The sequence below is a fragment of the Coccinella septempunctata genome, chromosome 6 (genome assembly GCF_907165205.1).
Source record: "Coccinella septempunctata chromosome 6, icCocSept1.1, whole genome shotgun sequence".
Lineage (NCBI taxonomy): Eukaryota > Metazoa > Arthropoda > Insecta > Coleoptera > Coccinellidae > Coccinella > Coccinella septempunctata.
The window spans coordinates 33772447-34338995 of NC_058194.1; the positions used below are offsets into that span (position 1 = coordinate 33772447).

A 566549-nucleotide genomic window follows, 5' to 3' on the forward strand; every position below is an offset into this window, starting at 1 on the left:
ACAAAGGCGGAATAATGTCCTGTTATTTACTACTACACAAATGGGACGTTGATTGACACAAATTCAAAGGGGATGACGCTCCAAATCAGGGGGTGGAATTCGAAAATTGGTATAAATTGGGCACCCAATGAGTCTATTAGAGGACGACGTTAGGGTTATTGACGGCAGTGGCGGTTCTAGGAGGGATTTTGGAGGGAAAGTCAACTTTCGACTCGTGTATCAGGTGTATCTCCCGTTGAATTGATCGTCGATCTGAATTTGATGCATATTCTAAAAGAGCAACTCTTCTAGTAATAAATCTGAGAACCACAGCGATCTAAAAGCAACCGTTCGGTCTTGACGAATTTTTAACTGATACCATGTTTTTGGGAATTTTTTGAAGGTCACCTTTCGAGTGGATTATCTTCCAGAAAAATCATCACAGATCGGAATGTGATGCATATTCCGAAGAAGCAACTCTTCTAGTAATAAATCTGAGAACCACAGCGATCTAAAAGCAACCGTTCGGTCTCGACGAATTTTTAACTGACCCCATCTTTTTGGGAATTTTTCGAAGGTCACTTTCAAAGTGGATTATCTTCCAGAAAAATTATCACAGATCGAAATGTGATACACATTCCGAAGAAGCAACTCTTCAAGTAATAAATCTGAAAACTACAGCGATCTCGAAGCAACCGTTCGCTCTTGACGAATTTTTAACTGACTCCATCTTTTTGGGAATTTTTCCTATGTCACATAGTAGGTATATCTTTTTAGGAAGTAAGTTCAGTTAGTACTGAAGATTGGAGAAAATAAAAACTAGTATCGCACAGTTCTGGAATTCTACACTGATCAAAAATTGAAGTAGATAATTTGCGTATATGTAAAACTATATGTTTAAGGGGAAATATTTGATTCATGTGCAAAAGTCAGTTTTCTCTCGAAATACACTTCAATGAACAGCCGTATTTTCGAGAAAATCAAGGGATGAAAACAAACACGTTTTGTAACAAAAGATCTATAATGAAATAAATAATATATTCCGACAAATACTCCTATGACTACACCTCCATCAGCATAAATATATTACAAAAAAGAACGACTAGAATGAACATTATTTGGCTTCAATTTTCAACCTACACCAACAAACAATCCTCATCGTCTCCCGAATAATTTCCTCACCAACCCTCCACAATCCGACTCATAACAATTCAAAAAGTTCCGAATCCTTCCTCCCAGGAAAACCCCTCACAACTGACAACCGTGCACATAGGTGACGTTGTGAAAAATCGCAGCCGCCGCCGATGAGAAAAAACTACAGGGCGATTGACTCCCGAACCTGGACATCCCAGTAGTTGGACAGCACGTCGCAGGCTCCGTTGGCGATGGGTTCCTCAGGGACCTCGAGTTCAACAGTTCCTTTTCCATCGTCGTCTGGTGCCTCAGCTGCTCCAGGCGCAGCTGGTTCTGTCTCTTCCATTTCGTCCTGAAAAAATAGACGAGATTACGTCAAAGAATGGCCTCACGGACGCCACTGGTCCTGTTCGTTTCGTGCCGTGTGTGGCCCCCTTTAAACCGACTTACCGCCTGTTCTGATACCACGTTTTGACCTGGGTCTCGCTGAGGTTAAGAGCGTCAGCCACGTCACTTCTGTCGGCAACGCTGAGGTATTTCTGACATCTGAACTTGCGCTCCAGGAAGGCTAGCTGAGCGTGCGTGAAGGCTGTACGCCGCCTACGAGGTTTGCGTCCCTTGGCCGCCTCCGGGAAGTTGTCGGCTAGACCGGGAGCGCCTCCTACGGGAAGCTGAGTAGCGTCATCATTTCCACACGTTTCTGGACTCCTGGTTGTGTCTGCATCTCTGGATTCTGCGGAGAAAGAAATAGCTATGTTAGGGTTGCGCTTGCTCCTTCAACAACGAGGTCGATGAGGTTATGAATTCATACATGACTTTTAAACCTGCCAGCAGGCATTGAGATTCGAATTGACAGTTGGAAAATTATCAGAAGAATACATAGAATGGAGAAAACCGGTATAAAGTCACTAAGAATTAATACCAAAAAAGATATTGGCAATAACAATTCACCAAAGTACAGTGTGTGGCACTCATATCTATCTCTCAGATCTACTTACAGATGATACGTAGTAGAACGTCCACCCACCCAGAGATAGATGGCGCACCGGTCTACATATAACTTTGGACCCTCCTTTTTTGAATATGAGCGTCCAACTAACAGAGTATTCATATTTATTTCGTCAGGTCTCTTTGTATGAGCTTGAAACTGATTGATTCAACTTTAATGGTGATTCATTCACCTACAGAGGAGTTGTCTAGTTCTCAACGTTCCCCACTCTGTATACATATGTCCATAGTCCAAGAATTGAGAAAAATAGGCATTTGAAAGGAGAAAACCGGTATAAGGTTACTGAGAATCAACACCAAAGAAGCTATTGGCAATAACAATTCACCAAAGTATAGTGTGTGGCACTCATATTCATTTTACAGTGATCTACTTACAGATGATACGTGGTAGAACGTCCGCCTACCTAGAGATAGATGGCGCACCGGTTCACATATAACTTTGGACCCTCCTCTTTTGAATATGAGCGCCCAACTAACAGATTATTCATATTTATTTCGTCAGATATCTTTGTATGAGTTTGAAACTGTTTGATTCAACTTTAATTGTGATTCATCCACCTACAGAGCAGCTGTTTAGTTCGCAATGGTCCGCACTCTGTATACATATGTCCATGGTCCAAAAATTAAGAAAAATAAGCGTTTGAGAGGAGAGATTGGAGACTTCCCCAGCAGGGACCCTTCCCAATCTATCGACAGAGAACAAAACCAACAATACGAGGGGTGTCTACAGATTAGTTTCCTCGGGGTATATCTCGATTGAGCGAGGGAAATCCCTGTCGTCAGACCGAAATATAAACACTGCTGAAGACGCAAGAAGTCGAGTGGTCTGACTCTTGTGGAGGAATGTTTTGTCAAATGAAGTTTTAACAAACGAGAAGATTTTTAATTATATCCGCAGGTGGCTCTCCTCAGCTTTCAAGCTGAATGCATTAGGGTAGGTTGGTGTTTCATGCTTCTAACGCAATGTCTGTCATGAATAGGAAGGCACTTGATATTCACGTGTCTCTTTATTCTTCAGAGATGGAGTTTTTTTGATGGAGGTAGTGGAAGATGCGAGATTCCAATGGTTCATTGTTTTAATTTTAATGAACCTTTGTGATCGGGGAGTTCAAATACTTGTCATTTGTTCGATGACAGTGATACCCACAGTTCGTGATCTCACTATTTTAAGGGTTTGGAGTTCAGAAAAAGTCTCTAATTTAGAATAAATTCTGTAATGATGGATGGGTAAAGATTCTACACCTTCTGGTAGCCAAAAAAGGATCAGAAACATTTGGAAACTGTGTATTACCAGCAGGACTCAGTGTCCTGTAAAGCTGTCCTTGCGAAAGATCCTTGGACGTTCTATCCAGGACTATATCGACCTGGGTCATTTCATTGACTAATTCGAGATCGCAGATTACGAATATGCAATTAGATTTTTGGTAGGATCAGTATTTTAGGAAATAAATCATTTTTAGTGGAAAATTTCGAAAAAGTTGGTCAACTTTGAGGAGCTGTAGCAGCCAGAAAAAGAGAATTAGACACATGCTGATTTTTTTGATGATAGGTGGATTTTTTGCGAATAGAAAATTCCAATTTTCATTCATCTACCGCGTACAGTTTAGATTTCATGATTTTTTCCGCGAAGGTCCAAATTTTCAAATTTTTCATCGACCATAACTTGAAAAATAAATTTTTAAAAAAATATCTGTTTGCATATTCGTCATCTACGCCCTCGAATTAGTCGGCAGTATAAATTTGGTTCTGATCGGAGACCAAAAATTTTTTTTTTGAAATTGAAATTTTTCCATGCATGTATGGAAAATTTGAAAACTTTTTTATCTCCCCGATTTCCACCAAAATTGAATTATTTACTAAATCGAGGGCGTAGATCACGAATATGCAAACAGAATTTTGCTGAAAGGATTAATTTTGAAGTTATGGTCGATGGAAAATTTGAAATTTTGGACCTTTGTGGAAAAAACCATAAAACCTACACTCTTCGCGGTAGGTAAATGAAAAGTGAATTTTTCTACTCGCAAATGATCAATCTATCACCAAAAAAATCAACATATGTCTAGTGCCCCTTTTCTGCCTGCTACAGCTCTTCATATTTGGTCCAATTTTTTCGAAATTTTTCACCAAAAGTGATTTAATTCCTAAAATACTCATGATAGGAAAAATCTAATTGCATATTCGTAATCTACGACCTCGAATTAGTCGAAAAAAATGACCCGGGTCGATATAGTTCGAAAAATAAAAAAAGTCCGAACAAAAAATTAAGTACATATTCATATACCTAGCTCTTAGCAATTATATTTTTTCTAGGATCAGTATTTTGGGAAATAAATCAGTATGCAATTTTTACTTTTCTGGGTCTTTTCTTCAATTATATGTGCAAGCAAAATCTTAAGTTGACGTGGTCGGCCTATACCTTAGGAACGGCCCTGGTTCTATCATTAAATGGCATACCAAATCATCAAATTTTTATTCCTTGTGTTTGAAAGGTTATTTAACAAGCATCAACTAAATTCAATTAAAGGAAATGATTCAGGCTGTGTAAAAATGGGACAATAGGATCCGTTAATTTTTTTCTCAAACAAAAAAGTAAAATAAAAATAGTTGACGAGTATATAGTAATAAGTAATAATATATTATAATAATAGAGAATATAATCATGCTATATACTTTGCGACATGGCGCTAAATCAGAATACTTTCTGAATAAATAAAGGCATTCTTTTTTAGCTAGATATATTACCATTTAAAAAATTATCGATTACGTCATATATTCCTCAAATTTGGACACATTCCTGAAGAAAATTAAGGCTAAATATGCAGTACTTCTGAGGTAAGTGGTGTCCAAAATGGTATTTTCCTTCTAAAACCACTACTGGAAGAAATAGGAGGCTAATGACCTAATTTTTTCGTTGAGAATAAGTAAGACTACTGATATATTGAAAATATCTCTTTCGCTTTTAATTTTATCAAAACAAACTTGGGCAAAGTACCAGCTTTAGACACCCACAAAGGGTGAAAAGTTATCCTCATGTTTCTTCACGAAATACTAAACTTTTTGGACAATGCATTTTTGTCGCATCTTCATTAAACACCCCGTATCAATCAAACTCGAAAACTATCAATGTTTACCTTCGTCACGTGACGCCAAAACGTCCCCTAGCAAATCCCTTATCAGGAACGATTTCGGCTCCTGCATTTTCACAGAATCCCGCCAAAACTCCCTGTCAGATCCCGCAGAAGGGCATGTTGGGACACGTACACGATGACGCCACTGCGAAAATTCGCGATAACTGTCGTAAAATGACGCGGATTTGCCTAAGCGACACGTTCTCAACCCCATTTTCTTCACCCCTGGCCCCGCCCCCGGGGTTAGCAGGCTCCGCCCTCTCCTCGGGGGTGAACGCGGGGTAGTTCTCGCGGACGATGATCCTGGTATTATTCCCGTGTAATTGGGCGGTTCTCCGGTAGATTTCACCGCCGGGAAAATGTCATTAGGGGCGATTTGGGCAGGGGGTTGGTGGGGGGGTGAAAAACATGCGTTCCGAAGACGGGAAATTCGCCGTTTAAAATTTTCGTTCGCCCCTCATATTCGGGAGTTACATCCTGGGCCCATAACCTGCGGAAGTTGGAAGGGGTGGTTTGGGGTAATAGTATTTGGCAACTTTTCGATTGAACTTCGAAACGATTCTGTTTCTTACCGTATACAGTGTTGGAATAGACTGTGGTTTAATGCTTGGGCTATAAAAAGGCTGTTGCATCTTGTTCTGAGACAGTCTTTCGATTGTGGTAAATACTTAGAGCAGGAAAACTTACCAAGAGAATGTTTTAGGAGATGAGTGGATTACCTGGATAAAGTGGACCGAAATCCTATTGCTCATAATCTCAACAAAACATACGTAAGCATCTTAAACCTTGCTGTATTCTGTGTTCATACTTCAACTTTACGTTAGAATCAGTAAAATAGCAATTATTTCTTGTTTCTGAAACTCGTACGACGACGTACGACAATGGACGAGTTCAGAAACGTTTGCCAACCTTGTAAATATTCGACTACACTTTTACAATGGAATGTTTTTTTTTTAATCATATTTGTGCCTTTTCGAATCATTTTACAATCCTTGGAATGTCTATGTCTATGTTTCAAGGTGAGTTTTGACATATTTCAGGCGTCTTTTCGTGTTTTTTGCATTATATTTGTGGTTTCGTCACAGAACGCCTCGACTACCTCTATGCGACTGGGCAAAGAGGTGATATAAAACCATAGACATAGAGACATGGACTGTGCCTTCCCTTTATATCTATGCATGAAATACGGTCAAAAAAAGTGACAGAGAGAAAAACACGTCGGGAATGCAGTTGTCTTTTTCTAGAATTTTGATTGGTCTACACTCACCTCTATGTGAACAAAAAAGAGAAAGGTATGTCCCGACGTGCTTTTCTCTCTTTCTAATAAATATAGCCAATTTCATGCTGGCATTGGTCAGTCCATGTCTCTATGTCTATGTATAAAACTTTGACACTATCACAGAACACATTAGTAGTGGAGGCGTTTTGTGATGAAACCATAGTCTTAAATAAATCATTAGTCTATGGATGGAACCATAAATATAATGCACGAAACACGAAAAAAACGCCTGAAAATGTCAAAACTTACCTTGAAAATACAATATAAATGTTCTTTCATATCACTTGGATTTGAGAACCATTTCGACATTTCAAGGATCTTCGATTGAAAGACACAAATAACATTTAAAAAAATACGTTTCCATTGTGAGAGTGTAGTCGAATATCTACAAGGTTGTCAAACGTTCCTGAACTCGTCCATTTTTGCTGAATTATTTTATAGTTACCATTTGGATTATATGATACAGTATACTTAGTTCATATCATCATTCGAGATGATGGATGCCTAGGTTCTCTTCCCAAAATGGATGTATACGTTACTATTTACGTTTATCAACAATGCTGGTGCTAAATTAAGACCACAACGTATCTCCGTGTTTTTTCCAGCCTATTTATAGAATTTAATTAATACATAATGAGGAACTGACTCGAGATTTTATAGAAGAAGAAGGTTCAATAGACACGCACTTGGAAGATCGTCTCATTAATAGAACGAAGTTCTCCGAGTAGATAAGAAAGGATGGATCATACGATATGTGTTATCTACTATCCTATATGCAATTCTGTGATACAGTATTGTATTAGCTATTTTTTCTGCCCGAAGAAGCTTTCGTTTAATGCTAAAAATTCCAACGATACTGAGATTCATGTTATTCATATATTTTTATTACAATACGGTTCTTCCATGTTTTTTGTAGATACTTTGAATTTTGAGGATTTGTCAATACTGAGAAACGAATTTGGACATGATATTTTCAGTAATTATCACACATTTTTTTCGAAGATATTGCTCAACAATGGTTTTGAAACCATTGGAAAGATCAAGCAAAAAACAGTCACCGTTTGTTGTGGTAAAATTAGAAAGTTTTGCACCCATATGTTCAAACTTATAACCAGAATGATAATTGATCCGATATCGCCGAAAATACACGGAAAATTCAATCGAAACCAGTTGTAATAGAACATTTGAAAAACTCCTTCAAAATTCGATCGTCATCTAGCAGATAGCAGTCAAATATAACGGGGTATTTTGTCAAATTTAGGATAGAAATTCAGATACCCATAACTTCGGAACTAGTGAGCAGATTTTGCAGATTTTCTCGAACATAATCGGTACATTTGGACCCTCCTCAGTGATAATATTAGTAGAAAGAGGAAAGACAATCGTTTTGACAGTCTTGAAACGATCCCTGACGTCATACCATCGCTAGAATGACTCTTCATCTTCATTAATCCAGGTTTCCATCAAATTTTACCCTCTCCTGCTAATTTTGGCATGAAATCCCCGATCAGAGACAGCATCGAAAGGCCGTAGAAAACAACAGAGCCGCCATTATACGGTTGGTAATAATTATAAATAGCATATTGATAAAACAATCTGCGGGGGTTATCAGGCTTGAACTCGATGACGTCGAACATCATGGAACATTCTCAAACACGGTTCTAAATTTAACACGATCATTCTGTGCATACAGAAGTGACATTTGTAAAGATGCACACGTTGGCCGTATCGGCTCTCCTCGTCTCCCTACTCCTGACAGTGTCTTGTGAAAATTGTGAAAACCCTCTCAACGTCGAGATCCTGGTCTACGATGACGTCAATGGCGACATCAAGAACTTTACGTCCGAAGGTGTGATAACGGTTTCCGAGGACGTGTTCCAGGTGCTGGTGGCCAATCAGACGATCAAGAAACTGTGCCAGAACTATGTCATCATCAACAACGAGCTCACGGTCCTTCAGCTGCTCAACAACAGCATCGAGGACATATCGCCTTCGGCCTTCAACATATCGGCCACTTTGGCGCTGTTCAAGATCTCCGAGAATCCCCTGAACACGATCAAGAAGGGCGTGTTCAACCACGTCAGGACCAAGGAGCTGGATCTTTCCTACAACAACATAGCGGTCATAGAAGCTGACGCGTTGGAGAACAACACCTATTTAGAGATCATCAAATTAAACCACAACTTCATCAAGGAGTTCGATCCCAATTGGTTCATCAAGACTCCCAATGTTTACAAGATCAGTGCCATTTACAACGAAATGACCAGAATTCCTGCCTACGCCTTCGTCAACATGACCAAAACTAGACCCTTGAAGATACGACTGTCCGCCAATAGGATAGAGGAGATAGATCCTTTAGCTTTGGAAGGCGCTGGTGTCATTGACGTGCTCAGAGTTAGTGGAAACAGGATCAGGGACATACCTGGACAACTTTTCGTCAATAAAACCATAAAGAGCCTCCAGGTAGACACCAACAAGCTCCAATGTTTCCCTGAACAGTTCTTCAACAGCACTCTCACTGAGTTAACCTTCGAGGAGAACACTTCCTTCGACTGTGCCTGTCTTATTAGGGTGAAAAACTTCGTGGAGGATAGGAATATAACCGTCATCTACCCTTCGATAATCTGTGAGGATAAAGCCAGAGAAGTGCAGATTGTTTTCAACAAAGATAAGACTTTCAAAATTCCTCTAATGAAACCTTCTACTCTGTAGGAGGCTTGGAGATTGTCAGTATATTTTAAGAAGATTAATTTTAATGATATTCATTTTGTTATTTATTGAATCAGCTCATGCTCATTTACATTTCAATTTTAAGTTGTAAAAATTAAATCATTCTCATCACTCCAGACTTTTATTCACAAAACAACTATAAACGAATTTATAACAGTTATTTATACTACAAGTGAGTTAAATAAACATTCGTAACTCACCTGTTGTTTACAAAATTTTATTCCATTTTGATTAGGATTTAAATTGAAGCATCCAATTTATGGAATGACATAAAAGGTGTCGCTTTGATTGATTGTTGCTAGGGCATTATTCAATTCATAGCAACCAGAGCAAGATGACGTTTATCCGTTCATATTCATGTTATTTTATTTCACTGAGGCGTCAATATTGGTAGAATTTTTTAGATTCTGGAGGTATGCTTATTCTTTGTGTGATTTTCACGAAATATTTGCTTTCTAGTTGGAATTATGACAATTCCCAAAATACGGTGTCTTATTTTACGTTAATCAATGAAAAGTTGTATACCGTGCTTTCATAGAATTGTTATTCGTCGACTAATTTCATCTGAAAGCACCGAAATAAGGTAGCCTTCAGATAGGAAATTATTTGACAGATACTGAATGGATAAACTTACCCTTGTTGCTATGGGTATATAAACGTCAAAATGGAATACAATAATTATATTTGCAAAGTTTCCACAGTGAATGGATTAGATTCACAAAAGAGTAGTAGTTTTTCTTCATAAATAAAAGTGAGATTAAAGATAATCAATATTGAATACGATAAAATATAGAGGATTTGCAAATACAGAATACTTGGGAAAAAATGAAAAGTGTGATTCCTTGTCGATTAATAGATTTTCTTCATAGAAACTACAAAACTGACAGAAATAAAATTGAAAAGAAATTCTATAGGAGCCAATAAGAAAAATTGTTGGTGTCCCTCTATAATTGCAAGGAGTAAAAAAAAATCAAGCCTTAAATCTGTTTCCTTTATATTAAATCCTGAAAAATTGACTATTTCTAGCTTAATTCAGTTTGAACTTGAAGAGATAACGTCTTCTGCAATTTACTGTAAAAGTTACGGTTTTTGATAAAGAAAATAATTCATCAACATTTCTGAGGACATAAAATGCAATAGAAACTCGTGAAAATTCCTTTTTTCCTCAAGGACTCAGATTTCCCACAATGTTTCGATAACTGTATCCGCTGATCGGCCAATTTTCCCATGAGATAAATTCTGCGTTTATCTCTTAAAATTCTCTCACGATCATGTCATCGCTGCCTACACAGCAGCCATGAACCCCTTTAGACTTGCCTCATCAGGAGGCGTTGTAAAAAATGATAAAATTCATTCTGTTCAAACGCAACTAGCTACACGCAAATCATAAACTGGATCCGATACGGTCCGACTAATGTATAGCAAATTGAGTAATTGGCGTGGGAAGTTGCTGGAGATTTTAAAATTCGCGATGCCAAATAAAGACTTTCACGTACAATGGTCATGCTAGAGAAAGGAGTTCTATGCTGTATACAGCACCAGTAAAAGATGTAGAGTAGAATGAATCAATTCTGAGAATTCCAGAAAAAAAGGAACACTCTTCATGCCTTTTAAAGCCAAATTGAATTCTGATGAATGGACCAAGAGTTTTCTTCAACCAGATAAATCCAGAGCAGAGAGCAGGCACAGCTGCAGCAACCTTAGCTACCCCAAGGAATTTTTTCGAGCTCATTAGCCAAGATTGTGTGACTTTTTCCTCATCCGAACAGTTCTAGTTTCAAATAACTATTCCCGATTTCGACAAATTGAAAAAAACATCAAATTAACGATGATTCTTTCCATTTGAATAAAGTTTTCGAATCAGTCAAAGACAGATGTGAGAAGTGATTCGAGCACAGAAGAGGACATTTAAAGCAACTATGATTATAGAGTATAATACAGTTTCTCTGGTTTAGTTCTAGATTTTCATGACGTATTGGGCGTATTGATTCAATATTTTATAGAGAATAAAACCTATTGAGATTCATACAGTGATTTATTCATATAATAAGGGACTCTGAATCAAAGATTGTTATAATTCGATTCTATGTGAAATAACCTTGGTATAACAGGAATAAAATTGTTGTTTTTTCCTCAAGAAATACTCCGAAAATGTCCCGAAATCCATGCTGGTGGAGAAAATACACAGTCGCATTCGCCATTTTGCAACCAATTGATATCTGACTAATTTCAATCACAATTCTGCATTCGCGATGGAATATCGCCTATAAATCCCCACACCATCGAAATATCATAACACATCCACATGATTTATGTCACCATCAGATCATAATTCTTGGTTTCACTGCCTCGTATATCATTCTCAAATCGATGAAATTATAAATCTCTTCCTACAATTATAAGGATCATTCCACACACACTCTTTTCAATTGTCTGCGCCTCAGGCTCTGTATTACGCTCGTCGTTCTTAAATAATTCATGTAAATGCAGGTTGGGCATATTGATTGAGTATAATTATCGTCTTTGTGATGTATAATTATCGTTTGTTCTGATGGGTATGATTATAGACAGTTCTCGCGTAAGATTCGCCATATTTCTCGGTATTCATCGTGATCATAACCGATCCATACGTGGAAATATAAATTATCTGCAAATAGGTATGGCAGGTCGTGTGATCTTTCGTGAATCCATGAGCGTCCGCAAACATCAGAACACAGAATAAGTTTGCATAAGACTTTCTATGAAGCCTAGAGGTCTATTGAAGGATGATCATTTTTCAAATGCTTTGATGTTCTAGCATACATTGATTCAGATTTTTTATTCAACGCAATTTCTACAAATCAAATGACGCAACATCGGTAGAGCCCAACACATTTTTATTATTGTTGTTGTTGAAGATAGACATAACAGATTCTGTCTCAAATATCCACTAGTCCACGCCACCGTCTTCACTCAATTAATGTTATCAAACGGAATTCATTAGATCATTTTTAATATTAGCTCCACCATAACAGATAAGAACCAATTAACAAATATCACCGACCAATCCTGTGGTGTCTGCGTTAACTGGAAGAGATATTCAACGGAGATTCTGCCAAACCAAGCGTGAAAAAAATCGTTATGTTTGCATGAATATTTGCTCTATTGGAAGATAACAAGTGATATTTACGAGGGATTCATTCAATTCTTGATATGTACGAGTACAAGATGAATGAAGAGTGTAGCAAGCTTTTAAAACATAATTCGAAGCTATATTGTATGTATAAGGATGACAAAAAGATGTTTTTTTAGGTTAATCTATTGTTTCTCTTAATATTATCTAAGGCCCGGTACTTTCATCTTCGAATAAATTTTATTCAATGTGAATACGTATCTGTCAAATAATTTTCTATCTGAAGGATAACTTATTTCGGTGCTTTCAGATGAAATTACTTGACGAATAACAATTCTATGAAAGCACGGTATACTACTTTTCACTGATTAATGTAAAATAAGACACCGCATTGTAGAAATTGTCATAATTCTAACTAGAAAGCAAATATTTCGTGAAAATCACGCAAAGAATAACCATACATCAAGAATTTAAAAAATTCAACTTATAATGACGTACCGACATTCGATCTATGACAAATAAACCCTTATTATTAAGTTTCAATGACAGATTTATTCGATGAATAACACCATAGAAATACCAAACTATCTGAAAGTGAAAAGACAGCAAATAGATTTATTTATTCGCACGTGAAAGTACCGGGTGTAAATGAAACACACAGTTCGAGGTACATTATTTTGAATATCGATATCCATAAAGAATCTGCTTTGAAAAGCTGTTCAGATGGTTATGAGGTGGATTTTTCTATATCAACAATCCTCAGGAACCAAGAACTGCCTCACAATGTGACAGATCTACCTAGCATGAACATATCTATAGGATATCGAGTAAAACTCATCATCTTCAGTGATAAGGGAAGGAAAGACATCAAATTCCCTCGTTGTCGAACTAGCGAGGCACAAAGTGCTGCCCTCTATCGTCCCCCAGTCTCAACTACCTCCCAGTTGAACCCCAGGTCGGACCCCCAGGAAGCTCCTTTGTGCTGACCCCTTTCCAGACCATCGCGGAGCGTGGTGAAGCTCGTAGACCAATAAAGAATCACCTGTTGGACGAGGTGAATGTTTTGCCGCTACCACATCACGTGGTATCACAATTAAATTATTACACCGCTTACTCCGTTTATTATTCGGGCTGTCGACGCCGTATCTGGCCAGTTTAGCGGGACGTTGGCGCGAAAACAAAAGGTAGTGCGATGACGTCATTGGCGCGAACGACGGGAGGAATTTCGGGCTTTTGAATTCGGCTGAAAGGAAGATGGGATGGAAGAGGACAAGGCCAGGTGAGTGGATCCATATTAAATGTCAAAATTTGGGTATCTGTCAAGAGTTTTGTGTTGGTTTGGTCGTTGGTGCCTTGAAAGGATTGAGGAAGCTTCAAATTTTTCGTGTTTGTTATTGTTCGAAACTTTCTGGTTTCGTATTCAATATGCACTAGGTTCTATGAATGTTTCGGTACTAACTTGTGAGAAATTAGGGTTGTTTTAAGGCGAACATTCAGCTGAGGCCTCATTTTATTATTAAAAATAATAAAAGATTAACATTTTTCTTGCTTTTTCATTTTCATCAACGAAAAAGTGGAATAGCAATACATAAATAGTTCCAGTACGTCAAAAAACTCTTCTGTGCCCATATCATGTTACGACCATAGTATTTTAATGTGAAATATCTATAATTTTCTCGAAACTTTCTGTGTATTTGGACGCATAGAATACGAGAAAAGTTTACATATTATCAGTGCTTTCCAACATTTATTTAATACATTTCTGACCACATAAATATGGTGAATACCTTGTACAAACCTGACCTAGGATTGGGCAAGAGAGACAACGTTCTGCACGATAACACTCAGTCCTCAATCATCGTTAAATATAGAACGATTATTTCATTATTTTTCCACCTGTCTGACAGCGATCAGAAAGAATCGATAACCATAGCATCGAATGAAATCCTGATGGTAATCTGTGAATTGCACGTTATCTCTCTGGACGCGGATACGTTATTGAAATGTCAATTGGTCTCATGCAGTTTTTAACGTGTATTTTGAGTTCAAAATCATGATTTCCGAAATAGTGAAGATAAATTAGTTTCAAATCGTTGAATACTCAAAGATCTCAGCTAGGTACTGATTTTAAATGAGAAACTTCTCTGTTTTCTTTGGTGAAGCCGTAACGAATGGGTTAAGGGAAGAATGAACCCCAATCTGCTATGCAAATTGGTGAAATTATCGCCAATATCCCAGCCACTTCAACTTCATCCGGGTCCTGATGACAATAACCTTTTTGGCGAGATGCATTGTTGAGACCCAACAAAGCGAACTATTAAAGAGACAATCACCCAATCTTGATATCAAGAAGTGAGTACGGTCAAACAATAAATGCTCATGATGGATTTTTCCTTGAATGCCAATGAGCTCGGTCTCTTTTTAGATGTAAAACCCTTCATATGATTATGTTCGAGTAAAGTTTCGTTCATGTTTGAGGTACACGGTTATGAGGTCATTTCTATTTAGATTTTTCTACAATGCGTCGAAGCTCTTGAATATCATTATCATTTACGTTATCCGTTTAACATATAACAAGCAAACATATTATAATATACAATATCGTATTTTCGAAGAGCTAATCTGCTTTAACTGCTTCTTATCGAGGGATTATTGGGAATTTTAATGTTTTTCTTAATTTCGTAATATTAAGACACCATAAATTCGAAAACGTATAGATGTCAAACTTTAAATTTTTTGTATTTTGTCAGATACTTTCAAAAAATTCCAGTCGATCATCTCACTAGGGTGGTTTTGTTTCTGGTAACTCTGATAAAAAGCCCTAAGAACGAAAAAACTTAAGTAGTTATCGAGGGCAGCCGACAAAAACATCAAACCATTAATCTATAGCCAAATAAGTCCAATAAAATGATGTTTTTGTGTGGTCCTTGTGTACCCCTTATCAACAAATTCTCCTCGTGTCGAAAGATGACAGCTCCCGACCACAGAAATGGATCCAAAACGCAAAATCCGTATTCCTCTATTCATAGACATAAACCATGACATCAACGTCGAATATAATCCATGAAAAAATGCGGTTGTATTGCAACGTTCGATATCTCGGCAGGGATAACAGCTCGACGTCGATAGAAACTGATTTTTTTTTCGTTTTCGCTCTTGTCCGATCGCTCGTTCTGTATAGATAATAACGTTCGGGTTCTTATTTATTTAGGTGAGGACTGAGAGTGAAGTCATACTTATTTTCAAATCTTGTATCTGCGTCGAACCTTTTGGATGTGTTGGATTGAATAACAAGATGCGATAATCCATTCTCTAAGTGTCTGATGGACGAGCAAGAAATTGGGAATCGTTCGTTTTCGATGTGTTTGGTCCTTGAACCTGGAGATGCTGTGTTGCGCATCCGCCAAAGAGGCCTTCAAACTGAAATTTTTTGACGATTTTCTTCAAACTGAAACATATTGATAAGAAATGGATAACCATTGGGCATTTTGGCAACTGAAACTATAAAAATCCTTCAGGATTCTCTATTGTTCCAGTTTTAACATCTCGAAAACCACGATTCTATCCGAAAAATAAAAAAATTAAGTGTTGCAGTTGGCGATGTAGCGAAGGTAATCAATTCCCTGCATATTGCTTTCTACCAAATTGTTTTTCGTCATAATGACGACCGTAATTATTCGACGTTTCGTTTGTTTTACGGACATGTCATTGATATTTTTAGCGATTTCACGACCAGAATGACGAGTCGATTTAGAGCTGTTTGAGGCGTACTTTTGGGTAAACTGAAGCTTCAAAAGACAGACGAAGGTTATGAAATTATATAATGGTAGTAAAAAACCAATATTTTGATTTTTATTAATTCGTGGAAGTATCTCAGTGGGGATCTTAAGTAATTTTTCCCTGACAACTGAGTAGTGGTCCAACATGCATAAACTATTCAAGTATTTAGGCAGTGGTTCTCAAAAAATGAGCAAAGAGAATGTTTTTCTTCAAGTGACTTGGCCTTTCTTTACCGATTTAAAGAAGAATCCATTTCCCAATACCGAGAAGTGCGGGAATCTCTGCCATTCAACGAGGAAACATGCCAGGCCGCAAACTGAAAGCAATTATTTTACCACAAGATCGTTTCTTTATTAATTTTCCGCCTATAGGTAGGTGTAGTTTATATTTATGACGATCAACCCACCACTTACGCATCTCGCATTGGATTCTGTAAGAAACGATCTCCTAGAGAAACTAGAATTAAGATTCTGCTTAACGAATATCATGGATAGACTATAATCTTGTTGCTCAATAGAATTCTTCTCAATTCCACACAAAAATCCTTTTTCCCACGTCGGTTGATTTCAAAGGAAAAGAACTCCCCAAAAAAAAACACTTCGCAATATTTACGAGCCATATAAATGTTCTCACCTCGTTATTTCATAATTTACAATGGGTGGTACAAGTTTTTTTTCAACGTTCAGTCGACATAAAGAGATTAATGTATCACTGCAAAAAATGAGCAGGTGCATTCACGCACTTGTCGCTCAACGCAATAAAAATCAAAACGATAATTTATTTCGTGTAAAACACGAAGACGGTCCCTTTAACACATACCTCTGGAACCCTCAAGCTCAGCCATGCGTGAAATTGAAGATTAAACAGATGGCGCCTAGACAAGCTTCGGGATTTAATTGACCTGGGTGGTCTTATCAGTTTTTGCCGTGCTACTAATGTACCTCTTTCAATAAATTACGACAAACACTGACATTTATGCGCACCTTCGGTAACTAGGATGAGTTGTTTATTGCCTACTCCTTGGTAGGAACTAGGTACTCGCCCGAAGTTATATTATCCCTTTTCGAGCTGGATGAAATAAAATATTCCTATTTGTTAGGAGGAAGCATTTTCACTTGTTGCTAGATAGCTGTCTATGATGATTTTGATTTCATATGCACAAATTTGTGATCTATTCAATCCACGATTTCAAATGGAACAATTAAACATCTATTGTCTATTATTTTCATCAATGTACCTACTACTCTACTTCATATTATGATTTTTTTATGTAGGAACCTGGGTATATATACCTGTTCACCCATATCGTTTCTTATCTTCACTACTCTGAAACTAATTACTGTAAAACTGATCAAGCTAAGGATATGCTGTAAAAAATATCCTGTTATGTAACGAGGAGCAATATTTTAGTCAAAATGAGGAAGACTAACCAGTCTGTGTCAGATATATAGGAGGATGTATTGATATCTAGTTCCATGCATAAAAAAATATTGCGTTACCATAGCAACGAACAATAACTCATTAGAAATGTCATTGTGAAGTTTGAGGTCAAAAAAGTAAACCAGAGTTACGCAATAAATTAAAAGAAAGAAGATGTCCACCGACATTGTGATAATCGAAAAATTGGAGTATCGAGCCATCATCAAGTACCTGTATTGGAAAGGGTTAAGAGGTAAGCAGATTTATGAAGATATGCTTAATGCCCTTGGTGATCAATGTCTTTCGTATGCGACCGTGAAAAATTTGACTGCAGGCTTCAAAAGAGGTAAATTTTCCATTGAAGATTATGACCGATCGGGAAGGCCAGTTTCTGTGTCAGTCCCCGAAAATATCGATGCAATTCATGACATGATTTTATCAGACCGTCGAATTGGGCTGAAACGGATATCTGAATACTGAATATTCCATAAGAACGCGTTCAACATATAGTTCACGTAAATTTGGACATGAGAAAAATTGCTGAAAATGGATCCCCAAATGTTTGAATGTTGACCAAAAGCGTGCAAGGGTAGAAGCATCGCGTTCGATCTGTGCTCGATTTGAGAACGATGTAGACTTCTTACACCGAATTGTTACTATGGATGAGACTTGGGTACATTTCTACGATCCAGAAGCAAAGCAACAATCGATGGAATGGCGACACTCTGGTTCTCCAAGACCTAAGAAGTTTCGTGTCCAAAAATCTGCTGGAAAAGTTCTTGCTTCAGTTTTTTGGGATTGCCATGGAGTAATCATGATTGATTTTTTGGATAAGGGTAGAACAATAACAGGAGATAACTATTCGACATTAGACTGACCACTCTACGGGAAAAAATTAAAGAGGAAAGACGCGAAAAGCTATCCAAATGTGTTTTGTTTTTGCAGGACAACGCCCCTGCACACAAATCTCATGTTGCCATGCAAAAAATTCGTGATTTAGGGTTTGAATTACAAGAACATCCCCCTTATTCACCAGATTTGGCTCAATCCGACTATCATCTCTATCCTCAACTGAAAAAAAGTTTAAAAGTTCGTAAATTTTCTTCCAACGGGGAGGTAATAAAAGCTGTGGAGATCTGGTTTGCAGAGCAAAAAGAATAATTTTTTTTGAAAGGTCTAGAGACGTTGCAGGTTCGCTGTAATAAATGTATCCAATTATGAGGAGAATATGTTGAGTAATAAAATATTTTGACATTGAAATTTTGTTTGGTTCTATAGTAGGCTGAGCATGTTTCAATATATCCTCGAATATCACACTGAAGTATGCCATCTGTTTTGCTCCTAGCTCTCCCAGTTTTCGACATCTCCTTTTTGGGTCACCCTGTACAGATTTCTTTCGAATTTCGTAGGAACATTCGAAAGGTTCTCTTAGAGCAGAGAACAACTCGATTCTTCTGAAGTCACTGCGTCCTCATTTTCTGAAAATGCGAGAAAACCAGCTGGCCACTGAACGTAAAAGATCGATGGTTTCAGGTCCCCACCGATCTCCTCTTGCTGCTCACCCACGCCGACACTCACCGGTTCATTCTACAATTCGAATTTTCCGTCAGATCCGAATCGTCGAAGGCGTACGCAGGTTCATCTCACGCTCCACACCGTAGTGCGACTCGTTTTCCCACGCCGCCAACGTTACACAAACCTCGCGAGATGGCACGCGCCGCCCCCCCGACAAACAAACGATAATCGTCGACGTACTGTCAAACGAGCCCGGGGGCCATGATGACGGTCGCGGCGCCGAAACGTCGTCCTCCCTTCTGAACCATAAAAACCGAAACATGTTCGATTTGATTCGTTTTCGAGCGCTGCCGACAGAACATAGTGGGTTCTCGTCCGTTTATCAACCATGTTTATCTCTCTGTGTGTAGGTTAGTATTTTTACTGAAGTTGATGTTTGTGTCGTCTTGAAATTTATTTTTTTTCGGTACGGTCTTGCGTGCGGAAAAATATGGAAGGTGTCATAGTGTCCACGACCGGGGATAATCGTATGAAAACGCGCCTGCGCAGCGGCTCGACTCGGAGTTTGAAAAATCGGCCGATTTTGAGTCGGAACAACAGGACCAACCGCAGTCTTCCGAGGACCAGGAGTTTGAGGGAGAGGCAGGTGGGCAGCATCAACGTAAACAAGCTGCTGAACGACAATGGGGTGCAGAAGGAGTTCAGGAGCAATGGTCTCTCCGAATCGGAGTACGTTTACGGTCCCTTCACTAGGTGAGTACAGGCTTTGAGAGTGGTCCCTAAGAACATCCTCCCTAGAACCTATAACAATCTACTTAAGATAGATTAGGGGAAAACAAACATCAAAGCAAGATCGAAAGTAGATCTACCTTCGAAGTGAATCAGTAGACCGGTAAATTCAATAAACTAGCTCCAAACCAATGGATTTACAAGCACCAGAAGCAGAGAACATCGATAAGTTTAAACTTCCCCCTGTAGCCTATCTGACATCGAAATCAAAAGACTTCTCAGCTTTGTTGATAGATAGATAGGATAGCCATTGAGCTATCCTCGGAATATCTGGGGAAGCTACAGGTTATGAGATGGTTGAAGACCTTCAACACGATGCTATGTGAAAGGGAAGAATGTAAAAAGGAAAACACTATCTAAAATTTCAAAGTTAATGAAGTTCTGAATGGTACAGAGATGGTTCACTATGTTTGGGCTTATGCTCACCAAAACACTCGCCAGAAAGGGACCACAGACGCAACCTAGTGGCCCAGAGCCTTTCTGTGATATAGGAAAATGCACCAATAACAAAGAGTTCCTGGAGAAAAAATAAACACTCTAGAGGAATCTTGCAGGAATAATTCCAAAAAGTTCCTTCCAGATTTTGAAACTTCTAAGTCCAAGAAGTATTAAGAAGGTTAACTTAACATTCCTAGAGCAGACTTCTAATGGGGAGGCATTCTGTAACCAGGTGACAAGAAGGTTAACCTAACCTTCCTCTGTGGCTTCCTTACAGGAAATTGTCCTGAGAAATGGGCTTAACAGAAACTGACAGAGTCTAGATTCTGTGGGAAAAAGGGGGAAACTTCTTGTCACCTGGTTACAGAATGCCTCCCCATTGGAAGTCTGCTCTAGGAATGTCTTGGACAAGGAAATATAATGAGGAATGAAGACTTAGCCTTGAAGCCCTGTCAGAAACTGGAGATCATTGGAACTCTGGAGCTGGATTTTACAGGTTTTGGGAACAGCTCTGATGGAACAAACCATAGACTTTTGGCAGCTGGTAGCTCTAAAATTGCAACTTGTAGCTTGTTCATTTCACAGAGGAAGGTTAACTTAACCTTCCTCTGTGGCTTCCTTACAGGAAATTGTCCTGAGAAATGGGCTTATCAGAAACTAGCAGAGTTTCTGACCTTTTGGCAGCTGGTAGCTCAAAAATTGCAACTTGTAGCTTGTTCACAACAAAGTCTTACATATACACACAGAGAAAAAAGTTTCTTTAGCGAATTCTGAAACGTAAAAGTTTTTAGAAGAGTTTCTGACAAGTAGATAGCATCATAATATCATGAAAATCTGGGTAATCTATGTAATGTTATAGACTACTTAGGAAGTAAAACTTCTGTAGCCTTCACAACTACAAATGTGGTCCAGAATTAGGTAGAAACAAGATTTCTTCGACTTAGAGGTGGAAGAAAATAAGCTATTACTCACTTTCGTATGAACGAGCTACATTTTCCAAGGTAGCAACCTCACCATACCCATCGAACAACTTCCGCTCAATTTTATTAATAACCCCACATTCGAATGAGATCAACATTATTATAATGTTTGCTTTCCTCTGTGCGTTTCATTGTCATATAGAGAAGAATTAGCCGGAGAATCACAGCATGTTGATGTGAGGTCAATTGATTCACCAGTATGATCGTGTAGTTATTCATTTGGATGACCCCTGTACGCGGGGTCAATCTAATATATATTCCATACGTAAATAAACCAATAGCGCCATTTGACCTTTGGCAAATTAACAAGGTTCTCTTGACGTAGTCTATATAAATTTCGCGAAACGTATCAAAATATTGTTCCTATATATAAAGCCGAGCAGCAAAGCAGTTTACACTAGATGTTGGTAGTAAATTTAATCAGTTTTTGTACTCTGATACTTCATGAAAGATGCTAGATCGATCGAAAAATGTATTGGAAAAATGTTGGGACACCCTGCGTACAGAAGTGCGATAAACGATGGCAGCGATACTCGCAAAAAGTGAAACCATATTCTCATCAACCAACCAATGATATCACCTATAAATATATTTATTAATTTCAGTTACATAAACAAACGGTTGGCGATTATTTTTATCGATGACCGAAGATGTCAAATAAGGTTGGATCGGTTTTCACCTTTTTTTCAAGTTCGATCGGAAAAGGTGAAACAACCACTGTCCATCTAGGTGATGGAAGTCGACTTTGAGATCGTTCACGGTTTCTGGGACATTCGGATTCATCTTTGAAATTAGCATTTTAGATAAGACAATCCACGATTTGAATTGTTCTGTTGTTGACACGTTGGGAGTCGTAAGATCAATGTTATTGTCGATTTCTTTCTGTGTTTTTCAGTCAGTTTAAGAAATTAGCGTGTTCATGCGAAAATGTAAATAAGTCATGTTGTCTTGTTGTATTTATAAATTGTTTTCCCAGCATATGACCATCGGAAAGATGATGGAAATGTTTCGATGTAGAAATTTGTCACTTGAAAATTCGTCAAGGACAAACTGTTACACTCAGGTCCATGAAATTCACAGAGGATGTTCTTGAGTAGTTTATCTGACTAGAAAAAAATCATGACTTCTTTTTGCGTTGTGAATTTGCACCAAGATCCGGTAAAGTTTCAAGCATTTTTCAAAAATTGCAAATTTCAGTTGAAAGCTCCTCAAGATCGAATGGTTGCTTCGAGATTGCTGTTATTCTCAGATTTATCACTAAAAGGGTTGCTCCTTCGGAATGTGTATCACTTCCCGATCTATGATGATTTTTCTGGAAAATAATCGACTCGAAAGGTGACCTTCGAAAATATCCGAAAAATATGGACGCACTTAAAAATAAGTCAAGACCAAACGGTTGCACTAAGATTCGTGAAACCTGCAGAGGATATTTTTGAATAGTTTATCTAACTAGAAAAAAATCTAGAGTTCTCTAGGGACACTAGTTTATGCGTTGTGAAGTCAGAAACTCACCAAATCTTCTACATCCAAGTAGGTACCCATGTCTATTCACCCGTTCAAATATTGCATGGAAATTTATTCAAACATCATCCACAATCACATCACCATTATATCATCAAAACGAAATTTCGCATGACGTCATTTTTCACTAATGGGTGGAATGACTCGAATTTTTGGAACTGGTTATGGAGTACGCATTTTCGAACTGGTAGTCATCGTCGAAAAAAATGCGGTATTTCTTCTGGGAATCACGATCCTTTTGTGGTCTGAATCCAAATTGGCTTTTTTATGGTCCCCACTGAATTATGCATAATTTCAATCCTTCAAACGAGAGGCTTCTGGATTCATTTAGGGGGTTGTTTATTTCTTTAGAGGATTGATAATTGGGGTAGTTTTGTTGAGATTTTACCAGATATCCAGGTAAATGGAAAGTGTTTTGGAAATTTAACGAAATTGACATCCAAATGCTTGGATTCTTCTATGGCTTGTTCTCCATCTATCATTTACAATGTGCTTGGTCTGTGTTAAATGACGTGAGGCCATAGAAGCATCTCCAAGACCATTAATGATTACAAGATACAAGATTGTCAGATCTCTCCTTTTCAGGCTTTGAAACAACCAATTCCCACTTGTAAGCGTAAAGATTCACACCTTTTACCTCTAAACGCCCCACCGGGATGTGAATACCAAACGATACAGGGTGTGGTCACCCATTAAAAATTCAATATAAGGCGATCCAAGGAATTTCTTGAATTTTGTCTCGATGCCGATTAACATGAATCTTATTAATCATGTGTACGATTACCAACATTATAAATCATCCATCAGTGGGCGTTTGCATTCTGTATTCTTTGTTCATCGATGGTTTTCACAGAGAAGGAAGTGAACACGCATTGCCATTTGTGGCAGATCCTTGAGAGATTATTTTAATCGACGTATTTTTCGTGAACGAAGGTTGAATATGTTTTTCGGTCGGTTCCTTTTCAACGTAAAGGCCCTGAATTCAGGAATCGATTTTTTTTGGAGTTTATGGATAGATGACAGTTGTACATAGAGATCGGTCTGTGTCGATTGTGATTCCATGGTTTAACATGTTGTATTAGTGTTTTTCTTCCAACAATATCCAACAGTATCCAACATATCTAGCTCAATGTAAGTTGACTCTCATTAATTAGGATTCTTCAATTTTCTTTCTTTTTTGAAAGTTTATATATTTCCAAGAGATTTCGTAGCCTTGTGTGAAATTATGCAGAATTTTCAGGTGCTAATTATACATTTCTCTTTGTTCTTTCTCGTTGGGTAAATTAATAATAGAGGTGAAGCTGTTTTGTAGGAATGACGTGAGCAATTGATTGTTTTATTGAAGTCGTTAGTTATCCCACGAGTATTATTGGCATGTGTGGCAATACAAATGGTGAAATTCGCAAATTGATAATGCTACTAGCTGGTTCGCGGAGAATTGGTCAACTTGGTCTGCTACCCACGCCTGTCGACATCATAAATGAGGTAATACCTACTCCAAATGAAAAGTTTTTCGACCTGATCAGATATTAAGTAGGATATTCTACAAGTTTGACTCGGTATGCTTGACGGAAACTTGATATACAAGGTGAATCGAAAATGAATGTCTAATTCAATTATTCAAGTATCTCAAGAGATATTCGCAGACACTCTTCGTCATAATTACTACCAAAATTCTAGATACCCATTATCGTTTATCTAAAGTACACTTGATCCCTTCGCTTTCGAATAGAGACGTTCAAAAGGTAGTGCAATATTTATGTTGCATAGGTAAACATAATTAATCACAGATTGGAGACTTTTTGGCACCTACAGTCATAAATTTTCTCGACGAGATAGCTGAGTATTTCTTGTTTACGTTTCTGGATATAAGTTCGAAAAATGTGGAGCTGAAATATTCTAGTGATAATTTTCTCACGAACGCGGAAGTGATATAGGTATCGGAGATAGTGTAATGCAGAACAGGAATCATTTCCTTGTGCAAATTCAAGAATTTCAGGAAATGTAACAAACTGCATTTGTGTCAATTCAACAGAATTATACAAAATGATGGAAATAGCACAATGAAACCTATAATTTATTTTCTATCTCGATTATTCCACGTCAACAAGATTTAACTTATTCATAAACGCAACAGGTTTAAAAAAATCCGCTTCGAAAATCTGATCACAATGGAATCGGATCATTTTCATGTTGGTACATCTGCTCGATTGAACGAACAATCGTTGTACGATAAGAGATGATTATTTGAGAAGGATAATTTTACTCAGATCCAGAGATACCAGTGATATCTCTGATGAACGAAAGCCACAAACAGAAGTACGAGTAGTTTGTGTAGGAAACTTGAGCGTTAGTATTTCATTATCCTGATCTACATGTTGTGAAAGTCAACTGAAGAATATGTCATTCTTCTTCATGAAAAATATTCCACATATTACATTGGAGGTTATGAAACTTGAAAGGTTCTTGCGGAATTGATTTTTAGAAAACATTTCAGTTCGAATGCAAGTAAGAATTTTGATCTTTTTGCATATCTGGTTCTTCTCGATGAGTTTTCTGGTGCACACAAAAATCTGGGTCCAAAATATGGCCCATCTCTCTTCGTTTAGATTTTCATCTTCGAAATGGCATTTTTCAAAAATTGCAAATTTCAGTTGAAAGTTCCTCCAGATCGAACGGTTGCTTCGAGATCGCTGTGGTTCTCAGATTTTAAACTAGAAGAGGTTGCTCTTTCAGAATAGGTATAACATTTGAATCTGCGATTATTTTTCTGGGAGAAAATCCACTCGAAAGGTGACCTTTGAAAAATTCCCAAAAAGATGGGGTTACTTAAAACTGATGATTGAAACATTCTATTATTCATTGTTCTCTTTCGTAGTGTAGTTAATTTATACTAATGTGTGCGATACATTAATTCCTATCGTCGACCTCAAACAAATCATCTACGTCACTTTTTCGAGCATTTGTCGACTATTTTTGGTGTACTCACAATAATATCAGGAATGTGTCACAAGGTTAAGTGTTCGATGTTCAGTATACGAGGGCTGTTCTATCTCTCTGTGTCTTGTACTGTTTAACACAGTTCATAATACATGTTTTAGTATTTTCAATGTATTTTCCTTCTCAGCCAATGCTCTTTTACATTCGGTTAAAGCGCTGTTTGGGAAATGGTATAGTAAAAACTGAGAATTACGTTCAGACACAGAATATCAGCCTTCAAAGTTATACATATCCTAATCCTACTTAATGACAAATCTTTTTGAACGCACGTCATCACCATAGAGGCCAATACGCTTGTCAGAAGAAAAGTTCGAACACACTTTCATTTCTCTGGAACTTTTCTGTGGTATAGGAAAATGACAAACGACAGAGTTTCGAATGAAGGAGTAGTTTGCACCATAGATAACCTAGTTTGCACTCTTGAATATTCCTCAAACTAGATGGGGCAGAAACTGAAGAGTTCGAATTCTGTGAGAAGGAAGAAGAATTCTAAAAATTTCAGTAGAAGTAAACCTTCGAGATCCAGGACATATAACCTCCTTGAAGACGTTCCAGATAACTCATTAGAACTTTCAGGAAGAGGAGTCGAGCTGTATCTGTAGATGATGTAGCAGGGAGATCTCTGAGGAAAATGATCCCAGTGAAATGGGGCCCCATGGGGCAATCTAAGTTGCTCTATCATTTATTGGTTGATGGGTTACTTTAGAACTGTGTAACTTGAGAACAATTTGGTATATCATTGAAAATACTGAAGGTTCCAAACTATAACATCTATTTTCGAAGTTCTCTAGCATCTACGCATTTCCAAGTCCTGGTAAACTTCGAAGGGCATAAAAATCTCTCAGATTCATCACCAACCTCGTAAAATCAAATGGTACCAAATGCGAAGACGAAGGTATGCGTTTTGTGGCTCTTACCTCTGTGCACTTTCCAATGCTATCCTTTCCGATACGACTTCCCAACCTAGCGAGCAATGTACCAATCTCGTTGTACGTAAATAAAGATGACATCATCTCTATATCTGGCACCGAGAAGGCTACGGCGAGCGTTCTATAGCGGTTCCGTCAGATATATAGGAACATAGGACGTGTCTGTCGGCCATCAGGACGTCTGCAAAGGTCGGACATGCCTCAGGACGCTTCCGGTTAGGTATGGGACGTTTAAAACGACCGGGAAAAATCGATGTGGCTATTTAAAAACGCTCGATTAGAGCAATCAAGACGTGGGCGTCATTCTAGCGGTTTACAGTTAGTCTATGGACTGGGTGACGTTCTATTGCTGAAAAAGTCGACATTTTTGGCATACTGTGTCCGAATTTCCAGGTGAAATTGTTTTGCATGAATCAGTCTTTGATAATTCGCTAATACATTACGACTGTGCAGAGGGACAATACAAAGTTTTACATTTTTTCGAATGGAACACCCTATATTTCATTCGACATTCTAATAGAGCTTAAGAAGGCGGAATCAAATATATACAGGGTGAGTCTTTGACTCGTACAAATAACAATAGATTCTCGAGGTCAAAATGAACATTTTTTTCCTATACCTTTTTTTCTGATTCGGCTCTGATAAAAAGATAGATATAGCCATTTTAAGTTTTCATAATGAGCTGTGTCACCCCTGGTAAAACAAAATTACCATCAGAATAACTAGCTAGATCTGTAATACAGATACACGTCTGTGGATCTGTTAAACAGAGTTGTATTCAGCCAAAGTGCCAAATTTTGCAAATTTCACAGATATTTTTTATTTTAAAACATCGAATTACTCGAAAACGGCGCATTATATGAGAAAAGATGAAGAATATTTTACGGAACGTTCAAATATTCATTAAATAGCGTCCAACTTAGTTTCAACAGTTGGGTTCTTTGAATTTTTGTATTTTTATGGTACGTAAAGGTCATAATGAGAGAACTGGAAGACGTGGGTGATATCTTGTGTTCGAAAAAGATTCATCAAATGAATGAAAAACTATATTCCGAAATTCATTTCATTCGATAAGACCGTTTGTGAGATAGAACTAAAAATAACATTTTTTCATGGTTTTTCAACAGCCTGTATCTTCTAAACTGAGCCGATTCGGAAAAGTTGGTAAAATTAAAAGTATTTCTTTTGACCTCGACAATTTATAGTTGACATATTTGTACGAGTCAAAAACTCACCTTGTATAACAAATAAAACATGTCCTTTGCTCTGTTTTTGAACAATCAACCAAAAGCTGCCATGATATTCTTGATTCTTCGAATAAGAGTAAAACATAGACTTCACACAGATATTCTGAGATCTTCTCTGAAACTCATTCAAAGTTTGACTTTGACTTTCCACACATTTTATTCGGTGTCATTCATGTGTACGAAACATTGGATATTCATCGAGGTAAAACATTATACAGGGTTAGAACTATTTAGAGGTGCTTTCGTTTGCATAAAAAGTGTAGCACTTTTCTACACTCGATTTTAGTATTCGTTTGCTGATTGAATTTACACCAGTGTAGAGGAGGTGTAGTTTATCTACATCTCCTTTTGACTATGTGTAGATAAACTACACTTTTTATCTTATCTACATCTCCTTTTGACCATGTGTAGATAAACTGCACTTCCTCTACACTGGTGTAAATCAAATCGAGTGTAGAAAAGTGCTACACTTTTTATGCATACGAATGGACCTATTAGGAATATCGAAAACCGTTAAAAATAAAGGGTGTACCAGTATAATCGCTACATAGGACTACACACCGAGTTTCGAATAGTAATCTCCAAAACCAAATGAATTATGAAGAAAAAATTAGGATCTTGATTTCCAGTTTTTTCGAGATATCTCATGAACTATCAGAGATATTTAGGAACTGTTTACACCCACCTACTCATCCTTGACTAAGCTACCCTCTATTTCTAACGGTTTTCGATATCCCCCTCTAAATAGTTCTAACCCTGTATAATAAAAGGAAAAAAGATGCTGGTTCCAAATAAGGAATAGACATCGAAAAAAAAAATTTACATACGGAATAATCCTCGATGCAGCGTAAACTTGACAGAATTATTGAATGTCTATCGCGATGATTCAAAAAAGAAAGCGTTCTCTTTCTTCGTCAACGGTGCCAAAATGATAACGCACCTAGCAGAGGTGTTTCGAGCTCTCCACTATTCCTAGAATCGTGGCAGAATTCCGAGAATCCGAATCGAGATTGCTTGGTTCCTCCTTATCATCTCAAGGTAGGAGGCGTAAAAAGGAGAACACGGAAAGTGAAAACAATGAACAATTACATTGTTTCTAGACGTGTCGAATAGCAGGAACGATCAAAAAATTGATACGTCACGAAATTTTTTACTTGCAATGCTTTTCGATGTACAAATACTCGAATTTAGATTGATTGTAGGGACAAACCGTTTGCCAAGTTCGAGATTGCGTTTGTGAGTGGATAAATCCTTATTGCCAAATAGTGAAACGATCGATATAATTAAATTTTTTTTGTAAAATGGAATTTTCATTTTAGTGTGGCTAAATTGTGTTGAGAATGAAATTGTTGGCTGTGAACATATGATCGAATAGCTTTGAACGTTGAGTAACAGCTGGATTTAATCGAGAGCGATCACAACAATATTTTAATCTGCTATTTGAAGTGCATATTCGTGACTTGAAAAATGTTCATGACATTTAAATAAAGAGCTCCAAATTTCAACTAGCTAAACTTTCCAATGTTTCATTGTTAATAACAGCGCATAAAAATATACAGGAAAGGTTTTCGACTTGTACAAATATTTCAACATTGGATTCTTTTGGTCGAATGAATCCCTTTTTTATTCTACAATTTATTCCGAATCAGCTCGGTTTAAAAGATACCTACAGGCGAATAAAATGTGTGGAAAGTCAAAGTCTATTAAAACTTTGATTGAGTTTCAGAGAAGATCTTTGAATATCTGTGTGAAGTCTATGTTTTACTCTTATTCGAAGAATCAAGAATATCATAGCTGCTTTTGGTTTGTTGTTCAAAAACAGAGCAAAGGACATATTTTATTTGTTATACAATGTGAGTCTTTGACTCGTACAAATATTTCAACAGTAGATTCTTGAGGTCTTAATGCCTCAGCATCCTTACCTTATCTTCTCAGAATTCAATAATAACAAGCTGATTGTATACAAATGGGCAAAACATAAATTCTTGATCAGTTCTATACTAACCAATAATAAGATGAAAACAAACAGACTATAATATGGAAATGTCACCAATCAAACAAGTTTCTTTGTTCTGGTTTTGTGAATAATCCATTTACAATACTATAACAAGGAGATACTTTGAATACTATCTTATTCATGTGTAAACAAGGTCCTGTTGAGAATTTGTCCTATTTTTGGTCTGATATTGTTTTTTGACCTCTATCAAAACACCTTCCAGCATCAAGAAATGATGGAATTCGGTGGATTCAGATTTCGAGTGTTCAAAATGAGGAACGGTCGGTTTGTAATTGGAACAGTTTATTTATTTTCGAGGAAGTAGAAGTCTCTGGTTTCGAAAACAGAGCGATCAGGTTGGCTTCCTGTAATAGTAGTAAACTGTCGCGACTATTAGATACTTCATTCATGTATTTCCTGCCGTTTTGCTAAATTAAGTTTTTTCTTATCGGCCGAGAATGAAACAGCTTTTGTTGCATGTGGAGGTACAGCAGGTTCAATCATGAATTCAATAAGGATTTTTAGGTTCAGAATTCCGAAGAAGAAAAACACTAATTTCACCCCCAAAATTCAATCTGAAATCGACAGAATTTCGATTATTTCAATGCTCGAAAAGTGAACGAGGCTTTGGTGTGTGAGATTCAATTCAACTTGAGTAGGTTCTGTGAGGACCATGAAATAGTCTTACAGAGTGAAGAGTAAGTCTGTTTACGAATATATCATTAACTAAATTCTTATTCACTGGAAGATTTTTATGTCTGAATCACTCTTAATTACGAAAAATCTTTTCGAAGAAATGTTTCATCGTTCGTTTTCGACGTATTCCAACACATCATCGGAAATTGGATGTCACAACCTGCCTCCTGGAGATAAATACGTTATCTGGCCGCTCTCAAATTACCCTTTCCTGTTGTTTTAACGTCTTTGCGAACACCAAAGCGACCGTGGTTTCCCACTACACCAACGCAGTCTTTTTTGCATCGTTGGAACAGTTTCCGGTCTCAGGGAGTCAATTCATACGAGAAGGTACCTTGTTCACTGGTATAAATCGTTATTTAATCTGCTAAATGCGGTTTTACATGCTCGAAATCCGATTTACACAGTGAGAATAGTTAGATCCAAGGTAGTTGTGTTGAGTGCATTGAAAGAATGCTCTGATCTAGTACTTATAATGAGCTGAGAAAAATATGGGTCCAATGTTAGACCCCTGTGGGCATCCATTAATATACATATTTATATTTTCTGTATAACTATACCAGTAGTTTACCACTTATTTTGGATGCTGGCGAAGAGAATAATTGGCTGTTTTATATCTATTTGTCTCCTTGAATTCCCAAAGAACTCGAATCTTCTTTTGGTTTGAACCCCTTAGTGTGATAAAATTGTATGGGGCTAAAATTACACCCATTAATCGATATTGATGGGACCGAGTGCTATGAGGCATTTTCAATTGGCTTTTTATCTCCAACTTCCTCGAAGATTGTTGTTTTACTTTTGCAGAATACGAGTAAGCTTCAGAAAACTGTTGGGACAAGATCCTATGAATTTTTGTGTCAATTGGGTTACTGTCCTTATTGTAGCCCTTCACGAGGGTTGTGAATCTTCAGAAACAAGCGATATTCTAGTTGCTTGAAGCGCCTGCCTAAAAGCGCGGTGTAAAACTGGCTTAAGCCCATACTATCGCTCAGGTACATATCCAATGACACTTAGTTGCAAAATTTAAAAGACTCTATACTCTCAAATTCTTTATCACAGTAGTATATTGCGCTTGTGGTGGGAAAGATGTTTGTGAATGAAGTGAGTTTGTTCTCAACCTGCATTGTCACTTTGCTGGTCCTTTTTGGTATTTTTCGGTAAGTCTTTGGACTTCCTGTCACTTGTTCTAATGTATATGTGTGTTTTTAATGCATGTTCTTTGAAAATAATTTTCTGTGCGTTCATAACTTATTTATAATAATCTCAATAAGACTGGTACCATTGAATGGTCCAAGAGATTTGGCACAATTGGAATCATTTGAAGGTGTTCTTTATAAAATAGAAGGAAGCTTACGCTGTACAGGGGTATCAAGACTAATCCAGAAGATTTTGTGTGAGATCTTAACGTGTTTCGATAAACGACGTGTCCCACTTTTACTCGACTCGAACAAATAGAAGTTACCAAAGAGAACTGATGACTTCTGTCGACGAACGAGCCAAAAGATCATTTCCATTGTCGTCACAAATCAGAATCACCTCTTGCATTACGACAATAAAAAACGATTGCCTAATGACGCTTTTCAGAATTCCGTCAGAATTTTTATTAAATTGTGGACAACGTTTTACCCAAGCCGAGAGTTGACGATGTTTACGATCTGATTCTGTGCTGCGTGGGATGCTGACAAACCATCGGTATAATGAGATCAGCTTTGTTTAACCGTCCATGTGGGATGAAACAGTCGTTTATTATCGTTGGTACACGAGTTGTTTTAAAAATGATTCGCCTGCAATTAGCTCTATCGACGATTTTTATCGCTTCTTGTTTTTTTGGATCGATTTCAGCCAGAATTTCATTCAGTGGCTCGCAAGGACGTGTTTTGACAAGGAACAAGGTCAAGAATGACATATGGATCGCAGAATCTTTCCACAATTTTGCGTAGCAAACGTGGCTCCGTGAGTGGAAGTACCAAATATTTTCCATAGGGATGGCACAGTGCATTAAAAAAAAAGATGGGTTGTGGAACATTTGCCCCATTCTGGCCATAGCAAAAGCACAATTGACATGCACACAACAGCTCTACATTGACGGTCAAGGTTACCCCTACTTGACAAAAAATATTTTGTAATCGAAAACAGTTCTATTATATCGCGTATTTACTATCATTGAGATGTTTATAAAAAAGTCACGCTTGTGTATGCAGGCCTCAATGGAATTCCATAAAATAGTTGAATTGCTCGTGTCAAATTCAATTGATGGTGTTATGTGTAACGCGTTCTTGGAAAAGCTCGTTCATTCAGTTTGTGAAGAGGATCTTGTTCATAGGTGGATGGTGGATTTTGTGGTGAGTTTGACTCTGATGGGGTTCCAGGGTTTTATCTTTGAAATTCTCTATATTAATCAACAATGATCACGCCTAAACGGGGAGGAAATGAACACAATAATAAGGATTAATTAGTTTCAACTGACCCCATCTTTTTGGGGATTTTTGAAGGTCACCTTTCGAGTGAATTTCCTCCCAGAAAAATAATCGTAGATTTAAATGTTATACCTATTCTGAAAGAACAACTCTTCTAGTAATAAATCTGAGAAGCATAGCGATCCCGAAGCAACCGTTCGGTCTTGAGGAATTTTTAACTGACCCCATCTTTTTGGGAATTTTTGAAGGTCACCTTTCGAGTGAATTTCCTCCCAGAAAAATAATCGTAGATTTAAATGTTATACCTATTCTGAAAGAACAACTCTTCTAGTAATAAATCTGAGAAGCATAGCGATCCCGAAGCAACCGTTCGGTCTTGAGGAATTTTTAACTGACCCCATCTTTTTGGGAATTTTTGAAGGTCACCTTTCGAGTGAATTTCCTCCCAGAAAAATAATCGTAGATTTAAATGTTATACCTATTCTGAAAGAACAACTCTTCTAGTAATGAATCTGAGAACAATAGCGATCTTGAAGCAACCGTTCTATCTTGAGGAGCTTTCAACTGAAATTTTAGAAAAATGCCATTTCGAAGATGAAAATCTAAACGAAGAAAGATAGACCACATTTTGGACCCAGATTTTTGTGTGCATCAGAAAACCCATTTCGGGAACGCTCAACAATGAAGCTTCGATTTTATTGGAAGTTCCAGCAATAGATACTCCGTCATCTTTAAAAATTGCTGCCGCACATAAACAGATCCGTCCGTCTGTTTTAATTAATCCTTAGTCGAAGATAAAATGTGATGGTGAAAGACACTCACAAGTACCGAGCTCAAAAGTCTTTCGTAACGAGATACACTAGGTTGTTTATAGTTATTGCAACGTTGTGATACAGATTAGAGTGTGTGTATTTTGGGAGGTGATAGTGGGACCTATTAAGGAATTTTTGAACCTGTGTTTGTCGAGATCAGAAGAGGATATGCGTCTGAATCTGCCTACCCTGCTGTTTTGGACGTGAGTGACATTGTATGTGATAGGTGGCATGGAGATAATTTTTTGATGACATGCCGATAAGTGCGAAAAAAGATACCATTTACTATTCACTACGAAAATTGTTGGATATCTCGACGATATGTTGTCTTTGGCGATCCATTTTTACCTTGTAAGCATTCGTATCTTCTTTATCATTATTGCTTTATCATCTCTGGGTTTCAGTCTTCTTTACTTATTCACCACGTCTTCAAAATTAAACGATGCTGAATGAAATCATCTATACTACAAGGGAGCTAATACTGCTCCCTAAATTTCACTTCAAAGATGTTCTCTACCAGGTGTAGAAGTGGAGACATCTCCAGAGATAGCCAACATGTAAATATTTCTACAAGCCACTGTAATAGTGATATCAGATACTTGTCTTTCCAGACGTCATTTGTGTCTATATTTCTGATAAAATATTTGATTAGGATTGGTTAGAATTGACGTAAGAGATCTATTTAGTGACTGTGTAACACTCTGATAGGGTGGAATGATTCACCAAAGCCCTCTTAACAAATTATTTATGTTTACTTAACATTGTACTCTTTCACTTTTGAAAAACTGATTTTTTTATAACAAAACGGTATCCTCGGAGACATGTCTTATCTTAATCGGCTTCATACAGAAAAATATTGGAGGAATCACATCAGTCTACTCATTTAATTATTGGTAGTTTCCGCACTAACTCAAGATAAGCTGTCCAGTCAACCGCTACTGGCAATTGATCAATTCTGACACCATTTAAAGTTTACAACTACATTGATTCGATAAAATGATTGATTCAATCGTGAAATTGCATTAAGCTATTGAAAACAACATAAAGATGTCAGATATATTGTCCGATTCAGAGTTCAACGGATCAGAAATAGGATGGATTTGCTGTCTTAATTATGTCCGATGTTTTTTACGATTCTCATACGTCACGTGAAAGAGAAAGCTTCCTTGTCAAAGTATCAGCTCTTCAGTTCGAATATGAAGTTATTAAATACTTAAAATTTCATTGGAATGTCTCAAATGGCGATTGAAATATTGGAATATTTCAGAAAATGTACTGGATGTAGGACACACTATATAAGATAAGTATCTAGCCCTAATAGTGATCCCTGAGGCAGTCCACAGAAACCCCTCTTTCAACCTCTAGCTCGCAGGTATCTCTCGCAAAAATAGGCATCTGTGGATTCTGTGTCCTCTCAATCGATAACAATAAAACTGCCATTATTCATTTTTCACGGGTCGACCACAGATTGTTAAGGAACGCAATTAATCGTTTATTCTATAATGATTGTTTTATTTCGAGTAGGTCGAACCATGATGTCATGCATACAAACGGAGTTTGCATCATTGACGGGCTGTGGGAACATAAGAAAACCGTTTTCTAAACTTTGACACGCCATTTCGAAAATTGCCTGCGATTCTAATTGACGTTGATTCACTGGTTTCCTGACTCTCTTGATCTTTAAACGAGCTACGTCAAACGTCAGGTGTTCTATGTTATTACTTTTCCGAAACGAATCATATTTATGCTTTGTTTCTTCCGTTGATGATAACGCCAATGCGCACAGATTTTCTCGAGATACTCGATGAAATGAAACTTGGTATAAGCATAGAGAACTTTGTCCCAAAACTTTCAGGTGTTGGTATATTGATGATAAATCCTGAATTTGGAAGTAGGTATCTGTATATAAGAATGGATTATGCCTTCGATGCAACCTGACAATTTGAGGAAATTTTCATTCTATCTATAATACAAACAGACAATTGATTTTGTTGCTGTTGAAACCTGCTGAAGATCTTTTCTTGTTTCAGGGAGGTTTTTAACGCTATTTGTGTTCGTTTGGGACACACAGTACACATTCCTGAGCAATCTCTAGAATCTGTTTTCAACGAGATGCAGTTATATCCGTCCAAATCTCAAGGTGAGTTTTTTAATACCTAATGTTGTTTTTCTGTGATCTTTTGATGAATTAAACGACGTTTCCTTGTTGATTGACGGACGCAGATGAAATGAATCATTTTCCAAAAGAAAGTTTTCGAATCATATTGCTGCACACAAAAAATGACAGAGAAATTGAAATCGAGATAAATTGCGAATATTTCGAAGTCTTCCGAAGTTTCTGACAAATTCCCACTTGAGCCTAAGTCAAATGTTTATTCCTTAATAAATAATAGAAAAATTATAAATTTATTTTGGAAGAATCGAAATAAAAAGAGTATTGACATAAGATAGTTATGGTCTTTCAGTATAGAATATTCTATGGTTATGGTACATTCAACTCACATGGAATTTTGAGGACGTTTTCATATAGAGAAAGTGTTGATACTGAGGAAATTTTACAACACATCTGGGTAATAAGATATAAACCCTTATGTTATCATTATCGCAGAATCTGAACGAAACAATGAAATTAAGAGAGTGACAAAAATTTTATTTATAAGGATGACGTTCGATTTTCGAATTAATCTCGGACTTTATCGATGCTTCCCCTTCCACCCTCTTTCATCGATGACTTTCTACGTGACAGCGAAGAAATTAATCTCATCTCCTGTTTACATCCTATCAGCTGTTTATTTTTATTGCTAGTGTCATCCGACTCAACGTGACGACTAGAACAATAAAACAATATTTATTGTTGAGTAAATGAGTGGAATATATGCACGCTTTTTTTTATCAATTAAACAACCGTTTAACAACCTGTCAATTCGATTACGCAAGAGATGCACAGACAGAAGTCAGAGCATAGCAAAACATGGGTTCACAATCTGTGGCTTGAAAATATCTTCAATGCACAGAAAATACCTCGTTTTTCCTAAAAATCTTAAAGTATTCCAATCTGTTTCCTCAGATGTTGATCGAAATTCTCAGTATTTGCTTGCTCAATACACAAATATTGAGTCTTGAACTTGGAGTGTATGATCGGATATCAGATTTTTTCGATAATGAAAATTTGCAAATTTTGGGGCTCTTGTTGGGTTTCGTCTATACGTATAACAATGGTCGATTGGATGATTCAATATCAATCAGTTGCTTCCAGGTTGAACCGATTTGATTTTGGTCACGTACATAAATTTGAAATTATTATCGATACAAGATTTATGACTGGAAAATTCCAGAAAGGTATTTTTGTTTTGTTGACTTTATTTCGTCTTCTATTACAGAAAATAATAATAAGCATAAACATTCCCACAAAAGCTGCTGATTGTTATATCATCTGGGAATTGTTGACGATTTTATTTTGATTTTATCAATTTTTTCTGCTCAAATTTATGGTCCACTATTCCGATTTTATTTTTGATCATAACAAAACGAGATTATGTAAAATACTGACGAAAGAAGTCACATGAAAGGAGTAAAATATGAGTCATCATCAGAACAAAAGTATAAATCGCTTATCTGGCAACTCTATCGCACAAAAAATGCATAAATGAGGAAAATGTTATTTTTCATATGAAATCACAGCCAGTTTAAGCTCACCTTGGACCATACAAAGAGATTGTCTGCTGAATCATACAGTCCTAATGAGAAAATGATTACCTTGGATTGGTTTTTTCAACTCTAATAGTTCCTAACCCAAAAGAAAAAAATAATACAGTCGACGACACTGAATTCAGACTGGGAAGTTGGGGTTTGATGAATATTGAAATAATTCATTATCAAATCATAAATAAATCATATTTTCCAGTTTTTTAGGTGCGTCAAACTATTTCATTATTTAGAAACATACTCGAATTTCTGTTTCCACCTCTTATCATGTTCAAAAACCATTTGAAACGTTGAAATCAAATTGGATGTTTAAAGAAGTGAAAACTTCATCTGCTTCAACTGAAGAATAGAGTGGATAGGTCATTTACCTTTCACGAATGTATGCGATCCCAATAATTAGAATATCATAATTGTTTCATCAATTTATTTATAACTTTTTGTCATCTCTCCTGTTATCTTTTTACGGGATATCTTGTCTCGAACCTATAAATCAATGCAGCTTTCTGGTAATATCGAATTTGTTGGTATTGATTGTTTAGTGTTAATGAAAAAAACAGGGTCGAGTGACTGATTTTGAGTATTCAGCTGTTATAAGTACGTGAGTAATTTTTTTGGAAAATTTAATTTAATTGGAATTATTTTAAGAGTTCCACAATTCTCTTTGATTTGAAATTTCTTCCTCATTTCCTCGATTTAATGAAACTGTGTTTAAGTCTTTCTAAAGGTATATTGTAATAAAATAATGAACCGAATTAAAGCAATGACATCACTCATAGTTTGCTCCTCTGATGTAATTCAGTCGTCATAATAAACTCTGCAAGGAATTCGTTGAACTTTACCCATCACCTTGACCTAGACTTACGTTTACTAGAGTTCAACACAACGTAGGTTGTAATAACGATATTATTCAACCCAAGGGAAATTTAATATGACGCTTTTTCATTTCTGGTTTGTAAAGGAAGGAACTGAAATAGTTACGTGGAATCGGAAAATCACAGAAATGCCTTTTTCCCTTTTTTCTCGTCTACTTGAATAACTAACTAATTTCAAATAAGATAATGAAGAAATTTTCGGAGACGCTGTGTATAGTTATTGGTAGGTAATGCAGAACCCTGCCGATGTCTTCGATTCTGTAAAAGGAATCAATATCAACATAACCTCACTTGCAACTGCTCTCTGCCGTTGCTAGTTAAATGTTTTCCTGTTTATTATTTAATTAAACAAATCTCGAATTTGCATTTTCTGCAATCAATTATGTGTATGTTCTTCACTTCCAGTATCAGCAATGCTTCAGTGTGCGAGACAGTGTAGTAAAAGAAATGGAAACTACGTTACGTTCGGAGAATTTTGTGTTCTCGTCAAGGAAATGCAAAAGCAGAGTCCCAAACAGCAGAGGAACAGTCAAGTTAACAATTATTCTAGTGAGTATTCTGCATAACGAGACAGGCTGTCTCCTGTTGCCTTCTGACTATTTTATTTATTGTTATTGTTTTCAATAAACTAATTGAAAGATACTCCCATCAATTTGCGACAGTACAATTGTTTGCTAACGAATTATTATTGTTGTATTTGACAAATTGAAATTAATATTATACGATATATTTCAATTTTCGTAGGCATTACATGCGTTTGAATACTGTTGACTCAATTGAAATGCATCTCAAAGATTTATGAGCATGATTTACATTGATAGAATGACATTCGTTATACTTTTCAGAATGCAAGAAACACTGTGAGGTTTTTCTGGGGGGCTCTTGTAATCCTACCACATGGAGAGCAGACACAGCCATTCCTGCGCTTCAGCGAGAAGGAATATCCTTTTACAATCCTGTAAGAATTTTTTTCATTTTTTATTTCTAGTCATTTATCGAGTGAGCTGTATCGATGTTCTATTTCAGCAAGTGTCTATGTGGGCTCCTGAACTTTTAGTTGAAGAATACAAAGCTAAAGAATCTGCCTCTATTCTTTTTTTCGTAGTGGATTCCCAGACAAGAAGTATAGGTGGAATGATAGAAGTAGCCGATTTGATAGCTTCTGGCCGATGTGTTGTCGTAGTTGCATATCCATATCATCAAAATCAGAAAATAATGGGAGAAGTCATCTCACACAGGTAAAGATTCGGAACCGGTTTTGAGCCATATAAGCTTATTTTTCTCTTTGTAGGGAATATAAAGATCTGGTGGACGGTCAGTCTAACCTACTCATGCTGGTCAAAAGTAGGGGTATCAAAGTGCATAAAAATCTCTCAACCGCATTGAAATGCACGGCGAATATCTTGAGGAACTCTTCGAGTAATGGCATCAAGCCGGAACAGCAGATTATGAATAAACTGAGGTGAGTAGTATCCTCATTATCCTGTTGTTTATGCGCTCTTACTATTTGAAAATCACTATGAAATTCGTTTCAGAGCGTATAGATTAAGAGTCTGTTAAAAAAAATTCTGTGTTTGTGTGTAATTTATTGTCGCAATTTTGAAGCTGTCTAGGTTCATTTTGGCAGTATCATGCGGAGCTAAGGTACCAAAAAGCACATTGTTTTTGGTGGAAATCGGAAAAACGGTTTTTGAGTTATTCATATTCACATTTTTTCAGTAGATTTCCGTATTTCAGAAGGTTCCCAAATAGGTAGATTTCTTTCCTTGGGATGACTCTACGGGGTCAATTTCTGTAACTGAAATGACTAATGTTGATATTTAGTCGAATTAAACCATGATTCTCTATTTACTTGACATGAAATGGGTCTTTTTCTTGAATCAGTGTGTGTTTAGTGAAGAAAACTGATAACATACATGAATTGCACGCTGCATTACAGATAACCTACATTTTTATAGATTGTTCATAGACATGACATATTTTTTCACGTCTTTTGAATTGCATTATATTTATGGTTTCGTCACAGAACGTCTCAATAACCTTGTGTTCTGTGATAGTGTCAGAGTCACCTCTATGTGCAGTCGAAATCACAGAACACTAATATAATATAAAAATACATTGAGGCGTTCTGTGACGAAACCATAAATATAATGCTCAAAACGCGAAAAAACGCCTTAATAATGTCAAAATTCACTTTGAATATACAATATATATTTTATTCCATATAACTTGGATTCGTCAGCCGTGAAACCCCTGGAAAACGAGGAAAACGTTTTGAAGAAGATGATTCACAACGAATTCATATGTACACATCAGTCTAATTAGGGTTGGTACAAACAGATTATACCTCAGTCACATCCTGGAAACGTTAGTCATGAAATCCTCGATGACCTGTAATCATCTACCTTTCCTGAATGTTAACGTTACGAAATCGATCGGAATGACGCGAGCCTCAATTATTATTATCTCTGCGAAACTACGAAATTTACATTCGACCGATCTAGGTGAAAAAATAACCTCTTGATAATATTCGAATCGGCGGATAAGCTATCGCGGCAATGTCAAATTTGTATTTATTTTTTTTTTTAAAACGGGGCGCTGGGATGACATCACCTCCGTAGATAGAAACTGAACGGTGCTCGAGAGGGGTACGATGTCCACGACAAATCTGAATAATTCGTATTGTTTACCGGTGTGTTGTATCTGGTACAAGTTGCACTCGAGGAGTTTTATCGCGAATTGATCACTCCAATTATGAAGTGATTATTTTTAATCTAGCATCGCATCCTACTTGTTGTTTTGGAATTAGTCGTCGTGTCTCTTATCTATGCGGAGCTTTTGTGCTGCACGACGTCGAGATCAGTTGGAGTAACCAGCAGGGAGATGTATTCGGCTTGAAATACCATAATAAAAAATTTCATAAATACCGTGGACAAAAACACTACCTTTCGCTATCGATGAATTGAATCCGTACTACCCACCCCTGTCTATGAACGTGCTAACCTCGAATTGACATATGACGTAGATTTGTTTACATTTTCGTTTGGTAAAAGTCAGAAATCTCGAATTTCCGAAGCTTTTTTTGATCTTATTTCCGATCTGGCTCCCGAGTCGTCAGTATTTGTGGCCACGCTCAGATTCCTCGTCTTCCATTTGGTATTTTTGGGAGGTGAGCACTGATCACAGACAGGGGTGGATAATACCGGTTCGATAGAGCGAAGAGTAGTGTTTTTGGCCTCAGTATTCATGAAATTCATTTAATGGTTATACATGTGCTCTTGAAGGGCTAGCACAAACCGTCATAAACCGTGAATTCTTCGTTGCAGAAGGCTCCGAGAAGTGTTCGATTCATACGGCGGCCAGAGCGGCGACATCAGCCTGCTGAAGGCCCTAGAGGCCTACGAGGAGATCACCCAACGTTCCCTGCATCCCACCCAGCTCCACAACTACCTCCTGTCGAAGACCAACGCCAACAACTTCACCATGGACGTCCGCATAAGCTTCGACAAGTTCTGCGCATTGGTCGCCGAGTTCTCGACCGACGGATGCGACACTTGCAGAAATGGTAGATTCTTAGATCCTTGCTATTGGGCGTGCGCATACGTCAAGACTAGGCATTTGGTCAAATGTTACGTTGTCCGGCCAGTTACTAACGTCTTAGGTATTATTTACTAACACGCTTTGGATGCCCCTAGCTCCAATTTGTTTTATTGAGTGTATAACATTAACCTAAACGTCACTCCAGAGACTAAACGTCACTCCAGAGACTTTATAGGTTATATTTGCACAAAATAAAATTAAACCCGATGTAAATAGCACTTTTCTATGCACATTGAAGTCCCATTGTAGCATCTACGTCCATTTCGAGCCAATTCAGCTTCCACTGGAACACATTTCCCAGAAGATCGAAATTAATTTTTTCTCCCAAAGAACGCACTGTACAAATGGAAAATTTACTCCCGACTACTCGAAAATTTTATTTGGTTTTGCTTGCTTTATTTTTTCTGCGCATTTGATCAAATGCTAGTCTTATTTTTTGCATCATCTCATCATTTCCTTATTTCATTCAATAAATACCCAGAATCGCGATGTTGCCAAGTTCTCATTCTTTTATCGCCACAACTTTTGTGCCTTAACCTCGAATTTTTTCTCTAGAATGGGCGAACAAGACGTTTCAGCGACAGATGTCAAACAACAACAACAACAACAGTTGTAACGTGGAGTTCCAGCCGATCAACTTGGCCAAGAACTACACGTACGACGTGTACTTAGGGGGTTCCCTGGCGACGAAATGCAACTGGAGGAACGACGTCGCCATTCCACTGCTGAAGAAACACGGTTTAAGCTATTACAATCCGGCCATCAGGGAAAATATCGATATTCTCGACAACATGACAGCGAGTAGGATATATCAGAACGGAAACACGATCGAAGGTGAATATAGTGTAGATTCGAAGAATCCGCGTGAAGTTTGGTTATGGCGTTTGACACTTTTGACAGATGTCACTTGTCATTTTATAATTTCGAGTTTTCCCTTTCAGCCTTCCCCGATGAGAAGATCCTGGAGTGGAAAGAAGTGATAGACAGGAGTTACGTGGCGATTTTCGTGATTAGCAACGATACAAGGTCTTTAACTAGTATGATATTGGCAGCTTACTACATCGGTCTCAACGAGAAGGTCGTTTTGTGCATACAAGATTTACCGTCCAACTGTGTTATCGACAGTGAAGTGGTGAGTACATCGAAATCCAGAATCGGAAAAAAATTTGTCTGTGTAACGATACAAGTCGCAATTTTGAAGCTATCGAGTTCATTTTGACGGAATTATGCGGATTCACGACGCTTAGGAGCCCATTGATTTGGTGGATATCGGGAAAATTCGGAATCCGTCCAGGCGTTTTCGAGTTTTTGAAATTTTTCTCAAAAATTTTTTTTCATGTAGCTATGTCGACCAGGGTCATTTTACCGACTAATTCGAGGTCGTAGATCACGAATATGCAATTGGATTTTTTGTAGGATCAGTATTTTGGAAAATAAACCATTTTTAGTGGAAAATTTCGAAAAAATTGGTCAACTTTGAGAAGCTGTTGCAGGCGGAAAAAAAGCACTGGACATATGCTGATTTTTTGGTGATAGATTGATCCTTTGCGAATTGAAAAAACCACATTTCATTCATCAGCCGCGAACAATGTAGATTTTATGATTTTTTCCGCGAAGGTCCAAAACTTAGAATTTTCCATCGACCATAACTTGAAAAATAAATTTTTTTAAAAATATCTGTTTGCATATTCGTGTTCTACGCCCTCGAATTAGTCGACAGTATAAATTTGGTTTCGATCGAAGACAAAAAATTTTTTTCAAAAATTTTTCCATGGAAAATTAGAAAAAAATTTTATCTCCCCGATTTCCACCAAAATTGAAATATTTACTAAATCGAGGGCGTAGATCACGAATATGCGAACAGAAATTTGCTGAAGGGATTACTTTTCAAGTTATGCTCGATGGAAAATCGGAAATTTTGGACCATGGCACTCCATCGATCCACGGTAATCCCCGTCTTCAGTTCTGACCTGCGTAGATCGTTCTGATGAAAACAAATCGCGCATTCGGACAATCAATATTCTAATCGTCTTTGTTTCAGTTGTCAGATCAGGCAGTGAAGGATTACAACAGGGGTAGGGCCTACTTGACCGACCTGGCCAGGCGGAAGAACGTACCGATGTTCCGACAGATAGACGAGGCGGTGGTAACGGCGATAAACCTCTGTAAAAATAGGTAGGAAATTCCTCGTCTCGGAGCTACCGGCCCCATCTGCTCTCTCTCTCTCTCACTCTTTCTCATCAAATCGGACTGAAAGGTACAAATTTTTTAAGCATTACCGAAAGAGTCTCCTTCGAAACGGGCTTTAATAATTTTATTTATTTAAAATTTAAACATGTTTTAAACAACTTGGACTGTGTATAGAACTTTGTTGTTTTTTCTGTTATCGGTTGTTCTCGTCCCAAAAAACTTATTTTTATATGTTTATCATGAAGTGGAACGGTTGTGTCCATTATGACATCTCGTACAGTTACTAAAAAAAACTTTATTTTAAAACTGTTAATCGATCTTGAGAATTGAATGAATATATCGGCACATTTCTCGGGAGATGTGTATAGTAAGAGTTGTTAACAACTACTATTTATTTCCAGTTGTAATTGTGTTATATTTTTGAGTTTCAATGCACGCCTATCTTTTAACCGACTCTAATCAAGGAGGTTCTTTTTTATTGTTTGATTATTGCAATAATTGTAAATTTGAATTGAATCGTTTCCGAATGTTGACTGTTAACTAGTTATTTATTTTATTCGAGTTAATTCTTTATATATTTATATTATTTATTTATAAGATTATTTATTATTGATCATCGTTTGTCGAGTTGTATATTCATTCAATGTCGTGAATATTTCTCAGACTTGGAACTGTCAACTGTAGAACAACAAAGAAAAATTCCAATGTGTGTACATTTCGTTCGGTCAGTATTCTGAAGCGATTCATCCGTCGGCATTTTTCGTTATTAAATTTTGGACAGTGGTCAGTTGAAACTCAAAATTCTTGGAAAATGTTGTTTGTGTCTAATGGTTTTCAGGAAGGTTTTGTATAATATTTGAATCAGAATGTGATTGCGTAGGAAATGATGAGCAAGATTCAAATTTGCGGTAAGAAATTGAACGTCGTCAAGGAAAATTGAACAATTCTTTCAGAGCCTACCACTTTCAGTCCAACTATGGCTTACATCTGTTCATTTTAAAATCGAAAGGTACTAGAAAAGAGTTCAGGTATAACTGTTTAACTTGCTCTTGTGGTTGGTTTTGCGCATCGAATTTTTGTGCAATTTTTTTGAAAAATTTTCGTATATCTTTATTTATTGAGGCTACACATGCGTCGGAATATGAATTAGGAGATGACTCATCCTTTGCTCAATTTCTATCAACTCGGTTTATTTTTATAAAAAATAAAAACAAATAAAATTCATCATAAAGAATTGTTAACAACCGATAAAAATTTGGAAGGTCTTAGTGAATATTTATGGGATGTGTCTTAAATATATCCTGTGGTTGAGTCATCTCTCAATTCATAATTTTTCTGTTATATAACTATATTTTTTGTTATGCTTGCAAATTTGTCTGTTTCTCTCGCAAATTTCAATAATGTTCATCATTTTGATCTGAGCATATACCTTGGATGTATGCTATGTGGATTGCCAGTTCGTACTTTTTGTGCTCGAGTTAGCAGCAAGAGTAGTTTTTGTACCACAAAGTTCCTTTTTTGTATGAGGCGTTTGAAAAGGCTCCTTTTTCTTGCAAACGAATCAGGTTATTATTATTGAAATGATGTAGTTGTTAACTGAGTGTTGGATCTATAAGTATTGATCTATTTGATATTACTCAAACATCACTAATGTTTGTCACATTTTGTTCTTAGTATGTAGATTTATTAATTATATGTTTATACATATTCAATAGATTAATTTATTAAAATGGTTTTGTTTTGATAATTGTGAATTTGTATTCCCTCCCACCTGCTTCGTTTCGTGGCCAGCAAAAAAAGAAATCACAGAAAAAGTTCATCAGTATCCACTAAAAGTATCTGGAGCACAGAATGAAAGTTTTCTCAAAAACTTGTGGATCATAATGGATGGCCAGGATCTATAAAACTAAAAAAATTTTGGTCTCGGTGATCCAAACTTAGTTATGTCAAATGGGACACCCTAGATTTTATCACATTCTCGAATTCCCTAAAAAAATTTAACCACGGTTCATTTGAACTACCTATCAGGTTTCCAGTGATGAATAAATAAATAGTTCATTTGTCCCAAATTCGAAATACCACCGCAGCGAGAACATTTCAAACGGGTTGACCATTCAATATGATCCACGAATTTTTATAAAACTATTTATTTGGTTCTTAAGGTACTTCTGTTGGACACTTCGCGTAGAACACCCTGTAGACGTAAATGACGCGGCCCTGAGTGAAAATTGACGGTCATACTTTACGTCATAACGGAAAGATAACTGTCAGGCATAGGTAAATGACGTGTGTCAATGTGTTAACCTCAAACGTCATCATGACTTTTGACAGGTTTCGTCTACTTACCTCGTGAAGAAAATTCTTCGTCTTGACTGAGAACAAAGTCGACAAAATATCGAATGTACTGGTGGAAGCTTTAATGGCAGATAATAAAAATAAATAACAATAATTTCTTCAAGCCTGCGTGAACTTATCCAAGGGGTAATGTTCCTTATATTTCTCCATGTGAGCCCTCATATCATCCATTTGTTTCTTCAAATGTGCGGGCGTGTCCGCGTAAACGCCCCCGAACATTTCGGTCCATTTGGGCTTTAATTTCGCCTCGGCGGCGTAGAAAGCCTTCAGGACTTCTTTCCTCGTCCGCTCCAACGTTTCTTCTTCTTTCACGTCGTTCCACAAGTCGCGTTCCTTCAAGTAGGTCTGAAGTTTCAGGATGGGACTGTCGCTAGTCCAGGCTTTTATCTCTTCTATCGGTCTGTAAGCCGTGCTGTCGTCTGAGGTGGAATGATGGCCTAATCTGAAAAAAAACCTTGATGATTCAGAGGAACAATCTGTGGAAGATAACCTCGAAAAAGTCGGCCATTTTCTTACCGATAAGTCATCGCTTCAATGATCACCGGTTTGTTTTCGGTCAAACAGTAGGTCTTGGCCATTTTGGTGGCGTTGTAGACGGCGAATACGTCGTTGCCGTCAACCCTTAGGGCGTTTATTCCGTAGGCGGGACCTCTGGCGGCTATCCCGTCACCTTTATACTGCTCATCCGTGGGTGTAGATATGGCGTAACCGTTGTTTCGACAGAAAAATATGACGGGACAATCCAGCGTGGCTGCAAAGTTGAACGCTGCATGGGCGTCGCCTTCGGACGCAGCGCCATCTCCGAAATAGCATATCACGACCCTTAAAATGACAAATCAAAATGTCAAAAGTGACGTTTTAGGTTAGGTTAGGTTAGGCACCCCTGGTAAAGTTCACAGGAAACTTGGATTGATTTTCAGGTGGTTTTCCCATTTTTTGAGCGTCTTACCTATTGGTACCTTTGAGTGCGTAAGCAGCTCCCGCAGCTTGAGGTATTTGAGTGGCTAACGGACTAGAAATAGTGACGAAATTGAGTTGTTTGCTTCCGTAATGAACGGGCATCTGTTTGCCCAAACCTAGGTCATCAGAGTTGCCATAACACTGATCCGCTATGTGTTGTATGGTGAAGCCCCTCCATATCAAGACCCCAACCTCCCTGTATTGTCCGTAAACGACGTCAGATATATTCAGAGCTGCCGCACTTCCTAGAATTCAGATAAAATAAAACAGAAAGTCCTAGGGAAATTGCACACTGCTGATTTTTGTCTTCTTCAACTTCAAGACCTTCTTTCACTCACCAATCTGGGTGGCTTCCTCCCCACTGTTGGTCATATAGAACGAAATCCTGCCCTGTCTCTGGGACTCGTACAAGATCTTGTCCATCACCGATATATACAGCATCTTTTCGTACATCCCCAAGATGATATCGTCCGAGAGATTTGGGTTGTGCGAATCCTGTATGACGCGACCTTGTCGATCCATCACCCTGTATACGGGAATGGGCTCGTAGTTTTCCTTGCCGGTGAATTTTAGCTCTTCGGTCCATCTCGTCCTGGCTCCTGGGAATAAAGGAGATCCTTTTGCCTCTGTGGAAAAGAGATACGCCTAGAAAGGAAGATCGAAAGTGAATTTTGACTTAAACGTTTGAAAAATCGTGCCACTGTGGCCATGGCATGCTCTGAAACGAGTTATTACGTTATTAGAAATGATGGTAACTAGGTTAGACCCATTTTCCCACTCCACTCTCACTTTCATCGAAGGTTAAGTTGACTCACCTTACGACCGGAGTTTTTCCTGAAGATTCCGTCGAAAACGAGTCCGAAACATCGCCGATACAGGCTCGTGGACATGTTCGAAAGCGTGTAGGTAAAAACAGACTGTTCTTCCTTCAAAATTCACTGGATGACGATCGATGGTCTTATCTTCATTACACAATATGTGATTGTTATTGTTGAGATCTTTATTACAACGTTGCTACGATAAACGGTCATGAGAAACTGATTTGGACGTTGTTATTCGACGAATAAATTGGAATATAAAATCTCATTATGGTTTCCGAACAGCGGGAATGAAGGTACATTATGTATGTGAGCAGGTCCGGCTTCACCTCCACGAGACAGCTGAAAATTTTGGGTTTTTCAATTTATCGCTTACCTTACCCAAGTTCTACGATGAAATTAATTTAATTCAATAGTTGACACCCCTCGTGATTTGTCCAGCTTCTCGAATAAACGACGAACCAAAAAAAAACCTGAAATTCTTCGAATATAACAATAAAAAAAGATGACCATAAGGTCGTATTTCAATATTTTATTATGTCACATATACTCAGGATATGTTCAACATCAACATATTAATTCCTTCATTAAAAAATATTAGTTGTCAAAAATAACAATAAGAGAAACAACCAACTACAGATCCAAAAAACAATTATATAATATATTCCACAAGAATAATAACGAAGACTATCAACAACTATTAAACACTTCAAATATAGAAAAGAGATGAAGATATAAAAACGAAATGTACTTTTTACGGTAACTCAGAATATACTTACAATCTATTCGAGCCGTTGAAATATTAAATACTGAAGAAAAATGATGGCTTAGCTCGTTTCATTTCTTTTGATATTTGCTTTAATGAGTTTTACTAATTTTTATTTACCGACTTTATGGTCAACAAGGAAATTGAAAAATCATGCAACGAAAGTGGAATCAAAATAAATAATCCATTTATTTCGTTGCACTTTTTTATATTTGCCTACAATTTCCTCCTTGACCAGGTGTTGTCTTTTCAATCAATATACAGTCTTTTCGCCTAAATTCATAACAAACCCAAAATTTTCATATTACTGTTAATTATTTTATCAACTATCTTATAGACTAAATCATTGGTTACTGCAACATATATAATTATCATTTCATATAATATTACCTAAATTGTATCAACGTTTGAAGTTATATCACATACTTAGAGTATTCTTCTATTCAGACTTATTCAAAACTATATTGCATATCTACACGTTTTGGTCTTAGTTTTCGTCTTCATTTATTGGGCCCTATATTAAAAATTAGTTTTATTTTTTACGACAATAATGATTGTTGAGACGTTGACTAGAAAATAAAACTTATGGAGGTACGAAAAGTTGAACGCTTCTATCATCAATAAAGTTAAGAATAAAAAAAAATTAACAATCTTTTAAACAAAATTATTAAAATCTATTAAACGAAAAAGAAAACGACTTACATTTTTACAGGTTTCGAAATACTGTAGTCAACTTGAACGATTTAATATTAACAAAGGATAATTATTTTGGCCTTGCACTGTCACAGAAGCACAAATGTCCTTTCCGATTCCTTTCCGTAGAGGTCAAAAACTCACTTTGTCATGAACACCTTGACTAGTATCGATACAAATTTTCGAAAAAGATCCAATTTTCGTTCACGGCGAGAAAACCCTCAAGATCCTAAGCAGCGTTGCCAGAACGTTGGCCAGACCCTCAGCCTGAGCAGCCAGTTGTTCTTCTATGACTTTTTGCGAACTCCTGTCTATGTCGGATGTTATCAGTTTCCTAAAGGCGGCCGTGACGTCGTGCACCTTCAGTATCAAGTTCCTGGTCTGCAGAGGGGCGGTGGTGTGGTTGGCCAAGTCCTGACACAGTTCCGTCAGTCTACGGAGTATGGTCAGGCATATGGCCAGGTTCTCTGGAAGATCCGGCAGGGAAAGATCGGACATGGCTATGACCAACATCTTGCTCGACGACACCAACTGGAGGGACTGGGAGATCAGCTCCTCCTTTGCTGCCTGAGAAGAGGAACAAGTTGGAAAATTCAAAGAGAATAAGGAAGGGCTGGGATGGCCTAACCTATAGAGAGGTTAACCTGTAGAGAAAGTGACTCAACCTATAGAGAGAATTACTTGACATATATGTAGAGAGGAGGACTTAACCTGTAGAGAAAATTACTTGACATATGGAGAGGGCGACTTAACGCCTACGCGTAAAAGTTCACTCTCCCTACAGAGAGTGACCTGAAAAGTTCACTCTCTATACAGAGAGTGACCTTTTAAGAGGGTAACTTAAAAATTGACAGAGCGACTTAACCTGTAGAGAGAGTGACTCGACCTATAGAGAGGGCGACTTAGCCTGTAGAAAGGGTGACTTGAAGTATATAGAGGACGACTTAACCTGTAGAGAGAATTTCTTGACATATAGATCACTCTCTCTACAGAGAGTGACCTTTTACTTATAAAGAGGGTGACTTGAAATATTGAGAGAGCGACTTAACCTGTAGAGAGTGACTCAACCTATACAGGGTCTTTCACAGGATACATCAATCTTACATCTTGAAAAACTCCAAAAATGAAAATTTTCCATCCAAAACCTCGAAGTTATTCTTGTTTCAGCGGAGCTCTATTTTCGATTTTTTTTTCGAATTTTCCCGCTCAGAGAGAATTTTCCTACCAAAATTGAAAAATGTTACATCAAAATAACTTGAAATTTTCTAAGGAATCTATTGCTGCAATAAAAAAAAGGTGTTCAAATTTGAAAAACGGAAGTTGACGTCATTTCCGGAAAAACCGGAGGTGCTCATGCTTTGAAAATATTTTAGATTTCATCAGCATCGTGAAATACTTATAAGTGCTGAATTTCATGAAAATACGTTCAGTAGTTTCCCGTATAAATATGGGTGAGGTTCCTCGTGAAAGACCCTGTAGAGAGGTTGACTTGACCTACAGAGAGGGCTACTTAATCTGTATAAAGAGTGACTTGACCTATAGAGAGGACGACTTAGCCTGTAGAGAGAGTGACTTGACTTATAGAGAGAAGGCGACTTAACCTGTAGAGAGAATGACTTGAGCTATAGAGAGGGCGACTTAATCTGTAGAGAGACTGACTTAAATTATAGAGAGGGCGAGTCACGTATAGAGAGAGTGACTCAACCTTCAGAGAGGGTTACTTAAACTATTGAGAGGGCGACTTAACCTGTAGAGAGAGTGACTTGACCTATAGAGAGGACGACTCAATCTGTATAAAGAGTGACTCAACCTATAGAGAGGGCGACTTAGCCTGTAGAAATAGTGACTTGACATATAGAGAGGGTGACTTAACGCCTACGTGTAAAATGTCACTCTCTCTACAGAGAGTCACTTATAAAGATCAATCTGCGTGAAGATTGACTTGACCTACAGAGAGGGCGAGTTAGCCTGTAGAGAGAAAGACTTGACTTATAGAGAGAGCGATTTAACCTGTACAGAGAATGACTTGACGACTTAATCTATAGAGAGACTTACTTAACCTATAGAGAGGGTGACTCCACGTATAGAAAGAGTGACTTAACCTTTAAAGAGGGTTACTTAAACTATTGAAAGGGCGACGAGGGCGACTTGAACTGTGGAGAGTGACTTCACTTAAAGAGAGGGCGACTTGAACTGTGGAGAGAGTGACTTGACCCATAGAGAGGGCGACTCAGCCTGTAGAGATAGTGACTTTACTCATAGAGAGGGCCACTTAACCTGTAGAGAGAGTGACTTAACCTATAGAGTGGGCGACTCCACGTATAGAGAGAGTGACTTAATCTTTAGAGAGATCTTAACTTAAACTATAGAGAGGACATCTTAACCTATAGAGACTCAACCTAACCTAACCCAACCTATAGAAAGAGTGACTTTACCTATGAAGAGGGTGACTTAAATTATTGAGATGGCGATTTAACCTGTAGAGAGAGTGACTCAACCTATAAATTGGTGTCTTGACCTAAAGAGGGGTGAATCATCATATAAAAAGGGGATCTCAACCTATAAAGAGGGTTTTACTCACCTGGAACTTCTCCTCGCAGATCAACCTGCCGCCTCCTTGCGTCTGCGCGGCGCTGCACTGGGCGGCAACCTGATCCAACCTAACCAACAGGCTGGCCATCGCGACGTCCGTCTTGGCTATGAGGTTCTCGCCGGTGGATGAGCATCCGTTCCTTACAGGCGAAGGCTGCGAGGTACCGCCGTTGCTGAAGCCCTCCGATTCCTTACGTTTCGACTCGAAACAGGCTATCCTGCTCTTTATGTCGTAGTGGTTGTAGCTGTTCGACCGCAGATGGCTGCAGTGCTGCAACGGGGGAGTGGTGGGCGGGGAATCCCTCGATTTCGACGCCGCGGAGAATTGGAAACCCCTTCCTGAAAGCGGGAAAGACGTAGGAGGGATTCGTGGCGTCGAGGGGACACAGAAACATTCAAATAGTGGACAACGAGATCAAAAACGCGCGATTCGAACTGTTCTAGATTATTTTTTTAACGTCGCCGATTGAGGATGTGGTCAAGGTAATTGGAAACGATTATTCAACCTATATTTCGAGTGTTTGAACGTTCTGAGTATTATCCTTCATCCTGGACGTTCCCGTAACTGCATTCTAAATGTCGCTCTAACTTTTTTAAAGCTATTTCGAACTAGGACTATATCGGGACAGATTGGCAATCATTTTCATGCTGCTTCAGATTCCGAGCAAGGGGTACTAAATCTGGCTAGATGGGTGGCTACTTTGAAACTTACATGAGAAAAGACGTTCCCCCTAATCGATTTAATCCAAATAAATGTTCGAATCGCCTGTAAAGCAAGTGCACCATTAACATTTTCACGTTGCCCATGTTGTATCATTCGAACTCGCAATCATGATGAGCTGTTCGCCATCGAAATTTACTCGAATTTCGTGATATTAAATTGAAAATGTCGTTACAGTCTATTCATTCAAGCAAAGCAATGACGTCACGGCACTTCGCGTCAGGTTTTGGCCAATCCTGTTCTGATATTACTTGCCATCAACCCAGTGGTTGTAAATGTTATACCTATTCTGAAAGAGCAACTCTTCTAGTAAAAAATCTGAGAACTAGAGTGATCTCGAAGCAACCGTTCGGTCTTGACGAATTTTTAACTGACCCCATCTTTTTCAAGATTTTTCAGAGGTCACCTTTAAAGTGGATTTTCTCCCAGAAAAATAATCGCAGATTTAAATGTAATACCTATTCTAAAAGAACACGTATTTCTTTTACAGAGACTCTGAAAAGCTTCAGCACGTATTCCCTTTACAGAGACTCTGAAAAGCTTCAGCACGTATTCCCTTTACAGAGACTCTGAAAAGCTTCAGCACGTATTTTTTTTACAGAGACTCTGAAAAGCTTCAGCACGTATTCCCTTTACAGAGACTCTGAAAAGCTTCAGCACGTTTTCCCTTTACAGAGACTCTGAAAAGCTACAGCACGTATTCCCTTTACAGAGACTCTGAAAAGCTTCAGCACGTATTCCCTTTACAGAGACTCTGAAAAGCTTCAGCATGTATTCCCTTTACAGAGACTCTAAAAATCTTCAGCACGTATTCCCTTTACAGAGACTCTGAAAAGCTTCAGCACGTATTCCCTTTACAGAGACTCTGAAAAGCTTCAGCACGTATTTTTTTTACAGAGACTCTGAAAAGCTTCAGCACGTATTCCCTTTACAGAGACTCTGAAAAGCTTCAGCACGTTTTCCCTTTACAGAGACTCTGAAAAGCTACAGCACGTATTCCCTTTACAGAGACTCTGAAAAGCTTCAGCACGTTTTCCCTTTACAGAGACTCTGAAAAGCTACAGCACGTATTCCCTTTACAGAGACTCTGAAAAGCTTCAGCACGTATTCCCTTTACAGAGACTCTGAAAAGCTTCAGCATGTATTCCCTTTACAGAGACTCTAAAAAGCTTCAGCACGTATTCCCTTTACAGAGACTCTGAAAAGCTTCAGAACGTATTCCCTTTACAGAAACTCTGAAAAGCTTCAGCACGTATTCCCTTTACAGAGACTCTGAAAAGCTTCAGCACGTATTCCCTTTACAGAGACTCTGAAAAGCTTCAGCACATATTCCCTTTACAGAGACTCTGAAAAGCTTCAGCACTTATTCCCTTTACAGAGACTCTGAAAAGCTTCAGCACGTTTTCCCTTTACAGAGACTCTGAAAAGCTACAGCACGTATTCCCTTTACAGGGACTCTGAAAAGCTTCAGCACGTATTCCCTTTACAGAGACTCTGAAAAGCTTCAGCATGTATTCCCTTTACAGAGACTCTAAAAAGCTTCAGCACGTATTCCCTTTACAGAGACTCTGAAAAGCTTCAGAACGTATTCCCTTTACAGAAACTCTGAAAAGCTTCAGCACGTATTCCCTTTACAGAGACTCTGAAAAGCTTCAGCACGTATTCCCTGAGAACTATTTTTCCCAGAGAATCTCTAGGCCTTCTTCTACATCTAAATTCACCACCACGTCGTCGCCTTGCTGAAATAAATAGACTATGCCTTCTGAACCCCTTTTTTGACCAACAACACTCATTGCGTACTCACCCAAGTGCGGAGAAGTGGGCGTACTAACAGCCGTGGCCTGCCTGAACGACCCCACGGAGTTTCCCTTGTCGCTCAAGTTATTCTCCAGCTCGCTGTACATGTTCCTGCTCCTCTGGAGATGAGGCGAACCGATCCCGGCAGTCCGCACCTCCGACGGCTGCTTGGTCTGGGCCGGGACGTTCTTCTTGGACCTCAACACGTCCATAGACGGCACAGGCGGCAGGGGCGGCTTCTTGGGAGGCAGGAACAGGTGCGGGGGCGCCTGGTGATTATTGTCGCTTCTCGGGGGTAGCTTGGGAGGGAATTCGCTGAAGGTTTTGAGCGTGTTGTTGGTCAGGGAATGGGAGCGGGTCCTCTCTTGCGGCGAGACCTTGGGAGGTCGTTCGGGAGGCTTCTCGTCCGAGCATCTCCGCGGAGGAGGCTGGATGCATTCGTCGCGGGCCTCTTTCGGCTTGTCGCTCTTTCCCTTGGAACAGCAAGAGAAGGGTCCTCTTCTGTCAACGGTGGCGTATTCTATCACAGTCTGTTTGGCGCAGTCTACCTCTCGATTTTCGTGCATTTCCGCTTCTCTTCTGTTCTGGTAACATGGCGATTCTTGCTCTTGAGACTTATCAGAAGTGGACGAATCTGAAAGAAATCCCCATGGAAAAATATTCCAAAAACAGATTATTTGAAGAACTCTCCAAGTATCCTCCAAAAATCAAAGTAGTCGGTAAAAGAAATGGAAATGGCTCACCCCGTATTCCAATCAAAGACTATCCAAAAACGGTAAAAAGGAGCTTCAACACGTATTCCCTTTACAGAGACTTTGAAAAGTTCCGGTACGTATTCTCTTTACAGAAACTTCAAAAAGTTTCAGCACGCATTTCTTTACAGAGACTTTAAATAAAAAGTTTCAACACGTATTTCATTAACAGAGACTTTAAATAAAGAGCTTCAGCGAGTATTCCCTTTACAGAGACTTTGAAATGGTTAAGTACGTATTCTCTTTACAGAGACTTTGAAAAGTTTCAGCACGTATTACCTTTACAGGGACTATGGAAAGCTTCAGCACGTATTGTCTTTACAGAGACTTTGGAAAGTTTCAGCACGTATTCCATTTGCAGGGACTCTGAAGAGTTTCAGCACGCATTCCCCTAACAGAGACTTACAAAAGTTCCAGCACGCATTCCCCTTACAGAAACTCAGAAAAGCTTCAGCACGCATTCCCTTTATAGATACTTCAAAAAGCTTCAGCACGTATTCCTTTACAAAGACTTCAAATAAAAAGTTTCAGCACGTATTCCCTTTGCAGGGACTTTGAAGAGCTTCAGCACGCATTCCCTTAACAGAGACTTACAAAAGTTCCAGCACGCATTCCCCTTACAGAGACTCAGAAAAGCTTCAGCACGCATTCCCTTTATAGATACTTCAAAAAGCTTCAGCACGTATTCCTTTACAAAGACTTCAAATAAAAAGTTTCAGCACGTATTCCCTTTGCAGGGACTTTGAAGAGCTTCAGCACGCATTCCCTTAACAGAGACTTACAAAAGTTTCAGCACGCATTCCCCTTACAGAGACTCAGAAAAGCTTCAGCACGCATTCCCTTTATAGATACTTCAAAAAGCTTCAGCACGTATTCCTTTACAAAGACTTCAAATAAAAAGTTTCAGCACGTATTCCCTTTGCAGGGACTTTGAAGAGCTTCAGCACGCATTCCCTTAACAGAGACTTACAAAAGTTCCAGCAAGCATTCCCCTTACAGAGACTCAGAAAAGCTTCAGCACGCATTCCCTTTATAGATACTTCAAAAAGCTTCAGCACGTATTCCTTTACAAAGACTTCAAATAAAAAGTTTCAGCACGTATTACCTTTACAGGTTCTATGAAAAGCTTCAGCACGTATTCTCCTTATAGAGACTTTCGAAAGTTTCAGCACCTATTACCTTTACAGGGACTATGAAGCACGTATTCTCTTTACAAAGGCTTTGGAAAATTTCAGCACGTATTCCCTTTGCAGGGACTTTGAAGAGCTTCAGCACGCATTCCCTTAACAGAGACTTACAAAAGTTCCAGCACGCATTCCCCTTACAGAGACTTAGAAAAGCTTCAGCAGGCATTCCCTTTATAGAGACTTCAAAAAGCTTCAGCACGTATTGCTTTACAGAGACTTTAGAAAGCTACAGCGCGTTTTCCTTCACAGAGATTTGAAATAAAAAGCTCCAGCGAATATTTCCTTATAGAGAATTCGAAAAGCTTCAGCACGTATGACCTTCACAGAGACTTTAAAAGTTTCACGCATAGGAAATTGTGAATTATGAAGTGAGTATATAGAAGAAACTCACCCTCATTCTGCTGCCCAGCGTCGCGATCCACCAGCATCGGCGGCGGCGGAATGATGAACGAGTTGATCTCCTCAGGCGTCAACTCAACGGACGGCGTGACCCTCAACGTGGGCGGCGGCACGGTAACCCTCTCCAGGAACTTCTCCAGGTCCTGTTCCTCGGCCAGAGCGCAGAGCTTGTCCAGCTTCTCCACGGAGTCGGCGAACGAGCTAGGCGGCACGTTTATCGGCGTCGGTAAGGCACCACAATCCAGCTCGTCGGGGGTGGCAGGCGGCGGCAGCATCGTCAGGTCGATTATGTCGGGATCGAAGACGTACATCTCCTCCGCAGACTCCACGGCGGCGTTCTCCCTGTTTCGCGACATCTCCCGCATCCTCTTCAGGTAGTCCTGAAAGTCCGTGGCGTCCTTGCCGGTGTCGGGACTCCTCAGGCCGAAGCTGACCCTGTTGTTGGTGAGCATGCTGCTGCCCTGCTTGATCTCGTTGATCCTCCGCGGTGAATTGTGAGGAGAGGCGATGACGGAGTCGTTGTCGCTCTCGGACAGGTTGTTGGACATCTCCGAACGCAGCATCTCGATGGCGGCGTTGGCGAAGCCGTTCTTCGTTTGGTTTTGAGCGTGGTCTCTGGTGAGCAGCAGCAGGGAATCGCTGTGTTTCAACTTGCCGGGCGCGTCGTCCGTCAATTGGCTGTCGTTGTCGCTCTCTATGTCCACGCTCGTCTCCTGCCACTCAGCTAGGGCGTTCAGTCTACAACCAGAAACAAAACAGAATTAGGAGCTCCTGATGAAGTTGGAAGCTGTCATCTCACCTGTCCAGGTTCTCCTGTTCCGTCAAGTACTTCTGCGAGTCCTCCACCATCATCTGCATCTCCTGCACCCTCCTCAGCACCTCCTCGTTCTTGGCGTCGACCTTTCCGCCGTCCAAAATCTCCATATTGACCACGCTCTGCAGCTCGTAGTTGGGATCGAACCGACTGCCGAAATGCGCCTTGAACTGGTGATTCCTGTTGGACAGCGAGTTGTTCATGTTGTTGTCCAGGCTGTAGGCGCCCAGCATGACCGGCGTCTTGCTCTGGCGACCGATGGTGTTGTAGAGACCGTTCGTCTTCCTATTGATACCCTGGTAGACGGGCTGCATGGCGAAGCAGGCCGTCTTCACGGAGTTGTGGTTGATGTAGCTCCATTTCTCCGGCACCACCTTGTGCTGGGAGAGGTAGGGCGGGGCCAGGTCGTCCATGGGGGCGGATTCTTCCTGGTCCACCGGCAGGTTCTGGCCGGTGGTCAGCCGGAAGTAGCCCCGGAGCACCAGGACCAGTTCGCTGGCGTCCCTCTCTTCCAACGATATCGACACCATTTTGTCGTTCTGGAGCCTGATGAGGACGGTTCTGCTGACTTCGTCGTCGCTCCTCACCTCGATCCTGCGCATCTCTTCGATGTTGGCTATTGGTACAGGCTGTAGGGACAGAAATCGGGATATCACAAGAGATAAACTCGATGAAAGTGGAGAACTTACTATCGAATTCCTTGTTCCCGTTATCTGACTGATTCCGAACTTGGGGCTGACCAAGATAACCCTCTCCATGGAGTCCCCTTTGGGCCCGGCTGAGAAACACTTGGCCCCGTAGCTTGGCAGCTGGCTCACTATGTCCAGGTAGTGCAGCTTGGCTTGCAGCGCCGTCAGCTGTTTCCCGGGGCCGGCCATGCTCGAATGCAGCTTCAGGAAGTGGGCTATCAGTTTCCTCAGCTCCTTCCGCTTCATGTTCTCCAACAGGGATGTCGGGACGAAGCGTTCCAGGCCGAAATCTCTCCTGGAAGATCGCCAGATGAAGAAGCTGCTTTTACAGAGGAGAAGAGATTGGATACTCACTCTATCGTCTTCATGGTCAGTTTTCCTGAGCCGATGTTATTGGCCAGCGCGTGCTGGTATATGTGCAGGGCTGCCAATCTGAGGGCGGTGTCGTACTGCAGTTCTGGAGCGAACCTTTCCTGGATCACGTCGTTGCAACACTGGGTGTAGAGGTAATCTAGAGCGTTGAGATCTCTCTGGGCCAGGGCGGCCGCTGACGGTGGAACGAAAGCAACTCGGTACAGGCATCTTAGCTTGTAAGCCCCAGGTCTTGATGCTATCTGGAAGGGGAACAAAATCTATCTGGCATTTCTTCGAGCGGGACGTAACTTACCCTCGCCAAGGTGTCCTGGGGATCCAGCAGCGTCAACTTGTTCCTCTTGACCGACTTGATGTGCTCGACCACCAGACTGAAATGCTCGGTGGCCTGCAACTGCAGCTTCGTCTCCAGCGAGCTCATGACGTCGTGCACCGTCGTCCAAGCGTCGTATTTGAACGATTTCGTCTGGCCGTTTTCCAGGAACACTTTGAGGACGTTCGCCATAGGGGCCACGCACAAATCGCCCAGTGAGAAAGCAGACGCCTGAAAGGATGAGAAATTTGAGGAGCTTGAGGCCCAAAAGTCATGAGAGCTTTCCTCACCGGAAACAAGGGGGCGCCATTCACGCAGACGCTCTCAGCGAACCTCACTCTGGACGGCTTATTCCTAAGTCTGGCCTTCTTGGTGGCCGACAGCAGGGTTGATTTCCTGGCGCCCTGCTGTTCCGGGGGCTGGCACACAGTCAGTTTTACAGTCTTGGAGCATGCTCGAACCAGAGAGATCACGTGTTCTCTCGGTGCGTTTTTCACGTCTTCTTCGTTCACAGCCAAAATTTGATCACCGGGGAGAAGCTACAACAGAAAGAGGTGAATATATTCATAGATTCGATCGGAGAAGACACATATGATGGCTATTTGATACCCACTAACTTTACATACAAGTTAAATTTATTAGATCCTCAAATTAATAAAATATATGTTTAGATCGCGACTGTTCCAGAACTCTCTTCGTATATCTACTCACGAGAACGACGTTTGGTGAACCATCTGAGGAAATGATAGGAATAATTGTAACGTGGTTACCTCGGAGAAAACTTATCTCGAGCGCCAGCTATTCTTTTCACTAGGAAGAATAGCAAACCTACCAGAGTAGCTGCTAGTCGGAGCTGTTATCTAGGGTGGTAGCGCTAACGAAGTAGTCAAAATCAAATTATGTACTAGTTTATTCACACCTTCGGAACCTGATTATATGTACAACGGAGATATGTGTAGGTATGAAATATGAGCGAATCTATCAGCAAACATACATTCGGGTAATTCTATCCGGTCACGAGCACTTTATAAAGTTTATACCGGGTACAGCGAAAAATCAAAGGTTGTTCAATAAAATGCGCCAACCAGAACTGACGAAATGAATACAAAGGATGACCTCGCGAAGTGAAATGACTTGCTATACGGTATCGGGATGTAATTGTATTTCTCCAGAAATGAAACACAACCAGGACGGGTCTATTCGAGACTTTTATTCGCTACCCCTAGGGCTAACGCTCCATGACTGATAGCGAAGAAAAGGTCTATTTTTAGCGCAACTACGGAATTTCACTGACGACGAGCGGTATCTCTTATTCTCTACCCCAAGGGTTTACGCGCCATGAATGATAGAAAAGAAGAGATTTTGGATTCAACACTTATGACGCGGAACGCGGACAGGGGGGTTGACGGGACCTTCTCTTCAGTACCCCAAGGCTTACGCGCCATGACTGATAGCGAAGGGAAAAGTCAGACTCGCGAAACAGGGTAAAGTACGATAAAATATAACAGAAAGCGATATAGTGAATATTTTCAAAGGCGGAAACGTAAAACGAAAGGAATGCACTAAAATGAATTCCAATTTTCCTCAGAAAACTGGGATTAATTACATAATATGCGAGTAAAATACCATTTTTTTTCTTCGATTCTTCACTCACTTTATCTACACTAGGTCCACCTTCGGTAACGAATCTGACAATCACTGGTTTCTCGGAGCCGGCAACAAAGCCAAAACCCAAGGTGGTGGATCTTTCCAGTTGTACAGTGCGAGGCTCTGGAATGGGCAAAGGTTCCGTATACCTTATAACGGGCGTTTCGTAGGTGGTCGTTTTGTTCACGTGGCTGAAACATAAGGAGAAATGGTAATTGTTCCAGAATGATGAGAAAAAGTTGATCCATTCATATCTAGAGAGAACCCCTGTGTTCTTCCAGTAAATTCTAGATAAGAATGGACCTCTTTCTATAAAAGGGACAATAGTAGGGCAGTGAGCAGTGAAGACAGAGAGTAAATTGCAACAACTCAAACCAAACTGTTCAAACCAAAGGAGAAAATAAGAAAAACACTTCCCCCAAACCCCCCCCTCGAACTAGTTATGCAAAGCGCCCTAATTGACTCTTGATGGGGTTGTTGCAGTGTCGATGTAATAAAGATCCCCTCACAATTTACATCTTGAACCGTGTATGCTCTACGCAAACAGACCCGTGTTCACTTCCTGCACATTTCGTCTAGCTAGAGGGACGAACAATCCCTTTAACGATGCAAGTTTGGCCGCGGCCTCCCTTCGTGGACCCCTCTGTATATAGATAACGCTGCTTATTTTCCTACGTGCTACGCTGAGCGTGAAATTCGATTGTCTCTCGGAGCGTGAACAAGTTAAACGAAATAATGCAGAGTTGAGATGATCGTCGCATATTTACAAGACAATCTAGGGCCTTCGGGAGAAGAAGAGACGGATGTCGACGGTGAAGGGAAATCTCTGGGTATGGTGCTTTTATTGTGTTTTGCACGTTGTTCATGTTGGTACAAAATGGCGAAGGAACTCGCTGCGCTTTCACCATTTTGCAACGACTGTTTCATATTTTGATGAAAACTCGATCGTATTTCATTTCAAATTGATTTTTTTTCTTCTTAACCTGAAAACTATTGCAAACAGAATCTTTTTGGACTTGCAGTGATCCTGGAACAAACTGGGACTAAAATCGGATCTGTGAGCTTCAACGGGAAAATGGATTTTTCACGCTGAACGAATTGTCGGGAACTGTCGGAAATATACTCACTTGATGTAGTAAGTTCGTCCAGAATCGTCCAGGGCGCGCTCCCACCCATAAGGGAGGGCGTTTTCCCCGCTGCGCCAGGCTTCAGCCGGTGGTAACCAGCCGGCGGTACGTGTCACGTGACTGAAACAACAAAAAAAAAACGTCAGTCGGCATTCGATGGGGTGAACTGGCGGATATATGAGAAAATTCCTGTCTATATAGGATTCTTCAGCTTCTTCAGTTCAAGAGAAAAAATAATGATGTGTTGAGAGCTGTGAGAATAGTGAAAGGTACATTTTACGTGCATAAAAAGTTAATAAATAAGTTTTTCTGGAGGATTCTGAATGTCCAACACGCCTGGATACGATTTCACTAGAAACTGAGTTACAAGATTCAACAGAATGCGTTATTTGAACACCAAATAAACATGGATACGTAGAAAAAACGTTAACAAGTAACGATATTAATACTCATCGTTCGAAGAACGACAAAATTCCACTAGGAAATACGTTTCATATTAGTTTCAGAGAACGTTACATTCTCACGTTTATTCTTGGTTTCTTACACGTAGCCACCATTATTTTTGTAACGACAATCCTACAGAAAGATAGCGTTGCAATTTCGTTCCCAAATTACGAATTCTAAACGTTGAAGTTCATGCTGAAATACCACCAGAATTATACGTTGAATTTCAGTATTCAAGTAACGTTGATATTATCGGTTGAATCTACGTTGATTATTCGTATATTTGAATCGATATTATAACCCACAAATTATAAACGTCAAAAAACGTTTTCTCCATGTGAAACTTATTTACTAGTGGTTGAATAGCTCATCAGACAAACAGAATATTTGACAGACGGACGTCTCCAATACAAAATGGCCGCCCCAGTCAACATTGACCTTTTCGAAACCCACGTTTTCCAGTGGGATCATTGTAGAAATCACCCCAATTTCCAATATTCTTGGTTTGTTACACGTAGCCACCATTCTTTTCGTAACGAAAATTTTACGGAAAGATAGCGTTGCAATTTCGTTTAGAAATTACGAATTCTAAACGCTGTTTATTTGGAAATATCACCAGAATTATACGTTGAGTTTCAGTATTCAGGTAACGTTGACATTATCGGTTGAATCTACGTTGATTATTAGTATATTTCAATCGATATTGTAACCTACCAATTATAAACGTCAAAAAAACGTTTTTTCCATGTGAACCTAGAAACTCATATACTAGTGGTTGAATAGCTCATCAGACAAACAGTAGATTTGACAGACGGACGTCTCCGATACAAGATGGCCGCCCCAGTCAACATTGACCCCTTTTCGAAACCCACGTTTTCCAGTGGGATCATTGTAGAAATCACCCCAATTTCCAAGTGCCGAACACCATCGTTCGAGGCACATTCTCTTCTCCTACCCCTCGGGAAGCCACCCTTGACGGGTCTCATCTTTTCTCGCACTCAATTTAATCTCTTCGGAATCCGGCCGATGCGATATTCCGAGAGATGTTGAGGGATGGATGCTCGGACGGATGAAATATTCAACGGACACTTCTTTCTGGCCGGGGAGATTGCTGCTTCGAGTGGAATTGCGAGCCGACCGCATTCGAACATTCTAGACCCTCTTCCTCCGGTCATTTTTGGTTTATTATACCGCGGAAAAACCTGGGGAATCATAACGCGTCCGAAATCTTCGCTCTGAGGATGTACGTCACGAAATACGAATAGAAAATCCGTATATCTGACCTACGAGCTTCTTAGTGGAGATCACTAAACGTTACTCTATGAGATTAGCCTACAAAGGCCTAAGATTGACTCGTTTTTAGGGTAGCACATTGAGGACTGAAACAAAGAACTAAATATCCCTAGGCAACGTGATTCAAGTGAAGAAACCAAAATCGAAATTAAAGATTCTAAAATACAACTGCCATCCATAGATAAATCCGAACACCCAATTCCCAGAGAGCGTGTAGATGCATATTTAAAGCGTCCTCAGAGAGAATTTTCAACCCCAATATTTGCTCGATTTGATCGCGTTCGTCTGCGAACTTTGATTCGTTTCCTGCGTCTAGCACCGGAGCCGATTCGTAAAAAAAATCACTCCTTCAGGATCTTCGGACAACTTAATTGGAGAGGAAACCCGTGAAGAGCGAGAAAGATCTGAGGCATTCTCGCGGTCTTGCAGCAATTCGAATTAAGCAGATTATTTTCTTTCCGTTCTTTTTCTTCCGCGTTGCGCCTTATCAAAGGAGGAATTTTCATGAGGGGAAATTAATTGTGGAAGACGTAAGTGAAATGGGCTTTACGAGAACGTCGTTATCTCACTAGTCAAAACGAGATTCGAGATTTGTTTTCGTGGAGGGCGTCGTGGGTATTCTGTTCACTTAGTATACGAGGATATATTGAAAAATTCTTAGCCTACTATAAAAACAAACAAAATTTCAATGTCGAAATATTTTATTACTCAACATATTCTCCTCTTGATTGGATACATTTATTACAGCGAACCTGGAACGTCTATAGACCTTTTAAAAAAAATGTTTCTTCTTGCTCTGCAAACCAGACCTCCGCAGCTTTCATCACCTCCTCGTTGGAAGAAAATTTACGTCCTTTTAAACTTTTTTTCAGTTGAGGAAAGAGAAGATAGTTGGATGGAGCCAAATCTGGTGAACGAGGGGGATGTTCTAGTAATTCAAACCCTAAATCACGAATTTTTTGCATGGCAACATGAGATTTGTGTACAGGGGCGTTGTCCTGCAAAAACGAAACACCTTTGGATAGCTTTCCGCGTCTTTTCTCTTTAATTTTTTCCCGTAGAGTGGTCAGTGATGTCGAATAGTAATCTCCGGTTATTGTTCTACCCTCATCCAAAAAATCAATCATGATTACTCCATGGCATTTCCAAAGAACTGCAGCAAGAACTTTTCCAGCAGATTTTTGGACACGAAACTTCTTAGATCTTGGAGAACCAGAGTGTCGCAATTCCATCGATTGTTGCTTTGTTTCTGGATCGTAGAAATGTACCCAAGTCTCATCCATAGTAACAATTCGGTTTAAGAAGTCTACATCGTTTTCAAATCGAGCACAGATCGAACGCCATGCTTCTACCCCTGCACGCTTTTGGTCAACATTCAAACATCTGGGGATCCATTTTGCACCAATTTTTCTCATGTCCAAATTGACGTGAACTATATGATGAACGCGTTCGTAGGAAATATTCAGTGCTTCGGATATCCGTTTTAGCCCAATTAGACGGTCTGATAAAATCATGTCATGGACTGTATCGATTTTTTCGGGAACTGACACAGAAACTGGCCTTACCGATCGGTCATCATCTTCAATGGAAAATTTACCTCTTTTGAAGCTTGCAGTTCAATTTTTCACGATCACATACGAAGGACATTGATCACCAAGGGTATTACACATATTTTCGTAGATCTGCCTACCTCTTAACCCTTTTATACAGGTACTTGATGATGGCTAGATACTCCAATGTTTCGATTTTCACAATTTCGGTGGACATCTTGCTTTTAATTTATTGCGTAACTCTGGTTTACTTTTTTGACCTCAAACTTCACACTGACACTTCTAATGAGTTATTGTTCGTTGATTTGGTAACGAAATATTTTTTCATGCATGGAACTAGTCTAGGCTAACTTGATATCAATACATCCTCGTAGGTAGGACTTTTGCCAACACCTTTTTCCAAATTCCCTTCATTTCACATACAGATCCATTTATTTTCATAATGAACGGAACTCGAAAGTCTACAGTAGTTTCTTCGACAGTTCAATTCGAAACCTCCATTACATAAAATAAAGAAATAGACCACCATTTCTACTTTCCCCTACTTTCTCGGCGAGCCATTCTTTCTCCCAGGTCTGGAGACAGGGTTCGAAAAAAGTCTGCTACAGGGCTCGCTCTTGCAGTACAAATTAATTTATGGATCCGTATATATAAATCAGAGATAGCGAGACAGAGCGTAAAGGAGTGTGTTTCTCGTATAGACGGTTCTAATGAAGCGTTTCGAAGGGAAAAAGGGAGGTTTGGCCGGATTCTCTCCCTCCTAATTGAAGATAAGGGATCAAGGTGACTTTATCGCTACTTTTGGTTCGTTGACTCCACGAGACCGCGCGTTAAAGTCGTCTCTATTATTTTTACGGTCTCTAGATTGAATCCGTAGGAGTGCAAGGGATGTGCCAGATGTCTATAACTCGAGAATTATTACTAACAGTTTGAACAATTTTTTACACAATCAGTATCTCAAATTTCACGACCAAGACAGTTTAAATCCTTGGACAATGGGTTCAAATTGAGTGATCTTTCAGACATATTTTCCCAGACGTGCTCAGTGGATGAATTCCTTCGTTTTCACTGTGATTATTCTATCTGAAAAAGCAGCATCTGTATATGCCTTCAAAGAAGCCTAGCCTTCTATTATACACAATCGAATTGTGGTTGGGAAGATTCTTCATAATTACAGAAGAATCACACTTATGATATCCAGGGACGTATTTTCCAAAACAAGACCTCAGCTGCAACCAAATGAAAACAGCATTCCTGCCTTGTCGATTCTTCCAACTTTTAATTAGTTTAGAAAGTAAGAGAGAACGATTAATAATACTTGGAGCTTTCAGAGTCTCGAGGATTATATTGATTAAATCAAGTCTTGAACTTTATTGGAACAGGTGACAAACAGTACCAACGAATATCTACGAGAATAGGAAGAAAACATTCACGTTTTCTTAAGGAGTTCTTGAACTCTATTTCTACCGCAAAGTATTTCTGGAGGATGCGAAGCAAAATTCAATTTCGTTTATAGGAAGAATTACGACCCTTTTCAAAGGGTCTCGAGACGTAGAAAACGTAGATTTCGCATTCGGGCTTTTGCAGTTGTCGTAACTCCAAAAATATGTCCGTAAATGGACAATTGTGCCCGATAATGCGATCTACCAACCAATCCTTTGTGCCCTTATCGACGTGGTTTACGGACGTATAATGGAGGAACAGTTTCTAGTGGGTTATTGTCCGTTTTGACAGAGTTGAAAGAAGTTTCTACAGTGAAAACAACGAGTGTGAAAGCCCCTGTTCTAGTGGTTAACCCACATAAAACTCAAAATATTCGTATTTAAGCAAGAATACAGAAAAACGTTAAAACCGATGATATTTTTTCGAAAACTTGAAGTTCAAGAATTCTTATAGCAATCGGTATTACAATAAATGAGGGATTTCTACATCATCTCCCTCAACAACTCGAAATACACATTTAATCTCCCCCTTTACGGCAAATACAGCATTGGTGCGAAACCCTAATACCGACAAAATTCCTTTTAACAACCCCAAAAGCTACCGCTTTTGGAATCTGTACAACAGCACCCCTGTTGAACTTTCGGGAACTTTTTACTGGCGATAATAATTTAACTAACAAAGAGTCGTCTTGAAATGCTTTCACATACAGGGTGGTTTCTGTGAGGTATTGGGCATTACAGGAGAAAATCCAGATTCCATCAAGCCACTAGGAAGTTATTTATACGACTTACTCCAATTAGTCGCATGGAATTTTCAAGAAATTCGACATTTTATGACGAAATTATGGAAAAATTTTACTGCTACTGGAATGAGATCAAAATGTACAAGTGAAATGCGGCGATTGTGTCATTCTCGTGAATCTACGATTGTAACTGTCATTTCAGAGACTCTTTCGATCAGTTTTTCACGAAATTTTCTAGATTTTACGAGTGATTTCAGAATGAAAAATGGATAAGGATATACATATGGTTATCAGTAATTATAGGTCTACAAAAAACTGTAATATTCGTCTCGTCTATTGCCTCGCCTGCTTACTAGACGAGGCTTCGCCTCGTCTATCAACAGGCTTGACTACAATATACAGTTTCTCCTACCTGGTACATAAATGTTATTTTCAGTTCTATCTCACAAACGGTTTTATCGAATGAAATGAATTTCGGAATATAGTTTCTCATTTATTTGCCGAATCTTTTTCGAACACAAGATATCACCCACGTCTTCCAGTTTTCTCATTATGCCCATAACGCACCATAAACATACCAAAAATTTAAAGAACCCAACTCCTGAAACTAAGTTGGACGTTATCTAACGAATATTTCAGTATTTTGTAAAATAAAAGTATCCGTCATATTTTCTCGTATAATGCGCCGTTTTTGAGAATTTTTATGTTCAAAAATCAAAACGTATCTGTGAAATTTGAAAACTTGGGTAATTTGACTGAATGCAACTCTGTTTAAAAGATCCACAGATGTGTAGTGTCACAGAGATCTAGCTAGTTATTCTGAAGGTTACTTTGTTTATTCAGGGGTGGCATAGCTCATTTTGATCAAAATGGCTATATCTTTTTATCAGGGCCGAATCGGAAAAAATGGTATAGGAAAGAAGTGTTTCTTTTGACCTCTAGAATCTACTATTGAATATTTGTAATCACTTATGAGGCAACTGGAATGCCAAGACAAGTCTTTGCTTGCAATACTAGTTGAGCTCAATGCCAATCATGTTTTTACCAGTTTATCTGTCAAAATTCATTCTGAGAGTAAACGAAAAGATGAATTATTGATTCGGAAAGTGCTTTGGGCAGCCAATAAGTGAAATTTTCGTCGTTTTAACCCCTCTGTGCCCATTTATCGGTCGCGTTTTTGGTTGTTGACGATACCCGCGAGATCAAACGGACAGAAATATCAATTGGATAACGCTCCGGAACGCCAGTTTACGCTCGTTACGTTGGCGCACCTGTAACCCTACCGGCACACGTCAAACTCGACGCCGAATATCTCATTTTCATCGCTCTCCGGCCGTTTGATGCTCTTTTTTGCGCCCCATCGATAACCGTCGCTTTGTTCGACGAAAAAAAAAACGAAAGAGATAAACCCGAATTGATGGTAAATATAAATAACTCCGCCATTTCTGTGCGGGAAATTCGACTCGACGCGGACGGGAAATAATGGAAATGGATGTTGCGGAGTTGTGACGCGCGGGAAACTGCCGGGACGGAAAAAAATCCGTCTGGGAAAATCGACGATTCGCGTCACGTACAATTTCCCGTCTTGTCCGGCGGAGTTTTTGCAAATGAGATTTATTGCCGTGGTTTGGTGTATTAAGGACGCCGGATGGAATCCTAAATGCCGCCCTGTAACCCCGCAAAAAACAGTTCGGCCTCGGGAAATGAAATCCACGGCTTCGACAGGTCTTGAGGCGTTTTTTCGTGGCCTAAGACCGGTTTTACCCCACAAAATAGAAAAATGGTGATCGGGAATAGTTATTTTCCGCTGACCTCTTAATAATTGCACTGTTTAACGTACACGAAATTAGCTGTTAATGAACTCTTTTATTGGTTAATTTCCTATTAATGCATTATTGTCATGGGTAATCGAACATAAAAGTATTCAGCAGCTTCCCAAATAATTATTTTATTTGTATGTCGCATTGATTTTCGTAGTACCTAGCGGGTGAATTTAGAAGAGATGCATTGTTAAGGTTACAGAAAGATTATGATGGTTAGAGAGTAATCAATTTATCTATGTACTACAATTCCAGCTTCAAATATCTCAATCATTAATAGCTTTCATTAATAACCTAGTTGATTAAATAACTATTTTTCATGTTTTTTCAACAGCCTGTATCTTTAAAACCGAGTCGATTCGAAAAAAATGTTAAAGGAAAACAGTGTTTCTTTTGACCCCAAGAATCTACTGTTGAGTGTTTGTACGAGTCAAAGACTCACCCTATATACTGGTCTCTCGAACATTACGTCCATCCCAATATTCACCAGCCAGATTTCTGAACGCCATCAAAGCCCCTAACGCATTTCTAGCAGCGGTCTCAATTTGCCTACTCCAAAGAGGCTTTCCATCCAGGCCCAGCCCAGATCAGAACAAAACCTCCCGTGAAATCTCCAGTCATTTCTTCCCCTCTCTGATGAATGAACCAAAAACCGCGCAGCTGCCTCCCTTATGCGGATTCCTACCAACTGGCTCGGAACGCTGAATATATCTGGTTTCTCCGCGTTCAAATCCGATTTATACCCGGACTAAGGCCGTAGACGTTCTAATATATCATCCGTTGTATACGAAACTTCCGTAATTAGCAGCCATGGTCTGGCTCCCGGTATTGAATGGTCGAAACTGGAGAATGCTTGTTATTCGACCACATATCGGGGAGTATGCAAGCCGGACTAGCTGGATAATGATCCGTGAACACGCAAGGGTGGCTTCGGTTTCGAAAATCCACCGGCCAACGTCTGACCGCAAGGCTGCATCCGTTAAAAGTACATATTCTAACCTGACAAACACTCATAGCAAGCTGAACAAGCTCCTGTATCAAAATGGAAAGACTCGGAAGCTAATTGAAGCTCACCTAAATGGAAATCGATTCCTGGAGATTCCATAAGACGATGGAGAGAATTAAGAACATTTGTATGAGGAGGCTGATGCCATCAGTGCTGTGCATAACCGCAAAAGCCATCAATCTTGGCCACAGAATCCTTGTTCAGACTTCCATTGGCTCAATTTACTTCACTGTGCATCACAGATCTCCCTAACTTTCAGTTGTCACTCTTGGAATAAACCTCATGATGACGTGAGTTGGATATTAAAACCAAAACTCCACTTTGTAACGGGTAACCTGATTCCAGAAGCATATAAAAATAGGGGAAATCGTTGGTGACAAACCCGCATCAAGATGTTAACACCATAAATCTTCAACTTCCACACTTCAATCCTTCTCCAACAAAAACACCGTCCGGATTTAGTTCCAACCTTAAAACAGGCCAAAGTCGACGTCTACTAAGAGCCTTAATAACATAAATAACAAAGTCCCTCCACACATCTTCATCGATGATACTGCGAGGATTTATTGACACCCACGCTCCGAAAAAAGAACCCAAAGCACCTGAAAATAGATGCACGTCTCTTGATCGAGAAGAGCACAGCTTCCCAGACTGACGGAGCACGTGCTTTGTACTTCGAGCGGCGCTTTGTCATTCTACCTGTTGTTGCGGTGACCGCAACATGGCGGCAGTACAGTGGGTATAAATAGCCTACCGACCGACGATCTATATTTCGACGTATTTGACGTAACTTCCGTTTGTTTGCACTTCCGCCAAACCGAAATTGCCGGTTGAGGGGAAATTGGGTAATTTCGCGATGCCGAGTCGTGGGGGGACAAGCGTCGCTCTAAAAATACACCCGGTGGCATCAGACAGAAATGATGCGAAAGGAAGAAGATTTCATTTACGACTAATCGGACAAAATAATACCACTCCTTTAAGTCCTCTACAATTCCAGTTATCCATATAAGAGGAGAACATAGATGTTTGCTTGGTTTCGATGGGATTTAAATCCAGTAAACAGGGTGTCTAGTGAAAATACACAACGTCTCCTCTTTAAAGAAAGTTCACAGTTGAGAAGAGAGCAAATATAACACACCTATCAACTTAAAATCAAGATGAGTGTTGCGGGAAAGCAATTTCAGGAAACACTCTACTCATTTCATCACTCGACCGATTAACACTCTTCCTGCTAATTAACATCGATCAATTATGCGAAATGTCGTTTCAGATACAAAACAGGCCGACTGTTATGTAGATTAAACTGCTCGCTTTTTACATTTATCAATTAACGTGCACGGAGAGCGTGCAATATCGTTTCGGAATGTGGAGTACTTGTCGTGGGATGATGAAGAACGCAATTAAAATATGTATACATAATTAATTCATAAACTACTACGGATGTCGTCACCATCCCACTTGTCATTTTCTCACACAGCTTCAGTGCAGGACTGGGATTATAATCGGGCTTGAGAGAGGACCAATGAAGAATTGGTGTTTTTCGATATAAGATATCTCAGAATATTCCATCTATTATGTATTGAATGAGGAATATAAAGAAAGGGGTAAAGGGAGAGGGAGGAAGAGAGAATCAGGAGAGACAACATGAGGAAGAGAAATGGAGGAAGACCGAGCATGAGGATGAGAAAGGGAGGAAGAAAAAAAGAGGAAGAGAAAAAGGAGAAAGAGAAAGGGAGGATAAGAAAGGAAGGAAGAGAGAGTGTGGAGGAAAGAGGAAGGAAGGGAAAAAGGAACAGAGAGGGAAAAGAGAGGAGCGAAACGAGAGAGGGGGTAAGAGAAAAATAAGAAGAGAAAGAAAGGAAGAGATATTGAGGATAAGAAAGGAAAGAGGAGACAGGGAAAAGACAGAAGAAGAAAGAGAGAGGGAGGAAGAGAAAGGGAAGAAGAGAGAGGGAGGAAGAGAAAGGGAAGAAGAGAGAGGGAGAAGGATCAAGCAAGGATAACGAGAGAGCGAGGAGGGAAGGGAAACGGAGGGAGATAAAGGAAGAAAAATATAGGGAGAGAAGGGAGAAAAGTTAAGAGATATAAAGTGAAAGAGAAAGCGAGTGGGGAGAAAGAAACTAAGAGAAAAAGTGATGGGAGAAGCATATTCGTGATCTGTGACTTCAGATCAGTCACTAAAATGACCCCAGCCGATATTGCTCAATGAATGCGTGGATAGAAACAAGTAAGATGAAATTATGTATTCTAAATCCATATTTTTCGAGCTATGTCGATCCGGGTCATTTTTTTAAACTGATTTGAGGTCGTAGATTACGAATATGCAATTATATTTTCAGTAGGATCAGTATTTTGGGAAATAAAACCTTGTTAGTGGGAAATTTCGAAAAAATTGGTAAACTTTGAGGAGCTGTAGCAGCCAAAAAAAAGGCACTGAAGATATGCTGATTTTTTTGACGATAGATTGATTTTTTGTGAATAGAAAAACCCCCTTTCATTGATCTACCGCGAACAGTTCAGATTTTATGATTTTTTCCACGAAGATCCAAAATTTCGGATTTTCTATCGACCATAACTTGAAAACTAATCCGTTCATCTAAATTCTGTTTGCATATTCGTGATCTACGCCCTCGATTTAGTAAATAATTCAATTTTGGTGGAAATTGGGGAGATAATTTTTTTTTCAAATTTTCCATACATATATATACATATATGTAAGGAAAAATTGCCATTTTTTGAAAAAAATTTTTGGTCTCCGATCACAAACAAATTCACACTGTCGACTAATTCGAGGGCGTAGATGACGAATATGCAAACAGATATTTCTTAAAAAATTTTTTTTCAAATTATGGTCGATGGAAAATTCGTAATCTTGGACCTTCGCGGAAAAAACCATAAAATCTGAACCGATCGTTGTAGATGAATGAAAGTTGGTTTTTTTCTATTTGCAAAGGATCAATGTATCGCAAAAAAAATCAGCATATGTCCAGTGCCTTTTTTCTGGCTGCTACAACTCCTCAAAGTTGACCGATTTTTTCGAAATTTTCCACTAAAAGTGATTCATTTCCCAAAATACTGATCCTAGAAGAAATCTTAGTGCATATTCGTGATCTGTGACTTCAAATCAGTCACTAAAATGACCCCGGCCGATATTGCTCAATGAATGCGTGGATAGAAACAAGTAAGATGAAATTATGTATTCTGAATCTATATTTTTCGAGCTATGTCGATCCGGGTCATTTTTTTAAACTGATTCGAGGTCGTAGATTACGAATATGCAATTATATTTTCAGTAGGATCAGTATTCTGGGAAATAAAACCCTGTTAGTGGAAAATTTCAAAAAAATTGGTAAACTTTGAGGAGCTGTAGCAGCCAAAAAAAAAGGCACTGAACATATGCTGATTTTTTTTACGATTGATTGATTTTTTTGTGAATAGAAAAAATCCACTTTCATTGATCTACCGCGAACAGTTCAGATTTTATGATTTTTTCCACGAAGATCCAAAATTTCGGATTTTCTATCGACCATAACTTGAAAACTAATCCGTTCATCTAAATTCTGTTTGCATATTCGTGATCTACGCCCTCGATTTAGTAAATAATTCAATTTTGGTGGAAATTGGGGAGATAATTTTTTTTTCAAATTTTCCATACATATATATACATATATGTAAGGAAAAATTGCCATTTTTTGAAAAAAATTTTTGGTCTCCGATCACAAACAAATTCACACTGTCGACTAATTCGAGGGCGTAGATGACGAATATGCAAACAGATATTTCTTAAAAAATTTTTTTTCAAATTATGGTCGATGGAAAATTCGTAATCTTGGACCTTCGCGGAAAAAACCATAAAATCTGAACCGATCGTTGTAGATGAATGAAAGTTGGTTTTTTTCTATTTGCAAAGGATCAATGTATCGCAAAAAAAATCAGCATATGTCCAGTGCCTTTTTTCTGGCTGCTACAACTCCTCAAAGTTGACCGATTTTTTCGAAATTTTCCACTAAAAGTGATTCATTTCCCAAAATACTGATCCTAGAAAAAATCTAACTGCATATTCGTGATCTACGACCTCAAATTAGTCAGTAAAATGACCCGGGTCGATATAGAAAGAAAACGAAAGCGGAAGAAAGAGAGTAATAGAAACAGAGATTAGCAAAGAAAAAAAGGGAGATAAAAAGAGTGAAAGGATGAAAAAGACTAGGGGATAGAATGACATTGATATGGAGGAGAGAAATGGAAAGGAAGAAAGAGAAAGACGGAAGGAAAGAGAATTAATGGCCAGAGAGACGTGCCTGCGTCAGATTGGGATGCAGAATCGCATCGTTCCCACGCCGACGGTAGCGTTGCACAAGTACAATTCTCGAATAATTTGATAATTAACCGTTTCGATGACGATCCAACACCAACACGTCTGATGGTGTTGCGCCATCAGCATCCGACCGGTGCCGCAATATCGAATTTTCCATTTCCCGCTCTCGCAAGATGAAAAACGAGGCGCCCGACGAATGTGAAAACGCTCGTAAGGTTCATAATTCGTTCCGGCTTATTATCGCCCATTATTATGAATTCTTGGAGGTCCTTGATTGATGGATGGGATAAGGGAGGGTTAACGGGACCCAGGTCCGGTTTCGAGGAGAATCATCATCTGTTAAGAAGGATTTTTTTCGGAAAATTCATTTTCATCTTTCTCGGCCTATTTTTACAGTTTGCTTTCACTTTTTCCCGATCCCCATTCACGTTATTAACCCAAGAGTCTGGCCAACTTCAGTTCCGCTGATAAATCATTCTGCGATAAAGCAGTCCTGCAAACAAAGCAAGCGCACTGCCAACATCCCAAGAGCCCTTCACTATATTCCTTTTCACCCGGGGGTTTTTCACGCTCGCTGATTTTCATATAAGCCCCTGGAAGTTGATTAAAGAAACGAATCGATATTTTATCTTTGTTCGCCTCGATGGGCACAGACGTCCTTCGAAAATGCCTAAAATAGTACAGAACAGGATATTTCACAGAATACTTCCTGGAGAAGATTACACCGTTTACCCAATCCTCCACAGACCTCAGCAGCACATCTACATGAGAAATCTCAAGAGGAAATAGACCATCTTATGGTATGGTACATGTTCTTTGGTGCGAAAGACATCCTGGACTTCCAACACCTTATCAATTCTATCCTAGGGCTTGATTTCATCAAATTTGGTTTATTTCCAACTAGGAGCCCTCTCTTATAACCTCAAGGGCCTAGCTTCCCATAAACCTACATTAATCAACTTCCAACAAACCTTTTCCGTTTTCAATACGGAAACCTCCCCTTTGTGACGTACGTACAGGGATAACTCTCATCTCCTTCACTTCTCCCATCAACAGGCACACGAGGATCGGTATCCCTTTCGTAGCATACGCCGCCAAAACAAAACCAATGATATCGAGTAGGACTTTGTGATACGCGAAACTGGAGCTTTCATAACTTCTGAAGCGATAACAGCCACGCAAAATATCATATTCCCTCGCGACTGAGGATGAGCATCCTCAGACTTGATGGGGGAAAAGAGACGGATGTTTTTGACGTTCTCCGAGGGGCTTTTATGGAAGAATCTAGCCTTGGTTAATGAATCTATACGCTGGATGTTGGAATCATATCGGATCCCACGCAAGAGGTCCACTATTTTCCAAGTTATCGAGATATGCTAAGCCAGGTGGAGGTTCAAGAGCCGAAAAATTGTTTTTTGTGCTAGACTGATGAAATTTGAATATTTATTACTAGAAGACTTGTTCTTTCAGAATTTGTATCACATTTAGCTATACTTTGAGTTTTCAGGGAGATACGCGTGTCCAAAGTTGGCCTTCGAAAAATCCCGAAAAAGATCAAGTCACTTGATAATTCGTCAAGACCAAACGGTTTCACTGAGGTCCAAGTAATTTTCAGAGGATATTCTTGAATAGTTTATCTGATCAGAAAAAAATCGAGAGTTCTTTGCGACGACTAGTTTTTGCGTAGTGAAGTTACGAATTTGGTCCTCTCAAAACCCTCGAAAAGGCTGATAAAGTTGATTGTAATTCCTGAATCTTGGGAAATTTGTTCGAAATTAATCAATTTCCTCAATCTACGATTCAAGACAATGCAAAAAAGTGTTTGAATGATCTGAATCCACGAATTCTAAGAAAATTAGAGATGCTAGATGAATGAAATTCGCAAATTTATCACAAAAAGACTTTTCAAAACTCTCAATCCTTCCTGACAACCGTTACAATACAGATAAAGCCTATAAATGCATCGTTACCGATCCTAAAAATAACGTCAACTAACCGCATCTGACCCACATCTCCAATCGGTCCTTTCCGTAAATAAACGCACGTGCACGCACCGTCCTTATCACTGTCACGTGGCACGCTAAACCACCCCGTCGAAAATCCCTACAGTCCGACGGTCGGACCTCCAGGAAACTGCCACCGATGCTCGGATCTCGAATTTTCTGACGGTGCCAAAAGTTTATAAGCGGACCCGGTTCTAATTCGAAACGTGGAAGGAAGACGCGTCGCGACGGACGAAGGATGCACACATCGTTAATCCGATCTCCACGTCGATCAGCGACAGTTTCGGCGAAGCCTCTATGTCAATAACAAGCGAATTTCGCTCACCTAAAAGTAACAGAGTTAGTAAGTTCAGATGACAAGTAGTTCTAGCGATGTGTAGGTCGAATGAACGGTAGTTAGATTCATCGGTAGATCCAATTACGTGTAGTTCGAAGTATCAGTAGGTGTAACGACCCGTAGTTTGAATTAGACGATGAGATAAGGACCTGTAATTTGTATGTAGATGAGAGAATTTTTTGTTTCTGCGGTAGGTAGAAACAAGTGAAACACGAAATTATTCAAAATCCTGATTTTTTTTATTTTTCAAGCTTTATCGACCCCGGCCATCTTGTTTGACTAATTTGAGATCGTAGATCACGAATATCCGATTAGAATTTTCGTAGGATGAGTATTTTGGGAAATAAATCATTTTTAGTAGAAAATTTCGAAAAAATTTGTCAACTTTGAGGTGCTCTAGCAGCAAGAAAAAAAACCTTGAACATATGCTGATTATTTTGGTGATAGATTGATCCTATGCCAATAGAAAAAAACAACTTACATTCACCTACCGCAAACAGTTTAGATTTTATGATTTTTTTCGCGAAGGTCCAAAATTTCGGATTTTATATCTACCATAACTTGAAAACTAACCTTTTCATCCAAATTCTGTTCGCATATTCGTAATCTACGCCCTCGATTTAGTAAATAATTCAATTTTGGTGCAAATCGGGGAGATAAAATTTTTTTGCAAATTTTCCATACATATGTATGGAAAAATTGGCATTTTTTGAAAAAAATTTTTTGTCTCCGATAAAAACCAAATTTATACTGTCGACTAATTTGAGGGCGTAGATGACGAATATGCAAACAGATATTTTTGAAAAAATTTATTTTTCAAGTTATGGTCGATGGAAAATTCGTAATTTTGGACCTTCGCGGAAAAAATCATAAAATCTGAACAGTTTGTTGTAGATGAATAAAAGTTGGTTTTTTCTATTTGCAAAGGATCAATCTATTACCAAAAAAATCAGCATAGGTTCAGTGCCTTTTTTCTGGCTGCTGAAGCTTCTCAAAACTGACCAATTTTTTTCGAAATTTTGCACTAAAAATGATTTATTTCCCAAAATACTGATCCTAGAAAAATATCTAATTGCATATTCGTGATCTGTGAACCTCAAATCAGTCACTAAAATGACCCGGGTCGATATAGCTAAATGTATAATTTTTTGGTTTAGGCGGTAGAGAGCAAATAAAAGATGAAATTCTTCTAAATCCAAAAAAAAATTTTATTTTTCGTGCTATATCGACCCGGATTATTTTTTTGACTAATTCGTAGATCACAAATATGCAATTAGATTTTTTGTAGGATCTATATTTTGGAGAATAAATCACTTGTAGTGGAAAATTTCGAAAAAATTTGTCAACTTTGAGGAGCTATAGCAGCCAGAAAAAAGGCACTGGACATATGCTGATTTTTTGGATGATATATTGGTCCTTTGCGAAAATAAAAAACCAACTTTCATTCATTTATCGCGAACAGTTTAGGTTTTATGATTTTTTCCGCGAAGGTCCAAAATTTTCCATCTTGTAGTAGAAGAACCTGTATATGACACCGTATCTCATTAGCATGTTCAAGTATGGAACCCTCAAACGAACCGGATTGTTCCGAGATAAACGCAGTGCACTTTTAACACCCCACAATGACTATATAGAGACCGTCTCGTAAAGATCCGACCTCTCATCGTCAATTCTCAGTCAGCCCCAGCCGGGTCTTCATCCCCTGCATTGAAAACGTTCACAATTAGGAGTCGGAAAGCTGGAAACAAAACTAACCCTCTCCCCGTCGCCCCCGATCCACTTCCGCAGCCGCCCTACTGAAGATCCTGGGGATCCGCTTCGAAGTAGACCATTAAATTGTGTTTATGAAATACTTGAATGGGAGCCCGAGGCAATTGTTGCCGGTAACATGGATTTGCAACATGCTCACATCGAATTGTGGCAGTCTGATGCTGATATCATGAGACGAAATGGGTATTCAAAACTTTCAGTGTTTGCGTATGCGATATACGACGAGGACTGAGTAAATGAGTTGGTTTAGAGTAAATTTCGCGCGAAACCCTACATGTGAAGCTTTTAATCTTTGATAACGTCGAAAAAGCTTTTGCCCTATTGTCCTTCTATCCATTACGATTGATTACTCATCCTTGAGAACGACCTATATACGAGGATGTATTGATATCTGGTTAGCCTAGACCAGTTCCGTGCATAAAAAACATATTGCGTTACCATAGCAACGAACAATAGCTCATAAGAAGTGTCAGTGTGAAGTTTGAGGTCAAAAAAGTAAACCAGAGTTACGCAATAAATTGAAAGAAAGAAGATGTCCACCGAATTTGTGAAAATCGAAAAATTGTAGTATTGAGCCATCATCAAGTAGCTGTATTCAAAAGGGTTAAGAGGTAAGCAGATTTACGAAGATATGCTTGATTCCCTTGGTGATGAATGTCCTTCGTATGCGACCGTGAAAAATTGGACTGCAAGCTTCAGAAGAGGTCAATTTTCCATTGAAGATGATGACCGATCGGGAAGGCCAGTTTCTGTGTCAGTCCCCGATAATATCGATGCAGTTCATGAGATGATTTTATCAGACGCCCTCCAGTCTTGGTCGTCTCGACACCTAACTGGATTACACCTACTCGTCGTAAAAGAATGAACTTCCCCGACAATTCAACCCCGCGATGAATTAGAATGTTCCCATCAAACTTTCCGACGTCCAAAACTTCTAACAATCGTTCGCAATTAATCCGTAATGAGGTTCCATATTTCTGGCTCCGCGTAAAGACCAAGCAAGTCAGATCAGACGGTTGGGATTCAAGTGGAGGTTAAAGCGAGTTCTCGCGAGTTACCGCCCGTGTATAACTTGTCGGGGATCCGATGAATTGAATTAGCGTCGGAGCTGAATCGGAGGACTGGCTCAAAGTCGACGTCTCTGAGATGCGTCTTGGCTGATATCTGAATACCTGTTAATTTGGAAGGAGTTACGTTTTGATAATCTTGAGAGATATTGACGAAATGAAGGCTGGAGCTCAATTTGGATGTAGGAAATTCGAGATAGGTTGGCACATCTATGTTTCTGTTCTTGTAAATCAAGCTAAATGTAGATCTTAAAGGGGTTAACGTTGCACTACGACTTTGAAATCATGTGTGCCTCCCATCAGAGCTGTTTCACTCTGACCAAAAGATATATTGTTCCTTTGATTAGAAATGTGCCATCTACAGCTGGCCATCCAGATTCAGGGTTCAAATGAGGGAATTTATCGAAGGTCACCTTTCGAATGAATTATCTTGCGGAAAAATTATCACAGACCGAGAAGTGATGCACATTCTGAAGAAGCAACTCTTCTAGAAATAAATCTGAGAACTACGGCGATCTCGAAGCAACCGTTCGGTCTTGACGAATTTTTAACAGACCCCATCTTTTTGGCAATTTTGCGAAGGTCACTTTTCGAGTCGCGTATTTTTGTTGAAGGTAGAAAGTATCTGATGAGTTTTACATTCTTCAATTGCAATATCACTCATTAATCGAAAACCACGATGATCGTTAAGGGGAAAACATTCGAATTGGGAAATTCACAGGTGCATCCATACGGACACTGATTTGGCCAGCCATCCGGGATCAATAGCAGCATGTTCATCGTACCTTCGTTGGAAAAAACTGCTAAAAACGCGATAGCTGGGATTGATTTCGTTAATTTTCCGCATCGGTGGGTCGACAACAAGCCGGACCAGCTAGCGCGTATAATATGATGAACTTTCAATTAAAAGCGGTCCATGAATGGCAACTGTGGACATCGCCAGATAATGAGTTGGACATAATGGCGGTTGTGCTGGTCTGGTCAGTGCGACCATAGGCTGGAAAATTTCCTGAAATCGGTTTTCCGATAGAGAATGAAACTGTCAGGAGGCCCACTTTATTCTGTTGGTTAAGTTAGTCACTTATCGTCTCTTTGGATATTTTTTTGGCTTGGATAACCTTCCCTAAGAAAAATACGATCAATCTGCTGAACCGTTAAGCGTTTTCCAGATATCCGCGAAAATCCTGCCCCTACAACAAGCGAGGCTCTTGAACGATCGACTTGGGGGCGATTAAGTTTGTCTTCCTCCAGTTTATCGTCGTAAAAACAAGAATAAGTCTTCGCAGAATTCGAACTTTTCCTTCAGGTTTTTCTGAAGCTGTCTTGAATGAATTCAGGTGAAAGAATGTAAGAAATGAATGTGGGATTTCTCCCTTTGCCCTTTCTGGAAAAACCGTGCGTTTTACCTACAGGATACTCTATGAAGTAGGCAAGGAAAGCAAGGTCTGTTTAGTCTCTTGGTTGAATAGAGTGAATGAAGAGGCCAACGCTTGTAATGGGGACCAAACATTTGTTCATAGGAGAATGAACCTACAAGGAAGAATCAATCACAATAAAGAGCTACAAGAGCTTCAGGAAAAGGAAAGAAGAAAAATAAAGCTTCTCTGGTGGAAGTTTGCGAGTCTGAGTTATTCCAAAGAATTTCTCGTGAACAACCCAGCATGTAAGGAGTATCTTGATCAGAGCAAGATGCTACATCTCCAGACTTGATTCCCCACAGAGTTTTGACGCCTCAGGAACTACCAAATGGACGTGGATTCATCATTAACTGACCAGTGCAGATTCTGTGGAGAAGAGGAAGAAACTACCAATCACCTGGTGATGGAATGCCACGGAATTGGTAGAAAGTTGTAGGGTTAATCCCAGATTTCATCAGTACTCTGGAATTTGAGAGCAAGCTGTTGATAGAGAAGTAGTCGAAATAGCTCTAATGAGGACACAATCTTGAGGTAGCAGTGTAATGCAAAAGCCTTTTTGAAATCTTAAACTACCGATCATCTGAACTACACCCCACCTAAACTACCACGTAGCAGAACAACAGTTTCAACTACCAGTCGCCAGAACTAACGTTCATCGCAACTACTATCCCTACCTGCATAATTTTCATTCGATTTGCAGATGTTGCGCCTTCTAAGCTTCCCAAAAACGAACGTGTCCTATCTCGATTCCCTACCTATGAATGATTAATCGACCGGGTCCTAACCTCCAACATCCTCACGTATTAACCTCTTTCAGACCGACGCTATTTGTTCAATCCGCGAACGGCACTTTGGGCGTCGACGGCCATCCATGAATATTCATCCGGCGGCCAAATGGACTACGCTAAACGACGGGAGGCCTCCGAATTGATGGCAGACGGTGTCGATGACAGCTGGGAGCGGGAGAAACGTCAATTTTGGAGGTACCGAGGATTTATGTCGGTTGTAACAGGGAGAGCTGGATGTCTGCCGATCGCTTTTGTAATTGATGCAAAATATGAAGCATTGAAGCGTTGTAGGGGATGGTGGAATTAGTTGCGCACTATCGTCGACGTCAAAACGGGGAATTTATGCATGACGTTTTATTCGTACTATTGTCCATCAGTCTTTCTACTTCTGAACGCTGAACAACGTCTAAAACATCGGAAAAACTGTTCATTCTTTGAGAATACCTAGTGAATTTTTCGAACCATGTATTATCTAACATCAGGCCTTCAATCTTTAGGAAATATGAAAACTTTTGCTGGCGAAATGTTAGGGGTACTTTTGACGGATAGTACTTGGGTTTATACGGATATTTCTCGAAGTTTTACTGGCTTTTACCACACGTTATCCCAGACTGTGAAATCCTTCAATAGCTCCCTCAAATTGACGAAGAAAAAAAGCCTAAAAATCTCAAGGGATGTGAATCAACGAAACGGTTGCAAATTGGTGGAAGCGCTGGTTAAGAACGTTCTAGCTCTTCATGAAATAAATGGTTTTGTGAATGAATTGAAAAGGAGGGAACTAGTAACGTTAAAACTGAAGATATCGTGAGCTAACACGATAAACCTAGGAATTTCAAGCCTCAACCACTTCCCAATACGAAACGGTTGCAAATTGCGAAAGCACTGGTTACGAACGTCTAGCTTTTCATGAAATTAATGTTTTTGTGAATGAATTAAAAGTTAGGGAATCAGTTACATTAAAACTGAAGATATCACGAGCTTGCACAACTACCCTGAAAATTCCAAGCCTCAACCACTTCCCAATACGACCCAAGCAAACACATCTGACCAACTTTCAACCCCGACAACCTAACAACGTCTCCGTCACTGACCCCCGGATTAATCCGGCATCGACACAAGATACCCCCGGACCCGAACAACCCCCGGCAGACTTGCAACGTAATTATAACCGATACAATCGTTAATTTCGATTTAGCTAACCGTCTGGGAAAATCGCTCTCGGATTGTTCTGTGTTGATTATAGCGCCCGCATGTTTCGGTCCGTGTTGTTTGATATCTTTCGCGTCTTCCGGAACAGATCGATGCGTCTGTTAGTCCGGAACAAATACCGCGGTGTCGGAAAACGTTTTCCCATGAAGTCATAGACTCGGACGCGTCAGTTGCAAAATGGTGAAGGAGCCAGGAGCTTTTTTTAAAGCCTAGGCTTGCTACTATCGAATCTCTTGTTTTTTTAGTGGAATTCTTATCCTCTGACGAATATTAGATCCTTATTTTATCAGCTATATCTCCGAATTCAGTCTCCGATTATCAGTTTCAGTGAAAAAAATCATCAAGCCAATGGGCAACCAGCGATTCGTGAATTTCGCTATGAATAATATGAAATTCCTTTTAGATTACTGGAAAAGACATCATAATCGATTAATCAGCCACCTCTTATGAGAATTAATCAATTAGAAACCTCGAGGGATCTCCTCAAAACCGATCTCCTTTCAACCTATTTCTCATATCTTTCAGGCCCAAAAAACCGGACAATACCTGTCGACTAAATTGGTCCATCTCCCCCGATACCAGCACAATCGTAAGCCCGCCGGCGATGCGAACATTTCTCATCAGGAGAGCGTCGGGACGCGTCGAAACGACGTCCCGTATCCGAAATTCCGATGCAGATTAGTTCTTGCCAACGTTCCGAATGGAGGAGCTCCGAATGAATTCTGGGAAACGTGGATTCAAGTTTCCGTTTTATATCTCGTTCGAGAAATATGAATCCGTATTTCGCATCCAGTGTGTATTCAACCAGAACGGGCCAGAATCGAGCTGGTCTACTGTGAAATCGGCTCTGACGGTTGCGGAGAGTCGGACTTTGGGAATTTTCTTTCAATTCGGAATCTGAGGTAAAAACTTATGTCAATTAGCTCCCATTTGTTGGGAGATTACAGAAACTTGTTTCTGTTATGTATGATTGTAACTATAACTCTTTAACGCGAGATAAACTTGATCTCTGCGATCCACAGCCTCTCAGGTTCTTGCTCCAAATCACAACAGCAATAATCATCGATTCCCTCCATTTTTTTCGATCTGGCGAGTCAACCAAGCGAGTCTATTAATTTCCACCAGGATATAGGGAATCGACATGAACTAAGCATATCGAAACCATATATTAGACCCTTGTCGGCCATTTTCCTGGATTTATTCATCGTGCTTGATCTAGAGGGGTCGCAAATTTATCGATCGTCTGTGAAGATCTGATTTCCAGGTTTGTCAGCTATAGTTTTTGTGGACGATCTTCGTCTCAATGGTCCCAATCAGTGGTGTTATAATACCCAGAGTCATTAGTGTGAATCTGATCAAAATATTCCGCACAACAGCCACTTTTACTTCAAGTACTCTAGCTAGATCTCCGAACTTTTTAAATTTGGCAATTTCCACATAAACTCCAGTAGGCGTTGATCAAAATCAATACAGGATGGCTCCATTGAAACATTCCAACAGAGACATCTGTTGTTGTGATTCAGGATCCTCTTTCTTCAAGAATCTTAATTGGTACAGGTGTCAATGTCAAAACGTCTATCGATTCTCTCCAAATACATCATCCGTAAACGATATCGTCCAACTATTTGAATACCGACTTGGATTATCTCAAAGAGGCACTAATAACCGATGGATATCTTTTACTTTTCACTCGGCAGGTACGCGTTGGAGCACGAAGCTAGTGTCAGAATCTCCGAATGGGTTATGCATCCAAACGGAAGTCAGTTGGTACGTGATCGACATCGGAATAGGGCTGTTACCACCGCATAATACGATGGAGATAGGTATTCACCTCAAACACGAATGACTTTCTGAATAACCGAATATTCAGATGGGACACTTCACAGATAATACACATGCAAACGTGATGGAATAGTATGGTCAATCCTAGGTGTACACGACGCTATAACAGCGATTAAATATCCGACATTGTTGAAAGACAAAGTATATAATAGGAGAAAAACACGAGAAATTATTGGAGGATAATCTCAATGAAAAACAATGACGCAGATCATTTTCGAGGATAATATAGCTAATAAAATCGACGTGAATTTATAGATTGAAAATATGGGTTTGATTTATAATTCACATCAAGCTGACAACCAGCATGATTTATATGCATGTGCATTTCGAATGTATTCCGAAATTGGTATTGACCGGTATTGACATTATTACTCTGGTGTGTGTGTGTGTGTGGAAGGAAAACCAACGAAATGGGTTCACAAAAATGAATATTTTCGGCTGAATATTTCATGGATTTGACCGAGATTTAGTACTGGATATGCAGCTTCCACCACATTCCAAACTGTAAAAAGTATCGCACTTTTTATTCACCTCATAACGGCTGCATGAAGCCGTAGTTCAGAAACTTTCCTCCATAAAATATGCAAGAATACGTAGCTGGAGGAAATTAAAGGAAGTATTTTGCTATAAATTGCCAGTTCTTTCGTTGTAGTAACGAGATCTCTGAAGAGGATATTTGAAATTAGAGCGTTATGGTGAAAATCATCCATGAGAAGTTTAATGAATCCAAGAAAGGGATGAGGGATTAATGTTTCTTCGCGAAATATCACAGTTTTCAGACAAAGTATCAAATCCTGGGTTTGATCCACATCTCCAGTATGGAAAACGTTCCCCATTACAAAGATTGCAGAGATTTTAAACCAAAATTCGTGGAAGAGAACAAACCCCTTCGAAAAGTGCGTTTACAAACTTTTATCTCGCATTGGTCGAAATGCATTGCCTCATACCTAAACTTCCCAGGATGAGAGAATTTCCAGAAATCAGGTTCGAAGTTTATGTTCCTTATTCTTACGTTGTTTTACGATGCTGTAAAGTAGAGGAGAAACCGCAAACTACTCCAGAGCAACGCTTTTACCGAAGCTACAGCTTCCGCTTTTCCGCCATACGTCTACGTCAAAAGTTTGATTCGTTAATCCGAGAAGTATATGGGAAACCACTCGGCGAAGAAGAATTAATGATCCAAGGAACAAAACCCCCACATGTTGGGAGAAGACAGAACAGGATTCTGAAATTCTATAAGAGATTTTTGTGAAAAGACGGAACTTCTGACTGGTATAGAATGGAAGATAGGTTTCTCACCACCCTGTATATCACGAGAGGTATCCACTTCAATATTTGAGCAGCGTATTTATTGATGATCGCGTTTATACAGTTCGTTACCTCGGAACAACGTTCCTAATCGATGAAATATTTCGGTTTCGATACCCTGATCCCCGATCTTACTAATGTGAGATTCGTTTCCTCCGAAAAAGCCATTTCCTTCTATTGTCAACGAATGATTCTCATTCTTTTTCTCATTTCCCGTGAACCGATACACGCGTAGGAATCTTTACATACGGCCTATTTTCTATCGGATCCCGTGTGTATCGTTGCCAACGTCTATTATGTTGATGTAATACCCGGCTTTACACAGATTTATTCCGATCTCTACTTTATTGAATTTATGGGGGTGTTGCGTGGATTCGGAAAATGGATTTTTTCTCTCTCCACGACTTCGAAAAGGGGCGCGAGTAGAAGATGTACAACGCTGTAAAGTCAAAGTTTGTTAGGATGTTTATTTGTGTAGTAGGCTTGGACTTTTGTTTGTACGAGTCAATGACTCACCCTGTATTGTTGAAAACACGCACTAAAATTGTCGAATCAATCAATATTCCTTGTAATAAGGCATCTCTTAAGAGCAATTTTACGTTTGTTGCTTGGAATATCCCACATACTTCAAGTGAAGACAGCAGGATCAGTTTTGGTCGTGGATTCTGATGGGCGGACCATTAATAACCGCGGAAAATCAATCGCATTTTCCGACTTCACCTTGAACCGATAAAGGATCGATATCAGAACAAAACGAACGTTTCTTTGTCGTTCTGGCTGGAGGATGCCGATGCCTAATTGGAATAACGCACAGTCTCCCAAAATACAATCTTTCATGGCTAACGAGACGAAGGAATCGATATGGCGTCGGTATAAGGAGTAATATGCGGAAAATTCGTCTCGTCTCGCTGATTTAACAGCGACGATAGAAATTCGTTATGAACCAGAGGATCCTTTGATTATTAACGAAAGACTGAACGCATTCGCGGTTCTGATACGTACCTGTGCTTAGGTATATGATTCATTTTTGGATCGTGGTCAGTTTAGGGGTGTTGGCTATCGAAAACTGTAGGATTCGGAGCCTTTTTAAGGCTATATCGTAGCCTAAACCAGAGTTACGAGATAAATTAAAAGAAAGAAGATGTCCACCGAAATTGTGAAAATCGAAAAATTGGAGTATCGAGCCATAATCAAGTACATACCTGTATTTAAAAGGGTTAAGAGGTAAGCAGATTTACGAAGATATGCTTGATTCCCTTGGTGATCAATGTTCTTCGTATGCGACCGTGAAAAATTGGACTGCAAGCTTCAAAAGAGGTGAATTTTCCATTGAAGATGAAGACCGATCGGGAAGGCCAGTTTCTGTGTCAGTCCCCAAAAATATCGATGCAGTTCATGACATGATTTTATCAGACCGTCGAATTGGGCTAAAACGGATATCTTAAGCACTGAATATTTCATAGGAACGCATTCATCATATAGTTCACGTCAATTTGGGCATGAGAAAAATTGCTGTAAAATGGATCGCCAAATGTTTGAATGTTGACCAAAAGCGTGCAAGGGTAGAAGCATCGCGTTCGATCTGTGCTCGATTTGAAAACGATGTTGGCTTCTTAAACCGAATAGTTACTATTGATGAGACTTGGGTACATTTCTGCGATCCAGAAACAAAGCAACAATCGATGAAATGGCGACACTCTGGTTCTCCAAGAGCTAAAAAGTTTCGTGTCCACAAATTTGCTGGAAAAGTTCTTGCTTCAGTTTTTTGGGATTGCCATGGAGTAATCCTGATTGATTTTTTGGATTATCTGGAAAGGTTTTAAGATACTTCTAGGAGTTTTTCATCTAAAGCATTATTTTCTTTGACTTGTAATGGCAAGTCAAGCTCTGTAACAAGATGAATAGGAGTTTTCTACTCCTCCCCACAGATAAATCAATTCTCAGAAGACGCTTCTTGAGGTATAGTATCATGTGAACAAGCTAGAAGGGTGCAACAAGCCGCTGAACTACCTAGACATCGAACTGTTGCTAATAATGATGAAAAAACCTGATTTTTCAGTACCTTTCGACCTTATCGAAACTTCCATCAATCGATCGACGAGAGATACGTGCAGTCACTCCCCTACAAAGAACCAAACTTATTTCGAGTTTCAATCGCGGAAAACAGTCACGTCTTCTCCGGCGAAAACTCCGTCGAAAATCATGTTTATGAGCTACGGCGTATCCGGTCCTCCCTCAGGAGAGATCCTCGATAATCTCCGAGGGCTTTTCATAATGTTTCGTCTCGCTGTTTTGTTCTTATCCTGGAGGTCTCGCTCTGCAAGGTACCGAAAACGAGGCAGGGCCCGACAGAATTGAAGAATTGCACAGGGAGGATTGTCAACGTAGTCGATTCCATGGGACTATCGGATTATCCTCGAAATACTGCACCTACATTATGAAGGGTGGACATAAGGAGATATCAAAATGGTGTAGATTCGTAGAGTGCTTTCAATTTTCCTTCGAATTTCGTCTGTTACCAGTAGTGGGCACAAGAGAGCACTTTTTGGTGTGGATAGGCTAAAATTAATCGAATATTTCGCTTGTGGGAATCCAGGTGTGCTTCCCAATAAGATGGTCCTGTTGCACAACTCCCACTAGGAGATTTTTGCACAGAATGGCTTTATTAGAAACCGCAAGTCCCTTAGACAGTTCAGGCTATTGCCACTGGTCAGTTGCTTCATGATGTTATAGCATTCCCAGGTCTGCAGTAATCCCTGTGGACTTACAAGTGCCTTGCTATCCGTTGTAATGTTTATATGCACTGCTTTATGTTCTTATTCTGCCCACTAAGCAGGCGGTTCCTAATCTAACCTAACCTAAGTGGATGGGATGGATAGCTTTGTTCCTGACTGATCAAAGAATAATCGAAGTCAAATCAGAAAACAAGGGCGATACGTTTTTTGCATTCATATCGAAAGCTTGAAACAAAGTTCTAAAGTTCAGCCAAACATCTATATAGTGACTACTGAATGACATCAAGAGAGGCCACTGCAGTGGAGAACATCGAAAAATTATGACTGCCAAGGAAAAAATTATCACAAACGTCATAATTTCGACATTTCCCGAAAAAAACTCCGTATGAAAACTGCCCACAGTCATGAGGATCGATCAGGGGCGAAATACGAGATGTTCCAGATATAGACAGGGGGATCGGATGTGCGTCTTGTCCCCCAAGTGGAGGGCCGCTGTCATAGTCCTCTTCTCCGTCATGATAGTCGTCTACGTCGCCTTCTTTTACGCCGTTTACCTCGCGGACGAGACGCAGGAAGACGTAGTCGTGGAGACTGTAAAGCCGCAAACCATGCTCGAGAAATTGAAAACATAAAACCAGTCCGGAGGAAATTGAGTTATCAGGATCGGTGATGGGATGTCAAAATGATTATGTGCCCGTAAACGTCATGTGCTTTCGAGGACCTCCCGAAGCGTCCCATCGCCATTAAATACTTGTTCGAATGTCTCCCCATTTGTGACGCTGTTATGACGGAAAAAAATCTTTCGCTGGAATGTGTTTCCTCACGCCAAGAAGCCGGATGGTCTGCGTGGTCATGATGGCCGTAGTGATCTCCAGTTACGTGTGCATATTATTCGGGATCTATCTGATGTACAGCATTGTCGAAAAGTACCCTTTCAACGGGACTTTTGCCGGTAATGGCACATATAAATTTTCCACAGTAACGACTGTTGATTGATGCTCGGAGAGTCTCACAATAAATCTTTCACCAGCGAGGTAGTTTTCATTCCGCATTTGCAGGAATTCTCTTCGAAGGATTGGTTCGATTTGTAGGTATAAATGGGTGATTTTGAAAGGACCTATTTAGAGTACTCTGAAGGGCTGGGGAATCATACAGGGTCAATTTGGACCCTTCACCTTCTTGTTACCTGCTTCAGAGGCCTTAAGCTCATTGTTATTCCTTCCAAACGTAGATTCTCTACTACTCTGACGTTCTTTGAGAACTACATGACCTCGATGTTGTGGTTGTTATTGCCACACAATCACGACCATTCATTGTACGAATCAAGAACGAAATGACCGAATAATGGAAAGATACGAACCATCAAAAGATTCCCAACAAGGGGTTCCCACAATACCCGCATTTCCACAGAGAAAACTGAAGGTTTAGAAGCCCCTTTTCTACGTACGTTTTTATATGACGAAAATGGCAATCTTCATCACTACGTCGTGGAGTTTTATCGTCGTAATTCAACCCAAAGATAATGGAATTGGAAATGGGTTTGGGTGATAAGATTGAGCGTCCTTACCTTCCCAAATATGTTTCGAAAGGAGCTACCATTACGGTTTCGGATTTTCAGATGGGAAACACTCGGAAGGATTATTACGATACTCCATCATTCAAATTTACGATTCGATTTGAGCGTCTCGAAAGGAAAAAAGCACCCTAACGATATTCCATATCTGGTTGACGTATCGTCGAACAACCGTGACGTCTCGTAACTCAAAACACAGCGTCGTCCTTCAAAACGAATATTATCGATATGATTACATACGGAAAATAACCACTGGGAAAGGCTGAATCGATGTGTTGTCTCCTCAGTTGCGTTTGGAGATGGATCGTTGGAGTTCTCGTGTTTGTACTGATAGTCATCTGCATTGTCATCCTGGTGCTCCATTTCCAGAAAACGTCCTGACGTTTATTTGTGGTTTCGAGATGTTTGACGTGTTTTGTCAGTGTCGAAATGGAAAATGCAAGTCCAAGAATCGCTCTGAAATTATAGTCTCAAGAAAAATCGATAGATGTGTTGCGTTCTTTCTTGCTTGGTGAGATTGCTCATCGGAATCGTAGTGATCATAGCCTTGATCGTGTGTATTGTTATACTGGTTGTCTATTTGAGGAACACTGGAGGATAGAACGGCCAATTTATGGAGTCCATAGAGAGACGAAGCCGTGTAGAAGAAATATTTCGGTGGATACTCATTTTATTATGCCATCTCCTCAATATAGCTAAGCATTAATCGCATTTTTTTCTCGAAGCTTACTCTCAAACTACATGTTTACAAGGAGAAGTTGAATTTACATTTACATACATTTATTACAGCGAACCTGCAACGACTCTAGACCTTTTAAAAATTGTTTTTTCTTGCTCTGCAAACCAGACCTCCACAGATTTTATTACCTCCTCGTTGGAAGAAAATTTACGACCTTTTAAACTTTTTTTCAGTTGAGATAAAAGATGATAGTCAGACGGAGCCAAATCTGGTGGTGTTCTAGTAATTCAAACTCTTAATTGCGAATTTTTTGCATGGCAACATGAGATTTGTGTGCAGGGGCGTTGTCCTGCAAAAACAAAACACCTTTGGATAGCTTTTTGCGTCTTTTCTCTTCAATTTGTTCCCGTAGAGTGGTCAGTAATGTCGAATAGTAATAATAGTCAATAGTCAAAGAAAATAATGCTTTGGACGAAAAACTCCTAGAAGTATCTTGAAACCTTTCCAGATACTGGATAACATCAGAGTGCTGGAACTGGAAGGCAAGCTGTAGATGGAGCAGTGCTGAGAACAGCTCTGATGATCTAAGGTCACGGTTCACAATGAATTTTCATCTTGAACTGAAATATTTCGAAACCCTTTGATTAAATAATCTTTGCCAGTCTTCCAGATGAAATTCGATTGATGATAGCTTTTTCCATTTGATTTTTTAATCGCGATACACCAAATCCAGATGACGCAGATGGTTTCGACCAATATATTGTTGAAATTCAATGGTCGAATACTGCGAAATCGGATTTCAGCTTTACCTGGTATACGAATAGCAGGGAATTTAATAATTTTTCGCAGAAATTCTAATTCAAAGGGATATTTGATTCGTTTTGATCCGCTTCGATTATTTTTTTATATTCATCCATAGTTAATCGTGGAAATTGTAGCGTCCTCGGTGAAATTTCGAATTTCTGGGTCCTAATCAGAGGCTTCCCCGAATTCAAAGCCACGTTCTTCTTTCTCCCCATGTTGCTTCTTGGGGTTTCGATCTAATTAACGTATTCCATTCCATGTACCTTCTTCATCCACTTCAGGGCTATTTCAGTGAATTGGCGGAGCTAACAAGGACTAGTTTCGGCAATTAGTCAATGAAAAACTCCTCATTACGTATTTAGTTTGATGGGAGTACAAGTACAAGATAAGGAAACATCCTAATTGTATCATGCACCATCGTGAGAATGAAAAATCCGTTTCTTCAGAGCTAATTAATCAATATACGAGGATATATTGAAAAATTCTTAGCCTACTATAGAACCAAACAAAATTTCAATGTCGAAATATTTTATTACTCAACATATTCTCCTCTTAATTTGATACATTTATTACAGCGAACCTGCAACGTTTCTAGACCTTTCAAAAAAAAAGTTTCTTCTAGCTCTGCAAACCAGACCTCCACAGCTGTTATAACCTCCTCGTTGGAAGAAAATTTACCTCCTTTTGAAATTTTTTTTCGGTTGAGGAAAGAGATCATAGTCGGTTGTAGCTAAATCTTGTGAATAAGGAGGTTCTTTTAGTAATTCAAACCATAAATCACGAATTTTATGCATGGGAACATGAGATTTGTGTGCAGGGGCGTTGTCCTGCAAAAACAAAACACCTTCGAATAGCTTTCTGCGTCTTTTCTCTTCAATTTTTTCTCGTAGAGTGGTCAGTAATGTCGAATAGTAATCTCCGGTTATTGTTCTACACTTATCCAAAAAATCAATCATGATTAATCCATTGCAATCCCAAAAAAAACTGAAGCAAGAACTTTTCCAGCAGAGTTTTGGACACGAAACTTCTTAGTTCTTGGAGAACCAGAGTATTGCCATTCCATCGATTGTTGCTTTGTTTCTGGATCGTAGAAATGTACCCAAGTCTCATCCATGGTAAGAATTCGGTTTAAGAAGTCTACATCGTTTTCAAATCGAGCACAGATCGAACGCGATGCTTCTACCCTTGCACGCTTTAGGTCAACATTCAAACATTTGGGGATCCATTTTGCAGCAATTTTTCTCATGTCCAAATTGACGTGAACTATATGATGAACGCGTTCCTATGATAATTCAGGGCTTCAGATATCCGTTTCAGCCCAATTCGACGGTCTGATAAAATCGTGTCATGAACTGCATCGATATTTTTGGGGACTGACACAGAAACTAGCCTTCCCGATCGGTCATCATCTCAAATGGAAAATTTACCTCTTTCGAAGCTTGCAGTCCAATTTTTCACAGGCACATCACTCCTCTATACTTCTCAGAGACAGAAGATATAAGGAAAATCCTTCACCTTCTCCATATTTTTCTTGACGTTGAAGAAAAACCATTCCTCTGTATTCCCTCCATAGTTCAACAAACTTCAACAATACAAAACGCTGAACACGAACGCTATCGTCAAAACTATGGTTATTGAGGAAAATAATCGTCCTCAAAAAGTTCCAAATTAAATTTCGACCTAGCAGCACCGGCAACTAACGATCGGAATAATTAAATCGCAGCTTTCAAGCCGTCATATTAAGTGTGTTATCGTATGCCCGGAGGAATGTTTAATATCACGACATGTCACGTCTGAAATATGCCTTTTAGGCAGTTGATGCTAATGGACCCTATAACGTATGGGCGTGATATTTCAGCCGGTGGTGTTCAGCTCGAATTGTTTGTATTTTCGGACCCCCTTCTAAGGTCGATAAGGTCGATAAGGTCGATCAGAAATGTCGTCAAGAAGGCATCTCTTACAGCTTCCACTGAGCGATAAAATTTTCATAGAGTGTCCACATTTTCCTGGTGAATTTTCAATCCAACCGCGTTCAATGGATACACTTTCAGTCTCGGTACATACAGGTCGTTTCGGAGTTCTGCCAGGCACGTTTCCATCCAGCTGAATAAAAGTTTCCTCCCCATCTCACCTCTCGAAGCGAACTTTGCGCTCCGCCACTCATTTTTTCTGTTTGTCATTCAGCAGGAACGATAACACGTGAGTGTTTTTCGCAAATGAAGAGGCCATTGTTACACGAGAAAGAAAGGACGTAAGGGTTTTGGGTGGATGCGATGATGTACGGTCGCTCGATGAGAACGAAACGGTGGAAAATCAATTGGATGATGATCTCGGAGTTTGCTTCCAGTTTCAAGAACAAACTCACACGAGGAATACGTAATTTCCTGACTTGTAAATGTTTGGAGGCCGTTGTCGTTCACGTCAATTCGGACATGAGAAAAATTGCTGCAAAATGGATCCCCAAATGTTTGAATGTTGACCAAAAGCGTGCAAGGGTAGAAGCATCGCGTTCGATCTGTGCTCGATTTGAAAACGATGTAGACTTCTTAAACCGAATTGTTACTATGGATGAGACTTGGGTACATTCCTACGATCCAGAAACAAAGCAACAATCGATGGAATGGCGACACTCTGGTTCTCCAAGACCTAAGAAGTTTCGTGTCTGAAAATCTGCTGGAAAAGTTCTTGCCTCAGTTTTTTGGGATTGCCATGGAGTAATCATAATTGATTTTTTGGATAAGGGTAGAACAATAACCGCATATTACTATTCCACATTATTAACCACTTTACGGGAAAAAATTAAAGAGAAAAGACGCGGAAAGCTATCCAAAGGTATTTTTTTTTTGAAGTACAACGCCCCTGTACACAAATCTCATGTTGCCATGCAAAAAATTTGTGATTTAGGGTTTGAATTACTAAAACACCCCCCTTATTCACCAGATTTGGCTCCATCCGACTATCAACTCTTTCCTCGACAGAAAAAAAGTTTAAAAGGTCGTAAATTTTCTATCAACGAGGAAGTAATAAGAGCTGTGAAGGTCTGGTTTGCAGATCAAGAAGAAACATTTTATTTGAAAGGTCTAGAGACGTTGCAGGTTCGCTGTAATGAAGGTATCCAATTGAGAGGAGAATATGTTGAGTAATAAAATATTTTGACATTGATATTTTGTTTGGTTCTATAGTAGGCTAAGAATTTTTCAATATATCCTCGTAAATACGTGTATGAAGATCAAGTTCAATTACAACTCAACAACAAGACTGCAATGAATTATTACCTACGTCCACGATGGATCAACTGATTACTTTAACCTTGTCGTATCTGTTTGAAAGATCAAATGATTCATCCTAATTGAATTAAACCGAGTTATAACGAATTGATACCATCTATTCGGACTCTTTGAACCTCGCCTCTTCTGTGTTCCGAAACTCTTCATTGTCCGACCCAGAATAAAATATCGCACAGAGCTGTTCCACCATTGTTTTTCGTAATGGATAATTGGAGAGGTATTTGGATCGCGAGTGAAACTCGAAGTTTTCGGTGACATAACTACGTGGAGGAATTCCTCTGGAGTGTCACTGACGGAGTGATTTAACGGTCGAAAGGATTTGAGAGTGTATCCGTTTCTTCGTCGAATGAATATAGTACCTACACTGCTTGAAAATTGAAGTGGATCAACCACGTACATGAAATAAAAAACGATTTTGTAGATTTACTGATGTATTAAGTTAGATGAACCCGCCTGAAAGGGCAACAGTGAGCAAGACCTTAACTGACGAACTTTTCGCTAAACTTTCAGTAAGACGGTCATTCCGATTCTGCGGTGTTTTTGTGCGGCACGTAGTCCGACAAGAAGTTGAGCAATCAATAGGTTTACGTACGATTTTTTTCTTAGCGTTCCCCTTTACGGTATTTCCTGATACATATTGTATGCACTTATATGTAATTGACACGATTACAGAGGCCGAAGCCTGTCATTTAATGATCTTACCATGCACAATTTAATCGTTCTAACGGCGTCTTTCTGCTTTTCTTAAATACGCACTCGACGAAGTGTTTAATTAAGCGTATGTAAGTCCGGTTTTTGCTATACCTTACTTATCTGTGCGATTCTTTCGTTCGCAACTTAAGTAGACGTGTCTGCGGATTTTTAAGAAAGCTCCAATACAGATTGTGCGAACTTATCTATTGTGATCAAGGAGTAAGGCAGAGGTTTATCGAATAATAAGCACCTTTTTCATTTAATATGAACTGAAATGGATCTAGCCATCTATACAGGTGAGTCTTTGACGTAGATTCTTGAAGTCAAAAGAAACACTTTTTTCCTTTATCATTTTTTCCGATTCGGCTCGGTTCCAAAGATACAGGCTGTTGAAAAACCATAAAAATTGAATTTTTAGTTCTATCTCACAAATGGTTTGATCGAATGAAGTGAATTTTGGGATACAGTTTTTCATTTATTGAATGAATCTTTTTTGAACACAAGATATCACCTACGTCTTCCAGTTTTCTCATTATGACCATTGCGTACCATAAAAATACCAAAAATTCAAAGAACCCAATTCTTGAAACTAAGTTAGACGCTATCCAATGAATATTTGAAAGTTTTGTAAAAGAGAAGTAGCTATTCTTCATATTTTCTGGTATAATGCGTCGTTTTCGAGTAACTTGATGTTCAAAAATGAAAGATATCTGTGAAATTTGATGAATTGGGTGATTTGTCTGAATGCAACTCTGTTCAAAATATATACCAACGGATATGTAGTGTCACAGATCTAGCTAGTTATTCTGAAGGTAATTTTGTTTTGCCAGGGGTGGTACAACTCATTATGGAAACTTAAAATGGCTTTATCTTTTTATCAGGACCGAATTTGACCTCAACTCAAAGACTCACCGAGTAAACCTACAATTGACTTGGAAGTTGAAGAATTATTGGGGAAATGAACTGGCAATTACTGATTTGAGATCAAGAAATGATTAAACAACAACAAAATTCGGTTCCTTAAGAAAATAAGCCGAGAAATGTTAAACGCTGATTCTGAGGATTATTTAAAGGGCAAACACTCAATTAAGAAAGGTTCTATACTGGAAAAAACTTCCATATCGGCATGAAATTCGCGTAAAAACCGACAAACTCCCCCGTTTACACAGTAACTTCCGCCCATTCCAAGACCAGTGAACCATAGATCGAACCGCGATATTCAATTAAAAATGGCGCATTTACATCATCGGGAGGGACGGCATCGGAAAGAACAAACATGTTTCGTCCGTTTTCCGATGCTCCCAATTAAACTGTTGGGTTTTCAGTAACGGTTTACGCATTAGGTTGTTGTTTTTCGTCGAAAACAACTGCCGTAATGGAAAACCCTTGTCTACATCGAAATCCTTCCCATTTCCGCACCGAGTTCGGAAATAGCCTTGAAGAAAGACGTGTTATGACCTCGGCGACTCAAAATATAGAATTTCGACAAAAATAGTGGGAAAATCAACCCTATTCATTAACACCCCTTATATTGGGTAAAAAGCATAAGGGTAATCATCTTCAAATCGTTGCTATTGGTTTCGTGTGATCTCCAGCAAGAACGGCAGGATGGTACTCGTAAAAAACAAGTACAATTCCGTGCTTTTTAAAAGAGATACTAATTTTCCTTCTTTATGGACAGATACCACGATAATAAGATTAACTCAGACACGAATCCGTTTCGTTAAGTGAAAATAAAAAAATTGGCCCCGATTCGAAAAGGTTAATCTGCTTATGTTTCGCCAACCGGATACCCTCGGCGGAAAATCGAGTTTTCCCAGGACTACTCGACGTCCAAACCCATCCCGAAGTTTCGGCGTCTCTTCGAAAAAAAACTCTCCCCGACTGTAAACTATTAACGTAGTGAAACTCCGAACTTGCAGGATCCAAAATTAATGCCCCGGAATGCATCCCGGGAACGGCGCGAACCACACGGGCGAGAACAGCCATTTCCCGGGACGCTTTTCCGCGAAAACGATGGAGCGCCAACCTGTTTTTCCGCACTTCCGATAGGCAGAGGATCGATGGAAATCCATTAAGGATACCAGACGCGCGAATGCAGTCGATGAATTATAAATTACAACTACTCCTTATAATTGAGTTTCCATTTTCTTCGCGGAAAATCTCCAGAAACTAGGAGTCTCTATTTGTGGGATCTCATCCATCCTTTTTTATCGAGGCCAATCAATATTTCATACGAACGCGTTCATCGTATAGTACACGTCAATTTGGACATAAGGAAAATTGCCTCAAAATGTTTGAATGTTGACCAAAAGCGTGCAAGGGTAGAAGCATCGCGTTCGATCTGTGCTCGATTTGAAAACGATGTAGACTTCTCAAACCGAGTTGTTACTATGGATGAGACTTGGGTACATTTCTACGATCCAGAAACAAAGCAACAATCGATGGAATGGCGACACTCTGGTTCTTCAAGACCTAAGAAGTTTCGTGTCCAAAAATCTGCTGGAAAAGTTCTTGCTCCAGTTTTTTGGGATTGCCATGGAGTAATCATGATTGATTTTTTGGATAAGGGTCGAACAATAACCGGAGATTACTATTCGATATTACTGACCACTCTACGAGAAAAAAATTAAAGAGAAAAGACGCGGAAAGCTATCCAACGGTGTTTTGTTTTTGCAGGACAACGCCCCTGCACACAAATCTCATGTTGCCATGCAGAAAATTCGTGATTTAGGGTTTGAATTACTAGAACACCCCACTTATTAACCAGAATTGCCTCCATCCGACTATTATCTCTTTCCTCAATTGAAAAAAAGTTTAAAAGGTCTTAAATTTTCTCCCAAAGAGAAGGTAATAAAAGCTGTGGAGGTCTGGTTTGCAGAGCAAGAATAAAAATTTTTTTTGAAAGATCTAGAGACGTTGCAGGTTCGCTGTAATAAATGTATCCAATTAAGAAGAGAATATGTTGAGTAATAAAATATTTTGACATTGAAATTTCGTTTGTTTCTATAGTAGACTAAAAATTTTTCAATACATAATACAAATGTTAGTGTCCCTCAATGTTCACAAAACTACTGTAAGTTCCTTCGCTTTTATCCAGCAGTCGCTGTTAGAAATCTCGTAAACCCACTGGTAAAACACCGAAATCATGAATATAAATAAAAAATTAGGGGCGTTCTCCTTCGCCCCAGTGAAAAACATCCACGCGAACATTCCCTGTAAGTGATGGGATGGAAATCTAATGACCCACCTATACTCCAACCGAAGAGATTTGGAAAGACGCACATCCGATAATAATATGGTAATGTCAGGATCGTATCTTCGTATAATAAAACGACGGGATGTAAGGAAATTTTGTCGACAACCTCGTCGAACCGAGGATTGGGAATGTGGAGCACTTAGAAGTTACCGACGTTTGTATGATAATAATGATGTTGCTTGACGGATTCTGGTTCTTTTTAAACTTGAACTGAGTCGAATGAATTGTTTCTTAGACTTACAGTTTGTAGAGAATGCTTGTTTCAACTTACCTGAAACAAAGAAACGGTTATGAATTGTATGTAGAAAAAGAAGGTGAAAGTTTAGGTCAGATTAGAGTATGCTTACGAGGATATATTGAAAAATTCTTAGCCTACTATAGAACCAAACAAAATTTCAATTTATTACTCAACATATTCTCCTCTTAATTGGATACATTTATTACAGCGAACCTGCAACGTCTCTAGATCTTTAAAAAAAATGTTTCCTCTTGCTCTGCAAACCAGACCTCCACAGCTTTTATTACCTACTCGTTGGAAGAAAATTTACGACGTTTTAAACTTTTTTTCAGTTGAGGAAAGAGATGATAGTCGGATGGAGCCAAATCTGGTGAATAAGGGGGGTGTTTTAGTAATTCAAACTCTAAATCACGAATTTTTTGCATAGCAACATGAGATTTATGTGCAGGGGCGTTGTACTGCAAAAAAAAAAACAACTTTGGATAGCTTTCCGCGTGTTTTCTCTTTAATTTTTTCCCGTAGAGTGGTCAGTAATATCGAATAGTAATCTCCGGTTGTTGTTCTACCCTTATCCAAAAAAACAATCATGATTAATCCTTGGCAATCCCAAAAAACTGAAGCAAGAACTTTTCCAGCAGATTTTTGAACACGAAACTTCTTAGGTCTTGGAGAACCAGGGTGTCGCCATTCCATCGATTCTTGCTTTGTTTCTGGATCGTAGAAATGTAACCAAGTGATATTTTCCCCTGAATCGATCTGTTCTTTGTCCAATGTGGCAGAGCATCTTTCATTAAAAGACCATGGGCAAACAAAAAGTAAAGAGAGAAGACGAAACTTGGAAGGTAAAAAAGCAATCACCATAATTCCAAATTTCGAACCTTTTTCCGTTTAATTCCCCAACGATTTTCAAAGTGGCAGGCGTCAAAGGCTGAATTATGGACGGGAGCTAAGTGGGGAGGAAAATTAAGCCGTAAAATAAACAATCGAAGGAATTCTGGGAATAATTAAACAGAGAGGAACCCCACGTCTGCCTCGTAAAGCAACCCAGCTTCTCCCTGGGGATGACAGACTTGACTGAATTGACGGAGGTCAATTTAGGGGGGATGTATCGGATTGGTAGGAGTTGACACGTTCGAAACTGTTAATTTCTGGGATCGCAGATTAGATATTGGGACTGGATGGGTCTTGAAGAGCAGATTGAAGCTACGACGTCTTGAGGTATGCTTGAATTCCTCGAATAACTTGATGTTTGACAAATTTGAAGCATATCTCGAGATACAGTCGCTTCTAAAATACATAAATATCATTCCTACTGAAGGCCTTTTTCATCTTCACCTTCTACGTGCTGAACCAAGGCTTCGTGGCCCATCGGATTCTTTCGAGGTATTTTTCTAGAAATCTTACACCTCCTACAGGGGACTTTCAGTAACTGAGTTATCGCAAATCGTACATTTATTGACGAGAATGTTAATAACATAGTCTGTGCAGTTTCCCTTGTCCCTTCCCCTCTCATCTAGTTCATTAAATCACAGCCTACAATTATAAGCGAACCCCGTAGGCTGTTCTGATAAATTGAACGACCCTACAATGTTGGATGAAACGACGAACAACAAACAGCGGAGATGTAATTATTTGATTGGATCGTGAGAGATTATTTGTGCAGTGCCCCGAATTCTAATGCATACATCAAGTGAGCATTGATGAATCCGAATTCGAACGCCAATATTTGATTAAATTATCAGGGCATTCATGCGGTAGAGTCATTTCTGGAACAAATTGTGGGCCCTTTGGACCGCTCTAAACAACAGATCGGAATAGCTGTCGTCTCTTACAGCCTCAAGAGTGAGAGGTGAAATGGAACGAAAACGAGGAGAGAATAGCGAAAAGCTCTATATGTCCTGATGGGTCTAAATGAGGAGGTGACATTCTCTGAACTCTGTGGTTCATCAGTAGAATCCTACTCTCCCACGTAAACAAGCAATCATCACAATATTCATCGAGAATTTCTCTGAAAGAAAAATAGTTCTTCCTGAATCAATACGCCTGGTAATTGAAGCGCTGGAAGCTCATGCTATTGAAAGAAAAGACTGGCCATATCTCTCTCCAGACAAGACAAGAATTGCATCGAGCACGTCAATTTTGACATGGGAAAAATTGCTGCAAAATGGATCCCCAAAAGCCTGCAAGGGTAGAAGCATCGCGTTCGATCTGTGCTCGATTTGAAAACGATGTAGACTTCTTAAGCCGAATTGTTAGTATGGATGAGACTTGGGTACATTTCTACGATCCAGAAACAAAGCAACAATCGATGGAATGGCGACACTCTGGTTCTCCAAGACCTGAGAAGTTTCGTGTCCAAAAATCTGCTGGAAAAGTTCTTGCTTCAGTTTTTTGGGATTGCCATGGAGTAATCATGATTGATTTTTTGGATAAGGGTAGAACAATAACCGGGGATTACTATTCGACATTACTGACCACTTTACGGAAAAAAATTAAAGAGAAAAGATGCGGAAAGCTATCCAAAGGTGTTTTGTTTTTCCAGGACAACGCCCCTGCACACAAATCTCATGTTGCCATGCAGAAAATTCGTGATTTAGGGTTTGAATTACTAGAACACCCCCCTTATTAACCAGAATTGCCTTCATCCGACTATCATCTCTTTCCTCAACTAAAAAAAGTTTAAAAGGTCGTAAATTTTTTTCCAACGAGGAGGTAATAAAAAAGCTGAGGTCTGGTTTGCAGAGCAAGAAGAAACATTTTTTTTTGAAAGGTCTAGAGACCTTTGTATCCTATTGAGAGGAGAATATGTTGAGTAATAAAATATTTCGACATTGAAATTTTGTTTGGTTCTATAGTAGGCTAAGAATTTTTCAATATATCCTAGTAGATATTGAGCTACTCAATTCTTGTCGCCGAAGTACAGGATACTAAACGATTGATCAGAATGGTTTCACCAAGGAAACAGTTATAACGATTATGCAAACTACGGGTTGTACAAGGAATAGCTAATATGTGGGTTGAATATTGATTTTCGTGTACACATTTGCGAATATGCTAGCAACTAAGGCTGGAACTGCATGGTACATGTTCGATGAAAATTGTAGTTCAGTGCCCTCGTAATATCTAGCGATCTGTTCAACCCTCCAATATAATCGAGTTTGAAAAATTCACCAATGAAAATACAGTGTGATTTCTTACTAATGATTAATGAACCACGAAGCACAAGGGATGTTCAAGTGCCAATTCTGAACTCACTCTGCCTGATGGGTAATTAGTTAGAAAACACCCTGTATAATGCTAACTAAATCATTTGATAAGGCAATTTTCATACTACTCAAACCTCATATCATTACATTGATGAGGTTTCTTTGTACCCCTATGCAAAATCCATCAGTAATACATCCGATGAACAATGCAAACCCAATAATAACCTGTCAAACGATACTTAAGTTAATATTGGCTAAGTCTTCTAGGTGCATAAGCCCTTCTGCGAATGCAACTCGAAAGCGATCCATTTCGAAGACAATAAAATTAGGGGAAGTACATTTTCCTCCATTGTGGAACTCCGTGCAGCTTGGAAAGTGCATTAATGCAAGGAAAACTCAATTTTCAACATTACAGATTGATTGGAAATCACTATATCGCGAGGATTTATTGAAAAAAGGTTTTATGGCAACGATAGATGTGAGCTTGGTGCGAGTGTTAGTTACCAAGGATGAGGAATTCATTTTTCAAAAATTGCAAAGTTGAATCTGCGATATCTCCTGTTATATTCGTCTAATCCGATTAGGATTTCTGGTTCTATAATCAGCGTTGCCTAGGCTTCCATCCTAGCACAAAAACTCGACTAATAATTTGAATAATTTCGATGGTGTAGCGCGGGTGAAAACAAGTAGCACACGAAATTATTCAAAATCCGAAAAAATTTAATTTCTCGAACCATATCGACCCAGGTCATTTCTTTGATCAATTCGAGGTCGTAGATTACGAGTATGCAATTAGATTTTTTCTAGGATCAGTACTTTGGGAAAAAAATCACTTTTAGTGTAAAATTTCGAAAAAATTGGTCAAATTTGAGGAGCTGTAGCAGCCAGAAAAAAAAGATTAAATACATATTGATTTTTTTGGTGATAGATTGATCTCTTGCAAATGGAAAAATTCAATTTTTATTCACCTACTGCGAACAGTTTTTGGTCTCCGATCAGAACCAAATTTATACTGTCGACTAATTCGAGGACGTAGAACACAAATATGCAAACAGATATTTTTTAAAAAATTTATTTTTCAAGTTATGGTCGATGGAAAATTCGAAATTTTGGACCTTCGCGAAAAAAATCATAAAATCTGAACTAATCGCGGTAGATGGATGAAAATTAGAATTTTTCATTTGCAGAGGATTGATCTACCACAGAAAAAATCAGTATATGCCTAATTCCCTTTTTCTGGTTGCTACAGCTCCTCAAAGTGGACCAATTTTTTCGAAATTTTTCACTAAAAGTGATTTATTTCTCAAAGTTCTGAACCTAGGAAAAATCTAATTGCATATTCGTAATTTACGACCCCGAATTAGTCGAAAATATTACTCGGGTTGATTACCTTCGAAAATTAAAAAAATTTTGATTCAGAAGAATTTCGTCTGCTACCCGCGCCTGCTTACCCACGCTCCACCAAGGAAATTTTTTATTTATTTAGCTAAATCGACCACGGTCATTTTACTGACTAATTCGAAGACGTAGATCACGAATATGCAATTTGATTTTTTCTAGGATCTGTATTTTGGGTAATGAATCACTTTTAGTGAGAAATTTCGACAAAATTGGTCAACTTCGGGGACCTGTAGCACACAGAGAAAAAGCACTGGACATATGCTGATTTTTTTAGTAATAGACTGATCCTTTGCGAATGGAAAAAACCACTTTCATTCATCTGCCGCGAACAGTTCAGATTTTCTGATTTTGAGACTATTGAGAAAATTATTTCATGTCCAACCGACTGCTAAAATAAATGTGAATGCAGTATAGCTACAAGAAGAGCTGTTTTTGCGAGATTGTTAGACTTTTATTTACGTACATTCTTTTGAAGGTATAACAAGTGAATGATTCTCTTTCAAGTTGTGAAGAAATCACAGAACAGATCATCAGGATACCCTAAAGTTTTACGGAGCGGATGAGTGTTGAAATACAAGCAACCACCATATACTTTTGTTGCAAAAAGTAATGGTAACTTTAACTCCTTTATCGCAAGCTTGAGCAGGTTTTCAACACGCCGAACCTTCAGAACAACGGGACAGGAGGCGCCTTCTAATTAGAACCGAAGAACGAGGAAGGACAGAATTGAAAAGCGTCAGTTTCCCTTTGTTTCGACGCTAAAGGACACCCGGAACTTCGACACGTCCCATTCTGATGGATACTCCGGGCTCCAGGACCTCGAGAAACGTCAATCAATATGGGAAGAAAAAAAGATTGTCTCGCGTAAGCTTCGAGATTGGACGGGAGCGTAGGAAGGAAGCTATCCCGAAACTGGGAATACGTGACGCGAAACAGGATCTTGGAAAATGCTCGATTGTCCTCATAAGAGCTGTCAGTGGAATGACAGGAGGGTGGGCGTTTGGCGAACGATCGTAAATCGCTCAAATTCGTTTTGTTCGATATCCTCGTGGATGATTAGGGTGTGAAGGATTCTAATAGGAGATTATGAGCATGTGGAAATCGAAAATTGCAGGTTGAAAGTGCAACAAATGATTTTTCTGGGTTCTTCTCGATTTTATCCCAGCTGCTGCCAAAAAGCATCTTATACACAACAGATTCCGCAGCATCCCCAACCTCCCACGTTCCATGGAAACTCAACAAACCCATAAATTATTCTACCAGACGGGTAACCATTACAGAGAAAGCGCGCCTTGAAAAACAACGAGGAGCAAAAAAAAATAAGGGCGCTGCCTCAGTTTTGGAGGCTGTCCGATGAAATTATGTATAACCCTCCATATGCAACGAAACGGGTGGAGGGCTATCTATACGAACAACAGTTTTACGACGGAGCACCCCAGAGTAACAAGATGAATACGAAATTGCGACTTGATTTGAGGAAAAAGGATGTTGAATTATGTATTTAATAAACTTCTTCTTAGGTTTGTTCGAGTCGAGGATGAGGAACGTGTTGAACATGTTGACGACGTCGTTATTATATATTCGGATGCAGGAAGTGGGAATGGGAGGAGGCAGGAAAGGGAGATTTCTGTTCGAATGGCTAAATTTTGTGGAGAATTTTTCGGAAAAAAATTATTCATCTATACTTCATTCAAATTTATTTTAGCAGTCGGTTGGCCATGAAATAATTTTCTCAAGTTTTTGTAACTAGAACGAAGTTAGGTTGGCACTCATGAAATGTCGTTAATGTCATAACGCCATTGCCACAACTAATATCAATTTTTATTACGAAAATTCGAAAATGCCGAAAGTGATTGAAAAAAGAGACAGGGTTTCAGGAAGTGCTATTTAGAATTCAGATCCGCTCATTCAAATAGTTATACCCTGATATTCTAAAATCCACAATAAGTCAGACGGTAGCGAACATATTCAATGTAAGAGAATTTATAGAATGTTTCATCTGAATCTAAACGACATATATTTCAGCTGGATACTTCCACAATCAGAAAGATTGTGAATGAGGAGTATGACAAAGAATTTCCTTCTATTGGGAGACCCAAATAAGTGGTGGCATTTGGGAATTTTATGTTTGAGTGAATTAATGCGAAAAGTTTACTACAGGATTTTCGATAAATGTCATCGTAGAATAAGTTTCCGAAAATTGATTTTTCTATTTTTCATTTGACTTGTCCTATACAATGTAAATGTCTTAAGGTACTAATAAATACCTAATTATTATAATTACATCAATGTATTAAGATGAATAGCCACAAATACGCGCAAGTTGCCCTGTTACTTGTTTATTCATGTGAAATTTTTGTTCAAAGGTGAAGTTCATCTTGACTTAAAAGTTCCTTTAATTCCTTTTACTTATATTGATGCAAGATGATTTTTGTTGAAGAAGTTAACATTCTTGTTATTATCTGTTAATTCCTTCGGGAGATACCCATTTCCAACCACTGCATCATATGCATTTCATCTTCGGGTTAATATTTTTGAAATCTACAAATGATGTAAGCCAAAGAAGATAACGAACATTAACTCTCCTCAAGCTAGTGCATATAATGATATTATACTGATCTCTTGTATTTTCCATGCAAATAACTGGATTTGGTATGCCTTCAATCAGTTTGTATAAACTTCAATTATGTTCGTCACATATTTTCCGAAGAGATTCGACATTGTGATAAAATACGTAATAACAGAAACATTTACGTAGAACGGGCAACATAGCGTTGATTTAAAACCCAAAAATGTTTTGACAAGCTTCATAACCCCACATTTTCGTACTATACAGAGTGAAATGTGTCAAATTTCCATGGCCAACCGACTGCTAAAATAAAAGTGAATGAAGTATAGCTATATCGACCCGGGTCATTGTACCGACTAACTCGAGGTCGTAGATCACGAATAAGCAATCAGATTTTTTGTAGGATCAGTATTTCGGAAAATAAATCACTTTTAGTGGAAAATTTCGAAAAAATTATTCGACTTTGAGCAGATGTAGCAGCCAGAAAAAAAGGCACTGGGTATAAGCTGATTTCATTTGATAATAGAGTGGTTCTTTTTGAATAGAAAAAACCAATTTTCATTCATTTACCCGTAGCAGTTTGGATTTTATGCAAGATGATTTTTGCTGAAGAATTTAACATTCTTGTAATTATCTGTTGATTCCTTCGGGAGATACCCATTCCCAACCACCGCATCATATGCATTTCATCTTCGGGTGAATATATTTGAAATCTACAACTGATTCAACGTATTCAAACTTTAGCCAAAGAAGATAACGAACATTAACTCTCCTCAAGCTAGTGCATATTATGATATTATACTGATCACTTGTATTTTCCATGCAAATAACTGAATTTGGTATCCCTTCAATCAGTTTGTATAAACTTCAATTATGTTCGTCACATATTTTCCGAAGAGATTTAACATCGTCATAAAATACGTAATAACAGAAACTTTTACGTAGAACGGGCAACATAGCGTTGATTTAAAACCCAAAAATGTTTTGACAAGCTTTATAACCCCACATTTTCGTACTATACAGAGTGAAATGTGTCAAATTTCCATGGCCAACCGACAGCTAAAATAAAAGTGATTGGATTATAGATATGGTGAACTTGCTGTCTGTTTTCTATGTCGCTCAGTGCTAGTTACATCGCACCCAATTATGTCGTTTCCCGAAAGTAATAATCAACCAACTGGACCGACGTTAATTCAATCGTAACACTACGAAACCTTTTACGATTCCGAACGAAATGACAGACTGTTCCGAGCAAGATTCATAATTTAATAAATTCCACGACAGAGGGACATCAATCCCCGTGGAGGGAACAATATGGAAATGTTCTGCCATTTCTACTTCGGCGATTACATCTTTTGTTTCTCCCTTTCCACGAATTTTCGTACAATTAATTTCGTTTTGCGAATGGAAATATTGCTCGTTGAAAGAACCGGAAGTTGTATCATCTTTCGTCTTAAAATATTATCAACATCAGCAGAAATTGCTAGAATTCCAAGGGAGGTTTTGATTGTACTCATCAACCCTGATAAAAAGTTTCCTATTCATTGCAGTGTATCTCTGTCAGTGTGTTGGCATGAATGTTTGCAAACTCTCATCCTATATCAGCATAAGTCAATATATCCATCTATATGAGCTCAATTTAAATATGATAGATTTTTACGAAATTAGATTTGGTGAATTATGGTTCTTCTTTTAACTCCTCCTGAACGTCCCATTACTTCCAGATGCTGGATAAGGTTCGGATTTAATAAACGTGACGCAGAACGTGGTATTAAATTGATATCAAGTTTGAGTGAAGGCATTCGGGCTACGTCCGTTGCCCATGAAATCGCTGGAGCCAAATTAATATTATTCGAGGTGATCTCACAAAGGAAACCGAGCTACTTTCGAGAAATCCGAATTCTACGGTGGAAATCCGATGCAAATTAAACGGATTGCTGCAGTTCCACCAGAAACTTTCTCGCTAGCACAGGAGACGCTTGTTCGAACGTTTCGTATTTGATTCGCACAGAACTGATTAAGGTACCCACGTACGATATAAGAAACAAGAATAACTTGAGTTAATGATTATATTCTACGCCGAAAATCAAATCTATGTGCTGAAAGTAAATGTTTAATGTGTTTTCTATGCTTTTATTCTTACATTTATGGTTTCGTCACAGAACACCTCAATAACTAAGATCTGTGGTAGTATCAAGATTTTAATTCTATTAGTTCTATGTGAAGTCGAAAAATTTTTCGACTGTTCTGTGACACGTTTAATATTATACCTGATGCTTCTTATGGGTATATAAATTTAAATCCTAACTAACTAATTTCGTTTACTAGCAGGTCAGGAGATCCAGCTTTTCTGGTCGATTTGCATTTAAAAACTACAATTATATGAATTTCATAAATACTGAGGCCAAAAACACTACTTTTCCCTATCGATGTGTTGGATTGGTGCTACCCACCCCTATCTGTGGTCGGTGCTAACCACACTTTCATCGAAATGACAACTGAGAGGAGAAATCAGCTGAAAACGCTTTAAACTCTGAAGCCAGATCGAAAAAGACCAAACAGAGCAGGAGAAAATCAAGATTTTCGATATTTACTGAAAGAAAATGTAAACAAATCTATGTCACTCTGACAAAAGTGACACAAGTGAGGTTAGCACGAATCAGTGATCATGGACAGGGGTGGATAGTATCGATTCGGCTCATAGAGTGGAGAAAAGTCTTTTGGGCCTTGGTATTCAGGATATTGGTTTCATTATGGTTTTTTGAAGCGAATGGGCCCGAGAAGGTCGAGAATGTTCGTAACCACTCCGTTGCCTGCAAAAATCGGCTAAGTTTTTACCAGGTTTCTAAATTATCCCCCATTTCTCCACCCACCGTGCTCCTTCCACCGGAAGACCGAGCAATTGAAAAGTTCAGAATTTCGTGCAGCTCTCGCTTCACGTCCAGGACGCCGGCGACGCCAATTTGCATGAGACGTCGTTTATCGTCCCCCGGTCGGGGATTACCGAAAAAACAATGCCGTTTTCCTAACCGGAAATGGATTAGGAGCCCCTATCGTGGCGCATTACTACCTGTCGCATTGGCCGCAGTAATTTCAAGCGGGATCCTGTGGATTATAACGGCGTAGGGTATTGATCCTGCGGGTGAAAAAGTCGCAGGCACCTAATTTTAATTTTTTTTCGAGAAATATTCGGGATCAAAGTTCAGAAAAAGCAGGGACGTCTTTTCGTTCAAAAAATTTACATTTGGACATATAAAACTTAGTCGTACTCTTATTTGGGTCTCAGATAATCGTAATACTCGTAAAAAGGTCAAAAAAGGTTAAAGTTTATTCTGTTACTCACTTGCAATAGTATAATCTTCCCTCTTTGGTGATGTGGACGGTCCATCCAGGAGCCGGTGCATAATCCAAAACGTGCGTGAATCCCTCAGGTTCGTTACGAGTCTCTTCAGATGACTTGACTCCCGATTCACCAGAAGTCGCTTGAAGAAGCATAACTCACTGGCTGTCCGAGACTAGAAGAAGAAAAAATGACATAAAACATCAACCAATTTCCATTTCCCTTCCTCTTGTGACTAAAAATTAAAAATCTCCATCTACAAATTAACGGACGACCCCCGTACAACCGGCTAAAGGTCGACACCCGCGGTCCGATCAACCCGATCGCGCAAATCTTGGCGTCAGTTCATTTCCTGATGAAATTTCCTAATTCCATGTCGAATCGCGGAAGTTCGATTGAAGTTTCCGGGACAGGTGAACCGGCCGCAAATTCGACCGACGGGTTCTGGAAGCCGGGGGGATCTGGCGAATGCCGATGCGGGGTTGAGACGGGAGGGGTGCCTCCCAGTCGATTAGCAGACATCCGAAGAAAATTCGAGATTCCGGTAATGGCCGGGGAGCGTCCCGAATACGGATCCAGACATCCGTTCTATTCGAAAAGACCCGCGATTAGACCTAACGATTTCGTCACACGTTTGAAGCGTCCTCATTGGTTCACGAAATCCTGCGGAAGTTCCTTCAACTGTCATCGCAGTGTCACATTTTCTCGATGACCCAAGAACACAGATCAAGATTTCTTCTTCTTCACGGTACATATTCAATTCATTATATATCGTTACACAGAGTAGGCCATTGAAAATGAAACAGTGGCTCTGTAGCTCGGCGGAACCGAATTATAAAAAAACGTCAAATTTACTGACGACCTACAAGGCCGCTGTTTCATTTTCAATAGCCCACTCTGTAGATACTAATGTACAAAATAATAATACTACTGGAAAGTAAATTGAAAATGTTTGCATTACATAAATCCATTAGTAATAATGTTCAAGACTGCACGATTGGTTCATCTCGGGATCTAGACAAAACACTCCGATTATAAAAGAAAGATAAACATCTCTCCGATACAGAAAGAAAGTGGAAGCAGCCGCATCGGATATGCAGTGAAAGTGACGAGGAACTATTTTACAACCTCATTAACAACTCTGGTTTGATCGTTAAGTTTACATTGCTGAATATAGTTACAAATTGATTCTCTCAAGGTTGTGAAGAATGCCTAGACAATAGAATTACGTACTGTGTGAGAAGGAATGTTCTCAGGTCTTACAACATCCGGGGTACCTACTTGGTTGGAGTTCAACAATTCGAAGAGTTACTCAATTTTGATTTAACACTTTCGGGGAACTTGAGCATTTTGTGATGGAACACTAGACGAAACTTGATCTAAATTTTTTCTGCACAATAACGAAATGAAAAACTCATAAAAATAGTTCAACCACAGATCAATCAATGACCACCTAGATCAAATCATTAATTATTAAGAACCACTGACTGGATGCAATTAGATCTGTGATTGTTTACGAGACCTTTTGTGATTTTCATCAATGCAAATATTGACATATCGGGAAGAAGAGTTAAAATAACAATTACGTGTATCCTCCTCCCATTTCAATTTGCATAAACGACTCTGACACCGACACCGCAAAACAATTAGTCATACCAATCCGCACACAGAATTTCAATAAATTACCTCAACCCTAACAAAACGCAGGTGGAACTCTTCAACGAGTCCTGAGAGGAAATTCGACCCTTATGCAAATTTCCCTGATTATTTTCCGCGAAAACGTGTATTCACGAGAGTTTTTCTCGCTGGAAAATGAAACCACCTCGTCCTAATGAGTATTCGCAACATTTCCATACATAGAAAAAAATTTCCCGAGTTTCTACCGTACATTCCTTTTAAATAAACAAGTATATTGAAACACACACCTTTCAAAGAGAAAACTTTGTCGTCATATGGTTCGGTTTTCCGCTTAAGGAACTGGCACACACTTTTCCGACACTAAAAGGTGATTTTTCTTTATCATATCACTCGAAAACACTGGTTCGCGAGCACTGTCACTTCGGAAAAAAATAAACATCAACACACACCGTTGAACACTTCGAACGCGCGCTCTGAAACAGTTATAGACGCAAACTGAGTTTGGTACTAAAGATAACGAAAGAGCGGCGAAGAGAAAATTGGACAATTACGAGTTGTAGTGGGACGAATTTCCTTTGGTGAATGATGAACAGTGCTGGTTTCTGCAGCGGAAAATTTTGAATAGAATAAGCCGCGGAAGAGTAATGGTAGATGGCTAAAGTAGAAATCTGTAAACTACCCACCCAGCGCCCTCTAACAGATTTTTTCATAAGTAACTCATAACGACATCTATCGTGACTGTTACAATGCTTTCCTACATGAATACAAATTACTGTGAACTGTAATCATTCCTCAAATGTCAAAAATAAAACAAAAAGAGAAAATGTATGAATATATTTGTTTTATCAGTTCCAAAACCTGATGAAAATAAATAAATTTTCTCTTCAGAATAAAGTACGTTTCGTACCCAAAATTATCACATGCTTCTCCAAGAAAACCTTGATATAAGAACTTTTTCCAAGTCATTTGAAACTCAGCCGTAAATTGACAGCTTATGGATAAATATAATTCAAACGTTCCAGAATGAATGAATTCATAAATATAAAAACTTTCCATGTCAAATAAAAAACAAAACTAAAGCCATAACCTATTACACAATAATATAACGAAAAAGAAGGAAGAACTTTGGAGGTAACTCAACACATCACGGAGTTGCTGTTGGACTTTTCTGCTTCAATAGTTCTACATCGTTGAAGATGACTTGGGCGCCTCCGCCACAAGTCGGTACAATATCCCCTTTATATACCTTAGTTTCGATCTCACCTTCGGTATCTTGATCTTGAGCGATCAGGCAGTATTTACTCTGATTAGGGTTGGTTATATCGCTGGCTTTGGTTAACTTCGTCAGCGACTTACGTTTTTTCACTGAAGGCTGCAAAACGGTGCCAAGTGGTACAGGTTTGATCGAGTTGTGCTCCAACCACACTTCTCCGGCAGATCTTGAACGTCTATGTCTCCCACCAGGAGTTTGAATGTTTCTCCTATTGCTTGTTTGTATATCACATATTGGAGGAGAAGATACCGGCTGTATTTCACGTGGTGGAGACTCTACTTCTTTTTCCTTCTCCCCTTGTTCAGATCGTGCTTCGAAGGCTTCGTCGCTCTCCAAAATTTCTCTCACTCGTTTCAACTTATTATCTTTGGCTTTCATAGAAGCCTGCAGATGCTCCCTTTGTTTTCTCAGCTTGCTATCTAATTCTTGAGACATTTTCTCGTTTGCTATAACGAACTTTTGCTTAACTTTCTCTTTCTCCAGGATTTTTTGGTTAATCTTCAAGTCTTTCTCATCTATGGTTCGTTTCAAAGATCTGATAACGTCTTGAAGTTCTTCGTTTTTGGACGCCAGACTATCGTTGACAGTCTCCAGATCTACGATTTTATTCTTCAAGTTGTAAGTTTCCTCCTTATTTCTCTTAATTATTGTTTTTAAACTCTTCATTTCCGAAATGTTCAACACGTTACTCTCATTCAACCCGCACAGCCTCTTCCTGAAATTCTTCTCTTTATTATTCAATTCGCAGAAATAATTCTCCATCCTTGAACTTCTCAGTTTCAGAATTTTACCGATTTGCTCGATTTTCTCACCCATCTCGTCGAAATTATCAGGTTCGAAGCTGTAGGTCGGTATTTTCGGTAGAGTGAATGCGGAAGTCGCTTTGATTTTACTTGCAGATGCAGGTGTGTTTGTGTTGAAAATTTTCTTCGGTGTTTTACGAGGAATGGGGGTACCTTTGTATTCGTTCCTCTTAATTTTGACGTCTTGGGTCATCTCAGCGAACTTCATTACTTGCAAATTCTCCTCGTAATCATGAATGGACGGATTAACGCAAACAATCATTTCTACCTTACCATATCCTTCGAAGAAGTTCTTGAAGAGGAAAGTTAATCTGCTGTCCCGGTAGGGCACTAACTTATTGGAACCTGTGAGTTGGTTTTCCCTTAGAACTTCCAAGCAGTTCCTCAAGCACATGAGTGAATTGTTGATCCTACCAGCCTCTTTCAATCTCATTCCTGTGGTTTGAGTACGATTTGTTCTTTCAGAGCCAGCCAAATCAACTAAACTTAACTGAGATACCCTTATGAGGTTAGAATCAGGTACGACCTCCATACCTTTGCTATTGTGAGCTACTTGTTCCATCTGAACCAAACGAATATTGAACACAGAATGAGAACGACTAGATTCAGAATTGAGTAGAGTATGTCCCATTCTCTTCTTCTTTTGTCCAATACTAAGAACTTCAAAAGCTTCATCGGCAGATTTCACTTCAACTTCAGTGACTCCAATGATATACATATTTTTCTGCGTATCTTCCCTCAATATCTTAGGTTGCAAACTCTTAGTGTTTGATTCCTCTAGTAGATCATAAACAGTGTTGTTATATATTTCTATATAACTGACAAAGACCGCATAGGAGCAACTTTCATCGATATCAGATATCCTTGTTCCATCGTTAACATACTGAGGTTGATCACCCATGCCTCTTCTGGTATTTTTACCTTTTAGAGTCTTAGATCCAAGTTTATTTTCTAAAAGTCTCTCTTGAGCTGCCTCGTCTTCAGACTGAATCAAGAAACCATTCATTTTATCAGGTTTAATGGTGAACTTTGGTGCTTGAAGTTCTTCGATTGTATTGAAAATGGTGTCGATACTTCTAGGCATTATCCCTGGGTTATTAGATTCACCAGATAGAGTATAGGTCTTGCCTGAACCAGTCACGCCGTAGCTTAACAATAACGCATTTTTACCCTTGAATAAATCTTGAAGTAGAGGCATTGCCACAAACTCAAACACTTCCTTTTGGGTGGCATAAGACGTGAAAATTTGTTTGAACTGACAGTGTAGCTCTCTTTGAGGTAAATACTTGGGATCAACGGGAGAGTTGAGTGACAATACCGTCGGGGAAACCAACGTAATGCAGGACTCGTCACTTTCATCGTCTTTCAAAGGACGTAATCTGCAAAATACACGAACCGGCTCTTTAACACTGTCTGAACTTCCATCAGAAAGGGTTGTTTTCTCCTTCCTTAGTTTTCTTGAGGCATACGGTGTCGACTTGTATGGTGTATTCATTTTTCTCGCTATTTTTGAGCATTTATTTTCAGACTGCTGTTAACGTTTTTTATTTGAATTTAAGAATCATAGAATAAAATGTTCAACCATCGACTACAGACAAAGATATTTGACAGATCATAGATCTCAAGATGGAAGGTAGTGGGTAGGTCCACGCAAACTTGTTATTTCGGATGTTCTAATATAAAAACGAATAATAAAAGTAGCACATTGGCACACATGCTGGAATTAAATTGTCGCAATTCAATGAGTTTATGAATCTCTTCATCATCTCATACCATCATTAAGAATTCTAGATGGCGCTACTGTCACTTGTAATTCACGACTTCGTCTCGTTTCGTAAATCATCTGAGTCAATTATTGCATTGAATATTTAATAAACATTCTGTTCGGCAATTTCTGAGTTATATGTAATATTGTTATGTCCAATACTCCAAGATCACAGTCTCTGATTGTGACCATAAAGTTCGATAGACAAGTGAATAATGGCTCATGAATCACAAGTGATTTATGAATGCCATTATTCAAGTATACACATAGATTATGATCACTTTATGCATCGATCGTGGATGAAGTATAACTTCATGGTGAATGAAAATAGCTTTCCGTTGATGTCAGGAAAAGTGAATAAAAGAAGCGATAATTTCTAGTATATTCGTTTATTTCAGTTTATTAATAACAATAAACTTGTAATCACAATTTTAGCTGAAGACATTAAAAATCTTATCCAATATATTAACAAAAGTGGTAACCTATAAGTACATGGAAGAATTGTCAACATGAGAGTATAAAAATGTGGGCTTGAAATAGCCATTCGGATATATAACATGTATATACACTTTTTCGAAGCGAATAACTTATAAATTTTGATTCTGCTCATAAAATCAAATGGTTAACTTTCACAACAATATACTCAGAGTAAAATGTAAAGCTCTTTGAATAGGAATGATCGTATTACCGATCTCAGTCAATAGTATAGTTCGAACAATTCTTTGAAGTAAACAGAGTGCGTTTAGTACGTGTTGCGCTGTTTAGGTAAAAACGAATAGCAAAACTAAAAATATATACATTAAGGAACACTCAAGTGTGTGATGTGAAACAATGAAATTCACATAAAACCACAGGCCTGATAGAAATAAAAAAAAGGTGATTGAAATTATTAAAGAGTTAAGCGTTCGAGCGACCTGCGAATTGCGAGAGAGCGAATGACACATGTCTTAATACTGATTCAACGTTAATTAAAATTACGATATCGAGTGAATTTCACCGTTTTACGCGATCGTTAATACTTAAACTAGACACAACCATACTCGTACCACACAGCGGTTTCCTTTGGATTCGTCGGCTTCTTACCGTCCAAGTTTTCTCTAGGGATTTCCGGTAAATTCGTTTGGTTACCCAGCGTACAGAGGGTATCGCCACCTATCACAGTTGATATCCTATTATAAACTAAAAGGGGGGGATTGCTGTCTCTTAAGGGGGTCTGTTGGATCGGAGTCGGGGAAGGCACCGGTTCATCCTCCGATATATACACAGTTCTACGCGACCCTATGGAACCAAGGCTGGGGGTGTCCCTTAAAAGTAGTTCTTCACCTGTGGAGAGAAATATGTTAAAGTTAGGAAAATCGCAGATGAAGTAAAACGATACATCACTACACTACACTAGGACAAGTTATTTAACTAGATAGATGAAGATTTTCATCGAGTATCGGTAAAATCAATGCAATATTTGGAGCAAACTTTTATCTTCTACAATATAGTCTACTAGGGCCACAAAGGGGCCTGTGACAGCCAGTCGTCTAGAGTAGAAGAGAGGCCCTTTCTGTAGATGCAACAAGACTTTTAATCATCGTGGACTGGGGACAAAAGTTACAAGTTCACAGGTGGAAAGAAGACACAACCCGAATTCTGCTCTTCGTTTTCGTCCCCCAGAGGCTTTCGCGCCACCAATCAAACTACTTCCAGAAGGGTGAGATTCGGACAGAACGGTGTTGTTTGTCCTTTCTCTTTTGATCTCCCAGGTGCTTTCACACCACCAGTCAATTTACTTCGGCAAGGGTGAGAACTCGGAAAAGACGGGGTCGTTTCTCCTTTCCTTTTTGGTCTCCCAGGGGCTCTCGCACCACCAGTCAAACTGCTTTCGAAAGGGAGAGAACTCTGACAGAAAGGGATTGTCTCTCCTTTCCTTTTCCGTCTCCCAGGGGGCTTTCACACCACCATTCAAATTTTAGGCAAGGGTGAGAACTCGGAAAAGACGGGGTTGTTTCTCCTTTCCTTTTTGGTCTCCCAGGGGCTTTCACACCACCAGTTCAAATAATTTCGGAAAGGTGACGTTCCGGACAGGACGGGGTTGGCTTAATCTGAGGGGTGGCAGTGCTCTTAACTCACAGCACTAACTACGAAGTTTCTTAAAGTTCTTGTGAATCGGAATCGATAGTGAAATGAAACTAAATTTTCAGTAACGAAACCTATGTGATTTTCATTGAATGTGATCATTTGTTGAACGAGTGAAACAGAAAAACCAATGATACGATTGAAAAGTCTATTTAAATGGAGCCGAATACGGAAAAACCGTGAACCAATGGTGTAGAAAGTTTTTTAGTCTGTAGGTTTCTTTTTTAAGTCAGACCCTTCAGTATTTCTTTACTACCTTCCCTACCTGAAGCCGGAAGTAAGCTTGTTAATCAAAACATCTACTCGCTCAAAACGCTACTAATAATCAAAACATCACCTAGAAAACTCGGCCGGTAATCTTATTTTTTTTTCTTTAAAATCTAGACGGGCGTCTCGATACCACCCGTGTCCATCCCGTATTCCAGCTCCGTCATGTACAACGTCAACAGTTCGATCTTCTTTTTCAGATTCAACTTCTCGTCGTAGATACTCGAAAGTTCCTCGTTCGTTCTGTCGGAAATAGACGTACTTGCCACGCTGTTCCTCCGCGACGACTGATGCCTCTGCGACCGCCTCAGGGCCACCTCGTCCCTCGGCCTGTGACCGTTAGGCCCTCCGCTGGGGGTGCGTCTGAGACGGTCCGTAGCGATCGGATCCTCGTTACTGATGTTGTCGTCCGACTCGTTGCCGTTGGAGCTGTTGTTGGACTCGGCGGAGCCGCTGCAACTGGGACCGGCCACCTGGGGTTCGGCCTGGATGGTTCGCGAAGGGGTGGCGGGCGCGGTCTCCTCCTCCGACGATCGTCTGGTCTGTAAGGGTTGAAAAGTGATTTAACACGTGGTATCATCTTTATATAATCGGTTTTTGCTACGTTTTCGAGTGAAACTTTCTTGGGCGTTCGTTTCTTAGGGCAAAAAGGTGGAGTAGACCCGTCTACTGTATACACCGGTGGGCGTGAACATAATTTTTTTTTTTAATCCGAGAAAATTCCTTATACGGTCAATTGAAGCAAGTAGATTGCGAATTGCCAATTGTTTTCTCTACATCTCATGCCCTTCGAATTTTATAGCTTTAGAAAGCCGAATCAGAAAAACGTCTTCAGCTTTGCGCGCTTATATCTCAGCAAAAAATATCTGATTTGAGCTGTTGACTTTTTAATAGGTACTCTAGTGATCTGAGAGTGTAATAAAAGTAAATGCCAGTTGAAAAATTTCAATTTCGTGAAATGAGAAATTTTCTTCGAAATGATATCTTCTTTCGGAATTTGATCCTCAATATTTCATAAAGTAATCGATATATCAAAAATATTTTTGTTTATTCTCAGTCACCACCTTCGATTTAACCGGAAACCATACGCTCATTTCCCACGTTGAATAAATGTTGAGAATTTTAAGTTTTCGGTGAAATATGAATTTTTTTTTCAGATGTCGAACAAAATCTAATATTCTGACTTCGTAGATTAGGAATAGCAGATTATTTTTTCGAGCTCTCAAACAAAATTGAAATGGGAAAAGAATACCAAAAATTTAAATAAAGATGATGTTGAGGGTAGGCCAAAAAAATTTCACTCACATTATAGGAAATAATAACTAAAAACTATGAATAATTAGATAAAAAATAAACGATTTAACAAGAAACAAAAAATGAATGAACTATAACAGGAAACAAAAAATGAATAAACTGACCATAAAATATACCTACATCGAACAATTGAAAAAAAAAGATAAAAAATGATTTAATGAAAGCAATGAATTTGTTTTCATGTAAATCCTACTCTCCTCTTGTGATTAACGTAAATGTTACTCACTTAAAACAATATGTACCTAAGGATAAAGAATTAATAGTAATCAACATATCTACCAAGTTTTTAGTAAACTGAATACATCTATGGAATCCTACAATTGACGACGAATGAAATAATTTCGATACTTACTTTTAACTTGAACCTGAATATCTTACTTACACTTCTACTTCGACTCATTATTCCAGATCCAGCTTTTCGGACCCTTCTAACAAGCGAAGCAAATCCTCCCCTGGAAAAAAAACAACATTTTAACACAATTCACCAATGAGGTTTTTTAACACACTCACTTCTTCGTATTGACGTTATCCAACTTCTTGTAGAAATCAAAGATCTTCTCTTCCAACTTATCCTTTTGCCTGAGGATGTTATTGTACTGTTCCCAGTGACGTTTGGCTTCCATCTGCGAATGATTCTGCCGGTCCATCGAATCGGCCATGCACACCAAACTCTGTTTGCACAACTCGGAAAAACTGTCGAGCAGAGATATCCTGGTGAGGTCCAGTTTGTTCAGGTTTTCTTGCAGCATCTGAAAGAGTACAATGTAATAATTGAATAATGGACAAATGGTGACTTAACCTCAATCCTTACCTCGCATTTTTGCTGCAACACCGCGTTTTCCATCTGGAATGTCGTTATAATGTCGATCTTATTACTTAGTTCGTTCTTCATCTCAACATTCGCGCTCTTCAAATCCCTGAATTCGGCCCGTAAAGTCTGTAGTTCTTCCCGGGAAGATTTACATTCCGTCGATAACCGTTCGCTGGTCGCCAACAAGTTGCGGAAATCGCTCTGCAAAAAAAATCGATTAAATCCCCGTCGTTTCTTGAAGATCTTCAACCTTACCTTGAGCTTCGAATGTTCCACCCTCAGGTAAGACAGATGCTTGGCGGCCTCGTTGGCCTTCTCCGACTCCTGTTCGGCCGATTTGAGTCTGTTCTCCAGGTTCTCCAACTTTTCCACGTACGTCCTCACGTCCGACTTCAGATCCCTGTTGTTCCTCTTCAGGTTCTCCTTTTCCGCGAGCAACTTCTCGTACTCGGCCGTCAGTTCGGCGTGGATGTTACTGAGGACGTCCTGGTCGTGCGACAGGGTTTTCTGCTGGGTCTGCTGCATCTGGTTCTGTCGCGACAGCTGAAAATAAACGTCACTTGTCATTTGTCAACCTAAACGGGTTGTTAAGAGCTCCGATCGTGAATAGTTTGATTGACCGTGCGAATATTGTTGAATGTATCCACTTACGTCTTCTTTCTCCGCGACGAGCTGACTGTTGGCGAGCTGCAAAGCAGTCTGTTGGACCTGCAGACTCTGCAACTGCGATTTCAACGTGGAAACGTCGACCTGGAGGCTGGCGTTCTCGGTCTTCAACGATTCGTTCGAAGCCTGCAAACCGGCGATCTCGGCCTGCAGCTTCTCGACCTCCTGCCTCCACTCCTCCGTCAGCGAACTGGCCATCTCCTCCAGCTTGTCGACGTCCACCACGCCGTTGTCCCTCGTCTTGTAGATGGCGGTGAGAACTTTGGACACCTCCAGGTTGTCCAGCATCTTCTCGAGGACCACGTTGACGTCGTTCTCCAGGACGTCCAGACTGAGACCCAACTTTTCCACGTTGGATTTGAACCTCTCGTTGTTGACCTTCTCGCTGACCAGGTCCTTCTGCAGGGCGGTTATGGTCTCGGAGTGCACGGCCGCCTGGGACAGCAGCTCTTGCGCCTTCCTCTCGCACACCTGTAATTTCTCCAGTTGTTCCAACATTTCGGATTTTTCCTCGGCGAAGGTCTCGAGTTGTCGCTCCAGTTTGGAGATCTCGTTCGTTGTCTGATCCAGATCGACGCTCTTGACCTGAGAAATAAATAAAAAAAATAATGCAAGGTCGTCGGCATAAAGATTGTCCGTTTCTCACCTCTAACAGTTCCTTGGACTTGGCCAGCTCCTTCTGCAGACTGGCTATCTCTTTCTCGAGCGACTCCACCTTGTCGTTCAACTTCTCGTTCGTTCGTTCCATTTCTTTTCCTTTCTCTACGTCCTTCCTGAGCTTCTCAACAGTTTCCGTCAGTTCGATGTTGGATTTGTCGGCCTTGTCCGCTCTGTTCTTTATGGCATCGCACAGGAGCAGCACGTTCTCCTTCTCCTTCTTGAAGAAATCTATGGTTTTCTGTAAGTCGGTCTGTCTCTCTTTCTCCAACATCAAGTCCTGCGCCTGTCTTTCCGTCAGGGTCTTCATCGCTTCCAATTTCTGCTGGAGAGATACGTTCTCCTCGATGGTGTCCTTGAACAGTTTCTCCACGCCGATGTTGCCCTGGTTGAGGCGATCCACCTCGCTCTGAAGGCTCTCGCACTGCAGGGACAGTTTCTTCTTCTCCTTCTCCAGTTCCAGCACCTTGTGGGCCGTCTCGTAGAAGGTCTTCTGCTCGATCTCGTCGATGGCCATTTCCAGCTGCCTCTTCTCGAGCTGCAGCTGCAAGATCTTCGCTTGGGCGTTGTTATTCAGTTCTTCCTGAATGCTGGTGTGGCCGGACTGGAAGCAGTAGCTGTTCTCGGTGGAGAACGACCCCGATAGCTCAAATTCGGATTCTTCTTCGCGGACGCGTTCCTGTTCCGCGTTGACGCTGATCTGCTGCAACTCGACGATGTGCTTCTCCAAGTCTTCGATCTTCGATCTAGACGCCTCTAGTTCCTGCGGAAATTGAAAGAAAAATTATCCGGATATCCTAACAACATGAGCTCACGTGTTACTCACAAGTTCTAGGTCGTTGATGCATTTCTGAGCGTTGAGCAACTGTCCCTCCACCTCGAAGATCCTCTTTCCCTTCTTCCTGGACTCAGCGAGCTGGGCCTCCAAAACCTCTTGGTTGCGTTCGAGGACCTTGTTGTCGGCCAACAATTCCTCCAGCCTGTTCTTGTTGGATTTGGCGTCGATCAGATTCCTTCGAAGGACGATCGCCTCCTTCTCCAAGTATTCCGCCTGTTCGGCCTTGTCCCTCAAGGCCTCCCATTCGTCCTCGGACCTGCGAATCTTGATCCTCTCGGCCACCAGTTTTCCGTTCTGCCAATGGTAGATTGAGCAAAATATGGATTAGGATATAATTCAAACAAGAAGGAAAAAAAAGTTCATTGCGACAGGGGGTGCACCTCCAGAGCTCCAGATATGGTGGACTTAGTCCTTCGACTTACCTCACGGTGCAGTTTCTCGTTTATAGCCTTGATCTTCTCCAGTTCCTCCGTCAGTTCGATGATGTTGTCGTTCCTCTCGTCTCTGCAAAAAAACGCGAAGATTAATCGGACGGTCAACGCCAAGAAGACCGACAGCGCGGCGTAAAAAACGACCGTAGGATCGACTTTCACGATTCTGAGCAGCGGGTGACAGAGCGACATGCGTGGGCGTAACTTGAAGACTGCCAGAGTTTTTTTCTCGACACATCGTCACCCTTCCGCGGCTTGAAAGTTGAGCCGATTAGCGGGATGTATCAGGCTAGAAGGGGTATCGAAACTTTTAAGGTTTCGATTGATTCTAGCCTCTCCTCTATTGACTGGGGCTTTATTCTGCACGTAGGTTCGATAATCGCAAAGTTTACCAAGCAGAATCCTACAAACCGAAACCACAGAAGATACTACAGATTGTCAATCGAAACCCTGACACAAATTAGACGTTTGCTTCAATCGTTAAATTTTGACGGATTCTCTAGGCCAAAAATTCCAGTTAATATTGAATCATGCACACGTCCCTCAGTTTCCTGCTGATTCTCTTCATTATAGGCGCGCTCATCTGCAAGACACCGGTGCCGAAAGCTGCGGAAAAAACCATAGACGAAGAAGGTGATTTACGATAGGTTCTCCTCGAAAATCTTGAATGTTTCTTTCAGACGTTTACAGGTTGGACGATTTTTACGATTCAGCAAGACCCCCACCGATACAGCTGAACGACAATCCGCTGTCTTCTAGCAAATCTAGCGTTCGACCAAGGGTACATTCTCGTAATTTCCCACGCCAACATCTTATAGCTTCCATGTTGCAGATCATGGATCTCATGAAGGAATTCTTGGTGACTAACGAGCAGTTGAAAGAGTACGAAAGGCGGCTGGTCATAGACCTGAAGAAGGGACTGAACAGGCAAACGCACAACACTTCGATCGTCAAATGTTTCGTCACCTACATCCAAGACCTGCCCACTGGACTCGGTAACTCCTGGAGCAAATCTTGCCAAGGTTTCACTAACATATTCTGGTCCACAGAAACCGGCACTTATCTGGCGGTGGACCTGGGCGGCACCAACTTCAGGGTGCTGATGGTCGAGCTAGGAGGGCCCGACCACCTGAAGATGACCTCCATGCAGTTCGCGGTGCCTCAGGAGAAGATGCTCGGCACTGGCGATAACCTGTTCTCCTACCTGGCCGACTGCATCGCTATGTTCGTCGAAAAGTACAACCTCAAGAACGGGATGTATTCCATGGGGTTTACCTTCAGCTTTCCCCTGAGCCAGAAGAGCCTCAACAAGGCTCTCATAGAGAGGTGGACCAAGGGTTTCAACTGCACTGACGTGGTCGGTCAAGACGTCGGTAAACTGCTGCAAGACGCCATCGTCAGGAAAGGGGTAATCTTCATCTTTAATTCCTTTCCTTCCACCAATCTTATCCCAGAAGCGCTACACCTCATCCAGAGGGATACTACAAGAGTACGTTCAAGGAGCCTTCCAATAACTTGTCATTTCCCTTACTCACCATCATATTTGTTCTGCTCCAGATGAAAAATATCAAGATAAAAGTTGTGATAAACGATACCACAGGAACTCTGATATCTGGGGCGTGGAAAAACCCGGACTGCAAAATAGGTCTCATTATTGGTGAGTTACAACATCTCTGCTGCATTCTTGGTTAAGATCGATCATATCTTCGTGTTCTTCAGGGACCGGCACGAACGCGTGTTACGTAGAAAAACAAAAATGCGCCCAATTGTTCGACAACAAGGACCGTGGTTCTGGCAAGGTCCTGATAAATACCGAGTGGGGCGCCTTTGGAGATGATGGGTCATTGGACTTCATCAGGACCAAATACGACTTGGAGCTAGATTCCCAAACCATCAATCCCGGTAGACAGGTGTACGTATTGGTGATAAACCTAGGCATGGGCCTGCCATACACCAAGATCCTTCCCCACGAGATGAAAGCGATGCTGAGACCACCTAATAAATAGTCTTTTAACGTGTCTACCCAAAAACACACGGTCTAACCTCGTAGGAGAAGTATCCTTGTGTGGTAGGCCGCCTTGGGATTGCAATTTAAAACGAGATATGATGAAAGAGAAAGGGTTCCCACACGGCTCCAGTCTTGGGCTCGTATTTTCCCAATCAATTATTAAACCACCGCTTGATTCACCATTCAAGGCACGAGAAGATGATTTCCGGAATGTACATGGGTGAAATAGTCAGAGTTTTGCTCGTGCACGCAGTGAAAGACGGCAGTCTCTTCGGAGGAAAAGGTTCCAACTCCTTATTCACCAGGAACATGTTCCTGACCAAGTACGTGTCTCAGATCGAGGGACAGAGGACCGGGACGCACGGCAAGTGCATGCAGATATTCGGGGATTTGGGTCTGTATTGTTCAATACCCTTTATTCTCTCGATTGCCTACATCAACCCTTCCAGGTCTGCCGCACATAACGGAGGAAGACTGTCTCAACGTTAGATACATCTGCGAGTGCGTTTCTTCTAGAGCTGCCTATATGGTTTCAGCGGGAATCTGCGGTTTGATCAGGAAAATGGGGGAGAGGAATGTTGCTGTAGGTATTGATGGATCTGTGTACTTGCATCATCCCCACGTTCATAGACTCATGATGAACAAGATTCAAGAACTGCTGATTCCTGGTGTGCAGGTACGACCATAAGAGAATTTGGGTTTTTTTCACTTTATAAAGTGTAAGTTTTTCCTTTCAGTTCCAGCTGATGCTGTCGGAAGACGGCAGTGGTAGAGGAGCAGCCTTGGCAGCAGCAGTTGCAGCCAAATACGAGGCCTGAGACGTACACAGTGACACTTTCAACAATTGTAAAAATGTTCCGAATATAGAATACAAAGTAAACCGATTTTTATGTCGTGCCAACCATGACAACATATGTCAATTTTATCGTCAGCTATCAAATTTCGAACCCCTTCATCCCCATCGCAAATTCTAGTGAAGAAAATCGTTGAAATAATGACGGAAAAGCAGAAGGAAGAAGATGTTCATCCATCTCATAACAGAGCCTGCCTGTGTCGCCCTTTGAATATCCCAAGGACGAAACCAACAAATGACGTAAACTCCTTTGGAAAAAACCTTTTGGAATCGAACATAAAGACCGAATTTTCGTTTCAGGTGTACAACGCCTTGAAAGACTTCTGCGTAACAGACGAAGATCTGAAAAAATACATGAGACTCTTCATGGCCGATCTACATAAAGGTCTGGCCAAAGCAACGCATCCAAAGTCGATCGTCAAGTGCTATCCGACCTACATACAAGACCTTCCAACTGGACAAGGTAATGACCAGATGGATTATCCATTCTTCCTCCACTTAAAACCCTTACAGATTTCAGTATTTTAATCTCCAACCCTAAACTTCAACCTTAAATTCAACTAACTCAATCCCTATGCGACAGAGGTTGGCAAATACCTAGCCCTGGATCTCGGCGGCACCAACTTCAGGGTGATACTGGTGGAGCTGCAGAAGAACCACTTCGAGATGACCTCCAGGACGTTCGTCATACCGGGGGAAAAGATGCGGGGATCGGGCAAGGACCTCTTCGACCACGTGGCGACCTGCCTGAAGGTTTTCATAGTGGAGCAGAAGCTGGACAACGAGTGTCTTCCCTTGGGCTTCACCTACAGCTTCCCCCTGGTCCAGAAGGCGATCGACAAGGGGATCATCGAGAGGTGGACCAAGGGGTTCAAGTGCGAGGATGTGATAGGGGAAGATGTGGTCAAGGTGCTACAAGAGGCCTTAGTTCGTAAGGGGGTAAGTCTTTACTGCTGAGAGGCAAACATATTTTGAGTCTGCCTTCTGTAGCATCATCACTATCAATGGCAATTGACCTTTTACTTTGCAGATACAGAAAAACGTCAACGTTAAGGCGGTCATAAACGACACAGCTGGCACCCTGATCGCGTGCGCTTGGAAGAGCCCCTACTGCAGGATCGGACTGATAGTGGGTGAGTTTCGCGCCCTTAGAATCGTCTTCTTCAGGCGCGATCACGGTCGCGTTTTTTTTTTGGCAGGAACCGGAACCAACGCTTGTTACGTGGAGAAGCAGCAGAACGCCGAGATGTTCGACGCCGCTAACCACGGTTCCGGCGTGGTGCTGATCAACTGCGAATGGGGTGCTTTCGGCGACGACGGCAGTCTGGATTTCATAAGGAGGCCGGAAGATGTGGAGATCGATAAGGGATCGATCAATCCAGGGAAACAGCTGTAAGTATCGGTTTTTCTCTAGGAAGATTCTCACTGAATTTTCACTGCGCCCGAGACCATATAAAACCATTTATAAAGCTTCTGCTATACCTAAGGGACTAACTCGTAGTAACTGTGACTCTTGCCTAGTGCGCGGTAAGTTGATGAATTAACTGTGACCCGCATAAAGCGCTCGAGAAAAAAACTGTGACTTACAAATAGAGTGCGGGATGAATAAATAGTAACTATGATCATTACACTGTACTTGACAAGTGTATGAATTAACCGTGACTTGTACAGTCCACAGGATGACTATAACTCATAACTGGTGCGAGGCAAGTATATAAATTAACAGTGACTTGGACATAGACTCTTAACTGAGACCTGCACATAGCGCACAGTATGAATGCATATTAACTGTAACTAATAAATAGTGCGCTGCAAACTTATAAATTAACTGTGACTTCGACATAGTTAAGCCACTCAACTGTGACCTACACATAGTGCACAGGATGAATGCATATTAACTGTGACTAATGAATGGTGCGCTGCAAACTTATAAATTAACTGTGACTTCGACATAGTTAAGCCACTCAACTGTGACCTACACATAGTGCACAGGATGAATGCATATTAACTGTGACTAATGAGTGGTGCGCTGCAAACTTATAAATTAACTGTGACTTCGACATAGTTGAGCCCCTTAACTGTGACCTGCACATAGTGCACAGGATGAATATGTATTGACTATGACTGCGCTGCAAGCTTATATGTTAACTGTGACTTGGACATAGTTAAGATTCTTAACTATGTTCTATTCACAGGGAATTTATACATTTTTATCGTGCGTTTTGCGAGTCAAAGTTACCATCTTCAGAATGATACCACAAAACAAATGACCTCTAATCTGTTGTGCGGCAAAATGAAAAACTATAAAGCCCACCCTCTTTATCTAACTAAATTATCGTCCAATCTTCAGGCACGAGAAGATGATATCTGGAATGTACATGGGAGAACTGGTGAGACTGTTGATTTTGAAATGCGTCAAGGACGGTTCCATATTCGGAGGTAAATCGTCGAGCGAACTGAACCAGAAAGACAAATTCCTAACCAAGTACGTTTCCGACATTGAATCCGACAAGCCTGGGACGTATGACAAATGCAAGGCGATCCTAGAATCACTAGGTGAGTTGTGAGTTGTAAAGACGAAAGATGTGTTGATTATGCTGCCAAAGACGCATTCTGCAAATTCAATATCATTTAACCTCAACGACGGCATAACCTAATCTATAAATCATATGACATCATGTCAAAATCGTTGGTTGTCGTTGGTAACCGTAGGGCAAACAAACTTTTACACACACCGGTTCTAAAAAACGCTTTGCCTGTCCTACAGTGATCACTGTAACCAACGATTTTGACAGTTCGTTATAGTGCCTTTTTTTGATCTTTTCTATGACGGTGGCTGGTTGTCACAACCTCCAGGGTTGCCGTTTAGAACAAGAATTCCTGACGAACGATTTTGACGATAGATTTTTTCGTTTTTTTTTTTCGCTCGTAGGGCTGAAGAACATAACGGAAGTCGACTTTCAAAACGTCAGGTACATCTGCGAATGCGTGAGCAGAAGGGCCGCGTTCATGTGTGCCGCAGGTCTAGCCACCTTGATCAAGAAGACGGAAGAGAAGAGAGTGACAGTTGGTATAGACGGCTCCGTCTATAGGTACCATCCGTACTTCCACCATCTGATGGTGGAGAAGATGAGACAATTGGTCACCCCAGGAGTCGTGGTAGGGAAAATTTTATTGTTTTCCAAGAAAAATTTCATTAAAATAAGGACCCAAACAGGTTGATAATTAATGTAAAAATTTACAGTTCGATCTGATGCTGTCAGAAGATGGCAGTGGCCGAGGTGCTGCTCTAACAGCTGCTTCAGCCTCCTGATGAGCTCTATCATTGAAGAAACTCAGAGGATAAGATAAGAGGATAAAAGAAAAATGTTTGGACCAAATAAACATCAAAATAAATCAATTTCTCTTACGGTTTTCTGTAATTAAATGAAGCAGAAATCAGAGAATTAAAAATCCAAACACAAGATGAGAAGTCTTGGAATAAAGAAAGTGGCAAACATAAAAAACAGTCAACGCAACCCATTAAGACAAAAAAATTCATGTATCAGCGTCAATTCCACAAAATCAACATTAAAGTAATCAAATTCTAGTGCCGGTTAACCAAAAATTGGTAGCAATATACAGAGTGGCTCATTCAAAAGCGGTAAACTTGAGAACACAACGGAATTTTTCGAAAAAAGGATGAAAATCCTTTAGATAGGGGTAGGAGCTCTCCCAAATCTTTCCCATCAATCATAGATTCACCTGCCCCTCAAAAAATACGTACCTCTCGAGTAAACGCAACGAAATTGCTCATCGTCGATGGTAATTTTTCCTGAACGGTTCAGCGGATTCCCCTCGGCCGTTTCTTCATTAAATCGATCGAGTATGATAATGGGTGAGCGGCCAAACGAAGTCGGATTGAGGTAATAATAATTTCAATTAAAAAATTAAAAAGTCGGCAGTCGATTTCTAGGAAATAATTCAGTCAGAGATGTGACGGTGAACCGCGAACACGTCGATATGGAAGTTGATTTTTTGAGCAGGTAAGTGATTATTCTATTTAGAAAATCGTTCAAAGACTCAGCCTAGGATATGTAAAAAATTGTGTTTTTCGATACCGTTTGGAAATTTTTGAGGATCTGGCATTTAGCCGGCTGGTTCACACAGATTCTTCTACGACATTTGCAAAGCCAACTGTTGGAGTACGAAAAATATAGTTATACTCACATCGTCTGCTTCAGTTTTCTGATCTGCGACTTGTAGTCCACGATCTCCACGGCCAGATGGGTGGCGTCTCTGGACAGTTGCCTTTCCTTCTCGTTTTCGTAAACGACGCAACTCTGCGCGGCCAGTTTCCTCCTGCAGTCTTCGACGTAATACTTCTGGTAATTGTTCCTGTCCTCCGCCAACGCGAACACGGATTTGAAGACCAATTCCGCATTCTGGAGTAAACCGTCGTTGTTGATGACGATGGTCTGACCCGCGCAAACCTGGAGGGGGAAATTCCCAGTGGTTAAAAAAAAGACAAGGGCGCGAACTCAGACAGCATCTCATTAAAAGCACACTGCTCGAAAATTGTAAGTGGAAATTCGATAAATTGCGTTGGACACAATTAGTCTGCGACGTCACAGCAATTACACCGCTTGTCTGACCCACCGCATACATGCCAACCTCTCGCCAAAGCTCTGACGAACTTGATTTCGATGTTTTATAACCTATGGAACCTTTTTAAGCTCCTCCAGGTAGGATCTTCTTCAATTTTCGAGTAGTGTATAAAAGAGACCTTCAGACATACTCACCGCTGTTATGAGGGCGGCGATCTCCTCCTGTTTAGAGTTCGGCAGGATCGTTATCCTGGACACGAAGTATTCCTGTGTGGGTCCCTGGACGGCGCAGCCAAGCAACAGGTGTATGATGAGTTTCAGCTGCTCTAGCGCGTTTCTGGTGGAGGGTTCCTGCGCGAGGATCATGATGTCCGGAACTCTGGTCACGACCTGGTTGAACTCGGCCTGGAAAAAAAAATTGGGTACTTCAACCGGTGCGTTTGGCAGTGTTACGAAATTATGGTTTGATGAGGATCCATTGGCGACTTGTCTACAAAAAATTCGATAGTTTTTCTCGTCCCTTGGGAGAATTTCGTACGAAATGCTTCTTAAATGAGTACTCTACAATCCCAATGAAAAATTTATGGCAATTACGTAGGCAAAAACAAGTATACTGACTTTCAAGTCGTAACTAGTAGAGTGTATTTGGCTATTTTTATGATGGATGTTTACTATCGATCCTGAGTACGCCCCTGTCGAATTTCGGACCATCCAGCAGCGATCAGACGGCGTTTATTGTGCGACAAGTGTTAAAATAACTAAAACCCGTGTATATTAATTACTGCATTATATTGTAATCCTTACGACCACTTCCATAAACAGTATTTTTAAGGTTCCTTTAATTTTAAAGCTTCTTTTAGTGATAGTAGAAAGTGATACCTACTTAAAGAAGCTTTGGATTCAAGGGACTTCAAAGTCGATTATGAAAGTGGCTGTAAGATCAAAATATAAAGCAGTTATATGTCTGAACATGATATAATTATTTTCAAACTTGTTGCACTATGAACGCCAACTCTGTATATCGTTGTGGTTCTTTGAATCACTGACCACTCCCGCCTAATAGTTCTTGATCTAGATCGAAAAGATCTGGAATGTACCAGCGGCGACAGGGGCGTACTTAGGGACGTTCGTGAATATTCATTATAAATATGAATAGTCGCAACAAAATAGGATAGTCCAAACGAACTAAAAGTCAGATGGTATTCGAAATAGGTATATAGGACAGTTGTGCCAATACAGCGACCAATTCTTCTTCGACAATGATTCAGAGCGAGCTTGAAGGATGTTTTCCGGACGGTACAAAGTGCACAGCATCACTGGACACCCAGTATACGTAGAATCATCGTTGAATCGAATACCTCGTTGCACACATGCGATCATATTCAATAACCCACTTAATTGGCGACATAACGTCGGGACAAGGACGAAGCTAGACAATCGATAAAACCGGTAGACGTGTCAAAAGTGCTGGATAAGCAAAAATAGCATTAATTTTATGCGATATCCGACAATTATTCGATTCGTCATGAGACCTAACGGAACTCCAGCCTGACTCTCGTTATCCGACATACAGAATTCCCATACGATCGACCTGTCATTGAAAATTTCACCTTCGATTTTTTTTTCACGCGTCAGTTCCGATTTCGAGGTGGAATTTGTTGGGTTCTGCATATTATCTCTTCGTTTTCACTCTATCTCTGTTATATGAGGTATATAGGTATATATTTCCACGACGTATTGGTTTCGAACAGGGGACAACCTCTTTCATCGTCTCCACATCTTGAGAAAACAGCCTGTACATACTTTAGGCGCGTTATTCCCTTTTATTTTTCGTACATTTACAACCAGAGGTTACTTCTCCAAGCCTTCAAGAGTCTAATTGACACATCGGTTGCGACCAACGCATAATAATTTAACGTAGCCCCTGTGGCTCGGATGTCGAGATCTATTTTATATCATTCTCCGTTTTCATCGGTCCGTTATAAAGGTATACACTTAATAATGCGAACGTAAATTTCCTATCTAATCCCTATCTGGAGATAGGAACACGCCGCCCGTTTTGCAAAGCGCTCGTTCATTCATTGTTCTTGAGGATTAACAATCGTTCAGAAACGGGGACCATCGCGTTCACGAGCGAGCCCCTTCGCTCGTTTACTCTCGACGTGATCAAAATAACGCCGAGGGGTTAGAATTCTATGAAAATTAATAGCGAACTCTGAAATTCGTCAGGTTGACGAAAAATCGTCAAAGATGGGGTTGAAAATTCGTCAAGACCGAACGGTTGCTTCGAGATCGCTGTGGTTCTCAGAATTTATACTAGAAGAGTTGCTCTTTTAGAATATATATCACGTTCAGATCTACGATGATTTTCCTGGAAGATTAATCTCACTAAAGACGACCATCGAAAAATTCCAAAAAATTGGGTTCAGTTAAAACTTCCTCAAGGTCGAACGGTTGTGCCGAAATGGATGAAGTTCTCAGATTTCCTACTAGAAGAGTTGCTCTTTTTGAATATATATCACGTTCAGATCTACGACAATTTTCCTGGAATATTAATCTCTCTAAAGACGACCATCGAAAAATTCCAAAAAATTGGGTTCAGTTAAAACTCCCTCAAGGTCGAACGGTTGTGCCGAAATGGATGAAGTTCTCAGATTTCCTACTAGAAGAGTTGCTCTTTTAAAATATATATCACGTTCAGATCTACGATAATTTTCCTGGAAGATTAATCTCTCTAAAGATGACCATCGAAAAATTCCAAAAAATTGGGTTCAGTTAAAACTTCCTCAAGGTCGAACGGTTGTGCCGAAATGGATGAAGTTCTCAGATTTCCTACTAGAAGAGTTGCTCTTTTAGAATATATATCACGTTCAGATCTACGATGATTTTCCTGGAAGATTAATCTCTCTAAAGACGACCATCGAAAAATTCCAAAAAATTGGGTTCAGTTAAAACTCCCTCAAGGTCGAACGGTTGTGCCGAAATGGATGAAGTTCTCAGATTTCCTACTAGAAGAGTTGCTCTTTTAGAATATATATCACGTTCAGATCTACGATAATTTTCCTGGAAGATTAATCTCTCTAAAGACGACCATCGAAAAATTCCAAAAAATTGGGTTCAGTTAAAACTTCCTCAAGGTCGAACGGTTGTGCCGAAATGGATGAAGTTCTCAGATTTCCTACAAGAAGAGTTGCTCTTTTAGAATATATATCACGTTCAGATCTACGATAATTTTCCTGGAAGATTAATCTCTCTAAAGACGACCATCGAAAAATTCCAAAAAATTGGGTTCAGTTAAAACTTCCTCAAGGTCGAACGGTTGTGCCGAAAGGAATGAAGTTCTCAAATTTTCCACTAGAAGAGTTGTTCTTTCAGTATGTGTATCTCGTTTAGATCTACGATAATTTTCCTGGAAGATTAATCTCTCCAAAGGTGACCGTCGAAAAATTCGAAAAAATTGGGTTCAGTTAAAACTTCCTCAAGGTCGAACGGTTGTGCCGAAATGGATGAAGTTCTCAGATTTCCTACAAGAAGAGTTGCTCTTTTAGAATATATATCACGTTCAGATCTACGATAATTTTCCTGGAAGATTAATCTCTCTAAAGACGACCATCGAAAAATTCAAAAAAATTGGGTTCAGTTAAAACTTCCTTAAGGTCGAACGGTTGTGCCGAAATGGATGAATTTCTCAGATTTTTTAATAGAAGAGTGGCTCTTTAAGAATATGTATCACGTTTATATCTACGATAATTTTACTGGAAGATTAATCTCTCTAAAGATGACCATCGAAAATTTCCAAAAAAGTGGGTTCAGTCAAAAATTCGTCAAGACCGAACGGTTGCTTCGAGATCGCTGTAGTTTTCAGATCTCTCACTAGAAGGGTTGCTCCTTCGTCATGTGTATGGTTTTTCTCAAACGAGAAGAAACTCCCGGGTACATAGCGCCTAGCTGCTAGTCATCGATAGGGCAAAAGTAAAACCAAGTGTTCCTGACCACTCCATCAAAGTGTTCGAGAACAAAGTAACCAACAACGTGCGCGCTATTAACTTACGCCTCGCTTTCCACCACAATTTCGCTCGGAGAAAAAAATACGCGACCTTCCCACAATCCAAATAAGGCGTGGCGTTTTTCGAATTCCCATCTCGGCTACCGTCGTAACTCTAACGAAAAAAAAAAAAAAGGTGACTTATATTCATCGTTCTACGCCGTTGGTGCGCCCATTCAGTATCACGGAAGAAGAAGTTATTTTTAGGAGTCTTCGACACGCGGCATCATCGATTACGGAGAGCAAGAAGAGATTCCAGCACTTTTGTTGATATTGCGGGCGATTTCGGTCGTGCCTCGTGGACAAGGAGGAATGCTGCTATTTTCGTCGACGTCATATTTTAAATTTAAATTTCGGGGGCATGGACAGAATATTCAACGCGTCGAGATCCCTCAGAGTTCACGAACAGACGAGAGAAGAAGAAAATCGGGCTTATAGAACGATTTTTTGACAAGTTATTTATTTTATTTGACACGTGCCACCTCTCAATTTTCAGTATTTCAGTGATTCCTTTTGTTATTTTCCACTACACGTTATAGGATAATCATCGATCCAAGAACTAATACGGAATTTAAAATAGGCGGCGTATAATGACGAAAAGACAATGGTACAAGGAAAAGATGTTAGCAGGACGCGGTATACTATTGTATCTCGTCTCTTTCATCGCAATAAAGGTCCTTTGTTATATCTTCGATCGTGGACATTCTCCTTGAATGGCTTGATAACTGGCCACATCGGTTAAATAGTATGGGGTCACGACATTTTCACCATGTGTAACGGGGTACCATACAATTTAGAGTATGATACAAGAGCTCAGGGAAAAACTTTGAGTTTATATGAACGTTCAGGAAAAGTCGAAAGCCTATCTCTTTTTCGTTTATATTTACACGTTCGAATAATAATCTGTAGAAGAAGAGAAGAGTCGCCATATTGAAACTCAAGCATGATCTGTGTCGGCAGAAACATTCTCCGGCATCGTTCTTAAATTCGGCCGAACACTCGTAGTGCGTTATTCAATCAAACGTTCTTCTACGGAGGTATCTTTGTCGAAACAGTGACATGTACGTAGTTTCGTGTATCTCGTATGTACAGGGGAAAGTACGGCACTTATCTCCGAACGAGCACAGAAATGCAAGTCGACACCATAGACCTATAAAACACATGGACGCGCCCTTTCAGTGAGTTTCAATAGCCACAAGTGCGGCCAACATGAGATGGAGCTAGTATGGGCAAGATGGTATTAATTTCCGAGCTCTATTTGTATATTTGCGCCCGTTAGAGATAAAAACAAGTACCTATAATCGAATATAAAAAATTGAACGAATACTACTATCATTTAGATTGCGTTTAATGATCCAATTAGAACTAAAGAGCACAATTTTTGCTTTCGGCAACTATTCCTCGGAAAATACAACAGATAAGTTCATGAAAAGTTTGTAAATAAATTGATTTGAATAAAAACAATTGAGCACATTTTTAGCCAACACAATATTCTAATTTCTTGTTCAATATCTGAAAAAATATTGCATTGATCAATATTGATCAAAAGGTTGAAAAATAGACATTACAATCAGCATACTAATTTTCTCTTCTAATCTCAAGTGCTTCTACTGCTTCTTGAGTATTATTTTAGCTAGATGAGAAAAGAATCGACATACATTTATTGATTTGAAATGAATAATTCAACTATGATATAATAAATCGATTAATACATCGAAGTTACTATACCTGTGAAATTTCATTTTATCTGTCTTTTCAACTCATTTCGTACTATTAATTGCACTCTACGAGGACACCATTATTATTTTCATAATAGAAAAAGGATACGACATTCAAAGTTGATCTAAAATTGATGAGAAAATTCTGAAAATTTCGATAAATACAAAGTTCAAACGAATGTTTTGCCCATACTAGCTCTATCTTATTTCGGCCGCACCCCCTCTCTCTCTACGCCGTGTCCATGTGTTTAATATGTCTATGGTCGACACACACGGCCGACAAGGTCGCAGTTGCGTTACATTCACCTTTATGAACGCATTAAATTCAAATTCCACGCCAGAGGTTAATTTCAGCTCGGATAAGATCTACCTGCTGTTGGGCGTATTGTTCGGCGGAAAAATGATCGCGATTTCTAATCCGAGAGGATATCTTCGTGAAACGCGTGCGCTCAGCCGTCGGATGCGGCATCGGCGGAAGGGAAAAACCCTGAAAATAGAAGCAATCCCCATCGGGAACGATAGACTCGTTTTCTGGCAAAATCAGGGAGCTCTGGCATAGCTTTAAGGAGGTTAGTTTTTAGTTTGGTAAGTGGGTTACCTAACTGCGTCATCTACAGCTGAAGCAGAGCCTGCAGAAGGAAACAGCCACTGTGAAAGCTTCCAGAATTAAGAAGCACACTCCTAAAGCCATAGACTTTAGACTGACAGATCAGGGCAACGGAAAACGAGACCAAATGGTCCGTTCTGAAAGGCTGCGTCCTTTCTCGTGACATCTTAACCGTAGACGCAAGATATAGGTACCTACGCAACTCGCTAATGGCCCCCAGGTTAATCTGAGCGGTTATTTGCTCACGAGACTGAGCACCGTGTTCCAGAGTCACAAACCGAGACAAATTACGTTATTACGATACGGGTGTCATCGTTCTCGTGTCGTCTGTCCCGATTTGGAAGTCAACAGAATGTGGAGCATCCTAACTACCGCCTAGAAAATGACGAATAAGATGGAAGACGTTTTTGAAATCAATTTTTGTCCCAGCGTCAAACGTCGCGGATAACAAACAAAATTGTATGGATATGCGTCACGGTTAAACCCACAGCATTCTATATTACATCTCCGGATTCAAAAACACAATTTAAAACGCTCCAAAGTCGGATCGGAAAAGGATAAGTGATGCCGTCAGGGAAATTTTAATAACTTAATCATTCGAATGATGCCAGTCACACATAGGATATACTACTGCAATTTGCATATTGAAATTGTTATATTAGAATATTAAAGCACGCGTTGAAAGCTATGATCGGGTTCAAAAACGCCTATACACACTTGTTCAACGAGTTCGTTTTCAGGTAGGGGAACCAGTGTTTTGGACCCTCTGATTAACAGGTGTTTGGACGTTTCTCATGTGGTAGCTTCCGGAAGCATAATCACTTCTGTACCGTCTCCATAGAAGGGGCTATCTTCCCTCGTTTGGATTTTCATCGTTGAGATGGAATTTTTCGAAAATTGTATATTTCAATCTGCGATATCTCCTGTTATATTCGTCTGATCCAATTGGGATCTATAATCAGCATTGCCAAGGCTTCTACCATAGCACAAATACTCGATTTTTTGGGTAAAAATGAGCAAGAGCGTTACACCCACCTATAATGACCCATTTGCACCTTTGTTTGAAAATCAGGTTGTCCCACTACTGTCCCAGGATATGGAATGCAAAGAAGTTGTTCCGTAGATTCCACAAAACTACATAGTTCATGATTCGATAGAGAATTGCAATCCAGAGAGAGAAAATTGGTTGCCCGAAGCCATAAAATGCGGTAATACGAAATTCGTATGTACGCCACTGCCCAATTAAATGCCATGTCGGACGTATCTTTTTTCCACATGCACAACCATCATCAGAAGATCTAATTATGTAGATGAAAAAGAAATCACGGATATTTTCGTGACGAACGCAAACGTTAGGTCTTCTTTCTATTGACCTCATCAGAGACATCTCACTCGGAATACGGATAGAATGGGAACGTAACAAAAACCGTCTTTATTCACGAAGCATCAATGTTTCAGGAATGATTTCTCAAAACTCCTATTGGAAATATTGCTTTTCGCGGTTAATACCAAAGATTTATTCATCGGAATAATGATAGACAAAAATATACATATTTTCCAGTTTTCTCTACAGCTACCAGGAGGAATCTCCATTCTTAACACCTATCCACGCAGTCACACGAATCCCATCAGCAGTCACCTCGTCTAATGAATCGAAATTGTAAACACCATTGTCCATTGTATCGCCTTAACGAACTTAACATTTATTCGACTCTTTGAGAAGAATACACACGCGTAGACAATGTTCGGATAAGAGCTGTTTCGAGACCGTTTTAATTGGCATCTGGAGATGAGAACTTTGACGTCCTCGGGTTAATTAAAACATTTTCTTCTCTCTCGGAAAAATCCTTTCCATTCCTGAGAGCCACTAACAAGGTACGAAGAAAAAACGCTCCGTCCACACCCCCAGCAAGCAATAACGATCCCCTAATGTCTACCCCTGATTAAATCCACCGATTTCTTCAGAAAATCAATCTCCCAAAACTTTTCATACCTCCCTCGTACAAACCACTGAACTTTAATCACCATAGAATACTATAATTCAGTGGTACAAACCCTTGGAACATAGATATGTATCTATGTTCTTGGAACATAGATATGTATCTATGTTCCAAATATTAACCTGATCCTCGATCAAGAAAGCGAAAATTGATCACTTTTTTCCCAGAAGAGAAATTAGTGTGAGAATAGAAGAGACTATAGATTGAGAACTTGCGATTTTACATAGGATTTGGACGAGACATCGATATCTGGCCGACATGCTCGTATTAATTTACGATCGATCGGTTGAACGAATATTGACGGTCTGTTGCTTTTTGGAAACGACAAGAATTCGGGGAATTCCAAACCGTAACTGTCAGTCTAGGATTAACTTAGAAAGGTTATCTTGAAATCTTAACGGACCATCGGATTCTACGACAGAAAATTCACACGATTTTGAAGATTATGAAGTATATTTTAGGCTTTGGACATAGACAACGTTCGAATTCCATGGATGATCCTCCTCTTGAGACTAATAACGTTTTTTAAAACGTCGGAAAAGTACATATGTGGAAATTATACGAGAAAACTGAAAAATTAATATTTGTTTCAGGCATTTTTACATTTCTCGTAAGAAAAACCACGAGATAACTCTATGCCTACAAATTCCCATCTGTCACCAACAATCGGCAGGACCATAGAATAAAAAATGTTCTTTATTCGTCGGCCACCGCGTAATCGAAATGTCATCAAGAGATGGAATCATGGCGCGCAATTCAAATTCCGCTCCCGTGGACGGTTTCGAGCCATCGCCCCGTATTCATCCCGCACCGCAACCTGTCCTCCACGACGCCCAATTCCACCCGCTACAACCTTCTCTCATTTCCTCATCTCTCGCCTTTCGCAACGCGTTTCCCTCTTTGTTTTTACTCCTCGCGCTCGTCTCTAGAATCGTTCCGATGCGTCATGGGAGTCACGGAGTTAGGTCGAGCATTACGAGGGGATATACGGTCCGGTGACCGCCAGGTGTACCACGACGAGCGACCAGGACAATATTCGACATCGACGGGGTAGCGCCGCGCGTTTATCGCGTCCGCTCGACTGATAAACATTGAAATGAGGGACCTTATCGCGAGGGCTCGACGCCGTTTCCGCGGACGAATTACCTGTTGACGTGGGGGAAGGTCGCTTTTACGCGAAAACGCAGGAAAAATTGTCGTTTTCAAACGGAGGTTCATAGAAAAACCTAGGATACACAGAAAATCTGTGAACCATAAAAAATTGTTGAGAGGGACCGTTTTCAAAATAAGGTGCATAGAAGAAATCAATGATCATGACAGAAGAAAAATTCATAGTAGAATCTATGACCAAAAAAAGCACAGATAACCTATGAACCATAAAATGTGTAGAGGGTGACATTTTTGAAAGTTATTAATTCCAGCAGCTGGCTTTACGATTAAGCGATATTTCAGGGATGTACAGGGTGATTGATCCCATCAGAAATTTTGAATTCATATACAGAACAGTTCACTATTAATATAATAATTTTTTTAAATGTGATCAGCGATGAATTATTTCAAGAAGCAGAGAAGTATGGCAGGTGAAAGGTCATAGAAATAAACCATGCAACAGTTTTTAATGATATATCGAACGAACCCTACTTCCTTTCGAAAATCCGAGGGTTGGGGAGACTAAAAAAGGGTTCAACGACGTGTATAAGGATTGTTTATCTCCAATTCATCACAAATATAAAAAAATCTCGAATGACGCAAAGAGAACTAAAAAAAAATAACTGTCGGGGAACGTATAGCTCCAGTGGTCCGGAGATGGTCGAAAAGTATCCATTTCCACATGAGTGTCGCATTACACTATCCGCATCGTTGATAACTATCTGTTCTCTTTGTACGTGTGTCAAAATCGCCAATTAGAAGGTTCAACGTATCATTTTGTAAATAGCACCAATTAGTACGAAAATGACATTGGTTTGGTCCATTGTGTTGATTACCCTTGAAGGCGTTCGTACGCGTAAGACGATACGAAGAAGTTTGTTGACAGATTCAATGAAGCGCTATCGAAAACTTCGCATTATTCTCCCGAAGAACTGAACTGAACCTTCAATTTTCTGTCATAGAACAAAGATTTCAATTTCCAGTTAGAAAGATCCCTATGCACAAAGATCGAAAAATACAATGGTTTGTCCTCTTCTGATGAGTAAAAGTGGGATTAAACTTCCTTCTATGAAATGCAGTACCGAAAGGTTCAACAGCTTTCTCCAACCGTACCCTCATTATGGCTGTAAATGTATTCAGGACATCCAAGTGGCACATTTATTGACCTTTTCCCAAAAATCTTCCCCATGAAGTCGTTAATAGTCGAAATCCGCCTACATTCAAATCAAAAGGGTACGGTTAAGTACATTTTGTACGTTGGGTTAATGGAAGATCTTCAACTGCCTCTTAATTGTAGTTTTATCACTTGGGGTCACACAAAGAGACTTCTACCTCTGTTACCTCGAAAAGGTGCAAAATGACGAAAAGGGTCAGAAGGTGTTTACAAGAATTACCATCTTATCTTAATTACCCCAACCCTTTTAATGACTTCTCGGGATGAATATTTCAAAATCGATTAACTACCTGTCAAGTATTCGACACTTTCAAAGTTAACGTTCCTGACCATAGAAAATGGCTCAAATAACGTACCAAATCTGAATTTAGTGTAGAAAACCAGTAAAATAGCCGGAATCCTCCAAATACGCTATTTTACTTACACGAAACAAGCAAAACATCTTTATTGTCAATAATACTTTTTTATAAACCTAAAGAAGGTCCGAAAATGTATTCCTCGCAGTCGCTTTAAAATTACTGGTTAAGACAAAAAAGATAAAATTGGCTGAACACATGTAACTAATCGTAGGTGGCTCAAAAAAAAACGAGAAGACATTCCAATGAATCTCTTAAATAGACGATTCGAGATTCAACTTCCAAGAGATTCTATAAAAACCGCGTTGGTTTGTCTTGTCTGGAACGTAATTTTCAAACGAATTCACAATCTGGACAATTCAAACTGCTGCTAGAAATCATATTAAAAATAACTTCAGAAAGAAAGGAAACTGAAAAATTGTTTACTATAAATAAAAACGTTTCGAAGAGCATATATTCCAAATTGAATATATACAGAGTAATTATACGAATTTCAGCAAATTAAAACTATGTAGGGAATGTTAGGACATGTAAAATTATCACCCACAATTTCGTTTTCTTCGTTCTCGAATAGTATTACGAAAATATTGAAAAATAACGCGAAAAGAAGAATTTTCAAAAAATAACTTTCACGGTTTTCTTCTTTGGGAAAATGGGCTTAAAATATATTACTCACCATGTAAATCGTTTGGATATTGCTGATAATTGTATGGAAAATTTGTATCCTGGCACTGACCAAACTGACATCTCCTAAGAAACTGGATAAGCTGGGAACAGGATCGACTGGGTCTGGATCAATTTTCAAAAGTACTTCGCGAAATGGGAAGCCGTCGAAGAAATTTTCGTAACTATCCAGTTTGTTGTCTATATCCTCCACACATGATTTTAGCTGTAACCATCGGATTGATAAAAAAGAGTAATATTTTTTAAAGGAAAAACTTACCCAGGCTACCAGAGGTGAGGCCAAAAATTCTTCTATATCTGTAGATGAAGCCATTATATCATTATAGGTGATGTAAAAAAAATCTAACTAAAATACACTACTACTATTTGATGATACAAGTCTGAAAGATATTATAAACATAGTTCTAGTATAAGTTCAACGAAGGCACTTTTTCGCACTTCCAATTACTACCTTGGGTTAGCACTGTCAAAAACTACATGAGTACTCGATCACTACACCTTACCGCTATGAGTTCTTCGATAACGCAGCATTATTTACAAAATAATGCACTTTTTCTCACGATCTGCGAAAAGAAAGTCAACAGACTATTGTTACCAGTTATCCAAAAATTGAAGAGGTCAGGATCAGAATTCGTCAGGACAAGGACTACGAACATCACCAATTCAGCAATCGGAAGATATAACACCACTCAGACTCAGTTTTAAAAATTCGCAAATATTCTTTCGAAAGAGCGTATAATACAAATTTTCACCACAGATTGTTTATACTCTATCACAGACCAACTTGAGATTGACTGAACCTAATTTTTTGCGTTCGGTGAACTGTCAGAAGTGAGCATAGAAAAACTAAGACGAAGAACAAGAAAAAGAATAACGATACCATAGATATGGATTTCAAAAACACCTTAAAAGTTACTGAAACATTCTATTCGGATTGAATAATCAATTATTATGAGACAACTAATCGTTTGTTACCAGATACTTTTAACAATTACGATCCAAATTGAAAAAATAAAAAATTCAAAAAGATTGTTGAATGTTCTATAGTTCTAGTAGAAACTGGTTCTATGTTTTCAGCAAACTTAACCTCACTTTGATGTTGACAAATGTTAAAGAATAAATATTTTCAAATTTTTTAATTTCATTTGTGTATGTGAATAAGATTTCTCGATTCGTCTTAATATAATTAATACATAGTTTCCTTCATTTCAGGTATTGTTTAATCAGTGAAAAGACAGCTGACTATGGATTTCGAAGCTCTAGGAGACTTTCAAAATATTAAGGAAAGAGTGATTAATTTTCACAACAGCATTGATAAATTAGAGAAAATACTGGAAGTGGCCCTCAGCGAAAGTATGAAAAAAAAGTACGAGAACTTTTCTCCCAAAGAAAAGACTGATTTTGATTTATTATTGGCAATGGAGCTGAATACGTTATATTGGCTACATCTGAGAAGCACAGGAGAGAATCCTCTTGAGCATGAAGTAATGGGACAACTTTCAAGAGTAAAAGAATTTATGAACAAAGCAAAAGAGGTACTTTTCATTTTTTTTATTTAAAACATTCATTTCTTTATGTAGTGTGCACTAAAAATTATCTCTATTTAAGGCACACGAAAGGAACACAATACGCCCAAAATTAGATGTTCCTGCTGCCAGAAGATTCATCAAACATGGGCTAAAAAATGATAGGGATGGTTCAAACTAATCCAACAGTTAGTTTCGAATTCTATCACAATATGTACATAAGAGACCATTGCATGCTGAAGAGCCCATCATGTTTGATCGGAAGTATCAAACGGCAAGAGCTATCAGATGCATGATGAACAAAGGGAGATGCAACTGCATTGTTAAAAAAAAATTATTTGTAATGTATGCAGGAAAATAAAATATTGGAATTACTAATTTTGAGTTTTGTTTGTCCTTCAAAGGAGAGTAGATAGATTATAATTTTTCGGGTCGTGAAGAACTAGAACAAAAATTAGAAATGTGTTTTTGCGTGGCGATATTTGTGTAATCCAATCCGCATATATATCACCAAAGATTATAGATCTATAATCTTTGTATATCACTATTTCAATATTTCAAATGACTAGAACAGAGACAACTCTGGACTAGAAACAAATATTCCTAAAGGAACACACCAACTCATGAATCACAGAAAAATATTCCTAATCCTAACCTCGTATGATGAACTGTCAAGAGAAAGTTGAAAAGACCATCGGTTTTTAAAAGTGCGAAAAACTCAACAAACTCAAAATGATGAATGAAATGGAACCAATTTTTACTTCAAAGTTGATTCAAGCTTGCATAACTTGCATTAGAATTATAGATAATTACATTCTAGCAGGTAGGATTGTTTTTGTTGATTAAACAGGTGCTACCCTCAAAATCAATAAACAGCCTGGCGTATTTGTAATTAATGTTAGTTTGTATTTTTATTTATTGAATCAATTTATTCAAGGATACTTATTACTGATTGTTTCATTATCGGAGAATTCTTTAAAACCAAAGTATTTGTGCTCTGCCTGATTAAATTTGCAAAAATAAATCTATTTGTTTAAGGCATAGGAGGAAATATACACATATACAATGTTGTAACTACAACATTCTTGAGAAGATTCAAAATATTTGAAGGGAGCAAAATCCATGGATTGGAATTCAATCTAACTGATAAGCAGGTTTTCATTTACAGCGGTCAGAAAATGAAATTAATAAAATATGAAGGGGATTTTGAAAAGTTTTCTAGAGAGCCTTCATCCTTGGCACAAGACTGGATTCTTGCTGCTAAGTTTATCGACAATAATTCACGGATAGCAACTGTTAGCATGAATAATATGATTCAAATACGAAACTTAGCCTTAGAGGTAACTGAGGAATATGCTTGTAATGAAAGATCGATGTTGTATAGTGCTGCAATTGGGTATAATTTATGGGATGACTTGGTTATATTTGCTGGAACAGCATTTGGTAATTTGTTAGTGTGGAAGCCTTCAGTCAATAATGAGAAAAAGTGTGCAGTTTTGGAAACACTGAAAGGGCACAAGGTAAATAGTTTTCAATAGAAATGAACATGATCAAGATTAAGATTTTTTATCTACAGGGTGTTCTTCTTTCTGTTGATTTCAATGAACATCATAGAATGGTGTGCACAACTTCAGATGATAGATCGTCTATTTTGTGGGCTCAAGAAGGTATCAAGCACAAAAAATTTGAGAAAAAATGTAAGGTATATGGTCATCAAGCCAGGGTATTCTGCTGCAAAGTGCTACCCAACTTTTTCATCACAGCCGGTGAGGACTCCGTTTTAAACATTTGGAATTTCGACGGCACCTTACTGAGAAGTGTGGAGCCCCACCAAGGGGGCGCCATTAGGTCACTCGGATACCATGAAGCCAGAAATTATGTAGTGTCAGGTGGGAAATCACTGCCCGTTCATTTCACGAAAAAAATTTGCGACTTTTTGCAGGCGGGGAAGACGGTTCTTTGACCTCCTTCAGTGCTTTCACCTCTGTGGATGGTAAAAAAATCGACATGCCTAAAATGGAGGTACCGAGACAACTCGTGCTGTTGGCCAGCGGAAACGTCCTCGTTATGTCGGAAAGTGGCTATTTGTTCTGCTATAATGTCACCCACAATAAGTGGATTTTGGTGGACCAACACAAGGAAATGGAGCAGTCCTCTTTACTTGAGGTTTCGCCCTGTAGGAAATGTCTGGCTGTTGTAGGTAAAGTATAGGTTATAAGGTTAACCTAAAAGTGGTCAAAAATCAATGACAGTTGACATCTGTCACTTTCATTATCCGTTAGGTTAACTATGGTATCTATGTATGTTTATAGATTGCTTCTTTGTAGGTTTTCACGGGGAGATGCATTTCTACAAAGAGATGAAAAGCACCGTTGTCAAAAAGTGCTCGTACAAATTGGAGACTCAATCGAAGATCGCTGGGGCCTACTGGCTGAACTGCAAGAATTTCCTCACTTACGAGAACGAAGGTAGGGTATTCACCTGGGATGTTCAGAAGAACGCGATCGAAGTGAAATACCAATACACCTTACCTTGGAATGGGGAAAGACGTCTGACGGCAGCCTGTTTACATAAGGAATGTCTGGTTATAGGCGATCGTAAGGGTCATCTTCACGTTTACAACGACAAGAAGGAATTTCCAATAAGGAGCATGATGAAAGTGCATACGAGCCAAGGGGTGTCCAAACTATACAGCATCTCGAACGTTGTCGTTTCACTCGGCAGAGATTCGCTACTGAAGATGCACAAACTCGAGAAAGATCTTCGTTTAACACCTGTTTCAGCCGATAAACTTCCTTTCAACTGGTTGGGATCGCTTTACAAAAACTACCTCTTGGGTTTTTCGGGGGAGAATCTGGTTCTCTGGGACATTAAAGCGAGAAGGACTTTGATCAAGTCACCGTGTGGTGGGGGACACCGTTCTTGGGATTTCGGCGACCAGGGATTCGTGTATCTGAAGAGCAAATCGATAAATATCAAACATTTCGATATATCGGCCATCCTCCCCCTGGATTTCATCTGTGGTTACCACGTGAAGGAGATAAATTGTTTGAAGGCGCTGAGAGTTGGAGGATATTATATATTGGCTTCAGGAGGCGAGGATACTGTTCTCCGTTTGAAGAAGATCGATCTGACCAAGGAAAGAGCGGAGTTATGTAGCATAAAAAAGTTTAAATCGCACTTATCCAGCATTAAAACAATAGCGTTCCATAAAGTCGAGGAGATTGACGATAAAATAACCTACCTCATTTTTTACGGAGGTGGACGAGAACAAATCCTCATGTATAAGTTGCAGATAAGCGTGGATAATCCTGGTTTAGATGTCTCGTGCATGGAGCAAGATTCCTATTACAACAATTGTAACGACGTCGAAACAAGAATTATGGATATAAACGTCGTTGAATACAACAAGAGGATGTTGCTGTTTGCCGCATGTTCAAACGGTAACATTCACCTATTCAAAATAGTGAAGGGTGAGAATCCCGATCAGTACGTCTTGAAATTCATGAAAACCTTCAAGTATAAAATGAGATGTTTGTTGAAAATAACGAGTCTAGTCACTGGAAACGTGAAATTGTTACTAACGATGGCCACAGATGGCCTTTTGGTATTTTGGAACGTTAATGAGGTGCTGAACAACGACAACCCCACCTACTTCGACACCGTACCAGCACACCAATCGGGAATCAACAGTTATTCCATAAAAACCCTAAGTGACACGAGACTCTTGATACTGACCGGAGGGGATGATAATGCCGTAGTTTTGAATCTGATCGACATAACGACATCCGAGAACCTCAAAGTTAACGTTGTCGATACTTTCAAGGATATCGGGGTGCATTGCGCAATGATCAGTGGGGCTTTCATCTGTGATAAATTTTTTGTTACCACATCGATCGACCAGAGGGTTTTGCTGTTCGGATGGGAAATTATCGAGGAAAAACTGAAATGTAGGTGTGTATCTATGTTTCACACCGCCATAGCTGATGTGCAAGGTATGGATTGCTTCAATAATGGACGTTTGGATCTTTTCATTTACGGAAATGGCTTGGAATACATAACCTCCAGGAGAATACTCAGCGGTTGAAGTCCAAGAATTAAGTTGTTGAGACATGCTTGGATTTTTATGAGAGATTATTTTGAAAATGTTGCAATGCTAAATGAGAGGAAACGTTGAATTTTTCGTTACTTTATTTGACAACTGTAGTAACTTCTTGCAACTATAAGTGAAATTTATTATAATCTATTAGAATTTGATGTGCCGATTGCTTTAAATGTAAGCTCTGAGGGAAACTCTGAACTGAAAACACCAATGCCTTCGTCATGGTTAGATGTTACTTTCGTGAAATAAATATATAGATGTTTTGCATTTCTCGTTTTATTCATTCCTACACAAAGTTTATAAATACAAAAAATACTTAATTGGATCACGCAAGATATCAAGTGAAGGTTTTATTACTGGTTATTTACATGCTACTCTCATTCGAGGATACGGTTGCGTTCACAAACTTACTCAGAGCAAGCTCTGAGTAAGCTATGATTACCCGAAGCGTTCACAAACGTACATGAACACACCCTACAAGTCTAACCTCTTCTGTCATCAGTGTCAATGTCATGTTTTAACCTCAACTGTCAGATAGTTACCTAACCTAGACGATTTTTGTTCATATGAAAGAAGTAATACAGCATGAAATCCGCTGTGTCTCAAGTATTGATAGAATCGATGAACTACCCAAGCTGCGAATACGAATCCTTGCTTCGTTGATCTCATATTCTCGGTTTTGTCACACTTTACGACCATGCTGAGGTTCTCTTGTGAAGATATTCGCTGGATACGTTAAATCAGACTAGAATTATCCACTATTTTTCATATAATCGAAAAGATTCCGTGCGGCCCGCAAATTTATTAATCGAATTTGTATCCCAATAAAAAAAAGCGTTTTCCGTCTGTGGATTATGTTGATTGCGCACGTAACCATCGTCATTGGCGCACGCGCTCTGAATATGTTACAGATTGACGAACTTTGACAACTGGTTAAAGTAGAAGGGGCGTTTGTTCGCAATTTACAGGAATAAAAAGTCGGACGCCATTTTGTAATTTCGAATCAATTAATCGGTTCATCAAAATTTATTCAGAACATCTATTTGAAATTCGAAAGGTACATCTTTGAAATGTGTCTGTGATACGTGAAATTCATTCTGTCTAACGGTATTTATTATGTTTTGAGTTGCTTTGTTAGTACTTCATATACCCAATAGTTATCTAGTATTAAAAGAGTTAAGTGGTAAAAATGAGTTCCAAAGATGATGAATACGATTATCTCTTCAAAGGTAAGCTCCAGATGTTGATAACATCGTTAGAATTTATAAAATTTTGATTTGTTTGTACTGACTGACATTTGTTGACGTACCACAAAGATAAATGTAAATTATAGACAAGTCATCAGTCAGAGGTCAATTTGAATTTACTGTTTTTTTCCAAGAATGTGAGGAACATATACGAATGTCTACCTTTATTCTGAAAACCCCAGTCTTAATCAGTTCTATCTAAAACTTCTTCAATCAAATCATTTCAGTAATTATCGAAAGAGTTGTATCTTGCTACTACCCCTATGCTCTCACAAAATATGATTCTTATGAGTTTAGTTAGAACATGAGAACATGAGGATTTTCAATGTATCTGTGGCTCTTCGATTTTGATAAAATATTGATCTTTTTTCGAGAAAGAAAAGATGGTTTGATCTGGGAGATGAGAAACAAAAACCAACAATTTTACTTATTTATTCGTCTCAATTCTTGATTAAAGATAGGGATATGAAGAGGGACCAACACCGCCCACACTTATTTTCAATTTTTAAATATATCTGACGATTTTTCCATTTATGATTTGAAACGTGTAACATTTTGATGCAGATGAGATCTACTAAATTGTTTGTATGTCACAAAGAAATCGTTCATTGTTGTCCTAGCAGGAGGTATTATGTGGCTTTGGTAATTGGATACCTTCTGTATTGTTCTTGAGTTGTGAAATCTAAGAGCAATCCAAATTGTATTCAACTTGTTTTTTCACAGTGGTCCTAATCGGAGACTCAGGCGTAGGAAAAAGTAATTTATTATCAAGATTTACTAGAAATGAATTCAACTTGGAGTCCAAGTCAACTATAGGAGTAGAGTTCGCAACACGCAGTATGAAGGTTTGTATCAATTTCAAATTCTTTGTTAATTGCTGTCTCATTTTCAAGAAGAATTTTCCCAAATAAAGGCAACCTTCCTTATATTAGATATCACCTTATCTTGTTTCCACCCATGAAACTTGATACTATGGAATGGTGTTAACCGTAAAAATTTGATGACAAACATTCAAATTTTCGGAGAAAGCAGAATTTTGACTGATAGGAATGTTAAAATATTTATCGATGTATATCTACGATATATCGATGTATGTATTTCTATGATCTATCGATGTTAAAATTTGCCATCCCTAGTTGAGAATTACATAGAAATAATTTGTACAATATTCTATGCTTTGTCTGCAACCATAAAATATGCAACAGGTGGTTTTCATGAAAATACGAAGAAAGTACCAAGAAAAATATTTCAAGATTGGTGCATTACGTTGACTATTTTTTGCCTCCCCTCGTACATATCACAGCGCTCTTCACTACACGCGAAGGATGACGTAATCTTTTAATCTGTTCAAATTTGTAAGAAAATACTGATCCGGATATCCATTGTTGGAATCCTTTCTCGTATAATCATTCAAAACTATATCATTCGTATAATCGAAAGGAGATGTTGTAAAACCTCATCTCGCATCGGTTTATCCGGAGTCCACTATATAGGGTTTCAACGAATTGATCATGAACGGCATCAGGCAATCGAAGTCCTTCAAAAAAATTCCTTTGGAAATTGCACTCATCGAAAATGAATGCTATCTATATTCGAATCGTTATCTGTTATGTTTCGAGTAAGGAAAACCGCATTTGGTAATTGTTTTACTTGATAATTTCAGTTTTCAAGGATAATGTCCTGCTTGTGAAAAAACGAAGCAATCAGCTGATACAGGCATTAATAAGGATTTAGTTGTCGAAGGCTGCGAATTTAAAGATTGGATCGCGATAATTTTTCAACAATGTTTGGATTTCATAGACATAGAGACTCTATGTCTATGTTCGATTTCCACTGAAAAAACGCCCGTTTCTATGGTTGTCATAGAAAATTTCGGATAACTTTGACAAAGAGTTCATTATCGTTAACCTAAATTTTTTCAGGTGGACGGTAAAACGATAAAGGCCCAGATATGGGACACGGCGGGCCAGGAAAGGTACCGCGCCATCACGGCCGCCTACTACAGGGGCGCCGTCGGCGCTCTGCTCGTCTACGACATCGCCAAACACCTCACCTACGAAAACGTAGAACGCTGGCTGAGGGAACTCAGAGATCACGCGGACCAGAACATCGTAATCATGCTGGTTGGTAACAAATCCGATCTCAGGCATCTAAGGGCCGTTACCACGGAGGAAGCGAGGACTTTTGCCGAGCGCAACGGCCTCTCCTTCATCGAGACCTCGGCGTTGGACTCGACAAACGTCGACATGGCCTTCCAGAACATATTGTCAGGTAAAAACCTGCCTAAACTGTAGACAACGAAAGGTTTCACTTGACCATTTTCTCAATCTAGTCGCTGAGTTTGTGAGGTTCAAAATTGTATTTTCCCTCCTTAGTGCTTGCTTTATGTTATATAGAGAGATGACAGTGACGAAAGTAACTTGTATATTTTAATTTCGCAGAAATTTATAGAATTGTATCACAGAAGCAGATAAGAGATCCCCCAGAAGGTGATACCATTCGGCCACAGAACGTAGAACCAATAGATGTTAAGCCTACAATGAATAGTGATGGAGTTCGCAAACAGTGTTGCCAGTAACACTTTTTTTAGCAATATATTGAACAACTATTCAAACACAGGTAAGCAGGATCGGGAAATTTTTGGGATGATTTGATTTCGAGCTTTTTTTTTAGATTCTGCATATATAGTAGTGATTTCTGTACCATTCACCAGTGGCTATTTGTGTTGTTTTTTATTGAAAAATCTTGATATAAATGTTGCCGAAGGAAGAGTGACGAGCATCTAAAGTTGCTGCACATTGTTTTTCGAGATTTTTTACATACTGTATATTTTGTTTAAGTTCATATTTATATTTTTGGTATGTAATAGGCTCTATATTTAGATAGTGTTTATATTGAAATAATTAAAGCAAAATTTATGCTTGAGGCATGTGATTTTAATCAAGAACAAAAGAATTGTTTTTGTTTTGTTATTTTCTTCCGGGATTCTTCAAAAAAATTTTATCACAAGTATCAACCGGCATTTTCTTCTTAAGCTTCAGCAGAAAAAATTATAACAGATAAGATATAATGGAAAGTGAATTTAAATTGAATATCTAACTAATATTGATTTTAATGTACAGTTCTCCATTATAATGCAAGAAAGAGTTTACCCCGTATTTGGTACTAAAACAAATTAACCTGGTTTTCTTGGAATTTCACTTGTATGTATATAATTGTGGTGCTAGTTTGAGGATCTGTAGGGATTTCTTTGAAACAAACTGTATTTAAATGTACATTGCGTACACGTCCATTATTGAGTTTTCTTATTTCAGCCTTTGAACTCTTTCTACATAACTGATATATGATGTAACATAAGCTTTGTCTCAAAAGTTTTATTATATTTAATTTTCAAATAAAATATGTATATTTAAATGTGCCCATTTGTTTCGTTTTCTTCATTCTCATTTCAAGCTGCATCCACATTTATCTTTCGATTTCTCCATTTGTGGCACTTTCTTTTTGATTTTGGGAAGTTCGACGGTCTGGGGTGGTTGAACTTTTCTTCGAGTGTCTCTCGTGTAGTAATAGTTTTTCGACAACGCGTGCGCTGGACCCTTTGGGATCCTAGGAGGGGGCGGGGATCTGGACGATAAATTGTCCTTGAATCTCTGGGAGTTGGTGTGTTTTCTCCCAAACAGAAAATTCCTCCAAAGTTGTAGAATGGGTGACACATCTCTGTATTTTGCCATTGCAGCAGATGGATTTCAAAGTTTTTTTCCAGTAATGTCCCCCCCATCGAAAAAATGGGACAGTTAATGACAGTTTGATAAGTCAATTTCATTAAAAAAGTGCATAGAAATTAGACAGATTAAAGATGTAATGTCTCGGTATCTGCGCTTTTTTATTGTCAATTGAAGAAGAAAACAAGTAAATCCGGGCCATTTTACTGAATCGATTTAAAAAGATTAATAAAATTCAATAGTAAACTAGCCCGTTTTCTACCCTTTTACGGCGACGCTGGCTGTCCAACCTCGTTGCTATGTTATTTAAATACGTTGCTAAGGCTTTCACTCGATATCTGATTGGCCGGAACTCGCTATACTACCGTTTTCTATGGTCTCAAAAAATGTGTAGAAAATTTCAAGATGTCGAAATGGCCAATTTTCAAATTCATTTTTCAACGATTCAAACTGAAGATACCGGAAAATATACTGAACTATCCCTAGGGGGTGTTTTTCTGGAGTTTGCGAGTGCCGTGGACGTAGAAAAACGTGCAATATCAACATCGTTCTGGAACAAGTGAGTCCACCTATGAAATTGAAAGCAGATTTTACAGATGGGTAAGGTCAATTTATATGAAGAAAGGCTTTACTTGTTTCAAAAAATATATTTTACATCGTTTTTAAAAACTCAATAGCAGATAACGTATACATCATATACTCCTCCATCTTCTCCCAATACTCAGATTGTCTCTTTTCCACAATATGGAAATATTCCCTTAATCTATCATCGTTGGCAATCAACTCTGTATGACTCTTTAAGAACACAGCATAATAACTGGAAGCAATTTCGTAATTCTTCTTTGTACAAAACATCCAATCTATAAACTTCAAGAACTGCAACATAATGTCTACCGAACCACCACTAGCACCGTCCAAAGATTTAATTTCAAAGTCGATGGCGCTAGGCCCGAACGACATAATTTTTTCCAAAACTTCACGAAAATCGTTCGTTTCAATCGTGGCTTGCAACAAATTCCCAAACGCCGTGTAATTCTTGAAATTCTTCGGACAGATGATCTTACTTTGCACGTGATTTTCCTCCTTGTTACTCAGATCGAATTGAAAGGTGAGAGACGGAATTGTTGGCAGGAAAAACGGGGCTTTGACCGGTTTCTTCGGCAGTTTCAACTTGTTCCTCTGTTTTATTTGTTCGAGATCCAGCAGATTCAACCATCTCGATGTCGCCAAGCCGGACAAAGTGATCAATTCTTCGCATATCTGTTCCGGTGACTTATATTCGTCGTCTTCCTCAGTCTGGACGTCCTCTTCCTCTTGACTAGCCGCTTGGGAACACTCCGGAAGAGACACTAATTTCGCTTCTTGTCTTGGATCGATAGCCCTCAACGTGACTTTGCTGAAGAGGGTTCTGTTGGACCACAAGAATATTCCCAAGTAATCGACGTGGCTCGTGGCCAACGTTTCGCCGGTTGGTGACATGTCTAGGGATGTACAGGGGGAGTGAGTCGCGAATTGATCGATCAAGGTCGATGAAGGTATATCCCAGATTTTCACGGAGGAGTCCATGGAAGAGCTGATTAACCATCTCGAGTCGGGACTGAAAGTTAAATCCGTAACTTGACCAGTGTGTCCTTCCAGCCTCCTTATCAGACGTTTAACATCGATATCTACAATATTTATGGTGAAATCTTCCATTGCAATCGCCAACAGCGAGTTCTCGTGGTTCATCCTGAAGAAATTGATAGATTCCTCCAAATGTAAATTCTGCAACGGCTTTGAACCTGTGAAAAACAGTTACAATGCATCGATTCCGAAAAATATCGTTAAAATTCTTACCGTTACACTTGAACCTCCAAAACGTGAGTTCTCCTTTTGTAGACCCCGTAACGGTCACTTGATTCAATTGATCCACTGCAACGCCCCTAACCGGACTGTCGTGAGCATATTCCGACCCGTAATTTTCCTTCCAAATCCCAGACTGTATGTTGAACCTACAAAAAAATTTTTTTAGCTCAAAGAGAAAGGGCCCTCTTAAATCAATCTTTACCTATCCACGTGTCCGGTACTGTAACCAATAATCACGAAATTCCCACACCTCGTCATGCACAAGCAAGTGGCAACGCTGTCGGGGCTTCCTCTAAGATTTTTCTTGTGGAGTCTTTCTGGGAGCAGTTTAAAATCCCCCATTTTGAGTTTGCTATACGACCAAGTGGTAACCAGCGGCAAACCCAAATGTATCGAAGCGATGTTGTCCCAGTCTTTTTCCCTGGCCGTTTCTGACGTGAATTGTACAATGGGGGGCATTATATGAGAGTCTTCGACGATTCCTTTTCTCTTCTTGCTGGCCTTCCTGTTGTGCGACGCTTTTCCCAAACTCTTGTTGAACTGTTCCGTTCTGGTATTGAATATTCTCAGAGTTGAATCGCCCGCTGCGCTCAATATATTGTGCCCGATCGGATCGTGGAATCGTATGTATGACGGTGGGGCCGAATGACCTGTGAAATGAAATGATATTCTTGCTTATCCAAAAATTCATACACAAAAAATTACCTACCTTCCCTGATTCTGAGCAACCTGGCTCCACCGTCCGGCATATCGAAAATCCACAACTTCAGCCTATTATCGGGCGATGAAGTCAACATGAGAGGTTCACTAGGTAAACAAACCATACCGGTGACGGGCCCTTCGTGAGCTCGGATAACCTGACTTGCAACCCTTCTCTTTTCCAAGTCCCACATCACGATATGTCCCGTTTCACTCCCCGAAGTCATGATGGGCCTATCGTCCCATCTGAAAGAAATCGACGTCACCGTACCCCATTCCTGAGTGAGTTTCATGATGCTTTCGTCCATTTTGAGATCGTGTATGACGATATCTCCATTCCTCAAGCCGATGGCAACAACGTCTACTGCTGTTGATTGAGCTATGCAAGTTACTGCACTCTGCCACCCTTTGAACGCGTAAATGAGTTTCATTTCCCTTATGTTCCATAACTGCAAGTGTCCTTGATCGCTTCCCAATAAAATCTTGTTTATGTAAGTAAGAGGATGAAAAACTGAAGTTATAAGGAAATCGGCCTTTCTAAAAGTCAACTCTGAATATAGACTTTCATCTTTTATGTCCCATATCTTCAGATTATTTTCTTCGTCCACGGAAATCAAATGAACTCCAAATGGCAGTAAGTGTTTCACGTTATGCTCATGTCCTTTATATGTATGCTTCAGTTCCGTTCCTCTTCTCCAAGCGTAAATGTTAGGTCCTGCACCGGTATATACATGATATGAATCTGCTGCCATACATTCAATGTTAGAAGGATGCAAACCACTGACACTAAGTAAACTAAAATGTGAAATTCCATAAGTATGAAATGATTTCCCAACACATGTTACTATCAAATTCTCCTGTCTGCTTTTGATGTATCTCACTTGCAACGGTACGTGATTACTAACAAATCCAAGTGCCCTACATGGGGCAAAAGCTTTATTTTCTGACATTATGGTCAAGTTCCATCAATAATACATAATATAACAATTTATCACTTTTAACAAGTCTCTTCGTGAATTCAAAATACAAATATTTTTGAGGTTGGGAGAAGTTGAACATAAAGTTTGGACAAAAAGAAAAGAGGTTAATCTTTGATTTGGATACAAATTTTCTTTTTCTTTCTTGGTCAATCGATATTGTTGGTTCAAAATTTCGATCACTTTCATAAATTCACGATGATATCAAAAAATGGGAGAATATTTTGATTTGTGTTAGAAATTCAGGGAATAAATTTCCATTTATAGTTCAAAAAATATCGTCATAGCCCATGAAGAAAAGAAGTTCGATCATCTGTGCATAGTGTCTATGAGCGTTCTGTGTAACGAACTTTTAGTTCTTTCTGTGGTGTTTGTTTATTTTATTATTTTTACGTTAGATTGAACTTGGTTATTTATTTTATTACTTGAAAAATTGATTAATAATTCATAATGCCTGAAAGCCCTTCGAAATCAACTTACCAGTGGCGAAATCCAGCAGATGTCTTGAAGTTACAACAGCTGAAAATAAAGAAACGAAACTTACAAAGTAGGATAAATGGCTCAAAGAGCTCCAAAACTGATGAAAATGACAAAAAAAACTTGTTTGAAAATGTGCTGTTGCGACAAAAACGAAAAAATCCCTTCGCCAAAGAGGAAAGTTGCAAGAAGAATAAGACTGATCCGTCTATTAGTTTGGAAGAATCTACTGATGGAACTCTCTTTAAACTACTACATAATTCAGCTTCAATCACAAATACAGAACCGAAACTGACTTCTTTTGACAATATTTTAAATAAATTGAGTTGTCCTGATGAAATAGTGGAAGTTGTGAAGGCTCATGGTGAGAAATGGTTACCCATAGATTGGACCCTCAAATCAAAGTTAAGATTATTGTCTTTCAAACCGTTTCCATGGAATCAGAAACTCAAATTGAGTGAGGAAGCTTCGGGCATCACTGGCTACGCCAGATGCCTAGGTACCAATAGTAGTACTTATTTGGATACTTCACCAAATGCAAAATTTCATCAGTGCTGTTTGTATTGGCAACAACCTTCTTTACCCTGGGTTAAACTGTTTCCAAGAAGTACAAACAAATCTTCTGGAGGTGGAATCAGCTTAGCTAATAGCCCTGAAGTTCGCGATGCATTACAAAATGCATGGTTCGACAGTTTGCGTTCTCTATTCCAACTGATCAGAACGCGACAATGTCCATACTTTTATGTTTGTGCGAACAATTTTACAGTATTATTCAGAGCTGCTGGAATATGTGGATATAGTGATGTTCATGCCTTAATAAGTCCTACTACCAGAGGATTGAGGCGTTTGCTCAAAGCTGAAGATATTGAATATCAAATGCCTCTAAAAAAGAAAAGGATGTCCGATCAAGGGTATGATACGATGGATACAACATGTGACACAACACAAGATTCTGAACAAGTTACTGTTGATGATGATGATGACGATGGCGCTACTGATGACATTTGGCTTAAAGACATGGGGATTAATTCTGACGATATCAAACAGATTAAATATACACAGGTCAGTTCACTTATTGTTCACAGTTTTGTTCTTTTCTACGATCTATCCCTGTTTTTTTTAACAATTTTTTTTTTCAGCAAAAAATTATACACAAAGCTGAATGCGAGGTGGACAACAGCGAGCAGAGTCTTGTGCTAATAGAAGGCACAGAAGTCCATTCGTTCTACAATTTCCTGTTGAACTGCAAGAGCGCAGTTGCGATAACAGGTTCGTTGGCTGGAGTTCCCCCAACGCTTCTCGCCCCTGTAGCCTTCAATGGGGCAACTTTAAACGCTTTGAAAGTGCGGGAAAATAAAGTCAAGGTAGACGATGTTAGTTACTATTCTATAGAACTAAGCGGACCGATTTTACCTACAACTATTCATAATATTTTTAACATTCATCCGCCGGAACATAGTATGACTGCCACTTTTCACAATCTTGCCTCTACGATACCTTTCAGTAAAACGGAACCCGGCGAGGAGAGTAAAGTTAAAGACGGTATCGTGTTCATCAAAGAAAATTTATCGGATTGTGGTTTGAGTGACAAGGTTTTAGAACAATTTTGTACGACAGACTCTAAAAATATTGTCAATGTCGAGTGTATCAAATACGATAGCGACAACAAAACTTATACATGGACCTGATGTACAATCAGAATAGTGTTCATTTTGGAACACTGTTGTTAATGTATCATAATTTATATGTAATTTATTTATTGAAGTGAAAATTTTATTTTAATGCTCAATGGTGTATAATTTTTTCTAATCCATTCTTCATTCCTTCCTGGAATGGAAATAAAAAAAACTAATGTTTTCATCAATTTACTTCACATATAAAGATTATTCTTTGGTAACTCCGTTTTTAAATAGTGCTGACTGGGAGATAAACCCAATTTTTCTGCTAATTCTAAAACAGGTTTGGAGCTCAAAGTATCGACATCAAAATTCTTATGATAAAGTACAAAAGATGAACATTGCAACTTTTTATAAATGCAATAGGATAAAACATCACCTCCTAGACCTGTTATGAAATTAGGGGACTTTAATCTATCACAGTCGAAGGTCAACTTGTTGGTACTCAAACATTTGAATAGACACTCTACTGCTTCCCTATCCAATTCTCCTTCATAAGCACTTAAAGCACGTGAAGTTATGGTAATAATTTGCTTGGCTTTGACAATGTAATTTTCTATCGATTTGATAACCTGAAAAAAAGTAGGTTACACAGTTGAATCACGTGAAAAGATATAAAGTTTACCTCCCCAGTTGCCAAATCATTAGCTCCATAATAAGATTCGTTATGTACGATAATGAAATGATTAGACTTTTCATAGATATAGATATTGTTTTTTGTAGAACAGACTGGTTTCAAGTCTTGCAATATGAACTTATGGAAAATTTCGCCAATCCTTCTAGTTTCTACGAATATCAGGGATTCTGCTCTCGATAAACATTGCTGATCTCCTGTCCATTCGATTGTGGGTCTGAAAATTCCATAATAAATAACGATTGATTACTTCCCTGAAATAGCTTACGGCGTATATTCCGGATAATCGTCATCGTCTAACAATGCCCTTGTTGAGGGCTCTACTATTTCACCAAACACCATTCTCCTGAATTTTGCTTATTTTATTATTCAGACATGAAAAGTCAAATCAAATCATATACATAACCAAACTTTGAACGACAAACAAAACAGTAACCATAGACAAACTAAAGTTAGGTTAGGAACCATAGAATACCGAACATGTAACAAAAATATGCTGACATTTATATCAGTGTTCTGTGGTTAATATCAAAGTGACAGAACGACAGGAGTGATATTTTCTATCCCCAAAAAATATTCAAGGGTTTTAAGAGAAAACTGGGAAAAGCCGCTTTTCTTCTAATTACATTTCGAACGAGTTTTAAGGTTTCACCGTGACAAACAATGGCTTCAAACAAACTCGGTCTGATCGTGAGTGTGATTAACTTTGGTCCTCGCTTTTCGAATTACATAACTTTATATTCGTAGGTTCGCAACTTCAGCTCATCCAGTTCTCTCAGTCAAATGGTAAAGCCCCCAATTCAAGTCTTTGGTATCGAGGGGCGTTATGCCACTGCCCTATATTCAGCTGCAACCAAGCAGAAAACACTACCTCATGTTGAAAAGGACTTGCTCAAGTTGCAAGAATCGTTGAAGAGCGAAGCGAAATTCAAGGAATTTGTTGTTAATCCCGTTATAAAGAGGAGCATCAAAGCTGATATAATGAAAACAATTTCTACCGATATATCTCTAGCGCCGCAGACTTCCATTTTAGTGCAAGTTCTGGCTGAAAACGGTCACTTGAAGAATCTTACGGGAGTCATCAACGCATTCAAAACGATCATGGCAGCTCACAGGGGTGAAGTATGTGAGAATGAATAAAACATATCGTTTTATTACGTCGTTTTCCATCGTATAATTGGAAATTTTCACTTTTGCATTTTAGGTTACTTGTGAGGTTGTCACGGCTAAAGACCTTGATGCTTCGCAAAAATCCAAGTTGGAAGGAGTGTTGAAATCTTTCCTGAAATCCAATGAAACCATTCATCTTAATACCAAGGTAGATCCTTCGATCATGGGCGGTATGATCGTGAGCATAGGGGACCGTTACGTGGACATGAGCGTTGCTAGCAAAATCAAGAAGTACTCTGATCTAATCAGCACCACAGTCTAATTTACCAAGTTTTGTTAATCGATTTATTAGCAAATATACAATAGTTCTTAGTTGTGTTTAGTTACTTCATAAATATTTAATTTCCTTCCATCTCAAGTTGGTTGGAGTTTGATGAATTATTGTGTTCATACCATAGACATAACTGGTTTTAGTCTATGGTTCATACATAGAATAGGATGTTCTAAGAGTTTGATGAACTATTGTGTTCATACCATAGACATAACTGGTTTTAATCTATGGTTTATACATAGAATATGATGTTTTATGGTTATGGTTTATCAGTCTGTGGTTGCACTGACAATGACAGTTGGAGCAAGAAGAAGAAATGAATAATTTATTAATATAATAATAAATCTATTAATTCCTATAAATAGAGGAGACGATAAACCGAGTTTATATCTTAACCAATTAAAATTCGGAAATAAAATTTATTTCAAACTGTTTATAGAGAATGTTCAATTGGTGGGATCGATCGTGTCTCCCCCCCGTATCTGACCCCAACCGATGAGACGCCAGTGCTTCTCGACACGCCTACTGAGGGCTATCTTCTCCCCTATCTCCGTGCAGACGGGATTGGTGAGTCCTATCTTCACCAAATCCGCCTTGGTGGCGACCACCCTTCCTCCGGTACTCAAGGAACCGATGTTGACGAGCAGCACCTCGTTCTTGGTCAGCTTCTGCACCTTGGCGCCCTTCTTGTCGCCCTCTACGCGCACGCCGAGAAGACGCTTCAAGAGGTAGTAACTTACCTGAAAGAAAAATTATATCATTCGACTACCAGGAGAACGCTCAAGACGGTCATTACCTCGAGCTCAATGAAGATACTCGGAAGGGCCCCGACGGCCCCGAGCACCTGTCCCACGAGACGGTCGGCGCGACAGAGCGTGGGCTCGATCTTGGTACCGACACCGATGAGACCTCCGGGTACCGCGAATTGAAGCTCGTTCTGCTCGGTGTACAGCGACACGATCCTGGAGAAGATCGGCCTACAGGTCAGTTTACCCTCGGAATCTTTACTGACGAGACCGGGCCTAACCTAGAAAAAAAAACGATTCGTGTAGTGAAGGATCGCGTTGCGTCGCTCGAGAACGTACCTCGATCTCCTGCCCGACTTTCAACACGCCCCTCAGGATGCTACCGCCGGCCACGCCGCCTTTGAGATCGTTGACCTCGCAACCTGGCTTGTTCACGTCGAAACTCCTGATGACGATGAGATGGGGCTCGGACGTGAAGTCTCTGACCGGGATCGGGATCTTCTTGGTGATGTACTCGCAAAGCACCTGAAAAAATCGATAAACGTCAAACGGGAAGATCATAGAGTAGAAAGATGGGAAACGAAGCGACTGAATACAGCGACTCTATCAAACACAGTGGCGACAATTGGAAATTTAGCAAGAATATGGCGGCTTAGATGCATAGATTTCAATGCCATGATCTCTAATTCGGAATGCGGATTGGCTCACGTCACTTGACCAAATCCGCCATATTCTTGCTAAAACGATGAAAAAGGAGACCACAATTGTCGCCACTGTCTAGAATGGAGGAGTTTCCTACATGTTGGCCAACGTAGAAAAAGGTCTACCAACGGGGAATGATTGCTTTCTAACGAAACCTACTTCATTCTTTCCGCAATGATCATATATATTCATGAAATTCTACCGAGCTTTCTAGAGTTTACTGTTAAAGAGAAAAAATGATTTTCATAACCTCGATTGCTGATTGGTTGAAATTTATGTTGGTATCACTACTTCTTGTGACAATCGACATTTTTCATTGGCAAATGTAATTTTTACTGATATATATAATATTAATATTGTCAATGTGCTGTATAGCTTACAAAATACAAGAAAACAAGAATGCATTCAAGCAAAAATTGCGCACATAACCAAAACTTTGCCCATAACCTAACAGATTACTTTTTCCTTCTTGACATTTGCCAACGAAACATGTCAATTGTCACAAGAAGTAGTAATACCAACATAAATTTCAACCAATCAGCAGTCGAGGTTATGAAAATCTTTTTTTCTCTTCAACAGTAAATTCTAGAAAGCTCGGTAGAATTTCATGATTATATTTGATCATTGCGGAAAGAATGAAGTAGGTTTCGTTAGGAAGCAATCACTCCCCGTTGGTGGACCTTTTAGACCTTTTTCTAGGTTGGCCAACAAGTAGGGAACTCCTCGCGTCGCGAATTTCGCGTCCCTCTATTATAAAACAGAAAACTGTCACTAAACAGGTTTTCTGTATTGACAGTACGTTTTCAGCGCCATCTCATTCTCGAATGTGTTTTCACTGACCAAAATGTACTCGGTTTATAGTACTAGAGATGTGAGGGCGTTTCCTATCTTTCTACTCTGTAAACTTTGGTCGAACGCCCGACGGACCACAGACGATCATCCTAACCTCAATGTTGTACTTGAGCTGCGCCGATATGGGTATTATGGGGGCGCCTTCCGCGACGGTTCCCTGGACGAATTTGACAATTTGTTCTTGCTGCTCCTTCGCCTGACCCTCCTTCACCAGATCGATCTTATTCTGCAGTATGATTATGTGTTTGAGCTTCATGATCTCGATCGCGGCCAGATGCTCGCTCGTCTGCGGCTGGGGACACGATTCGTTTCCTGAACATGAACAATTCGATCTTAGATTTAAATATGGATAATCTCGAAGCTAACATTACCTGCGATGAGCAGAAGAGCGGCGTCCATCACGGCGGCGCCGTTAAGCATCGTAGCCATGAGGATGTCGTGACCGGGGCAGTCGACGAAACTCACGTGACGTACCAGTTGAAACTTGCCGCTGCAGGAGGTCCTCAGGCAGGGGAAAGAATCGTCCTTCGAGGAACCCCCCGAGATGTAACAGGCCGGTCTTGGGCATTTCGGATTGTCGCATTTGTAAATCTTGGCGTTCGCGTAACCTGCGGAAATATTCGGAAAAAAACGTGAATTCACTTCGGGATTATCTTCACCACAGCATAGAAAGATTCAGCTGTGCATCACCAGCTGCATGTGAGCACGGCTTTTTCTCGGTGTACTCGAGCGCCAGCTATTCTTTAAGGGAAAATAGCAAACCTACCCTGGTAGCTACGAGCCGAAGACAAGGATCCTCGGTGTTTGGAGTGTTAGTGACAACCAGTGAAAGTTAAAATCGACGTACACAAGTTATATTTGTCGACTCGTACAAGGAAACACAAATGGCACTATTATAAAATTCGTACAGTGAAAGACTCGAGATCAATGAATTTACAGGGCAAAACGGACGGAATGAAACAGGATCCGATCTCAAACGTTATACGGGATTTACGGACGTGTTCGCCAGCCAGAACCTAAGAGATGCGTTCTTCACCCCCTGAGTATCCACGCCAGCGGGGTTCTTGGATAGCAGCAGTGGTGAGCGTCGGACAAAAGAGGGTTAGCCACTCCAAAGTGCTTTCCGCACCCCCTGAGTATTCACGCCAGCGGGGTGCTTCGGCAGTAGGAGTGAAACTTAAACCGGGGAGTAAGGGATTGAAGTTCCAATGATATAAAAGAGGAAAAAAATGGCGGAGTGTCTTACCTATGGTTTCGGTTGGTCACTGGCACTCGTAAATTCCCAGAAATCAGAAAAAAATATCACCCAATAAAACAAAATTATACTCCGAATCGTAAAGAAAACCAGCTGCATATTAACCGAAACGGGGCAACAATATTCAACAGCCCGAGAAACCAAAGCTAGGGTTGCCGTTCGAAGATTAGTTGCGTTAGCACCCCATGAAGTACCAGCTAGTTTACTCAAGATATTAACTCCTTGTTTGGATTGACGTTATGCTCCAAAACAGAATTACCGACAACTACGCTCAATTTTCTATATTTTTGATGATTGAAACGCGAAACCTCGATTTTATTTGGGTTAGGACGCAAACGCCACTCGAAAAAGTAATTCCTCGAAATTTCTAAATCTGTAGATAGAGGGTAATATCATCAGCTTATATAAATTTTTTAGAAGCAGTAGGTTTATCACACTGATATAAATTGATGAGAAGAGGCGCTAAAGCTGATCCTTGTGGATAGCCCTTAGTCAAGTTTTGAAATTACTACCATTATCAAAACACAAAATCTTTCATCTGACAGCATGTTTTATAGTAAGCGAACCATCTTTTTACACTTCAGACGTGTAGTAAAGTTGAAAATCAAACCATCCTTTCGTACTGTGTCGTACGCTTCAGGTAAAACCACGGAAACATTTTCAAATCGATGGATGGGACATGAGAGAAAACAGCAACATCGTAATGTATATTATTTTACTTTCAAAACTATTAAAATAAAACAGAAATTTTTTAATTTCGACCTAACGTTAAGGCACAACGAGGATATTTCATCATTCAGGTGAAAAATATTTAAAAAAACAGTATATCTATACTTATATATCGTCACGATTCATCTGCCGATGATCAGTTCTGAATATTCAGCTCTAACAACGTTTTGGCGACCAACCTACGTCGCCAGACAATGGAGAAAACACGCGCAACGAATGAAGAAACATGAACACGACAAAAAACCAATGTAACATGCTATATAGAAACTATACATAAAAAACTAAAATGTTTGTTTTGTCGATTAAAGCGACAATTATTCTTTCCATTCGCAAAGAATCGAAACCTTCCTTTTTCTTCGTTAAATTTGGACCAATCGCCTTCTTGGCCGTGACGTATCTTGGCCCACGACGGTATCAAAAGAGATATCTGCGACATTTGTCGGCGTAACACTTGCACAACGATCTACCAGTACTCATTTTTTCGCTCGATTTATCGGGCGTTTCCAGTCGCGGTCTGTTCTTCTCCGGAGTGTTCGCGGGTGAGTCCGAGGCGCACATGTAATCGAAGGTGATCTCCTGATCCTTGTCGATCTCCCTCAGCGAGAAGAGGGCCAGACGCGGAAGGTTCGGATCCAGGGTGTCGATCCAGATCGCCCAGACGGCGCAGTTCGGATCGCAGGAATGGTTGATGAAGTGCGACACGTTGCCGTACTTGGCGGCGTCGATGGTGTACGGGTTATCCTTGGTGTTGTAGTCCAGGTCGAACAGGTAGGTGCGACCCTGGGCGTCGTAGCTCCTACCCCTCTCCTCCGCCTCCTCGTGGGTGATTATCTCGCCCACGTACTCGCAGATGAACTCGCCGCAGGGTATCTTACGGGTGGCCTTCACGCCCCAACCCCTGCCGTTGTCCGTGCGGAAGATGCAGAGCGGTACGCGTCTACCGCGCTGCACGACGCGGTTCCTGCACTCCGCGCCGCACTTGCACAGCGAGTTGCACTCGAACACCGGGATGCCGGGGTTCACGTTGATCCTGCCCGCCTTGGTGAAGGTGAACCCGTTGTACTCCTGCCTGCCGCAGCAGGCCTTGATCTTCGGGCCGCATTCCACGCATTCGCAGCCGGATATCACGTGTTTCGGCATGCGCACGTTCCTACCGGATATGTTCTCGTTTATGTAGGTGAAGTCCCTGGGTAGTACCTCCAGGTCTACCCTGTTCTCCACCAACAACGGCACTTTTTCCTTTTCTTCGTTGATGCGGTCCGACCAGGCCTTCAACGCGGCCAGCTGATTTTCCCTACGCACCAATAAATCGTAATGCACCAGAGCTTTGACGGCGTTGTTCAATCTGAGGATGTGGCGGGGTGCGGGAAACTTGAGATGCACCACGATCAGGTCTAAGAGCAGGGATAATTTGAGCGGTAATTTATTAAGGTCGAAGTTCGGGTACATCTGCGAGATGACGTTCAGACTGAGGTTCCTACGGACGTTCAGCTTCTCGGCCAACGCGTCCAGCACGGCCTCGTCCAACACCCGCGCCAGATAGTTCTCCACGATCTTGGGACAGTGCTCCAGGTGCTCAGGAGGCTCCCACGTGTTGCTCTCGTCGTCGTAATCCTTCCACTTCACCAAGAAATGCAGCTTTCCGTCGACGATGTCGCAGTCTTCCAGACTCTCCACCTCGTACTCCTTCTTGTAGGTGGGTTTTTTCGGGTTCGGCCTGCTCGTTTTCCACGAGTCGCTCAGCTTTCTTTTCACTCCCCTCCTGACCATCTCCTCCATGAAGCTCTCGACCGAGGCTGTATTGATCCTCAAGTTATTGTCGCGGGGCCATATGAGAGTGCCTTTTACATCGAACTGGAGCCTCTCTATAAAGTGACAAAGTTTCCGAATTACAAAACAATAAGACACCAAACAAAAAGGTTCAGCAATGTGAAATGTATCGAGACTTTATAAAGATGTCTTCAGTTCGATGTACTAAAAGCGCTTCTGATCGAAATTAACGTTTTGGATTCTCGGCCGTGGGCTTCGACTTGAAAATTTACCTTTTCCAAATGATTCTAAACGATTTTCACTTCACGATCACACAACGCACAAAGAGAAATAATCACCGTATAGTTCGATTTTTGATTTTCACTCAACAAAATTGTATCAGAGGAAAAAGACTTTATATGGGAGAAAAATAAACGTGATAATAATATCAAACATCTGCCATATTAAGGGATTTATAGTCTTCAAACCTCCACACTACTCTGTTCTTAAATTAATTTCATGTATTAATATTGAACATTGCATCATGCAGGTTACACTACTAATGTTGATTTTGTAACCAATGAATAATAATATAGTAGCAGCAACTGCAGATAATTGCTGAGCAATTGGCCCACGAATAATAATAATAATGAATACCTGATGAAGCGATTCTTTACACACCTTGAAAATATACCTTCCTTCAAATACAGTTGAATGATACAATAAACAAATCCCCCCTTGAAAATTATTATATTTCAGTCATCTTTTAACATGATACTCATATGTGCCAGCATAAGTTAAAATTCAGCTTCAATTCTTACAACAGTTTAGACCGTTGACGAATAAAAACATTCATTTAGCACCTTCTTTAGCGAGTTTGAGGCTGATAGTATATCCATCAGTTTAGATATGGATAATAAATTCCACAACGTGAAAATCAATAAATCATCATCAAATAACGACAACTCACCTAGCTTAATTGTAATATTCCTTTCCAACTCATTTTTGAATCTGACAGTCTGAACCCCAGAAATGGCTTTAACTACTGTGGATTTTCCATGGGCTACGTGACCGATAGTTCCTATGTTTATAGTAGCTTGTCTACTAATAACTTCGGGCGATAATGCTGTTAGCTTTGAAACATCCTAGAAAAAATGCGGAGCATCATCATAGGAGCATATTGGAAATCTAAGGTTATGGAATGTAACTTGTCCCAATGAGGGTGCAATTATGTTTTGAGGTGTAATGAGAATATTTTCGTGATCAACTTACAAGTTTTGATAGATCTTGTTTTTGTAGATTGGGCTGAAGAGTGGTAACTCCACTGTTTTCAACGGCTGCCATTTTTAACCGCGAATATTTGGAAATTAGGACCAAAACCGCAAACGAGATTTGTCACGTCGAAAATGACTTTAATGACAGATCACAGAACCGATTATACCTTACTTCATGTTTTTCTTATTTTTGTTTGGTGGTAACCCGCTGTAACGAAAGGAATTATAAAAAAAAATCTAAACAACGTTGAAAAAGTAGATGATTCCAGAAAAATTTAACGAGAGTACCCAAAAAAGTAATCGCATAATACGATAAAATAGTTTGTACCAAAGATTATAGAGTACTCTACTACTCTACTCTACTCTATAATCTTTGGTTTGTACTTTTGTACCTTCAAGTTGCAATCTTGCAGTTGTCATTTCATAATTGACAATCGAAATGTCAAACAAAACAGATGTTTGCTTTCGGTTTGTTCGTAATTTCGTATTCGTAGGCTAGGAAAGCAATATGACCATAATGTAAAATACTTTTATGTTTAATATATAATTGTTTCAGTGTTTCAAAGTATGAACATATCTTATTTTAATTTATTAAAGCGATAGTTGTTTTTATTCTATCTGAAATGTTGAAGGTACATCTTTCCAAATCCTCTGGTAAACTTTCTGATTGTCATTTTTATAGGAGAAAGGACAGCTCAAATTTGAGGATAAGTGGTCTTTTATGCGACCAACTGTCCTTAAACTTCTCAAACAGGAAGCAGTCACTCCTGTTGAATGGCAAGAATTATTTTATGATGTACATTTAGTTTGTTTGTGGGATGAAAAAGGTCCAATTAAACTAAGAGATGCTCTTCATGACGACATTGTTCAATATATTAAACAAGCCCAAGGTAGGGTGATGGCTCAACAACGAGAAGAGACTCTGCTAAAAGCATATATAGTTGAATGGCAAAAGTTCTTTACCCAATGTAATTATTTACCAACACCTTTCAGACAGTTAGAAAGTTCTCTTCAGGGTAAAACAACGGGTAGTTCCAATGTACAGGGGACTGCTGTAAAAAAAGGACAGAATAATGATAGTATTGTCAGGAAGCTCATGTTAGATTGCTGGAACAATAGTATATTCAATAATATTAAAGATAGGCTTCAAGACAGTGCTATGAGATTAATTTATCTTGAAAGGAATGGGGAAGCCTTTGATTCACAGTTGGTTACAGGTTAGATTCATTACTACGCTTTGAATTTACTAATGTTTCTTATGTCGTCTGATATACTTTTTTATAGGGGTGAGGGATTCTTTTGTAAACCTCTGCTCAAACCCAGATGATCACTTGAAAATCTACAGGGAATATTTCGAAGCAACTTATATCAATAGTACGACCTTATTTTACAAATTGAAAGTCACCCAGCAACTTAATGAGAATGGAGTAATTGCTTATATGAAGTATGCTGAGCAGAAATTGAAGGAAGAAGAAGCTCGTGCTAAAAAGTATCTCGAAGCTGGAAGTAACCGAGTTGTGGATTGCTGTGTCAAAGTGCTTGTCCAGGAGCCCATTGTGATTTTGTTGAATGAATGCAAGCCATTAATCAAGGCAGGAGAGACAGAAAGACTTCAATTATTATATCGGTAAGGGCCAATTGAACCTGCCATGGAAGTTTCCTTTGCTATTTTTTCGTTTTGTTATACAGCCTCTTAGGACGGGTGGAAGAAGGAATAGTCCCGATGCAATGGGAGCTAGAACAGCACATAGAGCAGGAAGGATTGGCCGAAATGGTGGCGGCCGCAGATGTGATAACCCTAGACTCTGAAAAGTACGTGGAGCGTCTGCTAGAGCTGTACAGAAAATTCACGGATTTGGTCCACGAGGCCTTCTCCGACGATCCCAGGTTCCTCACGTCCCGCGACAAGGCGTTCAAGAAAGTAGTAAACGACACCAAAGTCTTCTCGTTAGATCTTAATGCCGGAAGGTCGGCTGGCGGCAAATCTGTCGCGCCCGAGAGCAAATGTCCTGAATTATTAGCCAATTATTGTGATATGTTGCTGAGAAGAACTCCTCTGTCCAAGAGATTAACGTCGGACGAAATCGATTCGAGACTCAAAGATGTGCTGTTGTTATTAAAGTATGTGAATAATAAAGACGTGTTTATGCGGTATCACAAGGCGCATCTCACCAGGAGGTTGATTGTCGATGCCAGGTGAGGAAATTTTGACAGCAGTTATCATTATAAGTTAGGTTAGATAGCAGTTTTTATGTCAGGTTTGACAGCAGTTTTCTGGTTAGGTTAGGTCATAGACATAGAGACATGGACTGAGCAATGCCAGCATGAAATTGGCTATTTATTAGAAAGAGAGAAAAGCTCGTCGGGATATACCTTTCTCTTTTTTGTTCACATAGAGGTGAGTGTAGACCAATCAAAATTCTAGAAAAAGACAACTGCATTCCCGACGTGTTTTTCTCTCTGTCACTTTTTTTGACCGTATTTCATGCATAGATATAAAGGGAAGGCACAGTCCATGTCTCTATGTCTATGGGTTAGGTGAGGAAATTTTGACAGCAGTTATCATTATAAGTTAGGTTAGATAGCAGTTTTTATGTCAGGTTTGACAGCAGTTTTCTGTTTAGGTTAGGTTTGACAGTAGTTTTATTTTAGGTTGGGTTAGAGAGCAGTTTTTATGTCGGGTTTGACAGCAGTTTTCTGTTTAGGTTAGGTTAGGTAGTTGACAGTAGTTTTATTTTAGGGTGGGTTAGGTTCTATGTTCATGCTGTTACGGATTCAGTATATCTTGAAGAACAAAAAAGATGCCTTACTGGGTAATTTTTTTTCCTTGGTTAAATAAAAACAAATTTTTTTTGTAGTATCGACAGCGAGAAGGAAGAAGACATGGTGGAGTGGCTGAGAGAGGTGGGAATGCCAGCAGACTATGTAAATAAATTAGCGAGAATGTTCCAAGACATAAAAGTGAGCGAAGACTTGAACTCGCAGTTCAGAACCTCGACTGCTAAACATGACGCTATCAATATCAAGATATTGAACGCAGGAGCTTGGGCCAGATTCTCAGAAAGAGTTACCGTTAGTTTGCCAGTCGAACTGGAAGATTACATTCCCGAGATCGAAGAGTTTTATCGAAAGAAACACTCCGGTAGAAAATTACTATGGTATTCTTCGTTTTGTTCACTTTCTTGTGGGTTCTACTTCTTGAAATTTCAGGTACCATCACATGAGCAACGGAACGATCAACTTCGCCGTCAACGGCGGAAAGTTCGACCTGGACGTTACCACTTTTCAGATGGCCGTTTTGTTCGCTTGGAATCAGCGGCCCAACGACAAAATCACCTACGAGAACCTGCGTCTCGCGACCGAGTTACCCAACGGGGAATTGCGCAGGACGCTCTGGTCCTTGGTGGCCTTTCCCAAGCTGAAAAGACAGCTGTTGATGTTTTCGCCGCCGGTTAATAGCGCTAAGGAATTCACCGAAGATACCGTCTTTTGGGTGAATCAAGATTTTGCGCTGGTGAAGAATGGCAAGCCTCAGAAAAGGGGAAAGGTAAGGACTATTGGTTGAATTATCAACCATTGCCATGGAATTTTGACACTTGACTTTCGAAAATTCCATGGCCTCTTTGGGTAATATGGTTCTATGGTTAAGCTGATTTTTTTGAGGTTGTGAATACGAGCATAGAATTGATTAATCTTTTTCATTGATTACTTTTTCTCAGGTGAATCTCATAGGACGTTTGCAATTGAGTACGGAGAGTTCTCAGATCGAGGACAATCAATCTATTGTGCAATTGAGGATATTAAGAACACAAGAAGCTATAATAAAGATTCTGAAGATGCGCAAGAAGATAACCAATGCAGCTTTACAGACAGAACTAGTAGATATTCTGAAAAATATGTTTATTCCCACCAAAAAAATGATCAAGGAACAATTAGAATGGTTAATAGAACATAAATATATGAAGAGAGATGATGATGATATTAACACGTTTATTTATATGGCATGATGTTATTGAGGTTGGATAAACTGAGGCAAGTTTGTCAACTAATAATTCTCGAATCTGGATTGAATTGAGAAACTGCTATATCAAATATGAATTCAAATTTAATATCTAGATTTTTTATTCGATAGTTTTCTCTACTGATTTTTATTTCTTGTGACTTATTTTATCATAGATTGATTGAATTCATACCAAATATAATTGAGAGTGAACGTAATCGACAAATAGTACAAACATTTGCTCTTGTTAATGGTTTCCTGCAATTGTATCTTTTTATAACATTCAGATAGTCAGCGTGAGCTTTTTCCTTATTTATACATTTCTTTTTTCAATTGGTAAAATTTGGTACCCGTTGTAAACTGAAATTAAAGCGTTTCTCCAAGAATTGCGTTTGTTTTCGTTAGAAAAAAAATGTAGATCTCGCAACATATTTTTTTACAAGATTGGCTACATTTGACATTGCACACAAAGTTTCTGTGCTCAATATAGTTCTGTGATCAATTAATTATGTTTCTGTGATCAATTCTGTTTCTGTGCTCAATACAGTTCTGTGATCTAATAATATTTCTGTGTTTGATGAAATGTGTGTCTGTGATCCCAATAATTTTTGAAATGTCAGTGAATAATTAGTTTGAAAGTTACATGTTTTTAGTGGCGAATTTACTGAAGAATAGCGTTTTGTTTTGTCTCTGGATGGAATTTATATGGCAAGCGTACCTAAATAGAAGGCAAGTATGTGTTCATATCGAAATTTTGACCGTCTTGTTTTTTACGAAAGATTTCAAATTGGTATAACTCTATGATGAATCATAGAAATCCAGTTGTAACTTATCCAAGTTTGAATTTGAAGAATATTGATATGCATTCATTTTTCAGTTCAATAAAGTTCGACACACACATGAACTGCCAAGAGAAATCCGCTTCGTTATGCCCCCTCCGATATTCAGAGTGTCCCGAGATTATACATTGGCGAACTTAGATTTTCTCCTTGCCAAGAGTCTGGTCTCTGTCGCTTTTTCCTCTGCGATGATACAAGGCGACTATTTGGCGTATTTGTGGAATTACGCTTCCAAGAAAGATCCCTACGGAAGTGAAATTGTGACTAGCTGTATTTGGTTGGCTGCCCTGTGTGCTTTCACTTCGCTGGTGGACTTCCCCTTCGATCTCTACCGCAATTTTATCTTAGAGAAGAGTTTAGAAATGCCAGTGTTGAGTGTGAAAGATTTTTTGAAGGAAAGCGTTTCCAGTTTTATCGTGATAGAGATTTTTTCAACCGCTATTGCCGCAGCGGTTGTAGTTACCGCTCTTTTTGCCGGACGTTTGTTTTTCATTTTTTTATGGATTATGTCCTGTATTCTGCTCTCGATTGGTACCAATTTGTCCCAATGGATTGGATACCAGTCTACTGTAAGTTTGGTCGAGTTTCCTCAGGGTGAGTTGAGGAATCATATCGAAATTCTTTGCAAGGAATTAGATTTTCCTTTGGAAAAAATAGAAATACTACCATATAGTCGTGTGATGGAAGAGCACAGTTGCGTCTATTACTACGGAGTATTCAAGAAGAGCATCGTGATTTCAGTCAATATTTTACCAGTGGCTGAGCTGCAGGACAGTTTGGACGAAGAAGAAATTTTGGCTCTCGTCATACATCAACTCGGTCATTGGTATAAGAATCACGACGTAAAAAAGTTTTGTATTCTGCAAACGGCTCTTTTAATGTGGTTCTTGATATTCGTTTATTGTTTCGAGAAGAAGGTAGTGTATGAAGCGTTTGGTTTTCACGAATCGACGCCGGTGCTCGTTGGCATCATGATAACAGTGCAATACGTTATGCTGCCATATAATATTTTGACGGCTTTTACCCTGATGTCTTGGACACGAAGCTGCGAATATGAAGCTGATACGTTCGCTGTCCAACTGGGAATGAAATATGAGATTGAGAGAGCTTTGATAAAAATTTACGTTGTTAGTTTCGAATTTCCAGTTGTAGATCCTTTATACAGCAAGCATAATTTTTATCAACCGTCTCTACTCGAAAGGTTACATAACTTGAATAAGGTTTCTGCCAATTTATAAATAAAACAGTTTAAATGAATTTTTTTGTGACTCGCTCTTGAGGTAGCCAAAAGCCTAATGTATAACGAGGCATTTAGCTCATTGACCAAGTTTTCGATTTCTTCCTTGGTCCAGATTAGTTCCTAGCGCTCCTAGCAGAAACTCTGGTCCTTAGTCACGTGGCAAAAATCCCTCGCCTCCCGGCAGAGACAAGAGAATGCCTCTCGGATTGCAAAAACGAACGCACCTTTTCTCTGTATATTCTGTGACCTGACAAACAAAGATTTTCTTCTATGGTGAAAATTAAAGTGCGATCTGTGGTTCCTAGACATAGAACCTTTGATAGAACACAGAATTTTCCCTTTTTACTACTTGTCTATGTTACAATCATTGATTTTTTCTTCTGAAAATGAAGTGAAGATTTATTAGCGCAAATATTAATCGAATACATTCAAAATGATTTTGATCGACCCATTAACACTGAAATATATAATACTCCTTTTCATATGGATCGAGTTCATTTGGGAAATGTACCTTTCTATAAGACAGGTGAGAAATGCAGGTTGTTGGGTTATTAGGTTAATTCACACATTTGAATTTTACAGCGTAAAAAAGTTCAAGACACTGAGGAGGTTCCTAAGGAGCTAAAAAATGTAATGAATGAACAGACTTTCCAAAAAGCAAGATTATACACTTTGGCTAAGAGTCAATTTGGATTTTACAAAGATACATTTTCATTGGTGGTTACTACTTTTGTTATATACTCAGATTTATTATCCCACTTTTGGGAGACATCCCGAGTTCTGAGTCCTTACACTAGTGAAGTGGCTGTTAGTTGTGTGTGGTTCCTTATCTTGCAAACTCTTTCAACAGTCGTCGACTTACCTTTCACAATTTATTATACTTTTGTGTTAGAAGAGAAGTTTGGTTTCAATAAGCAAACAGCTGGATTTTTCATATGGGATAAACTGAAGAGTTATGCGATTGCTCAAGTGTTTAGTATGATAATAGCATCTATAGTTATCCTGGTTGTGAGGAAAGGAGGAGATTATTTCTTTGTGTGGTTGTGGGCTGTAGTGTGTATCATCACATTAGTTGTGCTCACAATTTATCCATCTGTGATAGCACCATTGTTTGATACATTCGTACCCTTGCCAGAGGGTGAACTTAGAACTAATATAGAGAAACTTGCATCCAAATTAGAATTTCCTTTGACCAACATTTATGTAGTAGAAGGTTCAAAGAGATCCACTCATAGTAACGCTTATTTCTATGGTTTGTTCAAGTCGAAACGAATAGTATTATTTGATACACTGTTAGCCAAGGATGATGGAAGTGGGTGTGGAGATGAGGAAATTCTTGCTGTTTTATGCCACGAATTGGGACACTGGAAACACAATCACATAACGAAAAATATCCTAGTATTTCAAGTGAACCTCTTTTTGCTATTCTATATTTTTGCATTTATGTTCAAATATCCACCACTGTACAAAGCACTTGGCTTTTTTAACTCTCAGCCAGTATTGGTCGGTTTATTAGGAGTACTTCAGTTCATTATGATGCCATATAATACTTTAGTCTCATTTTTGATGACTTGTTTATCCAGAATGTTCGAATTCCAAGCAGATGAATTTGCAGTTAAAATGGGCAAGGCAGAATACTTGGAAAAAGCTCTAGTGCAGTTGAATAAGGACAACTTAGGATTTCCAATTTATGATAATTTCTACTCTGCTTGGCATCATTCTCATCCACCATTATTAGAAAGATTAGAAGCCCTCAAACATTTCAAAAATGAATGAAGTATTCCTTGTTCAATATGTTTTTTCCAATTAAATAAAAGAACAATGTCTTTGATAACGTAATTTTTTCAGAACTGATAGAAAATTTTGTATTGTTATAATTTAACTTTTTTCTCAACATTTGTATAAACATTCAATATGATATTTTACAACAAGGTTTGACATAATAAAGAATATGTGGTGAAAACTATATGCTACAGCAGGCATCAATTTTAACTGGAAATTTTCAAAGCAATCTCTCGAGGTGTAAAAATTATATTGAAAATTTTAAATGGGTATTTTTTGGTACTCTCGTATCGTTCCCCAGAAAAATTATTCAGTGAAGTTGACCATAGATTTTTTGTGTTCTGTGAATCAGCCAAAAGAGCATAGATAAAGATATCTCTGAGCATAGATTACGGGATGGCCCCACTGCCAAGCACAACGAAAGAAGAAGCATAGAACATAGAATAATAATTTTTATATGTAACCTGAACGCACCCCCTAACTAACCTAACTCTTTGACAGTTGTTTGTTTTTCTAACCTAAAATATTTGATTGAAAATTCGGGGAAATGTATTTGTGAAAGTTTTTTATAAACGTGAATATTGTAATGAAATGGGTGAGTGAATTTCATCAAGCATTTTATACAATGAGATATTCAATTTGATGAGAAGAATAACAACTCATTCAAATTTTTTTGTAATTTTGCTTTCAATATTTAATTCAGTCGATTCGTCCTAACGCTAGATCCATTCGATAATTCAACGTCTTTGTAGAAATGTTGCTTTGACATTGGATCTGTTCAAACCATACACTCTTTCCTCAGATTTTATTGGTCAAGAATTATCTTGCAATTTTTTGAATTGGCGAAGTGTCAGTGAGCAAAACTTTGAATTTCCAGACTCACTGAACGAAGCCAGGGTCCAACTGGAGTCTGTGGTGGGAGCGGATCTCCTGAAAGAATACTTCGCAATCTTGAGACAGTGGTTCCTGCTCAATTCACCCGTCAACAAGGAAGAGTTTGACAGACAGGCCAGAAAGTTGCTCCTGAACGAAGAACAGATAGTGGCGCACAACAGATTCCTCAGGGCCCTCTTGGAGAAAACCAGCTCGGACACTTCGAAGATAACGCAGACCATCGAGCCGCCGGAACCGCAGAAATACAAGAGTAGCAAGGTGTCGGATGAGAACGGCAAGTCCTCGACTAGGAGGGGTCATTACCAGCCCGCGGAATTCGTGGATTATGTGCAACCCTTGAGCCCTTCGAAGATAATTCCGAACGATTTTAACGTGAGATCTGCGGCGTCCGAGCTGTTCATGCCGGACCAAGGGTTCATATCCACCCGGATTGCCTTGACTGCTTGGGAAAACGGCCTACACGGAGCTGAGGCCAACGTGACCGACGTCCTTGTACACTCTTGCCAGGTAATTCTCTTGTGAGGGTCTTAAAAGTTCAGCCAGAGGTTTTTAAAAACTCTTAGCTCAAAGCCTGTTTCGATTGCAGACCTTCGTCAAGAACATACTCACGGCTATGATATCCAGAAAGAAAGGTTTCAAGGTACGAGACGGTAAGTTTCAGTACGGCTTCAACCTGCCCATACCCGATCCTTTTCTCAGGAACTATAGTAACGTTGTCGACGATACGGAACAATCCAGGATAGAGGTGCTGGAGGATGAGGATAGCTTCGTTCCGAGACCTAAACCGTCCTTGGAGAGGATAGAGCAACAGTTGGCATTTGCGTATTCCAGTTCCAAGAGGACCAAGGTGGACAACATTCTGTCCGTCCAACTCTTGTACGATACTCTGAAAGACCATCCAAAACTCTTAGGATTCGGTGCTAGTTCTCAAGTGCACTTGTTGAAGTTAGATCTGCAGACGGATAGTCAGTGAATTGGAAGTGAGTTGAAATTTATTATTTAAGTTTTCGACGTCTGAATTACCAACGAGATTATTTTGAAAGAGTTCCTCTGTGGATGAGTTGGACCAACCACTATTTCAAGGTTCGACTGTTGAAAATATTAATTTTTCGACTAGTTGAAGGATTTGTTGATTTTAATCTGTATGTGTGTATTTTAGGATAACTTTATTGTTTTTATTCCAAGATGTAGGTGGAAATAAACAAAGATACATTGTTATCTTCTGAGATACTTCTTCATTGCCATCTCTTTCCCCACCTAATTTCGAAATTTTCGATCACTCTGCACATGTTCAGTACGGTAAGACGCCGTTCTGTCCGAGATCACACGGCACTGGAAGTAAGTCTGATTGTCGGTGCGCGAGCCCCTAGGGATACTTGTCAAAACATAGTTGGAACTTGGGGGGAGGAAATAAAATGCATTTCTTAAAAACAACTGATCTATTTATAGAACAATAATATAATTTCTTCATTACTAAGTAGCATAACATTCGACAGTATTACGTCAAATAATAACCAGTTTCATGATCGCAGAGAAAATAATTTTTCCGAGATGAGTACTAAAACATTCTTGAAATTCGCTAACACTTTGTTCCCTCTAAATAGATTATCATCTGTTAAAATTTAAAATAAAATTTATATCAACCGAGACAACATCCATTAAAAGACGAATAATAAAAAACGAGACAGGCTACGTGATATAGGCGTTCTCATTCTTCGCACAGACGAAATTAAAAAACGTAGAGTCCAGCTCGTTAAATTTACAAATCGGTAATAATTATAATATATTATGCACAGAACGGATCGTTCTTCATCATTAAGTATATATATCAAATAGTCTACGTTAACATTTTTTTTTCTATTCCTACGGATTTTATACAATTCATTCGGTTTCTATAATTCTTAATATCTTTATTTCATTCCCAAGTACTTAGGCCATCCTTGTCCAACATTATCGTGGAAATATTTTGATCTTTTTTGATATATATTTTTGGACCACTTCACATAACTTGATCGCATTCACTTGACGAATCAAATAAGATATTAATGAAGAGCAGGTATTCAACAAGATTAGAGGAAAAATTAGGAGGAAGACATTTCAAATTAATTTGTTACTAACTAATCCACATAGTTCCATGGCGATACCTGAACTCCGTTGCCGACTTAAGTAATATTCGACAAAGTTTATCGATCAAAAAAAATTAGCGCACTTGGTTTGGGGAATTTAACGTGATTAAGGTTCACTGAAAATGTTCAAGGCCAGCCCTGACGACGTCAATGGAGCAACGAAGTTCAGTCAGAGCCGAAATAATCAAGAGAGAAAAATTATAGAGCTTATTGTCTTCCAATATTTTTTCTTTACAAAATGAAATATATTATATATTTATTTACATCGATTATACGACCCTGCCACAATAACGGGCCTTATTTACATACATTACGTTAATACTAGAAAAATATAAATCGAAAGTATACACGTACAAAGGAAATGAATCTAGAAAAGTACAAAATCAATTGTGTAGCTCAATTGAGAGGTTAACAGTTTAGAGTCATTTGTTGGTTTCTATATCAAGTACCTAATTTACAGGAATTCGAAATGTTTAATTCTCATATCTATATATTTATATGCAGCATTGATTAAGAACATGCTCAAGTAATTGTTTGATCTTTGCTTCATCCCATCAAATTCGCGCATATGCCGAGCTTCAAAATTACCTTATAACGAAGAATAGAGACAATAAGATGCAACTTCCGTGTGCAGAAACTGTGTGCTCTGTTAAATAGTGACGAACAATAGTTCAAAATAGAAATTTCATCTCTTTCTCCATACTGATCATAGTATCACATTTCACGTTAAGATCAAGCTTAGACTTGAAGGGTTTTCACCGAATCGAAATTGACTAGATACATCCGTAGACCCTAATACCCGAAATTAAATGGAAAATTCGATATTTGTGGGTTTCTGACGAGGTGAACAACAATCGATAGATGGCGTGAGAATGTCTGAATCGTAGGAAGATTATTGAAATTTTTTATAGCGTTGGAAACGGTGTGATAACGTGTGTTGTGAAAAATTCGAAGTCGAGTGGGCCGTGGAATATCGACGGTTGAAGTTTCGCGTTGACAAAACGTCAACTGTCAAAATTTCATAACCTATTCTACTACGAACCTTGCTCAACGATTTCTTCTCATTCTCCTACGTCGACGAAAACCGATCAGCGGACGATGTTCATTGACTACATTCAGACTAGATTCGAGAAATGTACAGTCAACAGGGAGACGCTCACAATTGGTACCATTTCTTGTCTCTGTATTTGAGCATCACCTCGTGCGCGGAAGACGAGAAATTTTCCGCCTCGTTGCGCATCCTCTCCGCGCTGTCCTCCAGACGGTTCAACCTTTCGCCGCGTTCCAGCATCAGCTTGTGCGCCCTGTTCACCTCGCTGGTCGCGCTCGTCACCCTGGTGCCCATATCCTGCAGATTGCCCGGGATGTGCTTCGCCACGGATTTGTTCGCCTTGCCGCTAGATTCTCCGACTGAAATGCGAGAAGAAACACCGATGAAACACGCCGATATCGACTCGTAGAGGCGCAACGCGATGCAACGCAACTTGGTCGATTACGAGTTGCGTTGCATCGCGTTGCTTCGCCGTCGACTGTGGATATATAACCGGAGACTCACATAGCTCTTCCCTGTCCAACTGCCGCACTCCTCCGCCGAACAGACCCTTGAAGAATCCCTCTTTCGGAGGTTCGGGCATGTCCATCGCGAGGAAGAGCTCTCCGACCATGTCGTTGAACGTTGAGCTGTCGAAAAAAACGACGAAAAAATGATCGATTCGGTCCGTTTACGTGTTTAACTCACCAGAATTCGGAGCAGATAGTGAATTTCTGCAGTTCCGACGGCGTGGCCAGATAGAGACCGTGTCCTCTGTTGCTGAAGCAGAAGGTTCTCGCGATCCTACAAAGAATCCGTCAGGATTAGACGCTAGATTTCGACTTGCCGTTTTGTAGTGGACAATTTGAGAGTTTCGGACGAGTTTAATTCAAGAAAAATCACATAATGCTACCTACCTACATGACATTTTAATTAGGTTAACTATATAAAATTTATAGAACAATTTTTCTGAGCATGAACGAGGTTAAAAAAATTTTTTCTTAGCAATGTAATATAGTACAAAGTAAATGTTATCCCTAACAATCACATGCAGAATTTTTTCTCGAAAGCATTATCGATAAAACCTGTAAACACCATGCTGAAAACCCCAAAATGCAGTGCCTGAGTAATTGTGCTAAATAACCAATTGTTGGATGGTGATTTGAGTTTTGTGCTTTCATTTGGTTTTTTTAAGGTATAAAAAAAATCATTTTCAAGTCGATGACTATTTTTGTGACTAGTGTTTCTTATAATTACTTACGAAACTTTAGATTTCAGTCAATTTCAAAATCAAAAGCGATTGATGGTCAATCTTGGGCTTGTACTAAAAATAAAAAGATTTACCCAGTTTCATAAACTATATTGAATCGTTCAAAAATAGCAAATACCGACCAAGTGGAAATAAAAGAGTAAAAAACAATAAATATAATGATAGAACGTTTTTTCTTTTGCTAGTTTAGGTTTCCTTTAAATTCTTTTATTCCTTTCTTATAATTATTCGATTCTTTTCAATGTTTTTCGTGTGAAATCGTCAGAAACTGGGAAGCTTGTGCAGATAGGTTATGTTGGTTATAGGCAGGGTGAGGTAAGGTTAGGTCTGATGAGGATGCTTGCCCAAAAGTTTAGTATCGTTGATGAGGTTTAGCCATCGAATGTTACCCAACAACAACAGTTGTCTGTAATCCGATTAGAACATTTATTTAATAGCCTGTCATATGAATGAGTACATATTAAATATAGTAATCGAGAAAAAACATGTAAAATTGCTTGCAACGAATGTTAAAAAACCGCTGCTGCATTCGGACACCTCAAAAATTTGAAAACATCAAAAAAATTTTTTCGTATAAAATACAAACATGACCACAACGAAGATAGGTTCTTACATTTCCGAACAGGATGTTGTGAAAAAAAAACAGGAGATTATAAATAAAATAAAGATTATTTGAATCAAATGCAAAAAGTATCACCTTGTTCTTAATGTAGAAACCACCTTCTGTTAGATTGTAGAAAAACATTTAAAATTCCCAATCAATTGACGATGAGTCAAACGTTTATCGAATTGATTTAGTACCCGGAATGAACTTACTGGTCAGTATCCTCGTTAACTATTAGTTGTTGGCCCCAAATTGACAACATTGGGTCTACTATGCCCTTGTTAGTTTGTGTCTGGAAACTAGCACAGCAAGGTAGATTAGAAGCAAACTAGGGCATAAATGGAAATATAATACAACTACATCAAAAGTAGTGAATCACATCGAATATTAAAAAAACACTAACAAAAACAGAGATAAAACAATTCAATTCAAAGATGAGACTCCAAGTCGTCACTCAGCTAAACCAATTTCATCAGAAAGATACCAGAAAAAGAAAAAAATCCGATGACATTCTGGAATAACTGTTGAAAAATAATGAAAAACTCAAAGTAACACGAATGGTTTTCTTGGAACAAGAGTTCAGAACTAATTAGCATCAAAAGTGAAATGAAATTGAGACTCAAGCAATCAAAAATATATACAGATATAACGAATCGAAGATATAGAGTAGGAAAAATTTGAACCATGCAAGAAAGAATGATTAGAAATGCTGAAGATAGTGCTGCACAGCAACAGTGGATGTGTAACACTGATTTTTTGACTAAATCAAGGGGATACTTACCTTAGTTCGGACAATGGCAAAAAGTCGATGTCCATCAGTGGCCTTAGGCTAGGTAGACTGTAGGTTGCCAGATGACCATTTGATAAATAACATACTAAACATACACTATCTGGAAAAAATTTAGAAGAGGTTGTAAAAATCCTCCAGGATCAGAGAGAATTAAAAGTCTAGGTCTTTACCTTTAAAAGTAACAGTTTCCGCCTTAACCACAAAATCAGAGTCTGTTATCTGCTGTCTGTAGATGCAGGTCTGAGAGGGCAAAGCCACGACCCTCGCCTGTTTCTCGCTGGTGATCACAACGTATTGACGATCCCCTATGGGATCACCCTTGGTCTCGCTCAGGGTCGGACTCATCCTGACCGATCCTTGACTGCGCGTCGGCGTCCCTGAAAAACACTCTCTCCCTTCATCCAAACGAATGACGGCCATCGTTCTTAGACAAGGACAACTTACTCTCTCTCTTCTCCCGGTTATCGTCCCTCCACGATTCGTAGGGATAGGGGATGAGACAACCGTTGCAATCCAGGAAGGACAGACCTATTATGCCGCCCTTCAACCTGAATATCGTGGTACCCATCAGGGACACCACCACCGGCTGGGAAGACCTGCTGTCCGAATCCGGAGGTATGATGGAAATGGCGAGCACGGAGCCCAGACTGGTGCCCACCCACAGCGAGGGTACCAGAGCCAGGGGTTCTGGAATTGTACATTATTCAATATGATGGCTATTATCCGAGTGAATAACAGCCATAATATTGCTATTAAGCAAAATTCAGAGCCTTTATCTGCGATTTTGACCAGTGAATAACGGCTCATTAATCACCAGTGATTAAAGAACAAACGGTGAATAATGGTCATTCGTCCAACGTCGACGGACACTTACCGGACCTCTTGGTGTAGGAATCGTTGAACGCCAGCACTTGTATGGCTTCCGAGGTGATGTTCTCCAGGGAACTCATGGAACTCGACCTCGATCTGGAGAAGGAGTTATCCAGTTTATCTACGCGACCCATAAAAGGAAAATAACTGTTAGTTCCTGAGTTGGGTTGGGTCCGATGATCTAATCGAATGCACTACGCATGCGCCTCAAAGCAAATGCTCTAGTTTCGAGTACTGATGGAATTTTGAAACCATCTTGTGGTGGAAAATGCAACCGTACTATGGTCTTACATCCAGTCTGACAATTTTCGTCATTGAAATCTAAGTGGGTTCAGTTAGTTGGTTCAATTATAAGGCATACAAAAACGTTGACTTAAATTTTCGCTATGACGTATGGAATTGGCAGATGTGATGCGTCGGCATAGTGTGGATGCGGCTTGATGTTCAAGTATTTCGAGCAAGCTGCAGAAATTTCATGTGTACTTGTAAATTAATGGAAAATCAATACTTTTATGTGTTGAATAATTATTTTCCCCATTTTTGTTTTCATTTAATAATATCAAGTTCAAAGAAAATGGGTGAAAAACAAAAAGAGACTGTTAAACATTAGTAAAAAATAGACGCTCTCGTTGTTTTTGAAAAGAGAAAGGAAATACGTTAAAATAACATGGTTTTATGAGTTTTATTCTGAAGGCATTATAACTGGATATTTTTCTCTATTTTCTTCTATTAATTTTATATCGTTCAATATTTTTTTATACGGATTTTTCTTGATATATCAATTTCGTTACCATGCCATCAAATTTTCTCGATTAAGGTGCGTAAAACATGCATCTGCCTATTTAGCAATAGCAGTAAATCGCTACTGGTCATGACACTTTCAGTTCGTTTCAAAACCACTCGAACGAATCCTTAAAATACCCATGCAAACGTTCTTCTTCATTCGCGAACGTAAACTTAATAAAGCTTCGAAAAAGGACGAATTCTGTTCAAACTTTATCATGAAAAAAATCACTCAATTCATTGGGAAAATGACGAGTGACAACTGAATTTGAAGGTCTGGAAAGATTGGATCATGAATGTATGTTCACCATAAACTGAAGGTAACCAACGGTGTCAAATTTTTAACTACTTATCCCCTGAATAATATAAGAAATACTGAACTACAAATTCATCCTCTTTAAACAGTTGTTAACATTATGCAATATTACCCATCCACTCCGTTGAAGAGAGGGTTCGAAACAAAAAACAAAACATTTACACAGATATTCGTAAACGAACACATTATTGAAGATAGAGGGTATAAAGGAATAGTTGCGAAAAAAATTAAACTGATTCCTTGTCAAAAAATAGAATGGGTCTTTCATATCAAAAATTTTTTCTTCAGCAGCCTGCTTAGATACTGTCTGTTCAATTTCATTTCCGTTAGTTTCTGGTTTGTAAGAAAAAAATTTGTATCTATGTAAAAATTCTTCATATGAAAGACTCACTATTTTGACTCACCTATAAAATTTTTCTACAACTATTAATTTCCACCCTGTATAAAGGACAAGAGAAAAAAATTGTACCTGTGAGTATTGATTGCATAATGTCGCAACAGGTTTCGGCATGCGCAGCTTTCGGTCAAGAAGTTTTCTGTGTTTGAATGAAATAAAAAACACAAAAAACGAAAAACCAAATAACAGTAGTACTGTGTTAGACATTGAGTGCAGTGGTGGTCGCACACACTTAGTCACATTGAAAAACAACATAAAGCTGAAATCAAGAGACATTTAATAATCATAGTTTCGATCAAATTTAGGAATCAGTGCTCAAGGTACTGATGTTCGAGAAAATTTAAAGATTTTTCTTCACACTGAGAACATATATCAGGTAATATAGTGATCACATTAAGATAAGGTAAAAAGTATACAGGTTTGGATAGTACAAGTCACCTCAATGACATGCTTCTAATGAGGAATAAGAGAATGCGAAAAAAGAAATTCGAAAAGGAAACTAGAAGAAAATTATTAACAATTAAATTCAATAAAGAAACTAATGATCTGTTTTGAAAATGTTCAATGGATTCATGCATATCTGAAATAATTTGAGTTTCGATTTTTTTACAGATCAAAGGTTTAAGTACATTGGAGATGAGAAGATTGTGAGGTAAGTATCTTGAATCATACCTCGGAATTTTGAACCAAAGTTTTTCAAAATTTCAAGAAACGGTTTCTTTTCGATTTTTGTGTTCAAAGCTCCGAAATATCATTCAGATGTTCGATTTCCTACTGAAATATAAAATTTGAGTTAGATTGGAGAATTGATCGAGTGTTAATTTTGAGGAGGAATGTGAAGCATATAAGGTCTTTCAAAAATCTACTGCTGAGTGACGAACAACTACTGTGAATTGAAAAAAAAAATACGAATCAACAATACTGAGCTTGAGAAAAAATACTGCTATTGCTTATAAGAATCAATCAGTCACTAACAGAGATGATGCAGAGAATGTTTACTATTTCAAAGAGAAAAAAGAATCTGAGAAGTTTCAATTTGGTTAGAACAGAATGGAAATACTGATTTAAATATCAGACATTTATGCATCTACTTTCTACATCCTCAATGCATGATGCAATGATTTACTGGTACTATGGGTAGGCATCAATTCCAGTGAAAAGAAGATAGAATGCATAATTCTGATTTTATTAGGAGTAGAAGATATTGACAGGAAGATATTAACGAAGAAACTATTTCGAAAATTGACATTAGTATTTCCACTATATTATTGACGATAAAGAACATTGAAAGAAGACTACAGGGACTAAAATCTGTGCAGTTACTATCAACCACGGTGGAAATATTACTCATCAAGTACTGCAAACAACTAATAATTTGAACTGGAAGGCGATAAGAAAGGAACATTCAACAATTCGTATAGTTTTGCGACGATTTTAAGATCTGACATTTGACAGTTCGAGACGTCAAAAATATTTGACAGTTCAATATCTGACATTTGACAGTTCGAAACGTCAACGTCACGTTTCCGATCGCCCCCCGTTCAAACCGATATGTGGCGTCTCAAAAAACTCTAACTAAAAATTCATTTTTGGGTGACTGTACTACCAAAACTGCAATATTGACGGGCAACCATCAGCTGCTGTCGCTGCTGAGTACCCGAAGCGGCACTCGGGTTGTGGCTGACACAGTCCTCTGAGTAGCTAGCCGTCGACAGGCACTTGTGAAGTTTGCGAGTACCTTGCGATCTAGATCGACGGGGCGGGTCAGGTCTCGCCCTCGCCCCGCTGCTGCCGGCGCCACTGACGGTCGGGTAACCTGAGGCCGGGCTGCACATCCCGTTCATCTGTCCACGAAACCCAGTACTTACACTACTTCGACACGAGGTCAGACAATGACAGTGGTGGTCGGTGAGATGGGCGACACTGGCCAGTAGGTCATCTGAGAGGTTTCGGAGGGCGTTCACATGGTTACAGAATATTCTTGTGGAAGATTATGATAAATATTCGAACTGGAAGGCTCAAAGTTTTTTCATCCCGCCCGAAGGACCAATATTTTAAATTTTCACCATAGTAGTAGGATTACATTTTGAATGTTATTCTGATTGGTCTCGAGCTTGTTATTTGATCAATTTATCCGAAATATTACGGATAACAATTTAGTGCAGTGAGTTAACTTCTTGTTTGTTGGATTTTTTTATCCCATAAACCGATGAAGTTTATACAAAATGAAAAAGAATGAGGTACAAGATCTATTTACAACAGAATTTTTAAGAGTATTAGTAAAAGCCACATAGAAGAATATTATAACCATCTGAAGGGTGCCAAGATTTACTCTCAGACTACCTGAATAGGACGCAGTGTTGCCCAAAGACCACATGTTACTAAATTTGATGATGATGTGAGTGATTCATGGGTGATTCTAGACGAGTACAAGCAGCGGCACATAACACTATCACCTTATGGGAAAGCTCTAATGGGGGACTAAAACTTGCAGTGACTTTCTAATCGAGGTGTATGAACTTTTAATCCTCTCACTTATCTCCTCTTAAATTTATTCAAACTAGTAATTCCGTGTTGCACGTGGGATAATCTTGTCCGTTCGAAAGGAAAGTGTTGCAACCAAAGCTCCATATATAACAGAAGTCACCACAGTCTATTCGAGGTTATGTGTTTCATTGCCGAGAGTGCATTTTTTTTTAACTCGGTGAATGTTACACCAAACCTCTCTGTCTATTCTAGTCTAAGTGTCCTACCCAATAGTTTACTCAACAGAGGTATGAGACAGCTGCCGTCCTCGTCTGTTAACATATACCAAAGCCATTTTGAACACAGTCTCATACCAAACAGTGCCTGCTGAAAGTTCAGAGCAACAATTTAAGCTTGTACTATTGCAAAGGAAAAGTTTCAGTGCATCCAACCTAGGAAACGTCGCTACAAATCTGTGGGTTACAGCGATCTTGAAGCAACCGTTCGGTCTTGACGAATTTTTAACTGACCCCATCTTGGGAACTTTTCGAAGGTCACCTTTCGAGTCGATTATCTTCCATATTTTGTGTGTGTGTGTGTGTATGTGTGGGGGCGAGTGTGGGTGTGTGTGTGTGTATGTGTGGGGGCGTGTGTGTGAGAGTGTGTCTGTGGGTGTGTGTGAGAATGTGTCTGTGTGTGTGTGTGTGTGTGTGAGAATGTGTCTGTGGGTGTGTGTGTGTGTGTGAATGTGTCTGTGGGTGGGTGTGTGTGTGTGTGTGTGTGAGAGAATGTGTGTGTGAGAATGTGTCTGTGTGTGTGTGTGTGGGGGCGTGCGTGTGTGGGCGTGTGTGCGTGTGTGTGTTTGTGTGTGAGAGAGTGTGTGTGTGTGTGTGTGAGAGTGTGTGTGAGAGTATGTGTGTGTGTGTGTGTGTGTGTGAGAGAGTGTGTCTGAGGGTGTGTGTGTGTGAGAGTGTGTCTGAGGGTGTGTGTGTGTGTGAGAGTGTGTCTGAGGGTGTGAGTATGTGTGAGAGTGTGTCTGAGGGTGTGTGTGTGTGTGAGAGTGTGTCTGTGGGTGTGAGTGTGTGTGTGTGTGTTTGAGAATGTGTCTGTGGGTGTGTGTGTGTGTGTGTGAGAATGTGTCTGTGTGTGTGTGTGTGTGGGGGCGTGCGTGTGTGGGCGTGTGTGTGTGTGTGTGTGTGTGTGTGAGAGTGTGTCTGTGGGTGTGAGTGTGTGTGTGTGTGTGTGTGTTTGAGAATGTGTCTGTGGGTGTGTGTGTGTGTGTGTGTGTGAGAGTGTGTGTGTGTGTGTGTGTGTGTGTGAGAGTGTGTGTGTGTGTGTGAGAGAGTGTGTGTGTGTGTGTGTGAGTGTGTGTGTGTGTGTGTGTGTGAGAGTGTGTCTGAGGGTGTGTGTGTGTGAGTGTGTGTGTGAGTGTGTGTGAGAGTGTGTCTGTGGGTGTGTGTGTGTGTGTGTGTGTGTGGGTGTGTGTAATACTCAAACATACTGAGAATTTGATTCCAGTACAAACAGTAAGTTTTCTCCCGAAAATCCACTTCAATTTTCGAGCAGTGTATTTGGAGTAACTCGAAAGAATTCCGAAGCTTTGACTTTAGGGTGGATGCACTGATTTCTCGAGAATTTTCCACAGACGTATATTCTGGTATAGGTAGACTATGTTCTTTCTGGATCCAATAAATAGAGTCATGAGGTGTTATTGCTGAATGTGTGAGAACACGTATCGGTTATCAATTATCCAAGAGAAGAACGAATAAAGCTCGAAATGAAACGTCGATCGATACGAATGTAATGATTGTTGATAACGAGAAGCCTCAGGAGATGAAAACAATTGTTAGTTGTGCCTGGAAACAACCAAAACAAATAAAGCAACTTAGCGAACAAGCGAAAACACGAAGAATAACTCAAAACTGCACTGTTTCGACAAGGTGTATACATAATCTTTCGACAGATGTGTAGGTATATAACAGTACTTTTTTAAATCAACAGTACAAATACTACTATCGCAAAAACCTACCACTATTCTTTAGTTTAAATTATTTAACCATCCAATTACGCAGGCATCTAAAGAGTAAAAATTGAATTTATCCAAAAAACTGTAATAAGGTACGAGGGAAGGACTCTCAGGTCGGGACTAGTACAGAGTTGAAACTTACTGAATCTTCTCATCAGGTTCCCGGTAAACGTCGGCTGAGGGCTCGTCAATACGTCCTCCTTATCCCTCAGGTCTCTGATCGTTAGATCCGATTTTTGGAATTTTATGTTGGGGACAGATAACAGTCTCTGGTCCCTGCATTGTGGCCGTTTCTTTTGACCCCTAGGCGGTCTTACGGGGCTACCCTCTTCCTCCAGCTCCAAGTTATCGGGTCTCTGGGTGAACACCACTTTTTTTTGCCCGTTGTCGTTTTGCGCGTCCAACGAACCGACCACGAAAGGAAATGTGTTCTCCTCCGTCGGCGACAACTGATAATCGGACAGAAACTCAAAACTGTCGTCTTTGTCCTGGTCGTTGTTCTTGGGACTGATCGGGACATTGATCACAGTGCCCTGGCTGTCCACCAGAGTGTTCTCGTCCGATTCCGGAGAGGCCTGTTCGGCTATCTCCTCCTGGTTCGCGTAGATGTCGCAATGAAAGACGGAGTTTCTTTTCTCCTTCAGCGAGCTCTTCTTCACCTTCATGTCCACCTTGGACAGTTGGCGTTTGAAATTGAACGTTTTCCACGTGGACGATTTTCTCCTGGTGGCCGCTTGGGGTATCGGCACGGTCTTGTCTTCCTCTTCCACGGCTTCGCAAGCTTGTTCTACGGGGGTGGGGCAGGGGCATGAGGAATAGGGATATTCCGGGGACCGTCCCATCTATAATCATGCAATTATGGATCCAACGAAAAGCAAAAAAGTGTGTGTGTCGTTATCAGCAAATCATTCAAACGGCAAAATAGAATTTAAGGGTTCCGTGCCTTCGCGACGCTACCTCGTACCACGCCATCTGGCGGATCTTCTGGCTCTAATCTGATGGATCGCTTGATCTATCGTGATTCGAGATGATTTTTCAACAATTACATATTAGGGGATAACCTTGAATATGATCATTTACGCGGGGGATCAAGATAGATCATCTACTCACAAATTTGCTCATGTGCGTCAGAAATTCACATGTAAATGATCGCCTCTTCAGATGCTTTAACTTTAGCAGCTGGACTTAGTAAGTCCGGGACTGTTTCTCCAGAGGGTTATTCTGTTGTTCAACTTCAATTGTTGGACCGCTGTCTGATAAATTGTTATTTTCCACGCCAACAGGAAGGCTCAGGTCCAGCAGATGTTAAACTTGATGCTCTTTTGGCGAGTTCATCGGTTTTTTCATTTCCTTCAACACCATAATGCACTAATACCCATAGTAGAGTCACTTTATGGCCTTTGGACAGTTACCTTATGGTATTACGGCACTCTCATGCCAGCAGAGATCCCTGGCAGCGTGGCCTGGCTGTCCCACATTTAACATCTACCTTCAAGGTCCCCTGATGTTAATCCAATTGAGCTCGCTTGAAAGCAATCAAGAAGGGACCTTGAGAATCTTTTGCCACGACTTTGGCAACAAATTGAGAGAGCTTTTCCCACTTTATGAATGCATGCCGAAGAGAAAGCAGAAGTAGATTCAACTTTCATATGACCACGTTTTTCCTATGGAACATTCGTCCTAACCTAACATATGAAGTCAACGACAAAGTTAGACCCAATTTCCCCGAAGATGTATCATATTCAAGGTTGTCGACCCAGCTCTAGCCGTCTCGGTACTAAAATTTGAATAGTTGATAACATCGGGTGTCATGCTAGAATGAAATGACGGAGTAATCGGGTAATTTCACGTACGAAAATCGTGGTCGGAACGGACCCAGCGACCTACCTGGTCTATGCTGGGACTGCGAGGCTGTCTCTCCTCTCTGTCGATGTTCACCGGCAGAGTATCGCCGCCGCTGTGGTTGTTCTTCTTCGGACTCCTCGGCACCCTTGAGTACGGATCCTGGGCGCCGTACAGATCCGGACTGCCGATGTTCAGGAGGCAAACTTTCTGTTCTATGTCTACTATCACTATACCGGCCTCGTTTCCGTAGGCCATTCTGGAAATTATCGCGATTAAACAGGGTGATCCGCGAGCTCAAGGATTATTTTAAAGATGGCGCCACCTTTCTTGGAAAAGCGCATCTGTCAAAACTAAGGACAGAAGGCAAGGGAAGTATCGGGGACTAGTGCGGCTGATACTGGTCTGAATATACTTACAGCCCGTACCAACTGTTGATAGAGAGCGCCGTTATATGGCTGGGGGATTCACCGTTGTTGCAGGGTGTCAAACAAACCATCTGAGCTTGAAACCCGGGTGGTTTCCTCTGAACACCAGGTCTCACTTTCAGAGAGCAAGAATCCTGGAAAAACAACCCTCAAATACCCAGTTTTACATACTCTGGCGTCGAGAGACTCACCTTCTTATTGTCCATATCCAAGAGGTCCATTTTGTTTCCAGAACCAGCGCTTCCGGGACCAGAAAACTGACAATCCGGCGATATCTCCCCCTCGTCGGGTACCTCGTACACGATCGGTATCTCCAACGTCTGCGAATCGTGTAAAAAAACCGAGATATCGACCTGACCATCTCACCCATACGTACCGTGATCTCCTCGTTAGTCTCCGTCTTCTTGAAGGTGAACAGGACCACGTGACTGGAAGCGCCCGCCACGCACAGTTTCCTGGATTCCGGACAGAGGGAGATGAGCTCGACGGCGAACGGTTCGTCCTCGCTGTCCAACGACCTCGCCTTGGGTTTCTCGAACACCTTGGCCGTCTTCAACTTGTACAGGACCTGGAGGGTGCCGGCGCTCGCGTCCCAGAATTTTATGTTACCGTCCGCGTGCCTGAAACAATTATTACAGCATTATATCCTTTTAATGATATTTTCGGCGATGTAACGAAGGTTTCTTCACATTATTCAAGAAAAAACCCAAATAACGGGATGTTTCACGCCAAGTGTCGATTATCTAGGAAGCCGATGAGAGCATCTGCTGAATATTTAATTGATGGTCGATGAAAATCGTTCATTAAACTAACCAATACACTCTAGTATTTTAGAATACATCGAAAATCCTAAAGGAGATTATGTCATGAAATTTTCTTTACACTTTCATTACACCCCACGCTCTTAGAAGAAAAATAAACGATTTTATTTTTATTTTTTCACATAATTCGCTAAACTGCAACTAAGTATAACCCATATTGATATACCTTATAATAATTTTCTCATCTTGTCATAGTTTTTCGAATACCAAGAAGTTTAACAATATCAACGTGCTTCCTCGATAAATTAGCGAACAATTCGACTTTTCTCTTTCTCTCATGGCGAAGGTTAATAAACGGACCTTCAGTTGGTGACTGTTCAAATAACCTGTGAATAACGACTCTTCCACAACGACTTCTGAGCTTACGTTACCTCGACTCCGCAATTCTCGGATATCCGTTCTTATCGTCTGGAGAAAGACGATAAATCAACGGCCAGAGGGACTGGAAAACGTATCCCGCCTCCAGGAGTCTTCGCGCGCGCGGCTTTTACCCGGCAAATCCAATTTGACGCAACATCCTGAAGACGTAGAGAGAAAACGAGTTCTGTCGGTCGATTATATCTTAACGATGTTTACCTCGTCTCTCCTTCGCATCGAATTTGAACGATGACGAGACAGCTGATTCGGGGACTTTCAGCGCTACGGCTTTTTTATGGATCTGTTGCTGCCAATCTCCCAAGAACTACGATACCGATAACTCCGAAAAGAAGATTGCGAGAAAGCAACAGGGTGCTCGCAGAGAACCTCACAGATGATGGAAAATCGACAGAATCCTGATCAGATACCAGAGTATGTTTTTTCCAGAAATGAATGATTTTTTTTGTTAACGTCGTAGTAAATTGCGGGGGCAATTGTTGACATCGATCCTCTAAACGAGCCATTCACAGTCCAGAGGTAAGACAGCACTATTATCTAGATCCTAGGAACCTCAGTCTCTACCTTTAACCATCTTTTGACACAATTTGTATCCAACCCCTACTGATTTTTACGATTTTTGATGGTGTGAAAACCCGGGGGGAGCAGAACGCACTAAGAGGTGAACCTTACCAACTCCTCAACACTCGTGGCTTATTTGAGATCGGATCTTCGAGATACTTTCGTTGAGACATTTTTTCAAATTGAATTCAATGAAGTGAAAACAGAATATGATAAAAACAACTTGAAATAACCCAGTTTTCCCTGAAACAACACAAATGTATAACAGATGTTATAGTGCAGCCTCTAATATGGGTACGAAAAGTTATTAAAATATCCCAATTATTACTGCGAACACTCATTTCAATGTAGCCTTCCGTTTAATTTCCTCCGAACCAGCAAATTCGAAATACTCCCTCTTAAGGCCGATTTTCCAAACCCCCGCAAAACTTCATTCGAATCCGTAATTAGATTCGGCTAACGAAATTCCTAAAGGCCGATATCACGAACTTCACACAGGCCTAATTCAATTTAAACATTGCCGTCAAATTTGAATATGGAAATTTACATTATCTACGGAATGGCTGTCTGAACGAAATTGAAATCGAAATTGTTGCAACTCCGGTAAAAACTTGTTTTCCCTCCTCGCGTAATTGATGGATTTTTCGATTTCATCCAACTTCATCCCACGCGCAATATGCATTGCAATCTAAATTGATTGTAACTCGAACGTCCGGTATCGGAATTTCGATGAAAAGCGTTCGAATTCGCCATCAGGTATCACGGTTAAAAACCAATTCCATCTGGAAAAACAGAGCGTGAACAGAAGATGACATTCTGTCTGGAGTAAAGGTCAGTTCGGATCGTTTTTTCAGAATAGAATGAATCGTCAGATCATTCAAAGTGTTCTCCATAGGTGGCTACTACTTTTTTCCACCTCTCAGGTCTCCTCTTGAAAACTGCCTCGCCTGGCGAGGCGATCCAAGTCGGAGAGGCAATTTTCGATTTCCGAGAAAGAAGTGAAGTTGGGACCTGCCAAAGCAACCCTGAAATCCTTACTCACCCCGTCATTATGATCTCGCTGTAGCTGCAGGACTGCGCCGACCAAGTACCTCCGCCCACCGGCCAGTCCATCTCGGAGAAACCCTGTTTCTTCACCGACCCAGCCCTGCCGACCGAGTAGAAGGCCGGTATGAGGTCGGCTGGACAATCAGCGAGGTAGGTACAGCAGGTCACCGCGGACTCGTGAATGTCCATGGGGTAGGGGTTCTCCAAGGGTGGGAAACCGGGCGTGTGGAGATCCATCACCACCAGGTCGTTCTGCAGCAGGGCTATTATGGCGAAGGGGTCTTGGAGATCTGAAAAAAAAATCCGATAGGAAACAACCATCTAAGGGGGATTGGAGGATCGTTACTTTAACTCGACTTACCACTAGGATACGGAGATTCACACAAGGTGATAAAATCGACGACCGTGTGTTCCATTTCCAGCACGGTGGTGGTCTTGTTATGAACGACTGTTATACAGGGCGTCTTCCCCGCTTGGTCCTTGGGCGTTCCTCCAGAAAATATCACAAATGCTTCACTGCAAGGAAAAATGTTAAAAGCTTCCATCTGAACAAGAAGCAAAATCGAAATTCTTTACCCTGTCTTGGAAGTCTTCCACTCCACCTTGTTGATGGGCCTGCAGGGTTCCGCCTTTCCGTCCTTGACCTTGGCTGAAAATCGTCGATCATCAAAAATCTCCCCTTTCAGCGAAACCTCGTACCTACTCACCTAGTGGTTGCGATATGTGGGTGTATTTAACGTTCGACCTGAGACTCCACGTGGTCAGGGTACCGTCCGTATGGGAGCACATAAATTGCTTCCCCTCGTGATGCCACGTGATCGACCTCAGCTCGTACGTCACCCACCGCATCTCCGGGGCCTTGTTCCTCAGATCCCACAAAACCACCAGTCCCGACTCGAAGCCAATCAACAACTGAAACACATCAATTTCGCATTGGGACGACGAGAGCGACAGGACCGTAATTTTGTCGCCCTTCAATTTGGCAGTGTGGGTTCGGTCCTTTGTTCTCGAGAACACACAGTATTGATTGGAATTTGATAAACATATGGACCTTTTAGCGAAGTCAAGAGGGGAGAATTACAACAGCTTTTGAAATTGAATTGATTGGGCCGATGATTGATGAAAGTTCACCTTCATTCACCTGAAGATGCTACTGTGATAGCGAAACACTTAATGCTTATTCTCAGCGAGAATCTTGTAATTCGGTTTTTTTGTCAAAATGTGAAAACTTCTTCATTTCAAATGTCTTGTACAATTTTTAGACGTCATGAGCAAGGAAATCTTTTTTGGAATTCTTCAGAGATGGATAACGCGACTTTTGAATAATATTAATAACGAAAAGGTAGAATACAAGAGATTGAACTGAATACACTCGAATGATTTTCACTTTGCTGAGTTTTTTACCACTAAGATAACTCCTTCAGTATGGTGGAAGTAATACAATTCATTAGAAGAAGGTAATATATCTTCACCCACCTAAAAAAGCCCTTGTGATAACGGAACATAAAAATTTTCAAGGTATTTTGGTGAAGGTAATACTGTACAGTATTACCTTCGTTCACTTTGAAAAATTTAGGTGAAGGTAATACTCCACAGTATTACCTTCGCCCACTTTGAGAAATTTTGGTGAAGGTAATACTGCACAGTATTACCTTCACACACATTGAGAAGCTACTCTGTTTTGTCTTTTTTTTCAACGTAAGAATCTATTGTGATTGCGGAACACAATAGATTTTTAAGGAGGGGCAAAGGTAACACGTTACAGATAAGGGTGGATGTAATGAATACCAAACAGCTATAATTCCACCTACTTAAAGGAGATATTGTAATGGTAAAACACGATAGCTTCCATAGTGAGAGAAGGTAATACCATACAGATTGCCTTCACTTTCGTTTGTATAGTATTACTTTCACCTCAAGGTCTACAGTATTACTTTTACCTCATCCAGCAAAGTATTTACCTTCATCTCCGCTTATATAGTATTACCTTTGCTCACTTTGAGAAATTTTGGTGAAGGTAATACTGCACAGTATTAGCTCCACTCACATCGAGAAGCTACCCTGTTTTGTGTATTTTTTTAACGTGAGAATCTATTGTGACTGCGGAACACAATAGATTTTTAAGGGGGGCAGAGGTAACACGTTACAGATGAGGGTGGATGTAAAGGATACCAAATAGTTATAATTCCACCCACCTAAAGAAGATATTGTAATGGTGAATCACGATATCTCATAGTGAGAGAAGGTAAGTTTACCTTCACTTTCGTCTGTATAGTATTACCTTCACCTCCGGCTGTACAGTATTACCTTTACCTCACCCAGCAGAGTATTTACCTTCCCTCCGCTTGTTTAGTGTTACTTCCGCCTATATACTATTACCTTCAACTCCGCTTGAATAGTATTACCACCGCATGTATAGTTTTACCTTCACCTTGAGCTTAGGAGGTAATACCTTTCGAATCTTATTCGTAAATGAAATTTTCCTCACCTTACTGGCATCTAGAGGATTGTCGCTGAGATGAACGATACAGCCAGGTCTCGTTTTCCTCGTCCTGCAACGAGAACAATCAGGAACGGATCTTTCAGGGCGGAAAAAAAATCACAAAAGACATCGCCCATGATTCGGACGTATATTTCTCGACCCGGTAAGACAGAACGCGGAAAAATTAATCTACGAAACTCCCGACGCATCCTTTTGTTCCCGTTCGCCACTATCATCCCTCGTATCTGTCATTTTCCAACCCCTCACGCGACGCCATTTTTCATTTACTCTTTCGCGATTATACGAGAGCGTGGAAGCTCGCCGGTGGATGAAAAAAATCCGGACGAATCTTCGCCACCAAAATTGATGTTACCGTTCGCGGTGATCCTCGAAGGGAGTTTTCTACTTGATAGATTGTTTCGGCGGGAATTGGGCTTTATATATGGATTCTCGGACCTACGGCAACTTCGATGACATCTATGAGAAATCCTTCTGTGGAAATCTGCCCCCTTTTGATGTGTTTTCGAGGAATTTCAGCCCTTAGAAATGGAATTTCCTATAGCTGCAAGGCGAGATTTAATGAAAAACGGTACGCTGAATTTTCAGAGTTAAATTTCGAGTCCACCATCCGGATATCTGTCCGGTGTGAATTAACGGAGAGCCTTTTGCAAATTCAAACAGTTCCACGTCGGCGGATGCCGTCCGTACTAATAAACTCCCGGATGAATACCCGTTTTATGGCCGCCAACCCCAAAACATATATACTTACGCTTCGATAGCTTTGTTCCAGTTTATAACGTAGCCGGATAAATGGAAATTCTCTATTTGCACTACGTGGACATTTCCCTTTTCCGTGCCGACGTAGATCCATTTCGACTGCAGGGGCAGGTGCACGCAGGTTATCCTGAAAAATAACAAATCCTGAAAAACTCCTGAAATATGGAGTATAGAAGCTATGAATTATGGACATCGACGGGAGCCGGTAGAAAAACAAACACGCTTTCAGCAGATGCGAATTTTCGCAATGTTTACGTTGGAAAGTCGTGGATTGATGGAGCCCCTATTATACGGAGTGTATCGTATAAAAAAATCCGCCTGGTATCATTTTAATGGACACGAGACGTTGAATTTTACTATCCTGTTCCATCCAAGATTTGATTCGCAATTTCCCCAGTGTTCTTCCGGATTTTATATCTGCATATATAAAATTCACGATTACGCGAGAGTCTAGCACTTAATTCCTCATGGTTGTTGACGTCAATAATCTAATAAAATTCCTTTCGCTGTGTGTGGGCATCAATTTTCATCGTAATGACCAGAGCACTTGATGCAGATATTGATCCTTTTAGTTTCCACCGACCAGGGCAATAACACGGTTACAATTTCATCGATATTCCGACACGATTTTGTGTAAATACTCATTATGAGCCTGCTAGGGTTGCTTCGATGAACTCGCTTCGTAATTGTGATAGCCAAGGGGTATAATCACACGTGTTTCGCCTCTGGGCATCCCTCGGTCTCCCAAGTTCACACAACTGATTCCACAGCTACGGTTCCTGTTACACAGGGTGGTCCAGCGATAACTAATTTTGAAGAACGTTTTGGCTACTATCTGACCCTGAAATTTCGCTACAAAATATGCATCGATAATGAAATAATAGAGAAAAAAGTGTAAGAGATATACATTAAAAAGATATATAGTAGTTAGACTTTTATTCACTACCCCAAGGGCTTACGCACCATGACTGATAGAAAAGAAGAGATTTCGATTTCAACACTTATGACGCGGAACGCGAACAGGGGTGTTGACGGGACTTTCTCTTCACTACCCCAAGGGCTTACGCACCATGACTGATAGCGAAGGGAAAAGTCAGACACACAGCAGTGTCAAAGAAGTAACCGGTGTAGGTCTATACTATACTCACTTCTCCTTCTGAAACTTGAGGCTCTGCACCACCTGGGGCATCTTCTGCCTGAAGTTCCACAGATGCAGGGTGTCGTCGGCGGTGGCCGATAAGAGGGCGCCCTCGTTGACCAGGAACTGGAGGTGGAGGACTGCCGACGAGCCCGGGGGACCCTCCATGTCGTGACGGACGTGGATGTCGACGCCCGGCTGTCCTAATCTGGGGGCGATTCGTCAAGGAAATTTCAAGTGAATTTGCGTGCCGGAGGGCGGGTAAGAAAATGGATAGACGTCAGATTGCTTACTCTCGAATTTCCGCGTTAGTTTGACATCGTTAGATCCGTTGGGAGTTTCGCGCGTCGAAGTTATGGACAAGTTTGAGGCGATACGAAACGTTGTTCGACCTCGATTAGGATGAAGGTTATCACTTGATGGGGATGTTTGTCCCTGGTCACATCAGAAAGGTGCTGGTGGTGGTTTCCAATCATCTGGATTGAGCTAGCCAATTTGCCATTGTCAGGGCCACTAAATGGGAACGTTTCACCGAGGAAGAGCATGGTTCGGTCCCATTTGACCTCGTCAGAGCGACACAGCTTCTTCTCCGATGGAAAAACGTTTGGAATTGATGGATTTTATTGCATACTGGTAGAGTCTACTGAGTATTATCTAGTAGCGCTCGAGCGCCATCCAGTATGAAAGGAGATATGATTCAATCCCCTCCAGATCGTCACACTTTTCCTCTAATTCATCGTGATGAAAAATATTCCCGCATTTCGATTTTCTTCCACGTTTCGTCGATTCTCAAACTCAACCCCGAGCAACACGTGACAAAACCTCCCCTAGTCGACGCGATGTTATCACCTACGATACCTCGCACCTGTAGTTCTCCCGTAAGATCATCGATTCCTGTTATAATGATGCCATTTCCTCCCTTTTGTACCTGCTCCTCGTAACATCGGCGTAGTCACGCACTTTAGGCGGCGCCACCCCCTAATTGGAGAATATCCCTCGGTGTCCCCTAAATGTTATGTTATGTTGCTAGAGAGGAATGACGTAGAAACCCATTAGGTGGCCCACTTAACCTTACTTAATGCCTATCTTCGAATGATGGGACTGAGAGGGTTCTGAGGTGGATTTTCGGTTTAGTGTTCCTGATGATGACTCTATTTCCAGTCCACCTGGTGGTAAGTTTCTAAGTTTGGGTGCTCTGGCAAGGTATAAAAGTGTATCGAGCCTTTCTAGACTGGCATAATAGAGGTGTGAACAATATTGGCCTTGGTAGTATTCGAGGAATCTACCGACCACACGTAGCCTATCCATCTACCCAGCCACAGATGGCGCGCCAATCTGTATATCACTCAATAGATCATCTTCATTCAATTTATATCAGCACCATGAACAGACTCTCATTTCCTTCATCAGGTGTGTATATTTGTGTGCTCGAAACGAGTGTTTTTTCTGTCTCCGACGAACCTCGGTATCCACATCGATAGGTTCATTACCGAGAGAACAGGAGCGAATACACCGCCAACTCTACATCAAACTTTGCCTGTAAGACCCAACCGCCACCTCTTGGACCAACTTTGACCATCGTCAACTATGCCAGCTCCGAAATTAGTTCCATAACTCGACGAAGTCGGTCTTCGACAAAGGAATCCAGCCTCTCGAACCGGAGATTTACGTCCGACCGGTCCCAATTAGTCCTCCGGAGATAATTGCCAACCTGTCTCGAAAATTCGTCAATTCCGACCTCCGCATTATATATATATATCGATTTAACGCCCGATCGCACCGGCGAAAATGATGAAATTCTTGTACAAAGGATGGCGAAACTATTTCCGGTCCTGTGCGTCGTCGGGCTTAATCTGGGGGTTTCGCCCGTGATCTGAAACGTAATACGTTCTCAGGAGAGGTCCCGGGGGAGAGACGGTATGGGTTTTCGCTATTATCAGAGCCGGCAGGAGCTGAAAGGAAGAAGGACGGATCTGGTGCAGCTTTTCTACATGCCTGTAATTTTCGAATTTCGAGACGTAAATATATTTCGGAAACTACAAGACAAATAACGCTTGAATTTGGCACGAACCTCCAGCTAGTAGCTTCGGGGCCAAGTTCCAATTTTCAATCAAATCGTTTGTATATTTCAGGAAAAACTGAGAAAATAATTTTTTCTTCGAGATCCGAGCAGCATCGTACGTGTCAACTACCTGGATGGGCGACGCCCTGGTTCATCCGTTCCGCAAAAACTCCCGACCTCAAACCATCGCTGGAAGTGAACGAACGTTGAAATATTCCAATCGAAAGTTTCCAACTTTGTCCCTCGTCCGACAGAAAAAAAAAATATCCGGGATCACACCACGAAAATTCGCGAGTTCATCGCGCGGGTTAACAGGAAATTGAATTTCGAACGTACAGTACGCGTAACAGGATTCTCACAGTCCAATCCCCGGATTTGGGGACGTACGGATGCCCGGATCATCGCATACTAGGGGATTCCGGGTAATACGGAAAGTTTCGAGCTACACGCGCATATTTGGAATATTCATCAGAATCAGAATTCACTGGGCTTCGAAGCACTCGATGAACAACATTTTAGAACGATAAATCTGAGGTGGAAGACCGAAACATTCCAAGGATCGAACCAAAAATAGTTGTTTCCCAGTTCAAACAGGTGAAAAAACCATTGGGGAGGAATCTACACACGGCATATGTGGTCTAGGTAGCACATCCGACTACCTGGTCATAGGTGGCGCACTAGTCCGTACATTTTCCAATGGAGCCCATCCGTTTTTAATGATATGAGCCCTGAGGCTTTACAACTAGTCCGACAGATGTCTGTGTATGAGGAACAGGATGTGTCATCCCCACAGAAGATTCCCCAAGGCAGTTTAGGGATGAAATACACGTAGCCACAAAAGCGCGTCAATCCTTAAAGATTAAGGGACACAGTTTTAATTTTGTTTCCTATAACGTTTAGGGGACACTTAAAGCTAAGGGAGTCCCTAAATTACAAGGGCCCGTCTATCGAATCCTCGTCTAAGAGAGTTACTTGAAGTTATGTGATGCCTTAAGCTGAGGAGTAGTTAGGAAGGGTTTGTTTGAATGCTATTGTTGGAATCAGTCTTCATAAAAACTTGTTCGAACTAGAGCCAACTGTGAATAGTTGCACCGCTAAAACGTGTCAACACAGTTCTAATTTTGTATTCTATAATGTTTAGGGGACCCCTAAATTATAAGGGCCCGCCTATCGAATCCTCATCTAAGAGAGTTACTTGAAGTTATGTGATGCCTCGAGCTGAGGAGTAGTTAGAAAGCGTTTGTTTAAATGCTATAGGTGGAAACAGTCTTCATAAAAACTTGTTCGAACTAGAGCCAATTGTGAATAGTTGCACCGCTAAAACGTGTCAACACAGTTCTAATTTTGTATCCTATAACGTTAAGGGGACACTTAAAAGCTAAGGGAACCCCTAAATTATAAGGGCCCGCCTATCGAATCCTCGTCTGAGAGAGTTACTTGAAGTTATGTGATGCCTTGAGCTGAGGAGTAGTTAGAAAGCGTTTGTTTAAATGCTATCGGTGGAAACAGTCTTCATAAAAACTTGTTCGAACTAGAGCCAATTGTGAATAGTTGCACCGCTAAAACGTGTCAACACAGTTCTAATTTTGTATCCTATAACGTTAAGGGGACACTTAAAAGCTAAGGAAGTCCGTAAATTATAAGGGCCCGCCTATCGAATCCTCATCTAAGAGAGTTACTTGAAGTTATGTGATGCCTTAAGCTGAGGAGTACTTAGAAAGGGTTTGTTTAAATGCTATTGGTAGAAACAGTCTTCATAAAAACCTGTTCGAACTAGAGCCAAGTGTGAATAGTTGCACCGCTAAAACGTGTCAACACAGTTCTAATTTTGTATCCTATAACGTTTAGGGGTCACTTAAAGGCTAAGGGAGACCGTAAATTATAAGGGACCCCTATCAAATCCTCAACTGAGAGAGATCCTCAACTAACGTGATTCCTTGAGCTAAGGAGTAGTTAGATAGGGCTTGTTTTATTGCTATTGGGCGAAACAGTCTCCATAAAAACTTGTTCGAACTAGAGCTCCACAAGATCCAGGCTAGGATTCTTCCGCATTTTCCCGTTTCCGTTTTCCATCTACACTGTCGGACTTTGTTGGAAACCGAACCAGATCTCAATTAGAGATTTAACACGTGTTCGGCCTCGTTTCTGCGAGTTGTATGCACAACGTATTACCTGTAACTGGTTCTAATGAACTACATAGCCGACGGCGGCGCAACGTTGTTTTGTTATAAACAATGGAGAGCCTTTGTAAACGGAGATGTGCCATTCGCAGCGATGCATTGTTCCTTGGAATTATGCCTCCGCTGTTCCAGTAATGGCAGAGTGAGACTGTTGGGCCTCGTGTAACGTGGAGTTTTTCGGACTGGAGGCTGCCATTTGATGATGTGCCGAGTTTCCAGTTTCAGAGGTTTCGGATCGCAAAGGAGGGATTCCGATTTTGAAAGGAACCCGAACTGAATATTAATGGTTCGTAAACTACGCTGCTCCGGAATGGAAGTGGATAATTTGAGTTATATACGAGGATATATTGAAAAACCTCCTCGTTGGAAGGAAATTTACGACGTTTCAAACTTTTTTTCAGTTGAGGAAAGATATGATAGTCGGATGGAGCCAAATCTGGTGAATAAGGGGGGCGTTCTAGTAATTCAAACCCTAAATCACGAATTTTTTGAATGGCAACCTGAGATTTGCGTGCAGGGGCGTCGTCCTGCAAAAACAAATCACCTTTGGATAGCTTTTTCTTCAATTTTTTTACGTAGAGTGGTCAGTAATGTCGAGTAGTAATATCCGGTTATTGTTCTACCCTTATCCAAAAAAACAATCATGATTACTCCATGGCGGACCCAAAAAACTGAAGCAAGAACTTTTCCAGCAGATTTTTGGACACGAAACTTCTTAGGTCTTGGAGAACCAGAGTGTCGCCATTCCATCGATTGTTGCTTTGTTTCTCGATCGCAGAAATGTACCCAAGTCTCATCCATAGCAACAATTCGGTTTAAGAAGTCTACATCGTTTCCAAATCGAGCACAGATCGAACGCGATGCTTCTACCCTTGCACGCTTTTGGTCAACATTCAAACATTTGGGGATCCATTTTGCAGCAATTTTTCTCATGTCCAAATTGATGTGAACTATGTGATAAACGCTTTCGTATGAAATATTCGGTGTTCATATATCCGTTCTAGCCCAATTCGATGTTCTGATAAAATCATGTCAAGAACTGCATCGATATTTTCGGGGACTGATACAGAAACTAGCCTTCCCGATCAGTCATCATCTTCAATGGAAAATTTACCTCTTTTGAAGCTTGCAGTCCAAATTTTCACGGTCGCATACGAAGGACATTGATCACCAAGTGTATTAAGCATATCTTCGTAAATCTGCTTACTTGTTAACCAAGGAAACAGTAAGCAAGACTGCAAGCAAGACCTGGTGGAGTCTGCATGCTTCAAAAAGTTTCCTTCTGTTCATAACAGAAGGAAGAAAATCTATTCATTCAACAGGTCATACCAATCTTTCATTCACAAAGACTGAATTGGTATATTTTTTCTCGGTGAATTCGAATAAACCACTCCATAGAATTCGGACGTGAATTCTCCTTTGAAGTCGGCATTCTTCCTCCGGTTCCCGGCACTGATTAGATCGACAGCAGAAGCAAATATTAATTTCCTGCGAGACGAGACTTTCTGAGCGAAAAACGACCAACTGGTATACACGGCTCGGCTATCAACTTCATTTTTCAGCGAACGAGTACAAGAAAATCTGTTCCTCGTCCCCACAAAAACCGAATTAACCATCTTCACAAAGGATATATTATACCCATAATTTCCGGAGGCAAACAGACTGGTACTATCTCGCGAAAAACTCCGTTCCTGCCAGAGGCGGCAATAATGACTCCGGTTCGCCGTCAACAAAACGCAAGTTTACCCTAGGATATAACTCCGTATCTACCTGGAGTCGGACGTCATAAATTCCGGGATTTATCCGGGGATCCGGTTATAAAGGGATTTTTATTCCTCCGGGGAGTCGCAGCTAGCGGAAAATGCAGATTTTCCGCGTCCCCCATTTATCCGTTTCTTCTATTACTCCGACTCGGACTCTTCAATGATTCACGGCGAAAATGCAAGATTTTGAAATTCAATGCTTGGTATTTACATCATAAATACTTTCCAAGCTATGAAATCCCCGATTAGTGTCCAAGATTCGTGTTCTGGTACTTTCAATAAAGATCTATTTTCAACCTTCTTACCTGCAACTCTTCTTTACGCATTTTATTGGAATTCAAACCTATAGACGGAAAAAAATACCGTATTTGAGACAGTTTTAGACAATTAGTCTTGCGGGATTCTCGATAAAAAGGATACATTCTCAGAGATCCACATTTTGACCCTATAGCTAGCAGTTTTTGGACAGGATCGAAGGCCATCGATGTTGGTTGAAATGGAAAGCCATGCCGGAACGTCTGAAAGAAAAAAAACATCATTAGATCAAATAAAAACCTTGTAACCGTGGTCTTTAGTTTATTTCATCCTTTTACTTAGATTCGGCTTGTACAAGATGAACTTATTACGTGTTTTGTGGATAATTTTCAAAATTAGTTTCGAAGTAGTTCTTTCTTGTTCTGTATGACACGTATATACAGTATCACACGTATATACAGGCTTGGGATGGAGCGTGGAATGTGGTGTATATCTTCAAGGACGATATTTACGAAACTTTGCACACAAGAAAAAAGACGTACAATGCATCTGATGCCTGACAAGTGCCACAACTATAGTTATGTAGCCCCTCTCAACCTAGGGCGTTAATGAAAGATCGAAATACTTCCAATCTTGGAGCGCTATTAAATCTTTCATCATATCCCATCAAAGGCGTTTTCGGCCTGCTGTTTATCAATCTAAAACATTACGCAGAAAGAAGATTTCCCGAAAACGTTCCCCGTGGAATATAAATGAGGAAAACGAAGCGTTTTTATTAAGGTGACCGGGCCCGCTATAGACCTTCTTAATTAAACATCAAATTGCGAGGCCATGAATACATTAAAAAGCGAACAAAAGTCGAGCCTCTTCTCCGAAACGACGTAGATTGAAAAGTTCCGGATTTCGTGCGTTTCGTTTTTCGCCCTGGAACGAGAAAAAAAAAATGTACAAGTTGTATCAACATCCCGGCCCGTTCTGGGAAACGAACCGGTGTTCAATTACATCCCCCGGATTCTTTTCGATTCTTCTCACAACCAAGTTTCGGGATCCTTATGCCCGGATTTTCGTATCAGAATTTCATACAGCTTTATGCCTCTCCTTCGGGGAATGGCAATTAAAGAGGTTATTTTCAGTCTGGTGAAGGAAAAATTTTAATCCTTGATCGCCCAAAAAAGTTACGCGAAAGTTTTTCTGGAAACACTCCCATCGTTGCAAAAAATTATGGTTTAGAAAGAGAATAATTCCAAATAAACGTCGCTGTGTCAGATGAAGAAAAACACAATGGTATAAAACCAAAGAACTCCATCAATAAATTACAACTGTATTTAATAAGAAATATATACGAGGATGTATTGATATCTAGTTATTCTAGACCAGTCCCACCCATAAAAAAATATTGCGTTACCATAGCAACGAACAATAACTCATTAGAAATGTCAAATGTGAAGTTTGAGATCAAAAAAGTGAACCAGAGTTACGCAATAAATTGAAAGAAATAAGATGTCCACCGAAATTGTGAAAATCGAAAAATTGGAGTATCGAGCCATCATCAAGTACCTGTATTTAAAAGGGTTAAGAGGTAAGCAGATTCACGAAGATATGCTTAATACCCTTGGTGATCAATGTCCTTCGTATGCGACCGTGAAAAATTGGACTGCAAGCTTCAAAAGAGGTAAATTTTGCATTGAAGATGATGACCGATCGGTAAGGCTAGTTTCTGTGTCAGTCCCCGCAAATATCGATGCAGTTCATGACATGATTTTATCAGACCGTCGAATTGGGCTAAAAAGGATATCTGAAGCACTGAATATTTCATACGAACGCGTTCAACATATAGTTCACATCAATTTGGACACGAGAAAAATTGCTACAAAATGGATCCTTAAATGTTTGAATGTTGAAAGAAGTGTGAAAGGGTAGAAGCATCACGTTCGATCTGTGCTCGATTTGAAAACGATGTAGACTTCTTAAACCAAATTGTTACTATGGATGAGACTTGGGTACATTTCTACGATCCAGAAACAAAGCAACAATCGATGGAATGGCAACACTCGTGTCCAAAAATTTGTTGGAAAAGTTCTTGCTTGGAATTGCCATGGAGTAATCATGATTGATTTTTTGGATAAGGGTAGAACAATAACCGAAGATTACTATTCGACATTACTGACCACTCTATGGGAAAAAATTAAAGAGAAAAGACGAGGAAAGCTATGCAAAGGTGTTTAGTTTTTGCAGGCCAACGCCCCTGCACACAAATCTCATGTTGCCATGCAAAAAATTCGTGATTTGGTGTTTGAATTACTAGAACACCTCCCTCATTCACCAGATATGGCTCCATCCGACTATCATCTCTTTCCTCAACTGAAAAAAAGTTTAAATGGTCGTGAATTTTCTTCCAACGAGGAGGTATTAAAGGCTGTGGAGGTCTGGTTTGCAGAAAAAGAAGAAACATTTTTTTGAAAGGTCTAAAGACGTTGCAGGTTCGCTGTAATAAATGTATCCAATTAAGAGAAGAAAATGTTGAGAAATAAAATATTGACATTGAAATTGTTTGGTTCTATAGTAGGCTAAGAATTTTTCAATATATCCTCGTATATGCGTCTCAGAGCATCCCTCAACTTGTTGACTTCCAGCCTCACAGAACCGGGTCAATCGATTTCCCATCGGAAAAACTACCCTCGCGACCTGGACCGTTGTTCCTCAGACGAAAAACCGACAATCAGGAAAAATCCCACAGTAAATAATAGGTAACGATAATCGAACGATGAAAAATAAACGAGTCTCGAGATTGGCTCAAATATTGACCGGAAACTGTTATTTACGGAACGAATTGTCGATTTTCGCCCCGTGCCTCCAAGGACGAACACGTGATCCGGGTCGTTCACGTGATTTCCAGCGAGACCCGGAAGTTCCTGATGGGGGATACACACTTTGTTTCAAGGACGGCTTATCTGCCCTTCTGCGCTTCTTTCGCGTCTGGAATTATGAGACCTTTTAATTGACAGTGGTCAGGGACGATTCAGAACGTCGAGACCGTTCGATTGTCAGTTTTGATCACTGACAGATGACATACGTCATCGTATTTTGACTTTTCTGTCATAATGAGGCTGCCAAATAAAGACTACTCTTCCAACATTTTTTTTAGGGAAGTATTCAAGTTGTAGACACGGTAAATGAGTATTTCTATGCACCATTTGCTCATCGTAACTTTCAGTCAAGTTTACAGTTAGGACTTTATGAATGAAAAAAGTTTTCGAACCATAAAGATTGGTTTTTCCGTCAGTAGAAACATCTAGAAATGAGGAACAGTGAAGATATCCTTCAGATGGATGTTTAAGGTGATGAAATGCTTTCCTTCATTGCCAGCTTAAGTTTATGCCATCATCAATTCAATCTGAAACTTCCCGGAGGTAAAAGCTAAGCATTACGTCTACATATTAATCACAGAGCTCTCAAACCGACTAGATGATATATCTTGATGAAGGGTCTATATGAAGTTTGTCATTCAGACACAAGTTGCAAAATACCGGATGCGCCGGTGACAAAATTCACTGCTACATTATGTAAGCGGTCGTTTCATTAAGTTCTGAAGTGGAAAATCCGAGAAATTTTTTCTTCTGCAGAGAACTGAGTAGCTATTGGACAATGAAAATATCCAATAACGATTGTGGTGCTTCTGGTGAGTTTAAAAAGTATTTCAAACCGATGAGAAGGTATGTTTGGAAATGATTCATTACCAGTCTTCATTCGACCTATTTTTTTACGTGGAAAATACGAGGGAAAGATTGTAGAATTTTTGCACCATCTGACCTTATCAGAAAACATCTCTTCTGGTCTGCATTTTCCATAAACAGTTCGACAGCCAAGGTACCGTCAATCATCCCTAATCCAATTTCAAAAGTCCAGCCACCTCATACCACAGACTCCATCATTTCCGATCTGATAACAACCTTGCTCTACCTACGTCAGCCACGGCCGACTTGATTCCACTCTCAGGATTAAATACTTAATGGTTTCTTATCCCGCAAAGGATCTAGACAGCAACAGCAGCTGGAGCCTGCAGTTGGCTCTCTCTCTCTCCCTACGCTTATTCATATAGACTTGGATGTTCTCTTCGGATCGCAAATATGAAGAGATTCGCGGATAGCTTATCTGGACCTGTGGTGAAAGTGACAAGATAAACGGAGCAGCAACAACATAAAGTTTAGGTTATAAATTATGCCGCCACGAGAGAAGGCAGAGATGTGTGTAAGGAGTCCGATAACCATCCTTGAAAACTCACAGGAAATTGTTAATTTTCTGGCCTCTAGAACTAGGGTGGTGTGATAGCTAGCTGATTATGTTCACTGGAGTTCAGAATTGTCTCCCCCTAATCTTCCTAATCTGATATCTTTGATTCAAACTTGTGGGTCAATGAGCCATTTCACAAACTGCTGGATTGTATAGTTTAGTCAATTCAAACTCGTCCAGATTCGAAAAAAATATAGCCTCCGTCCGGTAAACTCGTGGAAAATTCTCCTCTCGAATAGGACAGGAGCGATCTGTCAACATTTCCAGCGGCAAACCCATTTACGTCGTCCTTTTACCAGTTGTTTACAGACCGTAAAAGGTTCGCATTAACGAACGGTCATAAAAAGTTTTCTTTTCGTTTCGGGCGTGAAATTCAACGGAGTCTAGCTGGCAGGATATCGGACTGACGCGATCCTTTTATGGATTAGTTTAACCTTTTTCAGTCGTACATATAAATTCCACGTTTTATACCGGCGCGCTGATAATTCGAGAGGAAGCTCGGCGGTTTTCTCACCTCGGGGCCCTCCTGTTTTTCACCCCTTATCGCCGGACGTGAATCGTAAAACTCATAAAATACGTTTAAAGGCTCCCGGAGCCCCCACGTTCAATTTTTGACGACGCAAGAGGGTGGTTGCAAATTGGTGAATGCGCCGGTCTTCCAAAATTGGCCAGAGGCCGTTTCTGGATTCTTGGTCGATCGAATGGCGTAGCCAGTGCCCTGAAGCGATAGCCGCGTGTGTCTTATGATAGCAATTATTCACACTATCAGTACGACATACGCAGGGCTGTCGCTAGAAGACAAACATATCCATCGAGGTTTGAAGTATCCATTCTAGACGTCAACTCTTCACTGTTTAATAACAATACGATAGAATTATGAAAAAATAGAGGGAATTTATGTGATTTTCATCATTATTGAGCCTTTCTTTACTCATCAGGTCCTACAGGGTGTTTACAAAAGGAAACATTAATATTTCATGGCGTCAAATATGCACCTCTTTTGAAATATGAGATGTCAAATCAAAATGGAACGACTTCGTTGATTACATTGAAAAAGCAACAGTTTTTCGTTAAAATGCTCGATATTTCATAATCTTTCATTATTCTCAACAAGAAAATGAGGTCTTTTAGTAGTTCAGTCGAGTCAATCTTTCCATTTAGATTTGGCGAACGAAAGTTACAATAGCTACCCTCACCATCTCGCGAATGAACCTTTGTCTCTTTCTTATTCCCCCCAAGGAACACCGCCTATAAATTCGCCTTTCAATAAAATTCAAACAGTTCGAAACTTTAATGCATCTCGGGAGTATCGACGTGGAACAAGTTGTTCCGTACACAATGTTCATGTCGCTCAAAATGTTTTGTTGTTGTTGTTGTTGTTGTCGTTATTGATAACGGCGTAGCAGACTTTCATCCGAAACGCCGCTTTGTTTCGCAGAACTCTGTTTACATTGTCGATGCACGAACGTAACGAGAGCCGTGGAAATTACCGAGGAGGTTTGAAGCGAACACAATTGAGGAGGCACTCTATTGTCGTGGCTCTTTCCGAGATATTCCGCGAAATTCGAATGGGGACATTTCGAACTAGACGTTTGTTGGTATTTACGCTGAATTCAGGTACGTAAACCTTTTTCCTCATCGAAATACCTTGGCCCAGATTCCCATGGATGTATGACCCCAAAAAAATCTTTCGGATCTGTGAAACACTTCGCCAAAACCGTAAAAGATTCAAAGCGAGAGGTTGGAAGGCTTTGGTTCCTCCAAACATCTATTTGGAGATCTCACTTTCATCTTGCGATCTTCGTCCATTTCATAACTCCCTAAATACCTACCAAATTCGTCCCTACGTTGCACCGGGGGACCCTTTAAGAAGAGGAATCAACGAACTTCCAAAAGACGTCTTACCGATATTCGCGTTCATCCCTTCCTTGGCCGAGAACAAAGGGGCGTTTGAGGGGGGGAAGATCCCGCATTATAGCGTGTTGTCGCGGCATAATGGGACTCTGTTTGTCCAATAACTCGGGCAGCTACGTCTGAGACTCCCCATGATAACGAGGAGGCGCATAATGTCTCAATGACGTGGCCCCACGCAGTCCCTTTTGGATCAGATGCAAGCGAAGCTGATTCCTGACGTTTTCGCCGAATAAACTTGGCCCATTTGGCAAGGGTGAGGTTGTGTGTCACTCGAGTTGAGCTAGCCATACCCGAAAGGTTTTATCATCTTCCACATGAAATATTCGTAATTTTCTACGATCCAGAAACAAAGCAACAATCGATGGAATGGCGACACTCTGGTTCTCCAAGATCTGAAATTGCTGCAAAATGAATCCCCAAATGTTTGAATGTTGACCAAAAGCGTGAAAGGGTAGAAGCATCGCGTTCAATCTGTGCTCAATTTGAAAACGATGCAGGCTTTTCAAACCGAATTTTTACTATGAATGAGACTTGGGTGCATTTCTACGATCCAGAAACAAAACAACAATCGATGGAATAGCGACACTCTGGTTCTCCAAGACCTAAGAAGTTTCGTGTCCAAAAATCTGCTGGAAAAGTTCTTGCTTCAGTTTTTTGAAATTGCCATGGAGTAATCATGATTGATTTTTTGGATAAGGGTAGAACAATAACCGGAGATAACTATTCGACATTATTGACCACTCTACGGGAAAAAATTAAAGAAAAAAGACGCGGAAAGCTATCCAAGGGTGTTTTGTTTTTGCAGGACAACGCCTCTGCACACAAATCTCATGTTGCCATGCAAAAAATTCGTGATTCAGGGTTTGAATAACTGGAACATCCCCCTTATTCACCAGATTTGGCTCCATCCGACTAGCATCTCTCTCCTCAACTGAAGAAAAGTATAAAAGGTCGTAAATTTTCTTCCAACGAGGAGGTAATGAAAGCTGTGGAGGTCTGGTTCGCAGAGCAAGAATAAACATTTTTTTTGAAAGGTCTAGAGACGTGGCAGGTCCACTGTAATAAATGTATCCAATTAAGAGGAGAATATGTTGAGTAATAAAATATTTCGACATTGAAATTTTGTTTGGATCTATAGTAGGCTAAGAATTTTTCAATATATCGTCGTAGATTGAAAGGATACCTATCGATTCTGAAAATAATTCAATAGAGGTAGATCGCAAGGGTACATAGCCGAGCTTCGGACATCTAGAACGGCTCGATACGACCGCCATTCCATATCTAGGGCATCCAGACTTCGAAACTCCCTGCCACCTGGAGAAAGAAGCTGCTTGAACCCCTCTAGCAAAAATAAAACCTCAACGTATCATCATGTAGTTTCCAGCCAGCGAACGATGATACTCTCTGGAGATCCGCTCCCAAATTCCTCGTCACGGGTTGAACCTCGTGTACCGATCTCTATGTTTCAATTTTCCGGCTTCCGGAATGCATCAAACCGAGTTTGCGGAAACGCTGAATAAATGATCCGTTCGGCAGGATGTCGCTCTGGGACCGCATCACGTACAAGGGTAGCTGCCGGAAGACTCCAGGTGTTCGGTTTTATTTACATCGAAAGCGTTTCAGCGAAAAGGTGCGTCGGGTCATAAAATATCGAGAGGGCGGTCGGTGCGCGTACCTCTCACGGTAAAATCCGGACGGACTGGTTATTACGCGAGATATAAACGTTTAACAGACAGACGGGCTGAAAACGGAAGAAGATTTATCGTAGGACAAAGAGGATGTCTCCTATATTAAATTCCTCCAGTCAACCGTTCGACTTTATATTGTGCGTCGCGACGTACGTAAGCTACAGTATGCTGAAATAAAAAAATTGAGGCGAGGCGATATTGAATACCGTCATTCTTTCACTTCATTCTCTCGAGAAACCAGTAATTCGATTCGCGAAATGAGTAATGGTGCTTGCAGTATCCTTAAGGATTATCCCAGGGCCTATTGTCTTCCTCTTATTATGTATGAACTACAGTCTTCACTCTGCGTTGAGCACATCCTTTTCACAGTTAATCTAGGTTGCAAATTGGCGAAGGATCTGGTGTTCTAATACCGTCTATAGGTCCTTGTGTAGCACTTCTCTACACTAGGTGTCCTTAAGGATCATTCCAAGGTCTATTGTCTTCCTCTTATTATGAAGGAACTACAGTTTTAACTCCGTTTTGAGCGCATTTTGAGAGTTAGTCTAGGTTGCAAAATGGTGAAGGAGCTGGTATTCTAATACATTCTATAGATCCTTTCGTTTGCATAGAAAGTGTAGCACTTTTCTACACTAGGTGTAATTTACACTCGATTTTAGTACTCGTTTGCTGATTGGATCACACCAGTGTAGAGAAGGCGTAGTTTATCTACACCTAGTCAAAATGAGGTGTAATATTTGTGTGCTGCGGTGTGACATTTAAACTTTGATGTTAATGTTACGGACGTCACAGTAATCTACTTCAAAATGGATACGATTAAATTCAAAATTGTCGATAAGTTCATCACTTTACAAGAGGATGGAAGAGTAACAACTCTTCTGAGAAACGTAACCATAGATTAAAGCAAAATTTTTGGTCTTTGAGCATAACAACCTAACTTCAGTGATTTTTTTTATTCGTTTGCTCAACCACACTGAAAATTAGCTGATTCAAAGTGCAGTGTAGATTACACTACACCAAGAAACAGATGAAAGAATCTTATATAAACATCCCACTTTCAATCTACATCTTACAAATGAAAATCCTTCCATACTATCATTATTTTCAATTTGATTTCTTGCACGAAATTCATCACAGCTTCCAGGATATTAAATATTGGCCACTCGCATCTCAAAATCGATAAATATGAAAGAGCAAGCAGAAAGAACTACGTTCAAGCAATTAACAATAACTTGACTTCTATTAAAAGAGCCACTAATAGAGGTTTTCATTCTGGTGAATCAAAAAATATGTATTTATTTCTGCAAGGTGTTAGAAATGATCCATCGTTTCGAGAACCTCAAAACATCCGAATGTTCCATTTTTGCCTCCGGGATATTACGGACCGAGATGTAACATCCAAAAAAAAAAAGTGTAATTGGATTGACAACCGCGAGAGGATATTCGATTAGGGGGGCCTTTGTTTTGTATCTATTATTCCTTCATTTGGACGTGTGCTCATCGCTGTAGCAAATTGAATTTTGCTGTAAATTCAATTTGGGGCTCGGTTTTCAGCGGGTGGAAATCCCCCTCTGTTGGAAAAATCATCGCGAATATTCCGTCTCGTCGTTTGCAAAAATGAACCATCGCCACTCGGGAAAAAAAACCCCGCTCACGAGCTCGTGTTAGGTCGAAGGGTCCTAAATAACCAAACGGAGAGATTCCATTTGTTCATTTAGATTTTTTATTCGATACGTCCAAAGAAAATATCGAAAATGTTTCACGGTATAAGAAAATAAGAGTTTTATCGAATCTATGATAGATTAATATTGATTGACAGATGACATTGTGGTTGTACAAACACGTTAAAACTAAAAATGTCCACTTTTCAATGAAAAATTATCCAGAAAATAAGTCAAAATTCAAAATGGTAAATATATTCATCCAAGAACTTTCTCTTCGCATGTAGACCATAGTTTTCCATCGCAAAATCAACATCTCTCTCCGTTTCCAGAAAATCCAATGAAAATTCGACGTGACAAAGAATGCCGGACGGATTTTCCTACGACCAACTAGCGCCCTCCTCCTCGAGCAGCGACGAAGGAATAAGGGAGGAAAACACCAAGGATTCCAACGTGAACGAGGTCTCCTCATCCACCCTGAACGACAAAGGGATGAGCCTCCATTCTTTCCCGGTGGAGAGCGAAATTTTCGTGGGAAAATCGCCGCTTTCCATCCAGACGTTTCTGAACGACAGCCACGTCGGTCCCCGCAGAAAGATGGACTCTTGGAATTTTTCCATGCAGATACCTCCGAGCCCCAAGAGACCCAAGTTGGTCGTTTCCACGTTCAGATACAAATACCTACCACCAAAACCCGTTTTATCGGTAATTCCAGCTAGGATTGTTGAAATACCAAGTAGAAAGGATTATATGAAGTCTAAAGACACCAATACCGAGGATAAAAAACCCTTATTGACGACACATAACGTGCCAGCATTCGCTATATCCAACAAAGCCAACATGTCCATCTCAACATTCCGAGAAGAAATCTTACCGTTCGATAAACACGCAGAATCCTCGGAAAACCTGAAAAAACTAGCCAGACAGATGATGACTCTACAGGGCGTCTTCAAAAGGGTCAGGGTGATCCGCGATCTGAACCCGTACACGGTGAAACGTCCGAAGGGTTCGGGATGCGTGGAAATCAAACAATTCCTCGAAAATGCGGAAACTCAAACGGCTACCACGATCGCCCAAAACACGGATTTCTCTCCCAGCAAGGTGGAATCCCTGATTTTAGAATGCGAGTTCTACAGGGCGGCCGCGAACCTCATCAGGCGCTATCCGTTCTACTACGATTTCCTGAAGAGGTGCTACTCGGGGGGAAACTTCGACGACCGTCACGAGAAACTGAGGCACTTGAGGCCGAAACAGAAGAATTTCAAGAGGGCTGTCATACACGCCCAAGGTTGCAACAACGGTCATCTGGAAGCCGTCAATTCCGTCCTGTTGGAGGTTTTTCAAGATCAAGATTGTCTATGTCTCGAATAAATTATGTCTATTGTTGTGTTCGATTTTTCTTGCCACTGATCTTTTAAAAAAGTGACTATTGGAAGGGGAGTTTCCGAAAAAAGCTTCAAACTACAAAAGGAAAAGGGAAGCAATGTGAAATGGAACAAATTATGGTAATAGAGTTAAGTGGAGTAAAGAAAAGCAGACTAGAGTACAGACGTTAATTAGTCGCAAAGTGTTTGCGAACCGACATGATACTACTATTATTGTTGTGACCGACAGACGAAGTTTGTTTTCTGTTCGCGAGGTGACGCCATCGACTGGGACAAAATCCGCCTGATAAACCCGAGTCAGGCAACTTGTGTTGATGTTAGATCAATGTTGTAGCATCATATTCACGTAAATACCCTCGAGCTTAGGAATTTTGGTGCATGTTTTTGACTCACAGATCCTCTGTTGATCCTTGTTGGGTGTCGATCCATAGAAATCCACTCTTGAGCCTGTCCCATTATGCGATTTGCATTCTACGCAAAACGACGCATTTAGAGCTCGCGCATCGCCCTCATTAAGTCGAATTTATGTTGTTTAATTAGCGGGGGGCTGAAGCCATTATGTACGGGATTAATGGGACTTCGAAAAATATCAGGACGAGTCGGCTATACGTTGTTGTTGTTGTTGTTGTTGTGCGAGAGTGCGTTCGGAATTAATTTCTACGATTAGGCATTCAACGCGGGAAAGATGAAAAATTTCGACGTCATTCTCTTTGTATCGACGACGGTGATACTGGCGAAGGGCGTACGAATGTTTAATTTATTCCAGACATTTGGAGTTATGCAATAAATCAAAATAAAGAAGATGTCCATTGATGAAATTATGAAATTCGAAAAATTGAAGTGAAGAGTCATCATCAAGTATCTGTATTTAAAAGGGTTAAGAGGTAAGCAGATTTACCAAGATATGCTTGATACCCTTGGTGATAAATGTCCTTCGTATGCGACCATGAAAAATTGGACTGAAAGTTTCAAAAGAGGTAAATTTTCCATTGAAGATGACGACCGATCGGGAAAGCCAGTTTCTGTGTCAGTCCCCGAAAATATCGATGCAGTTCATGGCATGATTTCATCAGACCGTCGAATTGGGCTAAAACGGATATCTGAAGTACTGAATATTTCATAAGAAAGCGTTCAACATATAGTTCACGTCAACTTGGACATGAGAAAAATTGCTGCAAAATGGATCCCCAAATGTCTGAATATTGACCAAAAGCGTGCAAGGGTAGAAGCATAGCGTTCGATTTGAAAACGAAGTAGACTTCTCAAACCGAATTGTTACTATGGACGAGACTTGGGTACATTTCTAAGATCCAGAAACAAAGCAACAATCGATGGGTTGGCGATACTCTGGTTCTCCAAGACCTAAGAAGTTTCGTGTCCAAAAATCTGCTGGAAAAGTTCTTTCTTCAGTTTTTTAGGATGGTCATGGAGTAATCATGATTGATTTTTTGGATAAGGGTAGAACAATAACCGGAGATTACTATTCGACATTACTGACCACTCTACGGGAAAAAATTAAAGAGAAAAGACGCGGAAAGCTATCCAAAGGTGTTTTGTTTTTGCAGGACAACGCCCCTGCAAACAAATCTCATGTTGCCATTCAAAAAATTCGTGATTTAGGATTTGAATTACTAGAATATCCCCCTTATTCACTAGATTTGGCTCCATCCGACTATCATCTCTTTCCTAAACTGAATTGCGAGAAATTTACAAGCAGTTTCTAACCAGATGAAGAAGTAAATCTACCTTCGATTGGTAGATTTAATGCACTGACCTCAACCCAGAGAATTTACAAGCTCTAAAAGTCAATTGAACTTGAAATATCATCACTAAGTCCAGCTATGGTCGAGTTTTTTCATAAAATTTAAAACGAGGTCGGCGGTGAAGTAAAGGAAGAGTAGATTAAAGTTGAGTACACTAAAAAAGAGGTAAGTAAAGCTGAGTAAAGTAAAGAAATAGGTGAATAATAAAGAAAATTCATTCTGCTAGTTGATTAATATCGAAAACCCAACCGCTAAAACCCTTCTCGGTATAATAAAAAAACCCCAAAGATCCCTTCCAGTCAGCACGCGAAAGCACCCTTATATAGAAAACTCCAATTTCAGCGTGAATGGACGTGAGGGCCATACATTTTCGGAGGCATTATCGAGGACCAGCTCGATTCAAACCGTCCGAAAAAAGCCCGTTTCTTAATTCAAAATCGATACTGCCGTCGCAAATCTGTTGCTCCCGTCCTTAGGGACGTACTCTGCAGCACAGACCAAGAAGAGGGTCATTAGGTCTTTTGTACCGCGGATTCGACGGTCGTCGGTAGGTCAAGGACTGAAGGGTCGGAGCTAAAAAAGCCCCATTACACGAATAGAAGCACGCCATACAACGGATGCCTTTGGGGAACTCAAAAAGTTATATTTACATTCCAGAACAAAGGGTGGATTAACAGGGTTCGAAAAATGTCCAAACCTCTGCGTCTAGCAGGCCCCGAAAGAAACCAAACGAACAACCAGACCAACTGAACAATCTTGATCTGGGATCAAATCGGAAATAACAGAAAAAACTCAAGATGATCGAGATTTTCAACAAATGCACATAATAAACAACCCGTAGACCTTTCTCAACGTTAGTCTGACAAAATTGAGGTTACTTTCGAAGATACACAGGGGTGGGTAGCACCAATTCGACTTATAGCACGAAAAGAAGTGTTTTTAGCCTCTCTATTCGTGAAATATGGTTATCCTCACAATTCAACATCCATCCACAATTTCCCCAAGATTGTGCATGTAGTTTATTGCCTAATATTCACGAGTGATTCGATTATCCATTTCCAATTAGAGTAATCCTCAAGAATACTCACTTCTGATATAGAGAAGCTTTCGAAATATGCCCTACTCAGTTATGAGTCGATTTACCTTGAATATACACTTCAGAACATGATCGAAGCAAGCAATCGTCTTCATATATGAATTCCCCATAATATTTGCTCATCTGTGCAATGCTCGTTAAGGTAACACAGCATCCTTTGAAGTGGTTTCATCGAACCAACCCACTCTCGCGTTTGTGATGGTTTGATCATCACGTGAGGCGCTAGATGCAGAGGCGGAATTAGCTGAATATTAGATCAAAAGCTGTTTATATCTCGTTAACTCTCCAATTTGTTCGGGCATTAAGGCGAGAAAAATTCGGGGATTTGTTGAACCCAGAATCTGTATTTCCGTATCTCTTCTATTTATCCAGTAATCTTGATGGATATTATAAAAAAGATACTATAAATATAACCCTATGTTATTTCTGAAGGTAGGCCATGAATGAAGTTCTTGTTCGACAATATTTCTCGAAAGATGAAGCAATGAACGACTCATGAAGGTTTGAAATCTGCCCTGCATTTCTAATGGTGGATTACCTTGCTCTCGTTGAGATAACATCGGATGCTAGAGAGGATTTAGGGAGGATTTGTTTTTTTTCTGCGGACGTTGATCCTCCAAGTTTAATCCTTTTAAAAGGTTCGACGCTAAATCCGTCCATCGAATAGGAATCACCGAATGGATCGCATCAACTTCCGGAAACCCGGCGAACATCCTGTATACGACTAGCGATTTCGACAAGACTGAATTTCACGAAACTCGATTTATTCTTTCATCATCTCTCAGCCTCCGGCAAATAAGTTCGTCTCTGGAAAGTTAGGGATAACATTAAAATTTCATCTCGACCAATACGTACAGTATCAACCGGCCAGTTTTCGAAAAATAACGGTCGAATATGGTTTGCGGTTGCGAATTAAATCTGTTACTTCTCGGGTGGCGAGAAGTTGGATCGGTTGATAGAACAGTTAACTTTTTTTCCATTTCGTAGATATTGTATCTTCGGGCTTTTTCGTTTCGGAATTGAGGATTTTCAGGACTGTCATATGGATGAAGTTTGTTCGTTGTTTCGTGGCTTCCTGTTGAGAATTTTTGGTATCAGGAACCGTAGCAATTTCGAGCTTTGAGAACATTAATCATGCATTCATCTACGAGGATATATTGAAAAATTCTTAGCCTACTATGGAATCAAACAAAATTTCAACCTCAAAATATTTTATTACTCAACATATTCTAATCTTAATTGGATACATTTATTACAGCGAACCTGCAACGTCTTTAGACCTTAAAAAAAAAACGTTTTTTCTTGCTCAGCAAACTAGACCTCCACAGCTTTTATTGCCCCCTCGTTAGAAGAAAATTTACGACCTTTTAAACTTTTTTCCAGATGAGGAAAGATATGATAGTCAAATGGAGACAAATCTGGTGAATGAGGGGGGTGTTCTAGCAATTCAAACTCTAAATCACGAATTTTTCGCATGGCAACATGTAATTTGTATGCAGGGGCGTTGTCCTGAAAAAACAAAACACCTTTGGTTAGCTTTCCACGTCTTTTCTCTTTAATTTTTTCTCGTAGAGTGGTCAAGTAATGTCGAGTAGTAATCTTCGGTTATTGTTTTACTTTTATCCAAAAAATCAATCATGATTACTCCATGGGAATCTCAAAAAACTGAAGAACCAAGAACTTTTGCAGCAGATTTTTTGACACGAAACTTCTTAGGTCTTGGAGAACCAGAGTAACGTAATTCCTTCGATTGTTGCTTTGTATCTGGTTCGTTGAAATGTACCCAAGTCTCATCCATGGTAACAATTCGGTTTAAGAAGTCTACATCGTTTTCAAATCGAGCACAGATCGAACGTGATGCTTCTACCCCTGCACGCTTTTGGTCAACATTCAGACATTTGGGGATCCATTTTGCAGCAATTGTCCTCATGTCCAAATTGACACAGAAACTGGCCTTCCCAATCGGTCATCATCTTCAGTGGAAAATTCACCTCTTTTTAAGCTTGCAGTCCAATTTTTCACTGTAGCATACGAAGGACATTGATCACCAAGGGTATTAAGCATATCTTCGTAAATCTGCTTTTCCTCTTAACCCTTTTAAATACAAGTACTTGATAGTTCTATCATAAAAAACTCATTAGTATCAATCCTTGCCAAATCATATCTTCGATCAAGTTACGCCAGTCACTTAATTCGATGTCATACATCTTGGAGCGACTGATCCTTTTCAGAGCTACCTGCGGTGATTAATGCAGGCCCAATCATTCTCCACACGGGGTAGAATATCAGATTTCGTGTCGAACGGAAATTCGAATGGAATTAATTATCTTCGATTGAACCCATACGATACGGTTCATAACGCGAGGCGAATTCCAGGCTTTTCATCATGATTCGGATATAATCGGACCATTATTCACGTTGTTCGAACGTGACAGTGGAAAATGGCCTTTCGTTCTGTAAAAATGGAAGCCATCAACTCGATTATCCCATCCATGTTATTCATGTTCCATGGAACATCGGCAGACGGTTATTTCGAAGGCGTTTGAACATCCAAACATAAGCTCCTCCAAATGTACAACGTCCACTTCATTTTTTGGGGGTTCCAGATGTTTTATATAGCTTCATATACATACTGAAGTAATTATTTGGGTGATTGAAAATCAGTGCCGATCAACACATGTAATTCAGGCGATGTTCCACCGGTGCTCCGGCAGTTAACTGCGATCGGCTGGCGTCGCTGAAATATGGCAATTCCTATGGCAGGATCCGTCATCCTGCATCCGGGAAATTAGCTAGTCTCATTATCCCGTCATGATGCCATCACGTCGACAGAATTAATTCCGAGTTTTCGACGACGAATCAATGTTACCGACTGATTAGCGGATCGTATTTGTTGTACGTCGATTACCAATCAGGTCGACGCCGTGGTATGGCGTCGACGATACCGGTTATATTGCCACGTGAACATACATCAACGTCCGTAATGTCATCGTGCATATTGGGTAATTTGATTGGACGCCATTGTTCATATAGATAATGCCGTAATGGACCGGTCTCTCTGGTTATTATCTATCGCTGCGTAAAACACCCAGTATTAATGAATTTAATACAAAAGTTTCTTGTATACCTACATGTCTTAGGGTGAGGTAGGTAATCGATTGAAATCTGAGAAAAATCAAACCGTAGGAAAACAGGGAAAAATTGATAATATGTTGGACCTCCACAAGTCTGTAGATGATGTTCCTCTAAAGAAGAAACCACCCGCTATTCGCCTCCTATCAAACGCACTCTCCAACACCCCCTTTAATTCCGCGTCCCCCAAATTGTCCCACGTATCTCCCCCCCGAAACAATTTGTCCCAAACCGCCGAGACGCCGATCGATCTCGCAGTTTATAGGCAATCAGTGGCCCGATTCAATCAAGACATTCCGGACCCCAAAGGAGGCCGCCGCCTCGCCGTGTCGGCGTTCTTTGATGTTCGGTTTCCGTTTTCGGTTTCTGCTGGACCGCCGGATACAACTCTACGGCGGAGTTTATTTCCACCGGGACCGTACCCGGGACGTTATGGAATAAAAGATACGTTGAAATGTTGGCGAAGGATGCGATCTTATAAGGATACGCGAAAGATGTGTCTAGGGGATATCATTCCCGAAAGTTGAAAATGGGGAAAATGGGAGGTTGGGTTGAGTTTGGAAGGTTTGACATTCATAACTAAGGTATTTATGGCGAACGCTGTAATTCGTCAGAGGAGTTTTAAAGGGTCAACTTTGATTTCCTCATTTTTTCATCGACAGTTCGCTGATCAATGTGTAGTGGAAGAATTACTATAGCAAGCATAGTAAATACGAGAATGTATTGATACCTAGTTAGATATTCAATTTGGACATGAGAAAAATTGCTGCGAAATGGATCCCCGAATGTTTGAATGTTGACCAAAAGCGTGCAAGGGTAGAAGCATCGCGTTCGATCTGTGCTCGATTTGAAAACGATGTAGACTTCTTAAACCGAATTGTTACTATGGATGAGATCCAGAAACAAAGCAACAATCGATGGAATGGCTACACTCTGGTTCTCCAAAACCTAAGAACTTTCCTGTCCAAAAATCTGCTGGAAAAGTTCTTGCTTCAGTTTTTTAGGATTGCCATGGAGTAATCATGATTGATTTTTTGGATAAGGGTAGAACAATTACCGGAGATTACTATTCGACATTTCTGACCACACTACAGGAACAAATTGAAGGGAAAAGACGCGGAAAGCTATCAAAAAGTGTTTTGTTTTTGCAGGACAACGCCCCTGCACAATTTAGTGTTTGAATTACTGGAACACCCCCTTTATTCACCAGATTTTGCTCCATCTGACTATCATCTCTTTCCTCAACTGAAAAAAGGTCGTAAATTTTCTTCCAACGAAGAGGTAATAAAAGTTGTGGAGGTCTAGTTTGCAGAGCAAGAAGAAACATTTTCTTCGAAAGGTCTAGAGACGTTGCAGCTTTGCTGTAATAAATGTATCCAATTCAGAGGGGAATATGTTGAGTAATAAAATATTTTGACGTTGAAATTTTGTTTGGTTCTATAGTAGGCTAAGAATTTTTCGATATATCCTCGTATCGAGTTCTTCCCCCACAAATCCACAAAACCGTTGTGCGTCCATCCGATAGAACGCGATCAGTGTTCATCGATCCTGATACCTCTGCATCCATTCATCTTAATAACCTGAATATGCAAGCGAAATAGTCCCTTTCCGTAATCCTTGGAACATTAATTGTCTCTTCCCATTCCCCATCCTGTTAAGGTTTCACCGAATAATTCCAGGTATAATGGATGCTGACATGAGTAAATCTCGAGTGGGAGCAGGGATCAAGTTGTTTGGTAGACACTGATTCATCTTAATCCTCTTCCCCACTTGGACTTGCACTATACTCGTGGAGTTTAGGTTCTGAATATATTCTCGAGCAAACTTCACGATGATGACAAAGACATCAACAGGAATCAACAGTTCAAAACCATAAAATGGACTGTTGGACCTTGTGCCGATGGTACAGGAGCGCTGATCAAACTATTGAACATATTCTGTTCACCAGTAGTGAACATAGCACCCTCTATTATTTTGGTGAGAGGGACTCCTCTCTATCTGAAATGATCTGTTTTGAGACCAGGAATCACCTCGTCTTCTGTCAGCACTCTGCATTCCCTTCACGTTATGAGTTATCACTCAAACCAAATGGTCTAGTCAACCTAGAACAATACATGGACCGAGCAGGGAGAAAATGTAGCCGTCACATATCGAGGTTCGGAACCAAAACACTTAGCCGGAATGAACTCTAATAACTTTGTGTGGAGGAAGTTTATTACCTCTTGAGTAGGTAACATAAATCGTAGGAGCATGCCGGGGTGAATTTCAAGCTTCGCAGGGTGTTATGGCGCCGTTAAATTGGTTTGCGACCGGGTATACACTTCATCGTACGAGATGCATTTAGGCGCCGAGAACGTAAAGAATCGATCGGACTAAAATGGATCAGTATATGCGTGATTTCGCGAGTTTTTCCTGAGGAATCGAAAGGATAGAAGTACCGACGACACTTTCGATCTGTTTTAACCTGTACTTTTCCCTTTTGGTTCAGTTGAAAGGCGCCAATTCGATGCTTGTTTCGTTTCTTGTAAAATTTGAACTTTTCACCGTTATTTCAGCTATATTGAGTCATAGGTACTGTATGGGTCTATACAGAGAGGTTTCCATGATAAGGTAGTTTTTCCAGAGAGCTGAAGAATACTTGTAGTGGATTCTTTCACGTCACTGTCATTCCATCGTATCGATTAAAGAAAGAGACACCTGTTGTGCCTCAGTTTGACAATACTGCATTAAAATCACCCACCTGTTAACCGTAACTTTTCCGTTGAATTCATAAAAGACAGATATGAACATTGCACATCCAATCGAGGAAATGATGAGATGATAGACTTGTGAATATTACTACTTCCACTGTTCTGAGTCGAAATGAAGAAAAAACTTAATATCTTGAAGTGAAAACGTTTCAAGAGGAGTTATAATGATTTGTTTCGTGGATTTCGAAGGATTATTATTGGGATAGAGGGGATTCACTGAGCAGGAACGGGCTCTACTAGTTTTTGGAGGAAAAATCATAAATCCAAATAATCCACGAGGTCCAAGCGCAGCTTCCAAGTTATCCCGCAGTTTACGACACCCTACAGGGCTCCTTCAAGCCAAACAAGCAAGAAAGGGGACCGCTGACCCAGGATCCACAGATATCTACATGAAAAGTACATTATTCGGGAAGTTCGATGGCAGTTTTCCGGGAAATTTATCGCCTTTCCCTCGGTTATCATTGGGCGATATCTCGTAAAACCCCCGTATGAACTATGAAACGTAAATACTCTCGGTTGTATGCCGAGTACCGGACGCACAAGGGATTGAATTTTAAAATATCATATTTCACTCGATCCCAAATCGAAATTCATTTGGTTGGAGCGTTCCCGAGAAAAAAGTTTTATTGTTTTTCTGAGGTTTGTTGTAGTTTTACTTTTATGGGGTACCCGTCAGATAGTGCTTTGGGATTTAAAAATTTCGTTTCGACTATATGATACTCATCAGTTTTTATGATGATTTGATTTGACTGCGATAAAAATGTCGGCGATATAAAATTTACGGCATTCCATAAACTTTTCATTGATAATTCCGAGAATCCAGACGCCGATGAAAGTTCGAACACGAGCTCGCCAAAAAGCCACCCCGGAACAATAATTGAAAAGCCCTTTGAACTGGCGAATGTCAAACGTCAAACGAATTCTCAATTATACGGTCGTAGCTGATTTGATTACGGTCGAAATATTTGTTCAATTTCACGATCCCAGTGCGTTTTGAGCGATATAAAACTGCAATCGTAATTGAACAGTAACAATCGAATAATAAACAAATATTCCAAACGATAATACAGAAATAATGAGCTGTCGAATATTTCCCGGGAAATAACGGATTAAAATTGATGAATTATCATCGAAGTTAATTGAAAAAACAACAGCGATTAATTCCCACCGAATTCAACATTGAAAATCACCAAATGGCATTGTCGAATTGACCCTTTTCACATAACTTGTCTCATGATATTTACCACACGATTTTATGAGGTATTATGAAGTCATCGCTTCTACCACCTGCTTACTTTTATGAAGAAAATCCACAAGTCTTCTCCCCAAGCAGACTGGACCACGAAACTCTCGCCATTTACCCTCCTTCAAATTCGAATGCGATGCCCAAAGTTTCCAGTTCAGACGATTATGCGAGATGCTTTTCAGACGATCATCAAACCGCTGATCTCCTTTGAAAAGGGGCGTCCCTTTGATGTACGTCATTAGTGTAATTCCCCGAGTCCGGATGATCGAACAAGTCGATTTTTTTCAGCACGACTGAAACGCCCTAGTACCGTTTGTATAATCCCATTGATCTTCAGCACAAAGGTTCGTTAATTAGAGAGAGAGAGAGAACAGAGAAACTTTATGTAATACATCACAGGTTTATGCGATCGCCTCAAATCATTACCTATTGATATTATTGTATTGTACTGAATGTAACTCGATATTTCTGATTGACCAGTTGCTTCAATACCACTCACCCCAAGGCCGAACGATTCTCGACCGTCTGGAACTTGCAAAAGACGTCAGGGTCGTACTCAGGACAATATTGAGCGCAGAATATGAAATTCTCAAAGCTCCACCCTCTATTCTGAGCTCGTTTCAATATACCGATTCATCGGAGTCTCTGAATCGCGAAAGAAGTCCATAAAAGGTCTACTTCGAAACTTCCGAGAAGTTCCACGACGTCGTTAATGGAGAGAAAGTTGGAAAATGTTTCGTTTCTCTAATTTGCCTCGATTTGATTGCTTCAGTCGCCCAGGTGAACTCATCAACGGCTAAACGACTTTACTGGGACCCTCGTTAAAGAAGGAAATTCATTTATATGTCGGAATACCACTCGGATCTAATGAACGATTCATGAAATTTTTCTCCGAAAGTATTCTGGCCGATTGCGAGTGATTAATCGATCTCCGTACTTCTCGGCTTCGAATTGACGCCCTCACGATTGATGGTGGCACTTTTTTGTCCTTACCGTAATAAATCATTCATTTAACTTAACTACTTAGCCAATAAACTCAACTTTCCTCTCTCTCTTTGAGGAGATTAACCAATAGATAGTTCCCATGGGAGATAGATCTAAGAACCAGTAGTTTCAATGGGTGGTAGTTGAACTGTATTGTAGGCCTAAGAGACCGTAGTTCAAATGAACAAAATATCCTATAGAAAATAGAAAGAGCAGTAAAATTTTGTACGAATGAACAAGAAGAATAGGAGATTTTGGAAACCGTCTGATTATATTTCTACCGTCATATCTCATTCGGTGAGATGGATTCCATGATGCCCTTTCCGTTTTATTACGCGTCTCGTTGAGTTCATTATTTCTGTTCCTTTTACGCTGTGGCCCTTTCTGAATCTGTCACCTACAGTTTCGGTTATTATCTGGTGATGATAATGTGGGCCTTTATGTAAGTCCATTATATTCAATGGTTTCTACACGGACACTGATATACGAGACTGTCGGACCAAAAAATAACAGAGTTGTGGTGACAAATGCAATTAGACATCGAGTTTGTCGTCCCACGACTCAAAAGAAAGGTATCTGTATTTTGTAACAATGATATTCATAGATCTGACCCTAAACGTTCTCTAGGCCTTGAAAGATATGGTGTAAAACTATCGCAGAATAACCTAACCCTTCAGATAGAAAAATGACTAGATACCAGAATCACCAAAGGGAGATCAATTTGCCCAGTGTGTTGGCTGTGTTTTCATCTTCGTCAAGTGTTTCAAAGATACCCGTGAACGTAATACCCCAAAGAGCCATCTGAAAAATGGTGAAAAGCTTCTGTTTCTCCAGCGAAATTTCAAATTGAGTCTGCGGCTTGTTTCAGACTGAAGACGAGATAAACATGACTTTCGTGAAATCAACCTCGATAAGTGCCATCAGGATTTAGATGATAACGTTCATATACGAATGCTAACAGAAACAGAAGACCAACAAGGCTGCATCCCCAGCATTAATTCGATAAACAGCATAAAACGCCAACAATGAACGTTCCGGAAACACACATCGTTTTAGCGACACGCTGGAAACTTTTCCGCTCGTTTTAAAACGCGATCCATCCTCCGAAAGGACCTCCCGTCCGTAAAACAACGTCGGGTTTTTTCCCAGTCACGAAAAGTACACAAAAATGCGGTTATGACGGTCTGACAGATGAATTTCATGTCACGAATTGTTTCCGTGGAAGAATTACGCCGGAAGATAGATCAGTTTTTATTGATATCTACGGTAAGACGACGAGGGAAAAGGGGGATGATGAAGTTTTCGGTTTTTCCGGATGGTAGAGTGTGCGAGAAGGTGGAAAGCGCGAACAAGAGGAAGAGAGTCAGGTGAGTTGGGTGCAGATTGCGTCTGAGTTGTTGATTTATGGAGTCTTGGATTTTTGGATCCCCCGCCTTCGGACTGCCTGGTTTCAGACAATCAATTAGATATAACTGACAGTTACGTCTCCTCGTAAATGATCATTTATGTACTTAGTTCTAAACATGAGCAATATTTCTTAGTGTGCCCGAAAAAACCTGAGAATGTTGGAGAATTCCGGATGAAAAAAAATGAACTTTCCACCTCCAACAACAGTTTGTAGGTATACGATGCCCGATTTTAAATCAGGCGATCGCTAACTACCAAAGTTCCAAAAAACACATCCTGTTATGACCCAGTTTTCGGCAGAACTTTTTAATACCCGTCCCTGGTGACGAGGGTCGGAACGGGGAGAAAAACGATTGGTCAGAAAATATTCATGAAAAATCACGTTTCACTACGCGATTACCATACTTTATGATTTACGTTCAAACAATCCGTTTCTATCTGATACGTATGCCGGATCGACTATGATGCATCGCCATTTTCGGGTGCCATTTTGGAAGGACGGATCTGGTTCGGGCGGAAGCTTGTCGTCCTGTCGTGTTGCCAATATATTCATGGTAACATACGAGGATATATTGAAAAATTCTTAGCCTACTGTAGAACCAAACAAAATTTCAATGTCCAAATATTTTATTACTCAACATATTCTCCTCTTAATGGGATACATTTATTACAATGAACCTGCAACGTCTCTAGACCTTTCAAAAAAAAATGTTTCTTCTTGCTCAGCAAGCCAGACCTCCACAGCTTTTATGACCTCCTCGTTGGAAGAAATTTGCGACCTTTTTAACTTTTTTTCAGTTGAGGAAAGAGATGATAGTCGGATGGAGCCAAATCTTGTGAATAAGGGGGATGTTCTAGTAATTCAAACACCAAATCACGAATTTTTCGCATGGCAACGTGAGATTTGTGTGCAGGGGCGTTGTCCTGCAAAAATGGATAGCTTTCCGCGTCTTTTTTTATGCATGGTACTGGTCTAGGTTAACTAGATATCAATAGATCCTCGTACATTCCTGAAATGCTGTTTGCTTTTGCTCCATTTCATCGCTTCTCAATGATTCATTGAAACAATCATGCGATGATCAATTATGTACATCGAATAGAACGGTTGAGATTGTCATATAGGGACTCGAGCAGACATAATGAAAAGAGAGGGATATAGTATTCGTTTGATGATGATGTAATCTTAATGCAACAGATGGAAACTATCGAAATTCTCCCTCGTACCAACACAATAAGACTTGTACAATTCATATATACCTGTCGTCTTCGACAGAGCAATATCGCTTTTCCTCCTTCCCCTTCATCCGAATATTGAATTTTTTACGACCCCTAATAATAGGGTGAACGTACAGACGTCGTCGTTTTTTACCCAGAAGCACGATCGGCCTTTATATCCGAAACGGCGGGTTATTATCGAGCGTGACGTTACGCGACACCGAATTGTTATTTTTTTTGTGCGGAAACGGGGATTAGGCCGTAAGCGAATAATCGTGTAGGGATCATGAAGCCGAAAACCTCTCGTAATTTCCGTTAATTACGATCGTGTGGTTCGACCTTTACGACCGAATCGCGTTTTCACGTGGGCTTTGGGCTTCAAGTGAGCTTTTGCACATCCGGCTCGAAGGACCATTTCCAAGGATTGGAAGGGTACCGTCAATTTTTCCTTATCCTTGCTTATCATTATCAAGACCGAATAACGAAGAGGACTGGATGAGGACGCTCATCACTCACGTCATGAATAAAATATACGACCGTTCAACAGGAAATTGTCCGGCATCGGCAGTATCCAATCTGTGGTGGTCGCATTATTTCCAAGCTTGGTGAAACCTTGGATTGTTTCAAATGTGGGATTTTTCACTTTGCCTGCGGCTAAATTGACTGTCTGTTGTATTTCGCTTGCAATTTCCAATAATGGCGTAATTTGGGTGAACTGTTTTCGATTACGAACGTTCGCAATCAATAGCTACAAAAATGTTAACGGGATCTTTCCTTTCACTTAGTACTTCGATAATTTTGATACTGAAAATTCTGGTTTTCCAGGGTTCAAGCGAACTGACAGAGATCATTTGATAGACCTCAGTAGTATAGCAAGGAGAGTTCTGTCTCACTCTTATGACAACCCTCACAATTTGAATTTTGTACTCGATCTCAGTTCTCGATCGTTTTGTTGACAATGAGGCCACCAGATGTAGAAAAGGTGTCTTGGAGGTTCTTTAGGATTATTAGATTTGGGTCCAGTTGCAGAAAAGTCCATTAAAATGTAATTTTCCATCGTAATCTGAATCCTTCATTCTTCCTTTCAAAAATTTTGATGAGGCATCAAATCTTGATGGATTTTCCTGCAATCGGCCATAATCTTCTTATTGCAATGGTTTCACAGAAGGTCTTGTCATAAAAGTGAGGCAGAACTCTCTTTGATAAACTACTGACCTTGTTACAGGTGCCTATTATAAGGTTAGCAATTTGGAGAATGGATCATAGAAAACCTAATTCCCAAATTTGACGAGATCAAACGAATCATACAAGTAAAAAATGAATGCAAGGAGTATTTTTCATTTGACTACTCTTCGCCTGTATGCGAAAGCAACGCCCGCCAGTTATTTGAGATAATACTGACGTTATATTACGACCGTATCCGATTTCGAACTTTTGAAACTTCGCGTACCGCGAATTCCCATTATATCTTTCCCACTATCCGGAAATATCCAGAGATACAACGTTAGCATAGTTCTACGAAATCCGGAATACCGCGGGAAGACTGAAAAATTCCGAACCTTCTCGTTCCGAATTGTACGGACTTTATATCGTGGAGGAATTCGGGATGGGGGGTAGGCGAGGGGTTGGGGGAACCGCCCCTGTTCCATATCTCTAACTCTAACTTCCGCCAATAACCGAACCGGAAGCTCGGCCAGATTGGATTACGACGAAGTGGTTTTGATTAAATTCGAATGTTCTCCCTCTAATTGCGTGTATATGGTTAACAATTTTGTTATTCTTGCCTCTTATTTGTAAATACGAATACATCGAAGTGTGGTGCTTTGCAAGGGAGGATGCTCGAAAGACCATTCCTTCAAAGAAGAGTAGCAGCTGACCACGGTTTTCAAAAATCTGCTGGAAAAGTTCTTGCTTCAGTTTTTTTGGGATTGCCATGGAGTAATCATGATTGATTTTTTGTATAAGGATAGAACAATAACCGGAGATTTCTTTTCGACATTCCTGACCACTCTACGGGAAAAATTAAAGAGAAAAGACGCGGAAAGCTATCCAAAAGTGTTTTGTTTTTGCAGGACAACGCCCCTGCACACAAATCTCATGTTGCCATGAAAAAAATTCGTGATTTAGGGTTTGAATTACTAGAATACCCCCCTTATTCATCAGATTTGGCTCCATCCGACTATCATCTTTTTCCTCAACTGAAAAAAAGTTAAAAAAAAAAGGTCGTAAATTTTCTTTCAACGAGGAAGTATTAAAAGGTGTGGAGGTCTAGTTTGCAGAACAAGAAGAAACATTTTTTTTGAAAGGTCTAGAGAGGTTGCAGATTAGCTGTAATAAATGTATCCAATTCAGAGGAGAATATGTTGAGTAATAAAATATTTTGACATTGAAATTTTGTTAGGTTCTATGGTAGGCTAAGAATTTTTCAATATATCCTCGTATATGAGGAGGTGAAGGTTTCAATCATACCATGTAAATTCGTATGAATCTCCAGAATAGCTACATACATCCCATAAAAAACAATTGCAAATACCCGACAAACTAAAAAAAATCAATCCCGAATGAAAACACGCACGCCGAGTCCGACCACCATTAACCATACCGATAATCTTTCCATCCCAACTTTCCAACATCCCCAGCATTCTTATAAAATCCCTTTCGGGCTTAAAACTCAGCGATTTTTTTCCATCTCGACACGAAAAGTCCCGCAGGAAGATCCCTAGCATCGATCGGGAAAAGTTCCACCTCCCTCCACCCCTTCGACACGTGCTCATAAATTCTCCAAACTTTTCCTACCACGTAGCCGAATAAGCCCTGAATAGTAAATGGCCGTATTGTGTCTTCTTTTCCTCCGAGAGAAATGAGAACCAGTGTTCTTAACTGCTTTATTATGTGGGGTTTTATGCCGTATGGGAACGAGGTTATCAATATGGAAAATGCGTGTCTTCTGGTTGAAGTTTACATACTTTTTTCGAGGGAAAACATCGTTTCGAGCCTTCAACGCGTCTTCAGTTCAACCAAGTCGTTGAAAGGGGGAAGACAGTCTAGTTCATCTGCTTAGATTATTCAGATATTCATTTCTTCTGATGATTTTCGTAACTATTCCTTATCTTTCAGATGCTGGGAAAGAATCTTGGCCATTCTGGAATTTCTCTCATCGTCCACACTCAATTTTTCGGTCGAATTCTTCATTAACGGATCTCGCCGGCGAGAATTCAAGTCAGCGCAAGGGAAAGGGGCGGAAAGATGGTAGCCCTGATAAATAAAGCTCGATCCTATGGAGTTAAGCGGAAAGAAAATTGCTTCTAATTTTATCGGATGCTTTCGAGCACCAATGCAATATTTCCATGTGGATTACGGATTAACGGAGGAAGTTGGTAATTGGCAAGACTGGGTCGGGAAGAAATCATTCCCAACTTTTTAAATTGAAGAAAGTTGCCCTCTAGAAAATTCGCCTCGATTGCGAACGGTATTAAGAAAACTAATTAAGTCATCAAGGAGATCGTGGAATTATGTCTCAGAACGTTTTACTGAAAATCTCTATAAATTCAGTCAGATCAAGTTGTTGGAGCGAGATACTGAGAGAATAATTCTTTTTCAACCGAAAAAAGAGTCGTAGTTACTAGCTATGACTCTAGCTAAATGCCCACATGGAATGGAGAGTCATAGTTAATATTTATAACTGTGACTCTCGATTGCCAAATGCCCACAAGGAATGGAGAGTCATAGTTACTATTTACAGCTATGACTCTCGATAGCCAAATGCCCACAAGCAATGGAGAGTCATAGTTACTCTTTATAACTATGACTCTAGATAGCCAAATTCCCACGAGGAATGGAGAGTCATAGTTACTATTTATAACTGTGACTCTCGATAGCCAAATGCCCACGAGGAATGGAGAGTCATAGTTACTATTCACAGCTATGACTCTCGATAGCCAAATGCCCACAAGGAATGGAGAGTCATAGTTACTATTCACAGCTATGACTCTCGATAGCCAAATGCCCACAAGGAATGGAGAGTCATAGTTACTATTCACAGCTATGACTCTCGATAGCCAAATGCCCACAAGGAATGGAGAGTCACAGTTACTATTCACAGCTATGACTCTCGATAGCCAAATGCCCACAAGGAATGGAGAGTCACAGTTACTATTCACAGCTATGACTCTCGATAGCCAAATGCCCACAAGGAATGGAAAGTCACAGTTACTATTCACAGCTATGACTCTCGATAGCCAAATGCCCACAAGGAATAGAGAGTCATAGTTACTATTCACAGCTATGACTCTCGATAGCCAAATGCCCACAAGGAATGGAGAGTCACAGTTACTATTCACAGCTATGACTACTAATATTTGTTGGGCTTTGGGTTGTTAGAGCTCTAGAACTGGATGGGGATCTACAGTCAGCAACCACCTGGGACTTCTCTAGAAAAAAGACGACACAAGGTGACATCAGATGCTACCGTATCTTGAATCTAATCAGCGTATAATGGAACTCCAAAATTCCGGTTCAGAATAAAGGTCAAAACTTCTTTTCCCTTGACAAACCTTCCTTTCGCTAACACAATAGAAACAGCAACTGTAAGAACCTGTTCCAAGTTGGAATAAAGAGCCATAATCCTCAATTTCACCAGAAACGGAACAGAAATAAGATTCCGACGACTCAGACGTTGTCTCGTCGTAGAAACTTTACGCCGAGTTGATTCGGTCGATGCAAAACCTCTCTTCATTTCCAAGTCGAAGGGTTTCAAAAGTCGCTCGAACTTTAACGGGGCCATACAGAAGTGACACGGCGATGAATGGTCAGCGGAGTTGAGCATCGCCGCAAAGTGGGAAGTTTCGATTGAAACCGGCAAGATTTCCGGAAGCAGGTACTCTGTTTAATTTGCGGGCGTTCTCTCCGTTCTCGTTTCTTTGTCATCGGTCCAATCGGAATTAGTCCGGGCTTTATGGCGACGAAGTTAAAGGAATATTGCGGTTTGATTTCCTCCTTCGAGTTTGGGATACTCAAAATTTACAGGCCGCATATGCCCGTGTGATTCAGACTGGTAAAATGGTAAAATGAAGAGTCAAACCTTCTCGTCGTTCCAAGGGCTTTCTCACCGTTATTACTACTCGTAATCTACAGTTGGATCACTGAGACTCAAGGATTGGAATGGCCCACATGCAATTAAATTCGTCGAGACAACACAGTCGAAGGGAGACTTCGTCACATAATTCTCTCTGGCAAACACGGAATTTCTTGCGAGGCGTTTATCCAGCATCCCTGTGACGATGGTAATTACTTTACCTTCATTAGGCATGATTTACCGAAGACAAATCACGCCATATTTCATCGCCGTCTGCGAGTTCACACCCGAAACTTACCTGGAAAAGAAACGCAGAAATGAACGAGACAAATTCCGTTGAAATTCGTCCAGTGAATTACGATTACTGGGAAAGGGAGGCCGTGTCCCCGGTGGTGGAAAAAAACCGAGTTTTCCAAGTTAATAAAGTTAAGTAAATTCGTTGCGAGAGATGTCCCGGATTTCCAACCCCTACCGGACGTAAAGTTGGGGTCGAATGTGGTAGTATCCTGGACCAGGTCGAGGAGAAAATTATTTTTTCGATGTGGGTGGATTTTCAGCCCTTACAAGGGTGGAAATCTGTGTGCCCTAATGTCAGGGTCTATGAGTATTAGGCGGATAGTTGTACTGATGGATATCTTGTATATTATCAATCGAACAATAGTGCATCTCACACAGGTGAACCTGTCATCAAAAATACCGATAAAATCACGAAAATAATCGAAGTTGACCGGCATATTAGTTGACGCAGCATCGCCAAGGGGCTAAAGATGGACCATAAGACGTTTTTAAACAATTCACACACAGCTGGATTTAAATAGGAGAATCCGAGTGTAAATTGCGACGTAGAGCATTTTTTGCCCCAGTTACTGGCGACACTTTACGAGCAGGAAACAAAACCCATCGTCTGTCGGTCACAAAAATGACGATAGTATCGTCGTGAAAAAAAAAAATTGAAAGTCTGAACGTTGCGTGAATTTCGTGAGAATCCACTTTTACAGCCAATAGCATTAGCTTCGATTAAGCGTGGCTTCGAGACCCATAAAATAGATTGGACTGCAACGGGATTAACTTCATATTCGTTAAAGTATAATAAACTTAATGCCGTGGTTAGGTATACGCTCAGAAATCGATCCAGGTTTTAACGTCGGAGTAAGTGGAAGTTGTCGCGATCGGAAAATGGGTTTCCACTAGGGCCATTCTCGTAGTCGCGGAAACCCACCAAATGAAATACTTAACATTCCACATAAACTTCAAACATAACTCGTGTAAAATCTCATAGAAAACGCCATATCTCCCTTTCCATTCGAAATAAATCGTTCCGACACGGAAATCAAACATTTTTCCGTTTGCTTACGAGGTACAGAAAGAAAGGGACATTTGGAGAGGCGGCGTTGAAAAGCCGTTTGTCGGAAAAGCTTTGCGTGGTTCGGGGAAAACTCGAAGACTGTCAATATTTGTCCCTTGCCCGATGTGCTAGTAGAAACGATAGTGTGCGTCAATATTTGGCTATCATTTCGTCTATCGATGGGGAGTTTATTTACCCGTATCAAAACTTGATTAATGCGGATACAAATCGAAAGATTTTTTTTCTATATCACCTTGAAACTGAATAGTTTTCTAAGATAGGTACAGCACACAAAAGTAGATTCCCATGTCACACTACGATCCATCGAGTTAGAATATCAAACTGGGTTGATTTTCCATTTTCCGAGGGTAGAAATGCGGCTCGTCGCTCCGCTTTCCAATTTGGACGTCGACAAAATTATCGGTTGTTCAAAGTCGACGCCGGTATAATGAGAAAAATCGGATTTGGAAATGGCTTTCGAGTCTCTCCCTCTCTCTCTACGAACGGCGGGCATATTGAAATTTTCCGGATATTGAAACGTGCCCCTTTGATTGATCGTTCTCCGATTAAGGTGAACGAGAAAACTGCGACGCGTGGATGCTGGTCGAATCGGTGTCGCCAACAAAATTGTGATGACAGCATCAACTCTGTATAGTTGTTATTACCTCGATGCGACTCTTGTCGATTTCAATAAGATTTCTGTAGGGCTCGGTTAAACTTTTAGCAAAGTATTATTCTTTTGAGAAATATGATAGAATGTTCTCGAAATTCCAGGTAGAAACCTGACCGTTAGTTAATGCGTTCTCCCAAAATTCTGCATCCCTACTCTTTTACTAGATAACGTTCAGAAATTTCATTCAGCATAACTGTTCCAAATAAAAACGCCTACTAGGTGACATAGAACACAGACCTTGACTTCCATGACATGTCAACGTGGCCCACATTCATCGAAATTCCTCACAGCCGTCCGGAGAAGTCGTACCGGAAACGACAATAAACTTTTCCGAGGATAGGAAGGCGAGAACCCTCGCTCCTCCACCCCGAGAAACATCTTGGCGTTCGTCCAAACATCACGGATGTATGCGGTAAAAGAGATATCAAAATGGAGCAATCAATACTCACCTCCGCGGCGAAAGGGTGAGAAAATCGGGGAAGCCGCAGGTTTCCCCCGCACCATCGACCTACACACGGCCTTATCGGCCAGTCGGAAACGCGAGCGATTTTCCTTTATTCCGAACACGATTCTTTCCCATGTCGCAACACATAATTACGAAAATTTAGCGTGGATTACACCAGTTATCGATACAGGAGTTTATGGTGAGAGTCTTCCATCCAAAATACGATCTACGTGGTCGATTACGAGCGATTTCAGTCTAGAAGCGGGTGTTCCTCAAGGCTCAGTATTGTCGCCCACGGTCTTCTTGGTCCATATGAATAATCTGCACCAGTGACAGACGTTTGGCTTCATCATAGGGCCTCACTTTAATCGATATGAACAGAGCTATTCTTCAATCTCGAATGAAGACCCCAGAAGACCAGGATTTTTGATTGGAGGACTCAATGCATCTGCTTGGCGTGACCAAATCGAATACGACTCTGTCGTTTGCAGTTGTCGATTTGAAACAGATCAGTACGATTGTTCAACTGTCCATTCAGGCTTTCAAGTTTGTTTGGAAATGGGCTCAGTGTATCCGAACAACCCAATCGAAAAAAGCATATGAGATCTTTTGGTCTATTGGGAGAGTGCTTGGTTAGGGATAGGTAGGCCTATCTCGACCTACGCGTCTCTGGTGTGGTGGGCTTCCATTGGAAGGAAATTCACCATTAAAACTAAATGCCAGAGGAAGTCCATCTGTCGAACATAGGTTGAAAACTCTTATCACTATAGTAAGCTTACAGAGTTTAGTACAACACGAGTGAGAGAACGATTCCTCTCTGTCGACCTGTGGTATTTTTGTCTGCTTCTCTTAGAGTTTAAGTATTTTCTTTTACATACAGACTAAAAATGGGGTCTCGATTGAGCCCGGTCGAGGCACCACACGTAGAAGAAGAAGAAAAATGATTCGCAGTCAACAGAATCTCGAAAAAGTACCAGCTTCAGCTTTATCCTACCAATACATCAATGTAAAATGCTCCGAAAAGATGACGGAAGTCATGTCAGACTATTTTGCAGCTTCAGGAATGCAGAACGACCATATTCTTTAGCCCTTCAGCCTTCAACATCCTTCTGATGTATCTCCTTCTTCTTTATGTACCTTGTCAGTTTGATCCGACGTTTGCTATCACCACTGAGAAGGCTTCTCGATCCTTAGCCATATGCAGAAGTTGTACTGAACCTCGTGATTTGGTCCACTCCCGAATGTTTTCAAGCAGGAAGCTTGTCTTCTTCCTACATAGCTTCGACTTCTATTTTCTCAGCAGGAGAAGACGAACTGGAAGAGTTGAAGATTGTAATTCTGTGGAGATACATCTGAACTGTATCAGATGCTTCCATTTGCTCGATGCGACCACAGCATACATCAGATCTTAGAGTTCTGACGTTCCGAAAACAGCATTATCCGTCATAATTTCGTTTAATCTTCGACCCAATCAGATTACCCCCCCGACAACATCAAACACATGCAGTAAACCATGTCCGGCCGTGTGTCATCCCTTCGTTTCGCAACATTCAGCGCTTCGAATCGCATCAGACGAAAACAGCCCCATCAGTCAGCGTCACAACCCCCTCCGCGACAACCCCACGTACGGCAAACACCTTCTCCCGGTCCGGGAACGCGTTGCACATATTTCACCCGACCTGGTCCCCTGCCAGGTCATATTTTTCGGGCGCCGTCCGCGGCAGCGGTATTTAATATACCCTATTCGCCCTTTCGAGGGACGGGGAGAGGGCGAAACTTTCCTGATCCCGATGGAAACGTCATATACACGATCCGGATTGGTTCCCTTTCGATATTGCTGCAACGACAACGTTGTCGGATGAATTCGGCGCGTAGGGTCTTATTGGAACGTTGTAATTGAACATGGGGAATTCGGGTAATGTATACGAGGGACGAGATTAACATGGGTTCTTGACCGTTGTTGTGGGGATCGAAGGGATGACGGTGGATGGGCTTGGTGATAAATCGTCTTGGAGGTATGAGTGTGGCGCAACATACAAAGAACTAAGCAGATATGCCAGACACATGATGAAGCTTCAGGCATTTCTAAGCCATTGTAGGCCTCCATCTACTTTCAAACTTCCGATGAACATGGTCACCACAAGATACTTCTTCAGCTGTAACAATTTCATGGCCCAAGTATCCCTAGCGTTGGCATTCTGTGATCCAGTGATAAAGCCAGCCAGGATCTTTTCGTTCCTGAGGAAGTATTCCACTCTTGGATGACGCCACCAAGTTATCTTCTACTCAGTATCTTTCTTCTTCTTTCCTAAGGCGTATAAAGATTCATATCCTTCTAGGAAGGCCTTTTGCCTCGTCACTACAGCGATGGTTGTATGTCATGATTGTGACACCAGCAATCGCTAATGGTCAAATAGTCTGGCATGCTACGGCAAGTCAGAACAGTAAGGGAAAAACCCTAGATCAAACACAAGGTTGTTTGCATCACTGGAGCTATTAGGACGTGTCCAACTAGCACGACATCTACTAGTTGAAGACATCAGAGCTTTTTGAGAGCGTCTGTAACATAAAATGTGGATATACATACGAGTATCATATTTATTTCATCGACTCATCATTCTACCTTCGTTTTCATCTGGATGCACACGTTCCCGTCGACCAAATATCGTTTGCGATACAATAAAGCCACTTCTGCAAAGCAAAGCAGAAGCGAAACGACAGTTCTTCGAATCGCATGCAACAAACGAATAATCACGGTTTTTTCAGGCGCCAATTAATCACGCCCGATGTAACAAACAGCCATTTCCGATGTGGCAGTCGATCGATGGCCCAATTGCAGTTTTTTCCTCATTAGCGAGGAGATCGCAGTCCCCACGCTCGCTGCGATTGAAATTTATCGAGATGCCGATTCGCTGGTCTCGTTCACGGAAGGACCAACGCGGTGTTCTCTTCTGAGTAAAATTGTCGCACAAAACAACACGAATTGGCAAGGTCGATCTGTTCACCACCAGATGACGAAGTGTGTGATCTCAATCTCTCTAGTTAGGCACGTTTTCGTAGCTCCAGTGCTGCAAAGACTGGCTTGTCTTTGTTCTTCTTTGAGGTTATTCCTCTTGGTCTTTCGACCTGCTTTGGCGTATCAGACGATGGCCTCACATAGAAGTTAGATTTCTTCATGCCATCAGAGCCACTCCTACTGCCGAAGCACCCCTCTGGCGTGGATACTCAGGGGGTGGTGAACGCACTTTGGAGTGGCGAAAAACTTCCTTCATCCCTTACTCCCTAGTTTAAGTTCCACTCCTACTGCCGAAGCACCCAGGGGGTGCGGAAAGCACTTTGGAGTGGCGAAAAACTTCTTCCATCCCTTTCCACCAGGGGTTCAGTTCCACTCCTACTGCTGAAGCACCCCGCTGGCGTGGATACTCAGGGGGTGCGGAAAGCACTTTGGAGTGGCTAACCCTCTTTCCTGCCTCGTTTGTCCGACGCTCACCGCTGCTGTTATCGAAGAACCCCGCTGGCGTGGATACTCAGGGGGTGAAGAACGCATCTAGGGGTGAGCTGTTGGGAATCTGCGCCGTCTTGTTTCATCCCCTAACCTAGCTGAAGTCCGATACCTGTCCGTTAAGTGTGCGTTTTAGGTCCTGGCTGGCGAACACGTCCGTAAACCCCGTATAACGTTTGAGATCGGATCCTGTTCCATTCCGTCCGTTTTGCCCTGTAAATTCACTGATCTCGAGTCTTTCACTGTAAGAATTTTATAATAGTGCCATTTGTGTTTCCTTGTACGAGTCGACAAATATAACTTGTGATGATTTTGACTCACTGGTTGTCGCTAACACCCCAGACACCGAGCAACCATCTCTTCGGCTAGTAGCTACCAGTGTAGGTCTGCTATTTTCCCTTAAAGAATAGCTGGCGCTCGAGTACACCGAGAAAAAGACGTTACAAGTTCTCGTCGAAACTTAACTTCGTCTCGAAACAGCCTCCGTCGAACCAGGCCCGAGGGAACGTCCCCTTTCGTCGAGAAAATCTCCATTCATCCCTTTGATCGACGACTGATATAACTCCCGCCGGATCCTCGGATTAGGTAAACATCGCGATAATAAATCAGCGATAAAAATACCACCCCGCCAAATTGAAAATAACGATCCCCCAGCCGTTTGTTCGACATCTCAGCATTTCGCGCCCCATCAAGATTCGCGATACCTATCCGAGATCCGCCGGTTACGAATTTTATCATTTCCGAAACAGATGAGAGCCCTTCCGGGCGTCTGATTATGCCCGGTCCCCACTTCCATCCGGGAGGGACGCCTTAACGAGGGACGCTCCCGGGGATAATGAGTTTGTTCGGCAGGAATAATGTCTTTCGTCTTGCTTCGCCATTAGGGGTGACTGCGAAAAATGTACGCTCCTCGCGTTGAAAGGCCGTCAAGTCGACGGAAAACGGTGATAAATCGGAAGTGGGGGAGATGAGAGGATTTTTCGCAGATGTATGTGCTTCCGCCAAACCTCGGTACATTGGAGTCCTTCCTGTGGGCCCTTCCTCAACCCTTGCCTTGATCAGGAGGTTTTCCATCTCCCCTGCTCTTGTAGCTTTGTGTCCAAAGAAAACGTTGCAGACATACACATTTTTCTAGGTGAGACAATATCATGCACCTTTCCCATCGAAATCAACAGAAAACTGCTCTTCGTTTTATTACAAAGAATCACATTTCATATTTATTAATGTTTCTATAGCTTATAGCGTCCGTAGCTTGGCGGTTAGAAGCGTCGGCTCAGTACTTCGCCACCGCAAGGTACCGAGTTCGATCCCGGGCTAGAGAAGGAATTTTTCTAGTACATACGGGTACGGACCACCATTCACTATTGGGTTCAAATTAACAGTGCTGTGCCTAAGAAGGACACAGAACCGAACTCGTACAAGCTACAGAGCTTCTGAGAGTTAGGTTCGGTGCCTATGGAGGATAATATGAATAATTCGATGAAGCTATCATCGCATTGTCGAACATCTGCACGTTAAGTGGTGAAGCAACAAAAGAACCTCTCCCTCTATACAACCCCATTATGAACGATACCTTAGGATAATTAATGGAGAAGATGAGATCTCCATTACCAACAATACCTCCTTCGTCTTTCGAGTCACTTTGGAATTCTACCGGCAGATACAAATTAATTTGCCACGAGTACATAAGTGAAAAGGTAAAGTCGGCTCAGACGGAAGACCCACAAAAGCCACTTTGGCATTCAGGAGACGCCACCAACCATAACGACTGAGTGGCATCTTCGAACTTGGAGTGTTGATTGCGGGGCTTCTGCGATGAATATCGAAGGACCATGTTTCGACGCGGAGGTAACAGAGGACGTATCGATCACGATCTCCTCAAAATGTCGCCGCCGCCGGGCTCATAACCTGCCGAACGACGCGAAATTTCATTACACGCCGCCGCGAGCAAACAAGTTGCAACCTGACCGTGTTCAATGACCCAATTTCTGGAGATCGTTAAGCCGGGATCCCGGGTTATTGGTTGACCGGCCCGGTCGTCCACGTAAGTAGGGTTATTTGGCGGTAATAAAAGCGGGCAGAGTCCGGTTAAATCGACCACGTGATCGCCTTCTCGTACAATATCTCCGGAAACCGTGCCACACTATCGCAGTTTGTGTTCACAATCTCGAATTGTCGAATCTATATTTTGATAATAGACGAGCGAATAGCCCTTTCGTCAGAGGGATCTAATCCAACGACTTAATCGAGATCTAGATATCCGGAAGACGAAAAGATTGATTTCGCAATGTGGACTTCGCCGAGGGAATCGTCCCGTTTTTACGAGTCCCGAACGCCCATAAAGCTATAAAAATATAATCTGCGTCGCTTCATTTTACTACTTCCCACGTATCGCTGACTCTCCCCCTCTTGGTCAATATTGACGATTGGATCCGAACAAAAATTTATTCTTTTAGCTACATCAACCCCAGTCATTTTACTTACTGATTCGAGGTCGAAGATCCCGAATATGCAATTAGATTTTTCGCAAGATCCGTACTTTGGGGAGAAAAATCAGTTTTAGTGGAAAATTTCGAAAAAATTGGTCAACTTTGGGGAGCTGTAGCAGCCAGAAAAAAAGCACAGGACATGAGCTGATTTTTTTGGTGATACATTGGTTCTTTGCGAATGGAAAAAACAAACTTTCATCCATCTACCGCGAACAGTTTTGATTTTATGATTTTTTCCGCGAAGGTCCAAAATTTTCGATATTCTATGGACTATAACTTGAAAACTAATCCTTTCAGAGACATTTTGTTTGCATATTCGTAATCTACGCCCTCGATTTAGTAAATACATCAATTTTGGTGAAAATCGGAGTGAAAAAATTTTTTTCAAATTTTCCATATGGAAAAATTTGAAAAAAAATTTTGGTCTCCGATCGAAACCAAATTTATACTGTCGACTAATTCGAGAGCGTAGAACACGAATATGCAAACAGATATTTTTTAAAAAATTTATTCAAGTTATAGTCCATAGAAAATCGGAAATTTTGGACCTTCGCGAAAAAAATCATAAAATCTGAACTGTTCGCGGTAGATGGATGAAGTGTGGTTTTTTCTATTCACAAAGGACCAATCTATCACCAAAAAAATCAGAATATTTCCAGTGCCTCTTTTCTGGCTGCTACAGCTACTCAAAGTTGACCAATTTTTTCGAAATTTCCCACTGAAAACGATTCATTTGCCAAAATACTGATCCTAGCAAAAATCTAATTGCATATTCGTGATCTACGACTTCGAATTAGTGAACGAAATGACCCGAGTCGATATAGGTGAATAAACAATTTTTTTCGGAACAATTTCGTTCATAAAGCGCGGGTAAAAACGAGTGTTTTTCGAGGGTTGATTGCTTATTGCATCAGTAACGTATGTCATCCAGTAGATGGAAAAACGTTTTCATGTTCTGAAATTTAATTTCCCGCCGTAAAATGAAAATAAAATCCAGGGAAAAAAACGTCATTTTCCCGAAAAAATTTCGGACCCATTGAATGAGGATTCAGAGAGAGAACAGAAGAGAGTAATCCCGAACATCAATACCGATCAGTCAAGTGAACGCGAAGCTTCGCTTTCTCTCCGAGGGATAGTTATAAAATAGGAAAACGAGACGTTCTAAACGCGGAGGCTACAAACCACTTAAGACGTAACAGTCTTTTAGACGAGCAATTTCGCCATCAGCCTCCACAATGCCGCCTCAAAATTGAATATCGCTGTAATTCTCCGCGGGTAGAATAGATTTCGACTTCATTGTCTGATTCAATTTGCGGCTCGGAGAGGCGCTTTCCATTCGAATGAATTAATGCCGTCACGGTTGAATATCTTTATGAATTGCAAATTTTTCCGGAGAAATCTCCCGAAAAACGTATCGTAAAAAAATTCGGTATCTCTTAATATTTAGAAAATTAATAAGGTGCATTTTATTCCATAAAGACGACTCGAATTTTTAGGATATCTCCAGACTTAATTAAGCGATTCGTTTAGCGCATACTTCAAACAAGGGACCGCTTTTTCATCGTCGCTAAGATATTGATATAACTTCATCCAGACCTCGTGACGCCATCCTAGAATTATTAAATTTCCAACGTGCCGAGGTTCTTTGTCGGATCCCGTCACCTACCCCCTACACACCCCTCCCGACAGCAACCATTACACTAGGCATATTTGCATATTCATGCCTCTCCCCATTACTGGGACGCTCGGCAAATAAGTGACAAAACAGGACAAGATCGACAAAATCATGAACGACGGAATCCGGCTAATGCAAGGCGTTAATTGAGACCGCGATTCGCAGTTTTCCCCAAACTCCGAAACCGATTTGCAAATCGTTTTCCATCAGTTATTCACCACGTTAAAAATTCGACTCAAAAAAAAAAGGTCCTACGAAATTTTGATTTTGCGTTGAAAAATTGAGATTTTTCGAGTGATTCTAAGAAAAAAAAATCTCATGAACATGGGACCACAAGGGATTCGTTCACGAGATACAGGGTGTTAAAGTTTGAATTTTTTTGAGGTTTTCTATTACAGTATCTACACTTCGCAAGATATCAAACTGAAATTTGGCATAAATAGTATACTTGATACTTCACATCATGTGACAGGCCAATTTCGATGGGAAATCTACATACAGGGTGATATTTTTCCTGGAACACTATCCCCTATAATAAGGCATATGGATGCATACTGCTATCTTCGCTCTGAGAGTTAGGAAATTGAATTGGGTTGGTTCCCGTTTCTCTGTCAGATGTCGGTACGATGTATTTATACACCATACCCGCTACTGATATGGAATAAAAGGAGCCGGCAATTCATAGCATTTCGTTGACAATTGAGTTTTGTTGCTCTGACGAGGTCAAATAAGACCGAAACCATGGTCAGCATCTACTCTTGTCGACGAAATGAAAATTCTGGTAATACTTCGAGCGATGGTAGTTTGTTAGTTCGATTTAGATCGTAGCATTCGTTGATTTAATTATCTGCGGATGTTATGCATCTGAATTAATTCGTTTACTATCCCCTATTTTCCCTCAGAACTTTTATTTGGTGAGTCACTGTAAATTGGAAAAAACGTTGAAAGAAGCTTTGTTGTTATACTGAACTTTATGGTCCCTCGTGGTTTTGCCGTATCTGCTACCGATTTCGAGAGAAAAAAATTTAAATTTTTGGCTAGGAGGGAAATTTCTGCATTCTCAATTTACCGATTTTTCTTCCAGAGAATCGACCAATCGAATTGGTCAACTTTGAGGAGCTGTAACAGCCTGAAAAAAGGCACAGGAAATAAGCTAATTTTTTTGGTGATACATTGGTTCTTTGCGAATGGAAAAAACCAATTTTCATTCATCTACCGCGAACAGTTCAGATTTTATGCTTTTTTTCCGCGAAGGTCCAAAATTTCCGCTTTTCTGTGGACCATAACTTGAAAACTAATCCTTTCAGAAAAATTCTGTTTGCATATTCGTAATCTACGCCCTCGCTTCAGTAAATACACCAATTTTGGTGGAAATCGAAGAGATCGAAAATTTTTCAAATTTTCCATACATATGCATGGAAAAAATTGAGATTTTTGAAAAATATTTTTGGTCTCCGATCGTAACCAAATTTATACTGTCGACTAATTCGATGGCGTAGAACACGAATATGCGGACAGATATTTTTTTTAAATTTATTTTTCAATTTATGGTAGACGGAAAATCGAAAATTTTGGACCTTCGAGGAGAAAATCATAAAATCTGAAATATTCCCGATAGGTTAATGAAATGTAAATTTTTCTATTCACAAATAATCAATCTATCTCCAAGAAAATCAGCATATGTACAGTGTTTTTTTTTCTGGTTACTACAGCTCCTCAAATTTGATCAATTTTCCAAAAATTTTTCACTAAAAGCGATTCATTTCCCAAAATACAGATCTTACAAAAAATCTAATTGCATATTCATGATCTACGACCTCGAATTAGCGCGAGAAATGACCCAGGTCGATATAGCTAAATGAATAATTTTTTTCTTGTACGGATGATTTTTTCTGCGAAGCTTCGAAATTCTCGATTTTCCATCTGCTATAACTTGAAAACTAATCCATTCAGCACAATTCTTTTTGCACATTCGTAATCTACACCCTCGATTCAGTGAATACACCAATTTTGGTGGAAATCGAAGAGATCGAAAATTTTTCGAATTTTCCGCATGGAAAAAATTGCGATTTTTCGAAAAATATTTTTGATCTCCGATCGGAACCAAATTCATACTATACACCAATTCGAGGGCGTAGAAGAGGAATATGCGAGCAGATATTTTTAAAAAAATTTATTTTTCAAGTTATGGTCGATGAAAAATCGGAAATTCCGGACCTTCGCGAAAAAAATCATAAAATCTGAACTTTTCGAGGTACATGATTGAAGTGTGGTTTTTTCTATTCACAAAGGACCAATCTATCAACAAAAAAATCATTCGTGATCTACAACCTCGAATTAGTAACTAAAATCACCCTGGTCGATATAGGCAAATAAACAATTTTTTTTTCGGAATAACTTCGTTCACGAAGCGCGGGTACAAACGACAATCTAAAAAAAATCGAAATTGTTGGCTAGGAGAAAATTTCCGCATCCTCAATTCACCGATTCTTCTCCCAGAGAATCGATCCGGTCCGAGTTATCGCAAACTCCAATTAATACAACGAAATCTTGTAGTTGGAAACTTCAATTACGACGCCAGGCGACGCGACGCCGAAATTGAAAGTCGTAAATTCGAATCAACCGGTCAGTTCCAAATTTCGCAAACTAAAAGCACGTCTTGCAATTAACGCCATCGGGGTGCGAACTATCCAGTCGTACTCAGACAAGGGAAAACGGGTCAGAATATTCGATGGGACCGACGTTCGATGATGAGGGTTTCGGATGGCGATGAATGGAAGAATAAATTGATCTTTTAGGCGACACTGAGAGGAAAGGACCATATTGGTTCGGGACCAATGTAGGTTGTTTCGGGATCCCTTCATGAACAACCCCGGGAAGACGCGTGTCTCCCTGCAACAAGTAGAAACTAATTGCCATCTGGAGCAGAAGCTGGGATCCACCCCCTTCGCGGTATATAATTCGGGCGAAATACCCTCGCCAGAAGTGACTCGATTACAATAACAGAAGTGGATAGGTGGATGTGGCAGAGAAGGTCCTTCTCGGAGATTGGATCTGATGGGGAAAGCGACAGTGAAGGTAAGACTCGAATTGTTATTTCTGGGATTAATCGCTGGCAATTCTCGAGATTAAAAAGCGATCTGTGAAATATTTTGGGGACGTCTACCGTTTTGGCACGTATTCTCGATATTTTCGAGACTTTTGTCTTCGGAGAGACCAAAAATCGAAGATTTTCGTCGTTAAAATGACCTTCGAAAAATGCCCAAAAAGATGGGCTCAGTTAAAAATTTGTCAAAACCGAACGGTTGCTTTTAGATCGCTGTAGTTCTCAGAATTTTCACTAGAAGAGGTGCTCTTTCAGAATAAGTATAACAATTAAATCTACGATTATTTTTCTGGGAAAAAATCCACTCGAAAGGTGACCTTCGAAAAATTCCCAAAAAGATAGGGTCAGTTAAAACTTCGTCAAGACCGAACGGTTGCGCCGAGATGGATGATATTTTCAGATTTTCAACTAGAAGAGTTGCTCTTTCAGAATAGGTATAACATTTAAATCTACGGTTATTTTTCTGGGAGTAAATCCACTCGAAAGGTGACCTTCGAAAAATGCCCAAAAAGATGGGGTCAGTTAAAAATTCGTCAAGACCGAACGGTTGCTTCGAGATCGCTGTAGTTCTCAGCTTTTCCACTAGAAGAGTTGCTCTTTCAGAATAGGTATAACATTTGAATCTACGATTATTTTTCTGGGAGAAAATGTACTCGAAATGTGACCTTCGAAAAATTCCCAAAAAGATGGGGTCAATCAAAAATTCGTCAAGACCAAACGATAGCACAGAGGACCATAAAAAATCGAGGATGAACACTTAAAGAGTCACTCTTTTAGAATATGTATAGCAGTCGGACCTACGACGATTTTTCTGGCGAATCCGACCTCGTTCCTCGTAGCGGGCGCGCAAAAATCTTCCCTACCGAACGACCCAAGGTATCCGGGATGCGGAAAATCATTCGGTCGGAAACGAACAGAAAATTGCGACTCATAAACACAAAAGGGCAGCAGGATACGAACGGAGGAATACTTTAGCGCGGGTTCAAAGACGGAGGAATATCTAATGATGACTGAAATATTGGTAAATGTCCCGGAAGGAACGGAAGCGTATCTCCGGAAAGCGTTGTTCCATTGAACTCTGATATTCCGAACGAGGTGGGTGTTAGGTACCTCTGCGACGAATCGAAAGATATCGCTGTTATACGACGAAGATATTGAATTCTGGAATTTCCTATAGGGAAATCATGGATCGAATTCCGATGATCGACGTTTTGTTCCCGTTTTTACGAGGATGTATTGACATCTTGTTAGCCTAGACCAGTTCCATGGATGAAAAAGATATTGCGTTACCGTAGCAACGAACAATAACTCATTACAAGTGTCAGTGTGAAGTTTGAGGTCAAAAGAGTAAACCAGAGTTACGCAATAAATTGAAAGAAAGTAGATGTCCACTGAAATTGTGAAAATCGAAAATATGGAGTATCGAGCCATCATCAAGTACCTGTATTTAAAATTAAAAGGGTTAAGAAGTAAGCAGATTTACGAAGATTTGCTTAATACTATGGTGATCAATGTCTTTCGTATGCGACCGTGAAAAATTGGACTGCAAGCTTCAAAAGAGGTGAATTTTCCATTGAAGATGATGACCGACCGGAAAGGCTAGTTTCTGTGTCAGTGCCCAAAAATATCGATCCAGTTCATGACATGATTTTATCAGACAGTCGAATTGGGCTAAAACGGATATCTGAAGCACTGAATATTTCATACAACGCGTTCATCATATAGTTCACGTCAATTTGGACATGAGAAAAATTGTTGGGAAATGGATTCCCAAATGTTTGAATGTTGACCAAAAGCGTGCAAGGGTAGAAGCATCGCGTTCGATCTGTGCTCGATTTGAAAACGATGTAGACTTCTCAAACCGAATTGTTACTATGGATGAGACTTGGGTTCATTTCTACGATCCAGAAACAAAGCAGCAATCGATCTAATGGCGACACTCTGGTTCTCCAAGACCTAAGAAGTTTCGTGTCCAAAAATTTGCTGGAAAAGTTCTTGCTTCAGTTTTTTGGGACTGCCATGGAGTAATCACGATTGATTTTTTGGATAAGGGTAGAACAATAACCGGAGATTTCTATTCTACATTACTGACCACTCTACGGGAAAAAATTAAAGAGAAAAGACGCGGAAAGCTATCCAAAGGTGTTTTGTTTTTGCAGGACAACGCCCCTGCACACAAATCTCATGTTGCCATGCAGAAAATTCGTGATTTAGGGTTTGAATTACTAGAATACTCCCCTTATTCAACAGATTTGGCTCCATCCGACTATCATCTCTTTCCTCAACTGAAAAAAAGTTTAAAAGGTCGTAAATTTTCTTCCAACGAGGAGGTAATAAAAGCTGTGGAGGTCAGGTTTGCAAAGCAAGACGAAACGTTTTTCTGAAAGGTCTAGAGACGTTGCAGGTTCGCTGTAATAAATGTATCCAATCAAGAGGAGAATATGTTGAGTAATAAAATATTTTGACATTGAAATTTTGTTTGGTTCACTAGTAGGCTGAGAATTTATCAATATATCCTCTTACCTCTACGACGAATCGAAAGATATTGCTGTCATACGCCGAAGAAATTGATTCCTGGAATTTTCGTTAGGGAAATCCAATAATCGACGTTCTGATCCCGTTCTTACGTCGGGCAAGACTGTGCAGACATCACACAATTGGTGAGGATCGTATGATTCTTTCCAGTTTAAATATCGAGCAGAATAAACCGCACACGGATCCAAAAAAAGAAAAAAGACCATAAATAAACGTCTTTAATCAAACTTTACAACAGAATATCAACCTAAAGTCGTCTCCGGAGGGCGCGGCCGCGCTCCTGTCCACCTCGTCGCTCAGGAACCTCTTCAGCCGCTCCAGGAACACCGTCCTGAACTCGAGGTCGTTGTGACCGCCCCCGTCCACCCAGAGCGGCTCGACGGCGGCCGGACACCGGTCGTGCAGTCCTAGGCCGTGCGAGAAGTCGATGATCTCGTCGTCGGTGCCGTGAATCACGAGGGTGGGCGAGCGTATCTTACGCACCCTCTCCACGCTCGGGAACGGATCGCAGCACAGCGTGGTGGTCATGTGGGGGAAGGCCACCCGGAGTCCGGACATGAGGCCGGAGTGGATGACGACGCCGGCGACGCGTTCCTTCGCGGCCAGACGTATGGTGGGCACGGTGCCGATGCTGTATCCGTAGAGGATGATGTTCTCCGGGCTGGCGTTGTACCTTGAAGCAGAAATTCGTGATAGGGGGGCGACGAAAGGTTTAAATCGACCCCGGAGACGTCAAACGGAACGTAAGCTTGGTTTCTAAGCGATAACGTGACGTGGAGAGACACTCTTCGAATAATTCGGTTAGTGGTGACATCTAGGAACAGCTGCGAGCACGAAATGTTCTTTAGTTGAGGTGGAAAGGCCAACATACGTTTTCTATGATCGCCAGAATCCATTTCTCCTAATACCCTAGCATCGTCGACGTATAGCAACATGACCAAACCATCTACTGCGACCAAAAGGTCTATTGTAGCACACAGGTAAGCTCGTAGAGCTAGATCTCTCCCTCCAGTCCCATACTACTCAAAAAGGAGATGATGTCGGAGGGGGAGTGATTCTTGACTTCCTCTGGACCATCTTTGAAAAACCAAAGATCCCAAGTCTGACTCTGTCTGCCGCCGGGCAGTCACAGAGGATGTGCTCAATCGTTTCGTCCTCCTCTAAGCAGAGTCTGCAGAGCGGTCATTGACGTTGCTGAGTTTTTCAATATGGGCTCTGAGTCTACAATGCCCTGTGAAAACCGCCATGATAGATCTCAGATTGGTTCTAGAAAATCCTAGTCAAAGACTGGTGTATGAGCTGGGAGGCACTAAAATAGCCAATCCAGGACGGTTGCGTCAGTTCTCCAGGACCTTTTGCCTTATCCAGCTGTTGTTCCGTTCCCTGATTAAGGAATTGTAAATTCCTATACTCGGTTCCGGGCCAATAAACTCTGATGTTGCGCCTTCTCTGCCTAGATCATCCGATACTTCGTTGCCTCTGAAGCCAGAGTGTCCAGGTACCCAGATCAGTTGCAGTCTGTTTAAACTTCCCAATTTGGAGAGTTTAGATCTGCATTCAAACACCTGTGCCGAGTTGCGTTTGTCTGCTGCTAGAGATTTAAGAATCTAGATATACTGTTGTCCCTTTTTACCCCTAGCTATCTATGGAACATCTTATGAACGCCGCTTTTCAAAAACGTCAATACTACCGAACAACAAAACTTGTTTGAATTTGTAGCTCATTGGCAAATCAATTGGACTGAGATCAAGGGATGGTGGGTTCAAGCCCCACATGGGTACTTTTTTCAGAATTCAATCATTGGTCCAACAGGGAGAATTTTTCAAATGTATCGTAGACGAAAAATTCTCTTCTCAATGCAATGTCGACGTTCTCTACCAGAGAATAAGCATGTGAAAAAGTCGAGAACGTCTTGTCCTCCAGCTTAATACTCGAAATGAATGAGCTTTTACTTCTTTCCAAAAAAAAAACGACCTTAGAATGTTACAGTGGGAGCTAAGCTAGGTTCAAGCTTCTGATAGAGGCACTTTGGCTCCACCAGGTTTGGGATACTCCAAGAAGATTCAAAAATCTTGAAAATCGAAAGAGTGTAGAGCTTTTCACACTTAAAAGTCACAACTTCGGTAACACCCTTCGAAGTCATGCTTGATTGGCATCTCTTTCACTTCCATATTCCTCTACTGGAGACTCCTACTTAGTAACTTGTTATCAAATTGATTCAAAACCTCTTGGCAAAACCCTCGGATGTAACGCCAACTCCGCATGATTTCGAAGAACCCTTCAAGCAATAACTGTTGGTCGATTTATTGCAGAAAACTTCGTAAACCAATTGGAGAAAAAGTCATTTAAAAACACTGATCGATCGATGGGGTATACTGAAGAATATTTGAGATCCCTACGCCAAAGGGAAATGGGACTCCTTCATCACCTTCTGTACTCGACGAGGAGCAACAGATAACCATGTTAAGTTGAGGGCTCTTGATTCATACAGCCAACATGGGAATACCTTGATACCATCTGCCCAGAGGCAATTAGCTCTCGGTGCCTGGGCATCGTGCTATTGCAAGAACGAAAAAGCTGCATGTGCAAAAGGGCATCAGGATTAACACCAGATGAACCTTCGTTTGCTAGTGTCCAGAACTGGCTGGTCTACGAAACAGCTCTGAAAAGATCGCAAAGCTCCATCATCGATGCGATCCCAAATCCGAATCTTATAGTCCAAAGTTTCGTCTATAATTCGCGTAGAAATGATTGAAGACACTTGTGGCCACCACAGCTTTGATTTGAATCGGTGCTTGACATGTCTTTCTAACCAGACTGTGAAGTGTAGATCTTCCACCTCTTGAATAGAGAATCCCACAACAGAGTCGCCCCTCCAATTCAAAGATATGTTCCACAGAAGGTCTTCCAAGGGTTTCAATGACTCTTCTTTACCAAGTAAATCTCTCCTAGCTGGTCAATACTGCATATTTCAAAAGAACTGTATCACTGACTATCTGAAATGATTGATTTAGATCCTCTTCTTCTAATAAATCGAGAACATCCAGGACAACTGTCAGGAATCCTAGACTTTTCACCAACAGGAAAGAGATGGGACGATAATATCAGCGTTTATCAGCTCCAGACAGGTGCTGTGAAGTACCAACAGGCAGCAGCCTATAATAGAGAAGGAAGAAGAGGAAGAAGACTCTTTCCTACCACACAGTCTTCAGAACTCCGCGAAAAAATGCCAAAATTCCATGACCCACCTCTAAAAACTTCGTTCGCGAGCCTGAATCCTACCCAGAAACCACCCCTGACCGAATCACTGACACCGGGTTATCCATACCTCAATTTCAGGGTCCGCCAGACCGCGGCAATGTCCAGATACAGATTGCTCTCGTACGGGCTGCCGCCGCTGATGCCGTAACCGGAATAGTCGTAGCTCAGTATGTCGCATTTCAGGTTGGTGCCCAGCCATATGTAGTAGCCGCTGCACAGGCCCAGATCGACGGCGTTACCGTGCGAGAACAGCACTATGAACCTCGGCTTGCTGGTGCACTTGACGTACAGGCAGGCGATCTTGTTGCCCCTCCTGGTCCTCACGAAGAAACCCTCCAGCTTCTGGAGGTCCGACTGGGAGTGGATCCAGTGCGCGCCGTCCTTCAGGACCATCGCGTATCTGTCTTCGGTGGACTCGATCCTTCGGAAGTCGTACGAGGGCGGGGGCGGCATGAAGGCCAGTTTGGCGGTGATGCTGCCGGGCCAGGGAGGGCAGCAGAACAGCTGACACAGTTTTTTGAACGTCATGTTGTTGTTATTAGTATTGGTCATGACTAGAATTACGCAAAACGGAACTCTTACTTTAACCAGATGCACATCTGAGAATGGTCGACTTACCTGAAACAAAGAGAAAGTTTTATTGGGATCTCAAAGGTCCTTGCAAAGCCTTACATGTTTCGACGATCAGTGATTCTCCATTAACCGATGTTGTCGAAGTTTAATCGACCATTACGTTATCGAACACTGTCCCAATCATAATGTTCAATAGGATTTTGTAAAAATGACACTTCGAATTTTGATGGATACGAGAAAAACCGGCTGTCTGTCAAGTTGAAGCACATAGAAGAATCATCTCCTTCTCTGATTCGATTTGGACGTTTTTTTATCGTCTGCGCGCGTCATACGAGATAAAAGAAGTATCGCGAGTATCATTATTTGATCCTTTCGTATTAGAAATGAAAACAGTCGATATCAGTTCTATAAATGATTAATGAGTAATGATAATTTCGAACAGGAGATCACTGGGTGCAAAGTCCGTATACTGTTTGTACACAGAAAATATTTGCTCTTTCTTCCCCACAGAATCTACGCTCGTCAGTTTCTGATAAGCCCATTCTCATCATGCTTTCTAAGGAGACAATGTCCTCTGAGGATATATCGAAAAATTCTTAGCCTACTATAGAACCCAACAAAATTTCAATGTCAAAATATTTTATTACTCAACATATTCTCCTCTTAGTTGGATACATTTATTACAGCGAACCTGCAACGTCTCTAGACCTTTCAAAAAAAATGTTTCTTCTTGCTCTGCAAACCAGACCACCACATCTTTTATAACCTCGTCAATGGAAGAAAATTCACGACCTTTTAAACGTTTTTATAGTGGAGGAAAGGGATGATAGCGAATGGAGCCAAATCTGGTAAATAAGAGGGGTGATCTAGTGATTCAAACCCTAAATCACCAATTTTTTGCATGGCAACATGAGTTTTGTGTGCGGGGGCGTTGTCCTGCAAAAACAGAACACCTTTGTATAGCTTTCCGCATCTTTTCTCTTAAATTTTTTCAAGAAGAGCGGTCAGTAATGTCGAATAGTAATCTTCGGTTATTGTTCTACCTTTATCCAAAGAATCAATAGAGATTACTCCATGGCAATCCCAAAAAACTGAAGCAAGAACTTTTCCAGCAGATTTTTGGACACGAAACTTCTCAAGTCTTGGAGAACCAGAGTGTCGCCATTCCATCGATGGTTGCTTTGTTTCTGGATCGCAGAAATGTACCCAAGTCTCATCCATAGTAACAATTCGGTTTAACAAGTCTGCATCGTTTTCAAATCGAACACAGATCCAGCGCGATGCTTCTACCCATGCACGCTTTTGGTCAACATTCAAACATTTGGGTATGCATTTTGCAGCAATTTTTCTCATGTCCAAATTGGCGTGAACTATATGATGAACGCCTTCTTATGAAATATTCAGTGCTTCAATTATCCGTTTTAGCCTAATTCGACGTTTTGATAAAATCATGTCATGAACTGCATCGATATTTTCGGGAACTGACACAGAAACTGGCCTTCCTGATCGGTCATCATCTTCAATGGAACATTTACCTCTTTTGAAGCTGGCAGTCCAATTTTTCACGGTCGCATACGAAGGACATTGATCACCAAGGGTATTAAGCATATCTTCGTAAATCTGCTTACCTCTTAACCCTTTTAAATACAGGTACTTGATGATGGCTCGATACTCCAATTTTTCAATTTTCACAATGTCGGTGGACATCTTCTTTCCTTCAATTTATTGCTTAACTCTGGTTTACTTCTTCGATCTCAAACTTCACACTGACACTTCTAATGAGTTATCGTTCGTTGTTATGGTAACGCAATATTTTTTTTATGCATAGAACTTATCTAGGCTAACTAGATATCAATACATCCTCGTATTCCTACTCGGATCTGAGTACTTCTTGGATCTTGCATGATCCAATCCTCCAAAGTGTTTCTCTCCTGGTTTCTTCCTTCTACAGAAACTCCATCTCATTGGTGGTTTGCTTTCAATTAGATCCGTGCCGAATTCGAGGGTTTATTCTTGTATGCGATGAAGCAAACATTATCTGTTATGCGGAAGCTATCGATGTGAACCACGAATACATAGTCGAAGCTAATTGAAACGCTGAATGATGAATGACGTTTCGATTCCCGGTCGGCCAATTTTCATCGTACAACTAATGGACGTTCCCCATGCTGAATTATTCAAACCTACAAAATAACACGCCGCTCCGAAACGATCCCATTTCAAATCCGATCGAAAAACTGCATAATAACGAGCGAAAATACCGAGTGCTCGACAAACCGACAACTTTCCGAACTTTTCCCCATCGAAAATCCGCGAATTCGGGTCTCAGTCGACTGTGAAAATAGCGAGAGGCGGGATGTATTTATAGACGACGGTATATCGTGGGTCTCGAAGCCAAACCATGCACGAACCACTCGTTCTTGGATGATCGGCCAACTCACGCCCCGCTGACCACGTTCCGAAAGGGTCCATGCATATGGATGCTGGAAACTGAACCCGCGAACCGCTCTAGCAGAGCTTTCGAAGATTGGATTCGTTCCCAGTCAGTTTCCCTCGCTTTTCGTGGGTTAGATTGGTCACCGAGTGTATCGCACACCTCCTCCATAGGCTTAAGGTCTGGAAATCGCGGCGGCCACGTCGTGATTTCAAATGGAAGGATACAGGGTTCCATTCCATCAACAATAACGTTTATATTGACCTGGATGACTACAAGATGAGCCAAAAGCGCTTTTACGATGTGATTCTGATGAAATTCCAAAGGGAACAAGGCCATTTCCTTGTATGGACATCGCACCATTGACCCAATTCATCTAACGGCTCATTCGGATCGTGACCTGATTGTCCGGGATTCGATAGGAAGGCGTGCCTAAAGCCACATCAGCACTCTGGGGAACAACAAACGGCTTCTACATTTTTGGTTCATTTTATGAACCACCGAAATGAAACACGAAAATAAGACGAAATATCAACAGTTTTCATCTGGAGACATGTAGATTTCAAAATACGAATTAGGTCTGAAGCTCATCGATGTAATCTGTTCAAAAATAGAATAGGTACCTTCTTGCTATCCCACAAATTTTAAGCTCTGATATATTCGTTCTTAGGGTAGAAAATTCAGGGGTGAGAAATGCATGAAAGAATCTATGAATCTAATTTAAATTTTTGAGATATGTAATGGAATACATGACATTTCTTGTTTGTCCCAGAGGTCTAGCGTTTTGACAACAAACTGCCAAGAAAGTGTAAGGTTAAGTCTAGATAGCCTTCTTTATATTTTAATTTGGAAATTGAAATTTGAGGTTTTTAGGAAGCATTCAACAAAAACCTCTTACTTCGATAAAAATAATATATGACGCTTGAGTTTTCTCTCAGTTTTTCTTGCGTATTCATCAGTTATACAGCAAAGTTACGAACAGCACATCTGTTCGTATCACTCAAGTGTTTTCCCGGAAAATACAGCTCCGTTCAACTTATCGTCAAACAGCCTGTTAGAGACGCTTTTTCTCGGAGAGAAGTTTACAAAGGAAAAAGCGGGATGAAATGTCCAGATGCTCTCAGTGTAACGGGAGTCCGAAAAAAAATACCTAATCTCCAGGAGTGGGTAATTATCGAAAGTGGGACCCACTTCTTTTTTCCTCTCTCAATGGAAACTCGGAAAATATCACTGGATCCACGCAGTCACAGAGACAATGCACTTTTTCAGTATCTGACCTTTCGATCATGAAAAAAAACCATTCATTCGTCGTATAATCAATCCGAAATTTATATCCATATTGATTCTTCTCACTCAAGCAAAGAAAACTTTGATATTCACCATGAAAGTGGCTGCGAGCCTTGCATGGAAACAAAAATAGACAGGTGTATTCGTAATCATTAATTTAAGATGATTATCTCAATCTAAAACTCGTAGTAGCTATTTACCAGTTCCGTCAGAGAAACTTTCAGATGATTGCTTCGAAGGCCATTAATTTCGCGAACGTCAGAACGAAGTTTCCTCGTTATTCAAATTCACAAATACTTCGCGGAAAGTCTACTCTGTCTTTCGCGACTTGATCTCGGAAGCAAACGCCAAATTTTGCGAGAAAAGGGCTTATTGTGTTCGTTCGCGCTGGTACAAATCGCAAATAATTGGAAATATCTCCCCCGAAGCATCACTTCGTAACGAAATCTAGTAGAAAGGTTTTTTTTCATTGCACATGTGAAGGGGTACAAAGTTCAGAACATAAGTTCGATACAAGTCAGAATTTTATAGAATAGAACTAATAAACAACCAGTTTCATGATTCTTTTAATTTCAAAGTTTGTTTTAGTGTCCTTTAGGTCTAAAAGAAGCCTCGAAATGATCACTGGATTGTCTGTACCTAGCTGTATTGCCATACCCAAGATACACCGCCCTGTAACACGTGCTGCCTATTCGATAATTCACTCGTCTCCTGCTGGTCGTTGTTTTTATGGTTGTCTAACCAAACTCGCGTCGTACTAGAAGAATAGGCAGGGTCGTACTTAGAACCATTCGTGATAGTACCAAAAATACGAAAGCGGTTGTTTTTTGAGTCCCCTAACCATAGTTGACCTGCCAGATTGTCTCTGTGTATGCGGAATTGTCAAGACCCCTTTAGTATACGTCAACGGTAACATATTCGATAATCAAACGGATATTCGGGCAGTTTGCTCCGATTTCCCGGAATTTCGAGCTCGTGTCGCGAAATATAATGGGGCAATTTGAACGCTCAACAACCGCGTATATCAACTAAAGCCCATACTTCATCCCGTTCCGTTTGACACAACTGCGCCTACATTGTACCGATAATTAAATACCATTTCGCCCATAAATCCCGGGATGAATGTAATCATTGCCCGCTTCAATCAAAGTCGATAGGTTTAACGGACAATAAACGTTATTATAATTCATACTTTGTCCGACGGCGTATCAGCGGAAGAACGGCCATTTTGCGCCTGATAAATACGGTTTTCAGTCGGGGATTTCCCCTGAACGGTATCTGACAGGATTTGGCAGGCGTGACAGCACCGATAGAATATTCCAATCGTAATGTACGAGGATATAAAAAAATTCTTAGCCTACTATAGAACCAAACAAAATTTCAATGTCAAGATATTTTATTACTCAACATGTTCTCCTCTTAATTGGATATATTTATTACAGCAACGAACCTGCAACGTCTCTAGACCTTTCAATAAAAATGTTTCTTCTTGCTCAGCAAACCAGACCTCCACAGTTTTTATTACTTCCTCGTTGGAAGAAAATTTACGACCTTTTAAACTTTTTTTCAGTTGTGGAAAGAGATGATAGTCGGATGGAGCCAAATCTGGTGAATAAGGGAGGTGTTCTAGTAATTCAAACCCTAAATCACCAATTTTTCACAAGGCAACATGTGAGATTTTTGTGCAGGGGCGTAGTCCTGCAAAAACAAAACACCTTTAGATAGCTTTCCGCGTCTTTTCTCTTTAATTTTTTCCCGTAGAGTGGTCAGTAATGTCGAATAGTAATCTCCGGTTATTGTTCTACCCCTATCCAAAAAATCCATTATGATTACTCCATGACAATTCCAAAAAACTGAAGCAAGAACTTTTCCAGCAGATTTTAGGACACGAAACTTCTTAGGTCTTGGAGAACCAGAGTGTCGCCATTCCATCGATTGTTGCTTTGTTTCTGGATCGTATAAATGTACCCAAGTCTCGTCCATAGTAACAATTCGGTTTAAGAAGTGTACATCGTTTTAAAATCGAGCACTGATCGAACACGATGCTTCTACCCTTGCAGAAACTGGCCTTCCCGATCGGTCATAATCTTCAATGGAAAATTTACCTCTCTTGAAGCTTGCAGTCCAATGTTTTACGGTCGCATGTGAAAGACATTGATCACCAAGGGTATTGCGCATATCTTCGTAAATCTGCTTACCTCTAAACCCTTTCAAATATAGGTACTTGATGATGGCTCGATACTCTAATTTTTCGATTTTCACAATTTCGTTGGGCATCTTCTATCTTTTAATTTATTGCGTAACTCTGGTTTACTTTTTTGACCTCAAATTCCACACTGACACTTCTAATGAGTTATTGTTCGTTGCTATGGTAACGCAATATTTTTTTTATGCATGGAACTGGTCAAGGCTAACTAGATACATCCTCGTATATAGAAGGAAAATGTCGAAATAGATTCCAACTTTAGGTTCGTCACTTTTAGCTCAGGGCGGTTTTAAACAGTGGGAAAACCAGTTTATCGAAGGCTCGAAACGCTCGGAATTCCATGCGAAATTAACCGAAAACTTTCAGAGCAAAGTTCGGCTCGGAAATTGATCGAATAGTTTAATCTAAGATCGAGCCAAACCGTTAATTTCGTTCTATGCAGCTCTGCGATTCGTCGGATGAATTTCCAGTTCTCAAAGGTTGAATTCGACGGAAATAAACCGAGTAATTAACCTGATTCAACAAGCTGGGTGGTTGGTAACCGGAAAACGGGAGATAAGACGAGAGCAAAACATGATTCCGGAGCGTTAAAGGGGTCGAAAAACCGCCAAAATATCCATTACACCGATAAAAACGACGTTAACTAGTGAAGGAACATTTCAAGTTCTCGAAATCACTGTGGAATTCACAGATTTGACACTATCTCGTCGGCGCATTCACCAATTTGAAATAAAGGACGCGCGGGATTAACGACATAACAATTTTTCTTCGGAGGAATTACGATCGCATCAAACTCGAAGCGGGGCTTATTTTCGCGTATTTTGACGAGTCCGAGTTGATGGAAAAATATATGAGGGGCACTTAAGGCGAATGATGGGGTCATGCAATTTTCCGAGGGGTTATAATTTTTATGCACTCTATTATAACTAGGGCAGTTTCAGAATCAATGAGACGCTCGGATGGCGATCGGGTCTATTTTTCACCCTTTGGCGACTCGTGATTTTCATACCGGTGGAAATACTGGGTGGGGAGATATTCTCCCTACTGAAAATCGATGCGACAAGTTCCTCAAAGTATTCCCTCGCATTTTTCAGGGGTTTTATGGAAATTTCATGACCTTATCGAGTTTATACGACTACAGATGTGACCAGCATACAATATGAACATCTGTATAAGAGATTTCATCTCTGTAGAACATCGAGTAAGATTGGGAAAAGACATCCGAAATGAATAAAAGAGAAATTCACGCAAAACCGATACGAATACTTCGATAATCCCCTGTATTTAAGAGGAAACGTCTCAATTCTATAAAATCCCCACGGCTGGCAATCCGTCAAACATGGACGTTTATATTATTCAGTCTCTTTTTTGGTCGATCGTTTCGATAAAACCGCCATGTTTCGTATAAAACGCTCCCCGGTTCGGATGCCGGAAAAACCGTCGGTTTAGTATAATTCCCCCATTTTTCAGCGTCTTCCATTCTTATCCGAAGAACAGTTCGACTGATGAGGACGATAAGCGATGACCCAGTCGAATAGGTCGACGTTTTTCATACCGGGAAATGCCACCCCTCAAAAAAGAGTTCTTCGTCCTGATGGTTTATCGTTTTGCCTGGATTACGGCGGAAGAAGCTGTCGTTCTCTGTTTTCCTATTATTCTTCATGAAAAATCATGGATAATTAAAGATGTACAGTGTGTCATTTTGCTCACTCCAATTTTACGATTTTGCAGCACTTTTTGGCGTTAAACCTCAGGCAGTATTTTCTTCATCCATAGAACCCATCACTGCTCACCAGATATTGACACATCCCAGCAATTTCAACCCATTTTGTGACATATAGTATCTTGTGACAACGTTGAGGTGAATAAACATCCAGCCCTGCCACTGGTGCTCGTATAATAAGGTATTGATTATCCAGCAGACTCCGCTGCTGCAAACCACTGTCCAAATTTATTGTTCCATTCGACCAAACCTGAGCAGTCTGAGGTTTCTGCGACCATTACCAGTTTCCAACTCCAGAAGTTCCTGTACGGCATTTGTTTGAACTGTACGATCTCGCCAGTTTGCAGACTTGCACGAGGGATAAATTACGTCGACAACGAAGGTCGTATAGGAACGCTGCAGCTGAAAATACGAGTCTTGAAATCGTCACAAGAAACCTTCGATATTCATTACTCAACCCCCGAAGAAGAAGTAACGATGGGGTTTTCTGCGGAATAAATATTGGGTCCGATAAACCGAAAAGTAAGGGTTAGTGCCCCAATTCGTCAGAAAGCCCTCCTGATGAGTGTTGATAAAGCGGAAGTGGGCACGAAATGAAACTGATGAGAACTCGAAAAACGTACCTTGGGAAAGCGTTTTTCTCGATCCCAGTTTCATTCCCTCCTGTCGATCTCCTCTACAGGACCTCATCCTTACTAGTGGCTGATTCTGTGAGCCACGAAATCAAAAGTAGAGTGTTTCTTCGACAGAAGATAGACCTCGACAAGATGAATACTGTGATCAGTAATATTATCCAATGAATCATGAGTTCCTGGAGTTTGTTGTGGTTGTTGACTTCAACTGAGTCCATTAAAACACCGGGAAAGACTGTGAGGACATCTTACTGATGGGGATACTTTTAATGATAACTTTATGAGCCTCTGTTCATCTTTGTACGCTGCTTTCTTTTTCTGTCGATGACTAGAACGAATCGAAAAGAATATTTTCGATGAAAAAACGCCTACTTTACGGAATAATAAGAGAATAATGGACATTCTCAGTCACACTGGTCGTTTTCCATAAGAATTCCTGTCATTCCCATCTCATCGTGAATATGACAATCTGACGGACGTCATAGACGCCGTATAACGACGCAGGGGCGCCGAGACGCCGCACGCGTGTATAAAATGGTCACGTTGAATACAGCATGGACTGGACGACGCTTAATTCAGACTGGGGATTCGACCAGAGTCGTGCCAAGCCTTTTAATACGCCCATATTTTTTCTCATCGTGCTGCATACGAAACGGGGTATTTTCCTTTATTGCACTTTTCTACGATTCCTACATTCACCAGAATATGTTTCATTAAAATTAAAAAATCAATTTCAAAATAAGAGCTACCTTTTCAATATTTTCATATCCTTCTGACGCCCTGCTAAAGCCAGCAGAACCACCTTGAAATTTTCGATTTTTTTTTTGTTATCAGATATTTGATAAGCATTCGACTACCTCAATTTTGAGCTAACCCAATATTTCCTATAGATTGGAAAGCGAATCATTTTCCCTAGGGTGATATATGAGCCTGAAATTAGAACAGGAAAAAAAATCGACAGAAATCTTTATGTTCCAACGATAAAGATTGCTGTAAGCGTTATGTTACCACATCTGAGCAATCTGTTTGGCGCTAAAAAACGCCTCGGAGGAGGATCAACGGAGTGGATTAGCGGAATCGCTGAAGATCACGTTGCAAATCTGTCGATGTCATCATTCCGCCATTTGAAACGACCGACTCGGGGACTGACTGGTTCACTGTCGCCAACCGGCAAAAACCATGACATCGAGAATATAATGGGCGTTTTGACTCTCTTTTCCTCCGAAAAAATGCTCAAATTGACCTTAATTTCACTATTCTACCCTCCAATCTAATGCCACACACGATTCCTATAAAAATTCATCTTCAGATAGCGTGATAACCGAGAGTTCTACATTCTTTCTACCAGGACAATCGACCAAACGAAGGAAAAAATACGTCTTCATTTCATCCTTTCCCCTACGGTCTAAAAATATTCCTGAAAGGATCCCCCGTATCTCGACAGTCCACAATGGCCTGCTGAATACCGAGACTGACAGGGTTTAGGGCACATTTCCTTTATTATTTATCCCCCGACCTTCTTTCCAGATTGAGGTCTGATGTTCTGTCACGGGCGACATGCATATATTGCTTGGGATTGACACGAATAGATAGCAGGAAGATCATCCCAAACGGGTTAGTTGCAAAATGGCGAATGCGCTCAGATCTATTGCAAATGCGATACAACCGCTGTCATTTTGGACGTTTAGGCAGAAAAAGAGAATTCACAGATTGGGGCGAAATTCTATGAACCCAATGTTCACGTGAATCTGCTATGATTAGCCTTTGGAAGTAAATCATAGACATATAGACTCTATGTCTATGAAGTAAATATATAACGTTTCCATGGAAACGTGTTTTATCCGTCATTCTGTCATACAACAACCTGAAAGGCTGCCTCTAAATGGTAATATTTGTGAGAGTAAATAGGCCATAAGCTAGAAAGAGGAACTCGAACTGGAGATCTAACTTTACGTTCGTTGCAAAATGGCGAATGCGATGATTGACCGCTAGGTTTCGAGAGCTCGTAAAAGCTCGTTGAATGACTAATTGGCTGCATCAAAACCGCTTATTTTTTTGCCGCTTAACGTCGAAAAGGGTTAGGAACATTTACAAAGGATTTCTATACAACGTACAACGTTGCTTGATCGTCGTTGCAAATTGGCGAATGCGCTCAAGAAGATTTTAATCATTGAATTGCTCCGCTCGTGTTAAACACCCTCACATTTTCCCCCTACCTCCCGAATTGAAACTGATGTCCATGTACATTATACAAATTCAGAAGTTAGGATCATTGTAGACGCTCGAGTCCCTCACGAACCTCCATGCAAACGAGCCAATTTGCTTCGAACTTTTTCAATTTCGTTTCGGGACCGAAAAATATCCAGACAACCCCGACCCGATCGAACCTTATCGGCCCAACTGGCAGAATTTGCATGGGAATAACGATGGAGTGGATGGAGCGGACTTAAAACGGTGAAAATGAGATCCTTGCATATCGACTTCGCTCTATAACTGAAATGAGAGGACAGAACACTCGAAACAGGATGGGATGCATCGAGATTCAAACGAAATTGACTTTCCTTTATTAAATTTTTAAAAACGTCTCAAGGAACCCCGTTTATGTTTTCATGGATCTCTTTTGTGCATAGCCATAGAGTCTATGTCTATGATTTAGTGAGGTTAGTAGGATGAACAGAGAAATAATGTTCATATGGTTGATTTACAAACTACTCTCGAAAAATATGTAGAAGTAAATACATGGCAATTCTATTATCGAACTAAATCATGAATGCTTGTTATGAAGCTCTCGGAAAACTGGTAATAACTAAAATTGAGCCGTAAAAGTTTTGAACCATAGAAACTTTTTCGTTCCGAACTAAAAATGAAATCCGAACCGTGTGTGGAGGGGTGGGGGATAATGAATTTTCCAGCGATTTTCACGTTCAATTTGGGGCGGGTAATAAAAGCGCGGGTAAAAACTAATTATAACTTGGGCGGCATCCTATCGAGACCGCCAAGCGTTTCATCTTAACTGCAGGCCTACCACAATACACTCTTTGCGCCTTGAAGATGCCTGCAGGCACACTTTCCCATAATTTTTTGCTCTCAAAACAATGGATAATCCCGACTCAGCAGCAAACGGTACAACTTTATCCTAGCTTCAGTTATAAACTTAATTGAAATTGCCTAATGTGCGTATCTGATAAATCATAATAAATCGAAAATAAAAACTGATTTTTTTGCTGAAGGAACCTGCAAACTTCTCTTCACGAAGGCAAAAAATGCCTGTGACAATTTCTCTAATCGTTCCTCAAATTCATTTATTCCGAAGACGCAACAAAGCAGAATATTCAAATTTCAAAATTCACTCACCTACAGCAAAGTCCGATATTCAAATAAATTATGTACGAAATAACACCAACGCGAAGAATAATTCACACTCACTATTTTTTTGGATTACTTCGAACAAAACAAAAAATGAAAATCATAAAAATCTGAAAAATTCAAAGATCACCTTTTTTAACCATAGAGTTGAAATTACATCTTCAGTGTTGTTGATTTCTATCAAACTCTGTAATTTCATTAATTGATTTAACGATTAATTGATTTAACGATTGCTTGTAGGTATTCCTATGCGAAATGAAAACTAAAAAGCTTCCATCACATTCATTGGCGTTACGTTTTCCAATAGCCAGACTTACCTAAAATTTTACCAAAATTCGAATAATTCGTAATCATTATTCTATGTTCAATCGATCGTTCAGTACGCAAAACAATGTTATTTAAGACTACAATTTATTTTTATGTGATCAAAAGAATAATAGATCCCCAACGATAACGAACACTCGTATGTATACAACAATAGAATGTTTTATTTATTACGTAATGAAACATTCATAATAACAAAACAATTACCGACGAAATCGATAGTTGTTTCTCCTACAGGTATACCAGCATCTGAGCATTCCGATTTTAATTCAAAGCAAATTGAATTTTCAAACCGAATTTGGACCGCTAATATGAAAATAGTGAAAGTAACAGGTACAGTAATGAGTTATCAAAGATAACTGAACGTGTGAGGAGGTGAGGAAAACGCTGGCATGAAAATAATCGAGAACTGATAAAACAGAGTGATAACATAAAGCCTGAATCAATGAAGAGGTTAACTCAGGGTCGTGCGAAAACTGGATTCACTGTAGTTTTTGAATCTTTTCTTGACGCAACGAGAAAGTAGTTTTATCAGTAAAACTTTTTTCCTGTTCTCGTATCTACAGTTGCGAAGGTGCTTACTGGACAGTTTCAAGTGGAAAATTATTGGAAACTTACCCTTTTAACTTGGAAATGTTCTGGTCGCAAAGTTTCCTGGATCTCCTGGTCAGGTCTACTTTGTTGGGCAACTGAGGTGCGGAAATTGTCCAAAACGCCTTTAAAAGTAAACTTCTTCATGACTTCTCGCCTGTCTGAGTCTCTATCACGTCTCATCGCACCATCATCCTAACATAAAACCGAAACCCGAAGAGAAAATCCCGATCAAAATTTTGAGGTCATAACATGCAAATTTGGGAATATCGACTGGAATACCGTATCACTCTGAAGGAACGAAACCTTCTGAAATGCGCTGACCTGCCTGGAAATTTAGCAAAATAAGCATACGCCTCCGGAAGCACCTTGCAAGATTAGCCCTCTTCTCACCAAAGCTTTGAAACCGCCCCAAATGTTCACTGCAGGGAGATCTTTGCTAGAGCCATACGGACCCAACTCTGCGCTATAGGGTAAATTACAACGCGCAAGCCGAGATATTTTTGTTGTTTTTCGCCAAAATTCAATCACAAAGTCGGAACTTAACAGGAACTCTACACTTAATGACTTCAAATAAGGCAACGACAATCAAAATATCCACTTATTATTATTGACAGATCGATAGTATGAACACATGTTGCTTTGCGCACTAAACTCAAAGACGTACCGCAGTGAATTTTTCCCAAACGTCGATTAATGAGGAAAAAAGATAGAAAAATCCTGGATTGATTGGTAAACAACACGATTTCAACGAACAGCTGATTGCAACTCCCGTTATAACCAACAAATATAGATGTTCGTCATCACAACTTTAAACTAATCTTTTCTTTTTTCTCGTTTCTATCGCAATACCAATTTTTCTACAATGTTTTTCAAAGTTATCGTCAAAAATTGCACCCTTATTTATTATCAAAGGCAGCGTGAGTTGTCAAAATTAAGGTGAGTTCTAGGTTATGATATAATATCCAAAATATGATTATTCTGATATTCTCAGAAGATTTTTTGATAGTCCGATCTAATGTAATCAATAAATTCATATAAGATATTGCTTTGCTGCTAATGCTTCAGCAATAATTAATAATAATTAATTCTTTCAGCAAATATGGCACTTTGTTCACCGCTGGTTTCTCTCTATTCTCAATCTCAAAATCATCAATTGACACAAGCTCCTTCATGGCAGAACCAGTGAGTTCAGTGGAACATCTTTCCAAAACCAAAGATGACATGAAAACGAAAGTAGAATTGATGATACTCAGAGTTCAGTCAGAATTTTGCAAAGCACTCGAGAAAGAGGAAGAATCTGGAACTAAATTCGTAGTGGATAAATGGCAAAGAAAAGAGGGTGGTGGGGGCATAACTTGTATAATGCAGGGTGGAAAGGTGTTTGAGAAAGCAGGCGTGAACATTTCAGTCATTTCCGGGATGCTACCCCCGGCTGCCATAGCTCGTATGAGATCACAAGGCAAGAAATTGAACGATGGAGAATTGCCGTTTTTCGCAGCTGGCGTGAGCTCGGTGATACATCCCAGAAACCCCCTGGTTCCTACGATTCATTTCAATTATCGATATTTCGAGGTTAGGGATGGGGATACGGTGCACTGGTGGTTCGGGGGTGGTACCGATTTGACTCCGTATTATTTGAACGCTGCAGATGCTGTTCACTTCCATACGGTACTTAAAGAAACCTTAGATAAGCATGACAAACAGTATTATCCTAAATATAAGAAATGGTGCGATGAATACTTTTATATTCCACACAGATATGAAACTAGGGGTATTGGGGGTATATTCTTTGACGATTTAGATACTCCGAGTCAAGACAAATGTTTCGAGTTTGTTTCTGATTGTGCTGACGCTGTGAAGTATTCTTATATTCCTTTAGGTGAGGAAATTTATGTTGTCATATGAATTATTCAAATATTCTTGCAAAATCCTTTTTGGTTGGTTCTTTTACAGTTCAGAGACATAAATATGCCAAGTACAGTAAGCAAGAGCGAGATTGGCAACTTTTAAGACGAGGACGTTATGTCGAGTTCAATCTAATATACGACAGGGGCACAAAATTCGGGTTACTCACTCCCGGAGCAAGATACGAGAGTATTTTGATGTCATTGCCGCTTAAAGCAGTAAGTCGATGGACCAAATTGTATTTTTTCCTTCTCTTAATGAAAATTTAAGCAATTTATTCTTTCAGAAATGGGAATACATGCATCAGCCCGGTCCAGATACTCCCGAAGGAGAATTGCTGGAAGTTTTGAGGAATCCAAGAGAATGGGCTGTCAATCCGTAGACAGGTTAGGTTAGGGATGTCAATTCATAGATTGTTGATATTTTGTTATAACAATTTATTTTTAAATATACAAAAAATATTTACACGGTTATTTCTGCAACAGCATCAAGGCCAACTCCTCTGCTTCATTCACTGATAATTCGGAGGTCATCTGTTTGAAGCTATCCATTTTTTTATGCTTCTTCTTCGGTACATCCTCGGGCTGTTCTTCCAACTTCCTCTTCTTCTTTTTAGGTTTGGATACCCTGAAGTAGTTCAAATTTTGAATTAGACGATGGAAAAATCAAGATGACGAAAAAAAGGTGAGAATTTTAATTAATTTATAGAGTGGAAGTCATAGAAGAATTGAAGTTTATGACAAATATTCAAGCTCAGTTGTCAAACTGACAGTTTTTTGACAGGATATGTTGTAAAGATGTTCACTTACTCTATGCTCTTTGTTACTTCTTCTTCCGCAACTTCAGTCTCTTCCTCCGAATGTCCCAGATTATCCTCATCGTTCTCCTCTTTGTCCTCCTCGCCATCACCGTATATTTTCTTGGGATCGGGGATCCAGGACAAATCGACCTCCTCTTCCGACTCGCTATCCCCAAAGTCGTCGATTTGTTCCTCCCTCTCCTTCTTCTTCTGTTCTTTCAATTTTCTCTTCTGTTCCTTATGCTTAGCCTTCACTTTCTCCCTATAAACTTGTTTATTCGAATCGTCCATCTCCTTGAACGCCACCTCCAATTTGTCCAAATCTAAACCCTCTCCAGTGCAATAAGACTGATCGGATTTCTGGTCCTTCCCAACCGGATCACCCTCTTCGTCGAATTTGATTTTTTTGTTGGTCACCGCCTTCTTGCTCAACAATTTCTTCGCTATAGCTGCCTTGGTGGTCGGTTTCTTTTTCGTGGCAACGACTTCGAAATCCTTCAGGATGACTTCTTCAGGCACTGGTACGTCTTTATTGGTTTCAAAGAATATAAGCTGGGAATTTCCATTACCATTATCTGTTTGTTCTTCGCCTTCAGTTTCACTGTCCGATTCACTTTGTTGTTTCTTGTTGTTTCCACCAACGGGATTCCCATCATCATCGAAAACTATTTTATTCGGATTTGTTGCCGTAGTTTTGTCTGTTTTATTTTTTTTTGCCTTCAAAAACGACAAGCGAGGTGTTTCAGTTAAACCGTAAGAATGTGCGAAGGAGTCGTAGTCCAAAGCTTCGATGTTGAATATGTCCCTTCTCTTTTTCATCATGTAAATGGATTTTAGGTATGTCACGAAAGCTCTTTTGGCGGTGTATTGTAGAGCCGTATTCCCCACCACAAACGTTTCCATTTTCCGAAAGGGATCGTTGAGTTTCGTAGGGTTTATTCTGGAGGAAATTAGTGAAAATTAATTAAGAACTGTTAGAATTCTACGAAGAAACATAAAATTCACCTAAAAGTAGTCATCTGTCAACAACTATGGAAATATAGGTTAGGATGGCATTGACAGATCTAGGTTAAAAACATTGACATCTCTCAATATCATTGAGTCACTTCACTAGTCTGTTTTGCTACTCTGACCTGATGAATTTCAACTTACTCTATTTTATTAATCGGTATCTTTTTCTTCTTCAACTCTTCCAACATCTCCAATTCCGAGGGCATCAGCATAAGTAAACTTTCACCCCCTTTATGAAACCTTGCCGTTCTCCCTACCCTATGTATGTAAGTATCTGCATCTTCAGGACAGTCGACTTGAACTACCCAATGTACCTCCGGAAAATCGAGACCTCTTGCCACTATATCTGTAGCGAAGAGTATTGCCGAAGACCTTTTTGAAAACTCTTCGTAAATTTTTATTCTCCTCATTTGGTGCATACGACTGTATAAGGCCATGAGGGGAACCCCAGGTCGCATCCTGAAAACGAAAACGTGATTTGTAAACATACTTTCAAATGTTCATTTGAACTACTCACTTTGAAAATATTTCAAAAATGAATTTTACTTGTTTGCAGGTGGACAAAAAAATTATACACTTTTTTTTCAAATGGTTCTTGATGAAACTCCATAATATAGCCACTTTATCCTTCAATTCACAGACAACGTAACTTTGTTCTAACGTATCTGGAGTGCTATGTTGTGCGTGTTCATGGACTGCAACATACGAGGGATCTTTAAGATTTAACCTTGCTAAATCTTTCACGGATTTAGTTTGAGTGGCAGAAAACAGCAGTGTTTGCCTTTCCAATGGCAAATTTGCTATAATTGCATTCATAGTCGCTTTGAAGCCCATGTCCATGCACCGATCCGCCTCATCCAGAATCAAAATCTGAAATAAAAGAAATTTGATGAATGAACATACCTAAGACGATCGTATATTAAAGCAGTCAGTATCATCACTTACCTGTAAATTGCAGGCATCAAAAAGTGGATTTTCGTCCATATGTTGCAATAATCTACCCGGTGTACAAATAATAATATTACACTGATCCATCCTTTTGCTTTCAAATTTAAGATCTTTTCCTCCGATTATCAACCCACAAGAAAAGTCGTGGTTGACGCCAATTTTTTTCAAGGTTTCAAAGATTTGGAGAGCCAACTCTCTAGTTGGCGTGATCACTAAAGCCCCGAGTCCGTCAAGATGTGTCCATTGCTTACAAAATAACTTCTCCAGCATCGGTATCAAGAATGCCAACGTTTTTCCTGACCCTGTTTGGGCAGCTCCTAATATGTCGTTGCCTCTAAGAGCCAACATTATGGTTTCCTTTTGAATTTCAGTTGGAACTTTATAACCTGCATTTTTGAGACCCTTCAGTGTTTTAAAGCTCAAAGGAAAATCTTTGAATGATTTGATTTTCGTCAAGTCTACCTATAACCAGAATTGATATTCTATTAACTTCAGTTTTTGAATTTACTTTTGAACTCACCTTTTCATTATACTTCGCTTGCAACTCTTGAATATATTCAATTTCAGGTTTACTAGGTTTCTGTTTATTTGTATAAACCTTCACCTTGTGTTTTTTTCTCTGTTCCTTTGTCATGATTCAAATTTAATTAATTTTTTAAATATTTACAATTATATTTTCAATTTTCACAAAACATCACCAGTTGTAAACAATTTAACCTCGTTTTTCGTAAATAGTGAGGTTAGATATCTTGGAGAGCAGAGAAAACTTCAATTTTGTTCTTTTACTTACTCGCAGATTACAGACTAAAGTGTATTTTTCTTTTTTTTCAAGAAACTGGGTTGTCAATTTAGCATTTCTTTGATTGGTACACCTGCCAAAGTTCTGACCATAGAGTTTTTTACACTATTCTATGGTTTTAACCATAGAGTGGGGCATAGACTTAGGTCTATGGTTTTGACAATCTTAATTTTCTGTGATCTCTGACTTTTATGTTTATTTGTTGTCCTGTGAGTTTACATTTTCCTTACTAGTTTTGAAAATCCAGGAAAATGGGAGATTTCAAAGTGATAACTCCTGACTTCGTAAATCTCCAAATTTCAACATCAAAGAATGATATATCTTTTTCTGAGAAACGTTTTCCTAAAGGAATTACTGTTGCAGATCTCAAGGTGTGTTGAATCTTCGATAATAAGGCGCAAATGGTATTTCCCCTTTCGCTGTTCGCTTGAAAAGCAGCTTACAGATAATTTTGTAGCACTGGACTTCATCTGACATGATTGTAGTCTCAATCAATCGATTTATTAATAATTATGCATCATTCAAATAGCAGATGACAACAGATTCGTACTTTTCTAGTCAAAGTTGGAACTCATGACCGGAGGGAGCTGTTCAACAATGCAACTAGAGGTTTTTGATAAAGATGATAAATTTGTATGCGGTCTAACTGATGATAACCAATTATTGGGAGCTTATCCTGTAGATTGTGGAATGAGATTACATGTGGTTGATAAATTTTTGTTGAAGAATGAATTAGAGTCAGGTGATATAGAAAAATTTGAGCTGAGTGATGAACAATACTCCAAAAAATCAGATACTGTCAGGTCATTCTTACAGAGGAACAAATTAGGTGAAAATCATCATCATTTTTTCGTGTTGAATATTAATAGTTACCCTTGTGTTAGGTCAGTATAATGCAGATAATAAAGAGAAAAAAGAAAAACTTGAAGCTGAAGAAAAAAGTCTAGCAGAGAACCTAGTTTGTAATTCTAGATGTAAGGTGACTATACCTAATGCTTCACCTAGGCTTGGCACTATAAAATATGTGGGAAAAGTAGAGGGTTTGGCAGGCTTTTGGGTTGGCATTCATTATGATGAACCCTTAGGAAAGCATAATGGAATGTGAGTTATTTTTAACAAAAAAACTATATAGGATTATCATGTAAAACTTTTCCATTGTAGGTATAATGGAAAGCAGTATTTTGAATGCCCAGATAAGTATGGAGCTTTTGTTAAACCATTCAGTGTCACAATGGGTGATTTTCCTGAGGAGGATTATGATCTGAATGAGGAGCTTTAAATTGTTACAATTTCCATGTATTTTTATTTATATCGCACAGTCATTGAAATCTATAATAAAAATTAGAATATTACTATAATATATTTATTCCAAACGAGCAGAAACTCGATATTTTTGTTAAAGAACAAATGATTTCATCACAATTGAATTTTTAATTATTATTGAGAAATTCGAATGGGAAGTCAATCGATTGAGAATAACGCGCATGCGTGCCAATTTCAAACCACGAAAATCCCTAAAGACAAATTACAAAAAAGAATTTTCATAACCACCATACATTCGCCTCAGTAGAATAATTTTTAAGAGATTTGTTTATTCAGAATATATGAAAGTTTCTCTTTGATAGAACTCTTCATCCATTTGGCAAAAAAAAGAACAACTTCGGAATGAGGTTAACTTCCATGGTTAACCACTAGAGACAAGTTTGTATCTGCTTACATTGATTTTTACTGTTAATTTGAAATAAGTCGTTATATTATTCGTGAAAAGAACGTGTAAAATGGCCCAGAGCAATATTCAAGTTATGCTTGGTTTCGAAGACGAAATGGTCACTGATAAAAATAAACATCTAGTCAATTTCAAAACAAATAAGATTGGAGGTAAACCTGTATGTACATTCATTTTATGTATATCTAGATAACATTAACAATTTTTCCATTTTCAGGATATACCAAATAATATAAAATGGGAAATCCCAAAATGCTCATTCTGCCAGCTTCCAAAACCACTTGTCGTTCAAATTTATGCCCCGTTAGAAAATTCCAGATTTCATAGAACACTTTATGTGTTCGCGTGCATCAATCCCAACTGTTGGAACCGCAGTGAAAGGTAAGATAACGAAACTGTTGAGTGTTTGAGGCTACTTTCAAAATTTTTCAAGCTGGACTTGTTTTCGTGTTCAAACGCAAGAGACTTCCCCTGAAGAATCCACCCAGTTTGTTCCAAAAATTAACAGTCTGAATTGGTGCAACGATGCTGATGATTGGGGTGATGACAACAATGCCAATGCAAATGAAGAAAATGGCAACATAATAAATGCTGAAAGGATATCAGATGAAGATGATGAAAGTTACAGTTTTGATGATTCTGTGAGGTCGGTTTTTGAGAACCTTACTGTGGATGACAGAAATGCCAATGTAGGAGCACAGGGTATGTTTTCACATTATATATTATGGTAACATTTGATAGTTCTTCTTTGTTTCAATTTGGTTGGAAATATTGAAAAAATTCATTTGGTAAAACAATTTACTCAACATAAAATCAGCTAACAAACTATTAAAAATAACAACATCAATCACAGATCATTGGAATACAAAACAGTAATAACATTCTTTGCATTTATGGCAATACAAAATCCCGTTCCATATTTTCCATGAATTTTCTATCAAAATTTGTTAGTCTTATCGATTACTTTTCACCATAACACAATTAGGAATTGCTAGACTAAACTTATCGTTTACCACTGGAAGAAATCAAAAAATGAGACACATTTTCATATACAACAAAAGTTAACATTGTCGCAGGGACCACCCTTACTAAGTTAGTTCCCAACCCTTTGTAAAATCCTTTCCACCCCTCATTTTTCCAAGTTTTTCTCAAACAGTCCATAATGCCATTATATGAGTAAAACTGATTTTGTAATCTTGCTCGAACTACTTGATACGGATATGTAATAGAAACTGCTGCGAGCTTTGATACTGCTGCGAATGTGAGATATTGAATAGTGCTAAGTTTAGTCGTAATAGGTGTATCATTATGTTTGTTATAAGTATTCTTCATTTCTTCATAAATAGTAAATTGTACTGCCCCGTGAGACACACCTAATAATCCAGGAATGAAGCCACGGTACCAACCTCGAATTCCTTCAGCTTTGTATAACTTCACCAAAGTATCAAGCATTCCGTTATAATGTTCAACCTGCGATATTTTGTTACTTTGAAGACATAACCGTGTTTTACACACCCATATCGGATTGGTTATAACAGCAGTCATTGCACCTGCTTCTGTTGCTGCTATCAAGTGCTGGCTTGGGGTCAAGGGACTATTAACGTCGCCCTTTTGCTGGAGTGTCTTCAATGCGGAATAAAAATAAAAGTAAAGACCCCAGGAAGCTCCTGCTCCAACCGTGCTGGGAACGGCACCTCTGTACAAACCAACAATTCCTTCCTGTTTGAATATGGTAGTTATACCATTTATTATACCCCTATAATTAGGGTCGTAGTTCAACCCATTGTTCACTTCAAATCGTATTTTCAATAAGTCCAAGGGGTGTAAAACCAGCGTCGAACAGACGCCGCCGCTTATACCAGCTATGAGGTGTTGATACTGGACGTGATGCATAAAACTCACATTGTCAGTATCTGAAGCCGGACCTCCATTAGTTTTCGTCAGAGTGGTCATTTGAATGATTTTGCTTCGATTGATTCGAAAATAATCACGTCATTTTGGTGAAGGTCCGAAAATTTGTCAAGAAGTTTGAGGTTAGGTCATTGTTGACTTTTCATAGAAGTGATGTGATGGTATCATAGACCTACAGTACATTAGGTCTATGAATTAATTTTATCGAAAGTAATTAATTATTGTTTTCCTAATAATAATTGTAAATTGTTTTATGTAATTTTAACGATTCATCTTGTAAAGAAGCTGAACATTTTTTTTCGATTATACCATATTATTAATTGGTGGTGGAATGATGTACGAGGGTAAAGCTACATTCACAATCAATTCACAGGCCGAAGTGCACTTCGGCACGGAAGCTTAGCAGATGGCTTTCTCCGTTACCATTCACAATGAAATTCAAGACAAAATTTCTTGCAAGTCGCAAACTATCACTTTGGCAAGGAATTTCGTGCCGGCTATAGATGATGCTGATGCTTATGTTTTGATCAGTTACATTTTTGATTCATTTGAGTATTTGGTTCCAAGATTATTGCGAATGGTAAATTTCGTGCCGAAGTGCACTTCGGCCCTCGAATTGATTGTGAATGCAGCTTAATCCAATAACGAATCTCTTCAGGCGGAGCAGTGGGCAGACAAAACTCTCCGGGAGCTTCAGCAGAAATAGAAGGAGATGAGGGAGAAATAATAACTATTGATAGTCCAGTAATGCCACAAAAAGATATTAGGGCTCTACTTCATGAAACTTCACCCTTACCTTCTGAAATATGCAGTGGTTCAAGTAATATCAGAAGATGCCCTTCTCTTTACTTCTCATCGTTTTTCATGAGTGTTTGGGAAGAATCCAACAACTCCCTTAAGTCGAACGATGTGCACGTCAAGGAGCTGTGGCAGGAATATCAACAAAAAGAAGATATAAATGCCATGAATATAGAGCCCAACGATGGAGGTGGAGGAGGACATGAAAATTATGAAAAAAGTGTGCCTGCTCATGGAGATAAGATTGTCCACTATTTTCTCTCCAGATTGCAGAAAAATCCTGGTCAAATATTGAGGTACTAATTTTTTCGTGTGTGAAATGAAGTGAGATTAATCATAATTTTTAATTTCAAGGTATAGCCGTGAAGCGGAAAAACCTCTCCTGTTACATCCCCAGCAGGAGACCGTGTTGAAGTGCCAGTATTGTCAAGAAGACAGGATATTTGAATTTCAGGTTTTATCCACAATAATTCCCAAACTGAGATTAACGGCTGACCATAAGCCATGTAGTCGTTTGGATTTTGGTACGGCCTTGATCTACACTTGTAGAAATAGTTGTTGGGCTTCCGATAATGAAGCTAGATTGGAGACTGTTATTGTACAGAAAGAAATGTATTAGTTTCCCAGGTGAACTGGGTAAGTCGATATTCTACTCCAGTCCTCAAAATGAATAGTTGCTTTAAGCATGCCGTTCAACTTTGGATAGTTTTACCCAATTTTTGAGGTTTCCAGATAACCATCCGAGTAATTTTTGATCACTTGTAGTCTTTTGCTGAGAAACTGTTATGTTAAAGTAGAAGTTATTTATATAGTCGGCTGATTCACACTCAAGTAGTCAATTACTTCACAAACCATTAACGTAACTTTCCAAGCTTCGTTTCCTATTGAAAGTGTAAAAGTGATATCGTATCTTCCACTGAAGATGTAAAATGTAAATTCGCAATACAGATCTATCGAAAACGAGATTTTTCGTCCATAAAAGTGACTTTAAGGAATATTCCATTTTTAACGAATTTAATCTGGCGAAATTAATTGTTTTTCGGGTATAATATAAATGTTAGACGATAAAATAATATTTAATACCTTTTGACACTACACTGAATTTCATAATTAGAAACAGTTCCGTCGAATATTTGTTGCCATTCCAACTGGATGTAATTATATGTAGGTAGTATATATCTACTACTAAGATTAAATTCTTCCCAAACATCCATGGTTTTTATTTCATCGCAAAGCATGAGTGCTTAGCTAATATATCTCAAATAGGGCACTCTATCGAATGTCAAAATCGTTGGTTGCCATGGTTATCACGAGGTAGGCAACTTTTTACGCACATTGCCCTACAGTAACCAATGGCAACGAATTGTCAATGTCAAGAGAGTTGTCAATTTCGAAAAATAATAAACCAAATCCTCCAAATTTAATTCTAATTTCTTCAGATGGATTCTTTGTACAAAAATATAACTTATTCAACGACCCCTTTCATTCTATATCAACATTATGTACATTATAAGCGGAAGTATTGCGTTATCTATTTGATCCGTTTTGGCTTCGACAAAAGAGGTAACTGTGATCGCAAGTGATATCCTGATTATGTTGAACATGTCCATATTTACAATAAACCCTGAAAAATAAACAATGTTAATGGGGAATAATTTTTTTTGCATGAATACCAATGACCACTATGGTCATCAAAATTTAACTTTCTACTCACCTATTTGATATAGAACAAATACTGCAAGTAATTGGGACACAATTGACGCCAGAGTTCCCTCAATAGTTTTTTTTGATTCTACAAGAATAAAAAATTTCGAAAAAACCTATAAATTCAAATCTATACGAACTCCCCTTACCATGGTAAAAATGCTTGCCGTATTTTGACCCGAATACACTAGCTACTGTATCTCCGATACCGACAGACAAAATACCGCTCAGAAGCGGTAAAAAGTTGAAATAGGCAGAATCTGTGATGTCGCAAGGTGCAGGATGTAGCCAAATTGGAGTGGTAAATCCCGTCAGGAGATAAATAGGTGTCACTGCGATGATTCCAGCGTCCTTCTCATCGCTCAGCGACATGAAGCTCTCTTGTAAGAGCGTACCTAGAGGGGGCACTTTCAAATTACGCAAAATCTGTTGGAAGAATGAATTATCTGGATTTAATTCGGTAACGTTAAGCCAGAGATACCTTCAAATTACCTCGAGGATAAAAAATATTCCAAGTAACATGCCACTGCCAAGGTATAAAAGGTTGCATTCGTACATCAATCCAGGTATGTAAACGGCCACTGCTAGAATGTGAAAGATTTTTCTCTGTGACGAAGAGGCTTTATCGCCTGTATTTCTTTGTCTTATCACTGCCAAAGCAGCTATACAAACGCATATCACCCAGTATAAGATCATTTTGATCTGGAAATCATACAAAATACCATCAGCAAGTCGTAGAGCCAAAAATTTAAATTAAAAATCCTACCGTGGCAAGATCCTCTACAAGCAGATTAAGCACCCATAGAATGGGACTCCTTTGAAGAAAAACATGCAATGGTAGCAGAAATGTCGCTAATAATATTAAAAACGTCCAGAAATAAACAACAACACCTTCAATATTGAAATAAAACAAGAACCCTGCCAATATTATAATTCCAAAGAGTTCCATCTGAAAAAAACAGTGTAAATAACCCTTCAGATTTTACGATTTATTACTTTATTCAATTACCTGAATTATGACAGTAGAGGATCCACCAGTTGATGTAATGGGATCAACGATAGAATAATAAAAGTGAGGCAGTGTTGTATACAATAATATCATCAACGCTTGAGCCGTTATACCAGCCTCTCCTAGTGTGAAAGATCTCGGGAACATTTTAACCACCATTAAATAAACCCTACTATATAAGATGGTACAAAAAAGACCACTATAAATCCCGAACAGTAACTCTGTGAAAGAAAGTCTTCCGTCAGTTTTTTTCCAGAATTAGTCATTCAACTTACCCCCATACTCAATTACCTTTATTCAAAGAGACATATAGGGCTGATATTGGGATGAAAATCCACAGCTGATATACTTTCACATACTTCTCTTTCTTCAACGATCTCAGTATGAATATGTTGGTGAAAATTATGCCGATCGAAAATAACACCACTGATTTGTATGTTTCAGTCAAAACAACATAGTGTTTCAGAGCAGAAATTATGATAGCGGAAGGTAAAAGGAATAAAAGCCACGCTCCATTGCTGACGTTTGGTCTGTAAAGGTATACTGCAGTCATTCTAGATTTTAAGGAACATTAACGTTAACTTACCTCACTTCAATGTTCAATTTTTTGCCCAGTGAAAATATATGGAAATTTTCATCGAGTGCGTTCATTAACTTATTCATGTTTGTTATATCTGTAAACAATCTCATAAGAAAGGAAGAGTGCGAGAGTCGCAGAAGTTTTTCCCTTTGCACGCTGTATATTTCATTATAAAATATACAGGCTTTTCCTTATCTTCAAGGGCCCAGTTCCTGCAGTTCAGAGTTCAAAATTGAGTTGTCAAAAGTTGAGGTTAGGCTATGGTCACAGAACATCAAACATGTTTATATAGGTTAGGCCCATAGAACTATATCTTTATAATAAGTCTATGGTTGAGTGCATAGAGAAATGTTACTCTATGGTTAAGCTCATAGAACTAAAAATATTCTAAGTCTGTGGTTGCATCCATAGAGGAATATTATTCTATGGTTAGGCCCATAGAACTAAAAATAAGTTAAGTCTATGGTTAGGCCAAAGAATTTTAAAAATATGCATAGAATTTCTTCTTCCTCTATCTTTCAACTTATGCGTCGGCTGGCGCCACCTACACCTGATTAGTTCACACTTTCACCACCATGTCGCTGCAATCTAAATTTAAATCCTTCTGACATATTCAAAATAATAATTTGAAATTATTATGTTAATTGCAAGTGGAAAATTTTGAGCTTCTCGAATTCAAAGAAAAATGCCTTGAAAGTTCTCGATTCGCCAATACAAATAGAATGAATAATTTAAATCGAATGGATTTGTTTTATACCAAAAACTAGCTTTGTAATGCGCAAAAGATGAGAAATATAGGAAAATGAACAATTGTTTGCATGACTTATGATGACGACGAGGATTAGAATTCGAATTTGAAATCGCTGTTTATATTATTATTCAACAAATCAAATATCCCGCTATGCAAAATGAGGAAATTCATGTAAATATATCATAAGTCATTGTCATGAACTTTAGATAATGTACGAGGGTTGGTTAAAAAATTGGCATACATATATATGAAAATTGAGATTGGTAAAAATGTCTCGTTTTTATTTGGATGGAAAAGAATTATGAATTTCAAGGAAAAAGATAAACGATACTGTGAAACAAACTTGTTGGTCCAGATTTAGGATTTATTGCATGTTTTATTCAAAAATGGCTTTTTAAGTTGGTATATTTTGAAAGGAAGATTCTAATTATCACAAGAAATACCGCAATCATTCGAATTATACTGAAGAAAAAGGGTATTCTTTTATTTAAAATAGATGATTTCACTATTTCTTAACGTATAGGTGTATTTATAACAGAAATTATATTTTTTTATTCCATAAAAGGTAATATTTTCCCTCCATGATAGTCGCAGATTTGACTCTTGTATATAATTCGAAAAAATGAGTCAAGATCGATTTCTAGTAAGAATATTTCGTAATTATGATGAGTTAGCCAGCAGCAACCTATTATCTGTGAATAAATAGAATGATAAGATTATAGTTCCTAATTATCGTCATCTCTATACCGTAAACCGGGAATAAGTTTGAGTGTCGAACTGTTGAGGGCCTTTTGGCCTTTTTAAAATGTTAGTTAGTGTTAAAGTTTGCACTTTCCTTGTGATATTTATTTTTACTTTTGTTGTGGGTGATGAGGAACCCTTAAGCTCTGCTAGAAGTAAGTCTTTAACTTTGATATGCGTGAAAATAGGAATATTGGAGATATTTCTTCGATATATCACATTTTTTCTGATATAGTTATTCGACCAAGATGTAGCGTGGACAAAGATTGCAATCCAAATGCTTTCTGTTTCGGAAATGATAACTACATGCCAGGACATTGTAAATGTAATGATGGATTTGAAATGTTCACCGAAGGCAAAAGATATGAATGCCTTGAAGGTAAGTTCGAATAAAGTTAAGTTCCTGAAATAATTCTTGAACATTTTTTTCCACTGTTGCAGAGCTACAGCTGGGACAACCATGCATGAAGAATGTTCAGTGCCAAGTCACAGCAGGTGCCTTGGCTATATGTAGTGGTGAAGACACTCAGAAATTTTGCTCTTGTAATGAAACAGTTTCTCATCGAGTGAAAAACCGCTGTTATGAAACTAGATGTAAGTGTTAAAAAAGAATTCAAACCGTTTCTTCTCATAAATATACAGTTTGATCCTATAATTGTTGTTCCAGATTTGGACGATTTTTGTCAAGTAGACGAGAACTGTTTGCTACCGGATAGTCAGATGGGGGAAGACAAATTTGCTATATGCGCCTCAGTGTGCTCTTGCCCTATTGGGATGAAACCATCGCAGAACAAGAAAAAATGCCTCGAGTTCAAAAGATTAGGCCATAAGTGTGAAAATGACATTCAGTGTCAATTATTCACGGAAAACACCGTCTGTAGGGAGGTCTGCACGTGTGAAGCGGGTTTCGTCAGATCTACGTATCTTCAGACATGCTTGAAAGGTAGGGGATATCCTCCTGAAAGTAAATTTCTTGCTGCTTCGCTTGACCGTCTCTCTAATTCAAATTAATGAAATGTTTTATGACTTCAGCGGCCCTGAAATTCGACGACCCATGTACAGAGGACGCTCAATGCTCTGCCCATTTGGAGGAGTCAATTTGCGTGAAAAATAGATGTTCTTGTCCAGCAAACTACCACGGCTATCTGGTCAGATGCAGAGCAAATGCTTTGCCTGGAAATGCTTGTTTCGACACCGGCGACTGTCTCATCTTCAAGGAGCTCAAAGACAAAGTAGAGTGTAGAAGGGGAGTTTGCTCTTGTGTTTACGGGAAATCCTACGATGAGCACATTTGTCTATCAGGCAAATCCTCTACGAATTTAGGTGATGACAATGTTTTGATAGCTAGTATTTTATTAGTTTCGATCATGAAAGTTTTTATTTATTGATTTATGTTAGATAAATTTGTATTTGTCCTCATTTTGTGGTGAAATTTATTTCGAATATTTTTAAGAATGTGTATACTCATTGAAGTAATGATATTATTGCATTTTGTTTTATTATTTAAAGAAATCTTTAGCTGTGGGGCATCGACTTTGGTTGTACAATAATTATCATCCCAATGTTGAGAAACATCAACCAGCACTTCTCTTCCTGAATTTGGAGGTTCACCCCTGTATATAGATTATTTATTCAGATATAATATACAGTTCGTTCTCCCATATTACAACTCAATTAAGGTTGAGATGAATGGAAAAAGTGTTTCTGGATCAAAACAACCCACGTGTTGTGTTCCTCATATCTTGAATGAACATCACGGACAGAAACCAGACGTGTATTCATATGGTACAGAAATATAGCACAGACATTTTAATAACGCGGATGCAGTGCCGTACCAAGATGATCCTTTTAACTAAACAGAATTATCTTTGTCCTTTTATGACACATCCAGCAATTTTTATTCATGTTTGAAAAAATGTGAGTATTTATACTAATATAAATAGACTTACCTGAAACATCACTTCAGGGATATTAACTGGAGGAAATTGTTCAATGCAGGTTTTAAATGAGACAATTGATCATTTCAGTAATTTTATTATGCCAATTGTGAACGACAAACAAAGTATAAACAACGATATTTACATTTTTTATTGCATTCGACAAGGTTGAAAAAAGTGTACATTTAAACATGGAATTGTTAGTTTTGTGCGAAAAATAACAATACAATCAACAACTTTACTGTTAAAGACTTGTTCGAACAAAAGCTTCGAAATATCACTGACCAAAACTACTGGGTAAATTCACTGGTAAAAAAATCGAAATACATTTTTTATCGGGCAACTTTAGCGGTAAATCCTCGAATGAGACCGCACGCCACTGACCGAGCTTCTCGGCCACATGGCAGAACTTCTTTCATCGTTAATATCAGAAATTTGTGGAACCCTTTGATGCAAGAAAGGAAAAACGATGAAATTCAGCAGTAATATAAACATCTGGGATTCATCTGCTCTAACATAAATATTTTGTGTATTAATTAAATCAAATATTTACAAGTTTAAGTACATCGTTGTAACAACTTCGATAATATTTCAGGTCCCGGATCGAGCTTCAGATCTTAATCGATCTAGATCAGCTGATTCTGAAGAGAAGCAGTATTATTGGAACGTATTTGAGGAAGACTGGGTAACTCCATCTGCTACTTGAATTTTCTAAAAAAAAAAATCGGAATTTAATAACGTATAGTGCGTGGTTATGGATTGGGATTTTATCGTGGCTTCCTTCCGTCGTTTTCCTGTTTATAGAATCGTTATCTACTTACTCACACAAACTAGGCCTCCGTCTGATGGGTGATATTTTCTCTTACATCTGCACATTGTTTGCCTTTCACAGAAAGCATTTTTTATGCAATCATCGTCGTACAAACATTTCTGCCTCACACCTGGAATTTTTGAATTAAGCCATTAATATGGACTTGGACATGGAGATATTTAGATAGATCAATACCAGAGCAACCAAATAAGATAAGTTAGGAATGTGCAAGGTACTTTTTAGAGATTTTCTCATGTTGAAGTTCTCGATGCATAAGGGAATGAGCTCTACGGTTATTTTTCGGGAATATATATTTGACTCACCCCCAAGACATCTCGTTTTATCCGTGTTGGCTATGTACATGCCAGCACACTGGCATGTCATATTACCATCACACCAGTAGCCAAATTCTGGACAATCTTGCCTTCCCTGGCAGTGTCTGTTGATTTCCATTGCTTAAAACGAAAAACCCAAATCTCATTATAATGATTTTTCGAAAATTCTATGAAGGGACTCTCAGAAATGCGACATAGAAGAAAAGAATCGCTCTATACAACTTATAAGACTGACCGATCATTTCGATGAAAATTCGATCGGAGATGGTTGTCAGAATTTCACAAAAAGTTGCTTTATTAGGTTCATTCACACTGGAAATTTGATACGATGAGGATTCGTTTAAAAGGCTTTTCATTCGATCGAGAGCCGACCAATTAAGGGTAAGTCTTTTTCGTTGAAAACGGTGATAGATGACCTACAAAATGCGGGTATATTCAAGTTTCCTTTCAATATAGGGGTAGTAAGAATATTAATTTCGATCGGAAATCTTATGTTTGCCTTGAAATTTGTTTTAATTGAATTTTTCACAGAAAACTACATTAAGGGAATACATAACCAGGAAGTTCTAGTTGACAGGTCTTATCTTCATGATGAATCAGTCGTAAGTCATCAAATTTAAAGCTAAAGTCTGAAATGATTCATCAAAATACTTCTTATTATTCGAGTGATGAACTTTCGAAATTGCTAACAGTGTAATTATATAACAGTGCAAGAAAATATTCAGTTGAAGTTTCTAAACACGCAGAATTCGAAGAAAATCGTGTCTGCGAGCAAATCAAACCTTTTCACAAAAATTTTTAAAAATGGATTGATAAGGTTTAGTTTTTTTTTAAACCAGCAAGGAATCTCGTCATCATTAAAAGTTTTCTGCAGAAAAAATGCAAGTTGCGTAATGAAAGACGTAATAAAATTTAAATAAGCGAATGCCATTAATTTGATAACAATACCAGAAAAACATCCAATTAAACCATCGTATTAACTTATCGTAATTATGCTGAGGTTCTCTAATATAGACGTGTGTTCCTTGAAACTTTGAAAACAGAACACCAAAGCAATTTTTCTACCAACTAAACAGGTTTTGAATTTCTCCAACTGTGGCAAATTTTGCACCTCTGAGAAGTGGAATCTGAGAAGTTTTAACACGAAAAATTCATTACATCGGTAACTGATATGAAACTAAACAAGGACACTGAAAGTTTGTATAGTTGTAGATACGTATGAACTTCATTTTCGAGTTTACCTGTGTTATACTGAACACGAAAATATTGGCAACGTTTTTGGCAGCACGAAAATATAATTGTTAATTTGTGTCATACACAGAAACGGAAAAATGTTAATTTATATTCACAAGCAATCGCAGGAATGCCCGATATGCAAAACGCAGATTGCCGAAGAATTATCGAAACGAAATACAGTTATAGTTACTCACAAGAATCATCATTTGCACTGGTACAAATCCAGGATATCACAATGGTGAGGATGCCGAGCAGAAACGCGTTGACGTAGTTCATTTTCCAACCGGCAGTTTTCCTGTTTCAACCGGGATTTTCTAGTCGATTTTCCGTACAATGGGCGAACGTCGCCAGCTGCAAGTTTGATCGATAGGAAATCGATAAAGACTGCCTGTTTGCTTGGTTAGTCGGTCGGTTTCCTGGTATCCATCATTCATCACCTTTGGAAAAACCGTTAACAGTTAGTACAACCAGTTCGCTGTTGGTCTCCGAACTTGGATTCATCTTGACTTGGCCGAGAAATGGGAGTTTCATCGATTTTCTCGACATGAATGGGGCGAATATGAAAAGGGGATGATTTTTTTGCGTTTCAAGATCGCCAGCCACAGCATTTCAGCGTAGCTTGACCCGAGAGTAGATGAAAAGGATAAAAGTGCTCTTTGCGATAAGACGACATCACAGTAAAGGACAAATCTACACGAGGAAACATTCAAATCAAAGCAGAACATGAGGTTCATGAGTTTCATGTTTTCTGGTGTATATATATACATCACCAAATTTTTTTCTGATTGTCTTCTCACTCCCAAAGAACAGCTTTTCGGTTTCTAAGAAAAACCTTATATAAAAATTGCGTTAGAGGCTGCAGTTCTCAAGGCTTCTCAAAAAAAATTCATATGAAACAATATCCACACAATTTTTTCGAAACTAGTCTTTCACACTTAAAATTTGCATGGTTTTTGTCATACAATCGAAGAAAAATTTGAGAATAACCGAAAAAAACTTTGTCGAAGTGCTACACACATATGTAATCTTTCAGAAAATTTCAATTGAAAGTAAAAAAGCAAATTGTTTAATTCCAAAATGAATAGTAATATAATTAATATTTCAGGCTTCAAAAAATGTGAAATGAATTGAATTGCTATATTTCTCTACCTCTTAACTCTCAGGAACATACAAGAGACAAAAATTTGAAAGTAGTAGAGGGAATAATCCAATTCTTTCATATTACGGAATCTCAGTAAAATAAGAAAGGAATGTTTAAGATCTTTCCTTCTTTGTTGGCTTTGTCTGACACTTCAGAAACAGTTAAAACGCATCTATATGAATTGGAACACTCACTGAAATAAGTTGGGTACTTAGGTACAATAAGCAAGAAAGATAAATCACATACCCACAGTAAAAATTGGTTAATCCTTATATGGTAAACAAAACTTTGAATGCATGCACTTAAAACAAGTTATGCTCACTCACGTCGCAACGCAGTAAATGTAAACCGATGCCAGAACATCTGTTTCTATTACCTGTTCCCTATTCTGAACCTACCCCAGTCCGGTCGTACGCTTGTGTGCTTGCCACCCTTTTCGTGGCGTAGAATGTGGGGGTAGGGATAAGATATCGAAATGAGGATTGATAATGAAGGTAATTGAGGAATTATCAGGGGATGGGAGTCTCATAAATCCACATTTAGATGAAGAACAACGTCTTAATTGTCCATTTTAGATGTTGTATAAGATAAAACAAGTTTTGTACCAATATTACGAACCATCTTCTGGAGATTCAATCTTAAAGTAAAAATCGAAGATTTTCTAATAATTTATTGTGATAGGTTGAAAGACGAATAAAATTTGATATGGTAGATGATTGTTATACATATTTTTCCGGTTCCCATAGAAAAGGCGCTACAGAATCTGCTCTCGTGAAGAATAAAGGAGCGTGAGATCCACATTCATCATGAAGACCGTATCTGTGCGACAAGAAGCCTCTCAACCTGATCCAATCGTTTCTAGGTTCCTTACAGAGCAATGGTGCACCGTAGTATCCTTTGCAAACGCCAGCAACTTGGACGGTTTTATCGTGACTGCAAGCCAAGGTGCTATTACCGAAACTGGCCCCAACTACTTTCTCACAATTACGGAAGGGCTGGATGGTGACATTCAAGCAAGCCATCTTCCCGTTGGGTTCTTTTTGGTTACCGTCCATCCAGAACCCCGCAACCACGGCCTGCTCCTCGCAGACCTCCGCGGTGAGGACTTCTTTGGGAAGAAAGGGAAGAACGAAACGCTGCTCGAGATCCATCCTGGTCCTGGTTCTCAAGATGGCAATGTCGTAGTTCGCCCATTTCGCTTCCCTGTGGAACTGTTTGTGGACCAGCGTTTTGAGGACTTTTACGTGTTTCGCGCAGTAAAGACCCATCAGACTGGCCATCCTCAGGTTATATATTACGTAGATTTCTTTTCTGCAGTCGCAGCCATTCGGTATTCTGAAGAGATGATCGGTCACACAGAGAGCGGTGGTGATCACGGTGTTGGAGTTCAAAATTACTCCGTTGCATCTGTGGACATTGTCGGTCTGTAGCGACACAACCAGATCGAAGAAATCGTCGTTAAGGCATCTTTCTCTAGAGTTAGAACTGATTTGGCACGGAAAAAAGAGGATTAACAAGAAAAAATTTACGAAAGCCGACGACATTTTGACCAAATTCGCGGACGTCTCATTTGACAAAGAAATCACAGAATCTGTGAAGAAGATTGACGACCCAGGAAGACTAGACAACATTTTTCAGCAACGCAGAAGAATGCGAGTAAGAATTGATTGATACAATCCAGGAGAAATCTTCTTGGTTCGGGCATTCGTGGACATTGGAGACCTTCTCATCGGATAGATACGAATGGAGTTCACTTAAGAATAGCAGAAAGAATAAGGGGAAACAATATTTTGACATTTCAGCGTGTTTTACATAGAATATCATTTTCATTTATGGAATGACCACAACACAATGTGGAGTTAATTCCCAAAAGATCGATGGTTTGCCTAAAACTTTCATTAAAACGTGAAACACAGAAAAATGCTGTGGAATTCACAGTTCTAAGACAAAATCACAGAGACTTCCAAGTGAACTAGAAAACAATGGGTAGAAAGCAAACACCAAGATTAAGATGGTTTTATCTAAAGGAAATTGAGAAAAGATTTTCATGCGACTCGATTTTTGACTCAAGTTGAATGAATTTCCAGTCATAATCCTACGATCTCAATTCTTGGAAAACCTACATAAAAGTGCCCTGACAATATGATTGCATAATTGAGTAAAAATATTGGTTGATGCACTTGAAAATTTGAATCTCCTGTCACGATAGGTTAGGGTTCGAAACTGGCTCTGGTGAAAAAACTTTTCATATAAATGTGGAGTTGATAAGTGAATAATACAACATGATCATTTCGAGAAAATTGTTCGAATTGGTATAAAATTGTTACAAATGATTTATGGAATTTTTGTTTTGTTTCTTTTAATTTTTTTCCTGATTCCCCATATGTGATATTTAGGTTGAAAATTTCTCTACTTACTTCCCAAGATCTGCATCGCCATTCAGCACTGATATTTCCACCGGAATTCAACGAAAAATCGAAAAGAAACACAAAATGCACAAATAATAACTGAAAAAATCACTAGTCCTCGAGAAGCTGTAGAAAATTGCGAGAACAGATCCAGTGCCAGTTTCTATCTAATCCAGCATTGCAGTCACCGCGTTCCGACCAAAACTGCCAAGTTACACGATGCAGAACATGAAGGTTTCAACTGTGATATATCATTATGAATTTGCTCCAAGATATGTGTACGAGGCGTGCCAATAAAAAAATTATGGAAGATCGAACGAATTCGATGTAACATGTGAAGATTTCGAGACTTGTGTATCAGTGGATTATTCTTCGACGTTAGAAGGCCAACGAAGATGTCAATACCAAAGATTATAGAGAACTCTATAATCTTTGGTCAATACGAGTAGCCACTTCGAGAAAACCAGTTCTACCTGAGATATTTCCAACGGGATACTTGTACCATGGCCATCCATGAGAGAAACGAGCTCGAATTATATCTGAATTGTACAGGATGTTTCTGAAATCGTGCGGAAAAATTTCTTGAAAAAATATAAGAATTTATAATATATAATTTTTGTCTCAGTTAGTTGGTGATGGATTTTCGAAATTTCCATAAAAGTGGTAGAACTACTACAGTTTATACGATTCTCAAAAAATAAATTTGCCTCATCAGCGTTATTCTTCAGAGCAAATAATTTTCTGTAAGACCATGTACAATTTACTACACTGCAATGAATACAATCAGAGGCGTAGCAAGCTCTTGTGACACCCGGGGCGGAATTTCAACTTGTCGCCCCCCAACATTACATAACATTGTTGAGCTTTTTTTGTTTGTTAACAAAATTACAAGTTTTTATTTGAAGTGTTTGAAACATGGGCATAGAGGTGTGAAGGGCAACACGTAAAATATTATATTTCAATGAAAAAAAATAAGTTTTTTGCACAAATTCAACAAAGTATCAGCATCTTTTCTTTCAGAACTTCTTTCTTCTGACTTTGCTCTCTGCAAACTGAGAAATAGTCTCATCGAAGTCGATCCCTCTGGCTACACCATGCTCATTGGATAAAATAGCCAAGCAAGATAGTCGAGCTTGGCTCATAGTAGATCTGAGATAACTTTGGATAAGCTTAGTTTTGGAAAAACTCAGAAACACATAATGTAAGGTAAACCCCAAGTGCTAACGTTAAATTTGGAACAGAATCTGGAAGCTCATACTCGACATTAAACTGCAATAGTCTCAAAAAACTCCACTTCAGAGCTTCTTCTTCAGGAACGCTAGCCGCACTTTTAAAAACCTCCTCAGACGTGGGATTTATTTCAACATGTCTTCTGAAGATATTTCTTCATAACTCCAAACTAAACTGCCAACTTATTCTAGCAATTCAGTTTCTGAACTCGTCAGCAAGTTCTTGGTCTGCAAGATAGCACACCTGAGTGATATCACTTCCATGCCTTGGCAACGAGTGTTTATTTTTTGTTGAAACGTGTCAATGCACCCTAACATCGATCGTCCGATATCTTTCTCTCCGGCATAGATTTCCTTCTTCTGACGGTAGGAATTTTCATCTCGTCACAAATACCTTTCGCAAATTCCATTACCTTTTCCACAAGAATTTCCCTGTTTTCAATCAAAAAGGCCATTAAACTTCTCATTCTGATGAGCCACTTTTCGACACTGTAGGAATAAGTGTCAAAAAGTTCCTCATAAGAATGAGAAGTTTAAAAGCCTTTTTTCTTCTAGTGCACTATTCCATAGACTCAAATAGCACAACAATGAAAAATCACATTCTGCAGTTAATAAAGTTTGAGCTGCTCTTTAAGTGTGGATAGTTTCTGAAGGGTCACAAAGTTCCTCAATGCTATATTGGCAATCTTCTTGGAACTTTGGAATACAGTCTTAACAGCTTCATACTGAGCACTCCACCTTGTCAGTCCTCCTGCTACTTCTCAACAGATCGACCTTCTCTAACTTGCGAAACTGTGGATATGTAGATTACCTACCTCTGCTCCTCATCCTATCACATTTCGAACTATCAAAACGCATGGGAAAACAAAACTCACCCAAATTCCTAAATAGCTGCCAGATCGAAGAGGTAGAATAATATGGACCACTGATTCAATATTTTATTTCTGTACGATTATACGTACACCACGGCACCAATAACACAGCTAGTTCATATTACCACAAAGAAGCACAAACAATAAACGAGTAAACAGCGCTTGCGTATTATTGCAGTCGAATTTAGGTACTGACGCAGACGCACTGAGGATGAATGACAAAATTAAACTACTGGAAGAGGCAGGCGCAGTGGAAACATAATGGGTCATAAATCACTCCACCCGGACACTCGCTACTCCTACTCTATTCAGCCCTGACTACAAGTTTCCTTCTCGACGCGATCGTACTCGTTGCTCACTGTTCCGCTCCTCGCTAAGTAGCCATTTTCAAAGATTAACCTTCCTCTTTGCAATTATACGATATCTATCCTAATAGATAATTGTACTTTACCCACAATTTTAGCGATCGTACGTAAACTATATCTAAAATCGATCCGAATTAGATGTACTTCTTTATTCTTTGCTAGGAAAATACGCTCTAATCAAATATAAGCCTCTTAAGATACATTTTTGTCACCCCCACAGGGCTGGCACCCGGGGCGGTCCGCCCCCTCCGCACCCCCCTTCCTACGCCTCTGAATACAATACGCAGTATCTTACCTTGAATGGATCAAGTCCAAAATATCAACAAAAACTAAACCATCAGAAACGTCAGCTAGAATCGGATATCATTTCATCAAGCAGCTTGCAAAAATAGCGGAAACGAATGTACTAACTTTAATCCGGTTGACTCATTAGGTATCTATGATATCGCAAAACAGAAAAATCTAGCGTTAGCAATAAAGAACGCAAACGAACAACTGGGTGTCCAACGATAAAACTGTAAATGGGTCCAAAACAAGTTTCTGAATTATTCATGGGCATTGTTTTTGCTCAACTCTGTTTACGTTTACCTACATGATGGGAGTTGTTCATTACTTTGGTTATGCGTCTTTTTTGGGGGGTCAAAGCACCGCCGTCTGTTTCTACAAGGGAGTGTCGACTAGTCAATGATCCTCTTAAGTTTTTTGAATCATGTTAAACATTAATAAATTCCCTAGAAGTATCCTTTCTTCTTATGCAACACAGTCTGTGAATTTTTGGCGTCGATTTTTTTCTATGGGGATATTTTTAGGTTTAATGGGAAATTTTTAAAGCTAGATAAATATAAATTTGACTAAATTTATCATACAATGAAAGTTAAATATGGGTACTTTATTTGTACGCTTTACCCAAAGTGAGTCATTTTATCCTTTCCACTTTGAATAACTGATTATTATTCAGTATTCATTAATATCATATCGTATTTCCTGAAACGAATACCACATAGTTCATTTTATCTCTGCCATGGAATAAAATAGGATATGATAGTATGAATTTCAGCTTGAATTCTCCAATTAGAATAGGAACATATCCAAAAAAAGAAAGTTGCCACTTTTGACGTCGATTTTATTTGATTTGGGACGAGATTCCAAACACAGTCATAGCTTTCTGTAGCTAAACATCAACTGGTTGTATATTTTCTCAGGATCAGATACATCCACAATGGTTTTATCTGAATATTCTCACGTATAGTTGTCACAAATATACTTTATTTCCTCCTGCCAACTGACGCGAAATTCTATACAAGGATAATTATACTCTCGTTTCACATTACACTGCCATATTATTAATTATATATTTCGCAGAACATATTTCATTCGAAATAGAAACTCATTTCGAGTAAAATTTAATATAAATATGTAACTGTGGGGATAGGCATCAGAAATTGCACAAGCTTTGAATATCTATTCAATACTCAATGTGGACGCAATTTTGCAACCACATGGTTCAGTAATTTCCCATCCATTAAATGAATACATGCTTTATACAGAAAATCACAACTTTGTAACAAACTACTAACACTGAGTTGGATAAAAATTGGACAAATTGAACATATAGTTTTTCCACATCAATTAACAACTGATGTGGATAATCACACAAAAATATGGCACACGTGAACATCAATAACCACAATATCAATTCTTTGTTACGTTTTCAAGGGATCTATATACCTCAAATAGGTTGTCTATGATTAAATAGACAGTCTAACCCCATCTTCATCCCATTCCCCATTCCCTCTTGATCATGTCACTAGCTTTCTCCCCAATCATGAAAACGACAGCGTTGGTATGTCCAGCAACCACATTTGGCATTATGGATCCATCAACCACTCTCAAACCATTTATACCATGGACTTTCAGCTCTGGGTCAACTACTGCATCTTGGTCACCCTTCGGTCCCATCTTGCATGTTCCAACTTGATGGCCCAAAGAGGTTCCATAGTTTCGGAGGACACAAGCCCAATAACTGTCCGATCCAAATTGGTGGTTTTCGCAATTTGGCATCGATATTTTGTGCAGTCTTGCCGAGTACCTTTGGAAATGCTGCGATCTGGTCAAATTGATGGCCTTAGAAAAAAATACAGTTTTAGATCAGTAAATTTCCTTACGAATGCTTTTAGTCACATCGAAATATTAAACAGTCAGTCTTTTTTTTTCATTATACCTTGTATATTGTAATAACGTGTTGAGTTTAATTGAAAAGATCAATTAAGTATGCAAATCATTTAAATTCTACTTATCCCTACCTTGAATTTAGATTATCTTGATTATTTTAGCGTCAGAGAATCGATTAGATTTGGATTATTCATCAGTTATGAGTCTAGGATGATTTTGAGAAGACGTACGAAAAACTTTTTTATTTTTGGTTCTCATTTCAATCCACATATGAAAATGAATCAAAACAATATTGATTTTAATGTTTGAGATATAATTACGGCTAGACATAAACCTATAATTGTAGTAAAATATTGCTGGAAATGATCTAGCGCATTCACCAATTTAACCTCATACACATAGATGCAGTTTAGGAGCATCCACCAGTTTTTATTTGAAAAAAATGAAGTTGAATGACTGCATTCACTTTACATTTGTTATAGTTCAGTACAAGAGTGATTCTCTCCAGATAATTGCGTTTGCAAAGTAGCAACTTTGTTAGCACAATTAACACAATTTTGAAAACAAGCTGTTCTCATTGCCACAACTAAATACAGGAGAAACAACTCCGTAGCAAGGCTATGTTGTACATTTTCACGATTGTTAGATGAAGATTAACATTTCATTTCCATTACGAAACAAACATATTATTTACGACCCTTCAAATTTACGATTTTCATCTTCATATATGTAAATTATTATTGTTTACTCAATTCTCTAGACAGTTCTAAAGGTTTTCGCGTTTTTTGTGACTAAACATCGTGTGATGTTACAAGAATAGATGCTGATGTAGCATACTCACAATTTTTATGCCTTCCACCATCGTCCAAAGATCAGCTTCTTCCTGGAAATAATTGGGATAAATTAATGGCCAGGTCATTGGATTCCTTGATTTCAGCATGACCCTTCCTCTACTTTTAGGCCTCATCAGCACTGTAGCAATTCCGAAGGCAGGTTTCCCAACAACCGGTCTATATACTGTATCAAAAACATTATTTGGAATTCCCAACAAGGATCTGAAGGCTCCAAAAATATCACCATTCAAAGCCCCACTCCCCAACACCAATTCGATGTCAGGATCATCATCATCGCGTCTGTTCAGTTTGGTTTTCACGAAACCCAAAGCTTCTGCACCCCCAGGTATAGTGTATGGACCCTTTCCATTCCAGAGGTAATTGAAGATGTGCACAGGATTTTGCACACCGAAATCGGACACTGTAATCGATTCATTAACCAGAAAGGCTAAGGTTGACAGAGCCGCGTGGTCTTGTAAATTAAATCCAACCTTCAAGTCTTTCATTACTGGAATTCCCAAGTCTTCGAGGTGTTCTTTGGGTCCTACACCTGACAGCATCAAGAGCTGGGGGCTGTTGAAGCTACCAGCCGATAGGATAACCTCCTTCTTGGCGAGGACTCGATAACCTACGTTATTTTTCACGAATTCTACTCCATAAGCCGTTTTAGTATCTGGATTTATCAGTATTTTGGTGACTTGTGAAGAGGTGGATATGTGGAGGTTACCTCTGTGTCGTACAGGTTTCAAAAAGGCTTTAGATGCGCTACATCTGGCCCCTTGTCTCATCGTCGCCTGAACCCTGGAGAATCCCAGACCGCTGGCGCCATTTGTATCCACGTTTTTGTATCCCAAATCGACGCCGGACTTGATGAAAGATTTAACCAAGGGGCTTTCGTAGCCCGGGTTCTCTACGTTGAGGTACCCGTCGTAGCCATGGTAACTAGCGTCTATATCCTCGCAAGAAGAGCAGTTTTCTGACTTGATGAAGTATGGTAGGACGTCTCTGAAGCCCCAGCCATGGTTACCCAAGCTTTCCCAGCCGTCGTAATCTTGTCGATTTCCACGAGTATAGATCAAGAAGTTTATAACAGATGTTCCTCCGAGAGCTTTACCTCTGGGTAGGTTGCACCTCTGTTGGACAGCTCCAAGACAAGCTGACTTTATCCTTCTTCCTTTGTACCCCCAGTTATAGCCTGTAATGCCTTGGAGGGACGCCGCTAGTGGAACGTCGGTCATGAAACCTTCATCTTGTCCAGCTTCCAGAAGCAAGACGTTCCAAGAAGGGTTCTCTGTGAGTCTGTTGGCCACAACACTACCACCCGACCCTGCACCGATAACCACGAAGTCATAACTGTCCAAAATTTCACCAGAATCACGTATTCTCTCGAAGGTATTGACGAATCTTCCGAAATTTTGGCTGCTACACGCCACGACAAGGATCGATAGAAAGAAAAACTTTAAGGCTTCCATTTTCGGTCTTCAGGATTAATCCATGTCAGATCTGGTAGGATTGGGAGAGGAATACAGAGTGATTTCCCTACCGATAACTTTGAATCGAAGAAATATCGTCCACCAAGGATAATCTCTGTATTGTGGTGATGGTAAACTAGTTGTACTCCCCAAGTTCAATGTTAATTTGGAAATGGCATATTTATCACATGCTCAAAAACTAGGGCAACTAGTATCAAGGATTACAGCAGGTAGGACCCACTCAATGTTGTAACATTCGGATGAGTTTCTTCTTACGGTATGAACAACATTGGGTGGACATCTTTTATTTATAAATTTTTTCAACTGAAAATAGCATAAATGTCCTCGTGGAAAAAATATTCACCTCCAGGTGAATTCAACAGGAAATTTGTACCAATTAGAACATAATTGCACAATATTTATACGCTTCGATTGTTTGTTGGTTGATGATGGTCATTTTATTTGTATTCGCAATGTCAAGTTGAAGAGCCAAGTGCAATTCCAATTGACAACTATATTGATGGAGATCTATTATACAAAAAGTTATTGCTAATGAAGGAAAATTCAGAAGGCTATTCAAATTAGTTGGTCAGTCAGTATAATTGGTGATATTATGGATCTAGTGATTCATTTTGTATGCGATTATATATTAAAAAAAATTCTCTTTTCTGTTGTACACTTTTTTTGATGTAATTATTTTAAATATGCGAGCTTCGATGAATTTATATTATCACATATTGAAGAAGAAGACTAGTACCTACCGTGTTTCTGAATGAAAACTCCAAATCAATTGTTAATAATATTCAAATCTTTTTCATTATGCTCAAAACAACGTTATGAAATGCGCAACAAATTTGTATATAACAAGGTGAAGCTTATTATGTAACAACTCGCACACACTGATCAAATTTCACAAAATTGATTATCATTAGTTGACCAGAAGAATTTGAACAATTTTAAACCAATCCCACTTTTTTTTATATTTATTGTAAGAACTAGCAGCATTCTTCTCGGTGGTATTTGGGTCAAGTAGAGCCAGATATTCTCATATCGATAATTCGGTAAATCGAAATATTGACAAACATTACTTTTGGCGATTATTAATCTTGATTTTTTCAATACGTAACCTTCACCTTTTTTGAATTTAGTTTAAGGGCAACAATCAGTCTATGAGGTGTGCGTAATTAAAGATGAATAATCCCAATATATTCATTTTACCCTTGAATATTTCATATTCTTTCTGATAATTAATTTCAAACTGATTTATCACAAAGTCTAATCAATCTTCATCAATTCTTATCTAGAAAAATTAGTCAGGATTATCTGTTGGGGAGAATTTAGTGAACAAAAAAAAGGTAGTTGAAAATGTACAATTTGGTTCATCTTTTCCATAAACGAATGTTCGCTAAAGGCGTATTCATTTATTACTTTGATTTACCGTCAGTACGGTTATTTGGCAACACGCTTTTGAACTGCGGGCCACAGATTACATTACTCTGTGGTCTGTGTGCGGGGCGTTGGAACTACCTATTTTTATAACTACCTCTAAATGGAACTAATTGTTATTATAACTACTGGTCACTGGAACTAACAGTTATAACTACTGATATCTAGAACTGCCTGATTCTCGAACTAATGGCACCGCACCGCATTTTTGTTTGAATTCAGATCTATGATGTAGTGAAGGATGGGAAGGGATTTTATAAAGAGGGCGTGAAAATAAAACCAGTTTAAATTAGAATAATCTTTATTACTTGATTCAATTAAAAATTACTTCTTCACTGATTTGAGTTAGTTTTAGATATTATGTACATTTTTTTGAATCTGAATACTCAAAACAAATCACAGCTGTCCCATTCAATTTTATGAATGACTATTCACATAATTTTTAGTCAGAATCTGTTCCAGATCCATAATCTCCAACAAGAGAAGTGACTTTTTGTTTCTTATTTTCACTCTCCTCGTTTTGTTCATCATTATTGACAATTTTACTGTCCAGTATTTCTTCTTCTTTACTTTCTGATTCAGTTTTCTTCTTACTTTGTTGTGAATCGTTATTTTTTCTCTTCACCAAGTTGGACATTTTTAATTTTCCTTCACTTAGTGCTTTCAAAGCCTTCTTCTCTTTAGCCGGTGTGAAACTACTAGGAAGGCAAGGACTGGAGATCAAATTTTGTCTTATCAATTCTGTCGTTTCCGTTGCATTAGGAGCCTCGTATTTTTTACTGAGTAATGAGGCCATTTTTCTATCCTCCGCAGTCTCAGAAACAAGTGGTATGTCTAAGCTTGATTTCTCCAGTAGAGCACGGTCTTGCGCTGCTGAACTCTTCAATTCTTTGCTTTTTTCCTACAAGTGAAATACTTATGAAGCGGGATATTATTTGACACCTCCAATTACTCACTCTAAAAACTTGTCTCAATCTTTGGTTCGCACTGTAAGAGTCGGACCACAAAGATTCATTCCTATCGAAAAGTTGTACTAATCTCGGCTTAGCAGATTCAGCAGCGCTCAAGTCTTGCGAACCATGCTCTAATTTGAACATGGAATCATCGAATAAGCGCTTCTGCGTTTCTTTGGTTTCGGGAACCACTTGTTCATTTTGCAAGGGGTCCCATCGATTTTCCTGCCTACGTGCACCAGATATAATCAAATAGTCTAGATTCTGAAAACACTTACGTGAATCAAGACATACCTAAATCATTTAACTTGTGGCTTACCGCTGGGTCCGTTTTTATAACGAAATGATTATCACACAAATGACACTTCATTTTGAATTGGTATACAGGGGTTGTGTAGTACATTCCAGCTTTTGTTTTTTCAGCATTGTATCTAACACCCATACCGATGTGATTGTTACAACCCTCACACCATATATTGTAGGGCATTTCAAATCTGATGATTATTATACCCTGATGAATCTTCCTAGCTCTCTCTCGGAGTGCATGGGTGCCCAGAAATTTATTCAACCCCCCAACTTTGGGATTGTAATCAGGGGGGTAATATTTGTTGGTACCTTTTCTTTCACCCATTTTTAATAGATGTAATTGCTACTCGAATAAGGGGGATTTTTCGGAACTACAAATATGATTCTCCAAGGGTATTTCGTTCAACAATTGGGAGTAATCTATAAATCTATGGAGAAAAACATTTAAAAAGAGGTTAAAATTATGGTAGTGGTGCCAATGTTATGATTGTTACGTCAAAACATAACCTTCCTTTGAACCACAGACGACCTAGATGTCTGAGCTTTGAAGCATAGACTTAATGAGAACCACAGAGCACTGTGTATGTCATAGAAAAATAAGTTACTGTAGAGTCACTCCTTAGAGTCACTGTAGATCAGTTTATCTATGGACAAAGTACCGTGCTTTACTTCGCTCTATAATGTGATGAGAGCAGAACCCTGTATTCCACTCTTTCAAGGAGAATATTTGGAAGGAAACTTTATAGATGGCGCTGCAAGCAAAAATTCGAAATTTCAAATATTGATACAAGAAGATCTTTACTCTCTTATCTGCGAAGATCTTCTTGGAACTTTACACGGAATTTAATTTCGAGAAATTATCGAAATATTCCTGCTGTTACAAGCTGTTCTTACATTAATGGTCTTAAGATGCAGTAATAATGTTTTGAGAATCATCGATATCCTTTTCTCGAATAAAACTAACGTACAATCTTTCGTAAACTATAAAGCATAATAGAAAACTTCCAAAGTTACGAACTCAAGCGTTTTCCCTAGGAAATCCAATAATACAAATATACGTTTCGACTAATGATAACCGCACGGTTCATGGCTAAACAAAGAGTGTCGTTTTTCCGACTTGTATCCAATTGCCGGCTGGCGAAAAGCCAGGAAAATCACTACGAAACTCCGATGCAGCGTGGTCGAAGGGGATGCGGTTGGAATGCTTGATGCCCTTCGAAATCTGCCAACCTAAACATCTCCTAGTTGATGCACATTTGAATAATCTGATTTTACGACACCGGCTGCTCTCCTCGCTGATTTTCCGACGAAGAATTCAAGTCGTAGACGCAATTAGTCCATTTGTGATCGTTCGAAAAATAAACTTTTACAAGAATTTTAAATTTAGCGAAGTTTCATCCCAAGTTTCTTAATATATAGCGGATTTTCATTTCGCTTTTGAGGTAAAGATTGAGATGAGCTCAAAAATTTTCATATAAATATATATAATAAGTTTTTGAATAATTTACCGTCGTTTACTGGACTATTATAGTGACCTCTTTTTTGAAAACTACCATTTCATCCCCAATAGCTCAAAGTTATATATGCCAAAATCACCCCCAAAGTAAGTCGAAACTGGGGTGAAATCGATGGATATGAATTTTAATCAGAGAGAAAGGGAACCTGTTCTAACGAGCTAGCTGACGTTGGCGTGTTTTCGTGATGAAACGTTATCTGTTACAATGCCAAGACCGCTAATTATCCATTCCGATTTTGAAATTCGCGAATATTGTGAGGGGGATGTTCGCGATTTGCTGAAAATGATAATTACGGTGTGTTTTGTCGACTATCTTCAGATCTACGACTTCCGACACGTCTGTTTCGGATAAATGGGACGAAGATGGATTTTGGAAAGCAGTAAAATGGAGTACGTTCGATGTTTCTGTTTCCATCAGCGTAAACCATACGTTAATGAGCTCATTATCGAATAATAACCTCGTTGTTCATCATAAAATAAAGATCTACACACAGAATATTAAAAGATTAGTGCGTAGAGATTATTACATTCTGCATGAGCAAAAAAATTTGAAAGAAATGTTTAAAAACAGAGTTATCATACAAATTTGGTAGTTATTGTTTTGGATTTATAAAGCGTAAATATCGTGTTTTGTCACAGTTCCATAATCGCCCTAATGCTGAGAAAGTACCATGGATGTTATCGTCCAAAATGACAAATTATCATTGGCCATTTTCTGAATTTTCCGCATCTATTACAGCCCGGTAATGACAATTATATTCATCGAATAACCGTCGGAAACACCGCGCAAGTTATTCGCAATTAGCCGAACATGGTTGATCGCAGTTTGTTGTTCGCACAACCGATAAATAGTGGCTGTTGCCAAAAGTTATATCTCTGAAATGTTTCCACGACCCTTTATAACGCGCCTCGTGCATATATAACGCTAAATAATAAGCTCAGATAAGATTTCCATCTGCCCGGGCATTTGACAAATGTCCACCAATTAAGTATCTGTAATTGAGCGACTAATTGCCCGATAATACGTTGTGAGTAAGTCATTACCGCTCCCGGGACTAATTGACTGTCAACCTATCCCCAAATCTGACACATAAAATAATTATCGGTTTCCAGGAGGGAGAAGCTATTCATTTACGTCAACGGATTGACAGGAATGATGGGGATTTCAGGAACCCACGTAAGAATTCAACGCCTGCAAATATGGAATGGCAGGGAGAATGAAATTTACGTTTTGGAGAATGAGGATGTGTCATGTGTCACAAGTATCTCTGATGAAAATCACTTTTAGTTGACCTCAACAAAAATGGCATTTTACAAGAAGAAGGGAATCAATTCGAAATTTGGAGTTGTTGAAAAATTCTATCTAGATTTCACTCAGCTCAAACCCACGCAGGGTTTGAAAAGCGTGCGTTGAAAAGCATGGGTTGAAAAGCCTGGGTTGAAAACCGTGGGTTGAAAAACGTGGGTTGAAAAGCATAGGTTGAGAAGCATGGGTTGAAAAACGTGGGTGGAAAAGCATGGGTTGAAAAGCGTGGGTTGAAAAAGCATGGGTTGAAAAAGCATGGGTTGAAAAAGCATGGGTTGAAAAAGCATGTGTTGAAAAGCGTGGGTTGAAAACCGTGGGTTGAAAAGCGTGGGTTGAAAAGCGTGGGTTGAAAAAGCATGGGTTGAAAAGCATGGGTTGAGAAGCATGGTTTGAAAAGCATGGGTTGAGAAGCATGGTTTGAAAAGCATGGGTTGAAAAGCATGGGTTGAAAAGCATGGGTTGAAAAGCATGGGTTGAAAAACGTGGGTTGAAAAGCATGGGTTGAAAAGCATGGGTTGAAAAGCGTGGGTTGAAAAGCATGGGTTGAAAAAGCATGGGTTGAAAAAGCATGGGTTGAGAAGCATAGGTTAAAAAGCATGGCTTGAAAAACATGGGTTGAAAAAGCATGGCTTGAAAAACGTGGGTTGAAAAAGCATGGCTTGAAAAACGTGGGTTGAAAAGCATGGGTTGAAAAGCATGGGTTGAAAAAGCATGGGTTGAAAAAGCATGGGTTGAAAAAGCATGGGTTGAAAAACGTGGGTTGAAAAGCATGGGTTGAAAAAGCATGGGTTGAAAAAGCATGGGTTGAAAAAGCATGGGTTGAAAAAGCATGGGTTGAAAAAGCATGGGTTGAAAAAGCATGTGTTGAAAAGCGTGGGTTGAAAACCGTGGGTTGAAAAGCGTGGGTTGAAAAGCGTGGGTTGAAAAAGCATGGGTTGAAAAGCATGGGTTGAGAAGCATGGTTTGAAAAGCATGGGTTGAGAAGCATGGTTTGAAAAGCATGGGTTGAAAAGCATGGGTTGAAAAGCATGGGTTGAAAAGCATGGGTTGAAAAACGTGGGTTGAAAAGCATGGGTTGAAAAGCATGGGTTGAAAAGCGTGGGTTGAAAAGCATGGGTTGAAAAAGCATGGGTTGAAAAAGCATGGGTTGAGAAGCATAGGTTAAAAAGCATGGCTTGAAAAACATGGGTTGAAAAAGCATGGCTTGAAAAACGTGGGTTGAAAAAGCATGGCTTGAAAAACGTGGGTTGAAAAGCATGGGTTGAAAAGCATGGGTTGAAAAAGCATGGGTTGAAAAAGCATGGGTTGAAAAAGCATGGGTTGAAAAACGTGGGTTGAAAAGCATGGGTTGAAAAAGCATGGGTTGAAAAAGCATGGGTTGAAAAAGCATGGGTTGAAAAAGCATGTGTTGAAAAGCGTGGGTTGAAAACCGTGGGTTGAAAAGCGTGGGTTGAAAAGCGTGGGTTGAAAAAGCATGGGTTGAAAAGCATGGGTTGAGAAGCATGGTTTGAAAAGCATGGGTTGAAAAACATGGGTTGAAAAGCATGGGTTGAAAAGCATGGGTTGAAAAGCATGGGTTGAAAAACGTGGGTTGAAAAGCATGGGTTGAAAAGCGTGGGTTGAAAAGCATGGGTTGAAAAAGCATGGGTTGAAAAAGCATGGGTTGAGAAGCATAGGTTAAAAAGCATGGCTTGAAAAACATGGGTTGAAAAAGCATGGCTTGAAAAAGCATGGGTTGAAAAACGTGGGTTGAAAAGCATGGGTTGAAAAACGTGGGTTGAAAAGCATGGGTTGAAAAACGTGGGTTGAAAAGCATGGGTTGAAAAAGCATGGGTTGAAAAAGCATGGGTTGAAAAAGCATGGGTTGAAAAAGCATGAGTTGAAAAGCATGGGCTGAAAAGCGTGGCTTGAAAAACGTGGGTTGAAAAGCATGGGCTGAAAAGCGTGGGTTGAAAGGCGTGGGTTGAAAAGCATGGGCTGAAAAGCGTGGGTTGAAGTGCGTGGGTTGAAAAAGCATGGGTTGAAGAGCATGGGTTGAAAAAGCATGGGTTGAAAAGCATGGGTTGAAAGCATGGGTTGAAAAACGTGGGTTGAAAAGCATGGCTTGAAAAGCGTGGGATGAAAAGCATGGGTTGAAAAAGCATGGGTTGAAAAGCATGGGTTGAAAGCATGGGTTGAAAAACGTGGGTTGAAAAGCATGGCTTGAAAAGCGTGGGATGAAAAGCATGGGTTGAAAAAGCATGGGTTGAAAAGCATGGGTTGAAAAAGCATGGGTTGAAAAGCATTGGCTGAAAAGCGTGGGTTGAAGAGCGTGGGTTGAGAAAGCATGGGTTGAAAAGCATGGGTTGAAAAGCATGGGTTGAAAAGCATGAGTTGAAAAGCATGGGCTGAAAAGCGTGGCTTGAAAAACGTGAGTTGAAAAGCATGGGCAGAAAAGCGTGGCTTGAAAAACGTGGGTTGAAAAGCATGGGCTGAAAAGCGTGGGTTGAAAAGCGTGGGTTGAAAAGCATGGGCTGAAAAGCGTGGGTTGAAGAGCGTGGGTTGAAAAAGCATGGGTTGAAAAGCATGGGCTGAAAAGCGTGGCTTGAAAAACGTGGGTTGAAAAGCATGGGCTGAAAAGCGTGGCTTGAAAAACGTGGGTTGAAAAGCGTGGGTTGAAAAGCGTGGCTTGAAAAGCGTGGCTTGAAAAAGCATGAGTTGAAAAGCATGGGTTGAAAAAGCATGGGTTGAAAAAGCATGGGTTGAGAAGCATAGGCTGAAAAGCATGGGTTGAAAAGCGTGGGTTGAAAAGCATGGGTTGAAAAACGTGGGTTGAAAAGCATGGCTTGAAAAACATGGGTTGAAAAAGCATGGGTTAAAAAGCATGGCTTGAAAAAGCATGGCTTGAAAAGCGTGGGTTGAAAAGCATGGGTTGAAAAAGCATGGGTTGAAAAGCATGGGTTGAAAATCATGGGTTGAAAAGCATGGGCTGAAAAGCGTGGGTTGAAAAGCGTGGGTTGAAAGCATGGGTTGAAAAAGGTGGGTTGAAAAGCATGCTTTTCAATCCATGCTTTTCAACCCACGCTTTTCAGCATGTGTTGAAAAACGTGGGTGGAAATGAACGCTCAATCCATGCTCTTCAACCCATGCTTTTAAAACCCACGTTTTTCAAGCCATGCTTTTCAACCCACGTTTTTCAAGCCATGCTTTTCAACCCACGTTTTTCAAGCCATGCTTTTCAACCCACGTTTTTCAACCCATGCTTTTCAATCCATGCTTTTCAACCCACGTTTTTCAACCCACGTTTTTCAAGCCATGCTTTTCAACCCACGTTTTTCAAGCCATGCTTTTCAACCCACGTTTTTCAAACCATGCTTTTCAACCCACGTTTTTCAAGCCATGCTTTTCAACCCACGTTTTTCAAGCCATGCTTTTCAACCCACGTTTTTCAAGCCATGCTTTTCAACCCACGTTTTCCAAGCCATGCTTTTCAACCCACGTTTTTCAAGCCATGCTTTTCAACCCACGTTTTCCAAGCCATGCTTTTCAACCCACGTTTTTCAAGCCATGCTTTTCAACCCACGTTTTTCAAGCCATGCTTTTCAACCCACGTTTTTCAAGCCATGCTTTTCAACCCACGTTTTTCAAGCCATGCTTTTCAACCCAGGCTTTTCAACCCATGTTTTTCAACCCACGCGTTTCAGCCCATGCTTTTCAATCCATGCTTTTCAACCCACGTTTTTCAACCCACGCGTTTCAACCCATGCCTTTCAACCCATGCTTTTCAACCCACGTTTTTCAACCCACGTTTTTCAAGCCATGCTTTTCAACCCACGTTTTTCAACCCATGCTTTTCAACCCACGTTTTTCAACCCACGTTTTTCAAGCCATGCTTTTCAACCCACGTTTTTCAAGCCATGCTTTTCAACCCACGTTTTTCAAGCAATGCTTTTCAACCCACGTTTTTCAAGCCATGCTTTTCAACCCACGTTTTTCAAGCCATGCTTTTCAACCCACGTTTTTCAAGCCATGCTTTTCAACCCACGTTTTTCAAGCCATGCTTTTCAACCCACGTTTTTCAAGCCATGCTTTTCAACCCACGTTTTTCAAGCCATGCTTTTCAACCCACGTTTTTCAAGCCATGCTTTTCAACCCACGTTTTCCAAGCCATGCTTTTCAACCCACGTTTTCCAAGCCATGCTTTTCAACCCACGTTTTTCGAGCCATGCTTTTCAACCCACGTTTTTCAAGCCATGCTTTTCAACCCACGTTTTTCATGCCATGCTTTTCAACCCACGTTTTCCAAGCCATGCTTTTCAACCCACGTTTTTCAAGCCATGCTTTTCAACCCACGTTTTTCAAGCCATGCTTTTCAACTCACGTTTTCAAGCCATGCTTTTCAACCCACGTTTTTCAAGCCATGCTTTTCAACCCATGCTTTTTCAACCCATGCTTCTCAACCCAGGCTTTTCAACCCACGTTTTTCAACCCACGCGTTTCAACCCACGTTTTTCAAGCCATGCTTTTCAACCCACGTTTTTCAAGCCATGCTTTTCAACCCACGTTTTTCAAGCCATGCTTTTCAACCCACGTTTTTCAAGCCATGCTTTTCAACCCACGTTTTTCAAGCCATGCTTTTCAACCCACGTTTTTCAAGCCATGCTTTTCAACCCACGTTTTTCAACCCACGCTTTTCAACCCACGCTTTTCAACCCACGGTTTTCAACCCACGCTTTTCAACACATGCTTTTTCAACCCATGCTTTTTCAACCCATGCTTTTTCAACCCATGCTTTTCAACCCACGTTTTTCAACCCATGCTTTTTCAAGCCATGCTTTTCAACCCACGTTTTCCAAGCCATGCTTTTCAACCCACGTTTTTCAAGCCATGCTTTTCAACCCACGTTTTTCAAGCCATGCTTCTCAACCCACGTTTTTCAAGCCATGCTTTTCAACCCACGTTTTTCAAGCCATGCTTTTCAACCCAGGCTTTTCAACCCATGTTTTTCAACCCACGCGTTTCAGCCCATGCTTTTCAATCCATGCTTTTCAACCCACGTTTTTCAACCCACGCGTTTCAACCCATTCCTTTCAACCCATGCTTTTCAACCCACGTTTTTCAACCCACGTTTTTCAAGCCATGCTTTTCAACCCACGTTTTTCAACCCATGCTTTTCAACCCACGTTTTTCAACCCACGTTTTTCAAGCCATGCTTTTCAACCCACGTTTTTCAAGCCATGCTTTTCAACCCACGTTTTTCAAGCAATGCTTTTCAACCCACGTTTTTCAAGCCATGCTTTTCAACCCACGTTTTTCAAGCCATGCTTTTCAACCCACGTTTTTCAAGCCATGCTTTTCAACCCACGTTTTTCAAGCCATGCATTTCAACCCACGTTTTTCAAGCCATGCTTTTCAACCCACGTTTTTCAAGCCATGCTTTTCAACCCACGTTTTCCAAGCCATGCTTTTCAACCCACGTTTTCCAAGCCATGCTTTTCAACCCACGTTTTTCGAGCCATGCTTTTCAACCCACGTTTTTCAAGCCATGCTTTTCAACCCACGTTTTTCAAGCCATGCTTTTCAACCCACGTTTTCCAAGCCATGCTTTTCAACCCACGTTTTTCAAGCCATGCTTTTCAACCCACGTTTTTCAAGCCATGCTTTTCAACTCACGTTTTCAAGCCATGCTTTTCAACCCACGTTTTTCAAGCCATGCTTTTCAACCCATGCTTTTTCAACCCATGCTTCTCAACCCAGGCTTTTCAACCCACGTTTTTCAACCCACGCGTTTCAACCCACGTTTTTCAAGCCATGCTTTTCAACCCACGTTTTTCAAGCCATGCTTTTCAACCCACGTTTTTCAAGCCATGCTTTTCAACCCACGTTTTTCAAGCCATGCTTTTCAACCCACGTTTTTCAAGCCATGCTTTTCAACCCACGTTTTTCAAGCCATGCTTTTCAACCCACGTTTTTCAAGCCATGCTTTTCAACCCACGTTTTTCAAGCCATGCTTTTCAACCCATGCTTTTTCAACCCATGCTTCTCAACCCATGATTTTCAACCCACGTTTTTCAACCAAGCTTTTTCAACCCACGTTTTTCAAGCCATGCTTTTCAACCCACGTTTTTCAAGCCATGCTTTTCAACCCACGTTTTTCAGGCCATGCTTTTCAACCCACGTTTTTCAAGCCATGCTTTTCAACCCACGTTTTTCAAGCCATGCTTTTCAACCCATGCTTTTCCAACCCATGCTTCTCAACCCATGCTTTTCAACCCACGTTTTTCAAGCCATGCTTTTCAACCCACGTTTTTCAAGCCATGCTTTTCAACCCACGTTTTTCAAGCCATGCTTTTCAACCCACGTTTTTCAAGCCATGCTTTTCAACCCACGTTTTTCAAGCCATGCTTTTCAACCCACGTTTTCAAGCCATGCTTTTCAACCCACGTTTTTCAAGCCATGCTTTTCAACCCATGCTTTTTCAACCCATGCTTCTCAACCCAGGCTTTTCAACCCACGTTTTTCAACCCACGCGTTTCAACCCATGCTTTTCAATCCATGCTTTTCACCCACGTTTTTCAACCCACGCGTTTCAACCCATGCTTTTCAACCCACGTTTTTCAACCCACGTTTTTCAAGACATGCTTTTCAACCCACGTTTTTCAAGCCATGCTTTTCAACCCACGTTTTTCAAGCCATGCTTTTCAACCCACGTGTTTCAAGCCATGCTTTTCAACCCACGTGTTTCAAGCCATGCTTTTCAACCCACGTTTTTCAAGCCATGCTTTTCAACCCACGTTTTTCAAGCCATGCTTTTCAACCCATGCTTTTTCAACCCATGCTTCTCAACCCATGCTTTTCAACCCACGTTTTTCAACCAAGCTTTTTCAACCCATGCTTTTCAATCCATGCTTTTCAACCCGCGCTTTATACCAGAGCTTTTCTACTCTCGCTTCTCTGCTTTTCTTTCCATCTCTTAGTCTGGAGTTGGCACGAAAAAATTGAAATGAAATCGACGATGCATCCGAGCTACGAAAAAATGCAAAAACATCCCTCAAACAGTAGAGAATAGAAAAGAATAGCATCGACGCCCTATGAATATGCATCCCTCTCATCCGGAACTAACACCGGTGTAACGAATATAAAATAATCGTTTTTTCCCCGATCTAAATTCAAATGGGACGAGCTCCCTACCCGTTAATACTCCACTTGATGCCAGACGAACAAAAAAATCCGAATTAAAAGCTGTACGGAGTATGAATTTCGTCCCGGACGAGGTTATGAATAAAAATTACTTTTATGTAAATACGATGGTATGCAAGTGAACGTGACGTGAACGCAGTCTGAAAATGTCAACAGCGGTCTCGTAAGCATGATCGCTCTGAATCGAGCTGGCGAACAGTATATGCTACTACTTGTTTTCTCGCTAGGTGTACCGTGTGAACAAGATTTGAATTTCATTTCGCGACAGGTCCTCACAAATAGGGATAGAGCTAGATTACCACTGTATCGCAGGAGGACGATTGAAATTTACATTCGAGATTTATCACTACAAATGTTCCTCTTTCAGAATATGTATCACATTTTCATCTACGGTTACTTTTATTGGGAAATAATCCACTCGACAGCTGACCTTAGAAAAATCCTGAAAAAGATGGGCTCAGTTAAAACTTCGTCAAGACCTAACGGTTGCGCCGAGATGGATGATATTTTCAGATTTTCAACCGGAAGAGTTGCTCTTTCAGAATATGTATCACATTTCCATCTACGGTTACTTTTATTGAGAGATAAACCACTCGAAAGCTGACCTTCGAAAAATCCTGAAAAAGATGGGTTCAGTTAAAACTTCGTCAAGACCGAACGGTTGCGCAGAGATGGATGAAATTTTCAGATTTTCAACTAGAAGAGCTGCTCTTTCAGAATATGTATCACATTTCCATCTACGGTTACTTCTATCGAGAGATAAACCACTCGAAAGCTGACCTTCGAAAAATCCTAAAAAAGATGGGTTCAGTTAAAACTTTGTCAAGACCGAACGGTTGCGCAGAGATGGATGAAATTTTCAGATTTTCAACTAGAAGAGTAGCTCTTTCAGAATGTGTATCACATTTCCATCTACGGTTACTTCTATTGAGAGATAAACCACTCGAAAGCTAACCTTCGAAAAATCCTGAAAAAGATGGGTTCAGTTAAAACTTTGTCAAGACCGAACGGTTGCGCAGAGATGGATGAAATTTTCAGATTTTCAACTAGAAGAGCTGCTCTTTCAGAATATGTATCACATTTCCATCTACGGTTACTTCTATCGAGAGATAAACCACTCGAAAGCTGACCTTCGAAAAATCCTAAAAAAGATGGGTTCAGTTAAAACTTTGTCAAGACCGAACGGTTGCGCAGAGATGGATGAAATTTTCAGATTTTCAACTAGAAGAGTTGCTCTTTCAGAATGTGTATCACATTTCCATCTACGGTTACTTTTATTGAGAGATAAACCACTCGAAAGCTGACCTTCGGAAAATCCTGAAAAAGATGGGCTCAGTTAAAACTTCGTCAAGACCGAACGGTTGCGCCGAGATGGATGAAATTTTCAGATTTTCAACTAGAAGAGTTGCTCTTCCAGAATATGTATCACATTTCCATCTACGGTTACTTCTATCGAGAGATAAACCACTCGAAAGCTGACCTTCGAAAAATCCTGAAAAATATGGGTTCAGTTAAAACTTTGTCAAGACCGAACGGTTGCGCAGAGATGGATGAAATTTTCAGATTTTCAACTAGAAGAGTTGCTCTTTCAGAATGTGTATCACATTTCCATCTACGGTTACTTTTATTGAGAGATAAACCACTCGAAAGCTGACCTTCGGAAAATCCTGAAAAAGATGGGCTCAGTTAAAACTTCGTCAAGACCGAACGGTTGCGCCGAGATGGATGAAATTTTCAGATTTTCAACTAGAAGAGTTGCTCTTTCAGAATATGTATCACATTTCTATCTACGGTTACTTCTATTGAGAGATAAACCACTCGAAAGCTGACCTTCGAAAAATCCTGAAAAAGATGGGTTCAGTTAAAACTTCGTCAAGACCGAACGGTTGCGCAGAGATGGATGAAATTTTCAACTAGAAGAGTTGCTCTTTCAGAATATGTATCACATTTCCATCTACGGTTAGTTTTATTGAGAGATAAACCACTCGAAAGCTGACCTTCGAAAAATCCTGAAAAAGATGGGTTCAGTTAAAACTTCGTCAAGACCGAACGGTTGCGCACAGATGGATGAAATTTTCAGATTTTCAACTAGAAGAGTTGCTCTTTCAGAATATGTATCACATTTCCATCTACGGTTACTTCTATCGAGAGATAAACCACTCGAAAGCTGACCTTCGAAAAATCCTGAAAAAGATGGGTTCAGTTAAAACTTCGTCAAGACCGAACGGTTGCGCCGAGATGGATGAAATTTTCAGATTTTCAACTAGAAGAGTTGCTCTTTCAGAATATGTATCACATTTCCATCTACGATTACTTTTATTGAGAGATAAGCCACTCGAAAGCTGACCTTCGAAAAATCCTGAAAAAGATGGGTTCAGTTAAAACTTCGTCAAGACCGAACGGTTGCGCCGAGATGGATGAAATTCTCAGATTTTCAACTAGAAGAGTTGCTCTTTCAGAATATGTATCACATTTCCATCTACGATTACTTTTATTGAGAGATAAACCACTCGAAAGCTGACCTTCGAAAAATCCTGAAAAAGATGGGTTCAGTTAAAACTTCGTCAAGACCGAACGGTTGCGCCGAGATGGATGAAATTCTCAGATTTTCAACTAGAAGAGTTGCTCTTTCAGAATATGTATCACATTTCCATCTACGATTACTTTTATTGAGAGATAAGCCACTCGAAAGCTGACCTTCGAAAAATCCTGAAAAAGATGGGTTCAGTTAAAACTTCGTCAAGACCGAACGGTTGCGCCGAGATGGATGAAATTCTCAGATTTTCAACTAGAAGAGTTGCTCTTTCAGAATATGTATCACATTTCCATCTACGATTACTTTTATTGAGAGATAAACCACTCGAAAACTGACCTTCGAAAAATCCTGAAAAAGATGGGTTCAGTTAAAACTTCGTCAAGACCGAACGGTTGCGCCGAGATGGATGAAATCTTCAGATTTATTATTGGAAGAGTTGCTCTTTCAGAATATGTATCCAAAAATTCCGACAAACATGTCCTATACCAAAGGGTTCCCTCAACTGCTAGGAGCTGAAGTTGGAAGAAAAGCAAGAAACGATGATGAACATTCTCGTAATTCCCGAGGAACGTTTTTCCTTCCTCTCTTCGGAAATATCACCGGAACAACGCTACAGGTTATCAGAGGAGAACGAGGGGCAGGAGACGAGGGACGTCGAACGGCCGTAAAGCAGGAACTGGGTCAAACTCGGTTCTTTCGGCGCGCCGAGAGTTCCCCCAGGACTGGGCGAATAAATTAGCGGATTCTCTGCGAACTATTGGACTTCAGCGGTTCGCGACGGCAGGGATGGTTAAAAGACTCATGGACTATTACGTAAAGCTGCGGAAACGTTCACCGTGGGAGCTGTTTATGCATAATTAATGGCACACGCCACACATATGTGGATCCTGACGCAGAGATGGCGTCAGGTCCATGTGGAGGCCTTCCCCACAAGGGGACGTCATTTTGGTTCGAAAGAGAAGCTAAAACAATTCGAAATATACCTTTCCTTTCACTATTTCAACGTCGAATTGAAAAAAAAACTGGTATATTCAATGAAACAATCGCCCAATAGTGGTAACACCCATGAGGCCTTCCTAAGGATGTCCATGGAAGGCATGGGTTGGGAGAGAATTAGGAATCAGAGAGCTTAAGCTTTCTGACTAAGTACAGCCCAATGAAGAATTTTTTCAGTAACGAGTAAGTAGAAAGGAAGATTGGGAAAGGTAACCCTTATGGTTTTTCTGAGTGTCTGACTAGTGGATGAAGAGTTTTCTTGCCAAAGATTAACCCAAGGCTCAGTTCTCTCACCCATTCTCTCCCAGAGCTTGAGCGATTGTATGTCTTGATTTTGACAGTGGACGTTCGAGTTTTTATAATCTTCACGCTAATCTGTTGAAAAGTAATGTCAGTCCTTGTAATTCAATGATCTTTTCGAAGAGAAAATAATGAAATACATTGAAAAATGATCTAATTTCATGCTTTCGCAGATTACAGTGTTTGAAAAACAAGGCCCTGGATCCGGACCTGCGCCCCCTCCGTTTTACATACGAGGCCTACCTCTTCCCACAGAAGAACTCTTCCCTTGCATACGTTAAATAAACCGAAAGATAAATACTTTCAATAAATCTGCCCGAAGCCCTCATAAAGCTCCTGTAAGGCGATATTTCAGTCTGCATAATAGATGAAGCAATGCCTTCAACTTTATGGAGTCATTTCGTCTAACAAAACACCATTCAACTCTACTGATCAATGTCACTTCACGACGTTCCGTGGGAAATGGGGTGATTCCAGATTTATTGGAAATTGTGGAATGGCAACGAAGAGAATGTGTTGCATGTCGTTGACGGGGCAGGTAAAAATGACTTTGATAATGGATTCCGACGATTAAGTTTCAGAGGGTCAAGAATGGCATTGTTTATCTTGCTCAGGAAACTCAGGAACTGTTGACTTTCCTGATCGCTTTTTGTGTTGTTAGGCCACTTCTCTGATCTACTCTCTTTACTGAATTGCAAGGAGTTCCTGGAGGAACACAATGTATATTGTGAAGAGAAAGTGAAATATATTCTTTTCTAACAAGTTTATGACTTCTTACAGGACTAATTCAGTTCAATATAGGGAAATTTTAATTTTCCATCTATTGGCGCATTCGCCATTTTGCACCAGGCATGATATCGATCACTAATAGCGGTAAGGCTGGGTTGATGACCCAACCGAACCCTTGATAAGCGTTCATAAACCCAGGAATTCCACCCTGGACAGACCAGCGCGAACGCGGCATCCCCTAAATTCGAGTATCGCGAAAAAATTCGATCTGGCGCATATTTCCCCGTCGCATTTTTCAAAGGACGACGTTGTTTGAACGATTCGAACGTGCGGAGCGGAAAGTTTCCACGCTCGGGGCGAAAAACATGCGACCGAATTATTCAAACTCCGTTATCGCCTCGGTCTACACCGAATAAATTCCTGGGACACATTTCCAAACTGACAAACTGGACCGGCCGAATAGCTCGGACCGGATGGATGAGGAAATTGGCTGCAGCACGCGATGCTCAAGGACCTTCCGACTCAATTTTATGAACGATGATCCGACTTGGCTCCAACTTTTTATTTACGTCGAACGACATGAACAAGTTGTGTCCCAGAGGTCATCTTCATTTTGAAGAGTTGAAGGTTTTAGTCCTTGTGGAAGGACATCAGACAGAAGTGCGTCTCATAATTCGACAGTTAACTAGGAGAAACACTGTTGATGGATGGAACACGAGAATGATGAAGCAGTATTGGATTATATTGAGGTCAGCCCTTCGAAAGTGACACTACTATGATCTTCTTTTTGTGTATACGTTTCTGGTGTTCAGAAATATCTAGTTGTTCAGGGATGTATTGATATCTATTCTGTTAGCCTAGACCAGTTCCATGCATAAAAGAAATATTGCTTTGCCAAAGCAACGAACAGTAACTCATTAGAAGTGTCAGTGTAATATTTGAGGTCGAAAAAGTAAACCAGAGTTATGCAATAAATTAAATGAAAGAAGATGTCCACCGACATTGTGAAAATCGAAAAATTGGAGTATCGAGACATCATCAAGTACCTGTATTCAAAAGGGTTAAGAGGTAAGCAGATTTACGAAGATATGCTCAATACCCTTGGTGATCAATGTCCTTTGTATGTGACCGTGAAAAATTGGACTGCAAGCTTCAAAAGAGGTAAATTTTCCATTCCAAGATGATGACCGATCGGGAAGGCCAGTTTCTGTGTCAGTCCCCGAAAATATCGATGCAGTTCATGACATGATTTCATCAGACCGTCGAATTGGGCTTAAACGGATACTGAAACACTGAATATTTCATACGAACGTGTTCATCATTTAGTTCACGTCAATTTGGACATGAGAAAAATTGCTGAAAAATGGATCCCCAAATGTTTGAATGTTGACCAAAAGCGTGCAAGGGTAGAAGCATCGCGTTCGATCTGTGCTCGATTTGAAAACGATGTAGACTTCTCAAACCGAATTGTTACCATGGATGAGACTTGGGTACATTTCTACGAACCAGATACAAAGCAACAACCGATGGAATGGCGACACTCTGGTTCTCCAAGACCTAAGAAGTTTCGTGTCCAAAAATTTGTTGGAAAAGTTCTTGCTTCAGTTTTTTGGGATTGCCATGGAGTAATCATGATTGTTTTTTTGGACAAGGGTAGAACAATAACCAGAGATTACTATTCGACATTACTGATCACTCTACGGGAAAAAATTAAAGAGAAAAGGATCGGAAAGCTATCCAAAGGTGTTTTGTTCTTGCAGGACAACGCCCCTGCACACAAATCTCATGTTACCATGCAAAAAATTCGTGATTTACGGTTTGAATTACTAGTACACCCCCCTTATGCACCAGATTAGTCTCCATCTGACTATCATCTCTTTCCTCAACTGAAAAAAAAAGTTTAAAAGGTCGTAAATTTTCTTCCAACGAGAAGGTAATAAAAGCTGTGGAGGTCTGGTTTGTAGAGCAAGAAGAACCATTTTTTTTGAAAGGTCTAAAGACGTGAAAGGTTCGTTGTAATAAATGTATCTCATTAAGAGGAGAATTATGAGTAAAATCTCACATTTTTCGATCACTTTGAACCTCTCACTCCTGCTGAATGTGTATCTTCCTGAGCTCACTGACCAACACATACCAGATTATCAAATAAACACATATTTTCCATCCTCGGGAAATTCTCGCTGTAAATTGTCCATATTTTCTCCACCCTCCGTAGGAACTGTCGCCCATCCGAGAGGACAGAGGTCGTATCTGCCGCCCCCGAAATAGAAATCCCACTTTTTCACCCTCGTCCCCTATTATGGCCGAGTCGCCAGATCTTGAATTACGGCCAGGTTTGACAATACACCTGTTGTGGCCGCATTTTTCGCCTAAATAACGGCAGGATCGTGACGGCCGGTCCCCGGTGTGCAAAATTGGCCGTTGGCGACAGGCCAAGGGGAATCCGTGCAGGAGAGGCGGCCGCAGGAACGGCTCACGAATGCGGAATTGGACCTGTCCGGGGATTTTTCTCAAGGATAAAGGACCGCGCTCCTTGTGCGCCTGCAGGAGCGATTGGTCGTTTAACAAGTACAAAACGAGATGTTTTTCGTGTTATCGATTGGAATGAGTCAGATCATCGTCTTCAAATTCATGTTAGAGGGTGAAAATGACCATTTGTGTTACCATAGTGAAAATATACGTGTTTAACAAGCTTTTTTCCATCATCAACTGAAGTAGAAACTGAATCTTCACTGGAATAAGATATTTTGAAGATATTTGGCACCTAAATACATGTTTTTTAGTTCCAGGAACAAGAATTATGTTAGATATTAGCCTCTATGATACCTATACACGTACTTTTCGATCTGTAGCCTAATAAACCTTCACGGTACAGCATCCTGGATGAATAAAATATCAAATAGGTGGTCAGTTTTCACTAAGAGGTGATAAGAAGAAGTTCACTGATGACGTTGCCTAAGTTTGTCGTGATGTAATTGATTAAAAGAGCTCAAACAAATTGAGATATACTTTCACTAGTTTTATGAAAACTTCAGATGTTATCTTCAGATGAATTACTGTAATTTAAATCCGAAAAACGGCGTGTTCGCGTTGTGCCACCTTGTAAATTCTCACCTGCTGTTCGTACCTCTTCCTGGAAGGAGGAGTTAGAGAAAGGATGATTCAAGGGTCCCTTGGAAGGGCCACGCAGGATTACCTGGATGTTTTTAAATTCCAACTACGGGAGTAGGCAGGCGGCCTTGCTTAATGGCTCTCTAATGCAACTGGTCGTTCGTTTAATTAGCGTCGGTATGCTCGTTTGAATTCAGTAATTAATTCAGCGTTCCCCGAAGAACATCTCTGCACTCTTCTCTCACCGTTGAAGGCCATTATTTGCATGAGGGTTGATGGACTGAATAAATAATAGGGATTCCATGTTTGTTGGTCCTTCGCGAGGGAACTCGACGACTGTGTATCTACATCTCTCCGGAAAAACACGGGCATTTTTGAGCCGGTGATGTATTCGTAAATGGATACACACATCGAATCTAGAATATTAACCCTAGCGAGTTTATGCAGAATTATTCAGATTAGAGTTTATTCAATCATCGCGAATTCCCTCTTTTATCCTAACAGATCGTGAAATGTCCAAAATTATCTAGCCTTACTAGCGTGCAGTGAAAAAGTATGCTCCAAATGACGCCACAGTTATGTATTTGAACATGTGCGTTAAAACTCCTTCAAGTCAGTGGTTTCTTTATTCTTCCATGCTCCATCTGAAATTCGATTGTCACAAAAGTGAAATTTCAGAGAGGGTTAAAATATTTCCAATCGATTTCAAAGGCTCCATAACTAATAAAATAATAAAAAACATATGTGATGCAAATTGGCGAATGCGCAAGGTATGTTATATGTGATTACAAGGTATTAGCGTCATTATCATTCATTCTGTATATTCCCATAATTAGATTATTGATAATTTCGGCATTCTCCTCATTTTCTGTTCTATACTGATGATAGATAGCACGATTTCAGTGACATCTGTAACAGATTTGAGCTTGCTTATAATGAAGTAGGAGAACCTATTTTATACAGGTTGAGTTTTTGAGTGTTACGAATATTTTAACAGTAGATTCTTGACGTTCCATACCATTTTCTCTCAATCGACTCGAATTAAATGATACAGGATGTTGAAAAATCATGAAAAACTGTTATTTTCAGTTCTATCTCACAAACGGTTTTATCGAATGAAATGAATTTCGGACCATAGTTTCTCATTTATTTGATGAATCTTTTTCGAACACAAGATATCACCCACGTCGTTCAATTTTCTCATTAAGACCATTAGGCACCACAAAAATACCAAAAATTCAAAGAACCCAATTAAATTGGACAGTATTTGACGAATATTTGAACGTTTTGTAAAATAAAAGTATTCTTCATACTTTGTCGTAATTTGATTTACTGCAGTTTTCCAATTTCCTCGTATAATTCACTCTTTCGCGAATAAATTCCTCGTGAAGCATACGTTTTCGGGAAAGCCACCTCAAAGTATCGTTTTTCCATTCCCCGATCCCCTTGTTCTTCGATAATTCCGGAATTCCATCAGACGAATCGAGAATTTCGAAGCGCAGAAAAAAAGGAACGGTCCATTTGGGGATTTTCCGGATTTAGCCCGGAATCCGTGATTGTGATGTCGATCCGGGGACCGATAATAAGTCCGGCAGGACGTACGTCCCCATCCGCTGGATGGAATCAGGTGGGAGAAGCGTAAGATAACCCGGAACGCTACCGTAAAGCCCTTTCATTGCTGCGTTCCCGATTTTATGTCAAACGGAACGGATATTGTGGCAGGGCTGCCTCCGCCCGCGTGGAATTATGCGTGAGAAGATTGACCCGGAAATCTTGAAGGTAAACGATGCTAATACTGCCGACCTGACCTCGATCGAAAAAATATTCTCTTGCTTTTTTTCCGCTTCCTATTTGCGTTTCTTCAGATTATTGGAGGGATGGAGAAAATTCGAGGATTCTAAAAATAGGCCTCTAGCAATTAAGTTCAGTGCTGACTCTCCAACTCTCAAATACGTTCTCCAGGCCGTCAATAGAGCATGAATTTCTTCCAAGATCATATGATCTTACAACATGTGATTTTTTCGTATGACCTCATCTGAAGAAATCTATTTTTCAAATACCTATATCTGATTTTGACCAAGAGAAAACTAGACTAGACTAGACTGAAAAAATTCTTGCAATCCACTATGATACTTTCATTTCGAAGTATGTTTTCCAATCTGTCAGAACAAGATGATTCTTCAACAGCCTGTTCATTTTGAACAGAGCCCATTAAAAATAAATAATATAGGAAAAACGTGATTCTTTCGACCTCAAGAATCTACTGTTGAAATATTTGTAAGAGTCGAAAAATTCCACTGTATTGTGAGGTGCTACAGATGCCACTGAAATCGTGCTATCTATCATCGGTATAGAACAGAAAATGAGGAAAATGCTGAAATAATCAGTATTCTAATTATAGGAATATACAGAATGAATGATAATGATGTTAATACCTTGTAATAACATATAACATACTTTGCGCATTCGCCAATTTGCATCACATATGTATTTGATTATTTTCATTAAATGGGCCTTTGAAATCGATTGGAAATGTTTCAACCCTCTCTGAAATTTCAGTTCTGTGACAGTAAAAGTTCAGATGAAGCATGGAAAAATTGAGAAAACACTGACTTGATAAAGACAAAAAAGTTGTCCCTTTCGACCTCAAGAATCTACTGTTAAATCATTTGTACGAGTCAAAGTCTCACCCTTTGACATTCGCCAGAAGTCCTCGTGAAGAATTAATGAAGGTGCGGAAGGGGACACAGGAAAAATCGAGGTTTTTCAGGTCGTCCTCTAACACGGAGTCTACATCGTCGAAGGGGAATCCAAAAATTGGTCCTTGCATGAAAACCGGTCAAACCGTCCGTGTGGCCCATATTTCCGTATCGATATGAACGGGAAAAATTCGATTCCAGATATTCGACGTTTCGTTCAAGCACTCCATAAAGAAAGAAGGTTCCAATATACTCCCATCCAGGACGAGGCGTATGGGGGGATCCCTTGTTCGAATGCGGGCAGAATAGCGTTCCTTCTTGTCTCCTTATTTGTGTTTTCCAATCACACGCATGGGGAATTTAATATCGTTATAATAGGGAGGAAGGTTTTATGACTGTGGAGACGAGGTGGTTTTTATGCCTCCGAAGGTACGCCCCATGCGAGTTATGTCTTCGAGATTAGACGAGCCCGATATGAAGTTCCAATTTTCTATTGTTAGGTTCCTCACTATTTCGTATTGGAAATTCTACTTGTTTGTAGGACCAATATACTCTGGCGCTGGGAAATTCTTTTTCGATATGGAATTGTGATTTCCTCGTAATTTATTCCAGTCCCGAATGTATATGACCCAATGAGTAAGTCTTCAGAATTCAGACTATGTTTTGAATAGATCCAAATTGCCGAATGCTATGTGGGATATAAAGGTGGGTAATAAAAATAATGTCGGACAAATCAGCTTGAAATGGACGTAGGATGGATTATTTCTACAGTAGGGCGAAGTTTGAATTAGTCATCAATTTTCTAAGGGAAATATCGACTCGCTGAAGAATATCTTATCTGAAGTCACTGTAGTAACTCTCTAATTTGTATGCCTTAGCTTTCTGGCACTATTAAATTGATGTATGAGATGTTAATGACAAGAATAGCTAAGGCATAAGTGGATAACTAAACCATAACTGCTGATACCACTTTTTCTCTCAAAAGAACCTAACAGAAACTTGAAATACTTTGTCAGCTATCCAAGTTTCCCTGGTAAGTAGGAACTTTGGAACTCGCTTGTAAGCAACAGGTTGAGTCTTTGACTCATACAAACATTTCAACAGTAAATTCTTGAGGTCAAAAGAAACACTTTCTTCCTAGACCATTTTTTTCGAAGAGTCTGTGAGTCTCTGGGTCAGATCAAGAAAAAAGCAAGCCCAACAGACCAAAGGCCGCTTCTTTGCTATCGAATCTTGAATTCCAGAACCCATTGTCGGATCCCGAACCAATAAAAATCTTCGTATTCGACCAGTGGCGTACAACGCCAGATGAAACAACATCCCGAATGAGTTTTCCAGTCGACAATTAATCACTGCTCCTGTTTTTCACAATTTAAAAGCGTGACGACAAAGAAACTTGTTAAAATTTCATCGTGACTTTTCCGTTAGCGTTGCGGGGGACGGAATAATAAATAGGGCCTGCAATAATACGCCACGAATGAGTGCGGGGCCCGGAGGGAGCCAGAACGTCGCTGAATACAAAGGGGGGCCCTGAATGGAGAGTTCGAAAGAAGCGACAGTTCGTGTGGAAACTGGGGACGTGACCAATAACTGTTGAGGCTCATTGTTCAATCCTAAGAATGCGAAGTTTTAAGTGTCGACGATACTAAAATGCTTCTTTATGTTCTATGATAATCTTGCCTCTTTCACACCACAATAACGGTTTCGACTGAATATTTCCAGTCTTCCGAGGATCTGACACGGAAGTTGAGTTGTTTTCTGGCTCCATTCTGCTCATAAATCATCGACTGGATTGGTTTTTATCAATTTATTTTTGAGTTTCTACTTTGTTCAACATTTTCAAGTTAGTTTAATCATCTAAACATGGCATTGAATACAAAACCGGAAGGAAATTTCCAGTATGGCTGCCTCAGACTCTTTTTGGATGGATGAAAAAATCTACATCCAACTATCGTCCACTTCGAATTTAGAATAATCTGAAACACTCCGAGAGTTACATGCTCCGCCTGAAAACGATCTATATATACCCCTCCTGAGTCAGGTGAAATTTCCTAGGCTCGTTTTTCATTCTTATATGGGGTACATGAACCATAACCTCAAACTCGGGAGTGAAATCAGCATTCAACACACAGACACGCACTTTCCTGCAGCAATAAAACAGGATGAAATACAAACCTATCAGAATAAAACGTTTTATCGTAAGTTATCCCTAAATCGGATGGGAATACGTGTGCAAAAAAATGCTAATGGATACGGTGCGAAATCCTGCGAGTTTTGGGGGTTGGTTCCAACATGGAAGGCGTTTCTTCATGTTTCTTCGATATCCGTGATCATTAATCGAGATTAGGCCTGTTTTTCGACTGAAAATTTCACCTGTTTGACGCCCAGGTTTCTCAGAAACTACTGTGGTAGATAACTGGATGAAATTCAATATGTGAGGTAAGATGGTTCTTTACAGTCCATGATTAGCTCCATATACACACTGAAAATGGGTCGTATGGATGTTGGAGTTATCATTCCACTTTAGTTTTCCCTTTATCTTCATTTTCCATGCGAGCAAACCACAATGACAAGCCCAGGACGCAGGTCAGCTCTGAAGTAATAAATAAAAGGGTGCTTTGGGCGTAGGAGGCACTTTTGATATCATGTCAACGCTATATTTATGTCCGTATTAAGTAATCTACCGCAACTGAAGAGGGTTTTTTTACAACTTTTATGATTGGTTTCGCGAAAAACTCAATGTCACAGTTCTAATTGAAGAGGGTTTCATGATTAATGGACGCCTCGTATTCCATTTCGGAGTTTTTTTTTTGCAACGATACCATTTTCAATGCGTTTTGTTCTTCAACTCTATCCCCTGTCTAATGTTGACTGAGCAAATTTGTGATGAATGATATAAATGGCCTACTCAAAAAAGCGAGGCATGTACATGACAGATCCGCCTGTCACATTAAATAGGTTATAAAAGATTAGAAAGTATTACTATGAAGAGATCTTACTCCGCGAATAAAGATGATAAATAGAGGTACATTAATTTTTGATGTTTGATTGCGTGAATTTCCTTGGCGATTCCGCACCAAAGAATGAAAAATAAATTTGACAGATGCCGCCATAACAACATGACCGTCCCACTAATGTCTATAGAACCGATAGGGTGATGAAAATTTCATCTACTTCAACCAATATTCACCAGGATCTGAGTAGGAGTCGATTTTGCCGTCAGGATTTTCCATTTCCTCCGTTAATCCTTTACGAACGTCGTTGATTTTCCATGAGACCAATCGTCGCGAACATTCGAAGACCGATCGGAAAATCATAGCGTAGAAAAACCAATTAAATCCCGGCGAGAAACAATCAAGACGTCAGTAGCTGGCGATATCCTGCAACGTACAGTTATCGAAGACGTTATTAATATCCTGCCGGGGATTTTTGACAAAGTTTTATCCCATATTAAACTGTCTATCGAACTTGGTAGTCCCCCAGGAAGGAGCCGTAAACTTCCACAGGTAAATTAAATTTCATCCTGTACAAAGTATAAGGAACTGGATTAAACTCCGCAGCCTTTGAGGATACTGTAGGATATTAGGAAAAGCCACAGTCGACGATGAAGAAGTATCCAAGAAACTTTGCCCGACTAATGGAATTGTATTAATAAGTATTGTGACCGAAACACAGATCCTTCAATTCAAGGAAATATCTGTGATTTTAAGCCTCAGTAACTAGGACAAGAAGTTTCGAAGCTTCGGGATTGCTAAGAAAATTCATATTGTGGGAAACTCCTGCTACAATAATGTAATTTGGTTGTAGAATGAATGTCAACAATATTATTTTTTTCTGTGGTTATATTATTGAAACACTTTTCTACATTCCTCCACGTATCATTTCTGTGTTTACCCGCACACAGAGAACCAGCGAGGAGGAGCAACTCTGCTCAGAATCCAATTATGATATTGCAAGATTCATTTTACCACCCACATTGCTGCCTCTGCCGTCTAAATCTAATTTTGAGCGCAGAGAATGTCTCCCGTAATAAACCTGCACATCCCGATAGGAATGCTCCTTTGCGGCAAAATTCAATTCATGGAACAATTTTATTGGGTAATTAGTTCACCGTTCCGACAAATAGTGGGAATACCTGAGCTCCTGAGCGATGATGCCCTGTTTCGAGAGAAATGAGAGGGATAAAAGACTGTTGTACACTTTGGTGATGGCTAACTTTCCAAATTCGTGGTCTCTTCTGGAATATGAGGCACTCAAATTTTCTGGGAACAGGTAACAAAAGATTTCTGAAGAGTTGCAGTGCAGAATTCAACTATGACTCAAGACAGAAGCATTCGAAGCAACCAAGTGCCATAGACCTTAGTAATCTAGATTCTATACCTCAAAGCAGATCTCGATGCTTCTCCAAAGCTGAGTATAACCTTCAATTCTTCTGTTACTGAAGCCTTCTTCCCTTTGTACCAAAAAAAAGTGACATGATACAACTGAAGCAATTTTGTGATGACGTGATATTTATACAAGCTTCCTCTGAAAGCAACTCAGAGGCCTACTCTTGTTCATATTTCGTACTATTTTCAGCTACGTACACGGGAAATTGGAATGATTACGATTTTTTGAGAGACAAAGTCCAGCGGATATTCCAATCAGTATTTTTTTCGATACTGCTGCTGGAATTCACCGGAAAGCCCTTCAGTCCACATAGGCTCGCACCGGCCAGCTAAAAATTCCCAATATTCTGGGAATTTTGAACGTTGAAACCCACCATTCAGTGTACATACTCCTACGAAATGAGCTCGACCACCACCACCACTACCAGTTTCAGTTTTCCCTCGGAAAATAATATGTCTGTGATCACGTTCGAATCGACATGCAACGAATCATCCAGTCAGCTCTGTTCACTGTTTTAACGACGCGCCATGAATCTTTTATCTGGGGTTATTATCTGTGATGAACGAGCTCCGATGCTGCAATCCGAAATGGACCGAATTTCACGGATGGGACCGTTCCATCGGGGTCGTTTTGTTACGATCTCTGTTCGATTTTATTTTTGTGCATTACGTGAAAGGGTCCGAATCGTTTCGGTCATATTTGGGTTTGGAAATGAATGTCTGATAGTTTTTCATTCGATAGGGCTCTCTTAATGACGTTTACTCGAGAGAATACAGTTTGCTAAGTGAAGTTGGCTGGAGACGATGTTGAGGTTGTGGTATGATGCAGTCTCACCAATGAAAGACGATGATTCCAAGTGTTGGATGCATCATACCACAAACTCTATGTGGATATACGAGGATATATTGAAAAATTCTTAGCCTACGATAGAACCAAACAAAATTTCAATGTCAAAATGTTATATTAATCAACATATTCTCCTCTTAATTGGATACATTTATTACAGCGAAACTGCAACGTCTCTAGACCTTTCGAAAAAAATGTTTCTTCTCGCTCTACAAACCAGACCTCCACAGCTTTTATTACCTCTTCGTTGGAAGAAAATTTACGACCTTTTAAACTTTTTTCAGTTGAGAAAAGGAGGGTGTTCTAGTAATTCAAACCCTAAATGATGAATTTTTTGCATGGCAACATGAGATTTGTGTGCAGGGGCGTTGTCCTGCAAAAACAAAACACTTTTGGATAGCTTTCCGCGTCTTTTCTCTTTAATTTTTTCACGTAGAGTGGTCAGTAATGTCGAATAGTAATCTCCGGTTATTGTTCTACCCTTATCCAAAAAAATCAATCATGGATTACTCCATGGCAATCACAAGGAACTGAAGCAAGAACTTTTCCAGCAGATTTTTGGACACGAAACTTCTTAGGTCTTGGAGAACCAGAGGGTCGTAATTCCATCGATTGTTGCTTTGTTTCTGGATCGTAGAAATGTACCCAAGTCTCATCCATAGTTACAATTCGGTTTAAGAAGTCTACATCGTTTTCAAATCGAGCACAGATCGAACGCGATGCTTCTACCCTTGCACGCTTTTGGTCAACATTCAAACATTTGGGGATCCATTTTGCAGCAATTTTTCTCATGTCCAAATTGACATGAACTCTATGATGAACGCGTTCGTATGGAATATTCAGTGCTTCAGATATCCGTTTTAGCCCAAATCGACGGTCTGATAAAATCATGTCATGAACTGCATCGATATTTTCGGGGACTGACACAGAAACTGGCCTTCCCGATAGGTCATCATCTTCAATGGAAAATTTATCTCTTTTGAATCTTGCAGTTTTAATTTTTCACGGTGGCATACAAAGGACATTGATCACCAAGGGTACTAAGCATATCTTCCTAAATCTGCTCACCTCTTAACCCGTTTAAATACAAGTACTTGATGATGGCTCGATACTCCAATTTTTCGATTTTCACAATTTCGGTGGACATCTTCTTTCGTTTAATTTATTGCGTAACTCTGGTTCACTTTTTCGACCTCAAACTTCACACTGACACTTCTAACGTGTTATTGTTCGTTGCTTTGGTAACGCTATATTTTTTTTATGCATGAAACTGGTCTTGGCTAACTAGATATCTATACATCCTCGTAAGTATATGAGAGCTAAAAAGTTAACGATTGGTTTCGAAAAATACACATTTTCCGATTCAAGTTAAGAAGGGATAATACAAAGCAGATATTGATGCACTTGTTTTGATGGGGAATATACTGTTGGTTATGGAAAAATTATTGTGAATAATCAGTCATTCATCAAAAAAGGAAAACATGAAACGAAAAAAACGTTCACCCAAAATAAACCAGACATGGAAACTGAAATAGCGATAAACTGTAACATACATTGGACCACAATGAAAAGATCCCATTACAATCTCTCCCCACAAAAGGTATAAATCCACACCTAACGACGCTTTTCTATGAAATGAACTGCATAATCCAACCAATTGAAAATTCCTCCCAACCGACGCCGGGCGTCGCATTCAGTCCTGACAGCGGGCGACGCGAGAATCCGCCTGGTTTTTCAGGATTGTTTGTTATTGTACGAGGCTCGAAGAGGGACAGAGAGAGACAGGGAGTTTGAAAGGGTTGTTTCGAGCACTGGCAAGTTTCTAAAGTGCCTAATTCGAATTAAAACACTGATGAAAAAGTTCCCCACACAGGATGTTGTGAAAGGGTTGAATTTATGGGGTTGCTGATGTATGTTGCTGCGCCAATTAAGGTTGTATTCATTTAAATGCAAGTTTTTTCAATTCGCCGTTTTTATTCTTTCAGTAATATTCACGATGTTTGCAGTAAATCTAGTGCATAAGTAAGAATGGCAGAAAGTTACATGGCGTAACTTTTTTTTGTTGGATTCGAATTAATGAGGTACTCTGCATAATTGATATCAAAGTTCTCCATTTACTCCCTGGTTTATATCATCAGAACTTGAACCGAGAGGGTGGAAAGAGAATTTAGGTGTTGAAGATGTACCAGTTTTCATATAATTTAACGCACAAATTAACAATTCCGCTGGGAATTCCTGAACGAAATCAACCGAAAACGACGAGTCAGAAGAAAAGGGATGCTGGGTAAACTTCATGAACTATAACTTTCCGGTCATTTCGAGTTCATCGTTTCGGAAAGTGTCTTGTACCTTTTACGCTAGATGGAGCAGATGATCATGTTTTTCCTCTTCGTATTTCTTCACTATTCGATATCATTTATTCTGGGTTTGTTGCCAGCTCCGGGACTCCGTTATATTTTTGGCAGATGAATTATCAAGAAGCGAGATTGTAATAATAGCGTGTTCAAGGCAGACTTTTACTTTTTCATCTTGAATATTCTCAGTTTACATAGAGTAATGTTTTAAATCATCTCTATCAGCGTAATCGATACGCTGAAAATTGACTTTGACTGAATTGAGATAACCAAATGAAAAATATCCTAGATATATTTTTATCGCAACTATGACATCACTAGTTAAACTTCAGACGCCAGGGATAATGTTAACAGGAATCTAAATGAGTATTCCGAAACGTTCTCATTTATAAAATGAATATCTTACACAAGTACAGAGTTCACAATTTCGATACCTTTTCAGGAAAGTACAAAATGAGGGTTACATACAAAAAGAAAACGAAAGTGTTAAACAAATCTGTAAAAATAATAATAATGAAACAATATAGTCTTCGTATCAATAAATGGTGATCTCCAAACATGGAAAAATCAACGAAAAATATTCTTCTTCATCTTTGATCATCTCCTGCCTATTTAGCTTCTGTTTCTACCGAACCTTGTGCCTCCAAGGTATCGACTTCATCGTCCACGAGTTTATTGAGTATTCCTAATCCCATACACATGCAACAGCAGGTACATAACAACAATAAGATAATAAGAACCAAAATTCCGTAATAAGCAGCCAAATAAATGAAGGCGAACATGAAGGCTGTCTTCTGACAGTATTTGGAACCATCAGCAGGGTTAAAACTTGGCTTGTAGGCTCTGAACACCCAGTAGGTGCCTATGGAAGAAAATATGAACGTTAAAGAATGGCGATAATGCTTTGTTTAGCTGAAAATGTTCATCCTCACGTATCTCTATTATTATAGCTCATAAACTGACATAAAAAATATTGATCCTTATTTACAAGAATTCTGTAAAACGATTGAATATGATTACGATACCTAGGACGAAGAAAACGAATTCTGTGGTATAAAGGGCCGACTCCATGTACTTGATCTTGAAGTAGGGAATGATCCTGTCTCGTAGATAAGTGACAATTTTCGATGCCACACCTACGAAACCTGAAAAATTATTGTTATGATATCAGAGAATTAGCGTATAAAAATGTACCAATACCTGTCATGCATAGAAACAGCGGTATATTCTCATCTTTAGGGCATCTCTTGACACCTAGTACCCCAATGATGAACATGGCCAAATACACAACCATCGATAACAACAGGGTGTATTTTACTCCAGCTAAAAATTATATCGAACATGAGATGAATCCAAATTTACAATGGAATTTTGTGTAAAATTAGAGCTATTTTCGATAAATACAAATGAGATATGTTAGTGCTATCGACATATTCCAGTCAATTGGAATGTTTTTGGTCTATTATTAGAGGAGAAATCGAGAAAATGTTATATTTTTGTCTAGAACAACTTTCGACAGCGTGGGAGGAATAAACTTTGAAAAAGTTTCTCTCAATCACTTGATTTGGGTTAAAAGATTGATACTGATGTGGAATACAGAAAACTCAAGCCCTAATTTGTTTGATGTATTCATGCAACTTACGCAGAAGCTTTTTCTTCAATTTCCTGATAACATCCTGATTCTTGGTTTCCTTCCTTCTGGTTCCCAGTGCTTCTGCTTCAGATTCTTGACCACTGCCGTTCATTTCACCGGTTTTGTATCAAAACAAACGGTACACGAATACCGGGTATAGTTAGACGACGCAAACAACTTCGGAGTCTGTCGTTGAGCATCACCTACTGAGTTAGTTTAAAATGATAACCTGGCTTGCAGGCTGCGTGCTCGATTGGTCTTGGTGGCGCATGTAGGATATTTTTCAGTGGGTCTAGAGTAACAATTGCTTTTATTTACATCTGGCATTCAAGGTTGGTCGTGGATATGCGGTCCGCAAAGTACAGCGGCGTCGTGAAATTTTATCCAAATTCCAACACATCGAAAATCTACGCGGTTTCAAAATATCTGACTGAGCGAGCTAGCTTCTAAAACTAAACAATAAAAGATCTATAAATCATAGGTCAATCTCTAGATACTTTCAAATAGCACTCTATAATATGGGTTCTACGCGGTTGCTGAGAGCTAGGAGAAAATAACGATTCGTAAAAAATCACGATACGTCAAAAATACGTATGGTGATTACAAATCGATCCATTTTAACTTGAAGCTAGAGCTTAGGAGTGTATATTTGGAAGACAAGCATGATTTTACTGGCTTAAGAAGGTTCTTACTACTTTCTGTTAAAAACTTCCTAATCCTCCATGTCCTTGTGATGTCCTGACCGAAGAAATATACTAGGAACATCTACAAGTGAATGGTGAACTTCGGGAATATGTTCAAGTAAAAAAGTAGTGCTTGCCAATTTAATTCTTTGCATGAGTAAACGTATACGAGTCTATTCAGTGGAAAAGCCAATGAACTTCCTATTAAAAATATTAATAAACGATCCACGTATGTGAATGATGAGAACACCAGTAGAAATAACAGATTAGAACGTCAATAATTGATTGAACTGAATTTTGTTAATTTCGCCTCTAAATCCTGAGCTCCTGGTGGACTGAATTCTTAATTATGTATGCGGCATAAACCGACGCCTACTCTTCATTAAACATCTGAAATGGTTAAGTGGACCTTATGAGAATTCTTGAATTGAATATCGCACATTCTTTCACGTAGCAAAGCCATAAATATCACAATTTGTTCTGCTGGATTCCCTTCTTAGAATACCCAATTAACCTACAGTTTACGACGTTCCAACGTTGAAATCTATAAATTATTTCATTTCTGGGCAATTCCCGAAGATTATGATCATTTAAGACCGTGAATCATATATGTTTAATCTTCAACCACTCAGAAGATAAGGTAAATATCCTCGAAACTAAATACCTAAGATAAGATTATGAGTTAAGTAATCCACAATAAGGAAACTGGGTTTTCTCTAGGTGAAGTATCCACTTAAGATACCTCCAGGAAAAACCAGACTGATATTTAAAATAAACATTTATTACGACACATAAAATATCTTCAATTCACAATAAATCGTAACAAGTTTCAGTCAGTGTTAGAAAAACTAAAAATACATATTCAAACGCTTTGGACTTGTTGATTTGGACCAGTTGGAGTCTCTTCGTATTCGGATTCGGGTATTAATTTGTCTAAAGCAACGACACCAGCAACGCAGCAACATACAAGTACAAGGAAGAAGATCATCAGAACATAGATCATCGTGATGTATATGAAGGCGAACATGAAGGCAGTCTTATCGCAGTAAGCGTTTCCAGCCATGGGATCGAAGCTTGGTTTGTATTCCTTGTACACCCAGTATGAGCCTGAAAATGGAAACTGTTAGAAGTGGAGGAAGAAAGGAGAATTTCACGAATGTCAGCTGAAAAGCTGATATACATTGAAGGATTAACAAAATAGAAATCATATGCAGGCTTCTCACCAAGTAAAAAATATACAAATTCCAGTGTGTATATAATGCTCATTATGGTGTCAAAACTGATGTATTTGATGATGAAATTTCTTCCTATACCCAGAATTTTTGTAGCGATTCCTAGAATACCTGAAAAAATATTCTTCGTATTACTTACGACTTAGAAAAAAGTCTCAGGCAAAAATTATAGCTTTTTCGACACTATCAATAATATACTCATATATTTTCTTCACCTGCTGACAAGAGGTATATTGGAATATTCTTTTCAACTGGACATTTCTTCATGTTCATGGCTCCGATGACGATCATGGCGATGTGAAAAATTATAGGGACGAGTAAAGACACCGATAAGTATTCTGAAAAAAATGAACGGAATTTGGATGTTTTCCTCATCAGTGCTGAACAAATACGTTAAATCGATGAGCAATAGTTCCATAGTGGTTTGATACCACGGAAAAATAAACTGTTTATTGTATACTAACTCTTCAATTTTGATGATATGTACTGCTTTCTTCTTTGCATGGGATTACTCCCTTCATTTGATGCATTTGGTGCCATCACTTCTCACTTTCTTGACACAGATTGTTGTAAACAATCAATCACGTTGTGCTCGATATTCTACGCTTATTTAGCGTGCGCATCGCTCGGTGAAACTACGACCGAAGGAGAATCTGATACGCGAGGTGGGGACTCATTCTGTTTTATTTTTGGAAATGATGTTGCGGTAGGCTAGACTCCTTCGCAAAACGAATAATTGGAACAAGCAGTTATGCAACTAATGATACCTGTACCAGTGGCGTAACTGGGTAAAAGAGAAAATTTTCATATACAGTTTTCCCCGCCGTTTTCGCATCAATTTCTTCCCTAGATAATCTCTCAGCTGTCGCCCACAACAACCGGCAGAATACATATTTTTCTGAGCTCCAGTGAAACACGTCTCGACGCCTAAGGCTACGCCGTCGGGTTTTCATTCTGGAACATATGAAGTCGACGTCGTTTTCTCTCTCTCTCTCGATTCATTTCTCTCTTTGAATTCAAAAGAAAGACCGATTTTTAGTTGTTTCGATGCAAATCGAAAAGTTTTGGTGGAGTTCAGTCGGATTCAATAACAGATGGATGCCAAGAAGTCTTTGTTGGCATTTATACAGCTCAACATATGGGATGGCGTAGAAACAGGGTACCTGGAGATCATTCCAGGGCATACCCTTTGAAGGTCTTTCGTTTGAATCGTCAAACGGAAGGTATTTCGCCAGGACAGGACAATTTTTTTGGTGGATACTCTGGTTTTCTTTACTAGTATTCACCTGGTGCATATTATCAACCAGAAAAACGAAATATTCGTCAATATCTGCGTGAAATTTTGAGATAGCATTGCAGACATAGTTCTGATGGCAAGTTGAGGGTAAACATGATATCACACTTTGGCTAACATTGAATGAAATGGCCATTTGCAAGAAAAATCTATTTTATTCGATTGAAACATACTTCAAGACGAACAAAAAGACGTTTCTATAATCGTTGTGAGTTTATGTGTACCAAATTGTAAAAAATATTTAGATGATAGGGAGAATATTCATCGTATGAGAGCATCTTTATCTTCAACTTCCAATGATCAGTTTAGTTCACTCCTGAACTTCTCAAAAATACTACAAATGTCTGAAATATTTCACTTGGACCCTTTCAACATGAAACAAATAAACATATTTCTTTAGGAAGGCACAGCATCGTATATTTATGCATGTATATGTCAGTTGATCTTGACGAAGGTATGCACATACCACCTAAAACATTAATACAACCTTGCGGTATACTCTATTTCGGCGTTTTCCAACCAGACTCCGACGCGCCAGATAGTAAAATACGGAATTAATTTTTCAGTGAGCGTTCAACCGGAAACCCGGAGTTATGGCGTTTCGAATGCAAAACGTGGCCCGGACTTTCGTCATTGCCGGAACCGACAAGACGAACGGTATGGATCTTATAACTGGATGAAGCTCGTGAAAACGCCCGCTGAATGCTCCAGATGAGTTTTCGCGAGAATACCGGAAACGTACCGACCCCCACAACTGCTGGAAATGCATCGAGAATTCGATTTCGTAGAAGGAATTTGATTGAGGCGATTTGGCCTGTTTCACTAGCAATTGAATAGCTAATGGGTTGCGAATAGGGTAGTTACCTCACAGCAACAATCAAAAATGTTGGTATCTATATTCAGGAACATCCTTCTGGTGACCAAATACTCAATCAAATGTCAAATATTGAAAAACTCTGATTATAAGAATGAATATTATACTGCTTGTTGTTTCTTTTCATTCTCAGATAGATCGTAGATTCAAGAAGGATTTCTATGCACTGCTACTTTAACTATTAAGGTCCCTCTCAGAAATAATTCTTCGAATTGGCTCATCGCAGAACTGTAACGTTCAATAACTTACTGAAATTTGGCCATTGTAGCTTGCACATAGAAAAAAATAACGTTCGTTGTTATTGGCAACCAAATCTAACGTTATTGTCAGCGGTCATGTTTTGGTGACAGGTACTGTCATGTAAGAGCCTTGCAAAGATTTAATATAATGTAGCATAAAAAATCACCGTTCGAAAATTTCCCAATGAAAACAAACGTCGATAATATCCCAGGACCAGTAGAGCCTAGGGATGAATACGTAGTGAAACTTCCGGTTATATTGGCCCTTTACACCATTCTGCACATAGGCATGATAGTGACTGGGTTTTACTACCAAGATGCATGTCCTGTGGATCCACAAATTCCACTCTTTCTCATATTACAAGGTGAGTGAACTATGAAAACCTATACGATTCAACACAAAATTCACATACGAATAAGACCGAGCTTGACACTGCCTTTTTTAGGAATATTTGGCCTTCTATCCAGGAGTTTTGGTTCCGTAAGATATGTGATCACCCACAAAGACTGGTTCTTCATATTTCTGGTGATTTCATCCTTTCTCTATGTTGCAGAATTGATAGTATTCTTCTTAGGTAATCTGCTAGTATATCCATCAGACCCTGATTAATTATTTCGTAATTTACAGGTTCTTTCTGGGTCTACAAAGAAGCCATGCCAAGTTTCAACGAAAAAGACACTGATCGTTATTGTCATAAAGGCACATATCTCTTTGCTTTTTGCTACATCTCCATTATGTATAGTCTCATGATATTCGCGGCATTTTTTCTTTGTTGCGCTCTTTGTCTAGCACCTTCACTTGGAATCAACAAGGTTGCTCAGACTAAACCTTGGCAAATTGTGGTGATATAGTCGAAGAATATAATATATTATTTTACTAGAGTTCTCTTTAGTTGTAGAAGAGCCAACTTTCATAACTCTGATTTCTATCTTCCTTTTTGCTTCCCATTCCTTCGGAAGATTACCCAAATTTTAACAGGAAAATCATTTTATGTGACAAAGCTCATTTCTGGATAACACCAATCCTCTTATAGGGCTCAACAGGTGGAAATATACGAATAGGAAGTTACTGTTTGGTCAGAATCTTCACTAGTGCAAAGTTGATCGTCTCCTAGAATCAATGTAGTACAGTTAGCAGTCTGAAGAATCGACCAGAAGGGACAAATAGGTCAGAGGCGGAGCAAACGTGTACTCTTCCATCCTCGCCCACCCCACGATGAATAATAAACACCCGGGTGAGCCAGATATGCAGGAAGGCATCGCTTCGAAGGCGGCAATACATAACTAAAGAATGCACAAGTTCGTTTTGCGCAATCAATTCCGAACACCACCGACAGATATTAATATGAGCGCCACACACAAAAGCAGAGTTCAAAAGGGGCAATAAGTGTCACGGCGATATTTATACGTAGTCAGCACGAGGCAGAGATATCCTGCGAGAGAACGTTTATGCCGCGATACTAAAAATTAATTTTAAAGCCGAAGCCGCCGGTGTATCGTACCAAACTGCCTTACGGACAGACTTGCGGTCGCTATAAATTTCGGATGCATTCCTCCTACCTCGTTAACGACGAGCTATGTCGGGATATTGTCTGAGGATGCGACTTATTAGGTTGGCAGACCTCGTTTTCTGCTCTTTTCGAACGTAGACTCCAAAAGGCTTGCATCCCAACCCTAAGGAGTGCCGCAGGGCTGCTTCTGGTAACCGAGCCTTTTCTTCTTGTCAGTCTATCAGACAGAAGACAATTACATCAGCAGCCACCTGAGTTGCACCATCTTCTGATACTAAGTAGAATTATCTGTTTTTTACAATTGACGTAGTGTAGGGCAAGCCTTCTTGAGCTGACTGAGGTTTCTAGCATAACCTCAGAACTGAACCAGTCTAAAAGACAATATGGCTTTATCATATATCACTCTACGAAGTTTTCGATTCGTTGTGGTCAAGTCTTTAGGAGTTTTTTCTTGATCTATGTAGAATATGGACATGGTGTTTACTTCAGTCATCTCCCTTACGTTGAGTTGAACAAGGACTGCTTTGAAACCTCGAAAACGTACACGATAAGAAGATCGTGTAAAGCACAGTGGTCTTCTGACTAAGCTGTTTTATCTTGGTTTGCTCGTGTTGGTAGTTGATAGAGTTGCCAGGGTAACTGTTATCCTGACGCTCATTGAAGATCACATTGGTGTCATCAGCTTCGTAGATGGCACCATTTACAGACCTAAAGCCTAACAACAACATCGACTTTGGTGGCTCGCATCCCAACCCGAAGGGGTGCCACAGAGCTGCTTCTGGTAACCGAGCCTTTTCTTTTTGTCAGTCTATCAGACAGAAGAGAATTACATCAGGAGCCACCTGAGTTGCATCATCTTCTGATACTAAGTAGAATATTCTGTTTTTTACAATTAACGTAGTGAAGGGCAAGCCTTTCTCGAGCTGACTGAGGTTTCTTGCATAACCTCAGAACTGAAACAGTCTAAAAGACAATATGGCCTTATCATATATCACTCTACGAAGATTTCGATTCGTTGTGGTCAAGTCTTTAGGAGTTTTTTCTTGATCTATGTAGAATATGGGCATGGTGTTTACTTCAGTCATCTCCCTTACGTTGAGTTGAACAAGGACTGCTTTGAAACCTAGAAAACGTACACGATAAGAAGATCGTGTAAAGCACAATGGTCTTCTGACTAAGCTGTTTTATCTTGGTTTGCTCGTGTAGATGATTGAGTTGCCAGGGTAATTCTCTTCCTGACGCTGATGGAAGGTCTCATTGGTTTCATCAGCTACGTATATGGCATCATTTACAGACCTTTGTATACAACAGAATAAGTAGCATCTTTATAGGAGGGAGCAAAACACTTCTGCATATGAAGAAATTACAAGGACAAATGCGACGAAAGACATATTTTGGAGTGACAGTCAACTCAATGATCTGATGGAATGACATATGACATATGACAGTTCTCAAAGGGGTTTTAATCGAAATCACATTTCGATTACTTCACCACCTTCATCTTGGATTCCTTCGGACACATTTCATCGACTCCCTATCCAAAACGATCAGCAATTTTTTCGCAGTTACACAAAACAATTTACGGAACGCACGAGCCGCGTTTCCGGGCAGCAATTTGCCTAATCACCTTCACGGATTAATTCACTGGTGCCAGGAATTCCGGTAAATAATTGAAAATGCATTACTCAGACCCGGAACGTTGGTAAGGCATTACACTAGGAATTTGCGTCAGGCGTCTGGCTGATCTTATTTGCATAATAATTGTAAATCTCGTTCCGGATCCTCCCTTCATCCCAGTCCTTTGCACTCGCCGATCACGTGGACAGATCGGCCGCATCGGAACCGGAGGAATTGCGGAAATATTGAGATTATGGAAATTCTGATCTGACAGATCCGACGGTCATAGAATTTGAGGTCGAAGGAGTGAGTATTGTTGAGATGCCATTAGTTTCGAAACAATCGCTATTATGTCAGGTTGTCTAATTATTTGTCATTATTCCTTTGAAGAAAATGAAAGAAAAAAAAAATAGTTACCGAAAACTGGTCAGTTAGCATTCAATGCTTGAGAAACTAACGGAATTTTGACGTAGTTGGTTGGAGACATTTGAAAGGTTCAAAGAAACTAGCAAGAAAACATGTCATCTCGATTTGTTCTTCTTCTTTTTATCCTATTCTCTTTCTACTTTATGTTGATGAATATATCGATGAATACAAACACATAAACAGATAAAGACAAAGGTGATAATGTTTCCGGGTTATTTCAGAAGAGTTAAACCCCGAAAAGTAGCAATAACGAGAGTAATATATGGCTTATGCTCATCTGTCTGAAAACCCGGTGGAACAAGACCAAAAGTTCGCGTACCTGCTCATTCCGGAATCCGGGTGTACGAGCAGCAATTGTTCCTTCCATAAATCCCGGAAAAATCCCATTCAGCGGTAGCCGCATTGCGAATTGAATTTCTCCGCTCGCTTCCACCGTCGAAATTGTTGATTAACGAATTACCGAAAGCACAACTGAATTACATCGCCACTGGCTCATAACTTAATTAAAAAATTCGCAAATGTCCCTTTCCCCGTCAAATGATCGCCGCTTCATCGGTTCGGAATGCTGATGAAACAAGGGTATGAACTTCTTCGGAATATTAATTGGGATAACATGTTTTTTCGAAGGGTTGTATCCCGAAAGAGTTATAAGAGGTACACTGAGTGACATTGAAACGAGAATATCACTAGAAATATTCATTTTCGGTAAAAATTTCTGTTTTTTCTCTGATTTTTTTGCGTTTGCTAGTGATGGAGAGGCATCAGCCAGATCCTTCCTTCATACAGAAGGAACTACACTCATACTGATTAGGTGCTTCTTTAGGCTTCAATGCCCTTTAAGGAATACAGTAAAAATGTGTAGCATCCTTTTAGTAAAATCTCAGATCTTGAAAATGATACAGCCTCTGAGAATTCTGCCATAATATGTTCCTTCTCCTGAAACTCCTTCTTGTACTATACCACTGTAGGCTTTTTCCTAACTGAAACAAAGCAATTTGGCATCATTTAAAGGTGACAAGTCAATCTTCACCCTTTACCGAACTAAGATCCTTGAAAGACTTCAATAAATCTTAACTCAGCTTTTACCTTATAACACTGCGTATAAATACTCAATGCTTGTACAGAAACTCATGGATTTCCATTGTTTTCAAAATGAATTTCAAGGAAATGAAAGGATTCTCTGACAATCTACTGGTGGTAGATCTTCAATGATAATCTTTACTACCTTTGTTTTTTTTTTCTTGATAAAAGTGTCATCACCACATGATTGATAAATCGAAAATATGTAGATTTCAGAATTATTCATGAGTAATTACCCCATTTTCATGTTCCGGAAATACTCTACGAACCGTTCTTTCTGTTATGAATACTGGCAATGAGATAAAACGATTGCGAAATATCGCAATGAAGGTCAATCTTTTGCACCTACTTACTTCACTCAACTATCGGTAGTATCAAGTATTACTGTAACCGTAGGTAGAAAAATCTTGTAATTAATTGAGAAACACTTTCACCTTCCGTTTATGAATTGAATCGACAATCCTATTGGTATTGGCATCAAATGTTCAAGCCTTTCGTATAAAATTCAACAACTGATCCTCAAGATCCAACACTCGAAATATCTTTGCAGTGTGAAAATATTTCTACCGATTGCTCTATGATACTCCTTTTGTCTTTATTTAAAGAAGAACGTAAAATGGTATTCTCATACACGAATGAGTTGAAGGTTCATCAAATATTTTTATAACAACGTCTTGAAATGAGAATGATGATATATGATTTTCCCAACACATTCAGTAACGACTTATGGAAATTTTTACCTTTATTTTTCCCTGGAGGAAACAAAAATCAACAGCTGATAAAATCGTAGAATAAAATGCCCTAAAAAGTGCAACAAAAATTCCCTATGCTCCTCCTCCGCAAACATACAAAGTACTAACAAAAACGAATGTACATAAATACACAAATTACATCGATACATGATGCTCCGGCACCAGTTTTCCCAGTTTGATTCGACGATTTTTCGTTGTTTGAAAACCACTAAACACGCCATTAGGAAGCAATTAATTCCAAACGAATCGACAAAATTGATATCCGCATTCATACAAAACAAACAGTATCGTCGGAACCACGGCGCTGCGCTTTATTGAAATGCCGATTTCGAAATTTCGGGTGTATCGAATATTGAACAAACAGAATTTCAATAATCGGAATGGAGGGACGATTGGATATTTTGTTTTCCGCCGGACGCCTAAATGCTCGACGTCGATAGTTAAACAGAACGAAATGGGTTCATATCATACTGGGTGCTCACCGGGAAAAGCGAGAAAAATTCAGAAATCAAGCATTTTCCAGCTGCAATTTCCTCCTCCCTAGGTACGAGGATGTATTAATAGATATTAATACATACTAGATAGCCTAGACCAGTTCCACCCATAGAAAAAAATATTGCGTTACCGTAGCAACGAACAATAGCTCATTAGAAGTGTCAGTGTGAAGTTTGAGGTCAAAAAAGTAAAACAGAGTCACGCAATGAATTGAAAGAAAGAAGATGTCCACCAAAATTGTGAAAATTGAAAAATTGGACTATCGAGCCATCATCAAGTACCTGTATTTAAAAGGGTTAAGAGGTAAGCAGATTTACGAAGATGCTTAATAGCCTTGGTAATCAATGTCTTTCGTATGCGACCGTGAAAAATTGGACTGCAAGCTTCAAAAGGGGTAAATTTTCCATTGAAGATGATGACCGATCGGGAAGGCCAGTTTCTGTGTCAGTCCCCGAAAATATCGATACAGTTCATGACTTGATTTTATCAGACCGTCGAATTGGGCTAAAACGGATATTTGAAGCACTGAATATTTCACACGAAAGCGTTCATCACATAGTTCACGTCAATTTGGACATGAGAAAAATTGATGCAAAATGGATCCCCAAATGTTTGAATGTTGACCAAAAGCGTGCAAGGGTAGAAGCATCGCGTTCGATCTGTACTCGATTTGGAAACGATGTAGACTTCTTATACCGAATTGTTACTATGGATGAGAGTTGGGTACATTTCTACGATCCAGAAACAATGCAACCATAGATGGAATGGCGACACTCTGGTTTTTCAAGTCCTAAGAAGTTTCGTGTCCAAAAATCTGCTGGAAAAGATCAGTTTTTTGGGATTGCCATGGAGTAATCATGATTGATTTTTTGGATGAGGGTAGAATAATAACCGGAGATTACTATTCGACATTACTGACCACTCTACGGGAAAAAATTAAAGAGAAAAGACGCGGAAAGCTAACCAAAGGTGTTTTGTTTTTGCAGGACTACGCCCCTGCACACAAATCTCATGTTGCCATGCAAAAATTCGTGATTTGGTGTTTGAATTACTAGAACACCCTCTTTATTCACCCAATATGGCTCAATCCGACTATCATCTCTTTCCTTAACTGAAAAAAAGTTTAAGAGGTCGTAAATTTTCTTCCAACGAGGAAGTAATAAAAGCTTTGGAGGTCTGGTTCGCAGAGCAAGAAGAAACATTGTTTTTGAAAGGTCTAGAGACGTTGCAGGTTCGCTGTAATAAATGTATCCAATTAAGAAGAGAATATGTTGAGTAATAAAATATTTTGACATTGAAATTTGGTTTGGTTCTATAGTAGGCTAAGAATTTTTTAATATATCCTCGTATCTTCTGAGTTCATCAAGCATTTAGGGCTATATCTTTTAATCAGGGCTGAATCAGAAAAAATGTTATAGAAAAAAAGCGTTTCTTTTGACCTCTAGACTCCACAGTTGAAATATTCGAACGAGTCAAAGCCTCTCCCTGTATATACCTATCTTCTGGAACCAGTTCAAGGTCCCCATTTCATTCTACGACCCTCTGTTACCCCCACATCCAACTCTTGTCACTCAGACGGACTGATGAAGTAATAAATTCGAAATGCATTCCGGGTAGGTCGTTTTGAATGGTCACGCCGGAATATTGTCGCTGAGCGTGACTTATTATGTCCCCTTGGAGGACCGGGGACGGCCCGAAAGTTACAGAAACATGACGCTTCGTCAGATCGACCTTTTACGCTGTTTCCCAACTTCGAACGTGATACCGAAACAACACCTTTCTACCAAACGCGATTATGCTGGTATATACGGTTCAGATGTCCGATATTTATTCATATTGAAAAGAAACATCAGTATTTTTGGACACATGACACATCAGAGCCTTCTTGGGGCGTTTTCGAAATGAAAACCACCATGGCATATATTCGAGAGGGTTAGTGAGATGAAAATTCATTCAAAAGTGATTGATAACTTGATGTGGATTATCCTTGAAATTTCTATGGACAAGACGGCTGTTTCGCCTACAGTGTAGCTTTTTCAGGTTCCGAAATTGAATTGTATTAACCAGTAATAGAAATATTTTTAGGTTAGGCTTTTTATTCAAAAAACTTCGGGCAATTCTAAAGCTTTGGCGACAGGGACTACTAAAATCTGCTCGATTATGAGCAGGGTTATTTCAATACGAAAGTTTTTCGTATGATTAATTTGGTGATTGACCATTTTCTTCAACAGAGCTATGTCCAAGCATCACTGATTGTGTTTGTGTCACTGGGTTGGCAAATTTCTCCAATTTTTCAGTGAAATCTATTATTTTTCTTCATTTCCATCTCGCCCCTGAATCTCAAAGTCTCTCAACAATATCTGATGCAAATAATCACGACCTTTCTGAAGTGAACGTATCTGTGGTGGTCATTCGATAACGTTGATTAATACTTGCATCTACCATAAAAAGTCGGTAACGTTAACAAGACGGAATCTATTAAATTTCATTAATCGATTGAAAAGTTTCAGTTCACTTGTTGCTTTCGTTTCTGTTGTTTCCCAGAGATACCCATGTTCGAACACTTTCATTCGGTGATTTTGGTGCTCCTGTTCAGCTATGGTGAGTAGACGAAAATAAGTCTTAGTTATTTTCACTGACCTTCCCAAACTATAATCAAATCTCTGAAGAGGAAATCATGATTTCTTCATGTGTCATGTAGTCAGTTAGAATCATCTATGGTCAGAATCTAAAACCGTTTTATATTTCTATGCTAAAACTTCACGTGAACTACCAAATTTTGGCACCTAAATTTTGTTCTATGCTTGATAATCTTTTCACGCTGATACAGCTTGAAAGGAAATAGTGTTTTTCCTTATTTGGGTGAAAAATTATTGCAAATAGTTGCATTTCAACTTTTATAGTTCAAGTCAGATCAATCTACTATTTCGTTTTCTCCTCTGAAAATAATTTCTTTATACATTTTTCATGTTAACGAAGGCCTACAGAATTCACGATCAATTTGGCTGCCTGCAAAACGAACTAATCCGATAAAAGTCTAACAAATTTTTCTTTCAGGAACTCCCTTTCCTACAGACAGACCTGCCATCAACATCAAATTCCTCGAACTGCTACCAGAACACCTCTCCAACGCCTTTTTGGGGACACTCTTCAACTCTTCTCTTTCTAACGTGCTCAAAGTAGCAGATAGGTTCAAATTCTGCAACGCTGATGTCGACGAGTTGAAATTCTTGGTGTACACAGTTAACCAGAGTGAACCTCAAGATATGAGAGTTACCAAGGTGAACATGGACATGGATCTGCCCACGAAAATTTTGATCCACGGTTGGTTTGGCACCGGAAATAACGAATTCATCAAGAAGCTGGCCAATCAGTACCACAAGAAGGGGAAGTATAATGTTATAGGTAAGTATTCTGATCTTCTGTAGTAGATTCAACAACAAGTTTTGGAATTGCAGGTATAGACTGGTCTAAACACTCTAAAAAGGATTATATCCGATCATCCTGTACCACAATGGATATTGGAAAATCCATCAGTAAATTCGTATGGGACATTATAAGAAACGACGTCACGAAACTGTCTAATATCCATCTCATAGGACATTCTCTAGGTGCTCAAGTGGCAGCTTTTGCCGGTAAAGATATGCAGGAGAGGACTGGAAGGAAAATTGGGAGAATAACTGGTGAGTTAGCGAAAGGTGGCAAACATTAAGTTTTTTATATGGGCCCTTTCAGGTTTGGACGCAGCAGCCCCTTTGTTCGAATTTCCCTTGAAGGTTCCCAAGCATCTGAGGCTGCATTCAGAAGATGCGGAGTTTGTGGATGGTATCCACACCAATATGGGTTTCTTTGGCTTCGCGTCAGCTTTTGGGACTGTAGATTTTTTCGTTGAGAATGGCAGCCCTGTGCAGCCAGGTTGCAACGAGGAGAACTTCTTCGAAGATCGTGAGTAGCTTTATTCAATGACCATCAGAATTTCTATTTTCATTTTGGCATCAAATGAGGATGCATCAATGACATAACTTTTTTCAGTTGTTTGCAGTCACTCAAGGGCTGTGGATCTCTACCAAGAATCCATAATTTCGAAGAAATTAGTGGGACAGGAGTGTCCAAATCCTTTCGTGTATCGCATAGGATTATGCTCGAACAGAAAGCGAGCTGTTATGGGAGAGGAGAGTCCAAGGACTGTCAAGGGTAGTTATTTCTTGGAAACATACGACCGACCCCCGTATGGTAGGGGTTGATGAGCCAGGAGGAATTTAATTGGGAGGAAACTTGATGTACTTGAGATTTCTACGGGTTGCGACAGTGTAAAGTGTAAATAACAGGTTGTTAGTGAAATTAAGGAAATAGATTGAACATATTTATTAATATTATCCTGTAATGTATACGTAATATTCTGTTATTAATAAATTCTTAAATAATCAACTTACTGACACATTTATGCGAATGTAATTCTTCTTCTTGTGACGAAAAAGTCAAGTGACAGAGATTTTTAAGCGTAGATCGATGTTGCAAATTGGCGAATGCGCAAAATTCATCAACCGATATTGCCATCAACGCGTCCTGCTCTCCTGTTTACCTGCCATATCTCCGACATCCATAACAGTGATGTCACAAAGAGACACATTCCTAATTTCGTAAATGAGCGTCAGAAATCGATAGCATCAACAAATGGGCATCGCATCTATCCCTGTATTACCGGAGGAATGTTTGTATAATAAAGGGGCCACATTATTTATTACCTCTCCATCCAACTCGGTTCGGGAAACCGGGGACTTGGAAATTACAGTAATATTCACACGGCCCGTCAATAATATACGAACGCAGTTTACTGCACAATCATTTCGTTGTTGACAAATCAATCAACTGTCATTATCGACTGAATCTATTGGATTAAGCGACGGGCCAGAGATTTTTTCCTGGGATTCATCAATTTTTCATGGCTCCCCTAATGAGGAACGGAAATTGGACGGATGGATAGGAAGTAGACACAGGGTGTTCGTTCTGGATAGAAAACTTGTCAAAATAAGTCATTTCTCCATTAATCACGAACGAAAAACTTTCAAGCTGGGGAGGATACATCCTTTGAAGTGAACCGAATCAACAGAATCTACTTACTATTTTGCGACCGTTTTTCAATCCGTACATCAACGCGACAGCAAATTTGCGGGCTCTTCCTGGACCACAAAGTTGTTTTTCGTTTTAATTTCACTCAATTATCGAACCTGAAAAAATTCAACCGTGACAGAATTCATTAACAGTAACAGCCCTCCAAAGCAAGGCTTTAATCAAAGAATAGCTTTGTCGGACGCATCTCCCAGCTCGGTTCATCCTTTCTGTTTTGTTGCACCGTTAATTTCACAAAGGTTTTTCCCTCGTCTGTACCTTCAAAAAAAAATTACGATCGCTTTCGCGAGAAGTAGCTTATATGGATGGATTCTGGTGAGATATAACCGAAAATGATGATGGTTTCATTATCATTCATTGAAATCTAGGTCTGCTTTTTTAAGAAACTCTGGATAATTTGCGAATTCAGACGAGACTCTGAGGAACTACAAATTAGCAAGTTGAAACACAAAGTTTCTGACTCATTAGATACTAACGAATTGCATTCGAAGTTACCTAAGATTTAAATTTTAATTATTTTTCTTATTTTTCCTGACGAAAAACTTCATAGGAAGGAGAAAGTTATTATAAGTAGATTAAATCTTAGATAGGATGGAAATCCTCAAGGGTACAGCGAATTATTTGATAATTTGTATCTCAGTTCATTTTGAAACTCCAATCTTCGATCATTTCAAGTGTTTCAAAGTCATTTCACCTCTTCTGTGAGCATTTATATCAATACTGAATCGAATATAATCTAAACTTTATAAGAATTATGCAATTCCAATGGATTTTGATTGGGAAATTTAGTTGTCTAGCAGGTGGATGTAGCTAGTATTGAAAAGTCGTCAATGAATTGATGAATTTCTCTTCCCAAGTTAACCACCATGAATAACCATTAACCATTATGAATAATTTCTTCATCTGGTATATATGAGAATTTTGCATATTTTTCTTCAGTTTCAAAATTCGCAAGGTTAGATTCAGACTGCGGAGGACATTTGCCCACGTCGTAACTGCAAGCAGGGACTTGACCAATCGAGAAATGCATACCCACAGTGCGCAGAAATTTCCATTCATTATCATAAATCTCGATTCACGTCACATCCCTGCAAGGAGCAGGGAAGCTTTCAACGTAACTGAATTCCAACTTTCAGCAGCAGCACGTTCAAAAGAATGCGAAACAAATTTTTTCACTTCATTTTCGCAAATAAGTGTGAACCGACATCAAAGGATCAAGCGAAAACCGGTAGAGATGGAAACAAATTTAACGACAGAGCGAAGGACATAGATTTTCGCGACGGTATTCAGCGCCGACATGGAAAAAGATTCTTAATTGTTCCACTCTACGCTACATCCTTAATCTGTCCTCGTCATAGAAAATAATTGGACAGTTCGCGAGCGCACTTTTTGATGTCAGTCAGGGCGATTCTGTGAAAAATTGCTGTTGTGATAAGGATATATTGTTCGGAAAATTTGATCCACATTTTTAATGAGAAATCACTTTTCTTCTAAACTCTAAATGCAGACTTGTCAAGTATCTTTTGGAACTACTGTGTATATGTAAAGGTTTGGTTGGAAAACCAAGACTACACGTTTTTTTCCCATTTTTTATAGAGTTAAAATGATGAATGATTGGCTCGATACTCTCAAGATGTAGAAACTACATTCAGTATATATTTTCCTGGAATAAATTGTTCATGAAATTCAGTCGGGCACTTTATTTAATGAGAACTCTCATTCGCACTCGTTTTGGGATTTAGGTGAGGCTGAGGATTAGCAGAGTGGAACTGTATATGGAGTGGAAACGTTTATTTATTTATTCGACCCTCGCAAAACGACTTTGAACGTCTCCCGTTGAGCAAAATCGAGAGATGAACCTCAACAATGGATGCTGTTTGAAACTGCAACAACTCGGGGACAAAAAGGGAATGGAAGCTCTGAGTAAACAGACGAGGAACTGGATGGTTGGTTCTCTTGTTGGAACTTGGCTCGAAGAAAAGGGGGATTATTTCGTCCTAGTTTTGTCTGACTCGAATACGGTTGAAAATGTTTATTTCTTGGGGTAGATTCGCGTTATGATCACAATTTTTTCAGGATTAATCCATATTTTTTAGGATACTGTGAACATGGTCGAAACCTCATTAATAAATTTATGTAGGTCCTTCATACAATTATTTTTGAGCAGCCGCTACTCTTGGATACAGCTCCCCAAATATGAAACCTGAGAAGCAATTTTTAGAAACCAGAAAACATATCTGATTCACTGAATAGTCATGAGCATAACATGATTACTCTGTTTGGCCAGTTTGTACAATAGATCAGAAGAGTAATGAAATGAAATATCGCCTTTAGGTTATGCATAGCTTTGTCCACGTGATAATCCAATCAACAGTAGAACGAAACATCAAATTCCACCGTATACATCCCCAAATTTCGCAGATCAACATAACATAAACCTGCCGGAAAGCAATCTCGACACAACTAATACCCCATGACATTAAACCGAAGTGGCATAGCTGTCACTTCTCAAGAGACGACACATCCCTACATGGTTATTAAGTAGGGAAGACTTGAGGGTCCCATTCGGATTCATGCACCTAGCCTCGTCGACAGAGCTACAACAGATCGCTTGATTCCTGATTTAAATCGAACGGGGCAATTAACCGGAGCTAGGATTTTCCTCATGGCTAATGAAGGGGATGCTGGAGACGTTTAGTACAATCCGAACGTCGATATTTCGGGATACAATGTGTGCAGATGGAACACGCTACGACGTACGGAGATTCATGGTCGGAATAATGGGGATATTAGTGGAGGAAGGGTTTCTTGTGCTCCTCTTGCAAGGACTCATTAGTCTGAGAAGATGACTTTGATGGCTGCTTCAGGTGCCCGTGTGATTGATTTAATTAGCGTAATTTCGAGTTGTTTTCCCCAAATTTACAGTCCTTATCGACATAGGAAAAGTTACATGTGATATTCTCGATTTGATTTCTTCGTCGGTGTGGTGGACTGATATCGAAAAATAAATGATAGCATTGTCGTATCCATTAGTGTTTGGAAAGTAGGTACATTCGGTTGTAGATCTCAAAAGAGGTTAGGTCCTGGAGTGTCTTCATCCTCCCCATAGTGTCTGCACTATTAGTACACTAGTGAATACGTCTGTTAATGGACAGTGAGTTCTCTGATGATAATTCAGGATTCAATCGATCCTGGATGAAATTCTCTTATGTTGATCGTCTTAATTGGCTTAATATTCATACAGGATGTTTCGGAAATTGGGATACCTACGTTATTCACTGATTTTTTCAAATCGACCAACGATTTCGACCAACGAATTGAAAATCCTTCTCAGACACCTAGATATATTTCTGATTCCTTGATAGATCAGCAAAAATTGAAGTTTGGGACCGGTATCTGAGGTTCTATAAGGATTTTTCGCACAACCAGCTCGAGAAAATATATGACGATCTAGAGCACATCGCATGAAAGAGGTCCCGTCATTTATAACGGAAATTTCTAGCGATTCTAACACGATCCTTTTCGTACGTTACGCCATCCTACGGCATTCCTGCCCTGTGTTTCGGATTCCTGGGTTTCGTTCACCTGGTGGCGCTTTCCACTTCATGATATTGGGAAATTCCGATGGGCTGAGATCGCTCAGTCGGCTGTCCTTTGATCCGCTTCTGTTGGCTTCATTTCGGTCTCGAAGAACAATAAATATTACCTCCGGGTCTTTGCCAAGACCAGAGAAGGTACCTACAGGAAGGATTGAATACTAATATATTCTTTATTGACTACGTTCAATTTTACGAGAAACTGCTTGGTTCTGGAGAGTGATTGAACTGCATGAGCCTTCAAATATATCTCTTATATAATGAGATTTGAATTTGGCTTGGTTTCGAGCCATAGATAACCTATTTCGAGCATCGAGATATGCAATGTGTCATCACTCGTCAAAAAATCTACATGGAAATTGGCCATAGATGGCGCAGAAGCTTCAACGCATTATTAACCTAATGTAGGTTAAGATAAAGCTGCACCATAATAAGACGAAGTGCTGATTATGGAAACATAAGGGGTACGAATCCCCGAATTCCCACACAATACCTTAAAGGCGCGTTCTATGGCCCGTTTGTGCCCCTTTGTTCCTATCTAGATCTGTGCTCGGAACGTCTCGTTTCTGTGTTACAGCGATATTAATGACGTTCATTAAATAGGTTTGTTCGACACGCACGTCACGCTAACAAGTGTATTTGTTTGCGCGCCGAAAAGCTGTCTTGTTTAGCATACTGTGACGTGCTTGAATCATTCGCAATCAGAAAGACAAAGAAAAGGGTTGGTTGGTGCAGACGCCCCCTCTCAGACTGAAATTCGGCGGGTTGTGCATGTCGGATCTCATTCGGCTGATGCGAATTGATTCGAGTGCTCGAGGAATGTCAGTGGATTTCAACCTGTTTGTCAGTTTTTTCCTAAGCAGAAAACCCAAGGATTATCATTGTTTTCAAAATAAATACCAAGGAAACGAAACGGTTCTCTTATGAACTTTTCTTGCTGAACTGAACAGAATTTCAATGTCAAAATATTTTATTATTCAACATATCCTCCTCTTAATTGGATACATTTATAACAGCGAACCTGCAACGTCTCTAGATCTTTCAAAAAAAATGTTTCTTCTTGCTCTACAAACCAGACCTCCACAGCTTTTATTACCTCCTCGTTGGAAGAAAATTTACGATCTTTAAAACTTTTTTTCAGTTGAGGAAAGAGATGATAGTCGGATGAGGCCAAATCTGGTGAACAAGGGGGGTATTCTAGTAATTCAAAACCTAAATCACGAATTTTTTTGCATGGCAACATGGGATTTGTGTGCAGGGGCGTTGTCCTGCAGAAACAAAACACCTTTGGATAGCTTTCCGAGTCTTTTCTCCTTATTTTTTTCCCGTGGAGTTGTCAGTAATGTCAAATAGTAATCTCTGGTTATTGTTCTACCCTTATCCAAAGAATCAATCATGATTACTCCATGGCAATCCCAAAAAACTGAAGCAAGAACTTTTCCAGCAGATTTTTGGACACGAAACTTCTTAGGTCTTCGAGAACCAGAGTGTCGCCATTCCATTGATTGTTGCTTTGTTTCTGCATCGTAGAAATGTAGACAAGTCTCATCCATACTAACAATTCAGATTAAGAAGTCTACATCGTTTTCAAATCGAGCACAGATCGAACGCTATGCTTCTACCCTTGCACGCTTTTGGTCAACATTCAAACATTTGGGGATCCATTTTACAGCAATTTTTCTCATGTCCAAATTGACGTGAACTATATGATGAACGCGTCGTATGGAATATTCAGTGCTTCAGATATCCGTTTTAGCCCAATTCGACGGTCTGATAAAATACTGCATCAATATTTTTGGTGACTGACACAGAAACTGGCCTTCCCGATCGGTCATCAACTTCAATACAAAATTTACCTCTTTTGAAGCTTGCAGTCCAAATTTTTCACGGTCACATACGAAGTACATTGATCACCAAGGGTATTAAGCACATCTTCGTAAATCTGCTTACCCCTTGATCCTTTTAAATACACGTACTTGATGATGGCTCGATACTCCAATTTTTCGATTTTCACAATTTCGGAGAACATCTTCTTTCTTTTAATTTATTGCGTAACTCTGGTTTACTTTTTTGACCTCAAACTTCACACTGACATTTCTAATGAGTTATTGTTCGTTGCTATGGCAACGAAATATTTTTTTATGGATGGAATTGCTCTAGGCTAACTAGATATCAATACATCCTCGTACAGCGTTCCAGTGAACCTGTTTATCGACTGTTTAAAACGTCGTCGGACCTTCTGTATCCAGAACTGGTCCACTGGTCATCTTATGCTCTAATAAAAGTCCGTTCTGGCCGTTTTTGGCACAGTAAAATTCCTCCGTGAAACGCTATAATATTTTCCAGACAGTAAGGACTCATAGGAGCTATCTTCCCCCGGTCGTCCGTCCTCAATTACGAAACGTATCGCCGGAAATAATCTCCGGACCGGAAACGCTTTCCACGGCACACATATGACAAAGAGATCCCCCAGTTTTTGCGTCCATACATTATTCCAAAGCCCCGGTAATCACCGAGCGCAGTGCAAATAGTACGGGGGTGGGACGCGGACTATTCGGCCTTTTCAAATATTTAACGGAAGACACAATCGAGAATGACGTATGTCCCGGGCTAAATTCGCGCGTCAGACATGTTTGCTAACGAATGCGGTAGCAGATATTGCAACTCCAACGTCTATATATTATGAGCGGGCGTGTGGGTTTCGCAAACACGAGAAAGATGGATGTGTTCATATCCGCGTTTTTATGAATGCCGGAGAGAGCGCTCCTCCTCGTTGTTCGGCTCTGAGCCTTTCGGCCTACCTGGATCGGGAATTTTTCGAAATGGGAATTGAAAATGACGCTGATTAATATCACCCAGCAAATGTAGAATTATAACTATTCTCAAGTCATATTCACAGCTCTAGAAATGTTTTTTGATTCAAAGTCTATGATTTAAACTTGAATTTCTCAGTATTTCATGGATATATGTTGATAGTTTCCCATATCCATCATCAGAAAGTGAAATGAATGCATTCTTGATATAAAGTTGCAAAATGGCGAAGGAGCCATTCACTCAACTTGAGCATGTGTTATTTGAGCACCAGATGTACATCCTATAGTAAACTGTATGCAATAATTGGATGTAAAACAATCTAAAACGCGATTTAATAATGTGCGTTCACAAGAAATTAGTCGTCAAAGGTTGAAGGTTGATATTCTGTGTCTTAGCTTCTGCTAAGTTAGTTAGTGTTTGGGATTTTTGTTGTTATATTGAAATTATCAGCAAATGACACAGATTTATCTTACCCTTTTGCGTATTTAATATCACGAACGATTTTTCCCCCAATTTTGTTGTTGCTACTAGACCATATCCATATTTGAATGAATTATTTGAACAAATATTACGTGAGATTGATTCCTCTTAACGAATATTGAAACATAATTATTCTGGAATATATATACTCTGTGAATAACTCGATAATTCCAATGCAAATGGGCGCCCCTGTTTTGTATTTAATGGGCCTCTCTACCACCTTTTCCACGTACAGCATCAGAGCAATCAATGAATATTTTGTTAATCGATTGGTACAAAACGACAATGGAACAAGTCAAAAGCTGACCGATTAAATTATTCAATTCATATCTGACACACTCGTACAGATTGGCCATCAGTTTGAAGCGTACTAAAATAAAGACTGATAAAATGAGATATATTGCAAATCGAACTATGACATTTATGAAAAAACTGGACCAATAATGTATTCGCTCTTGTATGAAAATGTCAGATAGAATATTAAACAGAATTGGCCTGAAATATGCTAGTGTTTACCTGTTACATCTACCCCAATAGATTCTATGATAGATGAAAAAATTTGATGACTTTGCTCCCTCAATTTTAGAGTTATATCAGTGGAAAATAATGCGCCGATAAAAATTCATCGTTTTTGAGGGACGTGATCCTAGATAAGAATAAACTCGTACTCCTTCAAGCCCAAAATTCTACATCGAAGAGATATTTCCTCACGAATCATTTTGCGTATCTGTCTACGTTCCCGTAGATCCCGGGTCGGGTAATTCATTCCCCAGGAACAATTTTCAACTTCAATTAATTCTTCATAAAAAGGAATTGAGCTACTTCCAGTGCCATTTCGTGAACGATCCCCAAAACGAAACAGTTCCCAACAGGTCACGCAACCTCCGCTGATGGCCGCTTGGCAATCGCATGTCTGATATTAAAATAAAGCACGGATTGATAACGGTCTCGAAATAATGCCCACGAACGATGCTGAAGGGCCGGAACATTAGCGGATTTTGATTGAGAAAAATTATCCTGCCAACCCTACGTGAGGAGCAATTAGCGGCGCATCAGTCTGCGAGGAGGATCTGCATGACGCAGGTACTTAATGTTGAAACTGATACTTCCAACCGTCCACGAATCTGCAGGATTTGAACTAGATTATAATTCTAATAATTTCATGATAAAACCTACTCATTTCGAGGTTTTCAATAATCCGATATTGAATGTTTTCGTTTTGTCAGTGCTTTCATCTGGATTTTAGTAAGGATATACTACAAAGGCATTGCTGCCTTTGGAAGCAACAAATGTGAATTGATCTTGTAGTAACTGACGAGTGAAGAATCTGTGGGGGGAAGATGAAACACCAGATCATCTGAATATCTCTATTGGCAAGCCAAAAAATGATTTGAACGGGGTATCAGTTAAAGAGAAGTGCACAACTTCCTATATTAATGATGTAGTCCTGAACAACAAGATCCTCTTCAATAAATAGGACAAAACTTTTTTCCCTTTGCGGTTAACAGGAAGTAGAGTGCGTATGGTGCAATAAAAGGAGAGCTAAACTATTTTCTGGGTCATGACACACCATGAAACGTTTTTGTACACGACCCATATCACCCTCAGAAAAGTACAAAGACCACTCAAATTCAGCAGAATGATCTCCGAGCTCCAGAGGGCTCAGCATCTGGAAAATAATACACCGCATCCTCACTCTAATTAGTAAAAAGTGAGTTCTCTTTCAACGGACAACCTCCGACGTTTCTCTAATTAGTCAAACTTGTAATTAATAAATTCCCCCACCATCTTTCACAATGGAACCCGAAGAACCGGACGTTTTTGCAGCATCGGAAACATTAGGAAACCCTCCAACTTTGGAAGACGTTGCCGGGGCAACCAAGTATTTCACGCGCCTTAATAATGGCCCTCCATCCGTTTTAATGTGACGTCATCAACATACCTGCGAAAACATCAAAAATTATGCTGATGACATCCGCCGGTAATTGAGACGTTCTCTGGAAGACGTTCGGGGAATGGATATGTTCAGCGTAATCGGATAGTCTTTTTCCGCTCAGGAAAATTGATGTTGCGGAAATTATGTCGATTGCTTCTTTGGAATTCGGGGGAAAATACTGTTCCTTTGTTCGCACTCTTGGTGTGACCGATTAAAACGGTCCATTCGAATGTGGCTGGTATGTTGATGTGCCTGTCTTCGAATCCTGTCAAGGAAACCATGATTTTGTGAGTTTTTACTCTCAAAAATATTTCTACAAAGTCTTCAGGCTTATGAGAGATCCTGGCCCAATGCTAGTTTTAAAATCAGCCTATGGTCTAACTGTAAACCATTCACCTAAAAAAGTTATATTTATATAGACTGCAGTTTCGAACCTTTAATCTCCACAAAACCATCGATATTGGCGATAATTTCCAAAGAGGTTTGTAACAGAGGTCAACTTCTGAGCTATCGATCGAGAAGTTTTGAAGTAGCTGTGCCTTCAGAACTGCAAGAAACCCACTGAAATCGGGGGAAGTCTGATAATTTTCTCGATTTCGCTGTTCCTTCGAAGTTACGTTGTAGGTCTAAGAGACCAAGAATATTTACACAAATACGATCAAATGCAAAATGGACAGAATAACGCTGCTCATTTATCGATTCGCAAATGCATTCTTGTTATACGTTGAATTATGAACGCCAGAATATCTCGGATGGTCTATACACATGCCAATGCAATACGAATGGTTGCATGGCCCTAAGCTGGAAAGCAATAATTAGCTCTTTTTACAGCTGCTACAATAATCCATACAGATTTCGTTCACCCAGAAGAGCGAGCCTATTATGTTCACATCAAAAATGAATATCCTATCCCTACGTTGTTACAATCATACACGTTCATGTCAGTGTGATTGAGTTGTAACAATACGAGAATAAATTATAGGGAAATATGAGCTATTCCATGGAAAACCTCGATGATTATATTCCATCATATTATTGTGGAAATGATACCCACCTTCCGATGACTGATTAAAAACAAACATTCGAGAATATACTCAGTGACATTAGGGGCTTCCCCCTGGAAGAATAACTTCGTCAACCCCCAGAAAGTTCTGGAATATAGTAGAAATCATTCTTGCTCCATAGTGAAACTTTATGGGATATTTTCTACATCCAAAATTTTCGCAAATTTTTCTACTCTGTGAATTTCTTGTGGAAAAATTGAAGAGAAACAAAGACTAGGAACTAACTTTTTGTACGAATTAGACACATGCGATTCATCTTTATTCAGCTCGAGTAACCGTAGACAATGTCACGGTTTTCTCAACATAATTCCTTGGCGAAATGGCCGCTTTTGACAGCACTCTCGTCGTTGACACAGATGCGACGTCAAAACCGAATGAAATAGGGGCCAAGATCGTCATATCAGCGAAAAATGGACGCTGATCCATAAGGATACGCGCCCTGAAAGGTGTATCGTAAATCTCAATTTATGCTGTTTGTTGAAATTTCTCCGGGAGTAATATTTTCACATTACTAAATATATCAGGCCGTTTTGTCGCAGGGGATATTAGATGCTCTCCCTCTGTGTGTCCCGCGAGAGATTGCGTGAAATATTGTTCATTAGAGAAGGGCGATGTCCGCTTTTTTACATCTGTTCTCTGCATATTCCCAGACGCGATACGTCTAATTTGAATTTGAGTCGGCAATTTTGGATTATTCGATTGGAATTGAGCGTTTACGACTTTGTTTTATGAGACCCACATTCGGTTCTTGGAATTGATATTAACAGACTAGAGCAGTGAGCTGAGAAAAGAGAAGAGTAGAACAGATTCTTTCTTTATCCTACATGATTATCTGAGGAAATATGCGTTTTTCGTGCTCTTTAGACAAGCACCTTGCAACCCAGGTTGACAGAAATGCGTCAGATTTTACCCTCCAAAAGATCTGAAGAATATCTTCAGGACTTTGTAGCTTCCTTCGTACCAATTCAAACAGAGTACACCCCTGCAAACAACCTTCTTCCAGTTCTAGCCATTTCGACAGAGATTTCTGAAAACCTCACCGGCTACCTGGAAAACTTTCGGAGAATAACACGGTTAGGAAAATTAAGTCGGAAAAACTTTCCAAGTTTAATTTTTGACAGTGAACGTACTTCCTCCATTTAAAATCCAATCCAGCATCCTATGGGATCCGCGTGAAATCCAATATTGATGGCTCAAACCCCGACTGAAATTCAGCAGTTCTACTGGGGAATTTCCCGACAAGAAATCGGTTTATTCGCATTGAAGGGAGAGAATTTGATGAATTCGGGATTCTTTTCGTTTCACTCTTGTGCTTGCTGTTTTTCCTGGCGATATCTGAGCCGATAAGAAACTGGAACATTGCTATTATTTTAATGTCGATTGACTAGCTTTATAGCATAAAAATATTAATAAGAGACACTCCCAATTTTGAACTATAAGGGGAGTAGACTTTCTGAGTAAATGAATTAAATTACGAACTAACAATACCCTTGCCAAAGGATGATCTTGATTGAGCGATAAAAAATCTTTTCTAATATCATGGAGGTTGAAGTCTCGGTCTTTCAGATAACTCTGGCCCTGGCTTTTTTTGCAGAGCCAACAAGGCCTCGTGGATAAAAAAATCAGTTGTATTAGGACCCAACATTGCTTGAATCACATCTGATATTTTCCTTATTTCTAGATTCATGGATGAATTATGGATGAAATATATTCCATCATCCCCATTATACCAGCGTCAGTACAAAACAAAGAATCGATTAACAACCCCTCCCTTCAAACGTCGAATACCGCCGCACACAAATCAGACCACGTGATCCCATCCGGATCCGTCTGAAAAAAAAATCGGACACGTGCTCCCATAATCGAATCCAGTTCGACAAGTTCTAATTGGGTTTTCTCGGGGCTTAGGATGGAGTCTGAGGGCGCTCGGAGCACGCTCAGCCCCCGATTCGTTGCGCGCCGACTAAGTTGACAACTTCTGAGAATGCTAATAAGCCCAGGCTCTGCTTTTTGATTCAATTAGGCGATGGGGAACTGTCCTGCGGGCTTGACTGTACGGATCAGAGATGGAAAAATGGGGATTTGTCAAATTTCGCGAATGCGATTCCTATTAATTTGATTCCGAACTCGATGTAAACAATTATGGAGTTGTGAGAGCAGAAGTGGTGGAGTTTCTTACTCAGGCAATGGCTATTCCTCAAGATGTAGAAGTAGCAAACCCACCTAGGAAACGACTAGTCAAAAACAGTAGGCTGTACAACAATACAAATCAAATTTTGATTGCTATAAATTCTAGGAAATAATAAAGTTTATACATTAGGTATTGTATCGGTTGATTACGAACATATCCTCGGTTTTCTAGCTAACCAAAACTGATTCTGAAATCTTAAAAAATAACTGTTGGCCAACCACAAATTTTTCATTCCGCAGCGCTCTTAGGGATAGACGTTTCTTTATTCTAACCGTGGATTTCCACGCCATGAATGATCCTGTCAGATAAAAATGACTTCTGCAGGTCGTTGGAGATGGAGGAAAAAATGGCTTTTTTCAAGAAACTTGATACTTGGAGTCCTTTAAAGAAAGCCTTGCATCTTATGAGAAATTGATGAAGGACCTCTTCATAAAGGGAAAAGAAAGGATATCATCGAAAAATGAAGGTTTATTGGGGGTTGCAGAATTCTATCTGGAAACAATGTATGTACCTTCTTGCTACGAGGAAATCATCTCTATCCTATGTACCCATTTTCAAGATGAAATCTCTAAAAGAACACCTACGCAAACACCAAGACCAAGAAGCCATCTCAGAACTACAGCACTGCCAACAATTTATCGTGGAGAAAGACCGGGAAGAACAAAGAATCCTCGATCGAGCACGAATCCTTATAAAACAAACTTAACGCCATCCGTAGACGATCCCCAAGATCGATGGTCGTGTAAAACAGCCGTAATGGAGACGCGAATCCCTCCGAGGAGACGTGGGAGGCTGGAGAATATCCCAATAAATTCGAGTAAAAATTTACGCGCCGTGAAATAATGTTTTAATCGAAAAAGAGTGACTCGGGAGGTCGGAATAAATTTGCCGAAATTTTTTGAACCATTAAATTCCTACCGTTGCGAAATTAAATCATTTCGACGGGGTCGATCTTGGATGACGCCGTTTCTCTCGCTCTGTTGGCTCCTTTTAATAACGGTTAAGGACATATCGGATATACTTTGTTTTTTTATGGGCCCTTTTTTTCAATACGGCTCTAGAGTGTCGTGGCATCACGATATGACGAATTTCGTTAGTTGAACCTGTTTTTTATGTCTTAGGTGTCAAATATACTATATGACATATGAAACAGGATACCTAGTATCCACGAAACTGTTAACTTCAACGCCTTCGAACGTAAAACGTGGTGAACTGTTCTCACAAAAGACTACTGTATTGATATCTAGTTACCTTAGACCAGTTCCATGCATAGAAAAAATATTGCGTTACCATAGCAACGAACAATAACTCATTAGAAGTGTCAGTGTGAAGTTTGAGGTGAAAATAAGTAAACCAGAGTTATGTAATGAATTAAATGAAAGAAGATGTCCACAGATATTGTGGAAATCGAAAAATTGAAGTATCGAGCCATCATCAAGTACTTGTATTTAAAAGGGTAAAGAAGTGAGCAGATTTACGAAGATGTGCTTAATACCCTTGGTGATCAATGTCCTTTGTATGCGATTATGAAAAATTGGACTGCAAGCTTCAAAAGAGGTAAATTTTCCATTGAAGATGATGACCGATCGGGAAGGCCAGTTTCTGTGTCAGTCCCCGAAAATATCGATGCAGTTCATGACATGATTTTATCAGACCGTCGAATTGGGCTAAAACGGATATCTGAAGCACTGAATATTTTATAGGAACGGGTTCATCATATAGTTCACGTCAATTTGGACATGAGAAAAATTGCTACAAAATGAATCCCCAAATGTTTGAATGTTGACCAAAAGCGTGAATGGGTAGAAGCATCACGTTCGATCTGTGCTCGATTTGAAAACGATGTAGACTTTTTAAACCGAATTGTTACTATGGATGAGACTTGGGTACATTTCTACGATCCTGAAACAAAGCAACAATCGATGGAATGGCGACACTCTGGTTCTCCAAGACCTAAGAAGTTTCGTGTCCAAAAATCTGCTGGAAAAGTTTTTGCTTCAGTTTTTTGGGATTGCCATGGAGTAATCATGATTGATTTTTTGGATAAGGGTAGAACAATAACCGGAGATTACTATTCGACATTACTGACCACTCTAAATTCGTGATTTAGGGTTTGAATTACTAGAACACCCCCCTAATTCACCAGATTTGGCTCCATCCGACTGTCATCTCTTTCCTCAACTGAAAAAAAGTTTAAAAAGTCGTAAATTTTCTTCCAACGAGGAGGTAATAAAAGCTGTGGAGGTCTGGTTTGCGGAGCAAGAAGAAAAATTTTTTTGAAGGTCTAGAGACATTGCAGGTTCGCTGTAATAAATGTAACCAACAAATTAGGGGTCATATTGAACCCTTGTCTCATTAATTCGATTTCCCCGCGAAAGCTTTCTATATGCAATATGAATTTAACCAATAAAAACCCTCACATAACGCCCTCGATCTTCAATAAAGACGACCCAAAATGGATGGAAGTAGAGTTGTGAACGCAGCTTCTACTCAGTGACGAATTAGGCGCTTTCCATTGAATAACAGGATCCATCTCTCCGATAATACCCCGTTCAAAGTTTCGAACGAGACCTGGGTATAACCTCCAGTTCATTTGCATACTACAGGAACGGAGGGAGCGACGTGCATCAATCATGATAGACGATGATTGATCGTCGTATGACGCCTTCTGCGTTGACGAGAGGGACCTCAAATGAGTCTTTGCTAAATGAAAAATTTCAGAAACGAGCTGTCGAAAGGCTGTCAACGCGTTTTGTCGCCATTGACGTTTATATTCCCGCCAATACGTTGCCGGAAGTTAATAACGTGGAGGACCGTGTCTCTGAATAACAATTTGGGGTTGTTGGGGAATTGGAAATGTGACTCATCGCTCATGTCCTGGAGACGGATGGGTAATTTTAATACAGGTGCGGGGGATGGAGGAAATGGGGACTCTTGATTGGCCTTTCGTTGTATTCTCATATTTCTCATTGAGCGCTCTTTTTTTGCTACAGTTGCACGCTATTGGTCAACATTCAAACATCTGGGGATCCATTTTGCAGCAATTTTTCTCACGTCCAAATTGATGTAAACTATATGATGAACACGTTCGTATGAAAAACTCAGTGCTTCAGATATCCGTTTAAGCCCAATTCGACGGTCTGATGAAATCATGTTAGGAACTGCATCGATATTTTCGGGGACTGACACAGAAACTGGCCTTCCTGATCAGTCATCATCTTCAATAGAAAATTTATCTCATTTGAAGCTTGCAGTCCAATTTTTCACGGTCGCATACGAAGAACATTGATCACCAAGGGTATTAAGCATATCTTCGTAAATCTGCTTACCTCTTAACCCTTTAGCTACAGGTACACTGGTCTAGGCTAACTAGATATCAATACATCCTCGTAGCTCAGATCATAGATCTTTTTACATAACATATCATGAGGATAACACAATATAGAGACTATAGGCTCTCGAAGACCGTGTGATCTTGATTTTCCGACATTTCTATGGACCATAATCCAATCGTAAAGCACGCCCCCAAGCTGCGAGCGTAGATCATTACATTTTTAGCCCCGATAATGCGCTGCTTTGTCCCCCAAAGCCGGGATTTCTTTTTTCACGTCGAAGCGGATAAACTGGCGATATAAAATATGTCACGAGCGATAAGGGCGTCCAATTTATTGGTCAGTGTTTCGCTAAGATAAACACCGCGAAATATTAACCGGAATCATGACCGATAATTTCATAAATCGAATTATGGCGAACGGTTCATTTGGGATGGCGGATCGGGACTTCCGGTCTGGCAATTATTGTAGATTTCCGCTTTTTACCCGCTTCCTCCGACCTCTCTTTTAATTAATATAGGACAGGGAGCCTTATCTCACTAGGTGCCTTCTGAGCCGACCGTTTTCGTTGTGATTTAGTTGTCCTCTCCCACTTGGTGTCCATCAAGCTCCACTAGGTTGCCTTTCTATTCTAGAGTGTTCTTTCAAGGTCTTTTTCGCTCCACCTCAAAGAGATTAGGTTTTCGTCGGTTTGGAGCCAAAATTAGCATGTCCCATACCCCTCAGATAACGATATTTGATCCGTCGTCGGTTATCAGAACCATCCTGGAAGCGATACTAATAGACAACTGCCTCTGGCCCAGCTTAACTTCGTCGGTAATCACACTCGTGAAACTACAATCCCTTTGAATTCCATCGGAACGAGATAAGGACCTTAACTTCGTTAGGTACACGAGCAGAGTGCTAGGAGAGCATTGTGCTGTCAATACATGCGAGTAATTTCATGTTGATAACCCATCAACTGGTACATTTCGGACGCCGATAGAATCTGCAGACCCTGTAATGTTCGATTGTTTGTTGGCGAATGGCATTATTCCGAACCGAATGTAGAATTTGCTCGAACGTGCTAGTAGGCAGTGGCGATGGGCTGAGGGGTGGCTAATTCTCGATCCTGTGAGTACACAGATCGATGAACCGATGTTATAGCTTGGAAAAAACGTGCATCCATTGTGTCCGCTTGTTCCATCATTGTCATACACCAATCTCCCTAGGGAAGACAAAAAACTCAAGTATCTATTGGAGTACCATTAATTTATACACCTTAAATCATCAACCTATAACTTAATTCATAAACCTCAATCATTTTCTCAGTACGAGGAATGTGAAACCATCCAAAATGAAGTCAACATCTCTGCTAACCTCCATACGTCGAAAACTCTCGACCACTCCATCTTCAAACTAACAATAAGATGCTCCCAGCCATCTGACATGTATGTTACTCGTAAACCAGGAAGTACAGCTCCATTCGCACAATTTTCGGGACGTTTTAGAGACGCCATAACCGTTTTCCTCCCTCGGGATCTACCCCTTCATCTTGCCTCGTACGCGTCTCATTTATTTCGTATTTATATGCAGAATTTGTGGCACCCGTGTGAATGTGAGGTTCGTTAAGTTTACTGGAATGAGTACTATTGTTATTGATTGAGGCTGTTATGGTTACCTGAAATAGTGGGCTCTTTCAGTGGCGTACGTGGCTTGAATGTTGGGTGAGGGAGGAGAGTGAATATTATTTAGTTTATACCTGGTCAGAAGAAATTTCGACAATGGGCAAGTTTCCTGATACTCCAAAATCGAATTTAGGATTTTTTGTGGAAACCTTTTTCCATCAGTTATCCAACACGTAAAAGATTCAATTCAAAATTCAGAAATTTCAGGAGTACACCCTTCGAATATTCAAAAGTTTGTGACATAGAATGCCTTTACTAAAGTCTAGTAATTTTTGTTAATACGACAACAGTAGAATCGATAAAGAAGTTATAGAATTCTATATGCACAGATTACCAAAAATTGTTTCTGTAATCTTTCTTAAAAACGATGACACTTTGTGTCATTGTCAAATGTGATCATCAAGCTTGACTTTTATTGAGTCTATGGTGGTCAGAAAACTTTCATGACCATTATTGACTCGATGGACGTTGCCGCATTCTGAAAATGACCTAGAATGTTCATAAGAGAGCACTTCTGAAATCAGTATTTTCGTAAGTGAATACAGACAAAAAGCAATAAGTTAAAATTTGGAAAAAATTAATTTCGATATATTTGAGTTATAGGGATTTGAATGACATATATTTTGAAATTGAGTAAAACAGCCCAGTGGTTAGATGTCATAGTTACAAAAAGTAACAATGACTTAAGGTAGTCATAGTTGAAAAAGTAACTATGACTCTTTAAGGTAGCAGTGCATTTGGCTATCTTAGATGTCATAGTAACAAAAAGTGACTATGACTCTATAAGGTAGCAGTGCATTTGGCTACCTTAGATGTCATAGTTACAAAAGTAACTATGACTGTTTAAAGTAGCAGGGCATTTGGCTACTTTAGATGTCAAAGTTAAAGAAGTAACTAAGGTAGCAGGGCATTTGGCTACTTTAGATGTCATAGTTAAAAAAGTAACTATGACACTTAAGGTAATCAAGGGCATTTGGCTACCTTAGATGTTTACCTTAAAGAGTCATTATTACAGAAGCCCAGCCATTATAGAGAGTAGTAGTTAAAGGGAATTTAATGACAGAGTCCAGAGGTTAGATGTTATAATTCCAAAAGGTAACTATGACTCTTTAAAATAGCAGGGCATTTAGCTACCTTAGATGTCATTGTTACAAAAAGTAACAATGACACTTAAGGAAGTCATAGGCATTTGGCTACCTTAGATGTCCACCTTAAAGAGTCATTATTACAAAAGTCCAGCCTTTATAGAGAAAAGTAGTTAATTCGTTATATCTTGAGGTGAATAGAGTGAGCTACTGCTCCATCCCTGATCCATAGACCACGTCATATCAGGCGAAACACGAAGTCCTCATCAGGCGTTTTCAATTTTCCTAGCATTCCTCGATTATGGTAATCCGAGTTTTCAATTACGCGTCGTATCACCTGTCTGGGACGCTTTTAATGTGTGTCGCCGGGACGCCATGTTTCGGCAGATAGATAGGGAACGATAAACATACGAACGTGGATCGTAAACTGCGATTTTCCATTAATAAAACACCGGTTATTTCCGGGCCCGAGCAACCGGAATGGTTTTTCACGGCCGTAAATCGACCCAGAATCAATGCTTCTATACGGGATGGATCCGAGGTATACCTACCGTCGGATTTCTCCAAGAATCCGAGAATTCTATTTTTCGCTCAGTGTCCAATGATTATCCCACTCCCCTAAGAGGGGAAGACAACAGCCTATTCCGAAATAAAAATGAACGGGCAATAAATAAAACGGTCTTCTACGGCAAAAAAGTAATGAGATCTCTGCAGAAAAATTCCCCTTGTTACTGCGAAATTATGAACTCCGGTGTAGGTGCCTGAAACTCCCGAAGTTGATAAAATAGAAAGGAGCGGGACCGTCTCCCTTGTCCCATCTCTAAATTTCCGCAGGAGACGCTCAGGCAGGTGAACGAATTGATTTTTTGTTCGTTGGATGTTATCTAGAGAGGAAGCCGAAAATGAGGAAATGACTCCATCATTTTTGTACCGGAGGAGTAATATCCATTGTGTTTCGTTTAAACTGAGCGCTCGCAGCACTTTATAATAATGATTCGATATTCGAAAAAATATTTTTCTCGTGTTCTCGAAGACCAACTCATCCGTAGATGGGCAATGTGATACATATTCTGAAAGAGCAACTCGTCTAGTTGAAAATCTGAAGAATTTAAAGAGCTCCATGCAGCCGTTCGGTCTTGACTATCATTTAAGTGATTCCATCTTTTCGGAAATTTTTCGATAGTCACCGTTAGAGTAATTTTTCTCTCAATAAAACTAACCGTAGATAGAAATGTGATACATATTCTGAAAGAGCAACTCTTTTAGTAATAAATCTGAGAATTTCATCCATCTAGGTGCAACCGTTCGGTCTTGACGAATTTTTAACTGAAGCCATCTTTTTCAGGATTTCTCGAAGGTTAGCTTTTCAGTCGTTTATCTCTCAAAAAAGTAACCGTAGATGAAAATGTGATACATATTCTGAAAGAGCAACTCTTTTAGTAATAAATCTGAGAATTTCATCCATCCAGGTGCAACCGTTCGGTCTTGACAAATTTTTAACTGAACCTATCTTTTTCAGGATTTTTCGAAGGTCAGCTTTCGAGTCGTTTATCTCTCAATAAAAGTAACCGTAGATGGAAATGTGATACATACATATTCTGAAAGAGCAACTCTTCTAGTAATAAATCTGAGAATTTCATCCATCTAGGTGCAACCGTTCGGTCTTGACAAATTTTTAACTGAACCCATCTTTTTCAGGATTTTTCGAAGGTCAGCTTTCGAGTCGTTTATCTCTCAATAAAAGTAACCGTAGATGAAAATGTTATACATATTCTGAAAGAGCAACTCTTTTAGTAATAAATCTGAGAATTTCATCCATCTAGGTGCAACCGTTCGGTCTTGACAAATTTTTAACTGAACCCATCATTTTCAGGATTTTTCGAAGGTCAGATTTCGAGTCGTTTATCTCTCAATAAAAGTAACCGTAGATGGAAATGTGATACATATTCTGAAAGAGCAACTCTTCTAGTAATAAATCTGAGAATTTCATCCATCTAGGTGCAACCGTTCGGTCTTGACAAATTTTTAACTGAACCCATCTTTTTCAGGATTTTTCGAAGGTCAGCTTTCCAGTCGTTTATCTCTCGATAAAAGTAACCGCAGATGGAAATGTGATACATATTCTGAAAGAGCAACTCTTCTAGTAATAAATCTGAGATCTACAGCGATTTCTCACCTTTCAACGCTTAAAGATGAATTAGTGATAGAAGAACATTATCTCATTTCGAAAAAAAAATGTCATATTTTCAGAACCACGCCAGGGTGCAAAACCTTTCAGAAATCCCATAAAGTCGAAGTGAGTTTACGTTTATTTACACTCCTCTCGAAATGGATACGTCATAAAAACGAGATGGCGATAAAATTGGCTCGGGTCGATCAAGAAGGCGTTATTTTTACGACGGGATGGCGATGGTAGATTTTAATGTCAGAAAACGATGACCTTTGGGTTGTTATTCTGGAGATGTTTCAGCGCGCACTTGATGATTGATGATTCAGAAGAGTCTCTTCAGAATTTCACACATTCAATTATGAATTGATGCTGTCAACGAATCAATGAAATTGGTGAGAAAAAAATTAAATTAGCATAAATGGATAGGCTATGATGGTTTGAAAGAATTCCAAGCTATTTTATTGTCTGTGGATTATTATCCTTGGTCCTTCGAATTACTCCAGGATCTGGGCGTAATCGTGCCAGGATCATCTGTCGAATGAGTTCCTCCGAAGTTCGTTACAGTTTTCCTTGTATTCAGTTCCTTGATAAATATGTACTGGAGTGGAAATTCCCAGCGTGAAAAGCAAAATTACTAATTTTCCGGGAAGTTTACAACAACTCCATCACGTTATGTACATTGCGAAGAATGTGAAAGGAATAAGTTTTGATATTTTCAAACTTACGGATTTATATTGAGATCTATTCGGGAAATGTTCTACCAATGGAGTGGACCTGTCAGAAAAGAAAATCGTAGGATAAATCGTAGGATTTGTATTGATGTTTTCATCATGTTGATGAAAGTTTCGATTGGAGATTTTCGATTCAGATTTGAATTCAAATTTCTATGTCCTAGCGTTCTTCTATGTCAATTTATGTCGAATTCATGCACCAATCATGTTTAAATGAGGAATTCATTGGGTTCAAGTCTAAAAAGAACTAAATATTTATATACTTTCACCTTCGAATAAATTTATTCACTGTCAATAAGTATCCGTCAAATAATTTCCTATCTGAAGGATACCTTATTTCGGTGCTTTCAGATGAAATTATTTGACGAATAACAATTCTATGAAAACACGGTATACTACTTTTCACTGATTAATGCAAAATAAGATACCGCATTGTAAAAATTGTCATAATTCCAACTAGAAAGCAAATATTTCGTGAAAATCACACAAAGAATAACCATACATCCAGAATATAAAAAATTCTACCAATAATGACGTACCGACATTTGATCTATGACAAATAAACTCTTTTAATTAAGTTTCAGTGACAGATTCATTCGATGAATAGCACTATCTGAAACAGAAAAGACTGCATTTTTACTTATCCTAAGAATAAGACTTATCTATCGAATGAATTTAGTTATTCGCACGTGAAAGTACCGGGCCTGAATGACACGGTTAACCACAGAACTGTCACCAAAGATCTGAGTCAATTGTACACAAATTTATTGTTTCTTTATCGTGATTCTCGTATTCCGGTATGAATATTATTCATATGTCTACAGTGTCTGCATGTAATAGCAGCTGTTCTCGATTGATGAGTCAATTAATTTCAGTGGTAGTTGTAGCTGTCTTTTCCAAGTTTAGATGAAGTTTGACGAAGCCTGGATGCAATTTTTCCGAATCTTAATGTTAACAACAACCTTTATATCAGAAGAATTGAGCTTGGTAAGTTTTTATACCACAGTTTTTTAACCAATTTTAGTTTGTTGTCTTTGTATATTGAATGAATTATTGTCTAGTCATTGTATTTATTGTTCGGTATTTATTTTTTTGTGTACGATGTTTGCATCTATATTACATAATTCTTTTTGGTATTTAATTATACAATTTATCGTTGTTGTTAGCTGTCATTCTTGTTGTACTGATGAATTTCTTATATCTCTTGATTCCTACTTCATTAAAAATCCATTTCAGGATAGCTGTGTTGCAAGAAACTCATGTTCATCTATAGGGCGTTAAATCTCTCCGATTCCCACTTTTTAATCAACCTCAAATAACTAATTAGTCGTCAGTTTCTCGCTCGTGCAACTCCGAAAGATCGCGCAGCCCGAATCGGACGATCCGCAGTTTGAGACGTGCCCGGAGTTCAGTGCGTCCCGGACTATCTACCGGACTAGGTTGTCGCTCATTTTCAGGATACGGCGTGATTCGCGTACCTACAGACGACGTAGTGAACCTATCGGTTTTCAGAAAGTTCGCGTGTTAAATTCGCCTAGTTATTCGTCCGAGATTTTCCCAGGAAAGACGGTAATTTTTTTTATAATAGGTTGGGGGAAAGACTTCAATTTTTTGTGTGAACTTCAAGGCTTAACTTGGCATGTTTCGGATTGTACGATTCACCGTTTGTTCTATAATTTGGTGCCATTCTGAAGGTAGCTTTCTCATTCTTCTATAGGAGTCTTGGTCCCTATTGGTGAAAAACTCTTGATGCCAATTTTTTTATCACTAGGGAAGTTTTGCAATGCATAAAAGGCATGGTAATCGCTTCGTGATAGGTTCCACACTATATGCATCCAAACTAACCATCCAAATTCTATAGGTATTTTCACATATTTTCTCTGATACAATCAGCTCGTTTTTTCATTTTGCCCTATAATTTTTCCAGATGTTTCAATACTCATAGAAAATGTTTCCACAAATTCACAGAAGAAAATTCTTCGACAGAAGTGAACTGTTATAAGAAAAATAAATACATATGCAATGGTAAAATACGTACAACCATTAAGAAAACAAGAGCTTGATACAACTGGTAGATGCTGGTTTAAAAGTGAACAAAAGTTCATAGTTTCTTCCCTGAAACAGTCCACTCTTTCAGTCATTCATTCATTCATTGCTGTATCCCGTCACCGACTGTTACAGAGTGTGTTCCCTCCTGTGACTGAAGAGACCCAACCGTGACCTTTCAGTCAAATGAAGCAGCCTTTCATCTTTTTTTTCCATCAGATATTCTTCCCTAGCTATTCTCCTTGCTTTTATCATCTGTTTTTCATATACAGGGTAAGTCTTTGATTAGTACAAATATTTTAACAGTAGATTCTTGAGGTAAAAAAAAAACACTTTTTTCCTATACCATTTTTCCGATTCAGTCCTGATAAAAAGATATAGCCATTTTGAGTTTTCGTAATGAGCTGTGCCACCTCTGGGAGAACAAAATTACCTATAGAATATTTAAGTAAATCTGTGACACTACACATCTGTGGATCTTTTAAACAGAGTTGCATTCAGCCCAAAGTACTAAATTTTCCGAATATAACAGATATTTTTTATTTTTGAGCATCAAATTACTTGAAAACGGCACATTATACGAGAAAATATGAAGGATACTTTTATTTCATAAAACGTTCACATATTCATTTGATAGCGTCCAACCTAGTTTCAAGAGTTGGGTTCTTTAAATTTTTGGCACTTTTATGGTACGTAATGGTCATAATGAGATAACTGGAAGACTTGGATGATATCATGTGTTCGAAAAAGATTCTTCAAATGAATGAAAAAACTATATTTCGAAGTTCATTCCATTCGATAAAACCGTTTGTGAGAACTAAGTAGGTATAATATTTTTATGGTTTTTCAACAGCCTGTATCTCTTAAACCGAGCCGATTAGGAAAAAATGGTATGGGAAAAAAGTATTTCTTTTGACCTCAAGAATCCACTGTTAAAATATTAGTCTCTTTGGTAGAATTTCCTGCCTCCCAAGAATAAAAGGCAAAGCTTCCTTTAGGAGGTCACAATTTTCGACAATTTTTCTATAGACGACGTACAGTGAGGCTTTTACAATCTTCGATCTACCTAATGCGGAAAATTTTCAACACATTTTTATTGAAATCATCGTTGTTATCAAGTAGGCTATGCGATTTCAAAGATTTCGTCAATCTCCTAGGATTTTTGATATCTAAACTTGGGTTACGAATATTTTCGAAGGCTGGCTTATGGGTGATAATGATCTGGGAGATAAGACTGACTAGTATACTTCGACAGTTCACCCGCTGCATCATCTCTGGAAAAATCTCCCGGAGAATTCGAGTTACCAACTGAAAATCGCAAACATTCCCACCTACCCCGTCCCAGATTCAAATTTCCTGCGGAACCCCATTTCCCTATAATCTGATCCACGAGGTGCGGATCCGGTTATTCCTCGATCGTTCCTTTCTTCGTCTCTGACGTTGACGAAGATAAGAATTGGAACTTTCAGTCGTTATTTCGGCTACGGTCATATCGTTGTCGCTCCTTGCCGAGAAATATATAGGGAAAGTTTCGACAGTTGGACAGACCGTTAATCTTAATTAAATGGACGGGAGAATATGAGTTTGGTCGTTTATATGTGGGGGAATGGTTGTCAAGGTGTGATGCAGAGATTTTGAATCCTACTCTCAAGGTGTTAAAGAGCGGAGATGAGGAATTTTAGGGGTGGTTTTAGAATTTTATCGGAGGATTGTTCAATACTGGTTTCAGGATAGAAAAACTTTTTTGAAAATCTTCATTTGGCAACTAGGAATTGATGCCGACAACTTTATCTGATGATCCATCCACATCTGTCTCTTCTTATCTAAATATTCCTTTGCCATTTTCACCCCAAAATTTTTCAGTTTCCATTCTGAGTTAAGTACCTATAATATCCTGAAAAAAAAGTATCTCTGAAAAGTTTAGTTTACAAGCTTTTGCTAGGCCTTTTGAGAACAGTATTAGAGGTTGATACTGAATGGAATAAATTGAGTAAAGAATCGTACATTTTTCCAGCTTCTAGCCCCTATAGAATTATCCTAAGGGTTGAAAATTTGAGGCATGTACTAAAAATCTCAAGTTTTTTGAGTCTCAACAGATCAAAAATATAATTTATTTGCATAACTCCTCATTTCTTGTTCAGAAGAACGATATTGTATAGCCCAAATGTCCAAAATCTTTCAATTATCAGAAGAAAATGATCTCAAACAATTGGTGGCTTCCTTTTCTCAGTCAGCCATAAAGGAAAAATCTTTTGACCCTGAAAATTGGTCTGTCAACTTCATTGTCTTTCCTATCCAAATGAGAGCATCTCAATATACAAGTAAATTTTTTCCAATAATCAACAAAGGTGCCCCTTAATTTTCCTTCATCCCATTCTTAGTGAAAAACTAATTATTTTTGATTCTGCAGGTACTGCTTCGATAATCCCAGGTAGAATCTACAGACATGTGCGTTCTTAGTGTGGTGTTCTTGAAGTGAAAAGTCTAGGAACTCCCCTTCTGTGTTTTTTCGCTGTGATAAGTGTGAACTACCTGCCATGTTGGCCTGCTACATGTTCCTCCTTCTGATGGTTTTCGCTGACGCCAGAGATACCTACGAAAAAATAGGTGAGTGAGCTTAATACTCTTATATATTATACAGGGTGTACTAGTCAATGAAAATAATCGAACAAGATTCTATTTTATGAATCCTGAAAGACCTCTTTTCCTGACTGCTTGTTTTTGTATGGAGTAGTCCTAATTGGTAGTGTTGGCTTGAAATTGTTCACCCGCTCGATCAAGAAACGCAAAGCGGTTTCGTCTGGCCCTGTTACGAGGAGGAAATTGGAAAACGGAGAAGGCTTCCGAAGGACAACGGGTCCTAGAGGAGACTCCCTACCAAACATAAATCAGGCGAAACAACTACCTGTATGGAGATGATGTCCTGGGCCTGGTCTCTTGCGGTCAGCTCTATCGCGGATAATAGGGGAGAGTCGTGCAGGGCGTATAATTATAGCCGAAACGAGGGTGAACACCCCTGTCCTTTATTTGATAGAGTTTGGTAGGAATCGGGGTCATCCTAGTGTCGTTTTGGCGAAGAACAATGGATGGTGTCCTTATGAGGCTGTTTCCATTTTCCTACGGCCTAATTCTGTTTGATCGTTATCTTTTTCGTTCACTCGAATTTATTCATATAAGGAACAGGGACGTATTTATATAATAGAACAAGATTTCGAAGAAAAATCTGTTTTTAATGTTTTTTTTGTGTCTCGATCTAAAATTCGATAGAAATCAATAGTATTGTGCATGTTAAACGTTGCTCGACCAATCTGAATCGGAACGCGAAGGCTGAACGGTCCATATTCGAACTATAAAACTCATCTGACCGTGGTTATTTCCAAAAGATCCCGTCCTTCACCGAACAAAAATTTTCCGGGAATTTCACGCTCCGCCCGTCAGAGAGTAGCTCTCAGTGGATATACAAATATGGATATCCTCGAGAAAACCACCCGAGACCTTCGGGTAATAAAAGGGGGCTTCTCAGAAAACCTCGGAACGACTTTTCTGCCTCGGCTGTTCAGTTGGACTCCGGGTATACGTCACATCGATCCCCGTGAAAGACCATCGGACCGGATTCTTCCGGGAAAGAATCCTCGAATCAATTTTCGGGACGTCCAGCGTGAGTTGAGATGATCGAATTGATATTTCCAGGGAGAAGAGGGTTGGAAATGTTGATTTTAGTTTTTCTTGATATCAACTCGGTTGTGGTTCGCTGAAGGAATGGGTTCATGGCCGGAGTGGATCTGATAGAAAAAAAAACCCAGGCCAAGCACACATTGTTGTTGTAATAAATTAAATATCTCTGGGTGATTTGTTCGCAAAGGGTTTGCGATCAATTTCAGATGATTATTATTGTAGATATCGAGCAACTGAACAGGTGAAAATGCAATTACTTACCCCAAAGGACTTAAGAAGAATCTCCACTGGTCTGGTAGAGGTTCCAAAGGAAAGAGAAACAGAGAACTAACCTTCTTTCCGTAGAAGTTTCGTGGTTATCACCTAACTGATACAGAAGACATAAGACACTCCACTCAAAGTTGCTCATTATCACTCTGGTTCATTTAATATGTATGATTTCACAATAATATAGATGAGACATGGTACGATAACTTAAAAATATTCAGGAGCGTTCAGCGATGGAATTATTATTGTTATCGTTATCATGATTGATAGTGGTAGAGTTTGTCTCCTGTCCGCAAGTCGTCGCTAGCAACTGGGACAAACACGATTCAGGCAACTTTCACGACCGTCCGGTGTTCTCTTTTCTATGTCAGTGAGTTGAAATCTCCCAGAAGTCATTCAAAAACTGCTTCGATACTCTCAACAAAAGGGAGGCTTTCTCCTGCGAGAAACCAACGACTCGGAATGACGGCCTGGTGCGGGAATAACAAACATCTGCAGGAGAGGCGTACAACCCTCCCGACGACATCTTTCGAGTTAAATTGGCCGAATTAATACATGGGAACACCCGAAAGTGTGATTCTTTTGAAATTCAAATCCGCCTGTTTTGCATGGGTTTCCGCATTAACTACGAATGTTGCCCCGGGGAAAAAACCGCCGTCTACGTCGCGGCGCTGCTGAATTGCAGATGACGAATTCCGGGGATGGGAGGCTGAGGAGGAGGAGGAGCACCTCCCGATCTTGGGGGTTTTCCGATTGTTGCTCCGGGTAGGCTCCGGTAAGTGGCACTTTAAGGGTCGGGCTTCGGACCTTTTTCGACGTTTTGCGAGTGTGAGAATTCGGACCAGAAGCAGGTTGTCTGATGTTGCGAAAAGGTGTTTTTTCGCTGAGGGTCCGTACACTTAAATTCTCTAGAAATAGCCCAAAAATATAATAGAATTTTCAAGGTATTGTTTGAACTTTGTGATTAATCAAATGATAAGTTTATAATGAGAAAAAAGGATTATTCTCTAGTGATGTAAAACATTTCACGAATAGAGAATGGATAAAAAAGACTTTCATATGCAAAATTCAAGGGTTTGATGTTGTACCACTAGGGGTTGAACCGATATAGACGTTTTTTTATGTTTGTCTGTTAATTCTTTGTCATCTAGTGGAGTTTCACTGAATGTTTTCGGTGTTTCAATCAGTTTTGATCTGGATCTGGGTAAAGTGAAGAAGAATCTGGTTTGGTGAGAAATATTTCCTATCTTTGAACAGATATTCCAGCTGATCAAGCATCAAGGAGATTAGTTTCCCTCCCTTGCTAGCAATGGCTATGCTTTCTTTCATCAGGTGATCTAGGAGTTTCCTTCATCTTCTCCCAAAATCTACCCTCGTCGTTTTCTGCTAGACCCATTCTCAATAAGTGCTTCTTGAGATGACAATTGCCTGTAACGAATCTAGTGAAGAAATTAACTCAACTCAACTCAACTCAACGAAAAAGAGTGAATTTAATCACTATCTTTAAGGGGAAGTAATACCTCAAGGATCTCTATTCAAAAACGGCATTCACTAGTTCCTAATTTACGCTTTCAATTTCTTACGTGAAGCCTTGATTTTTTTTTAATTGAAGTTAAAGAACGTCTTGATGTCACCTCGTCTAATTTTTTTCAGTTCAGTTGTTTTTCTATGAGAAAAGAAAACCTTGAACTTTGTTTTCAAATCATTTTGTGACATATTTCGATAAGAATAACGAAGAGTTGACATCGGCGATTCAATTGTTTATATATTGCGAAGATTTTCATAGCGATATATGATAAAATTACGCTGAAATTCAGGAATACTCCTAATATTGCCTCTCACGTGGTAATTTTTACTTTTCAACTGACTCAGTACGTAATTCAGGCTAATTTAAAGATGTGACACATTTTCTTATTTGGGGTAGCATCCGTAAAGCAACCAATGTCGATCATCTTGATCTCGAACCGTATGTACCTACTACTTCCCCTTAATGTAGCTCAACAGTTTCTTGAGTGACTACACTATTGTCAACCAGTATCTTAGGTAATTATCGAATCTTCGAATTCTCACAAATCTTCATTTGGAAGCTGTGGGTAATTAATCTCCATGAAATGAGTGGAATTTATTGCTTAGTTTCAGTTGCAAAATGGCGAATGCACAAACCTCTAATTCTACTTCTTGTATGCTCGTTTGCACCAACATATTCAGGACAGATTTAACATTAAAGCCCACTATTCCTCTTCAGGTCCTGTCGTCATAATTGGAATATCAGAAATAAGTGGAATTTTGACTTCAAATAATCGATTATGGAAAATTCGATGATTTATTGGCCTATTTCCATTATTTTGGCTCGTTTTCTTCAACGTTTCCGCGCACATTCTCTAGCCTTTTCTAGGGAATCAAGGAGCCTGTCTCGAATTCGCATAATTCACTGGATTTCAAGTCAAATAATGCTGTAAAATAGATATTGTTCCAGTAATTCTCCGAATGGAGAAACCAAAAGACGCATTGCCCCACGTCGTGCTCGCATTTCTCATTCGATTTCTGCAATTTCAGCGCCTGTAATAAAGGCCCCTTTTCCCCAATCCCCTCCTCCATCCGTTCTCTCGCGATCAAAGGCCGACTTATTGAAATTATAGCTCGAATCCTTTTACACAAACGTCAGGCCGGCGTCCCGGAATTCCAACGAATCCTCCGCGATGTTTCCCACTTACCGATACGTCGCATTTGCAAGTATAATGCGAACGGAGGAATGCGAATTTCTCGGAAAGAACGACGCGGGAGGGCGCTGTGTGTGTGGGGGTGCGTGTGTGCTAGGGGGACAAATTTAATCGACCCTTATTGGACGTGGCGAGCATTCCGCAGCCGGCGGAGGAGCCGTTGGTCCATATATCAGAAGAGGCGACGAAGTGATGGCCATTATTTTCGAATTCGGTCCGGATATCACGTGACGGCATTTCCGGTCTCTCCTTAGATTCGCAGAGTGTATTACCGGACGGATTGTAGTTGCGAACGGTGAACGATTGAGCAATTTATTCCGTTTCCTGAATTATGTATGAGAGAAGGCGGCAGATTGCGTTGGAAAATTCACTTCTTCCATAGGAACGCGGTTATTGGATTAATGTGGATGGTCAGCGTTAACCGTTTCGCGAAAATTCATCTTGGCGGGGAAAATGAAATTCGACTGAGGTAGTTTTCCATGGCCATTATGCTCGTCTGTTGCAATTCAATTTTGGTTCACGTTTGTCCTGTTATTGGAACTGATACATATTCTAACATTCAATCACGAAAAATTTAACGATTAGGAGAATTGAAATCAATTCCTGCTTCTCCAAGAAATAGCATTTAAACGACATTGTTGTTTCAGAGACTTACGAGTACAGATTCTGTGGGAAATGGGATGAAACTCTCATTCACCTGTTGATAGAATGTCACACCATTGCTAGCCAATGCAAAAATGCTTTGGATGATAAACTATATGTAATGTAGATAATTTATTGTCCTCACAATGATGATGTACGAGGATACATTGAAAAATTCTTAGCCTACTATAGAACCAAACAAATTTCAATGTCAAAAATATTTTATTACTCATATACTCACATATTGTCCTCTTACTTGAATACATTTATTACAGTGAACCTGCAACGTCTCTAGATCTTTCGAAAAAAAAAATGTTTCTTGTTGCTCTGCAAACCAGACCTCCACAGCTTTTATTACCTCCTCGTTGGGAGAAAATTTACGACCTTTTAAACTTTTTTTCAGTTGAGGAAAGAGATGATAGTCGGATGGAGCCAAATCTGGTGAATAAGGGGGTGTTCTAGTAATTCAAACCCTAATTCACGAATTTTTTGCATGGCAACATGAGATTTGTGAGCAGGGGCGTTGTCCTGCAAAAACAAAACACATTTCGATACCTTTCCGCGTCTTTTCTCTTTAATTTTTTCACGTAGAGTGGTCAGTAACGTCGAATAGTAATCACCGGTTATTGTTTTACCCTTATCCAAAAAATCAATCTTGATTACTCAATGGCAATCCCAAAAAAATGCAGCAATAACTTTTCCAGCAGATTTTTGGACACGAAACTTCTTAGGACTTGGAGAACCAGAGTGTCGCCATTCCATCGATTGTTGCTTTGTTTCTGGATCGTAGAAATGTACCCAAGCCTCATCCATAGTAACAATTCGGTTTAAGAAGTCTACATCGTTTTCAAATCGAGCACAGATCGAACGCGATACTTCTACCCTTGCACGCTTTTGGTCAACATTCAAATATTTGGGGATCTATTTTACAGCAATTATTATCATGTCCAAATTGACGTGAACTATGATGAACAAATTGAAATAAAATAAAACAGAGAAAACTAGGTCTAATACTGACACAAAAAGCCTTGCCACTGCTCAGATAGCTTTGCATTTGGGACTCGTATTCTACAATTATAGTTGAATTAACTATGCCATAAGAAACCATAAACCAAGCGATAATAAAAGTTAATTTGAACTCCCAATTACTTTCCAAAATTCCAAAAAAATAAAAATTTTAAGGGCAATTCATGCAAAAATGAAGACATCTTCCATTCCCCAGACTTCGTTAATAAATTACCCGACTCATAACCTCCTCCCTTAATGACCGTACCGACTAATCCGCGGTCCAAAAATGGTCCAAAGATCAGGCTGACGCTGAGGAATGTAATTCGGTGCCCTTCTGGTCACCGTGCGATCGAGAGGTCCCAGAGATATTCAAATTTAATTTGGGACGAACCACCCCACGCAGGCTCCTCCGGGGACAACACCCTCTCACGTAACGGGGTAGTTTGATGAAATTTGGGAAGTTTGGGGTGACGGTATCAAAAGTTTGGCTAATATATTTTCCTTCTCGTGAAAATTCAGGTGGTGCTGTCGTTTTCCGATCCTGATTGTCCAATGCTTAGGGCTTGGAAGGTGGGAGGGTGATGGTATCGGAGATTGGAAGATATCTGTTAGATTTAAACAAGTTTTCATCAATCAACGATTCGTTCTTCCATATTTCTTGTTAGTACTTATTCAAACACATCTCCAATTCTTTTTTCTAACATCATTCTCTCAGAGAAATTCATCCAGTTCATCTACTGGACCCCTATTCATTTCTTCATGTAGGAAAACTCCCTAAGGCCTCGTTTTCCTGAATGAAAAAAGATGCTGTTCTTCAGCCACATCAGCTGCTCCTTATCTGGCCGAGCAGTTTTCATTTGTAGGGTGCTAACGAACCTTATCCTGTATTCTGGAAGATCCTTGCTACGCCAGAATATTTCTTCGCGTTATTACACCAAACGGACATGGATTTCGATCTGTTCTCTACGAGGGACCATCGTGGTTGCCTTTTGAATACTAAACTGGTGGAATTTCAGGACTTCCAGATGAGTCCTGGAGAAGATGTAAATTGGAAAAAGTGGAGGTTTGATAAGACTTCATTTCCTCATTTAACTTTACGTATATTTTAAAGCTTTCATGAGATTATATTCAAAATATATACGTAAATCCATGGTTCGAGAATAAATCTTTCTCTCAGTCAGGAATCCCAAAGAGACAAAGTACCTACTTTTCGTTTCACACAGCCCTATTTTAGCGATGGAACATCAGAGATTCCCCAAAGTGTTCCTATAGGTCTGGGGACCCCATTACTTCGAACAATTTCAATGAGTGTCCGTTAAAGTTTAGAAGCAATTTTAGGGTTCATTAACTACAGGCCTTTATTTGCATAGGTAAAATGTAACGGTGAGATCTTCGGGACAAGTTTTAATTAACCCGGAAAAATTGGTTGCCCTACTTCCTGTCTTTCTGGCTGGTATAGTACAGGAATTGCCCGAAGGGATAGTTTCAACGTCTATCGAATTATGAAATCATGATGATTACTCAAGGTAATATTGTTCATTTAGGACATACAAAAAGTTATAGGTGCTTCTTCATTCGAAGCTTTTTCACTAGTTGGCAACAGATTTCATGTCATTCAAGTACTTTCATCGTATTTACTTCTTCAGCCTTTATTTCTGCTAAATAACTACTGGTTTAGTACACAGTATCTGCTCTTCGAATAGAACCTTTTGATGTGATAGCTTATCCTCACTAGGAAATCAGTATTATATATTCAATAATCAAGTGGATATCTGCTGCTGATTCAATCACTTGGCTTTGATGAGAATCTGCTGATCCAGTGAGGTAAAATAAGATGATTCATTATCCAGGACTTTTGGAGATGAACAGGAGTAGTATTCTCATCAAATCATGAAAAAAATCAAAGATTCAGTTATTTGATTGTAAGTAGAATCTGCTGGTTCGGTGTTTTACTCATAACTAGAATATACTGATTTATTCACTACTAGGATCATGTGAGATGAATTTGAAAGAATAGTAATGAGCTGGTAAGAAGAATCTGCTGGTTTAGTACACAGTATCTGCTCTTCGAGTAGAACCTTTTGATGTGATAGCTTATCCTCACTAGGAAATCAGTATTATGTATTCAATAATCAAGTGGATATCTGCTGCTGATTCAATCACTTGGCTTTAATGAGAATCTGCTGATCCAGTGAGGTAAAATATGGTGATTCATGAGTCAGGACTTTTGGAGATGAATAGAAGTAGGATTTGGGAAGGATAGTCTCATCAAATCATAAAAAATTCAAAGATTCAGATATTGGATTGTGAGTAGAATCTGCTGGTTCAGTGATTTACTCATAAGTAGAGTATACTGATTTATTCACTACTAGGATCATGTGAGATGAATTTGAAAGAATAGTAATGAGCTGGTAAGAAGAATCTGCTGGTTTTCTAGATTGATTTTTATAGAGAGCGGTGAGGAAAATTACTACTCTTCTGGTGGATGTGAACTAGTAGTATATATAGTGAATCTGTTATCTGTGATTCGATTGAATCTGCTGGTTCATTGAGTAGGTACCTGGGAAGTAGAATATGGTGGTTTATTCATTAGTAGAATCTTGGGAGATGAATCTGGTGGTACCTGAGAAGTATGAGAAGAATTGTCTGCTTTTTCTACTGATCAGCTAGATTTAATTGGGAAAAAAATCACCAATTTTTTGGTGTGGATAGGAACTAGTGGTAGATTTTCAGAATGACAGGCTGTTCGAGTCCTTCATGGAGATAGAGATTTGGTTGTCTATGATTTAGTGATCCTATTGTAAGTAGAATCTTTTGGTTCAGTCATCAACTCAGAACTGCTAGTTCTAGGATTTTTTCACTCGATGAATCTGTTAGGTTGCTGCAGTGAGTTTCTCCTGAGAAGAATCTGCTGGTTTTTGGCATTACCCATCAATTTCTAAGTTGATTGTGTGCGTGAAAGGTTGTGTACTTCGATGGAGAATCTGCTGGTTCAGAGATGAACGTCTGAGGTTGTTCTGCTGGTTTTGCCGGATTATTCATCTATTATGATGGGAAAATAATGGCGATGTGTTCTGTGCTACCCTTTGCTGTCGTTGGAGCCCATCGGAGAGCGGATATCGACGAGTGTAGCGCAAAAATCTGACTGTAAAGGACGGCGGATGCAATTGTTCCAGATTCCGAGCCGAAAATGCCAGAACGGCCTGCATAAATAACGTCCTATTCGCCCTGCGGGACCTGAATAAAAATGAACGTCCGACCGGCTCTCTCCTCTTTAAAACACACGCGACTTATATGACGTCGTAAATCTTCCAGGCGAGCCGGTACGTGTGTGGGGCGAGCCGAGGTTTCGGCCCTTCGTTCCTTTGTTTTCGGCCGCTTTTTCGGATTTTTAATTAAATTTTCCTGCGTGCGTGAGGTCGATCCGGTCGAAAAATCGCGCGGAGATTACGGGGGATTTTTCCGGGTCCGGTAAGGTTGCGGAAAGGTGGCAAATTTGGCAGAGGTCGGGTTGTTTTTGAGGAAATTAACACTCTGAAGATTAACGGGGGTGATTCTGTATGACAAATGTCGTTTTTTTATGGCCGTTTTGAAATGAATCGTCCGGACATTTATATTGCAGGGCGATTTGAAGCGAAAGTGGAGTTCAGATGTTGGAAAAACTAGACGATCAAGGCAAACTTTCCTCACATAAATATTTCCAGTTGAATCAATGTAAATAGCAAAATTTTTCAGTTAAGAGAACCTCGGGTGGCTAATTTTCAGTTGGCTACTGCTAAAATTATCGAAATAAACCAGAAACATCTGTAGAAGGCTCAATCTTCATATAACTCCCTGTAGCATCTGAAGTTTCTGAATTTTTCCTTCGATTTATTTGTCCCTGTATAAGGAAAGACTATTTTTCCTTTCTGAACTAACCTAATACGTATAACGCTACAATTTCATAGTGATTTTTATAATGTTCACTTCATCATTGATGAAAAACACGAAAGTATCATGATCCTTTGGAAAAGGATGTCCGAATTCTGTATTTTCATATTTTCGGACGTGTTCTAGACCTCAAAATATGGATTGAAGAACAAGGAGCACCGATCTGCATATACTATTGAAAAAATGTGAAAGAAATTCCCCGCACAATCCGTGCGATGAATTTATTATGACGGAAAGAGCCAACATTCGTAAAATGACATTAAATTAAAGTACATGAAGAAAATGGAACTGCATTTGCGATTGCCGCCCTGATAATGTCGGGGTTGTGGTAATGTTCAGCAATTTATTTTCGTGATGTGGACACATTACCCCCGATTGTCGGATTTACTTTGGGAGCTTATTTTACGCGCAGCGTCGTTTTTTGACGCCCATAAAATTTACGAGGTTGTCCCTTTGTGTTTCCGAAGGTTTTCGATGATAATTCGCTTCTGACGCTTGGGTACTGGAAATTCGGGAATAATTTCATGTCCAAGACCTCGAATTGACCTTAAATCAAATGTATATATTATCGTTTACTCCCTGAATCACAAAACGTCCTGAAAAAATGCTTGGATGAACCCAGGGTAGCCTGCTTGTGAGCCTTACATGTTTGATGAACAATTTACTTTACCACGTTAGATAAAGTATTAATTACTTGGCGAAAAGGCGCCTGTTCTCTTCGTGCCAACGAGAATTGTCAGTACCCAACAGCCTCTTGAATTTCACAAAGTTGCGAGGCGAGTTGACATCGGCCAACATTTTCTCGAAACTGCTGAATTATTACGAGGTACAGGAGGGTTAAGTCGCAATGCTGGAAACCACAATAAGCCGGCAAATAATGGCCGTCGCCCGGGAATACACAAAGTTCAATAATAAAACTCCACGGAAAGTCTCCGTATACAGGAATAATACGTTTTAATGTACTTCCTCCAGACGTCGGACAGAATTAAACTTACGTTCCGAGGGTTCATAAATATGAATGGCCCTCCACTATACACACTATTAAATGATTCATGAATTATTCCGGAAGGGAAACTTTTTCGCCCCGCTCACGCCCTAGAAGGAAATGCTTTCGCACTTAAGAAGTTAATTTGGGGGATAAATGTTAAGTAGGGAATTAGTCACTTCTGGTTCATTGTTTTCGGATCTTCGGAGCGGGGATCATAACTTTCGGAGATGACGTTAATGCTCTTCAGCGATTAATGTCTACCAGAAAGAAACAACGATCTTTATGAATTAACGAGCGTCATAATATTCCAGGGAGATTCCAACTCATTTTGGCCAGGAAAGAAAGCAAAGTTTCTCATCGATACTGTGTAACTTCTGAAGATATGTACGTTGTTATTTTTACTAATAATACCTTGCCAGATGAAGAAGAGTAGAAGCATCCCAAGACACAGATTAGAGAGCTCAAGTGGGTAGGAAAACATGCTCATACAAGCAAGCCCAATGGTATGTGACACGTGAACATTCACCTTGGAAATAAATGAACATTTTTTGGGAATATCGGTTTACCAAAAAGCAATTTAAAACGTTCTGTATACGACACCCACTGTTCGTTTTCACCTCGAGTGTGAGTAACGTCCAGTGACATAATAGGAAAAGACCGGAAACGCGATATCGACCAACCAGGAGCGCGAACGCGACGTAGAAAACCGAATTTCACCACCTTAACAGATTGTCGAAACCCTATGCCACCCTCGCGTTCTTTCCGCCCCTGAATATTCATGCGGATCTCGATATAACGAACAATTATTATTAATAAACAGGAGCGTCGCCTGATGATGTTGGGCGCGAAACGCGGTGGGGCTTAATTGAATTTCGGGCCTGAAAAAATTCCCTCGGCTGATTGGTTTCCGCGAAAATGGAAAAAAAGTTGGTTGTGCGAAAGGTGCGGGCCGCGTTTTCATTATTTCGGCGGCGGCGTGAAAATTGCCGAGGGTTGAAGATGGGATTGTGCGAATCTAGTTTTTAGGCTCATAGTGGGGTTAACGCATTTCGCAAATTGGTTATTTCCACTCAGATTTTAGGCTATGGAGCAAAGAAAGCTTCTGCCACTTCAATATGATCCTATATCCATTTCTTACTATACATATACTAAGTGGTAAGAGAAAGAGAACATCTAGTGGTAATAAATGGATAATTAGAAGATTCTAGGAATATACAGGCTCAAGTAAGTGTATGAAACGAACAGTTTTTAACCATATCCTCACGAACAAAGTGAGTAAGCGATGATAAATTGTGTTTAGTCCTCATACAATAAGTTGTGAAGAGATACTGTACTGTTTATCGGCCCAGAGGTTTTGGACTCACTTCATACCATCCTACCCCTCAATCCTAGGCACTGAAGCGACATAGAAAAAATGTGAGATATTGTGGGACGGTCAGCCAATTTACCTCATTCTCCACAAACACTGAGACACAAATACATCTTTTAATAATTCATTGATACTGCGTTTTCTTTAAGTGTATAATTCGAAATGATCAACCACCAAGATGGCCAAGATCTTCGACGTTTCCCGAATCAGGAAATCCACATATATCCGGTTTAGGTTGGCCAAAAACGGAAAATCTTCCATCTTAACCTATATCGATCTGAAGGCGGCTTTTCGTTCTCCATTATAGCGGAGTCAGCCCGCTACAAATCCAGCCAAGAACGTCACAAAGGCCCGCCGTCGGCAATAAACCCCATTGATCCACCTATTTCTTGTTTTTAATCACGGAAAATGACAACCATTCCGCTCTAACAATTTATCTGTTTTCCGCAGGAAATTAAAGCCGAACGGGGCGACAAACGCCCGAAATAAATAAGCCGAGGCGCATCCACATAAATCAGGCCATTATAATAGTCCGAAAACGTGTTTTTTCCCGGTTCGCGGATAGACGAAAAGCTATGACGTTAGTGGGAAAACGAGAAGAAGCGGAGTGATTTAGGGAACGTGACCTGTTTTCGCGACAGCCTCATTTGTGCCGCAGCCGGATAGTTTGGGAATTAAGTTTTTCCTGCGCCATATCGCATTCTAGCTGAAATTGCGGTCTTGTTCGCGGTTTTTCGATGCCTCATGTTTCATCCACGGCTCGGGGGTTTTAGGAGAGGTTATTAGGTGGAGGATAAGAAACTTCAAAACCTTTATGTGGGTCTCTCAGTTGCTGAACTGCCAAGCAGAGATTTATAGCCGGATTTGTCGATCTACTTGCTGAAAAATTACTTTACAGTTTGCCTCATTTTCCATCATTGCACTGTCTGGAAAATTATGCTCTGGTATCCCTTGGATGAGAACTAGATATACTCCTCAAGCATCGAAGAGCAACCTCACATATGACATAAGGCACTATTCTCTGGGTTTACCTTGTTTATGCCTAGAGTATACTTTTTTATCTTATTGTACAGATGTATTCAAGAGTGAAAAGATGCTCACCATTTGTGAGTAGAAAATACAAAGGCCTGCTTAGTGCCCTAAGGAAACTGGTGGTACCGAAACAAGTGTTAACAACCACATATATATAAGTGAAGCTTATCAGTTTCTAATTCTGCTTTTTCATCAAGCTACAACTACAGCATTATTTGCTTTGGTTTGCAATGGTTAGACATTCTGTCAACAGATAATTAGAGTTTCTTCTTCTCACCACAAAATCTGCGTTCATCAGTTTCTGCTAGATTTATTTTCATTAGGTGCTTCCTGAGGAGACAATGCCTTTCAGTTAACTCAGAAGAAATTGAGTAGAAATCGAAGGAATACAGCCGTATGTAGTTGGAACATCATACCACAGTATACAAACGAAATTTCATTTCCCATTTCTCGAAAAATTGCAGTCGACTCGACGATATTTCCTCCAGATTGAATTCACCGGACTTCTCGAATCGTCGATAAAAAATTACGTATCCAACTTTCCCCAGACCAGACGACTACATTTTCTTGGATTCCGTGGCGCCTACAGAATAGTTGTTTTCTTCCCTACCGATGAATTATCGTCTTTTCCGGTTTCAAAGGGATTCATTGACCGTTAATTTCGGGCGTCCTCAGTTTTTCCGAGTCGGAAAAGTTTTTCCGGGCTGGAAAAACACTCGGTTCTTCCTGTTGAGATTCCCCGCCGAGTATTAATAACGACGATTTCTTTGACAGAGGGAAAAGGAGCGGACAGACAAGAGTGTTTTTGCCATCCGCGGGAATTTTCTTTGAAGCGCGCAAAAAAAGGGGATTTGTTCCGAGTGGAATTTTTTTTCGACGAGGAGAAGAATTTAGATTATTTTTGTTTTCGGGAAGTGGGTACTCTACGCCTCTTCCGGTTGTTCAGCTATTTGGGCATTGGGAGAGATTAGATAAAAATATTCTTATGACATCATATTCTTATATGCTATGCAGAAACTTTTAGATTTTCAAAGAATTTTCTGGAATGATCGGGTCCTGTAAGATTCAGTCTAAGATATTCTCTTTGGACTCCTCCTTGTCTGGAAACTATTTCTTGTAGGATTATAACAAACCCTCGCAGAACACAAAGTATTGAAATTATTCATTTTGGGAAATAAATCACATTTAGTGAAAAATTTCCGAAAAATTTACCAATTTTGAGGAGCTGTAGTAGCCAGAAATAAAAGAATGGACAAATGCTTAATTTTCAGTGATAGATTGATCCTTTGCGAATGAAAAAAACCACATTTCATTAATCTACCGAGAACAGTTCAGATTTTATGATTTTTTCCGCGAAGGTCCAAAATGTCCAATTTTCCACCGACCATAACTTGAAAAATAAATTTTTTAAAAAATATCTATTTGCATATTCGTGTTCTACGCCCTCGAATTAGTCGACAGTATAAATTTGGTTGCGATCGGAGACCAAAAATATTTTTCGAAAAATCACAATTTTTCCATACATATATGTATGGAAAATTTGAAAAATTTTTGATCTCCCCGATTTCCACCAAAAATTAATTGTTTACTGAATCGAAGGCGTAGATTACGAATATGCAAACAGAATTCAGATGGAAGGATTAGTTTTCAAGTTATGGTCGATAGAAAATCCGAAATTTTGGACCTTCGCGAAAAAAATCATAAAATCTAAACTGTTGGCGGTAGTTGAATGGAAGTTGGTTCTTCCTATTCGCAAATAACCATTCTATCACCAAAAAATCAGTTTATGTTCAGTTCGAAGTTGACCAATTCTAAACACTCAAGAAAAGAAGATGGTTACTGCTATAACAACCATTCCAGGACAAATGGATATACTGCAGGATATTTTGGACATCAACTCACTTTGAAGAGAGATTCACCTATCACCTTGAGATTCTGAACCGAAATACCTAAATATAAAACAAACCATCGGACGACATCTCTCTCGAAGAAGAGGGTAGAATATGAAAACAGCGTGCTTCCTTTTCATTCGAAAAGACAATGCCATTTGGATGAGTGCCGAACTGCTGACTAAGCACTTCTCCGGGATCAACCTTATATATTTCGCGAATGTGCCTCCGTATAGGACAGTCCCAGCGGACGCACTTTAATTAAAACGAAAGTGCTAATGGAGGGCTTCGGGGTCAGCAAGATCCGTATCTTCACGGTAAGAAAGTGATAAAACAGAAATTTGGCGAGACCTGAGAGGGAGAGCGGCCAAGTGCCTCCGTAAATGGTTTTTGCCACTTTCGGAAAATGGCCGTTTCCACGCTTTAATTCCATTATCAGGATGGGAGGCGGAAAAACGACTTTACACGACGACATGTTAGTCCCTTCGTGAAACTACGCTAAACTGCTATAAGACGGATGACTGAGAAATATTGAAAAAGTTAATTGTGGTCGTGGAGGCAGAGATGGTTTTTCAGCATCTGCAAGTTTTCGATCTACGTATGAACCACCCATGGAGTTAGTGGCGATTATGTTATAAGCTTTCCATGCAAGGAAAACATGACATCTTCAACAATATCACCAAAGAATTTATGTGATCAGAGAGGTCCTGCTATGGGCATGATAAAAATTATTCATTACAAGTGGAACATAAAGCCGGAATGTTCATTAATAGCTCAAATATTTTCCGATACCAATGTACATAGATTATATGGACCTAATGGAAAATTAGCTTGAAGCTATATTATGTACCTATTGTTTTCCCTTTAACCTTTACCTCAGAGAAACCAACGTAAGTTGGTGTTTTGCATTGAATGAAGACCATTGAACATCAGATTGGAAAAGTTTTGTTAGGTATTCGAAACGCTGGAAAAATTGTAGTATAATCAACAATGGATTATGAAACAAGGTTATAAGTCTTCGAATATAAAAAGTAACTTTTTGATCAAATTCTAAACGAAATGAGTTATTGCAAGGAAATTAAAGTATAAAGACCTTCATCTCAAGGTGAATTAAACTGAGTGCATTCTTCTGTATGACGGCTTGATTTATACCAGACTTCTACACTTTTATAACATGGATAATTTACCTGATTAAGTATTCCATTCAATGTACATCGAAATTGACATGGGAATCCACATTCCTGTGAATGCAGCAAATTACTTCCCGGTAGCCTGAAGCTTCTTCTCTGGAATGGCACAATTATCGATCTTATTCCGGCGAAGATCTACAAGATTGACACTAATCGTCCATCTGGAGATAAAAAGAGGACAATTACGAGAGAGCTCCTCGACTCCGGAACACCGGAGCTGCTGGGGAGAGGGAATAAACATCTTCCGTGGCCATCCAGATAAGAAGGGCGAGTTTAGAGTCATCTATTATCACGAATCTGCCGAATAATCGCTAGGGCGTAGTTGATTCGGGAGTAGAACAGGAGCGACAAAAGAGACGCGAATGAAAAGATGAAGGATTTTGAGGAAACTCCAGAAAATAACGAGGTTTTTTAGGGGTTGAAGAAGGAAGTCAAAAGGGTTGGTTGAGAAGAATTTCAGTGTATTATTTCTTGGCTTTCGAAGGAAATGGAACGCCAAATACTAGCTTGAATTCAGCAGCAGCTATAGCTAATGATAAAGCATAAGATTATGCTATTAAACATTATTCTCCAAATTCTCTCTTGGGATCGAACATTTTTCAACGTTGCGCCATCTATTTCTAACAAGTTTTCACACTATCCCGATTCCCAATTTCGGATGCTTCCGACATTGGGAATATAACTTCCTTCCTAGTCATAAAATATAGTTTAACTTAAGTTTGTGTGGCGAGGAAAATCGCGATCGATAGGGGAAACTTGGTGGTACAAGAGGGAGTGAAAGTGAAGTCTAGCAAGTTTCAACAGTATGTTATCGGTTGTTCATTATTGCCAAGCTCAAGGAGAAGAAAGTATGAAATCACTTGGTGTTCTCTCTTGTTGATATAAAATGATTAGAGTTCTACTGACTGATTTTCACTACTACAGATGGTTGCATGGTAGTCCTACCTTTCTCTCCGATGGAAGAGGCTTTCCATGTGGGACAGAACGAAAATTTGCGCTCTGGATCGATATGAAAATTGCGGGTTCAACACAATCTATCGGTAGAAAACAGCTTTGCTCTAATTTTCCTGGTCCACAAAGTGATGCGAACCCATTGATGTACATCACTGCCCGCAATAATTGATGATTTTGTGTTTCACATTTCGATATCGGACCCGAACCGATAAATCTGGCTGGCACAGCAATAATAATTATCTGTACTCTCTATTAAGCCGCGAGATGTCAGCACGCGATAGGTTGTGTCGGAAACACATAACCACCGGTTATTTGAATATCGATGTGTAATCGTAGGCGAGTAGGCGAGATAACAGAAGTGACTTTGCGGATAAGACCCTGAAATGATGAAACATGATTGTTTTCCGATTCGAAACTTGCAGGACCCTAGAAATATATGTGGAATAAAATATCGAATTTTCATCGAGCTCTGTGCAACCGTTCGGTGTTGACGAATTTTCAACTGACCCCATCTTTTTGGGGATTTTTCGAAGGTCACCTTTCGAAAGGATTTTCTCCTAGAAAAATAATTGTAGATGTAAATGTTATACCTATTCTGAAAGAGGAACTCTTTTAGTAAAAAATCTGAGAACTACAGCTATCTCGAAGCAACCGTTCGGTCTTGACGAATTTTTAACTGACCCCATCTTTTTGGGAATTTTTCAAAACTCAATTTCGAGAAGATTTTCTCCTAGAAAAATAATCGCAGATATAAATGTTATACCTATTCTGAAAAAGCAACTCTTCTAGTAAAAAATCTGAGAACTACAGCGATCTCGAGGCATCTGTTCGATCTTGACGAATTTTTAACTGATCCCATCTTTTTGGGAATTTTTCGAAGGTCACCTTTCGAGTGGATTATATCACAGAAAAATTATCACAGTTCGGAAAGTGATACATATTCCGAAGAAGCAACTCTTTTAGTATCTAATCTGAGAACCACAGCGATCTAGGTACAACCGTTCGGTCTTGACGAATTTTTAACTGACCCCATCTTTTTGGACATTTTTCGAAGGTCACCTTTCGAGTGGATTATCTTCCAGAAAAATTATCACAGATCGAAAAGTGATACACATTCCGAAGCAGCAACTCTTTTAGTATCTAATCTGAGAACCACAGCGATCTAGAAGCAACCGTTCGGTCTTGACGAATTTTTAATTGACTCTATCATTTTGGGAATTTTTCGAAATTCACCTTTCGAGTAGATAATCTTCCAGAAAAACCATCACAGATCGGAAAATGATGCACATTCCGAAAAAGCAACTCTTCCAGTTATAAATCTGAGAATTACAGCGATTTAAAAGCAACCGTTCGGTCTTGACGAAGTTTTAACTGACCCAATCTTTTTGGGAATTTTTCGACACACTTATCTCTCAGAAAAATCATCGTAAAGCTTGAGGTGATACATATTCCAAAACAACAACTGTTCTATTATGAAGACATTGAAACGATCGTGGACGATATCAATAAATGAAATGGTAGTTCCTCATAGCTCAGTATTGTGACCTATGGTCTCTCTAATCGTTATCTTTATGAGTCGAACGAAAACATATTCAGAGCTTTCTGAATGACAAAATTCTCTTTCTTTCTTCAGCAATGGAGGACCTTTAAGTGTCACATAGCCTTCGTACTTTTTAGAATGAATAGGTGAAGTGTGTATAATATTAGCATTCTCTGTAACAGCGTTTTCAGAGGAAATCTCCTTTCGCTATGCTTCAATAGGCCTAGAATCCAGGTCCATCGAAGTTAATCTTGAAAAAACCGTTTCTCCTGAATCTACAATGATGGAAACCGTAGCCAGCCCCGCCATATGACCCGAGAACAACCCGATTCATTCGGTGGTCGTTACCACCCCGTCCGCATCCGAGGTCTCCATAAAAAAACACGGACTCGTCTTACTCGCAATCGGAATGAATCCATTCAGAGACGTAATAAACCAGGAACGAGGAAACCGTCCGGGATTACAGACATATCTTCTCGCGTTGATGGTTGTTTGCGGATAAGAATGAAAAATAGCGGCTTGTCGTAATAATATTCTCTTCATCTCCCGCGTTTCCATTAGCGACGAGAAAGGAACTTTTATGGGGGCCCCGAGCGACCGCTTCCACCAGACGAGATGACTCGACGAACGGGGGGATAGGTGGGGTTAATTGTGATGCTCGATTTTATTGTTCGTTCGCCGACTTTGTCCCGTTGGGAGGGTGGAGATTTTTCAATTCCGACAACGGGGCTCTTTCATAGGCGGTGGCGATCCCCTGGGCTCCGTGGTCGGGATGCTGGGTGGGTATTTCAATGCGCCAGGGGGTATCCACAAATTTACATTTAAAGGACTTCGGCGTTTGAATTTGACGAATTTTTCACTTGATTACGATATTGTGTTCCCTTGGATCAGGTCGAGGAAGGTTATACGTCTATAGGTGAATGTTCAATTTGTTGCCACTAATAGGATATGAAGGAGATTATATCCTCGTGAAAATGAATCGAGAATAACAATAAATCAAACGGAGAAGACTTTTTTCCTGTCAGTGAAATTTTGCGTGAGTTGCAAATTGCCGGATGCGCCAACCGTAAGAGACGAAATTATTCAAATTCCGAACAAAAATTAATTTTTTTAGCTTTATCACCCCTGGTCATTTTTTTCACTAAATCGAGGTCGTTCATCACGAATATGCAGTTGGATTTTTTCTAGCATCAGTAGTTTAGGAAAAAAATCACTTTTAGTGGAAAATTCCGAAAAAATTGGTCAAATTTGAGGAGCTGTAGCAGACAGAGAAAGAGCATTGAAGATGAGCTGATTTTTGTCGTGATAGATTGGTTCCTTGCGATCCGAAAAAGCCAAATTTTATCGATCTACCGCCAACAGTTTAGATTTTATGATTTTTTCCGCGAAGGTCCAAAATTTCCGATTTTCGATCGACCATAACTTGAACACTAAACCTCTCAGCAGAATTTGGTTTGCATATTCGTACTCTACGCCCTCGATTTAGTGAATACTCCAATTTTTGTGGAAATCGTAGAGATAGAAAATTTTTCGAATTTATGGAAAAAATTGCGATTTTTCGAAAAATATTTTTGGTCTCCGATCGTAACAAAATTTATATTGTTGACTAATTCGAGGGCGTAGAACATGAATATGCAAACAAATATTTTTTAGAAAATTTATTTTTGAAGTTATGGTCGATGGAAAAGCATGAATTTTAGACCTTCGAGAAAAAAATCATAAATTCTAAACTGTTCGCGGTAGATGAATGAAATAAGGTTTTTTCTACTCGCAAGGAATCAGTCTGTCATAAAAAAAATCAGCTTATCTTCAATGCTTTTTTTCTGTCTGCTACAGTTCCTCATATTTGACCAATTTTTTCGGAATTTTCCACTAAAAGTATTTTTTCTCCCAGATTATTGATCCTAGGAAAAATCTAACTGCATATTCGTATTGACCTCGATTTAGTGAAAAAAATGACCAGGGGTGATAAAGCTAAAAAAATAAATTTCTGTTCGGAATAATTTCGTCTCTTACGGTTGGCGCATTCGGCAATTTGCAACTCATGGAAAATTTTACTGTGAAGACACAAAGTCTTCTCCATCTGATTTATTGTAATTCTCGATTCATTTGTTCGAAAATATAACCGCTTCCATACCTTCCTATTAGTAGCAACAAATTGGACATTTACCTATCAACTTTGAGGAGCTGAAACAGTCAGAAAAGAGGCACTGGGGACATAAGCTGATATTTTTCTTGGTAATAGATTGGTAATACATAAAGTATTATTTATTCACTGAGAAATGCAACCAATTCATCCTTTCGTCTTCAATCCCAGTTTCCAGCATTTCAAGATCTAATCCAGCACCACAAACATCCCAAATTGCATCCATCCACTCCTATCCCAAAAACGACGAGTAAAAATCGTTATAATACATCAATTTCCATCCAGAGACAATCGATGCAAACGCTCGAACTTCCTCCATAAATCGTGGAAGCCTCGAACTCCATTTTCCCGTTCACATATGTATCTCTTGACGAACCGTACGTTTTCCGGCAGCTATTTATGCGGAACCGGAGCCAAGAAACCTCCGGCCACTGTTTTCAGACCACCCCGTACCCGCAGTTACGCCCGGAATCAGCATGCATAGGTTAAACGAGCCCGAAAAATTTCCCGTGTTTCCTTTTTTCGTATCGGGTGGGTGGGTTCCATTTTCGATTGAACAGGGCTGGGTTTTATCCTGTGCGAGTGGTCGTACGACCTAGAGTAAACAGCCCGACGCCGAGATAAAGTCTAGGGAACTATTTCACGCTCGTCGTCCCCGTATTTTTACCCGGAAAGGCAGTTTCACCTCCATTTGCCCGGATGAACGCGGGTTTTATTGTTCGTAGAGAGAATTTCTTGTAGAATTTGTGTAAATAGCTATGTGAAACTGGCACCACCAAATGCGAATTTTGAAACAAAAATTTAAGGTTCGTTTGTCCATCGTTAAAAATTCGTCAAGACCGAACAGTTGCGCCGAGACGGATGAAATTTTCAGATTTATCACGAGAAGAGTTGCTTTTTCAGAATATGTATCACATTTTTATCTACGGTTACTTTTATTGAGGGATAAACGACTCGAATGCTGACCTTCGAAAAATCCTGAAAAAGCTGGGTTCAGATAAAAATTCATCAAGATCGAACGGTTGCATCTGAATGGATGAAATTTTCAGATTCATTACTAGAAGAGTTTCTCTTTCAGAATATGTATCACATTTTCATCTACGGTTACTTTTACTGAGAGATAAACGACTTGCAAGCTGACCTTCGAAAAACCCTGAAAAAGATGGGCTCAGTTAAAAATTAATCAAGACTGAACGGTTCCGCCTATATGAATGAAACAGTCAGATTTATTACTGAAAGAGTTTCTCTTTCAGAATATGTATCACATCTCTATCTGCGGATACTTTTATCGAGAGATAAACGACTCGAAACCTGACCTTTGAAAATTCCTGAAAAAGATGGGTTCAGTTAAAAATTCGTCAAGACTGAACGGTTGCGCCGAGTTGGATGAAATTCTCAGATTTAATACAAGAAGAGTTGCTCTTCCAGAATATGTATCGCATTTCTATGTGCGGTTACTTTTATTGAGAGATAAACGACTCGCCAGCTGACCTTCGAAAATTCATGAAAGAGATGGGTTCAGTTAAAAATTCGTCAAGACTGAACGGTTGCACCTAGATGGATGAAATTCTCAGATTTATTACTAGAAGAGTTGCTCTTCCAGAACATGTATCACATTTCCATCTGCGGTTACTTTTATTGAGAGATAAACGACTCGCCAGCTGACTTTCGAAAAATCATGAAAGAGATGGGTTCAGTTAAAAATTCGTCAAGACCGAACGGTTGCACCTAGATGGATGAAATTCTCAGATTTATTGCTAGAAGAGTTGCTCTTTCAGAATATGTATCACATCCCCATCTGCGGTTACTTTTATTGAGAGATAAACGACTCGCAAGAGGACCTTCAAAAAATCCTGGAAAAGTTCAGTTAACAATTCGTCAAGACCGAATGGTTGCACCTAGATGGATGAAATTCTCAGATTTATTACTAGAAGAGTTGCTCTTCCAGAATATGTATATATTCAAAGGAATAATTAGGTGATTGTTGGGGTGTACTACAACCTTTCAAAGCATTATATACAAAATGAGCCTACTCGATATCGAGTGATCGCCTTCAACGATAATGAGTTGGATGATTACTTCAGAAGTCCCTTTATTGGAAAGAGAACGCTTGCGACAAGTTCAGTAATCGGTTATCGAACTGAATATTAATGTTGCGTCAATCCTTATCGACCGGTAAGCGGCGTTAACAAAAACCGAAAACGTCGAGTATCGGGAAAATGACCTATACCGCGTTCTTTGATCTCATTGCGGCCCCCGAGCCGGCCGAAACCGGATTTCACATTTCCCTGCCACTTGACCGCCGCGGCGACATCAAAAGCATCCCTAGAAATTAGAGAGAAAAAAGGGGAGCGAACGCCGGAAATCAATTCGTTCAAACGAGTGTTTCGCGTGTCGGAAACAGAGGTACCTCTGTTTGCATATCTGCTCGGTCGTCCGTCGGGGCGAATTTTCATGAAAATTAATGAATAATAATGTTTTTATCCGGGTATCCGGTCCGAATGACGTCCCCGATTGGTTCGGACGATCGGTAATTGTCCCCGATTCCGAACCGAGATACGAATGAGCTACGGCCTTAAACCGCTTATCGGAGGCGGTCGGTTTAATTCGATGAAAAATCATTCGATTCTTCTGGAATTCGGAATTGGATGAAATATCGGGTTCCTTCTGGAAATATGACGATGCTGGAATGATGTGGGACACACAAACTTACTGTGTGACGTCGTGAAGTTCCATTCATCATTAGTTTACCCATATAAAAAGCTGTGCTTTTGCCAAATACTAGGAGTATTGAAAAATTCTTAGCCTACTACATAATCAAACAGAAATTCTATGTCAAAATATTTTATTACTCAACATATTCTCCTCTTGATTGGATACATTTAGTACAGCGAACCTGGAACGTCTGTAGACCTTTTAAAAGAAATGTTTCTTCTTGCTCTGCAAACCAGACCTCCACAGCTTTTATAACCTCCTCGTTGGAAGAAAATTTACGACCTTTTGAACTTTTTTTCAGTTGAGGAAAGAGATGATAGTCGGATGCAACCAAATCTGTTGAATAAGGGGGGTGTTCTAGTAATTCAAACCTTAAATCACGAATTTTTGCATGGCAACATGAGATTTGTGTGCAGGGGCGTTGTCCTGCAAAAACAAAACACCTTTGGATAGCTTTCCGCGTCTTTTCTCCTAAATTTTTTCCCGTTGAGTGGTCAGTAATGTCGGATAGTAATCTCCGGTTATTGTTCTACCCTTATCCAAAAAATCAATCATGATTACTCCATGGCAATCCCAGAAAACTGAAGCAAGAACTTTTCCAGCAGATTTTTGGACAAGAAACTTCTTAGGTCTTGGAGAACCAGAGTGTCGCCATTCCATCGATTGTTGCTTGGTTTCTAGATCGTAGAAATGCACACAAGTCCCATCCATAGTAACATTTCGGTTTAAGAAGTCTACATCGTTTTCAAATCGAGCACAGATCGAACGCGATGCTTCTACCCTTGCACGCTTTTGGTCAACATTCAAACATTTGGGGATCCATTTCACAGTGAAATCCATTGACAAGTGAAATCTGAATGGCCCCATCCATAAAAATGTTGAACAATTCATCATGAACTTGACGACAGTCAGTGGAGATTTGTGAAACGTGGGAAGTACAACAATATAACCTCCACATCCGGCATTCAAGGTTCAAAAATGCAAACGACTCGAATACATGTAGATACCAAGGACCCGCGAAACACAGGAAAATTAGGTCAGCATGCAACGAGATGCAAAAAACGACGAGGAAAAAACCGATTGAAACGAGCCCAGCTTTCTACCTGTTCGACGAGCCGATATCAAAGTTCTCCGGGCCAAAAAGGGGTTACGTTTTTGGGGTATGGGGGTAGGGACGTTATCGTTATGTCAGTTGTACAATGCACAGGTTGATACACAATGACTCAATCAACGAATTAAATTTTTTCGACCGGCTAACATCGATTCGGCACGCGAATTTGATGAAATGACTGACTAAATTTGATTAGAAAGGCGGATCATCCATCAAAACGGGCAAAAAACGTCGGAGGAAATTCGTGTGATTGAGATTGATATAAAGGGGGAGGTTTTCAGATGGGTCACTTCGGATTCGAATCCATCATCGGTATCTTCGATTTGTGGTGTAAGAGGTTTCCATAAACTGTCGGATTTTCCCCATAATTTTATTGGCCCAGCAAGGTTATCGATGAAGAACAGTTTGGCGTCAAAACATCTTTCAATGTACAGAAGAAATCGCTGAAGTTTTATGATTTGAATATAATTTTTTTTCGAAGAATGTAAGTGATAATTTCATGGTTTCATTTAGTAAAACAGCCTTAGATGCATTGTGAAAGTGTCAGGCACTGGTCACCCAAAGAATCGTCCATGAAGACTTCTAAGGATTTTATCAAATCTCGTTTTATACTGAGTGGCGCTCGAATATTACTCGATAATATTCAGTAGCGTCTGTCAGTATGGAATAAGATCCATCAATTCCAAACGTTTTTTCATCGGAGAAGAAGCTGTGTGCTGCTCTGACGAGGTCAAATGAGACCGAAACTAACAGCCATCCCTACACGTGGATCTTCCCCAAAACCCCGAATAACATGCAGGAGCAGCTCCAGTAAGACTATGCAGCCGTAATTACAGCATCAGGATATTAATTACAGACGGAGCGTGTTTTAATCCTTGAAATTGGCGCGAGCGTGTGCGGTCACACACGTCGGTCGCGTCCTACAGGATCCGTTGGAAGGCTGTGAAGCCCCCGCTGTCGATCCGTCTAATTCCATTACAGGCCATCGGGATAACCCCGTGTCGGTTAATTACGGGCTATCTGCATACGGAAGCCGGGCTTTAATGGACATCATCTGGATACGGAGACCGCAGCCTCCTGCGGAGGGTTTGTTTTGACGGACCGGAGGTGGGACGGATTTGCATGAGATACTGGGGTGCGTGGGCTGCCTTTTGGTTTATCGCACGAGGATGTAATGATATCTATTTAGCCTAGACCAGTTCCATGCATAAAAGAAATTGCGTTACCATAGCAACGAACTATAACTCATTAGAAGTGTCAGTGTGAAGTAGTGAAGGCCAAAAAAGTAAACCAGAGTTACGCAATAAATTGAAAGAAAGAATATGTCCACCGAAATTGTGAAAATCGAAAAATTGGAGTATGGAGCCATCATCAAGTACTTGTATTTGAAAGGGTTAAGAGGTAAGCAGATTTACAAAGATATGCTTAATACCCCAAATGTGTGAATGTTGAACAAAAGCGTGCAAGGGTAGAAGCTTCGCGTTCGATCTGTGCTCGATTTGAAAACGATGTAGACTTCTTAAACCGGATTGTTATTATGGATGAGACTTGGGTACATTTCTACGATCTAGAAACAAAGCAACAATCGATGGAATGGCGACACTCTGGTTCTCCAAGACCTAAGAAGTTTCGTGTCCAAAAATCTGCTGGAAAAGTTCTTGCTTCAGTTTTTTGGGATTGCCATGGAGTAATCATGATTGATTGTTTGGATAAGGGTAGAACGATAACCGGAGATTACTATTCGACATTACTGATCACTCTACGGGAAAAAATTGAAGAGAAAAGACGCGAACAGCTATCAAAAGTTGTTTTGTTTTTGCAGGACAACGCCCCTGCACACAAATCTCATGTTGCCATGCAAAATCGTGATTTAGGGTTTGAATTACTAGAACACCCCCCTTATTCACCAGATTTGGCTCCATCCGACTATCATCTCTTTCCTCAACTGAAAAAAACTTTAAAAGGTCGTAAATTTTCTTCCAACGATGAGGTAATGAAAGCTGTGAAGGTCTGGTTTGTAGAGCAAGAGGAAACATCTTTTTTTGAAAGGTCTAGAGACGTTGCTGGTTCGCTGTAATAAATGTATCCAAGTAAGAGGAGAATATGTTGAGTAATAAAATATTTTGACATTGAAATTCCGTTTGGTTCTATAGTAGGCTAAGAATTTTTCAATATATCCTCGTATATACGAGGCAGAAAGACAGCTTTGAGCTGAAGCTTTGCATCATTCGACGTGTCACAATAATTCAGTTACGCATTGCAAAACGAAATCTCTTCCCCTAAACTTGGTTGAAAGTTCATGGCGCTCATCATAAAACATCATAAATAAGTTGCCACTCAGGGGATTACCGATAATACAATCTAATCCCCGCGAAATTATTAAGCGGCGTTTCCACTAGATTCTCCTGCCAATTTCAGCAACCTTCGCCTATTATTCAAGGTGTTTTAGCTGCATTTCAGCCTGCTCTCGTATTTATTATATGATATTAAGCAGGAAGGTAATCAACAAACACTCTCGAATTTCAATATGGAAAAGCTAATATCGCGAGAATAGGTGCTATACGACGTTTAGTGAGCTCTGTTTATGCATTTATGTATTCCCATTTGCAATATGCAGTTACAAACACATAAAAATGGGATTTGTTAACGTATCACGAGAAACCTTCGAAATGTTGCTCTTAATGATGATTACTAAGTGCTCAGAGGGCCATTTGAGATCCAGATATAGAAGTTACTACGATTATAATCACTTTTTTTCAGTTAAAGAATCCAGAGTCTTATGCTGCCTGTCAAATATCAGAAATACGAACCATATTCTGGAAACAAATGTTCATATATGACACTCCATGAAGAAAACAATTCGGCATACAGTGATTGTAGACTGCACAACAATCTTAAGGTCTATTGTGGCACACAGCTAGCTGCAGACATCTAGAACGGCTTGATATGACCACACTTTCATACCTAGACGATCCAAAGAGCTCAACTCTCTATCACCAGACACTTTCCTGAAGTGCTTCGAGCTGCAAATGCCCTATTGATACATTTCCTCTGTCTCTCTGTGCTTAGGAGGAGCCTAGTTTCATTTTACTCTATCCACCTTCGAAAAATTCAGCACGAGGACTCTGAAAAGTCGTTCATCATTTGCTTGCGAGCTTCATACCCTTTAGAATCTCTCCGTGGAGATAACTACGAGTACAGAACAAAATCCTCCACTAATGATCATAACAATCCGTCCCAACCAGTATACGCTACACATTCCTCATTATTTTCCACGATCAATGGATAGAAATAGAGTCATCCTCCACGTGAAATACCGCCCACCATCCACTACAACCCCCTTCGGATCTGAACCAGGTCGAAAAGCCGATCTGCTCGCTGAAAATATAGCCTCAGTCGTCGAAGTTAACGCGCAAAACAAACCAGCCAATAAACGGGCGCTTTGTGCCGGGGTTACTTGGATAATTAAAGTCGAATGGGAATCGACAATGAGGCCCGTAGATTTAATCAGGTGGGTATGGCTTGGCCGAAAAGTTTTAACGACGTGGTTAGTTCATGATACGTTCTCTTTATTGGTTTTAAGTTTGCCACGTTCGTATAGTGGGTCTGGATAAACAACCTGCAGGCGTCGGTTGTTGATTTTGGATAACTGGCATCGTACGAAATTAATAGTTTCAGGTGAAGCTTCTACGAAGCGATGCCAACCTTCTATTTTCGAGAATACTACATATTTCAGCTTCTCGATCCTCGATGCTTGAACTCAAGCTGAGAAGAGTTGTTGCTTGAAGACACCTCTTAAATGCATAAACTTCAGATGTAGAAACACACACCATTCTTAAGCTTTGGAGAAGATTGTAAGTACCTTTGCCTACTCAGTAGGGAGACAGAAGCTAAAGATCTATAAAATTCTGGATAAGTGGACCACTTTGATTAAGAACAATTGCTGATCAAGGAGTTACCATTTGATCTTCTTTTTGAAGGGTTCAATATTGATGAATGCTGATCATCAGTAAGCTCTTCCAGAGGGACCAGACAGCTGTTGGTATGAGTTTTCTTCGGCAGCAAGTGGCATCTTCTAGATCAAAGTTGTATTAGACACGAATCTACCAAGAACTCTTTGATTCCCTACTTATGACTGGAAATTTATCAAATTGAAAGGTTTTTACAAACTAGGAGTTGACTGTTATTCGCTTGAGTCGTAAAAGAAGCCTTGAATCATAGGAATTTGGAGATATCTCAAGGAGAAACATAAAATTTTAATTCTCCTTCATGAGATTTCAAGTAATATTGGACCAGCAATGAGATTTCCATAAAGGGGCCCCAGTTTCAGACGCAGCCTCAGAACAGATCCCCGCGTGACGTCATTTACATTAACGGGCGTCTAGGACGCCCGCGGACAAAGGCCAGATCTGACCGATAAGACGAGTCGACATTGTCTGCAGTCCGCCATTTCGATCTTTTAATTATGCTTAATGGCACCGAACCAAGTCCCGGGCGCTTGTAAATATTTATTACGCCGGGCGGTAGATAAGTGAATAAGCCCCCCACGTCACGTGGGACTCCCTCTGCGGCGGGCGGGCGGATATTTGAAAATAAGATTATGGTGTTCGGCTCTCAGTTACTGCGAGAGCAGTAAATTGTGTCGAGAGTGGCTTACCGAGGGTTTAATGGAAAGGACACTCGGGACTGCTGTTACGGTTACCTATAAAACAAGAACGTGGACTATATTCGACATGTAATGGAGCTGGGGTGAATCTGATGTTCGTATTCGATGCAACGGGGAAAGAGAGGATTTATTCTGTGAGGTACATGAGGGATTGGGGAAGCCTGACTTTCACATAATATAAATTTATCTTATGTAGAAACGAAAGCTTTTTCCTGGGAAACCATTAGACTTCATCAGTCATTAACTATCTCCACAGCTTTTCCTTTTGATCAAAATTTTCGATGACACTTTGAAGTCATCAATACGTTCTCCCAAAATGATGAAGAGTAGGGAGATCTCTTCCTCTTTCTCTGCCTTGTTTCAGCTCACATGAAACAAATGTATAGCATCCAATCTACTTTCTTGCAATTGGTGAGTTGTTCATAAGTTCACAGAGATCGATAGATCTTTCAATTGATTCAGATTTTGAATGTGATGAAGTTTCTCATGATATTGGCTGCATTTTTTCTGAATGTTTACATAGTCATCCTTCTCATCTCAGCCTGAAAGAAATTCCTCTTCATCTTCTTATTTCTGCCATCAATAGCCTGGTTTGTTCGGTCTTATTGGTGTTAAAATATGACATAAGATAACTCCTCAGGTCTAGAGTCCAAAGGTGTTTGTTCCAGCTGTTCATCTTCAACGTGCATTGCTTCTACTGAGCTAGACCAAGGCTTTGTTCTCCACTGAATGGACAATGGGCATTCTCAGACCGTCTACCATGTCTATGACTAACTGTCATATGTCATTTATCAACTGGAAATGACATATGTACTTAATCAATTTCTCAATATTACAGTTAAAGTACTTCCAGAGTTGTTTGGGTGTGCTGTGGGATATTCATAAAGATCATCCCCTCATCTTTTCCATCGTCTTAATGCCATTCTATTATACACAACTGATAATGGGAGCTCGTCTGCGTAATATCATCGAAAACTCAATACGGCTCTTATCCGGGGCAATCCTATTTGTCTAGTTCGCATATACTGCCGACAAGCCATTAAGTAAAGTGCAAACTATCGACATTCATCATCCTTACAGCGTCCTCTACTTAATTCGCTAAAACACGACTTTGGGGGCTTAGGAACGGAGAGAAGCCATGGTAAACAGAACAAATAAGCCGGAAACTCGGCAAGTAATAACTGGGCAAACATTAGGAAAGGGTCAGGCCAAACAGATGGAATTGAGACATACGACGGACCAGGTCGGTCCTTCTGTTTGCCCACGGCGGTTTCCACTCTTTGTGCGAAACATGAAGTTGGTCCTGGAGTCAAGGAATCTATTTCAGAGTCTCTACTCGTCCTGATTATGTATCGTCAGTCGATCGAATGAAACTCAGGGAGCGCAAGATATCAAATGACCATCCGGACGACACTTATATTATGACAGATCGATTGGTGACATATCTGACCTAATGGTTCTGCCAACAGCTCATCAGAAGGATCACGAAATTAATTTTTCTTGTGTTGTCACACTGTGAATCTTTAGTTGGTGTCCTTTTTGAACAATGAATCGTTTAAATGTTTTCTTGATGCTTCAAACTTGACTTGATCCAAGGAATAAGATCGAAAAATAAATTTAATATATAGAGCTTCCAGTTTGTCAGACTCAATTACTTATTTGAATTGAATCAAAATGAAATACCATGGCTACAGTATTTTATTAAAGAGCTTAATGAATTAGCTTTCCCCTCAAGGCTTCAAATCAGGCTTTTCTCGATAATAATTATCTGCGTGGGATGAGGACCAACCAGTCAAGGGCTGTTGTTCCTTCGAATTATGCAGAATCTTCAAACCCTCCGGTTTTCTGCCTGTTGACATGGAAGTTTTGAACGAGTTAATGTTTAACTTTCATAGAAAACTTCGTTAGTTCCCCCTCTGTAAATAGCCCTCCCTTGTTGAGGTGGGGTGTTATAATGAGGCATGCCGGTGAATAAAGGAGTGTTGCCCTTTTCGACATGCTCTCACCGGTAAGTTGCTAGAGATATGGGGAGGAAACACCATAAGCTATGAAGGAGGAAAAATTTAATAACACTTAATTTCCACCCAAGCATCATTGTGAAACTCGAGTAACTCACAGAAGAACGTCTGATATATCCTATTTTCTGTTTGTTTGCTTACAAATGGCTGAGAGGTTTATTTGGACTGTGATGAATTTATGCGTCGAATGTCATTATAGGTAGTTAGACAGAACATAAAGTTGATGATGTTGAATTCATGGGCATTTTTCCATTGATCAAGGTTAACGTCGTAAATCTATCAATTTTTTTGCCTTATGTTGTTGAAGCACCAAGTCCTAGGTGAACAGGAAAGTGTTGTCATATCTTTAGTGCATTCACCCCGTTTTCTTCGAGCCGAATCAGACTGAGGATAATCCAACAGCCCTGAGACTTTTACGATTTCCCCAATTCATAACCCTCTCGCTTCCGATCGTTCAAGAATCGAACTTGGGTGTTCGTAATCTCTCGGAACATAAATATTTATCCTCATTGTTACGATTATGGCTTCGTATCGCGCCCTCCAGAAACCGAAGATGAGAGATCCAGAAATAACGCTAACGGCGCAGCATCCTCAATCCGCCTCTGACGTATTTCTTATTCAAGGGTCGATTACATGCAGTTGGAATTCGAGAAAAGTTGTAATCTTCCAGCGGGTTGTTTTTGCGATGTTTTTCCTGCGGTATGAATAGACTGGGGTTAAGAGATTTCTGTTTGAGATCTTAAACTATGCCTTCAATTCGCTTCACACAGTACTCCAGTATCTAGGATGGTTTCTAGCTTGTAGGGTTTCTCCTCCACAACACTAGCTACCAAGGGAGAGGTACCTCAAAAGAGGATACGTGGAATGACCAAGGGTTGTGAATACCTCAGAGTGCTCCATTTGTGGGTCCTCTTTGTTTTGAAACACTGTCATATTGGTATCCTTTTCCTTTGATTCTCTATTGAGCAGATCTCCAGACTGAAGAGAACTTGTTATTCCGATCTTCTTCAATACTTCCTCAACTCTTTTATTGCTTTGATATTGTAAGAATGAATGACTATGTCACACTCTGATAGATTCTTCCTTGGGTCATTCACATACATCTCTCAAGAAGTAGGCTGTAGATTGCAGATTATTTTGATGGTGCACAATTCAAATTTTTGTCGATTCTTTGGGCTGATTGCCATTTGAGACTATTGACGTACTCTTTGATTGGATCATGTGTGAAATAGAGGGAACCATACCCTGTAGTTTGCGAGATAATCTGAGGAAAGATGAGCCAAGTCTTTCCTTCGTTATACGATTTTTTCTCACTATGGCAACAAAGAATTTCATCTGGAATGAAAAGAGGGACTATAGTTATTCGGCGCCCCAGTACATCAAGATTAGATTATCCTAATTCGAGTTCCTTTTCATTCGACCAAAACCGCGCCAAATATTATTTTCCACGACAAGCCTTTCTCGCAGTGCGTTCTAAAACAGAATTAAGCCCGGTACTCTCCATCAGACCTCTCCTTCGGGACCTCAGCGAATGCCCATCTCCGGCATAATTACTCGGAAAAGTTCGCATCATCCTGATGAATTATCTCGAAACCTGCAACTTTTTCGCCGCCCTCTCTCGCTAGATATAACGAAACACAAAAGGGGATGAAGTTTGACCCGACGCAGGAGCGGGGTTTGTTTAAGGAGCACTGAATCTCTTATGACAACGCGGCTCATTTAATCAGCTTCAGGAATACTTGTGCAGAATAAATAGTAAAATTTTAAGCCGAAAACTCGTTTTATTCCGTCTCGGCGGCGGTCATTATGCCAGGGATGATGAGCTGCCGGTTGTGTGTATTTTCGAAGTTTGAGTCCCCCGGAGGCGATTAGAGGGGTGGTCGGTTATTCGGTTAGTGAAAAGATAAATGTTGGTTCATGTCGGGGATAATGACGTTTCCAAAGTATCGACAGTTAAGTTCATTAATGGCTGAGTGTAGGGAGTGCCCCAGGTCGTGTTCTAACAGGGCCCATGTTATGCTATATTTACACGAGCCGTCCTGACCCCAAGCTTCATCTTTCTACCAGTTCCGGACGTTATAAGCGGGTGCAAACACACAGCGTTTGATTTTCTGAAACGGAATTCAATCGATCCAAAGTTCTATGCATACCTACTTATATAAATTTCATCGTAAAGATGGCAATACTCATTACTACAGTGTTTCTACTTTGCTTCCTTCATTCTTTTGGAAATATCTCTTGTTCTCATACTACCGAGAGGTTCTTGGCTTTCGTGGGCAAATCAAGGAGCTTGAACGTAGACTAAGAAAACAGAATACCTAGTGGTAGTGAATATACTGAAACGAATTTCCTGGAAACAACATGAAAAGAATTCGTTGATTAACAATTCCACATCCTCAAAGACACTTCGATTATCGTACCGACAAACATCGACAAAGACCCTGGCAAACATCGATAAATCTCTCGAAATTAAACATCCGGTTCCGGGAAAACAACTCTAATAATTCTGTCACTTTTTCAATTCCCCCCATCCGAATTCGGCAATTTCGCAGAAAGATTTTCCATTCATCAAGAATATCCGTAATAATTTTAATGAATGATCGGAGTCGAGTCCCCGGATGAAACAAGTTGAGTAATAACGAAAATGAAAACAGGACGCCCGCTCAACAACGATATTTCACCGGCAAGGTTGGGAGATTTCCCGCGTTAATAAGAAAAACGTCAGGGAACTGTCAGAAATGGTGCGCTTTCCGGAGTTGCGAAATTAATAAAGCATCTTTTTCGCATTCGGAGAAAGATGATACGCATTCGTTGGAGATGCTGGGGGTTGACGTTGCTAGATGTTATCTTTCTTACTCCTCTTAGAAGGTTTGGAGATATTCGAGGTCCATAAGTTGGAATTCATTATCGAAAACATCACTTTTTTCAAAAGATTTTCCATCTTTAGCCACTGTCAAGCATTAAGACACCACCTTTTCGAAAGCCTTCATGTGGAAGAAGCATTTTTTTATGTGAGAGAATAATTTCATCGTGTCTAGAGGAGGTATAAGAGTACTGCTGTTTTCCATTGATGATTACCTCCTGTAGGTAGTTTATACTGAATGACGTAAACCTATTTATTTTCGACCCCAATGTCGCTCCTCGAATTGTAAGATCAACAGTACAACAATTAATGATATATCATTAAAAGAATATTGCCCTCACAGTAAGGCAGATGAATATATCACCCCCTGATTGAAAATCAACAAATGTTACGATCTAAATCGAACAAGCGTACCACCAACACTCAAACTATTAACAGAAGTACTATTCAACCTCTTTAGAGCAACACAACTCATACCCCGACGCTCTTACATTCGACTACCGGATAATAGGTGGCGCGCCCATCTATGAATATGGAATCTTCACATCTGCTGCGGTATATTTGTGTTTTTGATATAGTAGCAAGCATTAACGAGAACCAGGTATTTCTAGCGCCAATAGCTGAACAAATGTGTTCAGTTCAGACCCAGCAATCGAAGAGTGATGGATTTCAATGGCCGGCCTATACCTCTTGTTGTATTTTTCAGTGATTTCCGCGAACTTTTGACCCGGTTCGCCGGCGTTATCCTTTTTCATTCCGACCTCGCGATGATATTCCAAGGACAACAACGGTATAAATTTCGCCCGTCGGCGTTGCCCCTCACCCTCCGGCAAACGAACTGCAAAAACAACAGAATAAAGACCGCAAAAGCGAGTTGCTCTTTCCGAAAGTCGCATCCGTCAAGTGGCGATGCCGAAAATTGCAATCAAGTCCTCGACAAAGGGCAGGAACGTAATCCCGAAATGGGTTCTTTATGAAATTAACTTCTCCAAGAATTAAGTCGCGGCTATTAAATGCGAACGACGTGGTATTTCTACCGGTGTGTTTCGAGCGCCGATTTCAATTCCCGGCCCGAACGACGTGAGAAAAAAAGATGGCGGATTGTGTCGAGTGAATGAGTTAGAGGGAGAAAGTTAATTTACTAATTTGGTACGAAATATATCGACCCAGGTCATTTCATCGACTAATTTGATATCGTAGATTACGAATATGCAATTGGATTCATTGTAGGATGAGTATTTTAGGAAATAAAGCAGCTTTAGTGGAAAATTTCGAAAAAATTGGTCCACTTTGAGGAGCTGTAGCAGCCAGAAAAAAAGAACTAGGTATATGGTGATTTTTTTGATGCTAGATGGATCTTTTGCAAATATAAAAAACTAATTTTCATCCATTTATCGCGAGCAGTTTAAATTTTATGATTTTTTCCGCGAGGGTCCAAATTTTCCAATTTTTCATTGATCATAACTTGAAAAATAAATTTTTAAAAAAATATTTGTTTGCATTTTCGTCTTCTACGCCCTCGAATTAGTCGACAGTATAAATTTGGTTTTGATCGGAGACCAAAAATTTTTTTCGAAAAATCGCAATTTTTTCCATGCATATATGTATGGAAAATTTGAAAAAATTTCGATCTCTCCGATTTCCACCAAAATTTGAGTATTCACTAAATCGAGGGCGTAGAGTGCGAATATGCAAACGTAATTTCGCTGAAAGCATTAGTTTTCAAGTTATGGTGAATCAAAAATCGAAAATTTAAGAACTTCGCGGAAAAAATCATAAAATGTGAACTGTTTGCGGTAGATAAAAGAATGTTGGTTTTTTCGATTTGCAAGGAATCAATCTATCATCAAGAAAATCAGCTTATGTTCAGTGCCTCTTTTCTGTCTGCTACAGCTCCTCAAATTTGACCGAATTTTTCGAAATTTTTCACTAAAAGTGATTTTTTTCCCAAGGTACTGATTCTATGAAAAATCTGATTGCATAGTCGTTATCTACGCCTTCGATTTAGTCAGAAGAATTACCCGCGTTGATATAGCTAAAGAAATAAATTTCCTTCGGACTTTGAATAATTTCGTCTCTCACTGTTGGCGCATTCGGCAATTTGCAACTCAAGGAAAATTTCACTAGGAAGACACAAAGTCTTTCTGATTTCATCCGATTTTGTGACATTCTTCTAGGCTAGAAACAGCCACTGCATGTAGCCTCACATTTTTTCTAGCATACGTAAAAGCTTTCCAAAGAACAGAGTCTTTCAGTCAAAGAAAACAAGGGACCTAACAAGATGATCTCCGTCAAAAAGCAGACCTCAATCTCCATATTGATAACTTGGCGAACGGCAAACAGTTGCCTATGTTTTTCGGCGGAAACCATGAATAAATTCAATTGGTCCAATACGAAGAATTACTCTCCCGCCTGTTAATCAAACGAATTTATTCAGCGTACCTCCTTTGTCCCCCAAGAAATTACCTGGAGAATTTCGGCGTAGTCATCTTCCGAACCAGCAATCACCATAATTGAAAGTCTTTGTATAAAATGGAGGAAGGGAGAGAGAGAGAGAGACCAGGAGTACTTAATTAAATTCTGTATATAATCATACTGCGAGTATTTATTGATGGCGGGTTTTCTCGGAGAAAAGTGGGCATGACGAGACGGTGGAAAAAGCTTTCCTTTCTGTTTTCCGATACGGGAAAATTGTGAATGGGGATGGTTGGCTACATTTCCTCAGGATAGTAATTACGCGCCGGGAAATCCTGAATTTTCCAGAGGCGTATGAATGGGGAAATTTCCCTCCATCGGTATTGAAAATGTAGTTATCATTAATTCGGGTAGTTTTTTGAAGGATGAAAGCGCTGCTTATTAATTGATACCTTCTGCACTCACTACACAGTTTCCTCACGTGGAAATTCCTGGTGGATAGGATATCAGAGTATCCAGGAAATCAGGATATTCCAGTGGCTTTTCAACCCACGCAGAACTCCCAACCACATCAAATGAAACCCTCCGTTTTCATTGAATTTCCAACAGATAAGCTCCCCACATTTTCAGTCGGCCTACTGTTTTTCAGCGTATAATCCCGAACTAATTCTGGAAGGACTGTTTTACGCCCGTTGTCCAGGTGGGCGCTGGGCATCGGAAACGTAAATAGGGCGTTCGAAATTGCTCCTCGCTCGTTACAGGTCCCATTCAATATCAACGAATGTTGGACGCAGGTACTGAGCGATGTCTAGACGAAATCCTACAAAATTGGTGGTTTTTTTAGTGGAGTTTGGTTTTTCGATCGAAGGCTGGAAGAGTTCTATTCAACACTTCTATATTTACTTTCGATTCAACTGGGCAAATGGAGTAATCGACTAGAAATATGTAATGGACGTATTGTCATCCTGACATCACAGCTTATGGGGATAATACAAGAGGTTTTCGTGTAACAAAACATTTCTCTTGGTGCTGACGATCCACAATTTTTCAACCACAGCTTTTATTACTTACTTTTATTAAAGAGATGATAGTCGGATGGAGTCAAATCTGTAATGTAATACTGATCTTCGGTTATTGTTCTACCCTTATCAAGAAAATCAATCATGCTTACTCCATGGCAATCAAAAAACTGAAGCAAGAACTTTTCCAGTAGATTTTTGGACAGAAACTTCTTAGATCTTGGAGAACCAGAGTGTCGCCATTCCATCGATTGTTGCTTTGTTTCTGGATCGTAGAAATGTACCCAAGTCTCATCGATAGTAAAAATTCGGTTTAAGAAGTCTACATCGTTTTCAAATCGAGCACAGATCGAACACGATGCTTCTGCCCTTGCACGCTTTTGGTCAACATTCAAATAATTGGGCATCTATTTTGCAGCAATTTTTCCAAATTGACGTGAATTATATGAACGCTTTCGTATGAAATATTCAGTACTTTAGATAATCCGTTTTAGCCCAATTCGACGGTCTGATGAAATCATGTCATGAACTGTATCGATATTTTCGGGGACTGACACAGAAACTGGCCTTCCCGATCGGTCATCATCTTCAATGGAAAATTTACCCCTTTTGAAGCTTGCAGTCCAATTTTTTACTGTCGCATACGAAGGACATTGATCACCAAGGGTACCAAGCATATCTTCGTAAATCTGCTTACCTCTTAACCCTTCTAAATACAGGTAGTTTTTCGATTTTCACAATTTCGGTGGACATCTTTCTTTTATTTATTTCGTTGCAATGGTAAAGCAATATTTTTAGTATGCATGGAACTGGTCTAGGCTAACTAGATACCAACACATCCTCGTATCTCGTCCCATAGATCACGAAAATTTCCTGTACAAACTGTCATCGAAACTATCCATTTAACATTCAACTTTCCTCCCTACCAGCATCGGACCGCAATCCTATCCGGTACCGTCATTATTCGCACTGGCTTCCTGGTCCGGCAGTCCAACTTCGGGACTGTAAAGCGCCCTTAGCGCCCAATCTGGTACATCGATAACGAGCGTATTCCTGCACGGAAGGAAGCCGACGACGAAAACCTAATCCGGGTCACTGTGAAAGGTCCTCAAACGGATCGTTGTCGCGATAATTATTGTTTCCAATATTGGCGCCCGTTTCCGACTTCCAAAACTGCCGCTCTGGTTGTTATTCTAAACTTGGACGATCGCAGCATCTGGGACTTCCACCGGAAACGGGATCCGGGTAGATAGGAGAGGGATGGGGGGGTATTTAAAGCTGCTCGATGATGTGGGGGGGTCGATCCGATAGGTTGTTAACGTAGGTCTTGATATGGCGTTGATTTTACTCGTATTATTCGGGTATTTTCGATCTGATGTGAGATGTTTCGGAATTCGACGAACTTGAGGTACGAGGATGTGTTGATATCTAGTTAGCCTAGACCAGCTCCATGCATAAAAAAAATTGCGTTACCAAAGCAACGAACAATAACTCATTTGAAGTGTCAGTGTGAAGTTTGAGGTCAAAAAAGTAAACCAGAGTTCGACCTGCCAAATGTTGTCAATCAGCAAGATTTCTTTCTCTGTATACAGAATCAACTCCTTTTCTTTCTGTTAGATTAATAGCTTATCCAGCCATTCTGTAGCGTCTGTCAGAAATGCACCTAAGAAGTCTGCCGCCGTCTCCTATAGGCGTCAATATTGAAACTGTTTTCATTAAAGCTTCAATAACAGAAGTGGCGGAACTGGTAACCAAACAATTTGTGTCGATTTGTAGAATGGGAGGTTTCAGCCGAGCCTGAATAGCTCAAACGCCATTTAGTAATTGCTAATCGGGTATCGATTGGGGGATGCTGTGAATTTGGTATATTGAATATTGCTCCCGCCACTACCGGTACTCTCAACTTCTCGAATTCAATGTTTCGATGAAATTCACTGTTCACCTGGGACCAATTCCATCACACGATTTTTTTCGAGATAGTTTCAGGTATACCAATTGAAATATTCGATACGAAGAACTTGATGCATGGTTTTTACTGCTTATTTTCTTGTCAATAGTTGACAATTTATCTCTTCATAAACTTTTTAGGGTTTTCACTCCCAATCTCTGAAACAAAATCAATTAAAAATGAAATCAACGATTTGCTCCTGCGTGAATTCTTGCACTAATTTGTCAGGAGCAAATTAACTAGAAAAACTTGTTGCCTGACAATGAACTCAAAATAAATAACGTTGAAATTATAATTCTTTGTAACGTTTCGGAGTCTATATCAGACTCCTTCATCAGACGAAAAAATCTACTTTTGAAAATCTTCTGAATTGTCGCTTTTTGTCTGACATTAATTGTCAACAATCGATAGTTGACAATTTACTCTCAAATCCCCAATATGTACTGTGGACCGTTCCTGTTTTGGTCTCTGTCTGAATTATCATTTGAATAACATTTGCTGATCGATACTTGATGGTTTATATCATTACGAACAATCCTGAGTACACTCCTGTCGTTTCTGGCGAATTCTAGACGTATCTACAACAATATTACTCTGTAACGTGTATATTGGAATCTAAAAGAAAGTTTTTGTCTTAAGAAAAGGGTTTCTTCTATCTAAGGTCCTATTCCAGAGTGGTTTCGACGAAAAAATAATCATAAATTCTGTCTATCCACACAGCCGAATCTACTGCAGGTTCCGGGCACCGAAACGCATCGAAAACGATGGTGTAAAACGACGATATTCGCATTCTAACAGTTCCATTTTCTCCCAATTCAATAGACCTAATTTTGGACGTGGCAATTGGAATAACGGCGGCGTTAAGCCCGTTCTCCACGATGCGGAATCCAGGAGGGTAGGAGCACCGAACGGCATTTTAGGTTTGTGTTGAGTGGAAAAGCGGATTTCTACTCACAATGCCCTAATGACGCGATTCCGCACAATATGAATTTATTTTCTTTGTTGGGGACTTCGGCATACCGACGCTTCGGGAAGAATGGCAGACTGCGACAAATTCCCAGATTTATAGCGAGGGGTGTTTGGGGAAGGGAGAGGCAATGATTCATACTGAGATTTTTGGGACGGTGCATGGCGATGCTTTTCGAGGTTCTACAGGGGTAAATTACATACATTTGTGCATAAATTTAATCAGTAGAATTTCACGAATGTACAGGGCGTTTCATGGTAAATGGCAGGTTTCGTTATCACCTATATATTTCGAGAAATTGCAACAACTTTGATATTCATGTCTTGTATACTATTAAATTCTGAGTTGTGCTATTTCATTTCACGATTATTTTTGCCCTTTACATCCTTTACCTTCATTTCCTAAGTGGTTTGAAGGAATTCAATAAGTTTTGAGCAAATCAGAGCTTTATTCTATAAATTAAGGACTGTGGTTGTAACAATTCATAGGTTCAGAACTTAACTGACATATGGAGTGTATTTGAGCTTAGATGATTTGTTCAAATTATTCAAGAGCCTCTAAAAACGTTTGCCATATAAAAATTCTCCACTCCAAAAGGTCCATTTACTTCGTAAGTCGAACTTCACAGTCTCATTGCTTCAACTTCGACTCTACCAAACTCCCCCCTCTTTTCATGCGTCCGAGGTGGCCCCAAGTATAAACCAGAGGATTTCCCAGAAAATTGAAACGTTTTTTCCGCCATAAAATCGCATTCTACCGTCTCGGCTATCTCGAGTCCGCATCTGAGGCGTCGAAACCGAAAACTGGAACAATTGCAGCCGTTTCGTGCGAGAAACGCTAAAACAAATCAACAAATTACAAAGTATTACGTTCGCAGGTCGCGTGAGTCGGCGCTGCGCACGCGAGCCGTCCGTTCGGGACGTACGGATTTCGTACGGCAAGTTAAATAGTGCGCCGTGATAATCAAATTAACGGAATTGATACCGTGCGCGAGAACGGCGTGCAATTTGCGACATGCATTAGAATCTAGATGGGGGTACAGACTGTTACACCCTTATTAGGGGGCGCGACGGTGACGCGGCCTTGGTTTCGGGCGATTTTTGTGAGTTCACGTCGACTGTATCGATCTGCGTTGAGGAAGGACCTCAAGGTTGCGGTCGAAGACCCAAATGCCCCAGAGTTCACACTCCACAGTCGATCAATTCCAAACAGGGGGAAAAATTAGTGTTCTCAAGCTTAAATGACCAATTTCAGTACTAAGGACAACTCCTCGATGATAAATGAAGGATTTTCATGAATTATTGTAATAACAGTTGACCCTATGGTGCATTCGCTAGTCTGAAATGAATTTTGTATTGGTTGCCAATTGGCGAATGCGCTCGTCACTATTAATACTTCTGTCGATAACATAACAGTTTTTTTATATGACTGTAAAAAGAGGAATCGATTAGGTCGCAAAAATGGAGAAATAATGAACATCAAATTTCCACATGTCATTGTTTCCAGGTGCAACGTGAACCATGACAAAAAAAAAATCATATTTGCATAGTTCATATTGATTGCAAGGCACGGCCAATGAAGTTACAGCCCTTTGTACGATTCATCGGACCAACATAGGATGCATCCATCGGATCAGGGAGCCAAAACATTTTGTTTTACCATCACAATGACCGATTCGAAATTCAATATTACAGTATTCATTAATTAAACGTTATGTATGCGCTATCAAACCAGAATATATCCCAGTTATGATTTGTTTCCCCCATAAAACTGGATTTATCTCGTATTTATGATTTTTGTCGAAAGTTATATTGTTATTTTTGGGAGAAACACCGATATACATGTTCTCTAAACATGAGCGCTTTATTTCCAATTCCTCGGTTTGAATATTATAAAAGCTCCCAACTTTGGGTTTTGTATAGTTGAATGACTCCAGTTTTTCGGTTGATGTTTTTACCATTATACTAAGTGAGATGAAAAGAGATATTTCCTTCAACTTAAATTCTCGGAAAAGTCCTGATATGATTGAAAAAATGTTCAGGATTTCCCCGACGTATTTTTTATGTCCTTGTATTAATTTCCACTTATTCAATGTAACTTATAAGCGCTCATTTCTCATTACGAACGTGTTAAATTGCCCTAACATTCGTTATTGTTCCAAATTCGGTTCAAAGTTCACAATTGCTTCGAACAATTAGAAGCTTACGAACCTTCATCATCGAATCAACTCGTCCTCTGAATTATAAGCGAAATGATGTCGAAATTGATAATACAAATACGACATCTAGAGAGCTAGAGACTGCTTTTGACACGTTCCTCTTGTAACTTTCGACTTGCGATTGAATTAAATTAAGTTTCAAGTAGGCGAATGGTTGGCTGGATGAAATACTGAAGAACCTTTGAGGTTTTCTTGACTGATAGGACGCATTACTGTTGAAAGTTTCACTTTGAAACACTCATTTAAGAGACATTATTATCAATTAGTCCATTAATCGTCGGGAAAGTTTTAAATGGAGAGGTTCGCATTGAATATTCTATGGCCAGCTTGAAGTATGCTTGAGCTTGAAAGTTGGGCCGGGATGTTTGTCATCCCTTACTTCAAAAAAGAGGATTGTATGAAAATCGAAATCACTTCAAAAATGTGGATATATGTACATAATATATATCCTGTCCTGTTTCATCTTTTCTTCGTGGATTTATACTCGGGAAACCAACCAATTTCCAGCCCGAAGATCTAGTTTGTCGAGAGCTCGGTCGGAAGCGAATTTCAGATCGCAAATTTCATTATTACCACCCGGAATAAGTTCGGAACTTCCGAAATAACAAGTACCCGGAGGATTCGAAGAATTACTCTGTATCGCGAGTAAGTTTCCAGTAACAACTTCCAGTGAATATGTATTAATGAGGAATAACGTCTCTTGGCCTAAAGATATCTGCTGAAGTTCTGACATCGTTGTTATGTTAGCTGGCGATAATGTTAATGGATACGTTGAGAGAGTCCTTGATAACCGTGCTTATTCGTTTCTTGGGCGCTGTTTGAATTCCAAATGGAATGACTTTAGTTGGGAATAAGGATAATCTAGAATTTTTCATGGATGCATCTTTGGCGTTAAATAAAATGAAATAATCTTGAAGATTAGTTAAGCCACTGAATTATTGATTCATTCTGTATCTCCATAAAACAAAATTTATTACAAATGTGCTTGATGTATATTAACATATTATACTTCACTCTAAAAAAGACTCTTGTCTGACTTTTCGTAGTGCAAACATTCATTAAAGTACAAAATAAAAACCCAATAAGCTCGCATGAAACATTTATTGGAAACACATTTAAATCTCTCATTATATCTCGATGTTATTCAAATAATACATTCGTGCCATCGATATTTCCATGATTACTCTGATTTCTCGACGTTGTATCTTTTGAGTTTTCACTCCTGTGCACTCCATAGTTCGTTAGAGCGAATGCCGGTTTTGTACATTTGCAATCTATTTCAGCTCATTAAGCTCTAATTTATTCCCCGAACGTACCGCACTGAAAACTGGCATGCATTCGAACAGGCTGAAATGTCATGGCCCTGCGGTTTACGTCAGTTCGAAATGACTTATAAGTGCTCGGAAATTGAAATACGAAAATATAACTCGGTCGAATCGTAGTACATAGGGTGAAGCTGTAATCAATCGAAATATTTAACAGCACTGTTCATTATTTTTCATGGAAATGAAAAAAAATTCATCCCTTCCAAAGTTTTTAGTATATTTCATCTATATTTCATATTAGTTGGCTGCTGTTCAATCCACAAGGTTGTCATCTGTGGAAATATATAGGGTTAAAGTTGAAAATTACAATATAAAGGGAGGATGAAAGAGGAGGTGCTTATATATCCTGAAATTTAGATATTTCACAGATCATCCCCGAGTTCCTTTGAAACTACACCCAGAAGACCGTATGTAAGAGCACCATTCGTTCATATTTGCACGAGGGTTATAGCTAATACGTCCCCTTTGTCTGCTCTTCTGTAGGCCTTAATAACTGCGTCAGGGGGATAATACATCCAAATATTTGAAAACAGGAGATGGATTATAAGAGTTATTTGGTTTGAATGTAGCGTATAGCGGTTCTATGCCCAGTTTCATACAAAACATCGCATTCAATGAATTTATGCGTAATACAATGTAATATCTATGGTTATAATCACTGAATTCTACACGTCCAAAGACAGTTATGTAGCTTTAAAAGAAGTTAATCCTCTCAAACCTCTTCTGAGGCAAATAATTCACAAGATTATCAATTCAAATATGAAATGCAATGAAATTTGTTGGCATTGTAAATTATGCGGCATTAAAGTAAGAACGTGCAATAGAATGTCTGAGCTTAGATAAGAGATGATCAGAATCCGGGCAGAATAAACGCCTTGAACCTCAATTCTAGAGCGTCGATTGAAAGGGATATATGCATAACGATCATAGATCTCATCTTTGAATGCGGTTTCCCGAAAGGCTTACCAAGTTTCCGCAAATAGGCGTCTGTAAGTGCACGGTTCGGATACATGGAAACTTCAATAATGCATAAACACAAAGTCCGCCGCCCCCGATAATAATTATAGCTGCCTCCAATATTACATCCGGGCCCCGGAGTTCGCTGGGCTGAAATATATCGGTTGCCAAAGTGCAACATCTGCATTGCCCTTTAATCTAAAGTTGGGAATTGGCTGACTAGCGGTAAAGTTGGGATAGGCCGGAGACAGCTCTGGTGAGGGATCTGTTTCAAGTTCCGAGAGAGATATTGGCTCATTATATCTTCGGGGCAAAAATTTATGGATATACGATGGTTTGAAAACTTCGATCCTTACAGTTATCGGTTCAGTTTATGATTCTCGAAGTGGGAAAATGAATAGTAATAGAAATTTTACTGTGGTTGCAAAATGGCGAAGGCGCCGGTTCGACGTCCCCACTATAACAAGTTCAAACGAGATTTTTCAAAGAATTTGGTGACGAAAACTGAGAGAAATTTGTGTCTGAGTACTTTCCAGACAATATGCCTTTGTACCAAGAAGAAAACATTGAATTTTCTCATATATTTCTCGTTTTTTTTTGCAGGATACTTCTGGCACATAACCGACATACACTACGACGCCCTGTACCACAACGTAGCGAAAAAAGGTGAGTTCCCAACAACCCTAAAAGACACCCGGACTTGTAGGCGCCTCCAACTTCCAAACTATCTCGGTTCCGTCTTAATTTTCTTATTTATCGTTTCACACCGGAAAAGAGACGATTTACCGTCTTGTTTTCAAAAGAAAAACAAATGGTTGCGTGATCCTAGTTCCCGAGGGGCGTGAAAAACATTGAGGCAGAAAGATAAACTGCGTGTTCGTCGAACGAAAACAGAATTTATTTTCTTGATAGGGAATAGTGGGATTCTGCAATTTCGCATTAGCGCTGATCTCAGCTCTTTTCTTCTAGCAGAGTTTGGACGTTTTTCAGAGCATATGAATCACTCTCAAATTCAATCAAGAAATATTCTATATCGATTCATATTTCCTGTTGAATTTCGAATAGCTCCAAATGTAAATTACGCCATCAGTGTTGATTTAGTCAGTTTTCAGTCAACAAAGTTCTCGTGGAGTGAAGTTTATAAATTGAAATGATTGCTTGCTTAATCCCTGAACTTCAAACTTTTAATGATTAATTCCATAGCAGCAATAACTTCAATTTTTATGGATAGAAACAGTCTCACAAAACAATAGTTCGAAATAGTCAAGAATTGTTGAATTCTGGCATTGAACGAACTCTGTTAATGAAATTTTCCTGGAATTGTTTACTTTGATATTCTCTACATTATTGCCAAAGGGTATCAGCTTAATTATATCCGTTTGAGCGAGGAGTGGAAGAACTAAAATCGAGAATTATCTCAGAAGTAATATTCCGAACTTCGTAAATATTGCGAAAGTAATTCTGATCCTCTACTGTGCATATTTCGTAACTTTAGAGGAAAATCTTTCATTAATCTCCTGAAGACTTATTAGAATATGGAAGTCATAAATCTAAATAGTTATTCTCTTGAAATGGAGACATTTTTTGGCTCTCGGTTTTCAATGATTCTTGAAAAAATTGAAGAATCTTAGAATTTTGGGATAACTCAAAACTTACATCAACTGAACCAAATAAAATAGAAATGTATAAAAGATTCATATATCACTTGTCACCAACCTGAGGGATATGAAATCAAGTTATTATAAAGTTTTGCGTTTAACAGAAATTAGGTTTTTTCACGAGTAAAAATCGATCCTTTACTCGGTAATTTTTTTTAATTAAACCTCCTCGAACCTTGAAACCATTATAATTTATTGCGAATTTGAATCCCGTCAATTATATCGAAAAATGCACGAGCCTTGGCGCATTTTATGCATTGCAAACATGCAAGCGCTACCCCGTCATGAAAAAATGTAATTTCATGGCAAATCGTCGAACTCAGTGACTCCTGCTCGCATATCTGGTGGAAATTTTTTCAGGACATGCAAGCGCATATTGAATATGGCGTATTTATTACGCCTGCACGCAGAAATATGGGGTGGTTAACGCTTTCTTGCCAGTTGACAGGGTAACTCGATAAGACGTTTAATGCTGCGAAGTTTCAATAAAGAGGTGGACATTTAAAGTGGCTACTCAAATATCTATCCTTTTCCCTGTATATAAGAAACGTGCTCACGATAAAATCTTATCGTTTATTGTCTCCAAAAATTAATGGACTGATACGATAAAAAATACTGTCATTGTATCCACATGAAAAGAAGCTTTCACCAAATTCCCTTCAATTGCCCTAGCCCTCTCCTGACGATGGTCCGAAGGGCAGTATTCCAAAGAAACAGGCCCTTACCCTAAAATCACAGACCGCCAGATTGTGACAGGAATAATGAAATATTACGTGGCAGGGCTGAAATCGGGTCCAACCCTAATGGCATTTTAAGAATGTGTGCCTGAAAGCACAAGGAGGAAAAAGGACTCCTTGCTGGGAGAATAATGACTTGTAATGGTGGAACATCGCGTTGTTGAGTGTACGTTCAAGGGGCAAAAGGATTGGGATGTGGGAATTCAATACAGGGTTTTTTCGATGACGAAAAATAACGCCACTCTCAGAAGAATCTGTAGGATTGATCTGAAATCTTCAAATTGTTTTTTTCAATTGAATAAACTGAGGAATAGAAACGTCCTGATGCATCTGAACCCCCTTGGCGAAGGACTTTCGAAAGTCCAAACTCCATAGCACCGGAAATTCTGAATTTTCTCAAGGCTAAAGTTGTTTATTTTTTGGTATGCAAAGTGCCATTTGAGCCCATGATGAAATGACGTAAAATCCAGTAATCCCCCCCTGAACCAGGAAAACGGATACCCCAATTCTCTTATTGAATAACCAAATCCTATTCTTCCATTAAAATTCTTCCGCTTTCCATCGCTCGATTTGTCTGGTTATGGCTCCATCATTACAAAAGTCCGATAAGTGGGCCGTTTCTACTAAGAGTCGGATCGTGAACGAGTTCCTTCAAGGATTGGATGGATATAACCGCCGGATAATCCCCTAACGAGGCGTGAAACGGATGCTGGGACCGTCAAACGTTTAAGGGAGGTTCAAAGGCAACCGCGGAACGCTGTTTTTGGTGGACGGATATGCTTACGCTACTTGCATGACAATGCGGCAACTTCAACTCGTTAGAACTTGTACAGTTACGTAGTTTTCGTCCAGAATCGAACTTACACCACTAAAGCCTTTATAGTTTCAACTTTTCCCCTACACGAACGCCTCTGAAAGTTTGAAAATTATCCTGTTATCTGAAAATGACGCCGCAAAAACAACAGTTAAATTGCCTCGATCAAAAATTGATGGAGAGTGAATAACAACATAATAACAGTCTGAAAACCACCCTCGACAATGTCCCCAATCACGACAACAGCTGTTATCGCCCTCCCTTCTCCGTTTCCGTCCGTCACGCCCGGGCGCGACCACAGAACGATCGCGCCCGTCTAGAAATAACGAAGGGCGCTCTGGCAAATTGTTCGGCCGCGTTTCGAGCACTCTGTAATGAGTTCGGTCTTTCATATTGGGCTATTTAATTGTTTCCATTGTTTTTGCCAATGATTGATATACCGCGAACGCCCCTCCACCCCCTCGTTATTATTGTGATTATTGTAGGGCGTTAATGACGGCCGAAAAAATGTTTTGAGTCTCTGGGGGAGCAGGGGTCGCTTTCATTATACGAATGCGATGTTTATCGTTGCTCGGTATGAATTTTTTCATCGGGCGCGATGATTAGGTGCAGGCTTCTATTTAATAACGTAGCCAATGTTATTATAGTTGCTACTAGGCTAGGTGCTTCGAATTTTACACAATTTTATTCTTTGTGAGTTTACTTCAAACGTAGATTACGAATAAGTATTTTTTCCACCATAACAGAATCTCTTTCAAGGTTTATCCTTGGAGAGTAGGTATTTATTGAGCCATTAGATAATATTGGGATCTGTTATGGATGAGTGCATCTCTGACAAAGACGTTTATGTTGGGGGTAAGAACCTTTCAGTTTATAATCACCTCTGTTCATCTTCTTGAGTGTTCTTATTTCAATAACTCAACCCATCCACATAACAACAAGCACTTGACAACTACATACACCCCAACAGCTCAAATAAGCTCGCATGGAGCCGCACCACCTCTTTACGTTCAACAAGGAAACTTGCATGAAACTTATCCGAAAGCCATCTACTTCCCTGACCGCCCACTGCTCTCAACTTCGCTCAGCGATATAATCATCCAAAAGTATTAAACAAGGATTTTAGGAAGTTAACTCTAATCGTACTCAAGATGAAAGAAAGGAAGTTGATGTAATTTAATTGATTTAGCTGAGAATATAGTTGAGGGAACTGTAGTAAATCTGTTGATTTATATTTTTCATTTAGTGTTTCCATAACTTATGAGTATTTTCAAGGGTGCGAACTCTTCATGTGATTATGCAGCTGTTGATTTATTCGGGCGTTTCACGTTTCTACAGATTGAGTAATTAACAATACGATTCTGTCTTCTCCTAATCATTCTTTATTAAGGCTTCGAAGTGCAGCGTCAGCACCCTTGCGCGTTGCCGAAGACAAAACGTTACGAAATCGTTAATTAATCAAGAGCTCCGCGAGAGAAAAGTGCACGAAATGATTTATTGCACAGACGAAAGGGACGATTTGTCCTGCTTAATTAATTAAGATGTTATCGCGTTCGCTTTTTGAAAAGTGTGGCGTTGATTGGGCCTGAAAAATGGGATTTGTTAGGGTTGGTTTTTGTTTTGTTCTTCCGTGGAAATTTTTCCAGCGGAAAAATGGGGAATTTTTGATGAATTTCCATTAGATAATTACCAGAGTTATCACTGTTTTGAGGGGATACGGGGAATTCCACGATCTATAGTTTATGGTAGAAGAATTGCTCCATTCTGGTCTTCGAATTTTATAGCAATAGAATCCAAATAGTAACTCTGAGCTAGTGTAGAGTATTTTTGTACTCCCGAGAATTATGCTCCTGAGAACTTTTCAAACCCTTTTTTAGTGCTAAGTGGTTCGAGCACTTTATCGAAATTCCTACATCCAGTTTCACAATCAAGTTCAAAGTCACTTTAAGTTTCGTTTGATGTCAGTTTCGGTAGGGTTAAAGAAAAGCTTTAAAATTGAAGGGGCTTGAAGTTTGATTATGAAACTGGACGTTAGTCCTTAGTAATCCCTATAAAATGCTCACGAGAGGCCTTCGGAAATCGTGTCGAAACACGAAGAAGCGATCGATTTATTGTCACCCTACGAGCATATATAGATACTACAGATATATTATCATATTATCCTGATTCCTTTAGGTGGAGACGAACCCCTCAGAAGCTCTGTGAGCTTGTCAGAATCAATAACGTCCGTTAAAACTTTTGAAAGAAATGAGATAGGGTAGGCGTAGGTTAAGGGTTCAAATGTGCCTATACATGCCTTAAATGAGACAAAACTGCTCTACGGAGGGCATTTTGCTCACATGATTCGGCAACAATCGAATGCAACAAAACATTCGACCAATTCTAGCCCCACTACTGTCTTGCATCTCAAAATTCTGACTTGTATCTCAGAATTTCGACTTGTAACTCAGAATTCCGACTTAGCAAGTCGGAATTATACATTCGGATTATTTTCTTTTGTGTGGCCCTTCAGCGCTTTCGTACAAACCACACAGACAACTGTTCAAATAACCCTTTTAACATTTTTAATCGAATCCTACCTGTCCATATCCCTGCAGGACCCATCCGTCCGAAAAAACGTGGACGACATCAAACGGAAATCCGAGAAAGAACCGTTTTAATTAGAGAAAACAAACGATCCCGGAAAGAGTGTTGTTTGCCCTGCGAACCGGACTCGGACTTTTTCTAGATAAATAGAGGGACGCCGTTCTCCCCAAGTTAAAGTGGGACTTAATCCGTGCGGGAAAAAGTTTGCGCAACCCTTTGACCCTCCGGAATCTTTGTCGCCGGGTCCGAATTCCTAATGGGGCAAGTTTAGTGTAATCAGAGTTGGGAAGTTTGGACGCCTGCAGACACGAAGACGTACACGGACTTCGTTAAGTCAATAAGTTGTGCAGACGAATGAATGGATGAGGGATTGAAAGGGGACCAAGAGGAATTGAGTGGGAATTACTCTCTGTTCATTCACGGAGGGCGAAAGCTCTTTCTCGACGATGAACTAGGTCCAGATTGTACTTACTCAAGGGCGTAGAGACAATTAGAAGTTGTATTGTTGCAGGATCATTTCTTGTCTTTGCTGCAGTCAAGCTACTATAATTTCCCAATATGAAATGATTCACTCCAGTCCAGTATTACCTCGACTAATATCTCAATATTGCCCATTAGAAAATATGAAAGATTTATATAACAATTTCAAATTTTTTCTCGAGAAGAATCTTGTAACAAGAAGCTGTTAAAGTAGTAGTTTTGGACAGTGTTCGTTTGATTGAATTCAATTATTTAACATCAATTATTACGTCGATCATAGATAATCTAAAATCAATGACAGCACGTTGATGATTTCATCATCTGCGACTACAGAATCTCACTTACATAGCATAGATTAACTTGAATTTCTCGGTTGTTGGGAACGTATTTTCTTCAAAATGATTTTTCAACCTTTTGATTTCCTTAAACATTTTTCAATTCTTGAATCTTTGCCTGCTATCAAATCCAAGTAAAAGATAGACAATTTACATTGTTTCCAAAGAGAGATTTTGACATTTATTTTTTGTGTTTTGTGCATATTATTGATGGTTTCGTCACAGAACAAGTAACAATGTCAGAAATGATTGTTAAAAATACTATGACTTCACATGAAAGAGATATTGAACTTCAATTCTGTGACCAAACCATGAATGTTATAAATAATGTCAAAACTTTCCTTGAAGACGCGATGTTAATATTATTCTTCATCATTTCGATTCGATAGCCGGTACAATTCCAAGAATTGTTCGAAGATCAAGGAAAAGGTACGCATGGAATAAAAAAATGTTCAAATAAAAAATTCAGGATTGGGATATGTTAGTAACTGGCTTCTTCTGAGTGGAAAAAGATTCGAAACAAGTCGGCAGAGCTAATCCAATGATGGTTCTCTTTTCAGGCTGTTGGAAACCGGAGTACGAGGGAGGAAGCAGCGCCTCCAGGATGCAGAGAGGTCCTGTGGGACGCTTCGGTGATTACAGCTGCGACGCCTCGTGGGATCTGATAGAATCAGCTGCTCACATGATGAAGTCCAGGCCCAACGTGAACGTGGAGTTCGTCCTTTGGACAGGGTGAGTAAAATTTGTAGAAAAAATTCCCTACGAACACTGAATCTGAGTATAAGCGAAGTAAAAATGAACATATTAACAATGAAGAGATGGAAAGCTCAAGAAAAAAGGTCTATCTTCCGATATAAGTGTGTAGATTTGTTCGAAGATCGAGGATTATCGCTTTCCTTTGTATCATATTGCTCATTTATCTATCTTGAAAGCAGTAAATTATATATTCTTCATCCAGTTGCTTTGGAAACTGATGAGTTGATGGACGAGCACAGAAATGCTTGTCAACTTCGTGAAAACTCAATAAAACATATTTTTTCACATGCTTCATGATACAACTCCAACTTTCAAGTATCTTTATGTCATTAAAGAAAGCTTTAAACTTCAAATTCGATTCTAAAACAGCCGTTAATCATTCAAAAATTTTTTTTTACATTTATTGTATAACTACTGCTTCAGAACATAAAACATGGCAGTCATATATCATCTTCGCAACTGTTACGACTCCCATTAGGCCAAGAACCGCAGATGGAAGCCCAATCCATTACCTACCCCATTCCGGATCGTGGAAAATGCGTCCTTTTCCGACAACAACCAACTGGACGGTCAACAGATACGATTTTCGTCGATGTTGCAACTAATGGCTTCGGCCGTATCGTTGTCTGTTTGCGGCGTCAACGTTAACAGATGTAGAAGGCTTCGGAGCGACGTTCGCTCATTTTATTCTCGTCAATTCGAGGTCGGATTACCCCCGTGTTGGAGTGCCTGTCGGTTCGAATTTGGAAACTACCCCCCTCATACGTGTTGTGTTGTTGTTGGATGCGCCGTTTTTATCGTCGAATCCGAACGACAAAGGATTTTGGCTGCGTTTTGAGGTTCTTTTGTTCCGGGAGATGAAAAATCTTCAAAAACACAGCATAAACGTCTGTATGTTGGGTACCTATGTCTCGAATCTGAACCGAATTATTTATTCGAAAAAAGGAAACAGTTAAAAATTCGTCAAGACCGTACGATTGTACCTAGATGGACGAAATTTTCAGATTTATAACTAGAAAAGTTGCTCTTTCAGAATATGTATCATATTTCCATGTACGGTTACTTTTATTGGGAGATAAACCACTCGAATGATGACCTTTGAAAAATCCTGAAAAAGATGGGTTCAGTTAAAAATTTGTCAACACCAAACGGTTGCACCTAGATGGATGAATTTCTCAGATTATTTACTGAAAGAGTTGCTTTTTTAGAATATGTATAACATTTCCATCTGCGGTTACTTTTATTGAGAGATAAATGACTCGCAAGCTGACCTTCGAAAAATCCTGAAAAAGATGGCTTCAGTTAAAAATTCGTCAAGACCGAACGGTTGTACCAAAATGGATGAAATTCGCAGATTATTTACTGAAAGAGTTGCTCTTTCAGAATATGTATCACATTTACATCTGCGGTTACTTTTATCTAGAGATAAACGAGTCGCAAGCTGACCTACGAAAAATCCTGAAAAAGATGGTTTCAGTCAAAAATTCGTCAAGATCGAACGGTTGCACCTAGATGGATGAAATTCTCGTATTATTTACTGAAAGAGTTGCTCTTTCAGAATATGTATCACATTTCTATCTGCGGTTTCTTTTATTGAAAAATAAACGACTCGCCAGCTGACCTTCGAAAAATCCTGAAAAAAGGGTCGGTTAAAAATTCGTCTAGATCTGACGGTTGCACTGAGGTCGATAAAATTTCAGGATTTATTACAAGAAGAGTTGCTCTTTTCGAATATGTATCACATTCAGATAATATCACTGATCACATGATGTAACAATCGTATAAATCCCGAATATGATGCTGAAAATCGCATTCGCTCTGAATTTCTGGATAATTGCAGCATCTTCTATATGGGATCTGACGTCAATCGTTATTTTCAAGTGCGCTAATTTTCCTAAGCCTTAATTATAAACCGAACGGAGCGCCCTGAGATCTGAAAGAGACGGGATTTCCCGAAAAATAAATGACTGTCAGATTCAGCTGCACGTGCAACGGACCTACCGTTCGATCCAGATTGAATATCGGGATATTTGAGGAAATTTTTCAGGCATGAAGGGGTGTCGGCGCCGTAGTTCTACTTCGGACGACTAGACTGAAAATAATCGGAATTTTCGGTCGATTACTCGATCTTTGTCGAGGGGATAGGGTCCCTTCGGGAAATGCCCGATAGACGATACGGCCAAGTCGAGAAATTCGATATGGGAACAAGCCGAATTTTCCCCGATTCTTCCATGATCTTAAACAAAAATCGAAGTGAAAAATTAATACGAACTACAGTTCGATATAATAACAATTTCTTACGTCGTTCCTCGATGGGCAAGAAGTCTTCGGTGAATAATTAATGGAGCCTTGTATAAGGCTGTTTAGATTCTAGAGACGTCTCGCCTCATAAGCCGCCTTATCGACTTACTGACCTTTTCTGATTTATGGATGGGTCACGTATATAATAACCCTTCACGGGAATTGCCTACAGACACCTTCGAGTGGGTTGGTCCCCTCGAAGATGTTAAGGGATGGATGGTTGATTTACAAGGGAGAAAATAGAGGTTTTTTCGAGTTAAATTATCGAAGAATGTTGCGAATTATAAAAAGAACAAGTGTCAAATTAATGATGCATTAAACAAGGTGATATCCAGCATCATTGAACCATGAGATCTATCTACAGTTAACAGATACTTGTTGTAGATTTATCGCAATCGCTACGTCCATATGAATAGGTGGACATAAAACGTTGCAAGAAGCGCCAGAGATCCTGAATCTCAAATTCGTAATCTCCCTCCACTGGAATAAGTTAGAATGTCACAAGAATGGCGTGGGAGGAAATCAGTTTAATATTATTACCGTAACGGTCGACTCTAAATCATCGTACACCGGTATGAGCTCTCCAGATTTACGGACCTGGGGGACCCACTATATTGAGCTCCAGTTCTTCCAGAGCCGAACAATAAAGATGAATACTGGTAATATATGTCGGCTTCTTAGGTAGAACGAATTTTTCCCCAAACTAAATTATAGAGTAGTCATGAAGGGACTACTATTTTTGCGAATATATGCCTCGATTTGGTCGTTTCAGTCACATGTGATGAACGATAAAATGAGGATAAACCTTAAATGAATGAATGATTTAGAAGATTTTTTCAAAAACTGCAAATTTCGAACTGTTTTTCTTGTTTCTGAAGCCAGGGTAGAAGCGCGGGTAAAAAGAATGCTGAACAACTCCACAACTCTTTTTTACCGTCAAATTCCAAAGGAAAAAATGCTTCCTGAATTTCCATACTAACACGGAAACAGCCAAATGGAATCGTGCATATTCCAACGCGAATTTTCATATTATTCATTACGTATTCAAGGGAGTCTGAACACATGGTCTTCCTCCTTACCCACGTCGATAAAAAGTTTCTGTCCGTCCTCCTGACATAACAAAAACTTTTCCGTACACGACCAATCTAGAGCGGTTGTACGCAAATCCGAGCTATTCGTCTTATGTTCCACTTACGCAAGAGGAAAAACTGGGATGGAGTTGTCAGAGTGGTCGAGTTTCCCGATCTTTATTCAGATTTTTCGACGGCTCAAGGAACACTGTCGCTTTTTCCGAAGGTTTTCCAAGTTTCGTGACGTCTGAAAAGGAATAATTTCCATTTATATTGAGAAATCTTGTCGGATTCATTCTTTAATTCGATCGAGAATTCGGATCATTTCATGCCAAAAATTATCTTATAGTCTACTGAAGGAAACAAAGCTTCTTCGGTGTAATATAGGCGAGGATTGTTCTAATCTACCAAAGAACCAAGTCGACAGAGACGATTCTGTGATGTTGCTAAGTCGTATATAAGTAAAATAAAGAACATCCGAGAAAATATCTCACTTTTTGATTTAGCTCCTCATCAGTTTCGACAAAGTCAGAATAAGTTGAATATCTTTTTCATACCTATATGGCCAGAGTGATTGTGGCTTTCCCCGAGTATCTCCATCTTCAGGAGAGCCACTTCAACACCCCTACACTCAAATATTGCAAACACTCTTTCACTCAGAAGAGCGTAACTCACACTAACATTCAAAGCACCGCCGCTTGAGAACCATCATTTCAGTGTTCAACCAGCCAAAAAGCTATCCTAACCCCCGGTTCTCTCCCACCTACAATAAACCACATAAGCTCTGTTTCGCAACCTCACAACTCCGGGAAATTAGGGAACTGTAGTGGAGAGAGACATCGGTTTATAAACTTATGTTTCTCGTTATTTCCCTTTACTAGGTAGACACCGTGGATATTCCCGACTTTATGCGTGTAGCTCTCCTATAATTCCAATTCGATTTACGTTCACGGTAACTAGATAAGTTGACGAAAACCCAAAGTTGGCGTAGTCCTTCCAGGATATTCTCTCTGCCTTAAAATTGATATAACTCATTTATTAAATTTCTTGCTATCTGATATTTCACTGTTTTTTCAGAAAATTTGCATAATGAATCCCAAATAAATGAAACAGGTATTTGAATTTATCTTTTATGTATAATATCACATCATATTACATTGAGTTAAACAACAACATCGGCCAAACCGACTCTGTCGTTAGCCTGGTCAAAGATGGTGTAGTATTTGCCGATGAAGACGTCCCCAAGAATCCATAGAGGACCAGTTGGTTCTGGAATGTCCATTCCAGAGAATCCAGAAATGCAAGACTTCTGTCCACCTTCATCCATCTGAAAAAAATGAACGCAAGGTTAAATCGTTTAATTCATCCCAAGTCCAAACGCTTCATACCTCGATGACGTAGTCTTTGCCTTCGAGGGTGAATACTCTACCACCGAGGGTGATTTCAACCTTTGGCAAATCGTCAATTCTGTAACAGTCAATCATGTATTCTTCAGTGAATGGGACTTTGGTGGCTCCAATAGCTCTGTTTATGACTTTTATGTCTTCAATTGGTCCAGTTAACAAGCTGGTTCCGGTATCGACGATGGCTTGGCATCCTGAAGGGCAAACGGTTTTCGAACCGGCTTTAACGCTGTCCATATTGATTTGCCAGTAGGCCTTCCTGGTCACTGGAAGGTAGGTGATTTCACCGGAGTATCTAGATCTGTCAACTCCTCCAAAAACTATTTCTCCACCAATTTCCGCTTTAGGGTCCCTGAGAATTCATTGAAATTCTAGTAGTTATAGAAATTTTTCCTAAAATGGACTCACCTGTTGAGGAAGAAAGAGAACACAGCCTCATCGACCACACCTTGGGCTACAAGGTTGTCGAAAACTGGGGTGACTTTATCGACAGCGATGGTGTTATATCCCAAACCCAGGATACCGTCGAATTTACCGATGGCGAAGGCCAAGCCAGGTTCTTTGGTGGCTTCTGCGAAGGTTTGCTTCTTGGCCTTCAATCCGTTGACGTTCACAACATCGGTAGATAAGAATCCACTCAAGCTTCCAGATCCGTAGGCGATCTCGAAGACGGTTCCGTTCTGTTCGTAGGTGGTGGACTGAGATGAATGGTACTTCTTGTGGAGCACTAGGAGTGTTCGTATTTTGAAATTTCGATCGGATTTTCAATTCTTCAGAGGTACTTACGGCAAGCCGGTTGTAGGAGGGAGCACTGGCTGGATGGAACCCAGAGGTTGGAGGATCCGGTATCGAAGATGACGTTGAATTTTTGTGGTGGGGTTCCGATGGAGATTTCACCGTAGTATTGAGCCTGGGAATCGTTGAAAATGGATTAATAAGTGTGGTGAATTGGACTTATAGAGCCTACAACTTACATCCATGTAGTTAGCTAGGATCAGAGGAGAAGATGGGTCTGCATATTTGTTGGCTAGTTGGTTTCTGCCTATTGAGATTTGTTTCAAGGATTTTCTCGGAGATTCAACCTTCTTCAAGGGAATTCTGAAAGAGATTTATGGGTGTAATGGACACTCCTATCTTGAAAAAGTATCTGAGAATTTTGTGTGAGAATTTAAATGGCTTTTATGCATTTCATGACAAATTATGATTTTCAACTTACTTTACGATATCACATAAGGCAACGCCTATGAATAGGCAGATCAAGATGGCAGTAAAACCCCTCATTTTCGTCAGGTTTGTCACGAAACAAAACTGAAACGATGTCAGTAGGACAAGTGAAAATTCTTATATACAATTGTGGATCACGATAAGATAGAATAATCTCTGATGGGTGCTCATTGAATACGACATATCTGGAGATTATTTTTTCGGTTTCGAGCACTTTCATCAAGTCACAATGTAGATATTTTGGAATATTTCAACAAAGTAATCAGACCCATGCTCTATTAGGTCGATTTACTATATGGGGGATAGAGGATTCATAAGTCTATTAGTCAATTTTGTGGCACTTAATTCTATATTGCGGTACTAGACTAGAAAATTGACCTGAGTTTTTCCATAGCATAATGGACCATTGTTGCTCAAACCGGAAATACGTAATAAATATATCCCTAATGAGTTTTTTCTGGATAGGATTATATTCAGGGCAGTAAACATATTCTCCTAGGTCAGTTGTATCGTTCAAATATCATACAAATCATTGATGTGAATGATCAGATGATACCACCTAACTAAATTAATTTGCAAACATTTCCCTGAAACTTCTTGATTCGCAACGGTTTGTGTAATACTTAATTTCCAAATTCTTCCGATATTTTGGGAAAGATATATTTGGAACATAAAACTGTTCACATGATATCAATCAACAGATAATAATAATTCATTGATTTATTTCCATTCGAATTCAAAAATATTTATTCTCTAAACAAAAGCGTTTTTATCCTTCTATTTTTGTTATTATCGATGTATAGATAGTTCCAAGAAAAAGCTTAATTTTAAAACGCACAATATCAATTCGTCAATTCGTTCTTAATAAAATACTTTTACTTCCTGGACTTTGATTCAATTTTCTCTCAACCATAATAGGATAGTATGATATTATCAGCATCATAAGTACACTTGGGATATATCGAACTCTTTCCTGGTTTAAATCCCACTAAACCGCTATCTGCAAAACAATTTTTTTTAATTCCCAATGTGAGATACCTCCGAAACATGGCGACATGCAAATGCCAAAACGTGTCCTTCAAAAATTTATCGAAAATCTAGACTACCAACAGAAGTCATTATATTTTTAAATTGCACTGCAATCAGTGCTCCTTGTTGAAAGAAATAACCGAAATAATTCAGTTGAAAGTATAACGATAAGATAGGCTAATCCACAGTCACTTCAAAATTTCGTCAGCAATTAAAATCAATGAAGGTAATATCTTTTCGAGTACCATCATCTTCAATTGATAAGATAATCCACGTAGCTGAATACTTTTAGATTCCCTTAAGAAGCATCGAAAACTTCATAGTGGCATCTTGATGGGAATAAATAATAGAGAAATACAGGATATCCAAGAAACTCTGTAAAATTGAATTCATTTGTATGTCTCGTTCAATATTATTGGCAGATTATTGTATGAAATTCAAGAAAAGGTTGTATCAATCAATATCAAGAAGCCTCTGATGTTCGTAATACTGTATTTAAATGCGGAATTTTGGAAGGCTTAATTTTCGCCTAGTTAGCCTTGCAATTTCCCACGCGTTTTTGGTTGAGGAAACGCGTTTTCCTCCTAACGAGATTGCACATCGAACTAGATAAAGCTTCGACATGTTGCACGGAAACTTTCTACATCAATTATTTCCATCATGCCCCCCAGCTCTCTACCCCGTTGCATATCGTCAGTTCGAACTCGGGGTAGTGTCATTGCAGGCCTTCAGAAAATCGCAATCTATCCAGCCCCTGAGGGAAATTGCAGCTAGAAAAATTTCCGATAACCTGCAGCGTTCTCTTCCATCGGCGAAAGGCTCAAACATATTGAAATTGCTGCGCGCAAGTTTTTATTGCTTTCGGGCGTTATTGGATTCATATTTTTTCTTTATCAGCTCTCGTGAATAGCAGTTGTTGGAAGTTGGGATGCCTGGAATTAGGAGCATCTCGATTCTGTGAGAACATTCAATGTTAGGTACTAAAGGTTCATCACAAGTTTGGGAAAATCAAACGTTTAAAAGACATAAAACATTCATTTAGGAGTTAATATAATGAAATAACGATCTCTCTCTGGACTCGTGCAACTGCATGCACATAAAATTAATTAGCGAAAAATAGCGAATTCACCGACTGCGCTCAAAACTTTCGGTGATATATTTTGGGCGCGAAGTTTCAGAAACCGTCAGACTGTGTGCGACGCAATCCGCAAACCGTGGATAATTCTCGGTATGAAATGTGGGCCACCTTTTGTTGCCCACCGCCATTTCGGAGTAGAGAATTAACGAAATGTTGTTCTTTTCCACCGTGATCAATGCACAAAACGCCCGCCAACTTTTCGAAAACAAAGTTGTAATTGAACCGGGTCGTTCTGGCGTGAAATTTGTAGTCGAGGACGAAAATTACCCCTAGTCCTTGGTCCTAGAGCGGCTTTCTATAGAGGGGAAGGATAATAATTCTAGAAATCGTTACATTTCCTGCTCCAACAGTGGGAATATTTCGAACTCCTTTATTGATTAAATTCTTTTATGAAAGGTTTTAGTTGAAATGATGAACCTTCATGAGAAACTATTAAATATTCTCTCAGTGTCCTCCACGATTTATTTTCTATGTCGATGACTGCGTCGTAGCTATTCTATACCAGAAGATAAGATAGGAGTGATAGTTTTGTTGTTTAACCAGTATCATGAGAGGTATAGTTCGTGATAAAAGTGGGTTCGATGCATTTTTAGACATTTGCGTACGTTGAACTGAGAAAGGTTAACTTAATAACATGTAAAACCTACTAGCTCAAGTACCACACTGAATTATTCATCGGATCTTTACAGAGCGATCAACTTAAGTAACCCTCGATTTCAGGTTCAATACACAGATCAGTAAAAAATATTCTACAGGTTATCCTGAATCCTTCGTTGATGAAATCGTTGCCAAAACTCTTACAAAAAAAGAAAAAGAGAGTAGAACATACAACAAGATACTATGCATTCCTGTGCAGTACCAAAAAATAAAAAGAATTCAGAAAATTGAAAATAGAGCATCGTTGTATAGCTACATCAAAGACGAAGGGAATGGATGTTATATTTTTTGTCCTATTCCTACTCTTATACTCTGATAGTGTGACATTCAAGGTGAAAATTAGTTCTAGTTTATACAGATTTTTTCAGAGGAATTGATCTGCGAAACGTCTACCAACAAATCCAACATTTGCATGATATTTTCAGTTTTTTTTGGGGAGGCTTTTATTTGTTATCGATATCGAAATGAAAATAAAATTTTTTCATATGGAAACTTTATTTCAGGTTCTTATGTATTATATCAGCTATTTATTTCAGCATGAGCTCATAAAAATTAGGCTCATATTTGAGTTTCATCCGTACCTAACCATTTTGCTCCCGAATATCACCCCTAATGACTGTAGGATGTGAATGAAGTAACTTATAATTAAATTCCCTTCAGTTTACTTTTCTTCTTATCGCAACCCTCAGTCGAGACGCTCGCCCACCCTTGTCGGAAGAAAACGCCCCCTAATTTCCACCCGATAAACCTCCATTGTACGCGTAGGACGGAAATTAACACGTATGTCGACCTTTACCCCGTGTCCCGATTGATCGGAAGCGTTTATTCATCAAAAACGGACCTCACAAATGAACGGAAATTCGATCGACTTCGAAAGAAAACTCCGGTTTCGATTGCATGGGGGCATACGTGACACGATTCGAATTATGTAGTATCTATTAGGGCGGCAGCAATGGAGTGGTGCAGTTAATTTTTCATCTGGTCTCGTCCGACGCATACTGATCAGTTGGGGGGACGCGTCCGTCATTTTTAAAACACACCAGAGAATGCGGGTTTTGAAACGAAACCTGGATATCTGTGAATTCCCGTGGAGAGTTTTGTTTTATCCCTTTCGATTTTCGAAACTTTAATCCCATAATCGGGCCAAGCTTTAGCCACGTCCAGCACTAGCGTTAAATTCATTATTTCCATGTACATTTTTGTTTTTACTTCTACACATAGTTGGATTATCCTGCAGAAGCTTCCTGTATAGTACTGGAAAACTCAGCAACAGAAAATAGGTTCAAAATGAGAGAAAAACCAAAAGGAAAAAGCTCTGGAAGAACATTCAGAAAGTTCAGTCAAAAATTTAATTCATACAGCAAGATCTAAGAGGTTTTCTTTTTTTCACGAAAAATATTCTTTACAGAGCGTGAGTGCTGGCTGTTTGTAAGAGCAGTAGATACATCCAAGTGGTATATTTTTTATACTTTCCTCAGATTAAGGAATCTAAAAATTAAAAATAATTCTTTTGTAGATGATTCCCATGAATTTCAATTGTATGGAAACTGATTGTTGAGTCAGCAAGCCCCCCTTGCGTTTGACTAGTGTCTTCATCGAGTAATTCTCAAATTCTTTGTCAAGTTTTGTAGATGTCCAGAGAGAGGCCTGCCTTCATCGTTTAAATCACTTTTTTCTAGACCTCAAGCATTCCTTATATTATTCGTCAGTTTCAGGGTATTGTCATTATGAATTTTAACAAGCATTCGATGCATTTCAGCTACGCTTTTCTTTCAATTAATGCAGAAAGCAAAATATTCCCGAAAATGCACATAATTCTTATTTACAGCGCTCTGAAAAATAGGGTTTTCATATGAAATTCCAAGCGGTATGAACTGAATATTATGGACTGATATTTATCCTCTCTGGTACTACCAAAATCAGCTGCAGCTGCTAAAACAGTTGGAATTTTTTTCAACAGGCCACTTCCACTAATTTCAAGCCACAAGGTCCCATAGGCCCCAACCTCTTCTCTGCTCTGATGTACGTGCCCAGAGGAATCAAGCCTAACATTTGATACAGGACTTTATTGACCACCACTCAGTCGTGTCTGTACTCTTTTCCTGAAACTTTTTAGGGTTTTCACTCCAAATCTCTGCAGAATCCTCCCAGAATAAATTTCAATCGGTGTCTTTACTGTTCAGTTATATCCTTATGTCCAGAAAAACAAACAATACCAAACATAAGAGAGATAGAGATGACAACCTTAGCTTTGCAATTTTCCAACCCCTGTCCCTTCCTACCCCCTGGATGTTCGGTATTTCCGTCTAGAATTCGATCGATTCTATAACTCGAGGAATGAATTTAAGAGTTGGTCCCCACGACAGGCACACGTCAAATCGACGAAACGTCATATCCAGCCCGCAAATCAAACTTCCGACACATCCTCGCTTTTCAATTAGACCGGCATAGAGACGAGTGTAAAGCGAGATCGAATACCGAAAGTTGAAAATGGGAATATTCGTACTACGGGATAAATCATTCGAAAAGGACGACCGCGTCCATTACGGATGCGGCAGATGCGATCTCGGAGAACTTTTATTAGGATTCGTAATCGCGCAAGTTCGGGCGTGATTTAAAAGTGCGAAAGCCGCGAAACTTTTCAGCCTGCCTGGGTCATTATCGAATCCTTTCGGAAGATTTACGGATCGGAGATCGAACGAGAAGGGGGATAAGAAGGATGTTATTATTTGTCCAAAGCAATGGGAAATTTCCTACGCGTTATTCGGATCCATTCGAGCCTTATTCACTGTTATCTCTGTTTGTTTGGGAATTGTTTGTCGAATTAGAAGACTATAACCATCCGTAACGAGAGAGCAAAAGAAGCAGTAATAAGAAACAGACAAGCCATAGACAGATCACTGACAGCTGTCAAATACAAGGGATGTCGATGAAAATTCAACTCCAAAACATCCCTCCTGGAGTATCGCAATAATCATCCACTCAAACAGAACGAAGGGGACCTGTAAAAAGTTCCGGCAATAAATTAATGATTATTCGATTATTTCGAAAGGTCTATTGACGTTCGGAATAGATGAATAAACCGACAAATAACAATTCCCCATTATCGGAACGTATATATACACGGACGTGAAACTGGCCCACACTCCCACACCGTATTTATTCGAGTCGAAATGAGATTCAGCCACTGGTACGATATTAATAATAACGAATTCCAATGGACGTGTTGATTTCCGCAAACAAAACGGAAGCGAATTGAAATTTCGACGTCTAATGACAGCGGTGCCGTTTCGAATATTTGAATAGGAGCTGTCGGAATGATGCATGGGCATTTAATTGATGATAATTATTGAAATCGTGCCAAATGTTGCATACATGAGATATGCGCGCATTAGGTAATAAGCAATGCGAAAACCGATTCGTTAAAATTAGAGTATGATTATTTTCTATACAAAATTGTTCTGTTTGTGCGCAGCATTCCATGATAAATATTCCATTGGGTATGGTCGGAATCATATTAAAAACATATATTCAATTTAATCTCAGTTTAATTGAATCTACAACATCGACCATACCTTGTAGCAAAAATCCCAACAAGACAAAGATTTGTTCTGTGTGAAATTAATTCAGAAAACCAAGATAAATTATCCCCAGCTTTCTTATATTCTTTCAGGGACTCCTTATCTCATTCCACTAAACACCATCAGGACATAAATAAGCTGGAGCTCCTGCAGAACATCACAGATCTCCTGCACAAAACTTTCAGTTCCCAGTTCGTATTTCCAGCCCTAGGACACGACGATCCGAGCTCCAGGAAGAAAATGGGAGAGATGTGGAGCAGATGGTTTCCGGCTGATTCTCTGAAGACGTTCGTGCAAGGTAAACGAAATATAATTTTTGTTACAGCTACAACGAACGCAATATTTAATGATACGCGTGTAATGTACTTAAAAAAACTCTTATGATTCATAATAAAGCAGATTATCTTCGGTAGTCGGTGAAGGTTAAGACAAGTTCCAACATGTCATCGTAGATTCGATTACCGCCGTAACGCTCACGCCGAAAAAGGCGCCGGAAGAGGCTATCCCTCGGGATTCCCGAGGGGGTAAGATTCCCCTGTCTTCCTTCCCTTTTCGAGGTCGACAGAACCGGAAACGAATCGTCGCAAATCCAATAGAAGACGGATGTTCCATATTCTCGACCGATCTGAGCTGAACGTAGACGTGACAAAACGCGTGTTACTTTTTGATAAATGACCGAGAGGAGAGTTTCGAGGTCGAGGGGGATTGAAGAAAGAATAATTTTTCAGAGAGGGGTAGAAATTGATATATTGGGGATGGAACGTACTCCGACTCGGAGGTGCGTTGTGTTTTCGTTTTCGGGGTTGATTAAGTGTGAGATGTATTCCGGTCTTGTTCGTTTTTTCTATAGAAATAAGACAAATGAACTCAGAGATTGAGTGTTACCTTCCTTTTCATATGGGAAGCTTTTTTACGTGGTCCTCTAATCAAGGCATAAAAATGAACTGATTTGATTCTATTCCAACAGACACTTTATTCGGAATTCATATTGACTTCTATGAATATCGTTTTACACCTGCTAATAAACAGAATAGAAGATTCTGAACACTGAAGAGATTTTCGTTGTGCATTCGCCATTTTGCAACCATTGCTTTGACGTTGTAAACGGAGTATTACAAATGCTGACTGGTAATTTAAGCATTTGGCCAATTTAGCTTTCAATTATATTCTAGAATCAGCCTACTTATAAATCAATATCTTTCTATTATTGAGTGAAATCACTCTTTTAATTTACAAGGGGTAGAAATTGATATATTGGGGATGGAACGTACTCCGACTCGGAGGTACATTGTTATTTCGTTTTCAGGGTTGATTAAGCGTGAGATGTATTCCAGTCTTGATCGTTTTTTCTATAGAAATAAGACAAATGAACTCGGAGATTGAGTGTTACCTTCCTTTTCATATGGGAAGCTTTTTTACGTGGTCCTCTAATCAAGGCATAAAAATGAACTGAATTGATTCTATTCCAACAGACACTTTATTCGGAATTCATATTGACTTCTATGAATATCGTTTTACACCTGCTAATAAACAGAATAGAAGATTCTGAACACTGAAGAGATTTTCGTTGTGCATTCGCCATTTTGCAACCATTGCTTTGACGTTGTAAACGGAGTATTACAAATGCTGACTGGTAATTTAAGCATTTGGCCAATTTAGCTTTCAATTATATTCTAGAATCAGCCTACTTATAAATCAATATCTTTCTATTATTGAGTGAAATCACTCTTTTAATTTACAAGGGGTAGAAATTGATATATTGGGGATGGAACGTACTCCGACTCGGAGGTACATTGTTATTTCGTTTTCAGGGTTGATTAAGCGTGAGATGTATTCCAGTCTTGATCGTTTTTTCTATAGAAATAAGACAAATGAACTCGGAGATTGAGTGTTACCTTCCTTTTCATATGGGAAGCTTTTTTACGTGGTCCTCTAATCAAGGCATAAAAATGAACTGATTTGATTCTATTCCAACAGACACTTTATTCGGAATTCATATTGACTTCTATGAATATCGTTTTACACCTGCTAATAAACAGAATAGAAGATTCTGAACACTGAAGAGATTTTCGTTGTGCATTCGCCATTTTGCAACCATTGCTTTGACGTTGTAAACGGAGTATTACAAATGCTGACTGGTAATTTAAGCATTTGGCCAATTTAGCTTTCAATTATATTCTAGAATCAGCTTACTTATAAATCAATATCTTTCTATTATTGAGTGAAATCACTCTTTTAATTTACAAGGGGTAGAAATTGATATATTGGGGATGGAACGTACTCCGACTCGGAGGTACATTGTTATTTCGTTTTCAGGGTTGATTAAGTGTGAGATGTATTCCGGTCTTGTTCGTTTTTTCAATAGAAATAAGGCAAATGAACTCAGGGATTGAGTCTTACCTTCCTATTCATATGGGAAGCTTTTTTAAGTTGTCTTCTAAACAAGGCATAAAATTGAATTGAATTGATTCTGGTCCAATAGACACTATATTCGGAATTCACTGACTTCTATGAATCTCGTTCTACACCTGCAAGTAAATAGAATAGAAGATTCTGAACACTGAAGAGATTTTCGTGGTGCATTCGCCATTTTGCAACCATTGCTTTGACGTTGTTAACAGAGTATTACAAATGCTGACTGATAATTTGAGCATTTGGCCAATTCAGCTTTCAATTGAATTCCAGAATCAGACTTGTCATAAATCAATATCTTTCTATTATTGAGTGAAATCACTCTTTTAATTTACAAAGGGTAGAAATTGATATATTGGGGATGGAATGTACTCCGACTCGGAGGTACATCGTTATTTCGTTTTCAGGGTTGATTAAGTGTGAGATGTATTCCGGTCTTGATCGTTTTTTCTATAGAAATGAGGCAAATGAACTCAGAGATTGAATGTTACGTTCCTATTCTTATGGGAAGCTTTTTTAAGTTGTCTTCTGATCAAGGCATAAAAATGAACTGGATTGATTCTAGCCCAATAGACACTATATTCAGAATTCATACTGACGTCTATGAATCTCATTCTACACTTGCAAGTAACTAGAATAGAAGATTGTGAACACTGAAGAGATTTTCGTGGTGCATTCGCCATTTTGCAACCATTACTTTGACGCTATAAACGGAGTATTACAAATGCTGACTGATAATTTGAGCATTTGGCCAGTTTAGCTTTCAATTAAATTCAAGAATTGTGGTTATTCGACCAACTTATCATAAAATACTCTATTGAATTCCTAAGCTCAACCATAAACTCGCATCTGACTAATGATAATCTTCGATGAATAGTAACCCAGCTGTTTCCTGTGATCACCAAATAATTCCCTCGGCACTCTGCGTCAATCGAACGGATCAAAAGTTCCGAAACTCCGCCGTTTGACCACACACAGACGAATCGTTCCACGATAAGCCTAACCGGCTCTTCTTTCAACCTTCCGATACGTCGCAAAGTTCCAGAACTGGGGAATATACATTTCCATTCTGGAGAACCGACGGACGGTGAAATTCTTTTGACGGGAATCGGTCTAAATTTCATACGGTCCCGTAACGGCCACAATCGGGAGAAATACTTTGGGATGCGGGAACGTCAAAGCGATTGAAGCAGGTTTGTTCAAGCGACGTCCCTTTTGACATTCCTTCCGGATGGCAGGAGGATCAACAGTCGACGTGTGGGGGCGTTTTGCCCCTTAGTGTAGGGATTTTTTGTTGGCGACGATAATTGGAATTATTCCGAATTACCGAGGGTTTCACGGAATGAACACAAAATAAAGAGTCCTGAATAAGTCTGAAAACTTTTCTTTCGGTTCATTGTAGAGGGTGTATGATGAAAATTTGTGTTCAGAATGCACAAACTGGCGATTATTTCTGTAGAAAGGACGTGAGCATTTATTTTATGATAACATACAGAGTTTTCAATGAAGAAGCAACAAAGAAGCATGAGGTAGTCAATAAGCAATTCTCTTAATATGGGGGTGTCAAAAATGGGATATTTCTCACATTTTCGTCGATAAAATTGAGATGTCATGAGATATTTCGTCAAAATTTTAGATATGTTATTGGATTTTCATTATTCTGAATGAAAGATGAGGTCATTCACCTACTGTTTATAGTTTACCACAAAAATGCCTCATTTTTTCAACTTCCAAGCCAATTTTTTTGGCTAAGACTTTTGTATGGGGAAAATACTTCAAGGTTTCATAAAGTGAGATGATGCGGCTGTAAATTAGCACCTTTCAAGAAGTAAGGGTGATTTTGAGAGGCCAAAACCCGTAAACATTCATTATGATCGATACGAATCATAACTCTGTTGGAATAGGACTCGACTACCAACGGACATTTGGACATGAATAAAATCACTCAGCCTTTTTCATTCCTGATTAAATTGAAGGACTTTTCAATTGAGAATGATTAGATAGTAGTATATAGATCATAATTTGAGGCATGAATGATTCTAAATACGTATCTATAGATTGAAAACAAATCTCCCTATCAAGCCTGATAAACCGGGCATTAATCCCCCAAACACGTACGTGTTTATACCCCAAAGCGCCCCTCAAGAACTCCAATAAATTCCGATGATTCCTTCTTCCGAAACGAACCCCTCTTCCTACCCCTCATCAATCTTCCCCAATCGAAGAATTAAAACCGTCCACATAAAAACAAACTGCGGCAATGATCGTCGGACAAACTGATCCCATCTCAATCGTCGGTCCATTCCTCCACAATTCGAGGGAGAGGAAGACGCGGAAGTAATCCGGCCTCGGAATCTAATCTATTAAGAGACGGAGGTGGCCGAGGAGGGACGAAATGAGCCATAAATGGAATTGCAGTTTCGCAATTACAGAAGAGATAACTTAATCGCCGGCACGTATCTCGGATATGCGATGAATGCGGCCAGATGAAATACGAGGAGATGTTTATGGCGCGAAAGAACTATTTCCCATTAAAGAGTCTATTTAGACTCATCTCCTTGAGGATACGAGGGCTTTAACTATTCTCGGATGATCGATCTATTGGCTCAGTGATTTCCAAGATTCTAGGGATGGAATGGACAGATTGGTAACATATTTATTGTCGAAATCTCACTCTTATCGACTGGCAATACGATTTCGAGTGGAAAAAACTGCAAGAGACAGTTCCGGACCGTTCCGAGAGACGTCCGTCATTCCCAGATACATAATAGAAATTAGCAGCTCTTCCGCGGCCTCTCTCCAGTGTTTTTGACGTGTCTGCTGCGTCCTCAGATCCCCGGAGACGCCTCCGTCAGCCTTCGGGCTCGTAAATTGAGGACTTACCGACCCTCCTACGTCTGCATTTTCCGACGTGGAAACACCGTCGACACGATCCCCGTATAACGGAATTTACGGAACCTCTCGATTTTGTTCACGTATAAGGAGGATGAAATGGGGCCGTCCCGTTTATTGTGATGTTTGGCTTGTCGCGTTCGAATTGTGACAAAATGTGAGTACGTGATCTCCGACGATGAGGCGGGGGAGAAAGGATACGGCAATAGGTTCGGAATTGAAGGGGATGATAGGCGAATATCTGTTCTTGCCAGATGAAAATGATAAATGAAAGGTTTATGACCCTACCCTCAACTTTGCTGCTAAACCTAATGCAACAACAGCACACGTTTGTTCTAAAATATCCATACTCATCGATGAAATTCTGTACAAGTATGGAACACCAACTATTCCACTATAGCAGGAATGAAAATTGATTTGTATTGATGTGGACAACATATTTTTGAGGTACATGTTGCTCAGGTTCATTAAACTCTGTAACATTTGAGCCTAAGCCAAATGAATCTGATATCACAGAATTGAACTCAATAGGTCCTTTCGTTTGCATAAAACTACATACATTCGATTTTAGTATTCGTTTGCTGGTTGAATTTGCACCAGTGTAGAGGAGGTGTAGTTTATCTACATCTCCTTTTGATTATGTGTAGATAAACCAAATTTCCTCTACACTCGTGTAAATCAAACCTATTTTAATACTCATGAAAAGTTTAATACAACTTCACATTGGCTAAGAGACACAGATATGATGTGCACAAAATAGGGAAACAGAGCTCATCTCTGAAATATGCTATAGGATTACAGAAATTGTCACATCTCTCAACAGTTCTATAGTATTGATCCTATAATCAACCATCTATGAGGAGCATTATTTCTACCATACGGACAAATTGTGGAATACACCATTTATTTATTTGTTGATCTTTTTTTTTTGTTATTCGAAATGCATTTCGAAAGAATCCTTGCCATGAAAGTCCCAGGGGATATTAACCAGCTGTGTTGCTCTAAATCGAAAAATTTATATAGGAGATTACAAGAATCCCATTTTGATTGCCAAAGTTCTTTGTGACTATTATTCGAATGAAGAAAATTATTGGAGTGAAGGCTTGCGAGTTTTCAATCTGGCACTTCTAGATTCTGGTATACTTGTATGATAAATTGAGAGGAAATTTGGGAAGGAATGGAATATATTGCAAGACTTCAAGACTGCCACCTGTCGGTGAATATAAGGTGGTACGATGTTTGAAAGAACAGGTAGCCAATGCAGAAGTATAGATTTGATGGTTCCATAGTAACAATTCTTATAGAATCATTGAATAGGTTATCGATTATATTGACGTGGGCACTGTTGAATCAAACAGAGCAACAGTACTAATCGGCAGCAGAAAAAACTAAGGATAAAGCTGCCGTACGAAGTGTGATGGCATAAGCACCCCATGAAGAATCAGCTAATTACTGATTTATATTGTTCCTCGATTTCAATTTTAAACGTATTTTATCCTGAGATTTTCAAGATTGAACTTATGTTGTAAAACATCGCCATTAAAAGCCATGGGATATAACAAAACCGCAACAAAGCTAACATCACTCATATCCAATAACAGTTGGATTACCTGAAAAAGTATCAATAACATCTTGTCATTTCCGCCGAGCGCTCCTGCAGCTTCCGCATTATCCGGCATTCCGACTCTGAAAAGCCCCACATTGTTGCAACTATGTCGTTCTAGCGTCGTCGTCCTAGTCGTCAGAGCGTCGCGACGCCGACCGACAAACGGCAAACAGCAATAAAGTATCATACCGCGCGCCGTTCTACGATATAACAGTCATAACTGCAAACTTTATCTGTATCCAATTCCAGTTCGAAAGCGGGTTTTCTCTAGCCAGGATTAATGCGGCGGCGGCGTGTTGCCACCTCCTGGGGGTTCCGCGGGGTTAATTTACATAGGAGATGCCGAAAGTTGGCGATGAATTTTACGACAGTCGTAAAAATGGAATTTCCCTTAATTCGGAAAAGCTTTTGCTTTTGGCGAGTATCAACCGGAATTATATGGGAATTCGCGGACCAATAGGGTCGCTTTCACGTGCGATAAAGTGCGCTCCGGGAATGGAAATCTATACGGGACATTCGGTCTACGCGGACGGCATCGCGGCTGTGTTATTGCCAGGTGATGGAAAATGGGAAAGCGTCCCCTGTTTACGAGACCGTAGTTGACACATCCAGGGTTTTAAACGAACGTATGAATTTCCAAATAATCTTCAACACTATGATAGTCCATTCACTTTTATGAAAGCATTCGGTTGGCCTTGGAAATTTAACACATTCCTCACTGTACACCTTTTAGATAAAGATCTTCATGCAAAGTACAAGATATCAGTATTTAAATATGGGACACATTCTTTGCAGATGCATTCAACGATGAAGAATGGGTGTCTTCATCATAACTAAGGAAAATGCCTGAATTACCCCTCAGTATTCACCCCAAGAACTCCCTCTTAAAACTGGCAAGCCTCGCGGACCATAAATCATCCCCTGACAAACATAACCAAGGGTATAGAACCACGAGTACACGGCTAAATTCCGGCTCGATAATTCATTCTTCTTGCCGTTCGATCATTGTCCGAATTTTCCCTAATAAAGTCCCCGAACCATCCATCTATCGGATATATATAGGGAGAGCAGAGCCCCCGATCGGCTCATAATCTCCCGAAGGTCGGGAAGGAGGCAGGTTCGGGAATTATTCTTAGCTTTTATTGCGCCCAATACCTGTCGGATAACTTTCAAAAGATGACGGATGACGGGGGCTGGAACGCGTATTTAAAAGTAACCGACCGGAGGATTGATGCGCTCGTTGGTTGGGGGATGGATGGGAAATCGATGGGGATGCAAGGTGAGGCGGCGTCGAAATGCATCTTCGGCGGAAAACTGATGGGTTTTTTCTTGGACAGCTAACAGATTTGACTCTTAGGGTATGAGTGATGCTTACAGATGGGGGTTTCGTGAAAAATGAATGGGGACGCTTGAATTTCTTCACTTGTGTTGAATGGTTTCTAACTAAGCATTTTCTCAGCCTCCCAGTATGATGCGGATATATATTTATGAGAGTATTTCGTTACTCAATAGGTTAAATGTTTCCTTCTGAGTAAAATATTCAGAAATACTTTCTAGAAAAACATTCCTTGCTGGATTGGTGAGTCTAAAGTGAATGTCTCTTCATCTGGAGGTGCATAGGGTGAAGATCCATGTTTCACCTGAAAATTGTTCGAAAAATTCGCGTAAAACTCTATATTTTTGTAGAATTGCTATTTGAACCCGGCGCATGCACCATTTTGCAACCTCAGCACTAGGAAATTGACATCCACGTCTTTCAAATTTCTCGTCTCGTCTCGCCAATAGAACATAAGGTTTCATCTCGAGTCTCATACTCTGTTTGGAAAGTGACTGTTTATACGTATATGATTTTGCGTTGTAATCATAAGGAAATTTATCTGCAGGTTCATTTCTTCAATGAAACGCCGTTGAAATCGAGTAGGGAGAATAATTATAATCTACCTGTTGAGTGGATATGTTTCTTTATAATTCTATCAGACCTACAAAATTTTCTGAAAAATTCTGACTGACTTTAATGTGCAATAAAAGTCTAGTATCTCCGGCGGGATCAATTTCCAAATCAATTCGTCAGTCTCATGCCCTGAAAGATTTCAATGAAGCTTTAATCTTCTTCAGGTAATACTATACTTAACACTACACAAATTCTGAATGGATCAGAGCATCCAAGTCATCTCTGATAGATTCCTAAAGCCCTCCACGAACGACAATATTTATCACAACATTTCCGGAATTATCATATCGACTCTAGATCGGTACGATCCCTTTTTAAACAGTTTCGCGGGCCGGAATCACGTGCATCTCGGCACGCGCCCGGAAGTCGGTCGCATTCCGGACTTCCGACGCCGCGACGCGTCCCCGGAGCATCCGAAACGACCTTACTCAAGTCGACGTTCGTTGTTGCAGGCGGCTACTACATAATCGAGCGCAAGACGGAGAAGCTGCAGATCGTGGTGCTCAACACGAACCTGATGAGGAAGGCCGATAACGACCCGGAGGCGGCCAGGCAGTGGGAATGGCTGGAGGGTGTCATGAAGAAGCTCAAGAGGAACATGGAGACGGTGAGTGGGTTTTTTTTTAGCTCTGTATCGAATTGACGAAGAATCTTTGATAAAACTGGAAAAAACAGTAACAGTTAACATAAAAGATCATCCGCCTACTCTTGGTTACAATTGCATCTTCAAGAAGTTCCTTTGAAACCACCATAACTTTTAATTCTCTTCTGTTGATCTAAAAAAAAAGTTCTGATGGTGTAATGCTCTGAACCTAACAATTTCCAATGAAAACATTCAAAAAAAGTAGAAAACACTGAAGAAGTTTGTGATATTTTTGTAGTATGCTGCCAACAGTGGGCGAATACCCTTATTTTTTGTTTCGGAGGATGAATGACTACCCATATATCGAAAATTTCAACAAAATATCTCTTTTCCCTTTCCATTTGATGAACGGAAAATTTGACACTCCATATCTTAGAAGAATTTTCATTCAACTCCCTCTGCATAAGACTGTGAAACATCACATTATTTTCAGTATTAATAATACTCGAAGTATTACAGTTAAAACCCAAAAATTATTTTCGTCAAATTTTTGAAAGAGCATATCATTGAAGACGACTGGATTTCTAGTTTCAAAGACCTTCTACAGAATTCCACAGATTTTACTATAATTAAAATATTTTTCATGTTTTCAAGTCACCTCTTAGAAAATATAGAAAATACGTGTAGTGGTTTATAATATTTACAGTGAAATGCAAGGATTGTTGTATATTATCGTTCAATAGAGGATTTTATCGGGTATCAAACTATGCATGTGTGAGTTTATTCAGGTTTATATTTGGTTCTATATTTTGACGAATATGAGAATCGAATTTAAAATTTAAAACCATCGTTGTTAATACTGCCGAATGAATTCATCATCAATTGTTTTTATTTTTTATTTTTGCTTGTTACCGATGAAAATATATATTTCATCGGTTATTTGGGATTGGAAAACATCGGAATCAAGCCATCCGGTAAAATGCCATAACAATAGGCGGTTTTTCCTAGGAAATTTCCCCCATTTTCACGTGACCAATTCATTTCATCCCAACATGAGAATTGCGGTACGGAAAAACTGAAACGATTCTTCTGGAAAACGTCATTTTCACGCCCCTTGTGAACGGTTGCATCTTCATCTCGTCACATTCAGCCCACACAACCCGCGGGGAAACTGCAAGAGAAATTTTTCAATTTCGTACCGAGCATCTGCCTATCGGGGAATGCGAAACGAAAGAAGTAAACAATATTTCCGTCGAGAATATACATCTGCGTGAATATTGCAATTTCCCCGTACCCATTCGAGTTCAATTTCCTGAAAACCTCATCTTTAATATCGCGGATATCGATTCGGGATCGGAAAACGGGAATAGAGGGCCCCCACGTACGAGCCGGAACGTCTAAATCATTAGCATTTTCCCGGGAAACAACAGGGAACGATACACCTTTGAACCTAGCGTCGTTCTTTGTGCGAGCCTTCCAATTTCGCGCCAATTCCGAGGGTGCTTTCTGGTTTTTTTTTGAGGGGGGTCTTTTCAGCAGGCGGCGCGCGCGCGTCTTTAATTTGTCGCTCCGGTGCTCGGCGGTAAGCGGCTCCAAAGAGCTATTTTATGGGGTTTTCTACGGAGAAGCCGTTCCGGTGTGGAATTGTATTTTTTTTACGGTTCATCGAAGGAAGCAGCGATAGTTCTTTCGCATCGAGTAGGTATAATTTCTTGAGGACCCTTCTGAGATTTTTAGCGGAGAAAAATGATGTTCTTAGTCCACTTTGGAACCTTACTAGGATTGAAAACATCCGGAAATTAATGTAATTTTCGAAGACTCAGAATGCATGTCAAAGCAGGAGATACGATTACTTTTACTGGAGTATGTCATGATTCGAAATCCCAAGAAGCTTTCAAACCTTGTAGGTTCATCAGCAGGCATTTCTTAAAGTTGGACAATAAATTTTTCGTAGCAAACCAAGCCCTGAAGTCCTTATAACCACTCGATTCTTCTTCAATTGATTAATTCATCGAATATTCTATTTAAGACAAATTTCTTGACACAAAAACTCTATCGGATCTTTAGGGGGATATATTCAAAATTGGTTTGCTGAAAAAAATTATTATGAAAGACCCCACGCTATTTTTTGATAGAGAATCACTCCTTGAATTTTTCGTAACAATTCTTTTATAATCTGTATGGAATATTCGAAGATACTTTGAATCATTGAACAAGACTACAAGAGAATCATTCGGCTCGTTTTCCTCCGCAGATTTCCTAATAAAATCGCCATAATTCTCATCGAAATATGCCTTCACGCGTTCAACAAGTGTTAACGGGGGTCTTCATGAACGCGGAAGTATATTATTCATCAGCATTCCCCGGCCGTCTTACCTCATATTTCCTCCGTTTAATCAAGAACCCGATAAAAATATTTAATTTTCACGGGGCGCTCGCGCGCGCGGCATACGTCTTTTGACGACCGCGTCTAATGAATTTCAGACAACGCCGTTTTCTAATATCAAGACGGCGGGACGCCGGTATAAATCTCCGGCGAATTTTCTACCGGATAAATCTCCATCTACATGAAATTATCCATTATTTCGGCCCTACGGTTTATTACCCCTAAATTGTCCGTTGCAGGTGCGCCCTCTTTTGTCGGCGGCCGGAAAATTGGATTAACGCGATTAAGATTTGATGGATTTTTTTTCGTTCGGAGCTCGAACAGGGGAATAGGGAAGATGCGGATTTTTCTCGAGACGACAACCCACGCATTTCATTTATAGGCCTGCTGTAATTTATGAAATTAAATTGGTTGCAAGCAAAATAGTCAAAAAATGTCTGAAACGATTTTTCGCCGTAAGTTTCGAATCACCCTGTATATCAATCATCCTTTCCACATCACGCTCCACGTCCTTCATCGGTCCATGCTAGAGGCGTTATCGGCCAGCCTGAATCTACTTTGACGGGATTATTTCCCAGCCGATTCATCCCCTGAATGCACGTTAACTTGCTGACTTCACGTCAAGGATGAACCGACCTCATCCCCTGTCACTACATTGTACCCGGTTGACAAAACATTCGGTCCGGTGGCCACCTCGGGAAGGGAAAACCGCCGAAAGGACCATTCCGATAGCTGCCATTCGTCGTTATCAGCGATCTGAGCCGTTCTCCGAGAGATATCGTTTGAACTTTAACACTGACGTTCGGAGGAATTAGTAAGGGATCGAAATGGGTCGGAATGGGATGGAATCCCAGGATTCCAGAAGGTTGATCTGGGAATTTTGAGGGTTCGAACTAGAAGAAGTGGAGCCTATGCGAGACGCCTTGTGTTATTCGCCATCTATGTTCTATGAGGTATGAATTTCAATGAGTTACGAGGATATATTGAAGAAATCTTAGCCTACTATAGAGCCTGACAAAATTGCATTATCAAAATATTTTATCATTCAACATATTCTCCTTCGGTTGGATACATTTATTACAGCGAACCTGCAACGTCTCTAGACCTTTCAAAAAAATGTTTCTTCTTGCTCTGTAAACCAGACCTCCACAACTTTGTTTCAGTTGAGGAAAGAGATAGTCGGATGGAGCCAAATTTGGTGAATAAGGGGGGTATTCTAGTAATTCAAACCCTAAATCACGAATTTTTTGCATGGCAACGTGAGATTTGTGTGCAGGGACGTTGTCCTGCAAAAACAAAACAACTTTGGATGGCTTTCCGCGTTTTTTTTCTTTAATTTTTTCCCGTAGAGTGATCAGTAATGTCGAATAGTAATCTCCGGTTATTTTTCTACCCTTATCCAAAAAATCAATCATAATTACTCCATGGCAATCCCAAAAAAACTGAAGCAAGAACTTTTCCAGCAGCTTTTTGGACACGAAACTTCTTAGGTCTTGGAGAACCAGAGTGTCGCCATTCCATCGATTGTTGCTTTGTTTCTGGATCGTAGAAATGTACCCAAGTCTCATCCATAGTAACAATCCGGTTTAAGAAGTCTACATCGTTTTCAAATCGAGCACAGATCGAACGCGATGCTTCTACCCTTTCACGCTTTTGGTCAACATTCAATCATTTGGGGATCCATTTTGCAGCAATTTTTCTCATATTCAAATTGACGTGAACTATATGATGAACGCGTTCGTATGGAATATTCAGTTCTTCAGATATCCGTTTTAGCCCAATTCGAAGGTCTGATAAAATCATGTCATGAACTGCATCGATATTTTCGGGAACTAACACAGAAACTGACCTTCCCGATCGGTCATCGTCTTCAATGGAAAATTTACCTCTTTTGAATCTTGCAGTCCAATTTTTTCACTGTCGCATACGAAGGGCATTGTTCACCAAGGGTATTAAGCATATCTTCGTAAATCTGCTTACCTCTTAACCCTTTTAAATACAGTTACTTGATGATGGCTCGATACTCCAATATTTCGATTTTCACAATTTCGGTTGACATCTTCTTTCTTTTAATTTATTGCGTAACTCTGATATACTTTTTTTGACCTCAAACTTCACACTGACATTTCTAATGAGTTATCGTTCGTTGCTATGGTAACGCAATATTTTTTTTATGCATGGAACTAGTCTAGGTTAACTAGACATCAATACATCCTCGTAATACACATCGTTTTTCGGGTAAGGGTAAAGTTTTTCACCGGCCATTATCAATATTGACCATAACTCCTACCAGGGTTACGGAGTGTTGAAAAGTTGAAAAAGTTTCGGGACCAGAAAAGCCGCTGCCTATGTCGCAAAACGCCCCCAAACCATTCTTATGGGCCCTATCGGGTTATACTTTTGTTTCGAGGGCTTATGAACAACACGCTGAGAGTTTATTGCAACTTTTACTCGTTGGAGTTCGGGCGATTTCAAGAACTACGCGTGAAGTTGGTTTTTCCCTTTCTGTTGTTCGCAAACTTTTCCGAAAGTTACTGCTAATAACGTTTTATATATTTTTTCGAGTTTTTGGTTATTCGTTCATTGTCCTGTGAATGAAACTTGATCGATTATTGATGAATGGATGAGTGTTGTTTGCTGATTCGAAGGCAACATTTTCTGCATATCTCTGAACTTCTCTTCTAAAACAATACATTGACCTAGATAGGTTTTTCTCCTCTTATTCTTTTCACAGCACATGTGTTAAAAGGATTCGGATATCCTGCAAGTGAGCCCAATTCGAGACAATTAATTAAGGATGACTCCAACTTCCGACCTGCAACATCTCCAATTAAATCAAATAACCCCGCGGCAGAGAACGTTTCCGCCGAATTGAAATGTAAAACTTCGCCAATTAACAGAGTGACGTTGCGTACCGGAATAACATCTGCAACGGCTCAATCTCAACTAATTTCTTCAGATTCTAACAGATCTACTGCCGAGGATGGTGATAAAGTGGCGGTTAATGAAGCAGCGAAGACATCCTTATTAGGGGGTGGATTCATCTCGGAGTCTTGACGGATCGATACATCCCTCACGGGCGGAGAGACTGAGAAAAGCCTAGAACGGTGCACCCTTCCAAGGAAATTGGGTGTTTTGTGTGATAGAGTTTACCGAAACCACGTCGGAAGTAGTTTGGTGAATGGGTCGTCGAGTTTTCCGTATAAAATCAAGAAGCCGTTACGCTCTATTCAAAATATCACTAGTCACTACTTCTTCACATATTTCAATGCACCCCATGGGGGTGGAAATCTCTAAGAATTTGTTTTTCGAATGTCCAAGGTACAGAGGGAAAAGTGACGTGAAATTTATGGCTATCGCAGTTTATCTGGTCGCGCATTTCTCACCAGCTAGCCGTATGAAATAAAAATAAACCCTCGGCGACTAGTTCCAGATTTTCCGGGGGCGAAATTCATTTCTCTTCTTTCACGCACTTGACATTCACGACACGACGAAAGGGGGCTCCGTGCGGACGACAATATGCGCGTTGTTTCTCGGGGACAAGAACGAATCTGGCCCGATTCCCCGCAATCAATCCTCGCCTTCCCCTGGCCACAAAGGACGCTTCCTCCCTCGCAATCGTCCACCACGTGACCGTAAGATTGCGTGTCCCCCGGCCCCGTCCGAGAAAAATCGGCCCGGCCCGGATGAATTAGCCGGGACTGCCTTCGATTAATCACAGTGGGCGAACCCGACCCCTGGGCCCATAACCTGTCATTATCGTATTTGATGAAAACACCCCCCCGAACCCCGAGATAAATGGCGCGAGATCCGTATCGGGGATAACAACAGTTATTAGGGGCCGGTTGATAAGATACAAATTACCATTTCACGTGCCCGTATCACGTGATACTTCCAGAAATCCCTCCGTCGTTTCCGGGAAACGTCGGGGATAATTTCGCGTCCTGATCGTCGGACTGTATTGTTCGGATTTTTAGCGGTGAGCGTACCATTGTTTCAGACACGATCGAGAAAAAAGCAGACTGTTATTTTTTTTTGATACAAATGGCGGATGTTGTAGGTGAATAGCGCCAAGTACTTGCAAAAAGTTGTCAATAAAATTCAAATAATATTATTAATAGATATATTTGTTCCTTGGATATGTCCAGGAAATCTCTGTGAGTCAGTATTGATATAACAATGGCATCTGATGAAGGGGTGGAAGATTCCTTTGTCGAAGAAGAAGATGCTGGTGGAGAAGGTTCAGAAAATCAAATAGAAAATGAGCCAGAATCTAAAGATGGAGCTCCTAAAGAAGTGAAAGGTGACGATGAGTATGAACCAGATGACAGTAGGAAACGTAAAGCAGGAAATAAACGAAAAGCTCGAGGGTAAGACAAAAAAGGCAAAAAGAAGAAAAAAAAAAGATAAATGATAGTGGCGATGAAAGTGATTTTGGTGTGGAAGAAGAGAACGGTGGTGACTCTGACTTTGGTCAAGTAGGAAGAGCAGAAAATCTAGGAGTTCTACTAAGCATTCTGCAGCTCCAACACCTGTTCAAGAAAGCAGTGCTGCATCAGGAGGAATGCCCACCATTGATGAAGTCTGTTCAACTTTTGGACTAACGGATGTCAACTTGGAATACTCAGAATCAGATTTTCAACATTTGACTACATATAAACTCTTCCAACAACATGTCAGACCTTTGCTTGCTAAGGAAAACCCAAAAGTCGAAACTTATGATGTTGGTAGCTGTAAAATGGAGAGAATTCTCGAACATTAACCCCCGTTTACAACAGAAACTAGCAGCTGCAAGTACTTCAAAACCTGAATATGGTAAACCCACAAGGCCAAGAATGCCAACTGCCAAGATGGGGCAATATGATGATGAAGATGAAGAGGATGACGATGAAGATAGTGAAAAGAGGAGAAGAAGTTACAGAGGAAAGAAAGGTGGAAAAAAACTCCAAAAGCTCTCACTTTCAGAATAACAATTGGGAAAAGGTAGAGAGGAAGGTCAGATGAAGAAGGTGAAGGCAGCAATGCAAGAAATTCTGATGCAGAGTTTGAGCATATGCTTCAGGATAATGAAGATAAGAAGGCGACAGAAGAAACTAAAGAAGAAGAAGACAGTGAAGCTCAAGAATAAGCCACCTCTCTTCCCAAAAAGAAGGCTAAAACAAAGTTTGGTAGCGAAAGTAAAAGGAGGAGGAGAACAACCAAAAAAGAAAAAGAGAGTTAATTTTTTTTGGGTTTTGTATACTGTTACTTCTCCAGAATTGGTCTAGGAGATTTTTTAGTGGAGAGTTCGCGATTTTGGGCACTCGCCAACCGGATAACCGCGCCGCTCTGCGGTTTGCAGCGGTGTGCGGTGACCGCAAAGGACCGGCCCGGTTTCTGCGATTCCGACGAGATCGCCGAGCGCAATTTCCATGCGAACGGGCTTGATAACGTTGTGGCGGCGCGAAAACCGACGCCCGTCGTTGTTATTGCAACGAAAAATCGATGAGAATCGGACGGAAAGCGTCCCGGCCAACTGTGCACCGTCATAAAGCGGTCGGTCGATCCGACCGCAGATTCGCGATGCACCGGAATACGCCGTTCGGTGGCTCGTTGGCGCTTTTCCGACGTAGTTTCGTCGATAATGAACGTCTGAATGGGAAAAATCTCGAGTGGGACTCGAACAGAGCTTAACGTCAAAAACTAGGGTTTTTTGTCTGAAAAAGCGTGATCATACGCCAAATGATGCTGTATTTCAAAATATACACAGCAATGAAAAAAGTAGAGATGTATCACCAGTATATATTTGTACTAATTCCTTAAGCATTGAGAGGGAAAGGCTGACAGCCAAATGGAAAAAATGAGAGGATTCAAGGGGTTGGAAAATGGTCCATATAGTCCAAATGAAAGTCGACACTACCTGGAAGTCACAGCTAACTTTGGTACCATTGATGGAGGTTCGAATCTATGTGAGATTTGCATTCATTTCCATTCTACGAAAGCGCTGAAGTGCCACACAAAAAAAAATTCCAAACGTACAATTCCGACTTGCAAGTGGAAATTCTGAGATACAAGTCGGAATTCCGAATTGTAAGTCATAATTCTGAGATACAAGTCGGAATTCTGAGATACAAGTAGGAATTCTGTGATACAAGTCGGAATTCTGAGTTACAAGTCGGAATTCCGACTTTTAAGTCGGAGGAGGAGGGCTATACATGCCTTAAATGAGACAAATCATCTCTACAGAGAGAATTTCGCTCACATGATTCGCCAACAATCGAATGCAACAAAGCAAATGTCATTCGACCAATTCTAGCCCCACTACTGTCTTGCATCTCAGAATTCTGACTTGTATCTCAGAATTCCAACTTGTAATTCAGAATTACGACTTGTATCTCAGAATTCCGACTTGTATCTCAGAATTCCGACTTTTATTTCAGAATTCCCACTTGTATCTCAGAATTCTGACTTTTATCTCAGAATTCCCACTTGTATCTCAGGATTCTGACTTGTATCTCAGAATTCCAACTTGTAATTCAGAATTACGACTTTTATCTCAGAATTCCGACTTGTATCTCAGAATTTCTACTTGTAACTCAGAATTCTGACTTAGCAAGTCGAAATTATACATTTGGATAATTTTTTTGTGTGGCCCGCCAGCGCTTTCGTACCATTCCGAAATTGAAACTTGATAGAAAAACTTCAAGACTAAACTACCCTTGTTCAGATAGAACATCCAAACCTTTTAACGCGTATTCGCTTCGATTCAAAACCGTCGAGAACACATCCTCGGAAGTAGTTTCTTGGGACTTCTAACTCCTCATAAAACAACGAAGATCACCGTTAATTGTTCCCGTCTGAAAGCGTCCGCATCCACCTCGATCAATGGACGAATGGATGAGTTAACACTAATTAGGGTTTCCACTTTCCTCACGAAACTCATCAGCCATTCACTCCCCGGCAAAGTTCGCTTCAATTCGAGGCGTAAACAAGTAATCGCAACGAGCTTGGTAGTGACGGTATGTAAGTCGGATGTAAGTGGTTCATTTGGATCATCTCGACTGCACCGAGAGTGCCTGTATTCTGGTCTAATTTACAAGGAGTATCCTGATCAGGATTGTGCAGACCGAAATATCGAGAATAGAGTCAAAAAGTGGGCAGTGAGGTCCAGGTTGAAAATTTGAAGTTTCAGAATTCCTTCAGCCCTTGCAAACAAAAGATCGAAGGAAACTGACGTTAGGTCAGAAACGAAAAGGTCCGAAACCTTCGTATTTCTTGTAAAATCACACCTGCAAACGTTAAACAGGATCGGTATCAAGTCTACGAGGTAATTGATCGATAAACCACTAAACCCGCCGCGTCATCCTAAGACAACAGCATCCGCAAAGTCATCTGATTAACCCGAATATCCCCCTTTGACTGATCCGCACCCTATGGGACCCGGCGCGTCATCCCCCATCCCGAAGGTAACCCTCCTCAATCATTGACAGGGGCGGCCGCGGATGCAAACTTTGGCTCTATTCCAGAACGGTCCCGTAAAAAGGGCTCCATATCCCGGTCTATTTATCTTGGGGTCCCGCTGGAGATCGCCTGAAAGCAATATCAGCTTATTCGGAAGATGCTCAGGTAATAATGTTTATATAGATACAGGGCGTGTAGGAAGAGGCCGATCGAGCTTCTAGGGGCGTCGATAGAGGGACATAACCGCAGCTAAGTGACTTACGACCCTCGTAGACGTCGAGGAACAAATAGGGGCTTTCGCCCTCAGCTTGCCTCACTTCCTACACGAGGAAGAGGGAAGTAAACTTGAGATTTTCTGGAGACTATGAGAGAACTTGATAATTCCATCTGTTGCGTCTCAAATTCACGCATAAATGCCAATATGTAGACACCACGTGATGATTTTTTTCACAATTTTATCCATATATGCATTGTTCACCACTAATGGTGAACCTGTAGGTGATATCTCAAACAAAGGTTTCACGCCAGAGAGAACTTTGAAGCCCATCGTTCCTCTCCTATCTCGAGCCCATTATTCTCCGAAGACCTAGATGAATAGCCTGCCATAATTCTCGTTCATCATATCTTCTTCGAAAATGGCGTTATATTTCGTCCTTGATTTCGCCCTCGCTTGAAAAATGGACGGAGAGAGAAGAAAGAACCTCATTAATTATTATTTATCGATCGAACATGGTTCTTGGGGAGGTATAACTCGCGTTATTCTAATTAACGTTTCCTGCTTGGTCTTTGAGTAACATTGAGTCTCTTGAAAATATTTTAGAGTGGAATTAAATTGACACAAATACGTTTATGCTTTTCATATACCATAATTTTGAAGCTTATCATTATTAAATACATCAAAGAGGCCAATAATACATTGCCGGATGATTTCAAACGTCACAAATTCAATATCGGGATCACGAATTAAATTACGAAAATTCATATCGACGAGCCAAATATTCACGGTCCGTCAAAACGATTTTTTCGAATGATTTAATCGCACGCGAATAGGAATTATGGCCGATCCGTCAAACGGTAATCCGCGAATTCGATTGGAAAAAAATAACGAAACGGTCCATCGACCGCCTTGTTTTTTCAAACTTGCCTCGTGTGCGCGAAAGGCTCAATTTAGTTGCATTCATTTCGACCGATTTTCATCGGTTTCATCGAGATCACGAAAATAACGCAATGGAAATTTCGTGTTTGTATTGTTAACTTGGATTCAAAATCCGTTTTTTGCGCTAGCCTCCAGTATTTAACGACGCGGGGCGTCGGGGGTGTTTTTTGTGTAAGCTGCGAGTGGAAAACGCGGAAAAACAACAGTCGTTCGATCAGTGCCGTTCAGTAAATCATTGAAAAGGGTTTCCCCAGTTTTTCCTGATTCAGAGAGAATTATTTTTGGAACCAAAACACTCATACGAATAAAAAATTATGAAATCATCGTCTACTGATGGTTCGCAGTAAATTTCCACATAAGTTGCAGGATTTACATACCCTAGGGAGATGTGTAGGTTTTATTCCAGGAGAAACAAGTTGAATGTCTGTTTCCGTTATTCACAAACTGTTGAAGCAAACAGAATTGGTTATTTTGATGTAGTAACAACCTGCGAACGAAATAATCCCATTAAGCGTACAATGCACAACCCGACATTTTCCATCCTTCGATTCCGGTTAACGTATCGGCATTCGAAGGGCCAATGTTCCATTTGGCACATGGCAGATTACCGCAGCTTTTCATTATCGGGATCTTTCTCCCCGGGGGTCGATACGTTATATTTATGGGCGTGCAATAATATTTTATCATTTCCGTGTGTCGAATATCCCATTTTTATATTTTCCGTTCGATAAATAACCGACGAGCCGTAGTGTAAATATTAAATTCTCTTTATGGCAGAAATTGCGGCCTGTTTCGATGTATCCTCCGAGGACGCGCGGCTATGATAAAAGTTTTCCGAACGGCTAAAGGGCCCACACGCGCGCGGATCGTGAAAAAGGACGAATAAATTGCACGGCTGAACGCTCAAGATAAATATTGGAGCTTTTTCAGACGCGATAGGATCCATTGTCGGTATCCTCGAAGCAGTTCCGCGGGGATTGGTTGCGCTGGAAGATCGGGATAGAGACTGCGTTTTTTTTTTTTTTTCGTCGAACAAATATTTCACACATCCTGCGGATCGTTTCGCCTGGGAATGAGAGCATTTCGAAGGCCAATTTTCCACTGAATAATCCTGTCCATAGATCAGATTTGGATCAGACGTCTGTGACTAAAAAAATTGAAAGGAGTCATGCATCAAGTCCATATTATCATATCGTCTATTAGTCCTCTTAAATCGTCTAAAATTCTCTTTGTATCAATAGGTTAGGTCTATTTCGGGATTCTAAAGGTTTGTTACTACGAATGACAAAGTAATAACCACTCAATACCCAGCTTCTCCACTGTTGTTCCATTTTGTCGGTCAGTTCACCAGGATTTCCGAATCCTGGCTGAAATAAAATCCCGATATTCGAATCCCGATGACCGAAACCACTTCCGCAAAGCCCCCATTCCGAAAACATTCGAAGAAAAGTAATAACAACAGTTTTCAATAAGGCTAATGGCTCGGGTCGTAACATCTTTATTTTTTTTTGCCGACGAACGGCGGGCATATTCAACCGGCAATAACAAAAATAACATTCGACGTTATTCCCGTGTATAGCGGAATCTCCGGAAAGATAAGCCGAAAGTATCCCAGTTTCCAGGACGCCCGTTCGCGATAGCAAAAAGTCCTTCATGCGTTGCAAATGAGCGCCATATGTTCTTCCGGTCTCTCGTGCCAGCGAAGACGCCAAATGAGATGGAACAGGGGTGCGGGGGGTGAAAAACAAGACGTGCATGACCGTTCTGCAATCGGATAAATGAGGGTTGGTGTGCGAGGGAGGGGTTGGACCTTCGTGTTGGGAAATAGAAGAAAAACTCGACGGTGGAAATAGCAATAAAATTCCTGCAATGCTTCGTTGCATTTTAACATATTCCTTCTAGATGTACTCATGAAATAAGTACACAGAGTGAAATTCTGCGTGTGGAAAATCGACCAATAATTAGGATCCAGAAATACTTACTTGAAAAGTATAGACAATCATTGGATACAGGAAGGTGCGAAGGAGGGAGAACAAGGAATGACAAAAACCGAAGGAAAAAAATTGCAGGTACAATTTTCCCCGATTTTTCCGAGGAAAGTATTCATTAGTGTTTGCCCGGGATTACAACGCTCCATCCATAACGACGCCAGCAGCGTGGTAATCCTCCCCATTGTCGTCACCTATTCGATGCCCATCTTCCTCCGCCTCATATCTTCCTGATTAATTTTTCTCCCGGTTAATCATCCGGGTGGGAACCTCATTTCGGGTCGTGAAAATCGCGGAGAACCAACCGCATTTAAACGATGATTTTCTAACCCCTCGCCTCGTACTGTCAAATAAAGCCGAGACGATATTTCACCGCGTTTTATATCGCATAATAAATGTAAATTAAGTCCTGCGAGTCGCTTTTATAGGCCCTAAAACGAACGACAATTTGTAAACACATTGTCATTAAGGGCGACGTGTCGTTTCACCTCAAAGGTCCGGCTAATTTTGGTCTGGGGCATGTTTATTGGTTTTTCGTGTGGCAGGTACGTAAGACGAATACTTGGGACAGAGAAAAAGAATTTTGAAGCAACATAGAGACCAACAAAAACTCAAATCGTACAGTGGAATAACTGAGATCTTTTGCCAACGTAAAATTCAACAAAAAATATATTTTGAAATGATAAGATTGCTTTAAGACCTGAGAAGGTAATATTCCTTAGTTGGCGACGGTGACCAGGATGTGAATTCTCGGAATTATAGAAATTGACACGATCTCATGAATGTTTTCAACGATAATACGTAGACTGACATATTTTAGAATCTAGAAGAAAAGAGACTATATTTTCGCACATTAAGAGCGTGGATCCAGTGAACAACAATTGCCAGTTCCCCATCTCTAACACCTAATGTTATTATACCGTCGTATTATTATGCCGAATAAGCAAGGTTCATAATCGAATCAGTAGCTCTCAGCTACGGTAAATGTTTACCGGCGTATAAACTGTCTAGTCTGCACTGTTATTGACCCATTCCTGTTGGCAGCAACGAGAACAATAGTTGTTTCACGGAGAGACTTCCGACAACAAACCGAATGGAGAAGTTCGAGCTCCATCTTAGGAACATTGAAAAACTTAAACTGCGTTTGAATATCGCGAGAGAAGCGATTCGCTTTAGGAAAATGCACCCTGGCTCTTCTCATTCAGTCAATCTGCTCCTGTTTACTTTATCTTTCGTCTGTGAAGGATTTCCAGCTTCGAGAAAAAAAAAGTCAGCTATTTCTTTGAGCATCAGCAACAAACGAAGAAGAAGAATCTGTAGTTCCATCCATACGCTCATATAAGTTGAAAGAATGAATCAGATGTGTCTTGTTACTACGTGTATGTACACATATCTTCAATACTTTATAATAATTCTTATAGTTGGCAACACGTTCGACTATCCTGTCGTTTTCCTTCCATGCGATCAGCATCCAGTCGGAACAAATAACTACAAGAAGAATTTTTTTGAACGCCCAAGGATTCTGTCTTATACTCACAGGAATATCAGGAAAATTATTACACCAATTGTCGTGCTTATCAGATAGAAGGAACCAGGAAAGTACTCTAGGGTGTTTCGGTAAACCCCATTGTAAATTGTTCCACCCACGAGAGGTGTCATGGCATTGCAAATACCGAAAATCGAGTTCACTCGGCCTATTTCTTCCATATCGGATATTTTCAAAATGAGGGCCCTCACGGATATTATCAGGTTACCAGCGAACATTCCCACAAAAGTACCTGAAAAATTAGCAAGGATTTACTGGATATTTCTCAAAAAAAAACATACCTAACATTACTTGAGGGAATCAAGAGTTTTCACCTGAGTAAAATATGAAAGTATTTTGTGAAAAAGTAGAAACCAAACTGTACAATAGTCCGCTGAGTATTCCAATGATTCCGACAGTTAAATCTCTCAGTCTGAAGACTTTCATGAATACGTAAATACTTATATATGTTCCTGGAACAAAACAAATTTGTGCCATTTGGAAAATCCCAGATTGAATATTTACCCACAAGTTCAAGAGTAAACATTGTTGAGTTGTAAATAGAGTAGTCGATTTCATCCCAATTGTATTTTTTCCTAGTATAGATATACACAATGGATGATTCACCTGGAAAGATTCAAACTAAGCATAGTTTTTCAATATTTCTTGCTGAAATATTAAATAAAAATTGGTCTTGTTCTTTCATTCAACAACAGTTTCCATTGGAGAAGAAAAGGAAAAAACACCTTTTTTCATATGATCCGTAGCTTGTTTAATGATTGGTTGATTATTTACTTACCATCAAAAGAGGCATTGCATAGAAAACCAGACAAAATAACTAAACAAATTTTCGGTTTCTTCCTTGAATCTAAGTCAAAGATCATGGTGCAAACTTTCGAAAAATCGATGCGGACATCCTTCCCTTCAGTTTTATCCTTGGGTACTTCCGGTGGTAGAATGCACGAAGTATAAAGTACACAGAGCAAAAATAAACCGATCGAAAAGGAGTAAACACCAAGATATCCCACGGTCTTGAACAAAACTCCACCAAGAGCCTTCCCAATTATGAGGGCCAAGCAATCGAAAGCGACTAGACTTCCAACTCCTTGAGTTCTTGATTCTACCTCTGTATGTGCGGCCATGTAACTGTAGAGGCCCGTATAATAACAATATTTTCCTCCAAACACTGAATATGGTACAGACTGAGCGAGAGCAACGTAAGTTATGGGAATATTATGAAAAACCTGGCATATCATGAGTCCTATCTGAGTTAATACATGTCCAAATACAGGCACTATTATTAGAGGTTTTCTCCTGTTAGTTTTGTCACTCCAAGATCCTAAAAGCGCCATACAGAGCACTGGGAAGAAGCCTTGAATGAACGATATGTAAATTTGAACCTCTGAAACGATCTTTTGGACCTTGAGTTCCTGATCTTCCCCATAAGCTGATCTGTTTCTGAGAACCATAGCGTCGCAGGTTTTTCCGCTTAGATTGGCGTTTATTCTACAGGATTTTTCCAGCAGGAGGTTCTCCGTCGATATGTAGGAGCTGTAATAAGAGAGTAGATAGGTTAACGTGAGGAAACCCGAAGATATTCCACGTAGAAACCGTTTGAACTTTTCTGGAATACATGACGGAGCACCGACACAAGAAAAATTTAATATCATTTTAACCGTATGGAGTCGTAACTCCGAACGAATGCGGTGAATGCATGAATCGTTGAAATATTGAATAATTCATTTCGAGCGATAAAAATAAAGGTCTCGTTACGTGATAACAAGTCAGTTTTGAAAGTCGTTTGGATATAGGCAAGAGCCTATCGTGCGATAAAGCGTTGTAAAAAACTTCTCGCTGGTAATTCCGAGGACAACATGGACATGAAGCTTCAAAAGTCAGCGTTATCGAAGTGAACCTCTCTTTCGAATGAAATTCGCGGATGCAATCTTGCTAGAACCGCAATGATTGGCGCCGAAATCTCCTGGCAGGGCTCCGGGAGAACGTTAAGAGAATAACGACAAGTTTCCGAAACAAAAAGTTGGATTTTGGTATACAATCTCGGCCTTCGTGCTCTGCATGTCTTTCGCCTTTCGCGCTATCCTGAGGGACTTGGTCCAGTCGGGAACTCGGCTGCCAACTTCAGAGACGTACGGTGAATAATGCATTCTAACCTTTTTCTGGTAAATACGAAAAGAGAATTGAAAAGCGGTCGGAAAAATAGTAACTTTGCTGGCAGAAATTATTCGATGATTGTTCCAATGAGCGTGGATTGGCCGATCGATAATTTGACAGACAGTCGAAGTAAGGATCATTAAATGGACGTATAATATTGAAAAATTCTTAGCCTACTATGGAACCGAACAAAATTTCAATGTCAAAATATTTCACTACTCAACATATTCTCCCCTTAATTGGATACATTTATTACAGCGAACCTGGAAGGTCTCTAGACTTTAAAAAAAATGTTTCTTTTTGTTCTGCAAACCAAACCTCCCCAGCTTTTATTACCTCCTCGTTGGAAGAAAATTTACGACCTTTTCAACTTTTTTTCAGTTGAGAAAAGAGATGATAGTCGGATGGAGTCAAATCTGGTGAATAAGGAGGGTGTTCTAGTCATTCAAACCCTAAATCACGAATTTTTTGCATGGCAACATGAGATTTGTGTGCTGGGGCGTTGTCCTGCAAAAACAAAACACCTTTGGATAGCCTTCCGCTTCTTTTCTCTTTAATTTTTTTCCGTAGAGTTGTAAGTAATGTCGAATAGTAATCTCCGGTTATTGTTCTACCCTCATCCAAAAAATCAATCATGATTACTCCATGGCAATCCCAAAAAATGAAGCAAGAACTTTTCCAGCAGATTTTTGGACACGAAACTTCTTAGATCTTGGAGAACCAGAGTGTCGCCATTCCATCGATTGTTGCTTTGTTTCTGGATCGTAGAAATGTACTCAAGTCTCATCCATGGTAACAATTCGGTTTAAGTAGTCTACATCGTTTTCAAATCGAAAACAGATCGAACGCGATGCTTCTACCCTTTCACGCTTTTGGTCAACATTCAAACATTTGGGGATCCATTTTGCAGCAACTTTCTCAGGTCCAAATTGACGTGAACTATATGATGAACGCTTTCGTATGAAATATTCAGTGCTTCAAATATCCGTTTTAGCCCAAATCGACGGTCTGATAAAATCATATCATGAACTGCTTCGATATTTTCGGGGACTGACACAGAAACTGGCCTTCCTGATCGGTCATCATCTTCAATGATACTCTTTTGAAGCTTGCAGTACAATTTTTCACGGTCGCATACGAAGGACATTGATCACCAAGGGTATTAATAAAAAAACCCTTGTGTTTGAGTGGTACAGTGCAGTAAAGATGTGGTGTTTCATTACCTTGATAGATTCCTAGAAAACCCCTCATTTTCTCTAGACTATATATAGTAATTGTGACCCGAACCGGGATTTCCGTTATTCCCGCCGACCCCTCCAAGGGTCCATTAAGACTCTCTCGATCCCCGGAACCCCCGCAGAAGCCATTATCGAGCCTCGGTCATCGGAAACGTCCAGTCAATTCCGCAGTTTACGGTTGCCGGACCCCCGGTAGTGCCTCTGACAGATTTTCGCCGTCAATAAACGTCCAGCCGAAGAAAGCCTATCTGTCAATAATAACCGATTTTCCCGAGGCGGGGTGCGGATTTGTCAGGGATGAAAAATTGTCACATTAACCCGCTCGGCCGCATTGATTTATCGGACTGCCTCGCTATTTTTTCACAGATTAGGAACGACATGTCTGTAGGATAACGGAAATGTTGGATTTTTGGCCAAATCTTCCAACATACAGTGTACTCAAACATTCAGACATTGTATAAAGACTGCCATTTATAAAGTGCTCCAAAAAGAACCATCAAAAATGGAATAAGATGCTAACTTTCTAGTAAATCTCAGTCCTACAATAAGGGTAGAGACATCTCTCTGTGAATAAGGGTCACTTATGTTTGGCAGCTGGTGGAAATCAGTAGGATAAAAAATCCAGCTCATCCATAATGAACCTAAGAAGCCCGCAACAATTCCTAAGTGGAAATAACAGGAATTCTTTATCCAAACACGTGTTCGACGAGCATCCAAAATGGATGACGGCCGGACGGAAACAGGGCGGAAAACTTATAAAAAATGAATTTGTGTGAAACGAAGCCGCGGTCGCGCATAGAGAAGGAAACGAGAAGGAAAATAATAAATTATATTTCGGGAGATGTAGGAGTTGTTGGAAAACGGTATACGAAATCGTTTTATGCACGATATATTCGGCACGTCGAACGATATTAGATATTTCCTTCGTTCCGCCATTCGTCGCTCCTTTATGGCTTTTCTGGAAGAGGCGAATGCAAGGGAATGAATGCATTCCGGCAGTTTGGGAAAGCGGGTTATTTGTTCTGGTGGTAGCGCATTCATTCCATCGAGATTGAACAGATGTTGTTATCACTTAGGAAAATGCACTGATCTCTAGATCCACGCTGATGCGATTTTAGTTTGGGGACGTGCCCGTAGTTTTCGTATTCGTTTCTCGTCTTACGGATGCTTATAAGTCGGCCTAGGCGCCATAAATAAATCAGAAAGTTTCCAGATACCATTCAGTCAGCTGGTCCATATTCTATCCTGGATATGATAAAGTATCAACGAATCAAGTGCTACACTTCACGCAGTATTCAAGTCTTGGTCTAACGTAGACCTAGGAAAATGAAATGTTTTGAACAGAGACAAACTTATTTGCTTTTCCTAACAGAACAAAGTATGTACTTACTGTAGAAAGATTGATTTCAGTGCTCTCCTATGATAACGAAAGGAAGAGAAAAGCTCGAGGACCATATGACGATGATACCACACATGTAATAGGTGTTGGACGTCTTTATTCAGCTGTTTTTCGTCTCCAGCTAAGCGTTTAGGAGCGTGGGGAAGTCTAAAGTCTGCTAAAAGCGTGCTCAATAGACGAAATTGTGATTGAATCTCGATGTAAAACAAATTATTTTTTCTTCAAATTAGGTCGATTCTTCGGTAACCACTCAATGATCTTCTGACGTGTTTCCCGGATGCTACCAGCAGTAGGAGGAAAGAGATCAAAAAGAAGAAACGTTTTTTAACAAAGACGCGATAGCAAAGACCCAATAACGTTTAGTTTTAGAGTTTTCCTTTTTTATCCTTTAGGCTGGATCAACAATCGCACCCCCAAAACACAGCCGCCTCCCGAGCATGAATCATCATCCTCAGGTTAATAAGGAAGGACGTCTGCCGAAAAAATCCTTCGACCGTCCCCCCGTCCATCCATTTTCCGGGGTTTTCCCGGAAAATCCCGACCGATCCGTCTTCCTTACCGGCCTTGGCGACTGCGCCTATTTTTATGCGATTCCGTGTAAGACACGGGGGATTTATCAGGCTTTCCTGCATGCCCAATTTGTCATTCCGGAAGAGGCACCCGTCATTCGGGCCCCCCTCGACCCCGCAGAATTGCCGGTTCGCGCTAAAGAAGACACCGGGACAATTTTACAGTCCATTCGGAAGTTTTATGGCCGGGTCCTTTTCCGATCGCGGTGACTCAATAATGGATAGATCTGGTGGGGAGTAGCACGTGTTGAGATTCGTGGAGTGAATAAATCCTTGTAGTTTTCACGTTTGTTCATCATGAAGATTCCATTTCTAGCACTTCGAGCTACCAGCGCATTCGCCAATTTGTAACCCACACCTTATTTCCTGTTATTCCGATTTACTGGACTTTTTATTAATGAATTACTTGAAAATGTATCTGAGGCTCTACGTATTAAACTTGTTAATGTACTTGACACTCGATATCTCCCCTTCATTACAGTAATTTCCTTCATTATCAAATTTGATAATGATATAACGATATTTTTTTCAAGTTTCCAATAGAAAACCAGTGATTTCTATGGTTTCATTCTCAATTTTCAACAGTCGACTCATTAATTGAGAAACACATATAATTCCAGGTTGTGAATTGCGACAGACACATCGTAAAATCAATGTTCGATTCAATAACCTCCATCTTAGCGGCCATAGAAAATGTATTCCAAGAATAATCAAATAGCAGGAATGCTCGAAAATCCCTGATCGGGATCCAATCCACAGAAAAACCCATCCTAACCCTTCTCTCGGAAAATGTCTACCCTAAGGCGACGCCGTCCAGTCCTACCAGGCAAAATGTATCGATATGAGATAGCCGGACCCAATTTATCCCACGACCGGCCGGACCGTCACAGGCCCTGAATAACAAAAAGCTACCGAATGCCGAGAATGTCCCCGATTTCCAATCTTCGAGATTCCCCGATAGTTTTACGCGATACCGCCCCCGTCCACAGATATCTGATACAAACGATCGGCATTTATCTATGTTTTCGTAGGCGGCACGAAACTGGGAGTATGAGAATTCGTTTTCTGAGAGGAATTTCGAATGGCAGATTCGACGTTTTTCATCCGGTCGGTGCATTAGAAAGCGGCTTTGAGGGAGTAGAGTAATCTATTATAGTGGGGACATTCGTATCTATGTATATTTCGGAAAGGGTCGTGAGGAGCAAAGATCAAGCTACCGGCGCATTCGCCAACTTGCAACCCAAACCTTATTCTCTGTTATTCCGATATTAACAAATTTACTGGACTACTTGGATCTCCTAGAGTTTAAACAAAATTTGGAAATTCATTTTAAAGTATGCACGTTTGACAAACCTCAAGTTTATCTTCAAAAATTTCATGAACATCATGTCGAGTGGAGTACAGTCTTCAAGTCTCCAAAACGAAAGGATTCCTAAAACCTGAAACTTCAATTGTGTTTGAGGAGCAAAATCGTTTTTGATAACGGAATAGGAGCAGAGATACAGTCGACTCTCGTTAATTCGAAACTCGAGGGACTCTTAAAATATTACGAATTATCGAGTGTTTGAAATATCAAATGGTTCGAAATTTGTGAGAGAAAATAAATAAAACTTCGAATTATTAAGTGCTGATCAATTTTTATTTATTAACTGCTATTCTATAACAATGTCAAAAGTTCAGAGATACATTCGTGTACATACATGTATATTCATAATGTGAATTAATTAATCTTTCGAAAGAAGTCTGTTATACTGGTTTGCTTCAAAGCATATTGCTGCTGCTCAGACTGCTCAATAACTTTTTTTAGGAGAAAAAGTGCCTGAAATGCTTTTTCATCACTTTCGTTTTGTAGACAGAAGCTTTGTAAGGTATCGAATGAGGATCTTGCTTCCTTAACTGACACCTCTGCCAAAGGTTCTGATGTATCATCCTCATCTTCATCGTTACTTTTTTCATTCGTATCTGTCTCAGATAAAATTTCGCCATCGGTTAGTGAACCTGAGACAGCAACATCTTCATCCACTTGAACAAAGTCAGAAAAACTCACACCGCTGATGTCAACTAATGGTTCTATTGCTGGTTCTTCATCATCCATAAGTATTGGAACATTTTCCTGATCTTCTTTTAAGAAACCGGATTTTTTGAAGCAATTGAGAATCGTTAGGGGTGTTACAGCTCTCCATGCCTTGTCAATCAGTAAAATAGCTGTCAGAACCGTGATATTTGCAGTTAGCTGCTTGTCGAGAGATTCTAAAACGAGCTTAACAATTTCTTTGCGATAGAACGTCTTAAAATTATGGATGATCCCTTGGTCCAATGGTTGCAATTTGGAAGTTGTATTTGGCGGAAAGAAGTAGAGTTCCACGTTGGACAATATAGGAGGATTGTTGTGGACAGTGCAATTGTCTAAAAATAGTAAAATTTTCCGCTTTTGTCGTTTCATGTCCCCATTAACTGTTAAAAGCCAATTGTTAAAAAGTTCTGTCGTCATCCAAGCTTTTTTGTTAGCACGATAGTCAGTAGGAAACGATTTCACTCCTTTGAAACATCGCGGTTTCATTGCTTTTCCTATCACTAAGGGTTTAAGTTTTTCCGATCCGTCCATATTTACTGCAAGTAAAACTGTCAACCTCTCTTTACTATGTTTTCCCCCATGACATTTTTCATCTTTAAAAGTAAGCGTCTTGTCCGGTATACATTTGAAAAATAGGCCAGTTTCATCAGTATTAAAAATGTCTCGGGCATCATAGTTTTCAATCAAGGTCTTCAATTTACCGTGCCAATTCAAGCATACTACATCATCAACACTTCCACTTTCCCCACAAACTTTTTTAAATACAACTCCATTTCTCTTTTTGAAATTTGTAAGCCACCCTTCACTTGCTGCAAAGTTATTGATGCTTAGGGTAGACGCGAACTCTTTTGCTTTTTCCTTTAACAAGTTTCCGCTAATAGACACTTTTTGTTGTCTGCACTGTCTCAGCCAAATGACCAGGCTTTCTTCCAGACGGGGAAATTCACCTTTAGTAGTTCTTTTCCGTACTCCAGCAGTTTGAGTAGCATAAATTTTCTCCTTGTGCTTTATTATGGTTGAGAGAGTACTCAGAGGAATCTTGAATTCTTTTGCAACATCACTTTTCTTCTCACCTTCCTCTACTTTTTCGATTAACTTCTTCTTTTCAGCAATCGTCAAACATTTATACTTTCTAGGGTTCATAACTAAACGAACTTTTAATCTGTATACCAACGAAAGAGTAACCAATTCGTGTGTGTCAAATAGGCAAACTAATCATAACAAAAACAAAGGGTCGTGTACGTTGATACAAGTTTGAACTTGTAGCAAAATGTACTTCCAATCTTTCCGCCTCTTTCTCTATCCAACTTTGAATTGTCGAGTGTTGGACGCCGATGAGTTCGAATTAACGCGTCGTTTTATTATATAGCAATGATTTTTTCGTTCGAATTACCAAGTGCATAAAAATGTATTGATTTTGTTCGAAATATAAAGAGATTTTGAAGGGGACTTGTGATAGCTTTGAATTATAGAGAGGTTCGAATTATCGCAGGTTTGAATTAACGAGAGTCGACTGTATATCGAATCATCTGCACCCTCAATCTTCGTTACCTCCCACTCGTGGCAACCCTGTTGCGAGAACTCTCTCGGTCTACGAAAAATACGTCCGCGTGATATATTATAAATGGCCACTCGGCGTCTACGTCGAATAATGCGATACTCCGGGTCGTAAATCTAATTTTAATGACCCCTATGGCGGGAGGGGTGGCGCGCGAAAAAAAAAACGCGAAAATACGTCCGGGAACGGCCTCTCTGTCCGTTTTTCCCGTTAATTGAACATGTGTCATGAAATATGCCGATATCTACGCTACGTCAACGCGGACGAGACGTCCTTTCTGACGCCGTGCATTGTGACCGATGAAATACGACCGATATCGGGATTTATAGGGTTGAACGGCAACGCAGCGTCGATCACAGACGAAAAAATTATATACCCTTTCAACAGTTTATCGATGTCCGAATATTTTTCGTTGGTAGAATATTTAAGGAGTAGAGGGTGGTTTTTCGAAAGACAGTATAACCCTTTCCAACCTCCAGGACACTCTCGCAATGCTATTCGATCAGTAGTAGTTACTAGTTACTAGTAGGTCAAGTGATCCACCTCGAATCGATACTACCCACCCCTATGCATGATCGGTGCCAACGTCACTTTTGAACATAGACATAGAGACTCTATGTTTATGCTTTCGAAAAACTGATGGTAATCTGTAATTTTTAGACAGGCGTGTGTATTCTGTGATTGTGAATTTATGGTAAAAGTCAAAAATCTCGATTTTCAGAATTTTTTCATTTTCCATAGGTTTCCAGGGCTGAGATTGTTCACTTCCTGTGACTTTCAAAGAAATCCTTGACCCTTGTTCCTGTTTTTGCCCTGTGAGATCCATATTTGACAAGGACCCACCAGAACATTCAACCTTATGTTTGTTCTGTTGTAATTTCTCTCAAAAACTTCTCTCTTCGAGCTATATGAAACTCTGACAGTTGAATTTGTCCGTTTTTCACTTAAGACAACTTGAGTTCCTGTATTTTGTTACAATTTCGACTCTCCCTTGTTCCTTATACGGCAAAAACGTTGATTTTCAGTTAAGGGAAATAAGCTGAATGGCCCAACTTTGGGCTAAAACACCGTTCCGCGAATAATACAGGTAGTTAACGAGGTGCAGCATATTAAAAGATCCATAATCGGCTTTCAACGTTCCATAAAGTTTGGTGTCTGAGTGTTCGGGACGAACGGAGATAGGGTTAGCACTCACGTCTTCAAAGTTGACTCTGTATTATCGATCCCCGGCCGGGCTTATCCTTATCGTCACGAAACCCAACAAAGTATCTTCACACCGGCCAGTCAGCGTTTTCATAAGAGCCGAGCTCTTGACATGTTCCGTTTTTATTCACGTTTTACGATCTTGACCAGCCAGTACAGCAGGGCTGTTAACGGTTAAAATGAAACATTATGGTGGTGGTTTTGGAAAAAAGCCGCTGAAAAACGACACGAATATTGCCCATACTTGAACAGCCTAATTTCTTCGAGATATCGCCATGTCAAATTAGTATAATAGGGATGTAGTTGGCATCAGGTTAACCTAACCTACAATTGGTCATAAAATTTCGAAAATTTCGTGGTTTTCTACCCCCCTAAGTCTTCGAGTTCTGTAAAAGTAGGTGGAGCATTTGTGAATTCTTCGAATTGCTTACACGAGGTTGGGTTTAAGGTTTGTTGGAAAATAATTATCTAACGTGGGAGTATCTCCTTTCTCCTAGTCAGAAAAAAGGTTTTCCTTTCGATCCATCCACTCTATGTCGATTCGAGTTTCATCTTTCTCATATTATATAATCTCCCGCAACGAACGAAGCAAAAAATATTTTTTACGTGGCGTCGCGACGCCGCCGTCTACAAAAATCCGATATCTGTCTCCGAAGACGTATCAGCCGCACAAAAGACTTCCTCCACATCACTCACGAACTTCGGTATCGTGTATCTCTTCATGAAGTAGAACTCGTCCTACACGTACACAGTTGTAATTCGATATATCTATATATAAATAGAACGGCACGGGGTAGAAATCCCCAGTTGAAGGAGCGTTTCTCAACACGATATCAGGAAATGTGCAATTTTGGCGAGGCTGGTGCTTATCAGAAAACAAGGACAAATGTTTTCCTTCGGGGACACTGGCATGTCTGGTCCAATAACTTATAACTTGATTTATGTGGTTAACAAGGCTGCACTTAAGGTTAGCTGATGTAATTTGGAAGTATCGATTTTTACGGCCAACCTTCGAAGTCTACCGAAAACTTGTTATTTATTAGATTTAACTTGGAATTTTAGGTCATACTGTTGAATATTTTAAAGGGATATATTTCACCAGCACCAGAAGTAACGAAAGCTAAAATTAACTCAACGAAGAAAACATTGAGAAATTGTTCATGTTTGTTACGTGTTCTCAACATCAAACTCTTTAGAAAGGATCATTCAAAACCAACTGCGATGTTACAATAATTCATATAGATCACCTGTATTTTCATTACAGATACAGGTGGGTTGATGATGAACGATCAAGTATCAAGAAGTGAATTCTTGAATGTTCCTCACCTAACCGTGGCTTTTTTGCTATCGAATTCGCGAGATTCCTCTGCGAAACCTCCTTCCCTGCTCGAAAGAAACAAGATATGAACTGAATTATCCCTGGAAGCCATCTTTGAATATTTCATGAATCCTAAACAACTCCTAAATTAATTTCAAAGTTTCCGAGGCAACACTTAATTGAAAAATATTGTTATTCCTGCGACGTCAAAGATACCAGGGCTACAAGATTTTCAGCCCTCCGGATCACACTGATGAAAAAACTGGCGAAACAGAATCTGAACGATTTTTCGAATGTTCAAGCGGTGGTCGATTTTCTTTTTGAGGGGAAAGTGTGGTTAGCACAAATTTAAAGTATTTTGGCCTATGTCTCTTGATAGTGTAGAGTTTAGGATACAATTTTTGGTCGCTGGTTTGTCTAATTTCATTTAGAATTTGATGGCAAAAAAACTTTTATGTTAACATTCGTTTATTGGTGGTTAGCATCAAATTTCGTATAAGAAAAATTAATGATATTTGTTTGTTAGCAACAATATTGTAATAAAAGTACCAAAGCTAACTGAATTATACTGATTTTCATCAATCTAGATTCGTATTATTCGAACTAATTAAAAGAATTGTTCTATTCTTAGGAACTATAGATACTCACTAGACTTATCTCTTGTGATGTCTCTTTTTTGTGAGAATCTGAAAGAATTATTCTGTTGGTATTGATCCATGAATACCTCGTCAAAACTCCAATATACGACGTCGGTGAGTCAAATCATTATTGCAACATAAACCTTGATTTCATTCCATATCGATCGGATGAAACGCTGTTGATTTCTATGAAAACGGGGAAATTGTATATACTCCTCCAGTTGGCTTGAATACAATAATTATAACTATGGCACAACACCCCCAAACGACCCCCTTTAGCGATCAAAACGAACGAACGACCTAGGTCACGATAATTCTTGTTTTTTTTCCTGACGGTGACCTTCCATCGAGTTTTCCTATTCACAGTTGGTGGTTTACAGACTGGCGTGTGGAATGTATTCATTCTTCGGTGGTTTTACGAATTTCCTCACCTACGTTTAACAGTAAAGTGTTATAAATGTTTCTTTCGATTTAATTCTCGAAGCAAAACTTATCGATAAAGCTCATGTCTCGTTTTCTCATTCCCGTCAGGTGTTTCTGACCTTTAAAGGCCTCTCCAGCGGCCCCTAGACCAGCACACACTTGATATACTCAACTATAAAACGAACGAAACGAATTTCAGCCACTAGAAACCTCTCCTGGTGTTTGGCACACACCGGAGGCTATTAGACCGCCTCCTGTCTATGAAGTTTCATCATTTCGGTTCAGCTCGAGTGCCCTCATTAAGGGCGTCTAGTGGTCTCCAGAACCCCCGTATCCCCTCTACACTGGCCTTCCGAACGTTGTCCAAATGTAATCCCTCCATGATTTTCCACTCCGGGTGGAAAACGGAGGAAAATCCGAAGTTTCGCACGTATCGTATTGTTATGGTCGTCTCTCGATAAAGTAAGTCGAGTGGTATACGTAAAAAAGCGCTGTCATTGATTATCTTTAGGGGGATTTTAGTTGTATAGGGTTTGAAATATTGCTCAAGGTTTTCGAAAATCAAAAAGCATATATTCTTGTATAAAAATAGTAAAATTTAATATGCGAATCCGTTTTGTAATTGCCTCGGAGAATGTGTTCAGATTTCAGCAATTTAAATTAGTTTCACAATAAACAGTTCTAGGAACCGGCTAAATTCAGACATTCATTAGAAGGGGCCGTATCTTGACTCCCATATAGAGTACATCGAAACTATGCGAGGGATGCTTTCTGTTATTTCTCGCATTGCAGCCAACGTCAAAGTCGTTCTGGTCCCGTAGCAGGGAAATTCGAGAAGAATTTGTTCCGTTTTAAAGCTATCCCAGTCCCCATGCATCGCATTGTTTCCATTTCAGACTAATACAGGTGGAATGTTCGCAACTCTACATCCATTCTCAGTCAGGTCCAATTAAGAGTTTTCATTAGAGCTTTTATTGATGTGGATTCGAGACTTTCTCGCCTAGAAGTTGGCGAAACTGTTATGGGGTTTCCACGGCATATAAGATATTCGTTTTGTCCTATTAATTGTTCGTGGGTTCATATACCTCTTTATCGATAGTTTTGGAGCCATTCGTGGAAACTATATCAACGATGAATTACACGAAAAAATAATTCAGCATTGTCTTCAAAGGTTCATTGTGGACAATCAACATAAAAGGTGGCAATTGTAAAATTCACCATTCCCAGAAATCCTGGATTCGGTGAAGAAATCGCTCTATTCGTTCACGAAGAACTTGTCTTACATAAGAAGTTAGACAGAAGTACACTTTACAGTACATGTTTGATGGCGTCGTCAGCAAAGATTTACAGCTCACGTATACGAATATGACAATGCTTTGTGATTCGAATGGCTGTCCTAAGCTCTGGTAGAGAGACCTGCCATTTCGAGATGGAACAAGTAACTCCTTATGCGCTGGATTTTCTTGGAATTTTCCCTGATATTTTCTCCGATAACAGTCTCTTTGTACCACAGTCCTTTTGTGCGCGGTGCTTTGGCATATCCGAATGCATTCGAGACGTCTATCTCGCGAAAGATGGCGTGTTTTGTACAAGTGAAATTTGTTTTGATGCAAAAAGACCGGATGAGATGAAACGGATAAAGTTTTGCGCAAAAAACGACTGATCGGTTTGGTATGTACGACTTGATGTTTACACTCTTCTGTATCTATTAATTTGGAGTTAAATACAGGCTGCTGTCGGCCTCAAAGGGATCCAGTTTGATATTATTGCGTTTTTCACTGAGATGTGTCTATAATCGATTCGGATCTTTTTCGAATGGACTAATTGGTGTTGTTCGTTTTCTTTCAGGCCTACTTGGTTGGTCACATGGCACCAGGTTGCGACGAAAGACAGAGAACAGCTCTCCCTGGTACTCATTCTCAAGCTTTTACCGATTTTAACAACAAGAAATACCTAGAGTTGATTCGAAAGTACTCCGAACTGATTGTGGGACAATTTTTTGGACACTTACATTCAGATACCTTCAGAGTGATCTACAACGAAAGAGGTGAGTTCAGATTTGTTTGCAATCTACTATCAGAAAGTATTTTCTTTATAGTTTACAGCCAAATTCAGGAAATTTCTGTTGAAATATCAAGAGTTCTTTAAATGTTATCAGAAATAAGGGCAAAATTAGTGATAAGACTATCGTCCTTCAACAATGAATGAATACTTTAACAAACTTTTTACATTGTATCCCACTATCCCTAGAGTCTTGTCAGTAATCACACAGCATCAAAATATCTTTATGTCTTCAAGGGATACATTCCATATCGTCCGAAAATTATGCAGCTGAAATTTTCGAATAAAGTACCTACAGATGAGTGCGGGCGTCAACTTGATATCTTTTTGCGCAACGGACGTTCGGAAGCATTAAAATTTAAATATCTGGATTACTCTCAGTCACCTTCCAGTAATTAAAAATAATTTATCTCGCGCCCGTTTAATGGGACTTCTATGGAAATGGCGACGCTTTAATAAAACGCGGAACTTTTAAATTCGTCATTTATCTCCAGAGGAAATCGGTAATGTATGCCGGTAATTCCCGTTAAAGAGTTTGGGTTTCCTCTGTTTACGTTGAAAGAAGCCGGAAACGAGGCGTGGTACGAAAAAAAATCGGCAATTATTGGGTGGATATAACGCTGTAGGAGTAGACCAACACCCAAAATGCTAATTTGGAATCTCAGATTGGTTGTATGGTGACAAAAATGAAATAATATATCTCTAGAGATCAATAAATTCTGGTATGTTGAAGTTTAGTGAATGGTTGAACTGCAAAAAACTTGTACTTTAAAAAAAATGGAAAGTACTGCAAGCCTAAGACAACAAGTAGGTGTTAAGGGTGAAAATCTCCATTAAGTACAGAGCAATGAATATCTGGGACTAGATTTGATTTAACTTCAAGTGGTGGGAACTTCGAGGTATCCCCTGAAATAATTTTATGTGAATACAAGATTGGAAAGCTTGATTTAGTATACATATTCTCAATCAGAGCTATCATATTTCTAAGTTGCATAGTCTAACATATGTTAATTCAATTATAGACTTAAGTATCAACTTAGAAGAGATGTTTTTCCGATATTATGCTGACAGGTTGATAGATTTCCGGTAAATCCGAGCAGATCTTTTGGGCGTTTTGGGTCAAGTCGATCATGTACCATCCGAACCATAACTCATCACGACACGTGTTCCCCGCGATTCTTCTCTCAGCATAGATAATCCCTACTAATTCGCCCGCGCAGCTCGTAAACAAAACCGCCGCCGCCGCCGCCCCCGTTAATTCGACCGAATCGGAAAATCGCGGGAAAATTTATGCGGCGGTTGCAGGGCGCCAAACCCGGGCATTTTTCAATCCGCAACTTCCCAATAAGGGACCGAGTTAATTCGGCGATTGAAAAATCTCAGCGGAAACCGACTGCGATCCTTCTCCCAAATTAGATGCCAGTCCCGAATCCCCACGATTTATCAGCGGGAGAGGATTTGAATGAAAAAAATCGACCGACCGGTTTTGCGGGCATCGCGGCTGCTGTAATCGGCGTCCTGATACGATCTCCTTGTTTTTAATCAAACGAGGAGGTGACTGAAACAACCAGCTAGCTAGAGGATATCCCAAATATACTTATTCGAGGAAAAAAGAGAAGTGTTTTCGTTGAATATGAAAACACCGGCTCCTTCGCCATTTTGCAACTTTCCTATAGAGACTAGGAGTGCTTCCACCATTTTGCAACCTTAATACGAATCTCTTGATAGATATGTTTATGTTATAAAAAGATATAATCATTGTTGAATGCTCCATGACATAATTCATCCTTATCAACGAACGATAAGGAGATTATGCATAAATAATATCTGTATGGTGTAACTCCACGAAAGAAGAAAATTTACACTTGTACGTTCGCATTGGCTGTGAACCGCCATGACGGTAAGCCCTAAAATTCATGTGCACCATTCTATGCATATCGTAGTCCCGGTAATCGCCCAGGATCAAACGATTCCTCGTTTCGCTCCGAGTATGAATCCGTCCAATTCTCGACGACACAGTCGGCTTAAAACTATAACAATCCACGTCTCGCAATGAGAATTTCAATTAATCTTGTCGCTATTGAATTCCGGAAAGTTTTCTTCGCGTTTCACTTCATGAAGATTAATAGAAAACTTGATTAATTTCGGCATCGCGCGCGCCCGGAAGTGTAGCTCATTAGGGGGCGTCGTGACGGCACTAGACGCGTCGTCGTTTCCTATCTTTTGATTTATTTATGAGCTGTAACATATTCATAAATAAATGGGGACAGTTATAGATGGCGCGAGCTGAGCCAGACGACCGAAGTTGCGAAGTTAAATTCGGTCTCTGGGGAAGAGTGGGCTCTGTAATTTGACTGTGAAGGATCACGATTGTTTTCGGAGGCTGGTGGTGGTGGGAAATTAGAGAAAAGTTGGAAAGTCTGGGGGGCAGATGACGGCCGATGTACCATCGTCGTTTCTCGTTTTGAAGTCTTGTCGTTTACTGTACGAAATGCAGAGAACAGCGAGAAACATTTCACCCTAGATTTATTGAGATTCCTGAATGCTGTATAGTGTTACCCATTTCCGAAAAGAATCCTTCGATTTTTTCACATGGCTCTTCGAAATCGATAACATTCAGAAATGTAAATAGTTGTTCATCGAACAAACGTGACGATTTTAATCATATTTGTGATGCAAATATCAATAAATACTCCCTATATACTGTGCAATCAATAAATCTCGATTATTATCGTTTAGTTTCACACTTTTCATCTATTATGTTTAGATTTCTTGAAGTATTATAAAAAATATCCATATAAACCATAAAACTGAGAATTTCTTCGAATGAAAGATGTTTTTTATCACTGCTTTAACTGAACTCAATGATAATAAATTCATACAAAACTGATCGAGCTATCCGATACAATTTTGATCTTATTTCATCAATTTCCAGAATGTCCGAAAAATCGTTCATTTGTATTGAAATTTTTCAGGCCATCCAACTTCGTGGGCAATGTTGGCACCAGCGTTGACGCCCAGAAGATTAACTGATGGACCAAACAACCCAGGAATACGATTATACAAGTACAATCAGAACACAGGACAAGTAAGTCAATTTTGTGCACTATTAGCATCATCTTAGAAAATGATTATCAAACCAGCAATCACATGAAATGAATCGGTTTTTATAAAAATATTTGAAAACGTCATATAACGAAATTTGAATAAAATACTAGCAATAAAGTATCAATCAAACAAGACGCAACAGATTTTCTTCGTTATTCCGTCCAATATCCGATAAAAATTCGAATAATATTCGTTATCGAATGTTTGAAATATGTTCCAGTTTTCTCTTGAAGAAATTCCGTTAATATTTTGCTCAATTCTTTCGAAATAAACGTTCTAACTCTAATTGCACTACTTGCGTAGTATTGGCGCTTTCGCCATTTTGCAACTCGGCGTATTTCCGATGATATTGTCGCATTCTATGTCGTCATAACCTTTTTGGCACCTTCTCTCGAGGACACCAAAATCAGATTTAATCGTCTCCCGAAGAAAATGTCCCATGAATTGATAACCAGCCCCGATTGCCGTGAAAAGCGGAAAGAAAGTGCTCTGCCCCATCTCGTCGCTCTCTCCGTTAATTCCCGAGAATGCAAAGGGCTGAAAGTTTATCGGAAATCAAGCTAAAAATTGCACGACAAACTCCAACGCCGGATCGGGCTGAGTGCGCCAAGAAGATCCCCAGGAATCGTTTCTATTATTCAGACCGTACAATGTAATAGAATTCGTTGCGATACTCGGAACGCTCCTCCATTTTCGGGGAGGGCGTACAAGGGAACTACGAAGTTCTCGACAGACAACGGTTGAATATTGCAAAAGTCTTTTTCCGATGAATTAGTAATGGCGGGCGAGCGGGGGGGCTGAAATTTTCGGTCGAAAATCCGGATACGTCCAAGTGTTCTTCGACCGTTTGGGGGATATCGAAAGGGTATGAATAAATCCTTAGGTGGACGACATCGTCTTTTTCCGAACGACAAGGTTCGGAATGGTGAATGCAACCCTTCAAGAGTCTTGATTTTGGCTCAATTCCCTTGCTCAGAACCCGGAAAATATAGGTATGATAAGGATGAAGCCAAAATCACTATACACCAGTGGTTCCCAACTAGTGGTCCGAAGCCAAAATTTTCAGATTTTTAACTGGAATAGTTGCTCTTTGAGAATATGTAATACATTTCCATCTACCGTTATTTTTATTGAGAGATAATCCACTCGAAAGGTGACTATCGAAAAATTTCCAAAAAGATGGAATCACTTAAATAATCGTCAAGACCGAACGGCTGCATCGAGCTCCATAAAATTTTCAGATTCATAACTAGAATAGTCGCTCTTTCAGAATATGTATCACATTTCCATCTACGGTTATTTTTATTGAGAGATAATCCACTCGAAAGGTGACTATCGAAAAATTTCCAGAAAGATTTCCAAATTTTCTTTGTTTCTCTGTTCCTTTTCTTCTTGAGTTGAAGTAATTTTGAATTGTCATTCAATATTCTTCATTCAGCATTGGAATGAGAGAGCATTCAAATCATGGCCGTCCACAACTGTATCGACGAGAGCGAACATTTCCAGATGAAAAATACGACCGTTTTTCCGTAGATCCGAAGCGATAGTATCCACCCTCGTCCCCGTATATATACAGGAGGACGCATAATTTATCGCTTTTTAAGTGGCGGCTGTCGGCCCGACACTTTTACCGAGGTGAACCGACCGCCAACAAGTGACTTGTTGCAATTTGCATCAGACAAGGCCGATCCTGCAGGACGTGATGAATTATTCCCGCCTTTCCAGCGCTTTAATCAGGGAAAACCGCGAAAGCCATTACGGAAGGCCGGTCCGCCAGGATTTTTCACGATGGGGCCGACGTTTCTGCTCCCCCTCTCTCTGTTTCTCTCTCTGGACTGGGGCAGATTCGACAGGACACCGGAAAATCCAATCACCTCCGGAATTGATTGCTTTCGGTTGCTCCGGGACTGAGGGTCTAGTTGGCGGCTCGTGCGAGAGATGTTCTATTAAGGAATTTGGAAAATTCGCGGAAATCGACGTACGTGCTCGGATTTCTTGCTGCGTCGCGACGCCGTCCGGGGCATCCCGCGAGACGTTTTGGTCTCGTTCGTGCCGACTATGTTTTAGCGGCCGCCTTCGTTATTCTTGATCATAAGATATCGCTAAGGCCTTCGACGATCATTATCCCTACTCAAGAGTAGCGCGGGTAGGCAAGCGCGGGTAGAAATCGTGGGTTTCAAAGCGCGGGTAGGCAAGCGCGGGTAGAAATCGTGGGATTCAAAGCGCGGGTAGGCAAGCGCGGGTAGAAATCGTGGGTTTCAAAGCGCGGGTAGGCAAGCGCGGGTAGAAATCGTGGGTTTCAAAGCGCGGGTAGGCAAGCGCGGGTAGAAATCGTGGGATTCAAAGCGCGGGTAGGCAAGCGCGGGTAGAAATCGTGGGTTTCAAAGCGCGGGTAGGCAAGCGCGGGTAGAAATCGTGTGTTTCAAAGCGCGGGTAGGCAAGCGCGGGTAGAAATCGTGGGTTTCAAAGCGCGGGTAGGCAAGCGCGGGTAGAAATCGTGGGATTCAAAGCGCGGGTAGGCAAGCGCGGGTAGAAATCGTGGGTTTCAAAGCGCGGGTAGGCAAGCGCGGGTAGAAATCGTGGGATTCAAAGCGCGGGTAGGCAAGCGCGGGTAGAAATCGTGGGTTTCAAAGCGCGGGTAGGCAAGCGCGGGTAGAAATCGTGGGATTCAAAGCGCGGGTAGGCAAGCGCGGGTAGAAATCGTGGGATTCAAAGCGCGGGTAGGCAAGCGCGGGTAGAAATCGTGGGTTTCAAAGCGCGGGTAGGCAAGCGCGGGTAGAAATCGTGGGTTTCAAAGCGCGGGTAGGCAAGCGCGGGTAGAAATCGTGGGTTTCAAAGCGCGGGTAGGCAAGCGCGGGTAGAAATCGTGGGTTTCAAAGCGCGGGTAGGCAAGCGCGGGTAGAAATCGTGGGATTCAAAGCGCGGGTAGGCAAGCGCGGGTAGAAATCGTGGGTTTCAAAGCGCGGGTAGGCAAGCGCGGGTAGGCAAGCGCGGGTAGAAATCGTGGGTTTCAAAGCGCGGGTAGGCAAGCGCGGGTAGAAATCGTGGGATTCAAAGCGCGGGTAGGCAAGCGCGGGTAGAAATCGTGGGTTTCAAAGCGCGGGTAGGCAAGCGCGGGTAGAAATCGTGGGTTTCAAAGCGCGGGTAGGCAAGCGCGGGTAGAAATCGTGGGTTTCAAAGCGCGGGTAGGCAAGCGCGGGTAGAAATCGTGGGTTTCAAAGCGCGGGTAGGCAAGCGCGGGTAGAATTCGTGGGTTTCAAAGCGCGGGTAGGCAAGCGCGGGTAGAAATCGTGGGTTTCAAAGCGCGGGTAGGCAAGCGCGGGTAGAAATCGTGGGTTTCAAAGCGCGGGTAGGCAAGCGCGGGTAGAAATCGTGGGTTTCAAAGCGCGGGTAGAAATCGTGGGTTTCAAAGCGCGGGTAGGTAAGCGCGTGTAGAAATCGTGGGGTTTCAAAGCGCGGGTAGGTAAGCGCGGGTAGAAATCGTGGGTTTCAAAGCGCGGGTAGGTAAGCGCGGGTAGAAATCGTGGGCTTCAAAGCGCGGGTAGGCAAGCGCGGGTAGAAATCGTGGGTTTCAAAGCGCGGGTAGGCAAGCGCGGGTAGAAATCGTGGGTTTCAAAGCGCGGGTAGGCAAGCGCGGGTAGAAATCGTGGGTTTCAAAGCGCGGGTAGGCAAGCGCGGGTAGAAATCGTGGGTTTCAAAGCGCGGGTAGGCAAGCGCGGGTAGAAATCGTGGGTTTCAAAGCGCGGGTAGGCAAGCGCGGGTAGAAATCGTGGGTTTCAAAGCGCGGGTAGGCAAGCGCGGGTAGAAATCGTGGGTTTCAAAGCGCGGGTAGGCAAGCGCGGGTAGAAATCGTGGGATTCAAAGCGCGGGTAGGCAAGCGCGGGTAGAAATCGTGGGTTTCAAAGCGCGGGTAGGCAAGCGCGGGTAGAAATCGTGGGTTTCAAAGCGCGGGTAGGCAAGCGCGGGTAGAAATCGTGGGTTTCAAAGCGCGGGTAGGCAAGCGCGGGTAGAAATCGTGGGTTTCAAAGCGCGGGTAGGCAAGCGCGGGTAGGCAAGCGCGGGTAGAAATCGTGGGTTTCAAAGCGCGGGTAGGCAAGCGCGGGTAGAAATCGTGGGTTTCAAAGCGCGGGTAGGCAAGCGCGGGTAGAAATCGTGGGTTTCAAAGCGCGGGTAGGTAAGCGCGGGTAGAAATCGTGGGTTTCAAAGCGCGGGTAGAAATCGTGGGTTTCAAAGCGCGGGTAGGCAAGCGCGGGTAGAAATCGTGGGTTTCAAAGCGCGGGTAGATAAGCGCGGGTAGAAATCGTGGGTTTCAAAGTGCGGGTAGGCAAGCGCGGGTAGAAATCGTGGGTTTCAAAGCGCGGGTAGGCAAGCGCGGGTAGAAATCGTGGGTTTCAAAGCGCGGGTAGGCAAGCGCGGGTAGAAATCGTGGGTTTCAAAGCGCAGGTAGGCAAGCGCGGGTAGAAATCGTGGGTTTCAAAGCGCGGGTAGGTAAGCGCGGGTAGAAATCTTGGGTTTCAAAGCGCGGGTAGGCAAGCGCGGGTAGAAATCGTGGGTTTCAAAGCGCGGGTAGGTAAGCGCGGGTAGAAATCTTGGGTTTCAAAGCGCGGGTAGACAAGCGCGGATAGAAATCGTGGGTTGAAAAGCGTGGGTTGAAAGCATGAGTTGAAAAGCGTGGGCTGAAAAGCATGGGTTGAAAATCGTGGGTTGAAAAGCATGGGTGGAAGAGCGTGGGTTGAAAAGCATGGGTTGAAAAGCATGGGTTGAAAAGCATGGGTTGAAACATGGGTTGAAAAGCGTGGGTTAAAAAGTGTGGGTTGAATAGCATGGGTTGAAAAGCGTGGGTTGAAAAGCATGGGTTGAAAAGCGTGGGTTGAAAAGTGTGGGTTGAAAATCGTAAGTTGAAAGGCATGGGTTGAAAAGCATGGGTCAAAAAGCGGGGGTTGAAAAGCATGGGTTGAAAAAGTGGGTTGAAAAGCTTGGGTTGAAAAGCATGGGTTGAAAATCATGGGTTGAAAAACGTGGGTTGAAAAGCTTGGGTTGAAAAGCGTGGGTTGAAAAGCATGGGTTGAAAAGCGTGGGTTGAAAAGCATGGGTTGAAAAACGTGGGTTGAAAAGCATGGGTTGAAAGGCATGGGTTGAAAAGCGTGTTTTGAAAAGCATGGGTTGAAAAGCCTGATTTGAAAAGCATGGGTTGAAACGCGAGGGTTGAAAATCGTGGGTTGAAGAGCATGGGTTGAAAAGCGTGGGTTGAAAAGCATGGGTTGAAAAGCATGGGTTGAAAATCGTGGGTTGAAAAGCATGGGTTGAAAAACGTGGGTTGAAAATCGTGGGTTGAAAAGCATGGGTTGAAAAACGTGGGTTGAAAAGCATGGGTTGAAAGGCATGGGTTGAAAAGCGTGTTTTGAAAAGCATGGGTTGAAAAGCCTGATTTGAAAAGCATGGGTTGAAACGCGAGGGTTGAAAATCGTGGGTTGAAGAGCATGGGTTGAAAAGCGTGGGTTGAAAAGCATGGGTTGAAAAGCATGGGTTGAAAATCGTGGGTTGAAAAGCATGGGTTGAAAAACGTGGGTTGAAAAGCGTGGGTTGAGAGGCATGGGTTGAAAATCGTGGGTTGAAAGGCATGGGTTGAAAAGCGTGTTTTGAAAAGCATGGGTTGAAAAGCCTGATTTGAAAAGCGTGGGTTGAAAAGCGTGGGTTGAAAAGCGTGGGTCAAAAAGCGTGGGTTGAAAAGCATGGGTTGAAAAGCTTGGGTTGAGAAGCATGGGTTGAAAAACGTGGGTTGAAAAGCTTGGGTTGAAAAGCGTGGGTTGAAAAGCGTGGGTGAAAAGCATGGGTTGAAAAGCGTGGGTTGAAAAGCGTGGGTTGAAAAGCATGGGTTGAAAAGCGTGGGTTGAAAGCATGGGTTGAAATGCGTGGGTTGAAAAGCGTGGGTTGAAAGCATGGGTTGAAAAACGTGGGTTGAGAGAGTGGGTTGAGAGCATGGGTTGAAAAGCGTGGGTTGAAAAGCGTGGGTAAAAAGCATGGGTTGAAAAGCGTGGGTTGAAAAGCATGGGTTGAAAAGCATGGGTTGAAATGCGTGGGTTGAAAAGCGTGGGTTGAAAAGCGTGGGTTGAAAAGCGTGGGTTGAAAAGCGTGGGTGAAAAGCATGGGTTGAAAAGCGTGGGTTGAAAAGCATGGGTTGAAAAGCATGGGTTGAAATGCGTGGGTTGAAAAGCGTGGGTTGAAAGCATGGGTTGAAAAACGTGGGTTGAAAGGCGTGGGTTGAAAAGCATGGGTTGAAATACGTGGGTTGAAAAGCGTGGGTTGAAAAGCGTGGGTTGAAAAGCGTGGGTTGAAAAGCGTGGGTGAAAAGCATGGGTTGAAAAGCGTGGGTTGAAAAGCATGGGTTGAAAAGCATGGGTTGAAATGCGTGGGTTGAAAAGCGTGGGTTGAAAGCATGGGTTGAAAAACGTGGGTTGAAAGGCGTGGGTTGAAAAGCATGGGTTGAAATACGTGGGTTGAAGAGCGTGGGTTGAGAGAGTGGGTTAAGAGCATGGGTTGAAAAGCATGGGTTGAAAAGCGTGGGTTGAAAAGCATGGGTTGAAAAGCATGGGTTGAAATGCGTGGTTTGAAAAGCGTGGGTTGAAAGCATGGGTTGAAAAACGTGGGTTGAAGAGCGTGGGTTGAGAGAGTGGGTTGAGAGCATGGGTTGAAAAACGTGGGTTGAAAAGCGTGGGTTGAAAAGCGTGGGTGAAAAGCATGGGTTGAAAAGCGTGGGTTGAAAAGCATGGGTTGAAAAGCATGGGTTGAAATACGTGGGTTGAAGAGCGTGGGTTGAGAGAGTGGGTTGAGAGCATGGGTTGAAAAGCGTGGGTTGAAAAGCGTGGGTGAAAAGCATGGGTTGAAAAGCGTGGGTTGAAAAGCATGGGTTGAAAAGCATGGGTTGAAATGCGTGGGTTGAAAAGCGTGGGTTGAAAAGCGTGGGTTGAAAAGCGTGGGTTGAAAAGCGTGGGTGAAAAGCATGGGTTGAAAAGCGTGGGTTGAAAAGCATGGGTTGAAAAGCATGGGTTGAAATGCGTGGGTTGAAAAGCGTGGGTTGAAAGCATGGGTTGAAAAACGTGGGTTGAAAGGCGTGGGTTGAAAAGCATGGGTTGAAATGCGTGGGTTGAAAAGCGTGGGTTGAAAAGCGTGGGTTGAAAAGCGTGGGTTGAAAAGCGTGGGTGAAAAGCATGGGTTGAAAAGCGTGGGTTGAAAAGCATGGGTTGAAAAGCATGGGTTGAAATGCGTGGGTTGAAAAGCGTGGGTTGAAAGCATGGGTTGAAAAACGTGGGTTGAAAGGCGTGGGTTGAAAAGCATGGGTTGAAATACGTGGGTTGAAGAGCGTGGGTTGAGAGAGTGGGTCAAGAGCATGGGTTGAAAAGCATGGGTTGAAAAGCGTGGGTTGAAAAGCATGGGTTGAAAAGCATGGGTTGAAATGCGTGGTTTGAAAAGCGTGGGTTGAAAGCATGGGTTGAAAAACGTGGGTTGAAGAGCGTGGGTTGAGAGAGTGGGTTGAGAGCATGGGTTGAAAAACGTGGGTTGAAAAGCGTGGGTTGAAAAGCGTGGGTGAAAAGCATGGGTTGAAAAGCGTGGGTTGAAAAGCATGGGTTGAAAAGCATGGGTTGAAATACGTGGGTTGAAGAGCGTGGGTTGAGAGAGTGGGTTGAGAGCATGGGTTGAAAAGCGTGGGTTGAAAAGCGTGGGTGAAAAGCATGGGTTGAAAAGCGTGGGTTGAAAAGCATGGGTTGAAAAGCATGGGTTGAAATGCGTGGGTTGAAAAGCGTGGGTTGAAAGCATGGGTTGAAAAGCATGGGTTGAAATGCGTGGGTTGAAAAGCGTGGGTTGAAAGCATGGGTTGAAAAACGTGGGTTGAAAGGCGTGGGTTGAAAAGCATGGGTTGAAAAACGTGGGTTGAAGAGCGTGGGTTGAGAGAGTGGGTTGAGAGCATGGGTTGAAAAACGTGGGTTGAAAGGCGTAGGTTGAAAAGCGTGGGTTGAAAAGCATGGGTTGAAATACGTGGGTTGAAGAGCGTGGGTTGAGAGAGTGGGTTGAGAGCATGAGTTGAAAAGCGTGGGTTGAAAAGCGTGGGTGAAAAGCATGGGTTGAAAAGCGTGGGTTGAAAAGCATGGGTTGAAAAGCATGGGTTGAAATGCGTGGGTTGAAAAGCGTGGGTTGAAAGCATGGGTTGAAAAACGTGGGTTGAAAGGCGTGGGTTGAAAAGCATGGGTTGAAAAGCGTGGGTTGAAAAGCGTGGGTTGAAAAGCGTGGGTGAAAAGCATGGGTTGAAAAGCGTGGGTTGAAAAGCATGGGTTGAAAAGCATGGGTTGAAATGCGTGGGTTGAAAAGCGTGGGTTGAAAGCATGGGTTGAAAAACGTGGGTTGAAAGGCGTGGGTTGAAAAGCATGGGTTGAAAAGCGTGGGTTGAAAAGCGTGGGTTGAAAGCACGCTTTTCAAACCATGCTTTCAATCCACGCTTTTCAACCCATGCTCTCAACCCACGCTCTTCAAACCACGTTTTTCAACCCATGCTTTTCAACCCACGCTTTTCAACCCATGCTTTTTCAACCCATGCTTTTCAACCCATGCTTTCAACCCACGCTTTTCAACCCACGCTTTTCAACCCAGGCTTTTCAACATATGCTTTTCAACACACGCTTTTCAACACACGCTTTTCAAACCATGCTTTCAACCCACGCTTTTCAACCCATGCTTTTCAACCCACTCTTTTCAACCCATGCTTTTCAACCCACGCTTTTCAACCCATGCTCTCAACCCACGCTCTTCAACCCACGTTTTTCAACCCATGCTTATCAACACACGCTTTTCAACCCATGCTTTTCAACCCACGCTTTTCAACCCATGCTTTTCAACCCACGCTTTTCAACCCATGCTTTTAACCCACGCTTTTCAACCCATGCCTTCAACCCACGCTTCTCAACCCATGCTTTTCAACCCATGCTTTTCAACCCACGCTTTCCAACCCATGCTTTTCAAACCACGCTTTTCAACCCACGCTTTTCAACCCATGCTTTCAACACACGCTTTTCAACCCATGCTTTTCAACACACGCTTTTCAACCCATGCTTTTCAACGCACGCTTTTCAACCCATGCTTTTCAACCCACGCTTTTCAACCCATGCTTTCAACCCACGCTTTTCAACCCATGCTTTTCAACCCATGCTTTCCAACCCATGCTTTTCAACCCACGCTTTTCAACCCATGCTTTTCAACCCACGCTTTTCAACCCATGCTTTTCAACCCATGCTTTTCAACCCATGCTTTTCAACCCACGCTCTCCAACCCACGTTTTTCAACCCATACTTTTCAACCCATGCTTTTCAACCCATGTATTCAACCCATGCTTTTCAACCCATGCTTTTCAACACACGCTTTTCAACCCATGCTTTTCAACCCATGCTTTTCAACCCATGCTTTTCAACCCACGCTTTTCAACCCACGCTCTCCAACCCACGTTTTTCAACCCATGCTTTCAACACACGCTCTTCAACCCATGCTTTTCAACACACGCTTTTCAACCCATGCTTTTCAACGCACGTTTTTCAACCCATGCTTTTCAACCCATGCTCTCAACCCACGCTCTTCAACCCACGTTTTTCAACCCATGCTTTTCAACACACGCTTTTCAACCCATGCTTTTCAACCCACGCTTTTCAACCCATGCTTTCAACCCTCGCTTTTCAACCCATGCTTTTCAACCCACGCTTTTCAACCCATGTTTTCAACCCATGCTTTTCAACCCACGTTTTTCAACCCATGCTTTTCAACCCACGCTTTTCAACCCATGCTTTTCAACCCACGCTTTTCAACCCGTGCTTTCAACCCTCGCTTTTCAACACACGCTTTTCAACCCATGCTCTTCAACACTCGCTTTTCAACCCATGCTTTTCAACCCACGCTTTTCAACCCATGCTTTTCAACCCACGCTTTTCAACCCATGCCTTCAACCCACGCTTCTCAACCCATGCTTTTCAACCCATGCTTTTCAACCCACGCTTTTCAACCCATGCTTTTCAACCCACGCTTCTCAACCCACGCTCTCCAACCCACGTTTTTCAACCCATGCTTTCAACACACGCTCTTCAACCCATGCTTTTCAACACACGCTTTTCAACCCATGCTTTTCAACGCACGTTTTTCAACCCATGCTTTTCAACCCACGCTTCTCAACCCATGCTTTCAACCCACGCTTTTCAACCCATGCTTTTCAACCCATTCTTTTCAACCGACGCCTTTCAACCCATGCTTTTCAACCCACGCTTTTCAACCCATGCTCTTAAACCACGCTCTTCAACCCACGTTTTTCAACCCATGCTTTTCAAACCTTGCTTTTAACCCACGCTTTTCAACCCATGCTTTTCAACCCATGCTTTTCAACCCACGCTTTTCAACCCATGCTTTTCAACTTACGCTTTTCAACCCATGCTTTTCAACCCATGCTTTTCAACACACGCTTTTCAACCCATGCTTTTCAACCCATGCTTTTCAATCCATGCTTTTCAATCCATGCTTTTCAACCCATGCTTTTCAACCCATGCTTTTCAATCCATGCTTTTCAACCCATGTTTTCAACCCATGCTTTTCAACACGCTTTTCAACCCATGCTTTTCAACCCACGCTTTTCAATCCATGCTTTTCAACCCACGTTTTCAACCCATGCTTATCAACCCACGCTTTTCAACCCATGCTTTTCAACCCACTCTTTTCAACCCATGCTTTCAACCCTCGCTTTTCAACCCATGCTTTTCAACACGCTTTTCAACCCATGCCTTTCAACCCACGCTTTTCAACCCATGCTTTTCAACCCACGCTTTTCAACCCATGCTTTCAACCCTCGCTTTTCAACCCATGCTTTTCAACCCACGCTTTTCAACCCATGCTTTTCAACCCACGCTTCTCAACCCATGCTTTCAACCCACGCTTTTCAACCCATGCTTTTCAACCCATTCTTTTCAACCGACGCCTTTCAACCCATGCTTTTCAACCCACGCTTTTCAACCCATGCTCTTAAACCACGCTCTTCTACCCACGTTTTTCAACCCATGCTTTTCAAACCTTGCTTTTAACCCACGCTTTTCAACCCATGCTTTTCAACCCATGCTTTTCAACCCACGCTTTTCAACCCATGCTTTTCAACTTACGCTTTTCAACCCATGCTTTTCAACCCATGCTTTTCAACACACGCTTTTCAACCCATGCTTTTCAACCCATGCTTTTCAATCCATGCTTTTCAACCCATGTTTTCAACCCATGCTTTTCAACCCATGCTTTTCAACCCACGCTCTCCAACCCACGTTTTTCAACCCATGCTTTTCAACCCATTCTTTTCAACCGACGCCTTTCAACCCATGCTTTTCAACCCACGCTTTTCAACCCATGCTCTTAAACCACGCTCTTCAACCCACGTTTTTCAACCCATGCTTTTCAAACCTTGCTTTCAACCCACGCTTTTCAACCCATGCTTTTCAACCCATGCTTTTCAACCCACGCTTTTCAACCCATGCTTTTCAACCCATGCTTTTCAATCCATGCTTTTCAACCCATGTTTTCAACCCATGCTTTTCAACACGCTTTTCAACCCATGCTTTTCAACCCACGCTTTTCAATCCATGCTTTTCAACCCACGTTTTCAACCCATGCTTATCAACCCACGCTTTTCAACCCATGCTTTTCAACCCACTCTTTTCAACCCATGCTTTCAACCCTCGCTTTTCAACCCATGCTTTTCAACACGCTTTTCAACCCATGCCTTTCAACCCACGCTTTTCAACCCATGCTTTTCAACCCACGTTTTTCAACCCATGCTTTTCAACCCATGCTTTTCAATCCATGCTTTTCAACCCACGCTTTTCAACCCATGCTTTTCAACCCATGCTTTTCAAACCATGCTTTTCAACCCACGCTTTTCAACCCATGATTTCAACCCTCGCTTTTCAACCCATGCTTTTCAACCCATGCTTTTCAACCCACTCTTTTCAACCCATGCTTTCAACCCTCGCTTTTCAACCCATGCTTTTCAACCCACGCTTTTCAACCCATGTTTTCAACCCATGCTTTTCAACCCACGTTTTTCAACCCATGCTTTTCAACCCACGCTTTTCAACCCATGCTTTTCAACCCACGCTTTTCAACCCATGCTTTCAACCCTCGCTTTTCAACCCATGCTTTTCAACACGCTTTTCAACCCATGCTTTTCAACCCACGCTTTTCAACCCATGCTTTTCAACCCATGCTTTTCAACCCATGCTTTTCAACCCACGCTTTTCAACCCATGCCTTCAACCCACGCTTCTCAACCCACGCTTCTCAACCCATGCTTTTCAACCCACGCTTTTCAACCCATGCTTTTCAACCCACGCTTTTCAACCCACGCTTTTCAACCCATGCTTTCAACCCACGCTTTTCAACCCACGCTTTTCAACCCATGCTTTCAACACACGCTCTTCAACCCATGCTTTTCAACACACGCTTTTCAACCCATGCTTTTCAACGCACGCTTTTCAACCCATGCTTTTCAACCCACGCTTTTCAACCCATGCTTTCAACCCACGCTTTTCAACCCATGCTTTTCAACCCATGCTTTTCAACCCATGCTTTTCAACCCACGCTTTTCAACCCATGCTTTTCAACCCACGCTTTGCAACCCATGCTTTTCAACCCACGCTTTTCAACCCATGCTTTTCAACCCATGCTTTTCAACCCACGCTCTCCAACCCACGTTTTTCAACCCATACTTTTCAACCCATGCTTTTCAACCCATGTATTCAACCCATGCTTTTCAACCCATTCTTTCAACACACGCTTTTCAACCCATGCTTTTCAACCCATGCTTTTCAACCCATGCTTTTCAACACACGCTTTTCAACCCACGTTTTTCAATCCATGCTTTTCAACCCACGCTTTTCAACCCATGCTTTTCAACCCACGCTTTTCAACCCATGCTTTCAACCCTCGCTTTTCAACCCATGCTTTTCAACACGCTTTTCAACCCATGCTTTTCAACCCACGCTTTTCAACCCATGCTTTTCAACCCACGTTTTTCAACCCATGCTTTTCAACCCACGCTTTTCAATCCATGCTTTTCAACCCACGCTTTTCAACCCATGCTTTTCAACCCATGCTTTTCAACCCATGCTTTTCAACCCACGCTTTTCAACCCATGCTTTCAACCCTCGCTTTTCAACCCATGCTTTTCAACCCACGCTTTTCAACCCATGCTTTTCAACCCACGCTTTTCAACCCATGCTTTCAACCCTCGCTTTTCAACCCATGCTTTTCAACCCACGCTTTTCAACCCATGCTTTTCAACCCACGCTTCTCAACCCATGCTTTTCAACCCACGCTTTTCAACCCATGCTTTTCAACCCACGCTTTTCAACCCATGCTTTCAACCCTCGCTTTTCAACCCATGCTTTTCAACCCACGCTTTTCAACCCATGCTTTTCAACCCACGCTTTTCAACCCATGCTTTCAACCCTCGCTTTTCAACCCATGCTTTTCAACCCACGCTTTTCAACCCATGCTTTTCAACCCACGCTTCTCAACCCATGCTTTTCAACCCACGCTTTTCAACCCATGCTTTTCAACCCACGCTTTTCAACCCATGCTTTTCAACACGCTTTTCAACCCATGCTTTTCAACCCACGCTTTTCAACCCATGCTTTTCAACCCACGTTTTTCAACCCATGCTTTTCAACACGCTTTTCAACCCATGCTTTTCAACCCACGCTTTTCAACCCATGCTTTTCAACCCACGTTTTTCAACCCATGCTTTCAACCCTCGCTTTTCAACCCATGCTTTTCAACACGCTTTTCAACCCATGCTTTTCAACCCACGCTTTTCAACCCATGCTTTTCAACCCACGTTTTTCAACCCATGCTTTCAACCCTCGCTTTTCAACCCATGCTTTTCAACACGCTTTTCAACCCATGCTTTTCAACCCACGCTTTTCAACCCATGCTTTTCAACCCACGTTTTTCAACCCATGCTTTTCAACACGCTTTTCAACCCATGCTTTTCAACCCACGCTTTTCAACCCATGCTTTTCAACCCACGTTTTTCAACCCATGCTTTTCAACACGCTTTTCAACCCATGCTTTTCAACCCACGCTTCTCAACCCATGCTTTTCAACCCACGCTTTTCAACCCATGCTTTTCAACCCACGCTTTTCAACCCATGCTTTCAACCCTCGCTTTTCAACCCATGCTTTTCAACCCACGCTTTTCAACCCATGCTTTTCAACCCACGCTTTTCAACCCATGCTTTCAACCCTCGCTTTTCAACCCATGCTTTTCAACCCACGCTTTTCAACCCATGCTTTTCAACCCACGCTTCTCAACCCATGCTTTTCAACCCACGCTTTTCAACCCATGCTTTTCAACCCACGCTTTTCAACCCATGCTTTTCAACACGCTTTTCAACCCATGCTTTTCAACCCACGCTTTTCAAACAATGCTTTTCAACCCACGTTTTTCAACCCATGCTTTTCAACACGCTTTTCAACCCATGCTTTTCAACCCACGCTTTTCAACCCATGCTTTTCAACCCACGTTTTTCAACCCATGCTTTCAACCCTCGCTTTTCAACCCATGCTTTTCAACACGCTTTTCAACCCATGCTTTTCAACCCACGCTTTTCAACCCATGCTTTTCAACCCACGTTTTTCAACCCATGCTTTCAACCCTCGCTTTTCAACCCATGCTTTTCAACACGCTTTTCAACCCATGCTTTTCAACCCACGCTTTTCAACCCATGCTTTTCAACCCACGTTTTTCAACCCATGCTTTTCAACACGCTTTTCAACCCATGCTTTTCAACCCACGCTTTTCAACCCATGCTTTCAACCCTCGCTTTTCAACCCATGCTTTTCAACACGCTTTTCAACCCATGCTTTTCAACCCACGCTTTTCAACCCATGCTTTTCAACCCACGTTTTTCAACCCATGCTTTTCAACCCACGCTTTTCAATCCATGCTTTTCAACCCACGCTTTTCAACCCATGCTTTTCAACCCATGCTTTTCAACCCATGCTTTTCAACCCACGCTTTTCAACCCATGCTTTCAACCCTCGCTTTTCAACCCATGCTTTTCAACCCACGCTTTTCAACCCATGCTTTTCAACCCACGCTTTTCAACCCATGCTTTCAACCCTCGCTTTTCAACCCATGCTTTTCAACCCACGCTTTTCAACCCATGCTTTTCAACCCACGCTTCTCAACCCATGCTTTTCAACCCACGCTTTTCAACCCATGCTTTTCAACCCACGCTTTTCAACCCATGCTTTCAACCCTCGCTTTTCAACCCATGCTTTTCAACCCACGCTTTTCAACCCATGCTTTTCAACCCACGCTTTTCAACCCATGCTTTCAACCCTCGCTTTTCAACCCATGCTTTTCAACCCACGCTTTTCAACCCATGCTTTTCAACCCACGCTTCTCAACCCATGCTTTTCAACCCACGCTTTTCAACCCATGCTTTTCAACCCACGCTTTTCAACCCATGCTTTCAACCCACGCTTTTCAACCCATGCTTTTCAACCCATGCTTTTCAACCCATGCTTTTCAACCCACGCTTTTCAACCCATGCTTTTCAACCCACGCTTCTCAACCCATGCTTTTCAACCCACGCTTTTCAACCCATGCTTTTCAACCCACGCTTCTCAACCCATGCTTTTCAACCCTCGCTTTTCAACCCATGCTTTTCAACCCACGCTTTTCAACCCATGCTTTTCAACCCACGCTTTTCAACCCATGCTTTCAACCCTCGCTTTTCAACCCATGCTTTTCAACCCACGCTTTTCAACCCATGCTTTTCAACCCACGCTTCTCAACCCATGCTTTTCAACCCACGCTTTTCAACCCATGCTTTTCAACCCACGCTTTTCAACCCATGCTTTCAACCCTCGCTTTTCAACCCATGCTTTTCAACCCACGCTTTTCAACCCATGCTTTTCAACCCACGCTTTTCAACCCATGCTTTTCAACCCTCGCTTTTCAACCCATGTTTTTCGTCAAGACCGAACGGTTGCTTCGAGATCGCTGTAGTTCTCACATTTTTTACTAGAAGAGTTGCTCTTTCAGAATAGATATAACATTTACATCTACGATTATTTTTCTGGGAGAAAATCCTTTCGAAATGTACACTCAGGTAGTTCTCAGATTTATTATTAGAAGAATTGCCTCTTCGAAATGTGCACTCGTAAAATAATGAGTGATCCTCTTTTCCAGATCTTGGACTACACCCAATATTACCTGGACCTCAGCGCTGCCAAGGAGCACAATCACGCCGAATGGGCTGTAGAGTATAACTTCTCGACGCACTACATGATAAACAACATCACACCTTTGGCCCTCCATAATTTAGCGGAGAAGCTGTCCAACGCCTCTGGCGATAATCCCACCTTTAATAGGTGAGTTAAATCACGGGCTCACGCCTTCGCATAAATCCACGTCGCGTATATGTCATTCGTCTGTCTCGTCTGCTTATACGGACCAAACAGTCTGCGAAACTAAGAATTATTGCAGTTACGGTCTCCCCCAAGCTGATGGGATGTCTGAGAGAATAATTGAATTGTATCCACATAACGTGTGGTAGCATTCGTGGAATCTGATGAGATGTAAGATTTCCGAAACGTAGAACCCTAGGCAGATTTACTAAGAAAGAGCTAGTCATGAAAGAGCGCAGGAAATCCCAGAGAACTTGAAACATCCATACGCAACTGCGGACCGATTTCGAAATCACTGTCCCTCGTCAGTACAGTGTAGCGTTGAATATTCCTAACGGAGAATGGGGTCTCAAGTCAAACGAAATGGGGGTGGCGTCATCACGATGCAGTAAACTCTATTCACTGACATAACTTTTCTTTCAGATACTACAGAGCCAATTCGGTGAGATTCCACAACAACCAGCACAGCACCTGCGATGCTACCTGCGCGCACACGCATTACTGCGCAATCACGCGAGTCGACTACCACGAGCACGAGCAATGTCTGAAGACGGCGGCGAGCGTGGTGTCTTCTTACTCGTTGACGAGCACGCCACTGAACTGCTTCTCGTTACTCTCACTCTTCGTGATTTTCAAAGTGCGATAAGGTTAAGCGGGAACCTGTTTCGAGCTTGACGTGTTCAACTGGTTCGTACGTGTGTGACAGATGGTAAAGATGGCGCTGTTGGAAGTTCGTTAGTCTGATGAAGGATTGCTATTTGTTTCGTTGTTTTTCATGTAATCTTGAAGAATACGAGCCGAGATTGGCGAGGCGGTAGCTTGAGGTTGAGAGCTGTACTTAGTAGTTGTGAAAAATGGTTGTTGAAATTTCGAAATCATCTTCATATTTCCTGAAACACTTCTGAGATTGTTGCCTTATTATATCTAGAAACATAAGGAGGAAGGAAAGTTTCTGGCATGTAAAAAATATGTTCCGAATTACACAATTATTTTTGTGTTGCTTCTGATCTCGATATTTCCTTTTAGGTAGCCAAAAAAACTCATTCGGACGTAAGCAAGGAAACAATATATAATAATTTTCTGAACGCGAATTATATCGAAATTTTTTTTAAATGTCGGAAACTCTCCTTATGCAACCAAGGTGTATTTAACTTATGTATTTACATTTTTTTCTTTTTAGAGTTTGCTTTGTTCATTTTCTGGATTATGTATACAGGGTGTTTTCAAGGATGAGGCTTTTTTGACTGAAGGTAAAAGTCATTAAAATAAGTCATTTCACTAAAAATTGCCTATATAAAATATTCAAGATGGCGTCAATTTGAGTGTTTTGGTGAAACGCTTTATTTCCACCCGTTCTACCTTCTGTTAAAAAATGCCTCGCCTTTGAATACACCCTGTATGTCTTTCTGCTCTCTCAGTTGTTAATTTTTCCAAAAGAGGCTTTATTTTCAAAACTCTTTTGTTTTCAGTACATCTTGACAAAAAGGATCGATGAAAAAAGTGTTGGAATCGCAGTAATATAGCATTATATGTTGAATATTTTTATATGACTATAGCTTATGATGTATTATATAAAAAATAAGATGTGTCAACGATATCTAAATTCTGTAAATAAATTTTTAATTACGCTTTTATATCCGTTAAAATAGTTTGCGATGGCGCAGAAGTAATACGAAGGTTGTTGTTTTTATTTCAAATTTTCAAATATACGAAATAAGATATAGATAATATTATATGAAGTTTATTCCGTCGTAGTTTGTTAGATAATATGTAAATTTTAGTTAATATTTTTGGCATCATATTAATATGTTATAGCTCAAACATTCGGTTTTATTATTGAAGATACTTTTTGAAAAAAAAAATTGACGACATATGCTCAACTTGATTATTTTCTTCGACTTCAAGGCTTCGTTATATTGTGAATGAGGAAATAATTCTTTTTTGATTAAAAAATTCCTGGTACTTTGAAAGTAAAACATATACAACGTCTATCTGAAAATATATGGTTCAGAGCTTTTTGTTCGCAAATTTTTTACCCTTGTATATATTGATACTACTACGATCCTGCCAAACGGATAGTAGTGAATGAACGAAATATTTGTAGCTTCGAAATACAGTGTGATATATGTACATCTTTAATATTTTTATATATTATTTGGCGTATTGTACATAAACAGCTGAACAAAAATAGTCAACGGATATTGTACATATTATTCTGATATGAGTGTCCCTAAAAATTGAATGATGAATCAATTTAGGATTAAAGTTGGGTAAGAATTTAAATGACCAAATTTTATCTGTTTCATATAACGTGAAATATACTCGAGAACCCTACACACTTTATTGTCTACCTATACAAAACGACAACCTCTTACATGTTTAGGTGTGCCTAATGATAAAAATTATACTTCGATACTTTATATTACGAGGAAATTCAAGTTTCGTTCAAATATTTTCCAAAGAGAATTCAAGACATTTCGTACATATAGTCTTTGGAAGTTACAGTAGATTATCTTTTCCTTTAATTATGAATATTCGAAATGATTCTTGAATTTTCATAAAAATTGTTTGATTGTTAGATAGCTAATTAACTTTCGTTGGAAATTATTACAGATTGATATATCCATATAGCGGAAATTCCATACCTATGTGAAATAACTGTTTTCATGTAATAACTGTTGAATAAATAAATTATTTTTGATTTCTACTCTTGTATTGGCTTTGTTTTTACCTATAATAATTAATACTGATTATGGAGACAAAGGGCAATTCAACAAATATCTTCAAAATTTTTCACTTTCAAATAGAGAGAGAGAGAAACATAAATTTCGAATTTTTAGAATTTAGATAAATGAGAAAAGACATAACCTCATTTTTTTGACAGTTCTAAACAAGACATAACCTCATTTTTTTGACAGTTCTAAACAAGACATAACCTCTTTTTTTTGACAGTTGTAAACAAGACAACCTCATTTTTCTGACAGTTCTAAACAAGACATAACCTTATTTTTTGACAGTTGTAAGTGCCCAGAGTCGTTTCATCTCATTCGGGAATCAATTATCTCTGTCATTACCATTCTATGCAATTTAAAATATGAATTAGGAAAATTTCTGCAGAGAATTTGAAAAATTCAACTATTCCACTGTTCAAAACATTGATAGGAAATTCTCCTCGATTTGGGATAACCCAAATCGAGGAGAATTTCCCATTGCAAAATAAAAAAATGGTTGTTCAACAAATTTTATTCGACGCCATTTTCGAAAACATTTTCACATTTTATCCATGAAATGAGGTAGACCGTTGTTGCTTCTTCTTCGAGTCATTATTTCACAACCTGTATCAGTAACTAGTAAGGTTTGTTCGAATTGGGCCGACCATAAACCGTCTGCTGTTACAGCTGTCCATTGGTCTGGCCAGCTGACATCTTTCCAGGTACCTTCAGAAATCATAGGCTCAATGGTGAAAGAATGGCCAGGTTTCATTATACCGATGGCTTTGTTCTCTGTGAAGAAAAATTTCATCATACATAACTCACTATCGATGAACATAGAGTTTCTACAAGAAGAACTCTGACAACTTGTCAAAATTGGCAGTTGCCATTGGTTACCATAGGACAAGCAACCTGTTTCTAGGAAACGCTTTATCCGTCTTACTGTAACCAATGGCAACCAACAATTTTGACAATTAGTTAACGCCCTACAACAATGATAAAAATTTTCATTCAACCATTTAACTTACTTGCATAATGAGGAACATTGGGTGCAGTATGGAATAATCTATGGATCCCATGTCCGCAATAACTCTTTACGACAGAATAACCATTGACCTGGGCATGTTTCTGTATGATGTTTCCAATATCTCTATATTTCTCACCTGGTTTAACGAATTTAATGGCTTTATCGAGACACTCGTATGTTACTTTAACGAGATTCTTGTGCTTCTCACTCACATTACCAACAAAGAAAGTTTCATTCAAATCACCATGGAAACCTCTATGATAAACAGTAATATCGACATTACAAAGGTCTCCATCTTCAAGAGGCCTCGTATCCGGAATTCCTGAAATTCGCGTATTCTCAGATATATCATGAAAAATTACCAGACCTTAAAATACAAATTGAGTAAGAAAGACCTACCATGACAGATAACTTCATTCACAGATGTGCAGCATGATTTTGGAAATTCGTAGTAGTTCAAAGGCGAGGGATAACAATCCCTCTCGATGCAGGCTTCATGAACAACGCGATCTATTTCATCTGTAGTAACCCCGACATCACAAACTCTTGCAGCTTCATCCAAAACTTCTCTACCCAATTTACAGGCGACCTTCATACCTAAGATTTCAAAGTGAAATGGAAGATAGAATCCAAAATAACTAGGATATATATACCTTCTATTTCTTCATCATCCAGGACCTTTATCTGACTGGTGCCTTTAACAGCTTGTTCGCTTACAGGATAACCTTGTGGATGATCGGCATAATCCGGCCTCATTATGGAAGAAGGCACCGTTCTTTTTGAAGACTGAGGAAATGGTCTCAACTTGCCAGTGAATTGGAAGTATGGCCATGGATTGTATATTTTTTCGTCGTTTTCATTGCCGCCTTCTCCCTCTAGTAAATACAATTCAACATGAGGCACTAGCATTTCAAACTTCCTTTACATAATATATTTTTAGGTACCTACCTAACCCTACTTACTAGCTAATGAGTGGATGATTTTGTGACCCTTCCAGTTTTCCTTGAAACATTCTTGGGAGCAAAAAAATGATCCAGGAATCCCTAGTTTGATGCACGTTGGGCATTGTAACTTTGCAGGCTTGGAACAATTGGGGGATTCACATACTCCTTGGGTCGACATTCCTGAAAAGTATAATCTATTGAAAAGTTCCTATTTCCTAAGATGAATTAAATGAGTTGATTATTCTACATCAAATACTTACTGATTTTAATACAGTCAATAAATGTATTTATAAAAACTTGACAGTTCTCTGAAGTCACACAGATTTTAGCAGGGATATTTTGTTTTTAACCTAAAAATATGTGTAGCAAATTTGAAATTGGCTTTTCATTATTTAGTCAAAGAGTTGAATTTTATCTGTAACTTGATATAGAGTAATGAAACTCAAAACAATTTTAACTCTCTTGAATCAACCAAACTCTCAAGTTAGACATTTTTCATACAAAAATGTATTGACTTGGTACTCCAGCCTAGTGAAACCGAAGCCTCCAACACCACCTTATAAGCATATTACACAAATAGGAGATCCTTGCTTGAGATTGATATCGAAACCGGTGACTCCAGAAGCTATTGAAACAGAAGAAATACAGAAATTAATCGCCTACTTGAAACATGTCTGTAGGAAATATGATTGCCATGGACTATCAGCTCCACAAATAGGTGTACCATTAAGAATTTTCACCATTGGATTGACTCAGAAAGCTCTGAAGACTGATTTCACGGAAAAGGAAATAGCTATCAAAAATATCCAAGCTATCGAGCCTCTGGTTAGTGATGATTCTTCTAAAATATCAGTGAATTTTCATTTAATTCTTCTAGGTAGTTATCAATCCCGAAATGAAAATATCTGATTATAAGACGGTAGTTTTGGAAGAATCTTGCGAAAGTATAAAGGGATTTCAGGCTGATGTTCCAAGATATCTTTCTTTAGAACTGACAGGTTAGTTGTTGAATAATTGATCTACTTCTATTCCATTAATACTTTTCCAATGGTATTCCTTTCTAGGTCTTGATGAATTTGGTGAAAACATATCTATGAATGCCAAAGGATTCACAGCGAGAATTATACAGCATGAAATGGATCATCTTGATGGCAAACTTTACACAGATATTATGAATAAAAAAACATTGTGTTGCCCCAATTGGCAAATAGTTAATGAAAGATGTGGAAAAGTTGAACTACCATACGGACCCTATAAATAAAATATTGAAGACAGTAGAGAAATAATTTATTATTCAATATCCAATGTTCCTGAATACAATAAAAAATTGGCGATTTCATGTCCCACATCGTGAAGTTGTTAAATAAAAATTAGTGTACTTAACATCATGTTTCCTTATCATCGAAAATCAAACAGTATTCACTCCTAGTCCCTTTAGGTAACTTTGGGAAACTAGTATGGTCGTGCCCTATTATTGAATCCTCCTTTTCTGCCTGAATTCCAAGAGTCTGGTGGAGTGATAGCAATATCCATATAGTCCCCAATATTGAATCTAACTTGATTCAAGGTTTTCAAATCATCAGGTCCTTTAACGCCTGTGGTTGTCATACCAATCTCCCTCAACCGGTAGAGGGGTGCTCTAACATCTGGGTACACATAAGCAAAACTGAATTTAGTGCCCTTCCTTCTGGCTTCAGGGTTGACTTCCTTCACTAATTGAGTTAACTCGTGAAGAGTGGCATCTTTCCATGTGTAAATTTGTAATTCGTTCTGTGGGGTGTTACCTTTATTGAAATCAGACAGCTTTGAATGGTGACCGTTATTTGAAACGAAAACCCGCAGTAGAAAGGGGCAAACCTACAATTGAACGAGATCAAATTTTTTTATCATGATGCAGTTCATATATTTTACCCTTTGACGGTCTACGCCGTCATCTTTTTTCTCTTCTATAACTATGTCTACACCAGCCATTCTGATATATTTAGGATTATTTCGTTTTCAATTATACAATTTGAAGATAAGAGTTGTTTTGTTGTTTACATTAATCTGTGATTAAGGTTAAGTAAGTTAAGAAGGAGACCACAGAACTTGAAAAACCTACCACAGAGAATCATTTTATTTTAGTCTCGGTGAAGAATTTCAAGCATTTTATAGTGTTATCTGGGATTTCCAGTTTAGACACAAGAAAGGTTTTCTCTTGTTACTTCTTTCCAGTCGAGAAAATATACTTTTTCACAAAGAAGTTACAGAGTTTATATAGCTAGATAGCTACATCTATGTAAATAAATACGAAACAGATGCGTCTGAAAACAGATTTCCTGAATACAGCCACACAGTGTTTCAATTGAAGAACTGCAGAGGGCGCCACGGTGATAAATTTCCATTTTGAAAGTTAAACTATTATTGATCAATTTTGAATGCTCCAAGCAAGGATAAGGTTCGACTCTGGTCAAAGCATTATTCATTCTCGACATAAAAAAGAGAGGAAATCCTATCAAAACTTCGGAATTTCCACATTATGAGAATTTGAATAATCAAGAAGTGAGGGGAAAGCTTTTTCATTTACTGCCTTGAAAAAGAAGCGCCTTCTGGCTAGTGGTCAATACCCTAATATCTAGATACCGAATGTTTTTATAGTAATTCAAAGTAAAATATACTATGAATGAATTGCTTCTACTGATTGCTTAATTGATCGCTAAAGATATAGCTTTTTCTCGTCCTAAGAAGAAAAGACTCACAAAATGGGAAAATTCTAAGATAAATCTCTTTCAATACTCCTATATAAAAAATCTACTTTCGAAATGAATGTGCAGGTCGAAGAATCCCCCCATATAAGTTTTAAATTCCATTTTGCGTGTCCATAGTTTGATTCCATGGATAAAAAAGAGCTGTAATTTGTAACAGCGGCCTTGCTGAGTCTGCAAACATTCTCGCTTGAAATACAAATACGGAAATTTAGCGCGCATAGCCGTGCATGAATCCATCAATTATTCAGCGGTGGGAAAATTGTTAATTCAGTCGTAAAATGCCGCGGATACGTTTCAGGTTAGCCAACCCATGCCAACAAAGCCTCATTGTCTTCATTCTACGTCCTACCCAACCGTTCACTCCATTCCACCCACCACAAAGGGATAAAAATAGCAATTCGAAATTCAGTCCGAACAAACGGAAAGCTTTGTAAACCGATTCTATGGTTGAGGGATGTTTTTCCAGTTTTTCACTTAGTTCTCCTCTCGGTCAGCTGAAATTTCAGCCCCAACGTGATATGACGCACACGGATGGAATTTCAAAAGAGTTTAGAAAGATTTATGACAGGGTGCAGAGGAAAATTGAACATTATGCCTGAAAAATGATGGATTTTATCGTAGATTCCGGCTTGAACGTCAGGATGGATGTTGGGGGTTCTTAGACATCGATCAACTAGGGTATGGTGTTTTGGGGTATGTTCGAGAGGATCCCTTTGGAAATTCGAGGGGCGTACGTTTTTCCTCTAAGGGGTCGTTTGTTGCCACGTTTTTAAACATTATAGAAACTTCTTAAAGCTGCGAGCAGTGAGTTTTGGTAGGGCATCGAAACTTTCGCATTCGCCATTTTGCAACCACTTACTTTTTCATGAATTGGAATGTTAATTTCCTTGTTTTAAAGCTAGAATTTTTTTGAAATTTCGAAATGCTTCCAAATTATCCTCAAATAATTGAGAATATTGAGTGTTACAAGGCACATTTCGCTCATATTTCAGCATTTCAACACAATTTCCCTCTTATTCAATTCAATTAAGAATTAATGTTTGTTCTGGGCTCAACCGAGCACACTTTGCACCGAGAATAATTTCGTGTCATATCCATAATTCAAGACAAACGGCTGTGCCTTCTGACATTCTCATTATTACACTAATTGTCTACGCCTACGTTTCCCCCTAAATCGATCATATCTTCCCTACTCCGACCGCCAACTAATCAAACGACACTGAAAAATTAATTTTCACGACGGGTAACTGAACCTCCCAACCGAATTTTCCGTGAAAGATTGACATTTTTCAATAAATCCTCTTTTTAAGTTCTCCGTTCGAGTTCCTCGGTATAGATAACGCTTTTTCATACTGCTGAAGCGTGACTCGAACAATCAATAACTGTAGTGCCCGGAGCCTGGAAGTTTCCAATTCAAATTGAGTCTTTTGGTGTCTTTGACTGAAAGAGGGTTTACTGAACCTTTTATTTGAAGACCTTGCACGTTCTACGAATCGCAGTGGGAATTAAAAGGCCGGAAAGTTCTCAAGTGGTGCTCCTTGAAAGAAAAGTCTGGTAGTCTGGGAATATTTATGGTAATCCGGAGGTGTTACAGGTTTTGGATTTCACCCCATTTTGTGATTTTTCCAAATCCTGAATGTACCTTGTTAATATCTCACAAACATTCCTACCCTAAGTGGAAAACCACTCACATAAAAAAATAATCTGGGTATATAATGATATAATAGTGTGTGTCAACCTTGCGAGTAAAAACCAATGAAATAGTTCCCCAGACCGAAATGCCTGTTCGATCTTTCGATCTTTTTGCCGGCCCTATTTCAAATTTATTCTTGGTTTATCCAAAACCCCAGCAATAATTCCGCAAAAACGAAAGTTAAGCGCCGAGGGGTCAACAACATCACGTATGAGGGGATTACACATGGGAAAAGGCCAAAAAAAAAAAAACCGTGGACGTAAAACGAGTTGAAGTTTATGAAATGAAAGCATAGATCAAGTTGCCGGAGACAAGTCCTCTGGGAACAACAAGGGCTTCGCAATTTTTACTGCTTCAACGAAACGACCTGAACGTGGCGAACTTCCGAAATCAACACGTTAAATCGATTAAGACAGGTGCTCGCTGATAAGAAGAAGAAACACACTTGGAAGGAGGCAGGGTTGAATTCGATAAGCTTAGAGTGTTGGAGGAAAGAAAAATTACTTTGGGAAGTCTAATTCTTTATTGTGGAACTTCCTACATCTTATATTCTGAAAAATCTTGATTCTTTCGGATACGTTATTCCTTAGATAAGATTAATTTGAGCAGTATGGTATCGCTGGAAATACTATAGTTGAACAAACGAACTAGATAGTGCAATACTGAGATATTTCTACATCTCAAAGATGAAAGCTACGCAATTTTCTATCAAGGTCCTCGTGTTTATCCGTTTTACGTACTCTACAACCGAATTTCCATGGAAATTACTTCCGAAAAATAGATAGATACGTTATTATGGCTCAAAAATTTTTGATACGAACATTTCTCACTATGAATAAGGTATTCAAAGTTGAATAGTAAATACTCAATCTCAACCTTCATACTATTTGATAATTAATTCATTGTTCTTGTATATGGAATCGAATTTTAGAAGCTCTTACAATGCTGCTACAAACATTTGTTGTTGCGCATTCGCCATTTTGCACCACCGCACATAAATAGGTAATATCCATCTCAAGAGTGAACATTTTCCATTTCTCCGAACAGAAAGTTCATCAAGGAAAGATTAGAATTCCCTCAATTCTTATCATCAGGGAAAGATGAAAAGCTCTAAAATTCATTTGGAGCGGAAAAATCAAGCTCAACATCTTCTCCGAATCCGACTTCCTTGAAACCACCATTCCGCATGTAAATCTCTCCGCAATTCTCGCTCAATTTCCGACAACCTCCTTTTTCCCGCCGATTAACTCCATTTTTTCAACCCTCGTCTCAATTAACGCCCGACTATTCGCAAAAGACGCCCGCTAGTTTAACGCCCAGATAGCCAGATTCATTATTTTTCCGCTTTGCAAAATCCGTTATTTACGTTTTCGAAGCTAACGACGACGAGGCGAAACAATTACAAACGCATCCCTCGTTCTGCCTAATTCGAAATTTAATTGGCAATTTGAAGAAAGAAAGTCCGCGAGTTTCGTCATAAAAGTGGTACTCCAAGGGTCCTCGCGTCTCCGCGCAACGGGTCGAAGGCAGGGTGGCATTAGAAAAATTAGGAATTCTATCGAAGTGGATCTGAGACCATAAATCCTCCATTAATCAGATGAAGAATAGCTGTTTTAGATGATATACCAGAATCCCAGTGGTTTGTTGCAAAATGGCGGAGGAGCTGGTCTTTATATTTAGTATTTATTTCAATTACTTTAAGTAGGGTCACCATATTTCTTCTGGCCTGTGGCTTAGTGGTATTAAGGCAACAGAGGACTGTAGCTGTGCGAATCTAGAGCTCTTAGTGATAGTGTCCTTGTCGGTATGATGTTCTAGATGCATAAAGATCCTTAATTTCTGTCCAAATAACTCTCCTTCATACCATATAGATGATTCTTCGTCTAATGACCGTTTCAAAGGGTGTTTCGAAATCATATATAGTTGGCATTGCATGTAAGGGTCTTGCTGGGGGGTTTGAATGAGGTTAACTCAAGAATTTCCTTGAAATCACTGATATGTGTTAAATTCTTCGTTATTTCCTTGAGCTCCATGCCCGAGGTACTTCATTAGATACTCCATTAGTAGATCCAAAGTCTGTTGTTCGAAAATCGTCAAATTTGGCTAGCTTCTCTGGGCCATAGCCAAATTTTCTGATCTATCTTGTAGATAGATCTGCTGACCATCTCGTGAATCCGGAAAACCCGGAATATTTCCCTTCCGTTCCGCCTCTGGCATCCGGAAGGAGGGGATGCTTCCGCTCCCGTAAGCTTCGAAAGCGGCACAGAGAGCGCTCGGTCCCCAGCTCAGTCTAGCCTACGCAGGCTCCCGAAGATGTCGCAGGTCGAGGGTGACTACCCCTCGGTTATCGAACTCAACGTGGGCGGCGTGTGTTACACCACCAGCCTGGCCACCCTCAGAAACGTGCCGGACTCTCAGCTGGCCGCCATCTTCACAGGCAGACAACAGATCAGCCTGGACGCCAAGGGGAGGTATTTTCTGGACAGGGACGGGGTGCTGTTCCGGTACGTGTTGGATTATTTGAGGGACGGGGACGTCGTGCTGCCGGATTGTTTCAGGGAGAGAGAGAGGTTGAAGAAGGAGGCAGGTGGGTCCTTCTGCTTTGTCGAGTTTTTTCATTAGGCTTATTGCTGGGGGGATATTGCTAACTTTGTGGAAGATGTTGAGACTGCCCGAACATATTTCTGATGAATTCAACTTGATTTCTCAGTTTTATTCGAAAAATCACCAGATTAGCAGATGTTATCAACTGGTGGATAACGAGTTGCTTGAAATATTGGGGAATAACTTCTTATGGAGGTGTTGCATTCATGCAAATCAGACTTAGTACCTGTATGATTCAAAATGATTGAATAATTCGGCAAAATTTTGGGTGAATAGGGTTGATGCAAAAAGTGCTTAATGATTTTGAAGTTCCGAAGTAATTAAACACCTCTTCCACAAAAAATCAACGAGAAGATGGGCTATAAGAAAAATTTAGAACATAACTTCTGCAGTCAAAATTAAAACGCTCATTTCACATCATCAATGGTGGTTTTCTACCACGTAAATACGAATTTCTTTACTCACAAGCTAAAAGAAGTTATGTGCATCTAAACCGTGGACCTGAATTTACTACTTTGTGCAGAATTCTTGTCCACTTTGTACTCTTGAACGGTACATGCTTTAATTGTCGTACAAAACATCCATTTGAATCGAAAATTCCATTTATCCACCAAACTAACAGAGATATTCATACAATTCTGAGCTAGCGACGCGAATTTCCCATCCGAAACGATATTTTCATGGGCAATTTCATCGAATCGATGTGCGGATGAGCGTAAAACGCAATTTCGAAAAAACAAATCCCATAACGAGAAAGCGCATCATCAATTCGTTTTCCTCGACGTTGAGAACGAGCACACTCAACTCTCCGCTGGATACTCCTGATGAGGTTCCCATAATTAAAAAAGTTCTGAACGCCTAGCATTAAATTTGTACGGTAACTTATTAAAAGTCTGAACAATTCCATATTTCGGGAGCAGAGCGAAGTAATTATTCCCTAATTTATGCAAATTGAGCTACCTTGTCGCGCTGTTTTGGGGGTAGTCGATCTGACTTATTTAGAAGTTTTTTTTCGCTTGTCGAGGGTTGACGAACGATAAACTTGTTGCAGTAGAGGGTAGAGGGTAGTTAAATTTGGCTGTAGGCAATTTCTTCTTAAATTTTCTACATTCAAGATTCTTTTATGGCTTCCAGAGAAATACTGCCTGCCAGGTCTCGTGGAAGCCATCCTCAGCGAGTCCCGCAGCAAACCCCCAGGAGTCATCACTGTGGGATACCGCGGGAGCTTCCAGTTCGGCAAAGATGGCATGACAGATGCGAAATTTCGAAAACTCAGTCGCATTTTGGTATCTGGCAGGGTTTCTTTGTGCAGGGAGGTGTTTGGAGAAAGTCTGAACGAGAGCAGGGATCCAGATCATGGAATATCGGAAAGGTAAATGTCACTTCTCGCCATATTTCACCCTTCGATATAATTTTTTACGCCATATAAATTCAGATCAGTTGAAGCCATTCGTTATCTAGTATTTGTGTTAGTTTTTTTCGAGGCAGCAGGTGGCAGAACTGCCTGGCGATTCATCCGAGTGAAGATAAATGTTCTCTAATCTAGCAGTGATTGATTATCTTGGATAAAGGGCCACCCCTGCTGATTGTGACTAATCCTTGTTCATTTCGAGTAACGAATTGGGGGAAATTACTGTTTGTTTGATGCCGTTTCCAACTATTCAACTAGATGTTTACTTGTAATTTTGACAGTAACATATTATTCACACTTGACGAGCGATATATTGGGGAAAAAATCGTCAGCGTCTTCAAATATTGTATTTTATTTAAATGGATAATATATAGGTATGGAGAAACGACGACTTAAAGAACTCTTGAGATTATCCTCAGATTAGCACAAATTTAATACCTTCATGAAAGTTATGTAGACCGTTGTGCATATGTAGAAGAAGAATTTGAAAAAACGAATATAAAAGAAGGCTATCTTCAAGGAAAATCAATCTGATTTTCTGCTGGAAATCCTCTGGAAGAGCTCTGAAAGCACAACTCTCCAAAAGACAAAACTAATTTCGAATCTCGTAGTCTACGTAGTATTCAGAGTCCTAATTCGTAGGAAAATCATGATAGCGCCCAACTAAGGTGGCAAAAAGGGCTTCGTTGTTGATCCCAAGAGTCTAACTGGCAAAACAGTAACAACCTCCATCCGAAACTCCGCAAGTTCTCCCATTGTTTCAGCAAATTCGCAATGACGGATCCTTTCAGCCAGGAAAATGTAATTTTAGTTTCATTATCCGTCCAAATGGTACAGATATTTGGCCCCTTTACAACTCTCCGCTTCAGACTTCAAAGGAAGCGAATAGGACAAAGATGCACATACTCCTCTCTCGGAGTCAATCACGATCTCATCGCAGATGTGAATCGTGAGGATAATATAACGCATCTCGCATTTCTTTCGGATCCTTGAAGTAAATACATCACCTTTCGGGTAGAAAAGGTGTTTTGTAAGGATCAATTCCTCGAAATCGACACCAGACAGATCGGGTTATCCTTCGGATAGTAATTCCTGCCGATTCTCTCAGCCCTGTCGTTCGCCTAGTGGTAGCACTGATTTCCAGACAAATGGATGACATCTGACGTCAAAAACTAAATTGAACCTGTCACGAACTAGATGGATCGTGGCTTTTCCGTACGTATAATCCAATTTCGGAGGAAAAACTGCGATTGACGTTCACCAAGAAATTCTCGATAATACTTCGCGATATACTGGATTTTTCCTTGCCATAAAATGATTCCCAAACCACAAATTGGTTCATCCATTTCGACAGAACCGTTCGGTCTTGAGGAAGACCCCATCTTTTTAGGATCTTTTCCAAAGTCAACTTTAGAGTAGTTTTCCTTCCAGGAAAATTATCGCAGATCTAAATGTGATACATATTCTGAAAGACCAACTCTTAAATGAATAGATCACATTCATCCTGATCATAGAACGAAGATTTCTTCTTTTTTTCAGATATACCAGCAGGTTCTTCCTGAAGCACTTCTTCCTGGAGCAGGCCTTCGACATGCTTTACGATCAGGGTTTCAAGATGGTGGGCAGTTGCGCTTCCGGTACAGCTGGCGTGGGGGATCTCAAGCCTGGCACAGATGTGGAAGAGAACCGTTGGAACCATTACAATGAGTTCGTTTTCGTCAGAGAGTGAGCCTTCTGTTATCCAGAAGCAGTCGAATTTTGTCTCAGTGGGTATTCGTCGAGATATTGGAAAAATATTGATATTTCGGGGAGAAAAACGATTGTGAAATTTGTAGGAGTAACTTTAAATTAGTTGATGAAATGTTCGAAAAGAACCTTAGCAAAGAACTGCTCCTTTACCATTTCCTATAAGTCTCATTTATAAATGCAAAACTTTCCTTTCCTTTTCCGTCAAAGAGGTTTTTCCTCTATAATTTGGATAGGTATCGTTGACAAACTTTTACTCCTGATTCATCCCTTAGATAATGATGATAAAGGTGAATCATTTCAGGTAGTCAAATAATCATGTCTGATTTGGTACAAATGACCAAACGTTTTAGAGTCTTCTGAAAAGCAAAAAAATATCGTTTTATGTACAATAATTGATAGTATGGTGTTCACCCTTAACATAAACGTATATCTGTTAAGCTAGCTAACTCCACATTAGTCAAAGTTCATTTTACAGAAGAAACATTCCCTTGAACGTACCTTCCTGAAGAAAGATTCGAATTTGTATGGAATCATTCATTTCCCTTTATGTTTCATTGTACTGTAATTTGATGTTTTTGTGGATAATATTACGAGAACTGTGTCAAAAAACACGTATGCTACCATGAACCAAAATGAACACTAGTATGGACAAAGCTATTCATGTCTTCTATGTGGGCATACTGAACTAAACTTTTCGAACAAGTCGAGTTCAGTTCAGTCCCCAAACTGTGAAGTATATCTTCAGTAATAGATTATAGTATGATTTCGGAGTAGGGCTGCTTCATCCCAGTATATTTTTCTTCGACATAACATGAAAACTTTACACATGGCGTTCTTCTGTTTTCGATCGAACTTCCAGTAATGAATAGATTGGATTGGTTGTGATGATAAATGGCCAGTTGAATCGTAATTTTTCTTCTTGTATTCCTATTCCTTCGGCATTTTCAGCTGCACGAATCCAGGCATTAAATTTTTCAGCTATACGTGACCCGAAATCAATATGCTATTCACGGTTCCTGATGCTCCGAGCTCCCGACTTCAAAATTTGCCATTCCACTTTAATTATCTTCGTGCCTCCATTTTTATCGCATTCGCGATTTGTCGGAAAAAATTGGCAATTTATTGTTCTGTAGCTTCTTCTTTCATCCGAACAGCCCTCCTCCTACAGGCTACAAAGATAATAAGCTGTTATAAAAATAGTTATTAGATGATGGAAAAATATTTTTAATAGATATTCTCAGAGGACAGCTTATCTACATCGATCTATTGATGACAAATCTTCATTTGTGCCCAATGATTGGAGCGACTTTGTATATAGTGAAAAACGTCTTATGCTTTAGAATATATACGCAGTAATTTAAAGAGAAAATCAAAATATGTAATATAATCACATATGTCTTTATATAATGAATTCTTTTATTGAATTTCTGAAATATAATATGTATATCCATTATGTTGTTGTCAACCTTATTGAAGATTCAAATGTCTAAAATGATATATTTAGAACTTTCCTTTTGTGATCAACCTGTATTAGAATCAGAGAAAATATATTAGTTATTTGTATCCAGCATTTTATTTTCATTACTCCTTCTGATAATATTTCAGGTTTTTTCTTAGCTTTCATTGTTTTCGACAAAACAACATAAATTCTATCATGCATGTTGTGTCCTGAATGCCTTGAAAAGATGAAAATTATTCTAGAACTAATGGTTTCCAGAATTTGGAATGAATTCATAAAAACAAGTTCTATCTGGAAAAGAATGATACCTCCTCTTTCTATGCAGTTCAATTTGTAACGCAATGTTTGTGAATGTTGTCGAGTAGTTTCAGCAATTGTAAGTTCGCATTTCATTTGACTTCAGGGCTCTGAAACTGAAAAGATCAGTATCGAAATGACGAATACCCTTCGGACTGGCGTGTCGGACTTCTCAATGCAGAATTAATCATGATGAAAGGTGTATTAAATCATTTTTATCTCCCTCCAACCACCTCTGCAGTTTGTTGCAGTGGAATTTCCTAGTGCTATTGGTCACGCGAAGGCCTCTGATGAGTTTGTCGAGCCCTTCACTAAAAAGATTTCAGCGAATTCATTTCATCAGCTCAATTTTCAATCAAACTCGATCTATTATTTGTGAATGGTTGAATTCTTTTAAATGGATGATTTCTTGAAATTTATCTCTTAATTCATGGGTATTTGAAGACTTTTTTTTCCAACTTTCATTTCCCTTCGTCAAATTTATCGATTAAATATTGATCGTAAAATGTCGTTTACTTCCAGCGAAATATCGACCATGATACAAAATGGCGAATACGCCGGTCCATTCTCCGAATAAAATATATCTATAGCGCGTACATCTACGTGTATAGATATTGATGTTGGGCATTCAATAATTCGACAGAAAACTCTCAGTATGTATTACAGCATCTGAACTAAGTGGTTCCGACATCATAATAGAATTTTTGGGCAGGTGAAGATATACATCCACCAAAATAAAAGTTCGAATTTGGGCCAAGTTCGATGAGTCAATCATGACAGTCGAAAATTCGATGTGAGAACTTGGCGAGGTATTCAACTCATCCGTTATAATCTTGAATAACCTTTGGAATCTTCTGCTGAATGATTGATGATGGAAGGCACATAATAAAACGATGAATTAAAGGATTGGCATCGACGCTCCGTTCCACGGCAATTGCTTCCGGTATTATTAGTGGCCTAATCGATAAAGTACAGGGTCTGATAAAGGCCATTCATTAATCACTTTGCCTCAATAAATTCTCACCGACCTGCCACGCTATATCTTTGCCCAAGATGCGATACGGTAAATTGCCAACATACCTACAGTCTCCACACCTTCGTGATTCGCCACGTTGTTTATTACACGAAAAGCTGCATTAGGTCCGTTTGAAAATTAAAAAAAAAATCCAGAAGAAGTCGAACTTACCTGAACGTGTTTCTATCAGAGCTTTCTATTCATTGGACGACTCTGACCCACTAGATTCTTTATAGAATCTTCCAGATTGAAAAACTGTATGAAAGAACAAAAAATTATCTCTTTCTTCTCTGTTTCCATCAATATAGATGCTTTAATGTGCCTCTCATTAAATACATAATTAAAATAATCACAGTTCATGGACGTCACACAACGTTTCTTATGCAGACAGACAAAAGTTCAAGAATATAGTAGCACTACAGCCTTTTCGGATATAATACTTGACTTCACGATGTTTATCCCTAAGAAATATTAGATTTTATCCATTTGAGATACTTCGAGATATCTGCAATCAATATAGGGCTGCTTTGATCGCATCTAAACTTCTCATGAAGGGCTCTACCAACACTCAACACACCTCTCAACTCCCAGACATACTCAGAATCGGATTTTATGTCCATCACTCCACTTCCTGAACTCCCGATACAAACCTCATGATCTGAAAAAACAAATTGACAGATTCATCCAAGATTTACGTAAATTTTCAACGGAATAATTGTTGATTAAGTTTTCACCCACCTTGAACATACGTGGCGCAATAATTATCGTCGTTCATCAGGGTTAGATACGAAGGTTCCAAGCTGGCGCATTTGTCATCGCTCAAAGGAACAGTCTTAGCGACTCCCAAATTCAACAGGGTTCCGTCCCCCTTGAAACCGTACCCCAAAATGAAGGATTCCTCGGGTAGCTTCCCAGAGCTGGGAAGACAGATGGGCTGAACCGCCTCATCCGCCTCTACGTCCTTCTGCAGCTTCACAACAGCCAAATCGTTCGTCAAAGTTGTCTCGTTATAATCCGGATGAACGACGACGGCTTTCACCTTGTGGATGTCGTCTTCGTCGGCTTCCTGAACGTTGAGATTCTTTAGCCTCGCTGTGAGGAGACCAGTGGATATGGGGGTGTTGGAATCCTGCCACGTCACGCAATGGGCTGAGGTCAAGAGGGTGTTTTCCGAAACGAGAGTGGCCTCGCAAAGTAGGGATTGAGTCCCGTTGATCTCTTTGAAAAGACCAGCCTGCCAGGGCCATTCCCCTGGGAGCACCTTGATGTTGTCGTTGGGTATCAAGGAATTCAGCAGTAGGGCTTTACCGCATTTTGTGGTGTTGGAGGAATTGTGGTGGGTGACGCCTTGGGATTTCACCGATGAAATGAATTTTTTGTTGTTGAAATCTCCAATGTACAAGCTGCTTTCACTGCTGCAAAAAATTTAATGGATATTAGGAGAACAAATAAGTATTTTATTTTGTAAAAACTCACATTTGTTCTGGAGGACATATCTTTTTCCCATTGAGGATCACTGAAATTAACACTGGGACCTTTCCATCCAGGAGTTCACCACTTACAGTTAGACTAGCTGGAGTGTCTGCTTTAAGCATGTAGTTTCTGTTGGCCAACCTGACTTCCTCAGTTTCATTATACCTAACGACGAAATCGTCCTAAAAAAAACCTTCAATGCATTGATTTACTTCTTCTACGAGCAACGTCTATATATTTATATCTTAACTCCCTAATCAACATGGCAATTGCCATCATATAATAACCCCCGTGCCCTAAACAGCCCCCGAGGGATTAAAACCCCCCAGAACTCACCGAAACCACGACGCCTCGCAACTTTGGCCTGGTGAACAGCCTCACCCAGACCCCGTCCAGATCAGATTCCGAGTTCAAAGTCAAGTTGGCTCTCCATCCTTCCTCCGAAACTTCCTCGTATCGAAATATGTCCGGGCAGGGGGAGACGGGATCAAGGGGAAGGGGGTGGCACTCGGGAACGATTACGAGGACTCCCGCTAGAAGCAGGACTATCGCTGCGGGCATCTGGAATATCGAAAATTATGGGATAAACCGAGATGTAAGGGTTGTATAAGAGGACGATTTAGAAGGCAATAATATCTTGGGCCAATATGTGAGTTATATCGAATAGGGGATGTTATTGGGGGTTTCTATCAGGAACCCACATCGATTTCATGAAATATTACTGGAGAATTCGAGGCAAATGTTGGGGGAATTCGATTGAAAGTGTACCGATTATTTTCATTTCATATCATAGGAGGAACATTTAGTTAATATGTACGATGATACACACTCAAAACATGTAATAATCAGGAAAAATGGTTGGGCAAAAAGATTAAAATTTCAAATTAATCGTTTGTCAAAACGAAGCAAAGAAAAATCTATCTTTATTCTAACAAGAAATTCATTATTTACTACCCAAATCAAAATTAAACTTTTTCGTATTGAATTCAAATGTTTCACTACCAGAAGAAATTGACTAGAAGAAACTCCAATCAATCTAATTGATTCTGGCCAAATCCTCTCGCGTATTATAACACGGAATTCTCCATGGCATTCCAAATAGGTCAAAGTTTCATCAGACCGTTGATACATCCGATATCCGATAATTCCATCAACGAATTCATTAACAGTTTGCCCATATCATTATCGCATCGGAATCGCATGATGATCGTTTCCTTTCCTACTTATGGATATTCATTTCCGGCTAAAGGACCTTTCACACGCGTGACATGGAACCTTATAAGTGGATTATTCGAAATTTGCATGGATTTTTATGCAATTCCACTCTGGTTTTTTAACTATTCTATCAACACAGGCTACTTCGACTAATAAGGCCCAAAATTTTTCCACGACAGAAACATTTAACTCGTTACCGAATTCTCTGTCAAGAAAAGGAGTATTGTACGATAACTTCGTAAAAAATACATAACATACCATCAGAGGCAAATCACACGGAGGTTAATTTGTTGTGTTAAATCAATGATTTGCGTGTTAAAAACTAATTTAAATCTGGGTATAAAAACACTAATAAGCTTAATTAAGCCGGATATATAATACTAATAGTGGCGATGATACAAAACGATGAATGAAAAACACGTGGAAAAGTGATTTATAGCACGCAATGAAAGAATTAAAATTACGTAAATACAGAGGCGGACGAAAAATATTTGTGACTCGAAAGAAACGTAGGTATACGTACAAAATGAGTTATAGATAAGAAAACTCATATCCTATATTCAGTTTTTTCACTGAAAATTTAGATTTGAAGTTGTGTTTTATAGTTTGTAGCATGACTGGTCTTCAATTCGTGATTTTTCATAAAATAAGTGAAGCAATAATTTCGTAGGTGAGAGATGGGAGGGAAATGTCAAAAAAAACATTTGTATAACTCGCCACACCTATTGAACCTAGCAAGCTGAAAAATGTACTCAGTTTTTAAAACATATTAGCAGTATTAAGATTAGAGCTCCGCAATAATGAAAATTCAGTGGAAATCAGTGTGCCCCATTAAAATATTTTTAAAGTCATTGATTTGGCTTCAAATGTTCAAAATACCCCTACTATACTAGATTTTACCATCTGCAATGTACACAGAAATGACAAAAGTACCCACTCTGCATGGATAATCTGCATGATGGGTACACAGTTCGAGATTAAGAGAGTTTCACATCAAAATAATGAAATGAACATTCAATAAATGCATATTCTATAAAAGAACCATTCTCAGACTAGCATAATCAGTGTCAACTCCCTTATAGTAGTTACTCCATGGATGAAGTTGAAGTGATAAGAATTTCGAAAATTTCGATTAATTTTGAACCCACCTTATGCCTGTTGGTCGCACTGCACAAGATCTCACCACAGTTTTGCCAATATTGCGAGTTTGGACGCTCTAGAAGCTCCTTCTTCACCTCCGTCGCCACATCTATGGATCCAGAAAAACCTGTCTAGATTGTTGATCTTGTTCAAGGCTCGGCCTCAAATCACGTAATTCGTAATTTCCTATCGAAGGAGAACATACAAAAACAATACACTACCTTCCGCTTCGAATAGATTGAAAAAGAGTTCGATGTTTACGCTGTAAGCATTTTTACTGACAGCAAAACATTCGTAGTTGATGCGTCAGGTGTTGGGCGATAAGAAAGGATAGCTATTGTCGAGTAGTACAATAATTGTCGCCAAGGAGTTCCTACTTTGGATAGTTGATCTAGAGTGGGTGAATAGGTTGTAACCGGTGCGAAGTAGACTCTCAAGAATAAATATACAGGGTGGGAATAAATTGTTGCGAAAAATTTCAGGGGTGATTCCTTGTCAACACATAGTGTGCTTTTTTTATATATTTTTTTGAGCAGCTCCTGCTTGAATACAGCTCCCTTAAGATGGAAGTTGAGAAATAATTTTTGATTTTCTTCAAAGAAGCCGAAAAACGGACAATTAAACTTCCGCATTCACTATTCAGCGACTTCCACTGTGTTATTTGTCTTCCACGTTAAACTCAACTAGGCAATTCATTATTTTCACGAGAAAAAAATTATCTGCCTACGATATCACTTTTTCTGCGCCGTATCTGTTTTCAAATGTCAGAAACTAATTTATTGTAGGTCCTCGTAATATTCAAGATGAACTAGTGCTACTTCCCAGATTCAAGATAAAAATTAAATGATGAGAGATAGGGGAATCATTTCATCAACTTGATTGATTGATAATATTTTCCAACGCATGTTATTTCCTCCAAATAAATAATACGATTAAAGTTAACGACACACTTGAGATCTTAACCGTATTCTTTATCATAAGTTGAGGATGCAACAGATGTGGCTTTATCAATTTCCATTGTATTCCCTATCGATTAAATCATTCTGCGCCAAAATATTTGATGATGCTTGCTTGAGCATAATCAGATATCAAAATGACCCCGCACAACTATTTTTTTCACAGGATGTGTATCAATTTTGCAATACTTCCTTTTCAAATGCGTGCGATGACTTCAATTCATTACTCATTCATATTACTCAGAATTTGTCTTGAATAAACAATGATATTCTGTTTGAAAATAAGTCATCACGGGTTTTCAGAAAAAAATACATACTTTATTATATCATCACTGAGAAAATGAGTAACATACATGCGTTATTGACATGAAAATTTTCATTTTTTTCGCTGAAGACGCGTTTATCGAATGTAGAATCATCAAGTTATCTTTATACTTATCGTTGGCTATCAGTACAAATGGAAAATGTCGTAATTGTCCAGGAGATTATGGAATTTTCAATGAATAAGTGATCGATATGTTATATTCTGCGGAGAAAACCGAAATAGTTCGGGTGAAAAGGTTGCGTGGATAGAATATGTTTGATTGAGGTCTATATGTGAAGTGAAAATGGCTATCCAAAATCTTCAATATTTACCTATCCTAATATCGATTTATTTCCCTGCTACATTTATACTATCGTAAGTAGTGATTTTGTTTCGAATAATTTATTTGCTGATGAAAATTACGGGATTCATTTAATACTTATAACAAATACTTCTTCAGGTATATCATAGCAGTTTCTACTGACGATGTAACTCCCCTGTTTCCTTACATAAGCGACACGGGAACCTTCTCCCCTGAGAGTTGTATATTTGGACAGTTGCTCAACTTGGGGGCCTTATTTGGTAAGTTCCTCCCCTTAAAATACCAGTTGATCAATTCGATTCTGTTCAATTTCATTCCAGTCGGTTGCGGTGCGTACCTTAGATACCTCCAAATCAAAGATCTCCACCAAAACAATCAACTTCCTTTCGTTGTGGAAAAACTGAATGGAAGAGCGTGTGTTTTGGGTATCATAACGGCCCTAGGGATCAGCATAGTTGGGAATTTTCAAGAAAAGAATGCTCTAATCGTTCACTTGATTGGAGCGACCTTCGCTTTTGGAGTCGGCGGTGTCTACCTATGTTTCCAGGTGAGGGTTTCTTTCACTCATTTAGAAACTGTCCTTGATTGTCCTGATTTCATTGCAGAGTTATATTTCGTTTAAAATCTATCCACTCGTGGGCAATAAGACGCTAAACTGGATAAGGGTCATTCTAGCTGTTGGAACTTTAATTTTCTTCGTTCTTGTGTTCCTTTTCGCTATAATAGCGGCTATTGTTGGCAAAAACGCTGGTAAATATTTCGTTCCGCACCGTATAACTTGCAGTAAACCGAGTCTGTTGCAGGAAACGAACATGCGGAGGAGACCATAAACACCAAATGGACCTCTGACCAAGCAGGATGGGGCTGGCACTTCGCGAGTACGCTCAGCGAATGGATCCTGGCTTTTTGTATGCTCCAGTATCTCGCAACTTACGCGTATGATTTTAGGGGGCTCACTTTGAACGAAATCACCGTCTCGAATAAATTAAAATGAAGATTTCGAGGGATGACGCTTCAAATGATGAAGTTAAGATGATATTCATCAGCATTCTGTGAAGAACTTGACGATAATTCTGTATTATTTCTGAACTTTTATATATTTGTGGAAAAAAGCGATATTACTATTTTTATTGTGCGTAAATTTTTTTCAAGATTTATGAAACATTTGGGTTGTTATTTAATTTTTTTATATTTGCCGCGTATGTTGAATTGCATAGGCAAAACTGCAGTTTTTCGTCGTAGTTAAATGAACTGAAACGCCTAAAATTAACTTCATTTGCCCAATATTAACTTCAATTGCCCAATATTTAAAGATATTCCAATATATGTTGTGAGAATTCCGAAAACTTATCGTCTCCTACATGGATCATAGAAAATCGCATAAAAGATGCATTTCGAGATGACCTCACAATGAGGGGCACCTAAATCCTCTATGATCACAAAATAATGTAAATAAAAAACAGTTTTCTATCATACCCATAGAAATTTAACTTACTTATGTCAGGTAAGTATATCTATGATCATACCGCACTTTTACTTCACCCATAGACTTTCTCTACGACTTCACCACTAAGTGACAAGTAAACTTTTTCATCCCTCAGGTAAAATGGCGGTTCTGTCAAAGTCAGATGATCCGGAATGCCCTACAAATGTGATGCGAATAAAAAATCAGTCATATTTAAATTTTTATTATATTCCAATATTCATCTAAATTCTTTGCTTTCATATTTCATCAATTCCGAACAAATGTGGGAGCGAATATGGAGCTGAACCGAAGAAAAATAAAATAAACAGGCTTCGCTCAGTTCTTAAAGATTATGCCAAATGAGTCCTAAAATTTGAAAACTTCAGCAAAAATAAAAATATTGTTTGTTCGGTAATCAACCAAAACCTCTCGATATTTCCTCAAATAAAACGATTCATATATTTACAGAGCAAATTTTCAGTAATCAGTCTTTTTCTTCTTCAACGATGGCTTCTGAAAGACTTGTTTAGCTCCTCCCGCCTGACTACTGTGGAATTTCAAATTCTGTGGTGTCTCATTGGACCAAGGCGAGTCGAACTGCGTAGTATCTTGATCCACCAGATGAGTGTACTTGGTTCTGCCCGACCGACCAAAGTTTTTAACTTGCATAACTTTAGGTAGTACCGTTTTGTCAAAGTGATCTTCCAGAGTGGCCTGCGCAAAATCGCGTTTGAAGACCTCGTCCTCCTTGTCCAAATAGAAGGCACCTCTGTGGTAATACTTCTGCAAGAATTTGTATTTGCCTTTTACTGCCTTGTTGGTGACTTCTTTGGGGTTCAATCGCAACTCTAACCGTCTTTCTTCTTCCGTCATATTCCTCAACCTCTCTATCTCGAGCCTTTCCTTCTCCAAGGCTTCTCTTTCTTCCCTGTCCCTTTTCACTCGTTTCAGTTCTCTCAGTTTCCAAGCCTCATACTGGATTTCATCATTCTCATCATCTGTATTCACGTCGTTCAAGTTGGGCTCGTTATTTTCCTTGGAGGCTAACTGCTGTTCTTTTCTTATAGTCTCTTCTACTAACCTTAACGTTTGTCTTCTTCTTTCTTCTGCTTGTTTTAAAGCTTCCTGTTCCATTTGCTTCTGCTTAAGTTCTTCCTTTTCTTTTTCAATTATGGTTATTCTATCTCTTTTTCTCACAAATATTGGTTTCAACCGTGGACCTTCAATAAAACATTCGATATCAATTCAAAAATTTCTCAGTAATTGACGGACTTACCAGTATCCTCCTCTGAATCTGTATATTCCTCATATTCTGACGACTCTGAATCGGAATCCGATTTTTCATCCTCTTTAACCAAATGCTCTTCCTCAGTTTTTGTGATCATTTTTTGTTTCAATAATTCTCTCCTACGCTCTATTTCAGTATCGCTCAACTCGGCTTCAGATTCATCCTCATCAGGTCCCGCTTCAAGCATATGCTTTTGTTCTACAAAAAAGATTCGAGATTGAGATAATCCTTTGAAAGGTTTCGATATTAATTACCAATTATAGTAGACTGTTCTTCTCTGTCTGATTCTTCATCTGAAGATTCCAAAACTTCTGGGACTATAATATGTCTCCTCCTTTCAGGTCGATGTTCTGTTTCAATTTCTGCTATTTTGAGACGTCTCAATCTAGGATCGTTTAATTCTTCATCACTTTTTGGATGCTCTGGAGAAGGAGGAAAGTTTTGCTGATTTCTTTTATCCAAAAAGTCCTCATCGTCACTTTCACTGTTGGAACCAGCATCTTGAGCATAATCTGGTTTTTTACCCGAAACATATCTATGTACCTTAACTTTCTGCATAGATATTTCACCTAAAAGTAATAAACGGTTAATGTACGAATGTAATCAGAGGTACATTTTTCACAAAAAATGAATATTGGGTTTCAGTATTTACCCTTTTCATTTCGAACTGGAACAGCTCCTGCTGTACTTTGTATAGCGTAAGTTGAGGTTGGATTCATCATTTTGGCTGAAGATTATTAAATGTAAAACCTAAGTATCAAAGATAAAATCCTGAGCTATGTGTATTTTATTTCATATTCAACCTTTTTTAACTTGTTTAGATTTTTATAACCAACACAGATGACGAGATGTCAAACTATAGAAGAACATGTGTCATGTGTCGAACAGTTCACCCGTTCACAGACAGATTCAGTCACCACCACAGAACAGACTTACTTTATGGTCACCACAGAATAACCAGACACAGAGACACTAGAGACAGTTTCTTTAGTGTTCTGTGGTCTGAACTTTATGAAATATATGAAATCTAGTGGTGTGAAATTGTGAATTTTATAAAATCATGTAAGTAAATATCAATTAAAAGAAATATGATTTGATCGATTCCAGAATAACTTGGAAGATTTAAGAATTACTTAGTCGAATTGATTGGAAATAGCATTGCTTCAAACTGATGGTTATTACATTTATAAATCTCAATATCTGTACATGTTTCGAACGTAATTTTGTATCAATCCCATTTGGGACGCGAAACAATGCGATATTAGCTTCAATTGATCCTAAAAGAACATTTCTACATACGAAAAATAATGAAATTTCAAGAAAGAAAGTTATTCGGAACTTGGTTCAAGGCACGCTCGAGGTTTTCATATTTTCGCGTTATATGTTCATATAACTAATACATAGAAACACGAATATTTTGTCCTGGGGTCAAAAAAGGCCCATAAATCCCACATTTTGTTTCAAAAAGGATAAACTTCTAGGCTTATTCCGCCAAGTATTCGGTTTTCGCTAGTCACATAATGATGAAATAATATAATTGTTCAGTGATCAATAACAAAAACTTGTAGCCGATTTATATAAATAAACAATAAAGTTCAGTTCAACAGGTTCTGTTGAACTCTCTCTCTGTTGAATTCTCAAATTATTCCAAAATATAATATCGGGCGAAAACGATTGAAATTAAACATAGATACCCGTTCCTACCTTTCATGCGCGAGATGCTCATTTCACGTTATTGCGCCGCCACAGCCGACTCTGAAATTCGAAATTTTACGAACGCACCGGCGTCGTTTCAAAACAATTGAACGTAGGGGACGCGAAAGAAGTGTTGTGAAGTGTTTTACTCCTTGAAAAATTGCAAAAATTTGCATTAAAAGTAAGTAATCTACCCAAATAAATAACTGAAAATGTACCTCAAAACGACCTTTGTATAATTGAAATACTTCCCCAAATATCAACTCTAGTTTTGAAACAATTCCTTTATGAAGCAACGCTCAACGAAACTATGTACTTAGAGTCATTAAAACTGAGGGCTTTTTCAATTATTTGCCATTTTCCAACAACCAGTTCGTGAGAATATATAACTTACTGTCCATTTCCATTTCAGAGTGAACTTTCCGGAGACCAGGGTGACCTCGAGGTCGAAGAAAAAAAATGATGGAAGGGTCTTAGGTAAACAGTCTTGTCCCTTCTAGGGCTGGGCTGCTAAGGGATCTCCCCGAAATCATTTTCAACTTTAGCCATCGATGGACCAAGAGCGAAAAAGCAAGATTTTAACGTCAATGTGAGTGATTTTCAAGTATCGGTCCATGCAATGTTCCTAAGAACTCTCCGTAAACATAATTTTTACTACTGCTGGGCGTCCAATTCGTGATTTCATTAGTTTGCAATCTTAATTCATAGGAATGTTGCATGGACTGCTAGATAGGTGGAGGGAACCAAATTTTCTTGCCGATTTATAGCTCAAGAGATAGATATACATAGATATCTTTATCGATACATTTTTAAAAATTATAAATGTTAATTACATGATAATTCAGTAATGGAGAGGCAGGAATTAATTCAGTTTTACTCTTTTTTCTCAACTTCAGTCAAAATTAATTTTTTCGTGTCGAGTTTTGCTTTCATCCTGAGAAGATAAAATTTTGAAACAACGTGTTCACTTGAAATTGAAGAAATTGAACTTATTTCGGTACTCTTTCTGAAACAGTTTATTTAGCTTCGTGAGCATCCCTGTATTAAACAACTTTACAGTTTCTCTACTACAGTTTATTCAAGTTATCCGTTGGGGAAAATGAAAAAACCTCATGCTTTGAAATTTTTTTTTCATTCAAATCTTTTCAGCTTTATTTATTCTTAAAAATCTTTCCTAAGAATCCGATATAGGAATATTTTTACCCATTCCACACTCGGTTTAGTATTTGGTTCAAAGACGAGGAATCAAATTTTATTTCTCACTTTATTCTTCAAAATTAAGAGTGTTCTTTTCGATTAACTCGAAGAAAGGGGTTAAAAACGAATAATTTTTTTCGTCTCTTTATTTCATTCTTCAGATGCATTTACTACAACGAATAGTACAAAATATTATTCCGTAATTGATCACATTGATTCTGATAAGGCACACGCTAATGTAAAAATTTCAGATTCAGAAATTATGATACAATAATAAAGCGCTTAATAAATATGACAATATAAAAATATACAAATACTTAGTAGGGTCTTCTTCGAATATTTTAAGTACAGAAAGATGAGTATTAGACACATTTTGGAATAAATAATACCTAAAGAATTGTTCTTTCGTAACAACTTCACCCCGGATCGGTTGAAGAATGGTCCACCCATCGCTTTGTGCAGATGTCCTATCGAGTCAAGGAGAGGTAGTGAGTTAGGACTTTTTTTTGAAATTTTCTCTAAGGCTAGCTACCACGCAAGTGAAATATCGTTCGATAAATACAGAATTTTTAAAACCCTGCCAAAGTTTCGATACAATTGAATTAACGATAACTGAAAGAGTTTTTGATTCATTTGAGTCCATCCAAGATTATCAAATAATGATGAAGAAATAATAAAGATAATGGGGAGTAGGCAAACAAAACTGCACAAAATGTAACATCTGAAACATCAACTAAGACATGATCTTCAAGACAATTTCCCAAATAAAGGAACAAGTCTGGAAGGAAACGAAATTTTAGTTCTGAAAATTCAGTTTAGTCCTAAAGGCAAAGAAGAAAAAATAATCTCGAGTAATTTCATAATAGGATGCTTCGTGATGTGAATGGCACTGTTTTAGGAAGGCCATATTTACAACGGCCTAAAACGAATGACATCTTCGAACAGGAACATATATTTATAAATATGAGAGTCTGATTTGTTTTCAACGCAAGTTTTCTCATCTGAAAGACACCGAGAACCTCACACATCTGTCATTTCGATCCAAAATACAAGATTTTAGATGCTCGTTGAAGCTTTCAGAGATATTCGTAATCTTCGATTATTAAAATATATACACATATTATATTCGTTTTGAAAATAAAATAAATCACAATTCTTGAAAATAAATAGTAAGGGTGGCTTTTTTCTTTGTTCGTCCTCCTACACGGCTTAAAACGTAGAGCAAACATACCAAGATCGATGCTTTTTCGTCTGAAAGTTTCTCGCACGATTAAAAATAGCCAAGTAAGTTTCTCAAACTGCACAGCCCTTTCGCGTCTTGTACAAGACCTTCAGCTCGGGAAAGATGATCTTCTTGATCAGCCTCCTGGTCTTCCCAGCCAACATGTCCCTCTTGGCGTCTTTCTTGTACACTTTTATGCCCGGTTTGTGGACCAGGAAGGCGTTGTCCAGTATCAAAAAGTTGTAATCCATCACGCACAGGATGTATCCCTGTAAAAAACGATTTTGAGAAGGACCGAAGGGGGCGAGCAGCTCGGCATATTTGGACCTACCTGCGTCATCTTGTCGCTCTTTCCCTCCCAGCTCAGCCTCTCGTCGTAGAGCGGATCGGCGTGGGTGCCTATGAAGATGGGCTCCCAGTGGACGAACCTGCCGATCCGCTTGCCGACGTGAAACACGTGCAGTCTGCCGTCGGTGGTCTCCTTCTGCTGCTGCCACTCCTTGGACTTGGGCACGGCGTGACACTCCGGGCATACCTTCTTGTGGAACGGGATGGCGGTGCCGTTGCGCAGCATCTCCAGGAGGGCCGTCTTGTTCTCCGGCACCTGCGAGCTGGCGCTCACCTCGAATATGTGCAACGGGTACACCTTGGGGTTCTTCGACAGGAGGGGACCTGATGGAGATATAGGTCGATTTAAATAAAGAAAAATCTTCGACTGTGGGTAGATGGCATCTAGGAGTTTCCGAATGTACCATACATTAGGTTATTGAGATCAAGAATTGGAAAATTTTCTTGCCAATAGGATTATTCGAGTGGTCGTAAATGTTGTCAACTCGGTTGGACTCTGTTACTTGACAAGGCCCAGACATTATATAAAGATTGTATAAGATCACTCTTCGCTCTATGAGTCGAATCTATACAACCCACCCCTGTCTATGATCGGTTCTCACCATCGACATAGAGAATGAGGCTCTACTCGACTGTCATTACCTGTCTCTTTTCTGTGGTCAGTGGACTTCTGTGAACTTTTCTGTGAGTGTGGATCATTGAACTATTTCTTGAGTTCTATGGCGTTGACCATAGAATTCTTTCTTGAGTTCTGTGGTTTGGACCAATCAAAATTCTGTTCGGTTGTCTCCTTCACATTTTTTTGCTATATTTACTATACAGGGTGGGCAAATTTCGATGTTTTAGCAATACAGTTTTCAAACCAGAGGAGATTTCTCCAGCACTGTGGGCCGTCGATCGTTTGAATATCTAGGAAATAGATTATTCAATTTTTTACCATGTGATGTAAAAAATTCTAATACAAGAAGACTGTTTCTTATGCTCCCTTTCCTCAGGGAGCGATCAAGAGACCTTGTTAGCTGCTTGATAGGATGAGTGACGGTGCTTTATTTCTGGGGTGATGTCAGTGGGATTTTGATTCTGGTTGGATGAGCTGGCATGGCGGTATTATTTGGAGAAGATTGGTCCCACGCTCAGGCATAGCCTTAGTGGGAAAATCCTTTTGTTTATTTGGCATATTATTTGGCATAGACAAAATCTGATACCCCATTCTCGTTCTCTTTTTCTGAGAAACTAACAAGAGTAGTAGTCATTTTTGGCCACCCTTTTTTGTTTTCGAGTTATTAAATTATTTAAAAAAAAACTGCTAAAAAGGCGAGCATGCCACTGGATTTTACTTAAAAAATTGCCTGTATAATGTTTTCATTTCAGAGCTCGCTAATACTGATGATGCTTGCTGCCGGCAAGCGTTCTGAATTAGTAGAGCAATTTCTGAATCCCCTAAAATCGGGTCGATTCTAGATTTGTTAAGAAACCATAACAAAATGAATTTCATAAATACCGAGGCCAAAAACACTGTTCTTCGCTATCGATGAGTTGAATCGGTACTACCCACCCCTGTCTATGATTGGTGCCAACCATAGATATATTAAATAGGTCTATGGTGCCAACCATAGATATATTAAACAGGTCTATGGTGCCAACATATTAGTGTTCTGTGGTGTCAACCATAGATAAATTAAATAGGTCTATGGTCCGACCATAGACATATCAAATAGGTCTATGGTGCCAACCATAGATATAATAAATAGGTCTATGGTGCCAACCTCACTTTTGTCAGTTTTGTGTTTTGTTTGTTAAACCAAAGAGGAACTTCATTTAAACCACAACGTCTATAGATTTTAGAAGACTGTGGTTAAACTGACAACTGACGTAGGCTTGTTGACATTTTCCTCTAATAAATGTCAAAAATCTCGATTCTTTTTCCCGATCTGGCTCCGGAGCCGAAACCTTATAGAGACCGTGTGCTCGACGAAAATAGCCCTTACTCACCTTTGTTCTCGGCGATCATGGAAAGGAACTGGGGGATGACGTTGGCGCTGGGATAGAGCTCAATGTCCGATGGCAGGATGAAGTGGGTCTGGGCCGTTTCTCTCGCGATGTTTCGTCCCACGTTCACCGGATAGAGAAGGTTCTTTTGCGTCTTGTACATCTGCTCGTTGGTCACGTTGGCGTAGGGCGGCTGCACGGAACAGTTGAAGAAACCGTTGAACACGCTGTTGTGTTTGGGCACCTGCGGAGGAAAAATTCACGTGAAATTGTTGGGCATTCGAACATCGGAAAGTCCCTCAAACTGGGCGATGTTAATGTTCGCATTTCTCCAAGAATTCGCCTAGCCCGTTTCGGAATGCGGCGACCTCGACTCGGTCGGGACGATCCCAGTGGCGTCGGCGGTCGCTCGCAATTACCCGCCCTAACTGTAAATCGATCATGTGTCGGCAATGCTAAAAGGTAGCAGACACGAGTCAGTCACCCTGACAAGGTCGGTCAACGACTACGGACGTTCCGCGGCAGATGGACTGGTTTTTCCGTTTTCCTCGAGATCGAGTGCCGGCTCACCATTACTCATCGACAATTTTCGAGATCGCGAGATGGAAACGATTATTCTCTACGTTTCTCTGCGATCTATTCCAAATTTAAAAGAAAGACGCTCTTCTTATAAAATCCGCAGCGTCTACCTAAAAATTCCTTAATGTTCTTGAAGAAAAACAACAGAATTATTATACGGCAACTAGTCATGAAATGTTTCCTGGATATAGTCATAGTCTTAAGAAAAGGATGGCTCGTTTTGCAGCAATTAGCATCGAGAGTTTTCCGCGTCTTGTTTTCACGTCTGTGCATAATCATTTCGTCAATATACGCCCGATGGTGTCATCTATCAGTCTATCTATAGGTAGTGATTTCAATTATTGCCGTATATACGGCCTTGTCGCGTTACCTCATCTCTTCCGATCATTTTCGTCCGAAATAATTGATGAAAAATCGACCAGGAAGGTCGTCGGTTCGCCTTCGAACCAATTCGGTCGGTTATTGTCGAATTTCGAAGGTCGATATCTCGATACTCTTCGGCACCTGACTCGCCGAAAGTTTGATCGAAGGTTGAGGTCGGGATTACCGCGGAGAACGTCACGTTTTTAATCGTAGATGGGTTCATTATATCTATTCTGACCTTAAATTTTTCCAATTTAATCGATTCAACCAAGAACCAGGTTGATTTATTAATTGTACCAACGCCGATCCCTGGGCCACCCTCCGGTCCACCTGTTCGATGAGTCACGTCACGTGTACCGCTCCAATTCGAACATAGAGCTTATCTCGCGATTCTCGCAATCGTAATGGGACGCCCACGGCTTCCTCCTCGTGTCTGCCGCCCGCGTGAGATAAGGGGAACATCTCCAATAGTAAAATAAGTAAAACAAACGTTGTGACGGTTCGCGCTTCTGCTTTTCGACCGTTCAGTTCAGATAACGATCGGAAGCGGACGCGTGTAAAGTACGTCGTCGGTAAATATTAATATGGGACGGGCTCTCCTGGGCGTTAAAAATGGTTGAACCGTTCCGTTGGAAATTCTAACGGGAGCGAAAATTACAAGTGGGAGTGTATCCCCATTTCCGAACGTATGCAGGAAACGTGTTGCTCTGGAATCTCTCCTCGAAGATGATACAGTTCACTGCACGTTTTAAGCATTGATTCATTATCATTTCCTAGAGAAAACCTTCAGATATGATCATCTCCTATCCCTAAAATTTACAGTTTTCGTTTCGAGGCAATATTTCGAAAATTGATCAGAAAGATCGCTCTCTAGAGTATAGGCAAATTATTGATAAAATACGGTATAAAATTCATATTTTCGAGTCGAGATTGTTGATCCTCACACTCGAAAACAATAAGGCATTTTCACCATTGTTAGCTGTCCTTCGAACATATTTTTCCTCCAAAATAGGATCGACGTTTTCTATGCGTCGTCCATTACTTCCGGCCTACGGTCAGTCCTATATTTATACAATCACAAAGGACGCATTCGTGATTAATTCCAGAGTAATCCTATACCCTTGTGTCTGATAAGCGTCCTGGCCATTACGAATCTGCCTTATGGCCTATGTATGTGTGCGGTTTGGTCGTAGATATCACAGCTGCTCGGAACATATTATATATATATATATAGTTACGACAAATGGAACTCCTCGTGGGATACGAACTGCATATAAACATAGACGGTGTTCTGTGAGAAATAATCTCAGGGGGATAGGAGCTCTTGAAGATACCGCGAAAGTTGAGTAGGCGTACCGATAAAAAACAAATAGATAGTTCCGACGTGAACAATGCTAATTATCGGAAAAACAATTGCGATGAAATTCTATTGTCCATATTGAGATCCGGTTTGGCATTATCCAATCCTTTCCCGCGTTTTCAAAATAGTATTCTTGATGAAATTACTGAGACGATCAATTTTAAACTGAGAAAATCGAACGTTAAAGATTACCTGCAAAATTCACGGTTACGACTTATCGAATATAACGAAAAAGAAGAATGTTGCAATCGCCACATTATCACTGATGATTCAAATTGATCAGATATTCATCGCTGGATTTTATTGCGTAATCATTCGCTGATTAGTTCATCGCCATAGTTCCGAATTCTTTCGAAACGATCAATTAGTCTGTGGATCTACGAGATTTCTCTTTCCGAACTTCTCTGATTTAGATGGCTTCCATCCATTTACGAAATCACGAAATTTAATTCAATTGCGCAAAGCACATACCGATCTATTTTGCCGGGTGCATAACTGGTGACGATATACCGAAAAAAAAACTGATATAGCGATACTACGAATTAAGTCAAGGCGTGATATCAACCGTGATCTGGTTAAAACGACAGTTTGCATGAAAAATATATGGAGATAACGATGGCCAAACATCGGAAGGACCATTTTCTCTTTCTTGGAAAGGCGTTATGTAGGTACTTCAATTTGCTATTTCGACGGTATCCTTGAGAAAACAACGAGACATGAAAATAAGGTAAAACGCATATACTTTTTTACCACGGTATACGAATAGAAATCTCATCTAGAGACTCTCGACTCGCATCTCTTGATTTAAAAGATATTACAGTCTACGTACACTCTTCATATGTTTTTACCTTTTTTCTTATAGGTATATGTTCGTACGAAAGCGCTGACGGGCCACACAAAAAAAAATCCAAATGTATAATTCCGACTTACTAAGTCAGAATTCTGAGTTACAAGTCGGAATTCTGAGTTACAAGTCGGAATTCCGACTTGCAGGTCGGAATTCTGAGATACAAGTCGGAATTCTGAGATACAAGTCAGAATTCTGAGATGCAAGACAGTACTGGGGCTAGAATTGGTCGAATGACATTTGCTTTGTTGCATTCGATTGTTGCCGAATAATGTGAGCAAAATGCCCTCCGTAGAACAGATTTGTCTCATTTAAGACGCATTTGGACCCTTAACCTACGCCTACCCTATCTCTTTTCTTTCAAGAGTTTTAACGGACGTTATTGATTCTGACAAGCTCACAGAGCTTCTGAGGGTTTCGTCGTTACCCACGGGGAATCAGGATAATATGATAATATATAATATATCTGTAGTATCCATATATGTTCGTAGGGTGACAATAAGTCGATCGCTTCTTCGTATTTTGACACGATTTCCGTGTCTCTCGCGAGACTTTATAGGGATTACTAAGAACTAACTGCCAGTTTCGTAATCAAACTTAAAGCCCCTTCAATTTTAAAGCTCTTCTTTAACCCTACCGAAACTGACACTAAACGAAACTTAGTGACTTTGAACTTGATTATGAAACTGGATGTAGGAATTTCGATAAAGTGCTCGAATCACTTAGCACTGAGAAAGGTTTTGAAAAGTTCCCAGGAGCATAATTCTCGGAAGTACAAAAATACTCCAAGTACTTTCACAAGCACTGAGCACAAAGCTTTGGGACAGCTCAGCTATGGTGCAACCGAAGAGAAAAATAGAATATCATTCCATTCATCCAAAATTCCTCTAAGAAGCCAAAATCACATTCACGGATCAAATGCAAAAAAAACAAAAGTCATTAGACTTATTTTAGCCCTCCTCCTGCCTTGCATCTCAAAATTCCGACTTGTATCTCAGAATTCCGACTTGTATTTGAGAATTCTGACTTGCATCTCAGAATTCCTACTTGTATCTCAGAATTCCTACTTGTATTTGAGAATTCTGACCTGTATCTCAGAATTCCTACTTGTATCTCAGAATTCCGACTTGTATTTGAGAATTCTGACTTGCATCTCAGAATTCCTACTTGTATCTCAGAATTCCGACTCGTATCTCAGAATTCCGACTTGTATCTCAGAATTCCTACTTGTATATCAGAATTCCGACTTGTATCTCAGAATTCCTACTTGTATTTGAGAATTCTGACCTGTATCTCAGAATTCCTACTTGTATCTCAGAATTCCGACTTGTATTTGAGAATTCTGACTTGCATCTCAGAATTCCTACTTGTATCTCAGAATTCCGACTCGTATCTCAGAATTCCGACTTGTATCTCAGAATTCCTACTTGTATATCAGAATTCCGACTTGTATCTCAGAATTCCTACTTGTATTTGAAAATTCTGACTTGCATCTCAGAATTCCGACTTTTATCTCAGAATTCCTACTTGTATTTGAAAATTCTGACTTGCATCTCAGAATTCCGACTTTTATCTCAGAATTCCTACTTGTATTTGAGAATTCTGACTTGCATCTCAGAATTCCTACTTGTATCTCAGAATTCCTACTTGTATTTGAGAATTCTGACTTGCATCTCAGAATTCCTACTTGTATCTCAGAATTCCGACTTGTATTTGAGAATTCTGACTTGCATCTCAGAATTCCTACTTGTATCTCAGAATTCCGACTTGTATCTCAGAATTCCTACTTGTATCTCAGAATTCCTACTTGTATCTCAGAATTCCGACTTGTATTTGAGAATTTTGACTTGTATCTCAGAATTCCGACTTGTATCTCAGACTTACAGCTTGTATCTCAGAATTCCCACTTGTATCTCAGAATTACAACTTGTATCTCAGAATTCCGACTTGTATCTCAGAATTTGTGTGTGGCACTTCAGCGCTTTCGTAATTTTCGTGTAGGTTGTTAAATAATTTATGGCGAGTTTATGTAGACTGTAGAGTTCATTAGAATGGGTCATGGGCAGATGGCAAACACGCTCACGCCATCTGCCAATTAGGTATTACTTCTTAGTAACTCTGCATAAACTCAGCAGATGACGATCACGCGAACACCATCCGGCGACTGATTGTCTTAGTTCTGAGCATAAGAAGGGTCGGGTACTCACCTCTTTTGGCACATGCTTCGTACTGAAGTAGACGTGGAAGGTAACTAATTCTCTGACTAGAGGATCCGTGCAATCCCTGAGGTAGGCGATCGAATCGAGGGTGTTCTTGAAGTCGGCGCCGGGCGCGTGAAGGGCCACGCTTATCGGGCCCTTCCAGTGGTCGAGCAACGGCACCAGGTTGTCCATGAAGGAGTAGTCCGCGTGCGTCGTGTACGTTATCGTCTCGTGACACCTGAACGACCTCTCGGCCGGCACGTAGTTGTACAACACCCAGTAGTCGCCGCGTTGTTGCGTCTTCGGCAACACCGGCCTGTCCAGGCAGTCGGTCACCGTCCTCACCTTCTCCAGGACGGCGCGGTATCTGCGATCCTCCTCGGAGAGCTGGTCCTCGGTCTCGGTCTCGTCGACCACGGCCCGCGGCTGTTCTTTGAGGGTGGACGCGTCGCCGCCCACCGCCGACGACGACGGGGGCGGCGGCTGTTCTTGCGGCTCGGCGGCGGGTTGAGAGTTATCGGGCGGTATTATGGCCCTCGCTTCCATCTTGGCGGCGCGGTTCTCCTCGACGGCTTCGAGGTTCCTCTCCGCCGCCTGGACGGGCGCCTCCTCTGGGACGATCTGGAAGGAAGAAGATGTACGATTTTTCCGAGAATTTAGGGCGTAGCGACGCTTGGTAACTATCGACAAGGCGTCAAGGCAGAGTCTAATCTGGAGATGGACCAGGAAAGACTCGATGCATCTTCTTAGCTGCTGTTTATTTAGGGGAAACATATAAGGTCCACTTCTTCTACTCGGATGAACAGAAGGAGGTATATCTTGAGGAGTGTGAAGCGGTTAAAACCTACCTGTTGCTCGTTGGCGGTCCGGTGTCCCTCGAAGATCATGACGCCGAAGTAAACGCAGCAGGCGACCAGAAGCACCTTGATGAAGAAGGTCTTCTTGCTGGCGTACATCTTTGCGCGTGTTTCGATGGACGAGTCGGGAGAGATCGGCGTCGGCGGCGTCGTTTAGCGCGGAGAGGGAGGCATGACCAACACCTCCGACATGGGATTAACTCAGACCGGGCGTATCTGCTACGTTCTCCCTGAGGAACCTGAAAGTTTTAAACGCCCATTAAGATTCATTTCGTATCGCATCTAAATTATGCGAGTTTAGCGCACCACTTCGGAATCAACAGCAAATATACCTGAGATTGATTTTAAAGAAAACGTCAAAATGACAGAACTCGTAATAGGGTTGTTGTGATCAAGGGCGGCTCGTCAGAGGAGGCAAGGGAGGCTAAGCCTCCTCATGAAGCTTAGAGCTAAAATATATAATAAACTTCGGGCATGTCCTCATTTTCAGAAAGTAATTTCTATATACATTTTCCGAACACCTGAACTAGATATTCAGATAAAAATTAGTTCATTTTTCGGTCCTCCGCTCATAAAAATCCAGCATAACAATCGTACAATCCACCGGCTGCGTACGCGTCCGCCGCGTCGAATGTGAATATTTCCTAGTACTGCCTATTCGGACGGAGGCTGTTGGGCCTGCTGCCTCCGTTGATAGTGTAACTCACGCATACGTTCTCTGGACTCGCATACTAACCGAACAAGAATTCAGCTGACTTACTGTACCATATTCGCCCGTAAAATGTACCAGAGGAGGCTCAGCTCCCCTGTTCTCCATCGATTCTTTCGTGCCGTCTTCGACTATATTCGCTTGATCTCCGACGGTAGGGGCGTTGTCCGACGGTAGTTGTTATGATTTCAATTTTCAATTTGAATGTAACGACTTCGTGGAGAACTGGAACTTCGGGAAATTTGTGATATATTCTTGTTAAGATAGGTTGTTTTGTCAGGGCGTTAGGGGTAAGTACTGATACGGATCAAAAAATAAAATGGAATTGAATATTGAGGATTAACTGTACTCGTTGTTAAAACCTTCACAAGACCTCCACCAAATTTAATTACACTAAAGTCTACCGAAAGCATCAGAATAGAAGTTTCAGTGTTGTTTGGTACGATAAGAGTTTGTTCCAACACTCCTCGAAAACTATTAGCCTCCTTAGCTCTCATGACCACGAGCCGCCACTGGTTGTGATTGTTATTAGTTCAACGAGAATGCTCTGTTCATGAAACTTGTTATCGCATCCAATCAAGTTCCAGAAACACTCATACTGGAGCACTTATCGTCACTAAAAAGCTCTGCATTGGATAACAACTTTCGTCAATATATACCACGCGTTTGATTTGTCAATATCTAAAGACAATGGTATCGATCGATATGCCTTATCACATCACTCGACCGTTTTACTGACTGAGATTGGGTACTGATTTATGGGTAATAATTTGGATTTTGTTTAATGTTTGCTTTTTCGAAACCGATACAGAGATTTGGGATAAAAAGCCATTAAATTGCGTAACGTTCGTGGAATGATTGCGTAACATTCGTGGAAAGATTGCGTAGGACTCCTGCACCCCCGATTTTATTTTTTGGTCTTCTATTATTAAGCCCGTTTGTAACAGCCGAGAATTCTCTATCAAATTTTGGTTACAAAACGGCAGAGATTATTTTGTATGCAACTGACCAGAGAATTCTACTGAAAGTGCGTATGTAACGGCGCATGAATTCTCGAGTAAAATCTCTAGAGAATTCTCGGCTGTTGCAAATGAGCTTTAGGGGTAGGCATGCCGAAATTGTCTCGGAATAGAACGGATACAGCACCGATACAGGTGGGAAAGGGAAAACCTTATTAGGGTTCATCTCAATAGAACAGGACTATTTCCATTCACTTGCAAGAAAAAACTTGATTAGCTAAAAGCATATCTTGAACAAAAACACCCATGGACTGAAAATTGTCGATAAAGGCAACATTTCACCTACCATGAGAGCTGTACTTGGCAAAACATGACGATTCAGTCCACGTATGGTACACTGTCATTTTAGCCTATGGTTCGGTGGGATAAACACAACAATGCCAAACTCAACAAAGTCCAGAGACTCGCTCGTCTCTGAATTGCGAGATCGACAACTTCTATAAAGATAATGATGGTTTTAACTCCCCTTGATATTTACGAAAAGACGAAGGCGAGAAATTGGTCTTATAGATTCGAATGTAACAAAAAGTGGAAGCCTACCTACCTAGGTGGGCATTCCAAGATCAGGGAGAACCAGATGAGGAACCTCAAAAGAAAGAGATAGAGGTAAAAAATACTCTGCCAGCCAGATTACCCCTTAAAGCTCTTGGGAGCATGTGACACCTAGCAAAACTGCGAATGCCGAAAAAAGCTCACAGTTTTTGCAATACTGTGCTAGGACACGAAGACATTCTGATGAAACAAGGCTCCAGACGTCGTTTACTAGTCCAGAAACAACGTTATTTGGGTTCACCAAAACCATAGCGAGATGTACAGAACATGAGTGGACTAGAACACAACATCAGAATCATTTCTAGAATCAAACCAAAACCGGTAAAGAAGAATATACACTCTCCAACTATAGAAAGTTTCTAAAACTGAGCAGAAAGCAAATTAGATCAATCACTGTCTTAAATTCACATTCCCCAACATCCATGACGAATTTGGTCGGTTCCCTTCGGGCTTTCACGCCAGAAAACGGCCATTTGTGACCTTTCGTGGCTTCTTGGGCCTTCCGCTCGGGCGGCACCGTATCGGAACGTGGAGAAGGCCGCCGGAATGGAATCGACTCTCCGAGCCTCTTCGAAGGACGTCCCCGCGTTAATTGGACCAGACGTCTCCGTCGGGATCGAAGGTGAACGTTCCTTTTCCGCACGGGAACCGAAAAATCTCGGATCGAGTCGCGTCCGCTCGTTTCCGCCTATTTCCGCGCCTTTTTTTTCCTCTTCGTTCCGAGAACGACGGAGGTCGAGCGATGAGAGAGGATGGGCACGTTTTACGAGCTCGTCTTCATGCAGACAACCGACTTCACGATCATGCGAGAAATTAGAAAACGCCACGGATTAACGTTGGCCCATCATCATCGGTTGGAAGTCATATGGATGGTTTCCCTTCGGGGTTTTTCGTTATTTGTGGAATGTATTCACTGCTCGAGCCGTCCAATGGTGCTATGGTCCGAGATTTATCGCTAGAAGAGTTGCTCTTTCGAAATCTGTATCACATTTAGATCTACGATGATTTTTCTGGGAGTTACGCATGTCGAATGTTGACCTTCGAAAAAATCCCAAAAAGATGGGGCCAGTTAAAAATTCGCGGTATCTTTTCGATGATGACGTTGTCATTGTGTGCTGAACAGTCTATGCCGTAATTTTATCAGAAATCGTTATGTTTGAAAATCATGAGATTATAATGTGAGTGAACTTATCCATTCAAATTGTTACGATTGTTCCTTAATTCTTCGTAATACCATAATGCCCTGCTGATATATTCAAGATTACGTTGAGTAAATAGTTACGCAGTGATTTTCGCAGCCGAATGGTGAAGGTTGTGTTTTTTTAACTCTTCAAACACGGAATATTCGACTGTTTACCACATAATTCCTCGAATGCAAACAATTTTATCTATAGAAGCGAATGCAAAAACTTCATCTGCCGATCAAGAATCGATCATTTAGATTCAGGAAAGTGCCATGGCACGATGTCGACGTGCCAAGTATAGAAATTCTACCGAGGTATAATGTGCATGAATGAAAGTCTTGTAACAACGATGGAAGCTCGTTTTGTTCAAACGACCTGCTTGATGGCTTCGTATTTCTGGGAATTCGCATTCCGCAAATCGAATATACTTTTGCCTTCGCAAGAAATGGATGAGAGTCAATGAAATCACTATTCACCAGCGTAAAATCTTATCTATTTCATCTCCTTCCATTCAACAAACTTACAAAATGAGATCGTACTCGATTTTTTTTCCTAAAAATTCTTCTATCAATCGATTAAAGCTATATATGGGTTATAGGTTTTAGTATTTAACTGGAGTTGTTTTTGAGCCTATGCTTTTTCATTCAAATTCACATCCAAAATTATTGACGATAATGAGCCAGATGCAAAAAACGTGAAAATATGTAGAGAACAAATCTACAAATTTAAGTCATCAACAGAGATGATATTTCATGAATCATGTTCATCACTGAAATATCTCAACCGTGCAGAATCATTGTTTATTCGTTAATGAAACCGTAAAAATTAACCTGCTAATCGAAAGACTCGACAGAAACAAATGGAGATTCGCACCGCAACTCGATTACAACATTAATTGCTTTATTGCAAGTTGCTGAGCTTAGCTGAAGAGGAACGTGCCCTAAAAATTTGAGTATGTATTTGCTCCATTCTCAAATTCTGAATTTCTACAATAAGAGGAAAAAAATGCACTTATCGTTATTACTCTCAGATGGTACTCGAATATACAGGGTGATTAGTAACGAAAGAAAAATCGTCCCTGTAAAAACGACACCTCCTTATATCCTTTAATCATAGTTACTTTTTGGGCGTATATCTACGTCAGAATGTTCTAGTTGAAAGAATTAAAAGTAACTATGACTCTTAAGGTAGTTAAGGTAGTAATGCCCATTACTACCTCGTGTCGATTGTCAGGTGTCGTGTGTCGAGTGTCGAATGTCGGGTGTCGTGTGTAGAGTGTCAAGTGTCGGGTGTCAGGTGTCGAGTGTCAGGTGTCGAGTGTCGAGTGTCGAGTGTCGAATGTCGGGTGTCGAGTGTCGAGTGTCCGGTGTCGAGTGTCGTGTGTCGAGTGTCGGGTGTCAAGTGTCGAATGTCGGGTGTCGTGTGTCGAGTGTCGAATGTCGGGTGTCAAGAGTCGGGTGTCGAGTGTCAGGTGTCGAGTGTCGGGTGTCGTGTGTCGAGTGTCGGGTGTCTAGTTTCGGGTGTCGTGTGTCGAGTGTCAGGTGTCGAGTGTCGTGTGTCGAGTGTCGAATGTCGGGTGTCGAGTGTCGAGTGTCGTGTGTCGGGTGTCAAGTGTCGGGTGTCGAGTGTCAGGTGTCGAGTGTCGTGTGTCGGGTGTCTAGTGTCGAGTGTCGAGTTGCGAGTGTCGAGTGTCGAGTAAAAGAATTAAAAGTAACTATGACTCTTAAGGTAGTTAAGGTAGTGATGCCCGTTACTATGTAACTATGACTCTTAAGGTAGTTAAGGTAGTGATGCCCATTACTACCTTGAAGAACCTTGAAGAATCATAGTTAATTTATGGTCGCTTGGCTATATTATTAGAAGTATCATGATTACAAAGAGTAATCAAAAATTGAAGAAATGCAAAACAAAAAAATCTGGTGTTAAGTTGATATCGATGTAAAATTATATCTATAAAAGTCTGATATTCGAAATTCGAAAATATAAATATGAAATTTCATAACCCTCTTTTTTGGAAACCGATTTTCCATTATCTTCACTTGAAATTCGTCGATATGACTCACCTGAGAATGAATCTTCTTGAAATCTATCTCGAAAAATGCACGAGGACCAAGAATTACCAGAGACGTAAGAGTGCACTCATACCGGCGTCGGTCGATCGACACCAAATGACGAGAACTTCACACTCAAGAATATGAATAGGCGCAAATAGATTATGCGGGAGTCAACAAGCGTCTGATACCTTGAGAGATAGGTCAACAAAGGAGCATAAACCTATCTCTGTACGAGAAGTTTTGGTGATACGCCGACCGCGAAGATCCGTACCCGATTTGTTCCAAACTCATGTTCGAAAATGCGATCCCTTATAGGGATTCAATTGAGTGTAGCTGTTGTAGTAGGTGAAAAAAATCGATTACGGCTCTGTCCTGTCGATCTACCTGATATCTTTCTAATGTCCGTTCTCTCGCGAACGCTGTGGATGTTACGTCGAAAGAAAGTGTTCATTATCGACAACGAGATTCGGAAAAAAAAACCGAGCGCCTCTTGCTCTGCCGCAAGAAACGTCGAACGTGTTTGAAGCTTCGTCTTTTTTCTATTTTTTCCGCAATCGAACTCCAAGAGTCAATGAACTACGCGGACGAAAACGGGAGAAAAATTTTGGGCGTGACCGCCAATGCCGGAGGAGAAAAACGACCGAGTAACGGGCGTGAAAAAAGTTACAGATTTGATGGATTCAAATCTGTGCGATGGAATATCGATGTCTTGACTGGCAAGCCCAATCGGCATCTTCCGATTCTGAGCTTAACCTTCTTCGTCTAGTATCTCGGAGTCGAACTCCTATGAGATACGATACATATCTTGGCAAGTTTTTAACACGTCGTAAATAGTTTGCGTAGGTTGAAGAAAACTTTCGGAAAGTCAAGTTCAGATTCTCAGACGTGGAACTTCATAAGTTTGGACATCTGTTCGTTATACACCAATCGGTGGTAAACTTGAAACATACCCTTTCATCGTTCCAAATCATCCAAAATCACTTCTGGAACCGCCACTGCTATTTTGGTACGATTAGGTTAGTTATGACAAACGAGTTCTTGTCGAATTCACTTCGGTACCGAAGAATTGGGACATGGTTACTATTTAAAGAGCGGGCGTAGCATTTCAATGGCGGCCTTTACCTTCCAGATACGTGCTTCTCTTATCTAGAATACCCTGGATAACCTAACGCATATGCGTTTTTTATTTGATTCATGAAGGTTGGCGATAGATATCGACCTTTCTATTGAGCCCGCATCTCTGGAAACTAATCAGATTGATCTATTACTGTTATCACAGTTTTGTGACGATTCCCCTTGTGAATATTGAAGTGGTTTCTGTATGGATGTTTCCAAGATATCTATTATTCCTGAATCTTTGTGGTAATACGTATATTCATTAGATTTTCGATGTTTTGAAGCCTTATTCCATAAACACAAACTACGGTATGTTATTTGGTTAAAGGGACAGTGCATCGATTCTTCAGTAGTAAATCATCTAAGTATATGTGTGAACATGTCGATGACAACCCTAGCAAAATCCACTAATTTGATAGTTTGTGAAAAAAAAATAACCGAAAAAACGTTCGAATAGGCGTTGAGCATCAATTTCGAATAGAGAAAATGAATCTTGACAATTTCATGGCCTTCTTGATGACGGAATGATGTTTTATTAGCATCCATGCTCTGCTGGAAGGTGGCTTCAGCGTGCGCAGATTCCTGAAACCATTTGTACGAGAAATGCTACTGGGACTGGGGATTTTTTCAACATTGACCGTCGACGATATTACGCAGAGAACGAAAAGTGAAATGAACATCTATTTCAGGGTCGCGTAACTGGAAACTAACGGCAACAATACTCGTACATAGTCGCCCCGATTACGAGTTCAACTTTTATTGATCGATAGATCGAGAATAATGAATATTGATATTAATTTTCGCAACCGGCGGTCGATTTTATTGTTAGGAAACAGCGAGGCCGCCTCGGAAAGATCGAAGTGTCAACTTGGAAGCATCCTGCTGCATCAATTGCACAAATGTCGGGTTCACTTTCTAAGCCGAGCGTAGCGGCGTGGATCTTGGCGTTTTGCCACATTCTCTCAATATTCATTTCACAAATATATATTGTTAAGTAACAGTCGAAGAAAGCATTTGTTCGTCGTAACGAGGACGAGGTGGCACTGCCATACAATGAACCCGCGATAGTCAAATCACGAAAATATTGCGCAAAGGAAAATTAACGGAGAACTGATAAAATTCGTTCGTGGAAAAGTTTCTTCGTTTCTGCATCCCAGAACATTTTAAATAATTATGTACGAAGTTACAATAAATACTAATGAAATATGAAAGGTCAATAACGAGAAATCTTTCGAGATGTACCAAATGAACCCTCGATTGTGAGTCTTCCTTAGCGTCGATTAGTTTAGAAGGGAGAAAGACGTCCAGAATTAGATGAAGGGAAAGTTAAGTGTCTAGTCCGAACACATGTTGATGTGGAATTCACTTTGTCGGCCCCAAACAAGTTTGTCGTAATTAGTCCCAATGATGTTGACACCCCTATGAGCGATACCAACTCATTTATTTGACGACATGGCCCTCATTTCAGAATATGGTTCGGAAACTTCGTTTAAGAGAAAGAAGGTCGATTTATATCGACATTTGAGTTAAATGAAATTCCTCAAATTCGTTATGTACACCAACACAATCAGTAATACCGTCCCGATTAGGAAGAAAACGAATAAAACTAGATCGTAGGTTCGACCTCACGTGGAATGGAATCTGGAGATCCGACACCTGTCGTAATGAGCATAATAAAGACATCAACCGCGATAAATAATAGGAAGATGAAGATATATCGCCAAAAAGTGCGACTCCCTCGCCGATAAAAGGAGATTAGGAATCGCCTTGGCGATTTTATCGAGGCGACCGAGGCCCGTAAACGGATCGCGGACATGCCGCGCGGTATGGGAATTCCCTCTAGACCCGCCGCAGAGATTCGTCTGATATGGGCAATCTACGAACTGGCGATTGAAAAGTCAAAAATACTGTACTATTAAATTCCATCGACGTCGCAGCAGGCATTGAAAGTCCAAACGAAGTTTCGTCATAGAAACTGGTAGCACAGGGAATCCTCACAAACCCATATCGAACTGAATTTCATGAATACCAAGGCCAAAAACACTCTATGGATCGAATCGGTGCTACCCACCCCTTCTGTGATCGGTGTCGATCTCACTCATAGACCTATAAAATGTTTAATATGTCTATGATCTCACTCTGCCTCACCATAGACATATAGTCTCTATGTCTATGTGCCTCACAAACTAAAGGTGGTTAGTCTGTGGCCTGTGATCCGACTCACTGTTCTGTGCTGACGCACAGACGTTTCTGTTAGAAACGTCAGGTGGAAATTTGTTCTGTGTTCGTGGATTTGTTTATGTTTGGTGACTTTCGAAAATGTTATTTTCTTTTCGGTCGTTTTCCATAGGTCTTCCGGTTAGATGTTGTAACCGAAAGAGTAAAAAGAGGAAGAACGAACACCGTACTAAAAATGTGTTTCCAAAAACAGGGAAAATGGGAATCGTATTGGTTCTTTCCAAAAATGAATTCAGTGTTGTGATTTTTTTCATTTCCAAAACTTTTTCTCGAAATCTTTCGCGAAATAAATTCGAAATAAGACTGTTTCAATCTCAAACTGTGTCAGAAACATGTTTTATATCAAGAACAAACCGCCTCTGAAGTATCGCTTTCGTTAGACTATCAATCAGTGCTGTGTAGCCTCTACTGCATTCGTATATCCGATTAGCTCTGAAGCGCGTGACGAAAGGCAATAACAGACTTGAAATATCAAATTCCTGCACAAATCTCGGCGAAGGGAGAGTTCTACGACGCCGCCTTCTCTCCTCATCATCAATATTCCATCATCTCGGCGGACGCCCGCTTGTTGACCCCAAGGCAATTGTTACGCGGAGATTAGAGGAGATGGGGCAACCGGTGATTTTTCCATTTTTCATATTCTTCTCTGGCTCGGTTAGGTCGCAACGAAAGGGAAATTAGTTACGGTTCCATCGACCTTTGAACGAAAACGCAATCTGCATTCCGAGATCGCTTCTTCATAATATTCAGCTGTGTAGCGTCACTACCACAAGCATTGGAACTATTTTTGATCCAAAAATCGATTCTGACTCCATTTTGCCACATGAAAGCTGAAGCAATGCTGATTATTTCAGAAGATTCCATCCCGATCGGATAAATATAAATCTGGAGATATCTCAGATTGAGTTTATTTCACTTTCGTTTCCGCAATCCGAGTCTTGAGTATCATCAGATGGCCATCTATCATCAAGATATTGTGAAGTTGCCAGATGAAATTGTAAGTAAATATCTTTTAATAAGAATACGTATCGCTATGGCACGTGATCGGAATTTGAGGTTTTGCAATATCAATATTATTGATGAATCAACTATGTGGCACGCCTTCACCCCATTTGATTACCTCCCAGTATTGTTTTCTCGAAGAGTTCATTCGTATCGAAAATTTCGACGAGATAAGCAGTACCTATAAGCACTACCTACATTTGAAAATCAACCTTCAAAATTCCAGTGCTCACCAGACGATTAACATTTTTGAAGGCTGGTTAAATTACAGCGACATCCTGTTATGAAAGAAGTACCAGTTTTAGAAATCTAGAATAGTGAAATGAAGGTGGCCGATTTCACCCCTTTGAAAACGAGCGGTATCTTTATCAGTACCGACTTTCCTATTAGTGGGGTCAAGGCCTCGACAGTCGTTTAAAATTTTCAATAATCGATTCTGGAGCACCTGAAATATGCTGTGCGGCTGTTTTTCTTTATTTCGACTTTCATAAAGAGAAAACGAGTACAATGATTATTAGTGGTTGATGGTTAATTATCGAAGTCGATCGATTACCGGTTCTTAATTGTTATCAATAATTATCACCGGAAAAGAGTTGAGGAGGTCATCAAGAGATCTAGCTGTGTTTATATGTAAAGGGTGCGATAAATATTGGATACTATTAAATTCTCATTCAATCAATTTTAACTGTAAAAATTGATAATAGAAAACATATACACTGATCAACCCTTTCAGTTTTCTGATCTGCAAATCCCATACCAAGTTTTGGACAACAGTTCACTGCAGAGGTCATTATGAAGTCGATTCAATTAAAGCTAGGGAATAATGGAAGCTTTTCGCTCGGTAAAATAAAGAGGAAGTATTTCAATGGGGGCTTGAACGCCATAGCAATTGTTCTTGTTGACAACATTTCACACCAACCCTTCGTTCTTCAATTTGACAGCTGGGAGAGTAAACACACAATCTCGATTGAACATTGAAAAAGCAAATAATACATACGCACATGAGAGAAAAGTTGCTGCAATTGGAATAAATCACGTTCTTTTGATAATATTCTACACCAACTAATAAGCCAGATTCAAAATTCACTCCTTCGATATTTTCAGTACATGAAATGTCTTATTTCACCATCCTGGTGAATACTGAAAAGTTACACTTAGCATTTGAGTCACCAAACACTGGCGCCTACCATTCTCAACAATTATTTACATCAAATTCTCGTGAGACAATTCAAAATTCGATCAATTTTTTCGCGGACAGGTATTGAACCAAATAGCGTCATAGAACTACAACCAAACTGACAGACAGACTGCTAGCAAACTACAGCAGTTGAAAAACCAGAAATATTTCACCCGCGCAACTCCTGATACTCTAAAATATCATGTAACGCGCATACACTCCACTCCACTTTTCTTTTTACCAAGCTGTTAGCAGCAAAGATGTGTAATATCTCTGATTAGCAGCGACAAAAATTGTTGGTGATCTGGAATCACAGGACACAGATAACAGAGTATAATTATCAAATAACAGGGTGTCGTTTCCTTCTTCCAAAACTTTCAATAAAACGAATGGTACACCTGTACTTTAAGGAAAGAGAAGTGCATATATCACATATTTCTGTGTATATGAAACACATAAAAGGGTTATATCATAGAGTAAAAACTCCTTGGAGGTTAGGGTTTTTCTTTTGAAAAATTGTCTCCTCGCGAAAACAAACAATAAATTCTTCAATAATGTCCGGCTCGAGTAGTGAAGACGAGATAGCCGGAGACCACGTTTTCTACCGCGATAGACCTGAATGGAAAGACATTCAGCCAATACCCCAGGATGAGGAAGATCCTGTTGTTGCAATAGATTACTCACCGCAATTTACAGATGTCTTTGACTACTTTAGGGCCGTGGTTAAAAAAGGAGAAAAGTCCAAACGAGCCTTAAAACTAACTCAGGATGCTGTAAAATTGAATCCAGCGAACTACACAGTGTGGCAATATCGTCGAGAAATTTTGATGGAGCTTGCTGAGGATCTTCAGGCTGAGCTCAATTTTGTGGGGGGTGTTATACTTAAGCAACCGAAAAATTATCAGGTATGGCAGCACAGAAGGATTTTGGTGGAATGGTTGAAGGACCCCAGCCAAGAGAAAAATATTACTGAATGTGCTATTAACAAGGATGCTAAAAATTACCATGCTTGGCAACATAGACAGTGGGTTGTCAAAAAATTTTCACTGTATGAAGGCGAATTAGATTTCACTGAGAAATTGATTGAAATAGATGTAAGGAATAATTCAGCCTGGAATCATCGATATTTCACTATAAAAAATTCAACAGGATTTACAGAGGCTGTGTGCCGATCTGAAATTGATTTCACCCTGAAAAACATTCAAAAAGCTAAAGAAAATGAAAGTTCTTGGAGTTATTTAAGAGGTCTAATGCTTCATAACAATGAAGGATTAAGTGGAAATGAGGATATTACTTCATTTTGTGAACAATTATATGAATCTGGTAATAGATCCATCTTTTTACTTTCTAACATTATAGATATGTGCAAAGAGCAGGCAAACAAAAATTGTAAGGATCCTAAATATCCACTGAATAGAGGAATAAACTTATGCGAGGAGCTTGCTACTAAACTTGATATCATTAGGGCAAATTACTGGAATTATATTGGTGATAATTTGAGGAAGCTGTTGTCTTAGACTGGAAAAATTATAAATAAGAATTTTTGTTACATAATAATGCTTACTGGTCAATCCTATCCAGCAGAGGAAATATAAGAGCTGATTATGGGCATTCGAAAGAAATATGTTGTCTGTCATCATAAATTTTGACGTAATGCAACTACCAACATACTATGATAAGGTTAAGAAGAATAGTTTTTAGTTTTCATTTAGTCTTACTTGAAAATATTGAGCTTTTAATACCACCAAACAATTTTTATTGTCTTTTGTATTGGTAAGTGAAAATTTATTTACGGAACAAATTACATACTATCTTACATAAAATATGTTGTTTTGAGCTACTGACCAAAACCACCTCTACAATTCGGGCTTGGTTCTAGGTTTTTATCACTTGCATCCCATTCCTCTGGAGTTTTAGCTACTACAGATAGTGCATGTACTCCGTTTTTCATTTCTTCGGAGAGTAATTTATAGATTATCTGATGCCTCTAGAAAAACAACAGATAATTAAGAATGCAAAATCTGCACCTGTCTCAACTGACTTTTATATTAGGTATTTGATTAAATTGTTCGGATATAACTATAACTTTGAAATGAGTCTCGCTTCCTGGCTTTACATTGTGCATATAAGATTCGTTCATAATTTTCAAATACGATGGGTTTAAATTTTCGGTAAGCTTGCCATGAATGGTGTTTTCCACTGACTTTTGGTGAGACATATTTTTTAGAGAAGATTTCAAAATACTACCTGTAAAAAATAATTGAACTTGTTAAAGTGAAGCCAGTTAGCTTTTTTTTAGGGTTACTTACGCTGAAAAAATTTTGTAAGCATTCTTCGGCATAGACAAAGGCATAGACCACAGACTACAGAGAATTCTCTGTAATCTGTGACTACAGAAAATTCTCTGTAATCTGTGACTACAGAGAATTCTCTGTAATCTGTGGCATAGACAGCCCAGCATAGACCACCCAGCTCAGCTGATCTCAGACCACAAACATCAAATGACAGAAGAAAAAAAAGTTACTATAAGCAAAGAGGAAGATTCCTCTTCGCAAGAAGGAAAGTAACTATTTTGTGGTTTGTACAGTGCGTTCGGGCGTTCGTTTTTGATATCCAAGGTGACGGTCACGTGACCAAAAATCGTAAGGTCTTGAGTTCCGATTGGTCCAATGCTCCATTGTCACGTGATCCAATATCCAGGATAAGGGCGATATGGCGGACATGCATAACCGAACTCGCTTACGTATACCTATATCGTGTTCTGTGATCAAATATTTGTGTATGGTCTTTTTATTTTTGTAAATGAAGTAACGTAAGCGTGGCTAATCAAGGCACGAAAAGGTAAGTTTTTTTCATTTGAATATTTGCACAGACATGTTGAAAATTATTGGAATAACAATCCTTGCAAGTAAATGTACAGTAAACATTTTTAACTAGTCAAGCGAATTTCAATTGACGTTTCAATTGCTGAATTCGGAACAAATGTCAATAAACCTACTACAACAAACATAAGTGTCTGTCGTGTACCCATTTATCAAAAATTCTCGTTTTTTACCATCATTTGTTGATTTACTTTCGCAGAAAAATGAGCAGCTCTGAGGAGGTTTCATGGATTTCTTGGTTTTGCGGACTTAGAGGAAATGAGTTTTTTTGCGAGGTTAGTTATGTCTTCAGTTGTAACATTATCTTTTAATTCACAACTAGTTCATTGTACTTGGAGAAAATTATTAAATCTTATTTGTGTTTTCAGGTTGATGAAGATTATATACAAGATAAGTTCAATTTGACTGGGCTTAATGAGCAAGTACCACATTATAGACAAGCGTTGGATATGATTTTGGATTTAGAGCCTGGTTTGTAAATCTTCTATAATTTTTAGGTTCATTTTATAATATCTATTTTTCAAAATTTCTAGATGATGATTTGGATGATAACCCAAACCAATCTGACCTTATAGAGCAAGCAGCAGAAATGCTCTATGGTTTGATACATGCAAGGTACATTTTAACAAACCGAGGAATTGCTCAGATGGTTGAGAAGTATCAGACTGGCGATTTTGGATTCTGTCCTAGAGTGTACTGCGAGTCTCAACCAATGCTCCCTCTAGGTAATTGATAATTACAAAGATTAAGAATGCAAATTTAATTTACTTTTGAAGGTTTATCTGATGTTCCTGGAGAAGCAATGGTAAAGACCTATTGCCCTAAATGTATGGATGTTTATACGCCAAAATCATCCCGTCATCATCATACAGATGGAGCTTATTTTGGTACTGGGTTTCCACACATGCTTTTTATGGTTCACCCTGAGTATAGACCTAAGCGCCCAACTAATCAATTTGTTCCCAGGTAATTTTAAATTTATGTATTCATAAAAAAATTTCACGGCAATGAATGGTTTATTAACAGTGGAATTTTTCGTTTCAGATTATTTGGTTTCAAAATCCACCCGTTGGCATATCAATTGCAGCAACAGGCTGCGTCCACATTCAAATGCCCTCTCAGAAACTTCAATAATGGCAAACGTTAAAATCAAATCAATTTTATGTCAACATTGTAATAGAATTGTGGAGGAACATGTTAGTTTGAAGTAACTCTCAAATTTTTCTTTCTCAAATTCTAATAACTTATGATTATGGAACTTGTATTACCCTGAACCTAATTAAGGCTACAATAAAAAACAAACTTGATTGTTATCCAATCTGTCTGGTTGGTAAATTGGAGGCCTACTTGTTCCACCCCTACAAACTTGACCCCCATCTGCATTGCAAGCAGATTTATATTGATTCTTTTGTTATTTTTAGTAGTATGATTTCAATAAATCTGAGTTTATTGCTTGACAATTTTTTAATTGTGAAACATTCGTTAAAGAAATGAGGATTCTGAATAAGAAATTACCCTAGGATTATTCTTTAGTTAAAGAATTTCGTCTGTCGATACAGAAATCTCTTTAAAGCCATTGTTTTCACCTTATTTTAATCGAAAAAAGTTGTCTGCGAGTTATACATTTTGTGAAAGGTGGAGTTTTTATTGATTTCTAAAGATTCTAATCTAGCGCAACAATAGACTTCGTTGAGGAGTTTTGAAATGAAGCGTACCTACTTTGGCGTTTTCAAAAATATTTCTAAAGTTTAGAACATACAAATTTGGCTTTGGTAAGGTGATATTACATGCAAAAATGTTTTAAAATACTTCATGAAAGGAATTCAACGCCAAAAACTAGCGTTATTATAGAAAAGAGATTCAGTTATGGTTGTTTTATTTCCATAAAAAAAATAACAGAACAAATAGATCTCGATACAATGCAGCAATATCATTCAAATAAGCCTTTTTTTGACAATATTACTCAACTATGAATCTGGTATAACAAATGTTGACAATGAATGCTTCTCATTGAAATACTCATCCGTTTTGATCGCTTTTCATTAGGATTTGTGGTAAGTGAACGTTTCCCCAACTTCACACACCACATCTACTACTTCCCATCGTAAATTGACTGTCAATTCAGTGGAAATCATTTTTTGGCATTTGATTTTGCTGCTCCAACAATTGAGCCAAGGATTGCGGTCTCTGGTTAGCAAAGAGGGACGATTGTTGCATAGATCCAAAAGCGTTTTCCGAAGAGATGCCCACAGGGTTCCTCAGATGATTTGTCAGACTCGGATTCCAGCTGTTTGTATTGAAGAGGGAATAACCAGACGAGTTGTGTTGGTTTGGAACAAATTTATCACCCATCTGAAACAATATTTTAGTCCAAAGGTTATTAATATTATGAAACTAAAGCATTGAAATATTGACCTGGTACTCACCCAAACACAATATGCGGGTACTGAATAATACGAATCAGAAATATAAATAACGATAAAGCGTATGATTTTTCTTGGGGGAATTCATTCGTGACATCGACAGAAGGAAATGGGCTCCATGTCAGGACGAGGTGGTGAAAATCTAGTGGGCGTCTATAAAGGAAACATTTGGATAGGATGGGGTGGAGGAAATGATAACGGAAAACATTTTTTTATTGCCGCGAAAAAACTGAGCATTTTAATATTAGTCCTCAATTGACCATTAATTTTTTTTTATAAAACGTCAAACTTACGTTGCTCGTCATATTATTGGCTTCTTTCAACATTTGCTGTCTCATGGTCAAATTTCCACTCTGTTCGAAGCCGCCCCCCATTTGACCCATATTACCGCCATAATTCCAAGGTGAATTGAAAGAATCTCCGCTTGCCTGATTGTTGTTCCCCATTTTGGGTCCTCCCATCATTGGACCTCCAAAGGGGGGGGGATTGCTGAAATTGTTGAATCCACCGCCCCCTGGCGTCATCATATTGTTCGCAGCTGAAGAATGATAATAATTATTCAAATATTCTGAATTACATTCTCATTGAAACTGAATGAAATTCATACATGAATGTACACATAATACACACAAAAATGGTCATGACCAATTATGTCAATGAGGAATGAAATCAAAATAACGAAATCTACATACAACTTTTTTAGAAAAACAAAAATAATAGAATAACAATGAAAAATCTAACCTGGTCCATTCCACCAATTAGCCGTGGCGTTACCGTCGAATCCAGATGACTGTAGATGGTTATAAGTGGCGGTGCCCATGTTCATGGGACTATAGTTGGTCTTCTGAGGTGCCTGTCCACCTCCCCAACCTGGAGCGGTCATGTTACCCCTCATACCGCCGCCATACATGCCCTGCATGGGATAATTATTTCCCATGCCGTAATTATTGGCCATATTTCTTAGACTTGTCAAATAGTCTTGCTGTTGATGGTTAGAAACGGGTGGAAAAACGGAATGATTTTGGTTGAAAGGCGGAGTTCTGATAGAGGATCCAAACTGGTTGTTGGTATTTGTTATTGTACTGGGACTTCTGGAAGCCGGTGTAGATTTTTGTTCAAACTTGACCAATTTATCTTTTTCTTCTACGCTGAATTTAACCTTGGAGTTGCAGAAAAACGAAATAGTCATTACATTATATTGTAGCTGTATTCGGGTTCGAATTTCGGACAGTCCGAGAATGGTTCTAGAACTGCGCAGAGTATTCGATACTAGGGCGCAACATTTCTGCGCAGTTCTATAACAATTCTCGGACTGTCCGAAATTCGAACCCGAATACAGCCTAAGGGTGATTAAATGTAGAGAAAATGTGCCTCGTATTAAATTAAAACTAAAAAAATGAACGTAAACTCACCTGGAAACAAAATATACGAATAAATTTTGATTTTTCAAACTAACACAAAGGTTTTAACAAAAAATGTTGACAATAATCTTCATTTATTCTACTCAAATGTTTCATGAACTACTATATTTTTTTTAAGATCAACACAACTAGATTTATAGCGAATTCTACTAGTGCTGCACAAGATCACAGAACAATTTGCATCGATATTTTTGAAAAGTTAATAAAAATATAGGTTAGTTTGCCAATGAAATATGTCAATTGTCACAAGAAGTAGTAATACCAACATAAATTTCAACCAATCAGCAAACGAGGTTATGAAAATCTTTTTTTCTCTTTAACAGTAAACTCTAGAAAGCTCGGTAGAATTTTATAAATATATTTGATCATTGCGGAAAGAATGAAGTAGGTTTAGTTAGGAAGCAATCATTCCCCGTTGGTAGACCTTTTTCTAGGTTGGCCAACATGTAGGGAACTCCTTCATTACGTTCATTATGTTAGTAAATGGCAAGATAATCCATTTCCTTGGATTTTGCCATTCATTACCATTACCCAACAATAAAATTACCAAATTTTTCAGAATATATCTAATTTGAATCTATTTATTTTACAAACCTGTTTATTTTCCTCCATTTTTTTATAAATTGATTGAAGTGCCACATTTTGTTTGGCTCTCTTCATCTTGGCAGATTCCTGTTTAACATTCATTTGGACAGTAATTTTGTCAGAGCCATTATTCTCCAAATTTGTCATCAGTTCTCTTTCTTCTCTGTATTTTTCCAAAGATCCTTGGGGTTTCAAGATTCCACCTTTCTTCTCCATTTTCGTAGCATTTTGGGTCTGGTTGTCTATACTGAATGACTTTATTTCTTCTAATAATTCATTGGTTGGATCAGGTTGTATGCATCCTGGTTCAAATCGTATGATATTATCAGACTCTGTCCTACAAAGCAATTTTCCTTGAAAAGTCTCAATAAAATACGATTCATAATGAATGGATAAATGCAAAAGGAAACTCTCCATAAAAACTGTTTCTTCTTCATAGAAGCATCTTAAACAGGTAACAGTAAAACCGTTTTACTTCTAATGTAACAATAATTTATATCTACATTAATTTATGGATTTTCTTCTATCAAATTTAATTCTAGTTCATAATGAAGAGATTTTTACTTACTTTGTTATCAATTTAGTACCATTCACTTCGAAATCGGTCAACCACAATCCAAAATTTAATATTCTCTTAACTCTAATCAATCTAGAGATACTAATATCATCTTCAAATCTATCAAAATCAAACTGCTTCAAATAATTCGATAATGGTAGAAAACCCTTCAAGTTTTTATCTTCTCTCAGAGGTACATTCGCATCTGTAAGAATAATTTCATTTCAGAAATTTCATATTTATAAATTTGAAAAACGGTAACTTACAATCGTTGTATGAGAAATCCTCCAAGAAAGGTTGTATACTATTGAGTAGTTTACAAAAGCTTGGCCATATTTGAAGCCTTTTCATAAACACACTCTCAGTCAAAATAAGTGGGGAATCTTGAATCCAATGAAAAATTATTTTCACTGAAAGAAAAAAAAAATGAGTGACACTGTTCAAAACCAAAACAACCTGTGCATACACAAACAAGCTCAAATACATATACCTAAGCTAGATTTCACCCTCTAATTCCAATAATGTACGAGTAAAATCAGAACAAACCTGCAGGTAATGCGTAATAATCTATCAAATTCTTATCCGCTTGAAGAGTATGTATGGGCACAAGGAAAGCACTGAGAAAACTAGCAAGAAGATCTAATATCAACAATTTGGCTGTTTTTTCGTCCACTGTTAATTCTTCATTTTTCCCACTACTTGATATATGATCTAATGCATACAAGTTTATAACTGTCATTTTAATAAGTTTATCTTCAGTGAAGCTTTGGGTTGCTACTAGTGCCGTCATTATTGTACCCAAGTTTTTTACAATGGTTTGAGCTTGAAACAAATCTGTCATTGTGTATATATAACCATGTGTACAGATGAAAAAATTAATGAATTCGTTAGCAGTCATTCTACTTTGTAGTTCATTTGGCCTAAAAATTAGAGGAATAAAAACTCTTGAACTCATTTCATTAATCAATACTACCTGTCTCTGTCTATTATTGAACTAAGAGTACTTAATAAATTAGTAGTTGCTGCTGGAAATGGGTTTTTAACTGCTATACCCCGGACATAATAAAAAACTGTTGATAATTTATCTCCCAAACTTGCTTCTAATAAGGCAAGTTGATTATAAGGATGACCACTATTAGGGGATACTTGGATTGCTTGTCTAAAATATGATTATTTCAATAATAATAAATTAACATAACTGTTGATAATACTTGTAAAAACTTTCTGCTTGCTTTCTCTGATTTCTGTATCTAGCAATGTCTCCTAAATGTACCAAACAATACTGGCAAATATAGAGGCAAGAAGTAGATTGTGGTGAATTAAAATGATCATTTCCTAATAATTCCTTTGCTTGACCATATATTCTTCCTTGACGTCGAAAACACAAATCAATTTCATATTTGTTACAAAATTCTTGCAAAAGAGAAATGTAAAATCCAGAAGCTGATTCTAAAAACCATGTTAATAGAGCCTGACAATCTGATCTTTGTGGATTCTGTAACATAATAGTATCAAACATGACTTATCATAACCCTTAGTATATGTTATTATTCACAGTTAATGAATGATTGTGATCACCTTCTTATCCCTTACAAATTCTTGTAAAATATTGATATGGTTTTTAAAACCAATGTTCCATAAATCAACTTCGACCTTTTTATCCAGTGCATATTCTAAATCTAGAATCAAGGCTTGTTGATAAACTGTCTGCAGTTTTTGTAGTTCTAACCATGCCTGCGAGTCGTTCAGTAAGTCCCGCTTGCCTAGTACTTTAATTTTCAAGTCTTCAGCTTGCCTAAAATATAAAATTTACGAATTCAGTCTACTATGGTACGGATGGATTTAAGCTTGGAGATATTTTTTCCATCTTCAACTCACTGTAATATTTGTGCAGCTGAAATATTGTATACCATTATATCTATATTTTATGCTCTGCAAAACAATCGGTAATTATACGACCTGAAATTGAATATTCGGAATTAGACTCATATTAATCATAACCATGTAACACCACAATTTGTTTCAATTTTTGAAAACATTTGAATGTACATAAAACATGTATTCATTTTGGAATAAAATAAAGTCAGAGTAACAACACTTGATGAAATGTCATACAGAAGCACAGAGCCATAGAACACAAATATAAGAGCACAGAGCACCAATAATATAAATAAGAAGAAAACTGCGTTAAACCACAGAACACTAATAGACATATTAGTATTCTGTGCTCAATTTGATTCTGTGAGACACACCACAGAATCAAATCAAATATTCCTCTTTGGTCAAATCGAGGTTTTCCTACCCAAAGATTAACTCTTCCTCATTGTCCTACCTGCATCCTGCATGGGTGGCGGCCTGAGACAACTCTCTGGTGGCAGCCCATTTGATTAGTTTTGTTCAATGATATACTCTTTTGTTGATCACAGTTTCTGTGATCTGTGTTGAAAACGCTCAGCTTCGCATTCGATGGCCGATCAGCCTAAAATTATTTCAAAGCGATTTTTTTGAGCGCACGTTAATTTATATAAGTGTGTTTTTGAAATGAAAAAGATGGAGTAGCTTCCCTATTTCCAAAGAACTAGACAAGCTACTGAAACAGAATCAAATCTCTACATATGGCATTTTGTTTTTTTTTTTTGTATCAGAGATCGTTCAATTTCATTTGTTTCTTTTTGACATGTGTGTAGGAGGTGACAAAACCTATCATATTTTCCAAATTGGACACCTCAGATACAGTTTTCAAGTTTAATTTGTTGGGAGAAAATATGAATTTGTGTCGCAAAACTTCTCACTGTAGATCTCAGCAGAAAAATTTAATATGTTATTATTTCGAAAGAGGATACTGTAGATTCGGTAATAAATGCAGATATCGACATGACATAATTTCGAATGAGAATTCGATGGCAAATACAAAATCACCTTTAAAATATGGTGTTAACAGAAGGAAATTGAAAGATATATCCAAAGGAAAAACTTGTGGTATTTGTTTCGAAGAAGTTATCAGCAAAAATAAGGGTTCGAATAAATTTGGCATTCTTCCAAATTGCAAACACTGTTTTTGTTTTTCATGTATCAAAATGTGGAGAAGTTCCGTACATTTCGAAGATAAAGTGACTAAAAGTTGTCCTGAATGCCGCATCAATTCCATTTACGTATATAAAAATTCCTTTTGGGTGGACAGTGAAGACAAAGAAAAATTTATAGCAGACAGAAATAAGAAATTGGCCAATATTAATTGTAAATATTTTCGCGGAGGCAAAGGAGTATGTAGGCTTGGTAGCAAATGCTTATTTCGTCATGTTAAATATCCTGGTTTTGGACAAAATAGAGAAGAGTCCCACATCCACAATGATGATGATGACAGCAGTAGCAGCATAATTAGACTTATGTTGTTTGAAAATAGTTTAACAGATGAGGATTATCAATTTGAAGACAGCGATAGTGATATTGAATTAGAAGCTTTCTATTTACTTGATGAAATTCTATAGCATCAGAAATTTATCTTGTTAACAAATCAGAGTGTAATATATACTTCAGTTTCTTTCTGTATTGAAACAATTCGTTCGAATCACAATAAATTGCAAGAGATATTTGAGGGAGAATTTTTTCAAACGCATATGTTTATATTACTTCAAAGACAAACTTGTTATCACAGAACACTAGGAGCATAAAGAATTTTCTGTGTTTAGGATCTGAGGAGGCTGCGCACAACTACAACTCCAACATTTTATGTTCTGTGACTCCAACAACATTCATGTTGTTGTCTATGGCTGTATTTGAATCAGAATCAGACGACGAAAGAAATGGAATCCGGCGATATAACTGATTCTTTAAAATCCATCATTATTAATTTGACTGATAAACCAGAAGATGAGAGTATTGCACAAGAATGTTTTCGTTTTCTGATTCAGTTCAACAAAAATCTTGAGGAGGATGAGATAAGCCAAATATCATTGGGTATCTATTTATGTTCCTGCAAGAAAAAGGATAATATTATCTTTATTAAACCTTTTAGATAACTACTTACTTTTCATATTCAATAAGGAATATGGCATAAGTCGATTTTTGAGAATTGTACTTCCCAAAAATACATTCAGTAAAGCAAAGCTACAGTGCTTGAAATTATATTATTTATTGGTTAACAATTTCTCAATGAAAATGGAAAAATATTTCCCAGAAATGAATGAAGAGTGTCTCATGATATTGAAAAATTATTGTACCACCTCAGATGAAAAAGTTAAAGCTTTAACACTGTTATATATAATGTTGGAAAAAATTAATATTAATTTCAAATTCACTAATGACTATTTAAGTCTCTATAAGACGCTTCATCATTGTCGGGATTTGAAGTTTGGTGAATCTAGTAAGTTGAAATGATTTTAGCTCTTTCCACTTGATGAATGCAAACCCTCATTTTAGTCTCTGAGAAGATTTACGAGTGTTTGGGCTTGTATGTTGAACGGCTAGATTATACTCTGAAGCCAGAAGATGCCAGAAATTTACTAAATCATATATTATTTAAAATTAAAGAAGAAATGTCGAGTATTTCTTATTCCAAGAAATTAGTGGCTGGACTTTTCACAAGCTTAAAACATATCCAGACTAGAGTTTCTTTTGATCATATAGATAAGAGACATATTGATGAATTATATGTTATTATAAAAAAATTATCAAAAGATGCTTTTCACAATAAAATAAAAATAACTTGCAGAGGTGAGATGGTTCAATTATATATTGGATTTCAAATAGTCATCATTTGAAAAACACTTGAAAACGTTAATATGTATTTCAGCTGCTTTGCTATTTCTACAGAGGAATGTATCCCTATTTAATGATAAATTATTCTTGGATCACAAATTTTGGCATGATACACTTCTAAAATGGATACATACCTTGGGAGCTGAGGAAAAGAAAATAGCCAGCCAAGTAATTCTTTGTATATATATTTGTGTATCTGGGCAATTGATGAGAGAAAAGAAACAAGAACACACAGTTATATTAAAGGTGGAATCAAATCATCACAATATTTTTTTTTTCACTGTAATTAATGACAATATTTTAGAATTATCTTGGTGGATTTCGTCAGATGTTGGATAAAGAGACAAGCAGTACTCTAGAGAAACAAACATGCATACATGGAATCAGAATATTTTTCAAATCTGCTTCCTCTTTACTGAGCGCCACAGACATTTCTAATTTTTCTTTGAAACTTCTGCATGCTTTTAGGATCACTTACGTTGTAGATCAGGAAAATTTCACATCAGACGAGTGGTCCCTGCTTCCTGATTATATACCAATGATTACCAGTGTCATAATTGTGAAAGGAATAGACAAAGAAGGACTTTTATTGCTGAAACAAAGTCTCATATTGTTGCTAAAGCATTATTCCTGTATTCCCATTCTGAACAGAATCAAGGTTAATGAAGCCTTTTTAGTAACACTCCAGATGGTTATGTCTTATGACTTTTTTGATTCTTTTCTGGGCGATTTGATTTATCATGGTGTAATATGGAGTTGTTCCCACCAGCATATAGCAGAACTTGATAAGGACACTCAGGAGGTACTGAAAATTATGTATTTAAAAAAAAAATTCCGATTTTCCGAATTTTCTCACAAGCAAACGGCAATTGACCAGATGTTCTTCTGTGCAATATTTCATTAATGAAAAAATTTTTGTTTGATTCAAAATCTTTCAGAAAGCCTTATACAGTTATACTTCAATGTGTAATTTTCAGATAGTAACAGTATTAAATTACTTTCCTTTCTGGAAAGACATACTAAATTCAGATCTGAAAAATAACAGTGAAGACAACAAAATGAATATCGAAGAAAGAAGATTGATGACTGCACTGATAGTGAAAAACTTGATTGCCACCTTATTCATTTGCATTAATAAGTTGGACATCACAATAACATACAAACAGTGTTACTCAACTTGCATGAAGCAGTCAGTTGAGATGAACAAGAAGAATGATTATGTGATATTTTTGAATATTGTCGATTTTTATGAACAAGTATTCCTTTTTATAAAACCTCAATTTCTTCATAAATATATCGGAAGGTTACTAAATTTTTTCATGGGACATTCCCTTGAATACCCATTGATCAGCGGGTTTTATAGATTACTAGCAATTTGTCTAAGGATTGCCTCTGAATTGAGCTATTTCAATCAGACTGGTGAGTATTGAACAAATTGTGTGTTATCTGTAATATCTAATAATTTCTAATAAATTGATTCAAGTTTCTTTTTTTTATGAAATATTGGATAAAATAAGGAAATGGAGAATTTTTTGAGGGCTTATCAATATATATGCAATATTTCTTGGCCACCATAGGCCAGTATGAAGGTGAATTACTGATATCTTGCTTGAAAGTTTTACTAGAATGTCCTGCGAATTTAATTGAAGAAATGCTACCTGCCTGCATTCCCGCTTTCATAACGATCTTCTCGATTGGCAGACACTATTTACCAGTAGCTGACCTTGGGATTCAAACCTTAGAGAACTGGCAAAAGAGTATAAAGCAAGATCTTTTGGAAGATTTTGTTGGAAAAATAGTGGACAAACTCGGTCCCTTTTTGAGAAGTAAATCGCTGGCATATTTGGCACCAGAAATAAGAAAACCCATTAAATACAACAGAGCGTTGAGAAAAAGAAAAATGGTATTTGAAATTGAACCAGAGCTAATAAAACTGCAGAGGAAGATGGTGAGATTCTTGGGAAGACAAACCACTTCAGTTTGTGAGAAATTATTGGATGGTCAAAGAATAGTGACTGACGTGTGGAGCGACGCCCAGCATTTGAAATTTACTCTGTCTTTTCCTGATATGAAACTGGATATTTTCTTAGATCAAATGATTCCACCGGTTGTAGAACTGGCACTTTATTGTACAGATCGAAAGACAAGAGTGATAGCATGCGAATTATTGCAGGGATTGGTGATTCTGTTTCTCGGAATTTGTAAGTTCGACTTGGAAATTCTACATTCATAGATTTTCCCATCTTAAAGTCCAAGCTATGATGACTAATCGATTGACAAAATCCTAAAGAGTATGCTTTTAGCTAAACAAATCACCGACAAGGAGGAAAGGGAATTGGGAGGTGTGATGAAAAAATCCACTTCAGCGATATTGGAACTTGGCTGTGATCCCGATGAAGTAGTCAGGGGTTTATTTGAACCGCTTATTTTGCAGATGATCCATTGGTATTCCACCCCTTACAAGTCTGCAAAATATCATACAGCAATTATTTTAGAAGCTCTTACTGTAGGTGACCTTATTTCTTGTTTTATCATCGATAAATCGATTTTTTTCTGCAGGAAGGAGTATGTTGTACTACAAATCCAAATGTTAGGTCCTTTTCTGGTAAATGCATAGGGGAATTTGTTAAATGGACCATAAAGCAATCTACAGAAGCATCCTTACAACAAAATCCCTTAAACGTCAAAATCTTGATTAGGAAAATGAGGTTTCTTAGCACCCATCCAGAACAATTCAAGAAATTAGGTGCCGCAATAATGTTCAACAACTTTTACATTTTTCTCAGAGAGGAGAAAAGTCTTCTGAATATATTTTGGATTGAAATTTTTGAAATATTCATTTCTTCGTTACATTTTATTGAAAATAATTTCGAAAACAGGCTCATTATTTCAGAAGTTAACATAGCTTTGAAACACTTACAGAGGGGTTTTGTGGAAAAAGCATGTCTCTTTAGAACAAAAGATGAAAAACGTAGAAAACCACATGGATTCGAAGGCACAACTTGTATCGACATAATGAAATTTCTACTCGGAAATGTAAGGTCCAGAAACTCTTTATGCAGAGAAAAAAGTGCCGAATTATTTTCCTCCCTTTTACCCTATTTTTCCTCTATGGAATATTTTCATAATATACAAAACGATCCTTCGTACTGGTTGAAAACTACCAGTGAAATAAGCACTAACATTGAGTTAACGGAGTTAAATAAAATAACAGACTTATTTCAATGGATGTCTGAATTACAAAGAGGACTGGACGGATTGATATTTTTCTTAGAAAACGCAAAGGTGATAAATCAAAACCTGAATGATGCTGATGTTGTTCAAAGTATATGTTACTACTTAAAATTTGTGGCAACAAGAAGCATTGAAGAAATTATTGAATCTGCCAATGAAAAACAAATGGTAATAAGTGTAATCGACAAAAGGACTTTTAAAAATGAAAAAAAATTGATCGATAGGAAATTCTTAATTTTTTCACATCGTGTTCTGAATAAAAATTGCGAAATTGAACATTTGTGGAATAGAGAGCTGTGGTCCTTCATAGTACATTTGTTGTTTGATCTAAGAGATGATGTGCTAGAAGAAGATAATAACAAGAAACAGTTGGAGTGTTTTTTGAAATGTGCAATCCATAAGCTTCCAGAAGAAAAGCGTGAGGAATTGAAAGAGCATTTGATATTTCACATAAAGAATAATTTTTCTGATGATTTAGAATTGAACTCCCCCATCAGTGTCAAGCAGAAAAAGATCATTTATGGGATGATTATTTTAAAGAACTGCGGCTATGATGAAATTTATAATTTCAGTTCCTTATATCCGCAAATTTTGCAAAAGTTTATCAGGAAGTGCCTCCTCAAGAGTTGCAAGAATGAAATGCTCTACTTGAACGAAGAAGAATTGTATTATTACAACATGGTTTGGAAATTTAGCTTACAGAATGAGTTCAAAGAATTTGTGTATTATTTATTCCATACAGATAAAGTGGAAGATCAAGAAGAAAGGGGAAAAGTATCCATTGGTTCATTCCTTCTAAACAATTTCGAGGATGTTATAATTCCAAAATTAATAGAAAATTTTGATCAATTTTTGAAGTTGTCTACTAGCAGTGAGGAATTTACTTCTGATTGCATTCTGTATATAAAAAGGATATTGATGTACATTTCCCGATTCAAAGGAAACATTTCCTGGCCTGCTGCAGTTTCGAAAAAAATTGAAGACAACTGGAAATATTTAAGAAATTTCTTGAGCAGAGATTTTTCTAGCCTGCTGGAAGGCTTAGAACTGATCGAGTCGTTGAATTCTATAGGGAAATCAAATTTCCTTACTTCTTCTTCCATTTTGATAATATTAGAGAACAATGAATTTATATCTTTTCAAAATCCTTTTCAGCCAAAATTGCAAGTTTTAGAATTTCTTTTCAAACATTTAGATTCAACTACTGAGGAGAAATATTCTGCAACTTTAAGGTGAATTCAGAACATTATCCTAGATCTATATAAACAGTGGAACCTGGATGACTCAAAACTTGAATTAAAAATACGAATTTTCTTATTCAAGTTGGATTTTTGTTGTATGATGGCTTGAATTTTGGGCAATTTAGACCTTGTAAAGAACTGAAAATTTTAAATCTTTGTTAATTCCAAACCCTTGCTAAACTGAAAAATAATTAAGTCGAAATATTTATTATTTCTTTTATAATAAAAGGAATAATTTATTGGGGTTTGTACCGTTGCAATCATAATATAATATATAAATTTGTTTCATCCAGCTTCAATCATAAATAACAACACAGTTATTTCCCCGGAAAAAATTTATTTAAATTTGAATTTTCAGAGCTGTAATAAATCAAATCGTAACAGAGATTTCTCAAGAAAAAGACAGAAATGCACAAAATTTATGTTTAATAAAAATCAGCAAATTGTATCAAACGCTTGGAGAAAGCAGGTCCATATTATTATTTGAACTTGTTATCAACCTCTTCTTGAAGTTTACTGATTTTGGACAATACGTCAAAGATGTAATCATTCTAAAAACATATGTAAAGAGGCTCTCAGAAAAAGATCAGCTGGAAATTATGACAACGCTAGTGAATGAATTGAAGAATCCGACATATTCAACAGATTTAAAAATGAAGCTAGGGAAAGATATTTTGGTAACAGTGTTTCAGAATACTTCTCTAGAAGCATTTCAACTTTATTTCTTGGATAACATAGAATCGATTTTGAAGGAATTGAAAAATCAATTATCCGAAGATAATCTTGCTATCAAGATAATCAACTTTGTACTAGTGGAAATTCTATTTGCAAGAGTCTCTATTGGAAAAGACAACGAAATAAACCAACAGTTGCAGATGGCTGCCTTACCTGGAAATACTTCAGACTATAAAGAACTAATGCGAAGTTTCTTGAAGTGCACATTAAGCACTTTTCGAGAAAATATTAGTGTTACAACAAAAAACGAAGAATTGCTACGAATTTGCCGTTGTCACTGTTATAATACATTGGTAAGTATGTCAAAATTTGTAACTTAAAGTGAATTCTATTGGTAAAAATAGTGTGGCACTAGATGAAAATTATTCTATAGAGAGTAAATTGCATTAAATTTTTTAGGTATCTATTGCGGTGAATAGCTTGAATGACCCCAATTTCCATGTGAAATTATTCACAAGAATCGAGGGAAAGGAGGATATTTTGTGGAGAAACCTGGTGGATCTGAAGAAATCTTATGGATTTGAGAAAGATTTCAACAGTCTTCCTCAGAAAAAGAAAGTGTTTGTTAACATAAAAAAAGCATCACTGGGAGAGCCATCTTCTATTGATATCCAAACAAAGATATTGAGATCCCAAAGGATATTCAATAGTTCACTGGGTGAAGATATCACCAAACATGACTTGAACAATGTTGCTCTTAGAACAGAACCTTCTTCAGAAATCAAGGGTGGAATTGCAGAAATCGAAATGGATTTCATCCAAGTTAACGATCATGAGTGTATGGCTACAATTTGCGCACTTATCAATCATTTGGCAGAAACAAGTTTCTTCAATATCGAAAATGAGCCTCCTGAACTTCCACTTTGCCTTAAAGGTATTTTGCTTTGAATTTTTATTAAATTATGTGTAATTTTACATGAAAATTATTCAAATGATTTTTCACTCTCAAATTGCAAATGATTACAATAATAATAATATCTGAGATATCTCGGATAAATAAACGTTCTTCTGGAGAGGAGTGTGAAATTTGCAAGACAGAAGTTATCTTCATAAATAGGACCTATGGGGGGCACTTACGTCCATGCATAGGTTTGTCCACATTCAAAGTATAACAAAAGTTCATATACAAATTTATTTTTCTCATATCTTGTTGGTTTAAATGAAAGGCACTCTGGATAAAAAATTTCCGTTCGCAGGATTAAGGAATGTACTTCTTCATGAGACTACCCCAGTGAATGTTAGAATATTCTTGGTTAAAATAATTGAAAACACTTCCCACATTTTCAGTAATTATTCAAAGTGGTTTCTCACACCAATAATGAAGTTTATTGTTGATAAATGTGCCGGAGATGAAATGAATTTTTTCATAACAGATTTGGTAAGGAAACATCTTTATTATACACTTAATCAACTGTTTTTGATGAATGATTGAAATATTCAATTAGGGTTAAAGAATAATTATGACTTATTGTTGGAGAGAATTCATCAACTGAATTTTCAGGTGGTAATGTTGGCGAATTGGTCTGAAAAATCCCAACCTCAGGATGATTTGGAGCAAGATCTAGCAATGAAAGTAATAGAATTCTTATTTGATAAATTATCTACCGATCGAAGGGACATCTTCAAGTACAACCTGGAGCTTATTGGAATATTGTTGGAGGCGTGGAAAACCACCATGTCCATCTCTAGGTCTTTCCTCATGAGTGTGTTAACATCCTCAAAAAGCGAGGAAACAGATAAAGAAATTCAATTCCTATCTCTGCTCTTACACAATAATTTGTTCATTTTTGAAGCAGATATTATTTCAGACTTTCTAACATTTGTTGGTAAACGATTGAATTCTTCTAAGAAAGCAATTTATATGCCCTGTTCGGAAATGTTGGGGATATTCCTCAGACTATGGAAAGAGAAAAATGTCTTTGGAAATTATGAAGATTTAGGGATCGAATCGATAATGAGTAGAATTTGGGAAACCGATAAAGACAAGGGCGGATTTATTCTTGAAGGAATATCAATTCATAATCCCGAATTTCTTCAGGAGAAACATATCATAAGATTGATGAGCAGATTTGCCTCCGTTATACCTAATTCTCAATATATCTTTTTGAAAGTGATGCTACGGGCAACATCGGTACTTGAATCTGTAAACGAATTCAAGACGGAGAAATGGGAAGAATATATAAACAGCGAATCTTCCGACGTTCAAATTGGTACCTTGAGTTTGATCCAAAAGACCATAAGCATATTAGAGAATGAACCTTCTTTCCGTACTATCATTGCAGCAGTTTGCGAGAAGGCAAACAGTCCAAATGAATTGTGCAAAAAACTAGCATATGAAATTGTGATTGATATTTGCTCTGATCATTTGAAAAATCCCTCCAAGTTTTCCAACGTGATGGATATCTGTAAGGATGTCCTAATGGATGGTTTAGCAGAGGAAAATCAAGAACTGTTGCAAACCATCAGAAACTTTTGGATAAATTCTAATATTTTGTCGAATAACTTAAGTGAAAGATTCATACAATGCTTTTCCTCAATTTATAAACCTAAGAACGAGGATAAAGTTTTAGGAACTGGAATGAATTTTCTGTTGAGTTCGCTGAAACTCGATCAAGATTTTAATAAATTATTATTCGATCATCCCCTCGAGGATTGCGATTTTGAGGATTACGAATTGAGCGTCAATCACCTCACTCAACATCCTTACGAAGTGCCCATGTTTGCAGAAACGTTCCTCGATAGTCCAATCGTTAAAACTGAAAACCAGTTCAAGTTTGGAGAAATGCGAGCCACACAAGAGGATTTCACCTTTTCTTTGACCATTCCTTCCAAGCAGGATCAAGTTATTTCGCAGTTTTTGTCCTCTCAGAGTAGTCTTTTTCTGGAAACGCAAACCTTCCCTGGTAATATGGATAATTTCAAGGATCCAAATAAACATTTGAAACATAAGATATTGAAGAGACGATTTCTAAAAAGCAAAGCGAAAATATCTGATTATTTTGCCAACAGTGAAGTAAAGTCGAAAGTTCAAAAGGTCCAGAACAGAGCTAAAAAGGCGAAAGAGAGAGATAGACAGGTATGCATCACACGCAAGTATAGAAAAGGGGACTTTCCAGACATACAAATACCACTTTCCTCAATTATCGAACCCCTTCAAAAATTGGCAACGGTAAGTTTTTTTTTTTCTACATCAACTAAAACAAGTATAGTACTGAAGTTTTCCCATAAGAATGAAGATTCTATTTGATCATATTAAAAAAATTAAAATCCATAATAATTTAAGGCATTGATGTGATTCAGAAACTGAAGAGTTATACTATTTCCACATTTATTTTTTTTTTAGCATTCATTTTCACAACAAACCTTTCACGTCAAATTTATATTTCAGGAGAATTCTGATATCGCCAAATTATTATATTTCAACTTATTTGAAAACCTCAAAGAGAAGATGAGCAGTGTAAACTGGTTGGATTTAACTGAAATAATTGCAACCATATTTAAAACTTCTTCAGAATTCAACTCGAACCTGTTGCGAACATTGATGGATTTTATAATAGCCTCGAAATCGAAAATAAAACTGGATCCTTATTTAATTGTAGAGTGTTGTTTGTCTAGTTCGTTAGTTTCAACTGGCACTTTGATAATCGAGAATTATTTGATGCATATGGATGAAGCAGAGCCTCTGCCAAAAAAAGTCAAGGGTGTAAATACTTCTGATGAATGTATTCATTGGATAAAACTGGCTGAGTAAGTTGCAAATAGTTTTTTTTGGAAAGAATGATAAAATTCATCCAATCAATGTGTTATTACGAATCGTTTATTTTTTTATATTTCTAGACTATACAAAGAATTGAATGAGTGGGATGTAGTATGTTCCATATTCCAAAACAAAGTTCCGTGTGATGATATCGTTAAAAAAGCCATTTCTACTGACCACAAAAAATTGTGGGCTCAAGCGAAAGATTTATATCGCGAAGTTTTAGAGAAAGATATGAATGAAAATAATAGAGACTTTTACTATGAAGCGTATTTTAGATGTTTCGCTAATATGGGACAGTGGAAGAAAATTTCAGACACTATAAAATTGACAGAAGGCCCTTCCTGTTGGGACAACATGTGGGAAGAAGACTGGAAGCGAAAAAAATTATTACCTTGGTATATAACAGCGGAGGTGAACGATATGCTGTTTAAGGAGGAACTTAGTGTGGATTTTCTGGGGACTATCAATAAGGCGCTTTGCGAAAACAGCAGAGCTGGTTATCTAAAATCTGCTTTTCCAGAGCATATAGCGATGATGTGGATGCTGAACGAGGATCTTGACGCCGCCGAAATGTATTTGAGGAGTTCCATAGACTCTTTCTTGAGCCAGTGGCAGGTTTTAGATCCCATGTTTCGTAGCGTACGCTTCAAGAAAATTCTAAAACTTCGTAGATGTACAACAATTTATGAGTTCATCGATATTTATCGCATGTTTGGTTCTATAGAGATTGAGAAAATCTTTGGTTTTCTAGAAATACTTTGGTCTAATACACATTACGCGCCTTCTTATCCAACAATGCTTCAAGAAATCGATATTCTGTATTACAAACAATTTTTAAGTGAGTAGAAATGAATATATATATTTATATTATACATGCCTATCTGAAATTGTTGTTGATTGATTGAATAAGGTTTTATTTCGATTTTTCATTCTTTTTTTTTAATGTACATTCTACAGGCTTGATCCATTCTAAAATATCATCACTCGAGGATATGGAATCTAATTCGTATATCGAAAGAATAAATGATTGGAAACTGAAATTAGATCTGGGATTGGTTGATGCAGCTTTGGGAGAAAACAACTTTTATTTGGCTAGGAAGTACCTGGAATCACACAGAAACCACGAAGGAGTAGATATGTATCTGGCCAAAATGACGTTCATAAAATCTTGTTACACAAAAAATCCGTCGGATACTTTGGGAATTATTGTTAAATCACTGGATATGTTAGAAGGTATCCATTTATTCAAAATTTTATAAAACTGAGTGTTGATGTCTAACCATATTATATAAACAAAAATTTTCCCTAGATCTCTCGAACAAGGAAAAGAATAAAGAATCTCTTCTCAAAATTCATTTGACTGTCTTCGAAATATTAGGAGAACTCTCAAAAGTTCTCGATAGCAGTGAAAAAATTCCAGATAACTTGAACGAAAAACTAGAACGAATAATAGGCCACCATGTGCTGAAATCGAAAGGATTCCAAGATTATGGAGCAACTAGAATATATCAATTTCTAGAAGAATACGATTCAGAGGAAATCAGTGTTACTACTATGTCAGATGCTTACCTCAAAGTCTCCTATTATATGATAGAAAAACAAAACATCGATGTAGACATTCTGAACAAGATGGTACTGCGCTCAATGAAACTTGGGTTGGCTGAAGCTAGACAGTTATTTCCCATTCTTTTACAACAGGAAAATCTGGGAACTTTGTATAAATCCGTGTTTGAACATGAAGTATGTGTTTACAATATAACGGTTTTTCCCTTTAGAAAAGCCACGTGATATTTTGTAAATTTTTCATCTCATTTAACTTTCAGAGTACATCTGTGCCAACCTGGATGTTCCTCAATTGGATTCCTCAGCTATTGGCCAATATGAATTCTGAAACTATTTATGCTATAGATTCAATAATAATGAGAATAGCAGAAAATTATCCCCAAGCTATAATGTATCCTTATAGGCTTAGTCGAGAGACTTTCAATACCGATAATATTTATCTGTCTGGGATTGTGGAAAGGTGAATTCTTTTATTTGGAGAAAATGATATAATAATTTTCGTTTTTCTCTAGAATGGATAGTTTGTTGTTGAATGAAGATTTCGATAGATTTCTGAAAGCAGTTGGAAACGTATGTTTACCTGAAAAAAAATTAGTTCATTACGTAGATAAAATAAGGAAAAATATAGGAAACTCAGAAGAACTAGAAAATATTCGAAATTTCATCCTATCAGAATTTTACGGAGAACAAATTGATTTTAATAACCCCAAATGCTTGTATGGCAATGTTTTCAAAAGAATAAGGGACTTTAAAAAATACTTTCAAGAGTTCAAAAGTACGTATCTATATGTCTGTATCTTCGGTGGTAAAGCATAAATGAATGATTCCTAGGTGATCGGGTGTTGAATGACATGGAAGAGCTATCTATTAAACTGAAAAACATGGGAAAACCAAAAAGCCTATTACTCAAAGACTGCAGTCCATGGTTAGCCAATTTTTCCTCAACAGAGGTGCAGATGGAGTTTGAAATTCCAGGACAATATAATGGAAAAACAATGCCCTTACCACAGTATCACATAAAAATATACAAGTTTCATCCGGAAGTCTCTGTAATGAATTCCCTTAGGAAACCTATCAAATTCACAATTTTGGGAAACAATACAAAGGAATATTCATATTTGGTAAAATTTGGAGAAGATATAAGGCAAGATCAAAGAATCGAACAGTTGTTCGATCTTATGAATGATATATTTCGAAAAAATTATTCTCAACAATTTTCTCTGGAAACCTTTGAGGTAAGAATTAATTCACGGTCTATCTCTGAAGTGAATGCTTTCTGCCTATCAAATAAATAAATATCCAAGCTTGATTTTATTCTAAGTTCATA

General features: G+C 39.6%; 54 protein-coding genes across 81 annotated transcripts in view; 27 read left to right on the top strand and 27 right to left on the bottom strand.

Moving 5' to 3' along the window:
- Nucleotides 1-1015: 1015 nt before the first annotated feature.
- Nucleotides 1016-5874, bottom strand: LOC123316122 (homeobox protein ceh-31). Its single transcript, XM_044902107.1, has 3 exons — nucleotides 5253-5874; nucleotides 1564-1846; nucleotides 1016-1465 (listed from the first exon to the last, which is right to left on the bottom strand). The coding sequence occupies exons 1-3, from the start codon at nucleotides 5461-5463 to the stop codon at nucleotides 1228-1230; spliced, it is 732 nt and encodes a 243-aa protein (XP_044758042.1). The 5' UTR covers nucleotides 5464-5874; the 3' UTR covers nucleotides 1016-1227.
- Nucleotides 5875-8185: 2311 nt separating this feature from the next.
- On the top strand, nucleotides 8186-9369 carry LOC123316121 (toll-like receptor Tollo). The gene has a single exon (XM_044902106.1). It carries the CDS (start codon nucleotides 8239-8241, stop codon nucleotides 9238-9240), a length of 1002 nt encoding a protein of 333 aa, XP_044758041.1. The 5' UTR covers nucleotides 8186-8238; the 3' UTR covers nucleotides 9241-9369.
- Nucleotides 9370-13483: 4114 nt separating this feature from the next.
- LOC123316119 lies at nucleotides 13484-46023 on the top strand. 6 transcript variants are annotated; one of them, XM_044902105.1, is made up of 10 exons: nucleotides 13484-13649; nucleotides 35940-36049; nucleotides 38892-39035; nucleotides 39332-39444; nucleotides 39513-39724; nucleotides 39778-39948; nucleotides 41813-42051; nucleotides 42642-42920; nucleotides 43028-43218; nucleotides 44128-46023. In XM_044902105.1, exons 1-10 carry the CDS (start codon nucleotides 13630-13632, stop codon nucleotides 44263-44265), a joined length of 1617 nt encoding a protein of 538 aa, XP_044758040.1. In that variant the 5' UTR covers nucleotides 13484-13629; the 3' UTR covers nucleotides 44266-46023. The 6 variants fall into 6 exon arrangements, with proteins under 6 accessions (XP_044758040.1, XP_044758034.1, XP_044758037.1 ...); XM_044902099.1 differs by lacking the exon at nucleotides 13484-13649 and adding an exon at nucleotides 19162-19837; XM_044902102.1 differs by lacking the exon at nucleotides 13484-13649 and adding an exon at nucleotides 31752-31837.
- A 655-nt stretch (nucleotides 46024-46678) lies between these two features.
- On the bottom strand, nucleotides 46679-48645 carry LOC123314774 (2-oxoisovalerate dehydrogenase subunit alpha, mitochondrial). Its single transcript, XM_044900117.1, has 5 exons — nucleotides 48407-48645; nucleotides 47930-48236; nucleotides 47581-47836; nucleotides 47148-47453; nucleotides 46679-47073 (listed from the first exon to the last, which is right to left on the bottom strand). Exons 1-5 carry the CDS (start codon nucleotides 48479-48481, stop codon nucleotides 46731-46733), a joined length of 1287 nt encoding a protein of 428 aa, XP_044756052.1. The 5' UTR covers nucleotides 48482-48645; the 3' UTR covers nucleotides 46679-46730.
- A 281-nt stretch (nucleotides 48646-48926) lies between these two features.
- Nucleotides 48927-112604, bottom strand: LOC123314773. 4 transcript variants are annotated; one of them, XM_044900114.1, is made up of 13 exons: nucleotides 112343-112602; nucleotides 110421-110592; nucleotides 62279-62398; nucleotides 61159-61342; nucleotides 59795-60043; nucleotides 59487-59735; nucleotides 59174-59433; nucleotides 58820-59114; nucleotides 58116-58759; nucleotides 57309-58054; nucleotides 54986-55612; nucleotides 52450-52799; nucleotides 48927-50435 (listed from the first exon to the last, which is right to left on the bottom strand). In XM_044900114.1, exons 2-13 carry the CDS (start codon nucleotides 110570-110572, stop codon nucleotides 50073-50075), a joined length of 4239 nt encoding a protein of 1412 aa, XP_044756049.1. In that variant the 5' UTR covers nucleotides 110573-110592; nucleotides 112343-112602; the 3' UTR covers nucleotides 48927-50072. The 4 variants fall into 4 exon arrangements, with proteins under 4 accessions (XP_044756049.1, XP_044756047.1, XP_044756048.1 ...); XM_044900112.1 differs by having other exon boundaries at nucleotides 58116-59114; nucleotides 112343-112604; XM_044900113.1 differs by lacking the exon at nucleotides 112343-112602 and adding an exon at nucleotides 111651-111821 and having other exon boundaries at nucleotides 58116-59114.
- A 270-nt stretch (nucleotides 112605-112874) lies between these two features.
- On the bottom strand, nucleotides 112875-115703 carry LOC123315326 (kinesin-like protein KIF23). The gene has a single exon (XM_044900982.1). It carries the CDS (start codon nucleotides 115624-115626, stop codon nucleotides 113200-113202), a length of 2427 nt encoding a protein of 808 aa, XP_044756917.1. The 5' UTR covers nucleotides 115627-115703; the 3' UTR covers nucleotides 112875-113199.
- Nucleotides 115704-116269: 566 nt separating this feature from the next.
- On the bottom strand, nucleotides 116270-142988 carry LOC123314800 (girdin). Its single transcript, XM_044900169.1, has 14 exons — nucleotides 142444-142988; nucleotides 142177-142389; nucleotides 130647-130856; nucleotides 130075-130337; nucleotides 122996-123077; nucleotides 122562-122867; nucleotides 121725-122498; nucleotides 121064-121663; nucleotides 120668-120955; nucleotides 120413-120613; nucleotides 120112-120350; nucleotides 119984-120053; nucleotides 118550-118829; nucleotides 116270-117219 (listed from the first exon to the last, which is right to left on the bottom strand). Exons 1-14 carry the CDS (start codon nucleotides 142495-142497, stop codon nucleotides 116921-116923), a joined length of 3879 nt encoding a protein of 1292 aa, XP_044756104.1. The 5' UTR covers nucleotides 142498-142988; the 3' UTR covers nucleotides 116270-116920.
- LOC123314801 (hexokinase type 2-like) lies at nucleotides 123455-125892 on the top strand. Its single transcript, XM_044900170.1, has 9 exons — nucleotides 123455-123637; nucleotides 123685-123785; nucleotides 123837-123999; nucleotides 124054-124412; nucleotides 124562-124661; nucleotides 124724-124916; nucleotides 125201-125406; nucleotides 125462-125688; nucleotides 125750-125892. The coding sequence occupies exons 1-9, from the start codon at nucleotides 123535-123537 to the stop codon at nucleotides 125828-125830; spliced, it is 1533 nt and encodes a 510-aa protein (XP_044756105.1). The 5' UTR covers nucleotides 123455-123534; the 3' UTR covers nucleotides 125831-125892.
- On the top strand, nucleotides 125897-129265 carry LOC123314802 (hexokinase type 2-like). The gene is made up of 8 exons (XM_044900171.1): nucleotides 125897-126105; nucleotides 126166-126328; nucleotides 126449-126804; nucleotides 126896-126998; nucleotides 127065-127257; nucleotides 128216-128421; nucleotides 128798-129024; nucleotides 129110-129265. Exons 1-8 carry the CDS (start codon nucleotides 125926-125928, stop codon nucleotides 129176-129178), a joined length of 1497 nt encoding a protein of 498 aa, XP_044756106.1. The 5' UTR covers nucleotides 125897-125925; the 3' UTR covers nucleotides 129179-129265.
- A 256-nt stretch (nucleotides 142989-143244) lies between the features above and the next one.
- LOC123315206 (nuclear nucleic acid-binding protein C1D) lies at nucleotides 143245-144088 on the top strand. Its single transcript, XM_044900812.1, has 3 exons — nucleotides 143245-143333; nucleotides 143397-143719; nucleotides 143793-144088. The coding sequence occupies exons 2-3, from the start codon at nucleotides 143429-143431 to the stop codon at nucleotides 143889-143891; spliced, it is 390 nt and encodes a 129-aa protein (XP_044756747.1). The 5' UTR covers nucleotides 143245-143333; nucleotides 143397-143428; the 3' UTR covers nucleotides 143892-144088.
- Nucleotides 144089-144378: 290 nt separating this feature from the next.
- LOC123315119 (WD repeat-containing protein 6) lies at nucleotides 144379-148079 on the top strand. The gene is made up of 5 exons (XM_044900689.1): nucleotides 144379-144533; nucleotides 144749-145230; nucleotides 145287-145599; nucleotides 145653-145910; nucleotides 146038-148079. The coding sequence occupies exons 1-5, from the start codon at nucleotides 144443-144445 to the stop codon at nucleotides 147795-147797; spliced, it is 2904 nt and encodes a 967-aa protein (XP_044756624.1). The 5' UTR covers nucleotides 144379-144442; the 3' UTR covers nucleotides 147798-148079.
- A 643-nt stretch (nucleotides 148080-148722) lies between these two features.
- On the top strand, nucleotides 148723-152477 carry LOC123315120 (ras-related protein Rab-11A). Its single transcript, XM_044900690.1, has 5 exons — nucleotides 148723-149041; nucleotides 149783-149904; nucleotides 150982-151330; nucleotides 151501-151678; nucleotides 151733-152477. Exons 1-4 carry the CDS (start codon nucleotides 149002-149004, stop codon nucleotides 151635-151637), a joined length of 648 nt encoding a protein of 215 aa, XP_044756625.1. The 5' UTR covers nucleotides 148723-149001; the 3' UTR covers nucleotides 151638-151678; nucleotides 151733-152477.
- LOC123315121 (NADH dehydrogenase [ubiquinone] 1 alpha subcomplex subunit 7-like) lies at nucleotides 152243-152916 on the bottom strand. Its single transcript, XM_044900692.1, has one exon. It carries the CDS (start codon nucleotides 152788-152790, stop codon nucleotides 152503-152505), a length of 288 nt encoding a protein of 95 aa, XP_044756627.1. The 5' UTR covers nucleotides 152791-152916; the 3' UTR covers nucleotides 152243-152502.
- Nucleotides 152917-153413: 497 nt separating this feature from the next.
- Nucleotides 153414-156393, bottom strand: LOC123315122 (WD repeat-containing protein 36). The gene is made up of 4 exons (XM_044900693.1): nucleotides 155336-156393; nucleotides 154829-155276; nucleotides 154618-154772; nucleotides 153414-154562 (listed from the first exon to the last, which is right to left on the bottom strand). The coding sequence occupies exons 1-4, from the start codon at nucleotides 156273-156275 to the stop codon at nucleotides 153433-153435; spliced, it is 2673 nt and encodes an 890-aa protein (XP_044756628.1). The 5' UTR covers nucleotides 156276-156393; the 3' UTR covers nucleotides 153414-153432.
- A 263-nt stretch (nucleotides 156394-156656) lies between these two features.
- Nucleotides 156657-158568, top strand: LOC123315124 (protein downstream neighbor of son homolog). Its single transcript, XM_044900696.1, has 2 exons — nucleotides 156657-157841; nucleotides 157919-158568. The coding sequence occupies exons 1-2, from the start codon at nucleotides 156753-156755 to the stop codon at nucleotides 158465-158467; spliced, it is 1638 nt and encodes a 545-aa protein (XP_044756631.1). The 5' UTR covers nucleotides 156657-156752; the 3' UTR covers nucleotides 158468-158568.
- A 60-nt stretch (nucleotides 158569-158628) lies between these two features.
- On the bottom strand, nucleotides 158629-159523 carry LOC123315125. Its single transcript, XM_044900697.1, has 3 exons — nucleotides 159358-159523; nucleotides 159081-159306; nucleotides 158629-159027 (listed from the first exon to the last, which is right to left on the bottom strand). Exons 1-3 carry the CDS (start codon nucleotides 159429-159431, stop codon nucleotides 158650-158652), a joined length of 678 nt encoding a protein of 225 aa, XP_044756632.1. The 5' UTR covers nucleotides 159432-159523; the 3' UTR covers nucleotides 158629-158649.
- A 92-nt stretch (nucleotides 159524-159615) lies between these two features.
- LOC123315126 (ATP synthase subunit O, mitochondrial) lies at nucleotides 159616-160571 on the top strand. The gene is made up of 3 exons (XM_044900698.1): nucleotides 159616-159779; nucleotides 159837-160211; nucleotides 160294-160571. The coding sequence occupies exons 1-3, from the start codon at nucleotides 159753-159755 to the stop codon at nucleotides 160519-160521; spliced, it is 630 nt and encodes a 209-aa protein (XP_044756633.1). The 5' UTR covers nucleotides 159616-159752; the 3' UTR covers nucleotides 160522-160571.
- A 270-nt stretch (nucleotides 160572-160841) lies between these two features.
- Nucleotides 160842-167993, bottom strand: LOC123315123 (eukaryotic translation initiation factor 2 subunit 3-like). Of its 2 annotated transcripts, XM_044900695.1 has the most exons (7): nucleotides 167836-167993; nucleotides 167534-167708; nucleotides 163202-163438; nucleotides 162925-163142; nucleotides 161616-161801; nucleotides 161327-161557; nucleotides 160842-161270 (listed from the first exon to the last, which is right to left on the bottom strand). In XM_044900695.1, exons 1-7 carry the CDS (start codon nucleotides 167905-167907, stop codon nucleotides 160977-160979), a joined length of 1413 nt encoding a protein of 470 aa, XP_044756630.1. In that variant the 5' UTR covers nucleotides 167908-167993; the 3' UTR covers nucleotides 160842-160976. The 2 variants fall into 2 exon arrangements, with proteins under 2 accessions (XP_044756630.1, XP_044756629.1); XM_044900694.1 differs by lacking the exons at nucleotides 160842-161270; nucleotides 161327-161557; nucleotides 161616-161801; nucleotides 162925-163142; nucleotides 163202-163438 and adding an exon at nucleotides 164784-166679.
- A 287-nt stretch (nucleotides 167994-168280) lies between these two features.
- Nucleotides 168281-172223, top strand: LOC123315301 (cullin-5). 2 transcript variants are annotated; one of them, XM_044900950.1, is made up of 7 exons: nucleotides 168281-168469; nucleotides 168520-169054; nucleotides 169122-169464; nucleotides 169527-170033; nucleotides 170696-170995; nucleotides 171048-171384; nucleotides 171557-172223. In XM_044900950.1, the coding sequence occupies exons 1-7, from the start codon at nucleotides 168461-168463 to the stop codon at nucleotides 171842-171844; spliced, it is 2319 nt and encodes a 772-aa protein (XP_044756885.1). In that variant the 5' UTR covers nucleotides 168281-168460; the 3' UTR covers nucleotides 171845-172223. The 2 variants fall into 2 exon arrangements, with proteins under 2 accessions (XP_044756885.1, XP_044756886.1); XM_044900951.1 differs by lacking the exon at nucleotides 168281-168469 and having other exon boundaries at nucleotides 168591-168727; nucleotides 168831-169054.
- Nucleotides 172224-172439: 216 nt separating this feature from the next.
- On the top strand, nucleotides 172440-173914 carry LOC123315467 (CAAX prenyl protease 1 homolog). 2 transcript variants are annotated; one of them, XM_044901159.1, is made up of 2 exons: nucleotides 172440-172570; nucleotides 172715-173914. In XM_044901159.1, exons 1-2 carry the CDS (start codon nucleotides 172481-172483, stop codon nucleotides 173912-173914), a joined length of 1290 nt encoding a protein of 429 aa, XP_044757094.1. In that variant the 5' UTR covers nucleotides 172440-172480. The 2 variants fall into 2 exon arrangements, with proteins under 2 accessions (XP_044757094.1, XP_044757095.1); XM_044901160.1 differs by having other exon boundaries at nucleotides 172447-172566.
- Nucleotides 173915-174246: 332 nt separating this feature from the next.
- Nucleotides 174247-175882, top strand: LOC123314778 (CAAX prenyl protease 1 homolog). The gene is made up of 2 exons (XM_044900123.1): nucleotides 174247-174442; nucleotides 174499-175882. Exons 1-2 carry the CDS (start codon nucleotides 174350-174352, stop codon nucleotides 175690-175692), a joined length of 1287 nt encoding a protein of 428 aa, XP_044756058.1. The 5' UTR covers nucleotides 174247-174349; the 3' UTR covers nucleotides 175693-175882.
- A 253-nt stretch (nucleotides 175883-176135) lies between these two features.
- Nucleotides 176136-177815, top strand: LOC123314784 (transcriptional adapter 1-like). The gene is made up of 3 exons (XM_044900133.1): nucleotides 176136-176293; nucleotides 176576-177099; nucleotides 177179-177815. Exons 1-3 carry the CDS (start codon nucleotides 176290-176292, stop codon nucleotides 177563-177565), a joined length of 915 nt encoding a protein of 304 aa, XP_044756068.1. The 5' UTR covers nucleotides 176136-176289; the 3' UTR covers nucleotides 177566-177815.
- Nucleotides 177816-178016: 201 nt separating this feature from the next.
- On the bottom strand, nucleotides 178017-266967 carry LOC123314775 (syntaxin-binding protein 5). 3 transcript variants are annotated; one of them, XM_044900120.1, is made up of 23 exons: nucleotides 266801-266967; nucleotides 205167-205264; nucleotides 198752-198949; nucleotides 197596-197730; nucleotides 196833-196896; nucleotides 195052-195256; nucleotides 194921-194993; nucleotides 194706-194860; nucleotides 194340-194634; nucleotides 191917-192160; nucleotides 191732-191860; nucleotides 191532-191674; nucleotides 191158-191371; nucleotides 189413-190112; nucleotides 186517-186717; nucleotides 183287-183403; nucleotides 182857-183099; nucleotides 182583-182789; nucleotides 182404-182512; nucleotides 181835-181921; nucleotides 180457-180552; nucleotides 180274-180398; nucleotides 178017-180128 (listed from the first exon to the last, which is right to left on the bottom strand). In XM_044900120.1, exons 1-23 carry the CDS (start codon nucleotides 266954-266956, stop codon nucleotides 179875-179877), a joined length of 4248 nt encoding a protein of 1415 aa, XP_044756055.1. In that variant the 5' UTR covers nucleotides 266957-266967; the 3' UTR covers nucleotides 178017-179874. The 3 variants fall into 3 exon arrangements, with proteins under 3 accessions (XP_044756055.1, XP_044756054.1, XP_044756053.1); XM_044900119.1 differs by having other exon boundaries at nucleotides 186385-186717; XM_044900118.1 differs by having other exon boundaries at nucleotides 182583-182807; nucleotides 186385-186717.
- LOC123314781 lies at nucleotides 214707-215943 on the top strand. Its single transcript, XM_044900127.1, has 2 exons — nucleotides 214707-214802; nucleotides 214887-215943. The coding sequence occupies exon 2, from the start codon at nucleotides 214918-214920 to the stop codon at nucleotides 215923-215925; it is 1008 nt and encodes a 335-aa protein (XP_044756062.1). The 5' UTR covers nucleotides 214707-214802; nucleotides 214887-214917; the 3' UTR covers nucleotides 215926-215943.
- LOC123314783 (alpha/beta hydrolase domain-containing protein 17B-like) lies at nucleotides 250577-254485 on the bottom strand. Of its 3 annotated transcripts, none has more exons than XM_044900131.1 (3): nucleotides 254310-254485; nucleotides 253705-254191; nucleotides 250577-251049 (listed from the first exon to the last, which is right to left on the bottom strand). In XM_044900131.1, exons 2-3 carry the CDS (start codon nucleotides 254187-254189, stop codon nucleotides 250599-250601), a joined length of 936 nt encoding a protein of 311 aa, XP_044756066.1. In that variant the 5' UTR covers nucleotides 254190-254191; nucleotides 254310-254485; the 3' UTR covers nucleotides 250577-250598. The 3 variants fall into 3 exon arrangements, with proteins under 3 accessions (XP_044756066.1, XP_044756065.1, XP_044756064.1); XM_044900130.1 differs by having other exon boundaries at nucleotides 254256-254485; XM_044900129.1 differs by having other exon boundaries at nucleotides 253705-254255; nucleotides 254310-254484.
- Nucleotides 266968-267567: 600 nt separating the features above from the next.
- LOC123314780 (oxygen-dependent coproporphyrinogen-III oxidase) lies at nucleotides 267568-269353 on the top strand. The gene is made up of 5 exons (XM_044900126.1): nucleotides 267568-267712; nucleotides 267871-268655; nucleotides 268730-268899; nucleotides 268968-269067; nucleotides 269298-269353. Exons 1-4 carry the CDS (start codon nucleotides 267639-267641, stop codon nucleotides 269061-269063), a joined length of 1125 nt encoding a protein of 374 aa, XP_044756061.1. The 5' UTR covers nucleotides 267568-267638; the 3' UTR covers nucleotides 269064-269067; nucleotides 269298-269353.
- On the bottom strand, nucleotides 269102-272184 carry LOC123314776 (probable ATP-dependent RNA helicase DDX10). The gene is made up of 6 exons (XM_044900121.1): nucleotides 271960-272184; nucleotides 271437-271901; nucleotides 271009-271361; nucleotides 270633-270950; nucleotides 269491-270420; nucleotides 269102-269308 (listed from the first exon to the last, which is right to left on the bottom strand). The coding sequence occupies exons 1-6, from the start codon at nucleotides 272071-272073 to the stop codon at nucleotides 269152-269154; spliced, it is 2337 nt and encodes a 778-aa protein (XP_044756056.1). The 5' UTR covers nucleotides 272074-272184; the 3' UTR covers nucleotides 269102-269151.
- Nucleotides 272185-272408: 224 nt separating this feature from the next.
- On the top strand, nucleotides 272409-273590 carry LOC123314785 (tubulin-folding cofactor B). The gene is made up of 4 exons (XM_044900134.1): nucleotides 272409-272609; nucleotides 272797-273067; nucleotides 273123-273339; nucleotides 273400-273590. The coding sequence occupies exons 1-4, from the start codon at nucleotides 272490-272492 to the stop codon at nucleotides 273515-273517; spliced, it is 726 nt and encodes a 241-aa protein (XP_044756069.1). The 5' UTR covers nucleotides 272409-272489; the 3' UTR covers nucleotides 273518-273590.
- A 150-nt stretch (nucleotides 273591-273740) lies between these two features.
- LOC123314779 (programmed cell death protein 2-like) lies at nucleotides 273741-277882 on the top strand. The gene is made up of 5 exons (XM_044900125.1): nucleotides 273741-274124; nucleotides 274182-274345; nucleotides 274398-274666; nucleotides 276534-276969; nucleotides 277028-277882. Exons 1-5 carry the CDS (start codon nucleotides 274017-274019, stop codon nucleotides 277290-277292), a joined length of 1242 nt encoding a protein of 413 aa, XP_044756060.1. The 5' UTR covers nucleotides 273741-274016; the 3' UTR covers nucleotides 277293-277882.
- LOC123314782 (mitochondrial folate transporter/carrier) lies at nucleotides 274749-276019 on the bottom strand. The gene has a single exon (XM_044900128.1). It carries the CDS (start codon nucleotides 275915-275917, stop codon nucleotides 274967-274969), a length of 951 nt encoding a protein of 316 aa, XP_044756063.1. The 5' UTR covers nucleotides 275918-276019; the 3' UTR covers nucleotides 274749-274966.
- A 204-nt stretch (nucleotides 277883-278086) lies between the features above and the next one.
- Nucleotides 278087-280235, bottom strand: LOC123314777 (dolichol kinase). The gene is made up of 8 exons (XM_044900122.1): nucleotides 279973-280235; nucleotides 279678-279916; nucleotides 279387-279607; nucleotides 279144-279326; nucleotides 278870-279079; nucleotides 278527-278803; nucleotides 278388-278465; nucleotides 278087-278297 (listed from the first exon to the last, which is right to left on the bottom strand). The coding sequence occupies exons 1-8, from the start codon at nucleotides 280074-280076 to the stop codon at nucleotides 278161-278163; spliced, it is 1449 nt and encodes a 482-aa protein (XP_044756057.1). The 5' UTR covers nucleotides 280077-280235; the 3' UTR covers nucleotides 278087-278160.
- A 1216-nt stretch (nucleotides 280236-281451) lies between these two features.
- Nucleotides 281452-282947, top strand: LOC123315024 (cell death abnormality protein 1-like). Its single transcript, XM_044900556.1, has 5 exons — nucleotides 281452-281613; nucleotides 281694-281837; nucleotides 281900-282052; nucleotides 282126-282401; nucleotides 282491-282947. Exons 1-5 carry the CDS (start codon nucleotides 281523-281525, stop codon nucleotides 282844-282846), a joined length of 1020 nt encoding a protein of 339 aa, XP_044756491.1. The 5' UTR covers nucleotides 281452-281522; the 3' UTR covers nucleotides 282847-282947.
- A 525-nt stretch (nucleotides 282948-283472) lies between these two features.
- LOC123315025 lies at nucleotides 283473-292276 on the bottom strand. Of its 3 annotated transcripts, none has more exons than XM_044900558.1 (5): nucleotides 292088-292276; nucleotides 285972-286214; nucleotides 284530-284661; nucleotides 284217-284336; nucleotides 283473-284106 (listed from the first exon to the last, which is right to left on the bottom strand). In XM_044900558.1, the coding sequence occupies exons 2-5, from the start codon at nucleotides 286051-286053 to the stop codon at nucleotides 284027-284029; spliced, it is 414 nt and encodes a 137-aa protein (XP_044756493.1). In that variant the 5' UTR covers nucleotides 286054-286214; nucleotides 292088-292276; the 3' UTR covers nucleotides 283473-284026. The 3 variants fall into 3 exon arrangements, with proteins under 3 accessions (XP_044756493.1, XP_044756494.1, XP_044756492.1); XM_044900559.1 differs by lacking the exon at nucleotides 292088-292276 and adding an exon at nucleotides 289336-289715 and having other exon boundaries at nucleotides 284221-284336; XM_044900557.1 differs by lacking the exon at nucleotides 292088-292276 and adding an exon at nucleotides 289336-289710.
- A 1236-nt stretch (nucleotides 292277-293512) lies between these two features.
- On the bottom strand, nucleotides 293513-296535 carry LOC123315195 (glucose dehydrogenase [FAD, quinone]-like). Its single transcript, XM_044900788.1, has 2 exons — nucleotides 294806-296535; nucleotides 293513-293916 (listed from the first exon to the last, which is right to left on the bottom strand). The coding sequence occupies exons 1-2, from the start codon at nucleotides 296267-296269 to the stop codon at nucleotides 293566-293568; spliced, it is 1815 nt and encodes a 604-aa protein (XP_044756723.1). The 5' UTR covers nucleotides 296270-296535; the 3' UTR covers nucleotides 293513-293565.
- Nucleotides 296536-297998: 1463 nt separating this feature from the next.
- On the bottom strand, nucleotides 297999-299407 carry LOC123315142 (coiled-coil domain-containing protein 130 homolog). Its single transcript, XM_044900718.1, has 3 exons — nucleotides 298988-299407; nucleotides 298672-298932; nucleotides 297999-298616 (listed from the first exon to the last, which is right to left on the bottom strand). The coding sequence occupies exons 1-3, from the start codon at nucleotides 299297-299299 to the stop codon at nucleotides 298158-298160; spliced, it is 1032 nt and encodes a 343-aa protein (XP_044756653.1). The 5' UTR covers nucleotides 299300-299407; the 3' UTR covers nucleotides 297999-298157.
- A 27895-nt stretch (nucleotides 299408-327302) lies between these two features.
- LOC123315027 (transmembrane protein 272-like) lies at nucleotides 327303-328844 on the bottom strand. The gene is made up of 4 exons (XM_044900560.1): nucleotides 328578-328844; nucleotides 328136-328258; nucleotides 327961-328080; nucleotides 327303-327797 (listed from the first exon to the last, which is right to left on the bottom strand). The coding sequence occupies exons 1-4, from the start codon at nucleotides 328678-328680 to the stop codon at nucleotides 327544-327546; spliced, it is 600 nt and encodes a 199-aa protein (XP_044756495.1). The 5' UTR covers nucleotides 328681-328844; the 3' UTR covers nucleotides 327303-327543.
- A 1167-nt stretch (nucleotides 328845-330011) lies between these two features.
- LOC123315749 (transmembrane protein 272-like) lies at nucleotides 330012-331140 on the bottom strand. The gene is made up of 4 exons (XM_044901585.1): nucleotides 330948-331140; nucleotides 330699-330821; nucleotides 330475-330594; nucleotides 330012-330358 (listed from the first exon to the last, which is right to left on the bottom strand). Exons 1-4 carry the CDS (start codon nucleotides 331021-331023, stop codon nucleotides 330114-330116), a joined length of 564 nt encoding a protein of 187 aa, XP_044757520.1. The 5' UTR covers nucleotides 331024-331140; the 3' UTR covers nucleotides 330012-330113.
- A 1809-nt stretch (nucleotides 331141-332949) lies between these two features.
- LOC123315750 (transmembrane protein 272-like) lies at nucleotides 332950-333772 on the top strand. Its single transcript, XM_044901586.1, has 3 exons — nucleotides 332950-333255; nucleotides 333337-333465; nucleotides 333519-333772. Exons 1-3 carry the CDS (start codon nucleotides 333075-333077, stop codon nucleotides 333740-333742), a joined length of 534 nt encoding a protein of 177 aa, XP_044757521.1. The 5' UTR covers nucleotides 332950-333074; the 3' UTR covers nucleotides 333743-333772.
- A 7281-nt stretch (nucleotides 333773-341053) lies between these two features.
- Nucleotides 341054-343181, top strand: LOC123315260 (phospholipase A1-like). Its single transcript, XM_044900889.1, has 5 exons — nucleotides 341054-341372; nucleotides 341829-342176; nucleotides 342230-342454; nucleotides 342507-342716; nucleotides 342804-343181. The coding sequence occupies exons 1-5, from the start codon at nucleotides 341324-341326 to the stop codon at nucleotides 343013-343015; spliced, it is 1044 nt and encodes a 347-aa protein (XP_044756824.1). The 5' UTR covers nucleotides 341054-341323; the 3' UTR covers nucleotides 343016-343181.
- Nucleotides 343182-366365: 23184 nt separating this feature from the next.
- On the top strand, nucleotides 366366-493675 carry LOC123315171 (acid sphingomyelinase-like phosphodiesterase 3b). 2 transcript variants are annotated; one of them, XM_044900766.1, is made up of 10 exons: nucleotides 366366-366536; nucleotides 369424-369620; nucleotides 415189-415251; nucleotides 421756-421927; nucleotides 434447-434652; nucleotides 443668-443822; nucleotides 472734-472932; nucleotides 475922-476034; nucleotides 492318-492499; nucleotides 492959-493675. In XM_044900766.1, the coding sequence occupies exons 2-10, from the start codon at nucleotides 369551-369553 to the stop codon at nucleotides 493179-493181; spliced, it is 1383 nt and encodes a 460-aa protein (XP_044756701.1). In that variant the 5' UTR covers nucleotides 366366-366536; nucleotides 369424-369550; the 3' UTR covers nucleotides 493182-493675. The 2 variants fall into 2 exon arrangements, with proteins under 2 accessions (XP_044756701.1, XP_044756702.1); XM_044900767.1 differs by lacking the exons at nucleotides 366366-366536; nucleotides 369424-369620; nucleotides 415189-415251 and adding an exon at nucleotides 421518-421624.
- Nucleotides 426439-428101, bottom strand: LOC123315172 (lysosomal aspartic protease). Its single transcript, XM_044900768.1, has 6 exons — nucleotides 427942-428101; nucleotides 427700-427823; nucleotides 427512-427635; nucleotides 427134-427452; nucleotides 426711-427077; nucleotides 426439-426649 (listed from the first exon to the last, which is right to left on the bottom strand). Exons 1-6 carry the CDS (start codon nucleotides 428004-428006, stop codon nucleotides 426485-426487), a joined length of 1164 nt encoding a protein of 387 aa, XP_044756703.1. The 5' UTR covers nucleotides 428007-428101; the 3' UTR covers nucleotides 426439-426484.
- A 2088-nt stretch (nucleotides 493676-495763) lies between the features above and the next one.
- LOC123315400 (methionine aminopeptidase 1) lies at nucleotides 495764-497618 on the bottom strand. 3 transcript variants are annotated; one of them, XM_044901070.1, is made up of 6 exons: nucleotides 497478-497618; nucleotides 497236-497397; nucleotides 496927-497148; nucleotides 496673-496870; nucleotides 496275-496595; nucleotides 495764-496038 (listed from the first exon to the last, which is right to left on the bottom strand). In XM_044901070.1, exons 2-6 carry the CDS (start codon nucleotides 497393-497395, stop codon nucleotides 495806-495808), a joined length of 1134 nt encoding a protein of 377 aa, XP_044757005.1. In that variant the 5' UTR covers nucleotides 497396-497397; nucleotides 497478-497618; the 3' UTR covers nucleotides 495764-495805. The 3 variants fall into 3 exon arrangements, with proteins under 3 accessions (XP_044757005.1, XP_044757006.1, XP_044757008.1); XM_044901071.1 differs by having other exon boundaries at nucleotides 497236-497411; nucleotides 497478-497609; XM_044901073.1 differs by lacking the exon at nucleotides 497478-497618 and having other exon boundaries at nucleotides 497222-497363.
- On the top strand, nucleotides 497553-498600 carry LOC123315401 (peptide deformylase, mitochondrial-like). The gene is made up of 3 exons (XM_044901074.1): nucleotides 497553-498042; nucleotides 498095-498215; nucleotides 498282-498600. The coding sequence occupies exons 1-3, from the start codon at nucleotides 497653-497655 to the stop codon at nucleotides 498476-498478; spliced, it is 708 nt and encodes a 235-aa protein (XP_044757009.1). The 5' UTR covers nucleotides 497553-497652; the 3' UTR covers nucleotides 498479-498600.
- On the bottom strand, nucleotides 498488-499248 carry LOC123315402 (histone deacetylase complex subunit SAP18). Its single transcript, XM_044901075.1, has 2 exons — nucleotides 499129-499248; nucleotides 498488-499074 (listed from the first exon to the last, which is right to left on the bottom strand). The coding sequence occupies exons 1-2, from the start codon at nucleotides 499186-499188 to the stop codon at nucleotides 498670-498672; spliced, it is 465 nt and encodes a 154-aa protein (XP_044757010.1). The 5' UTR covers nucleotides 499189-499248; the 3' UTR covers nucleotides 498488-498669.
- Nucleotides 499249-503918: 4670 nt separating this feature from the next.
- LOC123315076 (BTB/POZ domain-containing protein KCTD12) lies at nucleotides 503919-507702 on the top strand. The gene is made up of 3 exons (XM_044900634.1): nucleotides 503919-504244; nucleotides 505396-505633; nucleotides 507212-507702. Exons 1-3 carry the CDS (start codon nucleotides 503971-503973, stop codon nucleotides 507399-507401), a joined length of 702 nt encoding a protein of 233 aa, XP_044756569.1. The 5' UTR covers nucleotides 503919-503970; the 3' UTR covers nucleotides 507402-507702.
- A 2765-nt stretch (nucleotides 507703-510467) lies between these two features.
- Nucleotides 510468-514475, bottom strand: LOC123315320 (chymotrypsin-C-like). The gene is made up of 5 exons (XM_044900973.1): nucleotides 514029-514475; nucleotides 512002-512226; nucleotides 511669-511847; nucleotides 510931-511607; nucleotides 510468-510850 (listed from the first exon to the last, which is right to left on the bottom strand). Exons 2-5 carry the CDS (start codon nucleotides 512224-512226, stop codon nucleotides 510654-510656), a joined length of 1278 nt encoding a protein of 425 aa, XP_044756908.1. The 5' UTR covers nucleotides 514029-514475; the 3' UTR covers nucleotides 510468-510653.
- An 860-nt stretch (nucleotides 514476-515335) lies between these two features.
- LOC123315322 (DNA damage-regulated autophagy modulator protein 2) lies at nucleotides 515336-516732 on the top strand. Its single transcript, XM_044900974.1, has 5 exons — nucleotides 515336-515655; nucleotides 515741-515862; nucleotides 515923-516149; nucleotides 516208-516352; nucleotides 516406-516732. Exons 1-5 carry the CDS (start codon nucleotides 515585-515587, stop codon nucleotides 516594-516596), a joined length of 756 nt encoding a protein of 251 aa, XP_044756909.1. The 5' UTR covers nucleotides 515336-515584; the 3' UTR covers nucleotides 516597-516732.
- Nucleotides 516733-517274: 542 nt separating this feature from the next.
- LOC123315650 (microfibrillar-associated protein 1) lies at nucleotides 517275-519228 on the bottom strand. Its single transcript, XM_044901446.1, has 4 exons — nucleotides 519008-519228; nucleotides 518610-518924; nucleotides 518344-518553; nucleotides 517275-518287 (listed from the first exon to the last, which is right to left on the bottom strand). The coding sequence occupies exons 1-4, from the start codon at nucleotides 519075-519077 to the stop codon at nucleotides 517545-517547; spliced, it is 1338 nt and encodes a 445-aa protein (XP_044757381.1). The 5' UTR covers nucleotides 519078-519228; the 3' UTR covers nucleotides 517275-517544.
- A 2147-nt stretch (nucleotides 519229-521375) lies between these two features.
- Nucleotides 521376-542216, bottom strand: LOC123315403 (beta-1,4-glucuronyltransferase 1-like). 5 transcript variants are annotated; one of them, XM_044901076.1, is made up of 6 exons: nucleotides 541889-542216; nucleotides 531005-531252; nucleotides 530163-530777; nucleotides 524810-525050; nucleotides 522801-523141; nucleotides 521376-522738 (listed from the first exon to the last, which is right to left on the bottom strand). In XM_044901076.1, the coding sequence occupies exons 2-6, from the start codon at nucleotides 531110-531112 to the stop codon at nucleotides 522541-522543; spliced, it is 1503 nt and encodes a 500-aa protein (XP_044757011.1). In that variant the 5' UTR covers nucleotides 531113-531252; nucleotides 541889-542216; the 3' UTR covers nucleotides 521376-522540. The 5 variants fall into 5 exon arrangements, with proteins under 5 accessions (XP_044757011.1, XP_044757013.1, XP_044757012.1 ...); XM_044901078.1 differs by having other exon boundaries at nucleotides 541885-542216; XM_044901077.1 differs by lacking the exon at nucleotides 541889-542216 and adding an exon at nucleotides 536541-536694.
- Nucleotides 542217-542424: 208 nt separating this feature from the next.
- LOC123315404 (protein farnesyltransferase/geranylgeranyltransferase type-1 subunit alpha) lies at nucleotides 542425-543887 on the top strand. Its single transcript, XM_044901082.1, has one exon. It carries the CDS (start codon nucleotides 542619-542621, stop codon nucleotides 543579-543581), a length of 963 nt encoding a protein of 320 aa, XP_044757017.1. The 5' UTR covers nucleotides 542425-542618; the 3' UTR covers nucleotides 543582-543887.
- On the bottom strand, nucleotides 543783-544447 carry LOC123315411 (DNA-binding transcriptional regulator BolA). The gene is made up of 3 exons (XM_044901096.1): nucleotides 544374-544447; nucleotides 544106-544311; nucleotides 543783-544051 (listed from the first exon to the last, which is right to left on the bottom strand). The coding sequence occupies exons 1-3, from the start codon at nucleotides 544393-544395 to the stop codon at nucleotides 543902-543904; spliced, it is 378 nt and encodes a 125-aa protein (XP_044757031.1). The 5' UTR covers nucleotides 544396-544447; the 3' UTR covers nucleotides 543783-543901.
- Nucleotides 544448-544751: 304 nt separating this feature from the next.
- Nucleotides 544752-546401, top strand: LOC123315409 (casein kinase II subunit beta). The gene is made up of 6 exons (XM_044901089.1): nucleotides 544752-544905; nucleotides 545146-545221; nucleotides 545315-545417; nucleotides 545480-545671; nucleotides 545723-545912; nucleotides 545991-546401. Exons 2-6 carry the CDS (start codon nucleotides 545150-545152, stop codon nucleotides 546091-546093), a joined length of 660 nt encoding a protein of 219 aa, XP_044757024.1. The 5' UTR covers nucleotides 544752-544905; nucleotides 545146-545149; the 3' UTR covers nucleotides 546094-546401.
- Nucleotides 546402-546805: 404 nt separating this feature from the next.
- On the bottom strand, nucleotides 546806-552045 carry LOC123315391 (protein SMG7-like). 3 transcript variants are annotated; one of them, XR_006537947.1, is made up of 12 exons: nucleotides 551810-552045; nucleotides 551510-551726; nucleotides 551143-551426; nucleotides 550905-551090; nucleotides 550478-550851; nucleotides 550198-550341; nucleotides 549944-550136; nucleotides 549385-549712; nucleotides 548111-548528; nucleotides 547663-547907; nucleotides 547373-547522; nucleotides 547096-547298 (listed from the first exon to the last, which is right to left on the bottom strand). XR_006537947.1 is itself a non-coding variant. In XM_044901061.1 (11 exons), the coding sequence occupies exons 1-11, from the start codon at nucleotides 551842-551844 to the stop codon at nucleotides 547068-547070; spliced, it is 2655 nt and encodes an 884-aa protein (XP_044756996.1). In that variant the 5' UTR covers nucleotides 551845-552045; the 3' UTR covers nucleotides 546806-547067. The 3 variants fall into 3 exon arrangements, 1 of the variants encoding a protein (XP_044756996.1); XR_006537948.1 differs by having other exon boundaries at nucleotides 547362-547522; XM_044901061.1 differs by lacking the exon at nucleotides 547373-547522 and having other exon boundaries at nucleotides 546806-547298.
- Nucleotides 552046-553672: 1627 nt separating this feature from the next.
- The window catches only part of LOC123315388 (DNA-dependent protein kinase catalytic subunit-like), a 14981-nt gene continuing 2104 nt past the window's right edge, over nucleotides 553673-566549 (top strand). The window contains exons 1-20 of one of the 2 annotated variants that reach the window (XM_044901057.1): nucleotides 553673-553888; nucleotides 553947-554294; nucleotides 554351-554644; nucleotides 554724-554935; nucleotides 554994-555491; nucleotides 555667-556108; nucleotides 556207-556890; nucleotides 556993-557195; nucleotides 557249-559155; nucleotides 559523-560192; nucleotides 560299-560773; nucleotides 561096-561277; nucleotides 561401-563068; nucleotides 563288-563646; nucleotides 563737-564497; nucleotides 564617-564892; nucleotides 564969-565399; nucleotides 565483-565682; nucleotides 565735-565997; nucleotides 566054-566457. In XM_044901057.1, the coding sequence (XP_044756992.1) occupies nucleotides 553735-553888; nucleotides 553947-554294; nucleotides 554351-554644; nucleotides 554724-554935; nucleotides 554994-555491; nucleotides 555667-556108; nucleotides 556207-556890; nucleotides 556993-557195; nucleotides 557249-559155; nucleotides 559523-560192; nucleotides 560299-560773; nucleotides 561096-561277; nucleotides 561401-563068; nucleotides 563288-563646; nucleotides 563737-564497; nucleotides 564617-564892; nucleotides 564969-565399; nucleotides 565483-565682; nucleotides 565735-565997; nucleotides 566054-566457 (10431 nt within the window). In that variant the 5' untranslated portion in view covers nucleotides 553673-553734. The remainder of the gene's footprint in view (nucleotides 553889-553946; nucleotides 554295-554350; nucleotides 554645-554723; nucleotides 554936-554993; nucleotides 555492-555666; nucleotides 556109-556206; nucleotides 556891-556992; nucleotides 557196-557248; nucleotides 559156-559522; nucleotides 560193-560298; nucleotides 560774-561095; nucleotides 561278-561400; nucleotides 563069-563287; nucleotides 563647-563736; nucleotides 564498-564616; nucleotides 564893-564968; nucleotides 565400-565482; nucleotides 565683-565734; nucleotides 565998-566053; nucleotides 566458-566549) is intronic. The other variant, XM_044901058.1, reaches the window with a different exon arrangement.

Bases quoted from the DNA above. Each gene is read 5' to 3' on its own strand.
- LOC123315467 (XM_044901159.1), top strand. From the start codon at position 172,481: ATGTTTTTAGTGGCGAATTTACTGAAGAATAGCGTTTTGTTTTGTCTC. The intron at 172,571-172,714 runs GTATGTGTTCAT...TTCATTTTTCAG, and splicing joins CGTACCTAAATAGAAGGCAA to TTCAATAAAGTTCGACACAC.
- LOC123315172 (XM_044900768.1), bottom strand. From the start codon at position 428,006: ATGAGGGGTTTTACTGCCATCTTGATCTGCCTATTCATAGGCGTTGCC. The intron at 427,636-427,699 runs GTAAGTTGTAGG...AACGATTCCCAG, and splicing joins TCCTAGCTAACTACATGGAT to GCTCAATACTACGGTGAAAT. The intron at 426,650-426,710 runs GTATGAAGCGTT...CATTTTTTTCAG, and splicing joins GCAAAGACTACGTCATCGAG to ATGGATGAAGGTGGACAGAA.
- LOC123316122 (XM_044902107.1), bottom strand. From the start codon at position 5,463: ATGGGGTTGAGAACGTGTCGCTTAGGCAAATCCGCGTCATTTTACGAC. The intron at 1,847-5,252 runs GTAAACATTGAT...CTTTCTCCGCAG, and splicing joins TTTGGCGTCACGTGACGAAG to AATCCAGAGATGCAGACACA. The intron at 1,466-1,563 runs GTAAGTCGGTTT...CTATTTTTTCAG, and splicing joins ACGTGGTATCAGAACAGGCG to GACGAAATGGAAGAGACAGA.
- LOC123315260 (XM_044900889.1), top strand. From the start codon at position 341,324: ATGTTCGAACACTTTCATTCGGTGATTTTGGTGCTCCTGTTCAGCTAT. The intron at 341,373-341,828 runs GTGAGTAGACGA...TTTTTCTTTCAG, and splicing joins GGTGCTCCTGTTCAGCTATG to GAACTCCCTTTCCTACAGAC. The intron at 342,177-342,229 runs GTAAGTATTCTG...TTGGAATTGCAG, and splicing joins GGGGAAGTATAATGTTATAG to GTATAGACTGGTCTAAACAC.
- LOC123314781 (XM_044900127.1), top strand. From the start codon at position 214,918: ATGCCGGACGGATTTTCCTACGACCAACTAGCGCCCTCCTCCTCGAGC.
- LOC123315125 (XM_044900697.1), bottom strand. From the start codon at position 159,431: ATGGTGTTTGGTGAAATAGTAGAGCCCTCAACAAGGGCATTGTTAGAC. The intron at 159,307-159,357 runs GTAAGCTATTTC...TGGAATTTTCAG, and splicing joins GATTATCCGGAATATACGCC to ACCCACAATCGAATGGACAG. The intron at 159,028-159,080 runs GTAAACTTTATA...ACTTTTTTTCAG, and splicing joins ATGATTTGGCAACTGGGGAG to GTTATCAAATCGATAGAAAA.
- LOC123315024 (XM_044900556.1), top strand. From the start codon at position 281,523: ATGTTAGTTAGTGTTAAAGTTTGCACTTTCCTTGTGATATTTATTTTT. The intron at 282,053-282,125 runs GTAAGTGTTAAA...TTGTTGTTCCAG, and splicing joins CCGCTGTTATGAAACTAGAT to ATTTGGACGATTTTTGTCAA. The intron at 282,402-282,490 runs GTAGGGGATATC...TTATGACTTCAG, and splicing joins TCTTCAGACATGCTTGAAAG to CGGCCCTGAAATTCGACGAC.
- LOC123314779 (XM_044900125.1), top strand. From the start codon at position 274,017: ATGGCCCAGAGCAATATTCAAGTTATGCTTGGTTTCGAAGACGAAATG. The intron at 274,346-274,397 runs GTAAGATAACGA...AAATTTTTCAAG, and splicing joins TGTTGGAACCGCAGTGAAAG to CTGGACTTGTTTTCGTGTTC. The intron at 276,970-277,027 runs GTACTAATTTTT...TTTAATTTCAAG, and splicing joins AATCCTGGTCAAATATTGAG to GTATAGCCGTGAAGCGGAAA.
- LOC123315404 (XM_044901082.1), top strand. From the start codon at position 542,619: ATGTCCGGCTCGAGTAGTGAAGACGAGATAGCCGGAGACCACGTTTTC.
- LOC123315025 (XM_044900558.1), bottom strand. From the start codon at position 286,053: ATGAACTACGTCAACGCGTTTCTGCTCGGCATCCTCACCATTGTGATA. The intron at 284,662-285,971 runs GTGAGTAACTAT...TTTCGTTTTAAG, and splicing joins CAGTGCAAATGATGATTCTT to CAATGGAAATCAACAGACAC. The intron at 284,337-284,529 runs GTGAGTCAAATA...CAAAAATTCCAG, and splicing joins TAAAACGAGATGTCTTGGGG to GTGTGAGGCAGAAATGTTTG.
- LOC123314774 (XM_044900117.1), bottom strand. From the start codon at position 48,481: ATGTCCACGAGCCTGTATCGGCGATGTTTCGGACTCGTTTTCGACGGA. The intron at 48,237-48,406 runs GTGAGTCAACTT...CTTCCTTTCTAG, and splicing joins GGAAAAACTCCGGTCGTAAG to GCGTATCTCTTTTCCACAGA. The intron at 47,454-47,580 runs GTAAGACGCTCA...TGTCATTTTAAG, and splicing joins GCACTCAAAGGTACCAATAG to GGTCGTGATATGCTATTTCG.
- LOC123315122 (XM_044900693.1), bottom strand. From the start codon at position 156,275: ATGTCAGAAAATAAAGCTTTTGCCCCATGTAGGGCACTTGGATTTGTT. The intron at 155,277-155,335 runs GTAGGTAATTTT...TTCATTTCACAG, and splicing joins GTTGCTCAGAATCAGGGAAG to GTCATTCGGCCCCACCGTCA. The intron at 154,773-154,828 runs GTAAAGATTGAT...ATTTTTTTGTAG, and splicing joins AGTACCGGACACGTGGATAG to GTTCAACATACAGTCTGGGA.
- LOC123315322 (XM_044900974.1), top strand. From the start codon at position 515,585: ATGGCTATCCAAAATCTTCAATATTTACCTATCCTAATATCGATTTAT. The intron at 515,656-515,740 runs GTAAGTAGTGAT...ATACTTCTTCAG, and splicing joins CCTGCTACATTTATACTATC to GTATATCATAGCAGTTTCTA. The intron at 515,863-515,922 runs GTAAGTTCCTCC...ATTTCATTCCAG, and splicing joins CAACTTGGGGGCCTTATTTG to TCGGTTGCGGTGCGTACCTT.
- LOC123315749 (XM_044901585.1), bottom strand. From the start codon at position 331,023: ATGGCACCAAATGCATCAAATGAAGGGAGTAATCCCATGCAAAGAAGA. The intron at 330,822-330,947 runs GTTAGTATACAA...CATTTTTTTCAG, and splicing joins CATATCATCAAAATTGAAGA to AATACTTATCGGTGTCTTTA. The intron at 330,359-330,474 runs GTGAGAAGCCTG...TTCCATTTTCAG, and splicing joins ATTTGTATATTTTTTACTTG to GCTCATACTGGGTGTACAAG.
- LOC123314778 (XM_044900123.1), top strand. From the start codon at position 174,350: ATGATTTTGATCGACCCATTAACACTGAAATATATAATACTCCTTTTC. The intron at 174,443-174,498 runs GTGAGAAATGCA...TGAATTTTACAG, and splicing joins TGTACCTTTCTATAAGACAG to CGTAAAAAAGTTCAAGACAC.
- LOC123315402 (XM_044901075.1), bottom strand. From the start codon at position 499,188: ATGGCTGGTGTAGACATAGTTATAGAAGAGAAAAAAGATGACGGCGTA. The intron at 499,075-499,128 runs GTAAAATATATG...GTTCAATTGTAG, and splicing joins ACGGCGTAGACCGTCAAAGG to GTTTGCCCCTTTCTACTGCG.
- LOC123315142 (XM_044900718.1), bottom strand. From the start codon at position 299,299: ATGGGTGAAAGAAAAGGTACCAACAAATATTACCCCCCTGATTACAAT. The intron at 298,933-298,987 runs GTAAGCCACAAG...AAGTGTTTTCAG, and splicing joins TTATAAAAACGGACCCAGCG to AATCTAGACTATTTGATTAT. The intron at 298,617-298,671 runs GTGAGTAATTGG...TTTCACTTGTAG, and splicing joins GATTGAGACAAGTTTTTAGA to GAAAAAAGCAAAGAATTGAA.
- LOC123315326 (XM_044900982.1), bottom strand. From the start codon at position 115,626: ATGAATACACCATACAAGTCGACACCGTATGCCTCAAGAAAACTAAGG.
- LOC123314782 (XM_044900128.1), bottom strand. From the start codon at position 275,917: ATGACCACTCTGACGAAAACTAATGGAGGTCCGGCTTCAGATACTGAC.
- LOC123314785 (XM_044900134.1), top strand. From the start codon at position 272,490: ATGGGAGATTTCAAAGTGATAACTCCTGACTTCGTAAATCTCCAAATT. The intron at 272,610-272,796 runs GTGTGTTGAATC...GTACTTTTCTAG, and splicing joins TTACTGTTGCAGATCTCAAG to TCAAAGTTGGAACTCATGAC. The intron at 273,340-273,399 runs GTGAGTTATTTT...TTTCCATTGTAG, and splicing joins TTAGGAAAGCATAATGGAAT to GTATAATGGAAAGCAGTATT.
- LOC123314780 (XM_044900126.1), top strand. From the start codon at position 267,639: ATGTTTTTCAAAGTTATCGTCAAAAATTGCACCCTTATTTATTATCAA. The intron at 268,656-268,729 runs GTGAGGAAATTT...GTTCTTTTACAG, and splicing joins GTATTCTTATATTCCTTTAG to TTCAGAGACATAAATATGCC. The intron at 268,900-268,967 runs GTAAGTCGATGG...TTATTCTTTCAG, and splicing joins TGTCATTGCCGCTTAAAGCA to AAATGGGAATACATGCATCA.
- LOC123315403 (XM_044901076.1), bottom strand. From the start codon at position 531,112: ATGTACGCCAGCAAGAAGACCTTCTTCATCAAGGTGCTTCTGGTCGCC. The intron at 523,142-524,809 runs GTGAGTAAGGGC...TATCTCCATCAG, and splicing joins CATGATCGCCGAGAACAAAG to GTCCCCTCCTGTCGAAGAAC. The intron at 522,739-522,800 runs GTAGGTCCAAAT...CGTTTTTTACAG, and splicing joins AGAGCGACAAGATGACGCAG to GGATACATCCTGTGCGTGAT.
- LOC123315320 (XM_044900973.1), bottom strand. From the start codon at position 512,226: ATGCCCGCAGCGATAGTCCTGCTTCTAGCGGGAGTCCTCGTAATCGTT. The intron at 511,608-511,668 runs GTGAGTTTTTAC...AATTTTTTGCAG, and splicing joins ATATGTCCTCCAGAACAAAT to CAGTGAAAGCAGCTTGTACA. The intron at 510,851-510,930 runs GTGGGTGAAAAC...TTGTTTTTTCAG, and splicing joins TTGCGCCACGTATGTTCAAG to ATCATGAGGTTTGTATCGGG.
- LOC123316119 (XM_044902099.1), top strand. From the start codon at position 19,575: ATGGAAGGTGTCATAGTGTCCACGACCGGGGATAATCGTATGAAAACG. The intron at 19,838-35,939 runs GTGAGTACAGGC...TTCTTGTTTCAG, and splicing joins GTTTACGGTCCCTTCACTAG to GGAGGTTTTTAACGCTATTT. The intron at 39,725-39,777 runs GTAAAGATTCGG...TTCTCTTTGTAG, and splicing joins GGAGAAGTCATCTCACACAG to GGAATATAAAGATCTGGTGG.
- LOC123314775 (XM_044900118.1), bottom strand. From the start codon at position 266,956: ATGAGACGTGATAGAGACTCAGACAGGCGAGAAGTCATGAAGAAGTTT. The intron at 198,950-205,166 runs GTATCCTTTTTA...AATCGCCCCCAG, and splicing joins AAATGTGGATCTCTGAGAAT to ATTAGGACAGCCGGGCGTCG. The intron at 190,113-191,157 runs GTAGGTCGCTGG...GCATGATTATAG, and splicing joins GCAGTCCCAGCATAGACCAG to ATGGGACGGTCCCCGGAATA.
- LOC123315401 (XM_044901074.1), top strand. From the start codon at position 497,653: ATGAAACTCAAAACAATTTTAACTCTCTTGAATCAACCAAACTCTCAA. The intron at 498,043-498,094 runs GTTAGTGATGAT...TAATTCTTCTAG, and splicing joins TCCAAGCTATCGAGCCTCTG to GTAGTTATCAATCCCGAAAT. The intron at 498,216-498,281 runs GTTAGTTGTTGA...ATTCCTTTCTAG, and splicing joins TCTTTCTTTAGAACTGACAG to GTCTTGATGAATTTGGTGAA.
- LOC123315126 (XM_044900698.1), top strand. From the start codon at position 159,753: ATGGCTTCAAACAAACTCGGTCTGATC. The intron at 159,780-159,836 runs GTGAGTGTGATT...TTATATTCGTAG, and splicing joins CAAACAAACTCGGTCTGATC to GTTCGCAACTTCAGCTCATC. The intron at 160,212-160,293 runs GTATGTGAGAAT...TTTGCATTTTAG, and splicing joins TGGCAGCTCACAGGGGTGAA to GTTACTTGTGAGGTTGTCAC.
- LOC123314776 (XM_044900121.1), bottom strand. From the start codon at position 272,073: ATGACAAAGGAACAGAGAAAAAAACACAAGGTGAAGGTTTATACAAAT. The intron at 271,902-271,959 runs GTGAGTTCAAAA...TTCTGGTTATAG, and splicing joins AAGCGAAGTATAATGAAAAG to GTAGACTTGACGAAAATCAA. The intron at 270,421-270,632 runs GTAAGTTGAAAT...AATTTCCTCCAG, and splicing joins ATACCGATTAATAAAATAGA to AATAAACCCTACGAAACTCA.
- LOC123315027 (XM_044900560.1), bottom strand. From the start codon at position 328,680: ATGAACGGCAGTGGTCAAGAATCTGAAGCAGAAGCACTGGGAACCAGA. The intron at 328,259-328,577 runs GTAAGTTGCATG...TATAATTTTTAG, and splicing joins ATTGAAGAAAAAGCTTCTGC to CTGGAGTAAAATACACCCTG. The intron at 327,798-327,960 runs GTATCGTAATCA...TTTCTTCCATAG, and splicing joins ATTCGTTTTCTTCGTCCTAG to GCACCTACTGGGTGTTCAGA.
- LOC123314784 (XM_044900133.1), top strand. The intron at 177,100-177,178 runs GTAATTCTCTTG...TTTCGATTGCAG, and splicing joins TCCTTGTACACTCTTGCCAG to ACCTTCGTCAAGAACATACT.
- LOC123315171 (XM_044900766.1), top strand. From the start codon at position 369,551: ATGTTGGCCTGCTACATGTTCCTCCTTCTGATGGTTTTCGCTGACGCC. The intron at 369,621-415,188 runs GTGAGTGAGCTT...TTTTTTTTGCAG, and splicing joins AGATACCTACGAAAAAATAG to GATACTTCTGGCACATAACC. The intron at 415,252-421,755 runs GTGAGTTCCCAA...TTCTCTTTTCAG, and splicing joins CCACAACGTAGCGAAAAAAG to GCTGTTGGAAACCGGAGTAC.
- LOC123315750 (XM_044901586.1), top strand. From the start codon at position 333,075: ATGAAAACAAACGTCGATAATATCCCAGGACCAGTAGAGCCTAGGGAT. The intron at 333,256-333,336 runs GTGAGTGAACTA...TGCCTTTTTTAG, and splicing joins ACTCTTTCTCATATTACAAG to GAATATTTGGCCTTCTATCC. The intron at 333,466-333,518 runs GTAATCTGCTAG...CGTAATTTACAG, and splicing joins ATTGATAGTATTCTTCTTAG to GTTCTTTCTGGGTCTACAAA.
- LOC123314802 (XM_044900171.1), top strand. From the start codon at position 125,926: ATGTCAATTTTATCGTCAGCTATCAAATTTCGAACCCCTTCATCCCCA. The intron at 126,999-127,064 runs GTGAGTTTCGCG...TTTTTTTGGCAG, and splicing joins CAGGATCGGACTGATAGTGG to GAACCGGAACCAACGCTTGT. The intron at 129,025-129,109 runs GTAGGGAAAATT...AAAAATTTACAG, and splicing joins TGGTCACCCCAGGAGTCGTG to TTCGATCTGATGCTGTCAGA.
- LOC123315391 (XM_044901061.1), bottom strand. From the start codon at position 551,844: ATGGTATACAATATTTCAGCTGCACAAATATTACA. The intron at 551,427-551,509 runs GTGATCACAATC...ATTATGTTACAG, and splicing joins AATTTGTAAGGGATAAGAAG to AATCCACAAAGATCAGATTG. The intron at 547,908-548,110 runs GTTAGATTTTTC...ATCATTCTTCAG, and splicing joins TAATTGGTGGAATGGACCAG to CTGCGAACAATATGATGACG.
- LOC123314801 (XM_044900170.1), top strand. From the start codon at position 123,535: ATGCACACGTCCCTCAGTTTCCTGCTGATTCTCTTCATTATAGGCGCG. The intron at 124,000-124,053 runs GTAACTCCTGGA...TCTGGTCCACAG, and splicing joins AGACCTGCCCACTGGACTCG to AAACCGGCACTTATCTGGCG. The intron at 125,407-125,461 runs GTCTGTATTGTT...CAACCCTTCCAG, and splicing joins GCAGATATTCGGGGATTTGG to GTCTGCCGCACATAACGGAG.
- LOC123316121 (XM_044902106.1), top strand. From the start codon at position 8,239: ATGCACACGTTGGCCGTATCGGCTCTCCTCGTCTCCCTACTCCTGACA.
- LOC123315120 (XM_044900690.1), top strand. From the start codon at position 149,002: ATGAGTTCCAAAGATGATGAATACGATTATCTCTTCAAAG. The intron at 149,042-149,782 runs GTAAGCTCCAGA...GTTTTTTCACAG, and splicing joins ATACGATTATCTCTTCAAAG to TGGTCCTAATCGGAGACTCA. The intron at 151,331-151,500 runs GTAAAAACCTGC...TTAATTTCGCAG, and splicing joins CTTCCAGAACATATTGTCAG to AAATTTATAGAATTGTATCA.
- LOC123315121 (XM_044900692.1), bottom strand. From the start codon at position 152,790: ATGGCAAAATACAGAGATGTGTCACCCATTCTACAACTTTGGAGGAAT.
- LOC123315206 (XM_044900812.1), top strand. From the start codon at position 143,429: ATGGATTTCGAAGCTCTAGGAGACTTTCAAAATATTAAGGAAAGAGTG. The intron at 143,720-143,792 runs GTACTTTTCATT...TCTCTATTTAAG, and splicing joins TTATGAACAAAGCAAAAGAG to GCACACGAAAGGAACACAAT.
- LOC123315195 (XM_044900788.1), bottom strand. From the start codon at position 296,269: ATGGAAGCCTTAAAGTTTTTCTTTCTATCGATCCTTGTCGTGGCGTGT. The intron at 293,917-294,805 runs GTGAGTATGCTA...TTTTTTTCTAAG, and splicing joins TGGTGGAAGGCATAAAAATT to GCCATCAATTTGACCAGATC.
- LOC123314773 (XM_044900112.1), bottom strand. From the start codon at position 110,572: ATGCTTCTTCAAGCGACTTCTGGTGAATCGGGAGTCAAGTCATCTGAA. The intron at 59,736-59,794 runs GTGAGGAAAGCT...TCATCCTTTCAG, and splicing joins ATGGCGCCCCCTTGTTTCCG to GCGTCTGCTTTCTCACTGGG. The intron at 58,055-58,115 runs GTGAGATGACAG...TTCTGGTTGTAG, and splicing joins GAACAGGAGAACCTGGACAG to ACTGAACGCCCTAGCTGAGT.
- LOC123315076 (XM_044900634.1), top strand. From the start codon at position 503,971: ATGTCGCAGGTCGAGGGTGACTACCCCTCGGTTATCGAACTCAACGTG. The intron at 504,245-505,395 runs GTGGGTCCTTCT...TATGGCTTCCAG, and splicing joins GAGGTTGAAGAAGGAGGCAG to AGAAATACTGCCTGCCAGGT. The intron at 505,634-507,211 runs GTAAATGTCACT...TCTTTTTTTCAG, and splicing joins GATCATGGAATATCGGAAAG to ATATACCAGCAGGTTCTTCC.
- LOC123315411 (XM_044901096.1), bottom strand. From the start codon at position 544,395: ATGCTTACAAAATTTTTTCAGC. The intron at 544,312-544,373 runs GTAAGTAACCCT...TATTTTTTACAG, and splicing joins GCTTACAAAATTTTTTCAGC to GTAGTATTTTGAAATCTTCT. The intron at 544,052-544,105 runs GTCAGTTGAGAC...TTGTTTTTCTAG, and splicing joins ATCAAATACCTAATATAAAA to AGGCATCAGATAATCTATAA.
- LOC123314783 (XM_044900131.1), bottom strand. From the start codon at position 254,189: ATGACCAATACTAATAACAACAACATGACGTTCAAAAAACTGTGTCAG. The intron at 251,050-253,704 runs GTATGGATAACC...TTCTGCTTCAAG, and splicing joins TGGCGGACCCTGAAATTGAG to GTACAACGCCAGCCCGGAGA.
- LOC123315650 (XM_044901446.1), bottom strand. From the start codon at position 519,077: ATGATGAATCCAACCTCAACTTACGCTATACAAAGTACAGCAGGAGCT. The intron at 518,925-519,007 runs GTAAATACTGAA...TATTACTTTTAG, and splicing joins TCCAGTTCGAAATGAAAAGG to GTGAAATATCTATGCAGAAA. The intron at 518,554-518,609 runs GTAATTAATATC...TCTTTTTTGTAG, and splicing joins AGAACAGTCTACTATAATTG to AACAAAAGCATATGCTTGAA.
- LOC123315119 (XM_044900689.1), top strand. From the start codon at position 144,443: ATGATGAATGAAATGGAACCAATTTTTACTTCAAAGTTGATTCAAGCT. The intron at 144,534-144,748 runs GTAGGATTGTTT...TATTTGTTTAAG, and splicing joins AGATAATTACATTCTAGCAG to GCATAGGAGGAAATATACAC. The intron at 145,231-145,286 runs GTAAATAGTTTT...TTTTATCTACAG, and splicing joins AAACACTGAAAGGGCACAAG to GGTGTTCTTCTTTCTGTTGA.
- LOC123315301 (XM_044900950.1), top strand. The intron at 169,055-169,121 runs GTTAGATTCATT...ACTTTTTTATAG, and splicing joins TGATTCACAGTTGGTTACAG to GGGTGAGGGATTCTTTTGTA. The intron at 171,385-171,556 runs GTAAGGACTATT...ACTTTTTCTCAG, and splicing joins AGCCTCAGAAAAGGGGAAAG to GTGAATCTCATAGGACGTTT.
- LOC123315124 (XM_044900696.1), top strand. From the start codon at position 156,753: ATGCCTGAAAGCCCTTCGAAATCAACTTACCAGTGGCGAAATCCAGCA. The intron at 157,842-157,918 runs GTCAGTTCACTT...TTTTTTTTTCAG, and splicing joins AACAGATTAAATATACACAG to CAAAAAATTATACACAAAGC.
- LOC123315400 (XM_044901070.1), bottom strand. From the start codon at position 497,395: ATGTCGACCCAAGGAGTATGTGAATCCCCCAATTGTTCCAAGCCTGCA. The intron at 497,149-497,235 runs GTAAGTAGGGTT...TGTATTTACTAG, and splicing joins AATCATCCACTCATTAGCTA to AGGGAGAAGGCGGCAATGAA. The intron at 496,039-496,274 runs GTAAGTTAAATG...TTTTCTTCACAG, and splicing joins CAATGTTCCTCATTATGCAA to AGAACAAAGCCATCGGTATA.
- LOC123315123 (XM_044900694.1), bottom strand. From the start codon at position 167,907: ATGGCAGCCGTTGAAAACAGTGGAGTTACCACTCTTCAGCCCAATCTA. The intron at 167,709-167,835 runs GTAAGTTGATCA...CATTTTTTCTAG, and splicing joins AACAAGATCTATCAAAACTT to GATGTTTCAAAGCTAACAGC. The intron at 166,680-167,533 runs GTGAGTTGTCGT...GTCACTTTATAG, and splicing joins GAATATTACAATTAAGCTAG to AGAGGCTCCAGTTCGATGTA.
- LOC123314800 (XM_044900169.1), bottom strand. From the start codon at position 142,497: ATGGCTTCATCTACAGATATAGAAGAATTTTTGGCCTCACCTCTGGTA. The intron at 121,664-121,724 runs GTGAGAAACGGA...TTTATTTCTCAG, and splicing joins AGTCCAAGGAACTGTTAGAG to GTCAAGAGCGTCGATCTGGA. The intron at 117,220-118,549 runs GTACGTCTATTT...TTCTCTCCACAG, and splicing joins GCGGAGGAACAGCGTGGCAA to GTGAAGAACTACTTTTAAGG.
- LOC123315409 (XM_044901089.1), top strand. From the start codon at position 545,150: ATGAGCAGCTCTGAGGAGGTTTCATGGATTTCTTGGTTTTGCGGACTT. The intron at 545,222-545,314 runs GTTAGTTATGTC...TTGTGTTTTCAG, and splicing joins GAAATGAGTTTTTTTGCGAG to GTTGATGAAGATTATATACA. The intron at 545,418-545,479 runs GTTTGTAAATCT...CAAAATTTCTAG, and splicing joins GATTTTGGATTTAGAGCCTG to ATGATGATTTGGATGATAAC.
- LOC123314777 (XM_044900122.1), bottom strand. From the start codon at position 280,076: ATGAGATTGTTTACAGATATAACAAACATGAATAAGTTAATGAACGCA. The intron at 279,917-279,972 runs GTAAGTTAACGT...ATACCTTTACAG, and splicing joins AAATTGAACATTGAAGTGAG to ACCAAACGTCAGCAATGGAG. The intron at 279,080-279,143 runs GTAGGATTTTTA...TATGATTTCCAG, and splicing joins TTGTAGAGGATCTTGCCACG to ATCAAAATGATCTTATACTG.